Source organism: Cylas formicarius, unplaced genomic scaffold (genome assembly GCF_029955315.1).
Source record: "Cylas formicarius isolate icCylForm1 unplaced genomic scaffold, icCylForm1.1 PGA_scaffold_5__7_contigs__length_24384050, whole genome shotgun sequence".
Classification (NCBI taxonomy): Eukaryota; Metazoa; Arthropoda; class Insecta; order Coleoptera; family Brentidae; genus Cylas; species Cylas formicarius.
This window is the reverse complement of record NW_026844341.1, coordinates 21,141,256-21,613,029: the sequence shown is the minus strand read 5'-3', so window position 1 is coordinate 21,613,029 and position 471,774 is coordinate 21,141,256. Positions and strand designations below refer to the sequence as shown.

The window sequence follows — 471,774 nt, the reverse complement described above, 5'->3', positions numbered from 1 at the left end:
TTACTGGACGTTCATATCTCCAACGCTGGGAATATATTTAACCCAATCATGAAAAAAAATACTTTTTTGCTCTCATTACATGTGTCAAAAATAAAACTCGAAAAATACAAAAAAAAATGGTGCGTAAGCGAACCACTGGGAAAAAACATTAAATAATGTTTTGGAGCACATATAATTTATACATAAATGTACAAAAGAAAGTTCAAATTCGACAGAAAACAACTAAAAGTAGATTGTTTTCCAAATAGAACCTGATTTGATACAAAAAAAAACACCACTGGTAACACCCGCTTTCTTTTTATTACAAAGAACAATCATGATTATCATAACGTACTTCATCTATGACAGGTGCAAGATTTCTTTGAGTAATTGTTTTATCAGTTTTTAAAAAAGATTTAAAATTACTTCGCCTATTTTTTAGTTCCTCGCATGATCTAAATTCATCTGACCTTTCTTCCATTTGACAGTAGAAGCAAGCCTGTCGTTTGCAGAAAGCATACGTCTGCTTTTGAATTCCGGGGTTTCATCATCTGATGAGGTTCAGTAGTTGATGGATTACAGGACTGTTGGAAGACAGCTGTATCATTCGGTCGGTGTATGTAACTCGAAAGTTCCAACTATAACAGTTGGTTCCCCAAACTCTTGTAGATTTATGTTATCGTTCATATCTTCTTCGTCAGTCAAGGTATCTACGTCGGGTGGAATATAGACCGCCTCAATATGTTCTGTAAATATTTTTTCACGTTATTTTTAGCATAAATTTACAAGGAATGGAATGCTACAATACATAAGAATGTGTCCTCCATAGCCGCCTTTAATAATTCCTTTTGATTCAAATACCTCGGAAGTGCTATATTTTACGAACTGTAATGTTCACTGCACAAGGCACAAACTAATACTAATACTAATAATACTAAGACACTAATTGTTGGATGTTTTTTCTTCATGCGCTGACTTGTCTAGACTTGCAATGATAAAGTTTTGGTTAGTTAGAGAAAACCAGTGGTGCATTCACGCACCAGTAAATATTTAAAAAAAAAAAGCACAATCAATATAGTATTTCTAATTCATGTCTTCTGCGATGTAATCTACATACTACAAAATATTTTTTTTTACTATTTTGAAAATGTGAAACAAATTTTATCTTTTTAGATCTTTCCTTTACACATAAATTAGCGATTTCTACGCCTTTATGTCCTTTAGTAGTGATAATAATAGAATTTCTAAATGGATGTGCAAAAATATTTCCTGGATGTGACATAAAAAATCATAGAATAGTTGGGTCAATAATAGTATATAATGATATATAAAGCTCATGCCAATCTCCACACATCTCGATCGCTGTACATATCCTCTATGATATGCATAGCATAGCTTCATCAATTCCTGCCTGCCAGCTTTTCCGTGGTCTGCCTCTTTTCCTTCTTTGTGGTGGTCTCCACTCATAAATTTTTTTGGGTATTCTATCTTCGCTCATTCGTCTCATATGTCCAAACCACATTAGCTGTTTTTCTTCAATAGTACCTAATAGTCTCTTTTCTACATTGATTTTGTCCATTAATGTGGCTTTACAGTATCTTCTAAAAATACATCATTTCTGTTTCTTTCATAGCTTTTGACATTTGCCAAACTTCTGACCCATACCTAATTGTACTTTGCACAAAGGAATTAAACATTATCCTCCCAGTTTTTTGGGAAACGCACAAAATTAAGTCGAAATCGAGATAATGCTTGGTTCCAAATATATCTCCGAAATGTTCTAAATCCATTACGTTATTAGGTCCTATTTTAAAGCGAAGGTTCGAGATTCAAGGCCAAGTTCGTCTGATAATGACTTCTTGGTCTAGCTCGTTACTTCTGGCCTCTGTAAGTCAGGAAGTACTGGCCACAGAGGCGTGTTGTGTAAGTTTTTTTCCTTTTTTTGGTTAGATTGTTAACTCTGATGAAATGTTTTTTTCTCTATATGATTTAGTTTCCTGATGGAGCCTGTACCCATGGGCGAAAGCTAGATATTACAATAAATTGCCGCTTTGCTTTGAGCTTCAACATCTCTTATTGCTCCCTTTACGGCGATCCATCAAAGTTGGGGTGATCCCAAGAATTAACAGTTCGTTAATTAAAAATAAAAGATAAATATGGACAAATTTATTGAATCTGAATAGTACACTGTTGACGTCATCGTCCAGTATCCTCCGGCGTGGATGTAGTTGTTGTTTTCCGCGTTGGCAATAAGATCAACCCAACAAAGTCGTGGACTGTTTGTCTAGCGTTTGGCCCTTGCCCAAAACCCGTAGTCACCGAGTCCTTTTTTTTTCGGTACAAATCCTTGGAACCGCAACAACAATAATTGCCCGCGGACTCTTATTAATTTTCTGTTTGCCCATTGATTTCGCGCGGCGCGGTTAATAAATTTAAATTAGCGACAATTTACGTTCAATTATTTGTTCTAAACTAACTAAGACAAACAGGAAGCGAAGTCTCCAATGACAACGGCCGGTGGTAGTGGAATAAGTAACCTTACTTACCGCTGACTCAATGTAAATTATATTCCGAACATGACATTCGTTACACGAATGATCGGATTGTAAATTGAACATTTTTACGTCCTTACGGCGTGGAGAATTTTCTCCTACGTCACCGCTGGCTGTCTCCGAAAAGATTAGTGATTTATAAGTTCCTTATATGGACATGTATGATGCTCTTTTTAATTAAAAAAGTAATAGAAGTCCTTAAATACAAACAAGAATCCTTTTTATTGAAAATTGAAGGTTCTGCTTCTCTTACTTTTCAAAAGAATGATTCTTCTTCTTAATGGGGAGGACGTGTCAGCACAGTGCAAGTTGCAGACAGCATTTTAAATGAGAATTCCCTGCAAATTAGCCCAATATAGCCCAAAACAGGTTTAGAAAATTAAACTTTTTGACAGAGATTTTTATTTTGAAAACTGGTTTATATTATTTTGGTTGGCCGATTCAAAAAATTCTATGCATTTATTTGTAGCACGTAAGGTTTTTTTTGCAAATATTAAAGGAACAAAAAAAAACGTATTTCTAAAATTATTTATATTTTTATTCAGTAAAAAAGTGGAAAAAGAATTTTAAGGGCATATCTCGTTTTAACATCCAGCAGTGGTCCGCCATCATCTTTATGCTCCATCTCCCTTGGTATCCTGGTGAAACCTCTATTCCTGTTCTTCGCTAACGGCTCCAAGATTTCCATGAAAATAGTTCAAGTGTGAAAAAAGGAAATCCACTTTAAACTCAAATTACAACATAAACGATGAAAGTGTTGTAACATATTTTGAACAATACTTTCGTAGTTTTCGTCCTTAAAGTTTCCAAGAAACTTCCCTTTCTTAAATGGAACCCAGGCGTTTTTCTCGGCATTGGTCATTGTTTTTTGAAAACCCTGGTCTTTGGATAATGTTTTATCATGACATCAGATATGGCCGGAAATTTCTGGCACAAATATTTGAAACTGTTGTCTAGGTCCTTGATAAACTGCTTCATTAAGCGAAGTTTGATACGAAGACAGTAAAACTTTTTTAGAGTCAACTAATACATTTTTGCTACCAGGTGTAAGACCTAGAGGGCCATTCTTTTTGGGTTCAATGTCTACCTGTTGCCCGGCTACCCCACTCCTGCTGTCCTAGGAACATGCACAAGCTCTTTTAGGTCAGATATTTGTCGTAGTTTTGAAACTAAGCCAGGAATATTCTAGCGGTAGTTCCTGAGTAAAATATTGGACATAACTCTTTTTCGCGATCCCGGCAAAAGCTTGATGTGACGCGAGGGGCCATGGAACGCTTGTCACGAAATCTGGACGCTAACAATTCGGATGTATCCTTTAAAAAGTGCAAAGCTCTAATTAAATCATTTCAATTCGGGCTCTCTGAAATCTACTGTGAAATCTGAGTTATCTAGGTCGGAACTAGATTCCTCTGATTCTGAGCAGAGTCAAAATTGGAATGCACAATTTGTTTCTTATTTTTGCTGCTGAACCCTTGAACATTACACTTACACTAACACTCATCGTTGTAATTCCTAGGCCCTCGCTATACCATAGGAACACCAACCATACCGAACCAAACATTTCTTATTACCTTTTCGCTAGGAGGACCCCAGGATTTGCCTTGATCGCAAATTTTTACACCAAACTAAGTGTGGTATACATTTTTCCCAAAAGATGTAGTATAGTTTGCCTTTGCAAAAGCGAATACCACGACGACCGATACAACCAAAACGCGCATAAGCTATATTGACGCTTCTGTTTCTTTGCAGAGAAATCTAATATTATCCAGTGTTGGTAAATCACATTTAATTTCATGAACAACATTTAACAAACACATTCATGCAATGGGTAATGTATATTAATAAAATAACAAAGATATAGAGCTCTACAAAAAAAATTAAATATGGAGTTTTTTGAAAAAAAGGGTTCCCAAAAATATACAAATAAGCAAACAGCTTTCAAACATCAAAATCAATTTGGACCTGTGTTATTTTCAAATCGCAAAGTGCTGTTTGATGCACGGGATTTATTTCGGTCTATGTGGCGACAAGGACGCCCCTAAACATCAAACGCACGGCGGCGTTCAATGCCGCGACGGCACTTAAAAAAAATGGCCGCGTCTTGACCGTTAAAACGGTCCAGCGGCTTATAAATACCGCAGAGGTTTATTATTTCGAGAGCGATTTCTCATTGTCCAGTTTGGCGCCGAAAAGCTCCAAATGACGTCACGCCGCGGACGAGAACTACCGATCCAAGACCCTATTTACTGGCCTGAGAAAGTCACGAGAACCAGCTACTACTACATACTAAGAGAAAATAGTCTTTGAACCGTACCGAACAATATGGCAGGAAAACAGGAAACAACTACTCACGTGTTACACCACTGGGAAGGCTTACGAGAGTTTTTTCTACACCAAGGAACATTGTCCAAGCACTTACCCTGATCAGAGAGATGAACCTAGATAGATTTGGAAATGAGTCACAAAAGATCCGCTGAATGGCTATGAATGAAATGCCAAGGCCGAACTTTGGAATTTTGTAGTGCGGTTGGTGGTGACCAGTTCGTTGGTTTGGATTAGGATTATCTGGGTGATAAGAAGAATTTCATTCTGAGCACTTTCCTAAAGCAGGAGATAATTTAACATAACTCACTTAAAGTGTACAGAATGAATGAATCCTCAGAAGTGGTTGTCCAACTTGGCAAATGTCGATGCGGTGGTAGAGTTCTCCGAACGATATACCATTTTTACAACGTTTGATGGTTTTGTCTTCGGAATTAGTTTAAGAGCTTGTTGCAAAGCGGAAGGGATCATTCCTTTCAGCACGTGTCGTGCGGATTGTTGTACTTTAAGTGTAATGATATTTTTTTATTAAACTGTTACATTAATTCATATTAGTGTGCTTTTTATAAATTTTCCAGTCTCTACTTGAGGTTGCTCGATTTCAAGATGAATTTGCCCATTTGATAGGTTGACCTCGTATATTAAAAACACATTAGAAACCTTAAACTGATTTAACATAATGACTCTAAAATATTGTCCTGGGAAATTAATACAGAATCTTATGTAGATAATTGATTTTTTAATGTATCTTTCCCAGTTTGATATTAATTTTTAATATTTATGGATTATATTTTGAATTAGTATCCACCCAATTAGTATCAACTCACTTCTGTTATTCAATTGTTTTTCAAGAATCAGTATGCCATTTTTCTATATACATTATTTGTTTGTCACTTGCGATGTCCAGCGACAAAGAAGTTGAAATTATAGTCGATAAAGTAATAATCGTTGATGATGAACCTCCGTCAAATTCAAAGGGATCAAAGCCTCGAACACATTTGTTGGTTGCTGCCAACATTACAATTTTAAAGTTGTTTTTGTTTCTGAAATCGATATCTGGGGAAAATGAGGCATAAAATTAACGTGCGAGATAACTAAAACGCTGTGTACCACAGTGACAGTTCCGGATGGTGTCCAGGAAAGAAAAACGCGGAAAGATCGCGGGGTCCCAAAAAGTCTACTTGACATGCACTACGCCGATATAGTGAGACGATTGATATATGATGCGTATCAGAAGACAAGACAAGTTTTTGTGGAATTGAGAACCTATTTATTGAGGGTTACAACGATTATGTCGTAAAACCGGTATATCGTTCGGAGAACTCTATTATACTAGCTATTGGAAGTTTCTTTATCGTTCTATTTTCTACAGTTGTATGAGTTCCATTGAGCGGGTATTAGTCAGCGCAACGTCCTCGCATTGAATTTACGTACGATCATTGAAAAATACATTTTCCAAGCTACACGTTTCGGTATTTTTAGTTATTCTGTGGCCGTCGTAAAACGTGCGTAAATTATAGCATTTTTCGTGTAATTCGACACGGCTCGCGATCCGGCAAGACATTGAAAACGTACAATAATAACTTGGTCGGCAATCTGTGTACTAAACTTTGCGCGACAGATATATTGTTGTGTCGTTTTAGGAGTTTTAAGTGCGACGCAAATCAATAAAAGTTCGTGTCGTGCTCATGTGACTTAAAATTACAACCAACGGAAATCAGTTTACATTTTTCTTCCATATTTTAGAAGAAATTCACGGAATAAAACAGATGCCTGTTAAACAGTCAGGATTTAGGATTGGTCACTTCTGTGGATTGCTATGTCTGAATATATTAGACTTTAATTAGGCATTTGATGCTGTTCTATCCTCTGTTTTACATCACATCTATGTAAAAGTGAGCGACAAAACTCAACAAGTAGTTTATAATAGTTAGAAATCTGAATCCCATACGTTCAAACTGCAGTTCTGCAGGGAAGTATTTTGGGTCTCTCGCAATTTACTATCTCTTTGCAATTTCTTACAGTACCGTAAATATCAAGCTTTTAGTACTAAATCCCCGTAAATCATCAGAACAAACATGTTAGGAAGAATATATATATATATATATATATATATATATATATATATATATATATATATATATATATATATATATATATATATATATATATATATATATATATATATATATATATATATATATATATATATATATATATATATATATATATATATATATATATATATATATATACGTCAACAAACAAAACTGTCGCATTTGCAGCGAAGCTAATACTCAAGTGTTTGTCGAAACACCGTTACATCCATACAACGCTGATGGCCAGAACGTTACAGTCAATGATGATCGGTATAGAGCTATGATTACTAACTCTTTCATTCCTGAAGTGAATAATCATGATGTCCAGGAGATGTGGTTTCAACAAGACGGCGCAACATGTCACACAGCTCGTGTCACAATGGATTTATTGAAAGACACGTTTGGTGACCGCCTAATTTCACGTTTTGGACCTGTGAATTGTGATTTAACACCGCTAGACTACTTTCTGTAGGGCTATGTAAAGTCATTGGTCTATACTGATAAGCCACAAACGCTTGACCATCTGGAAGACAACATTCGCCGTGTTATTGCCGATATACGGCCACAAATGTTGGAAAAAGTCATCGAACGTCCAGATTCCAGAAATCATATTTAAAATGTAATGTCAAGATTATCTTTCGGATAAATAAAATTCATGTCAATCGCATAATCCATCGTTGTTTTATTGCAACTTAAAGTTCTGTACATCGAACAAAAACACCCCTTATAATCGAGAAGAAATGGCACCGTGTCCTGCCAAAAGCTTGTGATGCAACCTCGCGATGTTTCTAGCCAAAGTGCAGTAACCTGCAAGGCCGAATGCAACACTGCCGGGCCATGCCGCGACGAGAAACGGACGACAACAAGGATTCGCGTAATATTTATAGTACGCTATTTTTAGCGGTAACGTTACTGGATTAGGCGTTATCTTCCTTTTTCTTTTCTTTCTTATTGTTCCCATACATTTCCGTAAGACGAAATCAAATTGCGCTCCAGTCATAAGAAGAATATTTGTATCTACAAGACCATCGTTTTATATTTCGGGATTTTAAACTAGTACTGTCATCTGGCGACTAACGTTTTTATTGGGAAGTTTGACATTTTGAGGTTAGGTTTTGGCGAAAGAGTGTTGTTTGTGTTTTTTTTGTGATAAATAAAAAAAAGTGACGGTTAAAAATGCAACTTTATCGGGAGCAACTTTAGCAATTCGACTTTGGAGTTCAGCACCATCTAGGACTACTCTTTATTAAGGTCGTCCAAAATCGGTGGTCGTCCAAGATAACGTTGATGCAGTGCGAAAACTGATTTTGCAGGATCGTCATGTGACTTACCATGAGAATGAGGTATCTTTGGGCATTAGTGGCACCAGCATACATACAATTTTGCATGAACGTTTGGTCGCTAGAAAGATTTGTTCGCGTTGGATTCCACACACATCAGCTCAAAAAAGGCACGTGTTGATTGGTCGAATGAAATGTTAAAAAAATACGATAGCGGCGCTTCCAAACACGTCTATGACATCGTGACATGTGATGAATCATGGTTTTAAGCATATGAACTTGAAAGTAAGCAGCAATCGGCTGTATGGTTCTTTCAGAATGAGACAAAGCCCACAAAAGTTGTTCGTGTGCGAAGCACCTCGAAACAAATGGAAGCCTTTTCTTTGGTGAAAGGTAAAACAGTCAATTCTGAATGGTACACAACCATTTGTTTGACGGAAGTCTTCGGAAAATTTAGAAAAACCCACCGCCGAAGACGAATCACTCTTCCGAAATATAAAAGGTATCCCTCCCTCCATCTTGCTTATCCCAGGACAATGATAGATGGTTATCCGTGTCTCTTCCAATCTTCAGATGAGATGGCACCAGATCAATCTCATCGCTTCACTGTTGCTCTGGATCTGACAGTGCTTTCAAAATAACTTAAATCTGGTAATACTCTTCTGAAGTTTTGAGTGTCAGCTTCCGTCAATCCTTTGGATTATTTAGTTCCAAGCTGCAGTGACTCATCGGAGTGCTCGTCATTCAATCACCGTTTTTCAGTTCTGGGGCCAATGAGGTAATGGTATCCCACTGCCTATTGGTTTGTAGAGCTCTATGTGCCCATTGGCCTTCCAAACAGCACGATTAGCTTACGCATCGCCTCGCGTACTTCGCGTCTTCAACATCTCAGCGTCTGGAAGTGGATGAAAGAAAAACGACCAGAAGATCCGTTACAGTCAAATAAGTAATGAAATTAGCGAGGAGAAAGTTTTAATCGGCCGTATAATCTCTCAGCACCGCCGTCGCGGCTATGGCCATAATAACGCGTGGTTTGGATTGGATGGTAATAGCGGATTTTACTTTCGGCACCGGAAACGTACTGAAATAATCAATATTTCGATAAATTTTGAGCATAATAACATTATTGGGTTCGTTATTTTTCACAAGGCAGCGTAAATATTCCGGGCTGTTCACGTGTCTCGTATGCTTATTGATCCGGAGAAAAAAGCGTATAAAATTTCGAACCATCAAAGGCTAGGAGCAGTCGCGTTTTAACCGAGTGACCCTGATTTGGCGGCCACCCGGTATAAAGGAACGGTGCTCGGCCTTAGTCTTTCAATCTGCGATCGGAGGCCACTCATAAATTTATTCATTACCCGACGTTTTAATAACCGCTAAATATAAATGATAAGACGATGAATTTGAATTAATTGTTCAGTCGGGGTATCAACAATTCCATGGCAAAATTAAGAAGATGCCGACTATTGAACATGAATACTCAATATTTTAGAGCCAAAAGTTTTGAAAATTATTTGATACAGTGCATAAGGCCAGCTATAATTCCCAGTAAAAAAAAACAATTTGAAGAATCAAATATCAATTATTATAAAAATCAGAAGATACTAACTATACATCTGAATAAGCATTAGCTATAACAGTGGTTCACAGACTTTCTTCTCATAGTTTCGAGATTTATCTGATTCCATTGGACCTCATGCTATTTCTACCATTTCTACCAGTGAACTAGAGGAACGGGGCCGAAGAGAAACAGAAAACTAAGAAATATCAGAGGTACTAAATGAAAAGGGGAGAGGGAAGAGAGCTCGAATGGGAGAAAAGCCAAATATCGTAATTTTGTTATTTTTATTAATATGTATTATAATAAGTAAATGGAATTTGTCCGTTAGTTTTAGTTTGTAAATGTACCTTATTTTCGCGAGTGCATCAAGAGAGGACTAATCTAACACCGAAACGTGAAATGGATTTTGCCGCTGCCCATCACATTAGAATATCAATTGCGCAAAAACTGTCACTAGTATGCAAATTTTCGTAAGCAGGTACGACCTTCCTCAATATTCGGACAACTTCGGAGGATTACAACTTCTCTTCGCGAAATGTCACCCGATCTAGGCTGGGTTTCGCAACAGCTACTCGGTTAATTTCCAATCGGAAGACAGCGAGGCGGTTCTTACCACCCAATCCCACCACAACGAGGGTGGTTCCGCAGTGTCCCCAGTCGTAATACCAATTAGTGCAAATTTTAGTGGTCATTAGTAAAGTAAGTGTGACGTAGGGTCTATACAAATAGAAGATTATGCTGTACTCTAAGAAGATATATTTAAAAAGCCCAGAAGAAAGTCAATGCGAAGTCTGCAATCTGTTATGTAAATTGGTTGTAATTTTTTTTTTATTAGATTAATGGTTTTGCAACACTCGCTCTATCAGATACTGAATATGTTTCCCAATTCATATATATTTTTTTAATTTTCCAAGAAAGAAATTATGTGAATTTTGTTTCGATGGCACTTATTTTTTTATATTACTTTTCCTCGTATAGGCCCCATTGTGAACTTTTGATTTCAATTTAATATGCTTTAATACGAGTTTAAATGGATCAAAAACTATTTTTTAATAATGAGAGACTTCTTCTTGCCAAAATAACATCTCTTACTCGATTAGGCACAGATCTAATTTTCTCTCTCTACTGCAACCATAAGCTCTGGGATCGAGGTTGGGGTACGAAGTCTAGCTCCAATTCTCGGTTTTAGCTCATCCCATAAATTTTCGATCTGATTGAGGTCGGGACTGCATGCTGGCCACTCCATAACTCGAAAACCGACTTCTGTAATGTAATCTTGCACGATCCTTGCTGTGTGCGGTCTAGCATTGTCATACATGAAAATGAATTCTTCTCCAATGTAGTCGACATATGGTACCGCGTGATCTGACAAAATATCCTCGATGTACACGGATAAAAACAGGGTCCATAAGGGCTCCGCTCTTCATAGCAGCATTCTGCAAATCGCCCTCCTGGTCTTCGGTACACTTTTTTTCTTCTCTCGCTACCAAAATGGCATATTATCATCGATTATAGCGATCACTTGATCAAACGAATAATCTGAAAATTCCAGTTGCAAAGTTGCATATAAAAGGTCAGACAAATTTAAACCCATTCTGAAGCATATAGCAAATAGCACGTTTATTTTTTGGGTCCGATGAATAGTTTCTAGAAAAAAAAAATACTAAAATCAAAAATTTACAGTGGACCGATTTCTACGCACCCAAGTTTATTAAAAAGGTTTTCTTTATTTACTGTCTTCATTTATTTAATAGAAGTAAGATCATTGTCTGTGGTTATTGGCACTCGGAGGTATTTAGTGGTAATTCTACCACTGATATCTCCTTAGCCTTACAATGATAGAAAAAAACCCAAACAACGCGCAGAAATAATAATAATAATAATTGCCAATTGAATAACGGCTGCTAGAAAGTAAAAGCAAGCCAGTCGTGAAAATATCAAGTTTTGTGGAACTTTCACTGCGATTGCAGCCCAGGGGTTAACACACTCTCCTCGTCTCCCGATACGGGGGTTGCTCCATAACTCGCGCCGAACAGCGACGTTGCCAAGTGGTGCGTCCGTCGAATAACTTGCATTGCGTACGACCAACGGCTACGGGTTTCGAGAGTACCTCGTACGGGCGCGCACAGGCATAGAACTCTCCGTTTACCATCTGCACCACTTGTTTGCTTTTGTTTACGATTAAAACAATACCTAAATCGACGCTACGGCGTGCGTAACTTTCGTTTCCGCGCAGGACGCGTTCGCTCGACTTGTTCGGCCGCTAATTTTTAAACAAATTGTTTTATTGCGTAGTTGGCCTGCGGGGCAAATAAACTTATATGCTACCCTTTTTTTCAGGATTTTTTAGGCTTCTTTCGAATTACTCCATCATAGAAGAACGAAAATGCATGTTTGGAGGAGGGGGGTGGGGGCTGCAGGGAATCGTCATGTCGAGGAGGTTATACTAAATTACGCCATTTTGTATATGTGTACGTAAATAATGATGAAATAATAAATGATTTTTTATTCGTCTGATATAATTGAGGATAGACGCTTCTGGATGTTAGTTATATTATAAAAAAATATTGTCATTTTAGGGATGAAAATTGTAGAAAAATAACCTTTTCTCCATGCCCCGATATCAGATTGGTTTATATTAACGAGGTTTACACTAAAAAATAATATTTTTGTTATTATGATTTTTTATTCATCGGATATAATTGAGTTTAGATATTTCTGGGTGTTAGTTAATATATAAAAAAATATTATTTTAGGGATGAAAATTGTAGAAAAATAACTTTTTCTCTATGCCCCGATGTTTGATTGGTTTACATTAATGAACTTTACACTAAAAATAATCTTTTTGTGATTATGACTTTTACCCACCTGATACAATTAATTTTAGTTGCTTCTGGATGTTTGTTATATTTTAAAAAAATATTGTCATTTTAGGGATGAAAATTGTAGAAAAATAACCTTTTCTCTATATTCCGATGTCTGATTGGTTTACATTAATGAACTTTACACTAAAAATAATATTTTTATGATTATGACTTTTACCCACCTGATACAATTAAGTTTAGATGCTTCTGGATGTTTGTTATATTATAAAAAAATATTGTCATTTAAGGCATAAAAATTCTAGAAAAATAAACTTTTTTCTATGCCTCGATAGCAGATTGGTTTACATTAATGAGCTTTATACTAATAAATGATATTTTTATGATTATGATTTTTTACTCATCAGATATAATTAAGTTTAGATGCTTCTGGATGTTAGTTATAGTATAAAAAAATATTATCATTGATGAAAATTCTAGAAAAATAACCTCTTTTCTATGCCCCGATGTCAGATTGGTTTACATTAACGAGTTTTATACTAAAAACATGATATTTTAATGAAAGTCACTTTGATAAACCTGCGTTCACTAGTCCGGCAAAAAACGAGAATTTCGATATCAATTTAGCGGTTTAGTTTTCACCAATTGCTTTGTCTGTTGTGATTTATTTTTTCTTAAAACTGTTAGTGTCATGATTTTAAAATTTTGTACTAGCTTCAGAGTTCCCATGATGCTGATATTTTTCAATTCGTACAAATCATTTTTTACAAAATCCTTTGTTCAAACTAATACGCAATTTGAATTTCAAGACAGAAATGGCTCTGCTAAACGTTCCAATAGCCTGTAAACAAACACGAAAAGGAAATTCTCGGGAAGATGTTTATTTTAAAATGGAAACCATTAACTTTCTTGTCTTTCAACCCCAACCGAGAACGACGCAAGAATCGCAACGCGCAACAGAACATTTTAACGTTAAAAAAAAAAGCGCCTTGAACAAACTTTATCTCAAGAACAAAGCGATTTGTAACGCAGACGACTGAACAATATAAATAATCCTTCGGAAATGAATCGCTGCAGCGGCGAAAAAAATGATTTTATGTGCAACGTTACACGCGAACAGGCTGATAACACCCAATACATATCGAAATATTGGGTGACTGTTACGTGATTCTGTCTTTATCTGTTATTTAATAGTTCCAGTGGATATAAATATAACACCACGCCATGGAGTCTCGAAAGAAGATTATAATTCGACAGTAAAAAACCGGCCATCGGGCGGGATCAAACTGGACACCGTTATGCCATCGCCCTGTTGTCGCCGAAGAAAGCCCCCCCCCCCCTAGAAAAATAGCAAATAAAAATTGTAACACCGTTAAATGCGGCGCCAAAACCTGGTAGTGCTCAATTAAATTCATCGTGACTTTTGCGAACATCTCCATTTAGTCCACCTCCGAAGGTGCCACCAAATGCCAAAAGCTTTTTATTATAATAAAGGAATTTTTTCTGGAAGTAAAAAACAACCCAAAAAACAATTCAACTTAAAAAAAATACTTGATGGTATTTGATTGTGCTAAATTGCTACAATTTAGATACTGGTATAGACTTCTACTTCTTTGCTTAATTTGAAGTCGATAGCTGCAAATTTGACACACCTAACTCATTTTTGAATGTAGCACAGAATATCCAGCACACCCTGTACAATATGTGAAAATCCTAAATACGAAAATTTTAGCTGTTCGTACGGGCTATATGGCGATGTATAAGAAACTGACAACTGAAACACAGTCTACTAGTTAACGTTAATTATCATTATAGACGCAATTTTTTGCGAATACCGGGCACACCCTGTACATTTTCGAAAATTATCAAGAATAAATTTTATGGTATCGGATCTCGCCAATCTTTTGGTTAAAGTTTTTTTTTTCGATTGCTTTGACGGTTTTCGAGAATTTTTTTTCTTAGACTCTTGCAAAAGTGGTTTTTAATTTGCGCAAGAACTAGAATAAAAATATTTATAATTGGAAAATAAGGTGCATTATCGTGCAAAAGACGCCTCTGGTCAGTTTTCCTCGACGTTTTACACATTTTTTCGAATGCTATCAATAAAAAACTATTTGATGAGATATTTATTTAAAAGACAAAGTTTTATCGTGATACTGGAGCTGCATCTATGTCAGGCCGGGATATTTTGCCGCTAACCTCGTATTACACCAACTTAAATTTTCCCGGCAGAAGCCAAAACGATATTTTTTGTGATGCATTTATTTTGTTAACCTCCAAAGACCTTGGCAGATATAGTTCAGGCACATCTGGAGACGTACTACGGGGACTAGCGGTATATTGAGTCGTAGAAATTATTAAGTGCGGATGTATCGATCGCCCAGTATACGGCGATTCTATAATGCGTTTAATTACGCAAATAAAACAACGTCATTTTACGCAACGTCCACGTAACGATGAAAAGCGCGCGCGCATGGGAAACAAAGAAAAGATTGCCGTTGCTTCGGATGAAAGTTTCTTCCCGATTGTATTCCCCGTCGAGGTTGATTAACCTCCAGCACAAATCAAATCTCATAATTAAACAATACGAAGATGAAAATTATAAATAAGCGCCAAGATAAACGGGGTGTCAACGAACCTACACGTATGGCCTGCCATTCTCGGGCTTCAGTTTTTCACGGTTTCTTAGCACTGACGTGCAAAAATCCGCACGAGATTTAGTGCTTAACGCGCGCACTTATTACGTGGGCGATCCTGTGGATAATTACCGGTCATTACGTTGTTTATATTTTAATCAATAATTGGTGCTCAGTTTTTCGCAGGTTAAGGTTTTATTATTAATGTGGCGTACAGTGAAGTCCGGATAGAGTGAACTCAAAAATTGCATCAAAATGAACTTTTGTACACACCTGATGGAAATTATTACATAATATATAATATCCTAAATGTTGGTTTTGTAAAAAAAGGCCTAGCATTTTTCTAGATATACTAATAATAATAATGGTAATATAATAATAATAATAATGTCTTTATTATTATATTAATGATGTTTTTTTTATATTAAAAACGTGATTTTTTGGACCAAAAATTATTAAAGAACATTTCTTTGGGTTGAGAAATAGGGAATGCTGTAAAGAGATTGTTCTTAGATTTTCCAGATCACTGCTTATTGCTCGACAAGATGGGAACAGATTATCTTCATGGAATGACAGATATACCTGCGTATCATCCGCATCACGACAGTGTTCTAGTGCTTTGTGAATATTAGAAGTGTAAATAGCATACAACAGGGGGCTAATAACGGACCCCTGTGGTACACCACAGTTCATTGGTATCTCTTCCGACACTGTTTCGCCAATCTTAACACGCTGTCATCTTTCACTTAAAAATTTTTAAAAAAATTGTATAGCCTGACCACTTAACCCAATATAGTGCAAAACTGCTAACAATTTTTTTTAATTTATTGTGTCGAACGCTTTTGAAAAATCTAGTAGTGTTAAAAGTGTGACTTTACCCGCGTCTGTAGCCCTGAAGATGTCATCACTGAGATTTGCCAGTGCCGAGAAACATCCGTGATGCCGCCGAAATCCAGACTGATTTTCGGGAAAACCTGATTTTTCTCCACGTGTTCTGACAACTGGTGACTAGCTGGTCTTAAATCTTTCAATTCTTTTTGGTAATGGTATTACCAAAGCTTTTTTCCATCCATCTGGAAAGCTGGATTTTGAAATACAGAAGTTAATTACGTGAGTCAAGTATGGTAAAAGGATCGAACACTCCAGTTGTGTTATGGATATATAATTTCATTTATTATATTTAAAACATCGATCTCCGAAACCAATTTCAATTTTAAAATGGACGTTACTGAGCTCTTAACATTGTTTGTATAGTGTTCAGTTACATCTTGGTGCTCAGCACCAAGTTATTTATTTCGTCAGGGTTATTTGAAACTTCTGGAATATATATTTTGTTTCTTTTGAATTCCCACACAATATTTTTTCCAGACATTATTACTAGTCGCACATCGCGCATGAAGAAAAGCTTTTTTTTTTCATTTTTGATGGTTACACTAGCTAAGTTACGTAAAGTCTTATAGTATTCAATATCTGCATTACTTTTGCTTCTTTTAAATTTTCTAAGTGCTTTATCTCGGAGTTCCATTAGATCTTTAACATTTTTTAGCCAAGGTTGATAGTTTTTTGTGTTTCTCACTTTTTTCAAAGGTGCATGCAAGTCTAGTAGACTGTTGAGATTTACATTAATAAAATTTATTTTTATCCATAATATCGCATACATCAAATATATTCTGCCAAGGAATAGACTGCAAATCATAATTAAACTTTTGTACGTATATGTACATGTATTAACATAAGGTTGGAAAAGTGAAAACTAAATATAGTTCTGTTAAAAAGAAGTAACAAGTGAACAAGAACAAGCAAACAGTATCTAAAACAATAAACAAGTCCGATATTTTGGTTTGTACGAGTCTGTTAGAAAAGTTAATATTTTTCTTATATAGCTGTTTACAAAAAGAACGTTTTTTTAACCATTCCGTTAGAGTGAAAATCATCTTCTGCTTCAAAGAATCCTGCATGTTGATAACAGTTTGCAATAGGGTTTTTGCTAACTTCCTGCCAAGCGCGGTGAACAAAATTTACAGCATCCGATAAGCTCACTGAAAACTCTTGTCCATCATCGATTGCTTCTATCATCTTTATCAGCAAAATCTTCCTATAGTAACAGGGAATAGATTATGCCTTGACCCATGGGCTGCAGTTTTGAACTGGTATTGGGTGGCAGAAAAACCAGTTTGATTTGGTTCAACGGAACATTGGAATGTGCTGGACAATTATCTACTAGAAGAATCGTTTTTCTGTACTTCCTCTTCAATTCTGCATCCCATTGGACCAGCTTTTCACTAAATAAGTCAGATATCATGGCCTGTACTTGACTGGTAGTGTCTTGGTCTAATCATCTTGGGTTTACTGGTTGGCCAATAACAAATAGCTTTCTCTTTTCAGTCCCAGACATATTTGCAGCAACCAGAACTGTTATTCGAACCTTGGATAATTTTCGACCTGCACACCTTTCTCCTTCAATGTCTTATCAGGGGTTAGTTTATCGTATATTGTCACTGTAATATTTTTTGCAAAGACCAGGCCAAACCGTTGTGAGCCAGTTATTGACAACATTCATAGCAACTGATGCAGTCTCACCAACAATTTTTCCTCCAGAGATACAATTTCTCTTCTTAAAACGTTCAATCCAACTTCTGGAACACACACAATATCTTCTAATCTACTTCCCATTCCACTTGCTTTTTGCTGAAGAACTGGACCGCTTATGGGAACATTTTCTTTTCTTTTTCGGGTAAACCACTGTACAAGTCCCTTATTGACGCCTTCGTGAGCTGATTTTCTGAGCCTTTTACAACTAACTTTTTTTCCAGGTAATATATATATATATATATATATATATGATAACACTATATTCCGGGATATCATCCGTTCGCTCGTTGAACTCCGACTGGAATCCTGCATCCGACTGGAATCCTGCAAATCTTGCATCCGACTGGAATCCTGCAGACGTTTCGCCGAAACGTCTGCAGGATTCCAGTCGGATGCAAGATTTGCAGGATTCCAGTCGGATGCAGGATTCCAGTCGGAGTTCAACGAGCGAACGGATGATATCCCGGAATATAGTGTTATCACATTTTTCCATCCGTGAATCAATACGTGAGAATATATATATATATATATATATATATATATATATATATATATATATATATATATATATATATATATATATATATATATATATATATATATATATATATATATATATATATATATATATATATATATATATATATATATATATTCACGTATTGATTCACGGATGGACAGATTCCTATGTTAAAAACTCAGAACATTTCACTCAGATTTTAGGTTCTTTCAGGATGGACAAGGACGACATTATGGCAAGTTTCGATGTCAAATCCCTCTACCCGAGCATTCCAGTAGAAGAGGCACTCTTGCTTATAGAAGAAAACGAAGATCTTCCGCCGTACATAATAGATCTGGCAAAAAACGCTTGCTTTATGTACGACGGGAAAATTTACCGACAAATAGATGGAGCAGCAATGGGATCATCTCTCTCACCTGTGATTGCCAACCTCTTCATGATTTACTTCGAAAAGAAAGCAATAGAGAAGGCAAATCTGAAGCCAAAACTATGGACAAGATGCGTTGATGACGTATTTGTTGTATGGCCTTTTGGCAAGGAGGAGCTTTCGAAATTCCTAAATCATCTGAATTCCATTCACCCAAGGATTCAATTTACAACAGAACTTGAAGAGGATAACAGTCTGTCCTTTTTAGATGTGCACATCACAAGGACCGAAGATGGACATTTGGAACACACTGTCTATAGAAAACCAACACACACTAATAGATATCTGAACGCTAAATCTCATCACCACCCATCACAGATACAGGCAGTGGCAAATACATTAATTGCTCGGTCCTTCAGGCTCACAAACGAGAGGAACAGAGATGAAGAACTGAAAAAAATAAGTACCTGCCTTCGACAAAACGGATACCAAAGGCGCATCATCAGCAATGCAATCGGTAAACAACAACAGCCGCAGCAGACAGTGCAGGACGAGACCCAACGAAGATCGATCGCTGTCCTGCCATACATCAAAGGGGTTACTGACAAAATCGGCCGAATATTACGGAAACACAACATATCAACGGCATACAAACCTGATCATACCATCGGAGCAATATTAAGAAACCCAAAACAAAACATTACTCTGGAAAACCAAGGAGTATACAGTGTAGCATGCGGATCGTGCAGCCTGACGTATGTGGGACAGCGTTTATATAGAAAGATATATAATTTTTGCGGGTGCCAGTTTACCTTGCTTGGTAGGATAGAGATGAACTTGACCATTTCAGAAGAGTCATAAAACTGCAGACTTAATAATTGTTGCCGATATAAATTAATAAAAATTAATTATTGTTTCATTAAATAACGACCAAACTAAATAAACCATATAAAAACAAATGTACAAAGGAAATAAGGAAGAGTGTATACACTCCCTTATTTCGAGCAGCAAATACTTGGATCACGACTAATAAAAAGACAAAGATTGAAAACATGAAAAGAATGCAAAAGAGTCAGATGGATGGAAGCGGCAGAGCAAGAACCTGCCGAAAATCAAATCAAGTACTGAAATAACAAAAAGCCGTGGAAAAAAGAGAGAGTATGAAATTTTAAAGCTATGGACCCCTATAGTCTGTAACCAGCTTGCACAACATTTACAAAATTTCTACGGGAAGGAAGACTTGAAATGTTATTAACAGTACCAATTGTATAAAGCCTTAAAAAATAGATTTTGAGTATTCTTTAGTAGCCGTAGCTGTGAATTTATCAGGCCTTTTGAGTTATCTTGATTCGTTTTCCTGGTCCAACGCATTGTAAGCGAACAGATTAGACAAGAGTGATAGAGTTTTTGAAATTTGAAACGCTGACAGTTCTTTTGAATTGGCGGTATTTATGCCTAAAAATGGCTTCCCTAATCGCAGCATTTCCTGGTTCATATTCACTTAAACTTTTTTTTCTTAAAATGACGGCATGAATCGTTCAACATCCCGTGGGGGAAAAACGGTTTTCCATCAAGCGCGTCGCGCTGATAAAGAAACCGTATAGCAAAGCACCAGGCAATTTATGTACCTACGCAAATAGTAAAAAGCGATTTTAATTAAATTAAACTAACTCGTCGGGCATTATATTTTAATTTATAGACTGCACGCCTGAACGGTGTTCGCCGGTAATAACTTACGGGTTTGCCGTGTGCACCATGACTGCGCAGGATTATTATTCGAAAATAATTTCACCATCGGAAAATTTACAACGCGGAATTTGAGCGGGAATCGAGAGTCATCTTGACCTACAGCTATAGCTAGCTGGGCCGCCACCTTGGGATGCCATATGACAAAGAACCCGCGGAAAATAGACAGCTATTCTTCTTTATATAGTCTGTGGGGCATTTGGAAAGCCAGCAGCGTCAAAGAACATTTTTCAATATTTTCGGTCTTGGGTCGAGAAAAGCAAAGACACCATTTTATTTATGTTATTACGTCATTCTTGATCGGTGCCTTCTTAAAACAGTGACGTTCCATCCATGAAACTGTGTAATAAATGTATTTGCGAAATATTTTAATTAAACAAAAAAGGGTGGAGCCCTAATTGCTATAAGTTTCTCAACCTGTTGAGCAAGTGACATACACCAGTCGTTTGAATATTTCGCGAAATAACAGTTTTAGAAATTTTCTAAAAAAATATTCACTTCAAACTGGACACGAATGTCTAGAAGGATAAAAAAATTGTAATTGTATTTTACATCCTGTAAAATCATCCTGTAAATATCGACACTAGACAAACACTGTGTGAATTAAAAATTAGTTTAAAATTCATGGTTTATTAATAACTTTTAACAAATTTTTAAAAATCCAGACCCAATAGGCTCAAATGCAGATGCGCTAAAATAAAAGATTAACCCTAAGCCGCGGTTAAAATTATAATTAGTGACGGGAAAAACCTTATAGGCAATTCAGATCTGTGTAATTAACTTATTAAATAAATTATCAGCGTGGCAATCGTAATCTATGCGGCAATTACAATCAACAACCATTAATATTGCTGGCCGCGTGTTAAGACTTAGTAGATCGGAGACATTTTTGTTTAAGAATTTTTAAGATGACAAAACGCTTGGGCAAACTAAAAAAAAACTAAACTAAACAAAAATTAGATTTTTGATAATAAAAAATACAAAATTAAACTTTTTGACAGATATTTTTATTTTGAAAACTGGTTTTATATAATTTTTTGGTAGGCTGGTTTCGAAATTTATTTGCATCACGTAAAGAAATATATTTCTGAATTTTTTTTTTAGTAAAAAAAAAATTCAGAAAAAAAAACTTTCCTCAGACTTTTTTGAGTGAAATCTTCGTCATTTTGCTAGAATGTGCTTTTAATATCCAGTTTTAAGATCCAGCAGTAGTCATCATCATCCTTTTGCTCCATTTGCCTTAGTATCGCCGTTCCATTTCTTTTAATGTCTTCTTTAATGATCTTCGCTAACTGCTTCAAGATTTCCATGAAAACAGTTCAAGTGTGAAAACAGGAAATGCACTTTCAAGCTCTTATTACAACCTAGAAAATGAAAGCGTTGTAACATATAGTTTTCATCCTTAGAGTTCACAAGAAACTTATCAATTATTTCTTTAAATGAAACTCATTGTATTTTGAAAATTCTTGCCTTATCTGCGACCTAACAAAAATATGTTCTTTTCTCTCGGCATCAGATAGGGCTCAAAATTTCTCTCACAAATACTTGAGATACTATGCATTTTTGTCTAGGGCTTTAACAAACTGCTGCATCCAGCACAGCACTTTAAGATCCATCACAAAACATCCACTGATGTTCTTGGTAGTTTATTTTCTTCAAAAGAAGTCCTAAAATTTCATACACTTCTTTTAAATGTAACGAATATGCAACGGAAACCAAGGTCAGTTCGTTGCCATTATCCGCGATCCCGGTAAAAGCTTGATGTCACGAAGTCTGGACGCTAACAATTCGGATGCATCCTTTGGAAGGTGCAAGTCTCATGAGGAACTGGTCGAAGAGCAGAGTTAAGATAGGGAAACGCAATCCTTGTTGAATCCTTGAACATCACGCGAACAAAAATAACAATCATCACTGTGATTCTTAGGCTCTCGAAATACCATAGGAACCCCAAAGCTCAAACATTTCTCCCTACCTTTTTGTCAGTTTCTTAATGCTTCAACGCAAACGGAACAGTATGAGAAGCCCAGGACTTGTCAAGAAGTTATACTACGTAACTACCACAGATATAACAAAAGTTATTTGGATTGTTCACCCAATGTCTTTTTTCCATATTTATACGTTGTAGAACACTAAAAATACGCAACAATGAAGGTAACAGCCGCGAACACACTAGCTCGACGACCAATACATCCAAACTGCACGTAAGCATGTTACAGCGCTGTATTGACTCTTCTGCGCCAACTCTGTTGCTTTGCAGAGAAATCTAATATTATCCAGTGTTGCCAAATCACATTTAGTTTCATAAAAATCATGCCTAACATGCCTAAAGTGACGTGATAGAGCAAAAATATGGAGTTTTTTGGAAAAAGGGCACCCAAAAATATACAAATAAGTCAACAACTTTCAATTAAATAGTAGTAGTAACACTCATACAGACCATTCACTTTGTAGACATGGTATGCCACCACTATGCAATTTTTTTTCTAAATTCCATGAGTCCGAGGAATACGACTAGTTATAAAGTGTAGACGAGACATGCTCACCTGGTAAAGAGTGCATGATTTCTTATGGCATGTTGCATATTGTACAACATGACTAGAAAAATTGAACGTGAAGATATTGATTCCCATCATCAAGTTTAGGGTCTTACAATAAAAAGGTAAGCACGGTGAATACAAGAAACGGAAATAGATAAATCGTAATAAATATTATTTAATAAAATTATGTTTCGAATGGTCAGATGAAGAGTCGTTGCAGCCCAAAAAAATGATAATATCTTCTAGCGTGTTATCATCCTCCCACTTTGTTTCTTCTACTTCAATGACATGTTCGACCCACTTATCCCACTAACTTTCAACGTCCTTTATTATAAAAATAATTAACCCACTGTTGCCTAACATGGAACAAATATATTCACAACATATAGACCGCTATAAAAAAATGAAGACATAGAGTAACATATGTAAAAAATAAGTAAACAGCCTTCAAACATCAAAATCGCTGTAGACCTGTGCAATTTGTGGTGTGGCGGGTGCTGCCTTGGTTTCATAGTCTTATAATGGGAACATTTTGTTGCACCAAAAAGGAAGGGAAATAAGTAATTAATTTCGCTGCGGTGGGGAGAATTCAATAACATGCCATCCATTTTTCGTAAACATCTACTGCGAATCGCCCTGTATACACGGACGGAACGAAATTTCGAATCGGCAAGACCCGCATCTAGCATAGCATCGGTCGGCAGAGCAGAGCGCTAATTTATCGCAGTTGACCCATTTCACGGCGACTGCACGTTGCAGCACGATGCATCCAATGGCGGCGGCGGCGGCGGCTCTAAGGCACCCGCCACGACCACACAGGTTCTTCACCTCGCGGTCATTATCACCACACCGGCCGATAAAGTTCGTGACCTTTGCGAAAAATCGTGACGCGATGTTTTGGTACCGCCTTTTGCTCTGCAATCGGTACCGCCTTCGTTTACTGGTGGTGTGTTTCCTATTTGCGTACGGACATTTATTTATTCATTTACCCACCCAAAAGGTATACGTAATATGACGAAATAACGTCACAACTTGCAAATTGCACAAGGATATATGTCACAAGGAGTAGTCATATAAAATGAAAAAATACCAAACTCCATATGAGCAGATAATTGCAATGACATACAATTTAAGTGGAGAATGCACTGTTTCTGGATTTTTTCATACATATTATTGTATATTGTATATCTAAGTTATGAACTGCTCTAATGTTATGTCATGATGAGACCTTTGAACTATGGCAGGATGACCAAATGTACAGGATTGGCCGGTACAATTTGCATGTCATGCAGATAATGGCAATGACATACAATTTAAGTATGAAATGAACTTTTTCTGGATTTATTCATACATATTATTATATATTGTATATCTAAGTTATGAACTGCTCTAATGTTTTCTAATGACGAGGCCTTTGAGCTATTTCAAGCCTACCAAATGTACAGGATTGATAGGTACAAATTGGATGTCATACAGATAATGGCAATAACATACAATTTAAGTGGGGAATAAAGATTTTCTGGATTTTTTCATATATATTGTATATCTAAGTTATGAACTGCTCTAATGTTTTGTGATGATGAGACCCTTCAACTATTTCAGGCTGACCAAATGTACAGGATTGGCCGGTGGTACAAGTTGCATGTCATGCAGCTAATTGCAATGACATACAATTTAAGTATGAAATGAACTTTTTCTGGATTTTTTCATACATTTTATTATATATTGTATATCTAAGTTATGAACTGCTCTAATGTTTTCTAATTATGAGGCCTTTGAACTATTTCAAGCCTATCAAATGTACAGGATTGATACAAATTGCATGTCATACAGATAATAGCAATGACATACAATTTAAGTGGAGAATAAAATTTTTCTGGATTTTTTCATATATATTGTATATCTAAGTTATGAACTGCTCTAATGTTTTGTGATGATGAGACCTTTCAACTATTTCAGGCTGACCAAATGTACAGGATTGGCCGGTGGTACAAGTTGCATGTCATGCAGCTAATTGCAATGACATACAATTTAAGTATGAAATGAACTTTTTCTGGATTTTTTCATACATTTTATTATATATTGTATATCTAAGTTATGAACTGCTCTAATGTTTTCTAATTATGAGGCCTTTGAACTATTTCAAGCCTACCAAATGTACAGGATTGATAGGTACAAATTGCATGTCATACAGATAATGGCAATAACATACAATTTAAGTGGAGAATAAAGATTTCTGGATTTTTTCACATATATTGTACATCTAAGTTATGAACTGCTCTAATGTTTTGTGATGATGAGACCTTTGAACTATTTCAGGCTGACCAAATGTACAGGATTGGCCGGTGGTACAAGTTGCATGTCATGCAGCTAATTGCAATGACATACAATTTAAGTATGAAATGAACTTTTTCTGGATTTTTTCATACATATTATTATATATTGTATATCTAAGTTATAAACTGCTCTAATGTTTTCTAATGATGAGGCTTTTGAACTATTTCAAGCCTACCAAATGTACAGGATTGATAGGTACAAATTGCATGTCACACAGATAATGGCAATAACATACAATTTAAGTGGGGAATAAAGATTTTCTGGATTTTTTCATATATATTGTATATCTAAGTTATGAACTGCTCTAATGTTTTGTGATGATGAGACCTTTGAACTATTTCAGGCTGACCAAATGTACAGGATTGGCCGGAGGTACAAGTTGCATGTCGTGCAGATAATTGCAATGACATACAATTTAAGTATGAAATGAACTTTTTCTGGATTTTTTCATACATATTATTATATATTGTATATCTAAGTTATGAACTGCTCTAATGTTTTCTAATTATGAGGCCTTTGAACTATTTCAAGCCTACCAAATATACAGGATTGATAGGTACAAATTGCATGTCATACAGATAATGGCAATAACATACAATTTAAGTGGAGAATAAAGTTTTTCTGGATTTTTTCATATATATTGTATATCTAAGTTATGAACTGCTCTAATGTTTTGTGATGATGAGACCTTTGAACTATTTCAGGCTGACCAAATGTATAGGATTGGCCGGTGGTACAAGTTGCATGTCATGCACATAGTTGCAATAACATACAATTTAAGTATGAAATGAACTTTTTCTGGATTTTTTCATACATATTATTATATATTGTATATCTAAGTTATAAACTGCTCTAATGTTTTCTAATTATGAGGCCTTTGAACTATTTCAAGCCTACCAAATGTACAGGATTGATAGGTACAAATTGCAGGTCATACAGATAATAGCAATGACATACAATTTAAGTGGAGAATAAAATTTTTCTGGATTTTTTCATATATATTGTATATCTAAGTTATGAACTGCTCTAATGTTTTGTGATGATGAGACCTTTGAACTATTTCAGGCTGACCAAATGTACAGGATTGGCTAGATTTGTTCATATATGCTACTATGTAATGCATATCTAGGTCACAAACTGCTCATATGTTTTGCAGTGACGAGACCTTTGGACTACAACTGACTGACCAACCGTTCAGGATTGGCCGGTACACATAACATAAATGGAGATGAACTATTTGACGAAATATCTTTAATAAAGTAATTTGTAACCACTGAAAAGTTGGAAGGTTGGCAGCTCATGATATCAATGTGCGTTTCCGATGGCTTGAAGTTTTTGATAATTGTACAAAAATGCAACTGAGGAAGAAAGAGAGTTTTCAATTATCGACAACTTTTTGAGTAACTAAAAAATTCAACTCCATGTTACGACTTTGCAATCAGCCATGATTACAAGGTGCAACGGGAATTTTAGTTGCTTGAAGTTTTACAAATTCCTTTTAAAAATGACGTTACTCGAAAAGTAATGGGTGCTCAAAACAAGTATTCTTTTAAACAATAGGTGGTTTTAAAAAATCTTTAGGCAATGAAATTTAGTTTTCGTTTTTATTTTTACGTGATTAAAACTTAAAACTGCGGTTACGCCCCTTGCCGGCCATCTTGTAAGTCATTTTAGTAATAAAATTTTTCACTGCAAGTCTCGACAACGAATAATTTCCGCGATAGAGTACTTTGAAGGAATGGCCCACATAGGCACTTTTAAGCACTCTTGGAACTCTGGCTTTCATTTATGCGGCCTCGTGTCGCATTTAGCGGCCTCGTTGCTTTGTTTAAGCCAAAATAAACCTTTAAAACTAAGCAAAACCGATTTTTCAGCATCGATAAACAATAGGAATTCCCGCGGAGGTGATGCCATTGTGGCTTTCCGGTAGATCACGATTTCCCCGAAGAAAGCGCCGCTCTCAGACATTTCGCCGACGTTTAACTGATAGTTTTTTTTTATTATGCCCTTTCTTTCGTAGTCGACGTCGAAACGTTTTCCACCTCACGACGAAACAATTTAAAGGCTTGATGACAATCGACAATTTAATCTACGCCGCTACGTGATGGAACAGTTCCGAACAGGATTTGCACGCTAAAGAGATTCTATGGGTGACGAATCGGGTCGATTTGGGGGCCGATACATCGCCGGGTCATTAAACAGTCGACACCAAAGTGAACGCGATTAAACTTGGCTGTCTATCGGCTTCCCAAGCTGACGCCACACTTCTTAGAGTATTTGTTCTTTTTGTCTTGTCCTCACTAAACTCCAGAGAGTGTCGAAAAAAAAAACGTTTTTTTTGTCTGTCCGTTCTCTGTCTTCCGTTCTCTGTACCAGACGCTTGAAATTTTGCTTCTTTTTATCAGTCCACGGTGTAAATACGATATGTCTGGATAACTGTTGTATGGACATTGCTATGAAACACGATAAGTGTCCGAAATTTGAAGCTGTCGACTTCAAATTTGGCAAGCAAATAGCGTAAGGGAACGGAAGTTATTGAAATTGGGAGAGCAAGGGGTTCGGAAAGTATTTAAAAAAATAAAAAACCGCGATTGCAGGGGTCAAATAAAAATATCGTTTCTCGAAAACCACTTGCGAGACCGAAAAAATTCTTAAACGGAAGGACGCAAAAGAATCGGCTCCATAAACATTTAGTCTTGACAATTTTTGAAAAATGTAAAAAAAAACAGGAAAAATCCCCCCCCCCTTCTACTATAATTGAAAATCGACTTTAACTAACAAAACTGTCTTTCGGATATCAGTTTCTTTTACTTTACTACAGACAGGGTGTTCTCGACTTTCCGTACTATATGAGAAATGTATTAAATGTCCTAAATTTGCAGATATCGATTTCAAATTTAGCAGAGAAGTAAATGTTGGGTGCAACCAAATTTCAGCAAGTATTTCTTAAACATTTTTGATATTTTTTTGGTGATTTTGGCTTTTAGAAAAACATGGTTTCCTCCAAAACCGTTCGCCAGTTCGGCAAAATTGTGAAACGCGACAGATCCGGGGCTAGAACTTTTGTTTCATGCAATTTTTTGACAATATACACGGTGTTTTAGTTATCAAAAAGACCCTGAAAATTATTTTTTTCGTAAAAAATATCGCTAATTGAATCAAACTTTATTATAAGCCGCATCAAGGGCTACAATTTTTGTATTTACGGTTATCGGCGATCACATACGCTGGTCGAGATATTTGAAAGAATCCATATGAAAATCACTGTTTCTCGCACCCAATCTACCCACCATGACGTCATTTGCTATTACGGTGTTCGTTATTGAAAAAATTCACAAACCACGAAACATGGGAGATCCAGGGCAATAACTTTTACTTCTAGCATTTTGCAGGTTATGTACAGAGAGTGTCGATTATGGCTAAAAAAAAACAAAAAGAAAATTATTAGCCCTAACTGAAAAACTTAAACAGTATCGTAAACTGTATGGAGAGATAGTTTTAAATTTCGTCTATCATGCATGCTGGCAGACATTTGAAACAATATTATTGGAAATCACAATTATTTGTAAAAATTTTTGCCAAAGTTTGCCGTGACTTTGAAGTTCGGTGAGATGTCAAAGTCACTTTATAGGGGGTGCATACACAATAAAATTACATCTATTTTATCGAAAGTTTCGATAGAAAAACAATGGGTCCCTTCAGGGCGAGAAACTCCGAAGATGCCTCTTGTGGAAAGCTGCTTCCCGCTACTCGCGACGAACTCGCCCCGCGCACCGACGATTTTTCGAAAGCAATCTTATTTGTTAAGGCAATTAAAAACTAATTTTCTTTAATTACGGAACTTACTTCTGAAAAAATTGAATTTTGTGCACTTATAACAACTGACCTAACGATCGTGGCGGTTGCGGCTAACAGATGTAAAGAAGAAGACCGCTTAGCAGGATTCTGTAAGGAGCAATCCGTTTGTCATCTGGATTCTTGTTCTCTCTTGTGGTCAAAATGTTGTTCTGTTAGTTCTGGTTATAGTGTCTAGACAGTATAAATATTGCACTGCGTGTCGTTGTTTCCATACACGCCGGCAACCAGGCCAGATCGCCCAGGAGGTCTGTGATGGAAGTAAGGGACGCCATAAACAAAAATTTGTCAACAAGTGCTAGTCGGTTGGTCGGTTGTCTATATTTGATTTGCATAACAGTTTTGCGAATTGCCCTATGCAACAGAAGAATCGGCCGATGGAAAAATTACAATCCTTAACGCGTGTCAGCAATGGACGAGGCTCCCTAATAGACATGCCAAACGTTATGTAAATTGTAAGCCTAGTTCTAAACCTAAGCCAGGAGATGGCGGTAAATTAGTCGACTGTGGTCTCCAATTCGGGAGTTTTCCTTACCCGATACGAATTATTTATCTGCGGTTTTCTCCGCCAATGCCGGTCCTAAGCCCGGATGAAAAAGGAGGAAGGTTGTCGGGCCAGGCCAGCTCCCTACCCGACGTAAAAAGACATTATGGCTCACAGAACCGATACTCTGCCTCGGAATAGGACTGACTCACGGATAACGACACACGCAAAAAAACGGATAACGGCATGGAATAAAAAATATATTGTGCGATTTGCCACCTGGAACATAAAATCATTTAACAACAAAGATCAAGAAACCCTGAAGGAACTAAAAGATAATAACATCGACATATGTGCCCTACAAGAGACCAAAAAGAAAGGTAAAGGCCAAATGCATTTTAATGATTACCTAGTGATTTACAGTGGAATGGAAAAGGAAACAAGGGCAAAAGAAGGAGTAGCAATTGCAGTATCTAAGAAGTTCCAAAACAATATACAAGAATGCAATTACGTATCTTCACGAATCCTGGTTGTAAAAATGAAAGCAGAGGACCAAAGATTGAACATTGTGTCAGTGTACTCACCTGAAGATAACAAACCAAAGCAAGAAAGACCAACTCCAAAATACAATTCAGTCACTGCCCAATGACCAACAAATAATAATTCTTGGTGATTTTAACGCCCGTATCGGAAATGAAACAATACCTGGAATCAAGCAGAGATTTAACGAAAACGTGTTAAATGATAACGGAGAACTTATGATCCATCTATGCACGCTTAATGAGTTACGAATCAACAACACATTTTTTGACCACAAAGATCAATATAAATTCACATTCAGCAACACTAGAGGCCACAGGTCTACAATTGACTATATTGTTACCAACAGACACATCCACCCACTCCAGATACTCGACGTAAAGACACTGAACTCTGCCGACGTGGGAAGCGACCACAGCTTGCTACTCGCAAAAATCAGAATAAAATTTAAACATCGAAAGAGTCCAGAACACGTAACACAGGAATCTAAAATAAACATCGATTTACTATGGGACCCATCGATAAGGCAACTATATGAAAGGAGACTGAAAGAAAAAATCCAACTAAACAAAATAAAAGAAGAGGATAGTATAAATTCTTCCTGGGAAAAACTGAAGACCAACATTAAAGAAGCCGCATATGAAGCTCTAGGTACCCGAACAGTAAAAATGAATAATTATAACACCAGAACTCCATGGTTCCGCCCAGAAATTAAGGAAAAATGTAAAGAAAAAAAAATAGCGTACCTCACTTACAGGACTTTACGAACACCAGAATCCTACGAAATATATAGACGAATCCGAAACGAAACAACAGCATAAGTAAGACGAACAAAGGACCATCACTGGGAAATTTTTTCAAAGCGAATGGAGGAAGACTTCTATGGATTCCAAAAGCAAATTTGGCGATTTATTAGAACCCAAAGAAAGGAAGTGAACGAACTAGTCGAAACAAATCAGATAACAAAGGAAACCTGGGTTAACTACCTAACCGAATTGTATGAACCAGAGAAACCTGAGATTGAACTGAATACACCCGAAATAGTGACGAATCGCAACGCAGAAATTGAGGTAGCCGACGTAGCTGCAGCTCTTCAAAAACTAAAAAACAGGAAAAGTCCAGGTAAAGATGGTATCCCAAACGAGTTACTTAAATATGGTGGCCCGTGTCTTGCACAGCAGCTAACATCCCTCACTCGGAAAATTCTCTACCAACATAGAATACCCGATGACTGGCGAACTAGCATCACTATCCTTATGTTCAAAAAGGGAGATAAGAAAGTACCCTCAAACTACAGAGGTATAAATCTCTTAAGCACTGCACTGAAACTTACAACAAAAATTATAGCAAACAAAATCAACAACTTAACACCCTTAGCCGACGAACAGCAAGGAATCAGATCGGGCAGATCATGTACAGATGCGGTTTTTGTCATAAGACAGATAACAGAAAAATCAATTGAATACAACAGACCGGCATACATGTGTTTTATTGATTTGGAAAAAGCGTTCGATCGAGTGCGATTAAGAGACGTTTTACACCTCCTTTACAACAGACAAACTCCACACAACCTCATCAAAACGATAGTAAATATATATGAAGCAAACCAGATCGAAGCAAAAATAAATGGGATCCTGACTGAACCAATAGCAGTGGGCCGAGGTATCCGACAGGGAGACTCCCTGAGTCCCCTTCTCTTCAACATTATCATGGACGAAGTAATAAGAAATGTACGATTACTGAGAGGATACAGAATGGGCGACCATGAAATCAATATTCTGTGCTACGCTGATGACGCCGTACTGGTGGCTGAAAGTGAAGACGATCTGCAACGACTATTACATCGATTTAACTGCACTGCCAAATCACTTAATATGATAATATCGGCCCAAAAAACTAAATGCATGACAACATCAAAAACACCATTAAGATGCAAATTAGAAGTTGAAGGCAAAATCATCCAGCAGGTAATGAAATTTAAATATTTGGGCATAGAAATCTCGGGTTATGGTGATGTGGAGGCAGAGGTCAGAGAGCAAACAACAAGGGCAACAAGAATAGCAGGATGCTTAAGCGACACAATTTGGCGAAATAAAAACATTAAAATCGAAACCAAATCGAGAATTTACAAGGCAATAGTAAGACCAACCATGACATACACCGCAGAAACCCGACCAGACACAGCGAAAACTAAACAATTACTAGAGACAACCGAAATGAGGATACTTCGTAGAATAACTGGAAAAACGCTCTTGGACAGAGAGAGGAGCGAAAATATAAGACGAACATGCAGGGTGGAAAACGTTAATGCGTGGGTATTGCGTAGAAAGAAAGAATGGAACGAGCATATTAGTAGAATGGACAACAGAAGAATAGTCAGAATTGCACGCGACAAATCACCATTGGGTCGCAGTAGCTTAGGTCGCCCCCGAAAACGATGGAGTGACAACCTGGCAGTGGGATAGGCAGAGACGACGAAAATGAACAGGCAATTTGCCTAGACTAAAGTAGTAAGAAGAAGAAGAAGAAGGTTTTTCTCTAATGCCGCGTAAACGCCACCGAATCGAACGGAACCGAATTTATCGACAGTTCAATAGATCGGCAATTAAAGCCGTTGATTTTTTGCCGATAAAATTAACTCGGCGGCAATGACTGGCAACCTTGCGGCGTTTTCTTTATCGCTGCGCGATAAATTCTCCCGACCAGGAATTGGACAAAGCTGCGTCGGCAATGTTGTTAAATCATGAAAACTTAATTAACGTACTTGCGCGATAATTCTAATACACATTTTGGCATTGACAGTTTTTTTCCGCGCTATTTCCAAGGCGACTGCTCGCTGCTCGTTCGACCTTTTCGGAGTTTTTACGAAGCATAGTTCAGTTTCGTTGAGAAACGTTCGCAGTGCGTAGACAGTGCAGGGGAACGAAGAACTAGCAATCCGGCCCTGCGAGATGAGCCATTCAATATGCGCGTACGCGTTTTCAACCAATAAGACAGCGTTTAACAACCAACCTGACTTCGACAGGTTCCAGTATCTGGTTGAATGTTCGGGTAAAATGAATAAAGTGTGTGGAAACCTGTAAAGTGGGCAAAATTTAAGGGCATAAGAGATCATTCACATCTCTACAAAAATATCGCCAGCCCCTCGAAGCGCATCACGTAGTATGGCAATTAGCAATTATCTAATAGCTATATGGGATAGGCAAATTTGAGTTTATGTTGTTCCATGTCACCGTCAGGTGTAACTTACCTACATAAACTTACGTTAAGATGATCGTAATTAGTCTTTTTTGATAGGTCTTCTTCTTCTTCCAGTGCCTGCTTCATTCTAGTGAAGATTGGCAATCATCCTTTGGAATTCCTCGGGATCTTCACTCATGCGTATTAGATTTACGGCATCACGTACATGGAACCAATCCCGAAGGTTTTTCAACCATGCCGCGCCTGCCTTCTATCTTTCCCTCCATGATCCGCTGTAATAAGGCTTTCCTTCTCTTGACAGTGGTTAGTGATTCTCGTTCTCTGTTCATTCGTCTTCGTTGGTCACACGATCCGTCCATGGTATTTTAAGGATCCGTCTAAAGAGCCACATTTCAAAAGCTTCCACCCTTCGCATGCTGGAGACCTTCAAAGTCCAGCTCTCAGCACCATAAAGTAGGGTAGTCAAAACATAGCATTGTGTTATTCTCCTGCGTGTTTTCTGGTTAAGATCATTGATAGGTCAAAATATTTAAATGCCCTGGTCCCTTGGATATAATGTGTTGACTACCGGTGATTAATTGATTGCATAGTTATTATCACAGTATTTTTTTTTATTAGGGCAACCCCTGAGAATATGTCAGAACAATTAAATCAGGATTATATTTATCTATAAATGGATCCGCAAAATAATAAACAAATTGCCCACTCTAGCAAAGTCTAACTCTAAAACGAAGACACTCAGTGAGAGACGATTAAAAATATAATCTTAATGCTAAAAATTTGGATCTTCATGGATTTGGTCCGGACAGAGGTACAATGTGCAACTTTTAAATCGCCTCCCTCTCTTAACCTCTAAGATGCATTCACAGCACTAATAACTGTTTGTGTTGGCTTTTTAATATTCAGCTTCAGTGAACATACCTTTCAAGAAATTTCGTCATTGGACTCAAGATCCATTTTAAAATATAAATCTTTGTTACTACCAAATGAGAGATTATCTCATAATCGTTCTTTCACTCGGTCTTACTTATCTATTTATTGTTTTTTTTGCCCTAATTGTGTGGTTTTTACTAAAAATTGAGTTTCTCTAAACCCAGACGAAAACAAACGCAGATCAAACGATTTGTTCGCGGTATTGTTTCGTTCATTCCGCCTCTATTACACTAATCTTAAGCGAAAGCCGATGTGACCTCTTTCGTGTACTCCGAGCACCAGGTCAACGGACTCCCGGACCTTTCTCAACTCGCGGGGCTCTGGTCGTTCATGGTTTGCTGGGTTGATGGGTGTATATGTAGCTTCGCTGAATTTAAATCTCCAGTGGTACACCTTGCCCTGTAAAAGGCGACAGCTAAACTCATCGTTTAATAACTTAGATTTCGGCGTGCCTCAGGGGTCCGTCCTCGGGCCGTTTTTGTTTCTGATTTATATCGGCGACCGGTCGTCGACAAACTGTTCAAAAACAAGCGAAAGACTGTCCGAACTAGCGTTCCATTTCAGAATTTCAGTTCCGTGGCGCTGTAGCCACGGTCCGAGAAGAAGACGACGCGACCACGAGAGATCCCATCGTCCGTAGCAGATGGGATCGAGCAGATTATTAATGGACGAATTTAATCGTGTCGTACTATTTATTACGTTACGCCTTTTACGTAGGAAGTTTTTTTTAGCGGATTACGAATTGCGAACCTTTGGGATGTTAGCTTTGGGGAACTATTATGTACCAGAACTAACCAAGCAATTTTGTGGAACAAATGAAAATGTAAATTATTTTCTGTTATTACTTTCCAACAATTTAAATTGTATAACAAAATTTTCTAAGAAGTGTTATCTCCCTTTTTGACCTTTACTTTTTTCCGATTGCGAACACGCTGTATAGCAACAACGAAGCCTTTGCGCAATATTAACAAACTTAAACTATACCAGACAACATAAATATTATAAACTTTGCGTCTTCCATTTCGAATAATAGGTAACTTCAACAAAAATTCAAATTGAAAAATATTGCTTTAAAAGTAAGTTTATACTATTAAAAAGACCACAGTTCACAAAAAAAATCCTAATTTTATGTAAGCAATTAAAAACTCTAAAATTTAAATTCTCTTTAAAAGGCGCTGTCATTGGCTGTGACCGGTTGTGACGTCAATTCGCTCTTAAGATTACGCGCCAGCCGGATGTTAGAACAGAGAAGCCATTTTATTTTTATTATATTTATTAATTTTAATTTTAATTTTAGTCTTCATTCTGTCGGTTGCTTTTGTTATCTTCTGTTCAGCATCGAAAAGAAAGTTTTGAAAACAACCTAAGCGGATTTTTTTAAATATTACATACAGAACATCGAAAGATTTTCTTTTGCTGAAGTTCGCTGTGTTAAAGCTAAAAGGTATGTTCATATAAAATTCAGCCACAAGTTTTAAACTAATATAATATTGTAATTAGCTTAAATTGTTCTAGTTTTTGAAATTCAAATGGTATGTCAACTAAAATGTGAAGTATTCAACAAAAAAAAGCATATCTTTTAAACTAGCCGAAACCTAAATACTGATTTTAAAGTATATTGGCATTTATAACTTAAAGTGTTTTTTATTTTATATAGTGCAAGTTCGAAAATAGTTAAAAATGTTTGCACCGTTAAGGCTATAGAAACACCTGAATGTTAACAAAAAACGATGGTTTTTCTTTTCTAGTAAATGAATAAAAAGTTTATCTGGCGTTTTACGAGTTCTACTCGCGCGACTTATAATATTGTTTTTGCGCCGCTTCCATTATTACCATGTAAAGCACACTAAGGACAAACACAAACTGGCGTAATTAAATACAACAGCACCTTTACACGAGCCAAAATAAACGTAAATAATATAATTCTCGGGCTATAACCTTAGAATAACACCATATCGATCGAAAAGCCGCGGTATGACGTCACGATCATTCATTTGGTATGCTTTATTTATATGCATTGGCAAATGTATTAAAAAATAAAAATATGTTCAAGCTCCCTATGGATCGATTTAGCTTTAGATCATTAGCATTGTAATAATAATTAAAAATAATAATAATATATAATATCTTTGCATAAGTCGTCTATATAAATCGCGAAAAGTATCGGCCCCGAAACGGAGCCGTGAGGCATACCGTAGTTAGCACACTAGAATCGCGAAAGGTATGGTTCAAAGAGCTGCAATGGAGTTCTACCACGAGTACGGAAATTTACGGGAAAGCGTCTAGGGCGATTTCGCAATCTATCCCGCTGTGCGTTACGGCCGCTAAGAATAGAACGGGTCACCGCCCCCGAGATCATCGACAGCCGGGCGAATTACTTGGAAATAGCAGAACTTACGTAACGCAAGCTCCCCGAACGTAGTAATAAAACGGGACATTAAAAACGTTACGAGAGAGGGGGAGATATCAAAGCGAAACAATGGAACTAAAACGGGAATGGCTTTTGGTATTATAGACCTTCAGCGGATGTACTGCTGTAACAAATGCTCGCCTCCACGCGCATCAATTCCATCACAACTTTTAACATTTACGTCGAGACTAAATAGGCCTCGGCATCGGGAAAACATGGAACCATAACAGTGACGTTCAGTGAACCCCCGGGAAAAGAAGAAGACAGCGTTGCCGCACGCAGTTCGCTGGGAAGAATCTTCCTAAGAGCAGGACGATTCCGGTGTCTGGTCAAGTTGGGAGTCCAGATTGTCCGTTTGACTGAAATCGATGGTTATCTACAAGTTTCAAAGCTCCTAACTTGCTGCGAAAGTGTTGCGATGGCAGGGATGTGGCCTTGCCACTAATATTTAACTGAAAACTGAAAACGTATTGATTGCTGAAAAACGCAAGATTTTATTGGTAAAGGTGGAGAAACGTCAACATCTTTTTATGTTGAGTTCATACATCACGTACTTATATATGTTTAGACGTTTTCACAATATCGGTCACTGTTAGCAATTTTTTATTAAATATTCACGGCGTTCGCCATTTTTTGATTCGGCAGTCCTTCAACATTTAAATTCAAAATGAACTTGGAGATAATAAAAATAGTACTGAAATGAGGAACTTGAACATTTCATGTTATTTCTTTGATACATTTGTTTATGCATAGAAATAACGGATAGCAAATATCAAAACTCAAATCCCAATATTTTGCAATAAATAATTCAAGTTGTGACACCCGGTTATTCTTTTTAAAGACACTAAACGCGAAGGAATGCTGGTGACGTCATACCGCTGCTTTTCGATCGATACGACGACACACGTTATAGTGTTATTCTCAGGTTATAGGCTGGGAATTATATTATTTACGTTTATTTTTGGCTCTTATAAAGGTGTGCTTGCATTTATTCTACGCCAACACTATTACAAATCGTGCCACCGTGTTTTTTTTATTCGCCTACCAGAAAATAAAAACCGTCGTTAACATTATGATCAACATTAGTTAACGAAATTGCACCCATCCCATTGCAGACTCCAAAGTTATGGATGGCTTCCTCATCTATATAAAATCAAAGACATCAAGTTATCAATGCCAATATACTTTAAAATCAGTATTTAGGTTTCCACTAGTTTGAAAATAAAATTCTTTTTCTTTTTTTTAAATCAATACTTTTCCTTTTATTTGATATACCATTTGAATTTTATAAAGGATTTAAACTTTACAAATTTTAATTGCTTGTATTTGTTACATAGAACTACGAATTTTTTTTTTAATGAACTGTGGTTCTTTTAATAGCATAAACTTACTATTATGAGCAATATTTCTCAAATAAAAAATTTATTCATTCCCTATTGCGTACGTCATACACATCTTTGTAACCACAACTATGTCCCTCTTTCTTTTTACTCTTTCTTTTTTGTATTTGTGATTTTGTTTCATATTATAACCTTTTCAAAAATTTAGTTATTACCTAACTTACTAACTAACTAACTCTTTCTTGACTCTGCCTAAGCTTGAACTAATTTACGACGTGTGATATGGAAACCGAAACATGGGATGCGGCAACGCCGCAAAAGGTTTCGAAAATAATTCGGTCTAGACTAGGTGGAACGCCAAGCGTGACCCAATTTCTCATTCCCCTTTTAAAAACGGAAACGTGTACTACACAAAAACGGAAAAATTCGAGTCTCTATCGCCTCACGAGCGACCTCTATCTAAGTTTACATCCGTGGCAGATGTTCTTGGTCGAAACAAACAACGCCTTTCAGACAACTTTTCCATTAAACTCATCTGATCTCAAATAAAATATTTTCCCCAGTCCTTGGGTTTCTCTCTTCTAATTTAAAATATACCACCGCTCTGTACAAACTCGGTCTACGCGTGTTTGACCTCGCGGGGCGATGTTGCCGGTGCTGATTCGGCCCCTACCTCAGTTTACCATAATTTGGTCTTAGTTCGTTTTGCTGTCCAGCAACACTAATTCGGTGTTTAAATAGAAGAAATAGAACTTGTCTTTGTCTCGATAACCTTCTTGGCAAACTTCAAAATATTTCTTGCTGTTAAACCATTCAAAATGTCAACACAAGGCAATGAATAGGACTGGATGGTTGGTTAACAACTGATTTAGTGACGAAACGCCTATACGGGGGCAGTCAAAAGAAAGCTTGACGGATAGGAAAGATACTGCCACGATACGAGTTACGACCCCATTCTGTGGTTGGTTTTGATGTCCTTCTTCTTCCATGCCCTCTCTTTCGGAGAGCATGATTTACTATTTGGTACCTCTCAAACGCGTACATCACTTCCCTTTTACCAATGTTGTTCAATATTCAATTCAATTTCAAATTTAAAATTCAATATATTCTCGAGGCTCTATCTTTTAAAAAAAAATTTTTTTTAGTTAATTCTTCATTCAATGTATATCATTTGTCTAATCATATTGCTCTCTATGAGTGTTATTAAAATGTGTTTGATATTGCGTTAATTCAGTTTCATTAACAGATGTGACTTGCCATTTGTTGTTCTTGTAATGTATTGAATGGCCAATAAAGTCTAATGTCAATTATTGTCCCAGGCGGCGCAAAAAAGTATGAAAACAAGATGTCAACTGGTTACGACTTCCGAAGAGCAGGACCAGGCGGGCACCCTCGTCGGTGGGCGGCAGTTGCAACCGTGTCGGAGGGTATAGTGCCATTGACCTCGGCGCGTGGAGGACCCACGCGAGTTTCTTCCTCGGCGGACGCTTTGATGGGGCGCGGTGGGGTTGGGCCTCCCGTCCCCGTTTAGTAGGTCACGCTCGTGCTCCGATTCTGCCGCGATTGAAACAGATTTTCCCAGACACGCTCCGGAGGTCATTCACGAGTTTTCCTTCGTTGAAAATGGCGGGAAAATGGCCAATTGTAACTCGCGACAAGATATGGTAACTTTCAAAAAGTGGAGGTAGTATACGTACGAGGTGTGTTCAAAAAGTAATGTGACTTTTAAGTTTTATCAAAAAGTATTTATTTGTTCATCAAAATGAATGCTGGCCCCCTCAAAGCAATCCCCTAAGATATAAAACACTTGTGCCAACGTTTTTCCCAATCATCGAAGCATTTTTTGGTATAGCTTTGAGTTTTTCCAGCGATTTTTTCTTTATCTCCTCAATCGTGTCAAAACTCCTTTCTTTCATGGGTTTCTCGAGTTTTGGAATCCCCACAATTCCGGACGTTTTCTTCAAATCGGTTCTCGCAACTTCAAGGTAATAGTCTTTACATTTGATAAAGACACGGTGTTGTCGAAACAATTGTCATGTAATTTCGTGAAAAAAGTGGATTTTCATCAAGTAAAAGCCACCTCAGTCCAACTCTTTATTGACCGTACGATCTTGTGGTAAGAACTCTTGATGTACTACGCCACGATAATCAAAGAAAACAATAAGCAAAACCTTGACATTTGATCAGAATTTGACGTGCTTTTTTCGGTCATGGCGATCCTGGGTTGTTCCGTTAGGACGACTGGGCTTTGGTTTCGACGTCATAACCATATGATTCGTCACCAGTTATGACCTTTTTGGTCATATCAGCATTATCATTGACCTCGTTTAACAGCTCTTGAGCGCTGCTCCTTCGACGGTACTTTTGTTCGATTTTAAACAGTTTCGGATACAATTTTACTGCTACACGTTTCATGCCCAAAACTTCAGAATAAATTCCATGGCCAATAGAAATGCCGACGTTTTTAGCTATTTCTCTAGTAGTGATTCGATGAATTTTCAAAACCATTTGTTTAACTGCTTCAACGCTTTTCAAGCATTGACGTGTTGGGGAGTCCAGAGCGAGGTTCATCATCGGCGTCTTCTCGGCCATCTTTCCTTTTGGTTAAAGTATGCCGTTGTTAATTGTTTTGCAGCACTTTTTGTACACAAAATTTCATGCAAATGTTCAATTTTTTTTGACAGCAGAAAATCGCCTGGCACACAAAACAAAAACACCTTACTTTTTGAACACACCACGTACATTAAATTCTAATAACTTTCATCAAATAACATTACCTTTTAAAGAAAATTAGTAAAACAATTTTTTATTAAAAGCAAGCTCCAGAAATTCAGAGGACCAATAATCTTCAAATCTAGCCACTTGATACAGTGAAATTGCTCTAAGCAAGCAATACTCCAAAATTAGGCCCATTATTTCATAATTCATACCTGGTGACACCAGAAAGTGGGAACACTCTATAATATATGATTTGAAATGTGGAGAAGTTAATGTAGGCTGAATGTCCAATTTTTTGACAATATATAGTCAATGATTGCACTTCCGGTTCCGGTCCGGTTTGAGCCTATATTTTTTTGTATTTTTAGCTTCAGGAGATCATTCTACATAGGATAGGACGGTTTTTTTTTTGTTTTTTTAAATTTTTATTTAATTTTTGAGAATTGTGTCTAGGAGGCTGTGACCATCATAAAAAAATACTATTTACGGGGTCACCTGATCATGAGAATATTTGTAAATGAAACTTATCTTTTCTTGTCTAATGGCTAATAGCATTTAATGTAATGAACTATTAATTTTTTAGGATCACCTAGTTTTTTCAAGTAGAATCCTAGTAGGAACAAAACTTTTCAAAACCGGTACTTTCTTTGCAACATTTTGACACCAAAATTCAAAATCAGGTTCCGTCTGGTGAGTTTTTTCGGTCGCTTAATGGCCACGGTTAAAAATGAGGATAAACATCGACGCCGAACACAATCGAGCGCTAGCGGCACGCTGCCTACGCTGCCATTATGCGGCATCGCCGCGCTGCTCTGCGCTCAGCGTTTGCTGAGTAAAAATTGATGGCATCCATTGCCTGCACCCCTTTCATGCCCAACAGTCACTCGTAAATCAAACAACAATGCCTTCATCTATCGATGATAATGAGCCGACACATTGTTGGCATACGGCATTCGTCTCTGAAGAATGTGTACGTGTGATGGTACCCGTCGACGCACCCAAGGTACCGTACCGTTTAAGGGAAATTGCTGACCGGGCATAGCACTGGACTACCCCAAAACATATAACTGGGCAACATTTCATGCACTTATAAATAATAAATAAATAGGGCTTTTGTTTTCCAGCAAATACGAACAAAAAATTTACTCACTAATCTAAAAAATAGAATAGAGTGCCAGAAAAACGCCAAACGTCTTAAGCGGAGAAAATATGAACTGTTTATTAAAATTCTAATATCATAAATAACTAATAGAATATATAAATACAAAAATTGAATAATTACGAATTAAACAAATAGGTTTGAATTATGGACTTTTACTGATTTTTGAAGCATTCAAATTTACTTTTTAGGGTTAGTAATTTTTTTTATTTTATTTTTTATTATTTTATTATTACAGATATCAAGGTGAACAAAAAAGTAATGCAGGACTAGTAGTGACATTTTTTTTTCGAGTGACGTATAAAACAAAACACTATCAATTTTCTGACACATAAGTCTACATAATATTCTTTGAACGGAACACCCTGTATATTATATATGGGTTTAATAAAATATCTTACTCCGATTATAATGACGTAATACACCTTATATTATAGTCCACTCGTTTTTGACAAATCGGCAAATTATTTAAATAAATTATGGTTAAAATGGTTTTTCGTCAATTTAGCATCCGTGAAGGGAATGATATGCTTCAAGTATACTTTCTGAATAATGAAAGTGCAACCGCAACTCGTCGTCAGCATATTTCAAAGGTTGGCAAAGAAATGTGCAGAAAACGGGAACGTATGTTAAAAAGGTATGCCGGAATCATAACGTTTTACACGAAAAAAATGAAGCACATCCAGTTTCCTCCAGAGTATATGAACAGACAGCTTTGAAAGAATATAAATATACCCAATGCATTTAAATTTTGTAAAACTCAAAAACTAAGTGCAGAACAATGTCAAAGGAGGATGCAGTTTTGTTTGGATTTTTTTAAATAGACATAATGAGAATAATAATTTTTTGAAAAACAGTTTATGGAAAGTTCGTTTACTACGAGAAAGGGTTGTAATAGACAAAATACGCGTTATTGGTCTTTAAATAATCTTAGACAAATACACAAAATAAAAACCCAGAGGTACCAATTAATTAATGTGCGTGATGTCATAGATGGGTATATTTTGAGTACGATATGCTTATATCTTGGAAAAAAACTTGGCTACTAACCCGACATTTTGTTTTTTTGTTTACCTTGATATCACTAAGAACAAAAAATTTACAGTCAATTAAAATGTTATCGAGATATTTGAAACGAAAATGATCTTTTAAAAAATTATGTTTTGTGTCTAGCAATTCTGTACCTATGAAAGTATCTTAATTGGTGGTTATTACGAGGCAAAATCTTGATATACAGATAGGTTGGCCTTTTTATAAAACATACCACTTGATCACATAATTCATGAGAAATATGTTGTCTTCGTCTGATACCACAAATGAACCTTAGACATGAATTTTGCACTACCTGAATTCTCCGTAAGTCTGAAAAATCTGAGCAAGCCCCATAAATAACATCTCCGTAATTAAATCTTGACAATACTAGAGATTTGCGGACATTTTTTTTTAATTTTTTTGACTTAAATGGTGCCGCACCTGATATATTTGCTTCAGATTCATGTATGCCGTTTTAACGCAATTGGTTATGTGTGGTTTAAATCTCAAAGAGCTCTCAAATGTCAATCCAAGGGTTCCAGCTTGTGGGACGCGACGTATACTTTCGTTATCAACCTTTTATGAAAAAAACCTTGTTCGCGCAGTTTTTTCTTAATTTTTCTTTAGTCATAAGATCATGAAAATAGTTTTTTTGGAATTTATTTTGGGAGAATGGTTATTTGACAAATTACCAGTACTACATATGTCTTCGTTGATCAAATCCATGGCCAATGAGTAGTTCCCTGGTGGTAATTGGTCATGAGCAAACCTATACATTTAAATGAGATCCCCTCGCAACCGACGCTGACTTAATATTGGCAGACTAAGTATTTTGAGGCGGTCATCGCAAGGTGTATGTCTGAGTTGAAGTGACCAGCGCATAGCGGCTGGTTGCACCCTTTTCGGAACATCACAGTCACGCAATAGCCATGGGTTCCAGACTGGGAAAGCAAATTCCAGGATCTGCATAATATACTGCTTTTCAATATCTAATAAAAATTGTTATTAGAATGCTGTGGTTGATCGTATCAAAAACTTTTGTAAAGTCTTATAATACAACGTACAAGAATTTTGGACTTTTTGTATCCTTCTAATGTCGACAGAATCCAGAAATGATCCGTATTTTGTATCGTCAAAATTAAAATGTGCTAGTATAACAGTTTCATACAGATGTGACTTAGATGTTGGTACATATACATAAAGTTAGGTGTTATTTAAATTCACATCAATAACAAGACCCAAGTATTTGCATGAATTTTTGATGAGATTGTATTATTCCCCAGTCTGAGTTTTATACGTTCCGTTAACTCTTTTCGAATGTTATCACTACAGAGTAGCAGTGCTACAAAATTGGATCGGTTCATTTAAAGACGGTGTCTATCACAAATTTTTAAGAGATTATCCAAGTCAGAGTTTAGAACGTCGTTAACAGTATTAGCCTGCGACGGGGAAAGGACGTGTAAAGCTGGGTATCATCGGGGTATAAATGACCAACAACTTGCATTCTTAGACGTACTAGTGAGCAAGCGAGGTAACAAGCTGGGCCACACAGTGTACAGAAAACCAACCCTTACGGACAGATACCTGCATGCTCTATCCAACCATCACCCAAGTCAAAAGTATGGGGTTATCAGAACCCTGACAGAACGAGCCCGAAGGATTTGCGAACCGGAGAACCTCCAGATGGAACTTGAACACCTGAAAACTGCGTTCGAGGCAAATGGCTACAGCAAGAGGGAGATCGAGAGATCAATGAACTCAAGATCATCAAGATCACGGGATACCGAACAACGACCCTCCACTTCCCACGCATATCTGCCGTATATTCCGAGTGGCACCGACAGGATTGGCAGAGTATTGAAAAGACACGACATTAAAACAATCTTTAAGCCTACAAAGAAGATCCAGCAGACCATCAGGTCAGCGAAGGACAGGACGGACTCACTTTCAGCTGCAGGAGTCTACCGCATGCGGAAAGGTCTACATCGGAACTACCAAGAGATCAATGGGAACGAGACTTAAGGAGGATAAAGCAAGCTGCAGGCTAGGACAGACAGAGAAGTCTGCAGTAGCTGAACACGCACTGGGCAGTGGGGAACACAGGATACACTTTGAGAGCTGTAAGTTACTAGCATCGGTCAACGGCTATCACAACAGACTAGTCAGGGAAGCCATTGAGATACAAAAACACCCACACAATTTCAACAGAAAGGAGGAGAGCCTTAGACTGAACCAAATCTGGAACCCGATCCTTAGGAACGCTCGAGCAGTACCGATCGATATCCCGAGACCAACCGAAGCGGAACAAGCCCCGCCCACCACCAATCGGCATAAATACAACCTGCGCAGGAGAAATCGTCCGTCTACGTCCAACATCGGAGATGGAAAGACCTCTGAAGAAGCTCGCCACTCGTGCTAGCGAAACGTTAGGAAGTAATTCCAATCGACGACGGCCTTTAAACCCGAATCAAGATAATAGCTTATCAACGGGCCGCGAAAGCCTTCTCAAAGTCTTCACGCTCTTCTAAATCCAGACTGTCTAAAAGGGGATAATCTGATTGGTTCTTAGATATGGAAGAATTTGAGATTCCGTTACTTTTTCTCGAACTTTCGAGAGTACCGGTAATATTCAGACGGGATAACGTTTGCAAGCTTCCAACTTCTGAGAAAATAAAACTTGAATTTAATTAGTTATAGTAAGTGTTGGCACAATATTATTATGTATACCACAGTATAGCATTAGAATGTACGCATTTATTCAAATTACTATTAAATCTGAAGTCGAGGTACCCGGCAACTGATTTGACGTTGTAAATAAATTTAAAAAATAAAGTTTTTTAATTGTCGCGAGTTCCGAAATAGTGTCTTTGTGGACTTGTTAGCTCGTTGCGCAGATCAACGGTTTCTGGCATTACCTGGAGTATGATTTGACGAGCGCTTAAAATTGCGCAAATCGCATTCTAAATCGGAAACGTCCGGCCGTGGCAACAAACTCGGACGTCAGTCACATCGCGGACGATATCGCGAAAAATTTATTTTTTTCGACCGGCCCAAATAATAGACTTTTTTTCGACGCGGGTTGAACGAACTCGCTCAAAATTAGAGGCTGATAGAAGGTCGACGAACTCTCGTCAACAATATATTTCAGAATCGTGAAATATAAACGCGCTAACGACTTTAATAATTATACCGCGACTTGGATTCGTGTTTTTCATCTATTCCGTTGTATTTGGAAATCATTTCCCAATGGGCTCGACTCACAAGGAGCCCTTGTACACGGTGTGCCAAATAGAACGATCCACTACAAAAGTTTCTGGGACATTCCTGAAGATTTATAAAATATTATAATGTTGTTGATACAGGGCGTCCCAAAACTATCCCCCGGAATTCACTTACTGATACTGATACCGATACAGGTATTGCAACAAAAATTTAACCACAGACTAAGGAGATGATGCACTATTCAGTTTGACAGATGCGCCTAAGCTTATATGTATCCCAAATAGGTGGCGAATTTAATTAACAAAATCTCCTATATTTTTATTCAGATATCAATTGAATTTAAGGCTGTTAGGTGGCTTGTTGGCAATATTAGGTATTTTTTAAATATCAAAGATATTACGATATACGAATAAAACGGATTACTAACAATACAGGGTGACCATTAATACGTGGAAATTTTGAAAAAAATCGAGTCTATACTAAACACTTTAACAGATTTAATGAAACTTCCAGAATTCATATTTAAAGAAACATTATCTAGCTTGATTGAAGATACCTAATAACAAAAATAAATAATTAAAGTTTATAGATTAACCAAAAAGCTATAACTTATTCAAAATACAAATAAAATATATACTAACAAATAACATGACAACTATGAACTTTTTAAATAGAAAAATGAAAACAAAAAAACCGAACTCAAATGTCAAAGTTTGTTTATTCCTTGATGCGTCAAAAAAAAAGATTGTGATGTCAGAGCCAACTATATTTCTAAATATTTTTATATTTCTTTGTTCTTTTGATGCCAGATGAAACGAGCATTTTAAGAGGAACATTTTTAACTAAACATTATGAACCGAATTGACTTCTTATTTAACTTTTTTTTACAGATTTATAAATATTTATAAATGATCAATGTGATCCGAGGAAAGAAGTCAGATGCCGCATAGAACAGACCAGAAAAACATTCTTCAATATGAGACGACTTTTCGTGAGATCAGAGTTGAGCGTGGAGCTCAGGGTACGCATGGTCAGATGCTGTTTTCTCACTTTTTCTGTACGGATGTGAGAGTTGGACCCTAAACCCATCACTAGAAGAGAAAATTGATGCATTTGAAATGTACATTTACCGTCGTATACTAAGAATATCATGGGTCTAAGGAGTAACAAACGTAGAAGTTCTTATGTAGAAAAACTTATGCTTACCATCAAAGAAAGAAAAACTCGTTATATTACGCACATAATGCGAGGTGAAAAGTATGAACTTCTGGGCCTAATCATAGAAGGCAAAGTCCAAGGCAAAAGGTCGGTCGGCAGGCGCCAAAACTCTTGGTTGAAGGACATCCGACGATGGTTTGGTTGCTCGTCGCTCGACATCTTCCGTATGGCCGTATCTAGAACCACGTTAGCTATTCGGATCGCCAACCTTCGAAAGGAGACGGCGTCACAAGAAGAAGATAGATTTATTTATTTAAATTTGTTACCTTGGTTAGTTAGCCTGTAAACTTTAATTATTTATCTTTGTTATTTGATATTTTCAATCATGCTAGATCATTAACTATTAAATATTTCTTTAAATATGAATTCTTAAGTTTTATTAAATCTGTATTGTTAACAATAGGTTTTATTCGTATATCTGGAGTATTATTTTAATATAAATACAAGATAAATTACAAACTTACCTTATTTTTTACCCTTAATTGATATCTGAATAAATATATAGCGTGTTCCATTTGAATATCTTGAGATTTTGTTAATTGAATTCGCCAAAACGGCACCACCTATTTGGGACACCCTGTATAAGCTGAAGCGCATCTGTCAAACTAATTGACTAGTGCATCATCTCCTTAGTCTGTGGATAAATAAAATATGAAACAAAACACATAACCTCAATTTTTGCCTAACTATGCAAAAGTCGACTAGGAATTTCTCAAGAAAGTGACCTTTATTTTAACCAAGGATTCCAAAAACGTCGATATATACACCACGCTGTATATTTTTTTATATTTTTTATACTTAAAATATCAAAGTTGACGTGGGAGGGGACACTTTTGGGACACCCCGTAAAAACGAAATTAAATTTCAATTTTTAAAATAACATTTTAAATTTTCAAGCGAGTCCAAGGAACTTTTTATCAAATTAAACTAACATCTAAATCAAAAAAGTAGTATTTCGCGCACAAAAAAAGTCCTTAGAATAATTCTAATTTCCTTTTGTTTTTTTTTTATTTCTGCGGTGCATAGTATAAGGTTGTTCGGAAAGTCATTTCGTTTTTTCCCGTCAGAGGACTTAATTACCTTTTTTCGAAACCAACTTCACACTTAAGCCGCATAACCATTATATGTCTTGAGAGCTGATATTGCAAGGCTTGTGTGTGAAAAAGTTCTATTAATTCTACGCAGTAGTTTTTGGTTGGTGCCCTTTTAAATATGGAGAGCAATAAGCAGCATTTTCGTCATATTTTACTTTTTTACTTCAGAAAAGGTAAAAATGCTGTCCAAGCGAGAAAAAAATTGACGGATGTGTATGGAGAAGGCGTGTTAACAGTACGCCAGTGCCAGAACTGGTTTGCAAAATTTCGATACGGCAATTTTGATGTCGAAGATGCACCACGGTCTAAAAGGCCGGTCGAAGCTGACAAAGATGCGATAAAGGCATTAGTTGATGCAAATCGGCGAATAACCACACGAGAAATCGGTGAGAGATTAAATTTGTCGAATTCGACTGTTTATGGCCATTTGAAAGGCATGGGCTTAACCTCGAAGCTCGATGTGTGGGTGCCCCATGTCCTTACGGAGCGAAATTTGTGTCGTCGCGTTGACGTGTGTGATTTGCTCCTCAAACGTCAAGAAAATGATCCATTTTTGAAGCGGATTATTACTGGGGACGAAAAATGGGTTGTATACAACAATGTTAAACGCAAGAGGTCATGGAGCAGAAAAGATGAACCTGCTCAAAGCGTGTCAAAAGCCAACATTCACCAAAAAAAGGTGATGCTCTCCGTTTGGTGGGATGTCAAAGGAATCGTTTTTTTTTGAGCTTTTGCGGGACAATACAACGATTAATTCAGAAGTCTATTGTCATCAACTGGACAAATTGAATGATTCACTTAAAGAGAAGAGGCCCGAATTAATCAACAGGAAGGGTGTAGTGTTCCACCAGGATAATGCGAGACCTCACACAAGTTTGGTCACTCGCCAAAAACTTTTACAGCTTGAATGGGACGTACTGCAACATCCACCATATTCTCCAGATCTGGCGCCTTCCGACTACTATTTGTTCCGGTCCCTGCAAAATTTTTTGGATGGCAAAACCTTTACCTCAAATGAAGATGTCAAAAACCACCTGAACCAGTTTTTTGCCAGCAAGGACCAAAACTTTTATGAGAGGGGAATTATGTTACTGCCAGAAAGATGGCAAAAGGTGTTGGACTAGAATGGCCAATATATAATTTAATAAAATATTTATTCATTATACGAAAACTGTCTTTCATGTTCCCCAAAAAAAACGAAATGACTTTCCGAACAACCCAATATATAAGTTGCATTCGTTAATAATCCTATTTGAGCTAACCTTATTTAGCTTTACTGATAATTTTTTAAAAATAATTTTTCCGGTTTCATTAGTAGGTGTAGGAGATACATATATGGCGGTATAGTAGAATATGGAAGGACCTGCCTGGCCATATCTGCTACTTTCATTTTTCTGCTAATATTAAAAAAATATATAGATGGTGATATTATTTCCATTCATAAAATTTTGTTTACCAGATTTTCAGTTTTCCATTTTCCATTCGGACAATGTAAATCACCAAAAAGAAATACAGAGAATCGAATAATCAAATGAACAAACTGTTCTAGATACGCTTATGAATTCGCGTGCTTGATAACTAATTTAGGTTTAACCTTTGACATCCCACGCAATCTTTGGAAGTTTGAAAAAAAAAACGACCACCGCCGAGTTTTCGTCCCGCTTTGCTTTCGACTTTTTAAATTGCTGAAAAAAACGTTTATTTTTATTATTCCTGAAAGACGCCAATATTAAATTAAGATAAGAAATTGTTATGGACAAAATTTCGCTAAGCTGAAATGCTTCTAATTTTCTGAGCAAAAAGGATATTTTTTAAACAATTTGCCATAAAAAGTAAAGCAAATTATTTTGAGTAATAAAAAAACACTAAAACTTAAAATGGTGAGGCTGTTGAATTACAAACGAGAGTATTAGATCATTTCTTCACAAGAAAGGAAAAATAAGCCGCCTTATAATTGGACTGGACAATACCATTTAACGAAAGAATAACTTGTTTCTTTTAAAACAGTGCTACACAATAGATTGTCTTATCATTATTATTACACTGTTTCTGTCTAATATTATTATTTTTACAAATCGCACGACGGCTTGCCGGTTTTTCGTCAATGAAAATAAAATAAATCACCAGCGATAATCCGTTAAAATAGCAAAAATCGTATTAAAATAATCTCTCTTGACCCACTTTTTCGGCATTCCGAATTAAAATACGCACGGATGTATTTTTTTTCTGGGACATCTCCCCCGATAGCAGCGCCCGCTTGCGATACCGCGCAAATTTTTTATTTCGAAGTTCTAAGTATAAGAAATTTTCGAGGGGCTTCGAACTCTTCGAATAGTCATTATTTTTGTACGCCGAAACGATCCGGCCGATACCGAAAACGCAATTCGATAAACGAAATATGATTATTTATGATAGATCCTGGGAAATGTTGCAAAAAGGCAGCAAAAACCGTCGAGGAAGTCGTGAACACGCTCCTGAGCGACACCGTGTCAATTTACGCGAGTTCACGCGAGTCGAAAATTTGCATAAACTCATTCTGTTAATTCATAGTAACGGATAACAGCACTTTATTAATTCAGTACCTTCTAAAAGTAAATCTTTAAGGCTGCACAAAGGGGCTAGAACGATAGGTCGATTGCGAAGCCGAATTAACAGGATGGGGAGGAAATTTGTTGTAAAACAAAAAATAAAGCAAGACGTTGAATTATTTGGGGAAAATAGTATTTGCAACCCAATTACTAAACAGCAACGAGGTAAAAGATATTGCATTGTCAATAAAATATCATTCCCCCGAAACTTATAAGCTGCTGGCGAAATTTCTACGTATACCAACTATAAGGACTTTGAATGAATACCAGCAAGATTTTCCTACCACTCCAGGATTAAATTGGACTGTATTAAATGAACTGAAAGATATGTTTGTAAAAAGCACTCCCGAGGAACGTCTTGTTAGCCTTTTTTAGACGAAATAAGTTTAGCTACTGAAGTTCACTATGATGCGGCCAAAGACATGTTCCACGGTTATGCTGATGATGGAGAAGAGCATACAAATGAAATAGCCCATTGTGCATTAGTAGCAACGATAACTTGGATTAATAGAAGCAAACGATTGGTTCATCAGACGTGAGAGGTGATCTCATATCATAATTTTAAGTTTAACCTTTAGGAACTCCTATAACTATTTAAGTCAGATTTTTTTTGTTGCGCTGACTAATAAAGAGCTAAGAATAAAATCTTCGACAGACCCATTCGCCGACCAACGGTTTACCTTATTGCGCATCCTGTGAACGCGATGGCTCGGCAATTTTTGCCGGCGAAAGCGAAAGTATACGGACTGCCAATACTTCTTTATTTCTCAGATACTTTCTTTATGCATACTTTCTAATAGACGGCGGGTAACGCGATTGTATAATATTACCGATTTTTATCATTTCACTCGACGAACGCCAGGCGTTTCGCGCCGATTTACGACGTTTCGAACATTTTCCAAAGCTGCAAAATTTTAAACGAATGAAGTATGAATTGAACAAATTTAATGAAAGTGTAACTAACGAATACGAGGATTCGTTAGTAAACTTCTATTCACAACAATAATTACGAATAAATAACACCTTTTTTGGACACAAAGAACAACATAAATATACATTCCAAAATACACGAGGAGATGATGAATAGACTACATCTTAACAATAAGGTAAATACATTCCACACAAATACTAGATATAAGATATTTATATACAACAGTAAACTCTATTTATCCGAAACCTAATACAGAACACGAACAATTTAAAACAATTACATACAAAGGAGAGTCTAGTAAAAAGTTTCAAAACATTTGTCAAAATGTCCAAAATCTCAAAAATCAGGAGTCTACAGGTTGAAATGCGGAACTTGTCCTAAAATTTGTATTGGACAAACAGGTAGATCCTTCAAGAAACGCTTCTTCTTATAGTGCCGTGACCGTTTAACGATCGTTTGGTATCAGGCTGGCCACCATGTTGACAATCATTGCACGAAACAGTTCGATTGAGGATTTTCCATACCATTGTCTTAGATTTTTCAACCACGATGGTCTTCTCCTTCCAGGGCCTCTCTTGCTATCACTTTTCCCTCCATTATGAGGTGCAGTATGGCATACTTCTCAGGGTGACACATAATATGTCCAAAGTATTCTAGCTTACGCTGCTTGGTGGTTAAAATTATCTCCGGATGTTTGTTCATTCGCTCTAGTACTACTGCGTTATTCACTCTATCCACCCAGCTGATCTTGAGTAGACGACGGTACATCCACATTTCGAACGCCTCTAGACGCTTGATGGTCGCGTAAGTGAGTGTCCATGACTCCATCCCATATAGGAGAACCGGAAGTACGTAACATTTAACCATTTCCATTCGCAGTTTCAATGTTAGATTATGGTTACAGAGAACTTTTTCATTTTTTCAAAAACGCAGCAAAAGAAGCGCGTAAAACCGACAGAACATGATAATAAAAAGTACACCTTGGTTTTATGACGAAATAAAACAAAAAAATCAACAGAAAACAAGAGCCTATCTCAAATATAAGTCTACAAACACAAGAAAAGAATACGAAGAATATAAAAGAATTCACAACGAAAACAAACACACTGGTAAGGAAAAAGGAAACAGGACATTAAAACAATTAATTATTAATTAAATAAAATAGAAGTAAAGTAAATTCAGAGCTAACTGAGCCCATTGATGTAACTACAGATATTAGGCAAGGAGACTCACGAAAAGAAATACAAGTGTTGTGTCGCCGACGGTACTGTATTGGTAGCTGAGAATGAAGATGATTTGCATCAACATCAATTTAATATAAATGCAAATAAATTTAAGATGAAAATATCGGCCAAAAAAACTAAATCGCTTGTAATCTCTAAAATTGATAACCAAATTATAAAGCAGGTAATGGACATCAAATATTTAGGAATTAGATTATCATATGGTAATAACGTAGATGATGAAATAAGAGAACAAACTGCAAAAGTCAATAGAATAGCAGGATGCTTAAATGACACGATTTGGACGAATAAATACTTACGACACAAAATCCCGCATATGATGGGTGTTTTTTTTTTTTCGATGTATAGAGCTTTAAGTTGGCATTACTGTTTAAGATGGCGACCGATTTAACAGATGTCAAGTGATTTATTCTCAGTTTGGTTTGGCAATTCATCATGAAATATCTCACGTATGAACAACGCTTGCAAATAGTGCAATTTTATTTCGAAAACAATGTTTCTGTGCTGAATACGTATCGCACACTACGTCCATTTTATCGTCGACAAAATCGTCCATCAGAGCAGTTAATTCAATTAACCATAGAACGTTTTCGCACCACTTTTACTCTTATTGATAACTCGCATCCCCAGAGACGCCGTACGGTGCGTACAGAAGAAGCTATTGCTGATGTAGAGCGTAGCATTGAGGAAGACCCGAATGCGTCCATCCGCCATCGAGCACAGGAATTGGATCTGTGTCCATCCACTTTATGGAAGATTTTGCGGAAGGATCTTGGTTTACGTGCTTACAAAATCCAACCCATGCAAGAATTGAAGCCAAACGATCATCAAGTAAGGCGTAGATTCGTCGAATGGGCCCAAGATTGCCGTTGTTCCCGATTTTCATAGGCGAATTTTGTTTAGCGCACTTCTGGTTGAATGGTTATTTCAACAAACAAAACTGCCGCATTTGGAGCGAAGTTAATCCTCAAGTGTATGTCGAAACACTGTTTGGTGCGCTTTATGGGCTGGTGGAATCATTGGTCCGTACTTCTTCAAAAACAATGATGGCCAGAACGTTACAGTCAATGGTGATCGGTATAGAGCTATGATTACTAACTCTTTCATTCCTGAATTGAATAACCATGATGTCCAAGAGTTGTGGTTTCAACAAGACGGCGCAACATGTCACACAGCTCGTGCCACAATCGATTTATTGAAAGACACGTTTGGTGACCGCCTAATTTCACGTTTTGGTCCTGTGAATTGGCCTCCAAGATCTTATGATTTAACACCGCTAGACTACTTTCTGTGGGGCTATGTAAAGTGATTGGTCTATGCGGATAAGCCACAACCGCTTGACCATTTGGAAGACAACATTCGCCGCGTTATTGCCGATATACGGCCACAAATGTTGGAAAAAGTCATCGAAAATTGGACGTCCAGATTGGACTACATCCGCGCCAGCCGTGGCGGTCATATGCCAGAAATCATATTTAAAATGTAATGCCACAAGATTATCTTTCGGATAAATAAAATTCATGTCAATCGAATAATCCATCGTTGTTTTATTACAACTTAAATTTCAATACATCGAAAAAATAACACCCCTTATAGATAAATCTGTAGTTCGACCAGTCATAACATATACCGCTAAAACAAAACCGGAAATTTCCAAGACTCAGAAATGCCCGGAAAAAAATTAAATGAAAACATTAACGAAAAAATCAGGGAAAACACTCTGGGATACAGAAAAAAATGAAAACATAACACACACATATGGAATTGAATACATCAATACCTGGACAAGAAATAGAAAGCAAGAATGGAATCAACATATAGATAGAGATATTTAGATAGAGATAAATCGCCTGCCGGTCGGAGGAGTATAGGACGTCCACAAAAAAGATGCAACGACAACTTGCGATAAAAATTACATTGATGTAAAACAGGCAGAAGTGCATATAGAAGAAGTATGTATATATATAGAAGAAGAAGTATGAATGATTTTTCTTTCGAAAATTTTCTCCAACTGAACTACCGGCTATACGAATTAATACTTCATTACAGTGACTTATTAGATCAGTCGTCATTATTAGTTAAAATAAGTAAATAAATTTTAATTTGCCAATTAACGAGTTTACCTTGCCATTTTCTACAAAGTCGTGAAAAGCAACCGTTTTAATTAAACACATTGGCCATGGTTTTAACAACGAGGAAGTTTCTACTTACTTAAGTCGCTACATTTTGGCATACTATGAGAAGGGAAGAAAACTAGCAATCCAGTGCTGTCCAACGCTTCCTCCCAGCTTGTTTCTGGAAAAAATAAAAAAAGGCAATATACACAAAATTGATAAAATAAATAGGAAAAGGGGTGAACAACAAAAACAACTAGGTTTTCTCGTCGGTTTGGCGTCTCCATTTTAAAATTATTGTACTTTTGATGTAGAAGACAGGTGGAGGAAATTACATTTACATCGAGATTCTATTTCTGTGAGACACACGATACTTTGGCAGGCAAAAATACCCATAAAGATGTCCTTAGCTTGGGATCACCATCAGTGGTTTTCAAAGTAGAAATGCCATTGGTATAATTCATATTAATTCAATTTAGAAAAAAGTGAGTAGCACTTTTAATTTTGGAGCTTCAGTGCTAAATCAATTTTTCTTCCAACGTTTCAGCACATCATCGACCATCCGAGAATAGTTACCATCATCGGTCGAGCCCATGTTCGCGCGCGCGCAGAAGGGAGTGTGAGTATCGAACTTGATCCTCTGTCGGCATTAAAATTTCGACACGAATTGGCATTGACCCGCATTGGTCGAAAAGTGGGTCACCTACATTCGAAGTGTTTCATTGTCAAGTCCGAGACCGACCGCCGAGCGTGATCGAATTATTGTTCATGATGGCCATGGCCAAAGACGACTGCTATTCGTTAAGCGATTGTGCGATATACTCTCTCGAATAGGAGAGGCTTGACGTAACGACTAACGATATCGCGGTGTCTGTGCCGTTCCTTTTATTCGCCCACGCCCGCGGATCATTCGAGGAAGTTGGGTTACCACAGGGTTGTTTCTATTTAGTAGTCCGTGACGATCAAAACTTCCATTTTTAAAAGCAGAATAGAGAAGACTGGAGAATACATTCAAAACATCACTGACCGCAGAACTAGACTTACCATAAAAATTTATCAACATTTCGACCCGTCAAAGACAAAATTGCATTTGAGATGCCAGGAGTTTACAGCATTCCATGCATATGCGGCAAAGAATACAATGGAGAGACTGGACGAAAAATATCAACTAGGCTCAAAGAACATGAAAGAGCCTTAAGACTAAGACAATCAAGCTCTGAAGAAGCCAACAGAATGATTGACGAAACGTTAGCAAGTTCGACCGACGCAGACGGAATCCAGAAGTTTTATGAGAAGTATATCTTCTTATTGTTCTAAAGTTTAGCGTTGTCTGATTTTCAAAAACGAACGGTTGATATGACCTGCTTCAGCGGAAACAGCCTGAAAATACAATTTTCAATTTCTTTTGACATTTATTTGAAAAACTGATTTACTAAAAAGCAACATTCGAGATACAAGCTTAAAATGGAAATTGAAAAGACCACAGAGTATTTCAATTATAGCCGAAAGGGAAGGTAGCAGGTCTGGTGGAAGATCTCAAAAAAATTCTCGCACAAATTCTTGATGCGATGAAAAAAATATCCAGCCCATGGAAATTGTAGCTTAACGCTTCTGAATTTCCTATACTAACGTTTCGACAAACATGCGGCTGGCTTCTCCAACAAATTATTGACTGGCTTACCACCAAAGATACTGGATTTAAGGAAAACATGATGAAGAAGCGCCACTACATTTGAATTTCGCCCCGGAGATATAGAAAAACAAAATTATATTATCTTGTGCTTACCGAACTTACCCTGTATGTACCTAAGCTTTTTATCATCTACAAATGTAAAATTCAAAGTCATACTTGTCAGAGACACGTAAAATAGAGGAAATGTAATTCAACTCTCAAGGTTCTTATATAATGGGTAGACTGTGAAAAGGTGTTAGGTACTAGTTTGCCTTACCTTACCTTACCGGCATGGCTTACACTTTAAAACTGGACACAAGGGGGTCCACATGATAAGCGAAGTATATATAGCCGATCCGGGGGTCACGTGGCCTCATAGAGATGAATCGGAGGGTACTCTGATGTTACTAAGGGAATGTTATGGAGGCAAGTGGGCACCTGGTTTGAATTAAACTTGTTCAGTCTTCGTACTTTAATCGAGAAGCACGTTTTACCTCTTTAAGAAAATCATACATGGTTCGATTCGACATCAATGAAAACAGCAGCCACAGTGGCGTTTCATGGGAATTAATTAATTAAGAGCGAGTTCTCAATCATCACACACCTGACCATGGTGTTCTTTGTTCAAACAGGTGAAAATTGCACCCCAGTCATCATACTTTCACGGCTATCAATTTCTTCAGTTGTCTTTAAGATGTGTGGTGTACAGGGTGGCTGTTTAAGAGGAGCCTATACCTTATTTCGAAACCTACGTGGGTTACAAAAAAATATATCGAAATTTACTCTTTTTTTCCTAATTGCCACTTTTTTATATACAGGGTGGTAAAACAAAGTTACATTTTGTTAAATAGAACACCCTACATTTTATCGTTTTTTTGGATAGTCCTTTCAACGATATATATGAGTATAGGTCTGTGATGCACTGTTTCGAACGTATTAACGATCATCTTCAGAATTCGGGTTATGTTTAAACCACCATGGTTGAGTTGCTTATTAGCTTTTTAAACTATTTTAAATTTATTATTTTTACGCAAATAATACTTTTCTTTAAGCAATGGTCAGAATTAAAATATTTTCTTAAAATACACGGCGTTGCCACGTTTCGCAAAATGATACTTTTCTAAATTTTCTTGAATGTATGTATATTATTATATTTTTGAATAGCCAGTTTAATATTAATTTGAATTACATAACATAGTACCGGTCTTTGACTTACCATTTTGGCTTAATTGGTAGATAAAATTGTCAAGGAATCAGATTAAAAACAGTATATTAAGCCTTGGACCATGTTGCCAAATTTGGCAACAGCTCCATTAATGTGTATTTTTTCTATTAAATAGCATCGTAGACGTTGTAAATATTGCTTCATCGGTCCAAATTATATTTTGAAATATGTTATCTAAAAAATGCCTATGCCTATTAAGTTAAAATCTGCTTCTTGTAGTTTTTGTACTGCTGCGAATTTAAATGCCTTATAATTTGTTAATTTCTAAACATGTTTGAAGGGTGGTTACGTCTACATCTGAAGCCGCAAGACGGCTTCTACTTTTCTTCACTAAAACACTGCCATTTGTTGGAAACTTCTGCTAAATTTTGGCAAATATTTTTTTCCGGGCAATAGCCTATCGGGAAATTTGGCTCTATATTGTCTAAGAGTAAGGGACTTTGGTAATTGGCGATGTAACATTCTAATAGGTCAACTTTTTCCTCCTTCGGATACATTATACAAAATAGACTCAACAAAAATGCAATTTAATAAAATAAATAGAAAATAGTGGAAGTTCGAAAAAATACGCTTAAACTATCATAATACACTGACACCTGTCAATAAATAAGTACCACAACAGAGAACTACTACAAAAAAAAATTGTGTTTGTGTCTTTCAACAGGCAGGTTTCGATATATTTTTTAGAGACATGTGGTCAATATTATTAAGAATATAATTGTTTTTTCCATTTAAGGACCTTATTTACAAGATTCTTGTATTATGAATATTAAAGAATTTATGTATTATTGGAAAATAATTGCGAATTAAACCAAAACGCTAAGTCAGAGACCCGTACTGTGTTATATAATTGAAATTTTTATTAAAGTAGCTATTCGAAAATCCAATAATATACAGGGTGTCTCATTTGAGAAACTTGTAAAAGTGTCATGTAAAGCATTGTTTTCTTAAACAGAATAGATGAAAAAAAGTTTAAATAGTTAATAAGCAACCCAACAATGACGGTTTAACCATAAGATGATCGCTAATTAGTTCAAAACGGTGCATCACAGACTCATATGTATAGTTGAATTTGTCTTTGAAAGGACTATCCAAAAACGCAATAAAATGTAGGTGGTTCTATTTAAAAAAATGTAACTTTGTCTTACCACCTTGATTAGGAAAATAAAAAAATATATAGGGCATTTTAATAGAAGCAACTTTTGCATTAAGTTGTTTTTGTAACCCCCGTAGGTTTCCATAGCAGCAGATCATGGTCGATAGTGAATATGGTTTGACAAACTTTGGCATGAATCTAATCGCAAATGCGTCGATCAACTCGCAATTACGCTGTCGTCGACGCCAGCGATAACGGGTAACAAGGTACGCACATATGTACGGAAAAACGTATCGTACAAAGTGCACTTCCGGTATCCATTCAGTCGCTTTTTGTGTACTCCATCCAAAGCCACACGCACACATGTTTCGTTTTTAACGTTACGCAATCGTGATGAATTGCGCTTCGTCGGTGCCTTGTCGTGTTGTGGATCTGCGTGATTGCGCGGCGCTGCCAGATTCACCGAAAAAAATTAAATTTCTTCGATATTTTTACTTCGTCTCAATCCTCTTTTGCACACGGCATCAGAAGAACACGTCCGTCAAACAGACAATCACGTGTTTCTCAATAGCACAGACTCAATAGCATTCACTCTCACTTTCAATGATTCCGTACGTAAAAGACAGGAACCAGACCCGAAATGTCGAATGAAGAGAGAGGTTGCATCTGTCAAGTAGCTAGTGAATGCGAAGTGTATTGGAGAGACAAAACAAACTCTAAATAGACGATTCGAAGAACATAAAAAACCGGATAATGGGCAGTTATGGAGAGTGCTATTCCACTCTCCAAGAAACTCACCTTGGGAACTCTTGCTTTAATCTTCTGAAACTGGTTCAAAAAAAAAATGTCTAAATAGGCCTTGGTCTTGTATACAGACTATGATTTTTTATGGTACTGACCATCAATAATTGGTTGTGAGACAGTCAATTCCACACTTTTAACATCTATAATAATAATAATAACTGCTGTGATAGATGACGCTGTACATCTATAGATAGAGATGGTACTGAACTGTTTCCTACTATAGAGCAGTCCTTTCGTGTTCCTTCTTGGTCAACGATGATTTCTGTGTTCATCTACCGAGGAAAACGCGCATATCAACAATCGATAATAAACCGCGTCCAAAATCGAACATGGACTTGGCAACGTCGCAATTGCACATGCAAAGGAACTAACCTAGGCTAACGCCGTCAGACGTGAACCCAAGAAGGCACTCGGGCGTTATTATCAAACGTGAGTTAGGTTATGAACGGGTTCTGCCGACTTCTATTTAGTTTTTCTGTTGCTTGGTTTATGCGTCCTTTATCGTTGGAAATTCGGAGCTGTCGCCGTATAGACAGTTGTAGCAATGCATAATAGAACCATCAATCCCAATAGCTTTAAAATTACTTGAAGAAAAAGCGCAGATTGATTTAATCATATCGTTCCCACTAACCCTTTTGAACAACTAGGGATTGACTAATTTTTAGGGAAGGGAGATCAAAGTTAACCATTGACTTAGTCTTTGGATGTATTTAATGATAAATTAAATACAAGGGGTAAAAGGTGAGCCCGTTCTCAATGACATCATCAGCTAATGGATCAATATTTGAGAAAACAGGGTCATGAAAAGAAACGACTACAACATTTTTTAAATAAAATAGTTGATTCGAAGCTCACTGCTCCTAATCGTATTTATTCTATATAGCGACTATCATTAGTGGGCTACGAATCTTCACCAATCTCTAAGGTTCTGAGCGTCCCTTAGAATCAACCGAACAGAATTAACCTAAAAATAACAATTCAAGAAAAACGAAAGTCTTAATAACAGGATAAGAGACATCAAAAGAAACCAAACCAAAATGATCCATGTTTTGTTCTCTATATGCCAGAGAGTAAAATGTAAATCTGCAATGACGGGGAGCATTAAACAAGATGGAGTTACTGCAGATAATTTATTGGAATAATTAATATATTGAACTGAGGTGGCTGTTACTTGATGAAAATCCATTTAACAAAATAAATAAGAACTAAAAGTTGAAATTTTCAAGAAATTATATATTTTCACATGACAATTGTTTCGAAAACACTGTGTCTTTATCAAATGTTTGAAAAAGTTGTTATTTATTTTGATAATTAATATAATAATAATCATACATGATAAAGATGGGCAGAGAATTGAGATATTAATTATTTTAAGATTAAGTAAATAAAAACCAAGTAAGAATAATATAAAAATAAGTAATACCACTTAATTTGTAAATTTTATTTATGATGTTGACTCAAATGAACTATAGTCCAGAGAAACAACAAGGGACTCTATACATTGTTCTGTTTCTTTTATTCTATTCTATTTATTCTATTTTAATCATATCAAAATCATTCGATTTTTGACAATCCATTGTCCTTAGTCAATCATAAAAGAGGATTTCAACATTTTAAAAGTGCTATCTCTACTATTCAAAGTTCTCCACAATTTCTTCTTCTTTCTTTTTCTTCTTCTTTTCAGATATTAAGGAAGGTGTTCTCAAGAGGAAGATAAATGGAGAAAAAGAGAAGATGAGTAAAATGAAATTAGGTTATTAGGTTATTAGAACAAGGAAAAAACGAAATGGTCTAAAGTACACCCCAAATTAAACGCCGCTACATTTAATGTGGTCGCATTTAAGTAAAGCAAGTGTATTATGCTTCTAGGCAGTCATTTATTACAGTTTCTTTTCTTCGTTGGTGAGAATCACATTCGAACTCATTTCAGATATTTCGGCAACTCCGAATGTTGAGTTTAGGTGGCGAAGAGCTTTGAGCACATTGAGAATATTAATTTTTTCATATTTAAAAAGCCCAGTTTTACTCATCCTTTTCTCAGCAACAAATTGAACTGGATTTTCATTTGTGGGCTATGAATCTTCACCGCTTTCATTCAAGGGCTGAGCTTCCGTTAGAATCAACGGAACGGAATTTACCTAACAATAACAATTTAAGAAAAGAGGATAAGAGACGTCAAAAGAAACATGCGAAAAGGCTAAGAACATTGCAACGTAATTCCTACCAAAATGATCAATGTTTTTTTTTCTCTATATGCCAGGGGAGCATTAAACAGGATGGAAAACTTAAAGGTCATATGGCAAAGTTCATATAAACTGCAATGTTAGATTCTGCAAACTTTCAAAAATTAGGGTCGCAGAAGTTTGTACACACAGACAGAGGCGTCAGTACAGATAGTTTATTGAAATCATTATTATAATAATAATTATACATGATAAAGAGGGGTAGATAATTGATATATTAATTATTCTAAGATTAAGTAAATAAAAACTAAGGAAGAATAATATGAAAATAAGTAATACCACTTAATTTGTATGACACCTTTTGTCTATTTTGCGGTACTTAAATCCCATCTTACAAACCACTCTTTGGAGGGTGGCAAGGCTTATGAGTGAGTTTGAAAATCACTATGTTTATTCCTTAATTAATAATATCCCTTATGGACGACTTTTTTGTAAGGAGACAGGTTTCCTTTACTGATTAAAATTTCATACACATTTTTCAAAACTTCAGACTATAGCTGTAATTCCAATTTTAAACACGGACAATTATCGTAAGTCATATCATAATCACTAAGTTGTATAATCCAAAAATGATTTATAACTCTGTAGTATTTAGGAACATAGCATAGATTCCTTTCCTACCAAAACGTTCATTAATTAAACTAATATTACTTAGTAAAGGATCGCACTGTAAAAAATCTGTCCTGATCGCTATACCAGATGAAACATACTTTTTTAATAATTAAATTTATTAACAAATAAGTCACCGACTGATTGCCAATCCATATCCTGTTTATATTATTTTTAATAAAAAATTATTTAATTTTTTTTTATATTTATCATCTGTTATTCTTACACCAAATAAATTTAGTAAAAATCTATAGTAAATAACATGTAACAATTGCAGTTTTATTTATTGCGAATACAATGCTATATGATTGCCAGTTAAAATCCTGTCAAGAATAATGATTGCCACGAATCAAAGCTCCATTAATTCTATTTGAAAATAGGGAACAACAGTGAGCGCTATATATTTTATAATGTAAGGCAGAGAAGGATGCATTATAGCAGCTGCGCCGTAACCTCTGTCAGAAAAGAGAAAGGTGAGTGTTTACTTCTCTGTGTAATAGAAAAAGATAAGTATATTCTCCCACTTTGAGTTGGTTAGAGCATGCTGGAGAGGCCACGTTTTTAATATATTTGTTTTATATGTATAAACATCCTTTTCTGCTTCTAATACTTACTAGTGTATGACGTTGATAATTTACATAACAAAATGAAGAAGTGTTTTTTGTGTAGTGAAGAATCGAAAACTATTGACTTTGATGAGGCAATTCAAGAATTTACTGCTCTCATGTATGGCATAAAAAATTGCACAAACGTCAACGATGCGAGATATCGCATTTTCCAGAGAAAATATTCAATGACAAAAGTGATGAACAATTTTTAAGTAAAGTAAAAAAGTTTGACTCGAATATGATTCCGCCCTGTTGGAAATCATTAAAGCAAAAAATTTTACGAACAATATTTGTAAATTCTATGTGGCTTAACTCTACCGATTCTTGCTGTGCTAAGCTAGATCCTACATCACGTGGGTGGTATAATGATGATGGCTTCTACAAGCCAACAGAGTTTCACGGGGATCCAACACCCTTACAAGTTGACGACATCCTGCAGGTTACAGAAGAGGTAAATGATGACAACAGTTCAACATTAAATTACGATATTGCAACTTCTGATGAATCAGATAGTGAATAATTTTATGTTTAATAACGATTGATTCAAAAATAAAAAATATTTTGGCAGTATTTAATCGACTTCTTATTTATACTATTTTGATCGCCATAGTAAAAAGCCATAATAAAGAGGTAAGTTGAAATTATTTAAATCTTATTATAAGACAAAAAAAAGAAATTGTAATTTTAATGAAGGCTTTAAAGAAAATAAAAAACTACAATAAATTTAGAAATTTTTTATTACTTTAAAAATAATACTGGCAAACTTACGATGAGTAAAATTAAAAACAACTCAAAAAATACTCACTACAGTATTAAATAAATATATTTATTAATTTTTATTGCTGTGAATATTATTATTACTTTATATTATTTATGATTAAGATAACCTTCTGCATGTATGTACTATTTTTATCATTTAAAAACCTTTGCTATTTTATTACGACTATTTACTACAAAACAGACTATTGGTAGGATAATATACTTATCTTTTTCTATTACACAGAGAAGTAAACACTCACCTTTCTCTTTTCTGACAGAGGTTACCGCGCAGCTGCTATAATGCATCCTTCTCTGCCTTACATTATAAAATATATAGCGCTCACTGTTGCTCCCTATTTTCAAATAGAATTAATGGAGCTTTGATTCGTGGCAATCATTATTCTTGACAGGATTTTAACTGGCAATCATATAGCATTGTATTCGCAATAAATAAAACTACAGTTTTTTGGGTATAAGAATGAGGGTAAGCCATTAAATTAATTTACGTGTGTTACACCTGATTCTACATATTATTTACTATAAATTTTTACTAAATTTGTTTCGTGTAAGAATAACAGATGAGAAATAAAAATAATTAATTAATTAATTTTTTATTAAAAATAATATAAGCAGGATATGGATTGGCAATCAGTCGGTGACTTTGTTAATAAATTTTATAATTAAAAAAGTATGTTTCATCTGGTATAGCGATCAGGACAGATTTTTTACAGTGGGAGCTTAGACTAACTGGCGTGAGTAGCAGAACAGTAAACACAATTCGAGATAATTCTCGAAAATTTCCAGCTGCTAGCAAACAAAAGGCTGTTTTCTCACCAGTTTTTGATACAATTTGGAGATTTTATCTACTTAAGTGTGCTTTAGGGATGATTTCGGTGACTTTACATCCGCCTAAAGATGTCGGTGGGACCATCGAATACGGTAATATGCTATTCGACTCTTTCTTCGATTTTTTTTGATGCCCACTCCCACGGTTACCAACGAAAGGAATAAATCCATTTTGCGGTCGCCAAATTTAAATGTGATGGGCAGGCATTGCGCTAAAGCACCGACGACCATAAAAAATAAGAATTTCCCCCGACCGCCGCGTTAATTAAAAATCCCATAACAAACGCCACTGGAAGAATGCAATTTTCGACTCTGCTTTCACATTTTTTCTCGCAGAAGCTCGTGTATAGTTTTTTTTATGTAATTACGTTTTTCGATAGGCTTTCGACATCGCCGCCAGAAAACTAATTACGAATTACGCGCGTCTAGGAACAAATTATAATCTGAAACTATAAAGTCAAGGGGTGACGAGAATTCCGCAACCTTTTAAATACAACTTAAATGGGAATATAAAGGCAAACATAATGCGAAACCGAAGCTCTCCGAGATCAGCTATTACTGACTTTAACTTTTAGAAATACGTGTTTTATGCATGTCGCATATAACGTTCTTCATTTCCCCTCGTTCATTGTTTTGTTTACTCCTCGACAACATTTCTCTTAAATGATTGTAATCACAGTGATAATTATTTATTCAGCGTATGACTTTTCGACGATATTACACCAATTACCCCTCAAATATCAAGTGAAACAAATCTAGCTAATAATTTTCAAACAAACACCAAGATTATCTATTTATTAACTCATTTTTCTGACGTCGCAAACAGGAAATCTTCGGGGTTGCCGCTGTATGATTTAAGTCAGGCATTTGAACATTACTTAAAGTCTTTAGAGTATGGAACATCTATCACAGATATCAATAATTTCCGACCAAAAATAATAAACGTTTGTGAAATCATCAATAAGCTGGGCGTAATGTTTAGAATTGAACGGTGGGCATTCTGAAAATGAATTGTAATTAGCGTTGTATACTGTTTAATTCCCGATATATATATCATCTTTCTGTATATCTTTCTGTATATTAGATATTCGGGTCGAAAATAAAAAAAAGTCGATTTGTGCCTTATCGACTTAAAACAAGAGGATTTGTGACATAAATAAAATACGGGAAAATTAAAACAATGTTCTAGGTAAAGCGCCCTCTATTGACAGATTTCTGAAATACTTTTATTTTGTACGATGACTTTCGCTAAATCAGGCTGGACTTATTCTGTGGTAGACAAGTCTTTCCAGCTACTTGTACATCGTTGACAGCTGCGGAATAGGTCGGTAGCTTTTTGGATGGTCGGCTGGTTTTCCTGACCTTTGAACGGCTATTGCTTTCGGGCATTTGCATTTCAATAGTCCGCAGCTAAGAAGGAATTCAGGATGCATTCCTTCAAACGCTGAACTGAACTGAATTACTGTGAAAAAATTGGTTTATTATTGGATCATAAATTGAGGTTTTTGTCGCCAGTAAATTGTTACGACAGCGTATATGGCAGAAACTTCATAATATTAATCTCCTTCCTCTTTTACAATAGTCTTAAATGTAGCACGCCATCATATTTAATGAATGAAAGAAACATCGAATTGAACATTTTAACTTTGAATATATTTATGTATCAGACCTATAATTGTATTGTTTCATTGTCATTTGTTATTTTGTAAAACTTACATAAAAGGTTAATAAAGTTCTGCTTCTTCTTCTAATAAAAATCTCGGAGCATAATTTCAGGAATAATTTCGAAGATTAATAAGTTCTAGTCATCATTTTTCTCACAATCCCTGGAATAATTCCACTTCACTCGGTCGGTCCATAAACGTCGTACTGATTTTAAAATTAAAGCAAATGCAACCTTTTCTTCTACAATATTTCAATTTCCATCATTAAATACATATTGGCAAAACATTAACTTCTAAAATCCCCTAAAACTACAAAACTCAAAAACTACACTTGTAAAAGAAAACTGCAATGAAAGTGTACATATGTGGGTATTTCAAAATTTTGACATCACAAAATTTATAAGTCAAAGAATATATTGAAGATGTAATAAGATTGCTTTCGAAAAATCGTCGCATAATTTTTCTATCGTGTTGTTGCGGACTACTGTGGAACTTTCGCAAAATCGATGTAATTTTGTTGTACATACACCCTGTATAAAATGTTGTTTTTACTTATCGCCGAAGTTCAAATTCACAACAAACGTTGATAAATATAAAAATTTGTACAAGTGATAACGATTTCCAATTATATTGTTTCAAGTACCTAGCGCACCCTGTATGACGAAACTTGAAACTCTCTCTCGAGACACAATATTTAAGACTGTTTGAACGAAATTATCCTATGTTTGATGGTTTTTCAATTATGGCTAATAATTTATCCACGAAAATGGCAATTTTCAGGGTCTTTTTGATTTTTTTACTATAATCGACTCTCTCTGTACATATTTTTAAAAAAATCCGAAAATGGAGGTTATAGCCCTTGATCTTCCACGTTTCCTAGTCCAAGAATTTTTCTAAAATAGTAAATGGTTTTCGAGACAATAAGATTTTTCTTCTCCGTAAGAAATGACCAATGACGTAATCGCGCCTTGACAGGCACCGGAATAGTGATTTTCATATTTTTTCAAATTTCTCGAACAGTGTGTGTGATAGGCGAAAGCCGCAATTAAAAAAATTGTCGCTCTTGATGCGGCCTATGACGCTATTCGAACCCATATTTTTTACGATTTTTGATTTGCAGTTAATAATTTACTCTGGAAAAGACCAATTTTCAAAGTCTTTTAGATTTTTGCCGAGAATTTAAAAACTCTGTATATAATTGAAAAAGTGTATGAAATAAATGTTATATTTCGAACACTTATCGTGTTTCATAGCAACATCCGAAAACAGTCGAAAATCGAAAAAAAAAATGGACGCCGAAGAGTGAAGGCAGCCATTTTTATATATCTTATGCATCCCGTGGACGGTTTAAAAGGAGCAAAATTTGAAGCGTGTAGCTCAAACCGTTGGGAAGTTATAGTCGAAAAACCCTGGAACAGAGAACGAAGAAACGGAGAACGGACAGACAAAAAATAAAAACTTTTTTTTTCAACGTCCAGATCATACGAGACTAATAAAAATATCAAGAGACTATAAACCACCAGGGAAAAGAAGAGTACGAAGACCAAAAGATATGAACTGAATGGGCCTTAACCAACGTTCGAAGTGTGAAAACAAACAGGATATTACACAGAATAATAGAAGAAGAAGAATAATAAGAACTGACAACTTTGTAGAATTTATAGAAATATATAGAAAATATATACATACATATACATATAGAAAATATATACCTTAACGCAGTTCCGGATTCGATTTCACTGAAATCGCAAACAACTTCCTAGACGATGAAATAATAAGTCGACGTAATTTAATTATCAAGTCAGTTGTGCCCCATTTCATTGTCTCGTTTGCATAAGAATACCCACGGGTAATTAAATGCGCCGACGGATCTCACTTTCGCGATAATTTTGCCCTTCAAATTCGACACAAAGTAAATGATTCGTCTAATGAAAATTTCTAAATATAGACGAGGACAGAAACACCTCGAAAAGGCCGGAGGTCGAGGAAAACGCTGCTGATCCACGTGATACATTCCACCCCCCCCCTCCCAGCATGTGACCCGCAAACGTTTTTCCGTTTATCTCTACTACCGTTTTTTCGTCCATACTGGCCGCCATTTTCGCTGACCTATCCGTCGCGTGTTCCCGCAGCCGAGAAATAGTTCATCGACATCGCGAAGGGATTCCACCTCCGAAGAAGAAGAAATGAAAATAAGAAGAGGCGCGGTCAACGGCCCGTCGCCATTGACGTAGGGACAGCGGAGACGCCGCCATCTTAAAACCGCCACCTAAAGTTAGGAGGAAACTAGCAAAATATGACATGTATTGCCATTGAATACCATAGAGAAAAATATATCCTAAGATATTTAAATAAGAAACAAGAAGCAACTCAAGAAATATAGTTCCAGTGCACGTCAGAAATCTTATCGAAAAATGTTTCCTTAACATTGAGGAGCTCAGGTTTATTTGATTGATAAGAATTAGAAAAATATCTAGCTCTGTCTTCAACGCCATCTTAAAACCGCAACGGAATATCAAAAAATATATAGTTTCTATGTACCGCGCATTCAATTTGTCTTGATAACATTTTAATTGGCTGTAACTTTTTTGTTTTCAGAGATATCAAGGTGCACATGATTTTTTATGTGTGTCCAAAAGAAAAAGAGAAAGTTAAGTCGGGGCTATTAGCTAGCCAATCTATAGTTCCCCCGTTCCCTATCCAATCCCTGGGATATTCCATGTTTAGAAAATTTTTAACTTGCAAAACATTTAACCATAATAACTTGGACAATAATTCAACGATCAACGTTGTTTACTAATATGTCAAACATTAATATATTTTTATTTGTCAGTCAGGGCACTTTCCTATCTTTGTCGATTTTTCAAAAACTAGTGGACTAAAATATAAAGTGTGTTGCATTATTGTAATCGGCATAAGATATTCTATTAAACACATATATACACGGTGTTCCATTTAAAAAATAGGCTAATATGTCAGAAATTTGATAGACTCTATACGTCACTTGGAAAAAAACTTGGCCACTAGCAATACATTTTTTTTTGTTTACCTTGATATCTCTAAAAACAAAAAAAGTTACAGATAAATTGAGCGTTAGAAAGCTTCAAGAAAAATGTCTCCTTTAAGGTGGTGAAACTTACAAGTTTGAGCAAGATGAATTAGAACAATATCTGGCTCAATCTTCGCAAGCGTAAAATGAGAAAGGAACCAACCCAAAAAATATATTTACATGCTCGTTAGAAAGCGTATAGAAAAATGTCCCCTTGATATTGGAGGCTAAAGCTAATAAATTTGCTCTAGAAGCGCTGGGCGCATTTGTTTTGCGAAATGAAAGAAGAATTCCCATATAAACAAGATACTAGATTAAAGCTCACAACCATTGGGATAAGCGAGATCCAGAGGGGAGATATTATCCGAGTTTACATAATCAGGTCCGGTATCCAGTAATAAAATTCACCCCCCGTAAATCTGGTGATTCCAGAGAGGCCCATTGAGATAACACGCGTGACCCGTTCCCGCCGGTACTCTCCGACCCTGGCGCGGAATTACGGGCGTGTATTGTGCTCGCCGACGTCACCGTCGACTAGTGCACAATTAGTCATTACTAGATTCGCCGAGCCTCCAGGATCGCCCGACTCAGACTCGACGGAGGTAATTGCGCGTGAACCCGAAGCCAACACGTTCCTAGATCTCTCCTAGATTGCGATCTCCCTACGCCGCCATCAGTTCCGCTTTTAAAATGAAGAAAGGACCGATCTCCGACGGGGGCTAATCGCGATACGTTTTGGCAACTAACCAAAAAGGGCCTACACTTGCGCAGTGGTCAGTGACCCAGATCAAATGACCCCGCTATGAACCTAATCGAATTTGTCGAGCATCTTCGTAGCGTGCCCCAGGTCAAGCACCCTAGATGAAGATTTTGCGTTCCGTTCGTCTAGGAGCTCTCTAGGGGACGAGCTAGATAATTTTCGATGGCGCAGCATCAGGAGATCAGCGTCGACGAAGAGGTACAGGTACCGAGAGCAATTGCGGGTACTTCAAGTGCTCTATCTAGTCGCAGTACCAGCATCATCGCCGTCGCCATTGACGTGCGGAATAGAAGTGCCATAGACATGGTGCAAACTAACTCACTTCAGCGTTTACGTGTCAAAACGTGTACTCAACAAAAATTACTTGTACCGGATATTACAGAATGCCAACTAGTTTACTAATTTTAAATATCAATCAAACCCAGGATACAAGACACTAATTTTTCAGTGCCAGAAAAAATTATTATAAACGACGTTAAAATTTAAACACTCGGTATAGTCTGGCTCAATCTTCACCTCGCTGGCTTTTACAAGAGAGAACATTAGAGAAAGATGAAGATTAAGACAGACTATACCATGACGACGAAGAATTTGCGAGCCGATGTTTAAATGATTTTTTTTTAATATTTTTTGATGTAGAGTCCGCCCGTGAATTTTCTTCACTACGTTCCTGGGAAAACGAACGATGTTAAAACCCACGTTTCACGCCACTGGTCGCGCCCATCTCTCATTCCCGTCCTTTCGTTCTGTACGTGCATTAGTTACACGCATTTCATAACGACAGGGTACCTGTATATGCGGCGGTCGTCCCGCCGTGGAACATTTTTGATTAGCGATAAGTAATACCGCTGGGAATAATTTTCATCTCCGCGCGGGATTTTTCTCGAAACGTCGCACGAACGCGCGTCCCCTCGCGCGCGCGCGCGCGATTCGCGTGATTAAGCGGACTGAGATCCGGACATCTCGGAGGCCGCGCTTGTAGGACTATTAGGCAGTTCGACATAGATTTGTCTATGACTGTCGCCAATCAACAAACCCCTCCGTTTTTTTTCTTGGCATACAAAATGGAAAGTATTGGAACTATCTCAACAGTTATCCAGATATTAGGATTCTAGTTTCCTTTATTACTAGAGTATATGAAGGCACAGGCATTTCTCGGGGATCAGTCCACTCAGTTGTCAGTTCAAGAATGCATTTAAACGACGAGAATAATAATTTTCGGAAAACATTTAATGGACTGACGAAAGTTTGTTCACTAAAAGAAAGGATTGTAACAGACAAAATACACTATTTTGGTCCCGAACAAATACAAGAAATAAAAACCCAAGGGTACCAATCAATTAGTATTGTGTGGTACCATAGACGGGCATATTTTGGATCCGATATTTATAGATGAAAAGTTAACAGATCATTATTTGCAACTCTTTGAGCACCAAATGAACAATATATAGCAGATTTACTACTAAATATATCAGCGTTTTTTCTTTTGGGGACACAAATCATGTGCACAGAACTCCTTGTCTTACTTCATTGTAATAGGAATAAGATATTCTATTAAACACATATATACAGGGTGTCGCATTAAAAAAAATATGATGCAGGCTTATATATCAGAAATTTGATAGTGTATTGTTTTATACGGCACTTGGAGACAAACTTCTAGCTACTAGCCCTACATTTATAACAGATTTAGATAGTTGCATATCAAGATTAGAGTCTTTTGCCCATTTATAGTGTGGTCAATTGAATGTGATTGAATGTGGTGTCTAATTTCCCTATAACCCTCTTCAAGGAATATCTGACTACGATACGGGGCGATTCGGGGAATCCCACTAATAATATAGACTCTATTTGGTTCCCAGAATGACATAACTCACAATATAAATAAATAAATATAAATGTCATGGTATTTTTAAAATCACTTCGGTTAATTGACCGGTCAATGGATTGGTCGATTGACGCACAAATAATTGACGGGCTATAAGATGTATGGCCGATATTTCCTACTTCTTGTAAAACTTATTTTAATTAAATTAATATTTTAACATTGCATAGTTTTGTGTTCAACATTAATTTTCACTCGGTGAATTCAATATCTAAAGACGACTTTAGAGTTGCTTATGCAAAGTATAATCGAAAAAAAATGTGTGATAATTTATGTGCATTTAAAAATATGTTCAATGTGATTAAAAGCCTGCGCTCAGTAGAAGAGCAAACATTCTTCACATCATCATCATCACATATCTTCTCCACCAACCAACAAGGTTAAGAGACATTTGACGTCAAAACAAGCATGCACAAAATCTAAAAATGTTGCAAATCAATTACAATGTAATAAAGATATTGGAGGAACTCTTACATAAACTCCATTAATAAAAAAGAAGCAGAAGCGACTGTAATAATTACCGAGGTATTAGCATTACATTACAAGAAGAAGTCTCAGAATGGAAGAACAAAATGGATTTCGACTCGTGCGATCCTGCACAGACAATATATTCATAATAAAACAACTAGCAGGAAAGAGACTAGCAAGAGGGATAGACCTTCAAGTTGCCTTTATAGACAAAAGGCGTGAAACAGGGCCCCGGTCTTTCTCCAACACTGTTTAAAGTTTATCTCAACGGCGCGTTAGGGCAGTAGAAAAGAAAATGCAGTCCCATGGGGATAAAAAAAGAGGACACCGACCTATTTACAATCCTCGTCGCGGACGATCAGGTTGCGCTGGCAGAAGACCAACAGGACATCCTATATGATAAATAAACTCATTGAAGAATTCACAAAATGGGGCCTAGAGATGAACATTGAGAAGACAAAATACATGACTATAGGAAGCACGGGACAAGATAATAATAACATAACAAAAAATATATATATACCAGGCTATGAGTCAGCCTGTATTGACGTATGGGTCAGAAGTGCGGGTTCCAGAGGAAAACGTTACTCGGAAACTTCTTTCAACCGAAATGATGTACTGGAGAAGATATTCCGGTTTAACCTTGTCGACCATGTATAAAAAAAAAACAATTAAAATGGTATAGACACCTGCACCGAATGAGGGAAGAAAAGTTTCAATTAAAGGTCTGGAACTGGACACCAGCACAAAGAAATAAACGCGGAAGGCCTAGAAAACAATAGATTACAAAAATTCGAACCGAAATGGCAGTAAGAGGTTTCAACGAAGGAATGGACTGGACACGCTGAGAGGAATGACAGGAGACGCTGGAGTAGGGGATGCGAGAATCGACACAACGTTGCAAACAAGTCGCCATGATGATGATGAGATTATCTATCGGTCTAGTTAACATAATATTTTGGATCCATGGGAACCCACATGGGTGTTTTTCCGGTATAATCTGGCTTTATAGAAGCGCTGGTTAGGTCGGATTTTGAGTAGTTCTGATAGTTTTTTGATTAGCGACTTTGTGCGGATCGTTGGATTTCCTTTCGTAATCAATTATTTTGTTTTACGATTTCTGACATATACATTTACTCATTTCAGCCATTAGATGAAAATTCTAGTACATTTTCAACAAATATCAGCTTCATAATCATTTCAGAGTACCGACAAATAAAATACTGCTTTATCACACAATTTTGACACATTTCCTTGATCGGAGCTTAATTTAATTAAATGTAAGTCCGATTTAGGAACGGCGTTAGTAGTCTAGCAAACGAAACTCTTCCGTAACTCAAATTTAGGTGTCCCCTGGGACTTGGGTAGCCCTTAATAATTGAAAATATCCAAAAATCTTTTGTGTACTTACTGCTGATCAATCGGGATATCGAAGAACGCGCCACCACCGTACCATCACGTCCCGGGGCGCGACTCCGGCGTGAAAAAAAAATCCGAAACACCCCCGAACATCGTCGACCCGGAGTAGGGAGTGCACTGAACCCGCGGGACCGGAGTTGGCACAAGTTCACCGGCGCAATTGCGGATAAACTTGCGTGCGTTCTTCACGGTCCATTGATGGAAAGTTTTCGTCCGCGTGTGAATGAAAACTGCTGATTCGGTGCCGATTTCGGGAGGAGTCGTTGGCCAAGAGCTCTTTTAAGTCCAGTAAAAAACAAATTGCTGATAAACGTCAGAAAGGTCAAGTATTTATTTATTTATTTATCAAGCTACACAGCTGTTAGGAAATTGAGTTCGGAAACAACTAACTGACCAACTAACCAAAACATTTTTTATTTTCTTGTATTTTATTTACTTAGAGTGATATTGCAAAATGGAACACAACACAAATCCTCAAAAATTATTACTCTTGTTTTAAGTCGATGAGTGTTATCGTTTAGCCAAAAATCGATTTTTTATTCTCTGCAGGACTTAATGAAATTTGAAAAAGTCATTGTCACAATCTGTTAAAAATTAGTTTCTATTAAATGAGCTTATTATACAACTGCTACTGTGATGGCCCATCAGGAACATTTAATTACTTAAGGTCGCGATATGCATTTTTGCTACGGAAATGCAGATCAAGGACGACCACTTTATATCGAGGTTTATCCGAACTACTAGGACATTCATCAACATACACGGAAGACTTGGTGAAGGAGAATCTTTGAAACCTGATAATATGAACAAAGGAGGCCAAAGTATAAAAGAACCGCTGCAAGAGAAGAAAGAATTCTTCAAAATGTAGAGGCTGGCCCGACAATTATATGTAATATTTGGATGGACATTGGAGTTGTAATAGATTATTTTATACTGTCTAGGCCCGGCCCAACCCTTCAGAGTATCACCTAATCGTCCAAAAAACTGTCAAAAACTCCTATGTTGAAGTGAATAAGTCAAAACGTTCATCATTTTTGGACATTAAAGAGTGACGATTTAAAATTAAGTGAAATAAATGTACGTGTGATAACAAAATGTATGGTTTGCTTCAATCGTCTTGGCTTTCGATGGCAATTACTGAAATAATCTGCAAACGGCAATAAAACACCCGACCAGTCGGTTTTGCGGTATTAAGATTAATCTTCAATTTTTAAAATGCGCTGTACTGCATTTTTTCATCTCTGAACAGGTATATTGTTAATTGAATTTATTACACTCAGTCTTAAAGTAGGAGTAACTTTTTTTGCTCCCACTTTTGATCGTAGCTACTGCCCCAACAAATGGTCTACAAGGAAGACGTAAAACAGAATGCCCCATCTGTTTTGCTAAACTATGACGTACATATTGTTTTCCAACGGCAGATGAATTTAACCCGTCCAAAAGTTGCCCTTTTTTATAACCGGATTCCCTTTTGAGGGAATATCTTTTCTTTTTGATCTACATCCATTGACAAGACAATCTGACAACCATATGATACATCATTTAAATACAATATAGCAAAATGTATAAACAAATTAAAGAGCTCACACTTGTACTCGTACCTTACTGCCTATGCGTGATACAATATCAAAAAATTTTCGATTGAGAACGTTTGATAACTGATTATAGGAGAGGTTGAAAATGTCAATATCACTACAACGGTCATTGAAAAGATACATAGCATTGCATAAGGGGGTTTTTATAAGGAAATTTGTTGATGGGGTGAGCAGGTGGAAAATCGGCGAACTGCGGACAGATCTTTGAGGAACATGGAGGGGTAATTGCGTTAAGAGCTCCGAGCAGTCAATCCAGAAGAAGATAACCGCTAGATAGTTTCTCCGCCATTTTAAAAACAGGACTTCAAACCTTTCCAAAAGTAATGACTGTTCAGTACCCCGCGCCTGAAACACTCCGTCCGGAATTTAACGAACTTTCTCTATGTACCCTCCAATTGGTCTATATACCAGATTATCGCACAGTACCCAAGCTTGGATCTGACATAGCTAAAAAACAATGCTTTGAGAGCCTGAATGTTCCGAAACTCTTTAGTGTTACGAAATATAAAGCCCATCGATCTTGTTGCATCTTTGCAAATGGTTTCAATATGAGAGGCAAAGGACAGTTTAGTGTCGTACAAAATGCCAAGGTCTTTGAAAGATAGTGCATCTGGTAATTGGAGTGGTTTCCAGGCTGTAGTTAAAAACTATTGGGCGCTGTCTGTTACAAAACGTCATCACAGAACACTTATCCGGATTCAGATGAAGATTGTTTGCCACACACCAGTTATTCAACGACTCCAGGTCCCTCAGCGATGCTGTACAGTCGGCAACGTCCACCACAATCCTAAACAGCTTCGGGTCTTCGGCAAACAATAGGGCGCAGCTAGTTATGTAGTCGGCTATGACGTTAACGAGTAATAGGAAGATCAGTGGAGCCAATATCCACAATATCCTGTGGGTCGGGACACAGGTGTCAAATATAGTGTATAATATCTGATAGAACCTATCACAAACTAGGTTAACCTCATCTATGCCATACAGTGCTGACCAGTCAGTATTAAGAATTGTGCCATAAAGCAATAGAAAATTTGCTTTCCTGAAGTTGTATATTGACACTTCTGCGTTAACTGGAAAGTTGCACTTCTCGCTTTTACTCAATGAGAAGGTGAAGTTGAGCGTTGGATGATACTGGTCCTCCCTAACTATCGGGATGGGCTCTCTGCTAATAGAACACTCAACGTTTGACAACACCAAGTCAAGTATCCTGTCATCAAGATTAGAAACGACGTTGTACGGCTCTAGGCCAAGAATAGTAGTGAAGGTCATTAGGCTTGCGGCCCTTGGATCAGATTCACCGGGGTTCGTAAGTGCGGGCATATTAAAGTCGCCAATAAGGAGAATATTGCTATCGTATAAATAATAGATATGTTCCAAGCATTTCAGGAGGGATGCACGCTCCAGAAAGGTGGTATTTGGAGGGATGTACGTATACAGCCGCATGATCAACGCGTAACTTACAACCGACTACATCTACCTTGGTGACGTCGCTATTTATAGACTGCAAATTCAAAGAAACTGCTTTTTGATGGCTAGAATGACGCCACCGCCCCTTCCAACGCCCATGCCGGTCAGATCTCGATCACAGCGAAAGACAACCGATCATCAAACAGTTCACTCGGCAGTCAGCTTTCGGTGATAACAATTACGTCGTAATTATTGCCGCTTATACAGTTATAGAATTCAGTAGTTTTTGTGTTCAACCCTCTTACGTTCTGATAGACACATGGTATGCCAGAGTGAAAGGGTGTTGGAACGCTGTCAGACAAAGGTATTAGTTTAAATTGATTATATATATAGTATACTTACTCATAGAAGTTGAAAAAAAATATTTTAACAATCTACTTGTTTCAATGTTTCAATATAATGCTAATGCGTTTTAAATGGACTCGATATTGGGTTGACTTGCTTTATCGGCATTTTGTGCAACCACTTACTAATGATTTAGGATCGTTTCGAAGACGATCGCTTTGTTATCGCTTTTGGAACGAGCAGTATTTCTGTGGCCTCTTCAAAAATCGGTTTATGCGAAACCAGCAACGATTTTTTAGTAAGTCCTATTAATCGTTTTTTACATATTAACCAAAACATCTAATCAATTGCTCATACAATGATTCGGAGATCATCGCAACCAAATTACATAGGATAAAATAATAAATTCAATTTGCCCTTTAATAACTTCCAGTAGCTGCTTCTTTTCAAAGTACATATCGTTCTCAAGCAAAAAATGTTGACCAATTTTTCAGAAAACCATTTTGTCTGCTGTCGTGGTGATAGTCAACCTTTTGCTTCTTCGACTTCTTCTAGGATTTCTGTCAAATTTCTTGTAGTCTGCTCCGAAATTCTTCTTGGTTCCATCAATGTCTCTTGGCAAGAGTCAATGTTCGGAACACTACGTAACTCTTCATGCAATGTTTTAAATGTTCAAACAATATTCTTCTGATAGGCATAATATGTCAGCCATCTCGCTATTCCGGCATGATCATGCAAGTAGACTTTTTGGGACACCACGATCTTTTCGCGTTTTTCTTTCGTTTACACCATTCATAACTAAGTCACGTGCTGTGGCATACGTCATCTCGGACGTTAATTTTATGGCTCCACTTTCCCCAGATTGCGAATTGCGAATTTGGCGGACTTTCGTCATCAACGATTATTACGTTATCGATCCCAATCTCAACTTCTTCGTCGCTGGACATAACAAGTGACTAACAAAATTGAATAATGTTAGTATTTGGTAGGAAATAAATTGTAACACAATGTATATGGTACCTCAATAAAAATGGCACACTGAGTCTTGGAAAACCATTGAAAAACAGTTACTTGGTAATTACTAATTGCAAACAGAAGACGTAATAGAAATAACTTCAAAACTTCGACAACTGTTTCATAAAACTGACAGCATAATGCGATTTCACCAACCCCCACAAGTCACATTATATTATAGATAAGATTTTGTATTGCATTCCTAGGAAAATATTGAAGAGTTATTATGTTAAACCCTTACATCAGAAATCAGTTTAAAATTTCTAATGTGTTTTTAGTATAGGAGATCATCCATCTGAAGGACAAGTTCAACTAGAAATCGAGCTACCTCAAGTAGTGACTGTTTTAGGAAGATTTATAAAATGCGCACTAAGATATATAACATTGTAATCAAAAAAATGTTCCTACTCTTAAAATACAATAGTCCGCTTCACTGGCTTGTGGTACACGTGCTGGTCCCTTTCGCTTTACAACAGGCGGCGAAGTCAAAACCATAAAAGGTTGTAAAAACGGTATATCGTCGGGGGAACTTTACCCCTAATAATGTTCTCTTAATCCATACTGCTAAAAGTAGTAACGACATTATTGAAATGAATGAAATTCTCCAAAATTCTCCCTTATCGGTGGAGGACCAGAAAATGTTCAAAGATATTACGGAATAACTCTTACTGGTTAAAAACGCTGTATTTTAATTGACCTAAAAGCCATCTGAAGGGACAAATTTCAATTCCAAACCATTAAATTCGCTTTGGTTAGCTTTGGGTCGCCCCGTTGTCCTCTTGCGTGTACTGGGTATCCGGAAAACAAGAGAAAAAAAAATAAAAGCTGATTCTACTCAAGAAATTAATACTAAAATTCATATAGAATTTTTTCGAAAGCTCAAAAAGGACGTTATCAGACGTTGCCAACAAAAAATAAATCTGACATTCTCCAGTAGATCCATCTTTCTGAAATTGCTTCTTATTTAAAGTAAGCCAATTAACGATGTCATTCTTTTTTTTTTTTCGAAAAAGACGTAAGGAGTTTCTTGATCGGTAGGTGATATTAACCAGGACGAATAAGATCTAGCATTTGTTGGAAGTAGTCTTCAAAAACATCAGCACTGGATGAAATGCTAGTAAGCCATCACCGACGAGTCCATTCTTGCTATCAGTATGAGGAATTGTTCATCCTGGGGGTGCTTTTATCCCAATGGACCATCCTTCCACGAAAGCTTGCCTTGCACTATTTCAATTTTTGATCTCGCCATGTCGTACCAACCTTCATTTACCAAAGTTTCGTCCAGTTAATAGATTTTCTGGGAGGAATGAAATCATCCCCCTTCAATTGAGACATTATTATTTCAGTTTCTTTTCTTCTTGTACATATAACACAATGTTGAGTCGAAATCGTTTGTCGCTTGGTGCAAAACGGGTTGGGAAAAATGTATATGAAACTTTAATCAGTAGAGGACTTATTCAACAAGAAGCTTTAAAAGAAGCATGTCTACTTACCAAAACGCCAATATCGTCGGTGCATAGTCAATATACGAAGGTAGAAAGTTGCTCTAAGTAGGTATCTTCTATTTTGCATATTTTTTTACTCCATAAATTAAGGGCAAACACGAACATTGATTAGACAACAGTTTGGTGATGCATGCTTCGATATTCACGACACTGTATCCAAAAGATGGGTTGATTCCATTCAAAACTGTTAGACGAAAGCACGTTCGAATAAAGCTCTGATTATCATGAAAATACGTGTGAGAAACTTTTCGAAAAAATCTTTTAAAAAATATGTCTGCTACGCTCGTCGAGTTCAAAAACTGAAATCCAGCAATATTTGTTAGAAAATTATGTTTATTTTGGAAGTCCTACATTCATATGCAATTAAAAAACAGTACGAACGCGATAATTGGACTGAACAGGCTTTGCATACTGTTTTACGTCTTCCCCTATATCATTGCATGTTTAACCTAATAGAGCGCTTGTGGAACCAAGTAAAATCAAAGCAACAGGAGAAATAAACAGTAGGCAAAGTTAATCACGGGGTAGGAAGTATATATTCCATGAATCGAGATTATTTGCGGACGCGCCAAACAGAGAAAAACTCCGATCTCATCCACAGCGTCTCACCTACAGGCGGCGTCGCGGCGTTCGCCGTCGCCTACCTAGATTTCGCCCGCGGCCGATGCGTGCGTTGCCCGTGTGGAAAACAGCTGAGAATCGCGGGCTTCAACCTCTCGGGGTGAACGATCGCCAGTATTTCACTCTCTACAGCGCGTTTTCTTCTGCGAAGCCAAGCGTCCGACGCGCTGCGGCGGTGCCCGTGCCAACTTTGTTTCGTTTTTTGTCCGGTTCTCTTTTTATTTTGTACGTTTCGAAACGCGACGGGGTTATCTTCAGGACGAGGAAAGAAATGTGATGTTAATTTAATATTCACTCAAAAGTTTATACCGGGTTATACAATTTACCGTCTCTTCCCCAATACGAAAGATAATTTCAATTCAAACGGTCCAATTTAAATTTCAATTTTTTGAAAAATATTGTACCTATATGTTTGGTAATGCAGCCTTGTTGCATATTTTTATTATTTTATTTTTTCTTGTTAAATTTATGTAATTAATGAAACGATTATACGTCTACTTAAAGGCGATATTTAGAAAAATCACCTTAACGTAATTCACCTCCGAATCTTGTGCTCCTAAAGGTTAACCGCTCGTTGGACGCCCAATATTTTAGTCGTCCGCTGAAGATGAGCACTTGAGTGACTGAAACATGTACTGACGTCTTGGTTGTTTCCTGTCCCTTTCATTTAAAGGATATTTAAAACATAACCCAGCGTCGCATTTCGATAAATACAAGGGATAATATTCTTTTATAAAATTTAACATTCCGGCTCCCGTAACGGTCCTGAAAAAACCAAACTTAAGATTTGAATTTTGTGTCCACCGTTTTATTTTTGCTGGAAATTTGCAATTAAAAAGTAGCGAAATCAAAATGTCTGCCGCAGGAAAATATCGCGATTTTTTAAAATGCCAGTTATCACATTGCTTTTTTTTTATTAAATTTGGAAATTTATTTCGCCTAGTTCCACAAATTTGAAGGAAATTGTAGCCGCAAATGCATATTTGTTATACCCTGTAGAACTGATTTGTTCGGTCGTTTTGCCGAATAAGTGGAATCCATATAATATATTAAAAAAGTCATAATGACTGGTGTTTATTTATTTCTAAAAAGAAGGTCAACCGTGGCAACAATCCAAAGATAATTGTTTTGGCGTCATGAGATTCTTTGTCCGTTAAAAAAAAATTGAAAATAATTTTGGACATCCTCTATTTATGTTCCAACAATTTATAAAATATTTGCGTTTCAGAAATCAAAATTCATGTAATTTAGTTTGTTGCCATTTCTAAATTTTATTTGCTAATGTCATTGATAAAGCTGTGCGATTGGGTAATTAATATTAAATGTGTAAAGATAATAACAATTCCCTTAACCTAGTTTCGGAGAAGACCCCCACGTAAACCGGGTTTTGATCATTGAAACGAATATGCTAAAAGCATTCGACGCGTACGCTCGAAACTGATAAATATTTTCAGCATTGGCCCACCTGCGAGACATAGGCGTGCCAATGGGCCTTCGAGTGCGGTAAAAATGTTTTATTTTCAAATCCGAAGAAAAGTTTCAATGTTAGGTTGTTTTAAGAGTCTCCAGTTCACATTTTCCGCTTACAAACATAACATAGCATAACAATTACGCTTTGGTTTAATTGAGAACGCAAAGCAGATACGGTTTGTTTGTATTAGACGCGCCGCCTCTGACGCCGAACAATCTAGCCCACCTATAACGCATTTTTCATTGGGATTTCGTACCCGAGGTCGGACCGCTACAATTAATTTTTGTATAATTAAAATGTATTGTTCAAATTTTTGGCATTGACAAACACACCTTGGGCGGCGACTGAACACTATTGATACAAATTTATGTCCAAATTTCAATAATCAATTTTCTTAACCGTCTCAACCGAAATATTTTACGTACGATGGGCCAATCTTAATATCGCTTTAATTAATTCAATCATAAGAAGTAAAAACTACTAGCGCCCCCGTTGATTGGATAGTCGCATCAATCACGACGCTCTCGAGCATTGTCTGGTACCTGGTAAATAAATAATCGCTAATACTTGCCTAGATGACCGCCAAAAATCCCGGAAACAATGAATATTATTTAGAAAAGTACACAGGACAATACGCGAAATATCAATATATTTTTTTTTTGGCGCGATCTTTTGTTTGGTAGTCGAAGCCGACGCTGTAAGCGCTGCTACGTTGTTGAACGTGGTTTGGCACTTGTTCGCTAGATGGGACGACCGTAGGTAAATGAAAAATCGTGTCCAATAATCATTTAGACGACCGCAAAAATGCCCAAAATAACCACATCTAAACCATCGAGGACCAGCCACGAAGAAACGACTGCAATGTTTAATTAATAAATCACCGCGCCGAATTAAAACCGCTTAAGTTTCACAAACTTAATTCTTTTATATATGCATAGTATGCCAATAATTAACTCCTCAACTTTCACCGCATAATTTCACCTTCTCTTGAACTAAATGTTATTAATTTCAGTCCTTGCTCGTTATGAGCCGCGTCCGGTATCGAATTTTCGTCTTGGTATTGGAACAGTAATAGTTTATTTCGTCGAGGTGCCTCTAATAGTTAAAGACGAGTAAGTTATGACAAATTCATTTAAAAAAAGAACAAATTTTTTCCTGCGAACCACTTTTACGCCCCTAAAAAGCTAAGGTATTATTCGCAGGAACTTTAATTTAATACAGAGCTGAACGTAAAGTAAATCAATTAAATTAGTTATTAATAATTAAATTATTTCGAGTCAAACAAGTATGGTCGTTCTCTCTGAGTCAATAAAAATGCTCTGCCGATTGCAACTGACGCGCAGGGACGGGTTAAGGCCCAAAACTACCGTGGAACGAAGAACTCTTTTATAAAAATGAAAATTCTGATTCCAGTGGCGGACGAAACCCATCAAGCACGCGAAGACATCATCAGAGACACGATCGGAGATTTTGGACGATGGCAGCTCAAAATATCGTTGCTCATGTCCCTGCTGAAATTCCCCATGGCGTGGTTCCAGATGAGCATCATATTCTTGGCGCCTCCGATGAGTTTCTGGTGCCGAAAACCGGAAGACGCTGACGAATGGATGCGGCTCTATGACGTCGAGAACGCTACGGCCTCAAACGTACGTAGTAATTCAGTTTTTCGATGAAAAACGGGAAATAACAAAACGAGAACGAATCGAGGGTTGTGTTGCTTTGTTGTGGGAAAATTAAGAACTAGATGGCAGTTCTCGTCGTCTTCTCGGCCATCTTGGAACAGCTTATACCAGTTGTAAACATTTTTTTGCTGAAAGTAGATTCACCATAGGCCGTTGTCAACATTTCAAGTGTTTTGCAGCACTGTGACTCGTTTGTATACAAAATTTTGTGCAAATTCTTTGTTTAATTTTTTTTTCCGCACATAAAATACGTCTAACGCTTCCGTCTCAAATAAAGTGCACATATGTTAGAGACATGTGTACCAACATAACAAAAAAAATTGGAAGATCGAATGTAAGTAGTCCGCCCAGGTACAAAAGTCAATTTATTTTTTGAACACACCTCGTATTTGACGTAGGTCACACTTTATGCCAAGGGATACCAAGGTTAAAATAGTTGGGGATATTAACTCAATATCCCGTATATAGAACCCAATTATTTTGGTTAGCAACAAAATTTAAAAAATTTACGTTTAAAACTTTTTAGTTCTTATTTCTTCCAAATATTTCCCTAGTTTATGAAGTTAACGGCGTTGCATTTAAATTTATGAAATTTCCACCTTTTTCCTTATCAGTTAACCGCGGCCATTAAAACATTTTTAGCCATTATCTCTGGGAAATACGTGCCTTTTAAAAAAATAGATATCTATATAGAACTGAGATCGGCTGCCTATTTGAGGAACTCCTTGCCTGTTAGCAGTGGTTAGAAGCTGACAGAAGCTGATCGGTGGTACCTAACTGAGTATTTATCATATTTTAAAATTTAAATTTGCGTCTCTTTGCCTTACCTATTGATTTATATATTTACCAAAAAAAAAAAACAGGCGGTTGCTTAATTGTGGTATTTTGGATCCAGGTGCTCTAGCGATAACTTTTCGGAATGTCAATTCCTGTTATTCCTCTAGGAAGGATTGAATAAGGGTCACTGCTACATGACAAATTCAACCGACAACCAGAGCTACAACGTAGCCTGCCCTTACGGATACGTCTACAACACGTCGGTATTCAAGTCCACCATCACCAGCGAATGGAACCTGGTGTGCGCTAACCAGAGGCTGATGGACGTCACTCAAGTGACCCTAATGTTCGGGGTGCTGACAGGCAACGTAGTCTGCGGAATTCTAGCAGACAAACACGGCCGGAGGAAAATCCTGCTGTTCTGCATATTATTCCAAGCGGTCTTGGGCATGGTCGCGTCTTACGTGCCGTGGTTCTGGGTCTTCGTGGTCGTCAGGTTCCTGTTGGCGATCGCCAACGGCGGAAGCATGGTCACCTCCTTCGTCATCTGCATGGAGTCGGTCGGAGGACAATGGAGGACGTTGGTGTCGATTTTCTATCACGTTCCTTTCGTGCTCTCCTACTCCATCATGTCGGGAGTCGCGTATCTGTTAAGGGACTGGAGGCAGTTTCATTTCGCTTTATCCTCGCTGTCCGCTTTGTACATCCTGTATGTTTGGTAAGTGAAAGGAATCCCATTCGAAGAAACTGCATACAAACGTTACGACGAATGTAAAAGAATTAAAATTAATTTGAATTTTGACCAATATTGAGTAGAGTTCTCCAAACGATATACCGTTTTTAGAGACTTGCTGACCAATCAAATGATTTGGCCCATTTTAAAAACAACGAACTCATGAAACGTATATATTTTATTGTTGTAATGGACATAATTCTATCACATATTCTTTGTGACAAAATATGTATTGAACTCTTATCCTGGTTGTTTCCTCGGCAACTTTTTGACGCGGTCTCGTAGAATATCCCATAAAAATCAGCGGCCATGTTTCCGTAGGTTGATACCTGAATCTCCCCGTTGGTTGCTGGCGGTAGGGATGAAAACCGAAGCTACGGCCGTCCTAAAAGCAGCGGCTTCGGAAAACAAAAGAGACCCTGACCAAGTGCAAAAGGTTGTAGAGGAATTTATCGGCGTTTCTACGGAACAGAGGAACAAAGTACCATTTAAGTCCTTGTTTACTACGACTGAGCTCCGGAAAAGGACCGTCCTCCTAGCTCTCGTCTGGTAAGTCCTGCCATTATTAGTTTCCGCCGAATCCGCAAATAATTATTTCAGGGCAATTTCCGGCGTGACCTTTTACGCCTTCTCGCAATACACCGGACATATTGGCGATAACATATTCGTAGTCGTCGCCGTTACCGGACTTTTCGCCGTGCCGGGTAATAATTAAAAAAAAATGTTAGCATTTTACACTAAAATATGAAAAAAAAACGAAAATGAGAATACAAAGAAAACGCCATCTGCCATCTGTAGATCAGTAGTAAAACTAAATCCGATTTCTTTGGTTAATCGGGATCTGCAAATTATTTATACTCTTTTTGATGGTTTTTTGTTGTCTTAACGGTTTACAATGTTAAGACATTCTCAGGATCAGCAGTTATAGCGAAATCTAACCCACTCTGCCTCTGTTCAAGGGTTCACCATTTGCGCGGTCCTCATAGGCACTTTGGGACGAAGATACACCCAAATCGTCGCCCACGTGGCTACCGCTATCTGTTTCATTTCACTCCTGCTGGTACCGAAAGGTGTCTACACTTACGACTGGCCCAGAATCCTACTCAGCGGCCTCGGAGCTACCGGAACCGCGGTAAGCTGCATATGTCGTTGCGTAGCTCCTGGAGCACACCACCTTTCAGATGTCTTTGCCGGCTCTGTATCTCTACACGGGAGAACTCTATCCGACCGTGCTCAGAAACGCTGGAGTCGGGTTCGCTTCCATGTGCGCCAGATTGGCGTCGATGGTGGCGCCTCTGGTACTGGCTCTCCAAGAATCCGCGCAGTACCTACCGCTAGCGGTGCTAGCGGCGATTACCTTGGCTGAGGTCGGCTTAATCCTGCTTCTTCCCGATACGGGTAGCCGCTGGCTGCCGAACACCATCGAAGAAGTGGAAATGAGCGCGCCCAAAAGGTATATGCGAAAACACTTAAAATTAGATATTGGTACATGATGACGTCCATTAGCATTCACGTCCTCATCATAATCTTCCGTTCGAAGAGTCCATCTTCGCTTGGATGACTAATTCCCGTATTGGTGACAGATAAAGACCTGAGTCGCGGTTAACATAGTTAGGTTGTTTATAGATTTCTATAGACTCTCTTGTTTTTAATAAAATTTTATGTCCGGTTTTTGATTGATTAGTGCTAAGGCTGTTTCGTGTTCTCTGAGCCTAGTTGATATTTTTCGTCCGGTCTCTCCAATGTATTCTTTGCCGCATATGCATGGAATGCCGTAAACTCCTGGCATCTTAAATGGAATTTTGTCTTTGACGGATCGAAGATGTTGAGAGATTTTTGGACACAAATGAAATGAAAATATTAAGGAAAATAGCAGGAAAAGCACTCTGGGATAGAGAAGCAAATGAAAAAGATGGAACGACAACTTGTGATAAAAATTACAATGAAGTGCCTAATATTGAAAAAAAAAAGAAGAAAAAATAATATTTTGTGATGCTTATTTTATTATCTGTCATTGGAATTTGAATCGTTTCCTTTTTTTACTTTTGTTTTAATAAGAATAAATAATAACAATTATCATGCACATATTAGTTTCAAGAACGTATTATAGTGTCTTGTTGATTTATTAAAAAGCACAAATGAAACGAAATCATATTTAATTTTGATCAAATCCTTAGCGTTTCTCAAACTGTAATTTGTAAAATATGGCGTTTTTGGTCGAAAGTTTCTGTTATCATCGTGATCAATTTAATTAAATAAACATCCAAATTCAAAAATAAATTACTTAACGGCTTCGTTGAATTTTTTTTTTCAATTAACATGTACTTAAACAATTTACACGTAACAAATGAATTGTTTTTTTTTTCAGAAGCGCTCTGAAGAACAACAGGAAATACCAGAGCGTCCTCCAGAAGGAAGTTTACTGAACGGATCGGGATTAGCCGGGGAAGTGGTCGATTTTTCGGCCAATTAGGCCCTAATTTGGGTGCAATTGGCACCGCATTGAATGGGACAGATGTACGGACGTGTGTCAGTGTAATCATTCGTTGTGGACGCTGGCAAATTGATATTTTCCTCGACCCTCGGTCCGAATTTTAACTAGAAGGGTGGGTGTGGTGTTCGTTAAGTGATTTATTCAAAGGTGTGCTTGTTGAATCAATCTCGTTAGAACGGTTTTGGTTTTATGTAATGGAGGCCTCGAATTGATTAATTTATATTTGTTTGTTTCGTAGCAATAAAGCTTTTAATATCACGGGAGGTTTAATTTCACAAAATTAAACATCAAATCAATGAGATTTGGGAAACGCCTCATTATATTATACAGGGTGTTCCAGGGTTACACTATAAAAAAAATCAGATTATTTTAAGAGACCAAAAAAGCGATAATGGTAATTGACGTATTGCATAATTATCATTTTTTTTGGTAGACGTGGACCACGTAGGTCCGCCATTGAACAACGAAATACGAGGAACAAATATGGATTTTCCGATTCAGTTTTTTGACCCTTTTAGAGTTAATATTTTTTATCTTTTTTTTTTAGTTGACCTCACGAGTTTAAGTAAATAGAGGGTGATTTTCATTTTAGGGTTGAGTAACAAATCCAGCAGTATTCAAATATTTATTTGCGATATAAAATAACTCAAAATGTTCTAAACAATAAAAAATTCTAAAACCCGTAAGAACTAACTAAACAACACCTGCCAAAGCAGAACAACCACAAATTACTAAAAGAAAAGGAAAAGAAAGAGGCTGATGTTCAAAATTATTTTGAACTGAAAAATATATATTTTTATTAAAAAAAAATAAATAACCGGCATAGTAGAGGGGACAGCAATTGGAATTTTTGTAAAGGAATCAGTAACAATTTTTTTTTTATTATTTTATTATTTGTAACATAAAATTGAATAAAATGCTCTAAAAATAAATAAAAAATAACTCTAAATCCGTAAGAACTACGCAAGCAACATCTGCCGAAACAGAAAATTACAGAAATACAGGACGTTTCTGAGATAACGCGCCCAGCCTTCGACAGTGTGAATTTTTAAGACAAACAGTCCAAGTACTTAGGTCCAAACAGACTTTATTTAAAATTAATTTGGCAAAAAAAAAATTGGGCCACTTATTTTCTTATTCCAACTTTTTACAAAGCTTGTTTTTCTATTAATCACAAATTACTAATAAAATAATCTGTCCAACTGAAAAATGTTTATTTTTTATATTTATTTAAAAAAAATAAACGGCATAGTAGAGGTGATAGCAATGAGAATATTTGTGTAAGAACGAGTAACGAAGCTAGCATTTTCAAAATGTTTATTTGTTACATAAAATAAAATAAAATGTCCTAAAACTAAATAAAAAAAACTCTAAAACCGGTAAGAGCTTTACAACCAAACAGCCCGCGCCTGCCAAAACTATAACAATTTTAATTGTTAGCCGAAATACAGGGTGTTTCTTAAGTAACTTTGCCAGCCTTCGGCATGTCATTTTTTATGTGATTTTAGGGAGTGTACATAAACAAAAAAAAATATGCTGGATAAAAAGAAAGAACAATATGTTTGTTAGCATCACCAGTCAACACTCGCCCTCCTTATTGACACTTATTGCCGCCAAATCTTAGCTAAGAATTTTTGAATGTTGGACACCCTATATTTCGGAAACTATATACACACTCCACATTTCTAAAAGACTTATTTACAAATTTTGGTGAAGTTGTGTGAAGTCACTAGATGCGAATCAGATCGAATGGTGCGTTACAACTGACAGCCGTGGACGTAAGTCACGTTGTGGAAAATGGCGGCGGCGGCCGAGGTCAGGAAGCTGCAAGGCGATTGAGCGCTGTATCTCTGGAGCGACACCGGCGGACAACAAGACGATGGATCACCCGTGCTCTTTCTCAAACCGGTCACGTTCAGAAGTTCCTTTTCTACGGAAGCTTGGTGCCTTAACTGTTCGAGACGGAGCTGATTCTGACGTTTCCATTTGGTCCTGCGCAAGAAAATGATCACCTCAATTTTGTATACCGTCTGTCAAATAAAAAACCATCCCCTATACGAAAGTTTCTTTCACTCTCTCCCGAAGATTTAAAATATTATAATTTTGTTGATACAGGGCGTCTCAAAAGTATCAACTTTGTTATTTTAAATGGAACATGTTTATGTATATAATTTATTGTAAAATACACATTATTATTAAATAATGATCTACAATTGCAAGATGTTATTTAAAACATTTTGGTCGAATTTGACTAGTCAATTAAGAAGTGGTCAATTGATGGCCTAAGTGCTTGGACGCCCGCGAAGGCGCCCCCCGTTAATACCAATACCAATACCAATAATACCCCTGACATTAATTTTGTTATTTTAAATGCAACACAATAAGGGTCAACAAAATAAAGGTCATTTTCTTAATAAATTTCTATTCGAATTTTGCATAGCTTAATCAAAAATTGAGTTTATGTGTTGTTTTACATATTTTGATTGCCTCATATAAAATTGTGTTGTGACGATACTGATACAGGCATTGCGACGAAAATTTAACCACAGACTAAGGAGATGATGCACTACTCAATCAGTTTGACAGATGCGCCTCAGCTTATACAGGGTATTCCAAATAGATGGTGCCGTTTTGACGAATTCAATTAACAAAATCCCAAGATCTTCATAAAGAACACCTTATATTTTTATTCAGATGTCAATTCTAAGACGAGAAAAATACTAATAAAACCTATTGCTAACAATACAGGGTGACCATTAATACGTGGAAATTTTGAAAAAATCGACTCTATAGTACACACTTTAAAAGATTTAGTAGAACTTCAGAATCCATAAAGAATTTTCGAGAAATTCAGTGAAGTATAATATTCTTCTATATATTTTAGAACACCGTGATTTGACAGGTGCTGGATAATTTAATTTTGTTGGTATTCAAGTCCCCAGAAACTTCCTTTGATATCCCCTTAACACTAAGGCAGCACTTTTAACCATTCATACAATTTTAGCCGTTCCTGAGCAGAATATTGCAACATTGTAACCTAAAAGTATAACTTATTTAAAATACAAATAAAATATATACCAACCAAAAACTTGACAACTTTTTAAATAACAATATGAAAAACAACAAAAACAAACAAAAATATCAAAGTTTGTTTATAACTTAATGCGTAAAAAAAGCAGATTAAATGTCTCTTTAAATATGACTTCTGAAGTTTTATTAAATCTGCTATAATGTAGTATAGAGTCGTTTGTTTTTTAAAATTCCCACGTATTAATGGACACCCTGAATTGTTAGCAATCGGTTTTATTCGTATATCTTAATCTTTAAAAGAAGTAGTACCATGTTTTTGCTATTAAAAAAATACTTAATATTGTCAACAAGTGACTTAATGTGAGCAGCTTTAAATTCTACAAGAATTTATGCGGGTGTTATCTTAAACCTCGAATATCTCAAAAAGTAAAATTTAAATATAAGATATATTACAAACTTACCTCATTTTTTGTCCTAAAATTGATATCTGAATAAAAATATAGGGCGTTCCTTTTGAAAATCTTGAGATTTTGTTAATTGAATTCGCCAAAACGGCACCACCTATTTGGGACACCCTGTCTAAGCAGAAGCGATTCTGTCAAACTAATTGAGTTTCATATGGGGCTATCAAAATATGGATAAAACACATAATCCCAATTTCTGCGTACCCTGCCTAAAATTTCTTTAGAAACCGATCTTTATTTTAACCAAGGATTCCAAGAACATCGAACATCGTGTTGCATTTAAAATAACAAAGTTGAGGGGGCACTGTTGGGACGCCCTTATTATCATCATTTAATATTAATATATATAAATATACATAAATAAATACAAATTTTATAGTATTTTTTTATTTATTTTTATTTATTTATTTATTTATTTTGAGTTAATTCACTAACACACTACTCTCTAATAATAATGGCAAAAGGACAATAGAAAACGCGAAAAAAAAAAGCAGATCAAGAAATAAAAGAACTTAGAAGTAGTATATATTTTTAAATAAAGATAAAGATTAATTTACAAAAAAAAGGTTTGAGCCATGAGCAAAATGAGAAAACTCGACCCAAGATTACCTTAACCAATTATTTTTCTCAGTTAACTCTCGAGTTAAAAGAAACAAGCGCTATTCTAAAAATTTTTCCAACTTAACATCCGAATTAGAAGAACAAATTATGGATAAACCAATCGAAACTACTTCAAGGTTCTTCCTAAATTGCCTCTCGTGTCAAAAGAAAGAAATTGTGGATAAAAGAGCCAAATTTAACCCTGAAACAGGTTTAGAATTGGAAGAAACAAATAATGGAAACTACCACAGCCGAACCACTGACTTAACTATAGAGCGAGAAGAAACAAATCAAGCAAGGTTTTCGCTGAGTTTACTCTCGAGTCAAAAGCAAACTGTGAATAAACTAGTTAAAGCTAACACTAGCTTGATTCTGAGGGAGCTTAGAGCTAGAGAGTTTTTTCTTGGTTAATATTAGAAGTTGTAAGGACCGAGAAGATAAGATAAGAAGAAAATATAGATGCAAACCCACGTTACCTTCGGTTTTGGTACCACGTCTTGACCTGCGTCTCACTGAGGTTGAGTGCGTCGGCAACGTCGCTGCGATCGGCTACCGACAGGTACTTCTGGCACCGGAACTTCCGCTCCAGGTATGCCAACTGCGCGTGCGTGAACGCGGTACGCCTACGTCGAGGCTTACGTCCCTTCGACGCGTCGGCCTCCAATTGTTCGTTAAGGACGTGAGCACCGCGATGGACGTACAGTGTCGGTTCGTCAGACTCGACCGAAAAGGACTCGTGTGAGTGAAGGTCGGTAGACGGTTCCGACTCGTCGAAATCTGGAAAACGCGTTTTGTAGCCGCCAGCGTCGCGCGCGCCTCATCACAACGTCCTCGAAAAACAATAGAGCGGATTATCCCGCGGGATAACGGGGAAAATATACTCTCGCACGGGAAAACAAAGCGGGGTTAATTGGAGATAGTCGTCGAGAAGATACCGCGCGGTGTTTGACGTCTTAATTGGGGCCCCGAGTCAGGTTCTGATTAAGGACATATATATATTTTAACACACGCAGCTCCAATGTTCCAATTAACACTTGAAAGCGGTTTGAAGTGGTTTTAAATATAAACATAAATATCACTCTTCCTCTTTCTAAACCCTCTCGTTTTTTCCCTCTCTGAACCTGTCTCTCTAAAAATGTATCTCTCTCTCTCTCTCTCTCTCTCTCTCTCTCTCTCTCTCTCTCTCTCTCTCTATTTATACGCTTAATAGGAAATATTTGAGCCCAAGAGTTAGGTTTAAAAAGAGAGAGGGAGAGAGAAAGAGAGACAAGTTTAGTTGAGCTTAAATATTCCCTATTAGAGGTTACTGCTTAGGTTTAGAGAAAGAGAGCGAGAGAGAGAGAGAGAGAGAGAGAGAGAGAGAGAGAGAGAGAGAGAGAGAGAGAGAGAGCAAAGAGGAAGGAGGTTTAACAAGAGAGAAAAAAAAGTTCCGTCCTATTTAAAAAAACTCACTTTCAATTCTTGTTACCCATATTCAACCGCCTCGAAAAGAAAAATAAGGACATAAAAAATTTTACATGGTCTAAAATTTTCAAGAACAGTTTACACAGCTAAACGTACAAAATCCACCAAGAATAATCATATACGAGATGTGTTCAAAAAGTGAGGTGATTTTTAAGTTTTATCAAAAAGTATTCATTTATTCATCAAAATTAATATTGTCCCCTTCAAAATAATCCCCCCACTTGTGCCAATGTTTTTTCGAATCCTCGAAGCACTTCTGGTAAGCACTTTCTGGTATAGCCTTGAGTTACCCGGGTGATTCTTTCTTTAACTCCAGAATAGTACCAAACATCCTTTCATGGGTTTCTAGAATTTTGTGAACAGGAAAAAGTCGCAAGTGAATATGGTGGATGAGGCATGATTGTAGTTTTGTTTTTGCTTCTGGCAAACGGCGCATAACTTCCAAGTAATTCCCTTTATTAACCGTACGATCTTGTGGTGTGCTACGCCACAATAATCGAAGAAAACAATAAGCAAAACCTTGACATTTGATCAGAACTTGCTTTTTTCGGTCTTGGCGAATCTGGGTTGTTCCATTAGGAAGACTTTTGGAGGATCAGGATTGAGTGATGCTCCTTAGATGGTCCTTTTATTCAAAATTAAGCAGCAGTTTCGGAACAAATTTTGGTGCTACAAGTTTCATGCCCAAAACTTGGGAAAAAAATTGTTTTACTTTTTCAACACTTCCATCATTTTTATTGACGTGCTGAGGCGTCCAGAGCGAAGTTCGTCGCCTTGTACCATTTATAAACATTTTTTTTGCCCAATGTAGATTCACCATATGCCGTTGTCAACATTTCAAGACTTTTGCAGCACTGTATTACATTTTTTACACGAAATTTTATGCAAATTCTTTGTTCCATTTTTTTTTGACAGCAGAAAATCGCCCAACACACAAAACAGGACTAACGCTTCTGTGAACTGTGTACATATATTGGAGACATGTGTACCAACGTAACAAAAAAAATATATCATAGATTGAAGTACCCCGTCCAATAACAAAAGTCACCTTACTTTTTGAACAGACCTCGTATATTGGAAACTTCACCATTCCTTGAGCGAATGCTTTTCTGCATACGAGAGTCCGCTTGAAAAAAAAAACGATTTTTTGGTAATTTCTACGCCATCTGACCATTTTTATTACAATCATTGAGTAGAATTGTTAGTAGGAGGTTAATTATAGAAGAAAACGGGGTAGGTACCTATTTGTCTAATACCTAAAATTATGATTAAATTAGGTTACCTAGTTGATCCACGCATTTATGAACTTAATTTTTTTTATAATATTTTGTACTGTTTAGGTGACGTCTAGTACGTGGTGCCATCATCTTAATAATTTATACTTCCACGTATTTGAAACATCATCGTCTGCTGATAGATCTTTTTTTGTTATTTTTCTCTTTACTTTTGTCTTTCTCTTCAATCATTTTCTCTGTTCTCTTTTCTTCCTCCTTATTTCGGGTCGTCTGTCTCAAAAAACTTGGTGGTGGTGTACGTCAATATAATCTGATAATCGATGTCTACGACATGTACAGAAGGGAGGTTAGAGCACCAGTGACGTCGATTTCAAATTTATTTACATTTCAATAATAATATTTAATTTTAAAAAAAGTATTAGTATATATGTTACGGTTAGTTTATTTTTATTATATATCCTATATTATTATTTTGGAGGAATCAACAGTTTCCCACAAAATAGCAGATAAGGGATGGTTTGGATTAACGTGCAATAGTAAATGCCACCAAAGTAAAGACTACGTTGTATTTATGTGTTTTTATTATTAGTTTTTGCTAAAAAAATAAAAATATTTTGTTTTTATAGGTTATAACGGGAATTTTGTAAACCAATTTTAACCATATTAACCATACATTAACATGGTTACAACAGTTACCTAAACAGTTTGCATCTAAAGCAACAGGTATTATATTATAAATAAATAAAATCTTCCTCTTAACTGAAGGAAATTGGTAGATTGCATACTAACCAACTAGTTTCTAAACCATCCACTGATCGTGACTATTTTGTGTGAATTGGCTGGTTCCTACCAAACAACAGCCAGTGTGCTAGTTTGAAAACTAGCCAAATAAGTATTTTCTAGTTATTTTCGTCGTGCATTGACGTAGACACTGAAATTCATAATTATCTCTAACTTTTATGAAACTACAAGAATTGCCACTTTTTCCTTTCAAAAAATGGTAAAATGAAGTAAAGAAATATTGACGTTTTGTAAATTAAATTCGATGATTTAAGTTTAAGAGCGCGTATCTCGACAGCAAAGCATTCGTCGCCCTGTGTAGTATATATAAACTATTTCTCTTGCACTATCGACCATTAAATCTTCCTACAGCAAACCAGGATGCACATTGTATATCTAACCTTCGGCCGAATTGGCCAAAACATCGCCCAAAAGGTCCCTAATCAAAAACGACTTGTGTTCCTGCATCTCCCGCGGCTTAGCGGCTCACATAATACCACCAAAAAAAAAAAAAAAAAACAGTGACGTGCGTCTATAGGGGCCTCAAAAATCGACCACCGAAACGCGAAACCGGCCCAAAACTGACTCTAATCGGCCAAAATTTAAGACGTAAACATCGTTCCCTAATAGAGCCGTCGCGAATCCAAAACTCCACCCCTTCGGGTTTTTCGACTCCACCCCCGCCGAAGATCCCGGGCAATGGCATCACGCGGTTCACGCCGAAGAATTAGGGGTTGCGTGGCCTCGAGCTCTGGCGAGGGTGTGCGTTACGAATTTAAACTCTCCGCGGGTATCCTATGAATATATTTTAGAGTTGATGAGCTTGGTTTATTTGTTGGTGTAGTTTAAATTGGGCTGCGAAGGGAGCCTCGGTGGTCTTGGTAATTGAAACGGCGTGCGCGACGGGCGACCTTTGATTTTCGGAGAGATCTCAAACTTTTTCAGTTATCCTTCTATCAAGCACTCCGCTAGTGACTAAAACGACGTTTATCAAATGTATTTCACAATATACTATGATGGAAAAATGCAACACTATACTTATTTAAACTCTATCTTCTGTAAATTTTTAAATCTTGCATTGAACACTGAGATGAATTTTTATTCGTACTGCTCTCTACATTAGTTTGTGTGTTAGTCATGACACCCCAAGCGTCCACAGACGTCGCATCATCGCAATTTTAATTTGAGGTGCGGTAGTAATGACGCTGCCAGTTTGATTCGTTTTTTGATTTAAAGTAGACCTTGCATATTTCTAATTTAAATATAAAATCATGAACAAACTGTTTTTATCGAAGTTTTGTTCTGTTAGTAAATGAATTGCAATGGCACATAACTTCAAGTAAGAACTCTCGATGTACTATGCCACGATAATCAAAGAAAACAGTAAGCTAAACTTTGACATTTGATCGCACTTGACGGGCTTTTTTCGGTCTTGGTGATTCTGGGTTCTTCCACTGGGACATAATTCGTCACCGGTTACGGCCCTTTTGAGAATATCAGGATCATCACTGACGTCGACTAATAGCTCTTGAGCGATGCTCCTTAGACGGTCCTTTTGTTCCAAATTAAGCAGTTTCTTAACAAGTTTCGCTGCTACAAGTTTGTTTCACTTCTTCAACACTTTCATCAGTTATTGACGTGATGGGGCTTCCAGAGTGATGTTCATCGTCTTTAAACGGCTTGTACCACTTATAAATATATATATTTTTTTTTTGCTCCAAGCAGATTCACCATATGCTGTTGTCAACATTTCAAGTGTTTTGCAGCACTGTATTCCATTGTTCACAGAAAATTTTATATTATTAAAGTCTTTGTTCCATTTTATTTGTCAGCAGAAAATTGCCGAGCACATAAAACGCTTCTCTCTCTCTCTGTTAACCAGCATAACAAAAAAATATCAAAAATCGAATGTACCTAGCCCTCCCAATTACAAAAGTCACCTTACTTTTTGAACACACCTCGTATAACTATTTTATCCAGTTCCGGGACATAGAAAGAGTTTATTAAAAAAATAATTGATTGGTCCATTAAATGGATATTAATTCCCGTGTCTTGCGATTTTAAAGGAATAGCTCATACGGGCCACCAGAAGGGACGAAATGGTATACAGGGTGAATTTCAATAAGTATTCGATGTTCTAAAGGGCCATTCATAGAGCAATATTTTTACGAATATTTTTCAAAGAAAAAAAGGCCCGTCTGCAGTTCATCCAAAATTTAACATTGTTTTCTATTTTTCCATTTCTTTTTATCCCTAATTTGGAAGAATAAACACCCATTGGCGTGTTTAGGTAAAACCTGCAGCTTATTATTTGGTATCTAAATTAGTTTTTGACTATACAATCGATAACAAAAGGCCTTCCTACAATTTAAATTAAATAGCAAAGACTATTATTAAGAATTATCCAAAAAAACAGATTTCTCTTTGTGGTTAGTTGTTTCATATTTCAAGTATATTAAAAATACACTGGGCTGATCTCTATTGTCTATACGGTGAGTTTGAAAATCGATATGTTCATTCCTTTTCATCAATTCTCCACGATTAGTAATATCTCTTCTTGGCGTTTCCTTAAGTAAAGTTTCATACACAATACAAAATACAAAATAACAAAAAACTTTTTCTAAGCGCATAGTAAAAACGAAAAGAACACTGCGAACACTCAAGACACATATCACAAACAAATAAATATAAAGTCTGTTCATAGATATAAGAAAGTGACTAACTGATTCGAATTAAGGAAAGACCCGGACAAGCTGTAAGAATGAAATATGGCCGAACAGGTCCGTACTTTGTTTAGAATTTAATTATTTGGGGTTTTGTTAGGAAAGATACAGTATGTATTTATGTTTAAATCTAAAATAAAATTAGAAGGAATGTTTGGAACTAGTTTGTTTTTAAACCAACTTTCAAATAAATCAGCGGTGATGTCTTGATGGTACTCCAGAGAAGAATCTCTAATATTTTTCGCAGGCAGAGAAAGTCCATTTGGAATCTAACCATCTTTCGAGCGAGCATGCAAAATAGTTATTCTTTTACCTCTTTTTGATGGCGCGTTTGTTTTACACTTATCAGTTGAGTCAACCCAACCCTTTTCCGGGGTATCATAAGTGTCGAACCAAGGTTCATCCAAGTAAATAATTATCCTTTGTTGTTCTCTGTAAATCCTAATTTTTTCTAGATACTCCCGTCGTCATTTCCGAATTCTAAAAGATTCCATTAAAACTTGCCTTTTGTCGATTTTTTTAAATCTAAAACCCATGTGTTGAATACACTTCCATAAGGTAGTTCTGCCACATTTAACACCGGTTTCATCATTTTCAAGCCTCCTAATTAAGATATAACTGGTAAATTTTACGCCGTATTATATCTTGATCACTTTCATCTACATTCGAGAAGATGTCAGCATCGCTTCTTTTTTTCCTCGCTGAAATGGGATTATTCACAATTTTCCATACAGTTGACGTTGGAATTTTCGTCAATGTGGCGGTTTCTTCTAAAGATGCTTGCTTGCTCGCACCACGTTCAATGAGGGTCAAATAAACATTGTTGATAACTTCCTTAGTCCCGATAGAATAGTATTTCCACATTTGGGCGGGAGCATCTCCTGAGATACACTAGACTCGCACATATTTTGCATAATTCGCACACGATTCAACACAGGCTGTACTACTCAGGAAATAAGAATTATTACTAATAAACCTAAACTAAGTAGTATACCAAACCAAACACAGGTAGGTATAAAATTACTTTCTATTGCGGACCACAATTTTACCTGAATTTAAATTCCGAAACTTTAGTTAATAACCTTGTTGCATTGTATGTTAATGACCACCCTTGGAAAATCCCATTCAAAAGCACTTGGTCACTTCCTTATATCTATGAACAGACCATACCTGGCCCACCCCTGACTTGTCACTGAAGTTACTTCACCCAACAAAAGTAGGTAATAACATCGTTAAAGTGTTATTAGGGACGGTCCGTCGAAAAGATGAAGGATGAGGCAGACTATACTTGCATTCCCCATAATTGAAGCCACCTATAGCTATATCGTACTTACCAACGTAATAATAATTTATAAAAATGGGTATACACAAAGTTTATCTTTATAAGAGTGGTTTGGAGAGTCAGCATCTAAGTGGCAGTGTTTGGGTACTTTTGTGGTGTATCAACGCTTAATAAGTCCACAATACCACATGAGAGAAGACAATAATATAATATATTTTTTAAATACTTCGATACTTCCCAACGAGGCTATTGTTGCCAGTGAGGTCATGACATATGTTTTTCTTATGGTGAACACATTAATTTCTAAAAAGTATGCAAATATTTGGACATCTTCCAAAAAAAAAAAGTGTTTTCTGTTTTCCTTACATTAACTTTTTGTATTTTAACAACTGTATTTTGTGTTATTACTCTTATTCAGTCCCCTTCAAAAATATATCGCATATTTGGGTATATCTCAAACGTCGGAGGATCAAACCGCATTACCCAGTCAGCCCTTCGCCCCGCGCCCCGCGCCCCGCTTTGAATACGTTTACAACAGGGTACGGCAGCGGGGACTGTAATATCCTCGTTAGAGGGTTATAATATCTGCAAATTCGAAACGTCGCTGTTACAAATTAGGGCCAATCAGGCCGGCATTTGTCGAGGAAATGACAGTGTTATTTGCGGCCCTTTGTCACCGCGCCCGCGGGAATGTTTCAGTAAACGATCGGGGGGAGGGCAACTCGGAGGAGGGGCAGATTTGAACTGCGCGTAAATCGGAGCTGGTTTGTTTGCAATTACTGGGGTATTCATCGCGACGCTTTGACAATTATCGTTGACGTTCCGAACTGTGGTTAAAACCACATCCTGATTGGACGACGACGACTTTGAGCGAAATTCGAGCCACTTTTATCTTAATTAATTAAGCTAATAAAGAAAGTTAAGAAACGACGTCATACACACTCAGCTTAAATTTTGTAACTTGTTTAGATATTGTTAAAAAGTGAAAATAAAAGTATGTTAATATGAAATTAAACAAATCACTCCACGTAAAACTTAGCGGAACTGAAATCCTGTAGATATTTAGGAATAAACCAAATACTTACCACCAATCATGCATCAGCAAAAAAGTCAATAAAGGAAAGGCTTTTAAACCGAATAAAGTGGAGCCAATCTGAGTTGGAGGCAGTGGACCGGGACAAATGACAAAGCACCGAACTCACCATCCAAACTCCTCAACAAACAACGGAGTATTAAACCTCCAGCTACTCCATTCGAACCTGCTAAGAAAACTAACTACTTACCTCACAAACAGCGCCGACAGACTTCACACAGCCATCGGCCGCATAGACGAGGGTGTCTCTCCACTCCAACAGAAACATCGATTAAGACATGGAAGAAGAATGGAAAAACAAAGCTCTACATGGAAGGTATGCTAAGGCGCTAAATGATGCTGAAGGCAACTGTCACACATTATATCTTACCCAACGATGCCTTAGGCCAGGAACTGAAGGTTTCTTGAGCTCTATACAAGACAGAGTAGTTCCCAAGCGAAATGACAGAAAATACATACTAAAACAAGCGGTGCCAAACGAAAACTTTAGAATATGTGGAAGCTGTCCTGAAACGATTCAGCATTTAATATCGGCGTGTACTTATGTAGCCCCAAAAGGGTACCTTAAGCGGCATAATCAGGTTGCAGGGATTATCCACCAGCATATCTGCAACAACAAAAAGCTGGTAAATAGTGAACTATCGTAGTACAAATACTTACCGCAAAATGTCATCGAAAACGAAACGTACAAAGTTTATTGGGACACAGGCATAATAACTGATCGGCAGAGGGGTAAGGACCGATAAAATTGCTAAATATCAAGATCTAACACACGAACTAAAAGGCATATACCATCTTGCAAAAGTATCCATAATCGCAATCATAATCTCTGCAAACGGAATTGTGGAAAAGAACCTGCCCAAGTGCTTACAACTTTTGGGCATAGAAAACCACAAGAAAATGACCACGCTCGTGCAGAAGGCGACAATACTGGGCGCGTGCAACATAGTCCGAAGGGTGATGGCGCATGGATGAGTTCCATGGTGAAAAAGGACCCAACAAAAGTTGTGAAAAGACAAAAAAATAATGATAAACTCAAAGGCAACCAAGGTTCTAGTGGTATTAAATTGGTATTAAAGGGGGGCGCCCTCGCGGTTCTAGTGGAAAAAAAAATAATAATAACAATTAGAATAAATGCCTTTTATTGTGTAATGTATGATCCACGACAGTATATTGCAATAAATTTATCATCAACTCCGGTGGAGTCTAGCTTAAAAGCTTAAAAGCTACTCTACTGAACCGTACGTTGACATGTTTAACCAATACATTTAATTTTAGACATTACGCATTCTAACAATAAAAATTAAAGTTTTTTAGAGTCAGTGCCTTATATAAAAAAAAACTACAAAAACTATAAACACTATAAACCGAATTTAACATAATTTTTTTATATGTGTATTTCAAAGTTTTAACATTGAGACTTAAACAGTGTTTGCGTTATACGAAAAAAAACTTTGATATTTAAGTTATGTACGTTTATAACGAAATATTAATCGCTCGTGAACAGAGGTGGCAGCAAGGGGCTCGTTAATCATTTTAATTAAAAAAACAATTAATGGTCAAAATATGGTCAAATTTTCGGCTCCCATAGACAAAACGGAAACATGAATTTTGAACTCTTTGTATTCGGGTTCTGCTCTCGTGACTCACATGAGTCACGAGAGCAGAGAGCACTTCTCAAACTTGTTATTCGAAATTCGTGAAAATACCCTTTTAAAATCTTATTTGACCCGGAAGAAGGAAAATATGTTATATGGAATGATCGGGAATCCACTCTGTTGGACATTACTAATGGAGTGCCTCAGGGTACCATCCTTGGTCCGCTTTTGTTTACAATATACATAAATGACGTAGTGTTTGCAACAAATGCTGCTCGCAGTATGCTCTGTGCGGATGACACATCATTGATTGGATCGGAGAAAGATCTGACTAATTTAAATAAAAAGGCTGTCACTACACTCTTCATGATTGAGCAGTGGTTCTCTGCAAATAAACTTAAATTAAATTCCGATAAAACGAAGACCCTAATTTTCAATACCAATAAAAGAAATAAAAAATCTGAACCGGTCAAACTCGTCGGTGTTTACCTAGATGCGTTTTTAACCTGGTCGCCTCACATAGACTACCTGTGCGGTAAATTATCTTCTCAGGTTTTTGTACTGAGACAGCTGCGAGGTTCCATCTCGCAAAGCACTCTCCGTATAGTTTATTTTGCACTGTTTCATAGTGTCTTCTCATATGGAGTACTATTGCACTGCGGTTCGGGTTCTTGGGGGTGTTCCGCCGTCCAGCCACCGGCTCCCAATATTCAAAAAATTGAAAATACTTACGTTACCATGTATGTTTATTCTCCAAACTTTAGTTGAAATCTACTCAAATTTGTCTGTTTTTCCGACTCATGCTGGATATCACAGCTACATGACGCGAACAGCTGACGATATCATAACATTAAGATCGAGGTTGTGTACTACACAAAAAACAAACTTAATCTAGATTTGTATAATATTTTTGCAAACACTCTTTTTCAGTACACAGATATTGATGTTAAACGAATCTTCAAAAAAATTATCAAAAAAGTTAATTAATTACTAATTATTCTTAGAGTGTGCAAAGTTTTTACTTTCTGGTTACACTGGTTTAACTGTTTATCTGTAGTATACTTGTCTTGTTTGTACTCTTCCTGACTTCAAAAATACGTTTTTGTATTTATAAGTGGTCAATAAACGATTATTTATTTATTATAAAGCATCACAGATTTTAAATGTTCCTTAAGCCGAAGCTGAGTATCCAATGCAACCCCCAGATTCTTTGCAGTAGCTATAAATTTTAATTTTGTGTCATTAACTTTTATGTTAGGACTACCGACTAAAGGCATAGTTTTGCTTTTACTTCCGAAAATCATGGCGCAGGGTTTAATTTCAAAATGGCAGCAATATAGACTAACTATCTATTATTAGGTAACATTCTTTCAAACCTGTTTGATAGATATGATCTAAAACTACCAATATGATGACCAAATTATTGTCACGTGCTCTGATTATATCGTCAATAACATTAGTTAATGCAACTGAAGTACCAAAATGTTCCCTGAAGCCGCACTGCACAGTCGGAATAATAGTATTGTTTATTCTAAACATACAAAACATTCTGAAATATTTTTGAAATTGCTGGTAGAATACTGATTATTTGTAGATCGTTAAGATGGTTAGAATTACTTATCTTTGAGAATAGTTTTCCTATTAATGCTATTTACAAAACTTCAGGATTCATCCTGCTGACTTCTTCAGAGATTAACTGAAACTTTCTCGTATTCTACCCTGTACCTGCTTATAAGGGGTGTTTTTTTTTTCGATGCATAGAACATTAAGTTGCAATAAAACAACGATGGATTATTCGATTGACATGAATTTTATTTATCCGAAAGATAATCTTGCGGCATTACATTTTAAATATGATTTCTGGTATATGACAGCCACGGCTGGCGCGGATGTAGTCCAATCTGGACGTCCAATTTTCGATTACATTTTTCCAACATTTGTGGCAATAACACGGCGAATGTTGTCTTCCAATTGGTCAAGCGTTTGTGGCTTATCCGCATAGACCAATGACTTTACATAGCCCCACAGAAAGTAGTCTATCGGTGTTAAATCACAAGATCTTGGAGGCCAATTCACAGGTCCAAAACGTGAAATTAGGCGGTCACCAAACGTGTCTTTCAACAAATCGATTGTGGCTCGAGCTGTGTGACATGTTGCGCCGCCTTGTTGAAACCACATCTCCTGGACATCCTGATTATTCAATTCAGGAATGAAAGAGTTAGTGATCATAGCTCTATCCCGATCACCATTGACGTTCTGGCCATCATCGTTTTTGAAGAAGTACGGACCAATGATTCCACCAGCCCATAAAGCGCACCAAACAGTCAGTTTTTCTAGATGTAACGATGTTTCAACATACACTTGAGGATTAGCTTCGCTCCAAATGCGGCAGTTTTGTTTGTTGACGTAGCCATTCAAGCAGAAGTGCGCTTCATCGCTAAACAAAATTCGCTTATGAAAATCAGGAACAACGGCAGTCTCGTTTTGCTTTTTGTTAACTGAGAATAAATCACTTGACAGCTGTTAAATCGGTCGCCATCTTGAACAGTAATGCCAACTTAAAGTTCTATACATCGAAAAAAAACACCCACTATTAATAAAATAAATGTTTAAATCATTTACTAATTTTTTTAATGTTGATAAAAAACCTTAGGCAATGGAGGAAAATGCTAATCAGATTTAAATTTAAGACGCCTAAATTATAGTGTCAGTATAGTAAGTGTCAGAACGAAATCGACTTCCCAAACTTAAAAAATGGTTGGCCTGTGATTAGTAGTAAAGTAAGTGGTGAATAATAGTCACATGAATCGACTATATAAGTTTAAGCGATCTACGCTTCGCTCTACTGAGTGCCCTCTATAGAGCTTTTACAGATCGTACCTCCTTCTCGAGAGGGTGTCGAACCTTCGAGTCGACTCTCTAGATCTTGCTTTGCATTGTTTTATGTCTAAAGAAGGCGTTTTCGATGTTAAAATCTAAAAAACCATAAGAAACTTGAATTTTATCACATTTTAATTTTCCTGGGTCATTTTTGGTACTTGGGGGGATCACATGTTGTCGATAAGCGATTTTTTTACCACTATTCTTTGAAAGTACAATTTGTAAAAACTTAACATTTATTTTGTCCCGGTGCTCCAAAAGTATTTGACTTATCTTTGTCATATTTGGCAAATTCAACGCCGCGGCCATTTTAGTACAATATTTCATTCTCCAATACATAGTAGGTACTGTTGCCGTTCTCAAAACAAAATATAAAGAGAAGTATTGAGCTTCCCTTCCCCTCCAAGTTTAATTGTTTACCTTTGGCACAAACAGTCAACGCTATCAAACGGTTTTTCAAATCGTTGGCAGCGTGTATGTGCGCGTAAGCTGATCAATACGTCAATTAAAATCACGCCCTGTCGTATTTTGATGCAAAACTGATAGTTAAAAAACGCATCCCACTGAGTCCGATAACGAGACCGGAAAAGAAGAACAAAAGTGGTTCCGGGGGCGAAAGGAATAGAGAATCAAGTGGCGACACACGCCTATTAGGGGACAGAGACCACACGTAGGGACCGGCATAATGGGTCTGGAGCACCATCACGATCGCCAAGAGGCATTTTTGCCATCGAGGACTATCTGAATAACAAGGATTTCATTGACTGCAGCGTCGAGGGACTTATTGCTTTTGTTACCTTTGGTTTTTACGGAAAAACTACCAGCAACCAACTTACATGTCGCGAAATACGTGGTAGCTAAAAATATATCTACCTGTGCCCGTCATTTTCATTCTAATGAAGTTTTATACGATCGTATTCTTTTTTCTTTATTAAAATCAGAAAACGAAAATAATAACCGTAACAATTTTTAAAGGTTCTCCCGTGTTTACCTTACTTCGCAGAGGGAAAAACTAATAAAACTTTTGTCTTAATTAGGATGCTTAATTCGATTAATTTAAATATTTACTTAAATAAATTTGTTTAACTGGAAAAGCAATAGATTAAAAGAAGAACAATAAATTGAAAATGGTTCACATGTCATAACAAAGATTATTACGTTGATAAAAATCATATTTATATTCTACACTAGAGCTCGCGAGGGGGAAGTATAGAATTGTCACAAAATTCTACTTTACAACAAATAAAAGTTTTGTAAAAAATAAATTTAAAATTATAACAAGAAAATCTATAAATAACTGTAATTTATATTTTACATTTCGGGATATTATCTATTGTTGAGATGTTTTGTCATAATCAAGAGAAAAGTCATAATAATTACAAATTAAAATATGCATTTTTTTAATTAGATGTCAAGAGATAAATAAGTCTGTGTTTAACTAGCTTTAAATAGGTTATGTACGAGGTGTGTTCAAAAAGTAAGGTGGCCTTAAAGTTTTAGCGAAAAGTATTTATTTATTTATAATAATAAGAGGAAAAACTTCGGAAAAAATTGCCCCCGTCTTCGGCCACTTCTCTAATAGTGATTGGACGATTTTTCGCCACCATTTGTTTCACTTCTTCAACGTTTTCATCATTTATTGACGTGCTGGGCCGTCCATAGCGTAATTCGTCATCGATGTCTTCTCGGCCATCTTGGAAGAGCTGGTACCACTTTTAAACATTTTGTTTTTTGCTCAAACGAGATTCACTATATGCCGTTGTCAGTATTTCAAGTGTTTTGAAGCACAGTATTTCATTCCACTTCTGTCTCAGAAAAAAAGGTAAACGAGCAAACTGGCTCAAGCTGTAAAAATATGTTAGGGACACGTGTACCAACATAACAAAAAAAATAGAAGATCGAATGTACGTATCCCGCCCAATTATAAAAATCATCTTACTTTTAAAAAACACCTCGTATAAAATGTCAAACAATTAATCTTTCTATCAAATGTAATAAGGAAAAAAAAGATCAAGTATGTTAATAAGTTTATCCTACAATGCCCTTTGTTTATGTTGTCATGTAAAAGATACATGTAAAAAAATTATCTCATTAAAATTGATTAGCTGCTTCAAAAATTCTTGAGGGACCACCCTGTGATATCATAAATGTTTATGCCTTTTTTTCCTATTTATTGATGTTTAAATTCACACCAAAACAACTTAAATACATTTTTGTTCTTTGGTATAAGTTTACTCTCTCCAGGTATAAGTTAAAATGAAAAAAGAGTTCAATTTATTATTTTTATTTTATTTTAATAATTTTCACACCGCTTATTTCTCAAGAAAATAGATTTTCGCTTCAGGTTTATTTTTCAATACCTGTTTAAATCTCTTTTATTAGATACTGATTTTTTAACTTGTTAAGAAGATTTTTTCAAAATATTACAGTTGTGTTTAATATCGCAGCAACAAGCATGAAGTTCATGATTGCCTAAAATATTGAAATGTTTTTACGTTATATACAAAAGAAATCAGATTACTTACGTTTCCTTTTAAGAGAATAAAAATTGCGTAGGAGGCCATGTTTTAGCATAACCTTTAATTCCAGACATTTTTTTTTTCAAAATAATGGTACTTTACTCTTGCGAAATATATATTTTTTTCTGAGCCGCCCTATATAACGTTTGACTTGGAACCGTTCTCGAAATGATTGTCGATCGTACACCAACTGTGGTTGACATTTAATAAAAAAAAATCCCATATCTCATTAAACGCAAATATGATACTCCTATACTAAAACCTTCCCCCCACTACCTACCAAGTCCCGGATCCCGAGGATTTCGTTCGTCGACTTCGTCCCACTCCAGCGGTACCCGGAGCGTAAAACCGAGCCCGGAATAAAATCGGCGGGCACTATGGCGGGACGTGAAACCCGCTGGAAATAAAACTGAAACCATTTTATCCGTCAATGCTTTTATTCAGTAAGCTCGCGACGGTATATGGAGGACCTGGGCCGCAGCAAAATTGCTTCAAAGATATTTTTACAACCCTACCTGCAGCGAGCACCGTGTAACGAACAAATTATCATTAAAGGTTTCCTCTGGTTACTAAGGAGCTGGTCAAAATCTAACAAAATTGTCACTCCCTCCGACTAGGTCAGTCTCTCCGATCAGATTCCGCAGTGGTCGGTCCCACCTCCAAATCTGGGCAGATTCAATATTCAGTGTTTTTTCCCCTTCTCATTGGACTTCTCTTTAAGTCATTAACAAGAAGAAGAATCCCCAGTAGCGATTTAGACAAACAATCTTTAAGTTCACCAAACATTTAAAAAAAAGCGTTCCGCAAGGGTATAGTTCAGGGTCATGAAAAACACTTACAAGAGTTAATAGAAACACCTGACGACAAAAAATAACTAGGTTTAAAAACACTGTGCTTTTGCAATTTAAACACCACCTTATCTCAAGGTTATTTCAGTCTTCGTGAGATATGGCTGAAGTTAGATTTGGATTTGGATTCGGATTTGCGAATATTACAGTGGACAGTTGTTCAATATTTTTAAATACTAAAAGTGTGCATTTAAATAGGTACTAATTTTTTGACTTCTGTGATAAGGAGCGCCATCCTGCTGCCAAACTAAGTTTCGTCGTTCCCTTCCAGGCACTTCATTTTCAACAAAGCGTTGGATAATATTTAAAAGCTCCATGTAGCGTTGGGAATTTACATTCTGATAAAAAAAATACTGCACCTTTGATAGAACTTCCACCTGAACTTTAGTTGAGGTTGTAAATATAGACTCATCTGTCCAAATAATTTTAACAATTATGTTTTCTGAAAAGCGTCTCTCCTTAAAATTGCTGCAAAAATCTAACCTGATGTTGAACTAATTTCTGCACTGTATTTCTAGGACTTCAAAAAGCATGTTCGAAGCGCTGTTTTTTTCACAACTAGATCTAAAGACGCATTTCGGGTTAAATCTTCAGGGGTTTCTGGCAGAATGCAACAAAATATTAAATTGCTCTTTATTGTTGAAAATATTTTTGCTTGCTTCAACGTTTCATACATTCTAAGGTGTTGGTAAAACCTGTCGAAGATCTTTTTTTCTGGGCGCCTCCTTAATGAAAATTTTCTAATATAATCTCCAAGAGCCAGGGTCGGGTTTTAATTATACGATATGTAACTTTCTCACATACCAATCTTTTCCTCTGTGGTAAACATAATACGCAAGCAACATTCTAGCACTTGTTTTGCTTAAATGCCGTCATAGCCACCTTACACTGACTGAAACTATATGGCAACAGCATACTATTTGTGACAAACGTTTAACAGGAAATATTTCAAAAAGTAATATAAAATTGCCTTAAATTTTGATGCTAACAAGATTATAAAAATAGGTGGTTTCCACTAAAAAAAACTTTTTTTTAATGCAAATTTTATTTTTAATATTATTTTTCGCGTACCCTGCATTATTATGTATCGAAAATTAAATTAAAATTGAAGTAATATACCAGGCGTCCCATTTAAAATAAGAAAGGCGATACTCGCTCACGAAGATGTGGCTGAAGTTAGGTTTGGATTTGGATTCGGATTTGCGAATATTACTGTGGACAAGTTCGTTATTTACCTTAATTTAAAAAACGTATTCCCGTGGAATTTCCGAGAAATTAAGCAAGGAAATATTGTAAGGGAACTCCCTAAAATCAAGTCCAATGTTGCTCTACAGGAAATAACCCCTTTCCGCTCGCACCACCCCAAATAAGTAGGTATATTTATTTCGCAATCTCAAAAAAATCTGACGTTGTCCCAGATATCGAATTAGACCATTGAAGAGCGACTTAGGAGAGTTTCAAAACGATGTATTACTCAACCACCTTGAAGCGGGGAAGATATAAAACTACCCCCAATAGTGAAATAACCAAATATGGGTTTTATTTATTTCGGAATCTCAAAAAACCTGACGTTGTCGCAGATATTGAATTAGACCATTGAAGAGCCATTTAGGAGAGCTTCAACGATGTATTACTCAACCGCCTTGAAGCGGTCGGTTGCAAATTATCTTGTTAATAGCCTTATAGGCTCGCCATTTTGTATTAGTTGTTTGCGCTTTATTGCAACTACGTCTATCAGAAGAAAGAAATTGCCGTTTGTTTACCACTAAGTAGTATATTATACAAGTGCGGTAAACCACATTTGACTCACGGGTTTATTTGACACGAGCGGAGCGAGTTTTTAATAAACAAGTGACTTAAAAGTTTACCGAACGTGTTGCGTACTATACTTTTTCTACGACTTTTAATTTTTGGGTACATTTTCGCAAAACAACAAGAATACGTTCACTGATGTGAAATTCGAAGCGTGAAAAATACCTCAGAAAACATCCGATCGCTCTCAAACCCCTTGCGGTAAATTACCGGAAATGTCCGAAGTGGCTCGGATCCGTGGGAAACGAAACTGACGTGATAAAGTGACGCTCCTCGCACGCTAGAAGGATGTGTAATTAGAAATTTTACAGATGGTAGTAATGATATTTTTTGTCAACATTGGTATCATGTTGTGGTATTTTTCAGTTAAGTTTAAACGGTTTTAAGAAGTGATTCGGAAAAGGAACATATCAGGAAGAAGAATGGAAGGAGCGAAAGAGTATGTGATGGAAGGATAAAGAATCTTATGACTATAGAGTTACCTTTTGTTTATGCTTTCTTTTTGGTTCGTATGTACTCTTGTATTTCACTGTAAACTAATTGTAACCGTATACTGTCCTGCAATAGTGTGGTGGTAGAACGCCGCCTGTCGAACGGACTGTGTTTAAATATTTAATTAATTAATTAAGTGGCTCTTCGATAGTCTTATTCAATATCTGGGACAACGTCAGATTTTTTTGAGATTGCGAAATAAATATATCTACTTATTTGGGGAGGTGCGAGCGGAAAGGGTTTATTTCCTGTAGGGCAACATTGGATATGATTTTTGGGAGTTCCCTTACAATATTTCCTTGCTTAATTTCCCGGAAATTCCACGGGAATACGTTTTTTAAATTAAGGTAAATAACGAACTGGTCCACAGTAATATTCGCAAATCCGAATCCAAATCCAAATCTAACTTCAGCCACATCTTCGTGAGCGAGTATCGCCTTTCTTATTTTAAATGGGACGCCTGGTATATTACTTCAATTTTAATTTAATTTTCGATACATAACAATACATTATAATCTTGTTAGCATCAAAATTTAAGGCAATTTTATATTACTTTTTGAAATATTTCCTGTTAAACGTTTGTAACAAATAGTATGCTGTTGCCATATAGTTTCAGTCAGTGTAAGGTGGCTATGACGGCATTTAAGCAAAACAAGTGCGTATTATGTTTACGACAGAGGAAAAGATTGGTATGTGAGAAAGTTACATATCGTATAATAAAAACCCGACCCTGGCTCTTGGAGATTATATTAGAAAATTTTCATTAAGGAGGCGCCCAGAAAAAAAGATCTTCGACAGGTTTTACCAACACCTTAGAATGTATGGAACTTTGAAGCAAGCAAAAATATTTTCAACAATAAAGAGCAATTTAATATTTTGTTGCATTCTGCCAGAAACCCCTGAAGATTTAACCCGAAATGCGTCTTTAGATCTAGTTGTCAAAAAAACAGCGCTTCGAACATGCTTTTTGAAGTCCTAGAAATACAGTGCAGAAATTAGTTCAACATCAGGTTAGATTTTTGCAGCAATTTTATGGAGAGACGCTTTTCAGAAAACATAATTGCTAAAATTATTTGGACAGATGAGTCTATATTTACAAACTCAAAAAGTTCAGGTGGAAGTTCTATCAAAGGTGCAATATTTTTTTTTATCAGAATGTAAATTCCCAACGCTACATGGAGCTTTTAAATATTATCCAACGCTTTGTTGAAAATGAAGTGCCTGGAAGGGAACGACGAAATTTAGTTTGGCAGCAGGATGACGCTCCTTATCACAGAAGTCAAAAAATTAGTACCTATTTAAATGCACACTTTTAGTATTTAAAAATATTGAACATCTGTTACAATAAATATTATCCTTTATAAGCTATTAATTTTTTATTGATCATTAACAAAAAAATTCACCAACGTTATCGCTTATGCTTGGTCTTATTTTGTATAAATAATGCATACATTATCTTCGCGTCTTCGTAAGCGCATCGGCACGATTATGGTCAACTATGAAATGGTAAATAATAGTAGCAGCACTTTAGCACTTGTTTTCTTCATATCCACTTTACATTAACTGAACAGTACGGGTAACTTTTGGAGTTGAAACTTCGACTCTTGCAATCAGAAGTAGAGGGAGCGAAAGCATACAGGTAACTGCTAAGAAAAACTAGAAAAATATTAATAAATGCAGTAAACAAAAGGGGACCTGGGGTTCGGTGGAGTTGAGCAACTCCATTGACCCCTAGATTCAGAGATATAACTATTAATTCCATTCATGAGCCTTAATAATTTGTTACGTAGCATATTAACATTTCCAACGTCAAATGCCAGCTGTAAATTAAAGAATATACAGGCAAAGACTTATTAAAATTATTTGTTTGGACTTTCGTTGTCTTTATTTTAAATGGTGTCTCCACGTTCGGGCCTATATTTAAGCTCTTAGTTTTTAGAATTTTATAATTATTCCGTCGATAACGGTTGCTGATATTAATTAAATAAAAGATTAATATATCTAAAGTGATATTACACATATTAAAAAAATATATATTTTTTGGAAAAGCTTACCACCTCAAAGTGAATGCGTTTAGGACATACTTTCCTATGAAGTTTTCTTTTAAAATTGACCCAAAAATCGCACCCTCAATTAAAAAACACCCTGTAAAATATAGGCAACGGAAGGTTCCGAAGATGTTGGTGCGGATCGGCTGCACCCCGAAGAGTTAGTTACTTCGAGTGGCGGAAATAATGTTGCGCCGCATTCATCCTTCTAAATGAAAATTTATCCGAGCCAAAAACTCTCACAGTAATGACGCTAAAATAAATTTAATTGGAAAACATTTCTATGCTTTTGTGATGCTCGCGGAAACGGGCTCGTGTTTTTTCTCTCGTTTTTTTGCGCGAGAAACCTTTATATATTTTTTTTAATTTTCGCGTCAGACGACGTTAATTGGAAACCGGCGCGGTTGCGTGCTGAAAAATTTCTCCGCGTCGCAGGACAGGCCGCAGAAAATAATTACGGATATAGGCTATGGAAAAAAGAGCGATAACAAGGCGGTGGCGAGTATCATGCATAAATTCAACGATTTGAACTCGCGGCTCGTCTCCTTCGAGTGTTAAAGTGCCCCGGCTAACGCTCCGAATAAATAAATATTTAAATAAAAGCTTTAAGCGACAGTGCCGTCTTCGGAAATATTCGAGCAAATGACAAAAATCGGAATTTTCTAACAGAAATGGCATGAAAGATTTTCTAATCTCCTTCCTAGTTCTCAAACTAGTATATGAAATTAATTTTAATCAGAGGATTTCGGGTCTAAGGCACTTTTGAGTGCGGACATCAATAAACATACTGGCGGATGATCAAAATCAACCATAAAAACTCAAACTTCACTTATTTTCCTTTCATTAAATTTGCTGCCGCTTCTCCAAAATGACACGGCCTTGCCAAAAAAATATATTTTATGGGCATCAAAAAAAAGTAATATTAACTATAATTAAATTTTAATAAAATTATAATTACGCTGATCCACAATGAAATCCTCCTTCAAAATATGTATTTAGGTTTTTTTGAATTCATTTTATGCGTTAATATCTTAAACAGTGTATATACATACAAAATAAATGGTGGTACATAATATGCGCTTGCGCAGTATTCGCAACAGTATCTTTTAATTGTTTACGTTCTGTATCAAATATTTTTTTAAATTTTGAAATAAGTTCATATTCTCAATATTTTTGTTAAGTATTTTATGTGTAGTTCATCTGTTTTTTACATGAACAGAACCAGTAAATATTAAATATTGATTTGAAATTTTTTCTAAAATAAATTTTATTTAATCCACCTTGATACACTTTATCTGGATATTCAATTCCAACAAACACTTGGGGCTATCAAAATCTAAAGTACAATTACTCGGATCAAGATTAAAACAGTGGAATTTGTTGGGTAAAAGTACAAAAGTTTCATATTATCGAAAGAAGATGATATTGTAATTATGTTGCCTGGCTTCTTTAAGAACTTGAGTTTTCAGAAAATTCTGATGAATGGAGTCTTTTTATTGATGTCTCAAAAACAAGTTTAAAACCCGTTTTATTCCATAATAATAACCTAAAATAAACAATTTACAAAATGATTATTATATAGTAATATTAAAATTTTAAGACACTTAAGACACTTGCACAAATAATGGAAACACAAATTGTTTGACTTTTTTGTGGAAATATTTATTAACAAAAGTTATATCACTTCTTTCTGGAGATCCAAATATTAAGGTTTTAACTTGAATTTGGCACCAACTATATATAAGTAAGTATACATTCTTAGATATAGTTGGTGCCAACAGAGGCTCAAGTCAAGAGTCCAACCCTGTATAACGAAAAATACACAAAAGATGAGATGGGCCGTAGTGCCGAAGCACTCGCGGATAATTGGGCCGCTTTAGATGAAAATACAAGGGTCGGTTCATGACTGAGAAAAGATTTAGGAATAATTCCAGTTGGTAAGTCGGGTTCACCATACCCGGAGCAAAATTTAAATATAACTTTGAGTGGGCAATTGTCGACTAACAACCTGCTGTTTAAAGCATCACGCACGGCGTTGATCAAATATGTCGCTTAAAACGGTAAAAAAAAAGAAAAACTTTTGTCAGAAGTGGGATTCGAACCCACGCCCACAGAGTGGACCAGAACGCTCGTAAACCTACATCGTAGGCAAGGAAACCTTGAGTCTGGCGCCTTAGACCGCTCGGCCATCCTGACATGTTAATTTTACTGCCAAATTAGATACATTTACTGCTTCATCAGTAATTATCAATTTTTATCCAAAGTAATTTTGAATTTAATTGCCGATACTGTCTTATATCAATCATTAAAGTGTCTTCGATATTAGACGATCATAAAGAGAATTTATATTTTTTGATAAATAACAAAAGTGAACAAAGGCACACAACACAACAAACCAAACAAAAAAATAATGCTTTTTTTTTCAATTTTTTTGCTTCATTTAATATTAACAAGCGTCTTTGAAAATTGGCAGATTAAAGAGCATCGGTTTCGTGCACAATGGGGACGCCGTTAAGGAATATAGCAGCAAAATTTTTTTCCCCAAAAGTTTTGAGTCCGCGGGGATCGGGAAGCCTGAGGCAATCCACCGCGAATGAGGTAACAGGGTAAGAACCCCGTATACTGGCGTTACGGAATTTAACAGAAATCTTGCAGGGTCGTCAGGAAGCTACATTTTTCGGAAAAGAGCCGCGACGGCAACACAAAAAGCCCGTTAATACCACAAATCACCATAGATGGTGCGGATTATAACTCAAAAAGTGTCGAATTAAATACACCCAATAAATCAAACTTGCTGACCACCGGACTCGATCATTTTAGGAATGCCGCCATTCTAGGACGCGGACAGTACGGTACGGTATTCAAAGGAGAGCACAAGGGTAGCCGCAAAAATTTTGTTTTCGGTATGACGTAACGGTCGCTTGTGGTTGTAGGCAAAATGGTGGCGGTGAAACTGATAAGGTTTTCAAACAACATAGGGGACGAAAACGCAGTGAAACTGGACCACGAAAACGTAGTTCGAATTCTGGATATCGTCAAAAGTCCAGGCCAAAATTTTTGTCTAGTCATCATGGACTTTATCGCAAAGGGCAGAGATTTGCAGCACGTGTTGGAAGAGGGGGAAGATGTGGACTCGGGGGTAACGAAAAAATTCGTGGTTGGTATAACGTCGGGCGTGAAATACTGCCACGAAAACGGAGTTTTGCATTTGGATTTAAAACCGAAAAATATCCTGGTCGACGCGCGAAACGTATGTAAAATTTGCGATTTCGGCAACTCGGTCAAAATCGGAGAAACTTTGGAAAGATTCAACCATAAGGTGCGTTACAGTTAAACAGTTAAAAAGTCAAAATAAGGTTTTTTTGTGTAGGGCACTATTGTTTATACGGCGCCGGAAATTTTACTTGGCAGATTACCATCGACGAAGAGCGATGTCTACTCACTCGGGTTGATTCTGTGGCAGATAAAGTACCGCAAAAATCCGTTCGACGGAGTAGACAATAACCAAACGATAATTTATAACGTAGGTCATTATTTAAACCGTGTAAACGGCGACAACGAAATCCAAAATCCTTTTCAGGTCGTCAAGAGCCTTATGAAGCCCTTCGAAAATGCGAAATGCGCCGACGTAGTGTCGGATATCTTGATGAAATGTTGGAACACCGATCCCAACGATCGACCCACCACTGTCGAAATTTTGAATTACCTGGAAAAATTTTGACTTTAATGGTGTTCCATGTTTTTTTATTATTTCGATTGTTGTTTGTTTTTATTTTGTTATTTTTTCAAGTAGGAAATAAAATATCACATATAACCGGTTTTGAGTTTATAAAAATCGCTGTTCTGTGACGTCACTTCCAAGCTTAACACCACCGGATTCTACAAAATCGTGGAAAGCAACGGCGAGCAAGACACAAATAACTGATATCCTTCTACTTTTCTGGCGTTGCTACTAGGCTCTGTCAGCTCATTTGGGGGTAATAACTGCTATTGAAAATGACAATAAGTACGGATAGCCGAAGATTAAAGAAATGAAATTTTTGTTTTTGTATCTGTGGGTCTGTAATTTTCAGCAGCATAAAATTTGCCAACTGTGGTGGATTCTGTCGCGAGCATTGCACAATCGTCCCCAAAAACTTGAAATCGGTTTCCATTGTGTGGATTCAGTGTCTTACGTTTAGTGTATGTTTAAAGTTGTCGGCCGCGTTGTTTTTTCCCGTCCACGCCGGTTGATGGCCGGATGGGTTCGAATAGTCCGCGGGGGTAGCAGGGGAGACCTTTATTGCAAGCTAAGAACAAATGTTAGTTATAGTTTTTTTCAGGACGAAAACAAAAAATTCCTGGGCGAATGGTCATAGCAATCTTGCCCAACTGTTTGCGAAAAGCAAAGAAAAACCCATCTGTGGTTACGGGTTTTGATTGTTGTTTGGAAGGTGTTTATTCAGCAATACAAATTTGTTACGGGTGACAATGGCAACAAACCCGGAAGACTACAAACAAGCGTCGTCTATTTACGATTTCAGCGCCACGGACATTAAGGGTAACGACGTGAAGCTCGACAAATACAAAGACCACGTATGCATCATCGTAAACGTAGCATCCAAGTGCGGCCTCACCAAAACGAATTACGAAGAGTTAAATCAACTGTATGACCAATATGCCGATGCGAAAGGATTAAGGATCCTCGCGTTTCCTTGCAATCAGTTCGCCAACGAGGAATCTGGTACAAACGAAGAGATATGCGAGTTCGCCTCCAAGCGAAATGTTAAATTCGATCTCTTTGAGAAGGTTAACGTTAACGGGAACGACGCACATCCATTGTGGAAGTATTTGAAGCACAAGCAAGGAGGCAGCCTAATAGACACGATCAAGTGGAACTTTACAAAGTTTATTATCGATAAAAATGGTCAGCCAGTGGAAAGGCACAGCCCCACTACCAGCCCTAAAGATTTAGTGAAATCGTTGGAAAAGTATTGGTAATTAACTTGTTATTTAACTGATTTCTATTTTATCGTTGCCGCTTTTGATATATATGTATATATTATATATAAATATTTACTCTGCTGATTTATTATTTATGTTAAAATAAAGAGTTAAAAAAAACAACAACCTGGTGAAAATGAAGAATGTATTTTTGGGGAAAGGTTTACAAAAAAGAAAACGAATTAAACACGTCAACGGAAACCCTTCAAAAAGTCACCCGAGGACACGTCTTCCTAGCCTCAAACGTTCCCGAGATTCCTTGCCCATTGTCTGCTAAACATGTGATTAACTTAACCCTAACTCGGTCGCCTAAGGTAAAACGACGGCCTGTTCCTTTGATTTAAAAAAAAAAAAACAATAATTTAGCAATGTAAACCCAGACGCCACAGCATAATCTCATCAACTTCGGCCCGCGCCCCTCTCGTAGCCAACGGGTTAGGCAAAAACCGAAAAAGCCCCTCTTCTGACGCGTTTAAAAGCGTCGTCTGTTCCCGGGAGCGCCGAAAGCGCCCCCTCCAGAGCCGCCGGACGAGTTCAGAAACAGCTCGATGTAGCGGTGCTGCATGTGTCCTTTGTCCTTGCTCATCGCTTTAACGGCATCATCGTGACTGGAAAATTCGACGTCCGCTTCGCCCGATGCCCGCCCGTTATCGTCCGGCAACAAATGAATCTCAACTGGCACAACGGGCTTGAAAAACTGCAAAATTACGGACAGTGAAATTAGGCGCAAGCCTTGAGCACACGGCTGCTTACGTCGGCAATATCGTCCTGGGTCGCCTTGAATGGCAGCCCTCTCATGTGGATGCAATGCATGCCGCCCCCCTGAGCCGGCGGGCCGCTCCACGAGTCCATGTCGAAGGGGCTCCGCGAGGCTCTAGGCTGTCCGCCGGCGCCGTTCTGAGTCCAAGTAGCTGCAAGGGCGCCTAAAGTGAATCGACCCTTCTTGCCCGCCCAACGGTTTATCGTGGGTCAAAAGAAAATATTTTGAAAAACCCCCAGGTAAAAGAAAATAGTCGAACCTGCGATATATAAGGGAGTAAAGTTACTTTTGAAATTCGCGATTGTGCCGTAATATCTATCTCCAATCAACTGGATAATAAAAATAAAAAATGTTAAACTTGGTTTTCGGATATATTTAATGCAAATTTTGGCTTAATATACTTACCTCAAAAATAAACACAATTCGCCTGTCTTTGGTATTAAGAAATCAGAAGTGGGATAATTTGGAGGGCGGAAAATCAAACACGTATTTCTCTATCCCCATCTTCCCCGTTTTGACTTTTAAATACGAGAATAAAAATTTCGTTGGGAGTTTTCACGGTTTTCAACTTTAATTGATGAATTGTGGGATATATGAGCGTTCATTTTGAAAGTGACTTAAGTACATTTATCTTTAATTTAAAATACTTTAGGTTTTCAGTTGCAGTTGCATAATATGATCTTGCTTACCTTAAAACGACATAGGTCACTTCCAAAATAAAAATTTGTTTTGTTACAAAAAGTGAAAGAGCTTAGGTCCGTTACAAATAGCTTAAAAAATAGAAAAAAACAACATTTAAATTATATTTTTAGATAATAAGAAATAAAATTAGTAACATTCTCGGTACGCGAGAGTGATTTGAAGTAGTTACGGTGTTTCGGAGGTACATACCGACAAATTTTAGTGATGTAATGCTTCTACTTTTATATAACGATGGCAACGCAATATTCCCAAATGTCTTAGGTCTACCCCGACGTAGGAATAAATCAAGAATATTAAATTCTGCGTTCTCATCCAAGGTTGTTTTATATAAATTTTTATATGGTTCACTTCTTAAAAATCGTATCCAGCGTATTTGAAGCCAGCTTATTTTTTCTCCGTTTGTATTTTTGGACCTTTTGTAAACTGCTTCTTCCAAGGATCTTGTTGATATGAAATCCTCTTGTTTCATTTCATTGTGTATGCCTAAATTTAAAATATACATGTTACATTTATGATAAGCTACTGAAGTAGTTAACTTTGGGAATGGTAACACTTTCTGAAATTGAATGGGAAGCCAAAATAATGAGATGGATTGCTTGATATTGTTTTAACGCATTTCTAGCCGATTCTGCTAACTTCCATAAGTTTTTTCTGTTCTTCATGGTTTTCTGATGCTTTGACTTCAATGTTTAAAATCCTTTTCGAATATTTTTCTATAAGTCCATTCATTAACTGCTGTTAAATTATTTTATTCACAGTGCATCATAAAAATTAAACATTTTTTTTATAGTCAGTTCAGGATGAAGATATTTTCTGTCGGGATTATGCTCCCTAGTATAATGGGATTCAAATTTTTGGGAAACTGTTAATATGGTTTCAACAATCATATTTGCTTCTACACATATTTTTCTAGACGATCCAGTCAAAACGCCCACGTAAATCGTTGCCAACGTTTTTAGATTTTAATACACGTTTCAATCGTGCTTCGCTTATTTGAAAAGTATCTAAAAAAATTTTTTACAATATTTAACGAATATATAAAACTCTCATTTCTACATGAACCTTTTCCGTTTCTCTGACGTCTTCTTTTTACAACACTGCGTCCGGTCGCTTCGTATAGCAATATATTTTGCTTATTAAGTACCAAAACATTTCGAAAATACGTTTTCTTTCTGTTTCATTTAAATTTTTCAAGCAGTCTTTTCGACATTGGCAATCTTCATTTTGAAAAACTTTGGCACGAATAATTTAATTTTTCCCGATTGCGTATCGTATCTTTTCCCTGAATTTTACGAATTTTAGAAGTACCACTTCTCTGAACCCTTTGAAGGTGCTGTTTTGTGCCCTTCCTCTGTTGAAGAATGAACTAATTCCTCTTCACTTTCAGAATCAGGAAATATTGTTATTTTATCCTCTCCCACGGGTTTAAAAATTTCTTTAAATAAAATATTATGTTTTAAGTTTCAATTCAATATCAAAACATAATTTAAATTTCCTTCATCACTGCTTTCAATATTTTGGACCGCACGCTTTGAAATCGTCAATAAAAAGCGGACTTAGGTCACTTTCAAAATTAGGATTTTCAGAACTGATATTATTTTGAAAATGTACGTGATATAAAATTTTCAATATATTTCAATACAGCATAAATTATAAATGTCACAAGATGAAAATGGACTTAAGCCAATTTCAAAATAAACGACTCGTATATAAAAAAGAAGCAGGTTCCCCAATATATAGTGGAGCCCGAAAGTTCACGGATCGCTACCCCGAAACTCACTGGTATTGCTCAAATTGGCGCCTTTGAAGCTCCTGGATGCGCGCAACGGGAAGCGGCTGGCGCCCCCGTAACGGTCCCTGTCGTAGGGGCTGGGTCGGTTGTTGAAGGTCGGCGTGGGCGCGACGGGCCCCATCGCGCGCCCGGTGCGCGGCGCGAAGCCCAGGACGCCGTTCACTTCGGACAGGCTACTTCTGAATATCTCTATATACCTGCGGACGACGCGAGGCGACGTTTCAGGCAAATTATAAATCGGGATATGCGCGAACGTCGTTGTCGTCGTCGTCGGAAATGCGCGAAAACGGGCATAGAAAAAATAAAACTCAAAATTCGTGGTAAAGCGTCGAAAGCCGAAAAAATTGTTTCTCGAGTTTTATAGACTCGCACAAGAGTTCCACATGCCCCGTAACGCCACCGAAAATTCGGCAACAGTGACACTTTCAAACTCTGTCTCATGGATGTTAAGCTAACAAGGAAACTCAATATACATATATAGATATATAATGGGATGCAAGGTGAAAGAAGGAGGTAATGCACCGCCCGCCCTCCCACCCCCCATACCACTTGTGTGTAATTATCAATTCATCCTAAATTTTACCCCACCTGTGTCCGATTTTTTCCCTGTGTTTCTGCAGAGCTTGCTCTGCCACCTCCCTGTTCACAAATTGAACGTATGCCTCCCCCGAACTTCGCCCCGAGTAGTCGGTGAGCAGCGTTATCCCGTTGGGTACAATCTCCAACCCTACGCCCACACACAAAAATAGTAAACATACCCGCTCAAATCGTACCCTTCGGCTATGCAATATACTATACACATTTAGATAAATATATACATACAGATCAGTAAAATACACGGACAGCATCGAAAAAATCGGCTCTAAAAAAAATAAAAACAAAAACAAACTTTTCCTATCGAGACCTCTCGTGCGCAAGCAATTTTATTGGGCAGATCATCTCGCTGCCCATTTAATTGTATTTGTTGGACAATGTTTATGGGATAAGCAAATTTGGCAAAAAACAAAATATCTGACTCTATGTATACCTTTTCAAACCAACCCTGTAGAAACACCGAAAGAGGCACCTACCTGTGAAGAACTGCGCAATTTCTTCTTTGGAACACCCAAAAGGTAAACCTCTTAAACGAACGCACCCATCGTCGTCGGACCCAAAAGACGCTCCTGAACGTTTGACAACCCAGTCCATTTCAGCGCGATTGACTTTAAACACTGTAAAAATATACATATAGATATATCCCAAGGGGAGCTATTCTTGAAATTGTGCGCAAAAATGAGTATCGGTATTTCTGGGAATGGTTACTTGAGTCACCGCAATGTTGTTATTGGCCTTTATAGTTCTCCAGATCGATGGACCTGGGCAAACTAGACTCAGTTTGGCAATGTGGCAAATTAAAAAAAATTGACCTTTATGTGGTCACTACTAAATATTTTTACGTTAAAAAAATGGGTGCTTATTATCCATAATAATTTGATTATGGTAAATATGTAATGGATGGCTATAAAATAAGAAGTGAAATAATGAAATTTATGAAAAATAAGGAAGAACTATCAAGTGGCATGTTTCTTAATGAGTTTACACAAAAAGCACTATTTGTTGCAGTTTTTTGAATACAGTGTTCTATAGTACCTTTCTTACTTTTAAACATTGCTATTAACACGTTTAAGTCAAAAAAATTGGGAAAATGTAAACTGATGTAAATTTCAAACAATTACAAATAATATTTTTCATTCATATCTATCTCTAAATCCATTATTATTTGATTTCTTAATCTGCGCCATTTAAATTTTTATTTACACAATTAGGGACTTTTCGGACCTCTTATTAAGTCCAAGATCCAATTGCTTCATTTTTAATTTTAAGCGTTCAATATCTTCAATAAATGGCACATTCCAATTAGTTAAACCAAAAAAATACAAGTTAACAAAACTTACTAGTATTTCATTTTAAAATTACATTCGCAACATTTTGCGAGCACTAATCAAAATGCGCAGTGTCAATAATAGTTCCCGAGTTGCTTTACCTTCGATATATCTGTTCCCAATGTGAGCCCTATCTTTTTGTAACGCCATATTCAAATCTTCGGCGTCCTCAAACTCGACGAATGCTTCTCCGCTTGGTCGGCCCTCGCGAGAACTAGTCAAGTGCACCCCTTCTTTACCGCCTAGTACTTTGCAATCGCCAAAAAACTTCACAATGTCGTCAACGGTGGCGGACCACGGCAGACCTCGCATTTTTGCGATGTACCCTTCGTTGTCCACGGACATTTTCTAGGGCGAAAGTACCAAATGTTGCAAAAAAAATATTCCATGTGAAATAATATGACGTACCTATTAATTTAGAAATTTGTACCAGTCGAAGCAATAATTTTAAGAAAAAGTCGTTTTTTTAAATAAAAAAATTACTTCACTTCGCGCAAAAAATTCTCAACAATTTCCACAAAATGGCGGAACTGTCAATTTAAGAAGCCGCCTACAACCAGAAGAGGTTCGAGTGGCGGCATCTGTGAATGCAAATTAAAATAAATTTCAAATTTATTAAAGTCAAATTGTGCGTACAAACACCATGAAAACTAAAATGGGATAAGAAATTGATTTTACCATCGTTAGCTACATCTGCAGCTTGTGAGAGAGGAAGCTATTTTGGTATCTCTGGCAAAAAGAATATTCGAACATGCCTAATTCAAACGGAACTGCCAAGCAGCGCCATCTGTCGCTTCCGTCCCTTCGAATTTGATCGTCAGTTTCTTTGTACGTCGAGCTGAGATTGAGTCGCCATTGAAGACGTGGACTAACTTTCGAAGAGCAATTGTGCAATAAAAAATGGGTTCTTCGAGACACAGTGATCGTTCCAGAGACCGAGATCGAGATCGGGATCGAGACAGAGATCGTGATCGTGACCGCGATCGAGACAAGAGAAGACGTAGCAGGGATAGAGACCGTGACAGACACCGGGATAGGGATCGCGAGCGCGATCGTGATAGGCGTCGAAGTCGAAGCAGAGAGAGGAGCCGCGATCGGAAAAGGGAAAAAACTCCCCCGGAACCAGATGGCGAAAAGCTTATCCAAGATACTTTGGCTTCTCTTGCTGCCTCGAGAAATTTCGCTAATCTAATTCAACAGGCCCAAGGAGAAAACTCAAACCACTCCACGGGTGAGTGGCCATTTTGAATTCGTCAATTTTTCTCATGAATGTTAGGCAATTGTACTGATGGTCGCTTACATTATTTATAGGAAGCCAAGACTCCGATGCCTCGGATAGAAAAAGGAAAAGGCGTTCACGGTGGGGCGGGAGCGAGCATGAAAAAATTTTCATACCCGGTATGCCGACCATATTGCCTCCAAACTTGAACAAGGATCAGGAGCAAGCCTATTTGCGTAAGTGTATTAAAAAATTAATTTTTAAAGAAATAGATTTAAGTCGTTTTTGTGCATTGATTTTTTTTTTGTCAACTCTGGTAAGTACTGAGATATGACAGGTTGATAGAGAAGGGAAGTGTTTTGCCCCATTATACCGCTAATTAGAAGTGGGTGAACAGAGTCACTGTAAGTACTTTTATATAATGAAAACATTGCAGCCTAACGTGTTTTATAGGTATATGGGAGAATAGAGTTTAATTTCTAATCAAAAAAAGGTAAATTGGTGACTAATAACTGATTTGCGGTGCTAATATTGATTAGTTTCAGTTACAAATTCGGTTAAACCTTCTAGCCAGCCAGCGACTTGGCGAAAACGTATTTAGTTTAGCGTTTAAATTCTTTAGAACAATTGCTGGGGATATTTTAAGCACAGACTTGTAAAAACACTTGTGTTTATTTTTTTTACTTTTGAACGATCATTTCTAACTGCTGGGCATTTGCCCTCCCCTAACCCGTTCCATTTCAGTTCAGCTACAGATTGAAGAAGTGAGCCGCAAGCTGCGCTCCGGCGACCTCGGAATACCAGCCAATCCGGAGGAAAGGTGTGAGACGCTTCCTGTTAGGTTTTTAGCAAAGCGGCCCTGACGTGGCCTGCGATTTTAGCGCCTTGACCGCAGCCAGGGCCAAAAAAGTCTTCAAAGTCTGGTTTGGCAACGATATATATCTGAATACTAATTATACAAACCCATTTTTAGAGTGAGGTTGTTCATTTTTATAAAGGATGAGCCTTTTTTTTAAAGATGGTGCAACTTTTTTGGTGCGATCTAATTCCGTTTTCTATGGCATTAATTTTTTTAAAGAATAAAAAAGTTGCTCCATTTTTGATAGTATTGTTGATGTTTCGAGTAAACTGCTGTGTTTGTTTCAAATATGGCAATTTTTTGTTTAATGTAATGACATTTTGACGTTGCATTCAGGGTCCATTGAAATTTCGTCGATGTAAATGTGTTGACAAGTAAAATTAACATGAAATAGTCGTTTTTAAATTTGCGGCCTTTTAAAAATAAATCATTAAATTTAACTCTTAAAAACATATTTACTTCTTTGAAAGTACAAATTTTAGTCACCATTACAAATTAATCTTTGTTTTTTTTTTACCTTCTTTTTCTGTAAATCTTTTTAAATAAAACTACACCTAACCTTACTTATGAAGATTTGGGTCGATTAAGATTCGACAAGGTTTCAATGGTTTTGCGAAAAAGGCTCATGTAGCGGCGCTTGAAGATCCGAACGCTCTATGAAGTGCCTGCAAAGATATTCAGACGCCGTTAAAAATTTAATGCAAAAGTTAGGTTAGCTTAGGTTAGTTTTAATCCAAACGTCTGTTCTAGAATTCTTAAAGAAAATTCTCGAGATTCCGGCCGATAAATCCTCCGCCCAATAGATATATATATTACACGTTTTTCTTCTAGATACGGTGCTAGAATTTTCTAATTAAAAGCGTTCATTTTTCAGCCAAATAATCAGACTTATCACCGTTGCAGCGATTAATCACAAAATTTTTTTCTTTAGGAAACGAACATAACATTATAATAGCTAGAAAACGTTGTTTTTAAGTTTCCTGCTCCTCTGTCATACCCGATCTTTTATTGATTAACTTTCTCACAGGATTTAATTTGCTAGCGAGTGGTTCAAGCGTAACGCACACTTTGTCAAATTTCCATACGTAAAATCTGGGGCCACACTTCAAATGTCTTATCTAAATTTCACACACTACATCAATTTGCTAGCCAGTGGTTCGAATATAACGGACATTGGCCTCTAAAATGTGAATAATTTGCTGACGAGTAGTTCAAACGTACCATGAAATAAAATCTTCCCCGACTAAAGACGCGAGTGTGACAGATAGCGCTTCCCGAGGGCGGCGATTTTTCTAACCGCCTCTTTCCGCTCCCGCAGGTCCCCATCTCCGGAGCCCATTTACAGCAGCGATGGCAAACGGCTGAACACCAGGGAGTTCCGAACCAGGAAACGTCTCGAAGAGGAGCGCCACTCGTTGGTCCTGAAAATGCAGCAGATCAACCCGGAATTCAAGCCGCCGATGGACTACAAGTACTTGGGAAAGCGTGGTGGGGGCAGTGTTGTAATTTGTGTTTTCGCGTGTTGCAGGCCTCCGGTGATTCGGGTCAGCGACAAGGTGATGATCCCGCAAGAGGAACATCCGGAGATTAATTTCGTGGGGCTTCTTATCGGCCCCAGGGGTAACACGTTGAAGAGTAAGTGTTTTTTTTTATTTACATCGTTTTTATCCTTTTCTGGCATACGCCCCTGTCTTTAAGACGTAGAGTAATAAACAACTAAACATGAAAGAGATGGAAATTACATTTTATACAAATTGCAAAAAATATACAAATTTACAAATAAAAAAAAGTCACTCAGTTAATATCTCATGATGTTCATTACCATCTTTCGGGACTGATTGTTGCTTGATTGATACCTAACCTTTGCTGATACTATAGAAATGGTTAAAAAGTCTCTCCTCATTGCCATAATCTATGGTGACTCTATCGCGATTTTTTTTTTTTTTTTCTAAGCAATGGAGAAGGAGACTGGGGCGAAGATCATCATCCGGGGAAAGGGTAGCGTTAAGGAGGGCAAGGTGGGGAGGAAGGACGGGCAACCGTTGCCCGGAGAGGACGAGCCTCTTCACGCTTACATAACGGCCACCAATCCCGAATGCGTCAAAAAGGCCGTCGAGAGGGTAAGTAAAAAAGTTGTGGTATTGTTAATTCTTTTAGAGGGGGGTATAGTAAACTTTTTTCCCGTAATGTGCTGATTCATTTTATTTTTAAATTAAGTGAGATTATTATCCTTCACCGAAGAAAGGCTTTTTTTTATATAGTAACAAACATGATGTTCTCCCACCGCATTTGACAATAATCTTTATTTCTTCACACAGTAGTGGCAAGGTATATAAATTTCCAAATGAAGGAGCAGTAAAACAAGAAAAAAAAAAGAATGTTTGTCTTAGATATTTTTTTGGCAGTCGTGTCAATATGTCAATAAATTTCCAATTGAAGGAGCAGTAAAACAAGAAAAAAAAAGAATGTTTGTCTTGGATATTTTTTTGGCAGTCGTGTCAATATGAGCTTCAAATGAAAAATCAAAGTCCAAAGAGCCATTGGTTTCGAAATCTTTATATTTTTTTTCAATTTTAACGAGTGTCTCTATCTCTCGTTAGATAAAGGAAGTGATCAGGCAGGGCGTGGAAGTGCCCGAGAACCAGAACGATCTGCGCAGGATGCAGCTGCGCGAACTCGCGCAGCTCAACGGCACGTTGAGAGAGAACGACGGCCTGCGGTGCAACAACTGCGGCGCGATCGATCACAAGTCGTGGCTGGTGAGTTGAATAAACGAAAAAGTAATAATTAAAATGGAATAAAAACATATATGATGTATATTTTTACCATCTTTCGGGTCTGATTGCGCGAGTGATGGACAGCATACCCATTCTGAAATGTTGCTGCGCATTCTGTCTCACTGGACGTATTTTCTTTCTTGTATTCTAACTATCTATGTATTATTTTGGACAGTGTCCCGATAAGCCGAACGTGACGAACAATATAGTATGCTCGAGCTGCGGCGCCGCCGGCCACATCGCCAAGGATTGCCGGTCCAAGCGTCCGGGCTTGGGCGGCCCGCCCATCCCCGGCGACAGGGCGAAGATCGATGAAGGTATTAAAAGTTCTTTTCTTAGCGAAACTTTTTGTGTATGGTCTGTTCATAAATATAAGAAAGTGACCAATTGCTTTTGAATGGATTATCCAAGGGTGGTCATTAGCATACAATGCGACAAGATTCTTACCTTAATTAATAATAATCTTGTCGTATTTATGTTAATGACCACCCTCGGATAATCCGTTCAAAAGCTATTGGTTACTTTCGAATATCTATGAACAGACTATACCTCCCATCTTGATTCCCTTACTGTTTTAACCTTTTTAATTATTCTAGATTTCATTCTCGTTTGTACTGCCGAAAATGTCGCCTCTACTGTTTTTTTTTTAATGTTATCTTTCTCTTCCGGGATGGTCTCGTTGTTACTACTGCCCGTCTTGCGTTCTTTGCTTTTCAAAACTATTCGGAGGACTCACAAGTCAAGGTCTCAAAAGATTCGCTCACAACATCGCATTTGCACCATCAGACCTATGGGGAAAAAAAATTAAAAGAATGAAATAATTTACATGACTTTAGCAATGTAGGAACGCATTTCCGCTCCCGTTATACCTACAGCAAAGATTGAATGAGTGTATTTGACAATGCGCTTCAGATTTGCGATCGGTTAATTGGTTTGGGAAATGTTGGGGAAAAACGGGAAATAGCGGATTTCGTTTTTCGCCAATAATTCCAGAACGGTTAAATTTGACACCTGTGCAAATGTGATATTAATCAGGCACTTTTTTTAATTATGACATTTCTCAATCGTCTTTTGTTATCATGCCACGCGCCTGAACTTTCACTTTTCTTAAGAAGAGCGAACTCTTCTCTCTAATAATTTCCACATTAAAGATATTAAGCGTTCAATCACAAAATACACGTCACCACAACCTTCTCAATTAAAAAAGGAAGTTGAATTACCAACGATACCACACCAAATGTTAATTCCAAATCTATAGAAACCCTAACACATAGAGTCGCCAATTGCCAATCATAATAAAATTTTACGTTACACTACTTTTTAAATGTGTATCGAACTTGTGAGTTGTTCAAGTGTTAATTCAAATGAACGACAACTTTTCTGACTTAAAAACACGCATGAGGGGGGGGGGGGGTAATTTGGCCAAAACATCTGACTGACGCAAAAAAAACCGGAATCATTTTTTATAAACTATATATTGTTTTGAAAATCACAGAATGACCTTATCCCCTTCAAAATACTCTCCATTACAACTAATACGTTTGTCCCAGCGGTGCTTCCACTGTTCGAAACATTTTTTATATTCATCTTTGGCTATAGCCGACAGTTCATCTCTCGTTTTTTTCTTGACCTCTTCGATGTTGTCAAATCGCTGTCCTTTCATGTCCCTTTTCATACGTGGAAATAAGAAGTCACACGGAGCGAGATCAGGCGAGTAAGGTGCACGGGGCAGAGGAACCATGCCATTTTTAACCAAAAACTGCTTAACAGGAATGGCTGTGTGTGCAGGTGCATTATCGTGGTGAAAGAACCGGTCCGCCACAAATCGGGTCTTTTCAAGCTGTTCATTCAAAGCACGACATGTTTCAATTCAATGTTCTTTTTGCATGTCAGTCAGAACACGAGGAACAAACTTGGCAGTAACTCTTTTCATTCCCTAATTTTAGGTTAAAATTCGCTGAACCGTGCTCCAAGACAACCCACTAACTTTGATAATTGTTCAGTTGTCTGTCGACGGTCTGTGAGCACAAACTCTCGAATTTTTTCAATATTTTCGTCGATTCGAGCAGTCGATGGACGTCCAGAACGAGGTCGGTCATCAATTGACTCGTCACGATTTTTGAAGGGAACAAACCACTGGTACTCTTGAGTTTTTCCGATTGCATCGTCTTTATCAGCTGTTTTTAACATTGAAACAGTTTCAGCAGCACTTTTACCGAGCAGAAAACAAAATTTCACCGCTGCACATTGTTCTTTTAAACTTGCCATCGAAAAAAACGAAATAACAAAAAAACAGCGATAACAAAAAATGGCACTGCAAGTGAACAAAACAAACTAAATTTAAAACGAAGGTGGCGTTGAACTCGCAATAAGTTGTACCATCGACAGCCTAGCGGCAGAAAAGTGTACTATACAAGCTCTGCGCGCAGCAATTCAATTCCGGTTTTTTATGGGTGCCCCTTCGTAGAGTAATTTAGACCCAACTTTACTTAGTGTGATGAAATGTTTTGTGCATTTGTGAGACATGACTGAACTGAAAATTTTACGCTGTTCTAAAAATAAAAAAAATCCTATGGGGCAGCCATAAGAAAAATGAAAGCTAAGGAGGGAGTTTCTCCAGACAAAGTCTTTCACACTTTGGGCTCTAATGAGAAAACGTGCGTAAAAATGTGCTCCGCGTGGGCGCCGGAAAAACTTCAAATAAATCACCCGAGCCAAAAAACATCCTTTCATTGAATGCGCTACTTTATCAATTTTGAGCCAACATTAAATTTGTTGGACTTCCGTTTGGCCTTGTTATGGATTTTTATATTTTAAATACATTTTTTATTTGTTTATTTTTTAATTTCGTTTTAAATCAAACCGATTCCGATAGTGCCTAAATTGACATAATTTAATTCTATTTGAAATTTCTTTTATAGGTTATAGACTGATTTGTGGGTATGGCTCGATTCTTTTCGTTTTTTGAAAGTATGTCTCTTCGTGTATGATGTATATGTATTATTCAGTAAGTTTTAGGTGTTTTTTCTTTCTTTTTATTGTTAATCTTATTTATTTCATAGTTTTTTCTTTCCCTTTCCTGCTTTTTTGTTATTAGCATTTTTATTATCGGCGTCATTTTCAATATTTTCAGTCGGTTTTTAAACTGATTAATCGCCTTTCAGAGTACATGTCATTGATGGCGGAGCTGGGTGAAGCCCCGCCCCCCGACTTGAGCAGCCAGCCCGAGCACCAGCCGAAAAAAACGTCGAGCTTCAACGTTTTCCAGTCGCAAATGGCGCCGCGGCCTCTGATGCCGCCCCCGGGCATGCCAGGCGTGATGCCGCCGCCCGGCATGCCACCGATGAACGGTGACCGCCTCCACGCGTCGGCCATGGACGCAACTCACGCGTACGTTTCAGGGATGCCGCCGCCGTGGCCCGCTTGGCCCACGAGCCCGGGCATAATGCCGCCGCCGCCTCCGCCCGGCGCCGAAGCACCCCCGCCTCAAATGATGACGCCGTGGATGAGTGCGGCGGCCAACCAACCGCCGCCGCCCGGCGCCACTCCCACCACAACGACGGGCGCGAGTGTGCCGCCCCCGTGGAACGCGGGGGCGCCGCCGCCCTTTATGTGGCCCCCGAACAGTTGTCCGCCCCCGCCGCCGCCCGGTATCGACGTCACCAGTTTATTGACAGCACCGCCACCCCCGCCCCCGTCTTAATGAGGAGCGGATCGGCTCCGGTAACGATGGTTCTCCATTTTTTTTTACCTTGAGTGAAACGAATGTAAGGTTATGTATCGGCGGCTGAGAACGAGCGAGGGAGGATATGGGGCGGAATGAAAATATTCATTATATTCATATTTATTGTAGTGTCACCTCTTGAATCTAATAATAAATAATGATAATGTAATGTCCACCACAGGAACTTGTTTTATTTATTTTGTTATTAATTTGGATCAGACGGCTAAAAAAGCCATGGGTAAAAAGAATACACACATTTTGTTTTAAAAAAACTACTTTGCTTGCATAAAGTTATCTGGCTATTCACTCCTTCACATTTTGAACAAATTCGGTTATTCGTAATCCCCGTTAAAACCAGATCGCTAATAGCCTAGTATCTTAAAAATCATAAAATTATTACTCCTAGAGGGCTGATAAAAAGAGAAGCCCCCTCGTGAAGAAAGGAAAATTTATGTGGATATAAGCCTGGAACAGTTTAGTTATACACTTGCACTCTTGATAAATAAAAAAAGGTAAGTAATAAAATAATAAATATTCTGTTTCTCTTCATGAAGAAGACAAAAACTGCCCAGCCTGTTCATATTGTTGTAACTTAATGCAAAATAATTATCATTTTCTAAAAAATATTCCAGGATTTCAGTTTTTGAACTTGATGAGACAGGTGCTTTGTGTGGTAACTGTTATTGGGAATATTTTTCAAAAGATTGTTTTGAAACCAATTTTCAAAAAGCTCGGCACTCGTAGCCTCATGATAACCGAAGCTGGAATCCTTAATATTCTTTGCAGACAACAGCAAGCAGCTTGGGACAAATCCGTCTTCTGACCCAGCCTGTATTATGGTGATGCGTTTTCCTTTATTCGAAGGTGCTTTCGTCTGATTTGCACCATGTTTCATCAAGGTAAATTATGGATCTGTTTTCTAATCTAACTTTTAATTTCTTGAAGGTAATAAAATCTACAAGTGCGTGATCTGTGTGATTCCATTACTACTTACCTTTTGTCTATTTTGCAGTACTTAAATCTTATATTGGTTTCATCTTCATCTAGCTTCTAATTTAGTTTATCCAAGGTCATAAATATTTTCCTTGTAATTAGGTCCTGATCACTATTGTCTATACGGTGAGTTTGAAAATTACTGCGCTTATTTGTTTTCTTCAATTCTCCGCTATTAAGAACGACGATATTGGCGTTTATGTAAATAGACAGGTTGCATTGCAATAAGTCCTCCACTGATTAAAGTTTCATACACATTTTTCACAACCTGTTTTGCATCAAGCGACAAATGATTTCGACGCTACAACACTCAAGAAATATATCTAACCCACCCCTACCTTGTCACTCAAGAATAATTTTTTTGTTAATAACATCGTTAAAGTTTTATTGGTGAAGAGGGTCCGTGGAAAGCCAACACGATGAAGATTAAGACAGACTATACCAGGCTTCTTGGAATATTAATTCTCTGGTAAAAATTAATGGGCTTCGGCCGGGCGAATTTTCGTCTGCATTTTGCACCATTTTCGTCTCAAATATCAAACTGCGCACATTTTCACTCTCGTTTAATTGAAACCTGTCAAATTAACGAAATTTTCGTCGGCAATGTTGAATTTAAAATGCCGCTAGGAGTTGTGCATGCGCATTCAATTTTTCTGCGCTCTGGATGATTTGTTTAAAACTAATAGGATGATTTTATTTCTACCGTCGTCAATGACGCTTCGCTCGAATGAATATTGGATATAAGAATAAATCAAAGCGATAAGAGTTGACGTTTCGATGTAACGTCAAAAAAGAATGCCACTCGAAATATCCGGTTGTAATACCGCAAGTAATTTGATGCGCAATTCTCTGCATATTACGAATAGAAACCCGGTTTAATATGTCCTTTACTCCGTCTAGGCATGTAAACAGTGTCATTAAACTATGTTAAAACATAACAAGAATATCTCCTACCCAGCGCCTACCAATATTTCTCCAGCGATTTGACCAAGTCTTTAGGATGCGTAGTCGGGCTGTGCCTTTCAACGGGCTGGCCATTTTTGTCGACGATAAATTTTGTAAAATTCCACTTAATAAAGTTGCCCAACGTGCCGGGTTGTTTATATTTTAAATACGCCCACAGCGGATGCGTATCTCCGCCGTTGACATTAACCTTGTCGAACAAATCGAATTTGACGTTCTTTTTGGCAACAAACTCGCATATCTGTTCGTTATCGCCCGGTTCTTGGCCACCGAACTGGTTGCACGGAAACGCGAGGATCCTCAGACATTTGTCCTCCCCGTATTTGTCGTACAGTTCGTTTAGCTCTTCGTAGTTGGATTTCGTCAGTCCGCATTGGGACGCCACGTTAACTATGACGCAGACGTGCCCCTTGTATTTTTCCAAGCTTACGTCTTTGCCCTTGATGTCCTTGACGGTGAAATCGTATATCGACTTGGCCTCCTTGAAATCGAAAGTCTGGCCGGCCATTTTGTCAGATAAAAACTTCAGGAAAACAAATTACGTCGAAATGACTGAGTAATTACCCTGTTTCCGGGAAATATGCGTGTCACGGACGACTTGGCCAATTATGGTGGTTTCAAGGCACAGCGGATAACGCCTTTAACTCAACTGTCAAAAATATTATCGCGTCTGGCCAATTATTTATTTGTTTATCCATAATATCGTGTGCAGTCACGCTTCGACGTTGCCAAGTATATTGTTATTAGACCGAATGTACTTTACGTTTTACTCGCAGCTCATCGACTTTGGCAACGCCGCTTGACTCCAGCCAACTGTATTTGCATAATATAGGCATTACGCTATGGTTGTCGGTTGTTCTGGAGACCGGTATACTGGTTCCGAGATATTTTTAAAACGGATGATCTTGTGGAGTCCTTTAAGATAAATTTTCGCGTTTGCCGACAAAAGCGGCTCGCGGTTCTTGCAGTGCGGTTCGTTCAAGCACGATGATAATGTTCCGCGCCAACTACCTCACATTTTTGCCTTTATTCTTCGCTTCGGGTGTCATCTGCGCGACGAACCCCGTAAATTACCAGGACGCGAAATCTGTTTACGAATTTACCGCCAAGGACATCAGGGGCAACGATGTGTCCTTGGAGAAGTACAAAGGTCATGTACTGATCATCGTTAACGTGGCCTCCAACTGCGGGTTAACGGAAAAAAACTACGCGCAACTCAACGAGTTGTACGAAAAGTACGCGGACACCAAAGGGCTCAGGATATTGGCGTTCCCTTGTAACCAGTTCGCGGGTCAAGAACCAGGCACCGATGCCGAAATCTTGGAGTTCGCCAACAAGAAAAACGTCAAATTTGACATGTTTTCGAAGATAAACGTCAACGGGGACGACGCTCATCCTTTGTGGAAATATTTGAAGCACAAACAGGGAGGTACTTTGGTGGACGCGATCAAATGGAACTTTACCAAGTTTATAGTGGACAAAAACGGCCAGGTGGTCGAAAGGCACGGACCCAACACCGATCCGCTTGAATTGATACCATCGTTAGAGAAATATTGGTAAATTACCGTCCTCGCACATATATAAAAAAATGCTCTCTTTTTAGTTATAAGCGTCGAATCTGGTATTGTAACATGCGAAATAAAATTTTATGTTATTAATATCATGACGTCGCTTTTTTTCTGTTTTAGCGATTCCGACGAACGTTTGGAACTTTAAAAGGCATAATGCCCCGCATTACGAATTCAGAGTTCCTAATAAATGGCCAATGATGGTTTTTGTATACACGTTTCGATAATTAAATCGCTATTTGTGATACCTCGTTTAATATTAAACGCGTATTAGCATCCCGAAAGTTATCTTTAAATGCAGACGAGAAAAATGGCGAAGTCTAGCAGATATACATGAAGCCAGTAAACACTGATCTTCAGACATTTAGTTCATTTTTTTCTTGAACATTTTAACTGGATCTGGGCATATTTTTCGAAAATACCGCCGAAGAAATGATTCTTTTGATTAGTTTGTTTCTTTTATTGTTTAACTTCTATTTTACTTAGAGGAGACAGGTTAAAAAAGAACACGTCTGGTCGTGGCGCAACCCGGTAACGAAGTGCTTTTTATTTGACTTAGTTTCCTAAGATCATGTGATCCAAAAGTACAGCATAGTATAAAACTAAAATATAAAGCCATCACGGTATATAGGATTGATACAATAAGATCATGTGACATCCCCCTTTTTACAATAAAATGTTAAAAGTTTAACTTTCGAATTTGCTGTTTTTTCTCATCAGTAATATTAAGGGAAAGCTGAACAGTACAAATTTGTGACTCAATATCAAAATCAACACTTTCATTAAAGTTAGTTTTTGAATTGAAAGGTCGACTCAAAGTGTCTGCCACAATGAGTTTTTTGCCTAGTTTATAAATAAGGTCAAAATCATATTTTTTTAACTGCATGAGCATTCTTTGTAATCTTGGTGGCGTAAGATACAAAGGTTTTTTAATAATTGAAATTAAAGGCTATGGTCTGTTTCAATTATGAACTTTTTGCCAAAAAACATACTGATAAAAACTTGTAGCACCAAACCAACAAGCTACTAATTCTTTTTCAATTTGTGAGTAACGTGGCTGAGTTTCTGTCAATGCATGAGCACATGGTCTCCCATTTTGCATCAAAACGGCCACCATTCCACTCTGAGAAGCATCCACAGAAATAGTCGTAAGTGGGTTAGTGTCAAAAAATTGCAGAAAAGGTGTTTTTGTCAAAGTTGACTTTAAGTTTTGAAATGCTCTCTCATGTTCATCCGACCATCGAAAAGTTACATGTTGTTTTTTCAGTAAAGAACGCAAAATTGAGTTTTTTTCAGACAAACCATCTACAAAGTGAGCTATATATGTGACCATGCCCAAAAAACTCGGTAGATAATTAGAATTACTTAAAATGACTTTACAAAATAGCCGTCACCTGATTTGTTCGCCATTAAACGTTTTTTAAATGAAAAAATTCAGTTTCGAGCAAATTCGATGAAGATAATTATTTTAAATATTGAAATTAATGACTGCAGTATTATAAAATCCTTGTTGTACTATGTAGTTCTAGAATTATACATTTGAAAAAAATGTTTTCATAATAATCCAAGACGTAAAAATGCTTTTAAAATATTTCATAGCCATTTAGGTGCTATATATAGCCTTCCTTATAGGCATAAGGTGCTATTATTTAATGTTATAGGGGATGTAAATTGTGTGCAGGTGATGGGCTTCAGGCAGCTGACTAAACATCGATCTTCACACATTTTAACGGGATGCGGGAATATTTCGTATGTCCTAACTTCAAAAGTGCCAGTGTTAAGGGTAACATAATAGCAGTATTTGTCAAAATATGCCCGGATCCCGTTTAAGCTTATGAAGAACGCTGTTTTGAAAGAAAATAGCGCAAATGCTTGTAATACCGTTCGCCGTCAGCTGACTGAAGTGCATCAACTCCACACAAATTACAGCCCATATAACATTAAATTATAGCAATATATGGGTATAGCCCTTGTATACAAAAGTGACTCTGTTTTTTGTAAACCAAACATTTACTCCGGCGTAGATTGCGCATGGCTGAATTATATAAGTAGTGGGGTTGTATATTATATAATTAAGGCTCTCACACTAGTGCGCCTTGTAGTTAACCTACGCTACACTACGCGATAACAGTCTACTTTGAAAGAAAAAGACAGGTAAATAAAAATTTTTAATTTTTTTTGTGTTTTATATACTCAGGCAGAAAAGTAACTACAGTAAAATTTTAAACAGATACTCTTGTCATATACTCACCAGAGGCGTTTGAAAACCTTGATACTCTAGCATTTGTATGAGGGAAAGTGATACTTGTTGAGCCTCAATAATTAGATTTTTTTGAACCATTTGATTTTAACATTCTTAAATATAATCTATCCGACGACGCCCGTAATTTGCATGCAGATTTCAACAATGGCAAATATTAAGATAGACCTCGTGCTCTTTGGGGCCACCGGTTTCACCGGTCTCCATTGTATACCGTATTTGCACAAACTTACGAAAGAAAATGGTTGGAACTGGACGTGGGCGGTAGCGGGTAGATCCAAATGCAAATTGAAACAAATCTTGAAAGATGTGGGCAACAAAATCGGTGAGTATGGTGACTGCTAATAGATATTCTACATATAATTCTTGCTCTACAACAGAGATCGACCTAAGCTCCGTCCCCGTGTTCGTCGCGGAAATAAACGATTACGATTCTTTACTGAAGATGGCGCAAAAAGCCAAGGTGATTATCAATTGTTGCGGCCCTTTCAGCCTTTTCGGTGAGGGAGTTGTGAAGGCCTGTATAGAAGGCGGGGCTCACTATGTCGATGTAACCGGCGAAATTGAATTTATGGCGAAGATACGGTCGAAGTATCACGACGAAGCGAAGAAGAAAGGTTAGAAATTCGATTTTGTGTGACGATTTTGCCGTACTTAGGGTCTCCAAGTTAGGTGTAAGGAAGTATTCCACCTCAATGCGCTGGCAAAATTAAATGCACTTCCTTTAAAATTATTAATACAATTAAATATTGCAAAAGGTCGAGGTCCATAAATCGTGTAAAGCTGGTTTGTCGGCAACTTGCAAGTATATCGCTGCTGCAATAGTAACAGCGAATTCCAATCATATTTTTTCAAATATCTCGCGCAGCCTGTATAATAGATGAAAACTGAAACTCTCCCGACATAGTTTGCTGCGATGCCGCTCAAATCAAATTATCCCGTCTTCGACAGGTTTTTATTTATCGCCAATAATTTAGCCACTACTACTACACACCCTGTATATAATTTAAAAAATGCCAAAAGTGCCGTGGATTTCCCACGTGTCCCGGTGTATGACTTTTTCAATGGAGTAAATGAATTTCGAGAAAACACGTTTTCTGAAACCATGCAGTAGGTCGCAATAGTAGATGACGTCATCGCGTGTAGATTGAACGCGACATTCACATGGACTTTTTCAAATATCTCGAAAAGCGTGTGTGATAGGCGAAAACCGAAAATATAAAAGTTGTAGCTCTCGGAGTTGCCTACAGGACTGTCTAAACAACGTAGCCATATTTTTCACTCATTTTAATTTATGGCTAATAATCGAATAACCATGTATATAATCGACAAAATGCTTGAAATAAAAGTCGTAGTCCCGGATCTCCCGTGCCTTAAGTATTTTTGCGATCGACTAAATAGGTTTAGAGACAAAAAATCCAAAAATAAACCGAAACATTCCAAATCAAATCTGAAGGACGCGGGCCAAAAATAATGCAAAGTTGTAGGACTAACGGGTCCTGAGATATGTATATGTATCATGGGCAAAAAAATACTAAAAGAATAACAGCCCTTTAGGAATTTTATTTAACTATGCAATATCCTCACTTCCAATTTAACTCGGTTTTAGAGTTATGCTTCATTTTTCCCCAAACTAAACTGGCACATAGAGTATAAAACAAAGCAAAAATAAATAAAAAGGGTAATCTGTCTTAAAAAAAAAAAAATCCAACGTTTTGTTTTTGACTAGAATATTACCCTGATTATTCTCATTTAATTCGTCCCTCCTTGTTTATTAGTTTTCTTTGTGGGCGCCGCAGAGTTGAGATTTTAGCAATAATGATAATTTTTTTGAAAGGTATATACGTGGTTAACGCGTGCGGTCTCAGTTGCATACCCTCAGACTTGGGGGTCGTTTATTTGGCGCAACAGTTCGAGGGCACTCTAAATTCCGTGGAAATGTACATCGAGGCATGGACCGAGTGTCCGACCAAAGGTTCCATACTCAATTATGGGACTTGGCATACCATGGTCGAAAGTTGGTCCAACATCTGTAAATGGAAAGAAATCCGCTCGATATTGTTCGCTAAAACAAACGAATGCGAACCCCGACTGGCCTTGAAGTAAGATCCACATCTAATTTGGTCAAAAGAACAAATGACTTTTTTACGTTACCAATTAGCCAATTAGTAAAAAATGATGAGTGAATAGATAATAAAAGATAAAACTAACGAATTGTGGTAAGTCATCGCGATAACGTTAAATAACGAGTTAGGTGGCGTCTGATATGCTTAATCACCGCTTGAAAATAAAAAGGACTAACAGTAGGATCCTTATCACGCCTCATGTCATGGTCTAATCTCAGGTGGTTGTCTTTAATGTCACTTTGGATGAAAGACGCTTTCCTCTATCTTTGAGTTTGGAATATGACCTTGAAAATGGTCCCAAAATAATAATCGCAACGTAACTGTAGGAAACTGCCGCACAAACCAAAGCACCGCAACCTTGGCGGATGGGCTATACCTTTCGCTGGCCCGGACTCTGCGGTGATCCGTCACACCCAGACTTATCTCTATGAGGAGAAACACCGGCGTCCCGTTCAGGCGACAGTTTACTTCCTGTTACCCGACTTTCCAGCAGTAGTTATGATGACACTGTTCTGCATCATTTTCACCTTGCTGTGTCTTTTTGAATACGGGCGGCGACTGCTCAAGGCCTACCCCGAGTTTTTCAGCTTTGGCATGTATTCCAAGACGCCACCGTCGGAGGAGACGATCGACAACTCCAGGGTCCAAATTATTATGTACGGAGAGGGTTGGAAAGAAAAATTCGCCGACAAAAACCATCGATATACCACCCCCGTCGACAAACTAATCGTCGGAATCGTTAAAAGTCGAAATCCCGCATACGGGGCCAGCTGTACCGCTCTGATATTGTCGGCTATTACCATCTTGACGGATACCGACAAACTCGCTGGCAACGGGAAGTGAGTTGGACCGTCCGATTAGCGATAAGCGTTAATTTTTGTACGCATCAATTTAAGGGGTGGTATTTATTCACCGGCCGCGACGTTTCTTGAAACCTCCCTGATCAAGCGGATCAACGAGAGAAACATAACATTTGAGGTTACCAAGCGTCAAGAGATTGCAATGTAATGTTCCATCGGTCGTCGTAAGATGGCGCTAGAATTGGTTTTCCTCCATCGATAATTCGTTAATTAATGTACCACTTGTTGTATTTCATCAATAAAATATTTTTTTATTGGGATAATGATTATAACGGCATCAACGATTAAGTTTAAACTGTCGTATTACTCGAAAATAACACCGGCGATGTATTTTCTACGGGATTCCCTGCACGGAAAATATTGCCAGGATGGATGGATGAGCAGCGAAAACAATTTATCACATTGAAAATTTTTAACTACAAGTCTTAAAGTATAGAGTAAGTAGGTTTCACTCTTTTATCTGGAAATCTGAAAAAAGAAGATGTTTAGTTGACCGTGAGAGTAAGAAGTCTTTCCATGTTCGACTAGAAGTGATGCTATTAAAAATGTTTTTGTTTTGGGATATCAAATTATATTTGTGTCTATTCCACTTAAGATTTGTTTGATAAACAAAATCTATCAAATGGGGAATATACTTGCGAGCTAATTAAGTTTTATATATATATATATATATATATATATATATATATATATATATATATATATATATATATATATATATATATATATATATATAAACTTAATTAGCTCCAAACTTAAATAATGCCCAGAAAAACTTGGGTACCACAAAACAAAAACCATAACAAATAGCCTTAGCACAGAATAGTGATATATTGAGGCCCGTAAGTTCTCCGAGCCTAACCGAAGTTTAAAAATGTTTCTATCAGTTGATGACTTGGATGACTCGTCGAATTTTGTTTCATATAACAATCCGTGACTGACAGTTTTAACACCAGTAGTCTGTGTGGCAGTGTTGTTGATGTTTGATGATTTCATTTGTCGTTTAGTTGTGAACAACATAAGTACGTGACAATAGACTATGATACTGCATAATGCGGGCAATTTTATGATAACGGTGTTTTGTAATAGTCTTCGTGCTTAGCCGAGGAAAGAGATAAAACTTTTTGATTTTTTTTCTTTTTAATATGCCTTGATGTAGTCAGTAATTTTTTTTTATATATGTTGTCGATATTATGACTCATCCCCGGAATAATGTTTACGAAAAAGGAAATAAAAGTAGCATTTTATTTTTTGCTGACATTCGAAACAACTTTTCGAATCTAATTTTGAACGCTCTCCTTCGCATCTGCGGAATCGAACGCAGACATCTGGAATATTCGTCTATTTTTAAATTGAGAAGGCCTTGAGTGTGTTTTTTTTTTGCATTAAATTAGAAATTGCGTTTCTTGCATTCGATCGATGGGATCTTAAACCATTGGACTTTGTATTTTTTTTGTAACGCAATTTTTTTATTGCGTGTTTTTTGCAGATTTAGAAAATGGCAAATAAGGTAGATCTCGTATTGTTTGGGGCCACCGGTTTCACCGGTCTCCATTGTATACCGTATTTACACAAACTTACGAAAGAAAATGGTCGGAACTTGACGTGGGCGGTAGCGGGTAGATCCAAAAGCAGATTGGAGCAAATTTTGAAAGATATCGGCAACAAGATCGGTGAGTGTGGTGGCTGGTGGGAAAGATCAACGGCGTTATAATTTTTTCTTTAAACAGAAGCTGATTTAAGCTCCACCCCCGTAATCGTCGCAGACATAAACGATTACGATTCTTTGTTGAAGATGGCACAACAAGCCAAGGTGGTTCTCAGTTGCTGCGGCCCTTATAGTCTTCTCGGTGAGGGTGTTGTGAAGGCCTGCATCGCAAGTGGCGCTCACTACGTCGACGTCACCGGCGAACCTGAATTTATGGAGAAGATGCAGTTAGAGTATCATGAAGAGGCAGTTAAGAAAGGTTAGAATTTCGATTTTCATTAAGGTCTAAATAAAACACTTAGATTGTTTTTAAGGTGTTTATGCCGTCAGTGCATGTGGTCTCGACAGCATACCCTCAGACTTGGGTGTGGTCTATATGGAGCAGCAGTTTGAGGGAACTCTAAATTCCGTGGAGGTTTATATGAAGACCTGGACCGAGGGTTCAGTCAAGGGTCCAATTCTTAATTATGGAACGTGGCACACATTGGTCGAAAGTCTATCCAATATTGAAACTTTAAAAGAAATCCGGGCCAAGTTGTGGAAAGACAAGATCCCCAAATTTGAACCCCGATTGGCTTTGAAGTAATGGTTTTTGATTGGCATTTTCCGATAAAGTTCTTAATCTTAATAAAAACTAAGCAAACAAATTTATTTATTATCTATCTAAAAAAATATTTATATTAGAATTTTTTTTTTTTTGGTTTTTGCTGATCCATGAGGTTTTAGTTAATTTTAATTACTGAGTTAATGTCGAATAATTTATTTAGACTGATTTATATATTTTTTTATTCTTCGAAGTTTATATTTACTGCAGTGTTGTCATATTTCTATTAGTTTTTGAAGTACAAATTAAACTCTTCTCTCTCCGTGTTTCTCAGTTCCTGACTGGAAGTTGACGATAATTGACTATAATTTAGCAGTATATTTGCTCTTCTTAGGAAATGTTCAAAAAATTGATTTCTGATGACCCTTAATTAGAAATAGAGGATTGTATAAGATCAAAATAAGCGAAGGAAACTTGCTGGGCCCCCCGGAGCGGAATTATTTCAACGATGGCTGTTGCAGGAAACTGCCCCACAAACCCAAGGACCAGAGCCTCGAAGGATGGGCGGTGCCTTTCCCTGGCGCGGACCCTTCCGTAATCCGTCGCACCCAGCGCTACCTCTACGAGGAAGAAGATCGGCGTCCCGTCCAGGCCACAGTTTACTTCCTGCTACCCAACTTCCTGTCCGTGCTCGCGATGGGCGTCTTTGGCGTCATTTTCTTGTTGATGTGTCGTTTTAATTTCGGACGGCGTCTGTTGAAGGACTACCCCGAAATATTCAGCTTCGGTATGTGCTCCAAGAAGTCGCCATCGGAGGAGATGATTGAGAACACCTGGTTCCAACTTAATTTGTACGGGGAGGGTTGGAAAGAGAAGTTGGCGGATAAGAACGATCAGTACACCACCCCGGTCAACCAACGCATCGCCGGGAAAGTGAAAGGGCGAAATCCGGGTTACGGCGCCACCTGCATCGCTCTGATATTGTCCGCCATTACGATCCTGACCGAGAAGGACAAGCTCGCCGGCAACGGAAAGTGAGTAGACACGTTTTATTACGCTTTATTCATTATTTCAGCGAGGTAGAATAAGGTTTCATTTTAACCTCAAAAAAGGGGTAGACCAATTAATAATCTATGGGTTTATGCTTACCTTGCTACACCCTCGCCTCACCGCTTTTAATCTTTTTCTCTGTAAGTGAATATTTTCTGCTTATTATAATTTTTGTTTTATGCATTTAAGGGGAGGTGTCTATTCACCAGGCGCGACATTCTTCAAGACCTCCTTAGTCAAACAGCTTAACGAGAACAAGGTCACGTTCGAGATTATCGAGACGCAGGCAGTTGCCAAATAATTCCGACAAGCTTATTTCATATTTACTATTAATCTTTCGCATTTAATATTGTTGTAAGAAAGCACCAGCATTAGTATTCCAGGGTCCCTCTTACTTCTCTTCTAATGAGACTGAACAATGTGGCTTTTGTATTAATGGTTTTGTAGATGTTTATACCGAGAAATGTTGAGGTTGAATTTATATGTGTTTCAATAATAAAGTGTATTTAGCGTTGCTTTTTAATTTCGAAATCGCTATGACAATGACTGAAAATATAAATGTTCCATTATTTTGAAAAACGAATTAATTCTAAAGTTTTGTAAGTTGCATTTAAGGAAAAAGCGAATTGAAGAAATGCAAAACAAAATTTACGTCATCAAAAGACGTCACTTGAGAAAATTGAGAAACCTATTTTTAGTATTTCGCCGCTTCGTGAAAAGTAAAAACAATCATAACCTAAGTTTTGATTCCGTGGTGGAGCATCGCACGCGTGGTTTAACCTCCGTTCGTTCCCGTCAGAATCCCTTGTAATGGTCCCCAAAAACTCTGAAATCGGTTTCCCCAGTGTGGATTTAGTGTTTTTAGTCTTCAGTGAATGTTTTAAAGTTATAATCGGTCCCGTCGTTTTTTCCTGTTCACGCCGGTATGGCGGCCTGATGGACTCGGATTGTCCGCGGGAGAAGCGGAGGAGGCCGTGTTTTGTAATCGGTCAAAGAACCATTTTCTTGTTGAAATTCCATTTTGTATACATACTAAATGCGGAGGATTATTGATTGGTTCAGAACCTTTTCTTAAGAAGGCATTCTTTAGGATATTTGAATAATGTTCATAATTGTTTAAGCTGGAATGACCTTATGTAGTTATGGCCATTAGAAGTAAAGAAGAAAGAACCTTAGTTTTCAGCAGTCTTTGCCTACAGAAGAAAAGTAGAAGAAGAAGCTGAGTTTTCAGTGAATGAAATTTTTTTAAATAATATTCGAAAAAAGCTTTTTATTAATATCGAAACGAGATTGTCGAACCGCAGGTAGTTGCCGAACAATTCCAACAAGCTTATTTCACATTTAATATTGTTGTAAGAACGCACTAGCATTAGTATTCCAGGATCCCTCCTGCTTCTGTTCTAATGAAATTGAACAATGTGGCTTTTGTATTAATGGTTTTGTAGATGTTTATACTGAGAAATGTTGAGGTTGATTTATATGTGTTACAATAATAAATTGTATTTAGCGTTGCTTTCTTTATGTTGAAATCGCTATGACGACTGCGCGATTTTCGATGTGTAAAATATAAATGTACTACTATGTTGAAAAGCGAATTAATCACATGGTCGTGCACAAAAATTACAAAGCAGACAAAATTACGTCAACAAATGACGTTAATGGCGACAAAAATTGAGAAAACTATTTTTAAAACGTCACCGTTTCGGAAAAAGAACTAAGCCGTTCACGTTTGTGGTCCGTATGCTTTTTCTAAACCGTTTTTTTAACATCCGTGTTACCGAGAAAAATAAACATAACCTGAGTTTTCGGTGAATGAATTTTCTTTAAATAATATTCGTAAAGCGCTTTTTACTAATGTCGAAACGTAAACACGAAACTCAGTTTTCGACCTCGGGAGAGAAACGCGTAGCAGCCAATCTCGACGAAGGCAAAAAGCACACATTAGATTCAGACGAAGAGGATTTCGCTGACGACGACAATGTTTTACACGAAGACGATATCGAAGGCGAAGAAGACGGGATCGCCAGGCATGAAGGTGAACAGAGAATGACCGCGTTTAACATGAAGGAGGAGATGGAAGAAGGCCACTTCGATAAGCAGGGTCATTTTATATGGAACAACGAGAAAGAGATTCGCGATAATTGGCTGGATAATATCGATTGGCAGAAGATTAAGCATAATTCCGAAAGCGCTAACAAATACGACATTGATGACCAGGGCTTGGGAGGCGAAAGCGACTCAGATGATGAAAGTGAAGTGCCCTTTGATGAAATTAACACTTACAGGAAAATGATTGCTTTCATGAAACCCAAAGAGAGTGTCAATAAGGCTATTAAGCGATTAGGCGACGCTGATATGAAGCTTTCTAGTATAGAGCGGCTAAGACGTAAAAAAGCCGGCACTTTGAAAACGAATGAAGATGTTGCCAACTTAACAGAATTGGCTGATTTGATTCTTACAAAACTTGGGAATATGGATATCTATCAGGAAACATTCGAGCAAATTTCATCTAAAATTGATAGGAGCATGAATAAAAACAAAAATTTGGCAAGGGAAGCTGAATTGGACATGTACGCTGATGATTTTGAAGAGAAGGAAAAGGAAAAACTCAAAGGTAAAGTATAGTTTTAGTCATTGTTTTGCATAAATTTTAATGGCGATTTCAGATGAACCATCTACAAGTTTTGTTGTTTCTTTAAATGAAGCAGAGGCTAAAAATGGGGCATCCTCGGAACATACAGAGTTGCTTTGGGAATTTAAATCAACAGCCCAAGACAATGACATTTCAGGTCCATACAACACCGCTCAAATGATAAAATGGCAAAAAGAAAACTACTTTAAACCTGGAACAATGGTTCGAAAATATGGAGAGGACTCCAACTTTTATTCTCTAAGCAGGATAGATTTTGAGTTGTATGAATAATTAATGATGCATTTAATTTTTGTTACTTTATTTGTGAAAAAAATGAAATATAAATAAATAGGATTAAGTAAACATAATATCTATGGTTTAACTATGAATTCGTTCTGGATCAATTTCAATTTCTTCCTCCTCGTCGTCATCGTGGCTGTCAGAATCGTCGTCATCATCATTGTCGTCTTCATCGTCCTCATCTTCGTCATCTTCGATGGCCTAGGAGCAAAAATTGGGAAATTGTTAAACGCGAGAATTATAAATGCAAGTATTACCTCTGAATTTGTTTTTCCAATGGGGATCGAATCGGAATTTGTTAGGGTGATGGCCTCAATCTACAATACAGCTTGAACCAAACGAAAATTTTGCGGTAAAACGTACCCAATCTTGATGTTCTTTCTCTAGCTGCGAAATTTCATCTTCGTCGGCACATGGCTGATCAACATCAAACCAATTGGGATCAGTAAATCTTGGTAAACATTTCGGAAAAAGTGGAATACTCATTATGGTATAGAAAAGTTGTTCAAATTTGGGGTTAGCTTGTTGTTAGACACTAAGAAAAAAGATTGGTTTATTGGGCGCAGAATGTCGAAAAATTATCATTGATATATTAATAATAAGATAAGATTTTTAAATATGAGTCGAAAGCTTTAAAATTTTTGTTTATTGTTATTATTATTATATGGTAAAATGAGTTTACCTTGGATTTCAGTTAATAATAGGTGAGGGGAAACTACATTTACTCTACAAAGTTTGTTGAATATTTTTGTAGGTTACATCAAGGAATATCTTTGATAAATAATTTGCCTGCTGTAAAATTTCAGCTTCTAATTTCACATATAGCCACACATGAATCGGACGTTTTATTTTCCGACGATGAATTGAAAAAATTGGGAGATTCTTTGAAGTTGCAGGAGGCTAAACTACAATTACTTTTGCAGAGCATATCCTACATTTTTAAGCAAAGCAGCAAAGTTATCTTAAAGCCCAGTGAACTGCAAAGGCATTGCACAGAAGTGTTGAAGCTGGAGCCACAGAAAGCGGAAGAGTTTGTGAAACAATGGTCGCATAAAGCTAGCAAAGATCTTGGAGAGCTTGACGCTAGGAAGAAAGTTGAAGGTCTATCTTGGGAGCTGAATTTACAGACAGCTTCAAATCTGGGTAACAAGCAAGCCTTGCCTAATGGCAGACTTCAGTTTGAGTTGAGTGATGCTACAAATGCAGATACAGGGGAACAACTTGTGTTGGAAATGGGTGAAAGTAATCTGCTTCATTTGTATAGTAACTTAGAGGCGATTCAGGCCAAATTAGACACCATAAATAAAAAACAATAGAATTGTTATTCTGACATTGCTTTAATTTAAGGATTTAGAGGTTATGTATCCGTTAGTGGTATTATTTTATCATATGCAGGCTCCGAGTTTCCAGCCAATTGACTCGCTAACAAAGTTTGCATCATTCCTTGCACCATGGCGAGTTCTCTACTTAGTTCTTCTTCTTGCTTCAAAACTTGATGCAAATGCACCAACAAAGCTCCTATATCAGGAGGTAAACTGATCAAGTTTTCAGTGATAGTGTCTAACGCTTCATCTGCCACTTGTATTATAATTTTACTAAACCTGAGATCTGTTATGTTTCTGATGAAAAACCTCACCAATTGCTTAATGGTATTCATATTTCCCGCCAATATGGCCTTACCTAAGGCCTTGCGTTTCATAAGCTCTTGCAAGAGAGCAACTGTCCTCTCCGGGTGTTTGTTGATCACATAGGGCATAAGGACCGCATTTAAAGCTTTCGAATATTCAAATTTTCTCAAGTGATGGTCATATTTGGCCTCCTTATCATGCTTCACATCCGGAATTATGGTATCAACAGTATAAGGAATTTCGCTCGAAATGTATTGATAAGAGGCTGCCTTGGACGGTTTTTTCTGTTCAACATCCTCTTCCCTTCTCTGAACTGAAATAATACCATCGACTAGCCCTGCCACTAACGTGTCGTCATTTTTGGACACCCCCACGCTAAGTACACCATTGGGAAAATCCAGTGTGTGTACAACTTTGAAAGAGCTTATGTCGTATATTTTCACATGCCTGTCTAAGCTTCCAGATAAGAGCCTTCTATTGTCTGAAGCCAGCTTGAGACAAGTAATAGTCTTGTGGTGTTGAGAAATGCTGCCGACCAACTTGCCCCCAGCTATAGTGTCCCATATTTTAATATCTGTCCCCCCAGCAGAAAGAAATAAACCACCGGAAGGCAAAACCAATAACGATTCTACCGGACTGCCATGGTTCACTGACATAACCTCTTTATCTGTTCTGGTGTCATACATTTTCACGCAATTGTCATAACTGCCTGATAAAACGATATCTGGAACGTCATTGCTTACTACACCTGCGCGCACATAGTCGTCATGCCCGGAGTATGTATGTAAAGTTGCCTCCGTTGCGACATCCCACACTCGCACTGTTTTGTCATCTGAAAATGACGCGATCTGTGGTTTTTGTGGCATGAACGCTGTTCTGTGAACAGGCGCCAAGTGCCCCTTGAAAAACCTGATTTTAAACATTCCATTAGGCCTTTTGGTATGTCATAAAGCCAATAGTTACCTTAACATACTCTTAGTAGAGACGTCAAACAGCTTGACGTTCGACTCTTCGCCTCCGGCGCATATCAATGTTCCGTCGCTTCGAAATATTGCCCCATACGCGTTCTCGCGAAATCTGGATAAATTTTTTACCACCAGTTTTGTAATAGGATTATACACTTGCACCCTCACCGAGCAGGTGACCGCGAAACAGTGGGGCTCCACAGGCGAGAAGTCTACGTAGTCTATCGGACCAAACTCCTTAATTAATATCGGCGGCTGCAATTGATATTGTATTAATGAAACGAAACGGTACGCAGGACACTTACCGCTAGTTTTTTCCAATAAATGAAATCCGGAGTGACCTCAGGCCCGCTCTTTTCGTAAATATTCGTATTTAACCTCTTAAATGTACTCATTTTTAATTCGGTTTTCCAGCAAAATATATTTAAGATTAGGTTAATAATTTAGGTTAGTTTCACGGAATGTAGGGAGATTTTAGATAGATTTCTTTTTTGCACCACTCAGAGAAAAAAAACTGAAAGAATATGGTTTTTCTACTGGCTTATAGAGGGCGCTGCACGGGATTAAAACTTCTAGTTGAAGTAACTTCCCAAAGAAGTCGCTGTTGCTAAAATTTTATTGTTTTGAATGTGGAATAAAACATATTTTAGAACGAAAATCCACTTATTTGCAGATTTAAGTCGTATTTACGAATCATCACGAATGCCTACCTAGCAGCACACCAAATTAAGCTTCGTTAAAACCGATAAAATTCTCGAGATTCATTTATTGCATTTAATTTAAATATGTCTACTGCGTGGTTGTTTCAAAATTATGACGTGCGACCCACAAGACGTTTTCACGTCCGTTCACTGGATTTCGCGCTTCAAACACCGTTCGAATTCATTTTCGACCATTTTTATCAGGCAAATATAATCATCGAGGAGGTGTCGAAAAGTTTGGCGCCGGTTAATTGAAGTTTCTCTGTTCGACCAATCAGGAGCCGGCTTACGAAATCGATGGCCGCGCGGGGCGGAGCTTTGGTTGCGCCGGATGGTTTTTTCGACACCTCCTCCTCTTTATGCGTTCCCGATGGATGGTATCGTAATTTCGAATATGCGTGTGGCCGAGGTTTTTTGTTTTTCAAAAAACTCGATATGACAAGAAGTTGTGTGTACAGTTCGTAGTGAACAAAACAAACAAATCGTTTCAAATTCTAATAACAACAAACTCTTTGTCCTACGGCGTTCAAAGTAGGTCATGGCATCGCCAATACATCGTCGAAAAAAAATTTTTTTTTTGTCTGTCCGTTCTCCGTTCTCGTCTTTTGGTTTTTCCTGAATAACTTTAGAAGCTACAAAATTAAAATTTGCCTCCTGTTTAAGCCTCCATGAGGCACACAAGCTTATAAGAAGTGGCCCTGATCCGAAACTGGTATCCATCTTTTTTCACATCTTTCGACTGTTTTTTGGACATTGCTAAGAAAGACGATGATAAGTGTCCGAAGCAATCGACTTCATATTTGGCACATATATGCAGCTTTGGCCCGTGACGGAAGTTATTGAAATGGGGGTTGCGGGGTCGGGAAGCAGTTTTTTTTTCAGAACTTCTAGACTTTCTAATTCCATTTTTTGAATTTTCTGGAGCGTTGAATCTTTCTGTTGATGAATTGGTTCACGCGAGTAGAAAATTTTCGTTCACTTTCGTTCTTTCTCACTTTTTCAAAGTCGCACGACTGCGCTAGTGTTATATTTGTTTTAAAATAAAACTTCTTTAATATCTAACATGAAATTTTAAGACACTGTACTTGATTTCGTGCTAGACAAATATAATCAAATCGTTTCAAAGTCTAATAACAACAAACTCTTCGTCCTACTGCGTAAAAAGTATTTATACTTTAGCTGGACCGTGAGCGCCGAAGTTCTTGAATGTTGCAGCACTAGACAATGCAATACAATACCAACGACTTTGAGGTTTCACCATATTAGTTATTAGGGTTTAACAATAAGGTTATCCCAATATTGAGACAGCTGTAAACAAACAGATCGAATTACTCCATTTCCATTCTTCCCACGAAAACCGTAGAGTATAAAGCATTTTTTTTCTATGGTTGATTCTGTGGTGAAGTGTTGGATAGGGCGTCTTAACCTCCCCCCGCTCCTTGTAGAATTCTTTATATTCGTCCCAAAAATTCTGATATCGGTTCTTTTTTCGTGTGATTTTCGTTGCGAAAGTGTTTAGTAATCGTGTTTAAGTGTGCCTGCCACGCTGTTTTTTCTGTTCACGCCGGTTGGTGTCCGGTTGGTCTGGAGAGGTAGCGGGAGGAAGCCGATTTTATTGGTATCGGTCAAAATCCTTTTTTGCTGGCTGACAACAAATATTAGAAATATTTTATCTTTTTACATGTTGGTCAGTCATCAAATAAAAAATCGTCGGTGAATGCCGGAAAATGGGCGAATGACCACAGCAGTCTTGCTGAGCCGAGAGCATTTTAGTATTTTCTCTAATTTTTTATGGTTTTAATGTGAGGAAGTCAAATTATTTCTCTAATACCGGCAAACGGTAAGTTAATTGATCGCACTGAACCGGGGGAAAACGTAAAAATAACTACAAGCCCAAGAAATAATGGCGTAAGCTTTTATTCAAAATTTCGTTACATAACCAACAAAATAATTTTTGAGATGGGATTGTGTAAAAATCGTAACAAATACACAAAAGTATCGTGTTAAGTACTGGGCAGTTACTGCTTGTTCTTGGGGATAAAATACATGGAGTCCAAATAACACTTGGTGATTTCGCTGACGATACTTCGATCCGGGAGTTTCTGTGCGGTGCCGTATAGAGCCATCTAAAACGAGGAACCGTTAGAAACCATATATACTTAAGTATGAGGGTACCTTTCCCTCGACGGGTACTCCGGGATCTTTCATGATCTCCGTCAAGCTGGATTTTACATCATTTAAAAATTTATCTGCCACGCCAGGCTTCGTATGCATTAAAGTGACGCAAATGTGAATCCTAAAGCGAGGAAATTTCAAAAGTGAAATGAAACGACAGGAAAATATTACCCAGAAGGAAACTGCAATATATTCAAACACCAGCCCAATTTTTGCAAGGCGTCAGACAACCGGTATATATCGAATTCGTTAGACCCGATAGCGACCACGCTGGTGGCCGGCTGGCCAAAGACAAAGATAGGTTTCAACCGCCTTAACCTAAAACAGCCCCCGTAACACGCGCCCGTCGATTTAAAACGTTTTTTTTTACCCCTTCTCGATGTACCGTGCTGTGTGAACAATATCCCTGGTGGCTTTAATGTAGCCCTCAGTTCCGAAGTTTAACAATGTGGCCCAACACACTGCTATGTTACCCCCCGCCCTCGACCCGTTAACGGTCGGTGAACCGTAGACTCCACCCACCCAATCGGTGGTGACAGTGTACTGATGATGTAAGTACTTTTTGTCACGATACAAGACGACCGAAGTACCTTTGGGGGTGAAACCGTACTTGTGGGGATCGGCTGAAATACTGGTCACGCCGGGCAAACGGAAATCGCAAGGGGGCGTCGGATAGCCGGCTTCTTCCATAAAACACGTCAAGAACCCACCCAAACATGAATCTACGTGCACCGGTATGCCGTATTTAATCCCGAGTTCGGAAATGGCAGCTATGTCGTCCATCGTGCCGTACGGGAAATTCGGAGCCGAGCCTACAAGCTAACCACACGACTTTAGCCCCCCACCTCAAACACTCACCCACCATAATAGTGTTCCGATTAATCGCCCTTTTCATTGCCTTAATATCGACTTGGTAGGTCTGGGGATCTACCCGGATGTACTTCACTCTCAGACCCAAATATTGAGCGGCTTTATCAAAACCAGAGTGAACGGTAACGGGTACTACAATTTGGGGTCTTTTCACACCCCTGTTGTTCTTGGCGTAGTCCCTGTGAGCTTTGCAAGCCATTATGATCGATTCGGTACCACCCGTAGTCATCTACGACATCGCCAATGAAAACCTAACCTCACCTGCTCAAAATAAAATTCGGCACCGTCCCGCACGAATTGTCGTCCCCGTGGAACAAGTTACAGGCTATCCTAACAACTTCCGCTTCCATTTTGCACAGCCCCGGGAATAAATCGGGATGCAACGGGTTTGTATATGAGGTCAGTTTGTAAATCTGCGCCACGAGACTCATTAGGTCGGGGTCGTAGCAGTAAACGGCGCCCGAGGCGCAACCTTCTTTCCACCGGTAAGCCCCTTGAATAGTTTCACTTACTAATGCCCTTTGCAAACAACCATAACGCACCCAAAGCCAAGTTTTCGTTGATTTTCTTTAAAATGTTGTCCGTTGAAAGTCCGCTGGGAGGTAGGTTTGTGATGTAGCTCAAGTGAGCGGCCTGTTTACTCATTTCCGCTTCGAAATCCGCGGCGATCGTTTTCAACTCCTCGTCGATCTTTTGTTGAATCGTCGGGATCCTTTTCGCTAACTTAAAGGCCGCTTTTTTGAACCTTTCGGTAATAGCTAGAACCCGGCCGTGTTAACTTATTTAAGCGTCGCGAGCGCCTAGACGGCCTTACTCTCGTCTTGGTTCAAAAAGTCGTACAGCCACACGGCAAACAAAACACTGCTCGTCGTGAGGGTGACGATTTGCCACGGTTCTTTCCCAGAAAACGCATTGTTAAGGGACGATTTAAAGAGGTTCAAATGGAATTTTACGATGTCGCCCATGATTTTCTAGACGGCTGACGCGACACACTCGAGCGTTACGCAATCTCGATTCCGAATATTACCCTATAATACGCTTTGATCCTGAAACGAGTTTTTATCTCGTCTGTGTACTTTGCCACTCATTTTGCGGAGTTTTTTTAGGTTCGGGTTAAAGTTTGTCATTGTCGGCTGATGGATTAAAGGTCGTTCTTCGTTTTGTACCTGGCCAAATTCGAAAAGGCCATTGGGCCATAACTTGAGCGTCACTGCTCAACCCATTCGATATGTTAATACGCTCAACATTTATAAATTCAGATCCAATAAAGGGTTGAAAGGTTTTAATAACTAATTAAAAGTAACTTGTTTTATGCTTAGAAGTAAATGAGAAAATAATAAAAACAGATATTGGTCTTTACAAAATTAAAAAAAAAAAACACTTAAAGCGTGAGCTGCTTGAGTATATTCCTAACGTCTCGAATGGGGACACCGTCGACGAAAATCTTTTTAAACGCCTGCTTGTTCCGGTCCTCGTGTTCGATTTCTGTCGCCAAAATTCGGGCCCGCGCCACCACGCGATCGGGCAGGCCGCCCAATTTCGCGGCGTTAAAGCCGAAGGACTTGGGGCACCGCCCTCCTGCTAGTTTATACAGCAGCGTTACGGACTCTTTGCTAGCGTCCTCGTCGTTCTCCACCATACAGGCCTACGAAAATATAAGAAGAAAAAATGATATATGCCATTCAATAGAGAAAAAAATAACATTAAAAACGCAAAGGACAGAGGAAATTATTAACAACGCAAAAGACAGAGGAAATTATTAAAAACGCATAAGACAGAGGAAATTATTAAAAACGCAAAAGACAGAGGAAATTATCAAAATCAAAACGAATTTACGAAATAAAAAATCACATTTTTGTCGTGACTGATAACTTTATTGGGTTGATAAGGAGCGGAATTTAGCTTGGTTGAGTAAAACGTGTATTACAAGCAACAATAGGAGGATATTTAAATTTGACTGAACCACAAAATGTTCTGAGGTTTGCCATGAACAATTCCACGTACAAGGTATATGGGATTTCACGTTTTTGGCGTTATTTCAAAGATTGACAACCTCGACCTACTCACCATGTGACTCAGCTTGATACCCTCCTTATCGGCGAAGTACTCGACGAGGTTATGGTAGTGTGTGGAGAACAGCGTACGGCATTCGATCTCGGCGAGCTTCTGGACGTAAGCGGTAGCGATCGCGTTTCCTGCGGGGAAGAAAATCGTGAAAACCCGCCCCTCAAACTCCCGGAATGTCACCGACCGTCGTAAGTGGACGTGCCCCGTCCCAGTTCGTCGACGATGAGCAGCGATTGGCGCGACGCGTGCTTCAAAATCGTCGACGCCTCCGTCAGCTCCACGAAGAAAGTCGACAGGCCGTGGACGATGTCGTCCGACGCGCCTAATCGAGTAAACACTCGGTCTATCAAGCTCATCGAGCAGCGAGACGCCGGCACGAACCCACCCTGTACAGTGATGTGAAAATTGAAAATCTATTTAAACTTTTTTAATTAAAAACGAAATTATGGCAAATTGATCAAGACAGAAACCAAGAAACGTAAGAAGAAAAGCGAAATTACTAGACTATACTAGACATATAATGAAAAAAAATATACGGGGCGTTGCAAGATTCACCTTAGACGTTAACGACGTGCCGTAAAGGACGATTAAATAGGACGCCATGTATATTATATGTATTCTTTACGATTGTTTTTAAATAATATTCATTTTTTTACTTTTATTTATTTTAACCACCAAAACATAGCTTCAATTAAATTTTTATTACTACGACACTGAAGCCGCTTCAGTGTGCAATTTTTATTTATTTACCTAATATATTGTTAGTATATATAGTCTTCAAAATGTTTTCGTTTTCATTCAATTTCCTGCATGCGTAATAAACAAATTCATTGAAACAGCACTGAAATACTGGTTTCCTTCAATTAAATTTCCACAATCAATAATGTTTATGACCGACCGACTTAAAAGATGAATTCTGCCAAGTTTTCAGAGAAACTTGCTTTTATTTCAGAAACCAAACGATTTAGGTATATGTGATAATATACGTGATAATATAATTAGTGTTTTTCCAGTTCGCTATTGGTCGATTTGTGGGGGTTGGTTAGCATTTACTGTTATTCAATTGTTTTTCAAGACTCGGTGTGCCGTTTTTATTGAGGTACCGTAAACATTTTATTAAAATTTATTTCTTACCAAATACTAACATTATTCAATTTTATTAGTCACTTGCGATGTCCAGCGACGAAGAAGTTGAGATTGTGGTCGATGACGTAATTATAATTTTAAATGCGCGTGAGAATCTTTGATAAGAAATATAATGATGACAAATTGGTCACGGAGTGTCCGTCTGCAATTTTAATCCGTGATAGCTGAATCCCAGTTTAGTTCTATGGCAATAAAATTAATTAGAAGAGAAGCTTCTAATTGACGATAGTGATTATTTTGACGTAGAATAACCTTAAATTGTTTAACAGTTAAAATTTCCTCCTTCATTTATATTTATAATAAACATTTTAAAGTAAGAATGGATTTTTTACTGCATGGACTAATAATAATCGAGGAATCTCACCGATGAAACTCTACACAAATCCGTCAGCTCAGTCAGTGCGGGTCTGGAACGTGAATGTGGAATTGCGAATCTATTTATTAAAGTTAACTACCGAATTCCGTCGTAAAAACGGTATATCGTTTGGAGAACTCTACCACCAACCGTGAAACAGCCTTTACGTTTGATTCCGTTTTAACGGTTATTTTTTTACTTAAAATTTCTAAGAGACCTTTTCTTTTTACTGTAAAAATAAGAATCCGAAAGGATTTTACTACGTTCAAAGCGTCAAGAACGAAAAACAAATTTCAAAATTTCCGTTCCACAGCAGAATCATTTATCCACGGAAAAATGTAAAAATTAGTTTTATTTTTAAAGAGAAAACTAGAATTCAGTGTTAACCGAAAACATTAACCAAAAAAGTGTTCTTTTTTGGTCATAGAAATAAGAATTTATGATGTAATTAGTTTAAATAATTTATTGGGACAAGAAAGAATTAACAGATAAATTTAGCTAACATATAGTACCTTCTCTCTGAATATTATAAGTGATGAAATATGTTGATGATAAACTAATTAATACGAAAATTTTATTATTAGAATATTTAATCATCACCAGTGAGAACAAGCAGTACAAGACATAAAAAATAACAGTTAAAACAGAATACCCATTAAATGATTTCATCCGTTTATATTATTCCGGTGTTGGAAATACATTTGTTACGAGAGAGATCAGTTCTTCTTCTTCTTCTTTTGATCTTTGCTACGTGGCCCTATAGCCACAAAATTTGGAGGTGACGACCATTGCGGCTCCCTCGTTTTTACACTCCACTATACGTTGTGCCTATCGACTAAAACGATGCGCGAAACAAAAAAAATGCTTACGATTTGCGCCATGATGCATATGGTGGCGGTCTGACGCATCAGAGTCGATTTGCCGCCCATATTCGGGCCGGTGAGTATCATGAGGGCGCCGCGAGCGTCGCGGCGCCCCAAAGTGACGCTGTTGGGCACGAAGCCGTCGACCTCGGCGACGCACGGATGACGTCCGTCCTCGATCGTGACGTACGGCTAGAACGGCAAAACGATGCGGCCAATCTGGACGCGACGCGTCGTCCACTTACGTGTTCCGCGAAGGGTTCGACGTCGGGGATGCAAATCTCCTGCGCGTAACCGCGCGCGTACTGCGCCAACGAGCACAACACGTCCAACGTGGTGAGACAGTGGATGACCTGCTGCCATTTGTCGTACTTCTCGCTGAACTTTTCGAATATCCTCCGGTTCAGGTCGAGGATTATTTTGTTGCGCTCCTGTTCGGCGCGCAGCATTCTATGCAGGAGCTCCTGCGCGAGATGTAAATCGCGGGATTACTTACGTGGTGCGCGGTCCTCCGACAATTCGGAACGTTTGAACTACTCAAATACCTTTAAAGTTTGGCCCTTGTGGCTGTAATGAAGGGGCCCAATCGAACTACCGGCAGGAGGGTCTCAACTTGATTGTTAATTTAATTTTGGAATATTGTACATGGTACATTAAAAAAGAGTTCTGAACGTTTGAACTACTCAAATGCAAGGGGCGCCCCATCATGAATAATCATTATTACTAATTGGCCCTTGTGTCTGTAATGAAGGGGCCCAATCGAATTAAGGGGGTCTCAATTTAGTTTTATCATAATTTAAACACCTGTGGAATATTTTACATAGTACAGTAAAAAAATAGTTCGATTAATGCAGCCAATATGTTTTTTTCCTTTGTCATAAACGTTAATAATAAAGGTGGATGACTGTATCACGAAATTGTTTATATATACTTTTCTATTTTTCTATCTGGTTTTGAGATTTTGAGTATTTAGTGAAATCGCTTGAATAGTTGATGCTTCTTGGAAGTAGGTAAGAAAAATGTTTAATTTTATTGCAAATTCCATGATTCGATTTTATTTTATAAACAATAATTCATGGAATTGTTAGATAAGCGAAATATATAAATATGGTTATATAAATAAAGTATTTCTAGGCATAATCACACTTTTGTCAGATATTGCTTCTTATCGAAAAATTTTTAACCAACTTAAAATATTAACAGTTCCGTCATTATATTTTGACTCTTTGGTTATGTTAGCGAGAAAAAAAAACATTTATTCTCTGTGAACGAAGATTTATACACTGCTGATATGCATATCTTAACAAAACAGAGCTGACGTGAGCATTCACCGAAATAATTCTACCCTCTTTGAAAAGGGAATATACATGACGACAATTAAGGCATATAGAATCTTGCCTAGGCATTTTAAAATACTGAAAAATGTTAACACTTATAAAGAAGAAGTTTATCAATGGTTGCCCACCCAATGTTTCGATAATTTTAAGTTCTTATGGCTATTTTAAAATTTATATTAAATGTATATCTTTTGTAGTTATAAATAATTTAATGACATGTAATTATATATTTTTTGAGAGTAGCTTATGCTACATTTGTGAGACGTTGCTTTGTAATATTTTGATTTTGTTTATTATTTATGTTTATTTCTGCGAATTATTTAGAAATAAAAAATAAAATAAAAATAAACAAAGGCATGGTATCACTTAATTTGATTGTTAAAAAAATTTAGAAGGAAAATTGTTTTCTCATATGCAAACTTTTAAGCGTTTTTTGAAATAACACTCCCGAAAAAATACATAACGCTATTTTCTAAATAATAATTTTTTTTGAAACGGTAGAAAGACTTAAGTATTTTGTATTTCAAAGTATATTAATTTCTAAACGCTTTTTTCGAAGGATTTTTAAAAAGTTAGATCATTATAAACTATATTTTATTTAATTTTTTTTTATTATATTCATTATTAAATTGATTTTTTTATTTATCAAATAGCAAATCGTAGCTCGCTATGCTAAAAATAAACAACTACAAATATTTAAAGAAATTATTGTTTGATGACCTAATGATTATATATAAAATTATTTCAGGAAGGATATCTTAGTAGTTCTCAAACTTATATAAATGAGCAACAGTCCCCATTAGTAGTAACCTTTTCTTATTTTGTCCGATTTAGGCCCAGTTCCCCGTTAACAGGACGGTACATTTGACCTACTCAATCTGACTAACGAAAACTCCAGACCAGTTAAAGTAAAACTCGAGCGATCGAAAATTTATTTGAATTACCGATACTAACCTTGGTCGTTTCCGTCGAAAATCGTCGACACGGTTTCGAGCCCTTTTTGGAGCCCTCCAACTGGTAGTCGGCGTTCGCGCGATTGGCCCTATGTTCGGGCACCTCCAGCTGGTACCTCTTCTTGTCGGTGCCGAAGTATTGGACGCGGCAACCGAAAAACGACGACTGCTCCTCGAGGTAGGCGTCCAGTTCCGCGTTGATGTCGTCTATAGCGACGTTGACCCGATCGTAGTCGCCGTCCACGCCCCTTTTGGGGATAATTTTGCCGTTGGTCTCGGCCTCCTCGTGGTCGAACGCGCCCTGAAACGAACCCGACGGGAGAGGTGGAGAGCTGAGTGTTTTTTTTTCTTCCCTTACCTTGAAATAGTCCAGAATTTCGGTCAGGTCCAAGTTGACGCCGTCGGGGTGGGACTGGGTGATTTTCCTCAATAAACGCGACCGGCAGCCTTTGAAAACATCGGCCACCTGTTGAGCCGCCTCAAAGCCCCTGAGCGTCTTCAGCAGGTCCATGATTTTCCTCTTCGAGTAGGTCTTCGCTTCGTAAAAGACGGCGCGACCGTCTGGGTGATCGGTGGCGCAAAATTTGTTGCCGTAATGATGAATCCTATGGCGCAAAAGCTGTTATTAACTTCAAAATTAAATTTATTGCGATTAATTTGTCAAAATAAAGTCGAAAGAATTCGAATATGTTGCTAACTTTTCGTTTAAAATAGCAAAATTTAATAAAAGAACCGGTAAATTTCCAAAAATGCCCGAACTTACTTGGCAAGTTGCCGTTCCAGGTCCGGCAATTTTTTCAAAATTTGCCGCGCCGCGTCCAACGATTGCACCCCGTCGCGCAACTCCTTCACGGCCTCCTGTCTCGCCCGGATCTTCTCCACATTGCACAGCGGCTTGCAGATCCATTTCTGAAGCAATCTGCGTGCAACCGCGTCACATAACCGACGAAGCGAGGAGGTATAGTCGCCCCAGAATTACAAGAGAGTACTAAAACATTCGAAATCGTAAAACTGACGAATTTAAGTCTGCAGGGCAGCTTGCAGCCTACAATTTATTAAGTAAATTACTCAATGAGTATTGCAAGTTTGTATTATTCGCTAAAGACCTTAACGCCTTCCCCTAAGACACCTTTAATTGGAATTTTCTTCTACTACCCCATTATGCACTGAATCAGCGTGTGAAAAGTGTCACTTAAAGACGTCACCTTTGGCACCCATTTTCGGTACTTTAGTCACCAGTTGACTAGATTTTAGTCACGTCACTACTACGTCTTCTTGAGTTTGTCATCAGACAAACTCAAGAAGTTCCTTTTGTCAAATTTTTGCATCAATTTCGGTATACCGAAATCGATCAAAAATTTTTCAAATAAACAAAACTTTCGTTAATTTACTCCTAGAAAGTGTCATATTAGCTTGATATTTGAAAGTTACACTACAATAGGCTGCTTTAAGTTGCACCTGCGACTAGAGTTACCATAAACTTATCTTCATTTTCTCTATCTCATCTCGATATCCTAAAAAACTGTTTAAACTGTTCAGGGTGTCTTTCAATAGTAATAAGGGCTATTATGAATAAACACTGTTTCAAAACTTATTATAAAAAATATTATAAGTTGGTTGAACTGTTGGGTAACGTCCTTAATTTACGACATGTTCTCTTTTTTTTTTACTCTATTGTAATTCCGGGGCTCGTATAATTGGTACCTTTTTCCGAACGAGGTGCAGCAAAAGTCAATGGTACCCTGTAAACTGCCCCTGGCGCCCAACAGACTCAGGTTTTCGATCGTGATCGAATCGAGCACCATATAGTCCCTTTCCACAAACACTTTCGGGCAATCTGTTAAAATTGACTCATACAACTCGAATTTGCCGATGGAGAATACGTGAATGTCTAGCTGGGAATTCTGCAGGTACCACAAGCAAGCGCCCAGCGATTTTATCGCCATCTCGTATTCCGGCTTGGGCAGGCCTATGAATCATCAGATATACGCTACTGAACTACTAAGTTAACGTATAAAACGTATAATTTGAACCACCTAATTTTAGTTTAAATACTTTAATGTAAGCACGAAATTTGTCTATGAATAGATATACCAAAAGATTGTCGAACCATCAAACATTGTGTAAACAAAAAATAAAGACCAGTTCCACCACCTTCAACCAATCGTCTATGAATGTTTTAGTTCAAAATCAAAATTATTAATTATCGAAATGAAACTTACATATCAAATTCAATTTTGGAAAAATTAACATACAGGCGCAACCGCTGGTACATTTGAACTACTGACTCTACGATACGTAGGATTTCGCAAATTATGTATTTGAATGATTAATATAGGACTTTCGAAGTACTGGTTTTTTAAAGTACTCACAGTCGTCGGCAATGTCGCGGAAAAGCTGCGGCCACTGGAAGTTCCCGTCCCTGTCTTTAAAGTAGCACCCCGTAGATAGCTTCTCGAGGGTGTCGGACGCGGTATAAAACTGCGATTTCGGCGCAAGTGCGTCTTGCATGACGTTTTCGTAATACAACTGGAGACGCTGCTTGAAGGTACCATAATTGGCGCCCCTTTCGGTAAGCACCTGAACAAACCGAGGGGACAGTCAATGTCGCAATCGCAACAAGCGGTAGCGGGGCATACCAATCCGGGCAAGTATTCGGCGAACAAGGCCAAAACTTTTGAGCAGTGCTTGTCGTCGTCGAATTGAGCCAGATGAAAGGTACCAATAGAAGTGTCAACAAAACAGATGCCGAACCTGTACGTTCCGTCTTGGTTTATCTAAAAATTAGTTCTATACAAACAACAAAAAAATGGTTCAACCCAAAAAAAAGTACCTTCATACAAATTGCATACATGTACAAGCCTTTATCCAACTGAGCCTCGGGCATCTGGGGACCGTACACGCAGGTCCCTCTGGTGGTTACTTGGCATATCTCCCTAGCCACGACTTTGTCAAATTTGGTTACCTTCTTCTGGTTTTTGCACCGTTCCGCCATCAGTTCTGGTGTTTCGGTTTGTTCCACTCTGGCCACCTTGTAACCCTTATTTACCAGCATGGTGGCCATTTTGTTGTAAGCGCTTTCAGGGAAACCAGAATGGGCAAAGTCTCCCTGGAACAAGATCACATCTTGATAACGTTCCGATGGCGACGCGTCTTACCTTCATATAGCTGAATCCAAGCTCTTGAACCCCCACAACAGCATCCATATGGTACAGTTCGTAGAATTTCCCAACCTTAAAAAATAAAACTGCATCAAAGTGTTCACTTTTCAGCAACCACCACTGTCTCATGGCAGGCGTGAGAGAATTCAGAAAATCGGTGGGCACATAAAGAGTGTGATGATCATAATCTGCGTCGCTAATCTTCCTGAAAAAACAAAAACCAATTGTAGGAATTTTACAGGGGTTACAAACAAAAACAGTCTACCTTCGATTGGCATCCATTATTTTATTAGGGCGTAAAAATTCCAATCTTTCATGCAACCAACTAGTCTCTGATGTCACTTTCTGTTGACTCTTCTCCTCAAAGTTCACCTTTGGGTTACCATTTTTGGTTTCCTTATACTGAAAATCAGTTTCTTTTGGTTCCTCAATTTTTTTAAATTCGTATAGATCTGCAATCGACTGTTTAGATACATTATGAGAGGCTTCCGGGCTTTTCTGAATTTTAATTTTTTTCGGATGGGGGCTGTCGCTGTTGGAATTATAAGCATCATTATCAGAAGAGCCATCGTCAGAATCGCTACTTAAGGCTAGTATTCTACTGCGTTTTTTGGCCACCGAAATTTCTTCGTCGTTAGAATCTACCGAAAAAAAAATCGATACCGACAAGTTTAATATAACACAACTGCCTCTTACCATCCTTGTGAATGGATTTCCTAGTTATTCCGTTCCCGAACTTATCGCCATTCGGCGTCTCCGCATTCACAGATTTTCTTCCGGTGGGTGAAGGGAAATAATTAAACAAAGTGTTATTTTGTGTTCGTTTTTTCATTATGAAAATATAGATGATCCGATCTATAAATATTTCGCGGCAAATTTTCACCATAGAACAAACGAAAGTATGTTGAGAACATAACCCATATCCGCTTCTTTTTCTATTCGATTGCCCACAAATGGACATAGAATTCTTTACATTTATCCATGAATCTTATATTAATTTGCTTGTCGGTTTATAGTTACAAACAATAGTAATGATTTACGATTTTTATTGTTATTTTTAAATAAAATGAAAAATCTGATTTTTACTAGTCTGGTTATTTGGTTAGTGTGTTGCTAACGTATTTGGCCACGATGCTTAACTGGTACCTCCAATTTTGAAACTGTAAACTTTCGGAAAATGGCTACTGGATCTGAGCTGTGGTCATCTATAAATCGTTTTCGACTTCAAGAAATATCAAAATGTACAAGAATTTAATAATCAAGATAAAACATAGGTACAAGTTTTTGTTATTCTCGCTGTGAGTCGGCATGTACTCGAACAGATCAGTCATGGTATAAAAAAAAACCCTGCAAACGTTTCGAAAAGATAAGAAATCTGCAAGTCAGGACCTCTCAAGTACAGAATGACAACCAAAAATCGGTGACGTTTCATAAATTGCGGTTCCAACGCTTTTCTTTTAGTCGCTTAGTCGGTTACTGTGCCTTGTTTACAGACTCAGGTCGACTGACGCTACATAAAAAAAAAGCACCAACCATCAACCATTATCAATTTTTACTTTCCCCGTTCACGAAATACAAAAATGACAGCTCGTAGAAAAACGGGTCGGTACCCGTGCAGCGTCTGAAAACCTCCGCGAACCACAGACAGAACGCGTCGAGGCAGCCCAGTTCCGCGACCGCGATGAGGGCGCCATTTTCCGAAGATTGCCGATGAGAGTCGAACAGCGTTATGGTCTGCGGTCCGGTCTGTATTACAAAAAGGACGGTCCTAGAACATGCGATTAGCGCGACGTAAACAGAGTCCCCGCGTTGTGGCCATTTTTCCAGGTTCGATTTCAAGCTGGCACTTAAGGACACCGACAAAACTTCGCTGACGACCACTCGTTTCCATTCAATGACGTCGAGCGAGTCGGACTTGAGACAGGCCATCGCCTCGGGTACATTCAGGCCGTCGTCTTTCAAAGAATCGTCTCTATTGAGCCGGTCGTACATTCGGTTGCCGTCGAGCATACTCGCAGCCAGAAGTCTTACTAGTCGAGCGATGAGGTTCCTGTTGACCCGGCCGGTGATGATCGGGCCGTTTTCGTGGCATTTGGAAGCCGTCAGCAGAGCGATCAGGGTGCAAGCTTTGCTCGGGCTGAAGATGTTGAGGGCGTTGTAATACGACTGCGAGAACTTGGGCTCCAGACGTACTACCTTGACAGGGCCCACGTCCACGATCTCGTAGTCCGGTATAAAGGGGAGATTCAAATGTTCGCACATCGCGAATTTGGATACGTCAACCGTTGACACTCGCGTCAGATTGTTTTTTTTTTAACGCGCGTGTCGTAATTATCCCCCTTGGCGGATTTATGACATATGCCCCGAATCCCCTTGAACGAAAACAAACGGTCCTAGATATTTGTTAGTCGTTTCAGAAACGGCCACCAGGGAGAGCAATTGCCGTAATTATTTTTAAAATTTGTATCTGCTAAACTTTATACTAACGTTAGAGACGAATTCAAGTTTTTGTTCTATATACCTACTTTTTTGTTCTGAACGAATTTTAATTAAATTGGGACTTTCCTAGGCTATCAAAAAAGCCAGAGGGCGTTTTCTAACAAAAAAAATGGTTTGATTTCAAAGTTCTCTTTAAATTTCCTCACTAGAAATTTTGAAATATCAGGTGCTTAAAGAAATGTCTTCACAATTATGTTTATGTGTGGTCGGTATATAAGTACTAGACACATAGAGGCCCTGCCTATGCTGAATGTACCGTGCGTTCAATTTATCTTTTTTTATTTTTTTTTATCGGCAAAAATAGGAAATTTTTATATATTTTCAAAGAGTGCCGTGACTGACTGTAACAACCATAATTATTTACAAATTAAAGAAGACCAAAAACAGTAAGAATGAAAAGACACACTAAAGTAAAAAATAGTTATCTCAAATTAACTTTGATTTACAAATATCGGACCCAAAATATGCCCGTCGATGACATCACACCATACAGTAATTGATTGATATCTCTGGGTTTTTACTTCGTGTATTTATCTAGGATTATTTAAAGGCCAATATTACGTGTTTTGTCTATTACAACCCTTTCTTATAGTAAACGAACTTTTATCAGTCCATAAAATGTTTTTCAAAAAATTAATATTCTATATATTTAAAAAATCCAAACAAAACTGCATTCTCCGTTAATATTGTTCTGCACTTAGTTTTTGAGTTTTATGAAATTTAAATGCGTTATTTTCTCTCTTCATATACTCTAGTAATAGAGGAAACTCCATGTGCGTCATAGAAACCTAAACCATTTAACAAAAATATGATGTAGGCTTATATGTCCGAAAATTGATAGTTGATATATTCAAAAACAAAATGTTACAGCCAATTAAAATGTTATCAAGATAAATTGAAAGCAATAAGTTTAGCTGCGGCATTTTTAAGACATTATTTTGTCAAAATATGCTTAGATTTCATTAAATGTTCTGGGAAAACGAGTTAGGTATGCAGGGATCAATTATTTAATAGCTTTATGGGGGTCGGTAGTAAAATTTTCCGCTTTACTGTTGCCTAAAGAAGCACTTTCGCTGAAAAAACATTTGCTAACAAGTCAGAATGGGCCGACATGTTACGGACAGCGATATCTCCAGAACTGAGGTACCTTGCATTCCAGTGTGGGAAAGTAGGGCCTATTTATATGATTTTTATTCTCGAACAATGTCATTAAAGCACAGTTTTATTTTATTTTTAGTTAATTTTGAACAGTTAAATCTGAAATCTGAATCTGAATATTTGTAAAAATCTATTGTGCTAATTGTAATTGAATATGAATGTTTAAATTCACGGACCACCAAACAAATCTAGACGTTACAGGAAAACCCGACCAAAATTAGCAGCTGACGTATATAAATTTCACAGGCGGCTAGATGCAATAAAACTTTGATTTCACGGATTCTGGGGAAATCCAAAGAGTTATAGCCGTAGCCATTATCGTATTTAGAATAAAATTTTGAATGCCCTTTGTAATAGTCAGCGCTTGATAATTTGATTTGATTGATAATTTCGCTTACATAGTATACATAATTCCCAAGTATTCAATCAATTAAAAATAGGCTACACGGTCTAGACACCACATATTAATTTGGCCGTCGAATAGGAAAATGCTATACCATACGGGAGTTTTCATTGAAAAAATTATCTTTGTCACGTGATGAACGTACAAGCTTTTTGAAAACTTGTTTTCTGACCACAACATTAGGGTTGATAGAGGTAAAGTCTGTTCATAGATATAAGGAAGTGACTAACTGATACGAATTAAGGAAATACCCGGGCAAGCTGTAAGAATGAAATATGGCCGAACGGGTCCGTACTTTGCTTAGAATTTAATTATTTGGGGTTTTGTTAGGAAAGATACTAAACAATATTTATTTATTTATGTTTAAATCTAAAATAATATTACAAATAATTTTTATTACTTACTTAAATTACTTAAAATTGTTCACATAATAATCAGTATCACTATCGCTATCATCGCCTGTTCTATATTATTCGCAATATGGATATACGATTGTTCTGCTTTTCTATATGTTTAACAGAATCAGCCCAACTTTGGGGAGGGATGTTAAAAACTTCGGTTTCTATAAGTTTGAGGACATTGAGTTAACACGGGGAAAAACATTGTTACCACGAATGGCAGATTAAAACTGTATGCCCTAGATTTTTTGCATAATTATCACAGACGTATTCCTTTTGTAGGTTCAAGCTTTGTAGAACCTCAATTAATTGCTTTTTGCTATAATCTTCGTGAAAATAAATGTAGTTTTGGATTGTTGCTTTTGTGTCACATGAGGAAGGGGTTTTAGTCAACTGTCTACTGTGATAACTTGCGTTGTCCATTACAATGACGCTTTTAGGAGGAATGTTTGGAACTAGTTGGTTTTTAAACCAACTTTCAAATAAATCAGCGGTTGTGTCCTCATGGTAATCCAGAGAATGATCTTTAATATTAATATTTTTCGCAGACAGAGTCAGTTGAGTCAACCCAACCCTTTTCCGGGGTATCATGAAGTGTCGAACCAGATTTCATCCAAGTAAATAATTGGCCTTTGTTGTTCTCTGTAAATCCTAATTTTTTTTAGATATTCCAGATATGACCACCCTTGGATAATCCTATTTAAACGCAATTGGTCACTTTCTTACATATATGAACTGACCATACAAAATAATTCCAGTTATTGTACAGTGAAAACTTTCCATCGAAGGGCGGGTGACGAATATATTACGAAATTGTGCCTTTAAACGAGCGGTAAATACCCGAAATTCCGCGAGTCCTCAGAAAATCCCAACACTTAAGAAGCAATTAGTGCTGTGGCTGCAACATCCATTGCATCGAAATTTGAGTCACATTCCAGTGCGGCACGGCTGTTCCTATGCTCGAGGTGAAGTCACGGGAAGGTTTTACATGGACCCGTGCTTAGAAATCCGGAAGCTGCCGCCGAGCGCGACGAAAGAACTGGCCAGGATTCTCGAATACGCCGACTCCTGGAAAACGCTCATGGCCGTCATCCCAGCGACCTTAGAAGCTGACGCCGATTTTGCCGCCGCCCACCGCACCAGATACAACTCGGATCACATACAGTAAGTGTTAATATCCTTTAGAACATTAATTCCATAATGCATCATTGACCGTTAGAGGCGCATCGGTCTAAATGGCAAAATAATGATTTATCAACTTATAGGTTCGTCACAATATCCAACGATTTTTAGAGGGAGGCCTTCACTTTTATCGTAACTTCATAATTACTTTGGTTCAAGATCATTAAAAATTGGTTTAAGGTTAAGAGATTTTAAAAGTAATTATTTAAAATATAAGATTTTTCCAATAACGCTAGCAAATAGTTGCGTCAAAATCTATGGCCCTTGGGGCAAATCCCCTAAGAATTTTTCCTAAAATCTTTTTGCGTTCTTTGAAATTTAACGATTAAAATTTAAATGTCCTTTCATGGAAAAAAATTGAGACATCAAATAAAACAAATTACACGACACAAAATAAATATAATACTACGATATTGATAAGATATTTTGGGCGTTTTGGGCAATATACACCAACCTACAAGTTACATTTCAAAAGTTTGTGGTGATAAATGTTATAAAATACAAATTTTGTTTTAATAAAAATATAGAAACAAGAATACTAAAAATCCAGACGTTTCGACATTTCCTTATTCAAGTAGGTCAAGTATTCAAGGAGTCGATGGGTCTTTGTAACTTGGTTTTGTCTCCAATATTTTGGCACAGAGCATTTATTTGATCTTCTGACAGATGTACTAGAATACCTGAAAAATGTTCCCCTCAGTTTGGTTATTTGAGTTTTATTTGTTTTATAATATACCAGCATCAGAACTAATAACTGGGTAGGCCAAAACTCAAATCGCCGTAATGCTTCAAATGAAAATATTGAAAATCACCTTGCTGCTCAAATTTTTAATTTTTAATGAGACATTGGCACAAAAAACATTAATTTTATTATGAGTTTTTTTTTTATCCAAAAATTGACACAATGAGAGACTTTTTTGTGGAGATATAAGACTTTCTTTGTAAACCTTGGTAGTTTTTGAATTTAAGTGCTACATAATGAAGGACAAGTCCGGTAAAATAAAAACGGAAATATCTGAACATGAACTAAAACCATAAAAATACCTTATAGGTTCCCTTTTGTTTGTAAACAACGTAATTGATACAGAAACTAATATTGTTTTGTTCAGTTCCTCAATAATGTAATCTTCCTTTCCTTAATCAAGGTATTTACCTACCTTTAAATATCATATGACTTAAACGCCACGTTTAAGTGGTTAATTGCCCCAAATCAGCCATAAGGTACATATATACCAAAATTGCACAACACCGCCAGAGCAGTGGCAGGCCAAAAATTAAATTGATTTTGTAACGACCATCCAATGCAACAACCTTATATCAAAGACCTGAAATTTTCGACAAGAACATAATAAGTCTGTAGAGACAAAGTCGATTTTCGGTCAAAAGCAAAATACTCGAACCAAAGACATTTTCTTTCTTTTGGCGAAATTATAGCTACGTGGCGACTATATAAACCAATAACAATAACAAGGTATGAAATTTCGTCAAACAACAGATAACGGTAGACACCCTAAGAAGGTTGATTGGTTTATATTTTATATTCTGAAAATAAAATTACATTTTCGCGGATGCGTAGACAACACCCTGTATACCGAACGCTTTTGCAGGATTATCGAACAGGCGTCGCGCAAAGACAAAAGATCATCGCCGGAAATCCTATTCGACGAGTGGGGCACTTGTGGGCGCGTGAGACCCAACCTGGGACACCTGTTCCACCTGCTGGTCAAGGCGGAACTGTTCCGGGCGGCGGACTTCGTGGCGGTCGACTTGCTCAGGCGCGAACCTCCTCAGAGGCCTGCCACGGGACCCTCGGCTCAAATCACGGACCACCGACCAGGTAAAATCGGCAACCGCGCCACACAAAGCGGAGAATCGGCAAACACGCTCGGAATTGTGGCTGCGCCACTGTCAGACTTCAACGGATTACGATCAGACCTGATTGTCTTTTCCACGGAAGAAAACGCCCGTGATACGAAAGATGGGGATGTCGTACCTAACCTATCGGTACTTTTAAACTGACGGAAGCGGACGTTAAGGGGATAAATTTATTCTAATGACCCTATTTTTTGTCGTTAGTTAATAGCGCAAATCAATATAATACGGCCCTGTTGCCGGCCTGTCGAGCGATGTAATTAGGATTAGATGCAAGCGGGAGCTTGTCGTCGATAGATTTGTTGATTAGATTTCTTGTTGTAAAGAAAAGAATATAAATTAAAACTGCGAATTCCACGTTTTATTCTTCCAACCTGCAAAACTCCGAACAAATAGTGAAACGTTAACAACTATTCATAATAATTATATGACGTTTCCTCAAGAACGAGAACTTCGTACTCGTTGTGCCCCTCCTCTTTGCCGTTGTTTACGATATAGCACAACCCCCGGTGAACCTGTAACGCCATCTTTGTCCAAACACTAATTAATTACGACGAGTTTTCTTACTTTTCCCACAATCAGCGAGTTTTCGAAACGAACGCGCCCTATATGCAACGTGTCACCGCCTGGGGCGTTTCCCCCGTACACGGCGCCCTTTGGAACCTGTCCATCCGTCACCAGAACCCAGTCAAGTTCCCTTTCACAAAGCGCCTGTGGCAAACAATCATGCAGGCAACACTACCAACTATAGTAACCAATTGTAGTACATTTTGTTCAAATTAATGTTAATAAATACCATGACAATATGAAATAATGTTCCCTCGAAAAGAGGTTATGTTGGCACTTTAGGATTTTACGTGTTACGTTTGCGCCTGACCGCGATAGAAAACTGCAAGAGACTTGCCTGAAATCCGATATGGGTCTTTTCTTCTCCGTTGGAAGGGCTTGCCAGATAGCGCCTGGCGGGAATGTATTTGGCGATTGTCGGGGAGCTAAATTGATGTTCTTGCACTTGGGCGACGTATACTGGGTCACCCCGAACGTCCATACCAACTTGGACACTCGCCGACGGCACGTCTTTGCCAACAGTTAACACTCTGCCCCAGTAGAACGCTTTGGAAAAAAGACATTGTCGACTTAGATGTAACGAAAGATACCGCTACTGCTGCCGAAGATCATTCAGCAGGCTTTGCTATACTTTGACGTTTCAAAACTCGCCAGTTTTACTGGTGGCTCCACCTAAGAATCTTTATGTAAACTTCAACGTCTTTGAAAGTCGAAATAAATTTAATTTGTGTTATAAATCGAACCTCTTTTAATCTATTCCTTTGTACATGATTGTTCGTAAATTTTCCATACGTCTGCGACTTACGTTCCATTTGGCATCGATTCCTGGCTTAGTTTGAATAACTTCGCCTTTTTGGATGTCAAATTGAGTTGGGTTCACGTACTTACGAGTTTGCATTTAAAACGATGCCATATTTTCCCGATTTTCGATTGTTTACAAACGACGTAAGTGGGATTCTCGGAAACATGACTCATCGCCATAGGCGTTCCATGAGGTTGTTTTTCGACAATTATCGGCCTTTGTAAATGAGCCAACTGCTAAAGAAAACGCACAACAATAAGAAAATTATAGTAGCGTTTATTTAAAATATAACAAAGTATTAATTAAAAATTACTATATACTACTAAGAACGAGAACCTCGAAATCGTTGTACGTCGTCTCTTTTCCCTGGAGAGTAACGTAGCACAACCCATGCTGCACCTACAACGTTACAACACGCGCTTTACGGCCATTTTGCGTAACGCAATTTTTCTTACTCTTCCGACAACGAGTGAATTTTGGAACCGAACGCGTCCAATGTGCAAAAGGTCACCCGTTGTAGTGTCTCCTCCAGGTACGGCACCCGGGGGAATCTGTCCGTCGTTCACCGGCACCCAGTCCAGTAGTTTTTCACAGAGGACCTCGTCCGGAAATTTCACTTTGCTGTGACATGGTTTAAAATATCAATGACTCACCTTAAAATTGAAAACGGACACTTCTTGGCCGTCGTGAGGCACCAAAAGCCCATTTTTTGGGGGAATGTATTTGCCGGGAAGCAGATGGCCAGAGTGATGCCCCTGCCCCACATATATCGGTTCACCGTCCAGATCAATGCCGGCTTGAAACGCATTACGTGGTGTATAGTTGCCCATGTGCATCATTTCGTTCCAATAAAATGCTTAAATAAATAATTTAGTCCAATTGTAACGTTATATAGAATATTTAAATCGGGCAACTTATGACGTCACGTGCGAGCGACGCCGCGGTACGTTACGGTCGAAAACTCACGGATGTTTCTATGTTCTGCTTCGAAACGTGAACATAACCAAAAAGCAGACTTAAAAAATATTTACCTTCCATGTTAGGCAGTCGTCGTGGCGGAATATGAATTAATTATTGTCCTCTCCTGGCCCTTGCTACTAGAGAAGAACGTGACTGTAAGTCTGACGTGGCCCCCCAACTTTTACCTCAACACTTTGCTTATCGATTTCCGTAGCAGATTCGTCAGACTATTGTTCAGTGGCGTACCGTATTTTTAAGCACCGGTGCGCTTGATGCCGAAGTGGTTTCCAATCATTTTGAAGCAAATTTTGAGAAACATAAAATAAAAAATCGAGTTGCGAATATAAACAAAACATTAAATATAAAATGGATCAAGCTTTCATAAAGCATTTGGACTTTAACGGCTGCGAATAATGATTTGCCTTGGCGCGCTTCTTTTCCAAACCTTTTAACGTGCAAAAATCTAATCATACAGACTTGCCCAGGGCAATCATATGGTAGCTTTAATTTATCTCTTTAAAGTTCATCGCATTCCGCAACAGCGGTTCTGGAGAGTGGCAACCTTTTGCGAACGGCCACACTGATTTTTCGCAGACGCGCTTACGCTTAAATAAATCATCGAACACGTAAATACCACCCAGCGACCGAATAAATTGTTTTAACCTAGTGCTACTTTGCGGAGCTCCCGAGGTGATTCGTTATTTTGCTTAAAGATGGCTGATATTTAGTTTTACAGTCGTGTAAAACTTTGACCAGTTGGAGATTGGTAGGATCTTTGATGTGGTAGAACTCCGTAAAATTGAAAAAAAAAAAAACAAAATCTTAATCAAAAATAAATTTATTTGCACACATTCGCAGCGCTATATCCGCTTATTTTTTTACGCCAGCAAAGGGCAGACTCACGATGTTGTACGTATCACCTAAACGAAAAAAGAAACGATTGAAAACGAACCAATCATCAGAAGGGGGATTGAGAATTTAAGAACCTACCTTTGTCGGTCTTGTTAAACAATTTCACCTCTTCAATTATGAACTCCAAACCTTTTGGATCAGCCTTTTCATCCAGTTCTCTGCAATAAAAAAGACTTTATTTGCTCTGTCGTTTTTTTGTATTTAAAAAAGGACAAGCACCTTATTTAGAAAAAGGACAACAAGGTTGCTTTCGAAAAATCGTCGCTGGGCGGGGCGAGATCGTCACGAAACAACCTTGTATTTGAAAAATAAACCGCTTCTTGTCCTAGAGGGACGCATTGTTTTTCTATCGTGCTCCTGCGGACTACTATGAAACTTTCGCAAAATCGATGTTATTACATTGTGCATGCGTCCTGAATAAAGTGACTTACAAGTCTCTTCGAACTTCAAAGTCACGGCAAACTTTGGTAAATATAAAAATTTGTACCAGTAATAGCGATTTACAATAATAATTTTATTTAAATATCTCGCGCACCCTGTATAATAGACAAGAACGGTAAATCAGGAAATTGTAGTTCACGACCCAGTTTACGGTACTCTTTAAACCAAATCTTTTGACGTTTTTCATAATGGTAAATGGTTTTCGATAAAATGTTTTTTTTTTTTTTGAAACTATGCAGTACGCCGAAATAGTTAATGACGTCATCGCGATTGGACTGAGCGCGAGCATAAATACAAAAATTGTAGCTCTTGATGCAGCTCATAATACCGTTTAGCCATATTGTCTACAAATTTTGATTTACGGCAAACGATTTGCTCTGGCAACGAACAATTTTCGGAGTTTTTTCGATTTTTGTCTAAAATTGAAAGACCCTGTATATAATCCAAAAAATTGCTGCAATAAAAGTCATAGCACCGGATCTTCCGCGTCTCTTGGTTAAAGAATTTCGCCGATCGGGTTAATAGTTTTGGAGAAAATAATGTTTATCTCTAAACCAAAATAACCCAAAATAAAAAATAAAGAATTTTAAAAATATACTTTTCGATGTTCGATGGCGCCCAGTTACGTCGGTTTAAATGTAATTGTGTACTTCTACTTCTCCGCGAAGTCTGTGGCTGCAAATTTAGTGCAAAAATTGAACTGAGGTGGCTTTTACTTGATGAAAATCCATTTAACAAAATAAATAAGAACTAAGAAGATTTTTTATATTTACAAACAACTATATATACCGAAAAATAGCCATAAAACCTTAATTAATGTTGTGAGAATTGAAGTTTAAAACAGAGAGGTATTTAAATCTAACTGATCGTAAAGCAATACATTTGAATGTCTCATTTTGATAATCTCCATGGCTTCCAATAAATTTAATTAGAATCTAGACTATTGTTTTTAAACGCTCTTTTATGTTCGTTAATGCGTTTCTTGAAGGATCTACCTGTTTGTCCAATATCAATTTTAGGACAAGATCCGCATTTCAAGCTGTCGACACTTGATTTTTGAGATTTTGGACATTTCGTTTTATTGTTTTTTAAAAATTTTCTTATTGTGTTGTTAGTTCTGAAAGCTATTTTTAAACCACATTTGAAACTTTTTAACAGGGTTCTCCTATGTATGTAATTGTTTTAAATTGTTCGTGTTCTGTATTAGGCTCTGTATTAAGTGGTGTTGTCGGAACAATTGTCGTGTGAAAATATATAATTTCGTGAAAATCTTTAGTTCTTATTTATTTTTTTAATATTATACGGCATATGGCGAACACCCTGTACAATAGATGGAAACCTTAAATACAAAAATTTTTGCTGTATAACAAACTGATAACTGGAACAATCTTTTAGTTATCGCCAATTATCAGGATTAGGGTGTGGGGGGGGGCATTTTTTTTTAATATTTGGCGCACCCTTCTACATTTTTGAAAAATTGTCATGAATAAAAGTTTATGAAGTCAAATCTCGGTTTTCGAGAAATTTCTTAGACTCTTGGACGCAGTTTTTTATATATTTTTTAAATACTTCGCGACCCCCCCAGCCCCCCAATTTCAAATAAGCTTCATATGTGTGCCAAATTTGAAGTCGATAGCTTCAAATTTCGGAAACTTATCGTGTTTCATAGCTATGTCCAAAAAAAATTAGAAAATCGAAAAAAATAATGGCCGCCAGTGTCGTTTTTTTTTCGACGCTGATTCGATCTGTACCAACGGCGACGCTGTTGGACGCACGGCTGTTGAGATTTGGAGTTTAGTGAGGAGTGGGTATACTTTCGCCTTAAATGACGACAACGGCAGCATAGAAAAACACTTAAGATGTGTACAGTTCTTACTTAATGAATATGGCGTCGCCCTTGCTGGCGTCGTAGTCCAGTTGCAAGTAGAGGAAATTGTTCGACTCTTGATACTCGAAACTCTCGTAGTCGTCGATGTAAACTATCCCGGTAGCTTTACCGTCCTGAAATTGATCATGCGGAAAATTCCTTTGGTAAAGTTACAAATCGATTGATAACTTTGTGGCCTTGTGAACCAGTTGACAAAATGAAATTTCCATTATTTTGGTTTGTTGAGATTTATGACGACTCATAATTGTATTATTTGGTAGTGGCCATTTATCATGTTTTAGACGTTTTGCTATTTAAGGGTTGCTGTTACTTTTATGATTTTTTAAAAATTATTGGTACTTCATTAATATAGGCCAATTTTATTTTAATAAACTGCACTGAATTTTTTTTTTAACTGCGTTGAATCATTTTATTCTAAGCAATAAAAAAAATGTATTACAAATTGCTTTTTTAAGAGTTGCTGTTATTTTTATGGTGGGTCTACGAGGTTAGCGCCAAAATTTCCCGGCCTGACATAGATGCAGCTCCAGTATCACGATAAAACTTTGCCTTTTTTAAATATATATCTTAGTAGGCTGCGAAAAAATATTGAAGTCTTGCGTTTTTTATTGACAACATTTTAAACAGGACGTGTCCGAAAAAATGTCTCAAATAACGCAAATTGATTATAGTGCAGTCATAAGTCATTGACAAAAGAAGGGTTAGCACCTAAAATTTAATTAAAAACTACTTAACAGGAAGAAAGCAAAAGGTGGTCCTGAACGGGGTCGAGTCTGCTTGCCTAGACATAAGAAGTGGAGTTCCTCAAGGTTCAATTTTAGCTCCTGTTCTGAAGCCTGTGATAGAAACTATTGTGACGAGCGATGACACTATGGTTCTCTATTGTGACCCTCTATCGAAAAAAGAATCAATGGAGTGGCGTCGTAAGAGTGAAGCACCTCCAAGAAAATTCAGAGTTTGCCAGTCAACAAAAAAGGTGATGGCAATGATCTTTTGGGATTGTGAAGGAATTCTTTTGATAGATTTTAAAGAAACTCATAATACTGTAAATTGCGAGACTGCATACGTGTAAAACGTCGAGGAAAACTGACCAGAGGCGTGCGTCTTTTGCACGATAATGCACCTGTCCATACTACTGGTGTTGCACAAGCTGCCATTTTAGAGTGTGGGTTCAAACAGATAGATCATTCTCCCTATAGTCCAGATATGGCCTCTAGCGACTATTATTTGGATATTTGAAAAAGGATTTACGCGGACAGCGGTTTAACGCAGACAAACAAAAAGAATATTTTTTTAAAGGGATTTAGTTGTTAACAAAGAGATGTAATAAGTGTATTGAAGTTAGGGGGATTATATTGAAAAATAAAAAAAAAATACTCTACTTTGTTTCTTTCATATTCAGGTCGGGAAATTTTGGCGCTGCCCTCGTATGATGCACTTTCTAGGACCGTTTGTAAGCACTCGGTTAACAACTCTCGACGAGGCAACTGCGCTGTTCCGTTAATCCGCATTCATTCTACCGTATTATATTTTTCACCAATTTTATTATTAATATACTGCACTGAGATTTTTGTAACTGTGTTGAGTGCATTCATTCTAAACAATAAAAACTTCGGTATAATAAATAAAATAAAAATAATAACTCGCATATATACGTAATAAAGATTCAATTTACTGTTTTGTCGAAATATAATACAATAATATACGGGGTATCCCCCGTTTAAACTATCAAAGGTTTTTAGTGCCTTTATGGTTGTATATTGTTATACCGTAGAAAATAGGCGAAGTCTATCAAAAGTTTGCACTTAACCTCTTAAATGTTTAAATTGAAAACTAAATATTAAGTTATAATTACATTGATAAATTAAATGTAGTATATTATTAAGTTATTACAAGTAAAAATAAAAAGAATAAAATTGAAAATCAAATTATAACATGAAATATTTTTTAAGGAATTTATTTAATTGAATGTGATTTTACTGAATCGGGTATACTAATAAAAATTATAACAGCGTTATAAGAAAATGATCTGCTGATCAAAAATAAGACAGTGGATGTCTGTAGGGGTGCCTTAAAGCCACTGATTGAAAATCACGTAACTGTAATTTAACTAGTAAGTAGGACGGATTGGATGTGCTAATAATTTCAAAAACCATAGGCCCCAAAAAGTACTTGAAAGTACTGTCAATTTTTAGCCAGGTAAGTAATATTTATTGTTGATGCCACTTTTACACAATCGCAATACTTACATTGTCGGGAACCACGATAAGGGTGAAGGGATCGGACCGCATTTCCGTTGTCGATCTTTTCACGGTCGCTTTGGTCGGTATTATGCTGCCCGCGCGGTAGAACACGGGACTCTATGTGAAAAAAGGGCCATTGCTTAAAACATTTTCCGCAATGCCAGTATAGCCTTAAATTAAAATTAAGTATATAATTCTAACTTATAATATGAACTTCTAAAAACACCCTGTGCACAAAATCATATTTTATTTAATACAAATTTAAGACAGACAAAATAATTCCCATTTTGGTGCAGAGTCTTCTTACAGTCAGTCTAAATACTTCAGTAAAAATACTTAGTCGTGGCAAGATTGCACCTCACACGCTTGATTTATAGTTGCATTTTTAGGTTATGTTATTTAAGTAGAGGTACATTTTTTATAATTTTCTATCCACATTACTTTTTAAACAATATATTTTTAATGCAAAGCTCACCCAGATAATAAAGGCAACACGTCCTCAAAATCACTTACGAAAGTCATATCCAACGCGATGGTTTGGGTTCCCGCTTTGAAGACGTTTTTGGCGCCAGTCACTTGGTACCAAAGGGCGTCGCTCCCCGGTAAGTAGACGTCGACCTCTTTCACGTCGGCCTCGTAAACGGAAGCGGCCAAGATATCAGTACCTAGCAAGGACCGACAGGTGCAATACGTGCAAAAAAAGGGGCAAGGGGTTTTTTGTGAAATTCCAAGCTTACCGAGCAAAAGCTGGTCGTTGATTTCGTACGCCTTGTCGTCGTCCGGATACTCGTAAAACAGAGGTCGTATCACTGGATCTCCCGTTTGCACATGCTGGTAGAATAAGGTGTACCAGTACGGAATGTGCTGGTAACGTAGTGCCATCGCGTCACGGATCTTCTCTTGCGTTTCTTCGGAAAATCGATACGGCTCCCTTCTGGGAACGTCCTGGTTCGCGTGAGCCCTGAAGAACGGCAGCCATATGCCGATCTGTAAAATGCGACGCGACGAAACGCCGAATCAGTACAATTAAATTAGAACAAAAAATGATTTAATGATTTTTTGACAGCTGTTTCGGCCGTGTCTGTAGCAGGGACGTTGTTGGAGATGACCTAAGCGCATATGAGCTACCTATGTGGTGTTGCCAGTAACGTATATCAACTTTCATTTTTAATACACCCTGTATATTATTACATTTTTAGATTCTGCGAAATATTCTGGAACTTTTTTAAGTAACATGTACCAGTTAGTTTTTAATTTTTTTGCGGTTCCATATTAAATTGCTTTATCATAATTTAGTATGAGAATTAGCTTATGGCGTACAGAGCGTTCATAAGGTAAAGCCATTGAAGCAAATTTTCGAAACCTACGAAGAAGGGAAATTCCAAAACCGGTGACAAACTTAGAAGAAAATGGAACCACCGTTTTAGCATATTTTCACGCATTTCCACATACATCCATGCCGGGGGTTAAAGATGATTTACATTTAGGTCTATCGTCTTCTTCTTCTTCTTTTGGGGTTGGCGCTGCTACTAGGCAATTTGCCAGCACTATTTAGAACTGCCACACATAATCGAGACTGTTCTCCTGGGGAAGGTTACTTTTCAGACTTCTGTTTCTATTTAAGAGGCTTATAAAGCTGCTAAGGAGATAGGGTCAGTTAGTAAGCAGACTCAGAGCACACAAAAACTTCAGACAAACAGGCAAGACTGTCACATCTAAAAAAAAAACAAAAAAAGGACAAACAATTTCCAGCATTTTGGATCTTGGGACGGGCGTTCCTGGCCTAGGATGGACCATGGGACCAGGCTCGTCAGATGTGAGACAAAACAACAGATTCAAGTAAGTGTTCCCCTACCGCGCAGTGTCCAGTTCTCATTCTAATTATAGTAGTATGTAGGTAAGCTCAGAAAACCATCTTCTATTAGGAAAATTTAGTTGTATTAACTCTCTATATCTTTTACCTTTGTCTTATATTGGGTTTTTCCACCGTTCTCGAAAACCATTAGTAATATCTCTAAGAATTGTATTCTTCACTTCATGTATGTCCAGTTTGATATTCAAGGGGATGTTTAGGTCTTTTCCTATTTTAGCCAGAGCATCCACTTTTTCATTACCTACAATACCCGAGTGTCCCTGTATCCAAGCCATCGTAACATCTTCTCCCATACGTTTAGCCTTTATCGTCATCTCTTGGACCTGTAGCGTTATGTAGTCCATTTTAGTGTCGGTATTTCCATTTGAAATTTTAGCAATCCCGCTTAGAGAATCTGAGAAAATGATAACTTTTGTTAAGGCTCCTTGTAGAGCAACTCTTTGTCCCTCCTTCATTGCTATCGTCTCTGCTGTGGCAATACACATTTCTTTGTGAAGTTTTGCCGAAAATTTATAATTAATTTTTGGTAGGTCTATCTTATGCGTCCATTCAACGGATACTGAAGAAGCGCAATACGCATAATCAGAAAATGATTACCTTGCAATCTGTTCTCCCTCGTGATGCACCATTAAGCGTAGAGTTTGGTAAGGTGATATTGGTGAGACTACAAGATTTTTTGAAAAAAATTATTTGGACCTACGAGTGAAAATTTTCACGGGAGGGTATTTTCAACACTTTCAAATCCGAAATTTGTCAGAGAAAAGCGATTTTAACATACATTTGGTTTCAACGTGTTTTGTTTGCTGAAAATAGATTTTTGTATCTACAACGAGCATTTTTGACGAGGAAAATTATCTGTATATTTTACGAACAGTAGTTATAGATTTTTTAGACAATTTGGAGGCGGCCAGGACAGCTGTGAGGCTGGCGAGCTGCGGGCTCTGGAGGGAGGGAACCTTCAATCGGGGTCCGTACGACATTTTAGAGGGCTGTCATGATCCCCGAGATGACCTTCTTTGATAAATTGACCTTTCTCTTTCCATCAAGGGAAGATTGGAGAGAGGGCAGAGTCGGCTTCTGGGACGGACTTGTCTGGTACACGGACGGGTCCAGAATGGGAGATCTGGCCGGAGCTGGAGCGTACTGCGAGACAACGGGATGAAGCTTGTCGGTCCCTCTGGGTCAGTACTGCACTGTGTTTCAGGCGGAAATTTTCGCTTTATTGATGGCGGCCAGAGAAGTGCTTCAGCTCAACTACGGAAGCAGGAGAGTCTTCTTCTGCTCGGATAGTAGGGCTGCACTCATGGCGCTGAAGTCAGTGCGTACGCGCTCCTTGTTGAGAAAGGAGTGCAAAGGGGTACTGAGGAGGGTGGCTGAGGAGAGAAAGGTCACGTTGGTCTGGGTCCCGGGTCACACCGGTGTCCGGGGCAATGAGGCAGCGGACGCCTTAGCCAGGGAGGGCTCCTCGCATAGGCATATAGGGCCAGAGCCCCGCTTGGGGATCGCCCCGTGTGTGAGGCGGGGAGCTCTCGCAGCCTGGGCGAGAGACCGGGCCGCGAGGGGCTGGAGAGTTGCTCCGGGAATGAGGCAGGCGAGGCTTATGATGGATGGGCCCGCCCTTCCTCGGACCAGGGAGCTGCTTAGACTGACCAGGAGGGAGTGTAGAGCACTAACAGGGGCCTACACAGGACATTCCAGGCTTAAGAGGCATCTCTGCTTGCTAGGCATTGGAGACGACCCGGAGTGTAGGTGGTGCATAGAAGGGGAGGAGACCCCGTATCATCTGCTCACCGAGTGCCCTGCCTTGACATGGGCAAGATTGGGAGTCTTCGGAACGGCCCTGATCGATCCGGACTCAGTGCACGGTATTGGGCTAAAGGAGAGCGGCCTGGGGGCACAACGGGCCCATCTGGTGGCCTAAGTGCTTGGACGCCCGCGAGGGCGCCCCCCTTTAATACCAATACCAATACCAATAGACAATTTGTCAATAATGTTACATTGCAGATGTTGCACGAATACAGTAAGTCAAGAACTTGCAATCATGTTTGAAAGCCTATGGATAAGGGGTCTAGGTGCATGGAATTGGCCACCCTGTATATTACACCCGTTGATGTCTACCTTTAGGGCGCTATTAAAGAAAGAGTGTTTAAAACTCCAGTTGGAACAATAGAAGAATTCAACAACATGCTCGGAACGAAATTCAAAGGAAGTCAATCCATGGATGTCAAGCATAATATCTACCTGTACGTGATTAAAAACAATTTAAATCCGTTTATTAGACTTTAACATTAGTTTTGTGTATAACAATAGCATTCCAGTTTCACTGGTACAATTACTCACCGGAACACGCTAATAACGGAATATTAAGATTATTTATGTCAAAGAAAAATTTGTTTACAAAAGACTTCACCATCCAGAGCTTGCTACCGAGATGAAATGTGATTTCATTAATTCGCATCAATTGCTAAATTTAGGTTTTTTGCTTATAACTCGAAAACCAGTGAAAATAGATATATAGATATAGATATAGATATAGACAGATGGATGTAGATAGATATAGATATATAGATATAGTTTGGCACTTTTAGATGGCAAGTTAATTGTTCATTTACGTGCAGAATCTAAAAATGTTACGAGTATTTGGCAACACTGCATGACCACAAATATTTTACATAGGTAGCTCATGTTGGTTTACATAAGTAACGAACATTTCAGGTTTTTACCGTAAGTGATTCTCCAGATACGTCTAATTGGACGTTTGCCGTGAATAACCCTGTATATAAACAGGTAGTAATTGATTTTGAGTTGTCGGTGTAGGGATATAAATTAATGAAGTTAACAACGGAGAGGCATTTAAATCCAATTGGTCATTAAGTAATCATTTTGTTAATGTCCATAGCTTCCAACCAAATTTATTTTTTTTTTGCTTTTTGATTGATTATGTAAAATATCAAAATTATCGTCAAACTTGTGCTTTTCTGAATTTAAATGGTTACAATCCGAACTTTTATTTTTACACGCCTTTTTACCTGTCCGTCCCTTATAAATTTTGGGACATGATCCACATTTCAACTGGTAGACTCCGGATTTTTGAGTTTTTCATAATTTAGTTTTATTGTTTTTTTAAAAAATGTCCTACGGTGTTTTCAGTTTTAAAACCAAATTTAGATAGACGTTTCGAACTTTTCTTGATAGATGTATTTTTTGTTTTATAATATTTTTAAATTATAATTAAAATATATATTTTAATATTAAAAAAAAATCTGTAGAAACGGGTACTGTCAAAACTCTATATAGCGACATTGAAGGGACTGTCATAAAAGGGTTATAGGCACTTGAACATTATTTTATATACATATTTTAACATCTACTTAGGAACATTTTATATAAATATTTAATTTTTTATATTTATTTAATTTATATTAATTTTTATACATTTAATGTTGCAAATAATCGGTCATTTTCTTTTGAATTTTTTTAGTATGCTAATACGTATCTTGTACTTTGGCTTGTATTTTCACCATTTCTTCGAGAGAAGCATTTCTCTAGCAGCTTAACTGAATTTAAGGCTTGTTGAATGGTTGGTGGTGTTCCCAAATCAAATTCTTCATCTTCTTCCTCGTGGTACTCTTCCCCACCCTTTCTTGCTTGTTGTAATATAGCTTCCTCTGCCTGATCTATCACCATAAAATGTTGCAACTTCTCACTTGTAAACGTAATTGTTGTTTGAAAACTCCACTCGCTTAGTAGCTGATCATCTTCCAAGTCCTGTTGTTAAATTGTTTCTGCTGTCATCTCTTTTCAAGCTTTACTAATAAAGTTGACTGCATCTACCATATTAATGGAAAATTTGTCTTCGGACTCGATCATTAAAATGTTTTTCCTGTATCGACTCTTAAGACTTTTTATTACGCTCTGGTCCATCGGCTATAATACACTTGTTTTGACTGGAAGAAATGCCAATTCAATGTTCCGTAGATTTTGAATATGTGCAAGGCAGTTATCTAAGAGAAGCAATATTTTCCTCCTCTTTAATTCTGCATCCCATTTCCGCATCTCCTCTTCAAAAATTTGCGATGCCATCTATTCAGACTTGTTTGCCTTGTAAGTGACCGGCAAATGCTTGATGTCTTTAAGAATATCTTGAGCCTTTTACTGATATTTATTTGTGTTCATGACTAGCTTTATCTGCTTTTAGGATTTAGGGTAATGGAGGTTTTGATTTTTTAAGGATTTTTGAGGTTTAAAATCCAATTTCATTAGCTGCTTGAGATGGCAGTTTGTTTAGGATAGACTCGACGTTTGAGATGATTTCCTGTTTTAGAATAATACTTGGGGCAAGGACGAAGTTGGAACCTTTTGCAAGAACTGCTTTTTCCGTGTCCGGTGGTACATTTACCACGGTGTTTGGTAGTTGAGAAGAGTTTGATGGTTTCACTAACGTTGACGTTAGTTTTTCAAATTTCTGAATGTGATTTTGAGTAGAAGATAAAAGAAGATTTTCAGCTTCGTCATGAATTGTGTTTCAGAGGGTATCGAACTGGGATGGGGGCAAGATGGAAGCAATTTCAATATCTAGAGACAGAAGAGTCTTATTGATTTGATTTCTTTCTCGAAGTAAAGCGAAACTAGATTTTAGAAGAATTGTATACGCGGATGAGGTTTTGACATGATGGGATCTTTTAAGAAAATTAGGGATTACTTTACAACGTAACAAAAAGGTCAATGTACAGAGTAATTTTACCAGTTTTAACTTTCTCCATTTGCGCTTGATATCCTCTCCATATAGCCTTGTTAATTTTTCAAAGAAATTTCCACAGGCTACTGTAATACTATTTACCGAGAGTCTATAGAAATTTATTAGCAACCTAACAGTCTTAACCCCGACTCAGATATTTACCTGTCACCATGTGGGAATCATAAAAAGCCAGTCAGTTTCAGTTAAGTTCGACTCAACAAAAACCGATACAAGAGGAATCCAGAAGTTTAGTAAATAGTATAAACAATTTGGTTTTTGTAACATATTTTGCAGAATTGATAGTTAGCTTTCCTTTATCTGCTCTTGTAAATACTAAATTATTTTGGGAAGCCTTATTTTCAATCGGTTTTACCATAGATATATGTGAACGATTTACGATTTACTGCTAGTTGTAAGTTGAGATTTTATTAAATTAGCTAATCCGTGTTTGTTCACCATATTGTCGTTATGACAGTTAATAGCAACCTCGCAATTAACCCCTAAACAATTTAACTCCTTCGATACCTGGTACCATCTGATGGCCAAATTTTCGTCCGTCTTTCCATTGAAACCGGGAATATCGGCTCCGTAGACCGCGACCCCCACCAAGTTTGCGGTGAGCGCCATCGGCACCGTGTATCGTAGGTTCTCGTAGTCGCCGTAGTTGTCCCCGCTCCACTTGGAAGCGTACCTTTGGCTCCCGGCGAAGTACGACCTGGATAAGATGAACGGTCGCAATCTTCCGTTGTCGCGGTCCATCAAGCCCTTGTGGGTCGACATTGTCTAAAAGTAAGAGTAAATCTCATGCTCAGATTTGCACCCGCCTGACTTTCGCTCACATGCAACATTCCGTAGATGTTATGAATATCTCTATGTTTCACGTTGCCGTAATGGACTGTCGAAAATGGCGCTGTCCTTTCGTACAGATTGTCGAACAGCGTCGGCTCGTTCATATCGTTCCAGAACCCTCCCAAGGTAGAGGTGGACGGGAAATTCTCGTAGAGATGCTGCGCCGCGTAGAAATCTCTCGCGGCTGGGTTCAAAAAGTCGATCCAGCTCGAATTACCCGGCCAGCATTCGCCGATGAACGGGTCGGATCCGTTTTGATCCTTGATGAAGAAATCGTTAGCCAAGGCTTCCGTGTAGACCGGATAGTATGGATCGATTTTGATGTGAGGGTCGGAAATGGGTACGATTTTACGGTGCCCGTGGGAGTCGACAAAGTTCAACATCTCTATGGGATCGGGGAACCTGTCGAGGTTCCACGTGAACCATTTACGATCCGAGGTGTACTCGATGTCAAGCCAGAGCACGTCCAACGGGAATTTGTTATCGTCGAAGTCTTGGATGGTAGTTTCGACGTCTTCGGTGGTGTTGTACGCCCATCGGCACTGGTGGTAACCCAGTACCCACAGCTAAAAGAACCCGCAATTAGTGTCGACGCGGTCAGCAGAGCGTAACCAGACCTGGGGGAGATGTGGTCTGCCGGTCAGGTCTACGTACTGTTGGACCGTGTCTTTGAAGGAGGACCCGAGCAGCACGAACAAGTCCAGCGTGCCGCCGTCCACCATGACGTAGGCGGAACTGGCTGTCGTGTCTATGTCGATGTACATTTCGGCGGCGTTATTTATGAATATGCCCGAAGAGTATTGTTTTCTGGGTGGAAAAGTTTCCAAAGCCAATAAAAGGATGTGTCCGTAAAGAAGAAAACGAGCCCTTACCCGACACTGTAAAGGGTGGGAACCGATCCGTACATGGCCTCGGTGGTATCCAGGTCGAATTTCATAGCACCGTAGTCAGTACTCCTGAATCTATAAGGATCGATGCTCAAGTCGGCCGTATGTCTCAGATTGACCCAGTCGACGTGCTCCAGCAGACCAGCCAGGATCTTGGTGCCTTTGAAGTTGACGGCGAACGTGAACGCTTGACTATCGGCAGTCTACAATTTGACGAGGTGATATTATGTTTTAAGTTTAGATGGTAAATCGAGATTAAGGAATAGGGTATGAGGTAAATATGTGAGAACTCGCTGGAATTTTCTTGATTCCCATCACTCTATGAAGGTATACGATCATTATTTGCTACCTGTAGAGCACCAAAAAGAACAAGATATAAAAGATTTAAACCTAAATATATCAGCGCAGATTATATGGCAGCAAGACGGTACACTTCCTCACAATGTTGTACAAGTGAACATTGTTCTTAATATGGAATATCCCACGGGTTGGACAGGGAACGGCGGAACTATGGATTGGCCAGCCAACAGCCCCCATTTAACTTCAATGGATTTTTTCTTTTGGGGACACACGTGCACAGAACTCTTTATAATAATGTCGTTGAACTTACAGCAGTATTTAGAATAGTTAAAGATTTTTTTACATTATTGTTGTTGCAGTCGGTCACGGCACTCTTTGAAATTATTTAAAAATTTCCTATTTTTGACGATTTCTCAAAAACGAGTAGACTAAAATATAAAGTGTGTTACATCATTGTAATCGGAAAAGATATTCTATTAAACACATATATAATATACAGGGTGTTTAATTTAAAAAAAATATGATGTAGGCTTATATGTCAGAAAATTGATAGTGTCTTGTTTTATACGTCACTTGGGGAAAAACTAGGCTACCAACCCTACAAAAAGTTACAGCCAATTAAAATGTTATCAGGATTAGTTGGTTACTTTTCGTGAAACTAACAAAATTTTCATAGCTCTTTTAGTTTTTAAGATACAGAACTAGATATCAACTTATCAAAAATGTGAAAATTGTTTCTTATGTAACTTTTCCCAAATACCTCAATTCCGTGTTCGGAATTAGTATACAGAGTCAAGTCAAAAAGTTATCGGATGTTACTTTCTTTTTAAATTGAACACCCTGTACACAGAAACAATTGAAAGTCAGATATTGCTAGCGAAAAATTAGTAAGTTTGCATCAATGGTTTTATAACAAAAAGGAACAACATAACAAAACACAAAAAAATACAATATTAAAAAAAATAGAGAAACAAATTTTTAGGGGTAATGCCCGATTGGCACATTATCATAATCCTTTGAATAGCGTTAAATAGAATTCGAAATCCTATGTTGTAATATCGTGTTTTATGTATTTCATTTTGTATATTGTCCTATAAAAAAAAACTTAAATTGAAAATTGAACTTCCCTTAAGAGCATTATGACTAGATGTAGGTAAACAGGTATACTGGGTAAATGGAATATTTTCCAGCAGTTTTGAAATAACGTCCTCAGTGTTTTCTAGCGTCCTTGTTGTACCCTTTCAAACATTAATATTGATTCTCACTGCGCCTGTTCCTGGTGTTGTGACTATTAAAAATACAGATAAGTCTGCCAAATAAATAATAATAATAGTACATTTATTCAGCAATGTTCAATTTACAATACAATAAAATACCAATGAACAACATAAATTGCAAAAAAGGAGATGAAAGCAATTAAAATTGTTTCAAGTTGAACCTCCATAAAATAATATATAGCAACTATTTTAAAATTTTTAGTTCGCATGAGATAACTATAGCAAAAAAAGAAAACGCGTATGTGTACATAAAAATTAAAAATTGGATAGAAAATTTTAGGACTGAACTTACTCGAAAATCACTTGCAGTTTGCTTGTTGACTGAACATGTCTTGTCTTATTTTTTTAAAAAAGTTTAATGGTGATAATGCTTTTAAAGAGGGATGAACGGTATTGTAAAGTTTGTAAACATTATAGGAGAAGCTTCTTTGAAAAAGAGACGTTCTGTGTCGTGGTTGAGAGAAAGACCCCTAAATCTAAGGTTCAATCTGTGAACATCTGTCCGATATGTTATTTTATTTGTCAAGTGAGGAGGCTTGGCTAAGGGAATAAACCCCGACAGAAAATGCTGGTCCTCCAGGTTGGGGGTTGAGGCGTAGAGCCAGCACCCCTGCCCTTGGAAAAAATTTATTAATCGGTTAAGATCCTACTACGAACTTGAAACCTGATTTAACAGACGACGACTTTGCAAACGAAAACGGATTATGAATATTGGATCCTGGAATATAAAAGTCTTACGAACAAAACAAAAAGAAGTTTTAGAAGAAATTAGACGATTTAAGATGCATGCATTTATACAGTGGTGTAGATAAGGCCAGCCGAGCCAAAGCAGGTGTGTTGTTATTTATAAAAAAGAGACTAGCCAAAAATATTAAAGATTGGGACGCATCTAATGAACGTATATTGAAAGTCGAACTCAAACTGAAAGGCTTTGAAACTGTTATAATAGCAGCGTACTTACCCTCAAATGACGACATGGTCGCACATAAAGACGACTACGATTCCATAAGCAACAGAAAAGAGATTATTCTTATGGGTGACAAGGACATCCATAAGTATACTTGGGTTCAGGCCACTCTCCAGAGAAAATCAATTATTGATTTTATTGTAGCTAGACAAACCTCGTATCATTACCTCGTAAAGACAAAAGCTTTCTTTCCATTGATAATTTATTCAGAAAAACAGCCAACAACAAATTGTCGAGAAGAAACACATGAAATAACATATAAATTGGATGGTCTAAAACGGGAACCGACAGCATTCCTATATACACTCAGGTTAAATTTAAAACTCAGTAATTTAACATATTCATCTGGTTTAAATACCTATAATAGCATATTGAGATGTATACGAGAAGCCGCAATGGGGGCCTTGGGAGAAAAACAAACAAATAACTCACATAAGATGACCGAATGGTGGAACGAAGACGTTGAACAATTGATATCAGAAAAGAAACAAGCATATAACGCCTGGCTGACTACAAATAGAACAGAAGATAGAAGATACTATCCTCGCTGCTCCTATGAGGTTAAAAAGCTGTACGAAAAGCGAAAAATGATTTATGGGACAACAGATGCATGCAAATCGATCAGCAAATAGGATACATTAGAACCAGTGAAGCATGGAGAACTCACTGAAAACAGACAGAAAAGAAAGCGTCCCTATCACCTTCATACAGCCAAGTGAGTGGGTATGCCATTATAAACAACTGTTCACCGAAAATCGCCCAGAATTTATAAGAGAGAGTCAAGACGAGAGTATAAGTTTAGATAGCTCACTTACAGAAGAAGATTTAATAACAGAAGAAGAAGTAAGAAAGGCTCTTAGAGAAATGAAAAATGCCTAACTAAAACTGTAAAACTCTACCACTCACTTTTATGTTAAGTTCGGACACCAAACGATCTCTATTCTTTCCAAAGAGCGTAACAGATGATTTACTTGGATTAATTATCAATCCATGGCGTGCTGAAAAATCTGTTAGTTCTTTTAAATCTGCATTGATCAATTTTCGAGCCGTATACCGAGTACCGGGGTCAAATGAGTATAATGCCTGGGTGTCATCAGCATAAAAATATGCCTTAACATACATGATACAAAATTGCCGGTGTAAATTGTAAATAAAAGTGGCCCCAGTATGGAACCTTGCGGCACACCGCAACTAACAGTTTCTATAGCCGATTGACCTGAACTCCTTTCACCATACTGCATTTGATCATCAAGATAAATTTTTATTATTATTATTATATTATATTGGTAAAATTAGTATAGTATATTAGTAAGAAATGGTGGAATTCTGGGGCAACACATTAACGATATTTCTCCATTTATTAAATCTGAACCAGATGCCAAAGATTGAATACTACAAAGTTGCGCTCTCAGCTCATCGATACTAACAGTAGAAAACCAAAATTTGTTTTTAAATTATTTCGGTAATACTGTAGCAACATAGGATCCGCTTGTTGTTTATTTTTGGAAAACTGTAGGAAATACTTAAAATCTGAAAGTCTGTTTAATCCATCACGAAGGAATATATTTGTAGTTTTAGATGTTACATTTAAATTTCTTAACCTTTTCCAAAGAACTTTACTATTACTTCCATTAGAGACAGATTCTAGATATCTTATCTTTTTAATTTTAATTGCTATGTTAGTTTTGTTGTTTATAGCTATCCCAATGACTATCATTTTTTGTAGTTTTGTACTTTTTAAAAGCTTTATCTCTCAGTTTAATCAGAACTTCCACGGTTCCAAGGTTGTTTGGAAAGTCATTTCGTTTTTTCCCGTCAGAGGACTTAATTACGTTTTTTCGAAATCAAATTCACACTTAAGCCGCATAACCATTATACGTCTTGAGAGCTGATATTGCAAGGCTTGTGTGTGAAAAAGTTCTATTAATTCTACGCAGTAGTTTTTGGTTGGTGCCCTTTTAAATATGAAGAGCAATAAGCAGCATTTTCTTCATATTTTACTTTTTTACTTCAGAAATGGTAAAAATGCTGTCCAAGCGACAAAAAAATTGACGGATGTGTATGGAGAAGGCGTGTTAACAGTACGCCAGTGCCAGAACTGGTTTGCAAAATTTCGATCCGGCAATTTTGATGTCGAAGATGCACCACGGTCTGGAAGGCCGGTCGAAGCTGACAAAGATGCGATAAAGGCATTAGTTGATGCAAATCGGCGAATAACCACACGAGAGATCGGTGAGAGATTAAATTTGTCGAATTCGACTGTTTATGGCCATTTGAAAGGCATGGGCTTAACCTCGAAGCTCGATGTGTGGGTGCCCCATGTCCTTACGGAGCGAAATTTGTGTCGTCGCGTTGACGTGTGTGATTCGCTCCTCAAACGTCAAGAAAATGATCCATTTTTAAAGCGGATTATTACTGGGGACGAAAAATGGGTTGTATACAACAATGTTAAACGCAAGAGGTCATCGATCAGAAAAGATGAACCGGCTCAAAGCGTGTCAAAAGTCAACATTCACCAAAAAAAGGTGATGCTCTCCGTTTGGTGGGATGTCAAAGGAATCGTTTTTTTTTTGAGCTTTTGCCGGACAATACAACGATTAATTCAGGAGTCTATTGTCATCAACTGGACAAATTGAATGATTCACTTAAAGAGAAGAGGCCCGAATTAATCAACAGGAAGGGTGTAGTGTTCCACCAGGATAATGCGTGACCTCACACAAGTTTGGTCACTCGCCAAAAACTTTTACAGCTTGAATGGGACGTACTGCAACATCCACCATATTCTGCTGATCTGGTGCCTTCCGACTACTATTTGTTCCGGTCCCTGCAAAATTTTTTGGATGGCAAAACCTTTACCTCAATTGAAGATGTCAAAAACCACCTGAACCAGTTTTTTGCCAGCAAGGACCAAAACTTTTATGAGAGGGGAATTATGTTACTGCCAGAAAGATGGCAAAAGGTGTTGGACTAGAATGGCCAATATATAATTTAATAATATATTTATTCATTATACGAAAACTGTCTTTCATGTTCCCCAAAAAAAACGAAATGACTTTCCGAACAACCAATTAGAATAGAAATCATTAGCCTCAATTCGTTTGTAAATACCACTGGCAAAACGGCATCTCTGCGTTGCACCACGTTTAATTTTTATGGATGATATTTATATTTCAACATACAACATCTAACTCTTTTTTTCTTTGTTGTCTTTGTTAAATTCGCTTTTTATATCAACAGCCTTTGTTCTGGGTATTTAAAAAGCACCTACTAATAACGGTAATAGCTATAACAGCTTACTCACCTTTGCTAATGTAATTCCAAAGCTGCTTCAGAATTTTCATTACTCTGTATAAAACATACCAGCATAGCATATTTTTCATAATAGGCTATTATTAAAAGAAATTGATAAGAATCGTGAACTGCTTCCAGTTTGTTGTCATAGCCTACTATTTTATTATGTTAAATTATGTTTCTGAAAAAAGGTGCATAGTATCATATATATTTTTAAAACAGTGAAAAAAGAGACATTTTATTGTCTATAAATATACATTTCGCCAGTATTTTCAATTTTCATCTACTTTCTATCTATAAAAATAACGGAGATACTCCGCAAAAGTACCAAGAATGGGACACCCCGTACAATATGTTCAAACCTTCTGGATACATACGTTTTGCATCACCAACCGGCTACCATCGAAAGTATTCTCCAGAGTACTGCCTTTGTAGAACTCTATGCTGAACGGCGAGAAAATAACTTTAACGGAATTGTTCTCGTCGTCATCCATCGCAATCACATAGGTGTCGTTTATATCGAGAGAGGTGAACCTGAAACGACCGATCACAAAAAAAATCGTTCTCCGATACTTGGCGGATCAGCCACTCACGGGCGTTTGACTGGTTCCTTTTCCAGTGCATATTCCAGATGGTATCTGTGCCTGTCCGGTTCTTCGATCTCCACCCTGTAACGCTGATTCTGCACTCCGGTGATGGAAAGGACCAAGGAGTCTCCCTTTTTATTGGTCAAATTGAACACTACTGATTCGTCTTCCACGCCGACGTAGCTAGCTGAGAAGATTTCCTCCGATCCGAGCATCTTGGTCCTCAATTCGCTATGAGGCGGGAAATGGAAGAAATTCAGTTTCATTTTTTTAAAAGGAGTTAGACGTGTATGGTATACTTACGTACAGAAGGATCTTGTGGAACAGTTGTAAGGGTAGGGAATGTCTAAATTAGTATCGGCTACAGCCGAGGTGGTGAGGAGGGTCACCGCTAGGATAGCCGACGCCCTGGATAAACATTATTATAAATCAATTATCGAATCTGGCTTCAAATTGGTATTTTACTCGCAAACACTCGAGATAATTCGAGGTATTTTAAAACTCTTTTCTAAATTAGAAAAAAGAAACTTGAAAATGCTCATATTTATCTGTTAAGTGCTATGATGTTTCTATAAATTTTTAGTTGCTTTCTTACCTGATCATTTTGACTAGCGAGCGCGCAAATGGCGGCTGTTGTGACCCACTGGCTTTTATATCGAGTTGCTTGTTATCAAAAGTGAGTAGATAAAGATGAGGGCTTCGGCAACGGCGTCGAAACCACTTTAACATCACATATCTATGGTGAGAGCCTAATATGACAGAGAAAGTGCAAATGAAACCTACGAGCTGGCACTTTTTTTATGAAACGTTTATTAATTTTTGGATAATGGATAATTATTCTATGTCACTTGCCCATTACGGACCAAAACTAAAAGCAAAGGGCGCATATTAGTAGAAGTTCAGTGCATTGCAGTAGCTACCTTAATTAATTTAGTTTATTTACCGTTTGTACCGACAAATATGTAATTAACATAGGGAAAAAAATACAATTACAAAGCAGCAAAGAACCAGGAAAATTATTATATAACGGTTATAGATGTAATTAGGCTCGAAATATTTTACTAATCAATTGTTGTTGCATGTTGTTTAAGTTAGATTCGAATCAGTAGTGAGGCACTTATCTGATATCTGCTGGATATTTAATTGCTATCGGTCGTGGCAGGAACATGTGTACAAAACGAAATTATCTGCTTTAAATCGCCGTTCTCCATGAAAAACCGTTTATTACAAAGAAGTCTTTATAATAAACATGAATGGTTAAAGTCTGTTCATAGATATAAGAAAGTGTCTAGCTGATACGAATTAAGGAAAGACCCGGGCAAGCTGTAAGAATGAAATACGGCCGAACAGGTCCGTACTTTGCTTAGAATTTAATTATTTGGGGTTTTGTTAGGAAAGAGACTAAACAATATTTATTTATTTATGTTTAAATCTAAAATAATATTTTTAAGGAAAGACCCGGGCAAGCTGTAAGAATGAAATACGGCCGAACAGGTCCGTACTTTGCTTAGAATTTAATTATTTGGGGTTTTGTTAGGAAAGAGACTAAACAATATTTATTTATTTATGTTTAAATCTAAAATAATATTTTTTTTTAGTAATTTATTTTTACATTCAGATTACTTTTTGTTATTCAAAAGATAAGTCCATATCTGGGATTTTATTTCTCCGCCGATTTACGACACGCCCGTATACCCAATAGAAACCGAACTCGGACATATTTAGATGGGACCATGCGTTGCGTAACGAACGTTCATTTTAGCGATTCGTCGCCATCTAATTCGTTGTTTTTATGACAATCGCATTGTGGACTTAATCTGTGTAAGCGTTTCGATAGTCAGCGGAAGGGGGGGGGGGGTGTCGTAACGTCTCGCCCAATTAAAATGTGAACACCGCAGTCGAGCAATTTGTTACGCTTTCCTGACCGCCTGCGTTTATCGATTTGGGATGATCTGTGTCCATTTTGGCGTTCAAAATTTATGTTTTCGCGCGATCGCGATTGCCCAACGATCCCTTCTAATGATAAACGCCTTGATGATTCCCATGTGGGGGGTTATTTTGAGTAGCTAATTATAGCTAAGTTAAATTAAAGCGTGGTATTACGTGGTATGCTATGGACGGCTAAGCAGAGCGTTTCCTAAAGTTGTTCCAACTCGATTTTGACAAAAATGTAGATATACAGAATATACGCCAAAATTTCCCGCTAACCTCGTATATGACCTAAAGGGTAGTATAATTCGATAAGGCGGACGTTACTGGACTTAATGACAATAAACCCCAATGCAACAGACGATAAAAGAATTTTGTCTGAAGCAGACAAATTTTCAAAAAAAAAATGTTTAGCTTTAGTCTATTTCATTAAACTTTATTATTTATAATTGCTTTTATTTATTATTTAGTAGCATATCAGATTAATCTAGATAAATTAATTTAATAGTATACAGGGTAGTTTAAAATATACGATCAAAATCAAATCATCAAAACTTTGATTTTCCAAAAATAGGACAGGTACCTAAAAAAAATAAAAAATCGTGCGTGCAAGGGTCTACAAAAAACACCATTTTTCAAAAACTGTTTACGAGATCAAAAAAATTCCTGAACCAGAAGAAGCAGAAGATACGGCTTTTTCACAAATATACAGGGTGTGCCGCAAATTAAAAAAAACTGAAAAAAAGATTGGTTATAACTGAAGGACTGTGAGTCAGATCTCACTTTCTTTTATATTGCGATATAGCCCGTATAGACAGAAAAAAACTTTTGTATTTAAGGTTTTCACCTATTGTACAGGGTGTTTCCGAAATTCCGTGCTAAGTGAGGAACGTGTTAGGTGGCCTAAATTTGCAGATATCAACTTCAAATTTAGCAGAGGAGTAAAAGTCCGTGTCTAGATCTAAACTGTGGAAATTGGGAGCGATCAAATATTACCGAGTATTTTTTAAATATATTAGAATTTTTTTTTTGCTCATTTTAGCTTCCAGAAAAATATGGTTTCCTCCATAATCGTTCGTCCGATTGGCAAAATTCTTTAATCGGAAGACGCACAAGATCCAGTGCAATAACATTTATTTCAGACATTTTTTCGATTATATACAGGGTTTTCAAATTATAGGCAAAAATCTAAAAGACTTGGAAAATTGTTTTTTACAGAGTAAATTATTAGCCGCCAATCAAAAATCGTAAAAAATGTGGCTAATTGGTTCAAACGGTGTCATAGGCCGCATCAAGAGCTACAATTTTTGTATTTGCGGTTTTCGTCTATCACGTACGCTGCTCGGGATATTTGGAAAAATCCATATTGAAATCGCTATTTCGGGGGCAGTCAAGACGCCATGATTATTACGGCGCACGGCATGGTTTCAGAAAAAAACTTATTTTCTCGAAAACCATTTACTATTTTCAAAAAATTATTGAACCAGGACGTGTGGAAAATCCAGGGATATAATCTCTACTTTGAACAATGATTGTATCATATACAGGGTGTGTCGTTTATGGGTAAAAAATCTATAATATCCTAAAAAATTCCGTTTGGTGGCTAAATTATTGGCGATAAATGAAAAACCGTTAAAGGAGGGATAATTTTATTTGATCCATATCCTAAACCGTGTCGTGAGAGTTTCAGGTTTCGTCAATTCTACAGGGCGCGAGATATTTGAAAAATATCAATCGACAAGGCTATTATTTGTGAAAATTTTGATATTTACCGATGTTAGCTGTAACTTCGAAGTTCGACGAGATGTGAAGGACATTTTATACAGAGTGCGTGCACAATTAAATTACTTCGATTTTGCGAAAGTTGCATAGTCGTCCGCAGGAGCACGAGAGAAAAACAATGCGTCCCTTGCCCCGCCTAGTGACGATTTTTCGAAAGCAATCTTGTTTTCCCTGACGTAAATTAACATAGTTTTTATCAACTTCGTTGATATTTCTATATATTCTATTCTATTCTATATAAGGTGAAAATTACTAATATCTATAAGGAGTATTTTGCAAATGATTTTGGATTTTCCTTGGGTTCTATTGTTATCTTTTCGTGAATTTTTGAAGTTGGTTTAAGTTTCTTAAATTCCAATTTGTGAGATGTAATTCAGCAACAATCAGATCCCCAAGGGACCAGACAGGTCCATTGTTTTCTAAATTGAAATTGCCTTTATCCCAAACAAACAAAAGCATTACTTTGGATTCAGGTTTATTATTATTACTACTATTTCTTACGTGGGGAAGCTATTTGATCTACGTGACAGAACGCATTAACAGGGTTTAAGAGAGATAGACAACATTTTTGGCTAGGATTCAATGACATCACTGTTATACTCTTTTCTAATGAATACCCTACCGTTTACTTGTTTGTCAATAGAAAGGCGGAAACTTGAAAGCCTCTTCTATATCTATCGCTGTAACGAAGCTATAATGAATAAAATAAACAGGCACGTATTCAATTTCAAGGTTCGCTTCGCCTTCTAAATATTAAGCAATGTTATTTCAGTGCCGTTTTGAATATCTACACAGAACAAATAATAAGCTTTATTAATTACCGTGTTATTTTAAAATGACGGTAATAAAATGCGGTCCGGTTGTATGTACCGGGTGAATCACAACTAACGAAAAGTGCTTAATTAAAATAAAACGATCCGCCATGCATCTATTCTCGTTAATTACGGCGCATGCCCTGTACAGATGGGACTAATCGAGATATTTTTCAAAAGAGACGGACGAGAACTTCAAGCTCAAGTTTGTGAGTAGAAAATTCATGAATTGAAAAAAAACTGAAACTTGTTTCTATGGAAACATTTCCAGAACAACTTTGTACATTAAATAAATTGAACTTGAGTTTTTTTCGGAAAAATAAAAGTTTTAAACTTTGAATACGTAGGTTCTCGACAGTGCAACTGTAATACGAAAACAAATGGATATATTAGCTAGGAGGGAGTATTGTTGACATTTATTCGATTAAGAAATAATCGGCAGTTAAAAAATACCGTGCGATATGAAAAATTCAATGCCACAAAAATTTAAATTCAAACAGGTGGCGTATGCACGGGGGGGGGGGGGGGTCGCACAATGGCCGCCTTTAACAAGAAATCACACCGAGAAAAGGCCGGCAAATGGGCAGCAATTAACGAAAAATAATTCGCTTTTGCGCAACCTCGCTGTATACGTGAAAGGAAGCGTACGTCTTCTCAGATGGATCGTATTATCTGGTGGGAATTATTTAATGTTGGGCAAGCCAAGGGAACCCGCCTGACTACGAAATAATTAAAGCAAAGTTAATTTTTAACGAGTAACAAAATTATTGTTGCTGCAAGCGGTTTCGACAGAATCCCGTCGAGTTTTCGTAAAAATCTCATTTTTTAAGGTTATGACTTGCGGTATTTGATAACGGTTATTAATATCCATAGAATAAATTGCAGTCTGGTTTCCAATGAACAGCGATGTTGATAAAAATTTAAAACACACACAAAACGCAATATTTAATGGAAGAAAGGGAGGCTGCTCGTCACCCTTAAAAAATATGTCGTCTAATTTAATTTTAATTTAATTAATTAATTTAATCTTAATTTAAATTTAAATTGACTGACAGATGACAAGAAATTCTAACGGGAATCGGGAATGGAATGGCGGAAACCGAGAGGTTTTATATTAAACTTAAATATCACTTACTATATAAGTATAATAATATAAATCTTTCGAAAACATAGTTTGTTTAATTTTTCCTTATAAGATTTTTCTAAAGTAAAGTTAACGCCGAAGTTTAGTTTACTTAACCTTTAATAACTTACTTTGATATAGAGATTACGAGAAAATAAATCAATTTGGACATAATATTTAGACTAAAAAACGTTCCATGCGCAAAGATGACTTTCTAAAGATATTTTTTTAATTATTAGTAAGGGGGAGAAACCTACTTAGAGTACCACGCATAACTGAGCATTGAGAATATTAAGTATCCTAAAATTTGAGATAATGTTTATTTTTAGCAATGTTTTGTAGCCGTATTTTTATTATAATTATTAATTGTTTTTAACAAAAGACTTGAGGCTCAAATTAATAGTCATTCCCTGAAGTTTCCTTATTGCTTAAACCGTCCTTTAAATGAAATTTATTCCAAGAACGCTTTAAGTGACAAAGTCTTAATAACGGAGTATGAGTTTGATTCTAAGAAAAATATAATGATACTCAGTTTATTTTGAATTGGTGAATCTAAATGTGCATGTCTTTATTGTAAACAAACCAGCTGGAAATAGCGTCATGGAAAATATTCGCTGGTTGTTATAGTTCAACTTGCAGCCAAGGTAAAGCAATTTAATATCATAATGCTGGATAGCATCTGCGGGGAAGCGTGTAAATGTTAGAAATACATAAAACATCTGTCTGAAATTGCGCAAATTGCTTTTACAAGATTTCACAACGTTCTGGTCACCGTGCAATTTAACTTCGGACGAAAATATTTGTTAAATGCGATCTCTAATAACATACGTAAACATAAACGTAACATAAACCGATTTTCATTCCAATTGTTGTTGTTGAATTAGAAAAAAAAAGCCCGGTAATATGTGTTATAGAAGAATTATACAACATACAAGCATGAGTCTTTAAAATATATATTTTTTAAATTGCGGTTTGATAATTTTCGTGATTTTTAGTTTTTCATTCGAAAACGATGCAGAACGGTCAAAAAAAAAGTTGTACTTTAGTGACTTGTCCAAAATAACAAACAACAAACACCCGAAATCACGCATCTCTTTGAAAACACCATTTGTTATATATTTTCTTTTTTTAGATAAACGAATGTCGAGCCAATGCTCGGCGAATGTTTTCTGTAACACCCTGTATAGTTCAAATCCAGAATTTCCAATATCGCCGTACTAACAGCAATACAAAAAAGCGCTTTTCGTGGGAGTAAAAGGAAAATACGTATTTTTTCTACAAAAATTTATATTTACAACAAACCGGAAAAACAGTTTTTTTGGTATAAAAATAAACTCTGTACCCGAAAAGAAAATGGTCGAACAGTTTTGGAATATATACAAATTGCAGTTGCCTGAACGATTTACCACCATCCTCCGCCGCCTCCGCCACTGCTCCAACCGCCTCCGCCGCTGCTCCATCCGCCGCCGCCGCTCTTCCAGCCGCCGCCGCCCCCGTATCCGCCGCCACCTGAAGTAAATTTAGTCATTTTGTCCACGTCATCAGGATTAGGGTTTATGTACCACCGTAGCCGCCGCCGCCGCCTCCGGAAGAGATGATTTTGATAATTTTCACTGTTCCGCCGCTGCTGCCGCCGTAGCCACCGCCTCCGCCGAAACCGCCTCCTCCGGATTTCCACCCGCCTCCGCCCCCGCCGGATCTCCAGCCGCCGCCGCCGCCATAGCCTCCGCCGCCTCCGCCGAAGCCACCGCCGCCGGATTTCCAGCCGCCGCCGCCACCCCCATAGCCGCCGCCGCCTCCGTAGCCTCCGCCGCCTCCGCTAAGGAAACCGGCTAGAAAAAATATTTATCATAAGGTCCGCGGCTAATCGGAAATGTAAAAAATTGTAAATCGCCTTACCCTTTGCGAAACCGGCAACCGTAGCTACAACGAGCAAAACCACGAATACCTGAAACGCGTAAACAAGCCTTTAGATGGACAATTCGAATATGTTGGTGAATTTACCTTCATGATGATATTCGCAGAGGTGATTGCTGTGTTGAATCTCGATTCGGTTTATATATTACGAAGAAGCCTTGGAACCCCCCTTTCTAATTTCCCTATAACGCAGCGATATCGCATCCCCTCAGGTTTCGGCTCTCTTTGTTTCGATGGCTGCGACGGCGATACCTTTTTTTTATCGTTATTCTCAAGCGATTTCAATTTCGCAATGAAATTTGCTTATTTAGGTGTTTGTTTAATCCGTCCGCCATATTTTATGATAATAGAAGTGAACGCGTTTGCATTAAATTCTGAAAAAGGAATTCATAATGTTCCGCATACCGCATATTGGAGCAGTGCTTCAAAATGAATCTTAAGATTTATGCAAATATTCTGACATATACCTTTTTGGGTTTAATAATATGGGATTATTTTTCAAAATGCGCTTGTGAAAAAAGCCGTTTCTTTCTTAGATAGTCTTAAAAATTTGTTGATGTATTGGTAAATATACAGTTCCCGATCTCCAAACACTTTATTTCGGAAACTATAAAGTTCCGACAACATTCAAAGTCCCCTTAATTTTTAAGTTTTTTATAAATTAATTCTTGTACTTCATTTTTGACCACACTGTATTAATTTTCATCCATAATAACCACTCAATATATGACAATAGCCCCCTTCCACAAGAAATCTATCCAAAATTAAATAATTTAGATGCCTTCTGAGGAAAAATTGTAAAAATGTAGGGGAGGGTGGGACAAGGCGGTCCACTTAAGCTTTTTATTATTTTTTGTGGCTTTAACTAAATTAACACAATTATTTATAATTGTAATTATACAATTACAATTATTTCTTAAAAAGTACTTAAAAAAAAAAACGTTACTGATTAACAACTTTTTTTCTATCGACTAAAAACTTTGTTATTAGTACTTATAAAACTTTCGCAAGCTCCGGCTTTAGGTTAAATCCATAGAAATATCCAAAAAGTAACACTTTCAATGTCCATTTTACCCCTGGTATTACGCAAAGGGCTAAAAATATAAAAAGAAGGCTGGTATTTTCCCCAGAAGAACGGAACACCCTGTACATATGAAAAATTAAAATATCTAGATGAAAAAACACGCAACTTTTCCATTTATTTTATTTTTTTATCGTTCGTAATTTCTGGGTTAACATCTCTGCATCGACGACGGAATTCATTTGGAAGAAGAACATGTCAGATTAACCTCTAAAGATTTTTCTATTTTCTATCTATATTATATTTCCTATTTTTATGTATGTGTGATCACAACAGTATATTTTGAAACAAGTGCGGTAAACGGCATTCAAGTCGTGCGGTAAAATTTCCGAAAACATCAGATTGCTCCCAAATCCGTGCGGTAATATCCCGGAAATGTCCGAAGTGGCTCGGATCCATGGAAGAAGAAGTTAGTTTCAATTCAATTCAATGGTGCATTTCACAGAAAACTGTTGGGCACGACTACCAGGATCATTCGCCCAAAGAAGTTAGGTATTTTACAGAAGCCCATTCTCTTCTTTATTTTACGTAAACGTTAGTTTATTTTTTATCTTCGTGAAAGTTTAACTTGCAAAAAACCCATAAGAGAATTAGGAGAGTGAAACAATGAATAAGCCAAAGTCTAAGCCCAGAAAGTCCAGCAACAAAAACCTAGAGTCGTTGGAGGTCAACAATTGTTAGTTTTTTAATTACCACGCTAGTTAAAAATGTTAGATTTTAAGCTAGATACGCTTTGTATAATTTAACCAAAAACTAGTATAAAATTTCACATTAAAGAGGTTTAAAAATTAAAGCTTAAATGTCAATATTCACGTTATGTTACGGCATAACTGTCAATAAAAGCAGTTCTTAAACGAGTCTTGTACATTTTTTGCGAAAAATTCGGGGCCGTATACGGGGTCAGGTCAAAAAGTGCCCAGACTGTTTTAGCGTAATCGATGTAGATCATGCTACGGTCAGTTTAGGAAGCGCACTTTCATTTTTTATTGTTTTCAAAAAACATGTCGGCGTAATTGAAAGTCGGTGAACGTCGCTTGCGTGAGGCCGAAAAGCAGGCAGATTGCGGTAATAGTGGCAGGAGGAGAAGATTCGATAGCATCGAAATTATTTTTTAACTTCCTCTCGAAATAACGACGTCTTGACAGGCAAGGTGAACGATTGCCCAATGCCGACCATTTATCACCTGTAAATCGTTGCTTAGATTTGTTTTTCATGCGCCTGTCTTAATGTATTCCGCATTACAGAAGGTCAATAACATCGGTGGATTGTTACAATAATAATTGTAGTTACGAGTAAAATCGCGGATCCCCGTTTAGGTAATGAGCAACGAGCCGAGAATGTCGCCTGGGCAATTAAATTCGCCTATTTTTAACAATAAAACTATTGTTGGGCAACGGATTTCGCTCAGGTTTTAGTATTCGGGAGAAACGATCATGTACAACGGTTTCCGTGCCAAGGTCCCGGACCAATACAATATAAAAGATATGAAAGATTACGACGAGATGATAATACGGTGAAAAAAACACTCAAAAACGTATCTATACGTAAAAGTTCGGATTATTAAGCAATATCTATATTCCTTTGGCTGCTAATAAAAATAAATAATTCAAAAATAATTAATTATACATTATTCGATTTCTCAACTATATTTAAGGTAAAAAAAACGGGTGACCTAAAGTACTTCGTTTTCCATATACAGGGTGTCAAAAGTTTTCATATTGTTTTTATAAATAATACTGATTTCTGGACTAAAATTGACTCTACAAATTCGAATTCGTTTTTTATTTGTAAATGTATTTTTAGACATTAAAAATACGTTAAAGACTAAACAAAACAGGGTAAAAAAACAGACCAAAATCACAATAAATCAAAAAACTAAAATGTAAACTTCGTATCTCGAAAATTAAAGATTTTTGACCACATACTTATAGTAACTTTTTACCTTAAAAATACACCAATAAATAGCGCCAGCCTATTACAGAAACAATTAGAAACAAAAACCAGTTTGCCCCGAGCCATATTGGTTTATCTTAGCCGAAACGGATAGGGTGGAAATTCTAGCCAGTCTGGGTTAGTTTTTTTTGGATATAATTTATTTAGAAACAAATTGAAATATTAACATTTACGGCCAGTTTTGGCTCTCGAGTCAAAGAAAGGTTAAACTAAGTACGAGGTTAGTGCCAAAATTTCCCGGCCTGACATAGATGCAGCTCCAGTGTCACGATAAGACTTTGTCTTCTTTTAAATATGTGTCTTAGTAGGCTGCGAAAAAAAATTGAAGTCTTGCGTCAAATAGTTTCTTATTGACAGCATTTTAAAGAAGACGTGTCCGAAAAAATGTCACAAATAACGCAAATTAAGATAGAGCACCCAAAATTATTAAAGAAAGGCTGGATGGTGTGTACGGTCAAAGTTCTCTTTCGGATTCTATAGTGAAAGAACGGGCAAAACGTTTTCGAATGGGGCAGGAGTCCCTTGAAGATGATTCAAGAACTGGTCGACCAGTGGAGATCATAAAGGAAGATATTGCGATTGTGGAAGAGGTGCAACATTATTACATAAATTGCGAGACTGCATACGTGTAAAACGTCGAGGAAAACTGACCAGAGGCGTGCGTCTTTGGCACAATAATGCACCTGCATCCACAAGCTGCCTTTTTAGAGTGTGGATTCCAACAGATAGATCATCCTCCCTATAGTCCAGATATGGTCCCCAGCGACTATTATTTGGATATTTGAAAAAGGACTTACGTGGACAGCGGTTTAACGACGAAATTGAATTAAAAGAGGCTGTTTTACCTCATTTTGCAGAAAAACCAAAAGAATATTTTTTTAAAGGGATTAGGTTGTTCATAAAGAGATGTAATAAGCGTTAAGGGGGATTATATTGAAAAATAATAAAAAATTGTTACTCTACTTTGTTTCTTTCATATTCAGGCCGGCAAATTTTGGCGCTGCCCTCGTATAATGCCGCAAAATACAGAGGACATTACAATCCCGTTTTGTGACGTCACAATGTTTTTATGATATTTTTTTTAATGTAATACCATTGCCACAGAGCAAGTTATTAAATAAATTGTTTTTCATTTAAAACTCTGTTTTCTGTGGGTCAAATTCAAATCCTGACATCAGTTCTATGTCAGAAGTTCTTTGCCAGTAATTTCTTGTTTGGCTTGTTCCTTACAGACACCTACTTTTCCTCCGCAATTTACCTTCTTCGACGAATATAAAACGCTACATTTGACATTTGATGAAGATTGAAAACTATCATAAAACTAGTCGTTTAAATAAAATGAAATCAACTCATTCGCTGCTGATTATTTATTGTGATATATGTTAATAAATGCGGTTAATTTGAGCTGGCGCGTTGGTTTTTCGGCTCATGCCGAATCGGTGGCTGTTAGCAGAAGAGTGAAGAACGTATAAGACGTTTTAATCACCTGAAAGAGAAGAAAGTATAAGAGCGCAAGGGGCAGCACACTTGAAAAAAATCAAACTTACATAGACGAAGGTGAACAGGGACATGGTACCGATGTACTTGACCTTCCAGCATATCGGCCTTTGCGTTCTTAAAATTACTACGGCTAAGCTTCTTTTGATTTCATCGGTACCGGCGACGAGGTGCCAATTGCTGTGGTACACCGCGTCACCCACCTTTAGCGACTGCGAAAAGTGTAAATACAAATGTCAAAAAAAAAACAAACGACGATCGCAACATGGCAGCAACATCATTGTTTAAAAATGGAATGGCCCATTAAATCAATCTAATCAAAACCAAAGATCTACAGTGTAAGTTAAGTAACTTAAGGGGGAAGAAAAACGTCAAATAATAAAATTATTTTATTCAAACAATAAAAATATCAATAATTATTGTTAAACATTTTCTACATAACCTCCATTATTTTCTAGACATCAGACAATATTTCCTTTCAATTTCCTGTTGATACACGAGGTGATAAAATTAGGGTTTTCTCTGTTTGGATCTTGTAAATTGATATTAAGTCTTTCTCTTATCAATGTCAATAAAATATATATTTTTGAAATCAAGATGATGTTGCTGACATTTACATAAGATAGTAGAGCCAAAATCTTCAAACTTTTGTATTTACGTTTTTTTTTTCTATCTTTTAAAATTAACCCTGTGGGTGGGTGTCAAAATATTATTAATAATCCAGAACTCTGTTAAAACGAAAGGTGGGATAAAATATTATTTACTCCACTACCCTCCGGGTTACTAAATATAAGGTAAGACTGTTTCTGTGAGTTATACCTGGTCAATGACTTCCTGTGCAAAAAAACAAATAAGAAAGAACAAGATGATCCATCCGACCAGCAGCAGCACGTAGCGTATCCTTTCTTCGATTGCCGTTTTGGAATTGGCGATCTGGTAGCTAACCACAGCGAACGTAAAAGACGTAATAGTTACGTAGGTTATCAGGATCGAAGTGAAAGTGCTGAATATCCTTTCTGCGTAACTGAAAAAAAGCAAAAAATGTGACTGTGCTCTTCGTATACTTACCTATAATAACAATTATTATAAACCCAGAAAAAAAAATGAATGTCAAAACGGGTAGTCACGAAGTAATTAATCGAAATTTAACTTCTTGGTTAATTAATTTTGTTTTTTATATGTAAATGTTTAAAATTTTAAAATTTACTGTCAAACGTATATTTTCATATAGGTCAGTTTGGTTGCATAAGTACGAATCACGTTATTGGTTGTATACTTTAGAACGTTGAAAAATCGTTACTAATCATTAAGTAAAATTAAGTACTCTTTTGTAATTCTGGGACGACTATACCTCAATATTGTTTGGTGATATCGAATGCAATAGGAGAGGCGAAATTTTGTAGCTATGTCTGCTCCGAAGAAAATGCTTTTAAAGTAACTGCTGCAATTTTTGAGCTGTCCGATGGTGTGCATCAAAAGTCCTGAAAAAATCGCTGTTTGACAAGAACATTTTCACAGTTTACGACCGAAACTGACCTATAAAAACGGAGGTCCCTATGGAAAACGCTACGCAAATGTGCAAACAGAAGTTGACGAAGTAGAAGAAAATTGTCCAGTACACGTAAGTGTCCCTAGTGTCGAACGGGAAATAGTTTTGAGTCACCATGCCGCAAGGCATGTGTTTGACCAACTCGCCCCTAGCGGAGGTGCATTGGTTGATAGTGATCTGAGGCCAAAGTAGGTTAAAAAGCACCCCAAATGTCACGTAGGTCAATAGATCTAAAGAAAAATAAATACGGGGTGTTTATTCATTACGTGTAGAATCGTACAGGGTGGATGTAATTGGAGTTTTAACAGGAAAACCCTAATTTTAAACTAGCATTTTATATTTAAGTATAAGTAGGCCGGGCATATGGCTGTCAATGTCTATTAGTTATCACATTTGTTATCCTTTATTGAATTTTGTGTTCCGTCACACATACCTTAAATTCATTTAACGATTTAAAATGTATCAAAACTTCAATTACCATTGTTCGTTTATTACAATAAAAGAACCGTCATTTTGTCAATTCTGTCAATCCTGTTAAAAATGAATGAAAATTCTCAAATAATTCAAAAATCAAGCATAGGTGGATTTTGATTTATCTTGATCTATCGGTGAATTCAGCTTTGAACGCTCACACTTCGTGTATTTGTGGCAAGTCGCGTCGATTTCCTCGATCAACTTTGCCTCACAGTAGTTCAAAAACAAGTTGACGTCTTTTACGATCCCAGCGATCTTTGCCTGGTTTTTCAAAAAGCAGAGGAACACCACGTAGTAGGCGGTGGCGTCACAGAGCGCGATCGTTGCTTCGATGGCGATATTCGGATCTTTCATTCCGTTTAGGGCCTGAAAACGCGGCTAGCGGAACGATCGCTCGTATAATGAGACAGGAAACGCGAGTTACCTCATAAAGTACTGCGCCTAATATGGGTAAACAGAACAAGACGCTCAGCGTAAAGTAAGAAACGCTCAAAATACGGTTAGTTTTCGAGTCGAGCCTGTCCTTGGGCCAGACGAACAGATATTTTAGAACAGTCAACTGAAATCGCAAAATTTTAACCATTCTCGCCGATACAAATCAAAAGGACTGTAAAGAAATTAATATCCCAAAATCCTGGGGAATTGTGGCTCGTTTATTTTTTATCGGAACAACTGTGGAGACTGATTTATGTTCCCCATTCTTTTAATTTGAATGCCGTAAGGTTATTTACAACAGCTGTACGTCAAATGCGTGCATTTTTTATTTAACATAAGATTTAGGGGATATTTAAATATTAAATAGTTTGCTTCCAGCAAACAGGCCGATGACGCACAACATGGCAGGCCGCGCTAGCCAAAGTCAGGCTTGGAAGTACTCAAAAATAAGGTTATGTCGCTGTTAAAAATTTAAACTTGATTTGTTCTCGTTAATATGGGGTCGGCGTGCGAATTATCGCAATCGGCTGAGTATTTAAGTTTCCGCAGCAGCGTGCCTTTAAGACAAATCGTCGTTGACAGTGACGATGCGAAGGCAGGTTGAATATAAGCCCGATTTTACGCGGAAGCTGCTTTCATCGAGACTTTTTAGGGATGGCGGGTGTACGATTGCGGTCCCCGTCACGTGCGGTGTCCGTTGGTGTGTCTTCCGCCGGTGTCGGGCACCGGCGATGTATTTTTCAGGCAAGCTTTGGCCTTGTCGGCCCGCGGTGTACGCATCATCTTAGCCGAAGCGCCTCCCTATTGGACAAGTCGGGAATGGTATTGCAGCAAGGTCAGTTGGGAAATGTAAATAATTCGCCTTGTATCAGGTGCGACGGTTTTCGACGTTTACTCGATTACTTAGATGTGGACAAGGTCCACATTTTCGGGGCTTCCCTCGGCGGTTATCTCGCGCAGAAGTTCGCGGAGCACACTTTTTCCTGCCCCCGCGTCGCGTCTTTGGTATTGTGTAACACTTTTACGGACACGGCGGTGTTTAGGGGGCACGAAACCGCCGCCCTGTACTGGATGTTGCCTTCCTTGGTTTTGAAGAAGATGCTGATGTCCAATTTCGAACCGACCCCCTCGAAGGATGCTGATATGATATCCGCGATTGATTTCATGGTGGAGCGGGTAGTTTTTAACGCGTAAATTCACTCTGCGAAATGCATTGGCCTGTTTTCAGCTCGACACTTTATCGCAGAGCGAGCTGGCTAGTCGGTTGACGTTAAATTGCGTTAGAGGTTACGTGGAAGCCCATAAACTCGCGGATATACCCATCACAATCGTGGATGTGTTTGACGAATCTGCCTTGAGTTCTACTGTGAGGGAGGAATTGTACAAGTGTTATCCACACGCGAAATTGGCTCACTTAAAATCGGGCGGGAATTTTCCATTCCTTAGTCGCAGCTCCGAGGTCAATTTGCACCTACTCGTGAGTGATTTTTGGTGATAGTATGGGAATAAATGCCATTTTGGTTGTTACTAAAAGACTTTTATCTAGATACACTTGAGGCAATTTGACGGAAGCAGCTGCTCGGCATCCGACCATCTACTCACAAGTCGCTCGATGTCCTAATCCGGTGCGGAACCCTATTTTTATACTCGACGTGAGTGGATTGCTCCTCAGAGTGAAAAAATGATTCAGTTGAAATTTTCAGGAGTAACCACCTTGAAGTGAGGTTAGGTTAGCAACCCTATGACGCTGCGCGACTACGATAAATTCGAATAATTTTATTTTTTTTGCCCTGTTAGGCCTATATCCTACCCCATATATTATGTGATATTATATTCTTATAGTGATATTTTATATTTTTTAACGGAATATATTAACTATAGCTTTGTAAAGCGCGTTTTATTTGAAGTGGGCGAGGGCAACAAAAACAGCAGTGTTCTTCAAATAAATCAATATAATTAGAATCGTGTATAAAATACCTGTACCGCTACAAACCTTTCCTCCAATCGGGAACAGCTCTGAAACGAAAACAAACAACCTAACCTCTTAGGGTTAGTTCTGGTTACTCACAATTTGGGCATGCGCGCTTCAGGAATCTGGCAAACTGCGACATCTCTCGGTGCTCGTAGCCTATTCATCCACTGTTGCGTGGGTTTCATCAGTCTATCAGGATCGCGATTCGCCTCGCAACTCGATCGAATACGAATCGATTTTTGTTTCTCGCTGGCGTGAATTTGAAGCATTTTCTTAACGTGCGCCTCGTCCATGCTTTGATACGTTTTGATCATTCTATTCGCTGTCGCTGATCTGTAAGTTAAAATGTGCGACGATGGAAATGCAAATGGTACTTACAACGAACCTCAACTTGGATTGCAAGCTCTCCAAAGCCGCCCTTCTATTTTTTTCGTTTTCGCCCGCCAATTGCTTGGATTCCCGCCACTCCCGTACTACTTTCTTTATGTCGTTGCGCTTGACCCTCTCGATCTGCTCTTGTTTGCACCGAGCGTCGATTTTTCGTCGGCGCTCTGCATTTTCCGCGCGCACTTTCGCTTCCCTTTCTTCCTGAGCAGTGAAAACATGGTAATCACACATAGAACGAAAACCGGTCACCCAACCTTCCACAGTGCGATTTTTGCCCGCAACGCGTCGTCGTTGGTGTTTTTCCATGTGTCCCGTTTGCTTTGTTTTTCGTCAGAGACGGCCGGTTCTTTTTTTTGCGTCTTTTTGGATTTCCTCCAGCGTTCTATGGCGTCTTTCTTTTTCGATAGCAATTCCAGGTACGTGACGTACCAGCGTTCGTGGGCGATTATTTCGTCGACGTCGATGTCGGGCAACAAATCGTGTAGGTGTCGGGCGATATCTTCGGCTCTTTTAAACTTCGACCTATACTTGAGGAACTGCAGATGGTCTTCTGTCTTCCAGCCGTTTTCGTGGCCACCGTTGGAGTGGACGTAATCGAAAAACTCGTTCACTTCCTGAAACTCACACCGGATCACCAAAATCTGTATCGGTTTCACTGTAAAGAATATGTTTACCTTAAACTCTTGGTTCCTGCGCTTTGACACTTTGTGCTGAGCGGGTAGATCGCAATTTTCATCGTCATTAATATCGGTCTTGGGTTTCAGAAGCGATTTACAATACGTAATTTCGCTACGTAATTTTTTCTCATGAGTTTGAAGTTCTTTCAAGTTAGAGGATAAGTTGTCTTTGGAAATATTTCCTGGCAACCCCATTTATAGTTCAAAGTTGTTAGGTATCGATATGCCTGGAAAATTTTAGTTTTTTTCTTCAAAATAAAAATGACAAATTTTTATGAAAACGCGCACAGTAAGAAAGACGTTATTACTCAGTGTCCAGATTGCAGCTAAATTTTTACTTTAATTTTTTGTGATCCTGTACAAACTTTGAATATTAAAATCTACGAATTAAAGAATACATAATTATAATAACAATAAATAATCGGGTTCTTTTGCGCCCAAAATTAAAAAACTCACTGTCGAACTTTGGGCGCAATTTTGTTGATCACTTCGCAAAAATATTGATGCAATTTTTTGAAATTTATCTTTGTTTTTTTCGGAGTAGTTCCCATCGGCCGTCGGAACTCAATTCACCTTAACCAAACTAAACAACGCGGTTGCTATGACGATATAACAAATCAACCACAATGTCACAGACAAACCGTTTTATCGAATTTAAATCCTCAAAATGGCGTTTTCTAATTAATGACTACTTATTTTAGCAAACTAAATTTTTGCTTAAAATTTCGTATGAGGATCTATTTTCGTTCGTCTCTCCAGCATTTTTTGTAGCGGGCTCTTAAAAATTTTTAAAAGAAAACTGTGGGCATATGTAATCGCTTTATTAATTTGCAGTTTATAAAAAATATAATTAACGAAATAACTAAAAAAATCTAACTCGTTTTTTTCGGCGGTGCGGCCTTCAATTCTTTCCTCAGTTTGTCTCTGTGTTTCCGAACCTCTTCTTCGTCGCTGAACAGTTCCGCAAACTCGTCGGTGGGATTGATCGGCACGTATTTTTTCGCCAAACTTGGTTTGACGTTTGACGGCTGCGATTTCGTCACAGCCGAGTACACCGACAACGCCTGGAATTATACCATGCAACTACGTTGCCGCCTACTATACCAGCGAATTGTTTACTTGCGTCACGATGTTCGATACGTCACCCGCATTGGCAGGTAAGATCAGGGTGTTGCTCGTTCGCGCCAATTTATCGAACGCGTTTACGTATTGCTCGGCAACGCTTAAAGAGGCGGCATTTGAACCGTAGTCCTGCTGGAGCGCCGACGCGATAACCTACAGACGACGGTTTTCTCGATACAATTTTATACCAATAGGAATTATTACCAATTGAAGTTTTACATCGAAAAGAGTCCCGACAAGTCTTATGCAACCATCATCGCATTTGACATATATTGACAAAATACCAGCTGATTGGGCAAACAATATGAATTGACTATTATTAATTATTATTTAAAGTTAGTGCAACATCTTTTCAGAAATAAAATTTGCTTTGGGTTTCACGTTTTCATTGGTCGATATGTATCACGTGAATCGTGATACAGTTGTGTTTAGTTTCTATCTATTAAATCTAGTTGGTTGCTATTTGTCATTGTCAAAATTGAGATATGATGATCCGCTTAAGGAGTCAAATGTGAAAGTGTCAGTGGAATTTAACTTAAATAAACATTATTATTAAAGGCTCTGAACGTACCGAAACTAGTCAAAACGCATATTGTTCATTAACATGATTTAAACATAAACCAAAACTCTTAAAATATTTTTATATGAATCTAGAAAAAACTTAACTTTTATTAAAAGGTACATAACCTCACATTGTGTGCGTTGTTGACATTTTGTGAAAGCATTTTTTTAACAATAAAGTAGGTTGAAGCGTTTGTGCTTGTCTCTGAGACTTTTACGATTTGTAACAAAGGTGATTTGCGTACAAAATTATTTAACATACATTTTTTTTAAACGACACTCATTTGAGGCTGTTAAAATTGTTGGATAATTACATGTTTCGGCTTGAACCACTTTTAACCTCCTCACATTGTAAAACTTATTCTACCAGAAACATTTTTTTTCCTTCACAGTTCGCATAGGAGCAGATTATAAACGAGTCTGCTTTCGATGTATCGACAAATAAAATTGACAAAAATAAACCTGCAGTCCTGTGGCACGGGCCTCCGCCACTGCTCGGATTGCATCCGCTTCCCCCAAAGCTTTGTTTATCTGCTCTTGTCTGTCGGCCTCGGAAGCCAATATTCTCGACTGGCGCTTGCCCTCTGCTACGTTAATTTCGGCCGCTCGCATCCCTTCCGATTCCAAAATGGCCGCTCGTTTCTTTCTTTCGGCCTCCACCTGCATCTGCATCGCTTCCTGAACCCGCTGAGGTAACCGTATGTCGCGTATCTCATAACGCAGACACGTCATGCCCCACGCCTCACTCGCTTTATTAATCGAGTCGACGATGGAGACGTTTAGATTCTCACGTTCTCTAAATACTTTGTCCAGGGATATTTTTCCCAGTTCTGATCTCATGGTAGTCTACAAATTTACTCATTTGGGGATTCTATGGTGGAGCTTCTGGGTATTTCGTCAAGAGCGAAACAAGCAGAAGCCCCAAGCATATGGGATTACCTGTGCAAGTTGGGTAATTGCAAATTCGGGATCCTCTACACCATAACTTGCTAGGTAAGCATCTATTATACGTAGGTACAATATACCATCGATACTTAACGTAACATTATCGGAAGTTATGGCGCTCTGCTTAGGTATATCTACCGCAATTTCTTTCAAGCTTTGAACATATTTTACCCGGTCTATGATGGGAATAAGCAGGTTTAATCCGGGGTCCAATATTCTGTGAAACTTTCCCATTCGTTCCACTATCCACGCCTACCATTATAGGTGGTGAAAAAAACAAATGGCTATAGTCTAAAGCTTACCTCTTGCTGAGGTACGAACATAACGACAGTGTTAATAGGGGTGTAAGACTTCTGCCGGCTTATAACCTGTCTACAAAAGGCAGCGATTCCCTGATGCTTAATGGAAAGCTTCAAATTAGTGGTACGTTTCAAAAAAAGTAAAGGATTGCATTACCTGGAAAAATGATTTATTTAACTGTCTGGATAACATTTCACTATTTTTTCATACAAACATAACCTCAACAATGTTCACTGACCACTGGCAGTGGTCAATGGTTCGAGGCAGTTGGATAACGTAAAAAAGAGGAAGAAGTTTGTCCGGGATAAAAGATTCTCAAAAAATAAGAACATAGATTGTCAAACCAACCAATAACTACTAAAATTTTGTGTTATTGTTTATAGAGTTAAAGAAAATGTCTATAGAAATAGAATCAGCAGAGTAAGTTCACTCTTGGTTTATAATTGGAGAAGTTTGTAATAATCCTTGTTTTAGCGTAATTCGCTTAATTCAACAGTATTTAAAAGAAGCGAATCTCTTTAGGACTTTGCATACGCTTCAGGTAAATAAACTAGACTTATATGTTTTTGAGCATTTCGTAAGTGATTTTATTTATCTAGGAAGAAACCGGCGTTACGCTGAATACGGTGGATAGTGTGGATGGTTTTTGCGCCGATATAAATAATGGTCATTGGGATACAGTGCTAAAAGCAATACAGTCCCTTAAATTACCAGATAAAAAGTTAATTGACTTATATGAACAGGTTCATCGGTACCATATGTTACTATTGACTCTTCTATTATGTTCTGATATTCTAGATTGTTCTTGAACTGATCGAACTTAGGGAATTAGGGGCTGCGAGATCACTTTTGCGCCAGACTGATCCAATGATAATGCTCAAGCAGAATGAGCCAGAAAGATATATACATTTAGGTAAGTTCTTAATCATTTATTTATTTCAAGTGATTATTTGGAGAGATGCAAACAGAGACATAATTTCTTGCATATCAGAAAATGTAATAAAGCTAAATTAAATCTTATTACTAGGATTTCTTAAAAATTTGTACAATTATCATTTTGTCGTGAGTTATTTAATGTCGGAAAATTAATGTCCAGAAAATCTACTGGCCCGTTCATATTTCGACCCGAGAGAAGCCTACGCCGATGGTAGCAGCAAGGAAAAGAGACGGGCCGCGATCGCGCATGCCCTTTCCGGCGAAGTCTCAGTCGTACCGTCCTCACGTTTACTAGCTTTACTGGGCCAAGCTTTGAAATGGCAGCAGCACCAAGGGCTGTTACCCCCTGGTACGACCATCGATTTGTTCCGAGGAAAAGCGGCGGTCAGGGAACAGGAAGAGGAGACCTTCCCCACGCAGATGGCGAAACAGATAAAGTTTGGCCAAAAGTCCCACGTGGAATGCGCGAGATTTTCGCCCGACGGTCAATATTTGGTGACCGGGAGCGTGGATGGTATTATCGAAGTTTGGAACTTCACCACGGGCAAGATTCGTAAAGATTTGAAGTATCAGGCGCTAGTGAGAGAGTGTTTGCACGTTTCCAAGGGACGCGGGGCTGTTATATCCGTTTTCAGGAGAAATTCATGATGATGGAACACGCGGTACTCTGTATGGCGTTTTCGAGGGACAGCGAGATGTTGGTAACCGGCTCACAAGCTGGCCGAGTAAAAGTGTGGAGAATCAGTACGGGGGCGTGCTTGAAAAAAATAGAAAAGGCTCATTCCAAGGGAATTACTTGTCTGCAATTTTCACGGGACAACACTCAGGTTTTAAGCGCCTCATTTGACCATTCCATCAGGATCCACGGGTTAAAGTCCGGTAAGACCCTAAAAGAGTTCAGGGGCCACACGTCCTTCGTAAACGAGGTTATTTTTACCCTAGACGGTCACAACATCCTCAGGTATTTGGTTTGTTATTTTTTCTTCTTTTTAATTAATGCATATTAATTTTTTCCTTATTTTTTCAGCGCTTCTTCCGACGGTACCGTAAAAGTTTGGAGCATAAAAACCACCGAATGCGTGAACACCTTTAAATCGTTGGGTCCGGCCGATTGCACCGTAAATAATATCCACAATTTCGCGAAAAATCCCGAACATTTTGTCGTGTGCAATCGTAGCAACACCGTCGTCATCGTTAACATTCAAGGCCAGGTTAGTACTCTAAATTGTTTACAAACTTTCGCAAAGGAATAATTAATGTGGTAATTCCCTTAGAGCAAAAAATTAATGTCTTAGGAAAAAATTAGAAGGAAAAAAGGAAATAGGTTAATATCCATTCTTCTCTCGCGCAATTTTTAGATCGTCAGGTCATTCGCGAGCGGGAAAAGGGAGGGCGGGGACTTCGTGTGTTCGACGGTGTCGCCGCGAGGAGATTGGATATACTGCGTGGGGGAGGACTTGGTGCTCTACTGTTTTTCCACCGTATCCGGTAAATTGGAACGGACTTTGAACGTAAGTCGCGATGGGGCGTGGCTAACGTGCCGTCGTCACAGTGCAAACGTTGCAGGTACACGAGAAGGACGTCATCGGTATAGCGCATCATCCGCACTCGAATTTGTTGTGTACTTACAGCGAAGACGGATTGGTGAGGCTGTGGAAGCCTTAGGAGCGTTTTAGGGATAATTAAAACCCGTTTTGAAAGAAACGTTTTTCTTTGTACCTGCCCTACTTGAGCCCTGCTACAATATCGAAAGTGGTTTTCTTCAGCTGTTGCAATACGACCAGCCGTATCGCTTCAGAACTATACGAAATATCTTCCCGAAAATTTTCCATTATTCCTGCAAACGCTTCATTCATACTTTTCCTGATCACCTTCCCCACTTCTTGGTTATCGCTTTTCTCCTTCGTATCGCTTCGAAGCTCCAAAATCTGATCATTTAGGGACTGGATCTCGTCCCTGCACCGCCGATGCTCTCGACTTATACCTTCTAACTCCTCCAATTTTAAATTTTGCTCCCGAACAACCTCGTCCCTATTTTCAATCTCCCTTTTCGCAATCTCAAGCTCTCGTTCCAGATGTTCCGCCTCTGATTTTTTCTCGTCCTTATCCCATTTAAGTCGGTCCCCGAGGTCCCGCACTTCCTCGCATTTACGGTCGTACTCCTCCCTTAGTGTGTTGCACTTCTTCTCGCACCCTTCCAATTCCGAATTAACATTTTCGATCTTTAATTTTAGAATTTTGATTTCCGATTTTAATTTCGCCACGTCCTCGTCGCCGCAATCCTTTCCGTTGTTCAAAACGCGATTTAATTTGTAATTTATTTCGGCTAAATTCGTCTTTAAATCGGCGTTTTGCGCAGCCAAGTACCCGACGTAACCAAAGTCGGCGTACGGGTGGGGATAAGCTCCGCCCTGCGGGTGACTGAACGCGATTTGGCTGCCAGGCGTTACTATCTGAGCAACATCTAATTTCTCTTGGTGGCTGCTCCTTTTCGACTTCCTGGGGGTGGTTACGGGTTTTTTTATGGGCAAATCTTCGGTTTCCGAGTCGGAATACTCGGTGCCAGTCGTTTGCTGCAACGCGCTCTCCGGCAATATCTGTTGCCCCATTTTGGTAATCCTCGATAAGATATCAGCTTTGGTTTTTGATAATTCGCTATCGGAATTGCCATTATTTCCCACCAGCTGTGGTTGCGATGGTTCGCTAGGCACTGTGGTACTCTTGTCCACTACAGGACAATTGTGTTTAGACACCTCACCTAAAAACCCGTCCCTGTCGTGGGTGTGATCGAAACTCAACGTCCAAAATTGGTTGTCGTTGTGGTAAAACGAGACGAAATTGTTCGGGTATTTGTGCCATTGGCAGGTCTCGTTCAGAAGCCTCCGCAGCAGAATGTTATTTTTCTCCTTGTAAATGATTGCCTCGAATACGTTTTTGAGGGGGCACCCGATGATCGCGATGATGTGCTTACCTAAATGTTTCTGTTTATTGGATTCGCTGCAACGAATTGTCAAGAAAAATTTTTAGTTTATACCGCATGGCCTGTCGAAGTTGAAAGCAAAACAAAAAGAATGCAACTTTGAGGCTATGGACTAAATCACTGGATACGCAATTGTATACCAATAGAAAGCACCAAAATTACATAAACATGAAAAAAAAAGACAATTTAGTGGCATAGTCAAATTTATGTCAATATGTGTGTCGAATATATGGCCAAAATTTCCAAAACTTTCGTTTTTAACTTACATAGTCCACAAGGTAATAACTTTTGCCAAGATAACTGACGACGGCGTCCTGTTGTCTTTCGAATTATCAACGTGATCGGTCTCTGGTTTAGCTTTAGGTTGTCTTGGGGCTTTGTATATTAAAGAATTACTATTTAAATCGTCTGGGGTACCGCTAGAGTTGAAGAGAGACGACAACTTTGAACTGGAAATGCAAAAAACACTTCCGCGCACTCCCTTTATTTAGTTTTCGAAATCTACCTGGGAGATGGACTAAAATCGTCGTCGTCATCGTTCCCGAACATCCCAAACATACTGGATAAAGTATTTATTTTGATTTATTTAACCTACAAAATCGCCCCTTCCGTCTTCTTCTTTGGTCTTGTGGCCCGAACTATCAATGACCCAGTAAACTTTTAAAATTAAAGTTCAAATTTATATGTAAATATATGGAAAAGCCTTTTATTTATACGACCACAAATCAGCAAATGAGAACTTTCACCTCTCAATTGTAGTTTTTTGCCATACCAAACTGAGTTATATTACTTTTAAATTTATTTTTATCTATGTATGCCTAAGTGGCTTCTCGTCGAAAAGGAGGCGGGGATATAATATCGAAACACGTTTTAAATAAATATAACAACAAATTTAATTCTACAAAACAACTAAAAATCATAGTACATAAAAACCGTTTTGCCGAAATAATGTATATATACAGTTTTACACGCACAAGGTTCACAGTCTCAAACATTATTGTCAGTTATATCTACATCGTATTTAATATCTAATTAATAAACTATGTGGGACATTTTTGGGTGCGCTCGCGAAAAAATATAATAAAAACTTTTTACAAACGAAGAAAAAAATAAACAAAGGATTGAGTGATATGATTTTCCTAAGTATATCTATGAAATGGCACGACACATTCTCGGGATCAAATATATTTACAAGCGCGGCAACGTCGCTTACGTGGTACCTATATCAAATTTCGTCGCTTTCGGAAATCTTCCTCACAGACACGTGTCAATTTTAAATCCAAGTCTCAGCCTCACAGTAAGAAAACTTTGGTTTGTGCAATTTAAAAAAAATCACCTCATCAATGTACGTATTCGTTCGCCAACTGGTACTGCTGAGTGTCGACGATGACGCTGGCGTAGGCCGCGTTGTGCTCTGGCCTGTTGGGCAGCTGGTGTTTAAACTCGTGCTGAGCGCCGTGCCACGTGGCGGGGTTATTATTAAAACATCCACTTAGATTGAAACTGGACACCGTTTCCGAAGAGTACCCGGGCGCGTGCACCTGGTGCAAGTGCATGTTGTTGTCGTTCTCCACCGAGCTGCAACTGCTGGATGACGCGCTGTATGGCCTGCTCTGCGACGCTACCGACCCCGTGAGTACCGGGTACTGCTCAGGATCGGTGTACCCATTGTAGAAATACTCCGGATGGTGGTAGTAGGCGTTGGATTCGTCGGTAACGCCGTGAAGGTACGCCGGGCCGGGATAATCTAGCGTCGACCCGAAATGCGTACTGTTCGAGTCGCTGAAATGGTCGTCAGGTATGGAAGGGGGTAAAAGTCGTGCGGGTTGCGGCGAAGGGTGATACTTGGTCGCCAACGGTGAGTGACTTTCTTGGGGGGACGCTGGAAGCTCCTCTTTGGGGCTGCCTTGACTTAGGTTGATGATCAAGTCTTTGGCTTCGATATCGCTGGAATGTTTATCGGCCCGTTAGCGCGCAATGGGGGATTAGGTGGTAGTGGGGGATTACCTCAGCACGTGGTTAATGGAGACGATGCAGTGCGGTCTTGACGACCTGGAGTTGTGCACAATGGTGGCGTAGCTCTGCATCCAGACCCAGCCTCCGCCTTTGCAGAGGAACCGGTAGTACTTCGTAGTCACTTGACCCTTGTATAGTACTGTACCGTTGAAATATTATCATTATTCGAGTCGATATAAAATATAACAGATATTAAACAAGAAGGGGAGGCATAACGCACCCTACAGTCTTACGACTGTCCTTTAAAATTCTCTAAATACTATTCGCACCATTCACTGAAGCAGCTTTGTATTTCAAAAGAAAGCCGTTTCGCGGTTTCTTGTGCTAGAGAGACGCATTATTTTTCCGCCGAATTTTAAACTTTGATAAATATGAAAAATTGTACAAGTAATAACGATTTCCAACGATATTATTCCAAGTATCTCGCGCACCCTCTATGATAGACGAAACCTGAAACTCTCTCTCTCTCTTTCCACACAATATTCGAGACTGTTTAAACCAAATATCCCATGTTTCATTTTTCCACAATTTATTATTTTTCCAATTTATCCACTCAAACGGCAATTTTCAGAGTCTTTTAGATTTTTTTACCCTTAATCGACACGCCCTGTACATATTTGAAAACAATCCGGAAATGGAAGTTATAGTCCTGAATCTTCCACGTTTGCTGGTCCAAGATTTTTTCCAAAATAGTCCATGGTTCTCGAGAAAATAAGTTTTTTCTGGAACTATGCAGTGCAGCGTAATAATCAATGACGTCATCGCGTCTGGCCTGATTTTCATATGGATTTTTTCAAATATCTCGAGCAGCGTGTGTCAGACGAAAACCGCAAATACAAAAATGGTAGCCCTATAGGCCTATAACACTGTTTGAACCGATTAGCCATATTTTTTACGATTTTTGATTTGTGGTTAAGAATTTTTCTTGGGAAAACAACAATTTTCAGTTTGTTTTTTTTTAGATTTTTGTCTATACTTGGAAAACTCTGAATATAATCGAAAAAATGACTGCAATAAATGTTGTGGCGCTGTATCTCCGCGTTTGCTGCTTAGATAATTTTGAACGATCAATATAACAAAAAAAAATCAAAATTAAGAAAAAATACTTGGTGACATTTGATGCCTTCAATTTCTACTGTTCAAATGTGGGCAAGGACTTTTACTTTTCTGCTAAATTTGAAGTCGATATCGGGAACACCCTTTACAATAGGTGAAAGGGCTATATCGTCATATAAAAGAAACTAGGATCTGAGATACAGTCTTTTAGTTGTATCCAATTTTCAATGTTAAGGGGCCCATTTTTCAGTTTTTTTGAATATGCTGCCCGCTCTGTACATTTTGGAAAATTATGAAGAAAAAAAGTTTATGGAGCCAAATATTGTGCGCCTTTTCGTTCAAGAGTTTTTTTGGTTGCATTAACGGTTTTGGAGAAATGATTTTTTTCTTAGACAATGCAAACGCGATTTTTAGTTTCTTTTTAAATAATTACCGACCCCCCCCCCCCCCCCTCAAATTTCAATAGGTAACCAAACGCTATTTAGCTGAAAAATTTGAAGTCGATAGCTTCAAATTTCGGACACTGTGTTTCATAGCAACGTCCACAAAACAGCCGAAAATAAAAAAAAATGGACACCGAGGCTTGAACGCAGCCATTTTTACACCCCTACAACAGAGAACGGAGAACTGACAGACAAAAACATTTTTTTTTTCTTCTTTTTTTTTTTTTCTTCTAGGACCTACCGTTACCGAGATCTGGAGTTTAGTGAGGAGCGCGTATACTTTCGAAAATAATCGATTTTTATCGGTTTTTTGAAAGTAGCAAGGTAAGCTATATTTGGTAGAAATTAATATAAAAATGAAACAACGTTTGAATGCCAGTACTTATTACCTCTAATGAGGGCAAAATAGTAGCTTCATGTTCTATGTTGACATACCTAATTTCCAGATCGGCACGTTTTCTAGAATATAGCAAAAAGGCAAAATGGACCATTTAGACCATTTTTCTAAACAATTCATTTTGTCTTTTCTTCTTTTAAACAAACATTAGGCTATGGGGCTTAGAAAGGCTTGAGCTATTCAACGAAAACCATCAAGATATTGATACAGCAACAGCGAAGAAAATGTTGAGATTTGATACGGTATTTAATAAAAACCAGGATTCTTTGGTTTTGTCAACAAAAGATTTGAGATCTTCGGCATACGATTTGACGAATTCAGCATAACTTTGACCCAAGTACAAGGATGTTAACACGGAATCCCGACTTCAGCTGTAAGAGCTGAATGGTTTAATCGGGTTTCTGTTAGCAGCTTCTTTTCACTTTTAGTTGAAGCTAACCTAACACCAGATAACGTAGACGAAACGTTTTGCATGCGGATGCCGTTGAAGGCAAAATGGAGCAAGTGTAGTTTTATCATTTATTGATTTTAATAAACCGTACTGGTTTATTTTCATTTATGTTTAATACGATAGTGAAAGGAAACATACTATGTTACCGAAATATAAGTTTAGTTTATCAAAAGTGTTGTTCATCTTTTTTAATCCCGGCAATAACTTTAACGGTACCATTATGCCTTCTGTTCCCCTACTGCCCTTTCGACGTCAAAAAGGAAACACACGGTTATTTAGAACGAACGATTTGCGAACGAAAATGATATTATTTAAACTATTCAAACAATTCAATTTCAAAAAACGGTTTTCAAATTTCGCTCAAATTAAAACGTGAACAACGCCCGGGGGTGTCAATGTGCCATTATCCCTCGCAAAAATCGCCTATTATTGTAGGCATTCATAACACTAAACCCCCTCGTAAAATCCATCCGTTCCCGTCCGCCCTATTTGTTTTAGTTATTGAATACGTTTCCGGTTTGTAATCTTGTAAAAGCACTCGTTCTGGTGGATGCGCCAGGCGACAGGCTTAGCGGTTTGAGGGCCCCTTGCCAGCGGCGTAGGGCGAGCGAAAAAATTGTACTTAATATACTTACGTTTCCTATAAATAAGCAGAAAAAAGTAGAAATTTTTTATATACACATATGTATGTATTAAAATTGTTCGCTTTCAAGTTACAATTTAAAGCATCACAGTTTGTGAAGTCGGAAATTGTTTTGGTTAGAAAACCGCGATGTGCCAAATTACGTGCTCGTTATTACTACGTTTTTTATTACTATTGTTATTATTTTAAATTAGCAAAGTTCATGACGGTGATTTAAGATATCGAACATAAAAAAAGAATATCTCATGTACAACGTGTTCAGCCGGTAAAGAATAATTAAGATTAAAAAGATTAGTTAATATCTACCTGAAAACAAAATCCAGAAGAGATTTTTCGAAAATAGGAAAAAACAAAATTTGGATGATTTAAAATTTACAATTAGATACGAAATAATGAAAATTAATGACATAGGGTTGGGCTATATGAATTATGCGTCAAATTTGACACGGAATTCAAAATGTTCAAAATTAAAAAAAAAAAGGAACTTGGTATCGATATTTACTTTTTCCAATAGGGTCTACCATGAAAAACAGAGTTATATTGTACTACTTTACTAATTTAACCAACTTTATATCGCCGTGAGGCGTAGTCAATTCTGTACAAAATGCATATTTTGTACAGAATTGTACAAAATAAGTTTTGCTATTAAATTAAAAAAATATAAAATGCTTTTTTCTACTCCCGTCTGTAAAATGCCTAATTACACACCGATCTAGCGTGCGGGAAGCGTCACTTTACCACGTCAGTTTCGTTTACCACGGATCCGAGCCACTTCGGACATTTCCGGGATTTTACCGCACGGCTTTGGGAGCAATCGGATATTTTCGCACGGTTTGAATTTTGACGTTTGTCCAATTCTGACGATCATGTCAGTGAATGTATTTCGCGTTTTTTTTGCAAAAACTAATATGCGAATACTACGTGTTACAGCTACAATTAAAATCTAGTGGACTAGTCGGTAAGTAAACTGATATTTATAATTTAAGTTTCTTGTTTAGTTGTTTTTACAGTTTTTATAAGACCAATTGTACCATTTTCAAATATCCATGCCTCATCAATACAAACAAAACAAAATTGAAAGGTTGGGACCTGGTTTTTCTTGATTGTACGATCTTAAAAATTTAATCCTCTTGCACGCTCTATTCTTGGAAGATTTTTCTTCCAATTACTGTCTTTTTCTTTAAATAAACTACTGAATGTTCATTTGTAAAAGATAACTAAATAATTGTGATTTTTTCGTGTCGGTCGTAGAAAAAGTATAATATGTAACACGTTTGGTAAACTCTAAAGACATGGATGTCACTCGTGCGTCAAATGCCGTTTACCCCACTTGTGGCACTATACTAATTTTTCTCTTATCACACGAGACGTTTTGAATATAAGAGTAAGACCAAGAAAATTACTTTCGGCACTAAATTCTCTAATAAATTTCATTTAAATAACAATAGCCGGATCGGAAGCGAAAGCCCGTTCAAGATATATTGAAATGGCCATTTATCGATGCTGTTATTTATTAAGATTACGGGGTTTTCCGTGGTGTTTATATGGCCGGGGAAGACCGGCCGAGATTAGGGTCCTCCTGCCGCTTCCCGACAATGATTTCGATTATTGCCGGCACTTTACGTCGGCATCGATGGTGGGGTAATCGAAAGCGAACATGTGGTATTGTTTAACCAGCGAAAACAAGTAGTTAATACTAATGGTTTTGTGTTTCTTTTATTAGTTTGCCCGCTTGGTTTCCCGTCTGTGTTTTCCTTGTTTGTTTGCCGTATGGGGACTTCTTCCAAAAATAAAAAAATTTTTTCTTTTTTTTTAAGTGTTCCAAGCGAGATTAACCCTAGACGAAGTACTGAATATATTTAAATTCGGAACGTATTGTGGCAGTTTTAACGAAATTTTTCTACTCCCGTCTGTAAAATGCCTAATTACCGATCTAGCGTGCGGCAAGCGTCACTTTACCGCGTCAGTTTCGTTTCCACGTCGGACCCAAAAACTAATACACAGAAAAATGTTATGCAATATATCAGACAATTTAAATACTACGTGCTATAAGCTACAATTAAAATCTAGTGAAATAGTCGGTAAGTAAAGTGACATTTATAATTTAAGTTTCCCACAAATCTTGTTAAGACCAATTGTACGATTTTCAAATATACATGTCTCATCAGTACGAACAAAACAAAAAAAGGTTTGGACCTGCTTCTTCTTGCTTATTACAGACTTTTTCTTTAAATGAACTACTTAATGATCAATTGTAATATTAAATAAATAACAACGTATTAACAATGTGTTTATTCCGTTGTTCATATGACATATCCAATAATATATCTCTCTCTGTCTAACGTACACAGTTAAAATGAGACAACAATAGCAGAACCAAACGGAACGATTAACGAATAGGTTTAATAGCGACGAAAATTCGTAAGTCGAATGCCGTTTAATCGGGTGTACTGCATAGATATTTTTTGCATTGTGGGCTCGAATAACCAAAATTAAAATTCAAGATTGGTGTAATAGCAAGCTTTGTTTAAGGAATAAAATTCAATAACCTAATAATTTGTAATTTTCACAACACAGCCATTTCAAATTTTACTTAAAAGGGAGATCAACACCTTTTCCGCAAATGGTCTCGTTGAATTTTAAAGTCGTTAGCAGGTATATTGGCTAGCTGTTAAATAATCCTCTCACGGAATTTTTCGAAAGTATCAACGCTCGTACAAAAATTTCATGTCTCGGTAACGGAAAATATTTTAAAAAGAATACAAAATCTCGTTTGCGAGGGTATAGGAAATATTTTATGCCGTTTATCGGACAAAAAGATCCGCAAGATCTAGTGCTAGAAATTTTCATTCTTGGTAATTTTCAAAAAAATACAGGGTGTGTAGGGAATTCGCAAAAAATTGAAAATCGGGCCCCTCTTTTAATAAAAATTGGTTATAACTAGAACGCTGTGACTCGGTAGTCGATTTGTTTTATACGACGATATAGGCCGTACAGACAGTCAAAACTTATGTATTCAAAGTGAAGAGAGCAAGAATTGACCAGAGGACGAACTATGGTGTTTTTTTTATTTATATCGCGCACTCCCTTGATCTTCACTTAAAGGCAACGATAACGAGTATATTTTACGGGAGGACAGATCCGCATATACTCACGTTGGTGATGTGAGTATCTCATATTGAAGATGTCGCTTCCGTGGATGTAATGGTAGAGGGTCCTCTCGATGAGGTCTTGGGCCTCGTACCCTGTCAACTGCGCCACCCTGAAACCGAAGAATAAAAAACAATCGCGAAACGTTATCCGTTAGCTATTGTCTCCCCCCCCCCCTCTCCCGCATCACGTGCCGTGTTGACAAAGAAATTAATACGCAAGTGCCCCGTTTTGTGATACAAAGTGGTTAAACGAGGGTAGCGGTAACTTAATACGTTATATCGAGGGGTTAGCGCCTTATATATACGACGCTCGATCCAATCCTACCGCGACTGCGCCGCTTACTTGGCGTCCAAGAAGATGAGCTTCAGGTCCAGGCTGGCGCGGAACATGAACATGTTCGTGTACAGTTTGATTTCGGTAATGGCGCTGGGCGGTAACGAGTGACCCACGGCTACCAGGCTGACGTTTTGGCAGCAGGCGGTATCGTATGGGCCGCCGCCACCGGTGCCGAAGTGCCGCACCTTGAGGTACCCCGAGTAGTGTATCACCTGGAACATGCGTACATTTTAACGATGAAAGGTCTGCTAAAACTGCACGGGAGGGACACTTGAACTCACGGAAATCACTCATTGTTATTTTTAAAAGTCATTATATAGGCTGTTCGGTCGATCGTTATGGCAGTCTTTTTTCCAGCGGCTTGGAATGCACGTGTATGGATACATTAAACTTAACGTAAACTCAAATGTGTTTTGCGGAAAACTTTTAAAAATCGGTAGGTGGCGTTTTCGGGAGCAGTTGCGTGTAGATCAAATTCAAAACTTTTCAACCGAAACGAGTGTAATAATTGGAAGTTTCCATACATGCGCGTGCATATGTGCGCTTGATTAGCCACGAGTACATACACGCACGGATTTACATGGGAAACGAGACACTTTTCACTGCAATTAGGTTTTCTAGTGGATGTCGACACGGCAGTTGATAACCAATTTGCAAGTTCGCTTGGTCGAGTTTCCTAGCTTCCAATTAAATCATGGCACCTGCTTAAAAGACGACACCAATATTTACATATTTCCAAGAAACCGTAGGTTTGGTAACAATTAGTTGTAATGAAAAGACTTTACAACAATAAAATTACTATTAAAACTAATCATTTGCTCAAAGTAAAGCGTTAACTGTGCTATTCATATTTTTCTTGCAAATTACATCTATTTTTCGATTATTGCAAATTACGCCCTCTAGCAATTTAATTTGAAACTATCGAGTGCTCAATATAAACTAGGATTTGAAACTTCAAGATTGTTGAAATTTGAAATTTTAAGTCGATTAAATAGTTAGATATTCAGTAGCTTCTCTCACTTTACGCCTAGAAGACTCAGGAAAACTTTTCCTCAGGTTTTCTAATAATGTTAAATTACCTTAAATTAAGAAATTTCGGAGATATCCTGAATTAAACAATTCTTTTAAGAGAGCTCTCAAGAATCTACGGACAATACACTGTTTTTGCAGTACTAAATTTCAAATTTTAAACCTGTCACTTTTGCAAGTTTGCTTCGTGTGTTTTGTACTTTTATTCACACATTTTTTATCCTCATATGTATTTGTTCTTTTTTTTTTTTTTGACATGCTACACATACATTTTGTATACTGTGGTTAATTAAATAAACCCAAACCTAAACCTATGTAATTCACCATGAGGTGAATTACATAGGTTTAGGTTAGGTTAGGAGCATGAGCTCATTTCAGTCATGAAGCTTATATATCGATTTTATCGAACACAATGCAAGGGTCACCAGATTTATCCGCAACCCTCGCGACCTACTTGCCCAGAATGCGCCCAGCATACATTACTGGGATATGGCGAGTCAGGCCCTTTACCAAACTTGTTAGTACCGATTTTTCTGTGGGTTAAGATCCGGATTGTCGAGACGGTCACGTTTGTTCGATATCGGCAATTTTTGGTCACTCGTTCACAGTTAAAAGTGGGGGGACCAAGAACTACACTGATGATTGTATTGGCATACATTTTAATTTAGGTGAGAAGGAACTGCCCTCCTAGTTTCAATTCTATAATTGTACAGAGATCAATCGATATATACACATTAGGAGATTCTTATAATTTAGACATTCATTTTCGTTTTCAAAGGGGGAGTTCCGCCACTTTCGCATGTGTAATTAATAATATGCTAATAATGAAGATGCGATAAAGATAAGTTTAATTGAAAACCTTAGACCGGTAAGGCAAGCAAATAAAGCTTTATAAGTTTGATGACGTGCCTGGAAATATTTATATGTAAATTACTTCTCAACTGCTCTCATTAATAAGGCTTTTGAAGCTAGAAAGGTTCAACAATTCCAGGAAAAAAAAACGCCATGAGACTACCAGCAGACTTCAAGCTTGAATTGATATGTATAAACAAAACGATCTATAATATACGAGGTGTGTTCAAAAAGTAAGTTGATTTTTGTAATTGGGCGGCCTATGTTCGAACTTCGATATATTTTTTGTTATTTTGGAACATATGAAACTGCTTCATTTTGAACAAAAGGACAGTCGAAAGGGCATCGCTTAACAGCTATTAGACGACGTCCTGATATGCGCCATTTGCGAGAAGCAATACGAAGAAATCGTCCGGGAAAACAATTCATGCCTCAGCCACCAGATATGACCCCTTGCGATTTTTTCCTGTTCCCAAAACTCAAGAAACCCATAAAAGGAAGGAAAAAAAAATCACTGGAAGAACTCAAGGCTATACCAGAAAGTGCTTCGAGGAGTAGAAAAGACGTTTTACATCTGGAAGGGGGATTACTTTGAACGAGACAACATTAATTTTGATAAATAAATAAACACTTTTTGAGAAAACTTAAAAGCCGACTTACTTTTTAAACACACCTCGTATACCGCAACCTTTAAATATAAGCGTTTTATACTAAGATCTGATCGGCTCAAGATATTTATTATTCATTCAAATTTCAAACAAAAACAAAATAAATAGTTACATCTTAGCCATCATGCTCATGGTTGGCAAAATTTGAGATGCTATAAGTGTTGTATGCTCTGAAAACTATAAGTATCCTATTCTTAAATGCCCTTTTTTATATACTAAAACTATGGAGAAATCCGGGGGATTTGCATTACAGTAGCCTGTGGAATTTTTTTTGAAAAGTTATGTTACAGTACGTAGCAGTCCCCAGCTCGTTAGATGGAGCAATCTTGCGGTTATGCCTGTCTTTTTTTTACGAGAAAGTTTTTCCTCCTCTTTTCTTCTTTTTCAAAAAATTTCTTCTTTTTTTTATAATCTTAATCTGAGGTTTATCTTAGTGTTACATATATGGGGCGGGAAAGGAATGCTTTATTTTTCGCAACTTAATCAGGTCGAGGTTTAGAAATGTCATCAAAATTTCTGCAGTTTTTGCTATAGGCATATAATATATGTATCATATCCAGGGATATTATTGATAGGGCATTCAAAAAATTCACACAAAAGATTTTCCGTAATCAATGTTTCGAAAAGGTGTAAGTTGGTGAGGCAATGTCCTGTTCTCATCGGGGTGATAGTGATAATATGTCGCCTGTTCTTGTATTCAATTTTTGAAAACCAATTTATCTTAGGGTATTCTTCCAAGTATTATCGTGTTCTTGGTAGATTTTTTGTTTTATTATATATATAAACATTAACCAATTCTGTTTTTTTTGTGACTCCAAAAATTAATTTATATGTTAATTTACCCATGCACTTTTTAGAAGTTCGCCACTTACCTTGTAGCCTCCGTTGGTAAGGCCGGCGTTTCGTTTCGCCAACACGCACTTCATCCTCAGGAAAAACGCACGCTCGATTTCGTAATCGTGTATCGCCGCCCCCGGAAGCGAAAGCGGCGGCGCCAGTACCGCCGTCATCTCGTCGTGGTCGGCGGGGTGGATGTATTCGTAAATACTGTTGCCCGTCAGTTCCACCTGCAAGGAGACAAACGTCAATAGGTGCGGCGAAGAAGGGGCCCCGGGACGGGACCTCGGGGAACACCAGCGGGCGCGCGTCGACGCCGCTTGATCGTAAAATTAAAACAAATTGAGGTCGTTTATAAGTTTGTCGTTGGTTTTGGTTTATTGCCGCGCGTTTTTGTTTTGTGTTTATTTAAATAAAAAAAAATTTACTGCTCGTTAAACAAGCGGCGAGATTTTTATGATGGGCATAAATAACGAAACGTTGACGCGGCCGTTTTGGTTCTAAACACACGAATATGTATTAGTGGGACGGCAACTTGCTGTCTGCGGTTTTAATTTGGTCGATCGATGTGGGGAGACCGTTTGGGAAAACTGGAAAAACGCGAAATGTTTACTTACTCGTTTGTTTCATACAATATGTTATCGACAATATTCGTAAGACTCGACGAATTCGACCTGGGAAAAAAACCGATATGGAGGTTTTATCAAGTGGGTGTCGAGTTACGTCGGGCGCGCTAAGGACCCAAGAGGAAAGATGGGGCAGTTAGCATTTAACACTCTCTGCAGACATTTCTTTTTCCGTTAGTCTAAAAACTCGATAGTTTTATATTTTGTATTCTACATTTTAATAAATCCTAAGTGTTCAAACGACTATTCTACTTTGAAAACACCTTTATTACATCAGGAGTGGGATAACAACTCCGTGTCTGCTCACACCTGAGTAAAACAATGCATCGTCATCGCGCAATTAGTGACCGGCGGAGGGACCGACCCATAACCCCTAGTGCTCGTAGCCGTTCGCGAAGTGGTGATCGTGATGTGTATGCAATCCAACGACGTCAATCATCCGCCCAAAGCAGGAGCTACACCCCGCCTTTGGCAGTTGCGTCTACGAGTGAGCAGAGTTCTCATCAGCAGGAGGGTAAATCGTTATCGAGCATGATTAAGTTCTTTGGGTCTCCTAAGAGAATAATTAGCGACCGAGGAACGTCATTTATTTCACAAAGATTTAAAAAGTTTTGTAACATACGCGGAATTGCTCACTACCTAAATGCGGTGGGTCTTCCTCGAGGAAACGGACAAGTCGAGCGGTACAATCGTACAATTTTGGATTCCTTATCGACCATGGGTGCGAACTTAGAAGATGACAGCTGGGATGACAATGTACCGAACATTCGGTTAGGTTTAAATGGAACAGTAAATAAAGCACCAGGGGCGGCTCCGAGTGAAGTTTTACTCGGGTGTCGTGTCTCTGGACAAGTTGCGTTGTACCCTCCGCTAGTTAAGGACGATATAGACGTGTCAAAGTTACGTCAAAAAGTGTGAGATAATTATCCCAAATATCAGGCTCGCCAAAAGGAGCAGTTTGATTTGAAGCGGTGCGCACCAAAGAGGTTTCAACAGGGAGACTTGGTTTTATTGAAAATCACGTCTAGTCCAGCAACGGGGGCCAGTCAGAAGTAGATGCCAAAGTGGCGAGGTCCTTTCAGGGTTTCGAACGTACTGGGGTGTGACCGATATGAGGTTACAGACATTCCTGGGATGACACGATCAAGGACACCGTACTTGAGTGTGGCTGGCATCGACAATATGAAACCATGGATACAATTTTAGTATGAAACGTTACTTAAGGTGAGCTTAGGTTAAGTAACTGGAAATATGAGGGGATGGCCTGGCCTGGATACTGAAATAGGGCGATAAAGCCTGGCATTATTTCAGATGGTACTACGTCCTGGAAATCTCATATTTCCAGTAGCTAGATGAGGAATTGGCTGGCCTGGATACTGAAATAGGGTGAAAACAAAACCTGGTATTATTTCAGATGGTACTGCGTTCCAAGACTCTAGATAGCGTGGGCCCACAATTAAAAACTTTGTTTTGTCCCCTATTTTGCGATTTTTCATAATATTGTTTTTTTGTTTTTCCCCTATTTACTGTTTTTGCTTATGGTTTATTGGTTTTTTATTTTACATGAGGTAAATTCCTCTAGGTCGTATAATTTTGCCGGAGAACCTGTATCCAGATTTGCTGTTGATTGTGAAATGATTTTTGAAAAAAAAACATATATTTCGTTGGCTTAGATGGCTTTTTCTCCTTTTAGATCACACACGCAGAGTGAGGACACTCTATGGGTCAGGAAGGGCCGAATGTTATGGACAATATTCGTAAGACTCGACGAAATCGACCTGCGAAAAAAAACCGATATGGAGGTTTTATCAAGTGGGTGTCGAGTTACGTCGGGCGCGCTAAGGACGCAAGAGGAAAGATAGGGCAGTTGGCATTTAACACTCTCTGCGGACATTTCTTTTTCCGTTAGTCTAAAAACTCGATAGTTTTATATTTTGCATTTTACATTTTAGTAAATACCAGGTGTTCAAACGAGTATTCTACTTTAAAAACACCTTGATCACAAATACATCAAAAACCTATAGTAAGGAATTCTAACATAAAAATAATAATACAGTTAGTCCTACCGAATCCCACTCATACAAAAAAAAGGATACATTACCGTTTAAAAAAATAAGCATTATTTATAAATTTAAATTAATTATCAATTAATTAAAAAAACACTCTTGTTGCTTCCGAAAAATGGACGAAATCGAATTTTTCGGAAGGGCTTGGCAAAGAAACATATCTCGGAACGGAGTGTCTTACAGCGTCGCCGTTGATACAGATGGAATCAGCGTCGAAAAAAACTTTAGTTTTTATTGAAAGACCGTTCATTACTGTATAAACAGTAGGAATATATAAATTATATAAATTAACAAACATTGCAGCAAAATAGCAAAATGGTATGTGTGATACCTCATCTTGATATCTTTTTCAAACCGAAGATTATGAACGAAATAATAATAAATCCTAAGACTAATTAATATTTTTGAAGTAGTTCTTGTTAGTGTGACGGCCGCTATACAACAAACACTGCCAAAATAAATAATTAAAAACTATTACTTGCGAAAGACCCAGGTGGACCGACGCCGTTTCCGATATGTACATGATCTTGCCGTCTTGGCCGACGACGAAGATGAAACCGTCGAGGCTCTGCATCAGGTACCACCCCACCTCCTTCAGCAGGGACTCCCGGGGGTTAGGGGACACGGGCGAAGCTCCCCACGCGTCCCCCAATCCTGCAGACGAAGCGGATACTAGTACTACTGCGCTTGTGTTTACATCTACCAGACAAATTAATTATGGTTTTCAGTGTCCACGAACACAGAAATGACTTTCCTGCCGTGCTGTTAAACCTTGTTTCCTTTACTCAAAAAACTTGCTATAAATAAAATGTAATACGTATATGTAGTCCCAATTTTTTATCATGTTTTGTTTTTCCCACTTGAAATTTAATTGTTAAATAATTATAACCCTTGCCCTTATGATTAATTTTTATAAATTTCTTCGGATTAAGGGTCAGCGTCAGACATTGTGAACACCTCCCTTACGAGTGGAGTACAGAAGGTTCCGAACACCAAGGTATGTCAAGAGTTTAGACCAATTAATACCGTTCCAGTTTATGACAAGGTTCTTGAGGTTGTGGTGAAACAGCAAAGCTATTGTGACGTGAACAATATTTTAGTGCCTAGCCAGTCGGACTTTCGCTCCAAACATTCATGCGAATCTGTCGTCGTTTCGAATTTTATATTTTATATTTAGAATTTGTATTTTTTATGTAGCATAATGCTAAATAAAGATTATACTATCATGAGCTCCTCATCAAGGTGATTTCTCTGTTGTGTTATTTTTCTTTATTATTATATTTTCTTTTTTAAAGTCCATCGAAGGTAAAGATGAAATTTCTTATTTTAAAAGTCTTGAAAACACCCACCCGGTCGAGCTTCAAACGGCCGATGGTGCGTCATCTGCAACTCGGGATTGCGGGTTTTTCCGATTTGCAGGTAAATTCACGCAAATAATTACCCCCAGAGGCCAAACACAACACCACATCGACAGATCCGTCGTGTTCGGCCAAAGACGCCGTTTTGCATAACATTCCCACAAATGATTAGATCTGAGGGATTGAAAAGGGGGCCCGAGATCGCGATAAGTGATCGTCCATCGCTTCGCTGTATTGACAAACCTAATTTAGGCGTCACCCGAATGTCTATTGATAATAAAAGCGCGTGAAAATTCGTCTTGATAATTATTTTATTTCGGGTTCGCTTATCGAGATTACGGTTTGATGGGGGTCCCTTCGGAATAAATTATTTTATATGAGGGGATCTCTTTAAAAGAAGAAGACCGAGGTCCTTTGAAGTGATGCGTATCAAACGAAGGTCTTTTATTTACATATCGCAAAAAACCAGCAAACCAAAGTACGCCAACTGAAAAAACATGATTGATACCTATATACACATAACAGCAACATATCAGAAATCGTTTACCTTTATTGCAATTGGAATGTGAAATAACCTACAAAATAATTAAAAACAAATAAAGGCAAGGCTTTTTTCCAAATTTATAATACAAAAACTTTTTGATTGATAATTGACTTGTTTCAATTTTTTCAATTGCAAGTGGAGCGTTGCTTTAATTTTATTTTTTTACTCTCTTCTGTAAAATACCTTATTGTATACCAATCTAGCCTGTGAAAAGTGTCATTTTACCACGTCAATTTCATTTCCCACGGATCCGAGTCACTCCGGACGTTTCCGGCAAGCCAAAGTTCACCAACTTAAAAAGCATTATTGACATCTATATAGACATATACCAGCAGCATATCAGTAACCTTTTACCTCGATTGCAATTGAAATGTGAAATAACCTGCAAAATCATTTAAAAAAATTAAAACCAAACCTTCTTTCAAAATTTAGAGTACAAAAACTTTTAGAAAAACATCAAAGGATATAATAAAAAATATTTGGTTGATTTTTTGGTTGGATTTGGTTCAATTTTCCCAATTGCAATTGGGGTTGCTGTAATTTTATTTACAGGTTACAAGCCAGAGCATATCTACTTGCGCAGCACAACAACAAACAACTATTTTTGATACCTAATATGGACATAGAACAGCAGCATGTCAGAAACCTTTTACTTTTGTTGTGGAACAACCTACAAAATCACATACACAATTCAAAACCAAAGCCAAAACAAGACAGAGTATACCTACTTAAAAAACAGCAAATGCTTGTATATACGAGGGCAGCGCCAAAATTTCCCGGCCTAAATATGAAAGAAAAAAACTAGAGGAACAATTGAATTTTTTATTATTTTTCACTATAATCCCTCTTAACTTCAATACACTCTTTGGCGCTAACCTCGCACATCGCACCAGCAACATATCAGAAATCTGTCACCTTTGTTGCAACGTAATGAAGTACAAAGTTCAAAATCAAAGCTATTTTTTTAAACCGCACGATACATACACAATACCTTTAGGAAAACAACAAAGGATGTGATAAAAAGCAGCCGCCATTAGCAAATGACAGCTTATATTTATGGAGAATGTATCTTCTTTTTATGATTGAACACAATCCGCCTAACGTCGTTTGGGATTATAATCATCACACGGAGTGAAATCGGCATCGGGGTCTGGCCACAAACTTACCATCGGGAAACACATGGCGCATCTTCAGATACGACGTGGTGAGCCTGATGACGGAGGCCTTATCCAATTGAGTGGTCACCGCTGCTGGTAGGGGAAGCATCTTCCCCAGCTCTATAAACTCCGCGTTCTCCTTTTCCCGTCTACTTCGGGCCGCGTTTTTGCTCTTCTCCTTCATGGCACCCCTGGGGCAGATCGAAGTCGCTGCAACCGGTAAAATTACGTTCAATCTACTCCAGTTTAACTTCGGATGCGCAAAAAATCGTACTTTTTTTCATCCCATTGCCGTTGCTGTTTTTGGCAAACTTCATCTCGTATTTTAAGTACGTCATTTAAAGTTTCCGCGCACTTGTTACGTTCACCTGTCGGTACTCGCGCAAAAACTGTACCGGAACGGTAACCTACCATGTTTTTCGTACCCATCCCGCCTTCTACGGTGGGGTGCCTTATCGGCGGGAATTTCCGAACTCTGGGAAGTGGTCCAGGTAACTCGTCCTAGCTTTATCACCGAACGAATAGGAACTATTATCGGGGACGATTGCAGGTGCGTGAATAGGGTAGAGGTGCGTATAGTTTGTATTGGCAGTCGGTTTTCCATTGATCGCGATCGGCGGTTGACGCCCCTTGATGACGACGTTCGTGTTGGAAAAACGAAACAAAAGAGTTTTTTGCAAAATATGTACCGTGCGTTCAATTTTTTTAACGTTTTAATTGGCTGAAACTTTTTTGTTTTTACAAATATCAAGGTAAACAAAAGACACTATCACTTTTCTGACATATAAGCCTACATCATATGTTTTATATTTATTTATTTTATATTTTTAATATTTTAGTCAACTCGTTTTTGACAAATCGGCGAAAATAGGAATTTTTTCTCTAATTTCAAAGAGTGCCATGACTGGCTGCTACAACAATAATTATTTACAAATTAAAGTAGAACAAAAACACTAAAAATGGCAAAACACACTAAAGTAAAAAATAATTTAACGTTTCTCGGCCTAAGGTATACTGTTCTATTTGGTGCTCTAAGAGTTGCAAATAACGATCTCCGGTTAACTTTTGATCAATAAATATCGGACCCAAAATATGCCCATCTATGACACCACAGACAAATTAATTGATTGGTATGTAATGAATGTATGTATGTAATAAAATGTAATTGGTAGGTAATAAAAATAATTTGTAATTTCATTTTAGATTTAAACATAAATACATACATAAACCCCAAATAATTAATTTCTAAGCAAAATACGGACCTGTTCGGCCATATTAGTCACTTTTTCATATCTATGAACAGACTTTAACCCTTATTTCGTGTATTTGTCTAGGATAATTTACTACTACAACCCTTTCTTGTAGTGAACTAACTTTTATCAGTACATAAAACGTTTTTCAAAAAATTATTATTCTCATTATGTCTATTTAAAAACTCCAAACAAAACTGCGTCCTGTTTTGACATTGCTTTCGACATAGTTTTTGAGTTTTACGAAATTTAAATTCTTTCAAAAGTGAGTGGATTGATAACATAATAATAATACAGGAAACTGGATGTGCTTCATAGAATCCTGATATCTGTGCCTTATTTTCTTCATTTAAAACAACCGTTTTCTGCAAATTTCTTTGCCAGAATTGGAAATATCTGTCTTGAAGGAGCACGGCGCTCTGAAGAATGTCTAACATACTGACGACGTACTGCGGCTGCACTTTTATTATTCAGAAAGTATACTTCAAGCATATCACCCCTTTCACGGATGCCAAATTGGCGAAAAACCATTTTAACCTTAATGACAATAATTCAACCATCAACGTTGTTTACTAATATGTTAAACATAAACATATTTTCATTTGTCAGTCAGGTCACTCTTTGAAATTATGTAAAAATATCCAATTTTTGCCAAAAACGAGTGGACTCAAATATAAAGCATGTTACATCAATCTAATCGGAGTAAGATATGGTATTAACACATATAATAATAATAATAATAAATTGCCTTTATTGTTGTATATTGTTATATACAAATATACCGTAGAGAAGAGGCGAAGTCTAGCAAAAGCCACTCCACTTAACCTCTTAAATGTTTAAATTGAAAACTAAATTGAAGTTATAATTACATTGATAAGTTAAATATAGTATAATAGAAAAATGTGATAGTGATATGGAACAATGGAAAATTATTAAAAGTAGAAATAAAAAGAATAACATTGAAAATCAAATTATATGAGAAGTTATCAGTTCTAACCTGAAATATTTTTTAAAGAACTTAATTAAATGTGATTGTATTGAATCAATTAAAAATTACAACAGATAAGATAAACGATATCGTGGCGGTAAGAGTCTGCAGGGGTGCCTTAAAGCTACTGATCGAACATTACGAAATAGTTATTTAGCTCGTAAGTAGGACGGATTGGAGGTGCTATTAATTTGGAAAACCAACAAGTACTTGAAAGTACTGTCAATTTTTAGCAAGTTAAGTTTCTGGATTTTGTGGGAAATCCGGAAAACAGGGTGTTCAATTAAAAAAAAATGATGTAGGCTTACGCACGGTACTCTAGCAATTAGGGAAGGAGAAATGGGCACAGGGCCCGTAACATGAATTCATTTGCGATGATCTTAGTGAGGTCAAACAAAGGAAGCAAATAGAGTTGTTCTATCAAGTCGAATGGCAAACGAAAAATGCACCAGTTCCTTCCTAACATAGTACTATAAATCTCAAAACACCGAAACCTTATCACAGTACTCCTTTGACGTAAATAAAAACAAAAATATGTCACACTTTGATAAAATCAATGCCAACTAGAAGGAAACGTGAAAGAACAAGTAAACCGCATCGCAATGCATCGCACTTCACCGGGGTCGTACTTTGTTTACCATACTTACAATTGTCGAAGTGTTGAAAATATTGCGGCATCTTTCAAAATTTTTAAGGTAATAAGTATAGGGAAACCTAAAAGCAAATAATCTACTATGTATAACAAACTATAAAAGTGGTGTGCTCTGAGATAGTCAAACTAACCAAAACTAACCAAAACTAACCAAATATTTATTGGTTATGATTAATTGAAAACTAAAAGTAATATTTGCTAAAAAATGGGATACCTATATTATATTTTGCTTTTGGGTGATAAGGTCTCTGTTAATTTTTGCATTTTAAGTTTGACTGGGCACAGATAATGCAAACCAGTTTTAATTAAGCTCTGAAGGAACCAGCAAGATGATTGGCGAAACGTCAGCCAGGTCGACTTCTGAAGAACCGATGCAGGAGGAATCCAGAAGATGTGTAAATAGTTTTTTTGATAAATTATATTAAAATCAATTGCTTATTGCTCTCTTGTTTGACTTGTTAGTCAAGCTTCACCTGGTGGGGAATTTCATGTACAAATTGCCAATGCCTAAAAAAAATGACTGGGGTTCTATAAATGCCGTAAAGGGTCAGAATATTAGCTTCTGGTGGCCCTTGGTACGTGATTCTTTGAATACGTGAAATAGAAGTCTACGCGGCCAGGCACAGCTACCGGGGATTAAGATTTTTTATGCGCTGCCTCTGTGCCCTGATACCGAGATTGATGACGGCGGAGGCATTAAATTGCTTTCCCTCATATAAGGGCGCCTTTGTTTTGTTTATTTTGCGGGAGTGATGGGGCATTGTTTTTCAGGCGGTCCTCAATCAAATTGGTTTACAAATTATTTATCGAAATTTCGTAGACACATCAACCAAAGTTGAAAATTGAAAAATCGAATAACCTTATACTTAAAAAATAATATATCAAAGGATAGCCCATGAAATTGCATAAAATTAAAAACAAAGTAATAGTTTAAAGCACAATATTTATTTAACATTAGAACTTGGCATGCTCTGGAAAAGCGACTTTACCTTTACCAATTATATGTCCAACATAATTTCAAAGGCTTATAAAACGTTGGGCTTTATTAAGACGGCGTCACTGGGAATATGCTTCATCTCTATGGGATCCTGATTATCAATGTCATATTCGTCGAAACGAACAAGTTCAGCACCCTTTCCTTAGCTATAGAGTTTTTAAGTTATAACTTGGCTAACATCGATGATGTGGCCCTTGAAAACTGAAGGCGACCTGATGTTGCTGTTTTTGTCCCTCCATTCTGTCAAAAATTGGATTTTTGGCACCAATATGATTAACTCGCCTAAATAGCACATTTTTTTACCGTACCACAGTACCAACTACGGACGTAATACATTCATCGCAAGGGCGACCCGGCTGGTCAATAAGGACATTTGGACTTATTCGCTACTAATATTAGGAATCAGATTCCAGCAAGCATAACATAACATAGCTTCTCTTTAGCATGTGAGATTGTAGTCTAGGCTTTTAATTTTAGCTTTTATTTATGTATTTATTTATTTGTTTACGGTTTAACCAATTTACAAAACTGTTACGTACATTAACGGCAAAGAGATAGAAAGGCAGTAGTATAACAACCAGAAACCAGAACAAAATATAACAATAACAATAAACAGAATTAAGTGTTAGCACTCAAACGGGACACATCAGAACGAAATGAGAGGAGGCTGCCTGTAAAAGGATCAAGCGTTAAACAGTTACACGCTTTCAGCATTCTAGTAATGGGTGAATAAACTCAATTTTGTTAGCCTTAGTTATTATACCAAAGTTGATCTGATACCTATTGTAGATATTAATATGCGCCTTTGAAGCCAAAGATCTTAATAATTCTTTCTGAACGGCTTCGATGTTATCTATACGGCAGGGATAATATGAAGACCGTACCACAGTCTAGAGCGAACCAAAGATATATAAAGGAGTTTACAACAAACCCAAGGATTCGCATAGACCTGTTTACCACTGTGTCGCAAAACTTAGTTTAGAATCAAAGCAAACACCCAAGTCTTTAATTTTAGTGACGGCCTCGATCTCGACTTCATCAATCGGTTGTGAACCATACTCAACGAACGAGTAAAGCTAATACTACAGCATTTTTTTACATTGAACGTAAGAATATTAATCTTAGACCACATGCAAACACTGTTCACGTCCCTCTAAAGGAGCAGAGCATCCTCGCGCGATCCAACCCTCATGAATATCTTCAAATGATCCGCAAACAAAAGACACTGCGACTCCGAAACTACACTAACTATATAATTTATAAACAAGTTAAAAAGGATGGGTCCAGTCTGAGAACCTTGGGGGAATCCCGAAAAAATATGAATTTTACATGAGACATAAAACAGACAGACAGGAAACACTGAATCCACTGCACCAGCCCAGTCCTCAGGCCCATAGCTCTAAGCTTGCTTATAGACGAGATGCACATGACCCACCCACTCAAACGCCTTTGAGAAATCAGTGTAGACACAATCCATCTGACGAAGCGTTCAATAAAACTTTTTTGTAGCTTAGTAAATTTGTCAATTTTCGTTTGTAATTTAACTGTCCATTTTTCCTAAGTTTTATGTAGAAATGGACTCTATTCGTAAATAAATAACATTTCCACAAAAAGTCAAACAATCAATTTAAAGAATAACCATTCTTAAGTAAGGTAACGCTAACCTATATTGAACTATTTTCATATTCTCTGGTATTTGATACAATACCAGTAAAATCTGTCTTCTTTTTCCGGTCTCATCAGCAACAACTGACTTGAAATATCAGTCTTTGTTGATGGCTCTTCATTTTTTCTTTCTTTGTCCGTTTTAATCTAGAGTTTGTCTTTCATTACTCCTTCTGATCTGTTTTCTCCTTTCTAAATAAAATAAATATTACGACCAAAAATATTTCTGGCAGTGATCTCTGTAATCTCTGGCATTGGCCAAGGCGAATCGCAGTTTTTATAAAATATAAAAAGTTTGTAAGACTAGTTTCATCCGAATTCTGCGGATTGCAATTTTGAAAACCATTAATACTTCCGGTTCCGAATTATAAGAGGATTTTCGCCAACCCTGGCGACACACATGACTCAATAGGTTGAAATAACAGTCTACAAGAAAGAATACATGGCCATAGAGTAACAGTAAGGTATTTATGTTTAAAATTTTTGGAGATATTGCAAGGGTTCCCCACTTCGCTATCTCTTAAAAATGACCAAATCCAAACAGGCGCTAATAAAAAGAAACAAAAAAGGCAAGAGAAGAAAGCACACCAGAAATAACAAAATCAAGCAACTTCTGAACTTGGATTTTTTTTCTTACAGTTTCTTTTTTGGCGGTTAAATTTTTATTTTCATTGCACCGTCCTGCAAAATTCAAAATCACAACGCATGCCTATGGTTGTACCGTTTTATTACTCTCTCTTGCTACCGAATGGACTATACATCATATCCTGACGTCGCTGAAAACCGAAATAACGGGCGCGTGAAGCGGCAACGTCGCGCGCTTTTAATTAAAAACTCGGCACGGAGTCGTCATCCACGCGGATTTCTTTTCGCGCGGGCGATTCGAAACGCCGCGTAAATTTGTCCGCGCCGGGTTTTTGTTCTCCGGGCAGGGTTCCCGGAACCCAGTAACGTGCCACGGTCCCAAACGACGTTACACGCGTCCGTTTCCGTGAAACATTTTCCACGTGTAACCCTAAACGCGTCTCTCCCTCTCACTCTCACACTGTCTTGACGTATACGCGGCCGCACACGTTCGGACATCGCGGCCGTTTTGCGTTGTGTGGTCTTTTTTCTTTCTTTTCCTTTTTTCTTCATTTGCAAAAGTAAATGTTACCAAATATCAGTAAATAATGCTGGGCCGATTCCAATCTAATATTTCATATTGTAATCTGTGTGCTGGACTGTCTTATTTCAAAGAAATAAAATCAGCCTTCTGCGTCTCCAAAATGCCTGTCTCAGATTATTTTATAATGTTCTTAAGTTTGATCATATTTCTAAGAGCCTTGAGGAGGAACGCTACCAATTGAAATCGCAGAATCAAAACAAAATTCATGACTATCTACTTATTTGGGAAAGTTCGTAGCTCACATATTCATTCACGTCATACTCACTGTTCCCAAGCATAATTTAATCTAATCTATAGCTATAACGCTATAAAAGCTTATAATAAACTCCCTTTCCAAGATCATATCAATCAATCTTGCGCAAAACTTTTTTTGTCAATAGAATATTTACCTAAAATCTTTCTGTTTAGATTTTTTTAAAATTAATTTGTTATATTTCTTTTTATATATTTTTTCTTTATATTGTATGCAAGATATTTTATCCTGTCAACTAGCTTTGCGCTGTTCATTATTATTAAACTTATTATTATTATTATTTTCTACATAGAAATTAACACATATCTGCGCAAAATCGAGGACCGAGGACTAACAAATCCCAAATCAGTTTTACCATAGAAAAATAAAGTTTGGTTTTGTTATAAAAAAATTATAAAAAAGGAATTGCTGAAATATGAAATTGCGTGTTGCTCTGTCTGTTTTTCGTACATCGCTATGAAACATGAAAAGCGTTCCAAATTTGCATCCTTCGACTTCAAACTTGACACAAACATAGCGATCAAGTCGCTCCAAGCATTTTTTAAAAATATTTGAAAATTTTTTTTGGGTTGTTCTGGTTTCCAGGCAAAAATTGTATTCTCGAAACCAGAAGACGCAGAAGATTGGATGCTATAACTTTAATTTTGACTCTTTTTTCGATTATGTAAAAAGTTTTTTAATTATGAACAAATATTGAAAAAACCTTGAAAACTGTTCCATTTCAGTGTAAATCATTACCCGTAAAAAAGGCGAATTGGTTCAAACAGGATTATAGGCCTCGTCAAGGGCGACAATTTTTGTATTTACGGTTTGGGTTTATCACATACACTGTTCGAGATATTTGAAAAAATCCAAAAAAATTTAGTTAAGCTTTCGAATGAAAATATTATTAACATGTAATAAACAATATTCATTACAAAACAAAACCAATCCAATAAAAACAAAAAAAATATTGTATGTGCCATATTTAAAAACGTATATTAAACACTCGCTACGCTCGTGACTAAAGGAACTCGTTTGTATTATAAGTTTTAAAAATGTTAATCTTCAGTTTTATGCTATACAAGGCGATACAAAACATTAATAATTGAAATTATATCGAAATTGGGATTCTCGTTGTTATAAAAATATGTATTCTTAAGTTTTGTGTTATGCACAGCGGCTAAGTAAAAAAAAAATAAGATAGAAAATGTGTATTAAATCATTCAAAAATTTTGAATTGTTGTGTTATTTGTTATTTTTTCATTTATTGTTAATTTAATGTTAAAAAAAATGGCACGTAAGCGCCAATGTCGTTTTACTTTAGCGCCCTGGCCATAAGAAATAAATAATAAAATTTTATATCTATATGGCGAGCGTCGATCGTTGCAGCCGCAAAACGCACGGACGAATCGCATCGTTTATGCGGCTTAGCGCGAAAACGATCGTTTTTATCGCGTCACATACAGCCGTCGTGCTTGCCGATCGGTGCGGCAGTCACGTACGACAGATTAAAACGGACTCGACACATTGTTTGCCGAGATAAATCGGTGATTTGTTTAAATTTCTCGATAATTGTCATTTTAAAATGTTGCAAATGATGCACGCCGAGCCACTACATACGCGTACACCGCTGTTTACCACCACAAGTGCCTTTACTTATAATATTAATTTTTTATATAAGGGTATTTTATAAGATTATCATTAAAATTTCAATATCAAAAATTTCTTTTAAACCAACGCTGACTTTTTCTCTTTCTTTATGTCTAAATGTTTTTTTTTTTCATAGATCTACTGGAGATATAACACAGCAACTATGAAAACAATGTTGAGAAGAACAGAATTTATACATATATTCCCAAAATATGCCCAGGTGCCATTCAATCCTCTGCAAAAAAGAAATTAAATGTGTGGATATCGTTGTTTAGAAAGAAAACGACTCAAAGTGCAAGTTACTGGGTGAAATGTATATGCATGAACGAAAAATTGGTCCCTTTTCTACGAAAATGGCATAGCCACTTATTGGGCATAAAGCGGCAAAATGTCGCCAAGAAAATATTGTATGTGTTCTGTGCAATGGGAATCACAGGAGTGGTGACTGCGGAGCGGATTTTCAACAATGCACAAACTGTAAATTTGCTGTAGATATTTTGAAGGTTCGAAATATCGATTTTGTTTGATAAACACTGTGCTTGCTACAGAAAAGAGCAAGAAAGGGTAAAATCTCGGATACATTATGTATAGCAATCAATGTATAAAAACCAATAGATCTACGAACATTTCTGCGCCCTCTGGTCTGATTTTGCATATAAATATACAGGGCCTAGCATCACACATAGACGAGTTAACTGAAATAATGCAGGACAATCAACCTCTTGCAGTCTGTATAAGTGAGACGCATATCACGGAGGATATCGAGGAGCGTGAGTTTAATATTGATGGATATACTGCCATTGTTTCATTTTCCAACAGCAGACATACTGGTGGTAGCATACCATACGTTAGGAATGGTATCAACTTCAAACCTTGCTTTAAAGACGCAGTGGACTACAGCTACTGGGCAGTTGATGCAATAGTCCTCTTTGGGAGGGAGTCGATGTTAATATTATCACTATATAGATCACCGAATGGATATGTCAAAGAGTTCTTAGATTATCTTGTAGAAAAATTAATTGACCAATTGACAAAGGACATATTTTTTGGGAGATTTAAATATCGATTATAAAAAAAAACTTCAGTCCGTTGTTAATTCGACTGGTTTTAAGCAAATAGTAACAAAGGAAATACGAGTTACCGTAAGTTCAGCTACACTAATCGATCAGATAATCACAAATGACTTCAACGTAGAGGAGGTCCCGAGAAACTTTCCTGTCATCAGTGACCACGAAACTATTGGCGTTCAAGTGGAAGTTCGAAGCAAGACACTAGTAAGTGAGGATGTTTATATTAGAAATCTGAGTTCTCAAAATATTAATCAAATACGGGAAGCACTTATTGGTCAAAATTGGAATTACACATCCACGGATGTTAACAAAATATATGTGGATTTTATTGGAATTGGACAGGGAGCGCTTGATAGGATATCTCCGCTCCGCAAGGCCCAACCAAGGAAATATATGTTATATATATGTTAGGAATGGTGGGTGTACCGCAGGGAAGCGTGTTGGGCCCGCTATTATGTATTATTTATATAAATGATGTGCATCAGGTTTTAAAAAACTCCTTTGTTAACTTATTTGCTGATGACACGCTTATTTCAGTCTCTGGAAACGATTGCAAAGAAATAGCTACCAAACTGAACACCGAAATGCAGTATTTCTACGACCAAGTGCATGGTTACCGGTTCTAAGGTTAGCTGTCATAAGTCGGGGTATTCTGTGGATATACAGGGTAATAAAATTGAGTTTGTTTCCGAAATTAAATATTTAGGGGTGATCTTGGATCCACAATTATGCTTTAGTAATCATGTTGAATATCTATGCAAAAAAAAATTGGTAAGAAAATAGGGATTTTTAACCGTGTATCGCGGTTATTGTCGCAGTGGACTAGGATATTAGTGTATAATAGTATAAATTTGCCTCATTTTTCATATGTTTGTTCATTGCTTATGTCTTGTACAAAAGGAGATTTAAATAAGTTACAATTACATCAAAATAGGGTTATGAGAATCATCCTGAACTGTGATGGATATACTTCTATAAAGAGTATGTTAGACCAGCTAAATTGGCTAAATGTCGGGCAGTTCATTAGAAGAGCAAGTTTAATGTTGGTTTATGGAATTGCGCACGATCATCAACCAGGCTATCTTAAATTATGGTTGGAAAAAAGGTCAAACTTTTATCAATATAATATACGTTCCAATCAGCACTTCAATGTTTCTATGGTAAAAACAACAAATTTACAGAAAACTCTATTCTACGATGGTGTTTGTAATTTTAATGAACTGCCGGATAATATTAAGGGCGCGCCTTGCCCAAGAGTGTTCAAGAAGAGACTTACGGGGTATTTGCGAAGTTTATAGTTTTGTTTCTGCAAATTTTACTTGCTTATGTAAATAGCCAAGCGCTAAATAAATATTATTACTTACTTACTTACTTCACTTCACTGAGGTCACTAAATATTAGTGTAAATATAGTGTTCTTTAAAATAACGACATACGGGGTTTTTTCTGAAGGGGCACGTGGACCATGCAGCCCCTCCAAAGGATATTTGGAAAATTTCGAAAAAGCGCCATAAAAATTGAGAAAAATGAAAAATTGGATTTTTGTTTGATATGGTCAAAATTATCCAAACACAAAACGTAACCTAACTAAATTTGGACACTGCTTTTAAATGTATGCGTCTACTTTACTCGATTAAATATAAATTCAGTTTTATTTCCAAAGTGGGATATCATAAAATTATTAAATATTAATTAAAAATGAAAAATGAAAAAATTGTAGACTTTTGAGTAAACCATACAAATCAATCCAAAAATGGTTCCAAATGTTTATTGTTTTTTCCCTAATACAAAGTTCAGTTCATGTTTAATCTAGAATATCCGAAATAGTTTAAATAAGGAAAACTTTTGTCATATTCCGCAGCCTCAAGTCAATTTTCACATCACACTCCTCAAAGTTCAGGAAGTAATATTTTCTTTTATGTAGGAGGCGCCAATGCTAAGAATGTGGCGTTTCTTTCGAAAATGCACATTTTGTTTTTTTTTTGCGTTTGTTCTTGAGAGCGGTGAAGAAATTAAAGACAACGGCCATATATAATTAGACAAAATTTAAGTTCAAAATAATTTCTACTTCATAGTCGTTTCTGCATTAATTGTTAAAACGTCAAATAACTTCAAAGACAGTATTTTTTTAACTGTAAGCAAACTTTTATTATGACAAATTGTTAAAAGAAATTGAAAAATTAAATTAAACCACCAAGATATTTGTAGTCTAAATTTTATTTTAGTTTTTTGAAGCGTTTCAGAAATAATTTATTAACCTAACGTTATTTTTTAGTATTGTATTTATACCCAATATATAATTATTAACACTTTGAATTCGTTAAATTGTAATTATCGATTTGCGGAGTCATTAATTTAATTTCAATGATTGTATTATTATTATTATTGCAGTTTTTTTACTGTACTACAGATATATGAATAAAACCTATTGCTAACAATAGAGAGTGTCTATTAATAAGTCGAAATTTTGAAAAAATTCGACTCTATACTGCACACTTTAACAGATTTAAAAAAACATTATCTAGTTTCATTGAAAATACCTAATAACAAAAATAAATAATTACAGTTTATAGGTTAAGCAAAAAACTATAACTTATTAAAAATACAAATAAAATGGATATTAACAAATAACTTGACAACTATGAACTTTTTAAATAAAAATGTGGAAAACAAGAAAACAAACAGATGTCATAGCCAACTACATTTTTAAATATTTAATATTTCTTTGTTGTTTAGATGTCAGATGAAACGAGCATTTTAAGAGGAACATTCTTAACTAAACTTTATGCACCGAATTGACCTTTTTACTAACTTTTTTTTGTAGAAATTTGCTACCTTGATTAGTTAGATAATTAACTACTAAATATTCCTTTAAATATGAATTCTGAAGTTTTATTAAATTGTTAGCAATAGGTTTTATTCGTATATCTGGAGGATTATATCTTTAAGAAGTAGTATCATGCCTTTGCCCTAATATTGCGAACAAGTGAATTAATGTGGACAGCTTTAAATTCAACAAGAATTTATACGGGTCTTATCTTAAATCTCGAATATCTCACAAACTAAATAAAATTTAAATATAAGATAAATTAAAAACTTACTTTTTTTGTCCTAAAATTGATATCTGAATAAAAATATATGGTGTTTTATAATTAGCCAAAAAGGCATCCTATTTGGGACACCCTGTATAAGCAAAGGCGCATCTGTCAAACCGCTTGAGTAGTGCATCATGTGCTTAGTCTGTGGTTACCTGTGTCACGACACAATTTTATATGGGGCAATCAAAATATATAAAAAAAAACACATAACCTCAATTTCTGCCTAAACTGTGCAAAATGCGAATAGGAATTTCTCAATTTGTTACATTTAAAATAACAAAGATGATATCGGGGAGAGGGGCCACTCCTGGGACACCCTGTATCAACAAAATTATAATATTGTCAATCTTCAGGAGAGTCCAAGAAACTTTTGTATGAAACTTTGTTTCTGTTATGGGTTTCCAGATCGTATAGTGGGTCGTTTTATTTGGCACACGGTGTACTTTATTCCGAAATAGGCTTAATATGTTTCCTCACGGCAACATTGTTCGAAAGAAGAGGACTACGCGCACCTCCAGCGATTGGCGGGCCGTGAATCCGAATTCTCTCACGAACCCCACTATATAGGCAAACAACCCCATTCAAGCGACCGTTTTACGTGACAAAAAACAACAAACTGACGGGTTCTTTGCTTCCGTAGACACAATAACGTCCCGCAAAGCGTTTGCAATTCTCGACTTCCCCGGATCGACGTATAGCCATTACGTGAGGCGGTGAAAAGAAAATTACCGATGAGGAAGACGACAACTTAGATGATTCACTTAACAAACCGAAGCAATACAGAGGCTAAACGGTGATAGGGAAAAATAACTTCAATTATTTGACGCCCTTTAAGGAAACCTACATTCTTTTCTAGCGGTTATTTCTTCTTTTTAAATTAAATGAAAAGGAACCCATTTTTAAGAAAAAAAAAGATTTATTTAAACATATTTCCTACATTGTTTAATACAAAAATTGTTGTTTTTTGTCATATTTAATTTTACTGCATATACAAGGTGTTCGGAAATTGAGTTCGAGTTATAGCTTTTCAAAATTCACTGTTTGATTGTATTTTTAACGAAGTGTGCTTAATTTTCAGCGGAATAAGCTGACACTTTACAGGCAGCCTTGATTTAGTAAAAGGCATCGTTACAAAAGTGTTTCAGAAAAATGTCACTAGAGGGCACTTTACCTAGAACTTCGTTTTTATTTTAACTGCGTTTTATTTATTTAACAGAACAGATTGCCTTAAGCAGAATCGCAAATCCTCAAAAATTGTTGCTCTTGTTTTAAGTCGAAAAGTGTTATCGTTTAGCCACAAATCGATTTTTTATTCTCGGCTCAAATTTTACCTGTAAATGTAATTTTACCGGACAGGACTTTGAAGTATTTTGCACAAGTGCGGTAAACGGCATTTGACTCAAGAGTTTATTTTAATTTAAATTTAATAAAAAAGGGGCTTCAAAAGTTTACCGATCGTGTTGCATACTGTACTTTTTCTACGACCGTTAAGTTTTGGGTACATTTTCGCAAAACAACACGACCGTCAGAAATGTCAAACGTCAAAATTCAAAGCGTGAGGCAAAATCTCCGAAAATAACCGACTGCTTCCAAACCCGTGCGGTAAAATTCCGGAAATGTCCGAAGTGGCTCGGATTCGTGGGAAACGAAACTGAAGTGGTAAACTGACGCTTCCCGCACGCTAGATCGGTGTGTAATTAGATATTTTACAGACGGGAGTAGGAAAAAGTCATTGTCACAATACGTTAAAAATTAGTTTCTATTAAAATAGCAATTGCTACTGTGATGGCCCATCAGTAATATTCAAATACTGAATATCTCAATATCCATTTTTGCTACGGAAGAGCAAATGGAAATGCAGATCAAGCACGACGGCTTTATAAAGAGGCTTATGTCAATAGAAACGTCCCATCTGCTAAGACATACACAGGAACTACTATATTTGCTGAAAGAGGTACCCTTGCAGTGGAGACAAAACATGTGGTTAATGCAAGATGGCGCCATTTTAAATTGGCTGTTCGAATGTATTTATATCAGGCATTTGAGCATCGATGGAAGAAAACTGTAGCATCAACCAGAAGCATTTATTGAGTCTCGTGAGGTCAGTAATATACTACAATTGAAAACACTACAGGCAAAAGCCACCTTAAGTTGTCTCGCCTGCGGGTGTTAATCTGGTAAGATACCGAATTATAACTGAAGGAAAATACTTTTTTTTTGTCGATATTTAAAGGGTTTGTTTAGAAAGATTAAGTTTATTTCGCCTAAGTACGTTCAGTAAAATGAATCCTTAAACTCAATCGATTTTTAGACTGCCAAGCCTTAATAGACCTCGCGGAAAAAAGAAAATTGAGAGAAAGCTGAGAGTTTGAACGGAACAAAGTAGTAAATAATCAGTTCAAAAGCTCCAAGGTAATTTAAGGTAATATTTTTTTATACTTTTGTATTAATAAGTAATAATAAATACAAAAATAGATATTTAATTTTTTATTTTTTATTACTTTTTGATAAATTTTTCTGTTGCTTCTGTAAACATATTTAAAAACATGTTTTGTTAGTTCATTCTTGTTATACGTTTTATTTTGTAATTAACTGTGAGTTGTTCAAAAGCTCCAAGGTAATTTAAGGTAATATTTTTTGATACTTTTGTATTAATAAGTAATAATAAATACAAAAATAGATATTTAATTTTTTATTTTAATTTATTAAGATGTGGAAACATAAAAAGTTTTAGCCAAATGTTACATTAAAATCTATCAAAACGGTAAAATCTATTTGGTCGGTACAAATTAGAAACAAAGAAGCTGCATTTTTGCACCCATTTAAAATGTACTTGCAACGTTGCCAAATTTTTGCTTTTTGTGATACAGCGTGAACTGCAAAATGTCAAACCTCCGAGAACTTGAAAATCCTTTATATCCACTATGAATGGAAAACAAAAACAAATTTGGTATTCGTTAAAACGGGCGGTCTCATGGACATATAAAAAATTGTTGAAATCTCTAACTATTATTTAAAATCGTTACAATATTGCTAAGATTTAGTAAGCTAAAGAAAGCTAGGCTTTCTTTAGCTTACTAAATTAGCTTAATTTAGCGTTAATTGCTACAAAAATTAAAAATTCTACAATATGGATGAATTATTTACAAACTTTTGGAAAGCTGTGTTTACAATATAATCGTCGCAACTACCACAATTTGCTAGAAAATTTTCTATATCATTTTATTTTATTATAAAATTTTCTATATTACCATAGAAAAGCATCTAAAAATATATCATCATTAACCCTACAAAATATTGGTAGTATAGTATAGTATAAGTAGTACAAGTAGAGATAATATTATATATACTCTATCTTTAATTTTGTACAAAAAAATTACACCAATTGTAAGTGTGATTGATAAAAAATTGTTGACAAGTTTTTGGCAATTTGCGAATGTACGACATTTTTATCGCAATACATCAGATAAATTGTCTTCGTCTCTGTTTTTACTACTTTTTGTAGAGGATGATTATGCTACAATTATTGCGTTTTTCTTTAGCATTTTTCTTCAGTGGATGTTTGTCCAGGCAAAAAGTCATATTTAGCAATATAATTTTTGTTTTTATTTTTCTGTTTTCTTCGAGTGCCTTTAATTTTATCATTTCATTTGGAACTACTCTAAGACCCAGATAACCCTGTGTCTACGATTTCATTACATTTTGTTATTTTCATTAGTCTAAATTTTTTTTTTCACTATACTTATTGTAGATTTAGCAATTTTATATTAGTTACAAATGTCCTTTATGTTCTTACCACTTTCGATGTATTTTAAAATGGGTAGTTTAACTTTTAACGAAATTGAACGTCTTTTTTTTCCGATTCATATTTTATTTTTAATAGAATTCCATATTACATTTCACCCAAATTTATTTCAATACTGACAGCACTAAACAGATTTTTTTACAATTTGAGGCGATGTTGTTGCAAACAGCTGATTTTACTTCTGAATGGAGCTAAAAAAAGTCTCTTGTTTTTTGTATATAGCGGTGATTGCCAACCTCTTGAATGTGTTGAGCTACTTTTTAATTTTGGAATAAACAGTGGAATTTTGAAGCTTCTCTGATTTTTGCAGTTTGTGTTTTTAAAATTAAAATCGTTTTGAGAGCTACCAGCTACCAGTAATACTCTTTATTGCTTTGTTTTTCTTTTACGCGAAAATGGCGAGTGATATAAAATAAAGGACAAATTTAGCCTTAGGTACCATTTTTTAAAATACATTCAGTAGAAATCTCTTACAGAAGGACACAATTTTGAAAAAATATTTGTCCTTTGAAGTTTAACAATGTGGATCAAATGTTAAAGTTCTTTTTTATGATTTTTAACACTTAATACGTGCTTGTTTTCCCTGGTTGACAGAATTTTGAAAAAAAACATAAAGAAGCCAAAAAAAAAACTTTCGGAGTGTTATAAACGTCAAAATGTGTGTCAAAACAAGTGATTCATTGTTTAGGACCCGGAAGTATTATCAATTATTATCAAACGACCCATCCCCGTCGGGGGCACATCTGGAAACGATTACCCTTAAATACTAGCACTTGTCTAGCCAAAAGACCGAGGTGTCCGTCAAAAAAGGGACCTCATTTGAATTTTACTGCGCGTTTGGGACCTGTCCAATCGGCAGGTTCCCACGGGCCGCAACAAGTGTATACCTACGTCCCCGCAATAAGACGTCCAGGTGTCGACAATTTTTGCAAAAGGTATCTGGACAGTTCCAAGCCGATGAAAATCACGGTATCTAACGTTAAGGTGTTTTCAAAAAGTAAGGTGAGTTTTGTAATTAGGCGGGCTTCGATATTTTTTTTGTTATGTTGGTACACATGTCCCTAACATATGTTCAATAACAAAAATGGAACAAACAATTTTCATAAAATTTTGTGTAAAAAATGAAATACAGTGCTTCCAGACACTTGAAATATTGACAATGGCATATGGTGAACCTACTTGGATAAAAAAAAAACGTTATAAGTGGTACAAACTGTTCCAAGATGGCCGAGAAGACGCCGATGACGAACCTCACTCTGGACACTCCAGTACGTCAATTACCGATAAAAGCGATGAAGAAGTGAAAGAAATGGGGTTGGAAAATCATCGAATCACTATTAGAGAAGTCTCTGAAGATGTTGGCATCTCCATTGCCTCGTGCCATGCATTTTTTTCCGAAGTTTTCGGCCTGAAATGTGTAGCAGACAAGTTTCGTCCGAAACTGCTTTTGAACCAAAGGCTCAAGCGCTGTTAAACGACATCATTGATGATCCTGATATGACATCGAAACCAAAGCCCAGTCGTCCCAATGGAAGAACCCAAATGTCAAGGTTTTGCTTACTGTTTTCTTTGATTATCGTCACGTGTTCTTACCACCAGCTCCTACGGCAAATAAAGAAATTACCTTGAATTTATGCGCCATTTGGGAGAAGCAATACGAAGAAAACTTTCGGAATTGTCGGAAAACAATTCATGGATTTTTGCATCACGATAAAGCACCTGCTCACTCATCGTTGTTTGCTCCCAACTTTTCGATCAAAACCAAAACCACAATCATGCCTCAACCACCATATTCACCGGAAATGATTCCCTGTGACTTTTTCCAGTTCCCAAAACTCAAGAAACCCATGAATGGAATTAGGTTTGGAACGATTTAGAATATAAAAGAAGGACGCAAGGGTATACCAGAAAGTGCTTGCCAGAAGTGTTTAGGGGATGGGAAAAAACGTTGGGGGATTACGTTGAAGGGGACGATAATAAATAAATAAATAATAATTGGTAAAACCTTACTTTTTGAACACACCTCGTACGTATACATAATAGGGTTTCGATTATATTCAGGGCACATCGACAGAAAGTTTTCGCTATATGTAATAATCAAAATATACATTTGATCAAAATATAATATATTAAGGATGTCATTTAACCTAATTACAGAAATATTATTAATCAACGTCTATGGAAAAATACGTCAGTTTAAAAAAAAAGGAACGAAAAGTGCTTCAGGGAATTCAAATTATTTTAACAAAATGGGTTGTTTTGTATTCTTTGTGACGGTTTCTAAACTATGTTCAGTTTTTTATTGATCTACGGACAATAAAAAAATATTTGAAGGCACTGGAACAGAACACTAATCATAATTCTTTTCATTATTTACCGCCTAACTTAGCAACATTTTTTTTTACTTTGTTAAATTGTCGACACAAGTTCAGTGCGAATCTATACTTACTATCTTCCCAATCATATAAGGGGTATTTGCCAAATAATTTAGGTAATGTCTGTTCATAGATATAAGAAATTGCTTTTGAGTGGGATTATCCAAGGGTGGTCATTAACATACAATGCAACAAGATTATTACCTAAAGTTTCGGAATTTAAATTCAGGTAAAATTGTGGTCGGTAATAGAAAATAATTTTATACCTACCTTTGCTTAATATTCTTTGGTTTGGTATACTACTTAGTTTAAGTTTATTAGTAATCATTCTTATTTCGTGTGTAATACAACGTGTGCAAAATATGTGCGAGTCTAGTGTATCTCAGGAGATGCTCCCGCCCAAATGTGTTGAGACTAAAGAAGTTATAAACAATGTTTATTGGACTCTCATTGAACGTGGTGCCAGCAAGCAAGCATCTTTAGAAGAAACGGCCACATTGACGAAAATTCCAACATCAACTCTATGCAAAACTGTGAATAATCCCATTTCAGCGAGGAAAAAAAGAAGCGATGCTGACAATTTCTCGAGTGTAGATGAAAGTGATCAAAATTTACCAGTTATACGAGGAACAAAGCATGCCTACATTAGATATCTTCATTAGGAGACTTGAAAAAGATGAAACCGGTGTTAAATGTGGCAGAACTACCTTACGGAAGTGTATTCAACACATGGGTTTTAGATTTTAAAAAATTGATAAAAGGCAAGTTTTGGTTAGTTTTGGTTGAAGATCTAGAAAAATTAGGATTTACCGAGAACAACAAAGGCCAATTATTTCCTTGGATGAAACCTGGTTCGACACTTATGATATGAAAAGGGTTGGGTTGACTCAACTGATAAGTGTAAAACAAACCTAGTAGTAGTTGGTAATAAAAATAATTTGTTATTTTATTTTAGATTTAAACATAATTACATACATAAATAAATAAATATTGTTTATTATCTCTCCTAACAAAACCCCAAATAATTAAATTCTAAGCAAAGTACGGACGTATTCGGCCGTATTTCATTCTCAGTCACTTTCTTATATCAGACTTTACTAGATGTCTTAGTAGTGTCCGAAAGGAATTTCTTGTTCATATTGAAAATATAGCGTCCCCAAATAATTTATTATTTATCGTGTGTATGCTGCTTTATGAAAAATACAAAATATCACAGAGTTGAAAATAATTTTTACCCAAATTGGCTTAGTTTTCGAAAAAAAAAAAATTTGAAACGAGACACTTATAGTCGCCCTGTACATAGGCACTTTACCATATATTATGTCGAATTCAATTTTGGAATATATCCGGTAAAATCCGGTAAAAATCGCCACCGACTACGCCGCTCATATACCTTTACGATTAGCGTTGTCCATTGGGAAAACTTTAGACCACCACTTCGAACGAAACGACACCACTCACACATTCCCACTTAAGCATCCAGACGAAGTATAACTGAGTCGACTTATCGCGACGTATAACATGACCAATTCGGGACTTCTTGGAAGAAAAACAATCGAAAGAAGAAAGCTATCCGATTTTCCCATGGCCGGCAAAGTTGCTGATAAAGCTTTTCTACATCACGAGACCTTGAGCTTATTATGTCAACATAATTTCTTTTTGTTTTATAAACACCGACCGTGCGAGTAATTTCGTATTACGTCACCCCGATCGGCGGTATAGACGCTTTGTTTGGTCTCATGGTACGGATCGGGTTCTGCGGGGCCTCCCAGTAACCATTCGACTTCCTCGCAGACTATATTGTTGTTCTTGAAAATGCGCTATTCAAACAAGATGTTTGTTTACTTTGGCTGCATTGAAAACGACGTTGGGTGACGATGAAAGGGTGTGTTTATTTTGCTGCGTTTTTGTTAGACAGGTGTCTGGGCAAGATGGCCGATACGAGGTGTGCCGTAGAGGGAGGCGCGGAGTCCATCTTGGCCTTTTATGCGCTGTGTTCATGATTTTAAAGTATTAGAAAAGCGACCAATTTTATAAAAGTATAACATGCAGTAACACAAACAGCTGTTATTATATTTCCGACAAATTAATTAAAACTTCTATCTTTACCCACCTTCATGTATGGGCAAACCGATGTTCAGTCAGCTGGGGATTTCACGACTCACACCATTAGGCTCTCGGTAACGGTAAGACTTAAATTAGGACAAAGTTGCGCATCGGTGAGTTCAATAATGTTCCGTTTTGAAATCGATGTTATTTTTTATTATTTATTTTATGTCTTTAAAAGTCTAATTTCAAAAATCTACAAATAAATTGTTATCGGCAATATTCGTAAGACTCGACGAAATCGACATGGAAAAAAAACCGATATGGAGGTTTTATCAAGTGGGTGTCGAGTTACGTCGGGCGCGCTAAGGACCCAAGAGGAAAGATAGGGCAGTTGGCATTTAACACTCTCTGTAGACATTTCTTTTTCCGTTAGTCTAAAAACTCGATAGTTTTATATTTTGTATTTTACATTTTAATAAATCCCAAGTGTTCAAACAAGTATTCTATTTTAAAAACACCTTGATTACATCAGAAGTGGGATAACAACTCCGTGTCTGCTCACACCTGAGTAAAACAATGCATCGTAATCGCGCAATTAGTGACAGGCGGAGGGGCCGACCCTTAACCCCTAGTGCTCGTAGCCGTTCGCGAAGTGGTGATCGTGATGTGTATGCAATCCGACGACGTCAATCATCCGCCCAAAGCAGGAGCTACACCCCGCCTTTGGCAGTTGCGTCTACGAACCATGGGTGCGAACTTAGAAGATGACAGCTGGGATGACAATGTCCCGAACATTCAGTTAGGTTTAAATGGAACAGTAAATAGAGCTTCAGAGCGATCTCGACAGATTTGGTGATTATTGCAGAAACCACAGATTACACTGGTTGGCAATGAAATCCTCTAAAAAATTTTGTGGAAAGTTTTTCATAAAGTTCATGTTCTCTACATTGGATTTAAATATTTGATGTGTAGTTTGAGTTTTTTTTTTAAGTAGAGTCAATAAATATTAAATAGAAGTTTGAAAGTTGTTTTAAAATTAATTTTATGTGATTTTAGGTTACAAAATGCCACGGACTTGTAAAAATTCCTCAGATTGTTTTTGCTACATTTGTGGGGAATACATACTAAAAACACAGCGACATGTCATGACCGATCTGGTTAAAACAGCTATAAGCTATATTTTGGATTGGAAAGTATGCTGCAATAGCTACTTAAGAACGTTGAGAGGTTGGCTTGAAGAAAGTCACAAATCCATGCCGTTTTCAATGCCAATCATTTGGAGTGAGCCTCAAAATCATGAGAAACATTGTTATTTCCGCATGACATCTATACGAGGATTCTCGAAAAAAATGGAGATAAGATTGTTTATCCGAACGTTTTATCTGAAAAGAGACCAATTCCTCGTGATAAAGACACTGCACCTCCAGTTCCACCAGTTAATGAGGGGGCTGAAAATAAAAATATTTCAGGTCTACAATCTCAATCGAGTTTTCTTTCTGGTAGTACATCTTCATCTTCGTACACTTTATCTGGATCTTCATGTCCATCTACAGAACCTCATTTACTTGAACAAAGTGACTTAAATGATCTTGTTAGAGACTTGGGACTTTCAAAATCTAAGGCACAGTTACTCGGATCAAGGTTAAAACAGTGGAATCTATTTACTGTAAAACTCAAGCCGCCACATTTTTTTATTTCCTATAATAATTTATACTTTAATATTGTTTTTTTTAATGAAATAAATATTAAATTAAAAACCTACGTGTGGTATTTATTTGTATATCAGATTCCGTGTTTAGAGCATAAAATAAGATGAATTCATGCATGAAAACAAGAAGGAGAGAAAAAAACATTTTTTTTGCAGACCAGTGTTATTCTTAAATCTTGAAAAATGTCGACATGTTCTATTTACAAGGAAAAAGCATTTTATAGATATTAGCTTAATGTTTGATAATAAACAGCTGAAAAAGTTAAGCAAGTAAAATAGTTGGGAGTTGTTCTTGACTCACAGTTAAACTTTGAGGCTCATATTGAAACTATTATCAAAAAGTGTTTGAGAAATCTGCGCTTCATTTTGAGAAGTACCAAAGGAATCTACAAGCATCGGTTAGTAATAATCGTGTGTAATAGCATGATAAGATCTGTACAAGAGTACTCATCCATAGTTTGGAATCATATTTATTTTTTATTTATTTAATTATTTAGCACTTGGCTATTTACATGAGCAAGTAAAATTTGCATAAACAAAACTATAAACTTCGCAAATACCTCGTAAGTCTCTTCTTGAACACTCTTGGGCAAGACGCGCCCTTAATATTATCCGGCAGTTCATTGAAATTACAAACGCCATCGTAGAATAGAGTTTTCTGTAAATTTGTCGTTTTTACCATAGAAACATTGAAGTGCTGGAACGTATATTATATTGATAAAAGTTTGACCTTTTTTCCAACCATAATTTAAGATAGCCTGGTTGGTGATCGCGCGCAATTCCATAGACCAACATTAAACTTGCTCTTCTAATGAACTGCCCGAGATTTATCCAATTTAGCTGGTCTAACATACTCTTTATAGGAGTATATCTATCACAGTTCAAGATGATTCTCATAATCCTATTTTGTTGCAACTGTAACTTATTTAAATCTTCTTTTGTACAAGATATAAGCAATGAACAAACATATGAAAAATGAGGCAAAGTTATACTATTATACACTAATATCCTAGTCCACTGCGATAAAAACCAGGATACACTGTTAAAAAACCCTATTTTCTTACCAATTTTTTGCATAGATATTCAACTAAAGCATAATTGTGGATCCAAGATCACCCCTAAATATTTAATTTCGGAAACAAACTCAATTTTATTACCCTGTATATCCACAGAATACCCTGACTTATAGAATTTTTGACAGTTAACCTTAGAACCGATAACCATGCACTTGGTTTTGGAGCTATTTAATTTCAGTTTATTTTGACATAGCCATTCGTAGAAATACTGCAGCATTTCGGTGTTCAGTTTGGTAGCTATTTCTTTGCAATCGTTTCCAGAGACTGAAATAAGCGTGTCATCGGCAAATAAGTTAACAAAGGAGTTTTTTAGAACCTGATACATATCAATTATATAAATAATAAATAAAAGCGGGCCCAACATGCTTCCCTGCGGTGCCCCCATCTGCTATCCCTATGACTAGAAACACTATTATTAATTCTAGTCTGGTGAGATCTATCAGATAATAAGTTCTTTATCCATTCTAGTACAGAGTCTTTAATACCATATAAACCTAATTTTGTAATAAGAATGTCCCTGTCAATAGTCTCAAATGCACGTTTAAAATCTACAAAAACACTCGGAATTAGTTTTGACTCATTCATGTCTTGAATGAAATCTAGCTTAGTTTGCATCGTTTGAAAACTAAGATAAAATTATCAATGCACAATTAATCAGAAATATAATAATAAAAAATAATTGCTATACGTAAATAAATTACAAAAGATACTCAAAATGTTGTCCGTGATTCTGCAAACACAGTTCTACTCTTCTCTGCAAGTTATGGGCGATGTATTTCCCGTAAATTATATTTATATGTCAAATCTTGTCGAAAGATAATCAGATATGCGTGGTATTGTGAACGGGGCACCATCTTACTAAAACCACATGCCGTTGTGGTGGATCAAAGGTAAATCATCCAAATAACCTTCAAGCGTTGACGTCAAAAACTGATAATACGATTCTCGAATCAGAGACCCAAAATTTTGTCAAATAACTGCCAACACATGAAGACTAAACCGAACTTGCGGTCGAATTTCCCGAAATTGCTCCTGATGTGTCAATTGTTTCAATTCCATAATTTGTACAGGTGCTTTCATCACTCAAAATCACATTTTTTAGGTAAGTTGAAAAATCGTGTCCCCTTTGTAGTCAATACCAAAATTGTAATCGCCTTTCGGGATCAAATGGATGTAATTTCTGGGAGATATTAATTTTGTAGCATTTGAAACCACTTTTTTTTTTTAACTTGGCGTGTGAGTTGTCTCGATATTTTTGTCTTAGATGTCGTCTTTTAGGATACATGTTTTACCCTATCTCGTAAAGTGCATTTTTAACGACACTAACAACCATAAGAAAACCATAACTATATATTGAAGCCTAAAAATTTCCGATGAGAATGTATTTACGTATTTTTTAAATTGGACATAAAAAAGTAAAAACGAATATCGGAAGTTTCAGATTTTACGCCATATTTCCGGAAGTAAAAAAAATGACTTCTATTTAAAAAAGGAACATTATTCAACTCACCGATGTGCAACTTTGCCCTGTATCTCTTGCCGTTACCGAGATCCTAATGGTGAAGTTTTACCATAGAACAACTAGAAGTATAGAGGCCCTGCCTAATGCTAATACATAGGAAGCGACTATTAAAAAAAAGTTTATTTGCTTGTTCCGTGGATAGTGGATAGGATAGAAAAAATCGAGACTATATACGACTTTTCCAGTTCGAAATTCAAATGCATCGGACCCAAAAAAGATTCCTGTTTCAGGCTATTCTCTGGAATGACTTTGTAGACAAAGTATTAAGGCGAACTTGAAAAATTAAACACAATCAATGGGAATCGTAATTTCCGGACATTTTATTGAATGTAATTCTGAAAAATATAAAGATATGCACACAGATTGATTCATTTCTGATATTTTACTATAAAGGCTAATCTAAATTGAGGCGCACATATTTTTAGTCTACTTAAATTGTGCCTAATAACATCTCTTACTAATTTTCGAACTCTTTACTTTAGATAGCCAAAAATGACTTAAAAAATGAATTAATTAAAAATTGGCAAGCAATTATGACAGCATATAATTATTTTGCCTCCTATATACATTATAACATAATGCAAAACAGACTTAATATATATGTGTACATAATTTTACTTGACCTACATTGGGAAAGGGGACAGCGATTGCATCGCTTTTATCATTAATAAGCTAAAACATTCAATAAGTTGAGGAAAAAATATGTAAACTTGACCCACAACATTTCCCCTGACTGTAAGCTATTTAGAGCAAAACTGGACTAACAGATAAAATTTGATATTAAGAATTAGTCACTCAAAACTGACATTATGAAATGGTCATCTTTATGGTCTAAAATATGGGTGCCAAGACCGAGTGGTGTGATATAAGGAAATGAAACTTAAAAAAATCGTCGGGATGAGCTTCATCACAGATTAAACTTCAACATTTCAACACTGAAAGGGATAACATTTAAAATCTACTGTAGAATCTCTAATCATCAAAGCTTCTGCTTTTTACTGTACAAAATGAAAAAGGTATTATTTACAAATCTACAATAATCATAATGAACTTGTATATTTTTTAAATAATATTATATTTTTCCCCCAAAGCAGGAGATATTAATGTAGTAAAGATTATCAATACCACATGGGTGTCGGATAATGTCTTCTTCAACATATCAGTTAATATATCGTCTGGATATAGCATTTTTACGACAGTATTTTCTCAAATTAGGTCGGTATCCCATTAAATCTTTACACAAAAAGGAGTTAAGTGTATGTGCTTAGAAAGACAATGGTGTAAAGTGCAGGTTAGTCGGTGAATATTTAGGGGCATCAGCGAAAATATTTTAACCACCCGAGGCGCATCAATTTTTACCGTAGTAGAGCGACTGTACACATTATCCAATAGTATAGGTATTGCAATGTAATGTAATGTAAAATAAATATGAGTCATATAGACAACAAAAAAAAATTATAATATGTGTCCAATTAAATTAGCACCATATGGAGATTTATTATCAATTTTATGGTGTATCACTTGTATCACTAACAAAAGCATATCAACTAAAAAAAATTAAAAGAAGAAAAACAAAAATTTGAAATAGGAGAGAATTAAAAAAACATCGGAAATAAACAAATTTCGGCGTGCCCTTTGAAGGGGCCGGGGGCGTGAGAGAATGCCGGTATTTTGCCCGACGCCAGTTATGTAAGGGCACGTAACGCAAACAAAAACGCGCGGGCCTGTTTACCACCGATCCACCCCTTTGGACGCGATTATTTTTAACTTTCCTATGAATTTATCAGACTGCCGTGTCGCAGGCAACCCTACTAAAGAAAAACAATTGCCCGTTTGACGCAGTCTCCGGAAATAATCTTCTCCGTGACGTCATAAGACAGTAAACGAGGAACAAACGTCAAAACGTGAGAAGTGTTCGGACAAAGCAAAACCGACGTGTTTTGACAAAAAAAATATCAATACCGAATTTTGAGGAACTAAGTTGGCGTATTTTATCATTTTTAATTAAAGTTCAAAAGTTCTGAAACATTCAGTACCAGTTTGGTTAGTAAAATGCTTGCTGGTTAAATTGAGAGAAAACCAATGATAGTGTTTCTTTCAAAAAGCGCATTGAGAACTTTCTTATTAGCTTTAACCTTCTTTAGTTTTTGACCCCACAATCTCGCGTAAAAGTGTAATAAGAAAATGTTCATTCTTCCTATCTATTTGAGGCTAAGATTCAACGTCGTTGCTCTTTGAAAGGTTTGCTTTATAATAATAACATGTAGTAACATGTAATAACACGAGGAAAACATCTACCAACCTCCGAACTACCATTAAATTAAGCTACAAATCGCCTAGTCGTCGACTATGTCTTTTCATAAATATCACCACTTCGTTCGCATATTAAAAGAATTAATAAAACCTGATGCCGCTTTCACTATCTTTATTCCGTAACCAACCCTGAGCAAAGACATTATTTCTAACTATCATCAGAGCAACTATAATTGCATGACTGGAACCTATCATAATATCAAACAAAAATATTATGGGCCAAAACTTTTGTCTACAGAATAAATACGAAAGACATCCGTACAGAATAGCTTACGAAGGCCCTCTGCTGGCTGGCCTTGGATATATTCCAATTTTCGAATTCCCATTTCCTCACCATAATCGAGTCTTTCTCTAAATTTTACCAAGCATATTTTGTCTCAGATAAAAATTCCATAACTATTCTTAGCAAACTTAGACATTTCTGTTCTGTACGCATCACAACGTTCCGCAAAAAATTGTTACAGACCCAGGAAAGGAGTTTCAAGAAATTTTGTCAAATTTTTAACATCGAAATTCACTATACAACTCCCGGTAACTCTTCTTCAAATAGCCCCTTGGAAAGGTTTCATTTTACTTTTTTTGAAAATGCAAAATCCGGAAGGGACTCCCCAGAATCTTATAATTTCTGCAGTCATAACTTATAATCAATCACAAGAATCTTATTAACGTTATTTACTGGCATGTGACGTCATGGCATTTTTATTTTGGTTAGATTCACCTAATAATCCAATATTTTATAATCATGTTAATGTATTATTAATTATTATTTTTTAAATGTAAAACCCCATTAGTTGGAGGGGCAATTTTTCGTCGGCAAAATCTCCGCCCCCCATTATCTCGCGCACCACTTTCGTTTATTGGTTTCATTATACGGCGGCATGTTCCCAACTGAGCAACCCCCGCGTCGAGTGCTCTCCCGGCCGCCTCCCGCCCGCCGACCCCCGGGACCGCCGTTCCATGTTTGTTCCCGGATTTTCCCGTTGTTTGGACAAATTTTTCGCAGCCGGCCGCTTCGAAGCGGATTAGTTTCGCATTTGGTGTGCAGTTTGCCGCGTATCGACTAGAAGTTACTAAATTCCTCACAAAACCGGTTCGAATTCAATGACTTGAAAATAATTCGCGATAATCATGTGGTTTTTGTAATCAACTACTAACTCTAGGATAGTGTAGTTGATAGGTCTAGACAGGTCTATTTCAAGAAAGCTTTTGATGTAGTGATACCCTATAAATATATATTGATTATTTGGTTGATTGAACAGTGGTGAACACTCTGGCATATGTATTTTTCTACTCCCGTCTGTAAAGTACCTAATTAAACACCAATCTAGCCGGAAGCATCACTTTACCAGGTCAGTTTCGTTTCCCACGAATCCGAGCCCCACTTCGGACATTTCCAGGATTTTAGTAGAGAAAGTATAGTATGAAACACGCTCGGTAAACTTTTTAAGTCACTCGTTTATTGAACACTCGCTCCGCTGCTCTCCGCTCGTGCAAAATAAACTCGTGAGTCAAATACCATTTACCGCACTTATTGCATAATATACTATTTTCTAATTCTGTCTACACACCGCGGGAAGCGTCACTTTACCACGTCAGTTTCGTTTCCCACGGATCAGAGCCACTTTTCCGGGATTTTACCGCACGGGTTTCGGTGCAAGCAGATGTTTTCGGAGATTTTACCGCACGACTTGAATTTTGACGTTTGTCAATTCTAACGGTCAGTATACCCAAAAACTAATCCCTCGTTTATTAAACACTCGCTCCGCTGCGCTCCGCTCGTGCGAAATAAACTCACCAGTCAAATGCCGTTTACCGCACTTGTTGGGGTAATGACCTTAAGATTAATGATACTGTTCTACAATGACCTGACTTGACGCAACCGTGAAAGCTTACCAGGTCTTGGTTGGACGCCCCATGAATATTGTTGTGCTATTTGACACCTGGTCTTTTCGGTGAAAACAAAATGGTCTGGAGAAGAGCTAAGGTTAGGTTAGCGAGAGAATCGCATTCATGGAGCATTAGGGTGCATTTTACAAAGCTATGAAGCTTTTATTAAATAAATAAGTTGTGCGTAGGAAATCTCAAATTTCTGAATATTAACTTAGATAGCACAAAAACAAAGAAAATTGTTACCTAACGTAATAATTTGGATCTAGCGTGAAAAACGAGAAAAATGTCTTTCTAATAAAAAATATTCCAACTTAACGTTTTGTTTCATTTATCACTAATGGTAAAAAAACGAAAGAAAGTTTATTCAAAAACAAAGACAAAGATAAAGCTGTTATAAGGAATAAGGAATCAGGTTTCAAAAAACTTTTCACTTTGGGTGTTAGATATTCATAATAAATTTTGTGGTTAAAGTTTTCACTGTTTTATGTATAATAAAATCGTTAGAGATTCCTGTTCGATGGGTTTGAGTAGAGAGAGTTATGAGATAACCAACTATTAACTTTATCAGATTTATCTGAAATTACAATTTGTGGTGTCAAATTGGTTTACAGACAAGACAAAAATATCGAGCCTTGCGGTACTCCTATTGAAATATTTCGAATGTCAATTTTAGAGTCAATATTTTGAAGAGAAAGGGACTGATGCCTATTTAATATAAGTACAGAGAAAAGAAATATCGTTACACCAATCTAATGTAAAATCCTTTTTGTTTATAAAGAGACGTCTTGTAATGCAAAAACAGCATCCAACCCTGAGTTGTTCAAGCTTTAAATGAAGTCGATGTAACACAAATCTTCTCATAATTTTGGCAGATATGCCTAAACTGGTTTTGTTCGTCTTGCTGAGTTAAGCATACCCGATTGTCCTACCAATTTCTCGTCATTTTTTAAGAAGACAGATTTGCGAATCCCAGCCACGATGTCCATGTTAGTCAGCTATGCCATGGGCCTGGTGTGGTTGTCGCAGCTTTTGCAAACTACTTTGGTAGCGTTTACACCATATCCCAGCCAGGTCCATGTTCATCTTAAACCATGTTATTTAATTCCGATCTAGTCAACATACCTAAGCTAGGATGTCTTATCAGCAAGCAAAGCACTAAAAAACAAAATTACTGTCGGTCCTGATTGCATACCAAATGTTGCTACTTGAAACGAGTGGTTATCCAGAACCCTGGAAAATTACAAAAAAGGTGATCCTTCCGTAGTTGAAATCTACCGACCTATTTGGGTCTTGTGTAATTTTTCGAAAATATTAGAGATTATATTAAATAAATTTATTTTTGCTTAAATTAGAAATAAACTATCTACGCAACAACATGGTTTTTATGCTAAAAGATCATGTAAGATTAAATTGAGGTAATATAGACTGACTTCCACAGAGCGTTTGACCAGATAGATCATCACTTACTGATTGAAAGATTATCTCAAAAATTTGGTTTCTCCGAATCGCTGATTACAATGTTGAAGTTCTATCTGGTAAACCGTCGACAGTTCGTTGAGGTTGAGGGGTTTAGATCAATTCCTTTTGTTCCAACTTCTGGTGTGCCTCATGGTCCTTGGACTACTTCTGTATAATATATTTATAGACGATCTTTGATCATATGGTAAGGTTTGCGGTACTGCCTCTGAGCAAGCGCAGAGTTTCGCAATCTGTTTCATTTGTCTACAAGTTAGTTCATTACCGAGTCGATTGTTCCTTTCTTCTGGAACAATTACGCTTTCATGTATCGCGGCTGGAATGGAGACATCAATCAACTTTCTTACCGCAGTTGCCCAGGTCCAATATCCATTTTCAAAACCCTACTTACAATATGTGTGTTATGATCTGTTCATAGATATAAGAAAGTTTAACTCCAACTCCAATGTCCTCAAACTTATAGAAACCGAAGTTTTTAACATCCCTCCACAAAGTTGGGCAAATTCTGTTAAACATATAGAAAAAGCAGAACAATCGTATATCAATATTGCAAATGCTATAGAACAAATAATAATTAGAACAGGGGATGATAGCGATAGTGATACTGATATATTATGTGAATAATTTTAAGTAATTTAAGTAGGTACTAAAAATTTGTAATTTTATTTTAGATTTAAACGTAAATACATACATAAATAAATAAATATTGTTTAGTATCTTTCCTAACAAAACCCCAAATAATTAAACTCTAAGCAAAGTGCGGACCTGTTCGGCCATATTTCATTCTTACAGCTGGCCCGGGTCTTTCCTTAATTCGTATCAGTTAGTCACTTTCTTATATCTATGAACAGACTTTACCTTCAAAAAACTATCGTCGCACTGTGATTTATATTATGGCATCGGGTTATCCGTACTAACAAGTCTTATCCTTTTCTTCTCCTTCTTTCCTTTTTTTTTTACTTGTAAGATGAGTAGATTTAAGATTAGTGTTTACGTCCCTTGTGTATATATATATATATATATATATATATATATATATATATATATATATATATATATATATATATATATATATATATATATATATATATATAAATATATATATATATATATATATATATATATATATATATATATATATATATATATATATATATATATATATATATATATATATATATATATTGTATGATTTATATATAATATTTCCTGTAATTGGGCTATGTTACCTGTTGGACATAAAGTGCTATTATTATTATTATTTCCCCTTTTTGATTTCCAGAGAAATTGTTTGGAAATTTTCCCCTTGTGTGGTGGAAAATTAGAAGTGCGTGCGCCGCTGTTTTTCCGCAGCCCGCATTCCAGGAAACCGGATGCAAATCGCGGTTTCCCCGCGGACCAGAAAACGCAAAAACGTGAGAAATGGCGCAGATCTTAATCGACTCCCTTTCCCTTTGTCCTCGCTTTTAAACGCCGAAGGGCGGGTAACGAGGGGACAGGGGAGTGAAAATTTTGCAACTCCGAAATAAGGGAGGACGACAGCGTTCGAAAATCGAAAACGGAAATGCGGAATTAGTTCAATATAAATCTGAGCGCACGTTCGGTGCTTCAAACGGGCACCACCCTCTATTTTTAAAAAGTCGCCCCGCGCCCCGCCGCGTCGTCGCGGCTTAACGACCCTCCGACGCCCGTCCTTAAATAAATAATCTTTGTTTGTTTTAAATACACGAAGATTCGGCATCTTTTCGTGGGGAATCGCTGTAAGAGCACAAGGATACATATACTACGTTCGTCCAGAAATTGTAAAAATAATATAAACCCCCTTGAATTGTATTGAAATATACCGGGTGGCTCTGTAAGGACAACGAAGTATGATATTATGCACATTCTGAGAGATACTGGAGAATTGATGTTTAAAACCCGACCAAACAACAACAAAATTGATAAGAGCCCCATCGAAGAACAAGACAGTAGCTTGGAAAAATTAAAAAACAACATCAAAGAAGCAGCAAAGGAAGCTTTGGGAACTCGAAAAATAACACAACAAAAAGGCAAAAAAGAATAGAATACAGGAAGGCACAAACCGCAGAATCGTACGAAAAATATTTAAAAAAATGCGTGACTAGTTCTCAAAAATTTACGAAAATTGTGTCCAAACTCAGATTGATATATTATTAACATTATATTGTACACTACGATTTTTTTCTGCGAAACTATACCACTGAAGCTATTTAAGCCATACTTCACTTTAGTGTTTCAGTCTCACTATAATAATTGGCAGGGAACCGAATACTTCGAATATCATTCCCCATTAATTTCACTAGTTTTGATCAATACTCACATTAAAAATAGTTAATTTAACAGGACATACCCATTTCAATAGGTAGGTAAATCGGAGCATAGGTTCCCGCGCTGATAATTTTTTTGTAGTTGGCAGTACTGCCAATAAACCCATAAAATTATTGTCACAAGGCGCGAAGAGATTTATTGTTGCCAAATGGCTTTTATTTAATTATATAAATGCTACGTTTTCGAGTCTCATTGCCTCACACCCTCTTAATTTAAAATAATTATTTTATTTTGTCTTTGGGATCCAAAACCTTGCTTCGAATCGGAATTTAATTGGAGGTTATGGTTGACCAGTTTTTGTAGGTTATGTTCGATTTTATCATTGCCTCAGACCTCCTCCAATTGAATTCCAATTGATAATTTATTTTTTCTAATAGGTCTCGTTAATAATTAATAATTACATTTAAATACATTTATATAATATGAAGAATATGTTTATAAGACTAGTTATATAATAGGTAAATAAATATGAAAGATATCGGTAAAGTTGACGCTACAATTTTGGTAAAATGTTGCGAGACAGGTTTCAATAAAATGAATCTATGTTGAGAAAAACAATGATAATATTGTGTTAATTTAAAGTAAATTTAGTAACACCGTTAAAAAAACTCATTCCCTCACTTGAATTATCCTTCCCTCATAATGGTTTTTTTTTGGCGCTACTTTTTTTTCATTCAAATCAAAAAAGCTGGGGACCACGTAGTCAGTCAACAAAAACGTCATTTTTTGCTAATTATACTTTTAATATTATGCAAAGTCGTTTTTCGCAAATTCGTGAGAACTACTCACGTAATGAAACTAACCAAAAAACATAAAGAGTCCTGATAAAGATGATGTCACCAATGAACTACTGAAATACGGTGGAATAAAACTAGCACAACAATTACAAAGTTTAATAAATAAAATCATGTTTCATCGTAAAATACCAGATGAATGGCGTGTTAGCACAACAATTTTACTTTTCGAAAAAGGATACAAAAAAAATCCATCAAACTACCGTGGGATAAATCGACTCAACACGATACTCAAATTGTCAACTAAAATTATAACGAATAAAATCAATACCTAAAAAATCCATCGAATATAACAGACCAGCCTACATGCGTCTCATCGATCTAGTCTTCGATGACGATATCCATCTTCTTTACGACAGACAAATACCATATATTATCAAGACAAATGAAAATATTTATTCCGAAAACAAAGGCTAAAATAAATGTAGAACTTACCGAAGAAATACCCGTAAATACCGGAAGAAGACAAAGAGATTCTTTAAGTCGACTTTTATGTAATCTTTTAATGGATGAAAACATAAAGGGTACAAAATGAGAGATAAATAGTATTCTTGACTTGCGAGTTTATTTGGCACGAGCGGAGCAAGTCTTTAATAAACGAGTGAGATAAAGAGTTTACGGAACGTGTTGCATACTATACTCTTCCACGATCGTCACAAAAAAATTAAACCTATTCGTTTATCGCTCCGATCGGTTTTGGTATTGTTGTCTCTTTTTAACTGTGTACGTTAGACAGAGATAGATGTGTTGTTGGATATGTCATATAAACAAACGTCATTTTATACATTTAACTTTTACAATTGGTCATTAAGTAGTCATTAGTAGGTCATGAAAATAGTTCAAAATATGTGACCTGTGTAGCAAAATACTGCCAAAGAAAACGGTTTGGGTAATAATATGGTAATATGGTAAAATATTGGTATAACTTTATAATGAAATTATTGTTTGAGCCGATTGTTCGACTTTTTATCAAATTTAACATTTATTATCTAAAGGGCAAAGAAATTAAATAAAAAAATTAAAATTTATGAATTTTGCCTCCTCATTTTGCCGTTAGCAGTACCACAGACAATTAATATTAAAAAAATAAGTTTATAAAAAATAAATTACGAAAAAGTCCCTATCCTTAATAACTTGTGATTGCGTTAGTGAAAATTAGTGAAAATGACATTTGATAAAGATACGGTGTTGTCGAGACAATTGTCATGTGAATATATATAAGTTCGTGAAAATCTGAACTTTTAGTTCTTATTTATTTTGTTAAATGGATTTTCATCAACTAAGAGCCACCTCAGTTCAGTATTTAATTTAACTATGTTTCTCATCTATATATGAAAAAAAAAATTCTACCAAAAAAAAAAGAAACGATTTTAGTTACGACATATTAATGAATCTGTGAATTTGACTTATAATAAATAGCCACTTAGACACTTAAGTTACAATTTAGCATCAATAAGCCACTTAGTTGATTTTTATTTTATTTTTCAGTTCTAGAGGTAGTGCGTTATAAATTTTTTGACCAGTATAAAAATAATTTTTTTGTCCAACAGATAAATGCATTTTTTGTCAAGTTAAGTTTTCTCCAAGTTTAACTCGTGAGTTTTTGAATTTTTGTTTGTGAAGTATTTGAAATTGAGTAAAAATTAAGTCAGATGGATATCGCAGATTTAACTGAAATATATTTTTTCTACTCCAGTCTGTAAAATACCTACTACTTCACAATACTTTTTTGTATTACGTACAGAGTTGTATGATGCGAACCCCAGTCCATTATTCCATAAGATATGTGTTTGTATGTATTTGTATATATTTACAGCCTATAATTTTCCATAGTTTAACTCTTTGTACCTTATCCAACGCTTTTACCATGTCAGCAAGGCCCAAATTTATTTATTTATTTTATTCTATTGCTTTTTCAGCAATTTGTTTAATTGATTCTGTATACTTTTGCCTTTTCGCAATCCACTTCGGAATTCTTGTGGTGTGGTACGTTTTTCTACACATATTGTTTTCATTGCCGTATGTCGTTTTTTTTAAAGCTGTCTTCAAATCTTGACAATTGCGAATTACGAATGTTAGCTGTCTGACATGATGTGATATATGATGATGATACTGTACCCGTTAATTTAATTCTCATGCCGTATTATGATAAAGCAAAATTTTCAAGATAGGTATGGTACATGTTACATAAAAAAATTCCAGAATGTTTCGCAGAATATAAAACTGGTCCATTTCAAAAGCGAAAGATGATGTACGTTACGAGTATATCTGGCGGCACCAACACTTCAGGTTTTTACGCTAAATCAATATCCATAAACGTCTAATACGTCTGTATACGAAAAACACAAAATCAAATTTTGAGCACTCTGTATTTCCGAATGTACGAATACGGGCGTTTCTCGACCCCCGTTGCAGCGAGTGCGGCTTCTATTGTTTTGTGGATTTTCGTGCACCGTGCCCAAAGGCGACGGGGAGACACGACACAAAAGCAATTAACACACAGCATGGGGCCTATTTTTTACGTCTGTAATGATCTGCCGCCATGTATATATAGACCGGTCACTCTCCGTCTGACAAGTCAACCGTCCGTATCATCGTCTCCGTGGTGCGCACCTAACAATGTGCACGCGTGCACCGGCTGGCCGCCCTTTAATTGACGGGCATTTTCTTAGTGCGTTTTTCCCGGCTGCCCGAGGTTCATGGTTTTGTTCGTCAAACGTCAGCACCCCCCTGTAGATCTTTTTTTCCCTTGAAGTCAAAGGGAAGGCACCTCGAACGCTTTGAACGACATTACGCCACGACTAATTGCTACGGGTAACGAACTGCTATATTATATCGAGGTACGGAGTTCTCTGGGGATCTGTTCTCGGACCCTTGTACTCCTCCATCGAATTGCGACGCTATCAAGGGTTAATTGCGCTCGCGCATGAGATGTTTGAGACTCGGGCCTCTGTCATTGTTTTTCTATTCTCGCTATGACGATATCGTTACTCTCGAAAAGAAGCTACAGGGTCAGATTCGCCCTGTTGGTATACCTTGGCAGTTTTTAAAGTATTGTCCAACTTTGACACTCAATATTATTTTTAATAAATGTTTAACACAGGGTACATTTCCAAAACAAAAATTGTACCAATCCGGAAGTATGGTGATGCCACAGAAATAGTTAATTATGCGCCTATCTAGCTCCTATGTCATTTTGCCAAAGTCTTTGAAGCCGCTATTAATACCCAATTATTTTTCATGATAAAGAATGACAAAAACGTGAATCAACATGGATTTCGTTCTGTACTTATAATCCGTCGCTTTATGCGAATGTAACTTCTGGAGTCCATCGGGGGTCACACTTGGGACCCTCACTTTTCAAGATTTTTATATTTGATATTGGAAGCTGTTTTCAAAATTCAGTGACAGCCTCATTCGCAGATGACTCAAATGTAAGAACATAAATTAATTTACAAGGAAAACAGAACCTATTAATATTGACTTAAAAGTAGACAATATAAAACATTTAGATAGTTGCTCACGTTAAAGATTTAAGCATCATACCGGACTCTGAGTTAATTTTTGAAACACATGTAGAAAATATTGTAAAGAAAGGTTTGATAAATCTTGGTTTTGGAGTACGTAACACCAAAGGCTTTGGCAAATCAATTTTGAAATACTCATCCACAGTACGGAATCCGGTCCATCGTATGTCGACGGGATAGAGAGTGTTCAAAAAAAGCTTCTGGGAAACCTTCATTTTAGATATAATAGAGACACACGCTATTTTCCGCATGAAAATAACCTACAGTTTTATAAACTGAAACACGCAGTAATTGCTCAGACGTAATTTTTTTTATAAAATTGTCCACTTATCTTTTAATGCTAGTCCTTAACGAATTCGCACTAGGCTAACTTCTTCTATAGAACTTTCCACTTATATGATATATTCGTATTTTTGCTGAACAACGAAAACACGAATACGCTCGCCTGTTGGTTAGCTTTTGGGTATATAAAATAAAAAAAAATAATAAAATAAAATAAATAGTAGACAAATTATGCCATATGCTTTATGCATTATGCTTGTAGATCTTACATAACCATCCACATAAATTTTAAATAATTATCTTGTTATAGGCTTGTCGAAAAAGAAAAGCAAGAAAATTTTTTTATTCCCTAGTCGCTATAAATTATTAAAAAATATATTAAAAATGTTTAATCACTTTTAACGAATATCAAATTCACAATAATAATAATAATAATAATAATAATAATAATAATAATAATAATAATAATAATAATAACAATAATAATAATAATAATAATAATGAATGACTCAGGCATTGGATATAAAATCAACAATAGAGAAAGGCAAAAGCTATCCCATTTGCTATATATGGACGATCTGAAGCTCTACAGTGAGAGCCGAACGGGAGTCCAAGCGCTGATTGAAACAGTGAGAACTTTCTCACAAGGCATCTGTATGTCTTTAGGGCTGAACAAATGCGCCATTATCAAGATTAACAGAGGGGGTGTTGCAGATGCGGAGGAGCCTTATCGGGATATTGATGAGCTACCACCTCATGAAACATATAAATATTTAGGGATAACTCAAAACCTACGAATTGACCACTCCCAATTGAAAAAAGTATTTACCGAAAAATACAAGAGCAGGACTACCAAAGTATTAAACACCAAACTGTCAGCCAAGAATCAGATCACAGCTATCAATTCCTGGGCTATTCCTGTACTCACGTACACTTTTGGAATATTGAAATGGTCCGAATCGGACCTTAATGAGTAAGACAGACTAACCCGCCGTCTGATGACAAAATTCCGATGCTTGCACACAAATTCATCGGTAAAAAGGCTTTATCTTCCCAGAAAAAGCGGAGGCAGAGGTCTAGTGAACATCTATAGTCTATGCCGAACGCAGGAAATGAACCTAAGACAACGACTTCTAGACTCGCAGGACCGCTTAATACATTTGATCTCCGAGGAGGACAAAGGGTTCACGCCACTTAATTTGCAGCACCGAGAAATCACGTTTGATCTGAACACGAGACAGGAAAACCAAACTTGGTGGAGACAACAAACTCAACATGGAAAATTCCCTAGAAGTCTGGATGCAGATCACATTGATAAGGTCGCCTCGCTGGCTTGGTTGAACGCTGGACATCTATGTCCCGAGACTGAAGGCTATGGCTATTCAAGACAGAGTCATGAGAACCCGCAATTATGAAAAACACTAAAATTATCCACCTCCAACTAGCATTAATGTATGGCCTTCTAGAAACATACCAACCGTATTATAAATACCAGCCCCCGGGTGTATTCGAACATAGCAGAGCTGTACTGTACTGGGATAGACCTATTACAACGGATAGAACAGTGGACTACAATAAACCCGATATCGTTCTTATAGACCAAGAAAAGAAAAATGCCCTCATGATTGATATCGCTGTTCCACTCTCCCACAACATCAGTAAAACTGAAGCAAAAAAAATACAAAAATACGAAAATTTCGCGGTGGAACTGAAAAATATTTGGCAGCTCAATCTACACATTTGTAATTTTGGTGGAGGGAATGTCTCCAAAAATGTAAAAGACATCGGACTTCCACCGTGGAGTACGGACAGAAGGCTGTCATACAACAGACATGCCACATTGTTCGTAAGTTTCTGAATTGAGTGGGAGGAATTGAACTGTTTTCTCGCTAGTTCAGAGAATCCGCAGCAAACAAAGCCCCGGGGAAAACAGATCAGTGAGAGCTGAGATGTAATCGTATGATAATAATAATAATAATAATATAATATACTTTATTCCGGTAATATCGGCAATGAAAATTACAAGAAAAAGCAAGAGTGTGGCGCCCAGACGTATCTTTTTGCTGATATATACACTTATCCTTACAAAAAACAGAAGGCCTATCAAACAATTCCCATATTATGGTTCAAACTAAAATTTCATATTCGTTCGTTCATACAGAAGGAGAAAAAACTGGAACCTACCTCTCTAACAAAACTAACGGCCAGTGCATTTTTTGACAATTAAAGTAACCAACGTTATATTTTTATCTGGAAAAGAATTTATTATCGCATTCTGAACGGAATAGTTCAAGGCATTACAGAGTTTGGGTTATTATTTGCTAGGAATTGAATTAAAATGTTATATCCCACAGGGAAATATAGTAATTTAAATGTGCGTAATTCTAATGCGCAGAAAATGCACATAGCATTAAAGTTGAGGCTGAAAAACTCATAATCGACACTCATCTGATGATGATTCTTAGTTTTTCACTTCGTAAAATTCCAGAAGAGCCATCAAATAAAAATAAAGGTTTTTTTGACACAACTTATTCAGAACAGCACAAAAATCTGAAAAAAAAAATTAAAAATATAAAACATATTGCTAAAGTTAACGTGACTTGGATTTAAAAAAATTGCGAAAAAACTATTAAAAAACAAGAGGAAATAAAAAGATTATCTGCACTCGGATTAAATAAACACTAGTTAATTAAAAATATCGAAAAAAAGAACGACACGGACTCATTTTTGTTGTCAGCCCAAAATGATGTTGACCGTATCTAATCCGGGCCACCTAGTAATATAATATCTTCCCTCATCCGCAAAATCATTAAAAACATTCGTCGTTAACGGAACAACGTGTTGGGGGTGTTTTCCGAAGATTAGAACGCTAATTCTCCACGTCCTGTGCATAAAAGGCGCGTGTTCCTCTACATCGAATATAGTAAACATATGACTTTAAATTACAGCTTTCTCGGCGATATTTATTCACTCCACTCTGTAATGAGCAGTCGAATATTCCGGGTGGTCCCTGAACATTAAGGGAATTCGATACGTATTTTATGGACTACGAAAGTGCAACATTGGTTTGGTCTTTATTGTACTGTATTAGAGGTATATAGAGCTATGTATATTCACAGAGGCGGGTTGGTTTCCCAAAAAAATCCACGGTACTAATCCAATAGTTCCGCCAACAATGGCGTAGGTAATAAAAGTGTCAAAGCAATAGGCGGATCGAATTTCACTGGGGTTCAGGCCCGGGATTATAGCCGTCTGACCTCTGGGCTTCAGACGGAATGCGACGATTTTTTTTGACTTTATGTGTTTGCGTGTGTGGTGTGTGCGTTTCGTGAGGAAGGAGTTGTTTTTACGCGGGTAAATCAAATCAAAGTTATACACCATAGGAAATTACGTTACTTTGAAAATGTCATTTAATATGAGACACCGGATTTGAAGTTATCATAATCGTTACTTATATTTAAAATTTTGGGTTTTAAAAAATTGCAAAAGCAATTTTATTTAACATAATTAATATAAAGCACTCAATTTTAAAATTAAATTACGATTTTACCTATACATATAAATGGTAATGCAATGTATATATTTCTACAAGACCCATGGATCCATATCCCGTTAAAAACGCCCTCATTTTTATTCTATCAGAAATATAATAAATATTTCCGTTGTGTTGATCAACATTTGCTTGTCTTCTACAGTTTAACACGTCTAAGTATTAGTGAGCGAACTTGATCGTACGACATGAATTTTGTATCCAATTAGTTTGAACTGATCACACAACAACTAATGAAGTCCCGAACAGAATGTGATGCCAGCCACAACTTTTACTCACAATTAAAAAACGCAACCTTGAATACTTTGGGTACGTCACGAGAAATGAAAATAAATATTGACTATTACAAAACATCATACAGGGCAAAGTGGAAGGAATAAGAGGACCCGGGTAGAAGGAGAATCTCCTGGTCGGCAAATTGTATGGTGCTACCTCCACGGAGCTATTGAGATGTCCTGCCAATGAAGTTCGAATAACGATGATGATCTCCAACATCCGAAACGGATAGGGCATGAGAGGAAGAAGAAAAATCCAATTAGTTAATTAAAAACAATTTTTTTTTAGGGAGTCAGAGTCGGTATCCAATTTTTTTGGAAAAAAAAGCCATAAATTTCATTTTGTTTTAACAAACAGGAAAATCTAAACACCTCTAGTATACCAGGTGTCCAAAAAGTACGGCAACTCCGGAATATCTCGAGAATTACACAATTGAACAAAAAACAAAAAAATGACTTTAAATATGGAATACACACAAAAATGTTATCAGTCCGACTTTAGTGTTCCAGTGTATTTTTTCCACACCATACTCAATTCAAATTTCAAATCAAAATTTTACAAGAGAAAAGAGGTCAAGCAAACCATAGACCTGACTGACAGAGAAAATATATAGCTAACGGATCAACCTATACCAGGATATTAAAAGCCCTCAGCAACGAAATATTGTGCAATATACACTATGCTGGGTGACTGTCCTATTATATGTTCATGGAGAATGACCTATGTAAAATATTTTTGTATATCAACTTTTTTCGTTTTTTAAACGGAACACCGTGTACATTATTACATTGTTAGATTCTGTGAAACATTCTGGAACTCTTGTATTTGATACAATTACTCGTTTGAACACTTTTATAACGGAATATTAAACTTATTTATGTCAAAAACAAATTTGTTTACAAAAAACTTCACCATGGCCGGCCAAAGAATGCCGCCCATATCTTCTTCTCGTCTTCTTCTTTATATATGGCTTTTGCCTTGTACTCTACAGTCAGAGACGTAGCTCGGAAGATGAGCTCCAGCTTTCATGCCATCGTATGGGGGGGACCTCCAGGAGGCCTGCTCGTTCTTGAGAGACCATCTCCTGCAATTTTCGGCAGTCTGTGGTCATCCATCCGTTCAGCATGATTTCTTAATTGGCGCCTTCTGTTTTGGGACCAAGGACACCTCTTTTGTGGTCGCTCAGTGTGTAGCCTATTATAGATCTTAAAGTCCTCATCTCTGCTGGTCGGATGACTCTTTTTGTTGTCTTATTTCTACAGCGTATATCATAACGGGTCTCATACAGGTCTTATATATGCAAGTTTTATCTTCTATGGCCATAAATGCTCGTAACGCTGGCGCCGAGATAATTAAAACTCATGACCATACAGGTTCATTGTATATGGTCAATTTACTGGGCGCCTTTGATATCGTTAGTGATTTAGATTTTGCTATCGATATCTCCGTGTTGTACTTGGAGGCGATGTTTTCGAATTTAAAGAGCATTCTCTGTAGGTTGCCTTCATCTTCCGATATCAACACATTTATCTGACCCCTTTCCAATCTTGTTTACTTCAGATATTAGCTCATCCATAATCAGAAAATAATAGACTTCAGGCTGGCGCCTTGTCTTATTCTTGTCTCACAACATCAGGGAGTCTTACGCTGTCAAATGCTTTTGTGATATCTATAAAACAATTATACACTGTTTTATTGTATTCTATACTTAGACTTTTCTGCAATTTTTCAAATTCCACTCCAATAAAATAAGCTCTGATGTGACAACTAGTCGTAACCAAAGAATCATATCATCGATGAATTTTGTACTTATTTTCAAAAGGAATCTATGATTCTTACGAGGTATACGAACACTGATAATATGTTTAATACATTGTGGGATCATTTGCTATGGTGCTTTGAAAAATCTAGTAAATAAACGATTTTTTTAAATTAAAAGTGGATTCGATGTTCACAAATAATGAAAGTAGCACTTTTACGCCTACTAGGGAAAAAAGCATGTATTTTATACCGTATTCCGATGAGGAAATGTCGGCTCTAATTCATTGGCTGAAAAACAAAAGATCTTCTGGTATCGACGAAATTCCTATACGACTTATGTTGTGATATTCTAGTTCCGTACTTAACAGCAATCATTAATGAGTCAAATTAGTTAAAAAAGCTCGGTATTCAGAAAAGAAAAGAAAAGAAAAGCAAAGAAAAATAAGTGTAAAATTAAATGGATCCATATGATGTTAACTTGGGCACACCTCAAGGGGGCATTACTTTTTCTCCTATAATTGAACGGTTTACCTGAAATCTTTAACAGTAACTGTCGAGTTTTCATGTACGCGGACGACACGTCAGTAATGTCTTTGTTGCCGTTGAACAGTTTAATAAATTTTGCAAACAAAATCATTTAATTATAAATTTACAGAAAACAGTACATTAGAACTTTACATGACTTATTCTTTAGTTTCTTTCAGAGCACAAGATTTCTTGGCACCTACATTGATGCATCATTGAGGTGGGATCAAGACATAAATAGTGTTTGTAGGAAACTAAGTAAAACATTCTTTGCGATATTAACAATTAGGGACTCGTTTCTTGAGAGGTCACTTTTATTATGCTTCGGTGTACTCCTCAATTTCATACAACATTGCGAACTGGGGGCAAGCTAACGATGCTGAAAGGTGTTTGTACAGCAGAAAAGAATACTTAGGCTAATTTTTAAACTTTCAAACAAAATAATGACGGTTCCTTGTATATACCCATTTAAAATACTGCTAGTAACACACAAAAATAAACATTTACGTAAGAAACGCATTCATGACCATTGTCACTACACCCGTAACAGAGAAAATCTCTTAAAGCCTAAACTGAATCGCATATTTTGTAGATCTTTAGGCTATTCAGGGCCACATTATTATAATATGCTCTCTTCGAGCTTAAAGAGCATTTCTACCAAGCAATTTAAGAAATATGTCAAGATGCTTCTGACAACCAATGCTTTTTATAGCCTAAATGAATTCGAAGTGAATGTTCTAAATAAATGTTGATGTATTTGCATTGTTTGTTATATATATCTTATATGATTATCCTATATGTGTAATTTTATTGTAAGATATATGCACATACTTTTTACATAGCTTCTGGATTCCTCCTGCGTCGCATTTTGCTGAGTCAAACTTGCTGACGTTTCGCCAATCATCCTGTTGGCTTCTTCAGAGCTGGACCGAAGCAGTTTCAGAAGAAGCCAAGAGCATGTTGGCGAAACGTCAGCAATTTCGACTCAGCAAAAACCGATGCGCGAGGAATCCCGAAGCTTTGTAAAAAGTATTACAGTAGCCTGTGAAAATTTTAAAACATTTTAATGTTATTGTTGGTGACGAAACATCCATCGTAATGGGTTTTGTGAATAAATGATCTATCTATCTACGAAGAAACTTAAATTTTCCATTTTATGGGGACCACTTACAAATCCAAAGTCGCACGGCGCCGACCACTCCGCGAACCGCCCCCCATTGACGGGCGACGAACCCCCGCAAACCCATCAGCGATCGAAAGAAAACCAGCCAAAAAATAACCCCGGCTCTATCGTGCCATACATAAGCGACTACCCGCGGACGCGGGACCTCGATACCGACTAAAAGACCGAAATGACGTGGTTTCCTGCCAAAACGTGACCCGCCATACGCGCCCGACGTGATCCCACTTACCTCGAACGTGACTTTTCCCGAAATCCCTTTCTCGACGCCGCCGACGCCGCGCCCCGAAACGGTACGGACCGCGCGAACACTCTGTATTACGACGCCGCCCGGTTTTTGTGCGGCGTAGTGTCGTCCGTTTCTATCGACCGAGATGGATCGCGACGCGGAATGAGGTCTTCGATAATCCGCCAGAGGCCCGTGGGGCAGAAACGCGAGTAGGGAGCGGCGCGTCGACCTATAGGGGGGCGGGACCAATAAGGGAGGGACGTGTGTGGGGCCAGCGACGCGCCACAGCGCCCCGAGTAGCTCCCGTAGCGAAATTTTCCCTATCGCGAGAACTACAACCGGGTATATACCAGTTTGCGTTCAATCTCGAATGCTACTAGATATACGAAGTCTGCGTCTCTATAGGGTTCAGCAAGCATCATTCAGTAATAATCCTGTAGCATGATAAGGTCCGTACTAGAGTGCTCATCCACAGTAAATATATCATCAGAATAGAAAGCATACATGCATACGTCTGTAAAATACCTAATTACGCACCGATCTAGCAATTTAAGAGACTGATGCAATGCACTATATGTTTTAGCCATGTCATATGTAAAGGATCTTTCAAAAATTCCAGAGGTGTGACGTGGAGGGGTGAGCAGGCCTTTAAATCTTAAATTTAAATTGTGAACGTCCGTGCGAAAGCTTATTTTTTTGAAAAGATAGCGTGGAAACTTCAATCTTATAGTTTTGTGATAGAGATTACGTCTATGGAGATATCGTCGATTTTTCATATTAAACCATCGGACTTCCTTCAGTTCATGACTAACCGGCCTGCCGCGTTGAATCCCAAAAATGAATCTTAGACAGTATTTCTGGATTTGTTTGAATCCGTTCTGAGGCAGCCGCTGCCAGACATGGACCATAGACGACATCACAGTGGTTAAAAGGAGATAAAACATCGAATCACAGAGGACCTTTTTTAATGATTGATTTAAAATATTTTTAGAACCATATAAGCATTTTAAATGGGCAATGGTTTTTTTAATACATCGTGTAACGTGACCATTAAATCTTAGCTTATTGTCGAACACAAGCCTCCGTTTTCAGAGACATTCGATATTTTTATTTCAACTAGTTGAGATATTGCCATAGATTTTTTTGGATTTAGATGGAGTGAATGTTCTAGGGACTCCCTGTTAATGATTTCTAGATCATTATTTATGATTTGACAGCTTTCCAAAATTTTATCTCTCGAAAATGAGTAACATCTGCATACATTTGGGTTTTGCGATGCTGTATAAAACTAGGAAACGCGGACGTATATATACAGTGTGGATTCTTCTTTTTGTATCAATTACTTGAGCTTTAAATCTAATCCATATCGGGTGCGAACAAGACTGACGTTTCCTATTGAGCGATTAAAGTCGAATTACGTTTCTAACTCTCCTATAATAAGATCTGCCCGGACATATTATTAATTGTGTTTTTTTAAACGGCATAGATATAGACATTTTTATTTTAGGCCTTAGTTTATTTAAAATCAACGTATATAATTTATTTAAATCTAACCTTTGCTTTCCTTGTAGAAATGAGAAATTTATTGCTCACTTTCTCGTATCACAGAAAGTGCGGTAAACAGTATTTGACTCACGAGTTTATTTGACACGAGCGGAGCGAGTGTTTAACCAACGAGTGACTTAAAAAGTCTACCGAACTTGTTGCATACTATACTTTTTCTACCACCGTTAGTTTTTGGGTACATTTGCGCAAAACAACATGAATACATTCACTGACATGAGCGTCAGAATTGACAAACGTCAAAATTCAAAACCCGTGCGGTAAAATCCCGTGCGTCGGATCCGTGGGAAACGAAACTGACGTAGTAAAGTGACGCTTCCCGCACGCTAGATCGGTTTGTAATTAGACATTTTACATGCGTTTATCATTCCGATGTATCTTTTTAACTGTGCGCGTTAGACAGAGAGAGATGTTATTGGATTTGTCATATAAACAACGGAACAAACACAATTGTAAAACGTTATGTTGTTTATTCAAGTTTTACAATTGACCATTAAGTAGTTTATTTTAATAAAAAGGCTGTAATTGGAAGAAGAATCATCCAAGGATAGAGATTTTAAGAGGATTAAATTTTTAAGATCGTATATAAGAAAAAATTTCTGTGGGAAACCTTAATTATAAATGTCACTTTACTTACCGATAAGTCCACTAGATTTTAAGCGTAGCTTATAGCACGTAGTATTTAATTTATCTGTTATTTCATAACATTTTTCTGTGTATTAGTTTTTGGGTCAAAATTCAAGCCGTGCGGTAAAATTTCCGAAAATATCCGATTGCTCCCAAACCCGTGCGGTAATACCCAGGAAATGTCCGAAGTGGCTCGGGTCCGTGGAACAAGAAACTCGCGTGGTCAAGTAACGCCTGCCGTACTGTGTATATCGGTGTATTTTACAGAAGGGAGTAAAAAAATAGATTTTACAAAAATTAAATCGAAACTGGTTTGCATCCTTGCATAATAATCTCCCAAACAAAGATATTCGCATTAATAAAAAATCAGACATATCATTGCACAAACATCACATCGCCGTTGAATGAAAGTTAGCAAGGACTTGCTTTCGTTTCCAATGCTTAAGATATACAAGTTTTCTTTCCTTGATGGTATTCACTATTTCGTTGTTCTTCATCTTCATTACGATGGATCATAGTCTAACGTTTTGGTCAGTTCTACCCTTATTCTTCTTCTTTTAGGTTGTTGTTGTCTCGCATATTAACTTCATACTTGCTTACAAAATAAATAAATAATAAAATTAATATTGACATTTGGTTTAGTATAAGAATAGATATTAATTACTTGGTCTAAATTCCTTGGGTGAAAGAGTAGCAATCTTACGTCAAGCTACTCGAATTGAATTTTCTTATGGTAAACTAGATTTGAGATTTTTAATTTGGTCAAAAATATTTCCTGACTTACGTGCCTCTAACATTTTTAATTATTCGAAAGGAATTCTTCCATTTGAAACCGTAGAAAGCTTAAAACGTGAAAAAAATAAAATCAAAAATTATTAGTTATAAATTAAGTTTATCATTGGTATCTCACTTTCTTTAGAATTATTATGGAACGTGATATTCCATGGGAACAGAATCGGGAGGACTTCTCAGGCCTATAGTGTTTTTTTCCCAAAAATTTAACTCGTCCATAAACGAAAAGGTGTCGTAAAACTTTGTGTTCAAGGAATAAGCGGAGTGGGCCAAGCATTCCCAGCAGGTATCGATTGTAAGGTGAAGGTGCAATAAAATGCAAAATTACGGGAGACGGTTTTCCCACATTTTTAATACCCTAATCCCCGTTGGCTTATAGTTGTCTTTCTTAAATCACCTTCAATCTAGCTAAAATATAATTTAAAAATAATAATAATAAATATTGTCTAATAGAATATCTTCCAACAACTTATTTACTGTTAAATTATAACAGGTACGCATAGGAAGAGAAAAGACAGGCTAATTCTCATTCAATTAGAGATATAAAAGTGCAAAATTAGTGTATTTTTTTTCATACCTCCGATCTACATCGTATTTAATCTTATTATACTAATAATCTGTCTGATGTCTTCTTCTACTCTGATATCATCCAACTCATCTTTTCTTCGTAAATATTTCATTTTTTATTTAATCTCCCTTTTTTTTTCTTACCTTTAGCCGCGTATTACAATAATTCAACCAAAAAAAAACTTAAATCAAAACTAAAATCAAAAACGATGTACAAAATGTATAACGACAGGATCAAGGCAACAGCGATATGAATTTATATCAATTTTAAGTAAATTGACGCCTTTTTTTGGAGTTTCATAAATAAAAATGCTACATTTGTAATTTTTAGGAAACTAAATACAGAATTGGCTAAAAATATATATACCTACTACATATTTTGCCTTCTCTATCTTTTCTTATTATTATTTGAAAATTAAACTTCTAACGCATTTATATCATGCATTCCCAATATAATGCCACTGCAAAGTGTCATTTTATATTTTAAACTTATTTAAGTTATACAGTGGGTATACGAGTATACCAAAAACCGTCAAAACTGTAAAAATAGTTTTCATTTTAAGAGAAATCAGTGGTGTACTATCAATGTCTGGCAAAATGGACAGTGCCAAATTTCATTAAAAAAAATGTGTTTTATTTTTGAAAACTTAACCATCCTGTATCTTTCTTTTTAAAATAGTCCCAAAAATCAGCCCCCTTAATTATTGCCATTCACTTAGAAAACACCCTGTATACAGAATAAGAATTTCCTCACCCTCCCATTTTATTATCCAAAATCCTAGAATAATATACGCAATAAACAACGAGTTAATCAATGCTAAGCGTCTTTTTATTCGCTGTCGAACGATTTGAAATGTCGACAGCAAACCCCTTCGTGCGATATTTTCCCAGCACTAGCGTCACGCTTATGCGGGAAGAAACCGCGCTGTTCCCTCTCGCACGTTAAGCGGACGACTGGCTCAGATGACGCGTGTCCCCACCACGCGCACCGTCTCGGTATTGGCCGGCTCGGTAGCCATGCTGTCGGTGGTTATCGCGTGGGCGTGGCATTCGCCAACCAATCGCCAACGAGCTACGGCCCCCCTCACGCCACTCGCGTTTTAAACGTATTAAAGAGGTATTAGTTCTGTCTTATCTAACTCGAAACAGGCGGGCGGATCTGCGGAAACAGTTGGGGGGTGAGAACCGAACCAGGTGCCCTGGGGACGTAGTGCATAGGCGTTTAAATTACGTTGTTTATCAAAAAACTGTTTTTTTTTTCGTCTCTGCGATGTACCAAAATTTAACAATTTGATCGCCCTGTATTTCGTAAAGTAAAGTTGCTTAATATCATCGATACTTACTTAAGGAACATACCGGAGCTTTTGGGTGTAGGAAATAAAAAACGTACGTCACGCAAAAAAAAGAACGATTTTATTGTACAACTAAAAGGGGAAAATAAGGATACAAAAATAGACCGCGTTCTGGTATCGCGTGTCGCAGGAGGGCGTGGCCTCGCTTCGTGACAAGTTTTCATTGGTCGAGGTGTGTTAGATTTGAACCGCGCCCCCTCCTACTTGACCAACAGGAAGCCGTGCACGTTGGCGACGAACTTGTCGAAGTTGTCACGGAATTTCAACTTTGGTTCTCGTCCGCATGTTAAGGCCACATCGTCCATCAGCTTGGCGAAGGCCGCGGCCAGTCTCTCGGCAGTCAGAGGATCGGCCTGCATTTGAATCAGGCTTTGCACGAGCAGCTGGTACTCGTCCTGGTAGCAACAAATCAGGCAGTAGATCGTAGTAGAGGCGGCCGTGATCATGTCCGAGTTGATTTGGTAGGACAACGTCAGGTCCATGAGGAGTTTGAGGAAAGGTTTGAGCGCGTGCCCGAACCGAGTGTCCAACGTTTTGTAACGAAACAAGTAACACGCCATACCTGCGAAAACGGAAGTTTCGCAACACTGTAGCACGTTAACATGGAGATTTTTTTTTTTCGAGCACGGTTGATGGTTTTGATTTTTCAGAAAATTTTGTTAGGTCCGTAAGCGGCGATCTTAAAATATTTTTAATGCTGCGACGTTGCCGCTTCTTCGAAAAAGTAGCACCAACAGTTTCTGATCTTTTTGATAAAAAGTTTCTCTGAAAACTGAATTACTTTGGCCTAATTCGTCTTCTGGGGGGCCATGAAATCTTATGTTAAATATTTCATTTTCCGTTTGACAGTTCAATAAAGATTATCAAATTTTTTTAGATATGAAAAACAAAAAAATACGATTTTCATTTTTGTTTGCGATAACTTCGAATTCTTAAAAGACTTAAGAAAAGGCAATTTTTCTTATCTGATTTTTCCGGATGAAATGATGTTAAATAAGCAAGTTTTTTGCAATAATCCCAGAACGGCGTGAAATGAAATATATAATGAAATACAATTTCAGCGATCACTTCAGAAGGGATCGAAATGTTTGAAATTTTTTTCAAATTCAACCCAAAAACGAAATAAAAATTTTTTGGTTCGTGAAGTCCCATGATTAATTTGAGAAATAATCATATAACATTTACTAATTCTTAACCTCGCACTGACCTTGAACGAAATCCAAAGACGATTGCACGATTTCGGGACCGAAACTCGTCAGGCCCAGTTCGATCGTCCTCAGCAGGGTGGCCAACATTTCCTCGGGCAACACACATATCTTTTCCGGGTATATGTCGTTGATGAGCACCAGGAGGCGGTAGTATCGGGAGCAGAGGTTAGGAAACTTGAGCAATTCCAAGGTCATCAGTGGCATGATGAAGTTGAGACCGAAAAGGGCGACGTCGCTGGCCGTCACCCTCACCGTTTCTTCTTTGTTCGCGTTCGGGCACAGATCGAAACAGTCTTTGGGCAATATGAACGTGAGCAGGTCCAAGACCAGCGCCAGATCTTGACAGCTACCTTCCTCGGCGAACTTTTCGTTCGAAAGACGGTTGGCGTTGCATTTGGCGTACGCTTCGACGGTCGTCAAAGAAGTCTCGTATAACCTGTAGCCGCAACAACCGCAAATATTCTCTTGTTCCATCCAAAATCGGCGCAATAATAACAATACGCGATAATTCGACAAGTGACGTCATTTTTTATTTCTCGTCGGCAAAACTACGATTGTGAAATTTGGACGCGAGAAACGCAATCTGTCGGGCGAAATCGTAACGCTTTTTCGAAATTTCGCGCCTCGGCCCTAGATGGCGCGGCAGGAAAACAAATCGCAGCTTGCCAGACGCCTCCACGTCAATTTCAAAATGCAAACGGTGCGTCGAACAAATCGTCGGTGTTTTAGTGATTCAGTGCCGTGCTTTAGAAAATAACCGAGTGATATGTGAGTCGCAAGGTCATCGATAGAACTACGCGGCGATGCGGTATGCAAAGTATGTTTTTTTTAATCTTTAGGCACAATGTGTACGTTTGTTTCTGAAAAAGTTTAGCCGGTTTTAAAACGTTATACCACTAATTTCCAACGAATCTTGCGCACCTCTTGCTATTCAAAGGCGTCAAGTAGCAAAGCATGTGCTTGGCGACCTGCCCGAACATCTCCAGTATCAGTTGCACCACTACCTGGAAGTCTTTGTAAAACGTAAGGAAGACCGAGAGTTCGGCGAGCACGGGAGCTAGAGCGTTAAATAGCAGCTCCGCGGACGCCATCTGAGTGCCTGAAACGCAACGCCTGACGCAATTAATTAACTCGTCTCTCGATAAAACCCACCCTTGGCGACTCCGATAAAAGCCTCGAGGAGGTCGATCACGACCTTTTGCACTTGTTCCTCCTGACAAATCCTTGCAAAATTCTCCCGACCGAGGAGATTTTTGAACGTCACTTTCAACGGCGAAAGGATCGTCTCGTAATAATGGTTCATTTCTTGCGGATCCGTCAAACACGCCCCGGCTAGAGAGAGACCTTTATACAAACCCCTCAACACGACAGATGGGAAAGTGCCGGGCTCGATACTCTCACAGAGGCCTATCAATTTCGCCATGGTCTCGGTTTTTATTATGTGCACGGACTTTTGCTTGGAGCTGACGAGGTCGCAAAACAAATCGACGGTATCTCTGAGCAAAATGGGCTCCGTGTGGAAGTTGTGGAGGTTCGATTGCACTTTATTGAGCACGAAGGCGACCACTGCCTTGGAGCATTCGGTATCTTGGCCCACGCAGCTTAACAGAACCGGACTGAGCTAAAACGAATCGCTTATTACACAGGAACGCGAAAATTGTTTAATTTAAAACCCACTTCTTGGTAATAGTTCTCCATCGGGAGCAGATAAGTAAGACACCAGCGTCTCAGGAACCACATGATGGTGGACCCGACCTCGGGGCTCATAAATTGACCCAACTTCATCGCGACCGCGACGTCTTCTACCGAGCATAGACGCATTACGTTGAAAGCAACGCGTATGACGTGGTCGCAGTGTTCCAAGTCGGCAGGCGTCGCGGCTCTGCCGTCGACCGCCATCAATGCGCGCACACTCGCTTCCGGCGTACTTTGGCCGGCGTTTCTTTGCCCGATACTGTATTGCATGATATCCGAGGGAATCATCGGGGTTTCGCCCTCGCTTTCCATGCAAAGCAGGTGGCCTGCGATCAATATGGTCCAGTGCAAGTCCTCGAATACGTTATTGAGGGCTGCCGCTTCGTCGAGGCTCATCGCACGTTGCTGCATCAACTGAATCCGAGCGGTGAGTTGGTCCGTACGGGATTCGAGTATTCTGTACAACACGGGCAAAGAGTGTCCCGGAACGCATCTGCCAAACATCCCGACCGTCTGGAGCTGTTCCTTGTACTTGACGCGATCGCCGTCTTCGTGGTCCTCGTCGGCCGCCTGGGAGACGTTCTCGTCCAACCTGGTGCCGTCGGGAGGTCCCAGATGGCACTGCACGTACTTGTTGAAAATCTGAATGATGCAGTTGCGTTGGTTCGCGTCCAGGGAGCTACCGAACTCCTGAAGGATGCCCGTCCACGCCTCGAGCATGTTGTCGAACGCGTCCGCAAAGGACCTGTCCGTGTCGGAATCCTGGAAGCGATTTTATGTAATTCCAAACATAGCCCACAGTAAACGCGATGCCTTCATAGGGGACTACAAAAACTACCCTTTAGGGAAGTGTTCGCGATATTCAAGTTTTGGTGAGGTTTTCACTACGGAATAGGTTACCCCTTCCTCCTTGGTGGCGCCGTCGCAGAAGTGACACGTGAGGCGGGTCAATTCATCGAGCAGCGTTTCCTGCACCGCAGCCGGCAATTTGACGAAATCCTGAATGAAAAATATGACCAATTTGCGGACGATGTTGGACACGCCCACCGACTCTTTGCTTTTGATGGTCACGCTGAAAATATCCGGCGACGTTAAAAGGCGGAGGCCGCGGCGAAGCTGCCGACTCACTTTGAGATGAGTTTGAAAAACGCCATCAAATATGAGTGGAGGTAGTTCAGTCGTTGAGGGTTTTTCCTCGCAACGCCGCCCGTCAGGCTGGCCAGCTGCACGAGGCAAGCCATAGAGTGGTGCGACAGTTCATCGATGTTCCTCACTTTCCAGTAGATTTGGAACATTAGCGGCAATAGGTCCTCGTTATAGATGATTTCCGACCACGACGAGTTCAGTTTCAACGCGGGGGCGTGGTCCGTTTCGTAGACGGACTCGTAGATCCCAATCAGACGTTTGGGAAGTGCACGAAGTTAAGGAAGTTAAGTTAGCACCAGAATGTAAGACACTAAAAACGTGAGACTGACATAACTTTTAAGTTGTAAGGTGTAATAAAAACACTCTTAACTGTCAACAAACAATGATAACCATAGAGAGAAAAATGTTTGAGATTTCGCCAATTGGGTTAAGGGTTATTATCATCCTCTCAAAATGTTCCTTGACGGCCAGCGGTGGCTTTCCGAAATGGATAATGTTTGTCCTGTAAAACCCAAACTTTCTGGACACCATCTTTCTTTATTGCTATACCTAAGTTTGAATCAAAAAGGATATGAAACGCCGGGATGTATCCCCACCTTAACACCCTTTCCGTGATCTTTAGCAGGTGCCGCGCAAGTTGGACAGCGGTATCCGAATAGGGCGGGTCATTTTTTGCTACTTCAGATAACAGATAAATGCAAAACTGGAATATCCGTTTTAAATCGTTGGCTTCAAATTGTTTTTTTGCTACAAAGTGAACCTCCCAAGTCAGTCCAACGTCGGTCGATTTAATGGTGGACGCATACTCCTCCATCAAGTTCGAGATTATGTTGCATCCCAATATTTTCTGAAACAACTTGGGTAGCCAATGTAACGCAACTTTCTTTGCTTACCTTGTCTGGGTCTCCGTTGACTATTAGGTTCTCGACTTCTTGAAGGATAACCCCCCTCTCTCTGCCGCTGTCATCAATACTGGCCCTTTTCACCATGATAGCGATAACCTGCAATATTCTGTCGCATACGTAATGGGGCACCTGATGGCTCGTTATAAAGCGCATTAGGTATTGTCTGAGTGACGTCCTGTCAGTGTCGAGCAAAAACGACCATTCTCTGATAATAGCCTCTTTCAACAGTTCGGCCGCTTCAAACATGACATAGGGATTTTGTGATTTTTCCAAAATCTCGCGGCACATCGCGTAAGGCGATTTACTTTTTCGGAAACCCAGGAATACGGATTCGGCGGCGTGTCTTTGCTCGTTGTTTACTATGTTCGGGGGTGCCTAAAATGCTCGGGTACAATTGGCCGAAGTAAGCTTGACCATATCATAATTACCATGATAATTTGGGCCGCCGCCTCCAATTCCTGAATTATTTGTTCCGACATTGTCAAAGAAATCGGATTTGGTTCACATTAAAAACCAAATCGTCAACTAACTGAAAACAACACCTCTAAGGTTAGGTTGACCGTCATCTGCTTTTAAAAAAGAACGTCAACATGTTTTACTTTTATGGTAAACCATCGACATTTGTTATCCTTTTTATCTTTGGTGGAAGTGTGCAAAATAAGTTTAAGGAGTATGTTTGTTTATCCGTTTATCTTAGTGGTTCTCAAAGTAGTCAGGGTCCACTAGAGACTCGGGTCTTTGTTGGCGTGACAAAAAATATTATGGAATATGAATATACAAGTCTGGGAACGACTTGTCTATCTTATAAATAAAAGATTAAAAATACTGAACGCTTTTGCCCCTCTATGGTGTTTAATCTGGATCCTAACAGAAAGAAGTGAGATTTTCCAGACTGATGGAGTGTAACTTACCATACGTAAGTCTATGGTGACCACGGATGATAGAAAGTCCTAACCTTAAAATGTTATCCCGAAATGTTTTTAAAGAATATGAACAATTTCAACGTATATTTAACATCCCTCATAGGATTCACCGCGATAGTAGGCGATCTTTTCGTAACCGCAAGCAACTTGAATTTATTTCGAGCGTTATTCGACAACGCGACTCACGGCGTTATCGGGGGCCTGAGTTGGCTCGTCTTCGCTCTAAATAGCAAGCTAGCTAACGCGAAAGTAACATCATTAGAAGTGCTTTTGTGCGCGGTATTGTCGTCCGCTATAGACTTGGACCACTTCGTCGTGGCGAAATCGCTACTCCTAAAGGTAGTTATCTAAAAATGTTTTTACCAGTTCTTGCGAAGATTTACTGGTTTTTAGGACGCGACGAATCTCACTCGCAGACCGTTCTTACATTGTTCGACGTTTCCGCTCTCAGCTTCCCTCATCCTCTTGTTGGTGAGCTACCTGCTCAGTGCGCCATGTATCAAACGGATATCTCTAATGACGCTAACAGCGTTCGGCTCACACCACATCCGTGATGCTACAAGGCGGGGTTTTTGGTTTTATCCCTATGGTTCAACCCCCCCCATTCCTTATATGATTTACGTCCTTTTAACTTGTGTTTGGCCATATTTCGTGTTGTTTGTGAACAGTTACATTGTAGTTGGTTCTCAGAATTATGAGAAATATACGGCTGTTATATGATATATTTTGTTAATAGGTAGTAAATAAAGTAAGGACAACCATTTCAGGAATAACTATATTTAAATAATGGAAAAAAGCAACAAAATAAGATATCACAGGTTGTTCTAATATTAAAAATATGTTTAGACAACACCAACAAAACAAAAAGGGATCTCCAGTTAAACAGAGTCAACAATATTCTGAGGAACATCTAAGATGCCAATAATGTAATAAATCAAAAGTAATCACCACGATAATACATCAAAATGACGGAAACACAAAAAAAAAAGTCGTTTACAAAAATGCCCTAACTACAAAAATATACAAACATTTTGTGAGGGTATTAATAAACCTTTTTACATGTTTCCTTCTTTTTGCTCTATCGGGAACATCCACAAAGGGAGGTTTGTCCATGTTCCTGAGATGCAATCCCAATATTACCTATCATATCACCATACGATATAAACGCGCTGCATCATACCAAAACCATCTACACACTTTTTTCTGCCTCGATATTTTGTTATCACAAAAACAATTTAATAAAGTTACATTCTAATTTCTTTAAGTACCCTAAAGTATACCTTTCACCAAGGACACTCGACAAACGATCTGTTTAGTGCGCTAAAAGCAACAGAGAGATTGCTAATTGACACTACACTTGAATGTACATGGGGGAATTCCTGTTGACAATCAAAAAACTGCCACTACCTAAACACCATACAATGTAATTGAACGTTTAAATTACGCATCGATCGATTTTTGTACTACTTCAAATCTAAAACCCTAAAAAATGACTTTGTCAACCATGGCGGATTAGGCCTTGATGTAATATAACAATACTTTGTTTGGGATAGTTGGATAGACTTAACCAAATTCAAAGCCCAAACTATTTAGAATAAACCTTACCAATGGGAAACAATATATTCTTTACAGGAATATGCTAGATACCTATTTAAAGCTAAAGGTTTAGTTTTGAAAAGTTTTAAAACAACCGGAACTTTTACAACCGGCATAGGTTTGCCTAAGATTTGAATGGTAACAATTTTGACCAAAAATTGAGCTTACACTTTGTTTTCTCTATGTGCTTACCTTAATTCTATATTTAAAAGAAATGTCTACCCTTTGCCAGGTAACATTCCCTTTTATAAATGGCAAAAGAATCGTTAAAACTAGAATGGCTGTTTCAAATGTTTTTCACGAAATAGTTACAAGTGTATGAGCATAAACATTCGAATAACCATTATAATGTGGCAATATGTAAGGTGCACGTTCAAAGTTACAGGCAATTTTTAGTCTCGTTGGTCAAGTGAATGAAGGGCCTCGCTTATCGCTAATCATCGCGACATTCGGTAATTCTAACGGAAAATCGGGCATCTTTCGAAGTGCCCCAGATCAACTTTACCAACAAGCATATATTCGTCACTTGCTCCGCATAAATACTGATCCGGTTTCACTTTTCTTCAGCGAGGACGCCGTTCTGCTAACTTTTGGTCACCTCTCCGACGGTGTCGCCGGACGTGCTCTGTTTCGTCGTCGCGTCATCTTTACCATCCGCGGGGAGCTCGTTCTGCGTCAGCAGCATCGACAGCGCTTCCAGGCTCTGCCTCACCTTCGAAATTTGACCTAGGTTCGAATCTAGCAAAGTATTCACGGCATCGGCCGATTGGGAATGCAGTTGGGCTTGCCACTTCAGCACCTCGCCGTAGATGTCACGGTTACCCTCGTTTGCTGGGTTCTCTTGCAATGACCATGAAAATCTGGAAATACGAAGGTGTTCTGTTAAGCACATTTTGTGCGAGATAGAGAGAGTGATACTGCTGACAGGACCAGGAGACGTAGTCAGATCAGAAAGGTATACAGAGAGAGGCTGATCATATGCAAGAAGACCTCCTGATGGAAAGAGAATATAAAAAGTTTTTATAAGGGACAGGAATACAAATTTTGGTGAGAGCAACCTCAGTAATGGTTTTTTGCTGCCAGTTTCCATTTTGGAAGTTTTTGAGCCACAGTATATGGGCAAATGATCAAGATGAGATTATTTATTTATTTATTTATCAACGGGACGAGATATATAAACAAAATTGTAAAAAACAAAATAAATAAAAATTAAAACGTGATGAAATAGATAGATAAAGACTTAACCCTAATATGACAAACAGTGGTTTTCCAAAATATTAATATTAGGAGTCGACACGACAGCAAGAACGAATATAAGAAGTCTATCATCGGAACAGTTTCACTGACCGTCTTTTCTGCACTCTGGAAGCACTCAAGTTGGTCCGAAAAGCGATTTGCTAGTGCGATAGTTAATACGATGGAATTCTACCTGGAAGGATTGGTTTATTCTCGTCTGGCGGGAGAACATAACAGTTCGAGTGATAAATATCGTAGGAACCTATGCTGCACTCTTTCTATGCCCTGTATGTGGACGTTATACGAAGGAAGGGCTATATATAGGAACAATAATGCAGGTGTGGACGCACGAGGGAGCAGAACAGTAATTTGAGAGACTGAATACTCTGGAAGTTCCCTGCACAACGCTTAATGAAGCCCAAAATATGAAGCGATTTAGACACAATAGATGAAACATGGTGTGTGTAAGTACAGCCTTTGAAAAGTCTGTGTAAATGGCATGAACGTGAGACCCCTTTTCCAATGATTGCGGCAGAAAATCTGTAAATGTAAGTTTAGCCCAGTGAAGCGATGGGGGAATCCAAAATGTTGGTCGATAAACCAACCTTTCAGACCAGCAGATAAACGTACAGAATACAGCCAGGATCCTGATGGGCCTATAATTGTTGACTTGCGAGTTATCGCCGGATTTTAGGATAGGGGTAATGAAGGTTGATTTCCAGTTAGTTGGAAAAGTTCCCGTTTTTAACGATTGGTTAAAGATAATATAAGTATATTGAAAATATCCTCACCCACGACCGATCGAATAAGTTAGTCAATAATGATGCCGATTAATTAAAAGCTTACCTGTTTTGTATTTTATTTATCCGGTACAACAAGACGGCGGCGGAAAGAAACAGCAAGATCAGAAGAAGAGTGGTAGCGACCAGTATCAGGTTCTGCCTAGGCAGCTTCCTAAATTCGGCGATGGCCTCCTTCAGGGTGCGGACGAAGCCGCCGGAACCTTTCCTCTCGAGCGCCGATCCGGAGACTGAAACAGGAAGGTTTTTGTCAACGTTGGAACTTTTGAAACTGTCAAAGACGTGAACCTACTGTCGGTCTGACTTCGGTTCTCCTTTTCCGCTTTCCTCATCAGCGCGAACTTGGGCGACGGCGACGACGCGACCTCAGGCACGGGAGAATCCCTACCGCTTTCCCCGGACTCGGACGAATCCGCGTCCTCCGGGTCCATTTCCGGTTCCGGAATGATTTCCTCGCTCTTGGCCTTTTGCCATACGGTCCGCATGTAGGCGAGGGTGCTGTCGCGTGTCATCAGGCTACCGAATATGTGCTTGTCTTCGCCAGTTACCACCCCGATCGCGTTAGGTATGATCCTCGCCGTTTTCTCTTTGGTGATGTCCTCCACGGTCAGTATCGGTATCAAGAGCTTAGTGACGTAGCCGAAGACGTTCGAGTAGAACGCGAAGTAGTTCTTGGTGATGTAGAGGTGACCCTGGAGGAGGATGTCGCCGATGAGGGCGCACGAGTAGTGGTTGAGCACCTTCTCGTCGTCCTCGACGTTGGGAAAGTGCCTCAGGAACTTCTTCTGTCTGCCCTTGGACGTGGTGTGCACCTTGGGATCTTTGGCGGCCTTCGGGCTGGGCGGCTCGTTCAGCTGGCCCTGGGCCGTCATTATCGGCGTACTCGTCGATAGGTGTTTCAGAGAAGTCCTGCGGAATAAGGGCGATCGCCTCTGTTAGGCGTTTTCCGAAAAATTTTGGACATCGGCATGAGAACAGAATCGTGGCAGTAACGGTAAATATTAAAAGACGTGAGAGAAATAGGAGTAATTTTTTAAAAAATGTTTACGTCAAAATTAAAGTAGATGCAACTTCGAATATCGACATGGTGAAGTGGTGGTGGGCGTTATCGAGGAATCCTATCTAATATGTCACGCAAAAATTTCACCGTTGTTTCACCGATCGCGATTAATGAGAGCGTGACGGTATTGGCTTACCATTGATCATCGTCGTCCTCGCTGCTAACGCTAGAGCTATCGTATTCCCCGGGGTATCGATCTTCGATCGATAACGGTCGATCTAAGCGAGGCATGTTTGTCGCCGAGGTGCACATTTATCGACCGATTTAAGATATCGTACTAAATTGTTTTAATCGAAAACACTCCAAGCTTTTATATTGGACCTGTAGCGTTTTCCGATAATTTTTCGTATTTTAATGATATTTCCAGTGATAACGCGTGGTAGCGGAGATTGATGTTAAGTGTATCTGTGTGTGTGTGTGTGTGCGCGCATATCCAATAGCGGGGCCTGCGGGGGCTGTTATCGCCACCGATGGGATTCCTGGAGATGATAAGGAGGCGATGCATATGCGGATTAGTGTCGAGTTTAACGAACCGAATCCCGAATTTTAATGATATTTCCAGAGGTACACTAAAGCAGTAACGTAAAAAAGCTGGGATTGGGATTTATCACCCGTTCCGGACTCGGACCGGGAAAGTTAGTCTTGCAAAGAGTCATTTTCTCACTATTCAGTCGCATTACAATCTAGAGATATCGATACGATCGGATGGACAACGTTCATTTATTTATTTATATATTACAGTAATCAACAAAAAAAAGAACACGTGCATAAGCCACAGAGATTCAAGAGTTTTAAATATAAATAATATATAAGAATAAATATAAAATATTGAAATTGGGAGGGGGGGGGGTCTGGGAGGTCGGAAAAAAATAATTTCTCAAAAACTGTTTATGCGATCCAAAAAATTATGGAACGAGAAGATCCTAATAAACCTTCATTCTTTATAATTTTCAAAAATGTACATGGTGTGCCCGGTATTCGCAAACAAAACTGAAAATTCCTCTTTTAATGAAAATTTATTTTTACCTATTGTGCATGGTGTTCGCGATATTCTGTGCACCATTACAAAACGTAATACGCGCCCTAAATTTGCAGCTACCGAAAATCGCTATTTCTCGCATTCGATACAGACGCGATGACGTCATTTAATATTACGCATAGTTTCAGAAAAGAATTATTTTCTCGAAAACCATTTGCTCTATTGGAAAAATTCTATATCTGTAGCTACGACCTTTATTTTGAATATTTTTCGAATTATATACAGGCCGTTTCGTTTATGGGCAAAAATTGGAAAAAATCTGGAAAACTTCTATTTATGTGGCTGGAAAAAGATAAAATAATTTGGTTTAAACTGTGTTCAGAGCTACAATTTTCTGATTTACAGTTCTTGTCCATTATACAGGGTGCGTGAGATATTTCCATAAAAATATTATTGTAAATCGCTATAAAGTTTGCCATGGGTTTGAATTTCGACGGCCGTGAAAGGCACTTCATACAGGGTGTGCTCATAATAAAATTAAAAATTGGAAAAGAACAATCGATTCCGTCCCAAAGCAGTTTATACAAAAATATTGCTTCAATACTCTTGAGTCAAAATAACATAAGGCACATCAAAATAATAAATATCATGCTTCTAAGAACAAAGGTACCTCAAAAATTTCTTCACAGGTTTTGATTTTTTGCTGATTGTCATGACATAACACTTACTGATATTGAAATTTAGTTTATTTGATTCTGATAATGTAATTAATTAACTGTAACATTTTTATATTATATTTATTACATTTATACATATTATACTATTATACGCCGTCCATTTTGTGATATTTCTATGCCTTGCAGGTGTAGAAAATTGCTATTATTTTTTTAATGTAGTTCCACCTGCAAATATTCGTAAACTTCTACTTACTTATCGATTTTATTGAAGACGGAATGGCTAGGGCTTCGCTGGATGGAAGGACTGGCGGGGGGCTCCGGGAGCCCCGCGGGGGACGCGCCAAGTAGACCCTGCGGCGTCGTCGGAGCGGACCGGGGCCCAGCGCTCCCGAAATTTCCCGACGACCTGGAACAATTTAATTTAATTAAATTAATTAAAACAATAATTACCAAAAATTAATTAAAATAATAATTTTTTGCTTTTTTTAAATGTGTATACTGTTCGTTCTCGAACGTTCTACCGCCCCAAAGGCGCACGTAAAAGAAATATGTTTTATATTATTCTCCTTAAAAAAATCCAAAAATATTGTGCAATAATTATTTTTCGATTTCTCTTATTAAAAATGTAGGCCTTATTGAATCAATAATTTCTCGGGTAAATGTAATTGTGATCGGTGTGTGTGTGTGTGGGGGGGGGGGGGATACTCTTCGCTTTCGATATTACCGGTGACGAATATATTAAACAATGGCCACGGGTCGATATTTCAATTGTTTGTCAGAGCCTGGCGTTTTAATTGTGCGGAAGTTTTCTATACAAAGCGAAGCTACGTAAAAATAATGAATTATAAACCGCAGAACCTTATTTAATTTAATCGAACCGTATTAAACTTTATTTTTTTAAATAATTATTACCATTTATTAAAAATCTTTTGCTGTTTGTCCTATATGTACGGATTTTTTTTTAATGTACATTCTTGTAAATTAATTAAATTTATTACTTTCAACTTGGGCACTAAAACAAATAAATAAAATGAATGTTGAATAATAAATAATAAAAAAATATATTTATTAAAAATCTTTTGCTGTTTATTCTATTTCAATCATTTTGTTTCTGTTATTGTACAAATTCTTGAAATAAGTTTTTTATTTTACTACTTTTTTACTTTATAACATATTCAAAAAAAAATATTTAGGTTTTACTTGTGCTGCTTGGTTCATTTTTAATTTTTTTATTTTCAAGTTCGGCACTAATATAATAAATATAATTAAAATTAAGTTTACATTTATTTTTAAAACATAATTCAATTTGGAAGATTCTGAGCGGGTTATTTCAAGAAATTTTTAATTTTATAATTCCGCTTACTTTATTGGTTAAATACTAAGCAATAAAATATTATTTAATTTTTTTTATTTCTCTTCTGTTATAGTGGGGCTTTTAAATTTTATGATTTTTTTTTAATTTTGTTACTTTCAAGTTGGGCATTAAAATAATGCTAATTAAAATAAATTTTAATTTTATTATTAAAAAAATATGTGATCTGGTTGCTAACATTTTGAATAATAGGTGGTAAAATATGATTTATTAAAAATAAAAATCTTTTGATGTTTATTTTACTTGAGGGTCCTCTAATATTCAGCGGATTTTTTGAAGAAGTTCTAAAATATATATATATTTTTTAACTTTATAATATACTCTTTTGTTTTATTTTCATTTGACTTGTACCACTCAATTAATTTGATTTTATTGTTACTTGGAAGGTTCCGTGCGTTTTATTTAAAGAAGTTTTCAGTTTTATTACATCCGCTTAATAAATTAGTTAAATTAATAAGTAATAAAATATAATTTATTAAAAATCTCTTACTGTAGTTGAATTATTATATTATTTATTAAAAATTTAAATTTTCTTATTTTTGTGAATTTTGCAATCCAACCAAGTAGTTTAGACTTCCCGACTTGTTTTACGAAACTGACAAAAAAGGAAATTAAACTCAAATGGTTGCCGAACATTCGATGAATTTGACTGACGGTCAAAGGATTGTTTTTCAATTTTTATTGGAGCGTTGTTTGCACAAACATGACGGTCGGTGGCGGCCGGTCGTTTTTTGTTTTTTTTAAATTGGTCAAGGTCGTTGCGCGTATAACCTAATAGCTTTATAATCGTTTCAATTTGTTTTCGTTAGCGAAAAAAAAACCCGCTTCGGACCAACGACACAAAAAACGAAAAAACAAAGGAAACGAGCTTTTAAGGGACACGAGCAAACCGTATAATTCCTTTCGTTGAATTATTTTAATTTAATCGATGGCTGAAAAAGAAAGCGATTAATTTAATTATTAAATTATATTCGATATTCCGAGGGGGGCGGGGGGCGTAAAAATGGTGCCGTCGTATTGATCGCGCGTTAAAGATATCACTTGGATTAATCTATTTTTAATATTTTTCGCCGTGTAACTTTATATCGATTTTTTAAGGAAAGTTGAATATGTTTTTGATTTCTTCAAATTTTTGCCATTTTTTAACATTTTAAATATTGTATAAATTAACTAAAGCTTCCTGTTTCCGGTCTTCACTTTTTGTCAGCTTTTCAGCAAAATAAATGCCAAAAATATCGAATTGTTTTTGCTCACCAAAAATATAATCTTCATTTAGCATAAAAATAATATAATAATAAAAAATACAACATATAAATTCTAAACATAAAATTCCAGATAAACGGAAACCAAACGCAAAGCACAGATGTCAAAATTTGGACAATATATGGCGTCTTAAATTTTTTAAAAATTTATTGAGTATCGCAGTTTTTAATACCATGCGGTAAATTGTTAAAATGATTTAGGCCTTTATGTAATATAGAGTTTTGTACTTGACTAGAATAACATTCTCTCAACATAAAATTGCCACAATTTCTTGTATTGTAAGAATGAATATCTCCGAAATAGGTAACTTTTTCACAAACATAATTGTCCACACTGCTGTTTAATTTACAAATAAATACATAGACATTTAAAATTACTTTTTGTTTTACAGACAAGATATTAAGAACACTCAATATGCTTTGAAATGGCTTATATGTTACATTTTAGTATATTTCTCATGGCCCTATTGTACAATAAGATTTTGGTGTCAATTGACAAATTTTTCCCTATTCTAGATATAAAATTAATCTTTTTATTCATTATGAAATCGGAAAAATACAAAATTTTGACTTGTCCGTGTTTATACAAAGGTTATTATTGCACAGCCATTCAAAAGCTTTGTTCAGATCGGCATTCTTTTTTCTTTGCATTTCATCCACATTTTCACCCACAATAAAAATCATAGTGTCATCCGCAAATAATACCGCTTTAGTATCATCTAAAATAGTTACAATATTGTTTATATACATAAGAAACAACAATGGTCCCAAAACTGTCCCCTGAGGAACACCATGTTCTACAGTTATGCAATCAGATATGCAATTTTTATAGTTCGTTTTTTGTACCCTATCTGTTAAATACGAACAAAGCCATTTATACGCTGTTCCCTTAATACCCATTTTGTACAATTTTCTTAACAGTCTAGTTCTACTTATTGTTTCGAAAGCACGCTTAAAATCCAAAAACACAAATTTACTATCCTCCAAGGCCCTCATGAAATCCTCACAGACAGTAACAACAACAGATTCACATGAATGTTTGGAGCGAAGATTAGACACTAAAATATTGTTTATGTCACAATAACTTTGCGGCTGCTGTTTCACCAAAATCTCAAGAACCGTCTCATAAACTGGAACGGTATTAATTGGCCTAAATTCTTGACATAGATTGGCGTCGGGAACCTTCTGTACAGGTATCACCGTTGATCTCTTCCATGCCTCCGGAATAATTCCACTCGTAAGGGGTGTGTTCACAATGTCCAACAATTACACGGGCATCAATCAATACACTCTTTGAGATACCACATTCATTACCATTTGTTAGTTGTGGTCTTAAACTGATCTATTTCTCCATAAGTTGGTATGTTATCAGTGATATCATTCACACCCTGGGATGGAGGAATGCCAGTCAAAATATTTTTAACACTGTCTATAAAATACCCATTAAATTCATTAGCTATGTCTTGCTTAAGTGAAACAATTCGCTGGCCAAACTGCAACTCATCGGGAAGAATACCTTTTTTATTTGGAATTAGCGTTTTTTTAAGGCAGCTTACAATTGTTACAATTTTGTTCAAGTACCGCTTTTTTATACAAACAGTCTCTTGAGTAGTAAATTTGGAAAAATTATTGACTAGTCGTCCTAATATGAATTATGGACACAAAAAACTCTATTTCGTTTTGGCTTTTGTTGATAACTTTTTATGGGTCATTCAGGAAAAAAAACACAAAGGGGTTTAAATTGTTTATGTTTTCTTCAAAATTTGCTGTTTTGTAGTACTATTCAAAAAATCCATTAGAATTTTTTGATTACTCGTTCGAAAAATATCATAAATTCACATAAAAAAACGCTTTTCAATTTATAACAAATTGAATATTGAAACAAAACAAAAAGAAGGCGAAGCGATTTTTTAATTTTTTTTAATGAAGTTGTACTCAAATTCAAGTTCGGTAAAATCGAGAGACGACTACGCGACAGTGAGATTCCTATCATCTGCTTTCGCTGGTTGATCAATATACAGATGGTTCCGGTCGCATCGAAATCCGATCCGAATTTCGATCTTCTTTTGTTTTTCCCGTTCGTCGATCTCTCTATTTTTAGCCGTATCCGATCGAGATAGTGCGCGATCACCGTCATATAAAATTTGCACGGTCACTATCGCAGTTCGCTGTTTCCACACGGTATAATGATAAACTAATTCGGCCTTGCCTAATAGACTCTTTGTCTCGATGAATGAGCTTTAATCGTTTCCGGTTTCCTGTCGCTTTAAATACCGAGCGTTTTTGCATTCGGGTCGTACAAAGTGCGCAATCTTTCCATTTGCGAGTTTTTTAAGTCGTGTCAGAAAATGTATAAACGACTTAGTAAAGTGGCGCTTAATGGACTGGACTGCGAGTGTGTTCCTTAACCCGTACGTTAATGCACCGCCTATTCTATGATTTTTTTTGTAACGTCCAGGAAATATTTTTGCATATCCATTTAGAAATTTTATTATCACTACTAAAGGACATGAAACCGTAGAAATCGCCAATTTGTGTGTAAAGGAAAGATCCTTATATATGACTTCAAAAGTTAACAAAAGCGGTACATAAATTTGTTTCACATTTTCAAGTAAATCCGAAATAGAAAAAAAATATTTTGGATTTGTATTGCCATTTTTGTTAAGTGTATAGCATGTAGACCACATCGCAGAAAACATACATTGGAAATACTATATTGATTGTGCTTTATTTTTTGAAACATATTTACTGGTGCGTGAATGCACCACAGACTTTATCTGTGAAACAAAACTTTGTTATTGCGAGTCTAGGCAAGTCAGCGCATGTAGAATAAACATCCAACAATCAGCTGTTCTTTAGTTTGTTTTTTTGTTAGTTTGAAACGGAATTACAGGCGGCTATGGAGGAGATCGTGATGGACGAGGACAATAACAATGAAAGTCGTAAGTATTTTTTGGATTGACGTATTCTTATTTATTGTAGCATTCCATTCCATATTGACGCGGTCTATATTCCACCCGACGTGGATACCTTGACTGACGAAGAAGATATGAACGATAACATAAATCTACAAGAGTTTGATGATGATAATGATACAGCTGTCCTTCAACAGTCCTGTAATTCATCGACTACTGAACCTGAATGGGACTCATCAGATGATGAAACCCAGGAATTCAAAAGAATACGTATGCTTTCTGCAAACGACAGGCTTGCTTCTACTGTCAAATGGAGGAAAGGTCAGATGAATTTAGATCATGTGAGGAACTAAAAAATAGGTTTTCTGCTTGAAATATTTTTTATCTTTTTTGATAACGAAGTGATTGATTTGGCCTATGATCCGCTAGTTTCCCCAACAATTGATAACATCCCCCGGGAAGGGAAGGGGAGGGAAATCCCTCAATTTTTGTTAAATTTTAGTAGTTTCGCATTTTTTGTCCAGAATTTTATACATCAGCGACTCTTATTTCACACAACATTACATGAAATTTCCTAGGTATTTCATGAATGCCAGAATATATACGGAAAAGACAATATGAAGTTTTGGTTAGTTGCGTAGTTGAGTAGTTCGGTTGAAAGTGGTATACTTATTTGAAAAAGCATTTATAACTAACTGTTGGAAGGCGTATCGCCTGTTTAGTTCCGGTTTCCTCCTCGTCTAAGCAACTCTTGCGAGGTTGACTGTCAACTATCTCGCCAACGTTTAGGTGGTCGTCCAGTAGGTCTTCTTTTGTTTGGCACTTTTCTCTTATGTCTACATTTCTCTGTCTGCCCCTCAATGTGTATCCAGTTATCATTCTTAAGGTCTTCATTTCAGTAGTTCGTAGGATTCTCTTTGTTACTGATGTTGCAGCTCTGGTTTCCGCACCATATGTCATCACAGTTTTATTGGTTTGTTTCCTTACTTCTTCTTCCAGGAATCCAGAGCTTGTAATTTTGCATCCCAGGTATTCGAGTGACATTATCTGATCAATAGTTTTGTTTTTTATTACCAATTTGCACCGTAGAGGCTCCTTTGCAATGGTCATGCATTTGGTCTTATTTGTGGAAATTTGCATGTTAAGTTTTTCTGCCTGTCTGTTAAAAGCTTGTAGCATTCTTTGGAGGTCGTCCTCTGACTCTGCAATAAGTATTGCGTCATCGGCATAGCATAGCATATCCTAATCCAGTATTCTTAACGGTTTTTATTAATTGGTTCATGACTGTCGCCCTGGCGAATACCAGTTGTAGTTCGGAGATGCTGCGTTGAGGTAAAGTTTGTTCTTATTTGGGTTGTTGTGCATACAAAAGTACATATTATTTAAAAACTTTTTTGTTATTTACTCAAACTTATTTACTTTACCCGTTTCTAAGTTATACCGATTTAAAGTAAACATTTCTTGATTAATAAAAAATGTGATTAACGCTTATTTTTACAAGTATGCCATGAATGTTAGTTACTATGGCAACCATTGTTATCGCAGTTGTTTTAAGTGCAATTACAAACAATAGATTTCAACTATTTTAGTATGATTTTATTTATTATTTTTTATCGATTTAGTTCTGATAACATGATAAATAAATGAAAAAACAGTAAAATACCTACAAGTTAATAACCAAAATTATTATTGCAATTAACTACATAATAAGACATTTCAAAAATTTTGTTCAAAATTATGTCCATCTGCTCGAACACAACTATCAAAAACTTTTAACAGATGAGCTTGGGTCACTTGCAGGAGAGTCCTTCTTGTGATAGCGGCACACGCTGCAATAATTTTGTTAATGAGATCAGCCATATCTTCGATAGGTTCTTCATAGATAACGTTTTTGAGGTAGCCCCAAAGAAAATAATCTGGTGGTGTAATGTCCGGGGACCTCGCCGGCCACCTTACCGGTCCATTAGTACCAAACCATCTATTGGGATATTCTCGGTTCAAATACCTCGTTACTATTTGGGCATTATGTGCAGGCGCTCCATCCTGCTGTAGCCACATATTCATTCTAGTGTCAAGAGGCACTTCTTCTAATAGTTCCCGAAGTGTAGTTTGAAGAAATCTTAAATAGCGATCTGCATTTAAAATTCCTTCGTAAAAGTAAGGTAATAAGGAATCCATTTAATATGCCGCACCAAACATTGATACTAAAAATTCGTTGGTTACCTCTTTCTGTAATCCAACGAGGATGGTTTTCGGACCAAAAACGACAGTTGTGTCTATTAACGATTCCATTATTTTGAAATCGACTTTCGTCGCTCCATAAAATTTTCGAGAGAAAATTTGCATCTTGGCTATACAAATCGGACAATGTCGCTAAGAAATACATTCTTCTAGCATAATCGCCTGGTTCTAGTTTATGAACTAGTTTACTTTTGTACAGGTGAAAAGAGTTTCTATGTAGAATTCACCACGAAGAACTTATGGTAACACCGGTATTTTCTTTTATCTCTGATAGGGATATCTTGGGGTTATTATCAACCTGCTGAATTACAGCAGCAGTATTTTCATCATTTGTAGCCGTCCTGTTCCTATCTCTTTTAGGTTTTATGAAGCTGCCATATTCTCTTAAGTTTTTACATAAACTTGAAAAGGTTTTTGCCTCGGGGACTCTTCTATGCGGATAACGCCGTGCGTAAACTCTTTTTGCTTCTCTACAATTGCATCTGCATTCTCCAAACACCAGTAACATGTCTACTTTTTCCTCATTGCTAAATTGCACCATTTTCACATAATAATTCTTAGTTTTTTTTAAACCGAACAAATTTGGATATTTCACAAAATGTGACAATTTTTTGATACAGCAATAACGACTTACGTTTGTAATTGCACTTAAAACAACTGCGATAAATGTTTACTTTAAATCGGTATAACTTAGAAACGGGTAAAGTAAATAAGTTTGAGTAAATAACAAAAAAGTTTTTAAATAATATGTACTTTTGTATGCGCGTATTTCCAAAACTTTATATATATATATATATAGTGGTCAAACTTAAGCTTGTTGGTCACGTAGCAATTAAAAATATACGAAAATTATGGAAAGTATGATGTGATATAGTGTTACATTTTGTCAAACGCAAAACGCAGAGGCAGCCAATGACCAGACAAGCGAATATTTCGGACGTTAAAAAAAAAATTAATTAATTACGAAAGATTCAAAAAATCAAGCCAAGGTCAAGTTTTAACAACTTAAAAAAATTAATAAATTGAAACCATACCGTACCACAGAAGTTCACCAATTACGTGAAGCGGATGCCGACAGAAGGATAAAATTTTCTAACTGATTTATCAGAAAACGCAAGTTTGATTGGGACTAGAGGTCCCATTCTGTGGTCTGCGAGGAGAACCTATGATCTAATTCCTCTAGATTATTTTTTATGGGGAAATCCCAAAAGATGCAGGCAGACTCGGTGGAAACCACTCGAGAAGCGTTTGTTTCCATTAATCCTATAGAGTTGGTGATTAGTTGTTGCCATTCAGTATGAAAATGGTGCGTTCATTGGATCGTATTGTATAATTAATCTAAAAGGTTCAATTTTAATATTGTATATTCTAATATTTATTATGTTTTGTTTATTAGGTTAAGATAACTATAATTTTCTTTTCTAAATAATCAAAAATATTAAAATTAAATTCAAATTTTGTTTCTTGTTTTTCGCTTAAATTATTTGAAATTTGTCTTATCTTTTTTAAAGTTCTAGTGTATATTAAATAATTTTAAAGGTTTTAATGTGAGGTCTTTTACTAATAAATATATAAAAAATGCCCTATATTTTCGCCTTTTTTTTTATCACAGATACCAACAAATCTATATGGCTGAAAAGGGCTCGACACGGGCATTTTTCTAGCCAACTAAAATTGCCACATAAAAATAAGAATGTTGTATTCATTTATGAGAAAACGGAGAAGAAAATCTGAGTACGCCACTGCATTTGCCCTTAAAAAAACGCACTAATCTCAAAAATTGATCCCTTGACACTAAGTCGATTTTGCTCTATCTAAATAGGTTTTTTTTGTTAAAACGCGCCAATTACGACGGCCCTGGACTTGTAAAGGAAAAAATAGTTTTTTTTGCCTTTTTAGTCAAGAACATCGTAAAAAAAATTGAGACGGGAAAACCTCAAATAAACAATACGTAAAAATCGGAGAAAATCGGAATGATCGGAAACATCTGCCGCGGCGATAACATTTTTATACCGACCTGACCGTAAAAATTCAAATCCAAACAAAAATAAGCATTAAACACCTGTTCCCGTAATAGCCCTACGACTCACTTCGTTTTTAGCAATGACGTCCATGTCCGGCTGCACGGCTGGACTTTGCCGATCGTCACTCGGATAAGCTCCAGCTTAAAGGAAAATTCACACGAAAATTGGGTTTTCACACGGTGTCGAACGATCGCTGCGACGCGAAGATAGAGACTGAGAAGCTCTGCTCCGCGTAGAATCGAAAAACGTGCGATTTTTGACGACCCGCCAAGAGATTTTTCGGAAGCCGCGCTAAATCTGCTCTACGTAAAGAGGTTAGCCACGGTTTTAGTCAGAATTGTATTTTTCGCATGTTATTAAACGGATGGTGGGCGCGTCTGGGAGGGGCGCTGAAGCCATAACGATGACGACCCTGATGTAGCTCGGCCATAAATATCGACGGTGACTAATGTCACGCCTGTTTTTGCGATTTTATCAGTGACCAGGAGCCGATCGACATACCCTGCTAAATTTTTAAATTTCTTATCCAGACGGTTCCAATACGTTAACATTTTGTCTGTAATAAGTTGAGTTGAGACGGTTCCAATACGTTAACATTTTGTCTGTAATAAGTTGAGTAACATCGATTTTTCTCAAAATCAAAATTGAATTACCCAAAGCCAGTGGTTTCCAGATGTTTAAATGTTTCTCTCAGTGTATCGTGGGCTCGATCACATAGGATTTTCCGATGATCAATGTCTCGTGTACTTTGATTTCGGTCCGTGACAACTCAATGGTTTTATGTTTTTTTGAAATAAAATGAAATGCGAAAAAAGCTTGTTGGTATTTCCATGCGAGTTTCAATAGAAACTCCACCATGAAATATCAACATTAAAAGTTTTCGTGATTTTTAAGAGTGCGTTGTTTAAAAAGCTTTTGCTAGATTACAGCTACATTAATCAGAATCGGTAGTATTTGTAAAAAAATCAAAATATGTTTGTGCGACTCTCTTGTTCTTTCTCGTCTGACGCTTATTCACGGCATGTAAGTATTTTTCTTTCGGCATTTTGCCAAGTTCTATAATGGACTAAAGAGAAAAGCCTTTCACAATCTGCCTTTGAACTCCATTATATATCAATGATATAATTGGTAAGCGCTGATGAACTATGCATTTTCTTGTTTTTTTTTTTTCGTCAATAAATTTTGGCCAGCTTTTCAACATTGAGTGCGGATGTATAGAATGTTGTTTTTTTTTTTATTGATCCTTGGTTGATTACGAGGGTCGGGTAAAATTATAAACATACTCTTTGATGTGTCTTAACTGGACTCCTCTCTTTCCTAAATTTTAGATTAGATAGAATTGTTTTCACTTGATACACCTAATTTGACGGGCTGAGAACATGTTGACAGTATTGGACTTAGGTTTTTTGGCGATATACCATTCAGAGCATAATATTTTTATGCATTCAAAAGTATAAGTAAATTCACTCCAGTTTACAAGCAAGGTCAAAGAAATTTGATGAACAACTATCTATCTTTGTCAGGTTATTCAATTTCCTTAATAAACACAACATATTAAGTTTAAGATAATATGGTTTTCTCAAGAAGAAAGACATATATAACGCCGTAGTTTTACTTAGTAAATTTATCTATGTAAACTTAAGACTTAGCCTACTTTTTTAGACTACACACAAGCTTTTGATACAACCTATCTTTATAACAAGTTATCTGAAAGATATACTCCAAGTTGTAAGCGTATTAAAAGTCAGCAAGTTAAAACAAATGTTGGTGTGCCTCAGGGCTCAATACTTGGACCAATATTGTTCGTCTTATATATAAATGATTTATTGGTTTTGCAAGATACCTTAATAGCATAAGCGGATGATACTGCAGTAACAATTAAAGCAAAATCATGGCTGGATATTATATACTCCTGGCTCTATCGAAATAAATTAATACTCAACAGAGACAAGTACAAGTCTCTTTTGTCCACCGGACTTTGAAATCAATATTAACGGGGCGAGTCTGAAAAGAGTTAAAAGTAGTAAATATCTACGAACTTATGATTATAACACTAAATGGGATGTTGACGTGGCGAAACGAATACTTAGTATATGTTTTTTATGGTCTTAAGGAAATACTTTCAATTTGTTAAATTATAATAGTAGATTATTCAACAAAAAATCACAATTTAACAACTTAAAAATAATTATCGGATTACAAAATTTCGTATCATTCAAACAAAATATTTACTAGTTGCCAATAAACCTATTTGTTTATCGTTCCGGTCGGTTCTGCTATTGTTGTCTCTTTAACTGTGTACCTTAGCGAGAGAATTATTGGATATGTCATAGAAACAACGGAATAAACACAATTTTAAAATGTTATGTTGTTTATTTAACTTTTACAATTGAACACTAAGTAGTTCAATTAAAGAAAAAGACTAATTGGAAGAAAAATCATCCAAGGATATATGTGAAATTTTTTAGAAAAAGCATATCTTAACCTTCAACTTTGTTTTGTTTGTACTGATGAGACATATTTGAAAATCGTACAATTGGTCTTGGCAAGATATTAATATAAAAACTGTAAAAAAGCAATAAGTTCATATGAACGGTAAGTAAAGGTGCACTAGATTTTAATTGTATCTTGTAGCACGTAGTATTTAAGTTGTCTGATATATTGGTTAACATTTTTCTGTGCATTAGTTTTTGGGTACATTTTTGCAAAACAACGAATACATTCACTGACACGACCGTCAGAACTGACAAACGTCAAAATTCAAACTGTTATTTTAGGGCCAACTTATGTATAGATCAGTATTTGAAGTAAGTTCTTTATTGTAAAAATATTTTTTTATATATTATTATTTCGTTAAACTTTGCCATAAAATAATAAATGGTTGTACGAAATGCCTTTTTTTATGCGACAACGTTACAGCTAATAAACCGCTACGCTAGTGTGTGCGTCTCGTACCATGTGAGTTATCTCACTAGCGAAGATCCAAGAATGCTGACCCAGCAGAGTCCTATTTCTACATATAAAAACGTAGTTTAACGGTGTCGACAACAGTTCTGTCTAGGTATGTTATTGTAACAGACCATTTTAAACGGTTGTAAATTTAAATAAAGTTTTTCAAAAAGGCAACGGTCGTCCCGAGTAGTTAATTCGTGTGCTTTTTTTCTATTTTTTATGAGAAAAGTAAATTTTTGTAAATGTGTCATTTGATGTGCATGTAAACAACTCGAAAAAGTGTTTCATACTTGGATGTACTTTTTTTCTTGTTCTGCGTATTTGTGCATAGTATTATCTGTTGCAGATTCCCAAAAAAAGGATGTGCTAAAAGTGTACCAAATTTGTTTAATTTAACTATATATACATTTTTACATTATAATTGCACACGCAATGGTTTATTGTTTTCCACGCGAAATATTTTCTCCCACCTTACGTGGCAACCATGACGTCACATTTCTCGCCTCACTCGTCCCTGGCTTATATGTGCATCACAATAATAGCAAATTTTATGAATGACTTATGTGGTCTCTTGGTTGAACGTCTGTGATTATTACCATATTATTTCTCTCAGCGTATCATCGCGCGCACTTTCATGTGGCGGACGTCCATTTACGTCCACTTAAAATAGTTTTCAGCGAAAAAAAAAAAGTGATTGCGATAAAACTTGCGCGAATCAAAACAAAAACAAACTGTGGATTTTTTTAAAGGATACGCAGAAGCGAGACGCGGGACGATGATGATAATTGTGGCCGATACGAGATCGTAGAAACGCGATAACCGGTTTTCAAATAAATTATAAAATTTGTTGAGTTCGGACCGGGTTTTTTTCTCCCGATTTCGTTTGCCTCTTGAATTCGCCTTGGCCCGCTTTTTTTGACGAACGTACGACTCGACCTTATCGGAGCTCCGCAAATTTTCTTCGCCTTTTTTTTTTTGAGTGTGGTCCAATCACACGCGGCTATATAATTAAATGTGGGCGTTTGTTCTTGAGCTTCGTCATCAAAACTTTTACCTACTATCAATTATATATCTGAAGTATAGCGATGGGCCATGTTTTCTTTTTTGTCACACAAATAATAATGGCACTGGTATAATACGACCAAAAATATAGTGCATTTACTGCTTTGACTTTTATGTATGTGCGGGACCGTGGTAAAACCATCCCAACAGATGTTTATTCTTGCCTGAGATGGACTGGGAAACTTGACATTTTTATTGATGCTGAGGAGTATTTTCGAATAAGTAGAAGCGTTTATTTTAACCTCAGATCTCAGATCTTAAGAGTTTAATCCAAATTGCAATATGTTCGTATATATTACGGAGGTATTTGATTATGATCCTTCAAGTAAGTAGGTATTTGTGTACTTGACCTTTGACCCTGTGAGGCTGTTTTCATTGGATAGTTCAAAGGGTAAGGGTCAGTACCTGTACGTATTTATCTTACAGATAAGTTTCTTTAGTCTTGTGTGCCTGTCGATTAGCAAACATTCTTCTTCTTCTTGTAGTTTTGTGTCTTCTATATAGTTCTTCGATTTGTAAACAACAACAGTCTTTTTTAAGACTAGATTATATTCGATTATATTAAGACTAGATTATATTCGATTATATTAAAATGTGGAGACCGTGGAATGAAGCAGATGTTTCTCTGTTAGAAGAAGACATGGAAAACAACGTAGAATTTGAAGACAAAGTGAATATTAGAAGACGAACTACCTAGGAAAATAAAAAAACGGATCCATTTTTCTTCGGATGCTAAGAGAAAAACTCCGAATACTTCTTCAAATAAAGAAGAAATTAAAGAATTTCTGTACGAAAATTATTTATATTTTGAAGAGAGCTACACGAAAAAGCAACTCCTGGAATTATTAAAAAAAAACATTTTATTTAAGATTACAAAATCGATTCAGTGTCAGTATCATTGAATATTTAACCCGATGGAGATGATTTGGTCTGAGTTGAAAGCGTATGTATATAAGAAATAACACTGGACCAAAATTTAATGATAGTACCATAAATGTAATTCGGCGACAGGTAGCTAAAATATCAGTACAAAGCTGGCCTAGCTGTGAAAAACGAGCAACAAAAGAAGAAAATATTTATCGAGAACGATTAGTGGCGGAGTTGATCAGTGAACTAGGTGACGACAGTAGCGATAATGACGATTTTTGAAGGGTCTGCTCGGCAGGGTGTCCTATAAGGGACTGCGGTTTTGGAGCAATAAACAGTAGGCAAAGTTAATCACGGGGTTGGTTGTAAAATTACTATATTTCTGGTCCGCCTATAATAATAAATATTATTTCTACGTACTTTTGGCGTTTGTAAATTAAGTTGTTCTAGATGGTTGCCCTTCCAAGGCTTATTGTCGGTCATTGTTCCATTTATTCGATATTATATGTAATTTTTATAGTAACAATAAATATATTTTCAATTATTTATTCATAATTTAATTATTTTTAATACACTTTGGTTGCAGTCTTCGAGAAAACTCACACGGTGGACAAATGCTTTTTTGGATATTAAACTTACGCGTTAATTATTACTAAATGTCCTTGGTCAGTGACGGTTTAATTAAACTGATTATTGCGTCACGTATATTATGCCGTTAGTTTAAATTCGCAGTACAGTTAATTCCATTTTATACCGGGCGTCGGACGTTGTCACGTTGCTATGTGAAATTTAGGACCATATTGTTTGCCGTTTTTAGATCCTCGGAAAATTACATATACATATTTAATATGGTCCCATTGCCTGGCAGTTTTTGAAAAAAAAAAATCTCATGACATAGGTGGTTCGGTTTAAAATAAAGACAGGGTCAGTGATTGAGAATAATTGTTTCAGGCGTGGGACACCCTGTATATGTATTTTTGCTGTTCATGTGTGTGTTCATCACATTTTTAAAAATTTCTTATGCAGGCTGTTTCAAATTTCAATTCAAAGATTTTTATTAGGCAAAAATAAGGCTGTTTTTTAATATAAACGTATGTCCTAACTTGGTTCGTTTCCGATATACGGGGTGCGTCAAACTTATAGAAACAAATATTTTTTAATTTACTTTCTTAATTTAATTTATTTTAATAATTCGTAAGCAATTCAAAATTAATGTTTTTTGTTTTCTACTTTTTCGCGTTCATCACATTTTAAAAATTTTCTTATGCAGATTGTTTGAAATTTCAATGCAAAGATTTTTATTAGGCAAAAATGAGGCTGTTTTTTAATATAAACGTATGTCTCGATATACGAGGTGCGACAAACTTATAGAAAAAGTGATTTTTTTAATTTAGTTTCTAAATTTTATTTATTTTAATCATTTGTAAGCAATGCAAAATTAATGTTTTTTTGTTTTTTCCTTTTTCGTGTCTAGCTTAGTTAAAAAAAAAAGACAATCGCAAGCACCAAGCGCAACGGTTTTTCATTTTTATCTTCAAGAATAAGATTATATATATATATATATATATATATATATATATATATATATATATATATATATATAATATAAAAAAACTGGACTGGAAATAAGACAAAAGGACGAGACCAAAACCTAACGAAAACTGCTATCATGATTAATTGAAATGAGTTGTTATTCTTTTCTTCTTTTCTCCGGTTTAGCCTGAAAAAACAATTCATCTATACCGCGAATTTTTGTTTGGTCACACCCGCGGTGTCGTACAGTTCGCGAGAAGCTCTTCTTTTAGTCGCGGTTTCTTAGTACGACGAGAACCGAAAATAAAACGCTGAAAGCGAACGGCTATTTATAAAACTCTTGGGAAAATCGAATTAACACTCTTTGAAGTGACATTTTAGACATTTCAGAATCGCCTACGCGCACCGTTCACACGGGGTTATTTCTCTTCTAAATCGTATATATCCTCCGTCCTTGCCGTGTGATTTTTTTTATCCACTTTCACCGTTTTGCATGATATTATTTTCAAAGACCGTTGTTCGTTTCGCCGCCTCCCCCCCCAACACGCTCGAACCGTACGTTTCTACGTTTCCCGATAAGCGGGTTATTTCTCACATTACGACCTAGTTTTACAACTTAAATATACAAAAGCGCGGGACGATGTACATATGGTACTATTAGGGACGGACCTTCAAATGTTTTGGTAATAATATTTTCTTTTGAATCTCCATGACTTCCAATAAATTTAAGTTTCTACTTTTTGTGGGTGTATGTAAAATATCAAAATTGTCGTCAAGAATGTGTTTTTCTGTATTTAAATGTGTAGCATGATTAGAATATTGTGTTTTTAGACGCTCTTTTATGTTCCTTAATGCGTTTCATGAAGGATCTACCTGTTTGTCCAATATACAACAGTTCAGTGAAAACTTGTCGTTTAATTGTTTACCTTTTATATCAAATATTTTGGTAAGTTTTGCATAAAGTTTATGTTCTCTACATTGGATTTAAGTATTTGATGTGTAGTTTGAGTTTTTTTTTAAGTAGAGTCAATAAATATTAAATAAAAGTTTGAAAGTTGTTTTAAAATTAATTTTATGTGATTTTAGGTTACAAAATGCCACGGATTTGTAAAAATTCCTCAGATTGTTTTCGCTACATTTGTGGGGAATACATACTAAAAACACAGCGACATGTCATGACCGATCTGGTTAAAACTGCTTATAAGCTATATTTTTTACTGTAAAACTCAAGCCGCCACATTTTTTTATTTCCTTATAATACTTTAATAATATAGTTTTTTGATGAAATAAATATTAAATTAAAAATTTACGTGTAGTACTTATTTGTATATCAGATTCCGTGTTTAGAGCATAAAATAAGATGAATTCATGCATGAAAACAAGAAGGAGAGAAAAAAAAATTTTTTCCAGACCAGTGTAATCAAACCTTCCTTAGAGATGTAAATCTGTCCATTAAATTCAAAATAATTTTGGTCTATTCAGCAATCTAATACATCTTGTTTCACCAATGGTTAACCCCTTTCCCGAGTGATGGTGAAATCTACTAAATGTATCACCTCCATAGGTGAAATACTGGGAAATAAGTTTTGTACATCAAAAGACAATAGTGTTGCGTTAGATTGCGTTAGCGTTTGATATCTTTAATGTTGTTGGTTAATTCAATAGAATTTTTTATTGCAAATTTTGGTTTAAAATTTGTGTGGAATTTTAAAATATTTACTAATTTTGTTGAGAGTTTGCTTGCCGTTACATAAACGACTGGTCTAATAGGCATATCTTGTTTATGTAATTTAACTAAAGAATATAATTTCGGCGGTTGTGGATTCATAATTGTTAAAAAGCTAGTATTTACTTCCTTGACTTGTCGTGTAATTCGGTAGGATCGTGTTTGATACATTGGAAAAGTCCTGGTTTAAGAAAATTGTTGGTTTTTGAAATATATTCTGGGAGATCGATAGCTATGACTGTCTTCCCTTTATCTACACGTGTAAATATTATGCTATTTTCAGAAGCTGTTTTTTTTATAGATTTTACTAGTAACATTTGACAAATTTCTTGGTGTTTGTTGCTATCTATAAATTGAGAATTTATTATATTCCCTAATAAAATTCCCTAATTAAATTAGAACCGTTAATGTCCTTAATTGCTAATTCACAGCCGCTCCCTAAACAGTCTAATTCTCTATTAATGTTCGAGTGGTGTAAGTTAAAGTTGAAACCTTTTTCCAGAAATTTATGTCTGTAAAGTTTATGAACCTGTTGTAAAATTAGTTAAATTAGTTCGCTTTTTTTTTCATTCAACTCACGCAGTGGATCGATTTTCTCCAGCATTTTATTAATTCGAATACGACCTGTAATTCTTATTTCACACATTTTTTAATTTTATGAAATCGCTGGGCATTGTTATATGAATGTCCAGGACTATGATGTATTGAAAATAACGGAAGTTTCGTGGAAATTAGTGTTAGATGATCCGAGATCTAAATATGCGTTTTTACAACTAAAACCACAGTTATCATCCATTTTATTACTTACAAAATTTCAAGTTAACTAATAATCGACGTTATTTCTTCCACCTGCGAAAACAAACTACCAGGCTTAACACCATAACCGCCAAATATGGACGCTCTGGACGCCAAAGTACGTCAATAACTGATAAAAGTGTTGAAAAATCGTCGCATTACTACTAAAGAAATGTCTGACGACGAAGTTTTGGGCATGAAACGTGTAGCAGCAGAATGTGTTCCCTAATTTTGAACAAAAGGCGTCCTGATGTGTTCAAAAGGTAATAACTTCTGACGAATCATGGGTATATGGTTATGACGTCGAAACCAAAGGCCAGTCGTCAGAACGGAAGAACCCAGAATCGCCAAGATCAAAAAAAGAACCTCAAGTTCGTAAGGTCAATAAAGTTGAAGTTATGCGTCGTTTGCGAGAGGCAATACGAAGTAAACGTTCGGAATTGTGAGAAAATAATCATGTCTCAGCCATCATATTCATCGGATACGGCCCCCCTAAAACTCAAGTAACCCATGAATGGAAGGAGGTTTGGAACGATTGAGGAGATAAAGAAAAAATCGTTAGAAGAACCCAATGCCATACCAGAAGTGCTTCGAGGACTGAAGAAAACGTAACCACAAATGTATTATATCTGTGGAAAATTTTGATGAATAAATAAATACTTATTGATAAAATTTAAAAGTCACCTTTTTGAACAGACCTCGTATATATAGGGTGCCCGCTTAAGCTAGGCAAGCTGATATGCATTTCGGGCGTATTGTAATAGTTTTTTTTATTGTTCTCACTAAGTCGGGAACTTTTTGAGACGCTTAAACGCCTTTTCGCTTTTTTTTTCTTTTCGTTAAAATTACACGATTTAATGTGGAGCTTCGATACCGAAATCGCTTGGGTGTACGTATACGCTTGCACTATTAACCAGATACAGCTAGCGCATCATCGGTATGGTTTGTTGACGTTCAAGCCGTTCAACTGGAGCGTTTAAAATTTTCGTCGTTCCCGTTATAAATAAACAGATTGTTAATCGGGAATGAGTAAACCAGATGACACCGTTATTATTTGATTCGCGTGCGGAAAAAATGAGGAATTCGTGTAAGGAGATAAACAATCGGGTTATAAATATGCGGTGCCATATTTTGGAAATTACGCGTCCAAATGCCTGCATGTTATTGAACTATTTCGAGAAACTTTGCTGCTTACTTCTCAGGGATGTAACAGGCATAGCGCTTTCGCAGGTTTTGTCATGAGTGCATATATTGGGCCGGGAGTGCACCCTGCAAGGATATTTTGTCATCTTAGTAGGGCGTTTGACCGTATGAATCACGAAATTCTTTTGAATAGGATGGAACAATTCGTGGAACAGCTCTGGACTGGTTTAGAGCGTTCTTAAGAAATCGTAGGCAGTATGTGGAAATAAGGCAGGAAAAAGGGCTCTTCTGAATGTCCAAAAAAGAAGTTTTTATAATTTAAAGGACTATTTTACTTATTAATATTTGTTATCACTGTATTGTTGTTCTCTGTCACATATTTTTAATATATAGTTTTTTCTTAAACAGGGTGTCATTTAAGGTAGCGCCCCCTACAAGTCAGAGCTAAATTAGGAGCAAATTTAAATTTACCACGTCAAAAAACCTCCAGGTACCAATTTTGGCACAGAAAAAACAAAAATAAGACTTTGACACACGTTTAAGTAGTAACTTTTTACCTTGGAAATGAATCCCTATATATCACTGAGAATGAAATCTAATAGTGAAGAAAAAAGGCATACACTTTAATTGATCTGTAATAAATTGAAATAATAAATTAATTAAAAGGAATGTCTTCTATTTGGTTTAATTTCCGCTACCGAATGGTTATCATCTCCGGAGACTACTTTTCGAATTTCCATCATGATTCTTTAAAAAAGATAAATGAAAACGTTCTTTACGATATCTGGATCCGATCATATGCTTCCATCATGACGTCACAGTCGATATAACCTCACTTGTTTTGTTATCAAACTTTTGAGTTGGCGAGTTACTGTACAACAAAGACTAGGTTGTCTCCTGTAATTTAATATGAGGCAGTAAATCTACAAAATTACAAATGAGAAATTTGTTCAGAATAGAATGTAAATGTTTTGAATAAACAACTTTTAACTTAGGGTGTTAAAAAGTGTGAAAATGTTAATATATAATTAATACAATAATTTGGCAGTATGAAAAATGAAGGAGCTGTTTTCAAATATTTCACAAGATAGAACAAGGAAACTAAATGCAACTTTTGCATGAAAGTTTATGCACTCCGTGCCAGCAGAATGACAAAACGTTTACCCATGCTATAAATGCCCGGACAATGTCAAAAACGTCCTCCTGTCATTAATACAAGAAATATCACAAAAACGTGGGAGTGCTTGCAGGAAAGCTATTGAGATCTTCCGACTTCTTATTAGGGCTCAACTTAATATAAGGATAAACTCTGTTAAGTCCATATTAGATTAGATTAGATTAGATTAACAGTTGGCAGAGCTAGCAGTCAGCCTGTCCGTCACTGCGACCCAGAGGATCTATTGTGACTCTCTCCATAGCTATAGGGCTTTATCCAGGTTCGTCTCTCTAACCAGACTCCACAACTTCGATAATGGCTCCCTCGTATAGCTCTCTGCCTCTGGTTTGGTATCACTCGCCCAGTAGATGGAAACGCACTCTCGCTAGGTCTTCGCAGTGTCACAGTACGTGTGCGGCTGCTTCCTCTTCTTCCTGACAGAATTTACATTCTGTGTTTTCTTCCACTTCCATCAGGCTTAGATGCCTTTTAAACCTGCAGTGGCCCATCAGCAGATAAGTCCATATGAACAACAATGAAATAAAAAGCAGTGCTAGGAGCATCTTTCCAGAAAATTCAGCAAGAGAAACTCAAAACTAATAACAGAAAGTCCCTAAAATTACCTGCTACCACTAGATCCGCATATGGTCGTGTGTCTCCTGAAAGGAAACAAATGTGTGCTGCAGACTTAACATTCTTGATGATATATTTTGGATTAAAAAAACTGCAATTCCACGATGCTACAAATGAGTAACATAGTCGAAGCATTAAAAGAAATAAAATACTGTTTTGAAACCAAATTCAGCTCTTCTGATGAATGAAGAAAAAAAAGGATGGATGCCCTAGACCCATACATTCTGAAGCAAATGTTTTGGACCCTCACTATAAGGGCAAACACCTAAATGCCACCGAATGAAATAGTGGGCCCCAGTATATTCACAAATATTTCTTCCACTGCATATCGGAAATTGATGTTGATGAAATTCTCAAAAACATTGTCCAATATCGCGCTGAAGACGGATTTTTTGCCAAGATTTCAATGAAAAACCCAAAACTAGCGGCAACAAAATTTGGCAGTGGGATATGCACATGTACTGGCAAAAAACGCAGAAATCGATTGACGACAATTGAGCTTGCTGGAATATTAATATACGTTCGCAATAATTTAAATCTACTCGATGATAATTTAAGGGTAATGATAAATGCAAGCGGGATCAGAAGAAGATTCTGGTGAATGGAAGTGATTACGAAACTATCTGAGAGTGGGAATACTTGCATATTTCATTTAGAAACCACGAGTTTAAGTTTCTTATGTTCCTGTTCATGCCAGTTATAAGATAAGAGTTTTTTGTATAAATAAATGATCCTTACGTGACATAAGTGACTAGTAAATGACTGTCATTTTACAGCACTGTGTATAGCGTCTATAGCGCCACATTGCTATTATTAAGGTTGTCAAAAACTAAATAAACGCGAATATAACAGAAAGGAATCTAATGAAAGGTATGAGTAGTAAAGTAAAAAAGAAAATCAACTCTCATATCCCGCGATAGGTCTGCAAATATTAAAGCAAGCCTTTTTAAAGTTATGATGATGAAGCTGCACGCGCGTTTCTCAACACAAAGGACAAAAATCAATTGGGTAATTGTCTATTGTCTCCGGAGTCCATATCAGCGCCACTCCACTTGACACAATTCGCTTTCTTCCTTCACGCTCGTTATCGTAACGGCTTTTCGCACTTCTATATTATACCTTTTAGCTTTCGTCGTCGTTCTAGATTTACAAGCCGCCTGACGACCCACCATCGACGCGCTTCGCAAAAAACTATCGCCCGTTTTTTTTTTTTAACGGCTAATGGCCGGACCGCGCAATCGAAACGTCAAACTTAAAATTATCGGTTTTGTTTAACACGACAATCCACTTTGCAGTGTTCTTTGAACGACGACGTTCAAAATTCGCCAATTATCTACTAGACGCCATCAGTAGTCCATCTCTGTTCAAAGCATGTAAAAAAAATTCTTTGCAATTTATAGCAAGTATCCAAAATGTGGCAAGCTTTCATGGCTCTGTCAACTGGTAACGCTTTAATGTTAAGAGGAAATGACAGTTCCTGAGAAAGACTTTTGGCAATCAATTCTGTAAGAAACTTAAACAATCTACATCGAAGCCACTAGTTTGTGTACAGGACAATTTTAAGAGGTATCTCAGTTATTTTTAAATATAGAGCGGTTTACGCGACACCGTATGAAATTAAAGATGCCACCAACAAAATTATCATGGCCCTCTTGGTTTTTTAAAATACAGGGTGAAATCCAAAACTATCGATTTAATGACCACCCCCGTATCTCTGTTGTTTTGTGAGCTATTTTAGAGTTTAAAAAATGTTCATACAGGGTTTTTTTCGTATAATCCAGCGGCGTAGTGTGTTTTTTACTTCCTCTAACCGTTTTATAGTTAAAAAAGGAAATCATTTAAGCTTTTCAAGAATATATACCAGCATAAAGTTGTTAAGAAAATTAAGGTCAAGGTTCAATTTTTTTCATTTTTTACTTTATTCTAAATCAACTAAAAATAATATACATCCAACTATATTTTTGTTTTTTTTTCTGTTTATTTCATTTTAATTAATTTTCTATAATAATGGAACTGCAATTTGATATGTTGATATATTTTATACAATGCAATGAAAATACCCAAGAAGCTCTAATTAGGCATTTGTTCAAGGACGTCTTAAAAATTATTTGAAGGAACGCCGTCATAATCTTACAAACACATCCAAAATCCAAAATCGACTGCCCAAAATTTAAAAAAAAAATGCAAATACAAGAAGAAATTGAACGACTCTTTTGCATATCTTCCATGTTCTCCGAATCTTTCAGATATAGTAGAAGTATATAAAACACTGTAGCAGAATTTCGAGGGACAATTTATTTAACTTTCGGAACTCTACGAAGGAGACCAATAATTCTTTTAAATGCTCTTAAAAAAATAAGAAAAATGTGCGAGTTTTGCCTTCGAGAAAATGGTCTCCAGTTTGAACAACAGTTTTAGGTATAATTTTATGTTAAATTTAAAGTATTGAGTTTCTTGTATGTAAGTTTACTTGGATATTGTTTTTAATAAATTAATCAGCGCCTACTGCTTACCAATGAAATAATATAAAAAAAAATTTTCTTGGGCTAAATTTTTAAAACAACTTTATACTAACATATATTTCTGAAAAGCTTAAATGATTTTCAATTAATGTAAAAAATAATATAATAATATACAGGGTGTTTAATTGAAAAAAAAATAACATTTGTTTGTTTGCTTCATTGCGGTTTTTTATTTCACCCTGTATCCCAAAAACCTAGAGGACCATGATAATTTTGTTGACGGCATCTTTAATTTCACAAAAAAATAGCACAGTGTTGCGTAAACCGCAACTTAAGATACCCTATAAAAGTGCCCAAAATGCCCAATACCCTGTATATGAAAACAGAACATAGCAAACTAACGAAGTCTAATAGAGAGAGACACCGTGTTTACTCAGGAATTGATGACATCACTGTGCCGTTTTCCAATAATTCAAAAAGAAAGAAAAAAAATTGAAATTACAAAAGTAAATCGAATAAAATTATTTTTTTATTAGTTTTTAAGTTAGTTCTCTTTTGAAACATTATGTATATGTATAGACAACATTCATTGAATATTCAGGTCCCCTATAAGTCAAAGATGTTTGCTTTCAGTGTCAACATTCTTGTAGGCGTGTAAACAATGTCATTGTTTAAATAAGTGAGTCACGATCACATTTATACGGCAACGGATCTCCTCGATGCGAGGTTGTTTATTGAGGCATTCGCAAAAATTTTCGATAGGGATATATTAAAAAAATGTGACAAACCGACCACTGTGTGTGTGTGTTTCGGTAGTTCACTCACAATTAAACATTATCTTAATTAATTTTCATGTGATCCTAATTTGTAGAGGGCGTTACATAATATATAAACCAATAAGTCGTTATCTTTTACAAAAAAAAAAAACAAAAATTTTAACGTTTATGAACTTTTTGTTTTTGAACTAACCAGTTCTGCTATAATACCCTATATATTTGGCCACTTATCACCAGTAACACCACTAATACTCATGCGTAGCTAAGGTGATCTGTCAAAGAAAAACACGTTTTGATCGGTTAAAAATTACAGGTGTGGAATTTTCTGAATAATATAGTAAACTCCGTCTATAACGTATATATTTCACTAGTCCGGCCAAAATACTCTTGATTTTTCGTCGGATATTACGTACCATAGGCGAGGGGGTACCCAAAAGAACCCGGAATCATAAACTATATATTGTTTTGAAAATCACAGAACGACCTTACGCCCTTCAAAATACTCTCCATTACAACTAATACATTTGTCCCAGCGGTGCTTCCACTGTTCGAAACATTTTTTATATTCATCTTTGGCTATAGCCGACAGCTGGTCCCTCGTTTTTTTCTTGACCTCTTCAATGTTGTCAAATCGCTGTCCTTTCATGTCCCTTTTCATACGTGGAAATAAGAAGAAGCCACACGGAGCGAGATAAGGCGAGTAAGGTCCATGCCATTTTTAGCCAAAAACTGCTTAACAGAAATGGCTGTGTGTGCAGGTGCATTATCGTGGTGCAAGAACCAGTCCCCTGTCCGCCACAAATCGGGTCTTTTTTGTCGAATACTGTTGCGCAATCTTCTTAAAACTTCCAGATAAAAAGCTTGATTAACGGTCTCACCTGCATGAACTACGCCATTGATGTCGAAAAAGCAAATCAGCATCGTTTTGATGTTTTATTTGACCTGACGACATTTTTTTGGACGGGGAGACAGTGACGTCTTCCATTGGCTGGACTGTTGCTTTGTTTCTGGATCGTAACCATATCATCATGACCAGTAATGATCTTTGAAAGAAAATCGGGCAGGTACGCTCGGACATTTTTAAGTTCGTCACAACATAAACGTCGTAAAAATCTCTGGTGAAGCAGGAGATGTTAACAAACAAGCTGTGCTAAACTGGTTAGAGGATAAGTGGCCCAGTATCGAACAAAATTACAGCTCTGTACAAGATGATTCCGGATCGTACCCTTAAATTTAGAGGAGAAAATTGTTTGGGTGGGAAGCAGTCGAAGTTGAGGTGCAAATATGACAGTAACCGAAAAATACAAACTTCTTGTTATTGGTAAATATGAACGACCGAGATGCATGAAAAATGTGAAAAATCCACCTGTCATTTTATAAGTCAGACTGGAAACGTGAATGACTTCAGCAATTTTTTATAATTATTTAAAGGGTTGGGATGAAAAACTAAAACGTCAGAATAGAAAAATATTGCTTCTGGTTGACAATTGTGCAGCTTATCCATTCAAATTCAGATTAGAGTTTTTGCATCCAAATAGCACCTTAGTCGTTCAACCAATGGATCAGGGCATAATAAAATGCCCATATGACATATTACCGCAGATATTTTTGTATCGTTTGATCCAGTCATTTGAAAATAAGGAACCTTTCAACATCGTTATCCTAGACTCCATAAAATTACTTGCACCATGTTGTAAGGATATTACTTCAACCACTATTTCAAACTGGTTTCGACATGCAGGTCTGATAAAATCTTAAGATGAGTTTGATTCAGACGATGACTTACCTCTGGTTCAGTGGTTCGAGAAGTACAAAAATAATAACGACGACTACTGGAAGATTCCCCTAAGCAATTGGTTACGCAATAGCGGCCAAGATCTAACCCAAATTGAAATGTATCTTCCTGATCTGGATAGCTTCCCAACAGTTGATGATAATTTAATAATAACGGAGTTATTAAAGGATAATGATATTATTACTGAAGTTTTACAGCCAAATGATCTTCAAAGCTCTGAAAACGGAAACGACGATGATGGTCAACAGGACGAAGTACCAAGTTATTCTGAAGGGCTTTGTCCCCCTAAAATTATATTTTTTTTACATTCTACTGATAATGTGATATTATGCAAGCGTCCTGGAAGGTTGAGGACATCGGAGTATAAAATTTGTATTGAGAAAAAAGAATAAAGTATGCATTTTTACTTGTAGGGTAAAAGTGGGATAGACGCCCTTGGAGGATAGACTCCGCACCTTAAAAAAAGAGAACTTAAAACCAAGTTCACGCTCTAGTACCAAGTTCGTCGGACAAACCTCGCCCCGCACAGCACAGTCTGCGCACGCGTTTCGACAGGACTGCACGTGTCGCCGCTTGAGTTACAAAAACGTTGCAAAATTTTACCGCGCTCGCGTGATTCTTGTGACAGTGACATTTTGACGTGTTCAGAACTTTCGTTTTCGATGGTAAGTTTTAAGTGTGTATTGTTATTTAAATAGTATGTATCATTTATATTTATGGTGTGTTTATAAAATTACGAATTTATTTTAGTATTTTTATTTATTTGCTGGGGCGTCTATCCCTACTAAAAAGGATAGAGGCCCCACTATTGACTGAGTATAGACGCCCTTAGAGGCATATATTTTCTATGACTTATTCATAGGTACTTAGGCTATAGGTAAGATTTTTTTAAATAACCTATCTAGTTAATATGCAACTTAGTAGGAAAATTGACTTTCCAGTTTATTTATGAGCTGTTTATGTACTTGTAAAAAATAATGCAGCGTATCACCTAATTTCATTTTGTCTGAAGAAGCCCTTTGCAAAGCTTTTAGGAAAATTCCAAGAAAATTCCTGTTCCATTATACAAAAGAGGCAAGCAAGGTGCTGCCGTTTTAAATTAAGAAGAACATATTAACTCTAAGGAAGCTAAGTTGAAAGATAAAGCTAAGAAGCAAACACCAGACAAACCTAGAAAAACAACCAAAAATCAGTTCCTAAAAAGAAAAGACCGAGGTTTAGCTCTGAAAGTGAACAAGAGTTCGATGAATCAGATTCTGACCAGACTAAATCTGATAAAGAAAATACTCAATGCAGAGAATGTTTCGATGACTATGCAAGTACCAAGTCCACGGCAGACTGGATTCAGTGCCTGATGTGTAAACTCTGGTTACACGAAGATTGCACTCTATATGGCGATTAGTGTAATAGATGTGGACACAAGAAGAAGCTTGCAGCTCTAAAAGCTAACCTGGCCAAAGTGAATTCAAAGAATAAGTAACCTGGCCAAAGTAAACAGTATCTCTATATTTGTTGATTATTTGATCATTACTATTAGTTTTTTTTAAGAAGGAAGCTTTATTTTTTTCCAAAGAAGTCCTAAGGGACGGATTTGTCTTAAGTTTTATTATTCCTAAATTTAGTTCGGTAAAGTTTTAAATAATTTTTAATAGACGTTGTTAAGTTGCTACCCAAAGAATGATTGAAAGACTGAGCCATGTGCTCCTATAACAGTGCCATTTACTTTAGTTTTACGGTATATTTGGATAAGAAAACCTTATAATATATTATTGCAACTAAGAAAGCAAATAAATATTTTATTTAATTTTCTACGAATTTTTTTCTTTATTACGGAGGCATCTATCCCAATGGAGGGCGTCTATACTCATGTCGAAATTTTGCCAGGGGCAACTACCCCACGCAGTAGGCGTCTATCCTCAAACAATAAGTTTGTTTTAGAGCCGAATATCTACAAATCTACGGTATGCATTGAATGATGATATGAGTAGATAGTAAGTATAAGGACTATAGTTGTTACAAATAGTTAAGTCACTTTAAAAAAAAAGTTATAGTCAGCTTACAAAAAGTGGGGCATCTATCCCACTTTTACCCTATGAAAATGGTTTTCAGTGCAATGCAAATTTTAGGATTCGTAAAATGAAATTGCAAGCATTCTTGTATCTCAGCTACTATTAAAATACATTACGATAGATCGAAGCTTAACAATATATAACAGCAAAATTTGCAGAGAAGTTTGCAGGTTGCGGCATTCAGTGGGGAGGGTTCCTATGCTATAAAATTAATAGATTTAAGATTAAGATTAATTTTAAATAAAATCGGCCATAACCGCGATAAAACTGACAATACAGTTCTTGGACAATAAATCCAGAAGTTAAAAAACTTATGCATAATGTTTTCTTACCCTTTACACATTACTTAAGAGCCTAACAAAATTCTAATAGATGTCAGCATTTTCCTACGATGGTACTAAGAAGATCTATAACGTCACCATTTTAATGAGAATGTATAAAACCTTAGTATTAAGTAAAATTAGAGAATCCTTGTTGTGCCTATTGCTGCAGGAATTGTAATTTTCGAATTTGAAAATGAAGTCTTTAAAAAGCCATCTCATCGTCGCTTGAACATAAATGGCGCAGTCGGTAGGATTGGGCCCTCGGCAATCGAAAAACGAAAAGTAGAGAAGACGCTTACCGGATCGAGCTACTCCCAGGGAAGGCTCTCGTAGGTAGTGTGCAACAGAAGACGAGGGAAGAGAAAAACCGTAAGTCCGATTTTTCCTTTCCTCCTTTAAGATCCTCTGTTTAAGGCTTTTAATAGGGATACACTTTAGGGCAAGACGTCAATTAGTGAGGGGAACAAAAACACATTAAATAGTGACGTAGAATCGGAAATCATCGAGTTTTCCAAAACTGTAACTTTCAGAGAAAGACAAACAGAAAAAATGGCAGAACAAGTAAATTCGAATTTATTCAAGACAAAAGTGCAAACCATTCTATCCTACGAAGGTGATAATGCAAATTGAAGGAATGTATTCAATGTATTTTTACTTGTATGTTGGAAAGTTTATATAGATAGATAAGTTTTTAGTTTAGGTAGTGTAGTACATTAATCTTTATTAGTTTTCTATTTTTATATAAAATTTAAAAGAGGGTACTTTATAATTGCGTTCACTGTAGTTCAATTATTGAAATTAAAATTCATCTTCGCTTTTCGAAAACTATGCACAATGCTAGAGTACAACAATAAACAAAAGGCTCGGCTAAAGCAGTATATATATTAAATAGACACATATTTATTGTTATTGAACTTCAAACTTTCGCGACTTCTTTGTAACCGAAAAATACTGAAAAAAAATCTAAGTCTAATATCTTGGTCAGGCACTGGCAACAATTGAGTGGGATTTTTTTTTTTGGAAAATAATGTAGTTCCAGTGGCGCGCTTCCTGTCGCACTTTTGGCCGCCGTACCTATTTGTTATTTTGCCAATGGCGAGTTATTTACTGACGTCGATGCGAACACGTGGAAAACTAATTAACGAATTGGTCTGGGTCCCGGCTACATAGAAAACACGACGTCACGACGGAGGGTCAAAGCGAACTGGACGACAACTTATAAAAGGCGTTGTTGGCTATATGGAAGCTTTGGAGAGAACTATTGAACTTGGTATGTGGATATAGTTTTATATATTTCATGCGAATTTATCTAGTCTGTCTCAATCTTCATCGTACTGGCTTTTGCCCGCAATTATGGAAGTTACCTGGCGACGGCAACAAAACGCGGGTCCGGTAGGTATTAAAGGACAAAAGTTTCGGAACGGACCCTCAAAGGGTCTGGTAATAATATAATTTCGTTTATTTATTATTATTTTATTTTTATTTTGATTATACTTGGTTCGACAAATGGGGTTAAACATGCAATGATATGGAGGTGGACGTAAAACCGTATGCCCAGCCTGTTCAGTCAAATTATCGCATACATACTGTTTTTTAATTGAATTTCTGTAAATTCAAAGTAAATATCATTTTCTAACAAATATTCCTGAATATCAGTTTTTGAACTTGATGAGGCTGGTGCTTTGCGGAACAGACGGCTGTGGTTGCTGTTATTGGGAATATTTTTTAAAAGGTTGTTTTGAAACCAAATCCAACCTAGAATCCTTAATATTCTTTGCAGACAACAGCAAGCAGTTTGGTACAAATCAGTCTTCTGACCCAGCGTGTATTACGGCGATGCGTTTTCCTTTATTTAAAGGTGCTTTCGTCTAACTGTTTTAAGTGGAATCAACCCGTCCTTTGGATACAGTATCCATATTTCATCAAGGTAAATTAAATATTCAAGTGCGCAACCTGTCTGATTCCATTACTACTTGCCTTTTGTCTATGATCTTCAATTCTCCGCGATGAATAATATCCCTTAACGACAATATTGGCGTTTTTGCAAGTAGACAGGTTTCTTTTAAAGGTTCTTGTTGAATAATTCCTCTACTGATTAAAGTTGCATACACATCTTTCACAACCTGTTTTGCATTAAGCGACAAATGATTTCGATGCGACATTGTTATATTCTCGTAAAATAACCTTTTCGAAACGCACGGTAAAAACCACTACCACAATGGTCAAGAAATATAGCACCACTGCCTTTACACATAAGCGAGAATAATAGGTAATAACATCGAAAGCCAACACGATGAATATTGAGGCAGCCTATACCACGGATCCGACAACAGAAATCGAATGCTCAACTTTTGGCTGTAGTGGTACTAAAGCATACGAAAGCAGATACTACAAAAGCTCCGGATGTAACACCACGGATACCTGGACTTCCTGAGCAGTTTGTTCCTAACCACCTGCAGGCGGGCATCTCTGGAAGTGACCCCGTTGCCCCCCTCGAGACCCTGCACGAAGCAAAGCATCATCGGGTCCGTCATAGGGGCTCGTCTGGGAGGCCCGGCGGCCGCGGCGTCGGTGGCATCTTGAGCCCCGACCGGCTCAACAACGTTGATCGTAATCACGCCGCGATTTGGCAACTGCGTTTTGCCGGATAACAGTCTCGTTCGCCCTTTTTTTTAATCTTCAACAACCCGTCGGTTTTTACTCGGACGCACTTGCTCGATAGTTTACGTTGACGCAGGACTCCGGGTCCGCTCCGACCTGTATAGACGATCAACCGACGCAACTTTACAGGTTTTCTGCCAAAACTGACGACACGGCTTCCTTCTAGTCAGTCGGTACATGCGACTGTGCAACGTTGCCGTCATTGCCACGATTTTTCTGGATGGGGGGGAGGGGTTCGAGCTAAACTCCGAGACAGTCGATAACGCAAACCCCTTCGGACGACATCGAGCGAAATCACGTGTTAATGACGTTAAATGTCCCGTTCCGGTCTGAATTAAATCAAGGGGGGCGCGGGTTACAAACAACATCAAAATTGGGATGGTTCTCTAATGACAAAAAGGCCTTCTAATCAGACATTTCTATTTATTATCAACTTTTATTTATTTATTATCTAGTTTTTTGATCAATACTCATAGTTCGCGTCTAATAGATTATCGTTTGGTTTATAATTAACCAATATATCGAAGTAAATCAGAAAAACGTTAGTTGTTCCGAAAATTTTCCCCTAATGTTGTATAATTTTTATTTTGCAATGTCATTTTCCTCGGGTCAACACGACGAGATCGTTATCTCATCAAATCTTCTGACATCCACGGACTGATTGTGATTGTCTATCTGTCAACTGTCAGTGACGTTAGTTGTCCAGAAAAATTTGCCCCTAAGAACCATTCCCGAATATTGGTTTTAGTTAAATTTTATCGCGTCAAATATCCAGATTCTGGGTTCAATACATTTGCGTACTGATTGCCATTGTCTTCCTTTTTCACGTCTAATTGATTTTAATTTAATTTAAGACACGGTGTTGTCGAAACAATTGAAATATATAATTGCGTGAAAATCTCAATTTTTAGTTCTTATTTATTTTGTTAAATCGATATTCGTCAAGTAAAAGCCACCTCAGTTCAAATCATATAAAAACGCGTTTTATCATTTAATTATTAGCAGAAAAATTATTATTTATAGTTATTATGATTTAGAGTATAATTTAATTGCGAAATTTATTTATTAAAAGAAATTATCAGTTTTCATTTATTCCTTGTAAATCCGGATTATTATAATGTCTACTCAAACCGATAAGTTACAAAATAGTCTCTCATTTTATTATGGTGAATGACTTTTTGTTTTAATAACGCGTCGATTATTGTCGAAATTAATATTTTATCGTCGGCGTCAACGTCGCTAGAAATTTTACGCCTAGGACAACTCAAATCGGTTTTCTAATTACCAATCGTTTGACGTCGCGATGTTTTCCCCCATTTTTGCGTCACTTTCCAAAGAATTCTCGTAGTTTATAAGGAGCGTTTTACTTTCCAAGAATCGCGGCTTAGAGAATTTCCGCAAATCGCATTAGATATTCCCGATATCGACAACGGCGCTTACGGTTTGGTCGGCCCCCCTGGCCCCTTCGGCACTACCATAGCAACGGTTTACAGCTGATTCGTGACATGGCCTTCGAAAAGGCGGGCCTGAACCACGACCCATCGGAAACGTCACAATACTTACAAAGCATGGCTTGTTTCCATCATCGTATCATGCTCGCTCGGCCACCATTTTTATGTTTTGTTTGTCAAATACTTAACTAATTTCTCTCTCTAATATACTAGGTCTTTTGATAATTATAATTCACGCGAAAACGCCATTAAATAGAGTGTTTTATTTATTAATCTTAGATTGTTTGTTGTCTATATAAGAAATACTAAAATTTAGTTGGGTAATAAACAATCTAAGACGAGAGTTGTCGTTTTTTCCTTATCTATATTGTTTGATATTGTGCAATAAATAATTTGACCAAAACCAACCTAACCAAAACTAAACCAATGAAAATGTTTCCTCTAAAATTAATACATTAAATGAACTTTTAAGTGAATATATTAATATGCTATTATTAATATATATGAAGCGATTTTTTTCCAATGTCAAGATTTGTAGATATTTAAAGTAATTTTTTTCTTTTGCTTTTAATTTATGTCTACAAAAGGACTAACTTGTCTTCTTTTCAAATCTGTGACCTTATATGCCAAAAAAACACTTCTTACACAAAATATATTAATTTTTTAGGTTTTTTCTCTTAATAACTATGCATTAACTTAGGGCCCCATTTATTGGAATTAAAAATTCCATTAAAGAGTCTTTTAATCCAAATCCTTGCATTAACTCTGGATTTAATAACATGTTATTCGGGCCTACTGTAAAACAATAACGAGGACCATATGATTTTCTGTGGTTAAAAATTCCTAAATGACAGGGTTCTGTGGTGGATTCGAATTTTTAAAATTGAAAACCCATGGTGTAAAGTGGCTTGTATAGATATATGGAATAGAATTGCCTATGTTAGTGTTCATTTTATAGTTGATTGATTTTCCTTCGCAATACAGCTTAATAGTTTATGGGGCTTGTAGTTAGACAATAAGATAATACAGATTGGTGATCGAAGGTGCAACGCGCAAAGCGAAAAGGTCAAGAATGTATCGCGTCCTACTAACCCTTTCCCTTTTTTTCTATGAATGATAACCGGCTGGGTTCCAACAGATGGTGCGCCGGCTGCCAACTTTTCCGCACTTGTTTGGAGTAGGTACCTCTACACCTATGTTTAGAATTACTAACAACACACCGGGACATTTCATTAACGGTTGATGTTAGTTTTCGCTGTTCGAGCAGCGTTTGGACGACTATATCGTTTCGACAATTTGATTCGATCTATTCGCAATCCTCTTTTACGACGTTCGATACCTCATTTTGAGCCTTTCTAACTACAACTTAATGATTTTACTTCGAAACGTACCTCGATTCGTCCGTGGCGACCACCGATTTAACCGGTACTCCCAAGAAAGGCACTCACCACTTCATATTGCTTCAAGACAACTGAATGTTTGAAATGCGTAATGTGTTGCTGGTATATTGTATCGTCGGTTATCTGGTGGCAATAATAATCGTTCCGTCGGGTACGAGCAAACTTAAAGCTGTTATGTTCTTGATAAAAGTGCTTGTTTACGTGATACTAAGCCGTGAAGAAATGTCTCTCCAAGGATCTGTATTTTTCTCTTTAGGCGCATAAAAGAAGTAGTTTTTCTTGTCAAGGACAATAATAATCAAGATAGTCCTGGCACAATAAGCGAATCAGATAAAAAAGACAATAGAACACACAATCACTTGATGTTTGATGGAGATAGATATGCAAAAGCACAAATACGTTGGAGTAAGATAATACGATATCACCATTTTCATGCGCCTCGTAAAGAATGGGCAATCTCTAAGCTGGAGATACCTGATACATGATCGACTCAACGTTTTATTAAGTTTTATTAATTGTTGGAATTGTCCACCATTTACCTCAATACATTCTACAATACACTCTAGCTTTGAATGTAAAACAAAACTTCTCCATTATTTCTAACGGTATTCACGGCTTCTTGTATTCTTCGCGGCAACTCCTCCGAATAATTAACTTCTTCAGCGTAGACCAAGTCCTTCAAGTATAACCATATTGAAAAATCCAGAGGGGTTAAATCTGGACTCCTTGGTGACCAAATAAATTCGCATTCATCGTGCATAAACCACATGTTTCTCTTTAAAGGGCATGGTACATCTTTTTTTAAATCGATCACCCTGTATATTATATGTGCTCAATATCTGAATATCTTATTCCGATTACAATGACGTAGCACACTTTATATTTGAGTCCACTCGTTTTTGACAAATCGGCAAAAATAGGAAATGTTTATATAATTTCAGCGTGCCCTGACTGACAAATAAAAATATGTGTGATATATTAATAAACAACGTTGATGGTTGAATTTTTCGCGCGAATTTTGATTAATAAAAGTGCAACCGCAACGCGTCGTCAGTCCTTCAAAACAGATATTTCCATGGCTGGCAAACAAATTTGCAGAAAACGGTAACGTATTAAATGCTAAAAAGGTATGCCGGAATCATTCAAGTCGATAACTTCGGGCGGTTGCGACGTCGTCGCCATTTTCGGTGTAGCGCTACGCGAAAGGCGTTTGCAAAAATTGCCCGAATTGCCGCAATACGGTGTTCTGTTCGCCCGGTAAGGCGGGCGGCGACGCCGTCCAAAACCGCAAAGATTGACAGCGTAAATAATGGTAGATTTGGCAACGACGCCGGCAGGTCATGCACCTTCGTACTCGTGGGGCTATGCAGCAGTCGTGGTGGCCGGTCCCGACGATTTTTGAAGAGCAAAAATTGGTTTTTATATTTTTTAAAATGGGAACGTGTATCAACCGAGATAACAAAGATAATAGAGGCGTCATTGGCCGAATAATATATCGCGGTCTGTTTGATAGAAACGCCATGAATTCACTTTTTATACGTCAAGATTTAAATTGGGAGGGTTAACAATACGGAACTTGATCATTTTTGTTATTTCTTTATTACATTTGTTTATGTATAGAAATAACGTATACCATACCAGCAAATATCAAAACTCAAAACCCAATATTTAAGTTGCAATAAACAATTGAACTTGCGACACCCGGCTATTTCTTTTTTAAACGACACTAAACGCGCGGGACTGATCGTGACATCATACCGCTGCTTTTCGATCGATACGGCGACACATTATAGTGTTATTCTAAGGTTACAGCCCGAGAATTATATTATTTACTTTTATTTTTGGCTCGTGTAAGTTGTGTTTGTATTTCATCTACGCCAGTTTGTATTTGTGCTTTACGTGATAATCATGGAAGCAACACAAAAACAATATTACAATCGTGCCAGATAAACTTTATATTCGTCTACCAGTAAATAAAAGCCGTCGTTTTTTGTTAAAATTATGTTTAGGTATCAACAGTTTTAACTCTTCGAATTTGCACCCATCCTACTGCAGTCTCCATAGAAATGGCTCCCTGATCTATATTAAATAAAGAACAATTTAAGATATCAATGCCAATATACTTTACCATCAGTATTTTACATTTTATTTGACCTACCATTTGAATTTTAAAAACTAGAATACTTTAAGCTTATATTGGTTTAAAACTAGTTGCTAAATTTTCTATGAACAAGCGGCGTACTTGAGCAAAAGTGTTTTTTATGTAAGATGTCACCATAAACATCTCCGTTATCAGATTGAGCTTTTAAAAAATCCGCTTCTGTAATTTTTAACACCCTCTCTTTGATACTCAACACAAGATAACAAAAGCAAGTGACAAGATCAAGACTAGTGTCAAAATTAACTATCCGGCTGAAGCGTAGTCTAACGAGCGAATTGACGTCACAACCGGTCCCAGCCAATGTCCGCGCGAGGATTTAAATTTTACAATTTTTAATTGCTTATGCTCGTTGCATAGTAATACGAAATTATTTTTTTTGTGAACTGTTGTTCTGTTAATACTTTTATATATAAGCAATAATTTTCAAATTAAAATTTTGTTCAAGTGGCGTGCGACCCGTATGATCTCTCTATAGCTGTAGAGCTTATCTAGCATTACTTGGGTGTAGTGCTGTCCATAGAGAGGCCCGGGACTTCGTCTGCCTTTATGTTCCTGTAGCGCGTGTCCTGTTGTGGCCATGCATAGCAATTATCGACGAGTGGCCTTGCAGTAAACTACACTGTATCTGTTTGTATATGGATCTGCACCGGTCAAATATTCAGTGGGTCCTCCAGCGCTGCAGTGGGCGTTGCATTGTATATTTGTGAGAATTCCATGATTAAACGAACGTAAGTGAAGTTCGATCGTAATTATGTTACACCTCGATATACGTAGTCCCCTTTCTAGTCGCTAGGTGGCACCACAGCTTTAAAGCAGCCAAAAAACTGTGGAATAACTTACCATACTCACCACCTTCTTAACCTCAAGCTCGTTTATAAAAAAATTGCCAAAGTTAAGTTCGTTTGATCAGCGAATTATATGCTACACCTCTTCTATGAAATCGATATAGACTTTCAAAGGCAAATCAGGAAAGTTGTTACGAAGCTTATGAATGCCTCGAGTACAAATACAAAATAAATGACTGTGCACCAACACTCAACCATTCTGAAAAATAAATTCTAAGTCGCACCGGCTGTACAAAGTCTATTATAAAAAAGGGCAAAACATTTAAAGCGTTCTGACCAACCTGCCGTGTTTCCAATCATATCAATCGAAACACCCTTACGAAAGGCAGACAATATTGAAGCATGTTGGCCAAGTCTATAAGAGAGAGTGTTTCAACTCTACGCACAGTCGTTAGCGCCAGCAGCAAAAGTAGTACAACAGTTAATTACCTTGACGACAACAAGTCATTAGAATGTAAGCCTTTTACAAAGTCAAGGACACAACTAGGGTCCCAAGTGCTGTCATATATTGGTTTACTTGGCCTTAGATTATAAACACCTTTAAAAAACCTAGTTAGATTTGTAATGTTAATTAATTCACATACGACTTGCCTTTTGCAGAAGCTCCACCAAAGTTTAAAATATATATAAAATAAAAATATCCAGCGAGTCTTCCGGAATATTCCTCAGGCGGAATGCTTGCGTGACAAAATCCATGCAGTCAGGGTAAGGGATTTCCACACTTTTTTGGCTCTGCTTTAAAGCAGTGGTGCCACCTGGCGACTAGAAGAAATAATATTTCTGTTATTGTTTATCTTGTAGTTAGTGTTAACGCACTTGGGAAATAAATCTATTTAATTTAATTTTTCCCACCTCTGAGACGTCCTTATTAACTGCTAAATACATAAAACGACGAGAATGTATTTTATGTCATGATATTTGTTCGTACGAATTATTGCGAAATGATAAAAGGCATTAAATCGAATTAAGCGGTGACAAAAATATTTATTTTAATATAATGTTTGTTCTCTACAAATGACGTGCGTTTGGAATTAGGGACAAGAACGCAAATAATTTAGGAAATATATTGTTTGAAGCAACTAAACTTTTAAACGCACTGACTTGTGTTAAATTTTGCAGTTAATATGCAAAACACTTATTTTTATTTGCTGCATCTCACCTTTCGCCACTTTCACATCTCCGCCCTTACTTCACCGGCTTGTGTCCTTAAAACATGCTAGACAACAGATACGTATTACGTCAGATTGTCTTCTCAAGCGGTGATTTGAGTCTTAATTTTTCAAAGAAACTTCCACAGGCTACTGTAATACTTTTTATAAAACTTCTGGATTCCTCCTGCGTCGGTCTTTGCTGAGTCGAACTCGACGTTTCGCCAAGCATCCTGTTGGCTTCTTCAGAGCTTGACTGATATTGGCTCGCATTTTACTCTGCACCTGCTTGTTCGAGGGGGCGAGGACCGATACCCATATGGTTAGAGACCTGAGTCTCGGTTTGTCTTTGGAAGATGTTTAAGCGATTTCTGCACAAGTAGTAAATCTGGTTTTGACGTTATATTTCTTTAGAACTTTTGATATGTGGTCAGTGATGTTTTGAATATAAGGAAGGACAACAGTGGCAAGTGTGGCATTGCTTTTGGTTTCATTGCTATTGGAAGGTTGTGGTGAAGGGTATTTTGTGATAGCACGCTTAATATCTTTAATGTGGAAATTATTAGAGAGAAGAGCAGAGGTAGGGTGTTTTAATTCTGGGTTTAATGACTCGGGCTGAGATAGTTTTACGGGTTTGTAAAAAAAGGAGTTGATGAGCTATGATTTTTGGGCCGGATGGTGATGTGACCATGCATTAAGGTATCGGTCTGTGCGCGTAGGTTTTCTGTAAACAATGACCCAATGTTGAGTCTGATTTTCTATTGATGAGAATATCTAAGAATGGGAGGTTGTTATTAGTTTCTATTTCAATGCTAAAACGTATGTTAGGGTGTATAGAATTTAAACAAAATCTACTAGGGATTCCTGGCCAAGAGGCCACCACACTTGCCACTGTTGTTCTTCCTTATATTCAAAACATCACTGACCCCTTATCAAAAGTTCTAAAGAAATATAACGTCAAAACCAGATTTACAACTTGTCCAAAAATCGCTCAGCATCTTCGATCCGTCAAAGACAAAATTCCATTTGAGATGCCAGGAGTTTACGGCATTCCATGCATATGCGCCAAAGAATACATTGCAGAGATCGGACGGAAAATATCAACTAGGCTCAAAGAACATGAAAGAGCCTTAAGACCAAAACAAATAAACCCATCAACAGTTGCCGAACACAATCACGAAACCGGTCATAAAGTTTTATTCGATTAAACTAAAATTCTCAACTAATCAACTAAAAAGTCTATAATACTCGAGCTTAAAGTTAGACTCGAAATTTTAAAATTTTGTATTGCATTCGAAAACTTTTAAACTTTTAAATTAATTTTATGTATACAGGATGCCTCACAAAGAGTGAAAAAGTAAGGTCGCGTTACTTGTTATGGGTTAAAACATATTTTGTGTATAGATTTTTGATATTGGCCATTTTGCATGTTGATTGCAGAAATGCTATAGAAACTGTTGCCGTTAAAATAAGCTGCCAATTCTATACAGAATGAGAGAAATTTCCAAACACCGTGGTTCAATTTTTGATTTAATAATTAAACTAAATTAATTGCAGGATCCATAAAGAACCGCAACTTAATTTTTTATGCACATCCCGCATACGTAAAACTTCTAACATTTTATTTTTTTATTTTTTGAAGTGTTTTGTTATTAATGTGTGTCGATGAGACGTTCTGATATAGCAAAGAGATTAGAGGACTGGAAATTTTGAGAATCGCATAAGTCCGCTTCTTGACAAACATGGACTAAAAAACTTAAAGAATCACTAGAAAATGTTGTTCAATGTAATTCTTTTTTTTTGAAAAAGTTATGTTTATTTTATTGAATTTGGAAATTACGACGCAAAAACAAGTAAAAAGGCTAGCGTTATCCGTATCGTAATTCATCTTATCGGAAAGCTTAAAAAATCACTAGAAAATGACCTCTTCGGCCATGATTAAGTTTATTTGGTCCAGATATGTGTTCAATTTTTTTTTTTTGAAAAAGTTATGTTTATTTTATTGAAATTGGAAGTTACGACCCAAAAACAAGTAAAAAGGCTAGCGTTATCCGTATCGTAATTCATCTTAGCGGAAAGCTTAAAAAATCACTAGAAAATGACCTCGTCGGCCATGATTAAGTTTATTTGGTCGAGATATTTGTTCAATGTATTTTTTTTGAAAAATTTATGTTTGTTTTATTGAAATTGGAAGTTACGACCCAAAAACAAGTAAAAAGGCTAGCGTTATCCGTATCGTAATTCATCTTAGCGGAAAGCTTAAAAAAATCACTAGAAAATGACCTCTTCGGCCATGATTAAGTTTATTTGGTCGAGATATTTGCTCAATGTATTTTTTTTTTTGAAAAAGTTATGTTTATTTTATTGAAATTGGAAGTTACGACCCCAAAACAAGTAAAAAGGCTAGCGTTATCCGTATCGTAATCTTAGCAGAAAGCTTGGAGAAAGAGTCATGCCAATAGAGTTGGCACGTACAACGGCGAATACTTTTTTGCCCCTTCACCTCACTTGTGTTGCAGCCGCAGCTTCCGAGATCCCGCTGCATTGCGCTACCCCATTTTAATGATAGTTAAACTTTATCTCGATCTTCAAAAGTACCATTTTCCGGAATTAAAACCTCCTGGTTTTTGTTTTTAAAATGTATTTATTTTTTCTCCAGTTCGCAAAATATTTGTTTAACTCGTTTTCGGATTTTTTGCTTATTTTGTTTTGTTATCGAGCACCGTTTCAGTTATAATGAAGAACAAATATAACTTTTTATATATATATGACGTTGTTTAAATCCCAAACTTGGAAAATCCACCAAAAGGTCCCTAATTTAAGGACCTACTTTTAATTGCACAAAAACATTTCTAAAAATAATGTATAAAGTTGAATACAATGGTTAACGAAAGTGCGAGGAAATTTTGGAGAAATCTCCGAAGGTTGTTTCAAAGATAAGATTTTGATGGAGCTTGATCAGGACGAAAAGCGTAATACTTACTGAAAAGCGATGAAATTGTTTGCGATGCTTGAGAAAAGCATAAAAGATTATAGTCTGTCTCAATGTTCATCGTGTTGGCTTTCGGGGAGGGTCCCCCATAAAAACTTTTAACGATGTTATTATTTAATGTTATTCGGAAAAAAATTATAATAACTTGAGTGACAAAAAAGGAAAATATATTGTCTTTATCAAAGCGAATTTCTTCCTACCTTGGATAAACTGAAAAAGAAGCTAGAAGATGAAACCAATGTAAGCCGTTCCACCCTCCATAGAGTTGTTTGTACAGTGGAATTTAAGTACCACAGAATCGACAAAAATCAGGTAGTAATCGAATCACAGAGATTACGCACTTAGAGATTTAATTACTTCAAGAAGTTAAAAGATAGCAGATTAGACAACAGATGCAGAATTTACATTGAAGAAACATGGGTCCGATACACACGACACAGTATCCAAAGGATGAGTTGAATCCACTCAAAACTCTCTGAAGCACCTTCAAATAAAGGAAAACGCATAACTCCAGCTTAGGTTATAATGAGGATACAAGTGCCAAACCTTTTGAAACAGTCTTTTAAAAAATAGTCCTAGAAACAGTGTTATTATCATGGACAACCCAAGCTACCTCAGCCGTCTGAGCCTCATCAAGTTCAACTGAAATCCAGGAATATTTGTTAGAAAAGGATATTTATTTTGAATTCAGTAACAAGAAAGGGTAATTTTTGGATAATTTGGCTTCCTCCATATCATGGCATCTTTAATCCCATGTAGCATTTGCGCAATCAAGTAAAATCAAAGGCCAGAGCGGCAATTGAGAACTGAGAAAGATTGAGACAGACTACACCGAAGAGAGCAGAAGAAATTTTTTTATCCTAATGAAGGTTATATATAGTACGGATATAATTAAGGTATCTTCAGGTTATCCACCGCAACCCTCGAGTTAGTCGGTATTTTCAAAATTTGGGTTTTATATTTACTTAAGAGAAACACCCAACCATCTTTCCGTTACTAAATTATTACATATAGCAAATTTACACAAACATATTTTTATGAATTACGCTGTGGAAGATAGCAGAAAAATTGCAAGTATGTTGCATACACCTCCACATCATTGTAACCTAAATGCTACAGAACTTATTTGAGCGTGGAAAAGAATCGTAGCAATTAAAAACACGGCATTCGTCGGGCCGCTCTGCAGTTCTTTTGCGTACCTGATGGGGTTTTATTACTCTTCCACTGTTTAAGTTAAAAAATGGTAGCTTCTTGAACTGCCTCAGCTTTTGTCAGTCAGTTAAAAATCAGTCAGAATAAAGGGCACTATTCGAGAAACCCTTTCAGAAATATGAATGAAATATTAATAATGATACTATGTTTCAAGAATTGCTCTGCGAAGAAGATTGAAAAGATACTTATATCCCGCTTGTTAGTGTAGGTAGTTAAATTCCTGGTCCTGGATTAGTTACGGGTAAGGGCCTGCTCGGCAGGGTTGTTCTATAAGGGGTTTTGCATTAATAAACAGTAGGCAAAGTGAATCACGGGGTCGGTTGTAAAAGCACTATATTTCTGGTCGAAGTATATACCGCTCACCCATGAAAAACGACGCTGTTGGACCTGTCAGTGCGCTGATGGTTACTACCGAAAAATTTCCGTTGCAGTGGCAGACTCAGGCGTCTCTTGATGTCCGCTATTTTGTGGACGGCCTCGCGGATAAACACCTCGTCGCCGCCACTGCTGTCCGATTCTTCACTGATCTCCGGTATTTTGTCGATGTGCGACGGCATATCGTCGTAATTTTCGCGTCCGAACTGAATCCGATCGTCAACCATACGACGGGACGCCACACCGCAGTCGCACTCGGTCGTTTATTTGCGCCAGATAACATTTGTTTAAACATTTTCATTTGGATACGTTGTTAATAAAAACGGCCATGTGTTTGAAGAGCGTCGAATTTCCGTATTGTTTTGGTTACCAGATTGCGCGTTATCTAACGTTCTACGTGGCATCCATCGATCGCGGCCGATTGTTACGGTTGAAGTGTCACGGTATTTGCGATTTCATCCAGAAATGACTTCCATTTTTTTTAATATCTCGCGAACCCCATACTAAAGACTAAATACGTAAATACGAAAATTTTAGCCAGACAAATCTGACTGTTGGTCATAACCGGCACGCAGTGTACCGTGCGTTCAATTTATCTCGATAACATTTTAATTGTAACTGTAACTTTTTTGTTTTTAGATATATAAAGGTAAACAAAAAAAAATGTAGGGTTAGTAGCCAAGTTTTTTCCCATAAAACAAAATTCAATCAATTTTATATAATACATCTTTTTTTTTTTAAATGGAACACCCTGTAAATTATATATGTGTTTAATAAAATACCTTATTCAGATTACAATGATGTAACACGCTTCATATTTTAGTGTACTCGTTTCAGGTATTTCCAAAGCTGGCAAAGAAATTTACAGAAAACGGTAACCGTAATAAGGCACGCCGGAATCATAATGTTTTAAGTGAAGAAAATAAGCGACTGTGTGCAGCCTATCCAGTTTCCTCTATTACTAGTGTATATGACGAAACAGATATTTCTTGGGGATCAATCCACTCACTTTTGAAAGAATACAAATATAATGCACTTAAATTTCGTAAAATACAAAAACTAAGTGCAAAACAATGTCAAAGTTATATTTGGATTTTTTAAATAGACACAATGAGAATAACAATTTTTTGGAAAACATTTTATGAACTGAAGAAAGTTCGTTCACTGCAAAAAAGGGTTGTAATAGACAAAATACGCGATATTGGTCTTAATAAACCTAGACAAATACACGAAATAAAAACCCAGGGCTACCAATCAATTAATGTATGATGTGGTTATCATAGAAGGGCATATTTTGGGTCCGATTAAAATTAACTGGAGATCATTATTCGCAACTCTTAGAGCACCAAATAAAACAATATATAGAAAAATATTAAGTTTCGCTTCCCACGAGGTTGGTTGTAATGGAAAAGCCGTAGCAAATTGTAAAAACTGGTTGTTTCCTGTTGTTTACTTGCCTAAACACGCACTTACAATGTATGTAAAACATAGCTTTTATATAGGTATATATATTATGCAAAAAGTGTGGTAAACACCATTTGACTCACGAGTTTATTTGAGCGGAGTGCAGCGGAGCGAGTTTTTAATAAACTCGTGAGTTAAATTTTTACCGAACGTGTTGCATACTATACTTTTTCTACGACCGTTAGTTTTTGGGTACATTTTCGCAAAACAACACGATCGTCAGAAATGTCAAACGTCAAAATTCAAAGCGTATCTCCGAAAACATCCGATTGCTCCCAAATCCGTGCGGTAAAATCCCGGAAATGTCCGAAGTGACTCGGATCCGTGGGAAACAAAACTGACGTGGAAAAGTGACGGTTACTGCACGCTAGATCGGTGTGTAATTAGGTATTTTACAAACGGGAGTAGAAAAAAAATATTATTCGGTTATAGGATTTTAAAAGCATCAAGGTAAGACATTTTGCTATATTGCCAAACGTCTTCGCAGTTCCAGTAAGGCTCCTACGACTGTAGATTCTTCGATTCCGTTTCAGTGAGGGATAAGGTTTTAGTATAATTTAATTCTAGTTCTTGATCCCGATTTCCTTCGCGCAATGTCGTATCTGAAATTACATTTTTAAATTTTTAACGCATTTCTTTACAATGCCGTTTGGACTAAAATAAAAACGTTGATCATAATTAAAAATATTAATAATTAATTATTATTATAGTTAAATAAGAACAAACGTTGTTCAGATTTTCACATAAATATATTTAAATGACAGCTGTTTCGGCAACACCGTGCCTTGATCAAATGTGTTGCCGAAACAGTTGTCATTTAAATATATTTATGTCAAAATCTGAACAACGTTTGTTCTTATTTAACTATTTTAAATGGATTTTCATCAAGTAAAAGCCACTTCAGTACAATAATTATTATTATTTTATAAAAGTCTTAAAAAGTCCGTCATTATTTGGTGCTGGATTTGGGGATCTAGGTGGTCATTCGATTGTTTCCCTTACGAAGCGGGCATTCAGAAAATCCTGAACTCTCCTAACATTATGTGCGAGGCAATCATCTGGTCTGTTCATAGATATAAGAAAGTGACCAATTGCTTATGAATGGGATTATCCAAGGGTGGAATATCTAGAAAAAATTAGGATTTACAGAGAACAACAAAGGCCAATTAACCCCAAATAATTAAATTCTAAGCAAAGTACGGACCTGTTCGGCTATATTTCTTACCAAAATTCCCATCAAAGGAAAGGGATCAATAGATTAGTTTCCTAAAATACCAGTCCATATGTTGGTTCTCTTGGAAATACCCAACAGCCACTGCAGGATTATGACGACCAAATAAAGAAAATGAAGATTCATTGGTGAATCAAATATTCGGTAAAAAATCTTCATTTATTTTTTTCAATGTATAACACTACCCATCTCAAGTTCCCGAGAAATTTGCTGAGGCACAAACTTCCTACTCGCAACGTTCCCTTTAAGGGGCTCTCGGAAATTGGACTATTTTCAAACAAAAATGCAAATTTGCCAATAATTTCTACCCGTGAAATACCACTTGATGATTTCATCCCATTTTTAAAAAATATGAGTAATTTTTGAAACTTTTATTTCATCCAAATGCCACGTCGTCTTTGTTTAGAAGATAGCCATTGCCTCGCGTTCTGGGGGACGCAAACACAGCGAACATTTCTTTTCACTTACGATAACGCTATAACCGAATAATATTTTTTGTGATCTGTATATCCTACAGATGTATACACACAAAAGAATCCAGCTTGACTTGACACTATTGAATACAAATTAAAGAAACCTGCCTATTTGGATTCTCACCGCTTTGTAGTGTAATAGAAACGCGTTCGGGAAACTAAATTGAAAGGTTTCGATTTTTAATTAATCACCCGTCTGTGACTTCATACGGCAATTGACTGATCATTGAGGTTACCTTTTTCGCGGAAATAACACGCAAATTTGCTTACCCATTAAGAAGACTCTGGCTTTTTACGTCGTCGTCGGCGCCATCCTCGCTACTCGGGGGGTCCTCCACCAGCAACGGAGTGGGTGGTTGCCTGGAAATTTCGAGCCCTTTACATTTGCGACGATGATATTTGCAGACGACGTATCGGAAACGGAAAGACGCGTTGTAATCGATTTTTGTGCATCGGTATAAAAATGAAAATTTAAAAGCATGCCGATGGGAAGACAGACCTCTAAATGGGAGAACACACCAGAATTTGGAATGATTTTGAGGTGCTCTTCCAACTTTTTGCGGTAGAAGGTAACATTTAACAATTAACCCACTAAAGTGCAACAGAAAAAAGTTAACAGAACACCGTAAAAGAATAGCAAGATCGGAATGAAATCATGCATATCGTTGTCTTTTGGGATACCTGAGCATTCGTTAGTGATTATGGCATGGGCTAGTCTAGGGCTACGACTAATCGGATATCTGAAAACGAAAATAAAATTGAACGTTAAAGACCCGGCGCATCCGCCAGTAGTTCAACGTGTACGTGTCGAAATGTTTTCGGTATCGTCAACATTGTCGCGTTCTATTGCAAATAAACAAAACCGATGTTCGCTTGCTAATTACTACTTGACAATTGTTTCCCGTTATCACCAAACAGATATGCGACCGTTCGATTGTTGAAGGTCTAATGGAAAATAAATAAATGAATTCAAGATTTTAGAAAATGGTTTTGCGGCTTATATAGTAATGAGAATTTTGTCGATAAATTATGTATTATAATTGTATATTAAAAATTCTGAAGAACTAAATCGTTCTTCAAATTTGGCGTTGGCAATTCAACTCGAAACAGAGTACTACGTGGGAAATTTGAAATGGAACATACACAGTGTTCCATTTCAAATTTCAAATGAATAGGTTTTGCTAAAATTTGTCTTTCCCTATCTATCCTTTTGTTTAAATGAGTTAACTATTTCAAAATGTAACAGCGATAGGTGTGAAAGGCCCATACACGAATTTGACAGTAAGTCATACAGGGTAACCCAAAAAATAGTAACAGTAAAAATTCTTTTTGCTTAAGAAGTTCCAAAATTTATCTGCAAAATCTCCATACGTGCCCAAATACCAATCGACAACTGTTTCTTACATTCCGTTGAAGTGAAAGCAAATACATTTAAAGAAATCTTAACAAGGACATAAAAATTATATTTCAGATATTATTTTCCATTTTTGTTTCCATTTATGAGCGGCAAATATGGATATAAATAGTTAAACATTCTACAGATCCTGTTAAAATATTAAAATTGGAGTATTCATTTGAATTTTCCATTTTGTTAGTTGTTTTACCGTGCTTCATTTAAAACCTGTTTGTCGTTATCAAGTACACTTAAAACATAAGTGAACCCTAGCCTACCTAAGTAAAATTTCTTTCAGAAATGTCAATTTTTGGGATGTCCTATATATGATTTATCATTAAAATCACGTATTGGCCATTCAAACGAATGTATTAGCTAGCCCTCGTAAAACTTTGAAATAGTATATTAACGCATTTCTAATCGTGTCTTTTTCCAGTGGAACTGGCAGCGCGGCAGGTGGCTAAATATATTAAAAAGATACTCAAGGTGAATCGCCTCTTATTATGTATAATAATTATATAAATAGTTTGTTAATACGTTAATGTCAGTTAATTCTTGACCACCAGTGTAGAATGGTCGACAAACGACAAGCCATAACAATTAATTAAAAGTTGAAACAAACCAAATGATAGCGCACTGTAACTCGAAGTACACTAGTGCAGGAAGTGTTTTCTCTTTTCGCGATCGTAGAAAAAATTTTTTTGGACTTGGTCATTTCCTTAAAACGTGGACCGCTTATCTGATTACGATTTGCTTATTTTTGGGTCGACTCAAATGTTAGCGGTCGCTTGGGGCTTTTCGTCTAGGCAGGCCTAATGAAAAATTCATCTGACCTAATTTATACCGGGAAAGCGGTTGGCTCGCTTCCAAAGTGGTATTTTTTTCTCTCCAAAACTGTCTGGGGCGCAGGTAAGCACGTCGGGCCGCCTCGAGTACGGCTCTGTGATCATCGCGCGCCGTATATAAATCGTTCTTCTAATCATCCCTTTGATTTATTAGCCCGCCTGTATCGTCGGGGCTGAGGAGAGCGAATTATTGTCACGTCATCGCTTTTGATGGAGTTGGAAAAAATTGATGTGGCCGCAGGCGTCGACTAAGAACCAAACGCGACGATATATCGACGCAAGGCGTCACTTAAAAAAAATTGGGTTACGGTCCCTAACGTTACGAAAACGATTTTAGTTCGCTTAGATTGATTGCGCTCCATTCAAATGGTAGAGTTCTCCAAAAGATATATCGTTTTTACAACTTTTATGGTTTTCACTTCGGAATGACTTTAAGACCCGCCTGTGATAAAGCGAAAGGGATATTAATTCATAATAATGCGCTTTTATAAATCTTCCCAAAACAGTCCCTAATTGAGGTAGCTCGATTCCTAGTTGAATTTGCCCATTAGATAGGTTGATCTCCTATACTAAAAATACATTTGAAAGCTTGACTGTAAAATATTTTCCTAGGAAAATCTTATGTAGAAAATTGATGTATAATGAATGTTTTTCCAGTTTGCTACTGGTTGATTTGTGGGAGTTGGTGAAAACGTGAAAATTAACATCCGAGATGACTAATATATATGATATAGTTGTGAATGGTGTCCAAGAAAGAAAAAAATTCTTTCACAAAGAAGCAGTTACAGTCGAAACTCTATATACCCAAAATTGAAGGGACTGCTCTTTTTTCGTCAAAAATAACAATACGCATATGTGTTCTGTAATAATTAATTATTTTATATACGTATTTTAACATCTACTTGGGAACATTTTATATAAATATTTAAGAACTACATTTAATGTTTCAAATAATCGGTCATTTCCTTTTGAATTTTTTTAAAATGCCAATATGCATCTCGTACTTTGGCTTGTTTTTTCACCATTTCTTCGAGAGGGCCATCTTCCCCATGATACATAAAAAATTACTCTAACAGCTTAACTGAATATGGGGCTTGTTGAATGTGGTGTTGTGTGTGGTGTTTGTGGTGCCAGATCAACTTCTTCATCTTCTTCTTCCTCTTGGTGCTCTTCCTCACCCTTTCTTGCTTGTTGTAATATGGCTTCTTTTGCCTGATCTATCACCATAAAAATTTACAAGTGAGGAGTTGCAAACTCCTCACTTGTAAACGTGTTGTTTGAAACTGCTTTATCAACTCGCTTAGTGGCTGATCATCTTCCAAGTCCTGTTCGCATTCTGTCTCGGTAATAAGTCCTGCATGACGATAGGAGTGTTGAATTGTTCCTGCTGTCACCTCTTTCTAAGCTTTACTCATAAAGTTGACGGCATCTAGCATATTAATGGGAAATTTGTATTCGGACTCGATCATTTCCATTAAAATGCCAATTCACTATTCCGTAGATTTGGAATATGGGGATGTGCATCCCATTTCCGCATCTCCTCTTCAAACTAACATTGTTATACGTTCTTTAGAAAGTTTTCCACCCACACACTAAAGTTAATCGGTATATCGTTTGGAGAACTCTATCTAAGAATTATGACAGAAGTAGAGATACTGAGGCAAATGAAGACTATGCCATCATTAGCATACCTTAACAAGTATAACTCATATTTTTTAGGTCGGAAAGAGGCCGATTTGTCAGTGCCCAGGTAGCTGAGCGGCACACTCGACCTTGCATTTAGTTACGCAGTAAGCCGCTAACCGTTTCCGCTGCGTTCATTCGTTAATTCAAATTCACATATTAAATTTGCCATATTAATCAGAAAGATAACGTAAGTGTACTGCACAGAGTATGGAAAAAGACGAAATCGGAATATTTGACATCAACATACTGAGTGAACAGTCAACAGTAGTTATAATGAAGAAAGGAACGACAGGGACGAAATCAATTCTGCGATGAGAACAATCTGGTCACCACAATTACTTGGTGCAAACTCCCACCTAGATGCCATTAACACCCATCTACTAAAGCAGAACACCGCAATACTAATACATATTGGAGAGTGAAATTCTTAATGTCATAAAACTGATAAAGCTCCAGGACCAGACATGTTATCAGAAACCTTCCACCTCATAAATGATCAAAACATAAAAATAATAATTAGATTTAACTGATAACATATCTTCAAAAACTTGGATTGGACGACAAAGATGTAAGACTGATTGCTAATTTATTGGCACCAGGCGGCTGAAATACGTCTTCAGCAACAACAAAGGAATTTGAAACAAGGAAGGGCTGCATTTTATCCCCAATGCTTTTCAATCTCTATGTGGAGATAATATCTAAAATACCCATGGATATTATAGTTAATGGTATCCTAATAGTAGCCGATAATGCCAACGATTTGCAAATCCTACTAAAGGAGACAGTAGGGGCCTAAAAAACGAGCAAAACAAAGTTTATGGTTATATCTAGAGATGCCTATTAAGTGTTATGTCTCGTCGGTTCTCCTGTACGGAGCAGAAGCGTGGACGCTTAAAACTGTTTTAATCCACTGCATTGAAGCGTCCAAAATGTGGACTCTGAGACAGATGCTAAAGGTACCGTGGACGGAACGGGTCAGGAAAGACGATGTGCTCAGGATTGGAAGACTCTTCGAACATGGTAAAAAACGAAAGATCTCTTACCTGGGGCACCCTATACTGGGAAAGCGATATGACTTTCAACGCCTAATACTACAGGGAAAGTTTGAAGGTGGAAGACCAGGCGTCGGAAGGAAAAAGTTGTCTTCGCTCAGAACTATTTGCCAGTGGACTTTCAGTCGCCCCAGGAAGCTGCAGTAAATAGACTCATATTACAGGGAAAACGGAGGACGCCAAAGCAGGAATCTGCATGACACCTAAAGAAGAAGAAGAAGAATAAAATTTGTGAGAGTAATAATGATAATGATTTACGAAAGTATGGAAAAACACATTATCAGCTTATTATAGTTTTAAACGCACCCTCTCTAGGATCGTCAAGCCTGAACTTGGGGCCTTATGTGTCGAAGTGAACTTAGACACCTTGTATATGTGATATATGTGATAATTCCATGATTTTAGCTGAAAGAATATACAGATAGCTATTTTCTTGTAACCACTGGTGTAACTTTGTCGGTTAAATGAGAAACGTCGCCAGATGGCGCTGTTCGAGATGTTTCGAACACGACTTACCGCTCGTCGTCAGAGTCCGACGCGATCGAAGACGTGTCACCCGAGCTGCTATCTCCGCTACCTTTCTTGAAGGTGGACAACATTTTCCGGTACACCGTTAAACGCGAAAAATGGTAATTTTCGGGAACTCGGAACGGGCTATTTTCGTCGCCCGTCGCTACGCGTGCAGGAAACAAATACCTACGTCGCGTGAAAACATGGCGCTAATTTTTTGTTTCGCGGAGTCGTTCACGGTAGATGGGTTTGATTTGCACTGATTATTGTTATTTGCTGGAAGAGCCGCGATACTTCTGATGCCGCGTAGCGTTATTTTTAAACACGTGACGCGAGTAATATAGACGCCCCGCGTCGCGTAAAGATAAGCTTTTTAAACTAATAAACTGCACGCTGGCACGACCTTCAGCGTAAACGGGATTCCGTGCTGCCTTAACCCCCCCTCCCACCATCCGAGAGAAATCCGTTGCCTCGCACAAAAATTAGGGTTTTTTTACCAATAGAGATGAAATCAAAGGCAAACCACCGTAACGATACTCGATTGGTAAACCGCAGAGGAAGAATTTGAAAGTTAATCGTTTAAGATCTCAAATAAAAAACATAATTTTTCCTTTCTATTCAGAACACCGTTATTTGGCAAAGATTGATCGAGGCAGTTTTCATTATCAACAGGTTTAAAGTATTGACGTGATATTTAAGAAAAATTTCCAGTAAAACAATTCCAAGAAACCATAAAAATTTTCCAACGTTTGCGTACTTGATAAACGACAGCAATTAATCCCCTGATGGGATGAATTCTAGACAGATGTGGAATTGCGGCTAATAGTAGCACTATTGCTATTTCCTTTATCTGCATCTGCAAAATTTGATCAAAACGATTCTACACCATCGAAATTCCTCAGTGTTGTACATATTGAGATGAGATATAGGAGCATCTTAAATGGACCACCCTGTATAGTCTGTGTCAATCTTCATCGTGCTGGTTTTTGCCCTCAATTATGGAAGTTACCTGCTTCGAGTCCTATGGGTAGGGACGGACGCTCAAAGGTTTTGGTGATAACGTATTTTTTTTTGTATAATTTTATTAAAACACACTGAGAAAAAACAATGACATAAATTCATAGCTAGTAAAAACATAAAAACAATTGATGGTATTATAATCTTATTAGTTATTTATCTTCCAAGTCTTATTAGTTGATTTGATAGAGTTCTATTTGATATATACGAAATAGATATGTACTAGCAAAAATTATTCAATAATGATTATTGTTTATTTTACATAGTATATATATAATAATATATAATAACACTTACTTATTTTTTTAAAATATTTTCTTAATATTAATAAATATGCTTTTTATATACCGACGGCTATAAAACTCGGGTCCCATGGGTAGGGACGGACTCTCAAAGGTTTTGGTAATAATGTTTTTTTTTGTATAATTTTATTAAGTTACACTGAGAAAAAACAATGACATTAAATATATACAATAAATTCATAGTCATTCATGTCTAAATCTAATTCTGTTTCACTATCAGAGTCGTCATTGAGATTAATTATAATAGGATCTATGTTGTTTTGCATAGAAATGTATTCAATTTTTTCCAGCTGCCAATATTATTTACTACATTTTTTATCGAATTTATAACAGTGGGACTTAAAGTAGTAGTCACATTTTCTGCTCTGACCTGATTTTATGTGGAGGAAGACGTAAAACAGTATACCCAGCTTGTTCAGCCAAATTATCTCATACATACTGTTTTTTAATTGCATATGAATTTAAGACTTCCAAAAGTTGCGTTTTTTTGTGACTGAATTCAAAATAAATATCATTTTTAAAGTTGACGAGGCTGGTGATTTGCGTAGCAGGCGGCTGTGATAGTTTGCGTCAATACTTTTTAAAAGAGTGATGTGAAAGCAATTTTCAAAAAGTTCGGCACATGTATCCTCATGATAATCCCAGCTAGAATCCTTCTGACCCAGCGTGTATTATGGTGATGCGTTTTCCGTTACTTTAAGGTGCTTTCGTGTAGCAGGTTTGGAAGGAATCAACCCATCCTTTGCATTCGAAAGTAAATCTATGTTGAGAAAAAAAAATGACGGTGTTGTGTTAATTTAATATAAGTTTAGTAATGGCTTTTGGGGGGGGGGGGGGGCGAAAGCCAACACGATCAAAATTGAGACACCAGGCTATGTCAAAAACGATATTTTTTATGTTTACGATGTTTTTTTCATATTGCACGTCATTTGTTTAGTTTTGGTTAGTTATAGTTATAAACCATTCTAAAAAAAACGAAACGATAATGCAATATTAAGAAAATGAGATACGCGATTTTGCGCCTTTGTTTCATTTTTGTATATTTTTTTTCCTCAAGTGTAACAATTTATACTAACCAGGCTTTGAAGTATGGAAAGTTTACAACATTTGTTTTGTCAACTTACTTGATGATGAGTAGTGAAGGGGCACTTTTTTTTGTAACTACGAAAAATTTAGGTTGACATTTTTTTTAATTTGTTTATTACAACCTAAAAGTATTACAAAGAAAACAATAATAAAAAAAGGAAAAGATGAAACTAGCATAAAATAGGAGAATATCTAAAGCACAGAAAGTTATAAAGTTTTGGGTAAAAAGAGACATATATCAAAGAAATATTCAAATATTTCGTGATATTTTCATTATACAGTCGGTTAATCAAGAGGCGCAACGTAAAAAATTGCGGTACATAAATCACTGGACTGCTCACGCATATTGATATCTTCGATATTTGCCTTCGGATCCAAAAGACAAAATAAACCAGCTTTAATGGGGTAACAATTTTGTTGTGCACCCAAGTAGAATCGAGGAATCCTTTGGGAGAAGACATGTTACATTTTCTTATCGATAATACTTAAATTTAAATTAAAACAAAAAAGATTGATTTCGATTCAATTATTCAACTCATTTTAACTAGTTAATTTTTCAAAATTGAATGCCCGATATACTGAGCCTGCATTAATTAATGGTAGTTTAATTTATTAAACCAAAAGGGCACACTCCTACCGGCCCTTAGACGCTTGACATTGAAACACCCTTTGCAAAAATAACAACGCGGACGTTTTTACGCCCCGTCGTTTGTGGGTGTGTGTTTTGAAAAAAATGGTGTCGCTAGAAATAATTTTGTTTACTGTTCTCAATTTACAATACGACACCATCAGATTTACAATATTTGCCTGATGCGATTTACGGTTGTTGTAAATAACTTCGCGTGTTGATAATGCCAGCTACTTATTTTAATTGCGGCCGTGTATACTCAAAATCCCCTCCAATTTACGTCGATACGATATAATAACTGGAATTAGTTACCCGTCGAGACGGACGCAACAAAATATCATCCCCCATTACGATATAGGTCAGCGTCACGCTCCTCACCTGCGTTTTGCCACTGCAGCAGCAGAGGGGGGATCTCAGCCACCCCGGAATGCCATACGTCGTATATTTTGTACACAAAGGGGTGGTGCGACGTGGAAGACCCGAAACGACCCTCACACACGCACCCGACCGATTTGGCACAGAGATTCTGTTTTTTTATTTATTTTTGCCTGAGCGACAATGGCCGGACTCGCGGCCGAACGACTGGATTATTCCGCTCGGGCCTTCGCCCGATTTTGCGTGTTCGCGGCGACGACGACGGGGTGGTTCGAATTTGCCCGAGCGGGTCGCTGCGCGGCCTACTACGCGGGTTCCCAGGCCGAAAATCACGAAACGCCCCTACCGAAAGGCTTCTTCTTATTGGATACCATATTAGTATTTATTGTCCACAGGTCCAGCATTGTCGACGCCGTTTTGGCGGTCTTCCTTGAATACTACTATGTCTTGTATTCCGCAATGCTGTCTGATGTCCTCATTCCGTATTCTGTCATAAAAAGTTTTACCCCGTATAGTTCTTAATATATTCATTTCAACTGTTCTCATCATTTGTAGAGTTCTGTTTGTATTTACTCTGGTTTCTGCTGCGTATTTTATAGCCTTATACCCGTTTTATATATCTTGATACCCGTTTTATATATCTTGATTCTGCTCTCCGTATTGCAGTATTTGTTCTTCCATACAATTTCTTTCATACATCCCGCTATTCGAGCCGCTTTCATTGTTTACACTCTGGAAGGCTTTTCCGTTACTCGTTATTTCTGCACCCAGATATTCGATTATTTTTTATTCGATTTCCAGCTTACGTCTTATAGGTTCCTTCGATGTTACTAAGCGTTTAGTATTCTCGGTGTTGATGAGCACCGAAAGGCGAAAATATTTAAATTTTCCACGATGTCTTTGTGTTGTGTCTTGTGTTGTGTTGACCGCTATAGAATAGAATCACTCCCGAGGAACGATATCTCGTTCTATTCCGGGTTTTGTTCAAGCGAAAACCATATTCTTAAACAAAAAGGAACCAATCAAACAGCTGAAAAAGTGTAGCACCATTGTCAAATGTACACCGTGCTCCAAATAAAACGATCCACTGTACGATCTGGCTATACGAAAAAAAAGTTTCATGCAAAGGTTTCTTGGACTCTAATAAAGATTTAAATTAGGGTGTCCCGACATCATCTTTGTTATTTTAAACGAAACAGCCTGTATGTTTCGATATTTTGGGAATCCTTGGTTAAAATAAAGGTCACTTTCTTAAGACATTCCTATTCTAATTTTGCTTATTTTAGGCAGAAATTGAGGTTATGTGCTTTTTTTTTCATATTTTTCATTTTCATACTTCAGATATACGAATAAAACCTATTGCTCACAAAAAAATCGACTCCATACTACACACTTTAACAGATTTTATAAAATTTCAGAATTCATGCTTAAAGAAACCAGCTTGATTAAAATACCTAATAACAAAAATAAATAATTAAAGTTTATAGGTTAACCGAAAAACTATAGCTTATTTAAAATACAAATAAAATATATTCTAATCAAAAACTTGACAACTATGAACTTTTTAAATAGAAATATGAAAAACAACAAAACAAACAGAAATGTCAAACTTTGTTTATACCTTAATCAAAAAAAAAAAGATTGTGAATTCATAGCCAACTATATTTTTAAATATTTTGATATTTCTTTGTTGTTTTGACGCCAGATGAAACGAGCATTTTAAAAGGAACATTTTTACTAGACTTTATGGACCAAATTCAGTACACTTTTTTTTTTATAGATGTACTTACTCAAATTAGTTGCCTTGGCTTACTAGCCTATAAACTTTAATTATTTACTAAATGTTTCTTTAAATATTTGCGCGGGAAAAAATCAGAAGCTCCGTGGATGACTGAAGAGATAAACGAAAAAATAAAAGATGACATAAAGAAGAACAGCAAACCAAAAATAGAGAGGTATATATAATAATAACTTCTGGAAAAGGAATCAACACGTTAATTCCTATTCCAGAACGGCGACAACATTATACGTATCTCTTAGGCGAAACCAGACCAGAATTTACAGCGGTAGAGCCACTATTAAATAACGAGGAAATTAATAAAAGTCTGACTATAACATCTGAGGAATTTGGAAGAGCGCTATCCAGCATAAAGAATGGCCGATCTCCTGACCCTCGAAACATCCCCGTTGAATTGCTGAAATCAGAGGGGCCTGGTATGTAAGTTGTAGATAATGATAAAATAAGGCAAAACATCGGTCACAGTATCGGCTAAAATCAAAGTGGATTTACACCAAACCGATCCTGTACAGACAACATATTTATTGTACAACAGCTGTGGGAAACTTTAAAAGACTTAAGCATAGATAATCGCCTGTTCCAGATGCATGGCGACAACAAAGTACAGATTAAAAATGGACAGACACTTTCACAACCAAGGGATTTAGACAGGGACGGGACAGCTGTGCTTAATGTTTGGAAGACACGATGTAGCGGCATAGGAATCTCGATAGATGATAACGATACTATTCATATTATTTTTCGCTGACGATCAGGTTGTGACGGCCCAGGTCGCGTATGACCTACGACAGGGGTTTTGAGAAAACAGAATACTTGGTAGCAAACAGCGATGCTCGATTTCAAGTTAATGATGATGTAGGCATTTACCACTTTCGTAGGAAATCGTAGGAAGCCTTAACTCATTCCGATGGGATAAAAATATCTCAAATAAAAACAAAAAACGAACGGAGAAAGCAAAGAAGACGATGCGCAAGAATATTACAATTAGAAAGAGAAACCAATGAGAAAATAAAAGAAGACGAACCTTGAAATGGTTTGGACAATTATTAAGAATGCCTAAAGAGAGATGGCCCAAAAGAATATTTCACTGGAGAACACGTAGATCGTGGAATGAAACGATTAGAGAGGTTTGGCGAGGGATGACGGGAATGCGGCGAGATGCTGTCAATGGTTAAATACATCTTGTAATATATTGTAACTGTTGGGTTTATATAACGGTTGTGTCGAGCTTATGGCCTCCTCACTGATGAAATGGACTGTATGTTGTTCACACTCATTTATTTTACTTTTTAATTACAAAAGAAACAGACCACAAAAATAATACGCTCTTCGATTTCGACACATGTCTCTTCGTCTCGTCTGCCCCGCATGATCACGACGACTGAGATCAATCGGCAGCACTCGGTGAAACACAGAAATAGATGTGGAACGGGTGGCCTAACCACTTGGCGTTAAATATATTTGCTAACTTAAGAAAATAATGCCCGACATGGCGAAAATATCTATATCCGTAATATATTGCGTTTCATAGTGTGAGAATATGAAGACCCTCGCAGAAGAGGCGCAATAAAAAAAAGAAATTACTTACATTAATAGTCCAGCGAACGATTGGTACTGTATGAGGTTCTCAGAGATCTCCCTAAACCGCCTAATGGGGGACTCCCTCTCTAAGGAAACGGAACAAAGTTACGAAACAACCCGCGCAATATTTTATACGAAACACGACGCAACGGGCTCACCTATCAGATCACATTCGCCGTCGAGTCTGCTCTTCTTCGTCGTGCCCTTCCAGAGACGTTTGTTGAACCCTTTGGCCAGCACCAGCTTCAAATTGACACGCTTCGCTCTCCTAAGTTCCGCCTCTTCCTCCGTCTCCGAACACGTCGCCGCAATTTTCGTTTCTTCGTCTTCTTCAGATCGCTTTCCGGGTTCTTCCTTTCTGAATTCGGTCGACAGCCTCTCGTCGGCGCGCAGCTTGAAGCTGTTCCTCAACGCGTGCTTAAAATTGGAAAATTTCGATCTTCTCAGCTCGACGTCGTCGTCTTGGTACTCCTCGTCGAGCACCGCCGTCGGGCTGGTCGGCGTCGTCGGCCGTTCCCTTCTGAAGCTGCTCTTCAACATCGACCTCAAGTTTAAGCCTTTGGACCTCTTCCAGTCGTCTTCTTCGTCTGGCGACGCAACGGGTTGTGTTTCTTCCTCGCTTTTTGGTTGCGTTACGCTTTGTTCCGCGTCGCTTAGTTTGATATATACCTCAGTTTTGTGTTTGTATTCGCATTTGTCATCTTGTTCGCGGTCCTCCGATACCGGTTCAACCTCTCCTACCTCCGGCGGTTCTTCTTCGGGCGGTAGAGTCGCTTCCTCGACGCGTTTTCCAAAAGTTATCGTAACCATGCTCTGTTTTGAATCGATATTCATCTGAGGTTCGCGCTCTTTGTTCTCCTCCGAAGGGATGTCCGTGCCTTCATCATTAACGCGACTGACTTCAGTATTCGCGATCTCCTCCATAATGTTCGCCAGGTGTCTACGCAGCAGGCCAAGGCGATAAACGCTCTCTACTTCATCTCGCGTTGTATCTTGTATTTTCGTTTGCACTATCTCGCGTCGGGATCAAACGTTTATCGACATAAACTTTTCGTTTACGTCTTTGAATGGCGAAAGTTTTCGCGACCGCCTTCATATAACGACTAGTCGCGTTTTGAAGAACTGATCGTTTTCGCGGAAACGTCGAACCAGTTCGTACGGCGCGAATTTCCCGACGATGAGTACACGGTACACGAATTTCTATCGCGACCCGTTCGACATTTACTAAACCGCGATAACGGCGTCTCGCGATGGGTGTTAATCGCGACCGATAACAGTCGAGCGCGGTATTAGATAAGGATTGGGAGAAATTTTCCGATCGACGTGGAAACGCCATCAAGCTTGATCGGTCGGTGTGTATTCGGTGTGAACTCTGGCCTGCGATACGCGACGTGGGCAAGGTCGGGCCCGGGTGCGCATCCTTTGGTTTCGTTTTCCCTGGGTTTAGGGAAAAACGGCGAGGCGCGGCAACGCGGCCTCGCGCCGAACACGGACGAAGATCGTTGCGGCGTTCTTTTTTTTTTCATTCGCGCTTTTGAAGAAATTGACGCGCCATCGCGCTGTCGGATGGAATTTGCTAATTTTGGGTGTGAATAAAAAAAAACGTTTTTTAGTTAAGAGACATTTTAAAAATAAAGATCTGTAGATTTTGGTAAAAAAAGAAGCCTATATGTCAGCCATTATTAGAGAAAATTTTCCAGGCACCAAATTTAGAAAAATCCCTTGGAACTTATCGAGAATAAACCCATGCTGTGATTTAGAGAAAAATCATTCTGAACACTTATTGTACGAAATTGTTTAAATTTTGATAATAGTCAGCAGTTTTAAATTCCATAATTAAGTTGTTCAAAATACTGTCAAAATCTACTATTAAATTTGTTTGAAGAAAGCAAACAGAATTAAAATGTAATGCAAAGAAATAATTAATTTTTATAATGGTTTTTCATCCTAGACTTTTTAAAGTTTGTAAAAAGTTTTGGCAAAAAAGTTCGTGGATAGCTAAGGCCCCTTGGGAAAAAAGGGTTTTACGTCATATTTGGTCTAAGAATGCAAAATAACAACAGTAATAACTTGCCAAATTTAAGGTTATTCGGGAAATTAGAACAAAAAAGTTATTCGGGAAAATTCATGAATAAAAAATTGTTAACGACCTTTAATTCCGTTGTTTTTGAGTTTTTCAAGAAATGCTATAGTATAATATTAATTTTTCCAGAGTAGAATCAGTGCTTAAACGTTTTGCTCATCATTTCCGGACATATCTTATAAAATTTATTAATATAAATTGATATGAATAAATAAAAAAATAATAAATAAATATAATTATTTAGACCCCATCAATTTATTTTAAATCTTTATCATATGGCCTGATCAAAAATCCCTCGCGACGTTTCTCAAACCATCATCAACTTCTTTTGATTGATTAATGTATCACAAGTTGTATTTATGTCTCCTCAAATTCGAAATATTGAACAAAAACTTTTATACCATAGTAAGCTGTGAACTTTCAAATTTGTCGATGACATTTTAATATGTAGTGCATTACTGTGTTCTTAAAAAGGGACTTTTCCAATAAAGGAAAACGAGATATGGTAAAGGTTTGTTATCTGAAATGTATTTGAACATGTATCCTGAAAGACGACAACCTCATCGTACTTTGTTTAAATTATCGGATAGAAATCTCTCTGAGTTTGCTTCGTTTGAAAAACTATGGAGACAAAATGAATGAGGAAACTAAATAACACCCGGAAAATCCACACGCCAAGTTTATCCTGATCTAGGTGCTTCTTCTCATACGAATGCTTGGAGACTCCTAAAATAAGCGGTTTCAAATAATACAAAGAGAAATGCTACAGCAAATGCTAGAGCATCTTTTGTAATTTATTTATTATCTTTACGTATCGCCATTATTATTGTTATATATAGCTTTTTTAAAATTGTACATTCATAATTTTATCTTAGTTTTTCAATCAAAGCAAACTCAACGAGATTTCTATCCAATAATTTAAACACAGTTCGATGAGGTTGTTGTCTTTCAGGATACATGTTCATCGTTTTTATAATAAAGGTTTCGTTTCTCTTCATTGGTAAAGTCCATTTTTAAGGACACAGTAATTTTTAATTTTACGTAAGTTTTAATTTAAACACATAAATTGGAACGGATCGATCGCTTAAGATTACCAAAGTAAATTGAATGTTTTTAGAGACGCCCGACGCCCATTGAAATAAGAAACTTTTGTTTTTTTAGTCGTCGCTGAGTATTAGCTGTTAAAATGTTTAAATAAAAAAACATATAAATGCTCAAAACTTTGCTTAGTACACAGTGTCCTACCTACATATTTTTTTAGTTTTGCAAAATACCTCAGATGTATAACTAACTTTTAACGATCTTTTAAAACTTACATCCTCTCTAATATAACCTCAAAACTTGGAGAATGTTCTACAATTTTTCTAAGCGGATATACAGACGACTTAACATTGTGGCATATTGTCGATATGTCGATTCTATTTAGGGAAGTTTACGGACTCAACATTTTTTTTATGTTATTATGGTATATTTCAGCATAATATAAAGAAATATTCCGATGTCAATGATCCAAATAGTCTAAAATAATCAGATGTGCGCAAAGTGTCACTTTGTGTCACCTCAGTTCCATTAAATATTGTGAGGCACTGCGAGCCGCCTAGTATAATTTAATCACGGGTCTGCAACCAATCTGATGTTTTCAGTAGATTTTAGCCACGGATGGTATTTTAATGTGTGTCAGTTCTTACGTCACTGCATTCTTTCTACCAATTTCCATTGAAATGTCAGTTCTGAAAAACCTTAGGCAATTTTTTTTTTGTAAAGGGGATCGTTGTTATTTAGCGAACTCTTTTAATCGAAAATGTAAACTTCTAACTAAAAACCATGAAACATTTATTTTCCTCGAAAGTATATTATATATATATATATATACATTCATGTAATAAATATAACACAAATCAACAGCAAGGTGTGTGTGGTGTATGTGTGTGTCTTATTTTTATACAACGGAAAGTAGACAGTTTTAATCTATTTAGGTAAAATCTATACGCAAAAGGATGTTCGAATACTTGCATATATACGTGTACTATTATGTTACGCATCGGTCTAGTTCTACAATGTTTACACTAAAAGTTACTTAAGTACATACCGCCGCATCCGCAAAGTTTATTTATAATACGATCATAATAAGCTTAGTCCCTACGGTCTAATGAAACGTTTTCGAAAAATTAAATCGCTTGCGCGAAAAACGCAAACCAAAATAACATCATGGTGTTAACGAGATCCATGTTCGGGTGTTGATGTGTGTTGGGTGGGTGCGATGAGGGGGGGATATGTGTGTGCGTTATTTAATTTATTGGTTATGTCCAGCTCGTCGTTGTACGTTAGATAGTGAAATCTAAAAAAACCGAAAGCTTTGGCCAAAAAATCTCTTTTTTTTGCTCCGCTCCGAATTCCCTAAATTCAGAAATCCTAAAAAATACTTCGTCAATATTTTTTTTACTTCAAAATTATTTACACGTCAAATATGTAAATGCGCCACGCCAAAAAACTCGATTATATATTGGTACGTGTTCTCTTCACCGCTTAACTCTATATCACAACGAAGCTATTGGGCGGAGCGTGCGCACACGCTCCGCTCATCTTTTTTTTTATCTACGCGCTAGGCGCGAACCCTGACCGATATTCGTTTCCTTTTTTTTTTATCGACTTTGTGAATAAATGCGCAAATATAATAACCACAATACGCTAAAACAGGACAGCAAAAGCTCGCGGTTTGGTTCTCCGTCTTTACCGTAGAAACAAACTAAGAGGAAATCTTAAGCTTATTGCACGTGGAACGTCCCGTTTCTTCGTCGACCTTTAGAGCTCTCGCCAGCTGCGTGGAGGTCACTCGAAGGTCACCGAGAAAGGGCTCGCGTCTCACGTTCACTTTCCTAACATGTATATTTTCGAAAATACTTAATATATTGTTGAACAAAAATAGCATTTTGCTTAATTAAAATAGGTAAGCTAAAGTCGCCTCGCTCACTCCCTCAGCTTATGCCAATCCGCTATCTGCCTCCTCGGCGAGTTGCACACCTCGTTCCAGTGATGGAGTGCCGATCCCGCGCACTTTTGTCCGCCTAGCTCCAGTCGGCCGATCACCTGCAACATTCAACCGTCAACCGTGGCACCGACGACATCCCGAACAACATCCTCACTTCGTTTTTGGTCACCCTGTCCCAGTCCAAGAGCAAAAACTCGAGGCTGACCGCGTCGAGACCTTCACCGTTGGTGGGTATGTCGAAAACGAAACTCTCGTTGAACACCGGGCTCAGGGTCCTTTTCTTTACGTGGGTCTTCTTCTTGGCGATGCGCTGCCCGTTGAACAGGAGGTAAATCTTGACGTAGGGATCGGCCAAGCCGGTGACGTCCATCTTGGGCAAGTTGCGCGCTTTCAGCACTACTACCGTCAGACGATTGGCCGCCGGTTGCCAGCAGAGGGACACCAGGAGTTCGCCTCGGCCTTGGGATCGGATCTGGAGGCGTCCGTTTGAGAACCGAACCATTGGTCGGTGGTACTAAGTTACCTTTAAACTTCTGGGCTGTATTTCCCGACATAGAGCCATCTGCTGAGTCTCGATCTGCGAAACATCGATGGCGTTCAGGCCGCAAAACACCTCGCCGATGATGTCGTCGCGGCTGTATCGGTCGAAACTCAACACGACAAAGTGCAGCGTAATGTTGGGCAGCTGATTGAAGCCTATGCCGTAGAAGGTGAAGTCTTCGTCGTAGACCGGGTTGCGGGTTTTTCGCAGCACTCTGGTTTTGACCTGCCACGCGTAGAAAAAATTTGGATGTCGTCGCCGTCTGGAGGTTAGCACTCACCTTGTGTTGCTTGTCTGGCAGGAGTTGCAGCTTGACGTAGGGATCGCTCGATCCCACGTTAGGATCCTTGGCCGGCAGGTCTTTGCATCGTACCACGGAGACGATCAGGGCGTTCTTGTCGTGCTTATATCTGCAAGTTATTCGTCATCGAAAGCATCCTTTAAGATGAAGTTAGTTGAAATTAATTTCGACTATAGTATTGATTTTGATTGATTGCCATTCGAAAATCGCAACGGCGGAGAAAGAAAACTACTGATAAGTGTCATGAGATGAACGCCAAATGTAGCCAACACTTCATATGGAGCTCAAGTCATCACCATAGATCACCACGACCGAGTGGGGATATAAGAACTCTTCCCTTATCCTGAACCCTTGTGGTTCTTTACTTCTGAGCTTACCTCAGTTTGAAGACCAATTGACCCAGATAAGAAGCGTTCTGTTGTAAGTTTTTCTCGTTGGTTTCCATTTCTTCCTTGGTCGGCGTGTGCCGGATTTCGTTTTCGGTCGCGTAGACATCTTTCACCACCTGCGTCATCGAAATCGATCCTCAAAGCTACTTCCAGACAACTTTTAAATTTAGGCTGTAGCGTTCTTACCTGGTTGCCATTCTTCGGTTCGTTTTGGGTACCGCTGGACACGCCGCTCTCCAATGGTCCCATCACGCTTCCTGTGGGACTAGGTGTGTGCGGCGAGGACATCTACAAAGTAAAGTGTAATTAAAAGTGGCGACGGTACGCCCATCGACTTACTCCTGGTGGGGTCTTGGAGGGTCCGGTAGGACTAGGACTTTTCTTGAGGTAGTGGGTACCGCTTCCGGCCGGACTTTTCACGGCGGTAGGCCTACGATGCGAATGAAAGGCCAGTGGCTGGTCAGGTCCATTGCGTTTGGCTTGGAGACGTTTACGCCGCTGGTAGCAGAACCAGGTGATGACGACTATGAGGACGCCGAATAAAGTGCCGCCGATGCAGAACGCGATCAGCGTCGAATATGTGACTGAAAAAGTAACGGGAAGTTAAGCGAAATGTCTTTCGGGTATGTAAGCCAAAACTTTCCCCTATAATACATTCGAATCGATGCGGTTGCACGTTTATGAGGCATCGGGGTGACAAAAAAAGTTGTGATGGGATCTTATCGAAGGGGTGGGTGGCATTTTATTGAATCTTCTGGTGCCCTAGGTAGGGGTGAGCTCTTATGACTCTTAAAGATGAAGTTAGTTGAAGGTAATTTCGACTATAATATTGATTTTGAATGATTTCCATTCGAAAATCGCAACGGTGGAGAAAGAAAACTACTAAAAAGTTAGTCTACATTTCATACGGAGCTCAAAACATCACCATAGGTCACCACGACTGAGAGGGTAATCTAGAGAGTACCGCATCAGAGTCAAAGATTATAAGATAGAGGGAAAGGTCGCGTATACTGTTACGAATGCCATCTAATATTTGTGCCAAGTACCACAGTTTTAAAGTAATGCGTCACACTGAAAATACTGCAGTAGTTTGTAACAGATAACAGCACTTTATTTATATTTTAATAAAAATAATTCTGAAACTATTTAGACATAATTTTTTTTTCATATTTTACCTTTCAACCTTAAAATTGAATTGAACCGTACGTCCCGCGCGTTTTCTGTTTCTGTCACTAATGTGAGCCTTCTCCTCTATCTTATACTCTTTGATCAGAGCCACACTCAAAATTACTATTTCCCAACTTAACCATTTTCAAAATCATTTTGCAAGTTCGCACGTCTCACTTGGGGCTAAGAAACGAGGTATATTATAGTATATTATAATATATTATAGTATATTATAGTATAATTTAGTATATTATAGTATATTATAGTACTAAAATCGTAATAATACGAGTTAAATTGAAAATCAAAAAAATCGTGCCAACCCGGCGCTCTCACCATTTTGTGGAGATTTATTGATTTATCACGCAGCCTTATTTATTTAACTTTGATCGGTTGAATATTTTATTCAAAGGCGGACAACACAACAACAAAGGGTCGTTTTTCGAATAGGCGACGGTAACATGGCGGCCGACCTTTGTTTATGGCGGCAAAACGTATTTTGGCGGACGCGCTACATTTTATGCATATTTTACTCCCCCCTCGCCCGCATCGAGCTATATTGCTGTGCTATCAAAAACAAACTATACGATAATAGAGCACCAAACATGGCGCCATTTGACGAATCACTCGAACCGACGCTTGGAAATCCCAATTCGCTGTATGCGATGCGTTCTAACTCACCCCCGTGCACTGGTAAGATTTGGGGTCCCTCCTCTCCCATGGCTGCTGTAATTCGAAGTTAAACTAACGCCGCTAATGCCGACTACTGTCCGCGCGAAACGTTGCACCCTTTCCCGCACAATTAAACCGCCTACGACGGCCCTTTTGGACAACGAAAGAAAGTTATGGCGACAGCTGCCCTTTCGTTCTGATGAAAATCCTCGACGTTGGTCATTGACGGTAAAGGGATGATCAATAATTGGGGTCGGCGCAGGCGTCGCGGCGCCTGACGACGTCACGACGCGTGGGGTACCAAGTGGCAGGACAGAGGCGGCCGCGACGAAGATTCTGACCTCACGCCTCTGGAGAATCTTAAGTTAAGCGCGCCCCTTCCTAGGGTGTGAAAAAGGAAAAAATATTCTATTAAGTCATAAGTTTTATAAATAACATTTAGTCACCACCAGCGGTAGTATCTATTTGTTTTCTGGCGAGTGACATCCTTATTATAGTTTAGTTTCATTTATTCGATGATTAAACGAACTTACCAGGTAAGTGAAATTCGGTCGTAATTATATGTTACACCTCTTCGTATAAGTCGATATACGTAGTCCCCCTTCTAGTCGCTAGCTGGCACCACAGAGCCAAAAAACTATGGAATAATTAACCATACATGGTATACTTGCCATCTCTGGTCTATGTTAAAGGATGTAATTTGATTCATTATTTTATGTTGGCTAAATCTAGAAGACTCTATGGAATTTATGCGCAATAGTAACAGCAGTAACAAAACTAGTTTAACAGTTAATATAACGACGGTAAGTCATTAGAATGTAAGCTTGTTTTAAAGTCAGGGACTCAACTAGGGTCCCAGGGTTAGTTATTCCACAGTTTTTTGGGTCTACTTTAAAGCTGTGGTGCCACCTAGCGACTAGAAGAGGGACTACATATATCGTTTTTTATGAAGAGGTTTAACATGATTTTCATTATAAAAAAAACACCAAAATACACATTTTATATTTATTTTCGACAAAATTGCTTTTGTTAAGTATGACTGACTTACAAGGAGGGATAAAGATGTTGGTTATTATGTATAAATTATAAAACATATTTAAATAACACACAACCAAAATCACAGCTAAGGTACCCTTCACAGGCATAAAACGTCTTTCTAGGTAGTTCTTTGCAGCTCTAATAGGTTCTCTCCCGGCTAGATTCTCAATACCTGGAGGTTAAATTTTATTCCAATCTCCACGTCCCTGTGTGTAATGGTTTAACAAATTCCGTACGTGAATAAAGTTGAACCTCTCACCTTAACAAAAAATATCATATCTGCTCTTATGCCGAGCTAGGCATGTCGGAACTCAGCGGCGTGCCCAATGGGCGCATTAAAAGGCGTGCGTAACGTGTAAATTTTATTAAATATACTATTAATGTAGACTAGTTACAAAGAAGAAAAAACAAGGTGACAGCAAAACGGGCAATCGTTCCGCGCAAGTCTCCGTAAGAAACGAACACGTCAATTCAACAACTATATTTGGTGAAAACAATCGTCAATCAAAATTCCCCGTCGGAACACATAATGTCTTACACAAATTCTTTTATCCAGTATGTATACATTAAATAAACTCTTACAACGTAAATGAAAGTAAGTACATCGAAAAATATAGTAAGCTCGCACGGACTTGTTTGGGCGTGTACGAGCTGACCGTTCCCCGCTTAGTAGCCGGCCAATTCGGCGAAGGTGGAGTCCATCTCGTCGGCCAGCGACTTGTATCTGTCCTTGTTGATTCCAAGTTCGTCTACAATACCAAATAAACCGATCAAATTGCGTCCGCGGCCGATTTCTTTTAATCTAGTATCAAAACCTGCTTGTCGCACCAAAAACTAAACCATATAGATCTGCAACTTGCGAGGGAGGAGGTTTGATCGAGTTTAACATACCAGTTACCTTCTTAAAGGCGTAAAATATTAGTGTTCTAGGAAATGACGTATAAAAACTAGACGAAAATGGAGGTCATAAAATTTATCACCACTAGTTTGGATCCATGCAGTTCCACCATAAGTTAGTAAAATGCTCTACAACGAATCTACAGTCGCTATTAGAGAAATATGAACATATATAGCACACCAAAACGAAAGCCAGATTAGTTTTGAGTCACATATCTATAATGCCACTTACCAAGATAAGCCAGGAGGAGCGCAATAGGTGTTAAGGAAGCGGCGATACGTTAAAAAATAAGCGTAACTTAAGACTACTGCAAATATGTACACGCGTTACCACCAAAGTATATATTAAACGAACAAAAAAAAACGAGATAGAGAAAAAAAGCGGCCGAGTTACTTCTTCTGTCCCAGAGAGGACATTTCGACAAACGTCTTGTCGATTTCCGTTACTATTCCCATGTACTTGTTCTTTTCTCTGAGCACAAAATCTGCAAGAGGAAAACGCGAAGCGGCGGATCAAGCGAAGCTGCTGCCGAGCCAGCACAAAGTCCGAACACCTACCTTCTAGTCTGTCCACCTCCTTCTGCAACTTCTTCACCGTCTTCTCCGCGAACTCCGCCCTCGCTTCCGCCTCCTTCAGCTTCACGGTCAGGGATTTCAATTGTTTCTTGAATTCCTCTACCCTTTGATTGGCCTTTTCCTCGGACACCTCCAGTGACTTGAGCGAGTTGCCCACCACCTTCAGTTCCTCTTCAAGCTCCATGATCTTGGCGTCGCCACCTGCGACATAAGTCGATTAGCCATGATCGCGGTCGGAGGTGCCGGGTACCTTTCACTCGGTCCTCGGCGACTTCGAGCTCGTCTTCAACGAAGGCCAGCTTGCGGGAAACTTCGTCGGACTTGTTGTCGGCGTCCTCGGCCAGCAGTCTCGCTTCCTTCAGCTGATTGGTCAGTTGGTCCATGCGCTCTTCGTCTTGCTGAGCACGATTCTCCAACACTTTGCACATACTGGAAAGGCGAATAAGTTCCCCACGAGGACATAAAGGACAGGACAAATGCTTACCGTGCACTTTCGTCCGCTGCTTGCGAGGCTTCGGCCAGTTTGGTGGTAGCTGTGGCCAGACGTTCCTCCGAACGTTCCAGATCTTCCTCGATGAGCTGGAGCTTGCGGTTCTGAGCGGCTACATCCGATTCAGCCTGGATAACGACAGCGAGTTAAAAAAATACGACGTCAATGTCACTGAACGACTTACGGCGATGAGGGCCTTGTCCTTCTCTTCCAGATCCTTGTTGGCTTGTTCCAAGTGGCTCTTGGTGTTTTCTAAGTCGGCTTCCACTTGGGTTTGTTTCTTTTGGAGTTCGCGGAGCTCCTCGTTGAGCTTGTCAACGCGCGCGTTCGCGTCCTTGGCCTGGCCCTCCATCGCGTCGGCCTTGTCCTGCGCGTTGTCCTTCTCAAGCTTCATCGCTTGCATTTTCTTCTTGATCGCGTCCATGGCGGCGGCTGTTTGGTTGCTACTGACCTACGGGAAACTGAAACGACTGGTACCTATAAGAATATCAACATTAGTTGTGGCTCTGTATAACTAAGGTAAACTTATTTTTTGGCAGCGTCTCTTCTGCGTTTGATCGTGCTTTTTTGCAACATAATCTACTAGGGATTCTTGGACATTTAAATCTCATAATAACCTCCCATTCTTAGATATTCTTATCAATAGAAAATGAGACGTAACATTGGGTCATTGTGTTTACAGAAAATCTACGCACACAGACGGATACCATAATGCATAGCCGCATCACCATCTGGCCCAAAAATCATCGGTTACAGAGCCGTAAAACTACCTCAGTCAGAGTTACTTAACCCCGAATTAAAACACCTGACCGCTATTCTTCTCTCTAATAAATTCCACATTAAAGATATTGAGTGTTCCGTTACAAAATACACTTCACCGCAACCTTCCAATAGCGATGAGTCCGAAAACAATCCCACACTTGTCACTGTTGTTCTTCCTTCAAGTGCTAAAGAAATATAACATCAAAACCAGATTTACCACTTGTCCAAAAATCTCTCACCATCTTGGATCTGTCATTAGTGGCCATTAGTTTACAGCATTCCATGCATATGCGGCAAACATCAAAAACAACAAAAAATTTTGTCAGCACTTTCAGAAATATTAATTTCAGAAAACGATTTTTGAAGGGCCGCTTTTACAGAGTCGCATCCGTCGTAACTAACGTTATTTTTGTTATTCTATTTATCCTAGAAATTGGCGGAGAGATGTTGAAGCATTCTGTATAATAAACTCATAGAAACTAAAAAAAATAATCGAACCGTCTTAATTAAACAGCAGTCTTCATTAGGCGTATGCAGTAGACGCCGGTGTTTGTTTTAGTTGTTAAAAATAACGTCGGGAATTCGTGGACGCCATTTTCTGGGTAGGTTTTTGTAGAAAATGTTGTTTAAGGGCGAACGCCGAAACGGAGACAAAGTCGAGTGTGTCTTTTTACGAAAATAAAGTCAACACGTATCGGAATGGGGAATTTGGGTCGTCAAAGGGTATTTATAACTATAACAAATCTTAATATCTCCGCGACAAGATGAAAAATATTTTTAGATATTCGGAGGCGATAATCCGCGCTGTTTTAACGAAAACGTCTGCCGCCATATTCGCGATACGTACGTTTCCGTTAATAGAATCACAATCTGGATTTGAAAAGAAAAAACTGACTCGATTGATGCATCGTTTTCTAACGAGGTGGTTTCTCGAATGGAAATTCGGTCGTTTTCAACTTTCAATTATATCGACACCAGGCGTGCAATTTTATAAATAGATACGCACATTTTTAGTAAAAGTAGAAAGCAGATTGGACCGTCGAGAACGTCACATCACTATACGTTTCGTGATTTTATGAAACTATGTGACTTTTTTAAATCGATTTTTTATATGTTTTATAAACTACACTTTAGTCACGACTTTGTGCGCGTTTTAAGTCACGTTTCTAGTACTTTAGTCATTTTTTGATGGTCACGCAACTGAGGGCATTTATTCGTGCTGTTTTGCAAAAATATACTGCCTTCGCTGTCTCCTCTCCTGACTAAAGTGACGTTTATCAATCTTAATGCGTTATGTACAATTAAACAACATAGAATAGTTTTTTAATGGCCATTAGTTCACCTGTATATCCAGCATCCAGTGGTCCGAGAAATTTCAACAGCGTCTTCAGCAGAAAACAATAAGTAATAAATAAAATACTAAATAACTTATACACAGTGCTAAAATATTACGAAAAAAAAATGGTTTTCTTTTATTTAAAAAAAAATCTTTTTTTTGTTTTTACTTAACCAGTTTTCGAGATTTTTTTTAAATTTTCATGTGCACATAATATCTGAGGTTTGCAAATTAAATTAAGATAATTTTCGCTATTTAAATTCGCTTCTATTTACATAACGATTCCAGAAGTTATAATAATATGTAACTTAATAATAATTAATTTGATTAATTTCATTATAATTATTATAATGTATATTATAAGTATTTCAACACCGACAACAATCTCCGAAATGAAACATTTTAGTAGATAAATTTATACGAACTTTTATACTTGTATTTATCTAGGACCACCCTGTATAATTGTTTAATTTAATCGGAAATTTGATCTCACAATTTTTTGAAAATTTTCTAGAATTTAAGGAGTAAGAATGTCTTTTTCTCTCATAACGTATTTTGCTGCTTATTCCCGGACAAAATATAAATATCATTTATCACACAAAAAATTATAATAAAAATAAAAAATGAAAAACCAGCAAAAATAAGTTATAAATTTCCTTAAAATTAGCTCTAAGTAATGATCGTACATTTTAGGATTTGGGATTATAATACAAATCATCCATTTCATTTAGTGAACGGAGATAAGAGAATATTTTTTTGGAATTTTAGGAGTGCGTGGTTCAAAAAAAAAACTAAAAATTGTTTTGTAACACGTAAATTTTAAATAGCCTATCCGCATGATCGTCCAAGTTTTGGCAAACGATATGGGTGCGTGGGCGGGCAATCAGAGGTATTTCGGGAATATTTACGCTTATTTTTGGGTAAACATAGTCCCCGGCAGCCTAAAATAGGAAAACTCAATTGTGAACGACAACAAAATTCGTTTTCTCGCTGGGATGAAGCAAAATTAGCAAAAAAAAAAAATTAAAAACCGACCCTCTTCGAACGGGGGTTATGCAATCCAAATTACGCGATTTATAATTTTCCGGTTGTGATTTGCCGCGCCTATTTTTAGACAATCCAAAAAGCGGCACCGTATGACGGCATAGCGGCGCGCGCATGCGCGATAGAACTCGCGAAACTTGAAACCCGTTCCGATTCAAACGAACCCTTTTAGGTTAGAATCTGGTGCCTTTTAAGTTTTCCTACGATACTCTCCCCGAGCTCCATACCTGCGGCACACCTGTCACTCACACATAACCTCACTCGCGAGAATTGTAAAAAAAACCACTGTCACCTACCTTTTCTCCCGGCGACGCTCAGAGATCGACGCTGTCCTAAAAGCTACAAGGCGTCGCGGCGCTGAGCGTCGTCGAGATGGTGGACGTCGACGTCGATTCCCCTGTCCGCGCTCCCCACCACAAACGACTCAGTAGGGTTGGACCCGTAAATCAGCGGTTCAAAACATTTTTCGAAGAGAGATTTTTTTGCTTTGTTCTAAAATTGGAGCATATCACTAAAATTCGACTTGGAAATTTAAGTTCGCTTAAATTGCTCGAACGTCGTGGGAATTGCTGCAATTAAAAAATATTGCTAGAAACGGACTAATTTTAAGTTTACTTAAATCGCTTGAACAGCATCGAAACTGTTCTAATAAAAAAAACGCTATAAATGAACTTAGAATAGCTAAAATTGGCCACCAAAAATGGCCTTCGGTTAACTTAAACATCACTTGAAATAGACTTTGATCGACTGAATAATTATATAATAATAATGATAATAACATTTATTTCAGCATTCAAAAAAATATATATCAAATGCACAATGAATTTGAAAAATTTGTTCAGTCTAATGCGACATACCTTACTAGTTATGGCTAAGTTCATATTAATAGTCGAATTGAAAAATTAAATTAAAATTATCAAATTAAATTAAATCACATTCTTATTAAATGTATCACCCACTTAAGTGCATTCCCAGCTAATTTATCACATATATCGCACATCCCGGAGAAAACCGTATTAAGTAGAAAAATTACAATTTTTCATGTTTTGTCAAAAACAACATTATTTAGGGTTCTACTTTACCCTAACAAGCCAACAAAGCTCTCATTTAATATTTTATGCACTAGATGGCGCTAGGTAAAATATTGTCAAAATTGTGTTGATCGCCCGTTGAAAACAGTATTATTTCGGCGTACTACGCATAATTATCTGATTTTCCGAAGAAAAGTGTATTACGTATTAAAATTGTGTACTGTGCGATATAAATTTCTTATAATTTTTCGAAGAAAAGCGTATTATTTGTCTTTGATACGCTTTTCCGTCAATTGTCAAGGTAAGAAAATTCTTTTTTTTTTATGGATAGGTGTATTATATGCGGATAATGCGTTATTCTTCAATTATGTTCGCGTGTGGGTAGTATTATCCTAGATTGATACCTTTTTTTATCAAATAATTTTTTTATAATATGAAATTTTAAATTTGAAAAAGGTAGTATAAGTTTTTAATACATTATTGCAGTAAAAAAGTTAAATTTTTCTTAACTTAAAGGAGAAAGGTTCCTCCTTGCTCCTGGTGCTACTGAAGTAACGTCTTGCATCTTTATGTACTTAGAACAAATACTGTCAATAACGAAGACTTGAAAATTACTTTTTATAGTTATAACTGCGGAGCTCAGAATAAAAATAAGTACTTTTAATTTTGTGAACAAATAAACATTAGACGGTGTTTATTTTGTTTCAGATACATGATTGCTCTTTTAATGTATAATGTACAAGTACTCAAGATAAAAGAGCATTTCTCATAGATTCCTTATCGCCGGACACACGCAAAATAAAGGAGACAGCACACATTCAACAATTGAAAAAGAGGTTTTTCTTCTCTATAAAACTGTTCTCAAAAACTTCCGAAACTTGAAGAAAGAAAAGAATTAACACACAAAGACTTGATAGATGTCAAACAATTAACAACAGATATTGGTAATAAAAATGTTGAAAATGAACAGGTCTACTTATCCCAGATTAAAATTGTAACAGTCATATTCGGATAGACAATCGAAGTGTGTTAATGTCAAAACAAAAAAATTACGAGAAAATCTAGATCTGCGGCATCTTCTTTGCCAGCAGAACTGAAACTTAAAAAAACGTATAATTCAAAACGCCCGATTAATGAGCCTCTGTTTTAATGGTTTTTATGACTTTTAAATTAAATTTTAAAATTGTGTTAACCTAAATGTTAATAATGCTTAGAGATTAATGCCTTTTTAAGTCATTTGTTTGTTTTAATTCACCTTTCATCGACAATTCGGAAAAAAATAGATTATATTTTTTGGAGAAAACTGTATTAAATCAACAAAATCAAAGTTTTTTGGGGTTTTTGAAAACGTGACCGAAATATCATTTTATTTTTTGTAAATACTTATTATAGTTAACAAAAATAAAGCAATATAACAAATATCATAAATATAATAAACTCTAAGAGCAAAATGTATTATATCAATTCTTTAAATGCTCCTCCTATAATTAGGCACTTAATACAGTTTTCTTTGGGATGTGCGATATAACCTAAACAAGATTGGCACCAGAACCGGGCCCTGCGGCACACCGTACCCTCCCGGAAGAGAGCAGCCCAAGGTGTCGCCTAGTTTAACATTATGTACTCTATCTTGCAGATATAATACCTTTTCCTAAAAGCAAATTGTTTAATGTTGATTAAGGCATTTTTTCTAAAAGTTGTTTTAATCTAATTTCAATACATTTTTCAAGGACTCTAGCTTTTGCAATCGGGCTGTAATTTGACATTTGGTCTCTCGAACCTGATTTGACGGATTCCTTAAAAATGTCCGGGAAGACTCCCTTGGAGAATACCAGGTTAACCAAATATAGAGCGTTCGATATCCCCAACATTTGAATCCGTATTCTTCAGCTAATTTATTATTTGTATTAATTCGTTTTCTAGTATTGGCGACAAAAATATACTCAAATTTCTTTTTTCCTGGTGAAAGCCAGAGAATACCGCGACAATTGGTCTGCAGAGTTCGCTGAAATTGAAAAACCACTTGAGACCAACCAAAAACACCACCAAAAGCGCGATTTTTTTACGGGGTTTCCGCCTATCGCCCGAGCACCGATGTTGAAAATCTGACATCCACGTGACTCATTCCATTTGGCACCACGTCGTACCACTAGAAAACGCACCAGAATCGCAGCGACCTTGCCGGTGACTGTTTACCTTCCAACGGAGTACCATAAATAACCAACCGAGATCAGCTGACGATACACCCTGTCGGGGTATCGGCCAACGAAACGTCCGGATTTTGATCCGTGTGATTTTTTCCGATCCCCGTTCGTTCCCGGTTAAGTTCCCGGGATATTCGAGCATCGTCCCGGCCCGGAAATCCCCCGGGTTCGAGCATTTGCGTCGGCGGCAATGAAGAGATAATATGCGGGTTTCTGGGCCGCACGCGAATATGGTTCAATGTCGCTTTCGCTTTCTTAGAATGTACCTTAACAAGGATTGCAATATGGACGCCGTATAAGTGTCCATTTTATTGCTAAAGTCAAGATCCGACCCCACGGATTCCTAATTGTAAAAGCAAATACGAGTTGCGAATATTTTCTATCAGCAACGTCACCGATAAATAATTAAAAATATATTTCACATAAAAAAACGTCTCTTGCGGCGTATAAGCAAAATGTCTAGACTGTTTTGATAATTATGATAAGAACATCTCGGAATTTGCTGTATTCACTTTTAAATTTTATATTGTAAAAAAAAGTAAATTTTGACGATGACGATGGGAGCAGTAAAGTCTCATCTACTTTTAGCACAACAATGTTACCTGGTTTTCTAAAAAATTCTGTGAAAGCGGCTTTTCGTTTTTCATAATGTGTTGTATTCGTAAATTTAATTAGTTGTAAATTTAACACCAATTTTCAATTATAAAGGTAGGACAAGGTGGGGCAAGGAGGCCCACTTCAGAAGTTAACCAAAATTTCTTTTTCGTTATTATAATTGTAAATTCTGATTATTTGTACATTTTTAGCCGTATGCGTAATACCAGGGGTAAAATGGAAAGCCTTAAAATTCTAAAAAAAGCTATTCCTATTATTATACCCGAGAAAAAAAGTTTTTAATCCATAGTAGTAACGTTTTTATTTAATTAAATACCTTTTAATAAATAATTATAATTATTATATATAACATTATAAATAGGGGCACGACGGCCAGAAGCTTCACCAAAATTTGGGTAAACTTGGTTAAAGATTAACTCAAATTTATTGTTACTGATGGTTAAAAGCCACAAAAAAATAACAAAAGCTTAAGTGGGCCGTTTTGCCCCACCCTCCCCTAATAAAAACCGATTTTTTAAGAAAACTTTTAACCCTTTTGAAACTGACCATAAGATGACCCAGTAATAATAAATACATCAGCAAACCAGCAGAAAACACTAATAATGTGTTTTTCACATCACTTGTATCACTTACCCCCATCATTTTCCCCTTACATTTAATAAATTTTTAATTTTACTTTCACTGCCTTCAATATCAATATCAAACCATGGCACAATACTTCATTTTTTTGTTATACTCACATTAAATGTTTTTTTTGTTAAATTTGATAACATTGCTTGCGAAAAATGGAGACTTTGCTATTGATGTCCCGATTTTTATTTGCCCATTTGTTGTGTTGGGCGTTCATTTATGTTCTCACAAAGAATTTTTTTATTATTATAGATATATTGTAGGGACCGTGGGCGGATGGATTAAATAATCACTGATCACTTTAATTTACGGACAGACATAATACTTAACAAAACATAACATTCATCTCCTCTACCGCAGGTCATCCTTCTTAATGGAATAATCGGAACTTCATGAGCACAGAATAAAAACGGTCGTAACACTCTCTAGTCAGTCCTTCCAACATAATATTTTTAACTTTAACAAAACAGAACTTTTTCAATGTTTTGTTTTCAAATTTTTGGACAACACTTTCTTTGTGGAATTCAGAATATTAGTTTATCTCATTATCAATGATTATTCTAATATAATTCTATTAATAAACGAATTTATTGATACACTTTGAGGACTAACATTCATTTTTTATGTATATAGGTCCTACCGACTTAATCTTACCTGGAGTTAAGTTAACCGAGTTAACTTTTCAAAAATGGGGCGATGTAAAGGAAAAAGTGGACTCTACAGAATATTTTTGCATCTCTAATGTGGCCCGCGGGTTTTATATTCCGTACTCGCGACTGTTCCATTGACTTCGAAAAAACCACAATTTTCATCGTGTATTCGCTAGCAATGTAGGCTTTTCTTCGATTGCCTCGAGACCCACTTAACCAATTACATTAATCTAAGCAAATGATTTGTCGGACAACGCGAAAATGGTGAATAATATAAATTAACAATATATGTTAAGTTAAACGAAATTTTAAACGAAGGGCCAATCGAACTATATTGTTTTTATTTGGACAATGTCACAGACTATAAGTAAATATCAATGAAAATGTCACGGTAATGTTTGTTCAATTCATTAAGGGATAAAAAGGCCCTTTAACTAACATGACATCAGGTTATCCAGGTTTTCAACTATTTTAATTAATATGGAGATTATTATTATTATATAGCTCGTTGTTGAAGATATTACTATATATTTCCCGTGAAATTTTCGATCAACATTTTGGTTACCTCGCGTATCCCGAGGTATCTTATCGTGTCTTTGTTCGCTTGAGTCGGACTCGGTCTATTCTTGGTCCCGTGGAGGGGCCACCACGTATCCTCTGCCCGGTAAGGAGTCCCAAGTAAACTGATAGCACCTCGCCAGTTCAGTCGCTTCTAAACCGTGCGTATACCGAGTGTACGGTGCTTTAGAATACACGCAGTTGTTCGTCTTCGTTCGTTTCCGGTAAGTTTTCTGCTTCTTCTCTTATATCTGTACCGATCCAGCGGTGTCGATCGGTATATTACAGCTGATTAGGTGTTTTTAAAAAATGGCGTCTATTTCATTTTCAATTTAAAAAGAAACTTATATTAAATTTGCTATCCTCATAAATATTTTCCATTTTTTCGCCAAAAGGGCACATCTTAAAGTACCGGGTGTTTGCTCATAATAGGTATATTTGAAGATAAGAGCTTAAGCTTAGTTTTTTAGACACCCCGCATTTTATACGACAGACGAAAAAAAATTTTTTCATGATTTATGTACGTGCATAGTTGATGACGATTTGGAATTTTATTACTGGTACTAAGAGAATTTGTTTCTTTGTTTTTAGAAAATCGACATGCAAAATACGTTACGTATCGTCCTTTTTCTCTAAATATTTTCTGCCTCCTATTTTGCTTTCTATATTATATAACGATTTTAAGGATCCTTTTGTTGTTTTTCATACTTACTCAAATGAATCGGCCCTAAATTTTCTTACCAACCTCGAAATGCACTCCGAACCGAGCCAAATATCCGCTGACTAGGCGACACCAAAAATGTTTTAACATTTATCGTCATCACGATCTATGTTTATAAACATCAGAACAAAAACAAAGTCGTCACACTGGAAAACGTGAACGATACGATCGAATTCCATCGACTGGTGCGTCGAATATGGTCTACAGGGTGAGTCACGTCGTCGAGCGTCCCCATTAAATGTTCCGGAGCACCCAAAATTCATTTTCTTTACAAATATTTTTTTCAAAGCAATTATGTCCAGGAATAACACCTTTACAAACGCCCTGTATAGTATTAATCGACCGATGCCATTTTTTTCTTGCGTGCGCGGCCGCTGCCACGCTCCTCAGTTTTCCTGTTAATTATGGATATGGCCGACGCTCGCACGAGCCAGCAAAATAATATTTATGCGCATTAATGCGGTGAAATTGCATACCGTCGTGCAAAACGCGATTAACAGTACCAAAACTTTGGGTTGGTTCTTGAAAATTCTTGCCGAATCGAATGACAATTTTTAAGGCGCTTATTATTATTCGATATATGCGTTTAATTGCACTGTTTACTACAAACTGTGACCTTAATGACGCTCGAACGACATACATGGAACTACTTTTAAGAGTCCCACCCTAATTCGCGAATTATTACAACATTCCGGACTCCTTTAACCCATTTTGTTTCCGTTGCAGTGTATAAACCGCCGAAACTACCGCCGCAATGGACGCGATCAAGAAGAAAATGCAAGCGATGAAGCTTGAGAAGGACAACGCGTTGGACCGGGCCGCTTACAACGAGCAACAGGCCAAGGATGCCAACTTGCGCGCCGAAAAGGTAAGCATCCGTCTCGAAGGACCGCGGCGATTCCAATAGATTTAACCGCGCGTTTCCGTCGCAGGCCGAGGAGGAAGCCCGCGCCCTTCAAAAGAAGATCCAGACCGTCGAGAACGAGCTCGACCAAACGCAGGAACAGCTCACGCAGGTCCTGGGCAAACTGGAGGAGAAAGAAAAAGCCCTCCAGAACGTAAGTTTTTTAAACATCCGTCGATTCGGCCGAAACGCGGTGACATAACTTTCGTTCTATTCGAACATCGCGTCTCGCTCGAATTACGTTCTAAATATAACCCCCTTGGAGCGCCGCACGCTGCCAAATATGGCCGGGGTACCGGAGCGCGTGGCGTCACTACGTTATTCTATCGGGTCCGGCTTGAGTGCACTTCCTGCACGGGACGATGTTCACCGCCGCAAGGTTGGTTGCATACGACTGGGAAAGACGGCAAATCGCGGATGAGATTACGTGCTTTTGGCAATGCCGCGTGTCGTAACTGTCGAGTCGTCCGCGCGATAGTAGCGCCAGTCTAGCCAAGATGGCGAGAGAGAGGTACGTGCGTTAACGCGCCGCGCACGACGATGTCGTCGAAGAGGCCCCCCGGGGGTGCCAAAAAAAGGGGCCACCAACACCACCCCAGAAATGATGGCACCAGACGCAGGACCATTTTAGAACCTTGCCCGAATCCCCCGCTGAGCGTGTACAGTAGCGAGAACGTGTTGTCAAATTCGAAAACAATAACAAACAGCATCAGTGCCAGGGACCAGAGGTTAGAGGATGTCGATGGGGTGGTGCAAAATTTGGCAAGCGGCGAAGTAGTAGCAGTAGTAAACGACCAAGGTGCCTTTCCGCAAGAATCAAACGACAACAAAGCGTCGAATTGTGATATTGAAGTGATAGATCTTACTCAGTGTGATGACGAGCCCGTAGAGTTAGTTAGTAGCAAGCCGATATCAAAGCCCGTTAAAAACGACCGCAATCAGAAACTGAGAAAATCGAAAAAGCCGAAAAGTCGAAAACAGGACGAGCAAACGAAGGATGTCGTCGTCGACGACGGTGAAAATATGTCTTTGGTGTTTCGACCCGCTGCCGAGGGGTCGAGCCAAAGCGACCAGGAAGTCGAAAAAGAGGATCCGCTGGATCCTGAGATCGAAGAGTTGGCGAAGCTCCGCTGTACGTCCGAAAGGACCGAAGTGGTGGCTGAAAGAGAGACCAGGCGTAAAGGAAGACGCTGTGCCGATTACCCGGGTCTGGCGTTCAGTTCGATATTCAGTTCAGACACCCTGATGAAGTTCAACATAATCAGAAACGAGATCCATAACATTATGAATGGACAGCTGAAGAGGGTAGGTGGTAAAGACAATACACAGTTTATTCGAGAATTAATGCGTCTAAACTCGCTCTATTTTTAGCCTCGAAACCAAACAAAAATCTTGTAAACTTTACGCGCAGGCTTATACCGACGTTTTTAGGTTCGGCCGCATTTTTTCGAGCTTATAAATAGAACGGTAAAATTTTGCGTGCGGAACTTTTAACCTCACGTGACCGCTACAATATGCGCTCTCTTTGTTTAATTGCCAGTTGTTTATCGAAATTGGACCGCGTGAACACTTCGACTCGATCTGATACTGATTTTTATTGAACTTCGACACTCTGAATAAAAACAAACTCTCGTTTCAATGATTTTTTAATTCTAAATAAAAAAAACGCCGCGTAACGTCGAAACCGGATTCTGCCATATTTGTAGCGAAAAAGAAATCGAGCGTCAATTTTTATTAACTTTCCGCGCACCGATTGCGCTACAGTCGCATTTATATCGCACACGATAAGTCGGGAGATCGTTACTCATCCAATTTCAAATATTAACTTAAACATTCAGCTCGTGACGTTAATCCGATTCAAACTGGGTTATGGGTAAATTACTGATATAAGTAGAGCCGGCATCGCCGCGTTCCGCAAAATACCACCGAATTGAGTTAAATGACGCGTGAACATTCTTTTGTTTTTTTTCTTTATTGTCTCCGACCGGAGGTTTCAATGCAACGAAAATTACGCACGCATACGCGACGTAAAGTCACACATACACACCGGATTTCCACCGATTGTGTCATCTACGCGGTGCCTCCTCTTCGCCCTGCTGCTTTTCAAATTTAAGCGCGGTCGCGCCCGCGTGTCGACGTCACGGACCGCCACGTTGCCACACGAAGCGCCGCAAATTAATCCTCGCGAAATAATTTTTATTCAGAAACGAGAGTCGCGTCTAGTTCGTTATAGACGTTCGATGAAAAATATATGCCCCGTAGCGACATCCGCTGTCGCACTTTGTTTTTGCGGTCGCGACCATAAATTCGTAAATGCTCTCGACGTTGAAGAAAACAAACGAGACGCGGCAAACGCGCGTCGGCAGGTGGTGATCGTGCGCACGCGCTCGCGCCGCCATGTTGGAGCCGGTTGACTCGCCCAGTCGATTCGTCCGCGATATAAGGTACGGTGGCGTTTTTCGTTCGCACGGGGTTTTTGTCTGAATCGATTCGTGCCGTTGTGTTATTTCCTCGATTTTCCGAACGCGAAAATGGCGACGAACATCCAGCAGGGGTCATTGTTGGACGTGCTGAAGAAGAAAATGCGTCAGACCAAGGAAGAAATGGAACGGTACAAGGATGAGTGCGAGGAGTTCAATAAAAGACTCCAAATGGAGATCATGCGGCGAGAAGAAGTGAGTTTTGGTCGCCTCGTGAGTCATTTCGCGATTTAAAGTTTGACCACCGATCGCATGGTTAGCCAACGAAGGCGGAATGGCCGCTATCGATTTCGTATAAAATTCGGTGATGACGTTAATTTCACGGGCTCCCGAAATCGTCGCCCTTGGATAGTCCCCGATATCACACCGTTATCAATTAAAACGATTAAATTGTTATTGAATTTTGATACGAAGCGGTGCCGCCGCGAAACAGGTTTTTCTCTTGTGCGTTCGAGCGAGGGGCCCTTTCTCCACGTGTGCAGTTTTTCGTAAGCCGCGGCGGTGTCGCGTTTTCGTTTTTCCTTAAACGATTTTCCCGAACCGCGGCGTCATTATGCAAATTTCGACCGTTATGATACGAGATTGCCCGACGTTCACAAATACCATTCGCGTTTGTAATCGTTCGGCTGAAGAGTGGCTGTCGAAATTCTTACTCCGCGACCTTCTAATTATATAAGTACGGAAAAAAATGCTACGGCGATGTAATTGAGCCGCGTGGGCGTCCGGTTGCCGTCACGTTGTTTTCATTCCGTATTTTATAGATATTTATTGACAATTTGGCGACGTTTATTGAACATTTTGATTAGAAATATAGCTATTTCGTTTAATTTCCATCAGAATTAGTTGGGCGTTGCTGTGTTGCAAAAAAACGGGGGAATCCTTGAAAAAAGTCGTTTAAGCGAGCGGCAAAGGTCCCAAATAATTATATATATATATATATATATATATATATATATATATATATATATATATATATATATATATATATATATATATTATATACAGTCGGTCAAAAAAGTCTCTTTATACATACTATTTTATCGGTTTTCTTTTCTTTCACTTTCGTTTAATAAGAAATATATTTAAAGTAAGTATCTGCAATCTCATTAAGAGTAATAAAAATAAAATAAAAATCATTTGAGACACTTTATTTGATCGATTAAAAATAAGGCAGTTTTAGAAGCAAGGAACCATGTTATTATTATGCTAATTATCATTATTTTATCAAATTTCGCTTAAACAAATGAGTTACTTGTTCATTTTTGACGCCAGTTTTAAGTCAGTGGTTTTCAAGTAAAAGCAAAATGGGCGCTAAAAATTGCGAAATTCCAATTGCGCTTTGAAAAAGTTACAAGAAAGCTTGTTTTGAGTCTTCCCAAAAGACTTAATGCCATATGGCAATTGTACAGAATATTAGACATTAAGAAACTTTTCAATTTATCATGAGAAATAATAATGTACGGAGACTTATTTGACATAGTTTCTTGCTTATAAAACTGCCTTATTTTTTATCGTGTGAAATGATTTTTATTTTATTTTTATTACTAATGAGATTGCCGATATGAAACTAAAAGAAAACTGAAAAAATACTATGTTTAGGGAGACTTTTTTTGACCGACTGTATGTATCGGCCGCCCGTTTGGGTTGCGTTGTTCAAACTATACCAATTCGGTAGATAGTTTTTTTTTTATTGTCCTTGGCCAATTCGCCGTCAGCGTTCTACGGCGGAGCATCTGGTTATTGTTTAAATAAGGAATCGGCGGCCTTTGGTCGGCTTCTAACTTTTTTTACGCTTTGCAACGTTGCCTAATCGCAGGTTGTTTATTTTTCTTCCATATTAGGGCATCGACGCGTTTTCTGTCTTATCTCGGATACCGTTTACTAATAGAAATTAGCTCAGAGCGAGGAAAATCATATCTTATCGCCAGCCACAAATCGGGTTTAAGTTTCGTGTTAATTATGCGTAAACTATTTGATCCTTTGCCTTTTTACCAAGAAAGCCCGGCACATCACACTCAACCCAATTTCTGCCGAATTGCACGCGCGCAAAGCGCTTGTTTTCTTAAACTTTGAGGTTTAACCTCCATCAAAAATGCAAGAATTGAAACCATTGAGTGTCTCTTTTTATCGTATCTATGAGATGTTATATACTACTTCGGAACCGAGTGGTACGGGAACCATTCCAAAAAAGAAAAAAGGAAAGGGATCACAAAAATGTTATCCTTATTTTGATTCCAATAAAAAATTATGTGGAGAGTGGTTAATGGTTGTTTTTTGTATAAAACAATAATTCGACTCCAAAGTGACAACGTTACACTTTTGAATGTACGAGAAATTCCTTTTGTCGCCACAAAAATATTTTTTAGGCTATGAAACTACAAAGATGATAAAAAAGCTTGTTATTCGATTTTCCATTAATCAAAAATGAAAATTTATTGTTTGTTGAACGAAGACTTACCTAGAAAAATAGTTTGATATATGAACATGTTATGTACAGACATGAATTTGAAAAAACCGACCTTCTTTTTAGTAATCGTTTCTATTATTTATTCATTTTATTTCAAAATGAAAGATTCTTCTGTATAACTTTATACTCTATAATTTTTGCCAGAGTACTGTATTATTTCCGCCTTTAATTCAAAGAAACCTAATTCATCCCGAATTTAGTGATTTCAATTTGTTCAAAACCACAAAAAAAAATGAGAATTGTCCTAAAATTGTTTTTTCCTCCCCATTCTTAAGTATCCAATTATACAGTTCTCGAGCGTGCGCAAAAGGTTATTTTAAGACGTCAGTGACACTGCTGAATAAGTTGCGCACGAGTATTTATTAGTAGAGAGCAGAAAAATCGTGTTTATTAAAAAAAACACATTTAAAAAATAATGAAAAAAAAATATATCGCACTTACAAATTAATGCATTTTAACAGCAATTGTTTTCTGATAAAAATACATGCAGAAATACAGGTAGGAATTGCATCGTGGCCAATCCTGTTCGATGTTCAGTTTTCAGGGTCATAATTACATTGTACTCCAAATCGAGGGTTGGAACGGGATGTTTTGAAATGCAAAGGCATCGTTAAGCAGGATATATTTTATTTGGAATATTATTAAAATATTCATAAAGCGTTCATATTTGTTAAATCGTTAAATAAAAGAGGCCAAGTCGAACGCTCATCAGATTAATAAGTGTCTCCAATGAATCGTCAATAATATTTTCCACTTGTTAATTTCGAAAGTCGTTGAAATCGAATTTTTCGAAAGTATCTGCGCTCGTATAAAACTGTGTCTGTCCGTTCTCCGTTCTCGTCTTTTGGTTTTTCCCGAATAATTTTCAAACCGTTGGAGCTACAAAATTGAAATTTGCCTGTTTTTTAACCATCCACGAGACACATAAGCTTACAAGAAATGACCCTGATCCGACGCCGGTATCCACATTTTTTTCGCGATTTTCGACTGTTTTTTGGATCTTGTTATGAAACACGATAAGTGTCCGAAATTTGAAGCAATAGAAGAAGCAAAAGATACGATTCCATAAACTTTTATTCTTGAAAATTTTTCAAAAATATACAGGGTGCGCCGCAAATTCAAAAAAACTGAAAAGTGGGTCTCCCTATTATTGAAAATTGGTTATAACTGAAAGACTATGATTCAGATCTCACTTTCTTTTATATTGCGATATAGCTCGCATAGACAGCAAAAATTTTTTCAGGTTTCGTCAATTATACGGGGCGCGAGATATTTGAAAAAAATCATTCAACAACGCAAATTTTAATATTTATCGATGTTTGCTTTGAAGTTCGACGAGATGTGAAGGACATTTTATACAGCGTGCATGCACAATTAAATTACATCGATTTTGCGAAAGTTCCAGAAGCACGAGAGAAAAACAATGCGTCCCTTGCCCCGCCTAGTGACGATTTTTCGAAAGCAATCTTGTTACTTTTGGTTTCTTTGGTACTTTAGATCAAGGGTCATAATATTTTAATGTTTTCCGGGACTTAACTTCTTTCAAATCGAGGAAACTTTTAGTATTAATTTGGTTGTAAAACCAGCCAGACCTGATCGTTAAACGTAATTGCTAATGTTTTGTGCTCCGAAAGATTTTTTTGGTGGCATTTTCGGGATATTCTCGGCAAAAATACACGAGCAAACAATTTTTTTTATGCTCTGGTAATATTTACTCTTATGTATACAATTCGACGTAATTCATCGAGAATTGTAAAACGGTATCCATGCGGTGCGTATAAAGGTATTTAATTAACACCTGATGGTTAGTTAAAATGTCGTGGGCAAGTCCGATGTGTATTGAACTTCTGCGGTTAGAGGTTCGCGTTTACAACCTTGAGAAGGCGTTTCGGAGGTCGTTGCGTTCATTTTCACCGTATACATCGAATTTCGGGCGGAAAATCTATTTTATTTTTTTCTATTTTTCATTGTCGATCCGCCATGAGGATGGGAAACGCACAGGAAACCGATCAATGGACGATGCGTGATCACGGAGGCGTGGCAAAATCGATTCAACTCGTACAATATATACGCCTCGTTATCGTATCGCGTTTACATATTATTAGCTTTGTATTTGGAGCTGGAAGTACTGTTTTGAAAAATATTTCCCCAAATTCCGATATACATTTTTTTAACGTTCCGCTGTTGTGTTTTTCGCAATTTTTGCAAATTTCTCAAAATTTTGTCAATTTTTAAAATTTTTAACCCTGTATGAATTTTTTAATAATCTTCCGAATTTAAATGCTTAATGATAAAATTTCGCCACTTTGAGAAATTTCTTCAAAATTACATTTCCCTTTTAATATGTCACATATGTTGGAAAAATTACAGATTCATCTAAAAAATATCGAAATTTGACTTTTTTTAAAGTTTTTGAGACAATATTTTCGAATTGACAAGGCAAATTAATCATGAAATCTGGTGTATTAGCACTGTGAAATCTTTGTGTTCCCTGTTAAATTCGTAAAATCATTGAGCACTTATTAAAATTAATTAGATAAAAATTAAATATCATTTTATGAATATCAAATTAAACTTTAAAAAATAATATCTATATGTAATTAAACCACAATATTTAAATTATTGCAAATTACTTAATATGGCAAAATAAAGTTCTAACTTACTTTGGGTATAACTAGAAATGCTTTCAAATTGTTCTTCTGTGAAATCTTTGTGAAAGCAAAACCTCAGTGTCGTTCCAAAAAAAAAATCGGTAAAATTTAAAAGACAAATATTAATTTGATTAAAATTATTAATTAATTTGATGTTGCTAGAACAAAATCTTTAATTAAATTGCAAATATTGCTAAATTAATATTTTGGTTAGGCCTCGGGTTGTGGAATTGACCGGTTAAATTTTTCTTTGTCAATTGACAGAAATAGTTTGAAAAACTATAATAAATAAAACTAGATGCAGTAGAAATTTTTTTTGGGATTCCCCGAATCGCTAAGTATCGTGTTCGGATATTCCTTGAATAGGGTTATAGGTAAATTGGACATCACAAACGCCTAATAATCGATTATAAAATCCATATTCTTCTTAAATAATGATAATTTGTCATTTAAATTTGACCAGTCAATTAAGAAGTAGTCAATTGACTGTCCCAACACTAGTGCCAGTACGTACAGTTTTTATTATTTTAAGGTCGCTTTAAAAAAATCTTCCTGTTGAGTTTAGTTGGTGATAAAACTATATAGGTTAAGGTAACTTTCCCGCTAATATTTATATTTTCCTTGCGTATTCATTTTTTCGACCTCCGAGGGAGGTGATGCGAAAATATATCCAGTTCCATTTCGGTGTGACTTTGTGACAATTTTAAGTCGTTTATTTCGTGAATCGTTAATTCAATCTTTTGTTATTTTATTTTTCCAGGCTGAATCCGAGGTCGCTGCCCTCAACCGTCGCATCCAACTGCTGGAAGAGGACCTGGAAAGGTCGGAGGAGCGTCTGGCCACAGCCACCGCCAAACTGGCGGAGGCCTCCGCCGCCGCCGACGAGAGCGAAAGGTTCGCCCGCGTTGTTATTTTTGTCGCCACCCCCTACGCCCCTGGTTTTATCAAAAAAAGCCCTCGGATATCGTGGCGCAGTCGCGGTAGGATCGACATCCGATGGTTTTTCTTATGACGACGCGTACGGTGGTACGAATCTTTTTTTTTTTTCAATATTGTTTTGGACGCCGCGGAATACCGCAAAACGCGTTTTTTTTTTGCTCTCGCGGGCGCGGCTTAATGGAAAAAATATGTTCGCCTCTCGCCGATAAACAAGATAATAAACTAAACAGTGAAAGTATTGTGCTATTTGTTCGACGCGGATTTGTCGTCGACGTGCAATTCGGCGGCGTTGCCGCTACGTAATCCATAAATAATATCACATCTCGGGCCGGGCACTTTTTTTTTATTTACATAAATGAATATTATTCCTTCTTAATGATTTGTTTCTATCACTTTTTGGTTTTTCAACGACCACCGAACTTGCACAATATAATTCGTACCACTTTTTGCGTTCGCCCCGCCCCCTCCTCATCCCGGCGTTCTGTACGTGTGTGCGTGTGCCCGCTTTTAATTTTATTGTCGCGTGGCCCGAACTAACATTGTCCCGTTTTTTTTTCTCCCCAAACCCTTTCCCCCCGCCGCTTCCCTCCCGATATTAGGATACGCAAAGCCCTGGAGAACCGGACGAACATGGAGGATGACCGGGTGGCCGCGCTGGAGCAACAACTGGCCCAAGCGAAACAAATCGCCGAAGAGGCCGACAAGAAATACGAAGAGGTACAGGAAATTATCTAAAAAGCGAACCTCCCCTTCACCGTCGAGGGAGGGTTCGCCGGTGTTGGGTCCCGAACGGGTGCTTTTCCGAACGTGGGGGCCCGAGTGTCCCATTAGACGTTTATGGAGAGTGACTTGTATATTATTACGTTTTTAGATTTTAGAAACATTCTCGAACTTTTTTGTCGAACATGTCTAAACATTGAATCTGAACACTTGAATTTTCTTCCCATTAAATTGCTTAATCATGATATAGTATGATAATTAACTTATCGCGTACATTGGCAAAATATAAAAATCCGTGTTACGTGGGATTTTAAATAGAACTCGCTATATTTTACAGCGGCACGTAAATGAGCAAATTAATTTGAAGCCTACGAAGGAGGGAACTTCCAAAACCTCAACATCGCACTATTACGCGTAGACTTTTGTGAGATGATATTGGATAGAATACAAGATCGCGATTTTGTGAAAAGAATTATTCATACTGATGAGTGAAAATTTTCACGGGAGGGACACAAGAAATAATCATTTTTGATCATCAGAAAATGTAAAATTTTACGAGAAAAGCGATTTCAAAATACATTTAGCTTCGTCGATGATTGATAATAAAATTGATTTTTGTATCTACAACGGGAATTTTAACCAGGAAAAATATCTGGATAATTTACGAATAGTAGTTACACACTCGATGGAGCTCTGGCTCATTGCACAAACCGCGTTCGGTAGATATTACACCGGTTGATGCCTATCTTGAAACCATGTTATGAAGTCAATCCGTGGATGTCTTAGGGCAAAGAGAGGTAATTTCAACCATAATATCTAGTTGTATGTAATTAAAAACGATTTAAAACCGTTTATTAGCCTTTAACATTACTTTTCTGTATAGCAGTTTATGCGAATATTAAAGTTTTGTTGGCATATGTATTTCCTTCCAGTTTCACTGTTCACTGCAATTACTCGTTTGAACACGCTAATAACGGAATATTAAGCTTATTTATGTCAAAGAGGAATTTGATTACAAAAAACGTCACCACGGCTGACCAAAGCCCGCTACCCAAGCGAAATATGATTACTTTAATTCGCTTTAATTGCCATATTTTTTTTGTGCTTATAACTTGAAAACCAGTGAAAATAGATACACCATAGTTTGGTACTTTTAGATAGCTCATTAATTGCTCATTTGAATGCATATGCACTATATAAAAATGGATTTTTATTACTTACCAATTGGGCCTTATCTTATGAACGCCCTCTACGCGATAAGTTAATTATCATACATATTATCTTCGAAAATGGTCGAGATAGGTATGGTACATGTTACACAAAAAAGTGCCGGAACGATTCGCAGAATTTAAAAATGTAATATACAGGACGTCCCATATAAAAGACGAAAATTCTCCATGTACGTCTAATAGGACACTCATCGTGAATAACGCTGTATATAAAACGCATTCGTGGCGACTATGGGGGTTATTTGCGTTTAGTGTAAAGCTGAAAATATTTTTTCTATATTTAATTAATTAGCAAGTACTCTCGTTTTGACTTGATGATTTACCAATTGCCACCCCAGCAACCTCCCAACTGATTTTAACCATAATTTACCCTAAAATTTAATGAGGATTTGCAGTGATCTGAATTACTTGTTTACTTAATGTGTAACTTGTCGAGTTAATGCTGCAATTATTTTTACCTATTGAATTGAAATTGATTTTTAGATTACTTATTAACGATTTACCGATAATTTGGCAAGAAAACTACCGGAAAAGCACGCTTTCGCCAATGTAATCTTATCTCGTCCATTGATTTCAGAACTCCCCCCGCTGTGCTATGCTCTGTGTTTTGTTTTTTTTATTTATTTAATTATTAGGTATAGTACGCATCACGAGACGGAGAGGACATTTGACAGTTCCATATATTAATTACGTCGTTCGCTCTCACCGCCAGTAGTGTAGCGGGACGGTTTAGAATGTCCCCACCAGCGTTTTCGCGCTTAAGACGGCCACGCCCCCGTTGCCGGGGCAACCGGTGAGAGCGAGCGCGCGCGATGTAATGTGATATCGGCCTCGTTCGTTTCTTATTAAAAATGTTGCAACCGTTTGGTTCACCCGACTTGCAGGCAACGCAAGATACTCGAGAACCGTGCCCTGGCCGATGAAGAACGCATGGACGCACTCGAGAACCAACTGAAGGAGGCCCGTTTCCTAGCCGAAGAGGCCGACAAAAAATACGACGAGGTCAATAATAACGATACCTGAGTGTTTTTTTTAACTTCCTTGTATGTCACGCTGTTGTGTTTTCCGCCGTCAGAAAAGTGCCTCTCCCGGGAAATATTCATGGAATATACCGTGTGCCGCGTCCATCGTCGGATTTGAGTTCTAGTGTTTTTTTTTTGTTTGCGTCTCCGAGTGCTACGCGGATGTGCAATATTTAATATTCGGTGCTAACTCAGTGGGATTCGTTTCAATTCGTTTAATATATATCGAGGTGTAAATAATCGTTAATCCGATGGTCCTTGGGAGGACTTTTTTTATTGTTAGAGTTTTATTTAGGTTATTAGAAATTGCTACTATTATAGAGTGGGTTTTACAACGCGCGTCCCCTCCCCCGGGTGCTGGCCGCAAAATATAAGGGGCGCTGGGGGGCGCTGTTTTAATTTAAAAAAAAAATCGCGGTTTGAAATTTTAACTATTATTTATTTATTGTAACTTGATGTTGGCTCAATCTTTTTTATTACGCGGCAGCTAATTTATACGAAACGATCCTGTGGTCTGTCGGGGTGGAAATTTTAATTTTAAATGGACATGTGGTGCGGTGGGGGACTGACTTTCCGATAAACTTTGGTCGTCGGCGGATGTAAACCGTTGGGGGCGCCATTTTCGTCGTTTTTGGCTACAGATCCGATGAGTATGTTCCATGAACTATTTCTTATTTGTGTGTTTGTATATGTAGGTGGGGCCGGTGCAGTAATTGGTTTTTTGAACAAACGCACAAGTCAAGATTTTTGCTTGCATATACTTTGATACGAAGGGTTTTAGTTATAAAAATTAATTTGTTAGCTGCTTGGAGTTTTTAAAATAAACCATTGGCGATACTTTGGGAATTGCTTAACTGATGATAAAAAAACATGTTCAATTAATTCTTTATATGGCGTACATCGGAATAAAAAAAAATGCTGTATGAGATGTTAGATGTAAGGGGGTCGAAAATAAAATTTAATTATTTCGAAAAATTATGGACATTTTGAAACGGAGAAAGATATCAAATACAATTCGTAGAGGGCGCTGTCATACTTGGGAATTGTTTTTTTTTAACCGAGTGTTTTGACTTTACACCAAGGAAGAGTCATTAGTTTTGAGAAATTCGTTTTCGAACATTCCAATTATACAGGGCGCTTTCTAAGTGAATGTCCATCATTAAGGGGGCGAAATTTTTAAAGAAAAAACTTCATATGAACATATAATAAAACGTGTTAACTTTTAAGATATAGTATCTGTAATAATAATACAATACAAACTAATACAGTTATATATCCCAAATGGCGAAGTCTAGCTCGACATTAACCGAATATATATTTATATTTTAGTGAAATTTGCCGCACATGTACGTACGTATCAAGGGGTGTTAGTCAGTGTACTACAATTTTCTTAAAATAGACTAGTGGCGGGCACAATTTTACATGTCTATTTTGGGCGACATTGATATCCAGCCACTGATATTTCTTAAAATAAAAATTATTTTCTTGACTTTATTGAATCCAATGTCCAGTTTCCGTTTGAAAAATAAAAACCTCTTCTCTGCTTAGTCATAAAGTTAATATGACGTAACAGCATGCAGAGAATAAAATTAATTAATTAAATTAAAATTAAAAATGATTGGAAATTGTAAGGATAATTTTTATTTTAAATCAGTGGCGTGTCTGCCAAAATACGCAGGGAAAATTGCGCCCGCCCGCCACTGGTGTGTTTTTTAAAAAAATATGGTGCACAATAATGCAAATAATTAATAGTATATCATGCAACAAGTGCGGTAAACGGCATTTGACTCACGAGTGACTTAAAAAGTTTACCGAACGTGTTATACTTTTTCTACGATCGTTAATTTTTTGGGTACATTTTCGAAAAACGACACGAAAACTTTCCATTGCCCCCAGTTCCGTGCGGTAAAATCCCGGAAATGGCTCGGATCTGTGGGAATCGAAACTGACGTGGTAAAGTGACGCTTTGGGCACGCTAGATTAGGCATTTTACAGAGGGGAGTAGGAAAAAATATATTTTTGAATACTTTACGACGCTGTATCTCAAAAGTTAAGACATTTAGGACATAGGTTCATATGAAGTTTCCTTTTTAAAATGAAATTCATTTGAAAACACCCTGTATATTTATATTTGTCGAAAATTAAGTTTTACTTTGAACACGTATGTAGTTGGTATGTTGTTTTTCGTGATAGGCAACCAAATTCGCAGTTGCTAACTTTTTTTTTTTTGCAGACCCTTTATTGTGTAGGACAGATCGAATTAAAACCAGATTTCTGCACCGTTACGCATATACGATTTAACGTCGCAGATATTTATATATATAACAATATACGAAAAATATTTGTTTTATCCAGAGTTGTTTCGCGTGTAACCCAATAACAGCTCGCTTGCGTTTTGACGTTTTCCTGTCGCCGTTTCAATCCGAAAACGTTTTTCTTTTGTTTTTGTACGCAGGTAGCCCGTAAATTGGCGATGGTGGAAGCCGACCTGGAAAGAGCCGAGGAACGCGCGGAAGCGGGCGAATCGTAGGTTTTCTATTTTTCATCGGTTTTCGATGGCATGTCTTACGGCATTAACTCCGTTTTATTTGCGTTTTGCCCGGAGACAAGCGGCAACGCCCGACAAACTAGGAGAGGGTTTTTTCTTTTAGCGTAACACCGTAACGGCCGACCGTAGCTTTTGTTTTTTTTTCCTTTTTCTAATCTGATCCGTTTTTTTTGCCGTTTTTAACTTTGGCTTGTGCGCATGAACGAATTTCGCTGTGTTGCCAGGTGGCCAGGAAGTTGGTGATGATGGAGCAGGACCTCGAGAAAGCCGAGGAGCGTGCCGACGTGTCCGACAGGTGGGGTAGCTGACGCTTTGCGCGCTTTTTTTTTTTTAAATTTATTTCACGTTTTCCTCACCTTGTTTATACGCGGCGAAGAGCTTGAAAGTTTCCACCAGAAAATCGCAATTTGAAAACTGCAAGAACCATGTAAGGTGCGACCCGCACTTTCTTTTGTTTGCCTCATAGAGCTATAGAAAATTTAGAAGCCGTAAATGCCATGCAAATTATGTTGACTTGAAAGATTTCTAATTAAAAGTCTCTAGATATGCAGGATGTCCCGAAATTAGACGTCAATATTTTAACCACGTATTCTGAGACCCAAAATAAAGATAAAAGTTTATATAAACTTTGGTCCAAAACGTCTCAATTTTTAACATGTTAAATTTGACGAGGTGATGGCGATTTTGATACAGTTACTAAATTTTTTAGGCTCTATTTAACTAAAACTTACTATTGTAACACAGGGGAGGCGTGGGAAAAATTCGCCCCAAATTTTTTGTTCATCGAATTTTCGTAATTTGTTTTTTTCTATCATATTTAAAAATGTGACTTTTCATTGAAACAAAATACATGTGGGGCTTAGAATATGAATTTGTAGAACTTACCGTTTCCGCTATCATCAGCAACTATTGGATTGTCATAGATTTTAATTTCAAGCTCTTTGCCTGAAAAAAATTTACGCGGTACTAATTTCGTTTCTCGTTTTTCTAGTAAAATCGTCGAGCTTGAAGAGGAACTCCGCGTGGTAGGCAACAACCTGAAATCGCTGGAAGTGTCCGAAGAAAAGGTAATACTTTTTCTTAGTCTTTTTCAACGCGCACGGGGTATCGTAATAGAGACACAGGCTATCTCGGTTATTTTTACAAATAGAGAATCGCGGTTAACGCGACACTGTGCTTTTTTTTTTGTTAAATTGAAGAAGTTATCATTGGCTCTCTTGGTTTTTGAGATACGGGGTGAAGTCCAAAACTGTCGATTTTGGGACCCACCCGCCGTATCGCCGTTAACTTATGACTTATTGACTTACGTTAATTGGAAATCATCGTTTCAAAAATAAGTATTAGTATAAAGTTGTTTTGAAAATTAAGGTCAAAAATCATTTTTTATATTATTATATATTATTTGTAGCAATAGGCTATAATAAATCAACTAAAAATAAGATACGTGTGAGCAGTTATTACTATATAAGATAGTTTTTATTTAATTTCGAAAAAACAAGATGAAAATATATATATTTTTAAATAATAAATATTAGGTTATTATGTTAGGTAGATCTATTAAAAACCAAAAAAGCAAATGTGTCAAAAACTTACGAGGCTGTCAGCTTTTAATTATATTTTTATTACCTATCCATATATATGTTTGAAAAGCTTAAACGAATTCCAATTATATATATGATTGCTACAAACTACGCCGCTGAATTCAACGGAAAAAATCATATAAGAACGTTTTTCATTCTATTCAATAAATTAAAAGACAACGGCGATTCACGGGGGTAGTCCAAAATCGTCCGTTTTGGATTTCACTCTGTATCTCAAAAAACAAGAGGGCCATGATAATTTTCTCGACGGCATTTTTAATTTAACAAAATAGTAGCACAGTGTCGCTTAAAGGGCAACTGTGCAAAAAATAACCGAAATAAAAGTGCCCAAAATGGGGGATGCCGCCTTATACATGATACGCGGCATTTGTTTTTTATTCAATTTTTTATATAATTTTCATCACGATACGCACTTGTTAGGCCAACCAGCGCGAGGAAGAGTACAAAAATCAAATCAAGAACCTGACCACTCGCCTAAAAGAGGTACAGGAAGGCGCGCGCGCGCGCAGATGCAGTGTTTTTGCGTTTTTTTTTTTATTGTTAACCAGCAGCTACCAATGGCCCGTTTTAACTCTTGTTTTTTCTCTTTCGCATTCTTTCGTGTCGAAAACAATAATATTAACTTCTTCCAGACGGTCGCCTAAAAACTATAGTCGTCCCGTAATTACGAGGGAATGTTAAAATACCGCTAGCGGCAAAAAGGTGCCGGACTCTCTCGTTGCTTCCTTGCAATCCCGGGGCGGCTATATGTTCCGCGAGTGTTTGAACGTTTTGTCGTTATTGATTTTTTTGGTACTAACTCTAAACGCAGGCGACGCTCAAAGAGGAGGAGTACTCGGTAACGTTAAAACAGGTGGAGCAGCAACTGAGAGAGGTAATTTGTGCGTGGGCACTGTACAGAATCGTAGACGTTTCGCTGGGGGGTGGCCGTTGTCATATCATCTCTGTCTTCGTTTAGGTCTTGGTGAAGTTTCTTCATTTCTCTTGTCTACGTGTGTATATAGGCGCACAAAAGTCGTTCCCTGTGTGTGCGCGTCGCTTCCCCCCTTCACCGCGCATGTCGTAACATTCTCATTTTGTGTTTTTTTTTTTCTGTCTGTCGCCAGGCCGCAGTGACCAGAGAACACAGCGAAGATCAAATCCGCATTATTTCCGATAAATTGCGCGAAGTAAGTCAGCACGACACGAACACACTTTTTTTTTTTTAATGGGTCCGGCGCCTGCGCCAAAAACTTCACACACACACAACCCATTTGGTTCGCGTCTTACACACGTCACGGCTTATACAAAGATTTTGGGATCGGGTATTAATAGCTACCGAACAAAATTAACAAAGAACGAATACTCAGTTTGATTTTAAATATTTTATGAATTACACCGAGTGACAACGGTAAAGTCGTGTTTTGGTTAGTTTAATGGCCACGTCCAAAGCATTGGGTAACCCATGAAATAAAAAATGTATATGTTTCGAACAGATTCGAAACTCGGAAAATATTTAGAATGAAACTTGAGACGTTGAAATGGAATCATAAATCGCGGTCGGGAATAATTACGACTTGCACGCCAACACACTCATTCCATTACGTTATGCGCTTCCACGAGCTTTTCGATCTTCCTCTCGGTGAACTCGTTTTAAAATGGACTGGCAACGGCGTGGTAGGAAACTGGGCCGAATTTTGCAATATCAAAAGACGGTTAGAAATGGGGACTATCACTTTACCCAGGTATTCTGACAAAAATCATTTTTATTATTATTATTTGGTGGTAAAATAATAATAACAATATAATGATATAAGAAACTCGGAAAGTTTCATTTAAAAAAAATGTATAGGTTAGGAAATAGCAGTATTCATGTCATTCAAGAGTATTCAAAAAGGCCTTCCAATGTTTCAAGTGCACGTGTACATTTAAACATTTAACGTATATATTGCAAGTTTAGGGTTATATATTAATGCAACCATAAGAATTTACCATTTTAAAATGTAAAATTGTTATATTATTTGTTATTCTACATACAAGATTGTTACCACCAAAAATACTCAAAAATATATCACCACCACCACTAAGTTCAAACATATTGATAGTTCGTGACCAATCTTATACTTTACCCGTCTGATTCTAAAGAAAATTTACCTCGCAAAGTCAAGATCCATTACCGAAGCCAGTCCAAGTTACGTCGTGTTTTATTGCTTCTTCTTCTTGATCACGCCGCGGGCTGTGGGAACAGGTCTCCTTTTACGTTAGGGGCCGTTACCGCGTTAGACATTGTGCTTGATGTAGCGTAGAGGAAGGCAGCGATTGTAGATAGATATTATTAACTTCACGGCACGGATCGATTGTAAGTATATTTCGCTGAGCACGTTAGTATTCTTTTTTGCATGCCTTTTCGCTTTACTGGTGTTTTATTTATTTTATCATTTTGCATGGTTGCGGGTTGAAATGTGGGAAATACTGTTTCAAGTTTTTTTTTTAATTAAAAGGGTGCGTTACAATATGGTCAGAGGTGAAGGAGCGCAGTTTTGATCCTTCGCACGCTAAACCAAACCATTTTTTATTCATTTCAAATTTTTACTTTGATATTGCTTGATTCAGATGTCCGATTTTGCTTTGGAATAAAATGTTTTTCCTTTTTTTGTCAATAGTCGAGTTTGTTTCTAATTTGCTTTTAAGGCGCGGCCCATATTGAACCCACCATTTTAATTGAGTAAACAGCAGTCGAATAAGTTGGGTCTGACTTCATGTGACAATCTGAATAAAATCGGAACAAAGCGTATTTTGCTGAACAGTCTCTTTTTCCATTAAGTTACCATTTTCTTTACCATTATGCACCATTTTACGGTTGAATTACATAAAAGTTGTGAATTTAGATGCATAAATACACCGAAGTTAATCAAAATCAAATTATCAGCGGTCGACTAACAAATTATATAATTTAATTCGTTGATTGCCATAAAAGTTGTAGATTTTTCGGTATTTACTTGTTTTGTCTACACAGCGACCCAAGTTTAAATTGCTACTATCGACATTAAAATTTTAAATACTGAGTACTGTGTATCTATTGTTACTCGTTTCGAGAATAAACAACTGAAAACTTCCAGCAGACGTTTCCTTTATATCATTTGCCTATTGCATGAATTAGATAGGAAGAACTAATAATAAAATTCGCGTAGTTTTTTTAAGGAATCTTCTAAAAGTGCACGAAAATACATGTTGATAGTGGTAGTTCAAAATTGGGACACATTTTAGATATGACAAGTGAGTGAATTCCAGAAAAACCGGTTTTGCACACTACAAATCTTGTATAAATTGTTTGTAGTTTGAAATAAATGTGCTACAAAGGAAATACTAAAATCAAGGATTGTTGGTCTTAAAATATTTCGTTGTCGACTAATGTAATTTAGACTGATAATGTACTGCATCTAATAATAAATCAAACGTTTTGGCAATGGAGTAGTAATGATTATTGTAAAATGGTTCCCAACTTATTCCACTGCTGTCGCCTTTATACGCGTAGGCCCGCTAGGGCCGAACAAAACGAATTTTAACCGAAATTTCTTCTACCCCAACCCCGCAGGCGGAGGCGCGCGCCGAATTCGCAGAGCGTTCCGTCCAAAAGCTACAAAAGGAAGTCGACAGACTCGAAGGTGCGTATCAATAACCCCCCCGCCCCCCTCCTTCGCTCAAAAACAAAAAATGCATTTGAAACCTGCGCAAGAGTAACCACGCAGCGTTTCGTATTATTTTTATTTTCGTTTTTTTTTTAACGTGTGTGTGTGTGGCATATTAACCCCCTTTGCCCCCCATTGCAGACGACCTGTTGGTGGAAAAGGAGAAAAACAAAAGACTCGAGGCGGAAATGGAACTGACACTGCATGAGATGCAAAACATGTAGTAACCACGCGGGGACACCCCTCCCACCACCACCACTATTAATTATTATTATTATAAATGTTTTTTTTTATACACGATGCAATACGAATAATATCAAAACCGCCGCGCCGGCGCGTGGCTTCGGGGGCGCCCCCCCCCCTGTCCCAGACAGACATTCCGTTTCGTTCATTCCGAATCGCGAAAATATAGTTCGGTGCTCCTTATTTTTTCTATCTTTTTTTTTTTCATTCTTTGCGACGAGATTCTCGACGCCCCGTATGTTGCTGTCAACTGTCAAAATTGCGGAGCCGAAATTATGAACGAATATTTATATAAACCGTTTGTTGCAATAACGATCAACACTGCCATTCGTAGAGACCCGAAAATAAAATAAAAAATTATAATTCAATAATCACGTGCCCCTCACCACGCTTTGTTCCGGTCGTTTTGTTTTTTTTTTTTGTATAATTTTTTTATTGTACATTCCGTATTCGCGTTTTCTTTTTTTTTGTAAAATAATTTTGTCGGAAGAATTTTCCTTTTTTTTGGTGGATTGAATACGTAAAATTGTTCGAGCCGCTTCTTCATTTGGGCGAATTCGCCGGAAAAAAATCATATTTCAGACATATTTGGTCGATAGTAGCGCAAAAAGAAAGGTTGTTTCAAGTATTACTAAGTATATACATAAATAAATTTCTATTTTAAAGCCTGTTTATATTTTCTAATATTACTATGTATTTTATGTAGTTAAAAGCTAATAATTTAATTATACGGAGGTTTTTAATTTGTTTTTTTTTTTTTTTTTTTTTCGCTTGGTTTGCATGTCTTTTAATGCCGTTTTAGTGTTGAAGTGCTATTAACGTAGGTCGCTAAGCAGCGGTAAGTAGCGAGTGTCTTTATTTTTTAATTAAATGCCGATAAGTTTGCGGGGCCCAAAAAAGTTCTATAGGAAAATATAGATACAGGCCACATTTTGACACGCACCTACAAGATTGATTGTTGGTTATTATCATTAAGAAGGAAATATTAAACAAACAACAGCTCTAAATCTGGCACAACATTTCCAATTATCTTTTTATTGATATAACTCGAGTCTTTCAGAAATCAGCAATAGAGATTTTAAGGGCCAGAAGCGTGTTTTTTCATATGACTGTGGTGTGTCCTAACTTGATACTTTTTCAAGCTAGTACCACCTTGTGGTAAGAACTCTCGATGTACTACGCCGTGATAATCAAAGAAAACAGTAAGCAAAACATTTCATCGAACTTGCTTTTTTCGGTCATATGATTCGTCACCAGCTATAACCTTTTTGCCCTCAAACCTTTGGCAAAATTTGCATGGCACGAGTCAGTAAAGGCGCCAACATCTTCAGCCATTTCTCTAATAGTGATTCGACGATTTTCCAACTCCTTTTGTCTCTCTGTGTGTTCTTGAACGCATTCATCAGTTATTGACGTGGTGGAGCGTCTAGAGCGAAGTTCGTCATCGGCCTCTTCTCAGGCCATCTTGAAACAGCTTGTACACATTTTTTTTTGCTGAAAGTAGATACGCCATATGCCGTTGTTGTTATATGCAATTAGCACGTAGAACACGTCTAACGGTTCTGTCTCAAAAAAAGTAAACGTGCATATTGGCTGAAACTGTGAACTTAGGGACATATGTACCCATGTAAAAAAAATATCGAACATCGAACGTACGTAGCCCGCCCAATAACAAAAGTCGCCTTACTTTTTGAATACACCTCGTAAATTAAATTAGGCAAAATAGCAACTTATGACGACTGAATATTGTTCAGTTACGATACATGTTTATATGAAAACGCTAATCTTTTGAGTTTTTTAAGCCCCATTGAGAGTATTTGTTCGTTTGAGACTTTAAAAGTCAGGAAATTTAATTTTAATGTTGTTATTGTGCTGCGGTACCAACCGAAGGTCGGGATTTTTATTTTACTTCATCAACTTGTATCGGCATTTAATAACGGATTATTTTTCTATTTTTATTTGTCATTATTTTGTGTTAATGTTTTGTTTTTTTTTTTGCGCGTTGCAGACGACCTTGTCGCGGAGAAAGAGCGTTACAAGGAAATCGGAGACGACCTCGACACCGCCTTCGTCGAGCTCATCCTCTAAACCCTCCCCCCACGTCTTACTATTTATTGCCACACACTATATATATACCTACGCGTTCCGCGCCGCTACCCCACGTGGTGGTTTCAAAGCGACTCTTTACCAACACGAAAACCAAACCGGCATTAGTGGCGGCGGCTGGAACGTAGCTCGGATACCAAATGTCTAACCGGTAGTTTATTAATAATATTTATTTTATTTATTTGTAACATTGTCGTCGGTAAAAATATATGAGTTCAATTTATTTTTTTCTGTATTATTTATTTTTTCCTATTATATGGCACTTTGACGACCGCGAAATGATTTGACTAATGACAGGTTCAAAATTATGTTCTTCAAATTGCTGGGTAAGGTTAGCAGAATTGTTGATTTTAAACCCTCTCCGGATAATATCCGCAGTGGCCCGAATGATAGAAAGCATTCGGAACGAGGCTTGCTGCAGCATAGAGGAGCTAAAGTCCTCCGCCCAAGCGTCACTGAAAAAAATGGCGGAGGAAGCGGCGACGCGTTTCGAAGACGTCACGCGCCAGTCGGAAGAGAGGATGAAGCAAATTAAAACGACCGTTAAAAAGTGCGAGATCCGCATCAATTTAGCGCATGCGTGAGATAAACCGCGACGTTGCAGGAACGTCAAAAGGGAGATAACGAATGCGTCCGCAGAATATTCTAAAATGATCGAAACCGTCGAAAAAGGATGCGTCGAGTCTCTGAACGACTACTTTCGCGTAACCAGGGACAAACTCCTGCAGATATTCGAAAATTCCAAAGTGGCCCTCGGTAGGTACGCCACCGACGTCGAGGAGTGCCTGAGCGAAGCCGTGAAATTCGTAGAACTGGTGGTGACAGAGTGTGTCGCCATAATACGAGAGTTTGCGAATAATGCCCAGACGAGATTGGCCTATTTCACGCAAGATATATTGAGCAGCAAGAGAAAATTTTCACAGTTGAAGGAATAAACCATTTTTGAGACCGTTAAACTGGCATTGTTGATGTTGCGACCGAAAAATGACCTAGAACCGCGCAAACGACGTCGGTAAGACGACGATGGTTGGTATTAGGTCGATTCTAGGTCATTTGGACGTTATTGTGACTTATGTAGCGGTAGTTTTGGTATTCGGTGTTTCCTTATTTATATTGCAGCGCTTTACTAACTCTAATAATTTTTGCGCAGACGACCTGACGTTGGAGAAAAGCAAATTCAAGGCGATCGCCGACGAGATGGACCAAACTGTCGCCGACCTCGTCGGATACTAACCTGACACTGCCTTTTTTCTATCGAAACGTCGTTTTTTGCGCCATATTCGGAATTGTGGGCTTTTTTTGAAACGTTTGCTTTTTATGGTACTGTATGCAAAGGATATCGGACAAGTCGTTCTTAAATCGCCCGTAGACAAAAGTGAAGAAGTCCTCTCGCATCCACACCCTCTTGGCGAAAGAATTTGTTTCAGATGTGAAGGGGAAAATGGAAACAAATTTAATTTGAGCATAGTTTACGATTTTTTTGGTTAAACAAGTAAATTCGAAACTTAGGGCGGTTAAAATTTGATTCTGAAGTTGAGGCTTGTCGGGTTTTCTCTGGGTCTGTGATTGGTTATACGCGTATGTTCAACAGGTACAAGCTAAAAGCACACCCGAACCTAACACAAATCTCAGGCACCCCTACCTCACGTTCATAGAACTCCATCTATCCATCAGTAGAACGTCCGAAATACGTGCTGGGTTCAGCTGGGCTAAGTTTTAGAGGAAATTCGCCCAATATGGAATGCTATTTTGTTTCAGGGATATAAAAAACTTTCATAGAAATTAAAACAGTTTAATGTTATTACTAATCAGTCATAGTAATTAACAGCCTTTAATCAAATATATTAGTTGCCAGTTTAAATTCTAACACAAAAACCGAAATCACAAATGAGTAACCAAATATGAAATAGAGACCCATATATGGGAATATGAGCATAAATCATCATATCGTTAACAGAAATCGACATGTGATATAAATAAAAATAACATTCATAACATCATTAATTCAGTTGCAAAAGTCACAAATCCAAATATCAAACTCTGGACCAGCACAATCATAATGTACCCAGAGTGCACACATTAAGCATTTAATCCAGCTTTCTCCATTCCACTCCATGGAAAAAAGTCTTGATTAGAACCTACATTCTGCATCAGCAAAGTCAGGTGCTTGGTCTATCAACTCGTCATGTTCATTGTATTCGTCAAACTGAATAAGGTCCTGTTCCTGAGAGTCTTCTTCAAAATCATTCTTATTTTTAGTCGTGTGTTTAGCAGTTTTTTTCTTATTCTTCTCTTCATATTTTTATTTACTAAATCATTTTTATGACAGAAGATCACAAAATGTTGAAACAAACATAATATCGATATACTGAATGGAATGACACTTATGTATACATACGGAATAACTGGTAACAGTCGCTTATTACCTTACCTTTAAAATTTTCTGCGTGACAATATAACAAAACATGCCTGTCACAAATGTAGCGTTCGTGCAACTGACACGATGGTGCGAGTGAGGTAGTAAATAGACCGAATGAAACAGAAGATGGTCGCGTTTCATACTTATATTCCTAGAGAAATTAAGGTATGCCATAATGGGATACTATTCCATATTTGGTGACTTTCTTCTATTGTGTCGTGGACTTTTTTAATTTTTTCATCGATTGTTCCCCTATGTTGCAAATCCTTTTTTAATCGCGTTACCTTAAATTTGCTAAATCTGTTGCTCATCGAGAAACCCTATTTTTGACGAAATAAATGTTTCATTATTAATACTCGATTTATTTTCCTCCTCACGTAACGAAGTATGCTCACCCGCTGCAAACACTGTATGTTCAATAAATCGTCGAAAAAATTAATTAATATATTTAATAAAGGAGACGTACCAGTTGCAAGTCGTTTTTTATTCATAAATTACACTTCGATAATTATCTACAAATTTATACCTACCCACGACGCTACATACATTGCACGGTTAAAATATTTATAAAAATTGTTTAAATTAATATTTACACGCGAGAGATTCCACAAAGACGGGGGGAGAGAAAGAGGTCTTAATCCCCCCGCTTCCCAACCAAAGCTCTGATTGTGTGTGGTTGTAAATCATATAACTACTAGATATACAAAGGCCCTGTCTATGGTGATAACGCAGGAGCTTATGAAACAACAATGGAAAAGCAACCAACATGGCCGCTGACAGATCAATAAGTTTAAATATTCTGGAAAAACGAGTTAAGTGTGGGGAGATCAGAACAAAATGGCGCAAAGCGCAGGTTAATGGTCGAAACGTCTCCAGGAAAATATCAATGCCGCATGCGGCGCATCATTTTTTACTGTAATAGAGCCACTATATAATCTAATAGCTATGTGTTGTCAATGCAAGGAATCTCCCTTATTAGCAAAGATAGAGCGATGCGATTTTCGCAATATAGCATTTGTTTTAATGTAACGAAACTCGACTTTTATTCCGAAAACGGCATTGAATTCTACGCAAAAAAGTTTTCTCTTTTTTGATTAGTTCCATGTTCAAAATGTAAAATTTTCAGTTTGGCCTTGTATCGCCAAGATGAATCAAGTTTCGGAAAAATTTGTTTAGGGCGTGGTAAGTTTGTATGCAGTTACAACCAAATCACGCGATTTATCTGAAACCAATAAAAAGGCGTAGCTGTGGCGTCTCACTGCCACAGTCCGGCATAGTTCCCGGTCAGGGTGGCTGGCAAGGGCCCTCCCGCTGTAAATAGCCGCGTGCCGCTAGTGTCGTAACAGTGCGTGTAGATCGCGGGAACATACTTGACGTTTTGGATGTTATCCATGTACTCCTCGTCGGGGAACTGAAACGAAACGCTCGATCGCTCCGCGAGAGGCGCCACCGTGGAAACCGGACACTTACCACGTAGCCTTTGCTAGCTTTAAGTACGACGGTCCTCGAAGAATTGATGCTAGATTCTAAGTATTTCCCGGCCCTCAAGTCGTAAAACATGAGCATTCCCAGCCCGGTCCCCACTGTCAAAATATCGCCCTGGAAACTGGCCGATCGGATACCGCACCCGGAATACCGTGAAGATACCTTTTTTACCGCCTGCGTGGAATATAAAAGGTTTTTTGAGGTTAGAGCGTTCGAATTTCGACGTCGACTTCGCAAGTACTGTGCCATAATTGCAAATTAAAGAATAAGCGAAATCTTAAACTTCAATTTAAATGCTATGTATCGAAATATAAGAAGGTGAGCGAAGCGTGGTTCGTGGCGTACAAGAAAACATAACTCGACCACAAATTACCAATGCCGAAATAGAGAGAGCCTTAACCAGATGAAATCCCAACTGATATAAGCATTCGACAGAGTGCAGCAAAAGGCAGATGTGAAAATAGCAAATAATATGACTGAAAGCATCTCAATTTAAAGAGGGGTAAGACAGGGTTGCATTCTATTGCTTTTTAATTTATAGTCGGAGACAATATTCCAAGAAGCTTTAGTAAGTATTGAAGAAGGAATAAAAATAAACGAGGTAATAATAAACAACTTAAGATATGCAGATTATCTGTTCTACTGGCAGATAATATTAAAGGACTTCAAAAACTCTTAGATGCAACCATTACGGTCTTAAACAAAATATGAAAAACACCTAACTTATGGCTGTAACTAAAGAATCAAATATACATGCAGAACTGTGGATCGGCCGAAGTAAACTTGAAAGGGTCAAGAGGATTAAATATCTGAGACAATTATTAAGCGAGGACCATTCACTGGAAATAAAAATCAGAATTGAACAAGCAAGAGTGGAAAGTGGTGTGTGTACACGAACTTAGAATTCTTAGAAAATCTGGTTGTGTGGAGTAGAATCTCGTACTCTCATAGAGACTATTTTAAAAAAGCTTTTGAAATGTGGGTATACAAGCGCATGTTAAGGATAAGTGCGATAATACAAGAAAAATAAAGAATTCATTAAGATTGAGGGAAGACGAGGCTTGGGAAGAAGAAGAACATCTTGGCTGAAAAACCTACGACAGTGATTCGGACAATCACCTAATACGCTGTTTAGGACAGCGATAAATAAAGTATTGATAGTCAATATGATTGCTAATATTCCTTGAAAAACGTATATTGCATATCAAAAAGAAGATCGAAATATAAATAACCAAATAACCATTAAATTTTGGATTTGTGATTTAACCTCAGTTACTAAAAAAAAAACAAATCCTCAACTCGTTTTTATCCGATCAAGTATTTATTTAATGCGCTTTTAATTCTAATTATTTTTTATACTGCACAGTAATTTTCAAAATAAAGAATAGCTCTTCTGATATATTTTTCACTATTTCTAATTTTGTTTATTTTTCATTTAATTTCATATTACATGCTGTTTTTATTTCTTCATATCTTGACGGAACTTAATTGCATTTTTGCTTTTGATCTTACTGAATATTAAATGCAAAACTATATATGAATTATTACATTTTTATTTTTTAATACCTCCCACTATCTTAAATACTATGGGTTTTTAGGCAAAAAAAATCTTATAAATCCAACTGTACAGTGTTCAGAATTCATTCTTATTTGTTTTTTCTATATAATTTTTGAAAAAACGTGAATATTTGGACCAAAATTTGTATTAGCTTTTTAACAAAGAAAACTTAAATTTGTTGACTGTTTGCCATTTTCTTTATGCAAATGATCTTTTATATGATTTTTTTCAAATATATTTAAGGAATGGCACTTGTAAAAAACACCTATTGTAGTTTTTACCTGCAAGGTTCGGCAATCCAAAAGCAAGGTATAAGACTTGCAACCGATCGCGTAGAGCCCGGAATCTTGAACGGCCATACAAACACTCTCCTGAGAGGATGGCAATTTCCGAGAGATTTTCTGCTTAAAGGTCTCTGCGCACCATATGTGAATGTAGCTATTTAAACTTAGCGCGGCAATCTCGCGATAACTTTTATTGAAAGTCAAAGCCCTAATCTAAAAATATGTTTCGCTTTACCAAGGTCCTGGTTTTATTAGGTTTGTGGATGAACCTTTTGGGCATTTTTGCACTCTTTTAAAGACAAGGGAGATATCAATTTATAAGTGGGAATCTCGTGAATCGAGTCCACTATGTCTTCGGTTATCCTCCAGAGAGCCATTTTGGTTTCCCTAGATCCAGACACTAGAAATTCATCATCTAACCAGCACATATCGAAAACCTACAAGCAAATAATAACCCAAACTCTTCTATCCCGTTTTGTTCTCATCGTACCCAGTCTTTATGCGCGTTTTCGCCTACACAAACAGGATCCAAGGTGGGCAATCTATACACCGCAATATCGCATGTGTTTCTAGCGGCCGTCGCCAGTAAACTTCTTGATGGATTCAACTGTACCGAGTGAATCCCACATTGATCCGTTCCTGGTGGGTCTCTTTTACTTACCAGTGACGGGATTTGATCAAGCTTATGTGTGACTACATCAAATACCATTAGCTGAAAGCCGAAGTGCAAGCTCATGTGATCAATACTAGCAGCTTAACCTACCTTATTACACTTTGTACCAAACACGACTTGTCTCTCACTAAGCCACTGAGAACAAAACACCTTATTAATATTTCCTAAATTAATAGGAGTCTCCTTAAACATTTCGTGAGTTAATATGTGTCTACTACCGTAGTCACCCGATACCGAACTGATGTTACTAATCTGGGCTTCGCGGTTTACCACGTAATTCACAAAATTGTACGACGTCGTCATTACTTCTTTTTGAACCTGTTCGGGTTCTTCCTCACTTTCGCTGTCTTCGTATATGATGAAATCTTCCGGTTTATCAGGCTTCCTACTTTGCTCCAGCAGTCGTAAAGCTTTGGCTTTGTTTTTGCGTTCTTGGAGGCGTCCGGATATGCTGCAAGGGGGCCTTTTTCCAAACACAGGTCTAATTTTCGTTTTAGACATTTTACGTCCTAAATCTTCTTCACAGAGTCATGAAGAGGTAAAATCGTAAATCGATTCTCACGGTTATGAACAAAGTATTTACAATTTACCAAAATATTAACAGTTGTTAACCTCTTGTCAACAAATAAAACACGATTCTGACAGATCTGCGAAGATCACAAATTGGTAAGTTAGTACATTCAAAACTAATTTTTAGCGGATTACGAACGAGAAATTAAGCTAATACGGTTCTACCAGAATAAAATTATTCTGTGTTTAAAAGGTGTTAAGGAAAAAAGTTTTAATGAAAAGATTAGTTTTACTTCACGACCTTCGACTTGTGCCGTGTTGAGAGAAATACACATCAAAAGTAAGTCAAATCAATTTAATGTTTTATTTACAAAGTTTTTTGCAATGCAATCAAACAATAGATAATAAATTAAAACAACGTAACACAAGTTCACAGAATTACTGTAAGTCTGTATCTCTTTCGGCAATGGCAACAAGTCCATTTTCATCAGCATTGTCTAAAATTTCGCAAATTATAGGAGACTCCACCCCCAAAATGTATTCACAATATTTTGGCTCCAACAAATACAGGGAAACACTACTGGGATGTGCTGGATTTTCCAGGCATTTTAATTTCACTTCGGTTTGTCTTGGCTTTCCAGTTTTATCACATATACTGCCCCCCGAATACAAATGAGACAGCTGCTTCCTTTGTCCCACTGGTTTGGGCCTCTTATGGGGATGATCTTTGAGCCACTGTAGATGTTTCTTCTCATCAAACACGCCTAGATTTATGGAAGTTTTGGTGCCGTCCTTTTCTATGTGATACTGTGTCACAGATTTGCCATAACAGAACTCAAATTTCCACCAACCGGTACCCCCAAACAAACAATGCTCCCCTTTCAGAAAGTCAAAAACGGGCGACGCATCTTCGCTGTTCTGTATTTTTTTAAAACTAGTGGGAGCCAAGTCCTCAGGCCCTTTCATTGCATCATTATTATCAAATTGGATCAGTTCTACTTTAAGGTTATCCAAATCAAAATTTGGACGCAGTTTGGCGCTATCATGTTTCAGTTTTATAAGGTTATAGGGCTTATCATATGCTCCATCCATTGGGTAACAGTTTATTTTAAGTTCACCCGTGTCTTTCGGCTTGTACTTTGGATGTGAGCACAAGTAAGGGGTCAGAATAATGATTTCATATAAGCAAGTCGAAGTTTCTTTAAAAAGGTAAATCTCATGCTTGCCATGCACATGACAAACATACAAGACTTTGGTAACTCTGGGTTTGTTTTGGTTCAAGTCACAGGCCGTACCATTCTCCATTGTAATTTCAAAGTATGGCAAATTTACATTATCTATCTTTTTTGTGGGCACTTTCTCATCGTCTTTCAAGTCATCGCGTTCCTTCTTCTCTATCTCCAACATCTTCTCGAAATATTTCTCGTCCCATTTACCCAAAATATACTCCTGCATCTTAACCTTTTTCCCTTCCCTTTCCTCATGGTACTGTCTTATGTAGCGGCCGTGGCAGACCTCATAATCCCAGTAACTTTCCAGTCTGAACGAGCACAATTTCTGTGTAATTAACGGCGATATCAATTCCAATGGACCAGGACCTGAGTAGGGCTCTTCCGGTGATGTGTTTTTCTCGACCAGGTTCGGTATCACGCACTTGTACTTCTCTTGCATTGACGAGGTCACCAAAATGGTCTCACCGCTGGCTAAATTATAATCCTCGGGCAACTTCCCTGGCCAGTCGATATCGAAGACGATAGTATCGTCGAAGCCCTGTATGTCATTCTGAAGACTCGTTTTAAGATTGCAGATATATAAAAAGACAGCAATAATTACTGCCGAATACATCTCGAACTGTCTCTTTGGCCACTTTACAATCTCATATTTTGGTTATCTTTATCTTAACTCGATTTTGTTTTGACGTGACGAGTTTTCATTGGAATTGGCATATGCGAGGTTAGTTTAATTTTAGTTTGAGAGTTTTTGCTGTTATGCACGGAACACAGAACGGTCGGAACCAGAAATCGAATTTTTATTACCGAAATGGTTACGTACACATTTTAAAATCGTAAGTAAAATGAATTTCGCAACATAATACATTTTATTTTTTATTTTCAATCAATTATTATTCTACAAATCGAAAATTAAGCACAGGTTTAAAAATATACAGAATATTACAAACAGAGGTATCGCCAGTGTTAACATAAGCAGGAATACCGCTATGAATATTTTTTTGTACATTTATGTTTTACGGTTGTCCTAAACGACGACGTAACCTGAAACAGAAAACGTTCACAGTTAATCGACAGTTTAGGGATTAGTTGTGCGGAGGATAATTAAATCTACTTTTTATAGCCCTGGCGTAGTAGTTGGTCTTACCGGGGGCGGCGTAGTAGTAGCTGCCGTAATAATAGGGGTAACCGTAGGAGTAGGGACTCACGACCCACTGTGGCTTGGGGGCGGGGGCTGCGAGAATTGTTGCCGAGACGAGAGCAACAATTACGAGCTGAAACAAACGTCAGGAAATTGAAATCATTTTTAACAAAATCCTGACTTTCGATCTATGATTTAATGTTTTTAACTTACCATTAGAATCGCTCGGATTACTCGGCACATGTTTTTCAATTTGCAATAACAATCTCGCTAAAGCAACCACTAAACAAGCTAACACGGCCGGTCGTTTATATATGCTCGAGGATGCAAGCGAAAAAATCGCGATTCGCATACGAAATTAGTCGCGGAATTCTTATTTTATCTGATGGAAAAATCGATTTGGCGATCGAATGTAATAAACGCGGCGTGTCCCGAATGAAAATCGTACATTTTCGGCCTTAATGTAGCAATTAACCTTACGTTCCCTAAAGGGACTTTTCGACGGAAAATGAAACGACCGCCTTTCGTATTACAGACATCCAATTTATTTTTAAACTATTTCACACACGTTTTAGTCTTAACGATTTGTCGTTCCTAGCTGCGAAAGAAAATAACGTCTTGATTGTAGAATTTGTATCACAGAGATATAGTATATTTACAAATAGAACTATTATACAGTATACATATACGGTAGATCTGAATATATATAAATACTGTCAGGTCACACTTAGCTATATTTTATGTTCGGAGGCGTGGTAGACAGTGTATTCGGATTTCGGAAATTTTTACATTGGAAAAAGTTTGGCACGTTCGTTTGGTAAATAACGACTTTTTTACTAATTTTTCTGGGTCTCGAATTAGATCCACCGATATCGTTTCGTATTGAAATAAAATCCGCACATACTGTACACCTGGTTAGTGGAAGAAATATATAAGTTTTTCTTTAGTAGATCACAGATACGAAATACCATCTTAAAGCATACAATTTTGGCACACTCAGTATATAAATACGCTTCGAGGCTGATTACACAGACAAGCGACGAATAAACAAATGCGATAGGGGCCCCGCGACGGGGCCTTGAGGTGCACCTTTGGAATGGTCCAGACTCCCTTCTCTCTCTTGCGAAATTCGTCCGCTTATACGGGGTGGTTCATGGTGCGAGGACATATTTATACAGCGATGCGGCGTCACTCCAAAAAAATTTTAGTCATCGTGATTTTCTGTAAACAAAATTTACGACTAAAGGAGCGTAACCGCTATCTTAAATGTTTACGGTCTAGATTTCTCTGAAATCTAGGTATAATTTCGCTACATGTTTATGAAGAAAAGTCATTTTACTGCATTCAGTTGTGTTATTGTGTAACAAAAAACGCGCTCTAGCGGCAACTCTAAGAACTAGACAGATACGACTGGTTTGATGAAGGCAGTTTATTCGTTTAATTGTTTACTAAAAGAGTGACTTAAAAAGTTTATAAAACGTGTTGTATACTATATTTTTGCAAAACAACACGAATACATTCACTGACATGGCCGTCAAAATTGGCACACGTCAAAATTCAAGCCGAAATGTCCGAGGTAGCTCGGATCCGTGGAACTAGAGATTCACGTGGTAAACTGACGGTTCCCGCACGCTAGATCGGTGTATAATTACAGAAGGGAGTAGAAAAATGCCTTTTCCAACGAGGCCAAGTTTGTTAAAATTCGTTTAGTCATTTAGGTGTTTCAGCTGTTCAAAAAAAAAAAAAGAACCATCCCCGACCACTTTTTGTTATAAATAGGTGACAAAACACCAAAATAAAGCTAGGGGGGAGGGAGACTTCAGAGAAATATGACTTTAAATGTTTAAGATTGGCGGTTACGCTTTCTGGCGATCGTCCTGGAAATCGACCACTTCAGTAATACATTTTTCTTCCGCCATTCCCATTAGTTTTCTGGACAGGCCGGGTCAAATTGGGCTGGATAAATGATAACTCCTCTTTTTAAAAATGATAGACAAAAACTTATTTATTGTGGTGGGCCCAATTTTCAATAAAAAGTAATATTAAACACCGCACACCGTTTCAGATTTATCGGGTGTTGTGGTGTTAAATGTGCATGTTTAAAAATCCATTTTTTTGTTTCGGAAAGATTTGTATTTTTATGAAAACAGTCTATTTATTAGTACAATATTTTTAAAACTTACAGTTTTTAATAGTTATCGAGAGAAAAATCTATATTTTAAAATCATTAAATATAATTGAATGTTTTCTTAGAAAAAAAAAAGTTTGGAATTTTGAAAAAGTATACTTTGGAAGGTGCGATCCTAATACGGGACGTGCAATTTTAAATATCGTATTTTTTCGAAGACGCCACAACGTCGCATCGGTCCACGCGTCCACCGCGAATCACCCTGTATATGTGCGCACGACAATAGACAAATAAACGTGAACGGTTGAATTATAGGGGGCTTTGGCGCTAAACTAAATTACCTGATAGAAGTTTTATCTTTTTAGTAGGATAGAAAAATAAACGGTTCTTTTTTGTGGTCAGCCTTTTTGTGGAATTAAAAAAATACGGCGCCCCGTTACAGGGCGTGCCAGTTTTTCATGATCTCCCCGATCTTGGCGGACGAGTGGTGCGTGAGATTGTAGTACACGGTTTCGCCGCCGGTCAGGATGGCGCCCCATTCGCCGAAAGTGCCGTAATCGTAGATCGAATGGTTGCAGGCCGCCAGGATCGCCAGATCCAAGGCCGGCGTGTTTTTGTGCCTGTTAGATGCTACGAACACGTTGGCCTTGTGCGCGAACTTGCGCGCGCACCAGGCGGGGTCGTCGCTGACGAACACGAACGTCACATTCGTATACTTCGCCTCGAAGTACTTCATCGCGTTCAAGTAGAAGGTTATGTCGGCGGGGCGGGCGTTGTGTTTTCTGAAAGGCGTTTTCGAAAATTCGTGTGAAAGTTAACGTGATTTATCAAAATGTCGGTAAAAAACTTCTTTTCTTACATTAAAAAAAACATTTATAGTTCAACAGTTTTTGCAAATTTTTCATTAATAATTAAGTTTATAGTTTATGATTTTGTTGCAATTCGATATTCTAGTTGTTTATTTGTTATTATTTAGATCCCAAAAAAGCCTCAAAAAGTACTTTTCGCTTGCAATTAACCAAAAGAATTTTTATGAACTAAAATATAATTCAAACCAACGCTGTTACTTCATTGCTATTCGATGCCTTCATTGAAATGGTTTTTAAAAAATATAGCTGGAGAATCATCCATTTTAAGGAGAGTTTTGCGCACTTTATTGCTATTTTGAGTTTGGTCTTTGCACCTGACAAACTTTTTAACAGTAAACAAAGGACAAAACGTCGCAAAAAACTCGGACAGAAAATTCTACGGTGAAGATACAAATACATACATTTTGTCAATCGAATAGAAAATTCACATAAACAATCAGACAGCGTAAACACAACTTACATGGTACATTTTTTTGTCGAGAAGTGATAGTATACGTATTGGTCAGTGCCCAAAATTTCTGCGGTTTTAGCCCTACCACAAGTACCAGGTGTGTTGAAAAAGTAAGGTGACTTTTAAGATTTCTTCATCAAAATTAATGTTATATTCTTCGAAACAATCCCCTCAGATATGCCAACGTTTTTTAAAATCCTAGAAGCATTTCTGGTATAGCGATTTTTTCTATATCTCCTCAATCGTTCCAGACCTCCGGGTCGGACATGGGTTATGGTGATTCTGGTTTTGTTTTTGGCAAAAAAGTTAGACATAAGCAACGATGCTTCTCGCAAACGGTGAATAACTTCGCTTTAATGACCCTACGACCTTGTGGTAAGAACTCTTGATGTACTACGCCACGATAATAAAAAAAAACAGCAAGCAAAACCTTGATATTTGATCGAATTTGACGTGCTTTTTGCGGTCTTGGCGATTCTGGGTTCTTCCCCATGATTCGCCACCAGTTATGACCTTTTTGAGTATATCAGACTCATCATTCACGTCGTTTAAAAGCTCTTGAGCGATGCTCCTTCGACGGTCCTTTCGTTCAAAATGAAGCAGTTTTTGAACAAATTTTCCTGCTACACGTTTCATGCCCAAAACTTCGGAAAAAATTGTAATGAACCAATTAATATTCACATGCGCAGTTACTTGAAGCCTCCTTTTCAACGAACCACATGACCGCCGGCCGTTGGTCAATTCCGACAGGTCTCAGTCTAGATGTAGAATTTTTACAGCAGTATTTTCTCAAAATGTGTTCAAATCTCATTAAATCGAAGATATCAGCCTCTCGAGGCACAGCCATTTTTACCGTACTGCGCACTACTTTTTGTAACTCTTTCCGAAATTTCACCACTGTTTATTCTTTATTAACGTGTCCTAACACAATTTTTCTTACGCTATTTCTCATTCTTTCTGGCGAGATTATGTTAAAACGTTAGATTAAGGCTGAGTTTAGTTCGTTACTTAATAGAAAAAGCTGTATTTATAGCAATGGACACGTGTTTTATGAACTTTAACGATATAGAAGAGCGCTTGGCATAAATCACGATCATTATTTGGTACGATATTTTTGATGATCCGAAATGAGCTCCTTTTAATTACCAAAACTAACCAAAACCAGCGTCGTACCTCATCAAGTAGCCTATGTAATCTGTACGTCTAACGTGAACGCCGACGAAGGTGTGGTTGACGTGTGCGGAGTTCTTGACGAACCCGCGCAGCACCTGCTGACTCTTGTCGCGCAGTTTTCTGCGCAACGTGAACTCGCGGACGATATCTTGGACCCACGTAAGCACCAGCTCAGGTTGTATCGAATACCGCGGTAATATGATGCTCTGAAACGTCAGGTACGTCGAATTCGTTCGACATACCGTTATGTAATGGGTGTTTTTTTTTTCGATGTATAGAACTTTAAGTTGGCATTACTGTTCAAGTTGGCGACCGATTTAACAGCTGTTAAGTGATTTATTCTCAGTTTGGGTTGGCAATTCATCATGAATAGACTCACGCCTGAACAACGCTTGCAAATAGTGCAATTTTATTTCGAAAATAATGGTTCTGTGCGGAATACGTATCGCACACTCCGTCAATTTTATCGTTAACCACGTTTGCTCTTATTGATAACTCGCATCCCCGAGACGCCGTACGGTGCGTACAGAAGAAGCTATTGCTGCTGTAGAGCGTAGCATTGAGGAAGACCCGACTGAGTCCATCCGCCCTCGAGCGCAGTGTGTCCATCCACTTTATGGAAGATTTTGCGGATGGACCTGTGACTTAGCCTCCAAGATCTTGTGATTTAACACCGCTAGACTTCTTTCTGTGGGGCTATGTAAAGTCATTGGTCTATGCGGATAAGCCACAAACGCTTGACCATTCGTCGTGTTATTGCCGATATACGGCCACAAATGTTGGAAAAAGTCATCGAAAATTGGACGTCCAGATTGGACTACATCCGCGCCAGCCGTGGCGGGCATATGCCAGAAATCATATTTAAAATGTAATGCCACGAGATTATCTTTCGGATAAATAAAATTCATGTCAATCGAATAATCCATCGTTGTTTTATTGCAACTTAAAGTTCCATACATCGAAAAAAAACACCCCTTACGTCTACCGTACCTGGTTCGTGAAGGTCCACGCCTCTATCGATTTCACAAAAGCACCGATTTCGACGGGACAATGGGCGATCTCTTCGAATGCCGGCACCGTGAGCTGTTCGAATATTTGGTCCAGCTTGAGTCGGATGCATCGTGGCACGTAAGGCTCGAGCCCCGTGCGCCGCGCTACTGCCCATACTGACGCGTACTCCCACATCTGGTTTCCTGCAGTTGAAAAGATTATTTGTCTTAATTTGGGGTTCGACCACGTTTCAACGGTTTGGTGGAATACTAGACATCGATTAATGTTGTTTACAAGGTTGTTTGCGTAGGCTAGAGCTAATTAACTCCGTTCTATCAAAATAGCCAGCTACAAAATGCGTATTTAAGGTCGTATGGGGCGCGTCGCCGTCCTGATGATGGCGCCTATGCGGTGAGGGTTCGTTTGCAAAGTAATTTTATTATCTGCTGAGAAATATTGCCGCGTTACTTAGATGAGAAGGTCATTTTCTAAGTTTAGAGTTTCTAAGATTAAACCAAAAACCCCAAAACCGTATAGAAGTGTTTTATAATAGTAATAATAACGATAGCCAGCCAAGCAAAACCCAGATACTGTTAAAGCCTCATTTAAAAAGAAAAATTATTGTTCCGGATGCCAAAGCAAATAAACAACATACATCCAAAAGGAAAGGAAAAGGAAAAAAAAGTTGAACAAAAAGGAGCAATTTTTGGAAGAGACGCCCGTTGACATTTGAGAAAACGCCATATGCAACTTGTGTCTACTATGCATGCAAATTTAAAATTCTTTGGGGTCTTTGAATTCCATAAATCAACCTCAAGCTTGAGTTTTTGAAGTTTTTGAAGGGCTGTGAACACTAGAACAGTGGTTCAGCTGAGACAACACCATAGAGTCGCAGAGCAGTCTCTTGGTCTGTTGTGATAAGTAGTATGCATAAGAATAAATTACCATAAGCTTTTTTCAGTATCATGCCGGCGGAAACGAAGTTTGGATTCCAAGAATTAAACTCAGGCTTTTACTGGAATCATAAAATTGGAGGGGAGTGTCATTAATTAAACAAAAGAGGACCAAAGAAGCTGCCCTGCGGCACTCCCGAAGCAACGGCTCTCGTAGTGAACATTATAACTAACTCGTTTTGTTCTATTAGATAGAAAGGAGTTTAGAGATTTGTGCATTAAGATTTAAACCAATGAATTTTAAAATAGCAAACATGTGGCAAATGCATTAACAAAACCTAGCAACACTAATCCTGAGATTAGAGAATAAATCATCCTTTACACGGCGAGACCACTCTCGCAGCTATGTTCTCTTTGCGCGGACATGGTGTCTCAGCTCTATTACTGTTTCCAAGACTTTTGAGAAAGTAGGAATAATGCTGATCGAACGCGCGGATTCTTAGTTTTTGGAAATGGGATAACATCTGTATGTTCCCGGGCCAGTGTGTGGTGTACATGACAACCATAGACCTCTATTTCTCAGTTTTTGCATATATTTTATGTTGTCGGTCATCCACGAAAGAAATTTGTGATTTTTCTTTTGGCCCTTTTCAAGGATGCGTTTGAGTAAAATCTCTCTGGAAAACTAGGGTTAATTCGATTAGTCGACCACACAAAACGTGTCATTTACAGCAATATTTAAAAGATTATATTTGATATATATTAAAAAATGATCTGAATTGCCTACGTCACTGGCTCCACATTCGGTAATATTAGGCATATTAGTGAAAATAAGGTGTAATAAAGACGCTGGCTTTGAGCGAACCCTCGTCTGATCCTGTTTTAGAGAATAAGTGTTCACTACGGATTCTAACCTTTCAGAAATAAGGTGTCCTCGATAAAGGTTCAAAAATGATGTGTTTGAGTTAGGTGGTCTGTAAACAACACCAACCATAATAATCTCGTTATTTTAGTTCAGTTTGACGCAGATGTGTTCCAACGCCGACAATATCATAGCACTAATTGTTACACAAAGCTTTGAAAGGGAATTTTGCGCGTTTGAGCTTATTAAATGCTAATTTGATTTCAAAATGATTTAACATTTTCAAATTTGGTTCATATTGCTGCTAAAGACGACACAGACCAACAGACATTTTATTTTAGGCATCTTTTTAGAATTGAGTTTATGGGAGCCTCGCTGAAGGCTTCAAAAGCAGTCTACCATCATGTAGCTATCGCACCGCCTCACAGTGGGCCAGGGAAACCCTTGGTGTTTGGCTAATTCGATTTTTTTGTAATGCCAATAAAATTTACGTAATATTAATAAAAACACATCAATAAAAAGAAAAAAAACTAATTCATTAAATCATGAAAAAAATAGTAATGCAGGATGTACCAAAAGTAACAATTTAACAAAAAAAAAGTTATTTATTTAATATAGATTCAAACAAATGAATGTTTTTATACATCTAAAGTATCGTTCAGTTAAGCACTTTGCACTGTTTTTGTTACAATTTTTGCTTTTGTCATAGCTCTAAAAAGTTAAATCAAGTTAAGAGCATGACAACCCATAGTTCACAAAAGTTATGACAATACCTTTCACTGTTCAAATACCAGAAATAATAACAATGTCTTACATAAACAAGCTTAATGACTCGAGTTTTTTAAGGATAATTGCCTTTTAGACTAATTTACTTACCATCAAATTAGTCTCAAAACTTACCTTTACTGGTTTCCTGCAAAAGCCGATTTCTTTAAGAAATCCCCTCCACTTTTCATGTTGAAAATTGTATTAAAAAAAATTCACAAAATGACACTGACAACAACCGTTACAAAATTATTGTTAACGTTTCCATGCTAACAAGGCGACTTAAATCGCTTGTTTTGTGAAGTTTCATGGCCTACAGTTTGGTCCACCCTTGAGAACGATAACCCCACTATGGCCTGATACAATTTTTCTCCTTGTTTTCTGTGGTTGTGGATGAACATTTATGCTCATGTTCCAACCAAGAATTTAAGAAATTTAAAGCTTATATTTCACTGATTAAGTGAATCATTACCAAGAAAATGTTGTGCTACTTCAACAAATAAACATTAAGCGTCAGATTCCGTCTTCTTCAGTTCAGTCAAGTTGCCTTATTTGAGAACCAAACATACTAGCTCTTAGTTTTTCCGAAAATTTATATGACCAGTACCCAGAACAGCATCATCAATTTTTGTTGTTGACCGAGTGCACAAAAAACAAAGATCTTTTGTATAGCCACTCTGCTCTGCAGGGAAGAAACTTATCATTTTGAAATCAACGCATATTGCGTTTTATTGGGTCAAGAAAAATTCCAGATATATATTTGGCTAATTGAAATCAAATTTTAAGTAGGGAATTTCTATTTTGACCATATATTTGATTCCAAAAATGCCAATGGTAGGGAATTTCTATTTTGACCATATATTTGATTCCAAAAATGCCAATGGCATTTTTGGAATCAGCACATTGAAAACATGTAAAATCACCACCTTGGTTTTTCATTTTATTACCATGTGCTGTGGTATAATACAATTAAAAAATATTTTTGATTTTTTTTGAACGAATCGTAGTGAAAAAAAAAATTACCTAGCCTTCCTCCCTGCATGATTGTAACAATACCGTACTGGGGACACCTGGACAGTCGCCACACCTTTCTTCGCTTGATGTTGTTCATGCAGAGACTCTGCTCGAAATCCGCGTAGGTCTTAGCCGTGCCCCTCGCGGACTCCACGTCGTACAGGGGAAACAAGAAAACGTGCACAAACGATATAACGCATAGCGCGAGCACGGTCGCTTTAAACAAAAGGTTGTTGTTGGTCGTCAACATCGTCATCTAGCATAGTTTCGGCCGCTTTCCCCGTCGGCTAAGAGACGCGCGATTCAAGCACCACGACGTCGAGCATTTTTTCGCGTCACGGGTAGTCACCATCCCCCATCTGCCTGCCTCCCCGCTCCCCTCTTATTGATTTTCGTCGTCCGGATGTTGTTTTGCGCTCCCGCGGCGCCGCCATTTTCGGGGATGCTGCTGCTGGACCGTCGTTACGGAAATTTGCCGAGTTCGAGAGAAATCCCACTTCTGAAGGTTGCCGAACACGCTCGTTTTGTTAGTTAGTCCGGTGAAAATAATTTTATGTATATTTTTTTTAATTTAAAATAAATGATTTATTAAACTAAGGCAACAGGTTTGCGATCTTCCAAAATTCGTAGTAATACGCGGGGGTCTGCGTTTTTTTACGAATTTTTTTCGTAAAAAGAAAGTTTTGTAGTTACAGACGTTTTTCATTTTTGAGAGAGAGAGCGGTCAAAAACAAATCCACAAGCCGCAAATTGTTAGCTTTCGAGAAGTACCTTACGCCCCTATATGGCCACCGTGGCTCCTGAAGCGGCAGCTTTGTTTTTGCTGATATACAAAAAATAATTAAGTGCTTGTACATACGATAATCAATGCTTTTAACACATCTTAGGGACTTGTCTACTTGTGTCTGACATATTATTTAAAATTTTGTGCATCCACCATCGCGTCGCAATAATGTGATTAAAGAAAACCTGATTTCTTGAACGGATGCTGGATGGTTGAAAATTGAATTAATCGTCGCCATCGTAACCGTAGCAATCGTAGTAGAACACCATTTGGATTTTCTTTTCAATAAATATATAGCGCAACATACCCAATTGAAAATCCTATTCTGGCGCATTCGCCAATTTTGTAAAAAATAACTTCCCTATGCGTTTGCGATGCATTTGTGTTTAGATTACTTGCGAACTTTAATTTTTATATATTTTTCTTATCGTACACGTCCAATTTTACTGTTAGAACAACATCTTTTAATTTATTATAGAGGGTAGCCGAATAAGCGATTTAAGCGACTGTATTCCCGAAACTACGACTTGTAGAGGTTTGGGGTAACATTTGTTATAACTAAAGTGAGTGCAAAGAAAATACTGGAAATCATTTTGCCGCTTCGAGGCTATTGCTATGGTCGGGTAGCAATTAGCATTTTGCTAAATAATGTTTTATTATAACTTGATAAAGCTATTGGAATCCTTGTATAATTCTGCATCTTTTTGATTCATCGCATTTTTATATAGGGCTAATGTCTTACTGATTAAAATGCCTATAAGATTATTATTATTATTATTACCTTTCCTTGCGTAAATAAATATTTATTCATTTTGACCTAATAACTCACCTATCTGAGCAAATGTGGTCTCTTGTGAGAGAGAAACCCTTGCTTATTAATAAAAAATATACCTGTAAATAATGTTTCTCATGTACGTTTGACTCTAGAAATGTTAAAAATAGCTCTTCTTGAAATAACTCCCGAATGCACAATATGCGGTTTGAAGGAATTTTCTTTATTGGTTCGGTTTTTTTCTTAAAGATTGTTACATCCATTGCGCCTAGTCTCTTGTCTTGTCAACTTATAATAAAACATTATTTAGTAAAATGCATTTTTCTACAAGACCATAGTTACAACGCTCGCTAACAGATTAAATATGAACCTAAAAATTATTTCCAGTATAATATTCTTTCGGTCCTTTTAGTCAGAGAATGTTTGAACTGTTGGCGGATGCGCCAGAATAATATTAATAAATGTTTATTATGTTCTACTATTTTTAGTCGAGACCGACTGTTTTATAACTTGAATTATTACCTAATAACAGACTATATTCATCGATTTCTCCTAAAATTTTCCATTTTTCCAATTTTCCTTTCTTATTTTTTAAAATTTTTTTTTTTTCTTAGGACAAGGCTGATTAATCAACTCTGAACCATTTACGACGTTTATTTCTTAACTAATTAATTAATAGTACAAATTATTACATGACTTAATCACTTTGTTTTGGTACAGTGCTTCCTCCGAGTCGACTACTCACGTGGGCGACACATTGCTCCTCGCCATCCTCTGCTGCTGTTCCCTGCGACACTCCGCCGCCGTGTTTTCCAGCTGCTCCTTCAGTTTCAACAGTTCCTTGATGCGCTGACACACTGGATCCTGCGCGACAACCGACCGCATAAACCTTGACCACAGTGGGCGGCGGTCCTTACCTGAGTCCTCATGCTCGGGTTCCACCTGCAGTAGTATGCCTTCCAAAGCCTAATGTGGCGAATACTGGCTATCGGTACCAGTACCCGTTGCTGCTGGCTGCTCGCCCAGTACAGCGGGTTGCGGTACAGGTCCAGGTTGCTGCTCGTGTACGACCACAGCGACACCGTCGTGTCCTTGACTTCTGAAACGTTAAGATATGACGGGGAAACGTGACAGCTTCGCGTACCAACTCTCTTGCACCCGTTCCCGCTCACTGTTGAACAGGAACGTGCCGAATCGACAAGAATAGAGATGGTCCAGGACGGAAATGAGGAAGTGCTCGTTGAATTCGAACGCGTTGGGAAACTGTTGCGTTATCTGCCACACGCAGTCGACGAACTGCAGGAAAACGGGAGATCGGTCCGCGTCCGAATGGTGATCGTCACCGTGGCCGACGCGCTGAAACGACGAATAGTCGTAATAGGATTTATTTAATAGTCCCATATGTGGTTTTCGTATTTTCCCATTCGGATGCCTGATCGTTAATAGTAATTTTTAAAAAGCAAACAGTTGGCTAAAGTGGTGCTATGAACATAGATTGATATAGCAGGCGAGGCAGTGAACAGCATAAATAAGGATTTGGAAAACGTAATCACCTTTGCGGAGGGTCATAATTTACGTTTAAAACCATCAAAGTGTAGTGTCATTATTTTTGCCCCTAAGAGGAAAAGAAACAGAAATCCAAAATCAAATTATACGTTAACAACAATCTTATTCAAGTTGTTAAAAATTTGGGTCTATATATTGACGAGAATATGACATCTCCAAACAATGTTATATGACTTTAAAATTGTTATATTCAAATAGAGATATACTGTCCTACGATATCAAACTACAGTTGTGTCAAAGTCTTGTCCTCCCTCGCTTGTCTTATTGTACGCTGTTACATCTTATCGCTACGCAAGTTTGATCACATATCGGCCGCTCTCAAAAGATTGAATTGGTTAAAAATCAAAGATGTTTTCAAATACAACTTTTTGTGCTATTTGAAACGTGTAATAAATTCCAACATTCCAAAATATTTGAATGACAAATTAGTATTTAGGAAATCGATTCATGTGTTGAATCTAAGACACCAATCATCACTCACTATGCCATTGCACAAAACAAAAAAAATTCAATGTTCTTTTACGTATAATGCTGGAAGCTTGTTCGACTCCTTAAATAGCGGCCTCAAATCAAAGTTACTTGGTTCATGTAAAAATTTTAGCTTAGATTTAAAGAAACAGTTACTAAACTAAATGTAAAATAATCCGTTAGAATGCATGATTCATTCAATTTTGTAATTTCATACATACTTGTATTTTATATGTAGTTGTAGTAGTATTATTATATAGAGCATCGGGATAGTGCTCAAGATAAAAAAAAATAAAATCTTGTTACTTTTGAGAATCGATGAAATCGAATTTTTCGAAAGTATCTACGCTCGTATAAAAATGTCCTCGGAGACCGCCATTGGTACGGAAATGATCTGCGTCGAAAAAAAAATTGTTTTTGTCCGTCCGTTCTTGTTTCAGCTAGACGCTTTAAACGTTGCTTCTTTTCAACGGTGTCCGCGGTGTCCATAAGATATTTAAAAATGGCCGGGGTCGAACCTCGACGTCCATCTTTTTTTTTGCGATTTTCTACTGTTTTTGGACGTTGCTATGAAACACGATAAGTGTCCGAAATTTGAAGCTATCGACTTCAAATTTGGCAATCAAATGGCCTTTGGTCTGCGCGGGGTCGGGAAGTATTTTTTAAAAATAAAAAATCGCGTTGCAACCGTCTAAGAAAAAGGTCATTTCTCGAAAACCGATCGTAAAAGTTATTGGGCGAAAAGATCAACAAGATTCAGAGCTATAAATCATTATTCTTGGTAATTTTCGAAAGGTGTGGTCAGTTTGTCTTACACGACGGTTAGCCCGTAAGGAAAGTCAAAACTTTTGTTTCTATTGTACAAGGTGTTCCGGATATTCCGCGCTATATAAGAAATGGATTAAGTGTCTTAAATTTGCAGCTAATAACTTCAAATTTAGTAAAAGTTGGGTGTAATCAAATATAAGTATTTTTTTTTAATTTTGGCTGCCAAAAAAACATTTTCTCAAAAACTATTCAATCAATCAACCAAGGAAAACTAGTGGTTCTGACCTCTTACGTCAGGTTTTAGGTTAAGCAGGATGTTTGAAAAATAAGTTTTTGTACTTGATGTTCGAACTCCTTAAAAGAAATGTACCCAGATGACCTCCGATAACTTTGTCATAAAAATCAATCTTAGCCATTTTTTTTTAACCATTTATGCACAAAGAAGGGTTAAATAAAGGTCAGCCACAGGCGAGGACAACTTAGCACAGCATTCTAAATAAAACATACCCGCCCTTTTTTGTTTTTCTATAAGTAATGTTATATATAAGATATGTTAAAAGGCACTTGGCGGGAGGGCACATATATTTTTCTCCTTCAGTTTAGATAAAGGCTATATTGTTGAAAATTAACAATAGTTTATTGAAAATGAGACACCCCGTATATGACCATTGCATAACCGAAGAACTGCCACAGAGAAAACTGATTATATATACAGGGTGTGTGCCAACCTCTGTGAAAAAAGGAGAAATCGCACCCAAGTTTGAGACGAAAAAGTGGTGTAATTTTTTTTTGTGAATTTCGCTGAAAAATGTAATTTGAATGAATATGACGTAAAAATAATTTTTTAAATAAGTTTACCCTCGAGCGTTAACGTGTGGCCCATAGCTCGCTCACCTGTTGAAATTTGTGACCAAAAGACAACCACTCCTTTTCAATGAGCACCGCGAAACCCTTGATCGTGCGATAGAACGGGTCGAGCATCAACATCGAAAGGGCGGTGAGTTGGGCGGTACGATCCCACCCATCGGAACAATGCACCAATACTGACGTTTTGTGACTCTCAACCTAAAAAAAAAAAATCGACATAACCTCCACGCCCCCACAGGGACGCGGGCGTACCTTGTCGACGATCCGCACGGCTCCCGCCAAAATGCACTTGATATGTTTGAGCCAGTAAGTCGACTCGATCCCCGACAGCCACTTGGTCTCGTCGATGCACGGATAACAGAGCTCTTTGAGTTTGCGCAGAGACTCGCGCATCACGTGGATGTTGTGAATGTCGAGGAACACCAGTTCCGCGTTCTGGTACGCGTCCTCCGACTCGTACCCGCCCCCTTTCGCCTTGTTCGCGATCGCGTTCGAGCTGGGCCTCGCGTCCATGATAAACATCTTGTGCGACTGCGCGTTCGCGTCCATTATCAGCTGGATGTAGTGCTCGTCTTCCCTGCACCGCTTGCCGCTAACCTAAAAGTGACTACGTGACGTCCGGAATGACGGGCCACGCCCACGACTCACTTACTCCGACCAACGGCTGCGAACATCTCGTAATGGTGGCTTGGGATTCGGGATGGATCCAGCTCAGTACCGGCAATCGGCCCCTGCTTCTGAAATTCGACACCGTCTCGATGTCGGCATCGCTCGCTTGTGCCGGCACCGCCCACACCGCCGGGTAACTGTCGCATATCCTGTAGTCTTCGTTGATCTTCGTTATTTTCCACATGTCGTTGTTGACGCCCTGAAAAGTACCTGTCGTTACCAAAACGGCCCAAAATAATAATAATAATAATAATAATAATGTTATTTATTGTCGTTCGATTAAAAATATTAACAATCAGCAATAACAATACATTATTGACAATTCTTAATTGTATCGAGTTATTTACTATATTTTGACACCCACCTACAGCGTTAATTTTAAAAGATAGAAAAAAAGTGTATATACAGGGTGGTCCAAATGCGAGGGGCCTCTATGACTTTAAGCATCGATTTTCGAGAGAAGTCCAAAAAACTGAAAACCGCAGCGTGATATGTCAAGGCGTTTTTGAGCTACACGGTGATTCTCCAACGCACGTTTTTAAGAATCACCCTGTAGCTCAGAAACGCTTTGACATATCAGGATGCGGTTTTTAGTTTTGGACGTCTCTCGAAAATCGAGCCCGTAACACGCATGCGTTAACTGTGCTGCAAATGCTTAAAGCCATCGAATTTTGGACCACCCTGTACAAAAGTTTGAAGACTTTTGCTCTTTTATCTTATGCAAAAAAAAGGCTGTTGCATTTACAGTCGATAAAGCTAACGTAACAAAATGTGTTTTTCATTTAGATTTAAGGACAATAAACTATGGTCTAGCCATTTCTTTAATCTTCTCAAGGCTCAAGATTTACCTGACACAATCACTGCTGCGTCATCAACAAAACAAAACACGTAAAACATATAAATCTTAAATATCAGCGGACCAAGCACAGTGCCCTGCGGCACACCAAATCCCACCTGTAGCCTATCACTCAATGTATCAGCTACTTTCACAGTCTGTGTTCTCTCACTCAAATGGGATCTAAATGGGATATTACAATAATACCTTTCTAGTCAGTCAAGTCAAGAAAAATGCCCATCACTCTCTGACCGTTCTCAAGTCTATAGAGGAACAATGATTGTATCATGGAGGACAATACTTAGTACTATTATTTCAGAGCTCATGTTTATATGGAGTAACTTTTGATAATTATCTATTCAGGTTGTATATATTCTTGTAGATAAAAGACAAAAATTTAATTGACAAAGCTACCCTCAACACAATATGAAATGACGATCAATGTCCTAAAAACAATTATCATTACTTCCAAAGCACAATCCAAAGTTTCTCAAAAAAAATGTCACGTCAAGGGAAAATTTATTTAATATTTCTTTTCACGAAAATGATTCAATCGCCGTTATAATAAAGCAAACTGAATATGTTTAAAAGGGTAAAACAGTGATATCAATACTTTATTAATAATTATGCTATTAAAGAAAAAGTGATATTCAATATTTAAAAAAATCGAGTTTTGAGGTTAGGGAACGCATTCTATATAACATCGAAAGTTACCATTCTCTTTAGTTCCGCGATGGGTTCGTATATGGCCCACCCGTTTTCCGGGAACGCTTCGCTATACTCGAACGCAAACAATTTCAACTTGTGAGACAAGGGAAACGCAAACATTTGAAGTTTCTCGAAGACGTTCCTCCGCGAATGGTTCTCCTGCTTGTGAGCGAACCTCAGGTTACGCATGTCCTTGCAGAATATCTCTATTCCGTAAGCGTTCTCGCCCCGCGACGATTGGCCACCTACCTTTTCTATTCGGGACACCTAAAGGTAACGTGTCGATTTGAGGTTATGGCGTAAACACTGCTCAACTCACGACTCCCAAAGGCACGTTGATCACGTTCGACGTGTCCTTGTCTCCAGAACGGAAATACAGCTTGTAATTTGTAACGGTTAAGACGCCCCTGGCGGGGCCATGATATGGGCAAAGGTAAGTGACATCTCGAGCCTGGCCTGTAACTTTTTCCCCTGGCAAAAGAGGAGGGTCGTCCGGTCGATTAATCGTTTTGGTTTCGTTAGCTGCCGAAGCCTGGAACAATTTAAAACTTATTTGTTGTACCTGTTCACGATTTGGGCTACCTTTTTCCGTTCCAAAGTAGACACGACGTTTTCGGTGGACGTCGAGCTCGACGAGCAGTAACTTTTGCTTGGGGAGGATTTACCCCATGCCATCTAAAACATAAAACGATTTACATTGATGTAGACGGCATACTTTTGCTTACCGCCTCCTGTTTGCCCAGATTTAAAGACTTGGTTTCAGCCCGAAATGTGTCCTTTGACAAGCGATTTTTCTCCATGTCCAAGAGTTCCATACTATTCGTTTTCCTGTTCATTTTCCGTTCAAGAATTGAAGCTCACTCGATCCTGTTAATTTGTTACCAAAAGCTGGTAATTAATTTTAAAAGTTGGCACTACAAAGTAGAACGTGAATTCATTGAATGGAATTTGTAAGAAATTCGTTATTCGTATTGCTTTAAGTTTTCGTACTAACCAAGAAAATTTTTATAGGTTATATTTATATATATATAGATTTGTTGAATTTTGTAAAATACACGCAAATAATTAAAATCTTAGCAATAAAGCATGCATAAAATGCATACACCTTGTTTTTACTCCTGCATCTCCCAAATTATCAACAAAAATAATTAACGATATTTACCCAGAGAGCACTCACATTTATTTCTTTCTGTTCTCCTCATGGCGTTGGATTTTTAAAGCGAATCGACAAAATTTGCTCCTGTCATTCGGAGAACAGAACGTGCGAAGAGGTATCTAAAAAATGTATCCGGAGCGCCGTAAACTCCGCCCACCAATAGTTACCCATAATGCAACCGGGCGCCTCGCGTTTCATTGGCCAGGCATTAGCGCCGCCCTCGCGTCGCTGGTAAATTTTTCGATACCTCCTCGAATCTCTGCGCTCCTAACAGCGAAAGTGGAATCTGGGAAATGAATTTGGCAAAATTTGCTTGCCGCGGACTGACGGTTTAGTTGAAAAGACGGCGTTGCCGAACGCTTGGATTTCCGTTAAATTTTTAAAGTGGCGCGCGTTCATTTGGATGGAACATAGTTGTTAATATTTTGTATTAAACTCGTAACCATATGCCGAGATTATTTTATAACCGTGAAATGCGCTCAAGTTCCTTTCATTTATAGAACTGATATTGGAATCTGGTTACACCTCGAAAAACATCTACTTGGATTGAGAAAAAACATGGCAAATATCATCGGAAGGTCACTACGAGATGCCGCTGCGCGTGCAAACAGTACATGTTTAGTGTTACACATGTCCGTTTCAAACTAACCATGGTTTATCTGTGGCATGCCAACCATAGTTAATTTATTTGGTACAATGAAATTTATTTGAGCGATATTCTCTGCATCTAAGATAGGCGTTCCAATTCCAATTAAAAGCAAAGAAGAGGATAATGAAGGCGAGTAAACTCGTCAATGGATTCTGTGGTGGAACATTGCACGCGGCGGTTTAACCTCCGTTCGTTCCCTACAGAATCCTTTGTAATCGTCCAAAAATTTTGAAATCGGTCTCCACTGAGTGGATTTAGTGTTGTCAGTGTTTTGTGAACGTTGTAAAGTGATAATCGTCGCCGATCCCTTCGTTTTTCCCCGTTCACGCCGGTATGGAGGCCGGATGGGCCCGGATGGTCCGGGGCGGAAGCGGGGGGTGTCGGTTTTTTTTGGTATCGGTCAAATTTGTTTTTTTGCTAGTTGAGCAAATATTGGTTATATGTCTTCTTTGTACGTGTTGGTCAATGACCAAAAGCGAAGATCCTCGACGGAAGTCGGCAATGGGCGAATGATCCTAGCAGTCGAGCCCAACATTTTTTGTGAAACGCATACTTGAACTTGAGACTCGTCAATCTGTGGTGGTAATCCCTTATTGACATTGCTTATATTTCTTATCTATGCACATTGTGTTTGGTGGAAAGCTTTTTAAGTAAATGTGATTTTTCACCCAATACATTCACCAGCAAAAGCAAGATGCCTCCGTTGGAACTAGCCGGCCAGTCGGGAACCGAAGAAACGGCTCCACCGATTAACCCTGTCATCGGGATTATATACCCACCACCAGAAGTCAGAAGTATCCTTTTATTATGGTAGTGTATTATTGCCCCTCGCTGGGACGTACATTCACGTTTTCCTGAACACCGCGAAAGATATCGTCGACAAAACCGCAAGCTTCGTAGCGCGGAACGGCCCCGAGTTTGAAGCGCGCATAAGACAAAACGAGCTCGGCAATCCCAAGTTCAACTTCTTAAATTCCGGAGATCCTTACCATGCTTACTATGAACACAAAGTTAATGAGTTCATGGAGGGCAAAGGTTAGTGGCGCCTTTATGCGATGGTATGACTGCAATGCAGTGCAAGTGTATCACCAGTGTGGGAGCGACAAAAAAGATCAACCACAAAGATAAATGCACACTTTCAGAGGTGCTTGACGCGATATTTATCGGCAACACAATTTCTTTGAGTTGAGTTAAATATTTTGAAAGATATTTTATCACCTTGTGTGAAACTCTGCGAATGAGATGTGATATACGTCAAACGCAAGATCGCATTGTAGTCGTACCATCTGATAGTGCCCTTAAGGTAAGTAGAGTAGAACATCGTATTTCAGCCCAAGAACCGTCCATACAAGCGGGTATATCAAAACTTTCGGTATCTGCGAGCGCCCAACAAAAACAACATGAAATCTTGAAGCAAGTCGAACAGCCGTTCGTTCCCAAAGATCCGCCAGCAGAGTTTGAATTTATTGCCGATCCACCTTCGATATCCGCCTTAGATTTGTGAGTCCCCGCACCCTTAGGTAACCATTTCATGACCACCGGGTATTTTTTTTTAGAGATATCGTCAAACTGACAGCTCAGTTTGTCGCGAGAAACGGCAGGGCGTTCCTGACTCAGTTAATGAATCGCGAACAACGTAATTTTCAATTCGATTTTTTGAGACCGCAACATTCTTTATTTCAATATTTCACAAAATTGCTCGAGCAGTACACCAAGGTAAAGATCCATTATTTGAACTCCTTTTCTTAAGTTCAGTTTCGATTAACCCTCTTGTAGGTACTGATCCCCCCAAAAAGCATGCAGCAACGTTTACAAGATGAAGTCCAGAGCGCCCACGCGGTCTTGGAGTTGGTAAAGTACCGGGCTGAGTGGCAGAAGTACCAGGAAGCCCAGAGGGCCCGGGAAGAGGAAATACTGGAACGCGAACGAGGTAAATGACAAATGTGCTGTTAGTAAAATAATAAATTTATTCCTGCTTCAGTGGCGTACGCGCAAATCGACTGGCACGACTTCGTAGTAGTTGAAACCGTCGACTACCAACCGTTCGAGATCGGGAATTTCCCGCCCCCGACCACACCTGAAGAAGTAGGTGCTCGGATTCTGATCCAGGAGCGTATTGAGGAGGGCGAGGATATAGAAATGCAATTGGAGAGTGATGAAGAGGAACCCGCTGAGGACCATGGGTTAGCCCGTATGGAAGACAGAACGCAGACCTTGAAACCGGGCAAATCGGGCAAAGACGACAATCGCGTTCAGGACATGGACGAGGAGAGCTCTGACGAGGAACACGTCCAGGATAAGTCGTCCCAACCGCAGATCCAGCCGCCCCTGCCGCCCATACCCGATAAAGTGGTGGTGAAAAAATATGATCCCAAACAAGGCAAGTTAATAGAAAAATTAATTAATGTTTTGTTGATCAGGAAAGTAAATATATGAATTAAGGAAAAAAAGAAAACTACAGCAAAATTTAGAAAAAAGTTCGTTACATAATTAATGAGATGAAGTAAACAAAAAAAAAATAGACGGAAATTTTGAAAATTATCCAATCTTATACCAACCTAAACTTTGTTCCTGCATAACTGTGAAAAAAAATATGCATAACCTAATCATATAAATTAAAGAAAAAAAAAAGTGAAAAAAGAAATATTAAATCTCCAGGTTTTCCGTGACAATTTATCCTTCTTCAACTCATTCCTGAGTCGTAATAAAGATTTCAAGTAAAAAATGTGTAAATTTTTTTTCAGAATAGTTTAATAATTTATGAAATTTTTCCAGAAAAATAAAATTATGGAAAAAATTTGTAGTTGAATTAACACTTGCGCAAAGTTATTTGATTTTTTTTAAAGCAAATTATAAAAAATATATAAAAGGCTTTTCAGAATATTTTCATAATCTATGAAATTTTGGGAGTGATTAATATTTTATTTCAAATTCTTTGAAATTGACACCTGGGTGAAATTACTTAATTTTTTAAAACAAGAAAATTGTGTTATTATTGGTAAAATTAAATTAAAGAAAAAGTTCATTCTCTTAATAAATTAATAATATAAATTAGAGGAAAACTACAAAAAACTATTGAGAAGATTTTCGTAATTGAAATAATTGCATAAATTAAGGACGAAAAATAAGAGAGATTACTTTAATTTTTTAAAGCAAATTTTAAGAAATTGTAAACGTTTTCAAAATAGTTTAATAATCTATGAAAATTTGAAAGTAATTTCCAGTATTCCATAACTAGAAAAATAAACCACCGAAATTAACACCGAGGTAAAATTTATTTCATTTTTTAAAGCAAATTATAGAGTGAACATTTTATTTGTAAAAATAATGAAATTAAATTAAAGAAAATGTTCATTTTTCAAAGAAACTTCGAAATTGTTGACGTTTTGCCGATCATCCTGTTGACTTCTTCAAGCTCTGAAGAAGCCAACAGGATGATTGGCGAAACGTCAGCAATTTCGACTAAGCAAAAATCGATGCAGGAGGAATCCAGAAGTTGTGTACAAAACGAAAATGTTCATTCTCATAATAAATTAACTATTGAGAAAAAAATAATTTCGTAATTATTAATTATATAAAGCAATGACAAAAAAACGTAGAGGAACTTGCCTCAGTCTAACGAATTTTCAGCGGTGAAAGTGCTGAGACCCCAAGTGGGCGACGATTATCTCGTCTCCCCCATAACCGGGGAGAAGATACCGGCGAGCAAAGTGCAGGAGCACATGCGCATCGGCCTGTTGGACCCTCGGTGGGTGGAGCAGCGCGACAAACACGTCAACGAGAAGATGAACCAGGACACGGTGTACGCCGCCGGTACGGCGATCGACGCCAGTCTCAAACTGCTCGCCGAGCGTCGTACCGACATCTTCGGCGTCGGCGACGAAGAAACCGCCATCGGTAAAAAGATCGGCGAGGAGGACGTGAGAAAAGACGAGAAGGTCACTTGGGACGGGCACACGTCGAGCGTGGAGGCGGCGACGAGAGCGGCCAGGGCCAACATCACCCTGGAAGAGCAGATCCATCAGATACACAAGGTCAAGGGGCTGTTGCCCGACGAAGAGAAGGAAAAGATCGGTCCGAAGAACGTGGCGGGGGCGGCCAAAGCCAAACCGGCCGTGGTCAAGGCCCCGGCTCCGTCGCAGGTAAGTCGTCCCTTCTTTCCTTCCTCCGCAGATGGGGTCGTAGGTGTTTCACCGTTTCAGTAGACGTCGGTGATTACCCAAGCGGCGCCGATGACGTTGCCAGTGAGCGCACAGCCGCAGATGCTCGCGCCCCAACCGCCGATAATGATGATGCCGGCCCCGCCCATGGCGCCGATGAGACCGCCCCTGATGAGTGAGCGACCGATCGAAGGCGGCGGGGGCAATTTAATAAACTTCGACTTTTTTCAGTGCCGGCTCACCCTTCGATGGCCGGGTTCGTGACGCCGATGCCGCCGCCCCCGATGGGCCCGCCGATGAATATGACGATGAAACATCCGAACGAGGGCCCCGCGGAAGACGAGCCGAGCAACAAGAAGATAAGGAACGAGGACTCGCTGGTCCCCGAGGAGGTTTACCTGGCACGAAACCCGGTAAGTGACACTTGACGAGTAGGCGGGGCGTCGTTATGTAACGGTTGGTTACCCGCAGAGCCCGATCGGCGTGAAGATTTCGGTGCCGATGGCGCCCGAGAAGGCCGAATGGAAACTGAACGGTCAGGTGTTGACGTTCACTTTTCCGCTGGGCGAGTCTGTGGCGAGCGTCAAGGCCAAGCTTCAGGAGGAGATCAATATGCCGCCCGCGAAGCAGAAGCTCTTCTTCGACGTGAGTCCGCCGCTGCGGTCGTGGTGGTCGGGCCTCTTTTCACCTTTTTTTCCCCATTTTTTTCAGGGGATGTTCTTCAAAGACTCCAACACGCTGGCCTATTACAACGTGACGCCCGGAGCGCTGATCCAGCTCCAAGTCAAGGAGAGGGGCGGCAGGAAGAAATAAATTTCAACGAACGCGTTAACAAACCCTTATCTATCTATCTATATATAGAAAACAAATTATTGGAATGTAGTTTTGTTTTGCTGCTCCCTCTCCGGTGTCACTTAGTCAATTTACTACTCTTCTCGTCCAGGAGTTCTTGGACGACGTGACGGTAGCGTAGAGTCATGGGCGCGTAGATTTCGTCGGCGTCGGGGTAAGGGTCGCACACCTTGACGGGTTCCGGCAGGCTCGCTGTTATCCGCTCCCAGTTCTCACCCGTCAGGCCGTGTTTCGCTTGGTACGCGGCGCCAAGCATGGCGGACTCGGCCACTTTCTGTAAAATGCCGCCTCCAATACTCTACGCGAAGCGAAATTTTCTACTTTATTCTGCCGATTGGTCATCTTACCTTTTGTTCGCTAGGGTCGTCTTAACGAGCAAAAGAACGCCGCGATAATAGTTAAAGAGCGAAATTTCCGCTTATTATGCGAGACTGTCCGCTCGAGCAGCGGAAATTTTTTCCGCTAAACTTTCGCTCGTGTCCGCTTAATGGGCGAGAAATCCGAGGATATTTTCTCGATCACTCCATTGTTTTACCTTTAAATCGCAAAATGGACTAGTTAAGCGGGTTTCCCGCTAAGTTTTCGCTCGTTAAGCGGGCAGCCAAAACCAGGCTACTCAAAACTTAGCGGGAAACCCGAAAGATGTGCTAGTTAAACAATTTTTGGCAAAATTATGGATAAAATAGCAAAAGTCACCGTGAAAATATCTTCTTTCTCGCACATTAAGCGGATACGAGCGAAAGTTTAGCGGAAAAACTGTTAAACGCGAAATAGAAAAAAATAAAAAATCGCTTTGCGAAATAGACCATTTCTCGAAAACCGTTCGTGAGATCGAAAAAGTTAATGAACGGAAAGATGCGCGAGATCTTTGCAATAAATCTTCATTCTTGGAAATTTTCAAAAATATACGGTGTGTCACAAAAAACTGAAAATCGAGTTCCTTTGAATAAAAATTGGCTATAGCTAGAAAGTTATGATTCAGTAGGCAAACTTTTGTATTTAAGGTTTTCACCGATTATACAGGGTGTTCGAGATATTCCGTTCTATATTGAAAAATTGACAGCTGTCTTAAATTGGCAGCTATCCACTTCAGATTTGGCAGGAAAGTTCTAGTCGACACCTTATTTTAACTGTGGAAAAAGGAGTCAAACAAATACCGCCCAGCATTTTTTGAAAAATAAAAATTTTGATTTTCTTTTTGAATATTTTGGATTCCAGAAAAAAATATTTTCTCTAGGAAATCCGGGACCATAACTTTTATTTCTGGCATTTTTTCAATTATATACAGGGGTTTTCAATTATAGATAAAACTGAAAATTGTTCTTTTCGCCATTAAATTATTAGCCGCAAATTAAAATTAGTGAAAAATATTTCTATTTGGTTTTTTAACGAAATAACTAATTAATCGAGTTGCTGGAAGAGATTTCACCACCGCTTAAACCAAAAGTGTCACGATATGATCCAGCTTCAGCAGAGGGCATTTTTATCACGTCTTAGCGAATTTCCGCTAGGTTTGCTCGCTCTACCGGTGTCAATTTTCCGCTCGATATTAAGCGAGAAATTATCGAGTGGCGCGGCAAGCGTTTGAGTCGACGACGTTAATTCGCCATTTTGGCGGACGGGTCCTTACCTGAACGTAGACGGGCGAGTTAAAAACGTCAGCCAGCACCTGTAAGATGGCTTTGTTCTTCGACGCTCCGCCGGTGGCTAAAATCTTCGTTCCTCTGCCTAAACGAGTAAAATAAGCGGCCAAAAAAAAAAGAGCGGAAAAATTTCCGCTTACCTACGTCGAAGCCGAAATCTTCCGCGTAAGCGCGCTTCGCTATAAACTGCCCTTCGACGCACGCCCGCACCTCCACTTCGAGGCTCGTAAACTTGGCGACGCGTTGCGTTTTGTTGTAACGGAAATCGCCTTCGAGCTTCGGCAGGATCTCCTGCACGTCGTAGTAGAGCCCCAAGTTGCCGAAGTTGCCTCGCGGCGTGCTGTCCAGCAGTTGATTGAAGATGTCCCACGAACGCTCAGCGCAAGCGTTCCTCACCCTCTCCCTGGTCAGCGAGCCGTTTTCAAAACAGAGCAGCGCCATGAAGGAGTTCTCGTCGACGGGGTTCCGCAACACGTGCCCATCTGGTACCACCTTCGCGTCTTTGAGCCAGAGAAACGCGGTATCGCTGGTACCCAGGCTGACGGCAAACCAGCCCTCGCCCAGGCGCATACCTTGAAACGAAATCCGTAATAGCTTTCGTCAAGTCTTTCACCGGAAACGGAATCGATCGATAAACATAAAAAATGATATTCGGATTAAAAATTTGAAATTTTTAAACTTGCTGTTAAACCGGTTTGAAGACTAGCTATTGATCTGTGGAAGTTCTTAGACTGGGGGCTAAATTAAAGGTGGCAACCTCAAGTGCAATAATTCAGTTAGAAATCATCGATCTTCTTCTTGTGTCAGCTTCTCCTTCGAAGGTCGCTGATACATCATGGCTACCTTAACTTTTGATACTGATCTAAATAATTCAATTGATGATACACCAAACCATTCTCGAAGAATGCGTAACCAAGGGATTCTTCAGCGCCATACACTTCGTCTACCTCCGTAATGAGTTTCAGCGGCTCATATCTTAGTACCGCGTGATATGGTTCTCAGGAACTCAAGGTTCCGTTTTTTAGTGGTAAAGAGTATTTCGAGTTCTTTGTCCACGAGACTCTTCCTTTCATCCTCCTTGTGGTTTCTCTATTCAGCGTCCAAGCTTCGAAGCTCTTAGTGATAGGTCCGGAGCCGTCAATAGTTCAATGCATGCCAAAATTTCCTGTTTATGTTGAACTTCTTCATGAATTATGGTGCCAAGGTATATGTATTATTTTCCCGTCTACGATGAGTTGACCTGTTGCTTGCTTCCTTTTTGTTATCAGCTTGTTGATGTTCATGTTGAGACAGTAATCTTTGCTAGCTTTCACTACTTTGTTTAATAGTCTCTGTAACACCTCGAGAGAACCCGCACACAAAACTAATATTATCAAGGATTCTCGCATTTATTACTATCCTAGCGGATTCGTCTTCCAATGCTTCTCTATCAATGTTCTCAGAATATATGTTGAATAGCATTGGAGATAAAATACACCCCTGCCTGACACCCTTCCATATGCTGACCACTTCGGAGAGAGCATTTTCAATTCTGACGGCTTCACCCCAATAAAGCTTTGATATAATCCGCACGTCATCGATAAATCAATATAAATAATCAGAAACCATCTATATATTAGTAAATAAATTTTCATAAACACCATCAATGATCATAGCGAGAAATGTTAATTTGTATCGACATAGCGTCTTTTTCGAGTCATGAGTGGTCCCTACTCGCCAGCGGTTCGAAAAACACGTCAAATTGACGTCAAAAGAAGTATGATGATTTGAATTGCTATCAAATTCTTCTATTTAAAACCAGAATACGTTTTCACTTTTAAGTTTTATCAAAAAGTATTTATTTATCCATCAAAATTCATGTTGTCCCCTTCAAAGTAATCCCCCCAGATATGATACATTTATGCCAACTTTTTTTCCAATCCTCGAAGCACTTCTGGTATAGCCTTCTATTCTTCCAGCATTTTTTTTTATCTCCTCAATCGTTCCAAACCATTCATGGGTTTCTTGAGTTTTTCGAACAGGAAAAAGTCACGGGGGGCCATATCCGGTCAATGTGGTGGCTGGGTCATGATTGTGACAGTTAGACACAAGCAACGGTGAGTGAGCAGGTGCATTTTTGTGATGCAAAATCCGTGAATTGTTTTCCCACAATTCCGGACGTTTTCTTCAAGGTAATACTCTTATACGACCTTGTGGTAATAACTCTTGATGCACTACGCAACGATAATCAAACTTGACTTGCTTTTTTCGGTCTTGGCGAGTCTGGGTTTTTCTATTGGGACGACTGGGCTTTGGTTTGGACGTCATCGGCCCTCTTGTTCAAAATTAACCAAATTTTGCTTTTACACGTTTCATGACCAAAACTTTGGAAAAATTACGCACGAGCCAATAGAGATGCCGACCTCTTCAGCCACTTCTCAACAGATTCAACGATTTTTCAACACCATTTGTTTCGCTTCTTCAACGCTTTGAGCAATTATTGACAGTTAAAAACAGTTATTAACATTAGCAAATTAGATTCACCATGTGCCGTTCTCCGCAAACATTTTGCGGCACTGCGTTGCAGTCTTTACGCAAATTTTTTTGTAAATTCTTTGTAGAAAATCTCCGGGCACACAAAACACTGTCTCATAAAAAAAAGTGCAACCTGGCTGACATTTTGAACATAAACATGTATACCAACATAACACACACAAAATCGAACATCGAATGTACATAGCTCCGCCAATTACAAGTCTCTTTACTTTTTGAACACACCCCGTATATCTATAGTGTGTCAAAATAATATGTTTCGTATATTATTATTATAAATAATATACAGGGCGATTAATAAATATGTGGTAATCCAAACTTAATTTTTAAATGGGATTAATATGAACTCCCATTTATACTCAATTTTTATACTGAGCGTCTTTGGATTTATGGCCGTTTTTTTCATAAAAAATGCCATGCTATTTATCCTATACCTGTCTTGCAGTTAATCCGAATCGTTTATACAGGGTGACTCAAAATGAAAAATATTAATTTTCGTGAAAAATTCAACTGGAAGACCGTCCACTATTAATTTGTTTAATTTATTTATTCATTACATTCATTTATTCATGTAATTTAAAGAGGTAGTTTCCGTATGATTTACTTTCGATTTTCCCAACTGCAAAAAAAAGAAATTTAAAAAACGTCATATTTTTCCGCAGTAAAGGCCAAAATCCGACTTTAAGTTGACGCAAAAAGGACGAAAATTGACGTAAAAAAGACGTCACTTAAATAACGTAATTCGCCTGAGACATTAGTAGGTCAAATTCACGTCATTTTGGTGACTAGTTAATGAAGTTGTTTGGACGACCCTCGGCTGCCTGCTGAATATTAAAAGGCGCCACACGCAACCACAAAAAAAATGCCTAAAAATCCTCAACAAATCATCTTGAACCTTTCATTCTGTTCCATTAAATCACCACACAGTTTCTCATATTTTCATTTAAAACGAAAATGGTGAAAATAAATAATAATATAATAATAAATATTAATGGTGCAAATGGTGTAAAACACTTAAATCATCGTCAATACCCAGCATTGAGTTGTTAGACGGTCTCGAACTAGAAGTTATTAGAGTGGAGATAAACGGAACGAGTCACGTGCAAGCGGAATAAAATCACTCTAAAAAGATGGGTGTGGATTTGAACCAATAAATTCTCCAAAGAAACTTGCACAGGTCACTGTAATACTTTTTACAAAACTTCTGGATTCCTCTTGCGTCGGTTTTTGTTGAGTCGAATTTGATTTATGACAAAGCTCTCAATCTTCATTTATCTTCTACCCAAAATCACACACACAGCTAATGAAATTCGATTTGAAACCGCAAAAATGGTTAAAAAAACAAAACCTCCTAAATTTAATATTGCAAAGCCTGAACGCATTGCCCTAAAGTTTCTAAAATCTAATCCCGACATTGTAATCCTAAAAGCGGGTAAACGAAACGCTATGGTGGTCATGAACACAAATGAATATAAGAAAAAGATTCAAGATATTCTTAGAGACGGATCATATCGTCAACTTAAAAAAGATCCTACTTCATCGCAACCTTAAATCCGTTATTAAGGCTTCTAGTAAATCAGACTCTGTGAAAAAGTCTCAATAGAAAATCAGACCTAACATTATCAACTCTCTTGTTTACCTTACCTCTGCTCTTGTCTCTAATAATTTCCACATTAAAAATATGAAGCGTTCTATCACGAAATACACGTCACCACAACCTTGCAAAACATCACCGACCACATATTAAAAGTTCTAAAGAAATATAACGTCAAAACCAGATTTACCACCTGTCCAAAAATCTCTTCGATCAACCAAAGACAAAATTCCAAACAACATGGGAGTCTTAAGACTAAGAAAAATAAACTCATCAATAGTTGCTGAACACAATCACGAAATCGGACAATAAATTTTATTCGATAACACTAAAATTCTTGCATGTAATCAATCTTAACCGCGACTCAGGTCTTTACCTGTCACTCAATATGGGAATCGGTCGTTTAACTCCGCCCCCCTCAAACAATATATAAGCAGGTACGGAGTAAAAAGCGAGCCGGTTTCAGTCAAGCTCTGAAGAAGCCAACAGAAGCCAAAAGTTCGACTCAACAAAAACCGACGCAGGAGGAATCCAGAAGTTTTGTAAAATGCTCGTAGATCCATAAGCCACAAACCACTACCTTTGAAAGAAAAAAGGGCGCCATATTTCCATAAGATTGAATTTAAAAGAACGCGCGAATTTCGATCGACTTCCTGTAATACCGCCCTCGCTGTCGTACCCATAAGAGAGGCGGGGTTGTCTCCGGTAAAAGCCACGACCCTACAATCCGGATTAAAGTTGTAGCGGTCCACAAAATATGGGGAAACAGGACCCAAGACCGTGTTGGACGGCACCGGGTCGCCTAGGCGTTCCTCTAAACCCGGCGCGCAAGCGTCGAGCAGCCCGGGGTGCCACCTTTTGGCGCCGATGTCCATTAAATTCATGCCGGAACCGTCCGAGAGGTCGATGGGCGCCATCCGTCCCAGGAATATCGTAGCCAAGAAGCTGCTGACCAGCGAGATCCTCTAAAATACAGCGCTGTAATGTCGAAACGACATCGCGTCCGACATTTCGCACCTCGGTGTTTTTGTAAGCGTCAGGCTTGGTCTGGTAAATCTTCGCTATCTGTGCGCCGGTGAAACGCTCGTACGCTCTCGATCCCGTTATAGCTGCCAACATCTCCGCGCCGCCCACGGCCGCCTCCAATTGCCGGCACTGCTGAGCGGTACTACCGTCCATCCATATGGGACCATCTGGTACGGAGAAGCAGTGCGCCAATTGCTGGTGCAAGAATTCGTCGGGGTTCAAACGTAGCAAAGTCTGCGATGCCCCTTTTTGCCAATAGACTGAGCCGTGTTGCTGAAGCGGAAAAATTAGCGGACAAAAACGAACGGAAAGTTTTCCGCTTGTATTATACTGAGGCGATGAAAATCCATTTAACACGATTAAATTAAAACAGAATATGTTCAGATTTTGACAGTTTTTGATGATTTATGACCGCTGTTTCCGAATATCCCATTTTATTGTTAACCTCCACAGCTTCCAGCAAATTTAGTTTTTTGCTTTTTGATTGATAATTTAAATTATCAAAATTATAGTCAGTTTAAATCAGCGGCACAGTTAGAATGCGAACATATATTTTATACGCCCTTTTATGTTCGTTAATACGTTTCTTAAATGTTCTACCTGTTTATCCGATATAAATTTTGGGACAAGATCCACATTCAGCTTTAAAAGCAATATTTAGACCAAATTTAGATGCACGTTTCGAAATTTCCTTGCTAGGTTATAGAGTTAGCTAGTTCCGTCTCTATGGTAAATTTGATGCAGTTATCTATGATTCAAAAAGGACTGCAGTCGTCTTTGCGTTCCAATAAAACAAGCAAAAACATCATCTACGTATCTATACCACCAGAAATATCCTTTACTCAGAGGATGTTTATGTATGATATTTTCTAAATTGCCCATGAAAATTTCTGCAAGTAGTGAACTAAATGGCTTTCCCTTAATTAATCCTTCGTTAGCAATGGAATGCTAGGAAATAGGTTTTAGATGTCAAATGAAACTAGAACTGCCTTGGGAAGAATTTGAATGTCTTTAACCTTGTTAATTAGTTCGAATGAATTTTCGATATCATATCTAGGTCTAAAGGCAGTATGATATTCTAATCTTGTTGAGAATTTAACTGATGGTGCTTTTACAAAAGAAACTACAGGCTTTATTGGCATATCCTGTTTGTGTAATTTAATTAAAGAATACAACTTTGGAGGTTGAGGATTTATGATTATTAGTTGGTATTTTTCGATGTCATTAAACAGTGCTGAGTCGGTACTTACCTGAGCACTGCCCGAGATAGCGGCGACCGTCGAAAAGTCGACGCCGGCCATCATCAGACGGTCGAGAACCATGTCGACGGCTTTCACCCACATGAGGGTAGGAGCGGTGATGCGATGGTGGTCGCTTTTATCGATCACCGCGCCCCCTTGCGTGCGGAATTCCGGCAAGTCTGTGTCGAATTTGACGTGAGCCTCGTGTAGCACCTCGAGGTTGTCGTTCAGTGCTGCCACCTTTAACTGTTTGAAAATGAACGCGTTTTTATACGAGGGATATACGTTTTGACTGGAACTGATTGCATAGGGTGATTCACAGTGGATGGCAGGTTCGACGTTTATGGCGCAATGATTTGAAGAAAAAATAGGAAAAAACCACCAAAGGTAGGTGTCATCCATAAATAACCGGAAGTTGATGGAGGAACTTGCCATTCACAGCGAGTCAACTTATATAGTGTTCGCCATAGAAATTGCTGCACTCGGCATAAAGGTTCGATCATATTTGATAAAATATCCCAGGAAGCAGTCATAAGTGGTGGTTCGAAAAACACTTCAAATTGTAGTAAAAAAATGACTTGACTAATTCCAGATACGACGGTTAAACTTATTATTGTTTTTAGAGAAAAATGTTAAATACAAAAGGTATGGATGAGATTAAAAGAAACAATTTAAAATTATTTTCAAATATACAGGCAGATTCAAATTCAAATGGAAGACCAATGTAAGTTTGTTATGGTCATTTGTCATGGTCATTTGTCTTGAAGTTAGTTGGAATTGTTTATACAGGGTTAGTCAAATGGAAGGCCCTGTATATTATCCTTCCATTATTTTTTTTTTTTTTAAGAACCGCTCATCTTCATTCATTACCTATAATCCTCCATTTTCTGCAACCGCAAAAGACGTTCTATGTGATTTACATTCAATTTTCTCCACTCCAAAAAGGAAAACCCATCTAAAAATTGTTATATTTTTTTCGGCAGAAATGACCAAAATCTTACTTTGAGTTGACTTAATAACTACAATTGACGATCCAAGTTGACGTAAAAAAGACGCCAATCATTCGTCTGAGACATAATAGGTCAAATTCACATCCTCATTTGCTGATTAGTTAATGACGTCATTTTGATGAACTTCAAATAAAAATATATTTCGAGATGGTAGGTACAGCACACGCCCGGTCGCCTGGATTGGTCCTACAGCGACGATCGCGTGCCTGTCCTTTTTCTAGAGTTGTTGGACTCCGCCATTGTGGAAAAATAAATAAATTATCATCAAAAACAAGATCCGTATCAATCGAATTAGTGTTAATAAGTTGAATTTTATAATTATTCGATTATCAAACGATTTTTCACATTTTGTTCGTCCGTGCTTAACTTAAACGATCCCATTTGGTGTATATATATATATATATATATATATATATATATATATATATATATATATATATATATATATATATATATATATATATATATATATATATATATATATATATATATATATATATATATATATATATATATATATTAATAATTTAAATTTTAAATAATTATATGCTTCGTACACCTAATCCAGTTTTATCACTCTACGATCCAGCAGAACAGACTATACCTTGAATCGTTCGGCCTACTTAAAGCCACATGGCTACGCTTATAACCCATGACACTGGTTTTCTTCTCCAGTCAACATCAAAATCTAAGAAAGCAGGAATTTTATATATTGCTACAAAAATTTTGCAAACTTTAAAAATTTCAATGGAAATTATAGGAGATTTTTTCGAAAATTCTTTTTTCCCCAATCCCCAAAAACCCAAAATCTCTAGAAAGTTCTGGCGAGCGCATAGCAATTATTAACTAAAATTTTTTTTTAATTTTTTTTTCCTATTTAAATAATAATAATATATACATTTATGTAAATGTAAACCAAATTAGCCTAAGAACGAGAAAAAAAGAATTACGCAAAGTTTAGAACACATTAATCATTAAATATAGTTTTCAATAAACAGAGTAGCCGCAGGACAAAGGAGAAAGGAGGGGGTAAGGGTAAACAGCATATTTTACATAATCATTTACAAAGCAAAAAACTAAATTTGTTGGAAGCTATGGTTATTAACAAAATGAGATATTTAAAAAACCTTATACCTGTAATTAAAAATTTATTACTAGCTGTTTTATATATGTGTCGGAATATAGTCATAATGCTATAAAATCTGTGAAAATCTGAACATTTTTTCTTCTATTTAATTTGTGTTAAATGGATTTTCATCAAGTAAAAACCACGTCGGTCCGATTTTAGTTAGTAATTGCTTGCTTGAAACTTTTTTTTTTGAAAATGTCCTGTAATTTATTTTTTGAAACTTTCGGCGTAATTTTGACCGTTTATGTATCAAATTCCCATCTTCTCAGATTGTTTACCTGAACTGATCTAGGAAAACGCTGTCGCGGGTCATAAGCTGGCCGCCCCGCGGCCGGCATACCGCATCGCCGGCCTGCCTTACCGCATATAGGCCCGAGTCCCACTCATCGACCGAGAGGCAACTCGGAAGTCGCGCAAGCGCTATTCGCGCGACACGTCGCATCGGCATATATCGACCCCGTCGCTTTATCCGCTTTATCATCGAAAAACAACGAGAGATAACCGACGTACCTGCTGCGTGCTCAAATCGAACCCCAGGAAGGTCCTGTTGGCTGTCACGTTGTCCTCCGCCATGGATGTCGTCTTGGTCGTCGCACCTGCCGTACCACGGACTGGACCGCGGTGCCGACTTTCTACGCGCTTAATAAAAGCGTTCTCGCGGGTGACACGACGAGGTTAAGCGCGTCGCAGCGGGTTAAGGTCTTCGGCCGCTGCGGCGCGATAAGAGCGGTTTCGTAGCGGTCAAAACAACAACAAAAAATTAGTTGACGTTTCGGCAAGAGGAAAAATTACGGTTTTTAGACGGCGACGCGGTAATTTCGACTGTTGGAAAAGCGCGTGGTGATTATCTTGCTTCGGCTTATCTGGTTCGTGGATCAGGCTACGCCGAAATCTACGCACGTATAGATAAATGGATATCGTTATGCATTTTTGAAGGCGAACAAAGCAACAAACGCTACATGTTTATTATATACCGAAAGATAATAATACTAATAATATCTGCGTAATTAATACTAATTATTATAAACACAAGAGTGCCAAAACAAAATGTTTTGGGATGGACCGTTTATCTTGGGACACTCCCTTATCTCAGAGACTATGGAGTCAAAAGTTAAATACAATTGGGGTATTACAAACCTTCAATTTATTTCACAGGGTGTTTCATTTGTCGTGGGCTAGTATCAAATTTCTTATTTTAAATATATCACTCCATTTTTGATTTCTATACAAAATTCTAGACGTATTTCGTGTATAATGTCTTATACCTAACCGTTTTTGACATTTTTTATATTGACAAATGATGTTAAAATATCCGCCAATTTTTTCATTCGGAAGCATTTATTGTTTTACTCGAGTAAGTGTTGTTGTAGATAAAGAACTCGAATAACGAATTTCATAAGAAATTTCGATACATATTAATACAGGGTAAGCGAAACAAGATTAAAAATGAAATTTAAAAAAAAACTGCCAAAAATTAAAATTTTAATTTAAAATTATGTCAATTTCGTACAAGGTTGTATATGCCTAATATTTTCACTATTTCAAAAACGTTGATAAAATACGTATTTTTATAATTTGTTGTAAAATTAAGGCAATTTTATATAAAGCTAATACTTTTACTTTTGGAAATATTCCTTTCTAAACATTTGTATATCACACATAATACGCTGTTACCATATTAAGTTCAGTTAGTGTAAGATGGCTATGACGGCGTTTAAACAAAACAAGTGGATGCGTGTTTTGTTGCTGATTCCTGTCATATCATGATTATCAAAGAAGAAAAGATTGATATGTTAGAAAGTTACAGATCGAACAATAAAAACCCTGGGCCCTTAGAGATTTTATAACAAAATTTCCATTAAGGAAGCGCCCAAGATTTTCCAACACTTTAGAATATATGGAACCTTGAAGAAAGAAAAAAAATGCAATGCAATGCAACAAGATTATTACCTAAAGTTTCGGAATTTATCGGAAACTGTATGGAAAATTGTGAATAATCCCATTTCAGCGAGGAAAAAAAGAAGCGATGCTGACATTTTCTCGAGTGTAGATGAAAGTGATCAAGATATAATACGGCGTAAAATTTACCAGTTATATGAGGAACAAAGCGGTGTTAAATGTGGCAGAACTATCTTATGGAATTGTATTCAACACATGGGTTTTAGATTTAAAAAAATTGACAAAAGGCAAGTTTTAATGGAATCTTTTAGAATTCGGAAATGTTGACTGGAATATCTAAAAAAAATTAGGATTTACAGAGAACAACAAAGGTCAATTATTTACTTGGATGAAACCTGGTTCGACACTTATGATACCCCGGAGAAGGGTTGGGTTGACTCAACTGATAAGTGTAAAACAAACCCGCCATCAAAAAGAGGTAAAAGAATAACTATTTTGCATGCTCACTCTAAAGATGGTTGGATTCCAAATGGACTTTCTCTGTCTGCGAAAAATATTAAAGATTCTTCTCTGAATTACCATGAAGACACCACCGCTGATTTATTTGAAAGTTGGTTTAAAAACAAACTAGTTCCAAACATTCCTCCTAATAGCGTCATTGTAATGGACAATGCAAGTTATCACAGTAGACAGTTGACTAAAACCCCTTCCTCATGCGACACAAAAGGAACAATCCAAAACTACATGTATAATAACGACATTTATTTTCACGGCGATTGTACCGAAAAGCAATTAATTGAGGTTCTACAAAGCTTGAACCTACAAAAGGATAATTATGTGATAATTACGCAAAAAAACCAAGGGCATACAGTTTTAAGGCTTCCACCTTACCACTGTATATTTAATCCAATTGAACATGTTTGGCACCAACTGAAATCTGCCATTCGTCGTAACAATGTTTTTCCCCGTGTTAAGCGTGCTCAAATTTATAGAAACCGAAATTTTTGACATCCCTCTACAAAGTTGGGCAAATTCTGTTAAACATATAGAAAAAGTAGAACAATCGAATATCTATATTGCAAATAATATAGAACAAATAATAATTAGAACGGGCGATGATAGCGATAGTGATACTGATATATTATATGAATAATTTTAAGTAATTTAAGTAGATAATAAAAATAATTTGTAATTTTGTTTTAGATTTAAACATAAATAAATAAATATTGTTTAGTATCTTTGTTAACAAAACCCCAAATAATTAAAAGTACGGACCTGTTCGGCCATATTTCATTCTTACAGCTTGCTCGGGTCTTTCCTTAATTCGTATCAGTTAGTCAATTTCTTATATCTATGAACAGACTATACCCCAGGCGTAACTACCATTCTCCCCAATCCATTCTCTTTAGTGTGCTTTTAATTAGATGCTAATTTCTCCACTCCTGTCACGAGCGCCATCCTGCTGCCAAATTAAATTTCGCCGTTCCCTTTCAAGCACTTCGTTTTCAACAAAGGGATGGATAATATTTAAAAGCTCTACGTAGCGTTGGGAATTTAAATTCTAATCCAAAAATACTTCGACAGAAGTTCTACCTGATCTTGTAACTTCCATATGATTTTTATTAGTCTTGTTGCTCCAGGAGTGGGTATTTTTCCCATTAAAAATTCTAGTCTCTCCCTAAGATTCCCGTTTCTCTAATTTCTGCAAAATTTCAGTTGTTTATTTGTTGCTGTTTTAATGTATTTTGGGTTGAACCTTCTGGCGTCTCTGCAAAATGCAAGAAAATTTTAAGTTGCTCTTCATCATTGAAAATTTAACGACGTCTATTTTTTTCTTTCTTCAAGGTTCCATACATTATAAAGCGTTGGTAAATCTTGTCAAGGATCTTTTTTCCTGGGCGCTTTCAAAATTTCAGTTGTTTATTTGTTGCTGTTTTAATGTATTTTGGGTTGAACCTTCTGGCGTCTCTGCAAAATGCAAGAAAATTTTAAGTTGCTCTTCATCATTGAAAATTTAACGACGTCTATTTTTTTCTTTCTTCAAGGTTCCATACATTATAAAGCGTTGGTAAATCTTGTCAAGGATCTTTTTTCCTGGGCGCTTTCAAAATTTCAGTTGTTTATTTGTTGCTGTTTTAATGTATTTTGGGTTGAACCTTCTGGCGTCTCTGCAAAATGCAAGAAAATTTTAAGTTGCTCTTCATCATTGAAAATTTAACGACGTCTATTTTTTTCTTTCTTCAAGGTTCCATACATTATAAAGCGTTGGTAAATCTTGTCAAGGATCTTTTTTCCTGGGCGCTTTCAAAATTTCAGTTGTTTATTTGTTGCTGTTTTAATGTATTTTGGGTTGAACCTTCTGGCGTCTCTGCAGAATGCAAGAAAATTTTAAGTTGCTCTTCATCATTCAAAATTTAACGACGTCTATTTTTTTCTTTCTTCAAGGTTCCATACATTATAAAGCGTTGGTAAATCTTGTCAAAGATCTTTTTTTCTGGACGCTTTCTTAATGAAAATTTTGTTAAATAATCTCTAACATATAAATATTTTCCTCTGTGGTAAACATGATACGCTAGGAAGCGAATAAATTAAATTTATAAAATAAAAAAATAAATCAATGATGTGTAAAACAAAAATATTTCAATTATTCCAGTAATCAACAGCAAAACATGCAACCAAGGAGGCAGCGTTCTAGCGCTTGTTTTCTTTTAACTAACTGAACTTGTATAGCAACAGCATATTATTTGTGATAGACAAATAAATGTTTAAAAAGAAATATTATATAAACTTTATATAAAATTTCCTTAATTTTTAATACTAAATATGACAAGAATACACTAAATTACAGAATTATGAGAAATGAATTCATCAGTTGACTAAAATATAGAGCTTGAGACAATTAGAAATTGATAATATATATATACAGCCGATTATAACAGCGAGTCTAGACTTAAATGAAACAATGAGTGATATGCATAAAATTGAGTGGATTCTCAAAAGCAGCGAAGCCACTTCCTCCATTTTAGTGTGTATAAAATTTATACGGTTGTATATCTTTCACTTTTGTGACGATAATGAAAAGTTAAGAGCTAAATAATACTGAAGAAGATTCAAAAAGTACCCAATTTGGTTATAAACACCATATGTATGGCCGACCACCTCACAAAAGGATTGCTTTCAAATGAGAACCACTTACATTCGACGGCTGTCGTACGAGTGAGAAACATGCGAGATCGTTCGAGTTCTGGGGATTCTCAACGGGACAAAAACTTGTTGATCGGGAACGCCGTGGGTAGTCTTTTTTTCCCTCATCCTTTCCTCACAACTTCCAAAAACGCTGAAAAAACCGACGTCGAATAAAAATAAACATGTGCCACCGAAACATAAAAAGAGGACTGGGGTTAAAACCATAGATGGCGAGTATGATATGCATGGTTAGTTATTCCACAGGCTCTGCCTTGAAGCTGTGGTGCCACCTAGTGACTAGTAGAGGTGTAACAAATATTTACTAAAATGCTGATCCAAACGTCTGTTTAATCCTGGCATTTCGGTTGATTTTGGGTTGGGTTGGGTTTGGGTTAGGGAATAGGAGAAAAAAGATGTCTCGAATATAAGGTACTCTTCCGCAAAGTTCGAAGTGACATTGCTCCGCGGAGATTTTAATATTGACAGCGAAAAAAAGATAATAAAACAAAGAGATTATTCGACCTCTTTGACTCATTTGGAGTTCTCTTGTAAATTCACCCACGAGGATACTTGGCATACGAGTTCGTCAACCATCGACTATATTGTTAGAAACATCGAAAACTCCGTCTTTAGTCAGTTTAACTTAGGAATATCAGATCATTTAGCCCAGGCAATAACTTTTAAACACTACTCACAAAATATAAATTTCAATGCGATTATCGGTTGCGAACAAAGAGTTGTTACAGACAACAGCATTGCTGAATCCGTAGCTATTTCGTGAAGGATTCTTTTGGAATACACAAACATTGACAACCGGTTCAACATATTCTGGGATCATGTACTATGGTGCTTTGAGGTATCACATCCTAAAAGAACAATTCAGCAAAAAAACACAAAACTTAAAAGATGTAGACCATTTTCCGAAAAACTCAAAAACCATATGAGTGAATTAAAAGAGTTAAACCGGAGACGCAAAACCACTAATAATGAAGCTGTGGAAAAAAACCACAGGATTATGAAAAACCTAGTAAACAGACAGGTCGCCGATGAAAAAAAGGCTTTCTTCTCGGAAAAATGTGGGAACTTGTCTACGAGAAGCTGAGTAAGGAAAAAACTCAACGCCGTATACGAATAAATGTAAATAATGTCAATGTAATTAATGATAACATAATAGCAAATGAATTCGGACAATTTTTTGCCACTCACGTGCAGTCGAAGATAGATACTATGTTCACTAAAGATGAAACTGGCACTCTTCTAACCACCAAGGCAAAGAACATTTTTTGGAGCAAGAAATCATTATATCGAATGTGCAACATGGTTTCCGTGTTGGTTACTCAACGGAAACGGGGACTAATGACCTTGTCTAGTATATCTACGACAAACTCGACATGGGTGAGACAGTTGTGGGAGTGTTTTTTGATCTATCGCGCTGCTTCGATTCGTTAGATTTGAATATCATGCTAAAAAAACTAGAATGTCTGGGATTTCGAGGTAATATCAATAGTTGGATAATATCATATATGAAACACAGGGAAATAAGGGTCAAAGTGAATGGAATATACTCGAAACCGTTCAACGTCAACTTAGGCACGCCCCAGGGAGGAATCTTAGGTCCACTACTTTTGCTTCTGTATGTGAATGATCTTCCTGAGTTCCTCAATAGCAACTGCCGCGTTTTTATGTACGCGGATGACACATCCATCTTCGTCTCCGGAAGGGAAACTCAGGACCTGATCAATAGGTTCTGTAGTGTTGTGGCACAGTTTGTTGATTTTTGCAAACAGAACCATTTGATCATAAATTTAGAAAAAACAGTTGCGATCGAATTCACTGGTCAGTATGTTAAACCCCTGACTAACCTAGCGTTCAGCTTCGCGGGGGAATTAAACCACACAACAAAGTTTCTCTGATCTTTCTCTGAACGAAACGTGTTTTGCAATGTTAACAATCAGAGATTCTTTCTTTGAAAGATCCTTGTTGACTTTCTATTACGCCTCAGCATACTCGTCTATTTCATATAATATCGTAAACTGGGGACAAGCGAGTGATGCGGAGACGGTGCTCATTCAGCAAAAAAGGATACTTAGGTTGATTTTCAGACTGCCCCCGAGGCTAACCTGCAAATATATATTTATAAAGTATAAAATACTAACAGTGCCTTGCATATATTTATTTAAATTATTCATCATCGTTCACGAAAATAAAGGCTCTCACAAGAAACACACGGATGTCCACGGTTATAACACCCGAAACAGAGAACACCTTCTAAAGCCAAGACTGAACCACATGTTCTACAAAAAGTCGCTAAATTACGCAGGACCTTATTACTATAATTTGCTTCCTACAAGAATAAAAGCATTATCTACAAGACAATTTAAGAAGTGCATCAGAAAGCTTCCGTCAACCAATGCTTTCTACGACCTGAAAGAATTTGAAACATATATTACAGGAGTGATGAGTTTAGTGATATTTTCTCTACATTTTGTCAATACGTTTGTACTGTTTGTATATTCGTTTGTAACTGTTCTATACTGTACTGTTAAATGTGTGTTATCGTATTGTTTATATACATAATTCCATGTATCTTTATAGTATTCTATAATGTACTCGTTTCCTGACGAAACATCCACTGTATACATAGATTCATTTATTGACTACGTTTCGTACAAAAGGAACGTACAATTGTAGCAAGTCAGAAGTTATATTCAAGTGCAATAAAATCACATTAAAAAATAACATACTGGGCTTTGTGAATAAAACTATCTATCTATCTAAGGCATGATCGGTGGTAGTCACAATTTTTGACATATACCTAAGACTGGAGTTATGTTTTGCGCCTGCAAACGACCCCTTGTTCTCCATTTCCTATGTAATTTAATTGGAATCCTTAACACACGAATTAATATATTTTTTATGAAAATTTTTATTGTGTGCATATTTGGCATCGCTCTCTATATGACGATTTCTTAACCTAACACGACACCCTATAGACCCAAGCCCTCTTATTCCTAGACGAGTGTCTCTTTTCGTCAAAGTGCCGTCGCGTATGGCTTACCTGATGGGAAAACAGTACCGACGGAATTGATGGCACCGTCATTATGTCTTATTATGGCTTCCGAACATTTGTTGTCTAGACTCTCCTCGCGTCCTATCCCCCGTCCCGCGGCCGCGCGGAGGCACCGCAATTTGGGCTCCCAAAAGCGAAGAACGCCAAGAAGTACCGACCGCGGTACCGTGTAATTTCGTCCTCGACGGTTGTTATTAAAGACAATGCGGCCCGGCGGTTAGAGACGAGCACAGATCTGGCCTTGCACGTCGCAAACTCATTACAAACATATATTATAATTCACTGAATAAAGGTCGTTAAAGGCGATCAATTCTATATACTAACTCTCGATTGCGTTTTAATTACTGCTAAAAAAATATAACAATTCCAAGTGGATTAATTAAGTTAACAAAAGGACAGGACTGTGAACTGTCAGTATAAACGCGTGTTAATATAAAGTTTTCGTCATTGCCACCCAAATTCAACAATAATTTTAAGGCATTAATTAAATTAAGGAAATTAATTAAATAATAATAATTTTAATTAATTAAATGCATGCATATATATTCTGGAGAGCTCAGACTATGATACTTTCAGTCTTCTAAGTGGATTAATGGGGATACAATTCGTCCAGATATCACTTTAAACGGCTGGAAATTACTGAAAAAAATCCATTAATTAAAAAAAAAACAGAAGTATTTAAAAATGCGGCTCTGCTATTTCTTCCGTTCTTGTGACGCCGATTGACTACCTGCGCGGGTGGGCGGGGGGATCACAAACAATTTTTTCGCGTTTAACGGAGGCAACCGAGTGCAACGAAATTTCGTTTTTGGCGCCGCAGTGCCGACGAAATTAACGGTTCCGCGACGTCGCGTTTCTATTGTTTTCGATACGCCATTGTTTTTTTCCCCTCCAGGAATAAGAGAACGGCTCGATTTTGATCGAATAATTGTTAATATACGAGACGTCTGCCGCTTCCCCCTCAACTCACCCGAAAGGCGCCGTTCTTTTTTTTGCATCGTCGACCCTTCGGAGATTTCGACGCCAGGCGCCGCGCCAAACCGCGTCGCGACGACCAGCGGCCGTCTGACCGTCGTCGTGCTGACGACGACGACGACGCCCCCGAAGACGTCGCCGCGACTGTTTGTTTCGTTATTTGGGGCGGAAAGTGAATACTTCGAGTTGGGAGTAGAGGAGCAGAGCACTGTGGGCCCATTGCCCAAACTAGGTTGCATTAATTCGATTATTTTCTAGTTACTTAAAAACCTTAAATTTTTTTATTATTTATTATTATTATACATTGCCGGCAAATAATAATACAAATTTTTTTCAATTTTCCAGCGTTGCCACATTAGTATTTTTCGGAGTATATTTTATTATTTATTTATTTATTTTTAATATTTATATATTTTAAAACTAGAATAAAAAAATTGCAATTTTTGCGCAGTTTTATTCAAAAAGCTTGTGCAGTCACGTGAAATAATTTAACAGTATTTAAGGAAATAGAAAACATACTAGTTAACAAATTCCAAATATATGAACTATTTACCTATATTAAATTAACTTATTGAAAATATAACTATTTTATTAAAACAACACAGCAAGCAAGAGATCATACTAAACACGAAAAACTTAAAGTATAAGAAGAAGCCTTAGAATTGGCTTATAAATAAACTTTTGAATGTTTTCTACTTAACACTTAACGAGGTCAGAGGACACTAATAACATTCGCATCAAGTCTGCGTGGCAAAGTGCGATTTTTTTTTTGGGTGTGATGCTCGCGATGTCGCCGACAATCTTTGTGACGTGCCTCTTGGGCCTCCTCAGAGAGCTATCCAATAGGCACAACACAATGTTTAATAATATCTGTGCACTGTTATGGGCATATAATACCACGAGTAAAGACTTAAGTATTTTAAGTATTTCTTCTGCAAGTTTTTTCTTATTCGAGACACTCCAAAATTGAAACAACGTTTTTTTCGATATTTCGTACATTTCTAAAAACGAAAAACAAAAGTAGTCTTGCAATTTTGAGTTTAAACGTGTATATGAAATGAAAACAATATGTATAAAAATAATGCAGTATAATTGGCTCATTGCGCAAGCAATACATGCGATAAACAACTTTAAGAGCAGAGTGGCGGTATAACTCCCGGGGTGCATGTACGCGGCGTGTTCCAAAAGCAAGGCGAATTTTAAGTTTTATCAAAATTAATGTTGTCCCCTTCAAAGCAACCCCCACCCCCCCAGATATAATACGCTTGTGGCAACGTTTTGCCCAATCCCCGAACCACTTTTGGTAAGTATTTTCTGGTATAAGTTTAAAAAAAGACTGCGCACCATCGTCTCCGAGCGAATTACATCCTTTTTTGGACATGTCAGAAGAAACGGACTGGAAAAACTCACTACTCAACGGAATGTGCAAGGAACGAGAAGCCGAGGAAGATCTCCAGTCAGATATGTGGACCTCATTGTCAAGAAAAACCGGAGTACCGGTCAGCGAATGTTTTAGAGCCGCTGAAGACAGGCGGAAATGGAAAAACCTCACAGATCATGATGGCACGATACTTGAAACGGGTGACCGAATAAGAAGAAAAAGAACAGCTCGTGATGGTCCTTTTGTTCACAATTAAGCAATTTCGGAACAAATTTTGCTGCTACTCGTCTCATGCCGACGTTTTCAGCCACTTCTCCGATAGTGATTCGACGATTATTCAATACCATTTTCTCAGCCGATGCCGTTATCAACATTTTAAGTGTTTTGCAGCACTGTTTTCCATTTTCACACAAAATTTTATTCAAATTCTTTGTTTCATTTTTTTTGACAGCGGAAAATCTCCTAGCACACAAAACACGTCTAACGCTTCTGTCACACACAAGAAAAAAGTAAACTTGCAAACTGGCTGAAACTGTGAACACATATTAGAGCCATGTGTACAACAGAACATAACAAACAATATATATCAAAGATCGAATGTACGTAGCCTGCCCAATTACAAAAGTCACCTTACTTTTTGAACACACCTCGTACGCATATAGGCCAAAAGGTTGTTTTCGTCGACTGAAGATGGTTGAAAATAAATATTCCCTGGCAGGGTTTCCACGTCAAATCCGAATTATTACAAAATAATTATTCGCACAGAAATTAATAAAAAATAATAAGATTCCTAAATTTAATAAATTAAATATTTAAAATTTGTTAATTATTTATTTTTTATCTAATTCGCTATATTATTCTACAATTAACCAATTATCAATTAATCAAGTTAAAAAAATAATATTAATTAATTGTTATAATTAATTTGTAATTATTGTTTGGGTAGTCGTACTAATTATATTTATTATATAATTTTCAATATATTTAATCATACTAATCTTAACTATATAATTATTATTTATGTTATTTTATGTTATTAATATAACACATATTTATTAATTATTATGTTACTATATATTTATCTAATTATCAATTAATAAAGTTAAGTAAATAACTTTCTTTATAATAATTAATATGCAATGCAATTACCTAAGTAGTTATACTAATTATATTCCGGGATATCATCCGTTTGTTAATCTCCGACTGGAATCCTGCAGACGTTTCGCCAAGATCTCACGTGGTATCTTCAATGCTAGCACTCCGAAAACGCTTCGAACACTTAATATTATATTTAATCATTTTAATTAATATACAATTATTATTTAGAGTGATTGTTTATTCAATAAGTCTAGTTATTACTAATTAATTATGTAAATTTTTTAATCGTTGCCATTAATATTTCTTGTTTCTTGACTTTTCGATATTATAACGCAGTGTTTTGTATTTTCCTGATGGCGTGGTAATGGAGTTAGGCAATTTTCGTGACGTCTCGAAACGAGACGTTTATATGCGAGCGGCAGAAAAAACGGCTTTCATGGTACCGGCGCAATCAAAACAAAACGACGATCGGGTACCACTTATCTCGGTGCTTTTTCTCGTTTTGCCTTCGCGTCGATAATTGCGGTGCCGCGGACGGTACTTTTCGGTCATTATGGTGTCCAAAATCCACAAAACCGACCGGCTAAATATGAAAACAAAAAAACGACGAAGAAGCAGGGAGATAATTCGACGGTACCCGCTTTCCGGTCGAAGATTGCGCCAACGCTTTTATTATAGCGAGCGAATCGCGTTTATTTAATTACGGACACGTAGACGTAATCACGGATCGGCGCAACCACAAAAAACACACTAATTTATTACTATTACATTTTTAACATAATTAAATTAATTAATACGGACAAGTGCAAAACTTTTAAATTTACGGGGACGTTTAGGGAACCACGGGAGATTTAACGAGACAAGACGATTAATTTCAAACGATAAACTAATAAAAAAGTTCCTCGAGTAACGTTTTAATTAATTTAAATCAAATTAAATTTAATTTAAATTCAATTCACCAAAATTGCTTGTTTAATTAAAGCAATTAAAGGAGCATGTCCGGAGTTTAGGTCTTGGGTTTGAAATAAAAGACACGGAGGTTACTTTTACTTGATGAAAATCCATTTATGTAAAGGTAATACATTCTGAATTGTCTCATAGTTCGAACGGACCTTTCATCTATCATCCATAAAAAGTTTCTTAGACAAAAACTAAAGTTAGACAAATTAATTTCTAATACAAAAATATCTAGCAGCAAGCCAGTTATTACAAAGTATACCGACCACCAATTTTACAACAGGTTCGTAAACTTAATAGACACAACATTTTCTAAAAATGAAGTTGAATTTTTAGAAAAAGGTTTCAAATTTAACTTACAGCACTCAAACATTAATAGACTGTTTAGGGACCGACTGTGAATTAGTAATTAAGAACATTAACGATTCTAATTTAAACAAACATATATTAGCGAATTCAATAAATTCTCAATTATTAGATAACAACAAGCACCAAGAAATTTTTCAAATGTCACTAGTAAAATCTATCAAAAACAAAGCTTCTGAAAATAACAAAATATTTACAAATGCAGATAAAGGGAAAAAAACATAGCTATCGATCTCCCAGAATATATTTCAAAAACTAACAATTTTCTTAAACCAGAACTTTTCCAATGTATCAAACACGATCCTACCGAGTTATATCAGACAAGTCAACTCATTATTTAGACACAAAGACAAGTATTTTTTAACAATTATGAATCTACAACCGCTGCAATTATATTCTCTCTCAACAAAATTAGTAAATATTTTAAAAATCCACACAGATCTTAAACCAAAATTTGCAATAAAAAATACCTTTGAATTAATCAAAATAAAGATATCAAAATCATTTCTAACGCAACACTATTGTCTTTTGATGTACAAAATATATTTCCCAGTATTTATTTAGTAGATTTCACCCTCACTCGGAAATAGGTTAACCCATTGGTGAAACAAGAATTATTACATTGCTTAATAGTACCTTTAGATCAAAATTATTTTGAATTTAATAAACGGACGGACAATTGAATTCTTTTTTAAATTACATTAAGTCATTACATAATCATATAAAATTCACTATCAAGATTGAACAGGATAACTTTATTAATTTTTTAGACTTAACCATTACGAAAACGCAAAACAAATTAGATTTTTCCATTTACCATAAACCTTCACATACTCTTTTATACTCTTTTATACACAGACTTCTTAATACGCCACTCTCAACAGAAAATTACAACAAAGAACTTAAAATCATTAAAAAAATTGCACTGAACAGCAGCTACAATCCGTCCATTATCGATAAACAGACAACAGTAAACTCTATTTATCCGAAACCTGATACAGAACACGAACAATTTAAAACAACAGATTTTTTTTTAAACAATAGAACGAAGTGTCCAAAATCTCAAAAATCAGGTGTCTACAGAAGAAACGCATTAACGAACATAAAAGAGCGTCTAAAAACAATGGTCTAGATTATAATTTTGTTACACACTTAAACAGAGAAAAATGCACGACAATTTTGATATTTTACATACAGCCACAAAAAGTAGAAAATTAAATTCATTGGAAGCCATGGAGATGACACATGTATGCTTAACGATCAACTAAATTTAAATATCTCTCCATTATTAAACTTAAATTCTCTTAAATTAATATTTTATTATCATTTTTCGGTATATATAGTAGCAGGTAGTTTGTAAACATTACATTTGATAAAGACACGGTGTTGTCGAAACAATTCTAATGTGAATATATCTAATTAAATGAATTAAATGGTTACTTTTAGTCAAGAATGTATAATTATTTAACGTAAGTATTAACGAAACACAAGGAAATCAAATATTTTCAGTTAGCCCAAAATGTAAAATACTTCTAATAAGTGAAATTAACAAACTCCCGTTTTTGCAAAAGAGGTTTTTATTTCAACAAATTCTAAAAAACGTCCGATACTGGTTAATTAAACTAACGTTAACTGTGAGAGCTCCCAAAGAGTACACCTAACGGAAAAATTGAATTGAAGCTTGTTTAACTAACTTAAGTAAAATATTTAATTAGATGCGGATATACGCGGTAACGCAGCTTGTTTAATCAAGTCGATTAAAATAGTCGATAAAAATTAAAATTAAATCTTTACTTTTACTCAAGAATGTATAATTATTTAACGTAAGTATTAACGAAACACAAGGAAATCAAATATTTTCAGTTAGCCCACAATGTAAAATACTTCTAATAAGTGAAATTAACAAGCGCCCGTTTTTACAAAAGAGGTTTGTATTTCAACAAATTCTAATAAACGTCCGATACTGACTAATTAAACTAACGTTAACTGTGAGAGCTCCCAAAGAGTACACCTAACGGAAAAATTGAATTGAAGCTTGTTTAACTAACTTAAGTAAAATATTTAATTAGATGCGGATATACGCGGTAACGCAGCTTGTTTAATCAAGTCGATTAAAATAGTCGATAAAAATTAGAATTAAATCTTTACTTTTACTCAAGAATGTATAATTATTTAACGTAAGTATTAACGAAACACAAGGAAATCAAATATTTTCAGTTAGTCCAAAATGTAAAATACTTCTAATAAGTTAAATTAACGAACTCCCGTTTTTGCAAAAGAGGTTTCTATTTCAACAAATTCTAATAAATGTCCGATACTGGTTAATTAAACTAGCGTTAACTACGAGAGCTCCCAAAGAGTACACCTAACTGAAAAATTGAATTGAAGCTTGTTTAACCAACTTAAGTAAATAAGTAATTTAATTAGATGCGGATATACGCGGTAACGCAGCTTGTTTAATTAAGTCGATTAAAATAGACTTAATTTCGCCGCTTTCTTCGTTTCAAAATCGTTCTCTGGATTCGAAACAAAAACGTCGCGCCGGGCGCCAAATTTTAGCCAATTTCGCGCGTTAACGGGGTGGGAAAACAAAGTCGTAAAGTCCGTTTTTCGAATTCGCAGATTCGATATTAAAGACCGTCGGTCGGTTGGGACAGGAGGGAGGTGAAGCGTGCGTGTGTGTGCGGTGGTTCCCGCACCGAGGAGACCGAAAACGACGCCAAAAGGGGGAGAGGGGCGACGCGGCGCCCGTAGGGCGTCGCCGGCCGGCGTCTTCGGGACAGACGCTTTTTGTCGATTATACGGATCGAATTTTGTAAACAAAAACGTCGCACCGGCGGCACTCGTCTGATTGACGACGCCAATTCCGAGGGTGGTGGTGGTGGAAGAACGACCCCCGTCCCTCACGGGGGGCGGCGGAATATAATTTATAGGGGAGGTTGGGGCGAGGCGGCCCAATCAAACATTTTATTATTTTTTGCGACTTTAACCATCAAGTCGATTTATTTTTGATTAACTTTAACTAAATTTACCCAAATTTTGGTGAACCTTCTGGCCGTGCCCCACTGCCCCTACTCATATTGTTATATATAATAATAATAATAATAAAAATCCGCAGGGTGTGCCCGGTATTTGCAAAAAATTTAGTTGCCCTTATAAAGATAATTGATTATAACTAGAAGGCTGCATTTCAGTTGTCAGTTGTCAGTACAAACAGCAAAAACTTTTGCATTAAAGGTTTGCACATATTGTAGAGGATGTTCGGGTGCTATTGAAGAAATGTAACTGGTGACCTAAATCTGCGGTTATCCACTTCAAGTTAGGCAGAGAGGTAACAGTCCCCACCAACTGTTGAAACTGAGTCTCGATCTCATCAAATGTAGCGAAATATTTTTTAAAAATGTTGGTTTGTTGTGGGTAATTTTGCCTCTCCGAAAAAAAATATTTTCTCGAAAACTGTTTACCCGATTTGGAAAATTATTTAACCAGAAAATGAAAAAGTCCGGGTCTATAACTTTTATTTCAAGCATTTTTTCTATTATATACGCTGAAAATTGCCCTTTTCCAGAGCAAATTATTAAAAAAAAAAGATTACTGATTGGTAACGATTAAAAAATTTGCTATTGGTATTTATAAGATTTTCGAAAGTTAAATCCATAGAATTATCCAAAAAATAACACTTTCAATAAATTAATTATAATTCGGTTATAGATTTTTTTAGAATTTTCGTGCTAAAAATGTACAAATAACCAGGATTTATAATTATTAGGGGAAAAAATTAAAAAAAAAAAATAATTTTTGAGGGGTCCTTGTCCCACCCATCCCTACGCACGAAGATCGAAGCGACGATTTATTTAGTGCACGCACGTTTCCCGAAGGATGTGAGGGTGGGAAGGGGTGACGAAAAACCGGACCCCCCCAACGTCGTCATCCCCCATCGAATTAATATACGCGCTATAACGCGAGCTGCCAAATCGAAAAATTATTTGTTTACCTCCGACGAAAGGGGGCCGGGGTGGCCGCACCCCTCATTTTCAAAACAAGACCGCCGGCGTCGCCGAAACGACGGCGGCGTCGCTGGCGTCCTGCCCGGCGCGGCGCTGGCCGACGAGCGCGGGGCGCCTCAGTCGCCACCGGGGAGCGTCTACCGACGTCGCGGCGCTGCTCCGGGCGCCTCCGGGTTGTTGTTGTTTACATTCCCGACGCGGGTTCATTACATGATTATTGTCCGGAATATGGGAGGGGTCGGGGGATGGGGAGGCGGTTAGCGGAGCGCTGACCAGTCGATGGGGGGGGCGGCGGACGAATGTGAGAGGGGGCGATGACGATGATGTCTTATTTATTTTATCACAAGTTACAAGCATCGAGGTAATTATGTTTAAATATAATTAATAATTAATAATAATTATTTGTCATTTTTATTTTTATCAAATATTAGTCCGCTCCCCTTAAATCTTTGTACCGGTATGTTAATCATTTTAATTAATTTTAAAATTAAATTTTAAACTTGCGTGCATAGAAACCTGGCCACTGTAAATTTTTGACATCGGTATAAATTCAATTTAATATGCACTAATATGAGTTTAAATTTTATATGCATTTATACGGTTGAACAAATGAAACGTGTTCATACAGGAGTTATAGTGATAATAACAACCTTGTTATAGACTTAAATCCGTGAACTGAGGTGGCTTTTACTTGATGAAAATCCATTTATCAAAATAAATAAGAACCAAAAATTCACATTTTCACGAAATTATATATTTTGACATGATAATTGTTTCGACAATACCGTGTCTTTATCATTTGATAAAGACACTTATTTATTTTGTTAAATTAACTGGAATTTTGTCATTATTAATTTTTAACCATTTGGCGTATATCGCTTTAATCGAAAATGAACTCCGCCAGCGAGCTGTTGCTCGATAACTGGATATGACACGCGAAGCAGTTCAGAGAGTATGGGAACGGTATGAGGAGGCTGGATCCTTTGCTAGGCGTCCTGGAACAGGCAGAAGGCGAATTAAAAAGGCTCGTGATGACCGCTTTAGTGTGTTAACAGCTCCATGCAGTTCGAAGAGTGGCTATCAGTCAGTGGACAGTGAGAAGAAAACTGAAGGAAAATATCCAGACTCCAAAAACTACTGCAATGGGTCCAAAACTTACTCCAGCTCACTGATAAGCACGCCTACTCTTTGTACTGGATCGTCTGAATTGGATATTTGACCAATGGGGTTATGTTTTCTTCTCGGATGAGACCAGAATATGTTAAAAATATGGTAATAACCGACGAAAAAAGTGTAACGAAGACCAGGAGGGCGATGTGCAGAATGCTGCATTGAAGAGCGGAGCCCACATGGACGTGATTCCCGCATGATATAGAGTGTAATTTCTATGGACGCACGAACCTACCCTGTTTCCATCTGTCGGGGCGGCTGTGGTCAAGTGGTCAAGGGGATAATATTTTATCAAATCAAGTAGTACCATATGTCGACTACATTGGAGAAAAAGATTATTCTTATTATGACAATGCTAGGCCGCACACCACAAGTGTGGTACAAAATAACATTACGGAAGTTGTACAGAGTAGCCAGCATGCAGTCCCTACCTCATTCCGATCGAACTTCGTACCCCAACCTCAATCCCAGAGCTTGTTGCAATAGAGGAAGAGTGGCTTAACATTCCACAAGAAACAATAGCGAACTTAATTAGATCTATGCCTAATCGAGTAAGATATGTTATTAGGGCAAGAGGGGGTCATACCCATAAGTGTTGAGTTGCTAGTAGTCAATAACCCTATTTGTTTTAAGTAATAAAAAAAGTTAATTTGACTCGTGTAGATATTTTACTATACTAAATTGTCTTTTAAACAACTTTTTTTGTAATAATAATACAATCTTTATTTAGCATTATGCTACATAAAGAAAACCAAAATATAAATTCTAAATACAAAATATAAAATTAACGATAAACGGAAGCCACAAGCTAAGCACGCAGAAATCAGAATTTGGACAATATATGGCTTTAAAAAAAGCCTTTTAAATTTATTAAAAGTATGGCAGTTTTTAATATGATGCGGTAAATTGTTAAAATGGTTTAGGTCTTTATGTAATATAGAGTTTTGTATATGACTAGAATAACAGTCTCTCAACATAAAATTACCACAACTTCTTGTATTTTAAGAATGAATATCTCTGAAATAGGTAACTTTTTCACAAACATAATTTGGAACACACTGCTGTTTAATTTTAAAAGTAAACATTAAACATGACTTTTAGTATATTTCTCATGGCCCTATTTTGAACAATCTGCAATTGCTCTAGGCAAATTGAACAAAAGTGTGAAACAAAACTCTAAATGGGGAGCAGCTAGACTGTTATACAATAAGATTTTGGTGTCAATTAAAAAATTCATTCAAGCATTCTTCAGATCAGCATTCATTTTTGTTTGCATTTCATCCACATTTTCACCCACAATAAGAATCATAGTGTCATCCGCAAATAATACTTACAATATCGTTTACATACATAAGAAACAACAATGGTCCCAAAACTGTCCCCTATAGGATCAATTGTATAAAAAAAATTTCTATGCACGCAAGTTTATTTAATATTAAATTAGATGAGTAAAGTTTAGATGGTTTTGTACCAGCGAGGCCGCGAGCTAAATCAAAAAAGTATATTGAAAATTTCAATTATTTTATTTTTAATATAATTTAATTTAATTTAAATTTAAATTAATTAATTTTAATATAATTAAATTAAATTAATTAATATGCTTAAGAAATTGTTCCTGCAATTTTAGCACGAGTGGTTATTTCACTAAAAAAAAAAACGAGATCTGAGAGTACCAAACTTTTTTACACGAGTCATCCGCGTATCTCGTTGGACCAACGTAAAAGCACTCGCGAGTCACGCAACAGCCGTCGATTTTTATTAGCGATTGAGAAAAAAAATCCGGTCGATAACGATTAATTAAATCAATGCGGCATGCAAATCAATTATTGAATAAAACGAGAAAGTCGACATTTTTGCCCGGCGAGTCGGCGGACTTCAATCAACCCGGTGACGTAACCGGTCGCGTTTTGAATATCAAACGCGCGAAAATACAAAAGTGCCATGTGGGGTTCCGACGACAAGACACCTCCGCTACCCATGTAAGATAGGCCAACCTAAGTGAAAATATATTTTTTTATTTTTTGCAAAAAAGTGAACATTTAATTAAAAATATTAACTAAAACCAAAAGTTTATATTTTAACTATTTCATATAAATGACTTAATTAATATGTTTTACGTCACAATTCGCCCAAATTCCAGCGAACAATTTAATTAATTTAAACCAGAATTTAATTAAATATTTCAATTAATCAATATTGAATTAGTTAATTAAGTTTTAAATTATTTATTGAAATAAAATTAGTTAAATTGTGTGAAATTGTGAAAATGAAAGTGCATATAGCGAATTTTAAGCTAAATTTTAATTAAAATTATTAAATACTGACAAACCATTATTTATTTAATTGAAAAAATACACACGCCCCACGCCTCTTCATTACAGAATTTAATTAAATGATATTTAATTAAATTCAAGCGTCAGATGGTGGTGGATGTTGCTTATACCAACGCGGAGGTTTTTAAAACGGACAAATCTTGTGACCCGCACCCTCAAATTTCATTATACTTAAGAACTTTGCTAAAACGGACACTACTAACGGACTTTTGCGGAAACACAAATCGGCGGCAGTGCTGAAGCAAAAGCTTCTAATAATAGATTTGTCGATCGAAGAGCTCGGTTTAGGTCTTCGTCCAGGAAACGGCGTTAATTGTTAGTCCGGTCGCCTCGCGCGGATTGTCACCTTCGAAACCGGACGATTTTCGTCCGAAACGACCGGACTATCGCGTAGCGCCTGGGCATTTTTTTTCGTGCGAACCGAATCGCTCGGACGAGGAAAAAGCCACGCGATTCGAAACCGGAACGCTGGTAATTTGTTGTATCTGTCGGATTAGTTCTTAAAACCGTTACCGGGTATTGAATTATTGAACGGGATGGAAACGTTGGGCCGCGGGCCAATTAGCGCCGGGGATTCGTCGATTTAACGCCGTAGAAAATATCTTCCGGCCGAATAAATCGTTCCTTTATTCTGTGAGCAAAAAAATAATAAAAAAGTATCCCGTAAGGTTGAGTGTGATTGACATACGAAAACCTTTGGAACAAAACTATGCTTCGTTTTTAACAAACTAAAAGTCCGCGGATGTAGCCTTGACCAAAAGGCGTCAAAAAAGGTCCGCCATCTTGAAAATCGATAGTTTTGCTCAAAATTTTGTTATATCAAGAGAGCAAAATTGAAGGGCATAAAAAATACTATCATGAAATACAAAATAAAATACACAAATGAGAATGATTTTAGATATGTAATACTATAACTGACATGTCACAAAACCTCTGGAAAATACTTAACTAAATAACAAGCTGTACAAAAAAAAGGTGTTGTTCCCGTATGTTTTTTTAAATGTTTAAGTGGAACAGCGTCACATTTTCCAATTTCTCCTGCTTTCCGAATATTACCGGGTCTCCCTATTTTATTTGGTAACCTAAGCTTCTTTTAGAGTTAAACAAACAATTCCCCCCATAGAATAAAATGTCCCATATCCATCAAGGGTTTTTATATTGTGATCCGCGTTATCACATACGAATTGTTGGAACGCTTCATCCGTTACTTCATGCTTCTGGTGCTGAGCAGATGACGATTCGAATTTCAAACCTTCTCTGTAAGTGAGTAAGTAAGATCTATCAAATTTCTACGTCCATATTTTCGGTGCAGATACATTTCAACACTAAACAGAACAGGAGAAACAAAAGACCGAGGACGAACAAGTGCCATGAGTGCATTGGCGATGGAAACAATTTTGGTGTCAGTTTCTTCCCCGGATAAAATGCAACGGAAAATCAAAAGTTCTTTTTGTTCAGTAACTGGATACTCCTCAAGATTAAACCTACTGAACCTTATTTCCGCCCTTGAAATTCTTGTATAGCTCTCAATTATATATTGACGTGTATCTTGATCAGATGATTTGTCCAGCCAGGCCTCTTTTATCAGATCATCGCTATTTTCTTTAAAGCACAAGACAGTGAGATATCCAGGAGTGTCGGTGATAACTAATTCTTCTTTATAATGCTCCATAATTTTCTTTCGGCGATATTTCCTAGACCATGGTTTGGAGTGGTATGGAAAAAATGTTGCCATCTTCTTGTGTATGACACTAAGAGAAAAACTGCATAGTTCCTTTTTTTATTTTTAACTGAAAACATTTGCTATTTATCAAAATAAATAAGAACTAAGAGTTCAGATTGTCAAGAAATTATATATTTTGACATGACAATTGTTTCGACAACATCGTGTCTTTATCAAATTTGATAGTTAGATACTTGTAGTTGGTTCAATTTGTTATTTAAAGTTGAAATCGGATTTGGAACTTCTTAAATGTTGTGTTAAATGACCTGTTGACCCTTCCACCACATTTTTCTGAGGATTATTTGAAGCTTTTATACTACTTGGCCTAGTGTAGTAACTTCTGCGTTTTACGTGAACTGTCAGCTCAGTTTTCTTCTCCCATAAAATCAACTTTCCATCATTTCGATCCTCGCTTGCTTTTTTCAACGTTTGTAAGCCTTTCTGTTTAATGTTACCTGTCTCTGCTTTTCAGATCAACGATCCCCGCACAGCCTATTGAACCCATGATTCTAAACTATCGTTGTTTTAGAAACTTTAATGTCAACAATTTTCAAAGTAATATGTGCAAATTGCCGTGATGAGAAAATTACAATACTTAATAGTTTACTGTTAACATTATTTGATGCACATACTCCAATTAAATAGTGACGTATAAGTAAACCAAAGACTCCCTGGTTGACGGAAAATGTTAAAATATTTATGAAGCAGAGAGATTCAGCTTTACAAAGATTTAAAAGAACTAGGAATAATAATGATTGGCTCTTATATAAAAATCTAAGGAGTTTTAACAAATCAAACTGTAATGATAAAATACAATATTATCAAGACATTTGTTTTAATAATACTTTACACTTTTCTTTTGAATTAACAAACTTGCCGATGTTCATAAATATATTCATGAAATTAAAACAATTGCCACTGGGGTTGACGAAATCTCTCCACTGATTCTTAAATACTCACACTGACATTATTAATTCTTCCATAGAAGTAAACTATTTTCCAAAAAGCTGGAAAATGTCACTTGGAAAACCATTAGCTAAAAATGTTCCCCGACAAGTTTCAATGACGTAAGAATAATAAGTATATTGCCGGCACTATCAAAAATATACGAAAAATTTCTTTATAATCAAATGTATAGCTATATAATGGATAATAGAATTGTACCAGAAAGTCAGTGCGGTTTTAAATGAAGATCAAGTACTGCGAATGCTCTTGTAAGTGTCATCGATGATATTGTCCGAGCCACTGACAAAAAACTAATGAGTGCCTTAATACTTTTGGATTTTTCGAAGGCATTCGATACGGTGAACCATGATTTCCAAGCTATATCAGAAAATATACTGTGATAGCAGATATTCGAAAGAAATTGAAATTTTCTCTGGGGTGCCGCAAAGTTCCATTTTGGGGCCGTTATTTTTTGTTATTTACACTTCTGACATTTTAAAATCTTTAAATTTTTGCAAAGTTCAGGCGATACTCAATTGTATTGCTGTATTGATTTTAATAGTAGCATGGATCCAGAGGTATTTATAAATCAAAATCTTTACAGGATTAGTGAACTTTCTCGTACCCATAATTTAAAGCAAACCCATCAAGAATTTGATGATATTTGGAAATAATTCCAATTCCAATTCCAATTATGTTGTCGATTCGGCAAAAAATTTGGGGATGTGATCTAAGATTTCGTGAATATTTAAAAAATGTCTTTCAAAAAAAACATATTTTTCACTAAAAATCTTATATAGTAACAGGCATATTTCAGACTAAGGAGACAATTATGTGAGTCACTTGTTCTCTCACATTTTAACTACTGTGATGTAGTGTATGGTTTTTTTTTTATTGATAACGAGTGTAAGTGCCGTATTCAAAGGTTGCAAAATGCTTGTGTTCGTTTCATTATGGGTCTTCGAAAATATGACCATGTATCTGCTGCATATCGTCAACTTAATTGGCTTAAAATGGAACAAACAAGAGCTCTTCAATTCAACCTATTCGTTATGAAAATTATCTATAAATATACAATAACGCGTTTTACCACAAACCGAAACTCAATTTTATGAAACTCGACGCGCGTTTCGCCAACCAAGTTGGCATCTTGAGGAGAGAGATTCGAGTACTTTTCTAGAATATGGTATGGATATGTCGACGATGTTTTCACGCTTTTTGATACAACTTCGATTTAAATGACTTTATTTGAAACTTGAATAATTACTTCGCATCTATTAAATTAACATATGAAATAGAAAGTAACATGCAGTTGCCTTTTTTGGACGTTCTCGTTATCAAAAACAGTGAAATTCATATAGTTTCTGACATTTATAGGAAAGACACTAGTACTTTAAGATACATAACCAATGATTCTAACCATGCTTTTCAACATAAAATGGCAAGTTTTAATTTTCTAGTCCATAGACTTGTCGCATTTCCTTTAAATCAAGAAAGGTTTGAGGAAAATTTAAAAGTAGTCGCAATTCCTTTCTCTCCCCAATATACAAGGGGACTTGATAGAGTCTTCAGGGCCGCAGGTCTTCGAAGTGTCTATCAGTCCGGATCAAAATTAAAAAATCTCTTGGGTAATCCCGAGGATAAACTAGACACCTTTGAAAAGTCGGGAATTTATGAAATATGTTGTAACGATTGTGACAAGTCATATGTAGGGCAAACCAAAAGATCAATTAATGTTAGATTTAAGGAACACTTCGCACATTTAAAATTTGGTAACATGGAAACATGGTATGGACAAGCTCAACAACTTTCTGCAGCATCTCAACAGTCAGCATCCCAGCATCCAGTTTACTATGGAGACTGAAAATGACCAACAACTTGCATTCTTAGATGTACTAGTGAGGAAGCGAGGTAAGAAGCTGGGCCACACAGTGTACAGAAAACCAACTCATACGGACAGATACCTGCATGCTCTATCCAACCAACACCCAAGTCAAAAGTATGGGGTTATCAGAACCCTGACAGAATGAGCCCGAAGGATTTGCGAACCGGAGAACCTCCAGATGGAACTTGAACACCTGAAAACTGCGTTCGAGGCAAATGGCTACAGCAAGAGGGAGATCGAGAGATCAATGAACTCAAGATCATCAAGATCACGGGATACCGAACAACGACCCTCCACCTCCCACGCATATCTGCCGTATATTCCGAGTGTCACCGACAGGATTGACAGAGTATTGAAAAGACACGACATCAAAACAATCTTTAAGCCTACAAAGAAGATCCAGCAGACCATCAGGTCAGCGAAGGACAAGAGGGACTCACTTTCAGCTGCGGGAGTCTACCGCATTCCGTGTTCATGCGGAAAGGTCTACATCGGAACTACCAAGAGATCAATGGCAACAAGACTTAAGGAACATAAAGCAAGCTGCAGGCTAGGACAGACAGAGAAATCTGCAGTAACTGAACACGCACTGGGCAACGGGGAACACAGGATACACTTTGAGAGCTGTAAATTACTAGCATCGGTCAACGGCTATCACAACAGACTAGTCAGGGAGATACAAAAATACAAAAACACCCACACAATTTCAACAGAAAGGAGGAGACCCTTAGACTCAACCAAATCTGGAACCCGATCCTTAGGAACGCCCGAGCAGTACCGATCGATATCCCGAGATCAACCGAAGCGGAACAAGCCCCGCCCGCCACCAATCGGCATAAATACAACCTGCGCAGGAGAAATCATCAGTCTACGTCCAACATCGGAGATGGAAGGACCTCTGAAGAAGCTCGCCACTCGTGCTAGCGAAATGTTAGGAAGTAATTCCAACCGACGACGGCCTTTAAACCCGAATCAAGATAATAGCTTAACCTCACATACCTGGAAATCTTGGAATTTTGCCTTTTCTGACTAATTTCAAATGAGCTTTATCCAGTACAAAGTGTTTATTTGTAGTAACAATGTTTCTATTCAACATCTCAAGTAAAAACTCAACACCAATCAAACAAAACCACGAATTTTGTTATTTACTTTTACCGCTCAACAAAACTATTTTTTAAACATGAGTAGGCCTACTATAGTCGGTCAAAAACGGAAACCCGACAAAAAAATCGTGTTTTTTTTATTGTCTGTTAAAAATAAAATTATTGATAATCATAATTATAAACTTGATATAAAGTGAGCATTTATTACTCAAGTATTAGGACTATCTTTTAGTACATTTTCAAATTTTCACAATTTTAAAAAAATATTTCCTACGTATTTTTTATGCTCTTCAATTTTGCTCTCTTGATATTTTTTGATATATGTGATTGGAGATAACAAGATTTTTTGAGGCCTTTTGGTGAAAGGTACATCCGGACACTTTAAGTATGTTGAAAAGGAATTATAGTAACATCTCTTCCAGGCAGTCCCAGCTTTATAAAAATTTGTTCCACCTTCCCCATTACTAGCAACTTGGTTGTATTGTACTATTGATCCGTAGGCATGCTCCAATTCTTTGACAATAGGAACTGTAAACCTAGCAGGTGATGTTCCACAACCTTTTTGTATTGTATTGACAGTCGTTTCGAATATATTTTTTCGAATGATATGTGCTGTCGAAAGTGGAAGTAGTCAGACGCAGGAAGCCTTGCCAAGCCAAAAAATGTTGGGATTTTAAATTTCACTTTTAACCAAGTACACCACGCCAGGAGAAAAACGCACGAAACTGCGTATCATGAATCACCGTCGTCGAAAGCTCTTATCGACGTTAATTAACAGCGGAGATGGCGGCGACTTTGTCTGAGTCGCCCCCCGTCCCCCTCGAGCCCCCACACACACATCCTGCCCGCGACGACGCCCCCGCGCTCACAGACGGCGGCGACGACAATCAAAATATCACATTTCGGCGGCATCTAGGGGGTCGCCACCGCTTTCCTATTATATGCAGCCCCCCCATCCCCCTCCAAGTTGCCGGCGCCCGATAGACCGTCTCGTCTCGTTCCACCCCGTATGATGAATTTTTCCGTGTTCGAATTATATTAGGGGGCGCCATCCCTTCGGTGGGTCTTCGCGGTTATCTTCAGCGGCGTAACCAAGGAGGGGCGAACGAAGCCCTATCCTTTGTCACTCTATGCCAACTTCCGTTGTTTACACCGTTTGAAACAGAAAAACGATCGCACTTAATTTTGTCGCGAAACGCCTGACTACGCCGCTGGCTGCCTTGTGATAAAACCACGGCGTCGTTTTGGAGTTTATTTTGATCGATTTGTTTTTTTTTTTTAAAAAACCCAAAGCAGTAGCGTGGTCCAGATCTAGTTTAATGATGGCAAAAAAAGGTCCCTGCTAAATACAAAACAAGTACCTATTAATTTATCAAATTGGGAAAAATCAACTTAGTTCAAATTTTCGACGCAACCTTTTTTATTACCTGACAATGTTCACACTCTAGTGAATATCGGCGATACAATGCTCAACCTATCCCAAAAATATATTTTTCTACTAGTAAGTTGACTTAAGTTTTATCAAAAAGTATTTATTTATTTATCAAAATTACCAAAGTAATCCCCCAAGATATAATACACTTGTGCTAACGTTTTTTCCAAGCACTTTCTGGTATAGGCTCGAGTTCTTCCAGCGATTTTTTTCTTTATCTGCTCAATCGTTCCAAGCTTCCTTCCTTTCATGGGTTTTTGGAGTTTTGGGCACAGGAAAAAGTCGCAGGGTGCCATATCCGGCAAATATAGTGGTTAGACACAAGCAACGAGGTGCATTATTCCACAATTGTGGACGTTTTGTTGGTATTGCTTCTCCCAAACGGCGCATAACTTCAAGGTAATACTCTTTATTAGCAGTACGACCTTGTGGTAAGAACTCTTGATACACTACGCCACGATAATCAAAGAAAACAGCAAGCCCAACCTTGACATTTGATCGAACTTGACGTGCTTTTTCGGCCTTGGGATTCTGGGTTCTTCCGTTGGGACGTCTTGGCTTTAGTTTCGACGTCATAACCATATACCCATGATTCGTCACCAGTTACGGCCTTTTTGAGCAGATCAGGAGCAACAGCTCTCGAGCGATGCTCCTTCGGAACAAATTTTGTAGCTACACGTTTCATGCCCAAAACATGGGAAAAAATTGCATGGCACGAGCCAATAGAGATGCCGACGTCAGCCACTTCTCTATTGATGATTCGACGATTTTTCAACACCATTTGCTTCACTTCATCAACGCTTTGATCAGTTATTGACGTTGGAATAGCTCGTACCACTTGAAACCAATTTTTTTTTCTCAAAGTAGATTCCCCATATACCGTTGTCAACATTTCAAGTGTTTTGCAGCACTGTATTCCATTTTTTACAAAAAAAATTATGCAAATTCTTTGTTCGCACTATTATACTAATATACTATTACTAGGCCAAAACTAGAAATTTGTCCAAACGAGTCGTATCATTTAATAATTTTAATTTTTAAAATTTGTTTAAAAAGTACTTACTCAATCCGAAGTCGCACTATATTAATTTTATGCCCCGAATTTGCAGAGAAAAAACCGGCAGCCCAAAAACGACCGTACCCCCACCACGTACGCCACGTGGTAAGGCAACCCCTTCGGTGGCGCAACAATGTAAATTCGATGGCTCTTCAATAGACCGCCGCACGTTCTCGGGCTATTTGTTTTGCCAGGAACGGACTCGGCAGATTTCAATTCTTAAACTCTACTAATGACGTCAAGACAGAATATAACTTAGTAGCTGGCAACAAAAGGCGTCGAATAATTTTGTTATTTTTCATAAACCCCAGTGACACGCTGATGTATCCTTTTTTAAAAATTTACTACGAAATACATTCCCACTTCTATCCGAATCGGCTCGGAAAATGTATAGAAAAAAAAAATAAACTGGATTCTAGAGGGCAGTCTACTCTGTTGGGTTAGAAGCTGTTTTATTTGAAAGGATGCAGTTGGTTCATATTAACAAGTTCCATC

At 37.3% G+C, this 471,774-nt stretch overlaps 42 protein-coding genes, 2 long non-coding RNA genes and 1 other non-coding gene across 85 annotated transcripts; 17 read left to right on the top strand and 28 right to left on the bottom strand.

The window, feature by feature from the left end:
• Positions 1–78,118: 78,118 nt before the first annotated feature.
• LOC132702075 (solute carrier family 22 member 3-like) lies at positions 78,119–88,384 on the top strand. 3 transcript variants are annotated; one of them, XM_060670489.1, is made up of 8 exons: positions 78,119–78,185; positions 83,912–84,144; positions 85,125–85,675; positions 86,012–86,239; positions 86,291–86,394; positions 86,650–86,822; positions 86,872–87,143; positions 88,062–88,384. In XM_060670489.1, exons 1-8 carry the CDS (start codon positions 78,161–78,163, stop codon positions 88,114–88,116), a joined length of 1,641 nt encoding a protein of 546 aa, XP_060526472.1. In that variant the 5' UTR covers positions 78,119–78,160; the 3' UTR covers positions 88,117–88,384. The 3 variants fall into 3 exon arrangements, with proteins under 3 accessions (XP_060526472.1, XP_060526471.1, XP_060526473.1); XM_060670488.1 differs by having other exon boundaries at positions 88,059–88,384; XM_060670490.1 differs by lacking the exon at positions 78,119–78,185 and adding an exon at positions 83,520–83,610 and having other exon boundaries at positions 88,059–88,384.
• Positions 88,385–89,230: 846 nt separating this feature from the next.
• LOC132702624 (barH-like 1 homeobox protein) lies at positions 89,231–96,225 on the bottom strand. Its single transcript, XM_060671392.1, has 3 exons — positions 96,159–96,225; positions 92,755–93,055; positions 89,231–90,176 (listed from the first exon to the last, which is right to left on the bottom strand). The coding sequence occupies exons 1-3, from the start codon at positions 96,223–96,225 to the stop codon at positions 89,942–89,944; spliced, it is 603 nt and encodes a 200-aa protein (XP_060527375.1). The 3' UTR covers positions 89,231–89,941.
• Positions 96,226–115,133: 18,908 nt separating this feature from the next.
• Positions 115,134–115,248, bottom strand: Trnal-caa (transfer RNA leucine (anticodon CAA)). The gene is made up of 2 exons: positions 115,211–115,248; positions 115,134–115,178 (listed from the first exon to the last, which is right to left on the bottom strand). It is a non-coding gene; the product is annotated as a tRNA-Leu (tRNA).
• Positions 115,249–115,530: 282 nt separating this feature from the next.
• On the top strand, positions 115,531–116,840 carry LOC132702054 (serine/threonine-protein kinase mos). The gene is made up of 5 exons (XM_060670465.1): positions 115,531–115,658; positions 115,708–115,931; positions 115,986–116,371; positions 116,423–116,575; positions 116,633–116,840. Exons 1-5 carry the CDS (start codon positions 115,552–115,554, stop codon positions 116,771–116,773), a joined length of 1,011 nt encoding a protein of 336 aa, XP_060526448.1. The 5' UTR covers positions 115,531–115,551; the 3' UTR covers positions 116,774–116,840.
• A 584-nt stretch (positions 116,841–117,424) lies between these two features.
• Positions 117,425–118,162, top strand: LOC132702055 (uncharacterized). Its single transcript, XM_060670466.1, has one exon. The coding sequence runs from the start codon at positions 117,523–117,525 to the stop codon at positions 118,030–118,032; it is 510 nt and encodes a 169-aa protein (XP_060526449.1). The 5' UTR covers positions 117,425–117,522; the 3' UTR covers positions 118,033–118,162.
• Positions 118,163–118,192: 30 nt separating this feature from the next.
• Positions 118,193–123,754, bottom strand: LOC132702053 (heterogeneous nuclear ribonucleoprotein H-like). The gene is made up of 7 exons (XM_060670463.1): positions 123,620–123,754; positions 123,313–123,559; positions 122,360–122,500; positions 121,878–122,016; positions 121,278–121,486; positions 118,789–118,946; positions 118,193–118,732 (listed from the first exon to the last, which is right to left on the bottom strand). Exons 2-7 carry the CDS (start codon positions 123,554–123,556, stop codon positions 118,508–118,510), a joined length of 1,116 nt encoding a protein of 371 aa, XP_060526446.1. The 5' UTR covers positions 123,557–123,559; positions 123,620–123,754; the 3' UTR covers positions 118,193–118,507.
• Positions 123,755–124,020: 266 nt separating this feature from the next.
• On the top strand, positions 124,021–131,970 carry LOC132702298 (splicing factor 1). 3 transcript variants are annotated; one of them, XM_060670850.1, is made up of 10 exons: positions 124,021–124,442; positions 124,523–124,666; positions 125,175–125,250; positions 126,608–126,760; positions 126,818–126,924; positions 127,243–127,409; positions 127,890–128,048; positions 128,242–128,383; positions 131,231–131,416; positions 131,468–131,970. In XM_060670850.1, the coding sequence occupies exons 1-10, from the start codon at positions 124,112–124,114 to the stop codon at positions 131,767–131,769; spliced, it is 1,767 nt and encodes a 588-aa protein (XP_060526833.1). In that variant the 5' UTR covers positions 124,021–124,111; the 3' UTR covers positions 131,770–131,970. The 3 variants fall into 3 exon arrangements, with proteins under 3 accessions (XP_060526833.1, XP_060526832.1, XP_060526831.1); XM_060670849.1 differs by having other exon boundaries at positions 131,231–131,970; XM_060670848.1 differs by having other exon boundaries at positions 126,608–126,924.
• Positions 131,971–132,028: 58 nt separating this feature from the next.
• LOC132702303 (uncharacterized) lies at positions 132,029–134,436 on the bottom strand. Its single transcript, XM_060670856.1, has 2 exons — positions 132,785–134,436; positions 132,029–132,728 (listed from the first exon to the last, which is right to left on the bottom strand). Exon 1 carries the CDS (start codon positions 134,252–134,254, stop codon positions 133,745–133,747), a length of 510 nt encoding a protein of 169 aa, XP_060526839.1. The 5' UTR covers positions 134,255–134,436; the 3' UTR covers positions 132,029–132,728; positions 132,785–133,744.
• Positions 134,437–134,579: 143 nt separating this feature from the next.
• Positions 134,580–135,573, top strand: LOC132702302 (uncharacterized). Its single transcript, XM_060670854.1, has 2 exons — positions 134,580–135,302; positions 135,435–135,573. Exons 1-2 carry the CDS (start codon positions 134,734–134,736, stop codon positions 135,460–135,462), a joined length of 597 nt encoding a protein of 198 aa, XP_060526837.1. The 5' UTR covers positions 134,580–134,733; the 3' UTR covers positions 135,463–135,573.
• A 135-nt stretch (positions 135,574–135,708) lies between these two features.
• On the top strand, positions 135,709–140,823 carry LOC132702300 (saccharopine dehydrogenase-like oxidoreductase). Of its 2 annotated transcripts, XM_060670852.1 has the most exons (7): positions 135,709–137,358; positions 137,417–137,468; positions 137,713–137,899; positions 137,955–138,191; positions 139,412–139,676; positions 140,027–140,539; positions 140,597–140,823. In XM_060670852.1, the coding sequence occupies exons 3-7, from the start codon at positions 137,722–137,724 to the stop codon at positions 140,706–140,708; spliced, it is 1,305 nt and encodes a 434-aa protein (XP_060526835.1). In that variant the 5' UTR covers positions 135,709–137,358; positions 137,417–137,468; positions 137,713–137,721; the 3' UTR covers positions 140,709–140,823. The 2 variants fall into 2 exon arrangements, with proteins under 2 accessions (XP_060526835.1, XP_060526834.1); XM_060670851.1 differs by lacking the exons at positions 135,709–137,358; positions 137,417–137,468 and having other exon boundaries at positions 137,496–137,899.
• Positions 140,824–141,449: 626 nt separating this feature from the next.
• On the top strand, positions 141,450–144,376 carry LOC132702301 (saccharopine dehydrogenase-like oxidoreductase). Its single transcript, XM_060670853.1, has 6 exons — positions 141,450–141,582; positions 142,050–142,233; positions 142,291–142,527; positions 142,583–142,850; positions 143,334–143,846; positions 144,052–144,376. Exons 2-6 carry the CDS (start codon positions 142,059–142,061, stop codon positions 144,161–144,163), a joined length of 1,305 nt encoding a protein of 434 aa, XP_060526836.1. The 5' UTR covers positions 141,450–141,582; positions 142,050–142,058; the 3' UTR covers positions 144,164–144,376.
• A 294-nt stretch (positions 144,377–144,670) lies between these two features.
• Positions 144,671–146,852, top strand: LOC132702269 (CD2 antigen cytoplasmic tail-binding protein 2 homolog). Its single transcript, XM_060670808.1, has 2 exons — positions 144,671–146,476; positions 146,529–146,852. Exons 1-2 carry the CDS (start codon positions 145,717–145,719, stop codon positions 146,783–146,785), a joined length of 1,017 nt encoding a protein of 338 aa, XP_060526791.1. The 5' UTR covers positions 144,671–145,716; the 3' UTR covers positions 146,786–146,852.
• On the bottom strand, positions 146,803–147,529 carry LOC132702271 (anaphase-promoting complex subunit 15B-like). Its single transcript, XM_060670810.1, has 4 exons — positions 147,477–147,529; positions 147,158–147,329; positions 147,052–147,111; positions 146,803–146,995 (listed from the first exon to the last, which is right to left on the bottom strand). The coding sequence occupies exons 2-4, from the start codon at positions 147,278–147,280 to the stop codon at positions 146,873–146,875; spliced, it is 306 nt and encodes a 101-aa protein (XP_060526793.1). The 5' UTR covers positions 147,281–147,329; positions 147,477–147,529; the 3' UTR covers positions 146,803–146,872.
• Positions 147,343–148,110, top strand: LOC132702270 (uncharacterized). Its single transcript, XM_060670809.1, has 2 exons — positions 147,343–147,498; positions 147,549–148,110. The coding sequence occupies exons 1-2, from the start codon at positions 147,467–147,469 to the stop codon at positions 148,108–148,110; spliced, it is 594 nt and encodes a 197-aa protein (XP_060526792.1). The 5' UTR covers positions 147,343–147,466.
• Positions 148,111–148,151: 41 nt separating this feature from the next.
• On the bottom strand, positions 148,152–149,960 carry LOC132702268 (U3 small nucleolar RNA-associated protein 15 homolog). The gene is made up of 3 exons (XM_060670807.1): positions 149,693–149,960; positions 149,386–149,642; positions 148,152–149,331 (listed from the first exon to the last, which is right to left on the bottom strand). The coding sequence occupies exons 1-3, from the start codon at positions 149,780–149,782 to the stop codon at positions 148,152–148,154; spliced, it is 1,527 nt and encodes a 508-aa protein (XP_060526790.1). The 5' UTR covers positions 149,783–149,960.
• Positions 149,961–151,986: 2,026 nt separating this feature from the next.
• LOC132701753 (sphingosine-1-phosphate lyase) lies at positions 151,987–154,231 on the bottom strand. The gene is made up of 8 exons (XM_060669926.1): positions 153,948–154,231; positions 153,676–153,891; positions 153,418–153,626; positions 153,126–153,362; positions 152,634–153,082; positions 152,435–152,581; positions 152,264–152,384; positions 151,987–152,214 (listed from the first exon to the last, which is right to left on the bottom strand). The coding sequence occupies exons 1-8, from the start codon at positions 154,096–154,098 to the stop codon at positions 152,107–152,109; spliced, it is 1,638 nt and encodes a 545-aa protein (XP_060525909.1). The 5' UTR covers positions 154,099–154,231; the 3' UTR covers positions 151,987–152,106.
• A 137-nt stretch (positions 154,232–154,368) lies between these two features.
• Positions 154,369–164,428, bottom strand: LOC132701752 (probable DNA mismatch repair protein Msh6). Its single transcript, XM_060669925.1, has 15 exons — positions 163,712–164,428; positions 163,281–163,656; positions 163,013–163,220; positions 162,688–162,963; positions 162,494–162,631; positions 162,227–162,434; positions 161,559–161,823; positions 160,618–160,773; positions 160,213–160,459; positions 159,856–160,155; positions 157,810–158,028; positions 157,571–157,756; positions 155,385–155,586; positions 155,201–155,328; positions 154,369–154,778 (listed from the first exon to the last, which is right to left on the bottom strand). Exons 1-15 carry the CDS (start codon positions 163,974–163,976, stop codon positions 154,515–154,517), a joined length of 3,438 nt encoding a protein of 1,145 aa, XP_060525908.1. The 5' UTR covers positions 163,977–164,428; the 3' UTR covers positions 154,369–154,514.
• Positions 164,429–164,552: 124 nt separating this feature from the next.
• LOC132701754 (uncharacterized) lies at positions 164,553–165,360 on the bottom strand. Its single transcript, XM_060669927.1, has one exon. The coding sequence runs from the start codon at positions 165,275–165,277 to the stop codon at positions 164,561–164,563; it is 717 nt and encodes a 238-aa protein (XP_060525910.1). The 5' UTR covers positions 165,278–165,360; the 3' UTR covers positions 164,553–164,560.
• Positions 165,361–166,149: 789 nt separating this feature from the next.
• Positions 166,150–170,684, top strand: LOC132701755 (protein Tube-like). Its single transcript, XM_060669928.1, has 3 exons — positions 166,150–168,090; positions 168,139–168,637; positions 170,263–170,684. The coding sequence occupies exons 2-3, from the start codon at positions 168,462–168,464 to the stop codon at positions 170,672–170,674; spliced, it is 588 nt and encodes a 195-aa protein (XP_060525911.1). The 5' UTR covers positions 166,150–168,090; positions 168,139–168,461; the 3' UTR covers positions 170,675–170,684.
• On the bottom strand, positions 169,039–170,101 carry LOC132701757 (uncharacterized). Its single transcript, XR_009618817.1, has 2 exons — positions 169,813–170,101; positions 169,039–169,335 (listed from the first exon to the last, which is right to left on the bottom strand). It is a non-coding gene; the product is annotated as an uncharacterized LOC132701757 (long non-coding RNA).
• A 103-nt stretch (positions 170,685–170,787) lies between the features above and the next one.
• On the bottom strand, positions 170,788–172,040 carry LOC132701756 (uncharacterized). Its single transcript, XM_060669929.1, has 4 exons — positions 171,900–172,040; positions 171,432–171,640; positions 171,095–171,238; positions 170,788–171,042 (listed from the first exon to the last, which is right to left on the bottom strand). Exons 1-4 carry the CDS (start codon positions 171,904–171,906, stop codon positions 170,938–170,940), a joined length of 465 nt encoding a protein of 154 aa, XP_060525912.1. The 5' UTR covers positions 171,907–172,040; the 3' UTR covers positions 170,788–170,937.
• A 128-nt stretch (positions 172,041–172,168) lies between these two features.
• LOC132702352 (uncharacterized) lies at positions 172,169–173,092 on the bottom strand. Its single transcript, XM_060670934.1, has 4 exons — positions 172,928–173,092; positions 172,550–172,752; positions 172,352–172,495; positions 172,169–172,295 (listed from the first exon to the last, which is right to left on the bottom strand). The coding sequence occupies exons 1-4, from the start codon at positions 172,932–172,934 to the stop codon at positions 172,209–172,211; spliced, it is 441 nt and encodes a 146-aa protein (XP_060526917.1). The 5' UTR covers positions 172,935–173,092; the 3' UTR covers positions 172,169–172,208.
• Positions 173,093–173,676: 584 nt separating this feature from the next.
• LOC132702249 (neutral alpha-glucosidase C-like) lies at positions 173,677–194,067 on the bottom strand. The gene is made up of 14 exons (XM_060670781.1): positions 193,705–194,067; positions 193,413–193,517; positions 193,116–193,340; positions 192,900–193,056; positions 186,673–186,890; positions 186,418–186,607; positions 185,791–186,366; positions 185,477–185,734; positions 179,078–179,327; positions 178,854–179,005; positions 178,347–178,457; positions 176,086–176,210; positions 173,847–173,926; positions 173,677–173,776 (listed from the first exon to the last, which is right to left on the bottom strand). Exons 1-14 carry the CDS (start codon positions 193,836–193,838, stop codon positions 173,727–173,729), a joined length of 2,631 nt encoding a protein of 876 aa, XP_060526764.1. The 5' UTR covers positions 193,839–194,067; the 3' UTR covers positions 173,677–173,726.
• Positions 194,068–200,039: 5,972 nt separating this feature from the next.
• LOC132702339 (uncharacterized) lies at positions 200,040–200,806 on the bottom strand. Of its 2 annotated transcripts, none has more exons than XM_060670918.1 (4): positions 200,760–200,806; positions 200,655–200,703; positions 200,318–200,587; positions 200,040–200,264 (listed from the first exon to the last, which is right to left on the bottom strand). In XM_060670918.1, exons 1-4 carry the CDS (start codon positions 200,763–200,765, stop codon positions 200,158–200,160), a joined length of 432 nt encoding a protein of 143 aa, XP_060526901.1. In that variant the 5' UTR covers positions 200,766–200,806; the 3' UTR covers positions 200,040–200,157. The 2 variants fall into 2 exon arrangements, with proteins under 2 accessions (XP_060526901.1, XP_060526902.1); XM_060670919.1 differs by having other exon boundaries at positions 200,321–200,587.
• A 4,254-nt stretch (positions 200,807–205,060) lies between these two features.
• Positions 205,061–211,009, bottom strand: LOC132702460 (uncharacterized). Of its 2 annotated transcripts, XM_060671086.1 has the most exons (10): positions 210,695–211,009; positions 210,275–210,634; positions 210,019–210,221; positions 209,730–209,966; positions 209,655–209,677; positions 206,740–206,982; positions 206,555–206,684; positions 206,023–206,227; positions 205,254–205,415; positions 205,073–205,192 (listed from the first exon to the last, which is right to left on the bottom strand). In XM_060671086.1, exons 1-10 carry the CDS (start codon positions 210,890–210,892, stop codon positions 205,133–205,135), a joined length of 1,821 nt encoding a protein of 606 aa, XP_060527069.1. In that variant the 5' UTR covers positions 210,893–211,009; the 3' UTR covers positions 205,073–205,132. The 2 variants fall into 2 exon arrangements, with proteins under 2 accessions (XP_060527067.1, XP_060527069.1); XM_060671084.1 differs by having other exon boundaries at positions 205,061–205,192; positions 210,275–211,009.
• Positions 207,308–207,819, bottom strand: LOC132702462 (uncharacterized). Its single transcript, XM_060671089.1, has 2 exons — positions 207,651–207,819; positions 207,308–207,592 (listed from the first exon to the last, which is right to left on the bottom strand). Exons 1-2 carry the CDS (start codon positions 207,807–207,809, stop codon positions 207,323–207,325), a joined length of 429 nt encoding a protein of 142 aa, XP_060527072.1. The 5' UTR covers positions 207,810–207,819; the 3' UTR covers positions 207,308–207,322.
• On the top strand, positions 208,063–209,507 carry LOC132702461 (maspardin-like). 2 transcript variants are annotated; one of them, XM_060671087.1, is made up of 6 exons: positions 208,063–208,256; positions 208,314–208,483; positions 208,534–208,837; positions 208,890–209,138; positions 209,208–209,313; positions 209,365–209,507. In XM_060671087.1, the coding sequence occupies exons 1-5, from the start codon at positions 208,158–208,160 to the stop codon at positions 209,280–209,282; spliced, it is 897 nt and encodes a 298-aa protein (XP_060527070.1). In that variant the 5' UTR covers positions 208,063–208,157; the 3' UTR covers positions 209,283–209,313; positions 209,365–209,507. The 2 variants fall into 2 exon arrangements, with proteins under 2 accessions (XP_060527070.1, XP_060527071.1); XM_060671088.1 differs by having other exon boundaries at positions 208,234–208,260.
• A 494-nt stretch (positions 211,010–211,503) lies between the features above and the next one.
• Positions 211,504–213,879, bottom strand: LOC132702178 (stomatin-like protein 2, mitochondrial). Its single transcript, XM_060670662.1, has 6 exons — positions 213,782–213,879; positions 213,628–213,723; positions 213,320–213,577; positions 212,843–213,226; positions 211,817–211,972; positions 211,504–211,761 (listed from the first exon to the last, which is right to left on the bottom strand). The coding sequence occupies exons 1-6, from the start codon at positions 213,815–213,817 to the stop codon at positions 211,570–211,572; spliced, it is 1,122 nt and encodes a 373-aa protein (XP_060526645.1). The 5' UTR covers positions 213,818–213,879; the 3' UTR covers positions 211,504–211,569.
• An 84-nt stretch (positions 213,880–213,963) lies between these two features.
• On the top strand, positions 213,964–216,292 carry LOC132702176 (WD40 repeat-containing protein SMU1). The gene is made up of 9 exons (XM_060670660.1): positions 213,964–214,045; positions 214,100–214,166; positions 214,225–214,368; positions 214,424–214,538; positions 214,722–215,140; positions 215,197–215,522; positions 215,589–215,772; positions 215,920–216,072; positions 216,128–216,292. The coding sequence occupies exons 1-9, from the start codon at positions 214,020–214,022 to the stop codon at positions 216,224–216,226; spliced, it is 1,533 nt and encodes a 510-aa protein (XP_060526643.1). The 5' UTR covers positions 213,964–214,019; the 3' UTR covers positions 216,227–216,292.
• On the bottom strand, positions 216,210–218,176 carry LOC132702177 (uncharacterized). Its single transcript, XM_060670661.1, has 3 exons — positions 218,047–218,176; positions 217,808–217,990; positions 216,210–217,558 (listed from the first exon to the last, which is right to left on the bottom strand). Exons 1-3 carry the CDS (start codon positions 218,097–218,099, stop codon positions 216,286–216,288), a joined length of 1,509 nt encoding a protein of 502 aa, XP_060526644.1. The 5' UTR covers positions 218,100–218,176; the 3' UTR covers positions 216,210–216,285.
• Positions 218,177–218,487: 311 nt separating this feature from the next.
• Positions 218,488–280,777, bottom strand: LOC132701885 (single-minded homolog 1). 2 transcript variants are annotated; one of them, XM_060670140.1, is made up of 8 exons: positions 280,636–280,777; positions 235,183–235,383; positions 232,593–232,768; positions 229,458–229,652; positions 226,043–226,248; positions 225,703–225,809; positions 219,549–219,696; positions 218,488–219,488 (listed from the first exon to the last, which is right to left on the bottom strand). In XM_060670140.1, exons 2-8 carry the CDS (start codon positions 235,355–235,357, stop codon positions 218,882–218,884), a joined length of 1,614 nt encoding a protein of 537 aa, XP_060526123.1. In that variant the 5' UTR covers positions 235,358–235,383; positions 280,636–280,777; the 3' UTR covers positions 218,488–218,881. The 2 variants fall into 2 exon arrangements, with proteins under 2 accessions (XP_060526123.1, XP_060526122.1); XM_060670139.1 differs by lacking the exon at positions 280,636–280,777 and adding an exon at positions 235,448–235,556.
• A 4,802-nt stretch (positions 280,778–285,579) lies between these two features.
• Positions 285,580–291,051, bottom strand: LOC132702282 (exportin-4-like). Its single transcript, XM_060670821.1, has 10 exons — positions 290,916–291,051; positions 290,476–290,862; positions 290,157–290,429; positions 289,565–289,848; positions 289,337–289,508; positions 288,419–289,198; positions 287,894–288,362; positions 287,663–287,840; positions 286,741–287,177; positions 285,580–286,095 (listed from the first exon to the last, which is right to left on the bottom strand). Exons 1-10 carry the CDS (start codon positions 290,964–290,966, stop codon positions 285,734–285,736), a joined length of 3,393 nt encoding a protein of 1,130 aa, XP_060526804.1. The 5' UTR covers positions 290,967–291,051; the 3' UTR covers positions 285,580–285,733.
• A 111-nt stretch (positions 291,052–291,162) lies between these two features.
• LOC132701794 (transmembrane protein 267) lies at positions 291,163–292,130 on the top strand. The gene is made up of 2 exons (XM_060669993.1): positions 291,163–291,749; positions 291,804–292,130. The coding sequence occupies exons 1-2, from the start codon at positions 291,462–291,464 to the stop codon at positions 292,128–292,130; spliced, it is 615 nt and encodes a 204-aa protein (XP_060525976.1). The 5' UTR covers positions 291,163–291,461.
• Positions 292,131–292,171: 41 nt separating this feature from the next.
• LOC132701793 (GRAM domain-containing protein 2A-like) lies at positions 292,172–357,840 on the bottom strand. Of its 2 annotated transcripts, XM_060669991.1 has the most exons (7): positions 356,709–357,840; positions 356,558–356,636; positions 344,548–344,637; positions 298,012–298,164; positions 295,335–295,951; positions 295,089–295,272; positions 292,172–293,866 (listed from the first exon to the last, which is right to left on the bottom strand). In XM_060669991.1, the coding sequence occupies exons 1-7, from the start codon at positions 357,472–357,474 to the stop codon at positions 293,590–293,592; spliced, it is 2,166 nt and encodes a 721-aa protein (XP_060525974.1). In that variant the 5' UTR covers positions 357,475–357,840; the 3' UTR covers positions 292,172–293,589. The 2 variants fall into 2 exon arrangements, with proteins under 2 accessions (XP_060525974.1, XP_060525975.1); XM_060669992.1 differs by lacking the exons at positions 344,548–344,637; positions 356,558–356,636; positions 356,709–357,840 and adding an exon at positions 329,286–329,701.
• LOC132702347 (uncharacterized) lies at positions 314,091–315,369 on the top strand. The gene is made up of 3 exons (XR_009618878.1): positions 314,091–314,669; positions 314,818–314,932; positions 315,073–315,369. It is a non-coding gene; the product is annotated as an uncharacterized LOC132702347 (long non-coding RNA).
• A 2,609-nt stretch (positions 357,841–360,449) lies between the features above and the next one.
• On the bottom strand, positions 360,450–364,910 carry LOC132702496 (synaptotagmin-11). The gene is made up of 8 exons (XM_060671158.1): positions 364,699–364,910; positions 363,193–363,437; positions 363,040–363,141; positions 362,842–362,969; positions 362,444–362,573; positions 362,146–362,388; positions 361,777–362,094; positions 360,450–361,720 (listed from the first exon to the last, which is right to left on the bottom strand). Exons 1-8 carry the CDS (start codon positions 364,736–364,738, stop codon positions 361,601–361,603), a joined length of 1,326 nt encoding a protein of 441 aa, XP_060527141.1. The 5' UTR covers positions 364,739–364,910; the 3' UTR covers positions 360,450–361,600.
• A 1,166-nt stretch (positions 364,911–366,076) lies between these two features.
• On the bottom strand, positions 366,077–371,272 carry LOC132701887 (tropomyosin-1). The gene is made up of 6 exons (XM_060670147.1): positions 371,129–371,272; positions 367,875–368,167; positions 367,685–367,818; positions 367,451–367,629; positions 367,183–367,401; positions 366,077–366,476 (listed from the first exon to the last, which is right to left on the bottom strand). Exons 2-6 carry the CDS (start codon positions 368,112–368,114, stop codon positions 366,394–366,396), a joined length of 855 nt encoding a protein of 284 aa, XP_060526130.1. The 5' UTR covers positions 368,115–368,167; positions 371,129–371,272; the 3' UTR covers positions 366,077–366,393.
• Positions 371,273–376,584: 5,312 nt separating this feature from the next.
• On the top strand, positions 376,585–400,042 carry LOC132701890 (tropomyosin-2). 25 transcript variants are annotated; one of them, XM_060670162.1, is made up of 11 exons: positions 376,585–376,744; positions 377,968–378,109; positions 378,174–378,299; positions 386,504–386,637; positions 387,282–387,399; positions 389,516–389,633; positions 392,109–392,179; positions 393,193–393,268; positions 394,223–394,285; positions 397,377–397,446; positions 397,612–398,462. In XM_060670162.1, the coding sequence occupies exons 2-11, from the start codon at positions 378,087–378,089 to the stop codon at positions 397,692–397,694; spliced, it is 882 nt and encodes a 293-aa protein (XP_060526145.1). In that variant the 5' UTR covers positions 376,585–376,744; positions 377,968–378,086; the 3' UTR covers positions 397,695–398,462. The 25 variants fall into 25 exon arrangements, 24 of the variants coding, with proteins under 24 accessions (XP_060526145.1, XP_060526150.1, XP_060526151.1 ...); XM_060670167.1 differs by lacking the exons at positions 389,516–389,633; positions 392,109–392,179; positions 394,223–394,285 and adding exons at positions 392,426–392,496; positions 394,909–394,971; XM_060670168.1 differs by lacking the exons at positions 389,516–389,633; positions 392,109–392,179; positions 394,223–394,285 and adding exons at positions 392,426–392,496; positions 394,614–394,676.
• Positions 400,043–400,109: 67 nt separating this feature from the next.
• On the top strand, positions 400,110–400,814 carry LOC132701892 (uncharacterized). 2 transcript variants are annotated; one of them, XM_060670179.1, is made up of 3 exons: positions 400,120–400,145; positions 400,198–400,369; positions 400,424–400,814. In XM_060670179.1, exons 1-3 carry the CDS (start codon positions 400,127–400,129, stop codon positions 400,752–400,754), a joined length of 522 nt encoding a protein of 173 aa, XP_060526162.1. In that variant the 5' UTR covers positions 400,120–400,126; the 3' UTR covers positions 400,755–400,814. The 2 variants fall into 2 exon arrangements, with proteins under 2 accessions (XP_060526161.1, XP_060526162.1); XM_060670178.1 differs by having other exon boundaries at positions 400,110–400,369.
• Positions 400,815–402,706: 1,892 nt separating this feature from the next.
• Positions 402,707–406,884, bottom strand: LOC132701889 (DDB1- and CUL4-associated factor 12 homolog). Of its 2 annotated transcripts, XM_060670150.1 has the most exons (6): positions 406,329–406,884; positions 406,056–406,277; positions 405,835–406,002; positions 405,563–405,778; positions 403,709–403,897; positions 402,712–403,649 (listed from the first exon to the last, which is right to left on the bottom strand). In XM_060670150.1, the coding sequence occupies exons 1-6, from the start codon at positions 406,737–406,739 to the stop codon at positions 403,494–403,496; spliced, it is 1,362 nt and encodes a 453-aa protein (XP_060526133.1). In that variant the 5' UTR covers positions 406,740–406,884; the 3' UTR covers positions 402,712–403,493. The 2 variants fall into 2 exon arrangements, with proteins under 2 accessions (XP_060526132.1, XP_060526133.1); XM_060670149.1 differs by having other exon boundaries at positions 402,707–403,897.
• A 203-nt stretch (positions 406,885–407,087) lies between these two features.
• On the bottom strand, positions 407,088–408,743 carry LOC132702158 (endoplasmic reticulum lectin 1). The gene has a single exon (XM_060670624.1). The coding sequence runs from the start codon at positions 408,591–408,593 to the stop codon at positions 407,187–407,189; it is 1,407 nt and encodes a 468-aa protein (XP_060526607.1). The 5' UTR covers positions 408,594–408,743; the 3' UTR covers positions 407,088–407,186.
• Positions 408,744–409,656: 913 nt separating this feature from the next.
• On the bottom strand, positions 409,657–418,612 carry LOC132702082 (galactoside 2-alpha-L-fucosyltransferase Sec1-like). The gene is made up of 4 exons (XM_060670500.1): positions 418,273–418,612; positions 414,730–414,932; positions 413,740–413,945; positions 409,657–412,028 (listed from the first exon to the last, which is right to left on the bottom strand). Exons 1-4 carry the CDS (start codon positions 418,517–418,519, stop codon positions 411,683–411,685), a joined length of 1,002 nt encoding a protein of 333 aa, XP_060526483.1. The 5' UTR covers positions 418,520–418,612; the 3' UTR covers positions 409,657–411,682.
• Positions 418,613–420,465: 1,853 nt separating this feature from the next.
• LOC132702157 (myotubularin-related protein 2) lies at positions 420,466–426,924 on the bottom strand. 5 transcript variants are annotated; one of them, XM_060670622.1, is made up of 11 exons: positions 426,863–426,924; positions 426,426–426,567; positions 426,283–426,375; positions 426,020–426,232; positions 425,707–425,967; positions 424,141–424,356; positions 423,741–424,085; positions 423,516–423,686; positions 420,968–421,175; positions 420,737–420,918; positions 420,466–420,683 (listed from the first exon to the last, which is right to left on the bottom strand). In XM_060670622.1, the coding sequence occupies exons 2-11, from the start codon at positions 426,534–426,536 to the stop codon at positions 420,561–420,563; spliced, it is 1,923 nt and encodes a 640-aa protein (XP_060526605.1). In that variant the 5' UTR covers positions 426,537–426,567; positions 426,863–426,924; the 3' UTR covers positions 420,466–420,560. The 5 variants fall into 5 exon arrangements, with proteins under 5 accessions (XP_060526605.1, XP_060526603.1, XP_060526606.1 ...); XM_060670620.1 differs by having other exon boundaries at positions 426,426–426,614; positions 426,878–426,921; XM_060670623.1 differs by having other exon boundaries at positions 426,878–426,917.
• A 1,158-nt stretch (positions 426,925–428,082) lies between these two features.
• Positions 428,083–432,530, top strand: LOC132701975 (splicing factor 3A subunit 1). Its single transcript, XM_060670339.1, has 11 exons — positions 428,083–428,299; positions 428,376–428,540; positions 428,837–429,005; positions 429,062–429,221; positions 429,282–429,435; positions 429,487–429,885; positions 431,136–431,647; positions 431,711–431,840; positions 431,897–432,078; positions 432,137–432,310; positions 432,377–432,530. Exons 1-11 carry the CDS (start codon positions 428,200–428,202, stop codon positions 432,476–432,478), a joined length of 2,247 nt encoding a protein of 748 aa, XP_060526322.1. The 5' UTR covers positions 428,083–428,199; the 3' UTR covers positions 432,479–432,530.
• Positions 432,475–444,029, bottom strand: LOC132701976 (xylulose kinase). The gene is made up of 7 exons (XM_060670341.1): positions 443,203–444,029; positions 440,563–440,799; positions 439,304–439,585; positions 438,966–439,251; positions 434,301–434,732; positions 434,148–434,245; positions 432,475–432,791 (listed from the first exon to the last, which is right to left on the bottom strand). Exons 1-7 carry the CDS (start codon positions 443,263–443,265, stop codon positions 432,576–432,578), a joined length of 1,614 nt encoding a protein of 537 aa, XP_060526324.1. The 5' UTR covers positions 443,266–444,029; the 3' UTR covers positions 432,475–432,575.
• Between the last annotated feature and the right edge of the window lie 27,745 nt (positions 444,030–471,774).

What these genes read in the sequence shown, in the direction of transcription:
- LOC132702075 (XM_060670488.1), top strand. Translation starts at nt 78,161, where the DNA reads ATGCGAAACCAGCAACGATTTTTTA. An exon ending in CGGACTTTTCGCCGTGCCGG is followed by an intron (nt 86,395 to 86,649) that starts GTAATAATTAAA and finishes CCTCTGTTCAAG; the next exon opens with GGTTCACCATTTGCGCGGTC. An exon ending in GAAATGAGCGCGCCCAAAAG is followed by an intron (nt 87,144 to 88,058) that starts GTATATGCGAAA and finishes TTTTTTTTTCAG; the next exon opens with AAGCGCTCTGAAGAACAACA.
- LOC132702624 (XM_060671392.1), bottom strand. Translation starts at nt 96,225, where the DNA reads ATGCAGGAACACAAGTCGTTTTTGATTAGGGACCTTTTGGGCGATGTT. An exon ending in TTTGGCCAATTCGGCCGAAG is followed by an intron (nt 93,056 to 96,158) that starts GTTAGATATACA and finishes CGCGTTTTCCAG; the next exon opens with ATTTCGACGAGTCGGAACCG. An exon ending in ACGTGGTACCAAAACCGAAG is followed by an intron (nt 90,177 to 92,754) that starts GTAACGTGGGTT and finishes TTTCTTGCGCAG; the next exon opens with GACCAAATGGAAACGTCAGA.
- LOC132702054 (XM_060670465.1), top strand. Translation starts at nt 115,552, where the DNA reads ATGGGGACGCCGTTAAGGAATATAGCAGCAAAATTTTTTTCCCCAAAA. An exon ending in ATTCAAAGGAGAGCACAAGG is followed by an intron (nt 115,932 to 115,985) that starts GTAGCCGCAAAA and finishes TTGTGGTTGTAG; the next exon opens with GCAAAATGGTGGCGGTGAAA. An exon ending in ACCAAACGATAATTTATAAC is followed by an intron (nt 116,576 to 116,632) that starts GTAGGTCATTAT and finishes AATCCTTTTCAG; the next exon opens with GTCGTCAAGAGCCTTATGAA.
- LOC132702055 (XM_060670466.1), top strand. Translation starts at nt 117,523, where the DNA reads ATGGCAACAAACCCGGAAGACTACAAACAAGCGTCGTCTATTTACGAT.
- LOC132702053 (XM_060670463.1), bottom strand. Translation starts at nt 123,556, where the DNA reads ATGTCCGTGGACAACGAAGGGTACATCGCAAAAATGCGAGGTCTGCCG. An exon ending in TGGGAACAGATATATCGAAG is followed by an intron (nt 122,501 to 123,312) that starts GTAAAGCAACTC and finishes ATATTTTTACAG; the next exon opens with TGTTTAAAGTCAATCGCGCT. An exon ending in AGGGAAAAAATCGGACACAG is followed by an intron (nt 121,487 to 121,877) that starts GTGGGGTAAAAT and finishes CGTCGTCCGCAG; the next exon opens with GTATATAGAGATATTCAGAA.
- LOC132702298 (XM_060670848.1), top strand. Translation starts at nt 124,112, where the DNA reads ATGGGTTCTTCGAGACACAGTGATCGTTCCAGAGACCGAGATCGAGAT. An exon ending in CCAGCCAATCCGGAGGAAAG is followed by an intron (nt 125,251 to 126,607) that starts GTGTGAGACGCT and finishes CCGCTCCCGCAG; the next exon opens with GTCCCCATCTCCGGAGCCCA. An exon ending in TCGATCACAAGTCGTGGCTG is followed by an intron (nt 128,049 to 128,241) that starts GTGAGTTGAATA and finishes TATTTTGGACAG; the next exon opens with TGTCCCGATAAGCCGAACGT.
- LOC132702303 (XM_060670856.1), bottom strand. Translation starts at nt 134,254, where the DNA reads ATGGCCGGCCAGACTTTCGATTTCAAGGAGGCCAAGTCGATATACGAT.
- LOC132702302 (XM_060670854.1), top strand. Translation starts at nt 134,734, where the DNA reads ATGATAATGTTCCGCGCCAACTACCTCACATTTTTGCCTTTATTCTTC. An exon ending in CCATCGTTAGAGAAATATTG is followed by an intron (nt 135,303 to 135,434) that starts GTAAATTACCGT and finishes TTTCTGTTTTAG; the next exon opens with CGATTCCGACGAACGTTTGG.
- LOC132702300 (XM_060670851.1), top strand. Translation starts at nt 137,707, where the DNA reads ATGCAGATTTCAACAATGGCAAATATTAAGATAGACCTCGTGCTCTTT. An exon ending in AGATGTGGGCAACAAAATCG is followed by an intron (nt 137,900 to 137,954) that starts GTGAGTATGGTG and finishes GCTCTACAACAG; the next exon opens with AGATCGACCTAAGCTCCGTC. An exon ending in CGACGAAGCGAAGAAGAAAG is followed by an intron (nt 138,192 to 139,411) that starts GTTAGAAATTCG and finishes TTTTTTTGAAAG; the next exon opens with GTATATACGTGGTTAACGCG.
- LOC132702301 (XM_060670853.1), top strand. Translation starts at nt 142,059, where the DNA reads ATGGCAAATAAGGTAGATCTCGTATTGTTTGGGGCCACCGGTTTCACC. An exon ending in GAACCCCGATTGGCTTTGAA is followed by an intron (nt 142,851 to 143,333) that starts GTAATGGTTTTT and finishes TGGCTGTTGCAG; the next exon opens with GAAACTGCCCCACAAACCCA. An exon ending in AAGCTCGCCGGCAACGGAAA is followed by an intron (nt 143,847 to 144,051) that starts GTGAGTAGACAC and finishes TATGCATTTAAG; the next exon opens with GGGAGGTGTCTATTCACCAG.
- LOC132702269 (XM_060670808.1), top strand. Translation starts at nt 145,717, where the DNA reads ATGTCGAAACGTAAACACGAAACTCAGTTTTCGACCTCGGGAGAGAAA. An exon ending in GGAAAAGGAAAAACTCAAAG is followed by an intron (nt 146,477 to 146,528) that starts GTAAAGTATAGT and finishes TGGCGATTTCAG; the next exon opens with ATGAACCATCTACAAGTTTT.
- LOC132702271 (XM_060670810.1), bottom strand. Translation starts at nt 147,280, where the DNA reads ATGAGTATTCCACTTTTTCCGAAATGTTTACCAAGATTTACTGATCCC. An exon ending in AGAAAGAACATCAAGATTGG is followed by an intron (nt 147,112 to 147,157) that starts GTACGTTTTACC and finishes GCTGTATTGTAG; the next exon opens with ATTGAGGCCATCACCCTAAC. An exon ending in TTGGAAAAACAAATTCAGAG is followed by an intron (nt 146,996 to 147,051) that starts GTAATACTTGCA and finishes TTTTGCTCCTAG; the next exon opens with GCCATCGAAGATGACGAAGA.
- LOC132702270 (XM_060670809.1), top strand. Translation starts at nt 147,467, where the DNA reads ATGAGTTTACCTTGGATTTCAGTTAATAATAG. An exon ending in TGGATTTCAGTTAATAATAG is followed by an intron (nt 147,499 to 147,548) that starts GTGAGGGGAAAC and finishes ATATTTTTGTAG; the next exon opens with GTTACATCAAGGAATATCTT.
- LOC132702268 (XM_060670807.1), bottom strand. Translation starts at nt 149,782, where the DNA reads ATGAGTACATTTAAGAGGTTAAATACGAATATTTACGAAAAGAGCGGG. An exon ending in TTTATTGGAAAAAACTAGCG is followed by an intron (nt 149,643 to 149,692) that starts GTAAGTGTCCTG and finishes TATCAATTGCAG; the next exon opens with CCGCCGATATTAATTAAGGA. An exon ending in TCTACTAAGAGTATGTTAAG is followed by an intron (nt 149,332 to 149,385) that starts GTAACTATTGGC and finishes GTTTAAAATCAG; the next exon opens with GTTTTTCAAGGGGCACTTGG.
- LOC132701753 (XM_060669926.1), bottom strand. Translation starts at nt 154,098, where the DNA reads ATGGGCGACATCGTAAAATTCCATTTGAACCTCTTTAAATCGTCCCTT. An exon ending in ACGACAATTCGTGCGGGACG is followed by an intron (nt 153,363 to 153,417) that starts GTGCCGAATTTT and finishes GCGATGTCGTAG; the next exon opens with ATGACTACGGGTGGTACCGA. An exon ending in ATATTGCAGTTTCCTTCTGG is followed by an intron (nt 152,385 to 152,434) that starts GTAATATTTTCC and finishes TCCTCGCTTTAG; the next exon opens with GATTCACATTTGCGTCACTT.
- LOC132701752 (XM_060669925.1), bottom strand. Translation starts at nt 163,976, where the DNA reads ATGTCCATTTGTGGGCAATCGAATAGAAAAAGAAGCGGATATGGGTTA. An exon ending in TGTATGCAATTTGTATGAAG is followed by an intron (nt 162,632 to 162,687) that starts GTACTTTTTTTT and finishes ACTAATTTTTAG; the next exon opens with ATAAACCAAGACGGAACGTA. An exon ending in CCGCGACATTGCCGACGACT is followed by an intron (nt 161,824 to 162,226) that starts GTGAGTACTTTA and finishes GATGATTCATAG; the next exon opens with GCCTGCCCAAGCCGGAATAC.
- LOC132701754 (XM_060669927.1), bottom strand. Translation starts at nt 165,277, where the DNA reads ATGTGCGAACATTTGAATCTCCCCTTTATACCGGACTACGAGATCGTG.
- LOC132701755 (XM_060669928.1), top strand. Translation starts at nt 168,462, where the DNA reads ATGGACCCGTGCTTAGAAATCCGGAAGCTGCCGCCGAGCGCGACGAAA. An exon ending in TACAACTCGGATCACATACA is followed by an intron (nt 168,638 to 170,262) that starts GTAAGTGTTAAT and finishes ACGCTTTTGCAG; the next exon opens with GATTATCGAACAGGCGTCGC.
- LOC132701756 (XM_060669929.1), bottom strand. An exon ending in AGACCCATATCGGATTTCAG is followed by an intron (nt 171,239 to 171,431) that starts GCAAGTCTCTTG and finishes TGTTTGCCACAG; the next exon opens with GCGCTTTGTGAAAGGGAACT. An exon ending in ACTCGCTGATTGTGGGAAAA is followed by an intron (nt 171,043 to 171,094) that starts GTAAGAAAACTC and finishes ATGGCGTTACAG; the next exon opens with GTTCACCGGGGGTTGTGCTA.
- LOC132702352 (XM_060670934.1), bottom strand. An exon ending in TGTCCGTTTTCAATTTTAAG is followed by an intron (nt 172,496 to 172,549) that starts GTGAGTCATTGA and finishes TTTCCGGACGAG; the next exon opens with GTCCTCTGTGAAAAACTACT. An exon ending in ATTCACTCGTTGTCGGAAGA is followed by an intron (nt 172,296 to 172,351) that starts GTAAGAAAAATT and finishes GTAACGTTGTAG; the next exon opens with GTGCAGCATGGGTTGTGCTA.
- LOC132702249 (XM_060670781.1), bottom strand. Translation starts at nt 193,838, where the DNA reads ATGTTAAAGTGGTTTCGACGCCGTTGCCGAAGCCCTCATCTTTATCTA. An exon ending in TCCACAAGATCCTTCTGTAC is followed by an intron (nt 193,341 to 193,412) that starts GTAAGTATACCA and finishes CCCGCCTCATAG; the next exon opens with CGAATTGAGGACCAAGATGC. An exon ending in GCAGACCACATCTCCCCCAG is followed by an intron (nt 186,367 to 186,417) that starts GTCTGGTTACGC and finishes GGGTTCTTTTAG; the next exon opens with CTGTGGGTACTGGGTTACCA.
- LOC132702339 (XM_060670918.1), bottom strand. An exon ending in GGTTGCCGGTTTCGCAAAGG is followed by an intron (nt 200,588 to 200,654) that starts GTAAGGCGATTT and finishes TATTTTTTCTAG; the next exon opens with CCGGTTTCCTTAGCGGAGGC. An exon ending in CGGCGGCGGCGGCTACGGTG is followed by an intron (nt 200,265 to 200,317) that starts GTACATAAACCC and finishes AATTTACTTCAG; the next exon opens with GTGGCGGCGGATACGGGGGC.
- LOC132702462 (XM_060671089.1), bottom strand. Translation starts at nt 207,809, where the DNA reads ATGGTTAAAATTTTGCGATTTCAGTTGACTGTTCTAAAATATCTGTTC. An exon ending in TAGGCGCAGTACTTTATGAG is followed by an intron (nt 207,593 to 207,650) that starts GTAACTCGCGTT and finishes CCGCGTTTTCAG; the next exon opens with GCCCTAAACGGAATGAAAGA.
- LOC132702461 (XM_060671087.1), top strand. Translation starts at nt 208,158, where the DNA reads ATGGGGTCGGCGTGCGAATTATCGCAATCGGCTGAGTATTTAAGTTTC. An exon ending in TTGACAGTGACGATGCGAAG is followed by an intron (nt 208,257 to 208,313) that starts GCAGGTTGAATA and finishes GAGACTTTTTAG; the next exon opens with GGATGGCGGGTGTACGATTG. An exon ending in AGGTCAATTTGCACCTACTC is followed by an intron (nt 209,139 to 209,207) that starts GTGAGTGATTTT and finishes ACTTTTATCTAG; the next exon opens with ATACACTTGAGGCAATTTGA.
- LOC132702460 (XM_060671084.1), bottom strand. Translation starts at nt 210,892, where the DNA reads ATGGGGTTGCCAGGAAATATTTCCAAAGACAACTTATCCTCTAACTTG. An exon ending in GAAGCGCGCATGCCCAAATT is followed by an intron (nt 209,678 to 209,729) that starts GTGAGTAACCAG and finishes TTTTCGTTTCAG; the next exon opens with AGCTGTTCCCGATTGGAGGA. An exon ending in CCCTGTTCACCTTCGTCTAT is followed by an intron (nt 205,193 to 205,253) that starts GTAAGTTTGATT and finishes CTTCTCTTTCAG; the next exon opens with GTGATTAAAACGTCTTATAC.
- LOC132702178 (XM_060670662.1), bottom strand. Translation starts at nt 213,817, where the DNA reads ATGTTATCCAGACAGTTAAATAAATCATTTTTCCAG. An exon ending in TAAATAAATCATTTTTCCAG is followed by an intron (nt 213,724 to 213,781) that starts GTAATGCAATCC and finishes CTTTCCATTAAG; the next exon opens with CATCAGGGAATCGCTGCCTT. An exon ending in TATCGAACATCGTGACGCAA is followed by an intron (nt 211,762 to 211,816) that starts GTAAACAATTCG and finishes GTATAATTCCAG; the next exon opens with GCGTTGTCGGTGTACTCGGC.
- LOC132702176 (XM_060670660.1), top strand. Translation starts at nt 214,020, where the DNA reads ATGTCTATAGAAATAGAATCAGCAGA. An exon ending in AGAAAGATATATACATTTAG is followed by an intron (nt 214,539 to 214,721) that starts GTAAGTTCTTAA and finishes ATTAATGTCCAG; the next exon opens with AAAATCTACTGGCCCGTTCA. An exon ending in TCGTTAACATTCAAGGCCAG is followed by an intron (nt 215,773 to 215,919) that starts GTTAGTACTCTA and finishes CGCAATTTTTAG; the next exon opens with ATCGTCAGGTCATTCGCGAG.
- LOC132702177 (XM_060670661.1), bottom strand. Translation starts at nt 218,099, where the DNA reads ATGTTTGGGATGTTCGGGAACGATGACGACGACGATTTTAGTCCATCT. An exon ending in GATTTTAGTCCATCTCCCAG is followed by an intron (nt 217,991 to 218,046) that starts GTAGATTTCGAA and finishes TTGCATTTCCAG; the next exon opens with TTCAAAGTTGTCGTCTCTCT. An exon ending in GTTATTACCTTGTGGACTAT is followed by an intron (nt 217,559 to 217,807) that starts GTAAGTTAAAAA and finishes AATTCGTTGCAG; the next exon opens with CGAATCCAATAAACAGAAAC.
- LOC132701885 (XM_060670139.1), bottom strand. Translation starts at nt 235,511, where the DNA reads ATGACGTACTTAAAATACGAGATGAAGTTTGCCAAAAACAGCAACGGC. An exon ending in CTCATCTTCTTGGACGCCAA is followed by an intron (nt 225,810 to 226,042) that starts GTAAGCGGCGCA and finishes CTTCGGTTTCAG; the next exon opens with GGTGGCGCAGTTGACAGGGT. An exon ending in GAGATACTCACATCACCAAC is followed by an intron (nt 219,697 to 225,702) that starts GTGAGTATATGC and finishes TCAACGGTACAG; the next exon opens with TACTATACAAGGGTCAAGTG.
- LOC132702282 (XM_060670821.1), bottom strand. Translation starts at nt 290,966, where the DNA reads ATGTCGGAACAAATAATTCAGGAATTGGAGGCGGCGGCCCAAATTATC. An exon ending in GGGGATACATCCCGGCGTTT is followed by an intron (nt 289,849 to 290,156) that starts CATATCCTTTTT and finishes TAACTTCGTGCA; the next exon opens with CTTCCCAAACGTCTGATTGG. An exon ending in TGGAGAACTATTACCAAGAA is followed by an intron (nt 288,363 to 288,418) that starts GTGGGTTTTAAA and finishes GATTCGTTTTAG; the next exon opens with CTCAGTCCGGTTCTGTTAAG.
- LOC132701794 (XM_060669993.1), top strand. Translation starts at nt 291,462, where the DNA reads ATGTTTTTAAAGAATATGAACAATTTCAACGTATATTTAACATCCCTC. An exon ending in CGAAATCGCTACTCCTAAAG is followed by an intron (nt 291,750 to 291,803) that starts GTAGTTATCTAA and finishes ACTGGTTTTTAG; the next exon opens with GACGCGACGAATCTCACTCG.
- LOC132701793 (XM_060669991.1), bottom strand. Translation starts at nt 357,474, where the DNA reads ATGGAGGAGATCGCGAATACTGAAGTCAGTCGCGTTAATGATGAAGGC. An exon ending in AGCCAGAGTCTTCTTAATGG is followed by an intron (nt 298,165 to 344,547) that starts GTAAGCAAATTT and finishes AAATTGTTCCAG; the next exon opens with GTCGTCGGGAAATTTCGGGA. An exon ending in ATAAATAAAATACAAAACAG is followed by an intron (nt 293,867 to 295,088) that starts GTAAGCTTTTAA and finishes TCGTATTTCCAG; the next exon opens with ATTTTCATGGTCATTGCAAG.
- LOC132702496 (XM_060671158.1), bottom strand. Translation starts at nt 364,738, where the DNA reads ATGGGAGAGGAGGGACCCCAAATCTTACCAGTGCACGGGG. An exon ending in CCTCCAAGACCCCACCAGGA is followed by an intron (nt 363,142 to 363,192) that starts GTAAGTCGATGG and finishes TTTACTTTGTAG; the next exon opens with ATGTCCTCGCCGCACACACC. An exon ending in CAATTGGTCTTCAAACTGAG is followed by an intron (nt 362,574 to 362,841) that starts GTAAGCTCAGAA and finishes AATAACTTGCAG; the next exon opens with ATATAAGCACGACAAGAACG.
- LOC132701887 (XM_060670147.1), bottom strand. Translation starts at nt 368,114, where the DNA reads ATGGACGCGATCAAGAAGAAAATGCAAGCGATGAAGCTTGAGAAGGAC. An exon ending in GCAGCGGACGAAAGTGCACG is followed by an intron (nt 367,630 to 367,684) that starts GTAAGCATTTGT and finishes TCGCCTTTCCAG; the next exon opens with TATGTGCAAAGTGTTGGAGA. An exon ending in CGCCGAGGACCGAGTGAAAG is followed by an intron (nt 367,402 to 367,450) that starts GTACCCGGCACC and finishes CTTATGTCGCAG; the next exon opens with GTGGCGACGCCAAGATCATG.
- LOC132701890 (XM_060670158.1), top strand. Translation starts at nt 378,686, where the DNA reads ATGTCGTCGAAGAGGCCCCCCGGGGGTGCCAAAAAAAGGGGCCACCAA. An exon ending in TGGAAGTGTCCGAAGAAAAG is followed by an intron (nt 393,269 to 394,613) that starts GTAATACTTTTT and finishes CTCTAAACGCAG; the next exon opens with GCGACGCTCAAAGAGGAGGA. An exon ending in GGAAGTCGACAGACTCGAAG is followed by an intron (nt 397,447 to 397,611) that starts GTGCGTATCAAT and finishes CCCCCATTGCAG; the next exon opens with ACGACCTGTTGGTGGAAAAG.
- LOC132701892 (XM_060670178.1), top strand. Translation starts at nt 400,110, where the DNA reads ATGACAGGTTCAAAATTATGTTCTTCAAATTGCTGGGTAAGGTTAGCA. An exon ending in ATTAAAACGACCGTTAAAAA is followed by an intron (nt 400,370 to 400,423) that starts GTGCGAGATCCG and finishes GCGACGTTGCAG; the next exon opens with GAACGTCAAAAGGGAGATAA.
- LOC132701889 (XM_060670149.1), bottom strand. Translation starts at nt 406,739, where the DNA reads ATGTCTAAAACGAAAATTAGACCTGTGTTTGGAAAAAGGCCCCCTTGC. An exon ending in TTGGTACAAAGTGTAATAAG is followed by an intron (nt 406,278 to 406,328) that starts GTAGGTTAAGCT and finishes TTCGGCTTTCAG; the next exon opens with CTAATGGTATTTGATGTAGT. An exon ending in AAAACGCGCATAAAGACTGG is followed by an intron (nt 406,003 to 406,055) that starts GTACGATGAGAA and finishes ATTTGCTTGTAG; the next exon opens with GTTTTCGATATGTGCTGGTT.
- LOC132702158 (XM_060670624.1), bottom strand. Translation starts at nt 408,593, where the DNA reads ATGTATTCGGCAGTAATTATTGCTGTCTTTTTATATATCTGCAATCTT.
- LOC132702082 (XM_060670500.1), bottom strand. Translation starts at nt 418,519, where the DNA reads ATGACGATGTTGACGACCAACAACAACCTTTTGTTTAAAGCGACCGTG. An exon ending in CATGCAGGGAGGAAGGCTAG is followed by an intron (nt 414,933 to 418,272) that starts GTAATTTTTTTT and finishes TTTCAACTGCAG; the next exon opens with GAAACCAGATGTGGGAGTAC. An exon ending in TACATAGGCTACTTGATGAG is followed by an intron (nt 412,029 to 413,739) that starts GTACGACGCTGG and finishes AACGCCTTTCAG; the next exon opens with AAAACACAACGCCCGCCCCG.
- LOC132702157 (XM_060670622.1), bottom strand. Translation starts at nt 426,536, where the DNA reads ATGAACAGGAAAACGAATAGTATGGAACTCTTGGACATGGAGAAAAAT. An exon ending in TCAACGTGCCTTTGGGAGTC is followed by an intron (nt 425,968 to 426,019) that starts GTGAGTTGAGCA and finishes CGTTACCTTTAG; the next exon opens with GTGTCCCGAATAGAAAAGGT. An exon ending in GTTCGCAGCCGTTGGTCGGA is followed by an intron (nt 424,086 to 424,140) that starts GTAAGTGAGTCG and finishes AGTCACTTTTAG; the next exon opens with GTTAGCGGCAAGCGGTGCAG.
- LOC132701975 (XM_060670339.1), top strand. Translation starts at nt 428,200, where the DNA reads ATGCCTCCGTTGGAACTAGCCGGCCAGTCGGGAACCGAAGAAACGGCT. An exon ending in TGAGTTCATGGAGGGCAAAG is followed by an intron (nt 428,541 to 428,836) that starts GTTAGTGGCGCC and finishes ATCGTATTTCAG; the next exon opens with CCCAAGAACCGTCCATACAA. An exon ending in AGCAGAAGCTCTTCTTCGAC is followed by an intron (nt 432,311 to 432,376) that starts GTGAGTCCGCCG and finishes CATTTTTTTCAG; the next exon opens with GGGATGTTCTTCAAAGACTC.
- LOC132701976 (XM_060670341.1), bottom strand. Translation starts at nt 443,265, where the DNA reads ATGGCGGAGGACAACGTGACAGCCAACAGGACCTTCCTGGGGTTCGAT. An exon ending in TCGATTTGAGCACGCAGCAG is followed by an intron (nt 440,800 to 443,202) that starts GTACGTCGGTTA and finishes ATTTTCAAACAG; the next exon opens with TTAAAGGTGGCAGCACTGAA. An exon ending in CAACCCCGCCTCTCTTATGG is followed by an intron (nt 434,733 to 438,965) that starts GTACGACAGCGA and finishes TTTCGTTTCAAG; the next exon opens with GTATGCGCCTGGGCGAGGGC.